We start from the raw sequence: 504,034 nt of genomic DNA, 5'->3' as shown, positions 1-504,034 counted from the left end.
AATTAAAATTATACATCGAAAATTATTATGACTATTAGAAGGCTTAACGCTTAGATAGTGTACTTTCAATATTCATCTCATGCATAGAACTTTCTTCAAATTTCGGAATGATTTTTTCAGTATATTCCAAGAATTCAGTTTTCAGATTTGTCCTTGAACGTTTCAATTCTGAAATTCCAAAATGGAATTTTTTTTTCTACTTCGAAAATTAAATATCCTGTGTTAACCCTACTTTCAAACATGTTCGTTAACCATTTCGATTTTATATTTCCTGACGCTCGATTCATTTTTAGAAAAATGAGAATGCATCATACTAATTAATGAATGATCGTGGAAGTGAGAATGAGTGTCCTTATGCAATGTCACAAATGTATATATTTGTCTCATAAGTATGAACAGCTACATAGAATGATCAACAATGCTATTAATTGCCCCTGGCCAATAGGTTACATGAAGTACAATGCATGCTAAGTCATGTTTCAAGGCAGTTAAAAGCGGTCTGCGCAATTCTCGGCTCGGATGACGGGCTGTAACTAGTTAGTAGGTTGCTCCACTGATTGCAATTGGCTAATGGTTCCTATTAAATGCCATGTATCACAACTCACTGATGCACTTGGTTTTCTATGGTTAATAGAGCATTGACATTTAATTTTGAAGCTGCCAGAGAGCAGCTGTGAGCTAGACTAAGAATTTTTGAAGATAATATACAAAGTTAAATGTACTTATGCCGGTATCCCTTCTTCAAATTTTTAAACCACATTAAACATGGGCATTGGAAAATTCGTTGATGCCTTGTTAACTGGAAAAGTTCTAGGCATTAAGTAGACCGTAAATCTTGTTATTTTACGCGGTTAAAATACAAAAACTAACATCTCAGATTGAATGAAAGACTCTGATATAAATAAAATCTAAGAAAAATTCATTTTTATTTCTGCGGTATTTTTAGTTTCTCAAGTCAGCACTTATTTTCAAATCGCAAAAGGCCACTTTGAAATAAAGGATTTTAAAAAAAGTAAAGAAGAAAGTGCATGTTTAAAGTTCACTTTTATTGTTTATGTTACTTTTCATAGTAATTCGCCTGTCTTTCAGATTTTCTTTTCCTCTTTTTAAACTTTGAATTGCTCAGAAATTTCAATTGTTAAATTATTGTTTTTAGATAAAATGTTCCTTAAAAATCTGTTTTTAATTCCAGTGCTTTATTTTCTTAAGACCAAAGACTGCATATTAAAGCACATAATACAATAACAATATAAAGGAAAAATTAAGCACATGTTATATATTTAAGAGAAAAAAAAATCTTGTCTTTTTGTTTTCTGGGAAAGTTTAAATATGTTTAAACTTTGATTGTTCTATAACTGCCTTATTAAAATATCTCTTGAAAATCAGGCTAGCTTTTGTTTTTTTATACAGTAAGGTTAAAAATGTAATACTAAAATATAAATACCATAATAACATAAAAGAAAAAAAATATGAGCAGAATATAAAATTGAAACAAATATATATCTAATTTTTGAAAGTAAAGAACATTTCATATCCCAAATTAATTTCAATGAAATTATCAAAACACTATTCTGATAAATTAAGGATATTTCTAATATAATTGATGGAAGCATATACATAGTCTTTAATCGATATATGATAAAATTCTTATTATCCTTTCCCATTAACAAACCTCAATCCAATCAAACCACGGAATATTACAACGCTGATAAATTTAATGTAAAAGAAAAATTAAAAACAAAATATAAAATTAAAACAAAATATCTTGAATTGTTAAAAGTAACGCACATTTCATATTTCCACTTAATTTCGACGAAATTACCAAAACATTATTCTGATAAATTAAGGATATTTCAAATAAATATCATAATTGATGGAAGCATATACACAATCATTAATTCATACTAATTGATAGAATTCTTATATTTCCCCATTAACAAACCTCAATCCATGGAATATTGCAACGCTGATAAATTTTATATTCACCATCCTAGAAATAAAACATATATACTAGAATAATCCGAAACTGGAAACATTTCCTCATAAATCTACGAGGATCATGATGATTATTGCCATTATTAATTATCCGTCGACAACCCGCCAATCTTAACGCTCCAAATACCCGAGTATTTAATATCCAATTTCCACACTTCTATCTGCCGACTCAGTTTCTGCCCCTTTCCCTTTTTCGCTTTTCTGTCAATCACACGTGCAGAAACTATCCCTTGTTTTCATGACGTTTGGCGTGGAGCCAGCGATCGGTTAACGGGTTCAAGGACACTGGCTGTCACTTTTGGTATTTTTAGCTGTTCGCGAAGAGGATGACGTTTCCCGATTGATCAGCAGATGTATCAATATCGGAGACCATTTTATTTTCAACGATCTCCGTTAAGAAAGTATATTTGTCTTATCGCCGCCTAACACACAACTTGAGACCGCGTTTGAGGGATAAATTTAGATTTGTTATCTGTGACACTTCACGTTTTGTTTCTGTACTGAAGTGTGAAAATGTTATGTAGTGTATTTCATGATGAAGCGTAGCTTGTGGTTAGTGCTTCGACCTTAGTTGCCTTGCTTCTGATAGTATCAGGACAATAATTATATGTAAGTAATTTTAGACTTGCATTTTACATGGAAATTTCTCTTTTCTATAAAAGTGAAGTTTATGCCTTTTGTGCTTAACTTTATTATACGATACATGTACTAGAGGGGAAAACAATTAATTTTTACTTTGGTTTTTGCTATAATTTAAAATTACTTACATATAAATTACGAAAGTTCCTTTTAATGTATTTTAAACCTACAATTATTTGAAGTAACAATGACTGTTAAATCAAAGCAAGTGTTGCGATTTAAAAATAATATTGATTACATATTATCAAGGGTCTAAAATTTACAATCTCTATTCAAACCTTTCTTGTTAACCTTTTTTTGTTGAATTCAAAAATATGTTTGATAGATATTTGCATTTTGCTATGCTATCGAAATGTAATCCATGATGTTATTGCTTTGCATATATGCGCCATATATTGTTTTTTGTTTATTTGTTTGATAATTTATTTTAACATTATCACAAATTGAATTGTCTTTTCACATTTCGAAATTTCTTTGAGCTTTAAATAATACTCTTTATTTTTTTTAAATATTTCTATTTAAAAAATATTTTAAATTTTTTTAGACCTGTTTTAATAGTTTCATATGATATATTGTGCTTTTGTTTCAAAAAAGCAGAAATATATTCTGTACAAGTTATTCTTATATAGACAATAAATATTATTTTTTCAAAAAAATTTCTAAATATTACAGTAATGTTTTTTTTCCCTTTTTCACTGTAATTTTTTTATTCATAATTTTAACTTTATTCTTAATAATACGTTAAAAGAAAATTAGAAATATGCAGTGTTTTTTAAAAGTAAACAATTTAATAGTTTGTAGTTGTACATATACGTACATTTACCATTTCAACTAATCGGTTTTAACATTGAAATTTTTTAGCATAACAATTATTTTTTCTAAATCTTCAGAAGAAAAAGAATCAATTTATTTTGAATCACAAAAGATCTAAAATGTTCGCTGATTCCGCCGATAAAATGTATTTCGTATTTAAAAATTTAAATGCACAGCAATTGAAAACAAAAGTTATTATGCAAGCCGAATTTCAAAATAAGTGCAAAATACGTTTTTTTCCAATACTACTGCTTATTTAAATTTCTTTTAAGTATTTATTTTTGTCTTAGATATTTATTAAAATTTTAATAAAAGAACGAGTTTCCAATTTTGAAGACTTGCAACAATTTTTTGAAAAAATGTTTTTCTTGTTTGAGAATATAACGAAATTCTTGTATATTGCGCAAGATATTATTTTCCCGTTGTATTTTTAATCAGCAAGAATAGAAATCGAAAATTGTCGGAAGATTAGTTTTTTTAAAGGTGCCTTTGATTCTTGCATCTTTCCGATTAGATTGCTAATACAAATTTTCGTAATTAACTATCTTGATTAATTTCAAAGATGTAATTTTCTGCGAAATTAAAGAATGAAGCAATCATTCATAGATCCTTAAATTTCAGATTTTCCCAGTTACTGATGGATTTCTATTGACCATTATTAGATGGAAACTTGATATATTTCTCTACTTTGGAATTGCATAATATTATTTTGCTATTTTTTTCTATTCATTTTGGAATTTTTTTTGTTGTAACTACTTTTGTATATTTTTCGATTTGTTGTATTGTACTAATTTATTTACTAGAAGGTGTTTCTTTATGTTTGCTGGTATATTTGTATCTCTTGTTTAATATTTTTCATTTATTAATCAAGAGATTGTATATAAGAGGAAGAGAAAATTAACCACTGAGATGAGCTTCAGCATATATTTTATAAAATGTCTTTTTTTTTTTTTTAATATCGACGTAAACAGGAACTGAAAAAAAATTAACACTCTCGGAAGTGTTACTGGATGGAAGAACTACATCAGTAATTACATGTCAAATTACCAACTTATGATATCTAATGTTGGCTAACAAATTTTCAGTGAATTGTCTTTATATATTTGTACGATGGGATGGACTTCCACATGAGTTGCTCTCTATATATATCCTAGAATGCGCCATTGAATTAATAATTTCATATATATATATATATATATATATATATATATATATATATATATATATATATATATATATAATAGTGTGTGTGTGTCTGTAATGATATTTTAAAATCCTAATTTCCTAATTTTTATCCTAATTTTACCAATATATACTTCATTCTAAAATGGTCTCTTATTTCCTGATCCAATTCCACCTTTTTTCGCATGCTACAAGTGAATGAATAAAAATCTGTCATGCTAAGCTAATTCTTTTAAAAGATACCTATATTTCCCTTCCTAAGTCTACACTTATGAAACAATACCTATCAGAATCTACCTCTCGAAAAAATTTTGATCTCTTTTCGCTCTTCTGCTCTTGTATCGCTTGTGAACGAACGTCAGTTTCTTCCTACTTTTTGTACATAAATAATGCCTGCCAGGAATTTTAAAGAATTTTAAAGAATCAGAAATTTTAAAAATTCAAAACTGTCATTTTTTTTCTCTAATTCATGAATCTGTTTAAAAAGTTTTTTTTTTTTTTTTTACATTATATACATAGTTTTATTTCAAAATTAAAAAGAATATTATTGAATTTTTGAATTAAAAATTATTCTTATTCAAAAGAAATTAACCTTTGGAATTACACAAGTTATATAAAATTTACTATTTAGTCTCGAATTTGTCCATATTTTTTTATTGAAGAATGAATCGCTATTTCAGCTGTTCACCCATAGTGTTAATATTATTGATTTGGCCATTTAAACAAACTTTGAAGAATTACATCCTGTTACATCAAGAAAATAATATCATTTTAGATTCTATTTATTTAATAATCGTAGTGTATTATAATTGATTAAATATATTTCTGATAAAGTTATTGATGCTGCGATTCTTCCTTAAATATTTATTGTTTGTCTGAAAAATATGCAGTAATGTGTAGGTGGGTGACTGTGATGATTTATAAGGTACAAACATTTATACGAAATAAAAATTGCTAAAATTGATACTGTTTTTGTCACTGAAATAATTCTGTCAAGGTTTCTTCCTATAAAGAATACGAAATAAAATAGTATGTTTCGGAATTCTTTCGAAAAATATGGGCAAGAAACCATTAATAATGTATCTAAGAGTCATGGATCTTCTTATAAAATAAAAATTCACGGAACAGAGTCTGTGTTTAGGACTGGAAGACTGGCTGTCTGGTTCTGTCAATTATTTTAATAGATAAGTTCCGTTAAGAAATTGTTTCTTCAGAAAGAAAAAAATATTTTTCCAAAGACACTTTTGTTATGTTATTAATTTAAAATATTTAGAAGCAATGGCCTCTAGGATAGAAATCAAGATAGAAAGATGGAAAATTCAAGGTACAAAAATTCCTTGATCCCATATTGAGAAAAGAATGAACATTGAAGAATGTTTTGTATGTGAAGTCTTGAATGTCAATTCTTTGTTTTGGAGTCTGTCTGATCAAATCTTTTTTTTTGTCGGTGTTGTACGACAAAGTAAGAATGAGTGAAAAGTTATACATCTATTTGAAGGAAAAATATAAAACCAGCGGGAGTAGTCTCTGCAAAACTTTTTGATATACTCTCGAAAAACTTTGTCATGGCAGACAACGTCTTGCATGACATTGACATAAAATAGTAAACATTAACATTTGATGTGCATTTAGTGCTTTTACTGCATCTATCGTATCAACCTGCATCTATCGTATCAACCTGCATCTATCGTATCAACCTGCATCTATCGTATCAACCTGCATCTATCGTATCAACCTGCATCTATCGTATCAACCTGCATCTATCGTATCATCCTTGTTATCTATCGTATCATCCTTGTTATCTATCGTATCATCCTTGTCCAGTTATTTGGCGATTAATATCTGGCACATTAATAGCACCCAAAAAACGAATTTGTTTTAGACACGTTTTCCTCAACCGACTGAAACAAAAAAAATAATAATGAACAGCGCATGTAATCGTAAAATCCCATCCAAATTTAGTATATTTAAGTCACTGTGATTTTTGAATTATTACGTTTAAATGTTTCTGAAAGTACAAACCGACTGAAAGTGAACTCGTAATTGAATTTGGCTCGAAATTTGACAGATGTCCACACTATAGATGCTAAATCTGTTTACCGAATTTAATATATACGGCTCTCTTTATTTTATCATTATCGTGTTTTTACTTATATTCGAACAGCCGGACAAACAGACTTCCTTGAAGCATATTTTACTAAAAATTTGTAGAAATCTACAAATTTGGTGTACCGTTTTTATATCAAATTTATTCGGTCTAGATCAAAGCGTTTTTGAGTTCTCTCTGTTACAGACAAATAGTAAGATAGAAAGACACTTTACAAAAACGTGTTTTTCGAACTCAGGGTTGTCTAAAACATTCGTACATAAAAGATTCGTCAAAATTTCGAGTTCGATTTTTTCGTCAATTACTATACTTTCTCTATATTACATATACGAGAAAGTAAAAATAGATATTTCGTAAAATTGTAAATAACTCGTTTTATTGAACAAAATGGTAAATTATTAATTTACTTTATATTATATTAGATCATATTGTTGAATAAGATCCAATGAGAATAAATTTACAATTTACTAATTATCAATATTTTGAACAACATGTACTAAAATGTTTACTTCAAGTAAGATAAAATAAAAAAAATAATCTGCGTTTACTGTACAAAAGCGTTGAAAAAAATATAATTTGTTCATTTATTTTTAGATATGTTTTTGTGCCAACCTTTATTAGCAATTCTTTTAAAATTCACTCATTAAATAACAATCCTAGTTCACATCATAATTTATTTTAAAAGCAAAAGTCATCCATTAATTTTAATAAACGCTAGCAATATTTCTGCTAAATTATTGAGCATTTGTTCATAAAAACATTGAAAGAAAATTAAATATAAACGTGAAGAATGACATGATTAACGGTGATACTTTACTTATAGAATCAAAACAGAAAATTTAATTAAAATTTGAAAGGAAAAATTTTCTATGAGAAAAAAATAATATAAGAATTTTCTCATTCATTACAAAATAAATGAAAATTGAATGTAATGAAGTAATAAATTTTTTCTGTAAACAAATAAGGCAAAATAAATTTTGCAACATATTGTAAATAACTGATAGCATATATGCTTCTTGTCCAACAAGGAAATAAAATATTTGCCAATCTGGGGTTTTTTGCCATAATTTCTTAAATTGTGTATCTTTTAAATGACATTTTACGGAAATAATTAAAACAAACGTGCTTGCTTAGTTTCTAATCAAATTAATATTTTGATAATTTTATAACTTTTGTTCTTTTAAGCTTATATTAATTTTTAAATTTTGTTACAAACGGATGAAAATTTTAAAAAATAATAAAATGAATAAATTTTATTTAACGCTGTCTGTGATTCTTTTCATTTGAGAAAAGTAGATCTAAAATAATTAGAGTAGAGATTATTATGGTCGTAGTCATATTATTATAAATTAGTAATTATATTAGCACCTTTGAAAAGTACTGATGACTTCATAGAAAGCTTATAATATTGTCCAAGACATACAAGTTGCATTTGATATATTTAATTATATTACAAAGTTTGAACATACTTACTCAATTCTAATTGCTTTAAAAACTAAATAGAATATTTTTCAATAAATTTAATATGAATATACTAAATTTAAATATTATTATTTTAATATCTCTAAACTGAGAATGAATAAAATTGTTCATTGCATGATATCATTTTTCAAATTGTGAAATTGCTTTTTCAATAATAACAATTGGATATTGCATATTTTATTAAAGCAATAAATTGAAATTGTTTTAATTTGGTTCCTATTGACTTCTACCTATTTAAAAAAACGGATCTTTTTAAATACATACATTATTTTCTAAACTAATAGAAGTGAAACAATTTTTATATTAAAAATTAACAAGTTGACATTTCATTATATTAAAGACTTTATATTGACTAACAATCAAATCGGTACATAATATCGTATCTCATGGATTTTATAATTTTTTTCCTACTATACTAATTAAATTTCGTACTAATAAATTGATTTCAACTTAATGATTAACTATTTTTGTTAATTTGCATTGTATGATTTTGAGGATTAATGTTTTATCTTGTATTATAAGTGCTAAACGACCTTACTGATTACAAATATTAACTTACCAATATTATTTTATATATTAAACTCTTAAGTAACATGCTAACTTCTATTTAAAAATAAGAAATATTTCCAATAACTACCCTTTAGTCTTTAGAAGAAAATTAAAGAGAAAAATCTGAACAATCCCAAAATATCCTTATAAACTTTTACATAGTATGTCAAACAATACAGAAAAGTAAGAGAAATTTCAAATCTTTAATAAATTCCTTAAATAATTAATTCTGCCAAAGCTGAGTGTACTTTAAACTTTCAAAAAACTATGTTCAAAGAGGAGAGTCGCATAAAAGTATTATTACAGTGATAAAGTTTGTCAAAATTGTTGAACAAAAGTTTTTGATCCAATCTCGGCTTAGCTTAAGGCGGCAATTGAAGACGGCGGCCTTGTTATTTGGCGTTATTTATGATTCCGAAGACAAGTGCGAAGAAATATGAACACTTATATCTGACTCAGGGCAGTTATTATATTTTTGAAGGATCGTGGTCTGCGAGTTCTGCATTTGTTTGACATTTTCAGACTTTTGTCTCGCAATCTCTTTTTTCCCCCGAAAAATTCTTTGAAATTCAATAACATCTTTTCAGTTTGTTGTTTAAATGTGTCGCTTAAACATATCTTTAAAGTATATTTACGATGGTATTTGGTATTATTATGGTAAGTAGAAATCTTATTTTCCTGGTATATTGCTTGTGCGTTTCATATATATATATATATATATATATATATATATATAAATTCAAACTTTCACTTTTGGTTATTGTTCTTGTTTCCCATCTCTTTTCTTTGCCTAATTTCTATAAAAATAACTATTCAGAATGAATCTGCAACATTACATGAACATACCACAATCAGCTAAAAGCTTGCTCAGACAGATTTTGGAAATATATATTTGAAGTCGACACTTTAAATACCTTTGAACCATTTGAATGTGATAAAACCCTCTGTTTTCTTGGTTCCTATGCATAGCATTCTAATGTAGGTCGTGGATTTGACAAAACAGAGCGCCATTTCATACCCCGTATCTGTAATCATTCTGATCAGTGAACAGTTTGATGTGCATGTTAAAGGAATTTTATCAAATACCAAATATTTACAGCAGAGAGAAAAAAAAATAACTGTATACAGAAATTACAAGCATATAAGAAAAGGTCATAAAATGAAACTGTTTGCAAAGATTTACTTTGAAAAATTATAAAAAAAAAGTATTCGGAATAATAATATGCAGAAGATAAAATGTGTGAAAATATACATGAATTCTGTGTTCACTTATTATCATGACATAGTAGATGCGAATGCAGTTATAAAAATCAAAGGAAAAATAATTTGGTCAATGGTAACAAACAGAAACTCTGTTTGACTGAAATTTATGAATGCAAATGTATGATAAGAGACTGTGGAGCTTTTCTCTCATTATTCCTTGTGAGTATGACACTTCATTTTGAAAGCCAGGCAGGCAAGAAAATATCTGTTTTCACCGATAAATTTAATTATCCTATGGATTTCTTGCCTTGAAAGGTAGTTACTTGCAACTCTTTCACCCATTTTTGTTCATGGCTTGGTGATGGTTTTTTTATAAAGTGGATTTGATAAGGAACTTTCTCATGTTATTATAGGGTTAATAAATTCAACTCTTGTTTTGTATCTTTCGCGGTAGAGTAATTTCACTGTCTTAATTTTTAGAATAAACAACATATCTTTAAATTATAACTTTTTCCTTTGTTGAAACAATGGGAAAAAATCATGTGACTAAATATTTGGTAAATTTCTCCAAACGAGCTATTTGGATTTCAGTGTAACAAATCAATTATTGAAAGCTATCATTTTTTTTTAAATTCCAGTTAAATCAAAAATCAGAAAATTGTACAAGCCGTTTGAATTGAAAACATTAAAAAGACATTTTATATTTTAAAATGATGTTAAAAATAGCTTTGTACAACAATGATTTTCGAAAGTTATCGCAGAAAACATCAAACTCTGGTTTAATCTTTAATTAATTAAAATTTTAATTTAAATTCCAAAAGTAATATTTTAAAGTGCATATTTTCTCACTTCAAAGTATATCTTTACTAATTTTGATAACTCTAAGTCAAACAATATCTCCTGTAAAGCGGCAACACATAATCGTATGTTCTTTTTTATTTTTAGTAGAATTATAGGCTGTACAGTCAGATAAAAAGTTGTTCATTGTAATGTATATATGTTACTACTAATGTACAGATATTATGGCTTATCGAATATTTTTAATAACAGATATTTATAAATAGCAACTAATAAATTTCAAAAATAACCAATCATTGTGATAAATGGAGTAATCAATTACACCGGTTATTATTATATAAAATATTGATATATTTTAACGTTAATATATGTATTGAATGTTTCGTAGAAACTGTTTCTTTATAAAGAGCACATACAAAAAAAAAAATGAATATCCATTTCCGTTCTTGCAATATTTTGGAATTTAAAATAAAAACTAAAATTGAGATACATTTCATTGTTTGAAAATGCGTGTGTACTTATATTGTGTGAAAGTGGGAAATATTTTATACCTGATGCAATAATAATACATATGAGATTATTTAAAATATTGCAAAAGCCAATTTAAACGAATCATAAATTTACTCTCCAAAACGAAACATTTTATCGTACTCGAAAAGTAGTACTAGAAATCTGATTTATGTTTTTCGGATAATCATAGGAATACAAAGTAAATGACAAGCTTTGAATTGAATATATAATATTGGTAGTTGTTGAAAGCAGTTCAATCACATTTAGCAGTGTTTTCATATTGTATCAATGTCTTACATTTTTCATTTATGTATAGCAATTAAATATCAGTAGTTGAAGCTTATATTTGTCTAAGCTAATCTAGATTTAAATTGGGTAAAATTCTGATAAAAACATTTAAGCCTTTTATTATTGTTAGTTTATTGGTGATATGTGGTAATAATCTGCTTAATAAGTAAGAAGGGCAACTGCTTTTGTTCCGTCTTTTAATTATAATGACACTTTATTATTGGAATGGAATTAATGAGAATTTTTGTATAAATGGTATCAAGAAGCGTCCGATATATTGTGATATATATTGTATTATTTATTTATTTTATGTTTTCTGTTAGCCTGTAGTTCTCTCAACTTAGCTGCATACTGACATTTTACTTGATAATGAAATTTCTTCCTCAGATTTCTTAATACAAATCTGAGTAGTCGAAGCAGTTAATGTAAGATCGAGAAATGTAATTAATTTAATATTGTTTAAATCTGTCAGGATATATAATCGTCCACCATCGTCTGTAACTTTTTGCAGAGTTATAAATGTCTTTGATCCCTTTTGATCTGCGTCATGATCAGATGCGAAATCTCTACTTCTGTTTTGGTGGCTGATAAATGATATAGATGTTCTTTTATTATGTTTCAACTGACTGATCTATTTTTATTACGTTTCAACTAATTGATTTATCCGTGTGTGAATAAACCTAATCATGAATAAATAACAATAGTGAATAAGCTGAAGTCTGTAGCTTTTATTGTTTATATATGCTCTGATTCATTATATTGTCCCTTCATGTGAATGTCAAAAGTGACTGTTAATATTTTTTCGGCATTTTTTTTTTTAATTTTGCGTTCGGAATTGTATAATTGGTTCATTATTTGATTCATTATTCGATTTTAATATTAGTTTTGGTTTGAATGTTATTGAACATTATGGATAGAGAAGATCTTAGAGGAGACAAAACTTCTAATGTATTTAAATTTTTGCATCTAAAATGTATATTGTAAATCGTTATTTATTTTAATTTCTTAAGCCCTCGGCCAAAGTGAATCACATTTCCTATAATAACTTTGACTAGTTAATCTGTGACACTCAGATCTGAGATATTGTTAACTGGATAACAACTCGTCTAGACTGCCACTCATAAAAGTAAAGGCAAGAATCCTCCTCATTTATTAATTTATTGCAACTCGAAATTCTAAGTGGCAAACTTTGTAGTAGCAGTAAGTAAGACATTTAAAAAATGCCAAAAACATTAGAATTTAATTCCATGTCAATTAAATTGCAAATATAAGTGTCAAATAACGTGAGTAAAAAGTAATTTATCTTCTATAGTTTCAATTTAATTTCGAATAAATCATTTATGTATGCAGAGCTTACTTAAAAATTGAAATAAGATGTAACATAATTATAATTCAAAGCTGCTGCTTCGAAAGACGTGTGCATCTTAAGGTAATCATTTTGAAATCTAGCAATTATCTTCAGCAATATGATACTTCCCAAACTGAATAATTATGCTTTCTTTTTAGCATTTAAAATTTTTTTACCTTGAAGAAAATGGCTCGTACCTTTATGTAGAGTTACATTTAGTGCATTTAAAATTCGATATGGCTTTTTGTGTCGAACTATTTGGTTTCAAAATAACAGGCAATAATTACTCCCTTTGGTTGCAATTAGTTGAGAAAAGTACGTAAACTAAGGAGTCAAAGTGTAATTTGACCTTTTTCTCTTTTCTTTAAAACAAAACTAGCATGAAATTATGAATGTTTTAAGAACTTGAAAGAAATTTTATACCTCGGGATATTTTTAATTCAAGTTCGAATTTCGGAAGTGTTTTTAAAATTAAGTTAGAAGAATGCATAGATATTATACATAGCATTTTATTTAAAATTTAATTACTAGTTTATGCTCAGCATTGGTTTATGTTTAAAACAATCCTCTAGAAAATGACAATATTTATTTTTTTATTATTTCATTACCTTTATTTAATTTTCATTACAAATTATACATTTTCTCATGTTACAAAGAAAGAACAGTTCCTAAAGATTTTAACCAGCATTGAATCTCACATAAGATATTATTAGCAGGGTATAAATTATTTTGACTCTCTATATTTTAAAAGTGGCCTTAGAATATAAGTAGTATAAAAATATTTCTTGTATAATTACATGCATAACTAATCATGCAAGTAAGTTTAACTGATATATTCAACGAAATATGTTAACATTTTCAAAACGAATCTTCTTAGATATTTAATTATTCTAAATTTAAGTTAAATTATTTCTACAGAATGATAATTTCGGTTGCAAAATTAAATGATAAAAATCAAATTCCATTCAATATGGAAATGTTTGTAACGGAAGTAAAAAAAAACATTTGTAAAAATAATTATCATAAAAAAATTAGTTTTAATGATTGAATTCATAATCATTTAGTTTTAAGAAATAAAAGTGGCATTGACCTAGAATTAATCCTAATAATTCACAAATTCACAAAAATAATATAAAAATAATTCACAAAACGAATATAAATAAAATTAGGTGTAAATTTATTTAATGTATATGCACGAGATTAAGGTAAAAAGAAGCTGGAATTCTAGCTGTTGCGATTATATAGAGATAAAATTCCGGAAAATTATATCAACACTCAGTTTTATGAATTACTTGCTAATCGGCACCGGAAAAAACAACTTTTCTAAGCTCGGAAAATATGTTCATAAAACGCAATCGAAAATAGGTGAACACAATCTTAAAGAACATACAAACGATCCAAAAAAAATTCTAAATAATTTCGAGAATGATGCAAAATCACGAACAGCAATGCAGCGTGAACTTTATTTAGCAAAAGAACATCGCTGAACCTTAAGTTTATCTCAAATCAGATAGATTTTGTTTCTCATAAATGATGAATGATTTCGTAAAACGGAAGTCATGTGTGTTCATAAAACTGAGTTTAACATTTATTTATTCAAAATTTTTCTATGTATGCCAGTGAGTAAGAAATCATTATTAAAGAATGCGACTTACACAGTCTGTGGTCTGTAATAATAAAAAAATATATATATCATAGAAATTTCGATATCCATCTTGATTAAAAAATTTAAAATAAAAAGAGTGAAAAATTTTCTGTACAACTGTATGGGTATTTTCTTGAATATTGGTTTCTCTAAATTTTTAATTTACACATTGAAAATTTTAATCACACATTTTAATTTAATTTACACATAAGTTTCTCGAATTTTAAAAATTTATACATTGATTTAAATTATATGCACAATAACATTAGCCGCATTGCTAAACATTTCTGATAATTTCACATTTTGGTTTAAATTGGATATTAAATTTTAATTCTAAGTAGAAAATGTTGAATTAGATGGTATGGATGATTTAACGAATGGACATGTTAGGAAGAAAAATACGAAACACTGGAATAAACTCCCATGTGACCACAGCTGCCGAAAGTGTAGCTACATGCGATATATGGCATGTAACTGTGCATTGTTTTAAACTGAACTATGATAGCTCTTCTTTTTTTATTTTAAAAAGCGAAGTTTCCTTTAAGACAATTTTAGGTATGTCATATAAATATGAAAAGATTTCATTAATTCTCCAGGGCGATGATTTCACGCTTTTGAATACTTTCTAATCCAGGCTCTAATCTTTCATAAAGCTCTTCTAATCTCTCAGAATAAATGCCTGTAATCTGAGTTCATTCTTCAAATTATGCGGTGGTATACCGCAATGGATTTGATATATATATATTCATAGACTTTTGAGAAGTTATATTAATACTTGCATGAGTCATCTATTCCGAAGTTGGAGAAAGTCTGAGTAAATTAATTATTGTATTATTTATTTAATTATTATATAATTAATCATATTATTATCAATTTATTATATTACTTAATTTTTACTTTTTCATGGTGAGTGAAATTCCTTTATTAATTATAAATAATTTACAGAATTCGCAAGATAATTACTTATAAAATTGATCTTATTTTACTATTGCTTCTACAAAAAATAATTTTTATGATAAGAATGATTTATTTGCCAGAAGTCTTGTAGAAGCTTTAATTTGATTTTGGAAATGCAAATAATATAGAAAAAGTAAATAATTGTATTGTAAATATAGAAAAAGTAAATCTATGCATGGTAAAATTTTTTGGATCTGAAAGATCAAAGTCGCAGATATATTTACTATAAGACAAATTATTGTCTTGTCTAATATACGATTACTTTCCTTATAATTGTTATTATTATTATTAAACGATGGGAATTATAAGCAAGACAGTAAAATACATTTTAGCAAGAAGATAATTCAGGTCTTTTTACATTCTTCGACGATTTGTATTATTATGTCAGAACCAGACATGTATATGAAGAAAAGATACATAGTAAACAAAACATGCATTACAGAAAAGACAATGAAAGCTTATGTTTAGATCGACGATTGATCTAAAAACGCTTATGAAATCAGATATATTAGCGTCGTCCAAAAGAAAGTCTTTTATGCATTTTTTTTTAAATAACGTGAGGATGAGATCTATGTGACACCGGATCACTTGTTTTATTTATTTTTGTTTGGCTTTTTAAATTTTCTTTCGTTAACGATCTATTTATTTTTCACATATAATTTTGTTGAACAAAAAGAGTGTAACACAGAAGTGATCAAATTAAATTAAGATTATGATCCTAGTGTCATTTTCGGAGTGTTAAAAATTTGACATATCTGTGGTATATGGCTGAATATGTTAGAAAAAATTATGTATACAACAATTAAGAATGGAATTACGTTAAATGAAGCAGAAACGACAAAATAAGTAATGAGGATTTTTATTTTTAAAAAGTGTTATAAGTTCGATATATACAATTATACTAGAATATGTATTGGAATGAATATTCTTAAAGATCTGTCCAGGCAATATTTCAAAATTTTGGAGAAATAATAATGCATTTCACATAAACAAATTGATAAACAAAGAGTGGACACTTTAACGAGTCTTTTTCAAAATGTGGTACATATTTGGGATTGTATAGTTTAAATAATTTGCCAAGTTCTTTCTTCCTAGTTTGTGGAATATTTGAACTGTGAGAGAGACACAATTCTAAAAGCTGAGAGTTTAAACTCGCAATGTCTAAAACATGGAATGTCTTGAAACGTCATTAGTGTTAATATACTTTCCTTTATATTAAGATGATTTCCCTTTGATTAATATACTTTGTAATTGATATTCGCGTCTTAAACTAGTAACAAGAGCATTGAGTTTTAAATGTTTAGTTTTTTTTCAGAATCAAGTTAAAAGGTTTTATAAAATGCATTCTTTTAAAGTAATTATTCACAAATCAAATAACACATGCAATTCATAGTTCATTAAAAAAGTTTTTAGTATATTCTTTAATAAAAGTAGCATAAAGCTTGCGAAATTACCAAGCGTGAAAATCAAAAAAAAAAAAAAAAAGCCTTTTGAACAACCGTTATCGAAAACATGATATGCTCTGATTTTTTTCCTCCTCTTTGTATATACTGTACCATTGTCTTTTGCTAGTCTATTGTTGATGCAATTCCTGCAGATTACAATTGATGGACCGTCTTCTGTTTCATCGTAAACAAATATATATATATATATAACTGCAATAGACCCTATGTAGTATGAGATGCAATAGAAAGTTGATGTTTGTACTGTTTCGCTTCTCTAAGAACGAACGGTATGCGGAAATATCTTTGTAATAGGATGCCAAGTTCCAGAGAAAGGGTAAAAAAATGACGCAAAAAAGAAAAGATATTTGGACGATACTAGAATAAGTTGTAACTTGTTTATTTTGGATGCACTTTTTCTATCAGAAGGTATTTACCGCTTCTTTTATTTCCTCTTCATTTTTTATCATAAGAAATTGATAAAATACTACATTGATTGATGTAGGTCTACTGAGGATAAGACTTCTGGGGTATTTATTTTATCTGAAAATACTTTTTTAATATGTTCCCTTCAAAACTGGTGTTGCAAAGTGTTTGTTAAAGAAAGGGATGTCATGATCTAGAGTTTGCAGAAAAGAATGGAATTAAGGAAATGTTTAAATATGTAAAATTCGGATTAGGTTCTATATTTGACTAAATATACAATAAATTTCATACGCTTTTTAGTCATTTATTTCATTTTTCCCATCTGTAGTATACGGAAAAAACATTTCCCATACAACTCTTTTTTATGCCTTATTTTTGCAAATATGAAATGTAAAAAGAGAAAATATTATATGGTCAAAAAATTGAAATTGGTGTTTATGATAAATTTTCACGTTTGGGACCTTTTTTACATAGTGTATTTGGATGCGTGGAACTTTATCCAATGATCAATTCATGATTGCCATTTGCTTATTTGCCCATGCTTGGTTGCCATTTGCAATATATTAATTCGCCGTCACACAAGCACACAAAACATGGGCGAAAATTACATAACTTTTACGAAAACACGGAATATTACCGCTATCAAAGAGCGTGGTGGCTGGGCTTAATTACATCGGTTTAGCACAGAACAATCTTATCGAAAAAAATACACTGCTCACTCTTCAACTACATAGTTTATGGAGTATACAGCGCCTTCTATAGAACATTAATTAGTATATTTTGTATAAGATTAATTATATAAAAGTTTATAATTACAAATAATAGAATTACATGAACATATATCTTTCGTTTTGTCGGCTCCGAACTCAATAACTCAGATTTGTTTTGAGTGAGAGATAGATGAAATTTCCCATGTGGTTTTTGTAAACAAATCTATAGATTTTTTATCAAATTTTCTGCAAAATTAATTCATGGTAATTTTTTCAGTTTTGCTTCTTTGAGGAAAAATAAATGAGAAATATAATTTGTAACATCTCGCACGAAATAAACAAAATTCTAAGTAAACGCTTGAACCAGAACCCTCAAATAATTGATTGTCTGCCTGTCTGTACATTTGCGTGCAACTATAGAAATAAGTAAAATACGCTACGATTTAGATTAATGAAAATTGAAAGAATGTATTAGAGTTAAAAAATATAGATGTGTATGTCAAATTTTGAGCGAAATCTTTCAAAGTATTGACCGTCTGTCGAGCTGCATTTTCGCATGAATGTGCAGGATTATGCAAAGTATAATGACATAGATAAATAAAATTTGATATGATATGTTGTTTTTGAAATTTTAGCTCAATATCAATATCTGGTATCATTCTAATGAAAAAAATGCATTCATAATGTACATTATGCGTTTTTTACTATGCTGGGAAACACAAAATTTTCAAGTAAGAAACTATGAAAATAAAAATAGGAATACTAGTAGTATTCAAGATCTACAATGTTATGCGACGTGAAAATAATACATTTATAATAGAGTATTCCCAAATGTTTCGAGGAGACCAGTTCCAATTGTTTTTAATTGGGATTGTTCGTACTAGTTTAAGTCGAGTCATGTGTATCTTGATTAAACGAATTTCTTAAATCTTTATTAGGTGTACCAATTACTTTTTTTTCATATTAAGTGCCTGGGAATCATAGATCATTACTCTTTTTTTACGCGTGTATCTTTTATTTTTAAATGGTGTGTGCTATATATGAAATTATTTCATTACTTTTTATTATTATGGGTAATTATTATTTTTTCAATTCATCATTATTTAAGAATATATTATTTGCTTCGAATTTGATCTCATCGAAAATTCATACTTCCTAAAGTACATCGTGGAGCAAAAGTAAAATTCATATGTTACTCTTAATTATTTCACATAACCATTCGCGATTTTGGGGGACTTACTTACTTCATGAAATCTATTTTGTATCAAAACATTATTATAGCATATAATTGAAATATTTTTTACAAATATAAGAGAAAAAAATTTTAAAAACGAAATAATAATAATAAGTGAAAATACTAATTGGAATCTAAAGTCTCAGATTGAAATTGTGCTGCTTTGCTTTTGGAAATGGGCAGTTGAAACCAAAACCTTATCTGTAGCTCCTTGAAGTAAGCGAGAATACGCAACTTCGCCAACTGACAAAAATGAGACACACAGAATTTGTCCTAGCACAAACTATACCCTCTGATGGATTGCCCGTGGTTAATGGAGAATCAAATGCTGTCTGACAAAAATTCTTAGAGGACATTCATTTACCCTTGCATGATGAATTGCTTCACTGATTGTCTGGTAAATCTGAGCTGAATGCATTTGATGAGATATAAAATTGTAATATATGTAGAAGATATAAAACGAATTTTTAAAAATACTATTTTCACTAGGATTTTTAATTTAATTACTTCTTTCATGTCGTTAAGATATAATTCTAAATTATTAATATTTCGACTATCGAAATCAATATTTCTTGAAATTTACATTTAAGCCTCAGCAGAAGTATAAAAACGAAATGAAATCAAAATAAATAACTAATTGAAAAAAAATAGATTACGAAATTCCACTTTCCATAACTCTTAAAATTTTATAAAAGATTAATATGACCCTTTAAAGGGCCATTTTTTTCTAGTCATATGATATTAAAATATTTTTAGGCTTGAAATTAGAGTAAGAAAAGGGATTCATTTAGCTTATTATATAAATTTAATTTAATTAATTATTTTGGTTAATTAATAATTAAGTAACAAATCAAGACACATCATTTTGTCTGGGATAAAGAACTGAAGCATCTAAGATTCTGACTTACTAAAAAAAATTGCCAGAACTTATGCCAACCTGCATAATTTTACACAAAGATTGATAAATTTGATGGGAAGCATACTTCCCACGGCCCTAGAAAGGGTTAAATGTTAACAAACAGAATATAGTATGCATTCAGGTACTGAGCCAAATAGTCCGAAGCAGAATTGAGTGTTGCTAACCGACAGAAAATAAAAGAAATTCAAATATTATTTTCAAGCAATTTCATTACATCACCACATTCCGTTAACATCACCTACTCACATACACTTACATACATACACACGCACGCACAAAAACACACACACACAGCTTTGCATTCATAAACCTATTTAAAATGTCATCTATATTTTACTTGCTTTGTTTCCAATTACTTTCTCCTGTAATAGTTGTAATTATATTCGTTGATTTTATGAAGAATTACTGCAGTAGGTAGTAGAAGAAACGTTTAAATAAGTGATAATGTCATTATATATAATTAGTTATAATTTAATTATATAATAATGTCATTATATATAATTATGTATAATTTGATTAAATAATGTATTTATATATAATTTAGAAACAGATAAATATTTTATGCATTGTTATACCTATGTGGGAAATATACTCTACTTATGGATATTTATAAAATGAGCAACATTCAAAAACAAATTAAATTTGCAGACTTAGATTTGACTCATTATCTTTAAGATCATGATAAACACAACCTTCAAAAATTAATTATTATCTGAGTAATTCTAGAAAAATATAACAATCACGTTAATTTTTTATTCAAGCTTGAAGTATTGCACTGTCTAGGTCTAACCTGTGTTACTAGGATATTGTTACGAATCTGTGATGCGGCTTCCCAGCATAATTGGTTCCAAAGGAGATCCCAGAGCTTGGTGGCAAACTTGGCGATCATTTGGCGACTTGGTGACTTTGGCGCCAAAATAGATTATACCCGAAACATCGAGAATTTTCCTCATCCGTCCAGTAGGAACCGATATACGTCTCGAACGTTCCTGATTGGTTGAGAGGCTTCCAGCCCCGCCTCCTGAGACCTATAAAAGGGACAGCCGCAGCTGCCAGAGAGTCGTAGTTGTGAACCAGTCGGGGTAGTAGGAATCGACGGTGACGAAGGAGTCTTCCAGAGATTAGCAGAGCAGCGACGGAGTCAAGCTAGTGCTGAACTAAGCTGTGCGCTACTGTCTGCAGTAGAATCTTGTTGTATGCTGCACGCCTCGGTTGAAGATAATCGTCTTCTGTGCTGTATATAGTTGTGGTCTTTGTGCTGTCCTGTGTGTCTTCGTGTAAATAAACGTCGTTGTTTTATTTTCTACTGCCGCCTGCTGATTGAGCGTTCTCCACACCATATAACTCTCACCATCCAAACGAAACACGGGAAAATTTAGTAACAGTATGTTAATGTCCTTAACTATTGAAAAACAAACTTGTTTATTATTAATTTTTTAGTGAATTGTCAAAACTTCATCCTTAATTTAAATCTTATTCAGAACTGAATAATTAAAGCTGAATTTGTTCACGTAATGATACATTTTACGACCATGTATTTGAAATTTAATAAAGCTCATATATATTTTCTCTGGTGATAAGCAAAGAAAATTAAACCTGATGCTGGCTTGTAAGTTGATTTTTGTTGGGCAGTTTTCTTAAAACTATTTATTTTCTTGTATGAGGTGTTAATTGTCTGCTTATATTTTAATCATTACTGGAAAGATAATTGTTTATTTCTGCTAAATGTATTCTTCCAAGAAATGATCATTTGGAAATTGCCTCTCTTAAAGATAACGCTGGGCAGCAATAAATATTTCCTTAAGTATCTAATCTGCATTTAGTCATCTAGTTTAATAAAAGGTCAAAGCTTATTTGGGATAAACTTGGTTTTGATAGTTCACTACGGATTTATTCTGGAGCTACTTTTATTGACATTTGTAATTGTGACTTTTCCTGATTATAAAAAAGAAAATATGACCAACATATGATTTTTTATTCATTTTTCTCTAGTTTTATACGTAAACAATGAAAGTGCAAAAATAATGCAGTAATGTAAACATATGATAATAGTTACTAATTTTTATTATTTCTATATCATACAACTAAAATCAATTTAGAAAGAAATAATTTCCTCCATTATTCAGGAATGATGCCAGCGACCTAACATGCCAACTTATTTGATTTGTGGCACATTTAATAATGTGCCTTAACGCAAGACCCATACATTTAATTTTCGATTTTTCCATATAAAAAAATAACGAAATCATTGACTTTTAAAAAGTAGGATTTCAAACTTCAGGGATGAAAAATACCGGATCAGACCATTGGAATTGATTAAGGAAATAATACATTATGTTTGCAGTTACATAGAAATAAATCTCTGTAAAACATCTTCACGTCGCCCATTAATTCGCGATTTATGATTTTAAATAACGGTATCTATCACATTTCTAAGCTCATTTTATAATAAATTTCTATACTGATTAATTCGATAAAAATCAATTAACATTTCAGTTTAAAATTATACATGGCGCAGTATTCACGAATATATTTTCAGGCCACAATGAAAAAAAAATAAGCAGCGAAAGTTTTCAACATATAATAATATTTCAATCAACATAAAACAGTATTTTGAAAACTTGATTGACTGGCTCAACATAATTCTCACATTTAATATAAGTACATATCACAAGGTGACAATTATATCGTTCTATATTAATCTTAGAATCCAATCCGCATAATTTTCCATAAAAAAAAGAGGAGAAAAAGAAGGAAAAAAAAAAGACGTTACAGTACCTAGTATAGTTACTTGTAATGCATAATTGCATTTATTATATGACTGTCACATCAATTAAGGCGATTCTTTTTAACTATAATGCTTTCTATTTTGGCAAAATTTAGATTAAATAATACAGTAATATTTTAACGAATACGTGAATATCGCAAACACTGAAGGTTCTGATAAATTTCAATGAAGTTTTAAATATTATCTCAAATAGACGGAATTTTATCTTTTCACTAGCAAAGACTATTGCCGGAAAGAATTAATTTAGTTCCATTAATATATTGTTAAATGTGTTTAGCTCCTTTGTTTTATTCTTGCTCGAGCTCTAAATTTATTAGATTAATTCCAGCTAAAAACTGTAGCTGATTAATCAATTCTATTGTATTTTCAAAAAATAAATGCCATGTATAAAAATATGGTAGAAAAATTCACTTTGGGATTTTATATTACAGCTGAGATTGAATATAACTGATAATTCTATATTTCATTCCACATTTGCTTTTTTGTCCTGGAATTTTTTTTCATGACTTTATCTACATTTGGTGAATTAAGGTAAAATAATATTTATGTATTAGGCCTGCACTTTAGATTTAAAATGGTTTAATTATAAAAATCCCAAAATGAACGTAAGCTTTGAATTTACCGCCATTCGTGCAGTAATGTGTTGACAACCCTATTAATAAAACCATTTGATAGTTGCTAGTTTAGGGTTACTATAAAAGGAGTATTGCAGGAAATGTGTTACCGCAAAATTTGAATTAAATAAAAAGGTGGTTTCCCCCCTTTAAATTATTATATTTCTATTCAATAGTATAGTACACAAGATTGGGTTATGTGGAATAACATATAGGAAAAATTACCTTCATGGCTTTGTTTGCACATACGCACTCTTACTCAAATTTTCCATGACCATTTTACAAAAATCTGGCGGAATTTCGTTGATGTAGCATTGGATTTCCTCCTTTAATGCATGCGAGCTTGTGGGCGTGTTGGCATAGATCTTTGACTTCTAATAACCCCATAAAAAAGAAATCCAATGGTGTTAAATCAAGCGCTCTATAGGGCCAATTCTCAGATTTTCAAACTGTGGCCACCAGACTTTCATTATTTCTGAAACTGTGTTCGATAATAAAAACATGTTGTTCTATCGTGTACCGTTCCATTTTTACTAAACTAAATAATCAACTGTCAAATGTTTTTTTAATAGGGTCGCTAATTTTTTACTGCTGGAATGGTGGCAAATTCGTATCTTGCGTTAATTTCGGGGCATCCTTTGAAAATTAATGTATTCGTCCAGCAGGAATCACATGGAAAGAATTATCACCTACTATCAGATGAGATGAATGAAAAACAATATGGAACTATACATCTGATCATGATGAAGATTAAGTTCTCGAATACCAATTAATAGTTGATTAACTTGGTTACTAAACATGGACTAAAGAGGTCACAGAAAATTTTTTTACTACTTGTGACTATGTAACAGCAGAATAATATAATATCCCTGAATAAAAATAGAATAGATTACATGAGAAGAGATTCGTATATGTGTTGGAGACTGAAATCTCATTCGGGAACTTTTAAGTAAGCGAGACAGTATTATCTTCCACCATTATATGTAAAACTGAGTTAATAAAATAGTTAACCCTCGATCTATAAAGTTCTGGCTTTGCATACGTATTACAAAATAAACTAGAATAAGGTCAAGAAAATTAAAAATTAGGATTTATGAGGGCTCTCAAAGAAAACTGCTCTTCATTTTATGGACTCTTTGAATGAGACGATGAAAAGTGCGTTTAAGTTCATAGTTCTTGTAGACTTTCGGGGCCACTATAAGGTTGGAAATTGTTGATTTAGTAAATAATTAATTTTAGAATCATTTGACCTGATACAATTATAAAGATCCATTACTCTTTGAGGCATTTAGATGTTTTCCTTTAAAATATTGGGGATCTAGAGAAGAACTTACTGAACGATTTCATCATGAAATAAAGAAAAGATAGGTTAATATCAGGCAAATTGGATATTAATTTCATGACAGAACAGATTGCTATTAAAATATGTATAAAGACTGGATAAACAAGAATATGAACATACAACCCAAACAACATGAGAAATGACAACCGGGTTCGAGTCCCGGTTCGGCCATGGTTGTTCTTCTGTGTTCTATCTGTGAGGTGTGTGAATGTGCTTCCCTGTAAAAAAAAAATGTGCAAGTGAATGTGGCGCAAGAAGTAGCAAAGTCTTTTTTCGTAGCTTTTTCAGTAGATTACGCTACTGAAGAAACAAGAGATGCTCATTCGGCTTAAATCGCAGACAGATAACTACATGCTTATAAAGTGCCACAAACACAACCATGTTGGATTTGAAAATCTTGTCAACACTGTCATAGAACAAGATGAATGAGTTCGCCAGGACAAAAAGCTGATGACAACCATTTATAGAATATATATGATAATATTGTAATAGAATGTTTTTAGAATCTATAAAGTGACTGAATAAAAAACTCAATAATGTTAAACAAAAGCAGTTTTGTAGAAGGAAAAAATAAGTTTTTTTGTTTTGCTTTTATTTGCGTTCTTTTACACTCTATATTTTAGTTTACTTATTTGATCTAATCTTAGTTGAACTGCTCCATATTCATAAAATTATTATTGAAGTTTTTAAATTTTAATTATATAATCTATAAAAGAAAAATATCATATAAAAATTGCATATTTTATAAAAGTTTTCAATAAATTTTTTAAGGTGAACTATATTTTAGTTTAAGGTATCTAATAAATCAATGCCATCTTTTTCAAACAAGAGTTTGATGGACGAAAATTAAACTCCTATTTCGTTTTAGCACTTGAAATTTATATAAAAGTAGTTTTGAAAATTCTCTACCTCCAAGATGTAAATAGACATGTGCACTTCGGAGATATATTAAACTCGTACAGGAAAATAATATTTTTTTTTATATACATATCTTCTGTCGGTTTTATTTGTAGGTTCAACAATCATATTCGATAATTATTTAATCCATGTATTGATCTGGCATTTATGATTGTTTAAATTAATGGCCTGTATTATCACTAAGCGAATATCAATTTATGTTTTCGTATATGTGTGTCTTGTGTACATATGTGTGCATGCATGGGTTTTTATGTTAGCTAAGCTCTCAAAATAGTTATAAGTATGCCATTATGGTTCAAAATATTCTTCTAAACTATATTGTCGTTCTTTTGGTCATATTCTCTATAAGGTAACATATATTATTAATAGCTGTATTATCATATTGCTTTAATCAAATAATTATTTTAAACATTGAAATAAAGATGGTTCGTTTCTATTCATACTTATATAATAGATTTAAAAATAATTATTCACCGTTTATTAGTTTAAATTTACGTTAATTTCATCAATATACTATACAAGTAAAAACTTGTTTAATCTGTAGTTAACCGGATGAATAGTTATTTGTTTCAATCAAAATGTAATGTTTTGTTCTTGTATTATATGGTATCAAAAATCGATAAGATATTTTAAATAACCATTGCAAAAACAATTGACTACTTTTATCAAGATTTTACCATATTATATTATTGGATAAGTGAGAGTATCATCTTGAAATTTAATAACTAATTAATACATTTTTTTTAAAATAATATCTTATGCTAAGAATAATGCTGTGTTAAAATTCAATCTCTTAATTTTGGCGAATTTCAAACTTTTCTGAGTACGAAAAATTTTTAGTATTACAGCTCTTTGTAAAATACGAAAACTCGAACACAATTTGAGTTAGACGGTTGAAACTTGGTGTATGGGCTTTACATCATATTTATACAATTCAATAAAATCTTGAACGAAACCCATTAAAAAAGTATTTTTCTAGCTATTCGAGTACAAGCAAACTCTAAAATGACAAAATGTACAAAGCCAAGAAGCTGTATGATCGGGTACAGAAGTTCAATATCTAAAATCTAAATTCTCTTCAAATTATATATATTAAAGGGTTGGCCATTTGATAATTTGTACTTTCCCATGCTATAGCTCATAAACTGAATTACTTAAAACAATAAAATTCCGTATGTGATCTTGTGAATATAACTGTAGTTCCATGTCAGATTTTGGATTCCATCTGTTGAAAATGCCTGAAAAGGTATTTCATCGTGATTAATTTAGAAAAAGTGCAATATAAACATCAAAGTTCATATTTTGCCACTAGTGTTTGTTAATGTCACGCAAAGCATTCGCGGTCTTGCCCATGGTTCATAATTTTATGAGAGAAAAATAGGATAAGACTTTTTCTGGAAAATATACGATCAACTTTCGAGGAGATCGCTTGGTGCATTAACCGTATCTCAGTATTAAATTGACAAAGATCGCACTTTTTCACAACTATTGCTGTCAATGCAATCCCCTTTATAATACAAAAGTACATTTATTAGAAAATATTTTAGAATGTTTGTGCAGACAAATCCCATTGTTTTATCACGGATTATATCTTAAAAATGGATTACTCATTTATTTTATTAAGGAACAATGTTTGAATGTATTAGATGTTTAAAACGTAGAAATATTGATCGACGTTCAGATTAACTAGACAATTATACTTTGAAAATAACTTCACTTAGAAAATTTATTTGAATTGGCAAAGGAATTTCGATTACGTTTAGTGAATAAAAATTTCTTTAATATGTGTAAGCATCTTCATATTAATATCGTGACCTGTAAGCATATCTTATTGAAATTTTATTAAACAAATAGTTAGGATATTTTCCTACTCTTCACTAATTTTCTGTTATCTTTTTATGAGAATATATGAAACATAATGTTTATATTGTTTGCCAGCTACATTTAGCGAATTAAGGTGTAGGTACACACTTAAAACTTCGAAAATCGTTCAAAATATAGAATATATTTATATTGCTTCAAAATGTTCTCTGATCCTATAGTTTTCAAACGATACCAAGATGTTGTCAATATTCAGAATATTTGTCGAGTTATAATTATTTTTCTTAAGGTACTTTCAATAAAAATTCTAGTTTCGTTTTTTTTTTAACTTATTCTATAAAGAAGGATATTTTTCCACTATGTTGCTTCATTCAAACAATCATAACTCAACAAGAAATGAACCAAATAGAATCATTTATATATCAAAATAATCTGTTTGAAACAATGGATGTTTTGTGTCTCACTCAAAGTTATATTTATAGAAATAAATTTTTAATAGCTATTTAATTGTTAAAATTACAGAAAAAAATCTCGTTTTTTCTATTCATCGTTGATGAAAAAATTGTTTAAAAAAACTATATATATTTATAACTTGATTGAGGAAAACAACATGAAGACTGATATCCGGCATAATTTCCAACTAGAATTGTCTGTCTGTCCAAATTAGAATTTAAAACATCATGTTTAAAAAAATATGCTAATTAGCTCATTAAATATTAATTAATTAATAATTAGTGTCATATGGTTTTTCTCACTGAAATGAGTTTAAACATATATTAATGACCTACTATGAAAAAACTGTATTTTTAAGGGTAAAATTTAAAAAAAACAATCTTTTAGTGAGTACACCTTAATAATTTATGCAAGAATAATGAGTATAAATACGAAATATTAAATTAGCGCTATTTACTGCAAAGATCTTATTTCCTAATCAGGAAACTTGACCTTATGTAAACCAATTTTGAATATGAAATTTGATTACATGTTATGAATTGTTTCTTAAGATATTTTTAAGAAGCTTATATTTAATTTTGGAACAAACTTTAAAACGAAATAAAATTTCTCGTATTCGTCTATCATATATTACCAGTTAAGACATCATTACGGGTAAAGAAAACACTCTCCCTCTTCGTCTAATAAATATTATTGTCCTTACAATTCAAATATATTCATGAAATTTACAAGAATTTGCAATTAAAATTTGAATGAAAACATAACAAAGAAGGTAGCAGATATTTATGCTATTAGAACAAACTCCGATATATAAATCGAAACAAAGAACAAATTTGCTTCGGATAAATATTTTTTGCTCGGAATTTCCAAAATGTCCCAGTATTTTACTGTTTTTAAAGTCATTTAATCGTCTAGAAATACATTTACTGTTATTATAATATAAAATATTTATTTTAATTAAAATTGATTCTTTTCATTAATAATGTCTTTTAGATTTTTTTTTATGAAATCTTATTCATGTAAGAAATTATTTTTTAGAACACGTGAAATTGTATTAAAAGTTGTATACCTAGAAGCCATAAACTTTACCATTGTTTAAAGTATAATACTTCAGGACTTATTTGAATATGTTCAGCCTAGGTTATTTCCAATCATATTGCTCTAGAAATTATTTTCCAAATCGGCGGTAAAATATTTATTGTTAAATATTCAGTTCTTTTTATGTTTGTTGTTTTGAAATAGAATTCCTAAGAATATTAATGGAGTTTGGCAGACAAATATATTTCTAGGAAAGTAATGTGCATAATCAATGACATTTTGAAAATTAGGTAATCAAAGAAATGGCCTTTGAGCAAATCGTCTCGGGTCGGGATGACTGCTTTTAACGTAAAATCATATGATTTCCATTTATATCGTTTGCAGTATCAATATTAAAATTGTGTTCTGTATTAAAACTTGTTATCTATCGCACGAAAATATATTGAATTTAACTTATTTTGCTTTACTGCAAAAGCCTTAGATATGTCTACAGACTTTTTATGCAATTGAAATAATTAAATTTACGTACAAGTAATTTAATTTGATTGTTTAAAAATTGCTTTGGAAATTATCAGAAAAAATGAATAATGTTTAATTTACCGTAATTTCTATTGTACAAGTATTCAAATACCAAAAAGTAATTCGAAGACGCGTATTAAAATTGAATTGAGCAAAAGCCATGGTCGGATATTTTAAGGTCTCCAAAAATCTCCAAGTCTCTTAAAACTATATAAACAAAGATTCCTAAACAAGAAAGTATGTGTCACTGTTATCCAATTAATCTCATTTAGAGAAAGGGAGATAAATTTTTCTAGTAACATTCAGGCGTGTCGGGCACCAGTCGTTGATTTTTGGAAGAGCGTTTGGAGCTTTTTATTATTGTTATAGTTAAGTAAAAAATTTCTGTACTACTTTTCAATCGGCCATGAAGTCACAGATTTTATTCTAGTCTTTTCTGTCTATAAACCAATTCTATGGATTAAATATAGCAGAAAGATGGAATCTAGTTAAAATATTGTTGGAAATTCCACAAATTAGCTCTGAAAAGAATGTGAAGTTTTACAGTTATTGTAATAATACAGTTGTACTGTGATATAGGCAGATGCCAATATTTAGTGGATCCCACTTCTATTGCTCAAAAGATAAATACTACTTTCCAAGTGGATAAATAAGAATGCTACAATTATAAATAATTCCAAAATAAAATACAAATTAATGCGATACGATAAATTGCATAAATTATTTAGAAATTTTATACCTGAAATTTTCTATTTTATAATTATGCTATTTTATACAAATCTGAATATTAATAAACACTTCTTTAATACCTAGGTGAAGAATATAGGTATTTAGTATCTGTTCGGATGTGGGATGTATTTAGAATTAAAGGATTTGCACATTAATTGGTCAAAGAGAGATTAAAAAAATAAAATGTTGAAAGTCTGCTGAAAAAAAACACCACGACTAATATAATGTACTTAAACATATGTGCCTATAATAAGCCCATGAAACGAAGGTTTCAGTCTTAAATGTAGAAGTTGGGACATCAAAAATGATATTCAGATATGATCTTTCAAAATAAGTCTAAATATATATATTTCGGTCTGCTATTCATTCAACTATTCAATGTGTGTGTTTTTTAGAAAATTGTGCTGTAATTACATTCTTTATTGTCTCCTATCTGTTCGTAAAGAGTATATAATAATCGAATAAAAAAGAATATTCCAGAAGATTGAAGGAATAAAATTGCTTCTTTTTTTAAACAAAATCCCTTTTTAAAAAGAGTTAGTTTTGAAAATATTTACTCCCGAATTCTCAAGCGTAAATTGTTTCGATGTTCAGTTTCTTTCTGTTTCTTTTTATTTTGTTTTAATGTTGCGTAGAAAATATCAAATTTCCAAATGTTAGTTTTTCGAATTCAACTACAAGCAATGTTCCTGCTATTATTTTAAAACTCTTACATAGTATCCGGAGAGTCTGAAAAAGTTTGCGCATATTTTGTAATTTCTTTGTCGGCAGTTTATATACTTATCTATATATATATTGCAATGTTTCGGTTTTCTGAGTTAAATTTTAGAACACTATTATAAAAAGAAGATAAAAGAGGAAAATAAAAAAGAAAAAAGAAAATAAGAAAGTAGAAATGAATAAAAAATTAAAGTTCAATGCAATTCACTTCTAGATTTAAAAGTTGAATGGTTTGACATACGTGATGGTGAATATACATTTTTAAGCATTTTTAGAGCGTTTTAAACAAATAACACATGTTCAAAACGATACCTGCATCGGTCCAATTTCTAAAGATTTTAGAGGCTTGAACACAGTATATAAGAATATCTGATCCTCAAAATGGTAGATCTTCATGAAATCTTGAATCATTTCCACAATCAAAAACTGTAATTCTATGATCCAGGCAGGAGTGTGCATCTCTACCAATAATAAAGGAGAACGTATATGTAAGTTTGTTTTCACTACACAGGAAAGATTGCTTCTCCTAATGGTAGCAAATTTTGAACGCTTTTTCTGAAATTTTAATTAATTAAAAATTTTACGACGTTTTGTTATTTTCTCTCGATAATATTATAGGAAGTGGATATTTTTGCATCTTTATAAAATTAAAAAAAAATCGTTTTTAATTACTAGCCTGATATTAATTTAATAATTTTGAAATGTTTCCCTCTATTGTTCAATATTTTAAAAAAATATTTTGTGTTGCATAATTTCAAACAATATATTTATTTATTTTAACGAAATTTGTGTCGTTTTTAGTGTTTAAAACCGCTAAATATTTGGTATTGTTTTTCTTCTTTTGTTAAATAATAATAATACTATAGAATAATAATACTATTTATTTGTACAAAGTTTGCATGAGAATTATTAAAGAAAGTTTCGAATGCCTCGAAAAACAATATGTATCAAGAATGTAGATTAACCATACAGTTATGCCTTTAATGATATAATGACATGGGACACTAACCCATTACGTATATTATTGTGCAAAGTAAACAAAATAGATATATGTTAAAATTACATGACTTTAAGTTTGTAATAGTTTGTTGCTTTCAGTTAATTTGCTGAAAGAACAACGAACATGTTAGGCATAAAAAATGTAACTGAAATTTCACATTATTATTATTGTTACAATTTTCCTAGAAACCAGCTGTTCCCAAAGGCAGCTATTCATAAAATAAAGATTTTTTTTTTTACTAAAAATATATATATAAATTTAAAGCAATTATTTTAGAAGTTTAGCCCCTAACATTTTAACAGAATAAAAATCTCATTAGCTGTGAAACTTCATGGAGCCTAATCTACTGCCATTTGTTGCCTGAAACATCGCCAAGTGTATATGTTATAATGCATACATCGGAAAAATTTCATAAGTAAATAATGCAATTGATTCAGACTAAGCGATTTCTAAAAAAATTACCATTATCAATGCTTTATATCTTAACACAATCTACTTTTTGCAATTTAAATTAGCAAGTTTTGTCTTCCCAAAATTTGCAATCATTCTCTTTATGGGTTGTCCATCCACGCAAATGTGGACTTCGGACAAGGGCATGAACATCACAAGTACTCAGATTTTTATTTTATATTTCCCGTATATTACTACGTGTACTGCATAGTATAGTGAATTAAACCGAGTATTCATTTTGAAAGCCCCCTTTTTTTAAGTTATACAATTTTAACAATAAATTGAAGTATTAAATTTATACTAAATATATTTATTTAAATAGTTGCCTTTTTCAATTATATCGTTTATGTGCATTAGAAAATGCACATCGACAATTGGTTAACCGTTTGAAAAAATCAATTCAAAATTTGATTAGTATCTAAATTTTAGATACTAACTCTGCGTGCTAAATTTTCTTTACATTTTATAGATATTATACTCACTTATACTTAAATATTTGGGCAAACAGATATTTTTTAGCGATAGAAAATTACAAATTTGGTGTAAAGACCACAAGCCAATTTTTATTAGTATAGACCAAAACATTTTTCATTTATATTATTAGCAGATAAATAAATATACCAAAAAAACTGAACTTTGTATGGCAGTTTTTTTTATTTTGTTGTTTTTTTGGAGAAATTATTTAGATACGAATCGCATACTGATTACATGCGAATATTTTAAAATCTTACCTATATATGAACTGGCATTTTAATTAAAATAATCATGAATGCACTTAGTTTAACACGTTATTCGAATTTAATGAAACAGTAATCGTATTGTTGTTATTGGGTGTAAATCGAACGTATTCGGATTCGGATAATATCATATATAGCCATCTGACAAAATTTTGAGGTGCCAGTAGGTTATAATCCTATAAAAACAATGCAAGTACCACAAACATTTACGAGATAGCGTTATATGACACACCTTTCAGGTACCAGTTGGTTATCCTATAACAACAATGTAAGTGCCAGAAAATTTTACGAGACGACGTTTTATGACATTGTCAGCATGAGAGAGGATAGAAAAAGGCTCTAACAGTTGGCTATAAAAAAAATGTATTTTCAGTGTAAAATCGCGTTTTATCAGAATAGTCACTTATATAGATAAACTTTAAAAGGAAAACCTTATTTAAATACAAAATAAGGTTTTCGGATACAAATCCGAGAGAGTCGTTTCCGAGGTACACGAAATAATTTTATACATAAACCAGAATTGCTCGTTCAAAGTTACAGGATTAATACAAAATTGTGTCTTTCATGTGTCACTTTATGATAGTTATAATACCGTCCCTACGGATACTTTGTATATAAGAACGAAATAAAAGTACCAAAGTAAAAATGCGGTCATACCCCCCTTTTCAATATTTATGATTGTTTCAATATTTTTAGAGAAACATGAAAATAAACTTCCAACAAATACTTTACTCAAAATAGAAACCAAAAAATATGCCCACTTAGCCCTATAAAACTTTTTCGAACGTCTTTAAACTTTTCTTCAATCATTTTTTCCCAATTCCAACAATCTTAGAGCTTTACCTTCTAGCCGCGTTTCCCATTTTCTTGTCCCTCCCAAAATCTTTATTTTAAAAGCAAGTGATGCGGAGAATTGCTTTTCTGTTTGCCGGGGGCTGCTTTCCGAGCGTCGCACACCACCCCAAATGTGCTCATATGTGGAATTGGGAAAGACGAGAAGTGCTACTGAGAGGTTGTGTTCGCGCAGCACCCCCTGCCATTGGCCAACAAGTGAAAAATGATTCTGCGCTCAACTGAGCGACAGAGCACTGCTGACAGCTGTGCAGCGCGCTCCGGTTTTCAGTTTGCTGAGAATTTTCAGAGAACTGAGACCAGTCTTTGCGCGTCTAACCGCTGGTAAGGAGCCGGCATGCTTCTCCTGACGGTCAACTTTGGTGTCCTCCCAAGAAATATTGCAGTTGAGTTGAATTTTTAGGTAAGATTACTGGAAGTTTATTTTAATATTTGTAACCATAAAACATTCTTATTTTTTAAGTGACATCGGTTGCAACTTTTAAAAAAAATGATACAAACTGGAAAAATGCGTGTGTTTATATAAAATAACTAGTCATCGCGATTATTTTATTATATTTCTAGTAAATCCCTACCAAAGTTTTGATGTATGCTTTTTTATATCTGATACATTATATCTTGATACTTATTAAGAAGAATCTGAGAATTTTCGATATAATTTTTATATTTTTGAGATTTTTTTTACGCGCATATAGTTTCTCAAACTTGTTGTCAGAATAGGTTTCTAAATTATTTAAATTTGACTGGTGAGCACTCGAAACTTATTTCCTTGTAAATCTTTTTGATAATTAAATTTTGTGTTGAATGTCCTGATATATATATATTCGATCAAATATAAAAATGTTTAAATTTCGTTTGCAGTATTTGTCAAAATTTGAAATGGAATTTTTTAACAATAAATATAATTGATTTTCAATAAATATATGCCGCATTAGAAATTTCGATTTCTTCCTTACATATTTGAATTTTAAAATGACGCTATTTATAGATAAATCAATAGAGAATTTATTCCTATTATGGTTTTTTTTATTTTCTTTATAGGTTAGATAAAATATTTGCTGCTTTTATATCAGCTTAAAATACCGATGTTTGACCGAGGTAAAGAATATAAATATGACTGACATATTTCCATTTCTAAGTTACTAACTTATGATATCGTATGATCTCTTTACGGAGCCGTCTAATATTTAGTAATGTAATAACGTGAAGATATTAGGAATATTGTAGAACATCTTTGTTGATGCAGCAATTTATATTTTGTGGAAATGAGGCAATTTTCTAAAAAATATTTATGGATTCATTTTTAAATTTTAGAAAATAACGATAAGGAAGTTTGATACGTTTGCAGCTCATAATTCATTTAAAAACGAAGAATATCTTAATGAAAAAGTTTAGTTTAAGCGGAAAACTAATTTTATACTGCCATTAAATACAATTGTTTCAAGAATATCACCATTAACAATATGCATCGGTAATAATGACAACAATTTAAATACTATTTTAATTTTTACTAAAATTTTAAATAAAAATATTAGTCAATATTTTATTTTTTACTAAAATTTTAAATAAAAATATTAGTCAATATTTTAATTTTTACTACGACTTTAAATAAAAATATTAGTCAATATTTTAATTTTTAGTAATATTTTAAATAAAAATATTAGTATAAATTTAGTTTTGTGTACGTCATCATGTATTGGCACAATCTATTAATTGTCTTAGTTGACATTACAAATTCTCTATTTTTCCATTTTTTTTTCTTCTTTATTTTCCTATTATTCAAAAGGCTCAATGCATTCTCATACATTTTGTGAAGAACTTCACCTTTTAAATGGAGAGCTATTTTTAAGCTTCGTATTTTTTTTTCGCACAAGGAAAAACTAAAATAAATTAATTTTATTATTAAGCTTTATAGAAAAATATATACGTGAAAAATAGAAGAATAAAATTTTATTCAAACTATATTATATGTTTGATCTAAACTATCCATTTATAAAGATATAATCTTAAATATTCATAACATTTTTTTTATTTCACATTTATCATTTCATTCTGTATGTTCAAGAAAAAAAATTAAAATATTTTCTATATCTTATTTCATATCATACTCGTCACTTCGAATTCAAGACATAAAACGAATATTTTGTAAGAAATATTTTAAACTGAAGTTTATTAATGAAACTGAAGTTAAGTTACTGAAACTATTATTTTTGAATTTAAAATGAAGTATTAGGTACCTAACTCCTTCAACATATTTTTGTCAAGAAACTGGTCCATATGTTGCTTTTTGTTTGAAAAATCGAATAATACTTCGTAGTGCTTTTTGTAATTATTTTTACAAATTTATGGAGAGCATTCATGGTGGCGTATTATAAAGTTGACTGTACTGGAGTTTCGCCGTTTTTGCTGTAGAAATACAACATTCATCTACTTAAAACTATCAACATCTAATTCTTGCTGGGATAAAAGGTACGATACGGGGTCATATCCATTTTTACATAAATTTAATTGGGAAAAACGAATTAACTAAATAATTTCTAAAGCCAACATATAAAATAAATGTGAACTGAAAGTAAAATGCAAAGGAAAAGTGCAATAGAAATAGATCTAGCAAATTATTTATTTTAAATTTAACTTTGATTTTGAATGAAATCAAATAATTTTGATGACAATTACATTTTCTAATTACAATGTCTTTGCTCACATGATTGACTATTCTCTTATTTTAGCTTATAGATTAATACTTACTGGTTATGAACCAAATTGCCCAAGCCATAATAAATATCAATAAAAGTCACAATAAAATAAAATGAAACAAAGCGAAATATAAATAAATATTATATCTTTTTGTACAATTAGTTATTTTTATGTAATAATATTATTTAATGAACTATAAACGATAAATTTGGAAAAAAAATTGCTAAAAAATGTAAACATCTTAAAACTTTAAACGACCAATACTTGTTATATATATAATTTATTTCGTGTATCTCGGAAAGGCTATAACAATTTGGATCAAATTTTATATTTATATAAGATTTTGCTTTGTAAGTTTATCTATATGGGTGTATTTCCTGGAGAAACACGATTTTACACACGCACGCACATTTTTTTTATAACTAACTTTTATAACCTTTTTCTACTGCTCTCAAGCTTACAGTGTCATACAGCGCCATCTCGTAAGCTATTGTGGTACTTGAATTATTGTCATATAATGATAAACTACTGCGGCTGAAAAATTTTATTAGATGGCGCTATATGACAGTATCCCAATATGAATACATTCTGCTCATATCCAATAGCACCAATTTAATTATGTCAACCAATTCGAATAAATGTTAAACTAAGTTCATTCATGAATTTTATTTAATTGATAAATTCATGCGAATGTGCATTGAAAGACAGTCTTATGTAATCATTATGCGATTCGTATCTAAATATTTTCTCCAAAAAATATACTGCCTAGTGAAGCTCTGTCTTCCTGGTACTCTTTAAAGAAAGAGAGATAATATTTACTGCAAAAATACAAATTTAAATTATAAAAAAATATTTTCTGTAATTTTTGTTGCGCTAATTTGGCTCTTTACCACATGAACAGAGAAATAAAAATGCTTCCTGCGTATTTGCGTTTTATACTATCGATCAGTGAAGGACATATTGAAATCATTATTTAATTATTTAAGAATCATTGTTTAAAATTAGATAGAGATGCTCATGTGGCATCTAAAAAATTTAAATTTTAAAAATTTGATAAAATATGTAGAATGTGCAAAATTTTTTTCTTAGGACTACAGTTGTATGTTCTCTTCGATGGTTCATGGTTTCTTTTAATCTATCATGAAAAATATTACCAGCAGCACGTAGTAGGAAATATTCATCCTGACTATCATAGAATGTTAAATAAATATTTTCCACATTAAATTGGGCTTCAAGGTACAATATCATACTATTACAGCTATTAAGTCGAATTTCATGGCTTAAGTGTTACAAATTTGTCAAAAACGCACAAAAAATATCCTTTAAAAATATAATATCCTTCCATATCCATTTATAAAATATAATCCTTTATAAATGGAAAAGGAAGTTTAGCTTTACTTTGATAATAACTATTCTACAATTTAAGTAAAATTAACTAAAATTAAGTTAACGTTAACAATTGATAAGACAGCCAAGCCATCCATTCATTTACTTTACTAACATTCATATGAAATTAATAAAAATTAGAATCTGTAGCTTGTTTAGATATATAGCAATATATAATTGCATTGTAAAAAAAATCGATAAAATCAAGTTGCTATCATGATGTTTTATAGATGAACCAATGATCTGCAAAGATTTTACTGTATTTTAAAAAAAAATGTTTAAATGCTCTAATTCATTGTTGAAATATCTTTTTTAAAATGAAATGAAATTAATGTATTTGTTTCTTATTTTAAAGTGTGAATATGTAATACGAGATGAAATATGAAGTTTAAATGTATATGAAAATTAATTTATATTAATATTTTGTAATTTTATTTGTCTTTAATCTTATAATTTTTTTTTGTAAGTTTTATTCTCATTTTAAACTAGCTTTTTATTCCTATTATAGTTTATTAATTTCAAAGATTTTCAAAATGTTTCAGAATAACCCAGTGAAAATAAATGTTGTTTAAAGTAATAGTATACTTGTTTCAGAGTTAAAAATACTCAAAATGATACTGGTATGAAAGATTCGTAAAATTCTGTAAAAGAGCTTTAATGGAAAATTGTATTTAAAATGCCCATTAAAAATAATCAAGGAGATAAAATATTTAAATAATAAATAAAAAGATTAAAATGAGATAAAATATTCTAATAGCAAATAAATCGTTAATCTGAATTTTTTTCGTTATAGATATTTTTTCTTGATTTCCAAGATTTTTAATTCTATCACACCGGAAAACATTTCAAAACAACAGTTTATATAAAATATTCAGAATAATAATATTTCAAACTTATGATAATAATAATTTTTGAAATTTAATGGACATAATACCATACCATATAGGATGGAAATCTCATAAAAATGTTCAACAAAGTATTCTATCAATAAATAATTTTATATTATGTACTAAGTACAACTTTAATAAAGTTAGTAGTTTTCTAATTCTTTGCCTTTTGACCTTTTAGTATTTATATTCGATGCAAAAGTAAATTTCTTTATTTTCGAAAATTTAAATTTCTGTCTGGGTGATTTTTTTTTGTCATCTACATTAAATCTAATATCGCAAACCACATGCGCATTTTAACAACCTCATTTGGAATTCCTTTCAAACAACTATCTCGATATCCTTATAGTCACGTAATCCATTCATATATACGTGTATTTAAAGTAATAAGAGTTCAGGAAAATATTTATAAATACATTTTCATGAGTAAAACTTTGTTTTGCAATTCCAAACTCGCAACAAATATTTTAATCTCATACCCAAAAGGATAAAGTTTCATCTGCGGTGAATTTCAATAGACGTTTAAAATAATAAATTGAATGAAGCATCTCTGAATTCTAAAACTCACTTCAGAGGCTTAAAAATGAAATGTAGGGTTCTTTGTATCCTTAAAACATAAACAGAAAACGGCTTTTTTGTAAGCCATTTTGACGTCGACAGTAATAAAATGAGTCCTGTCTTTGAGACATTCTTTATTCGCTGCACGAATGAAGCGCTTTTTGAAATCTAATACCTTAAAGACAGATCGGAAGAAACAGCGCGGTTCGGAGTTACTCGCTTGATAGGAATGACTTCCTGTAATCTTCAAACAGCAAAAATATAAATGGATAGATATTTGGAAGCACAGTTATTGTAGTAGAAGAAGCAAAATGAAAACTTGACATCATCACAGTACTAATAATAGTAAAAGGAATTGTAATAAAATAGTTTATATGGATGAAATATATGGAAGTAAAGAAACAATATATATATTGGTATATCATTAGTATATATAAATATCTGTATATATCATTAATTTATTTGGTACTATTATTTTATTACTGTGTTTGGTTTATGGTTTTATATATACAGAGAGCACCTAATGTGTTGAAGGATTGCTGATGCATTATATCTTGCTTTAATTAAATGCATTTTATAATAAAGTAAAATTTTATATTTTTTTTAAGTAACAAACAATGTTATTTCAAATACAGACTTTTTTCGATAGTTATTTTTCTGTAAACTTTTAAATTGATATTCAGCCAAATATCCTTTTAAAAATGTTCTTGAAATCCAAATATTTGCTTTGAAGAAGAAGAATGCTTTAACTATTTTTTTTAATTTATCCTACATGTACTGATTATCTTATCGAACAATTGTGAATTTGCCTAAATATTGATCATCTGTATAATAAAATGGTGTAATATCACCATAAAGAGGCTATGCACATTTCACGTAACATTGAGGTCGCATGTTTTCTATAGCAAAGCGGTTTGGCAAACTTCTGAGTTTAGGACATTTTTCTTTCAAAATTTGAGAAATCGCGGTGAAATGTGCATAGGGTAGTAAACCGCACATGTGATATAATTATAGGCTCTGCATATTTTTCAAAATGTTAGAATTCTAAGCGAGATGCGCATGGGGTATTAAACGGCCCTTGGAATTGAACCATAGGTTCAGTATTTTTTCAAAATGTGAAAATTCGCAGTGAGATATGCATGGAGTAGTAAACCGCACTTGAGATTAAGTCATAGGCTGAGCATTTTTTTTTCAAAGTATGAGAATTCGGGGAAAATGTACATGCAGTAGTAAACCGCACTTGATGTTGAACAATAGGTTCAGTATTTTTTTCAAAATGTGAGAATTCTCAGTGAAATGTGCGTGGGGTAGTAAACCGCACTTGAGATCGAATCATAGGCTCAGCATTTTTTTTATGTATACCAAATGTTTGCCAAGCTACAACAAAGCACACTTAAGGGCAGAATTGGTGCAGCAAGGCCAGATTTTGCACTTGTGCCATTAAAATCCAACTCCTATCAGAAAATTAAGAGGCAAAAACTATTCTAATCGTCAATCGGTGTGAAGCATAGCGATATGAAATGTCACATTATATTCTTAGGTCATTTTTCGCAGATTCGGCGATGTTCCCTTCTTTGAACTGTGTGGGAGCAAAATTTCGGTTGCAATTCCTTAACCCTGTTTTAATAACAACAATGTCACATCAATATAGCATCTCTGTGACAAACTTTGATGGAATTTCATGATGTTTGTTTTGCTCATTGTATGCAGTCAATTACAAATGATTTAGTTGAATATCAAGGTACCCTTTAGCAGTGGCCGACAGAAACGTTCCGTCCTGTGCTAGAGGATTAATAACCATTACAACAGCAATCAACAGCCATATAGATTGGATGTACATGAGACAGTACGGCTTGCTCTGAAAAATGATTAAGATTTAACTATTTTGTAAAAGATAACGTACTCCAAGATTTATTGTTATTGGTTTTGATCGATATTGTGCTAAAAGTATTCATACATCATAATGATTTTTTGGATACTTTATAAAATTAAGATTTGATTTAAAAATAATTAAATAGAGTTATAGAAATAATTATTTTGAATTCAACAAAATATTCGATATCGAATAAGTTTTTTTTTCCCTGTTTAGGTGTACAAATAAATAATGTTAAACGCACGGTACAAAGTTTCAATTGTGGTTAGAAAAAGAAAGTTCTGTTGGCATACATAATTGCAGTTACTGTTCTAAATAAAGCATTCAATTTGATAAAGACAAAGCCTACTCCTGCCTTATCATAGCATTCGGGCCAATGTGAATGACGGAATAGCAAATAACATTTAAACAGTGACTATGTTTAGTGCATTAGTACACCCCACCCCCTTACAATACAATTCATGCAACTACCGCTCAAAAAGAAATACGACTCGTTACCAGAATGAAGGTAACTCTACTTTACATTGTTATTATTTGAAACAAATGGATAGGGTTTGAGAACACATATACACATACACTACAATCCCAGCACAAAAAAAAAAATGATGAGAGATTATAAAACCACTGTCAGAACAAATAGCAGCTATCTTTCGTTTCGTATAATAATATACGTATCGTAATGTCGTATAATATTTTCAAATGAATAAACTAACTATTTAATTAAAAGTGTATTTGAACATAGCCTGGTGTTTTCTTGATATAGTAAACTGATAATTATTTGTAAACTACCAAAAAATAGAAGATTGTAGAGCCCTATTTATTCTTACTTCAATACTGGCTGTAGAATAATCAATTTAATATAAAGTACTTGACATTTCATTAATTGAATTGAACAAAGCCTTTGGCATAACTGGGTTTGTTTATACAATGAATTATTTTCTATGTTGGAAAGAAAAATTAGTTTAGATGAATTATAGTCAAGCAAAATTGATAAATTATTACGATATATGTTCTGTAATTAATTGAAATGTTTATTTATAGAATCACTAGCTTTTTCATCGGATTCATCCAAGATTAACTCAAACTACATTTATACTAATTATAATTAAATTGATGGTAACAAATTTGTTTTAAGACTTGGCTGAACATAAATGTTTTAATCTTTTGTGAATTGATGATGATGGATGATGTTGATAAGTCCTTGGCACTTGACGTTTCAAGTTACTATTTAATGTTGCCAATGCCAGAATGGTTTAATGTTGCCAATCCTCGTTTGTTAAATCCAAGCTTGTAAGAGCTTTCTTTCACACTGTCTAATTAAAACCTATTACATTGAATATATCAACGAATATATATATATATATATATATATATATATATATATTCTGGTTTTCAAGCGCATGGCGTTGGATCTATTATTGTTCCTTGATTTTTGTTGCTTTCCAGTTTTAAAATTCCTAATCAATCAGCCATTTGACACTAGTTTCTTTTTTCAAAAATCTTATTTCATCTTGGAATTTCTTTTCATCAGAACTTCGCTGTTTAGTTTCTTCATCAGTTTTATTCGCTCTTTCCTCAGCTCATTGAATTGTATTCATAGATTGTTGAATGTTATTCTTCATTAGCATCATTTGACGAGTATTTTTGAAGCATTGTGGCGAGACACATACGATTAAGTGTCTAATCTCTTTCTTGTTTACATATATAATGGAAAATTTTTCAGAAATAAAAAAAAAAAATCGATGACTTACTAATTTTTCCCCTTTGAACTAAATGAAACAGTTTCTAAAGTTTTTTTCGGTAATCTCGTCTCTAAAATAGTTAATTTTATGCTGTTCATGTAGATATTTTTCTATAAAATTATTCGTACAGTGATTCTTTTTAATCATTATGGCGAGACATGTACAATTCTTTTCTTTTTGGGAATTTTTAAAATAAATCGTTTTAGAAGTTTAATGAAAATCACTAATTTATTAAAAATCTTCTACAAAGTAAATAAAACAATTATTCTCTACCCTATTATTAGTTGTTCGATAGAAAAAGAGTCGGTAAATTTGAATAACCAATTAAAACAATTTAAAAAAATCGCAAAACATATCAAAATAAATTTTAAAAAATAAGCAAAGCATAGCAAAATAAAATCAGATTAATAACATTGGAATACTTCATGTGCGTAGTAAAAAGGGTTTGTTATGGTAAAAATTCTATTTGTACTTAATGCGCAAAGAAAACATAATATTTACTTATAATAATTTTAAATGTGGCAAATGCATGCTAATGAAGAATTTCATAAATCAATTTATTGATTTGAATTTAATACAAAATGTGTTTACAAATTTGTTTAAATCAGATAAAATAATATATCACAATTAAACATATCTGAAAAATCCAAAAAAAAAAGAAAAGAAAATTTAATTAATCAATACATTTTACACTTCTTTTATTTAGAATTTTCTATTCGAGAAGTAAAAAAAAAAAAAAAAAAAATGAAGCAAATATTTAACAATTTGTAAACGGTAAGACATTGCCCTTTGAAGTCATAAAAACTATTTTTAAGTCTTTCTTACTTTCATTAGTTTATTTTTCCAAATCTTGCTTTCACTCAACGTCTACAAATTGTCTGCTTCGGATCATTTGACCTTCATTTAACTGTATAAACAGATACTTAAAATTGCAGTAAACGGAAAAAAAGCTGCATTTAGCTGCCGTCATTGAAGATTCTTTTGAAACTATAAACAGTTAATTGGATTTATCTTGTTATCAGTAGTTGTGAAAAGAAGTCGCTGGGAAAACAAATAAAACGTGATAACATCTGAACACGTTTTAATCCAGACGAACACTTTTCAGAGCTTTGGAAAAATCTCATTCACTTCATTACTAAAACTTATTGAGCTTTATTATTAGAAAATGCACATGATGAAATTTTAGATTTCAAATTGATCTTGCGCAAGCTCATTTTATATAAAATGACTCAATCAATCAATATTGCATTCAGAAGTAATATTTTTGTAATTTTTATAATAAAAAATTCTGGTGAATTGTGCTATTTGTTGAAGATTTCTGATGCTCATTTTGTTTTCTCTGATAAAATAATTTCTCAGTTAACAGAAGACATAATTCACTTTAAATCTTTTATTTGATAAATTATGACTTAAAATACAAGATTACTTTTGATAAATAAATCTATTTCGTTTTAATTTGATTTCTGATATTCATTGTAAAAAATGTGTATTAAAATATAGTTATTACTATTGATGTTGGAAAAACGATTTATACTGTAATTCTTTCATCTATATATGTTTATAATGTCTTTAAATCAATCCAGCACGTCTGTTTTTAAACTTTATCTTACATAAAATGTAAGATAATGTACATAAAAAATCGTCTGTAAACGTTAATATAATGATAATAATAATCGTTAATATTAATTATATTTTGCTCTCGGAATATTCGTATTCTTTAGACTCCACTGAATCCGAAAATAATACTTTTGGAATTCTGGCAAACTGTATCGAACCACTATGACCTAGTGACAAATTATCGAGATAAAAAGAAATAAAGAAAAAGCATGCTCGAAACCCAATTTTATCAAATAATTGTTGTGTAGCCTGGTCTGGTGCTCATTGAGTTTTTCTGGAAGAAATATCTTCCGCCAGTGTGGTGCGGTGGATTGGCACTGGGACTGACAACTCAAGTATAGTCTGGCTTACTTGACATCTATTCAAAATTGCTATCGATGCTTTAAAATTGTTTTAGTATTGCGTCGAAATATGTCGATAGTATAATTATGCGTAACATGGAAGTTAGAAAATGCAAGTTCATAGGTCCGTTACATAGCAAAGATGTAGATAGTTTTGAACAATATTCCTCCATCTATATGAAATCTCTCTCTGTATATATATATATATATATATATATATATATAATCTCTATGCATATTAAACACTAAATTAAATTGTAATGAGTTAAATATATGAAATTGATTATGTAGCATTCAACATATTTTGTATTAAATATTCGAATATGCAGAGAAGAAAACGTACCAAAATACAAATCTTTCACTTTTCTAATATGGTGAATAAATTTTTTTATAAGGACATACTTTTCTAAATAGGGATTGATTCCATTTAAAGGGTGAAAGTGGAAATCGGGACGATGGTATTTACTGCTTTCTTTCCGACATGGAAACCTTCCATGGTTTTTGCGCATGTGCCAATTGGCCTTCATTGTCCAAAATAAGGGATGAGTGGTGGAAATGCTTATTTTTTATGAGGCAATGCATTGGATTCTTAATGAAGTTTTGTATAAAAACATTTGGCGCAGTTAAAAAAAAAATATGGAAAGCGACTTGCAAAAACCATTATTGAACGCCCCCCCCCCAAAAAAAAAAACGCCAAGAGAAGATTTTACTCCTTTGCGGAATAAAATCAAAAACGTTAATATGAAAATTTAGAACGAATGTTGTAGAACGGAAATTTAACTTCAGAAATGTTATAAACGTGAGTTCATGAATAAATATAAAATTCATACTTTTTAGGTATTGAAAGAATTATATAAAAAGAAACGAAGAATACAAATATGTATGAATATTTATTGCACACACTTGTATATTCAATTGAAATTACTTATAAAGAATGCAAAATGTAAACATTTCAGATTTTCTGAAACATATTGACATATTGAAGACATCAACCGGTTAAGAAAGAAAGCAATGAATTCCGATTTTTACATTTTTCAATTTTTATTTTCTCTTGGGAAACAGATTTGGGTAATTTAAATTCTAGAATATTGCGATTTTTTTGAGAATGCTATGATGCATAAACAAAACTTTATAAACAAGTTAATACACGCACGGGGTCTATCTGTTACTGTTCTTCCTCCTTTGTTTGCAAATATTATAAATTTATAAATATTTACACCCCTTATTTCTTATATCTTCATGGGGGAGCTAGAAGAAAGTTATTCGAATAACAGAAAGCAACGAAACAATCTTTTTATTTTTTACAGGAAGGTTATGGTCAAAATGATCTTTGCACGTGCTAGTGTTTCAGTTTCTTTTAATGTTATAACTATGACAGCACATGATTGTGATCAGGAAAAATTCAGGGATCTTCTCACAAATGTTCTTGTTGATGGTTATAATGATGATAGCCCAGATTTATCAAATATTGATGAAATTTTGAAAAGTGATCATGATGCAGAATTGGAACAAAATGCAGATTCTGAATACTCTAGAATATCTGATCGAGTCTTTTCCTCTCGTGGAAAAAAAAATAGAAAACCCTGATATAAAATGCGTTTTCTTATAATATGAAAAAATTGCCTTGAATATGAATAAATCGAATATAATATGAATAAATTGCTTTGAAATTTATGTTAAAACTCATTTTATTCTGCATGAGAAATAATACAATTCTTTTTTAATTATGTATATAAAAAAAGACAAAAGTTTTAAATTTTTAAAGATGTATGATAAGCTTTTTTTTTCAAAAAATTCACATGTAAGCTATATATAAAACATAGTTTTTCTTTTTCTTTCAATATTTTTGCACAGAAAAAAACACATTAAGGGAAATTATTTTTTTAATGGAATGGGAAAAAAGGAAACGAATACAGAAAAAGGATGTAAAAAAGGATCTAAGTTCAATTTTGATGTTTCTTATTAAAAGTCGCATTTCTGTCTTAAATAGAACATATTTGCATGAAAAAGTGTTCATATATTCTGATATTTTATTTTATACAAATAATAATGTTGTAAATAGTACTATTTGTAAAAAATTATTGTTTGTATTTTATACAAATTACTTCTGTACAAAAACTATAATAAGTTTTGGGCAGAAGATACCCAAACTGTTAGGCACTTACTATAGTTTTGCAAAACTATAGTAAGTGCCTAACAGTTTGGGTATCAGCATCACCCCATTCTTGCACTAATGTTCAAAAAATGGGTGCTTGTTTGGCAGGATTGAAATGCCAAACTAAACCCTGACATCTTTACATTCTCGGATGCAAACTATATAAAGATAATTGTAATCATCCAGAAAAATAAAAATCGAACTCAAGATTTTGACGAAGTTTAAAAATTCCCCGCTTCGTGAGTGGGGACGAAAAAGCGTATTTTTCCTGTTAAAATCTGTATGAATCCTTTTGATTTTAATTCCGAAGGTGAATATTGGTCAACTGTTAGTGTAATAGCACGGCAACATTCTTATAATCACCAATATTTTCTATAATTTTACTATTTTAAAATCGGATCGAAGAATAAACATAAAGGCAAAACCGAAACTTTGTCCTTAAAACATAATGATATGTTGTTTGTAATGTCTTCATATTCAAGTTAAGAGATTGATACAAATTAGACTTAAAAACAAAATGTCTATTTAATCAACGTGTATTAATCAAATAAAAGTTAGTTAGTAGGATATTTTTTCTATACAATTAGTATACGATAATTGTTTCCTATACAATTAATATGCATTCAAGTTAACATTTTAAAAAGAAAAAAAAATAACTCACGAGATAGTGAAAAGCTAAAGCAACAACCTAAACAAAACTGTGTCATCTAATATTAAGTTGTAATCAACAATATGTATAGTGGGAAAATCAAAAATAAATTTGTAGAAAATATTTGGTAAACAATTAAAAAATGTAAAATAGAAAGCTTTGAATATTGTATATTAAATTGCATTTATTAATGTGCAAAGTGTGCAGAATATTCTTGAGGAATCAGGATACCTGGAGTCCTAATGGATCTATCGCCAAGATTCCTGCTGCTCCCGGAATTTTCGATTTCATCGCCAAAGTTTTAAAGTTCGACGTCAAGTGCTCGCCGAGGCTGACTCAGCATTCGTTACACAGCTACTTTCTCAATAAAACTGTGTTTCTTATTATACTTACAGCTTTGAGAAACAATATTATTTTTTTAAATAAATAATAAATGATTAATTTTACAAATTTCATATCTGTCGAATAAAGGATTAAGAAGAAAATCAATAACGGAGTAACATGACATAAGTAAAATGACATAAGTAAAACAGGAATGTTAAAAAAGGCAATTTATTATGAAAGATAAATCATTTTTGGAGGGAGATATATTTTTACTGTTAATTAACAAAACTCTTTTCGTAAATAATGATGTGTCGTAACTAATTTAGCAAAACCGCCACTCTGAATATTTATGTTTCTCATTTTTTTCTTATTTATAGCAAAATAAAAGCGCAAATCCAGTTACCTAATCTTTACTTATATCTCTTGTTATAACAAATAAAGCAGTAAGGAATAAAGGGAAAAAGTAGAAAGTATATCCGATAAGACAATAAAATAATTCATTTGTAGTGAGTAACTGATTATGTCCTACTAAAATAAGCATTATTACAAAACGTGATGCCAATAAACACATGCACAATGCTAATGTAATATGTAATTGTGATGCATTATTGCTTCACATATGAGCACGTACATGTGATATTAGATTACTTCTATTATTGCAATTTCCTCTCCTTATTATCTTGATCAGATAGAATACCAATGGGCCACAGAGAAAAAATGTCATAATTGTGATATAGAAAATAATACTATGTTGCATTTGCAAGATATAATGTTTTTTCTTCTCTTCAGATAGCTAAGATTTCTTTTTCCGTTAGTAAAACTTTTCTGAGTAACTCTTATTGTTAATTTTTCAGCACTAAGTTCATTATGAAATTATTACCACCAAATTTATTTTTATATTGAACTTAGAAATCCAACCAAGTTTTCATGTTTTTACAAATAATTTTCAGAGCCGATGTAAATTTGAGCAAGCATAAATTTTATTTTAATAATAAGAAATTACTTGGAATGTTATTAATTCTCTTATTTAAACATTTTTTTTTAAACTTTCGTCATCATTAATGTGATTATATAGACCAATTCTGATTTATGAAGCAGCTATTCTATCTGTTGGGAACGATATTAAATATTATATTTTATTTCTTCAGTTGGCAAGACCTGTTTAAAATTAGTTTTTATTTTCAGAAAAATAAGTCTTTTGATACCTTTCAGTCTAATTTAATACTTGCAAATTAACACTATATGTGGAATAAGCAACAAATATGATTGGATCAATCAATTCGTGATTATATAATAGCATTACTTTATGCCAAAAAATATAAAGAAAGAAGCTAAATAAAATTATGCATGCACGTTATTCTATGATCTCTTGTAAAATTTCATACGGAAATTGTATTTTTTTTATCATAAATGGAGTGTAATAAATTTTATAAACAACTTCTGTTCTTATTTCAAAGTCTTGCACGCTTTTTTTACGAAGAACTTTCTGAATCAAAGTAAGAATAAAATTTGTAATCAAAATTGCAATGAAAGTTTACACACACACACACACACACACACACACACACACACACACACACACACACACACACACACACACACACACACACACACACACACACACACACACTAATTCAAGTAAAATCGTTTTTCTTTCAAGTAATTTTTTTTTCTCCATAAGCATTTAGAGGAAGATGCAAACACAGATATTCAGCTAAGGCTCAATCTGGCATTATTCTATAGTATATAGTTAAAATATTATTTTCTGCATTATTTTTTTCAAGCATTTTTACAGAAATTCACACTTTAGTTACTAAGAACTATTCAATTTAAAATTTCGCATCGAATTGTTTCCGTATAACATGAAGTTATCTATGGTTTTAGTAGGATTATTAGCATTACCTTCTGATTTTTTGAGATATGGCATTGTTTGCTAGGAGAAGTGTGATATAAAGAGTTCAAAGTAAAATGATGAAAAAAGAAATAATATATTTAATATTTCTCTGAACAGATTCAAAGTAGAGTAATCTAAACTTTACTTTATTATATGAAATTATGAAACTAGATCTATAGTCCTAATTTCATTGTGCTCTTCAGATATAATCGCAATACGTTTTCAGATATGTCGCCTTAATATTTACATCAATTAATTCTGAAATTGTTTATAGTTTATTGCAAATAAATCAGCTCTTTTAACTTAACATTTTCTAGTTTCATCTTCGCATCGAATTCTTTTTTTTTTAATTAAACTTATTTTACTGTGTGATAGTCATTTATTAAAATCGTAATATTTTTCTATACATATTGTGTTGGATTTTATTTTATCTTCTCTTTAATTTTTATGGGGCCTTAATTGTCCACGTTGACCTCTTCAATAATCTTTTGATTCATGCATGAAATCTCGCACATTTCAAACATTTATACAGCTGTGCAGACGATCTATCATAAGAGCCAGTCTGTAAATTGATGAACCCTCTGCAAGCCTCTAGTTCAACCTTAAATATTTTTATTTTTATTTTTAATCAGTGCAGAAATTTGGAGAATGTTTGACGACTGATAAATAATCATAATTGTCCTCTAAATATTGTTTAAAATGCATGGTGTGTAACTTCTATAGGGGACAATCATATAATGAACCAAAATGTAAATGTAATGAAATTCTATTGTGCTGAGATTGAAATTCGATTTCTAATTTTATAAATGATTTATTTATAATTATCTTTGCATTTATTTTTTCTCATCTAATCTTGGTTTTATTATACGTTCCAAAAAACAATTTTTGAAAATGTATAGTGATTATAACTAACTGACATAAAAAATACCAACAGCTCAAATGGTTTTAATCCAAAATATGTATATATTATTTAGACTGATACTCTTTTAAAGCGGGTTGACAAGATGAAAAGCTCAGATTTTGTATATCATCTGTAAAATTTTTTTATGTACAGAATCTTTTCATGAAATTATGCTCTTCTCACTTCTTTAAGGTTTCATAGTTCATTCTTTAATCAATTGATCAGATTCGATTGGCGTTTCATCATCATTTCTCATTCAAACTATTTTAGGTAGATTCTTAAAAACTCTACCAGTTGCCATGGTTGTCATAACAAGACTTCGGTGGGAGATTTAAAATATTCAATTCGTTATAACTTTCTTAATATTGAAGATAGAAAAATAAATCCAATTAGCCAAATTAGCCCCGCATTAAGACGAAAAACATTTTATTTAAATCTTCGATTACTACAATAGAACTTAGGGACTAAAGAGTGATTTTCAAGCATTGATACTGATTGTTTCTAAGATCAATAATTTATGTTGTTGAATAGGAACATAGATATAAAAGAATCTATATTTGTCTTTCAGCTTGCCGAGAAGAATCTTTTGAGTTCTGGCTATTCGATTGTTGCGTCAACTTCATTTATTGTATAAAAACCGAAGATGACAGCTTTATGTTAATGTACTCTTTCTTTAATGATATTCAAACGAAGTAAAGTGCCAACACACTTAAACCTTACATTCAAATTTACTATCGTTAAACTGTAAGCTAAAAAAACACATAGAAACTACCAAGTACCAGTCCTAAATAAACACTATTATGCAAAAAAAAAAAAAAAAATCTTTATTTTCTTATGTTTTTAACCATTTAAGAATGTTCTATTTTTCATTCAGTCATTCATTTTTTTAAAGTCAACAGAAAATTGAAAATGTAATTTTCATCCCTTCCAAATAATATGTGCTTAGTTTTTTTTTCCTCCCTGCTCTTAAATGTACGGAAACACATTTATCTCCAAAAAAGGCTATTTAAATAGAAAGTCGTATTTCCTTCCAAGATTTCATTATTCTTCTTAAAAGATTCTTGGAATGAAAAATAAAGGCAAAACAAAAGAAAGTGGTTTGAAATTAACTTTTTTGGACAACTTAATCTTGTTGGCTTTCAACGTATTCAATAACCTGAGATGTAAAGTTACCGTGAAATTAGAAACTTTGACAAGTGCTATTTACTTTTGTTTAATGTTAGGAAGGAAAACATTTTTGATTTATTTTACTCGTTTATTAACCACTACTTGGAAAAATTTTTCTAAAACTTTTATGGGAAAATATTTTTGAAAGTAGTACTATATATTATAAAATAACAGCAAAACTTTATGAACGCACTTGTATGACATTGTTTTTAACAGTTAATGCAAACTAATCTATATTGATAATTTATATGTTGAATCAGTATTTTGTTTCTTATATTTATTTATTCATATATTTTTGGTACCATTATGTAATTTTTTTAATTATTAAAAAGAAATCATGATATATTTCTGTTATTTCTTTAAAAAAAATTATTTTTGTTATCATGAAGAAATGAAAGTAAAATTTACTAAAATACTATAATTTTAAAGGTTTGATGGAGTTTTAATTTTTTAACTGATTCCAAATATAGATTTCCACTAGAATAATCGTTTCATAATTTCATAAAACACTCAGTTTATGTAGTTGATACATGAGTTTATATTTCAAAAACTGATGTAATGTATCAGCATTTGCAAAAAATCAAATTTGTTTACTTGATGCATTTTTCATTCTTAAGAAAAACTGCGTTACTGTTTGTAAGGAAACAGAAAAAAAAATTGTTCATTTTTATTGCGTTGGCAGATGACAAAAAATTTATTTTCAGAATTGGACAATTGTATATACATAGGGTATAGCTATATTTTTAGTATGGAAAAATTAAGTTAATTGACGGAAAAAAAATATGGTAATAGTATCGACATCATGTCTACTAATAAAGCGGCATGATCCGTGATTGGCCGCAATGCTTAGCATTGCATCATTGTGCTCAGTGTTTTATTTACCCGATATATAACAAAAAAATATCAATGAATGTAGAATATAGAGAATGTAGAGTAGCAGTTTTAGATACAAATGCAAAGCCAGTTTATTTTAAGTGACACTGCATAAATAGAGCTAATTTTCTTTGCTGGTACCTAATTTAGCTATATAAAAGTAGTGATCTATCCTACATCCACATCCTACAGTGATCTATCCACACACACACGCGCGCACGCACGCACACACACACGAAACAAGGACTTTAGGCGCAATCGTAATATCTTGTGTTAATTAAAGTCGACCTTTTTTTTTTTCTTAGTTAGTTCTAGAAATAGAAAACTAATTTACTCTCAATCTATGAAAATAGATTATTTTTTAATAACTTTTGAGGAAACCAGCAGCATAAATTACGTCCTCTTCTTATGTTTCTTAATCAAGAGAAGCAATCAAACTTCTAATAGCGAGCAATTACTTGTTTTCTACTAAATTTTAATAATGCTTGCAAGTATTACAATCATAGTGTAAAATATTAAATATTGATCTACCTATTTTTTCTACCAACATTATTTCACTCTTATCCTAATCTCCAGAACAGTTGCGAATTCTTTCTTAAATATAAATTTATCAGAAAGACAGTCATACTCTCCATTATGAGTTACATTTTTCTGCATGTGCAAAAAATAAATAAATAAAAATAAAAATAAACCTGATTTTATAAAAAAAAAACTTGATTTAAAAGGTGGGGTAGCAGATATTTGAATTTTAGTTAACAATGCAAAACCCCGGATTCTGGAGAAATAAAGTGACTTAGTATCCGCGGATAATCTTCACAGATGAATAAATCATATGAACGGAACGAAAGCTCCATATAACAATAAGAGTGCGATTCAAAAAGACACGCCATAAAAAAAGAAAAAAAAGAACTGAATGAAACGCTAACGAAAGAAAATTAATATCTAACTAAGGCAGCCATACTGTCCATTATTTGTTACGCGAACACTCCACTGTTTTCTACTCCACTACTACTCCACTGTTGTTATTTCTTTTTATTGTGCCAAAAAATGATTTCATCAAAATAGCGTTGAGTTTAAAGGTTGAAGGTCGCATTTTAGTTAACAACTCAAACACCCGGATTCTGAAAGAATAAAGTGACGTAGGAACCGCGGACAAACTGCAAGAAGGAATAAATCATAAGAACGATACATACTCTAGTTTCGAATAAAAATAAAAGAATTATTCAAAATGGCAGAATAATAATAATAATAATAATAATAAAACCTAAAGGAAAATGCACTTAACAGAACGGAGAACACTGACTAACTAAGAATTGCATGAATGTGTGAATCTTGCATACGTAGTAAACGCTATTCATTTCTTGGTAAAATCATCTCAGATTCTTCTAACAAATATATCAGTGATATATATGTAAATATATTTTTTTTAGCAGTTGCGTTGTAAAATAGTAGAATCTTTTGAAAATTTCAAAATTTCTCTTTATGTCATCCCGAGAGGCATATTATGTACAAAATGCGATGATGGAACTGATGCCCGTTTACATCGCGATAGAAGTACAAAGGAGAGTGATATTTCCTTTCATTGATATTTAGATAGGGATTTCTTTGACACGTGCCGATTTAGAACAGATAAATTTAAGTATCACGAATAGAAATAGTTACGCATTGAAAATTTTTATCCCTTCACTTGCAGTGAAAATGCAAAAGTAAGCATTTTTATAGAGCGCGTGAAGTAAATAAAAAGTAAGCATTTTATCAGGAAATAAGAGAACATTTTAGAATGAAGTTAATATGGGTTAAATATAAATAAATGCGAAATTAATTAGGATTTAAATTAGATTAAAAGATTTACATATAATATATGCATCACAAAAAATGTGTGAACAGCCTAATATATCAACCAAGTTGTTATTGCTATTTATATCAAATCCATAATATACACAAAAACTGAGTTTTCCATTCAAAAAAATCCCTCTAAATTTTCTTTCCTTTTCCCCCCTTCCTATTTGACAATATGATTAATTGCTCAAAATAAGAAGATTTTATCATCTCCCATTTTCAAGGCTCTGAGTTACGACGTATTCATCGAATTAAATGCATCGGCGAATTTATTTCAGTTCATAAACTCTCTTTTACTCTTGAATGCCTCATTAAAAATCCCATCAATTATTCGGTCTCGCCCGAAGGTTCTAATTCAACAGACAGCTGCGGAGTGTGTTGAGTTTTATTTCGTTTGTAAATTGTGGTTGCTAATAGGCTTGAAAAGTTAAATTCCTTAATTAGATTGGCCGAATTGATGTGAGAATTGATTGTAAAGGATTTCGACATTTCTTTGCAGATTTAATAATTAAAGCAAATATTAGGAGAAATTGATTTTTAAAGATCTGAAATTTGCTAAAAAAACTAATGAAAGTTATTTCCATACGATAATTAATCATCAGTGCAGAAATAAACATATATTGTTTCATGAAATCGTTAAAAATAGATAACAAAAGGCAGTCGCTAATAATGATAGAGATTAATTAGATCATAATAATGATTTATGGATTTTAAATTTTGTATTCGTGTATAAAATATATTTAATGGGCTTTTATATTTTTTCTTCTTTAAAGTTATAATCAATCTCATTTAAACGTGTTAGTTCTTTTTATTCTTTGAGTTAAGTTTAAATTATAATAATGTCCCGTTTTAAAGCAACACTAGGACTATTTTGGGACGGACCTCGAATTTTGAATCACGGTCGGATGTCAAGGACGACACCTAAGCTGGCAGCCCTTCTAAAAACTTCCACTCCTCATCACCACCCGAACCGTAAACGGCCAGTTCCGAAGCCGAGGTTTTATTACCAGGTCACCACGACCCTTATTCTTTCAGAAGAATAATATGGGAATAAATATTATCATGACGTTGTTTGTTATTTCAAATGTATTATGCGTTCTCTCTAACTGTGAAATAACTCCGAATTTCCAAATTGTTAAATGTAGGCATATACTTTCAATTAGAAATATTTATTAAATAAAACGAGAAGTTATATTTAATATTGTTTGGGATCATAAATATCTGTAAAAAATAACGGATATTTATAAAATCTCCTTATAAAATCATAATAGTCATAAATATCTATAGGAAATAACGGATACTTATAAAATCTCCTTGTAATATCAGTCGTATTTAGTAATATATTTCTGATACAGGAATGCTTTAAATAGGAATGTCTTTCTCTTCTGCAATTAAAATTGGCCTTTTCTAGAAACATTAGCTTTCAAATTCCATGTTCATTTCGATGGCTGCCATGAGGGAAATATTTATTTTCGTTTGAAACTTCTAGGCACTCTGGTTCGCCTAAAATAAATGGAATTCAAAGCTCGGTCAGTTTGGGCCAAAGAAAAGTAAAATTTTTTTGTTTCAAAAAATTAATACGTCAGGAATATTTTATTAAATAGAAACATTTATAAAACTCAAGAATCATATGAAAAATAAAATTTCGTAATGCTTTTAGAAATATATTTATAACTTTATTTAACTATAATTATTTAAATCATCTAGATCATTTTTCAAATTGGAAATTTATACTTTCTTCAAAATAAAACTATAAAAATTTCATAATGAAAGTGAATATTCTGCGTATTTCATATATTTTCTAAAATACTTCCATTGAACTTCAGGATATATTATTAACTGAATTAATTGCATAATTGAGACTGAAAGTGTATAAGTGTTATCTCTGATTATCTACAAAATTGAGCAGAAATTACTTGACAATATAATGCAATATATTTATTGCCGCTCATTTAACTTTTCACTCTTAAATAACAATAATTACATAGTAACGATGTTGTAGTGAAATTTAAAAAATTCCACTTGGATAATTTTATCTAATAATAAATGACAAAATCTATTTAACTGACTGGAATTCAGAATATATTATTAACTGAATAAATTGCATGATAGAGACTGAAAGTGCATTAATGTTATCTCTGATTATCTGCAAAATAAGGCAGACATTGCTATATAATGAAATGCAATACATTTAATGCGTCTCATTTAACTTTTTACTCCAATAAATAACAATAGTCACATGGTAATGATGTTGGATTAAAATTTCAAAATTTCCATTTCAAAAGTTTATTCTAATAATAGAAGACTTCAAAGGAATACTTAGTTATTTTCTCTATAGATACATTTTATACCAGATGTATATTTGAATTATTATCTGCCGCTTGGTGTAATTTGCTAAACAGTGTAATTTACACTCTGTTATAGAAGAATATGATGGTAAAAATAAATCTGTCGAATCTGGAAAGCATCGGAGAATTTTACAAACCAATTATCATGAACTGACTAAAAGGGAAAAGAGACAGAACTATGCAATAATATAGTCATTAGATTATTTTTCATGGTTCGAAATTGCTTATCCCATTTCTAAAGAGTGAATTGTTTCCTTTGAAATAGTTTCCAAATGCGTAAAGCAAATTTCGATTGTGAGCAATTTCTTCACAGCCAATTACCTTAAACTTTAAATGTAAAAAATATATCAAATTGTATAAATAAATATGAAATAAGAAAGTTAAATAATGCATTAAAAAAGAAAAGAAAGTATTGCATTAGACAAATTTGTTCTCATTGCATGCATAATTTAAGACGCTTAACAACGGTTGCATCATTTTTTAAATTGAAGAGGAATAACTGCTTTTTTTCTAAAATCATTTTTCATTTAGAGAAATTCAATTACAGCTTTTAACTAATAATTAAATAAACATCTTTTATGTAGCATACACACTTTGTTTCCCTTAATTTGAGTTTTAAATAAAAATGTAAAAAATTCCTGTTCTTATTTACCGCAGAAAGAATATTTAATAATTAAACAAACATGTTTTATGTAGCATATACTCTTTATGCGTTTCCCTGTGCTTGAATTGTGAATAAAAATATTAAATCTTTCTATTCATTTTTTGCTTCAGAAAGGATATTTATGCAGCTGATTGTTCGATCAAAGCTTAAACCATGTTATAGAAATCAACTATGGATTTGTTTTTGAAATTTACTCAAATTTAAAATACTGAAGTAGTTAATTATAAATCAGAATGATTCTTGAAGTAGTACTTTTGCTACTATCGTGTACTCTTTTAATTTGTAAATAATTCTAAATTTGAATTTTCTACTCTAAATTGTGATTAATTTTGTATTTAAAAACTAAAATGCCCTCGTTACAGGGTTTAATTATTTATAATTTAGAAATAGATTGAATACAATATTATTTTTATATTCTTTTATAAATGAACTATATTTCTCTTACTAGGCAATATATGAAAAATATTCTATTAATTATTTAACCATTCTTTCAGATTAATAATCTATTTCCTGTTTTATAGCTTTAGAAACTAATATTGTAATGTGTATTGAAAATTCTGCGTTATTTCCAATAAATATTTAAAAGATTAATAAACCGCATAGTAATTTACATTATTTTTTAACTTATATAGTTTATATTTCATGATACTTTTTAACATATGTTTATAATCAATATTAAAGGAAGAAAATCTGAAGTCAATGTTCTAAAGGCCATTATATGTAGAAATTATGTTAAAAACAACTTATCTCTAATAGTTAATGCTTTATTTTTTCTTCTAGAAACAACTTTATCAATCTTTGCAGAGTTAAATTAGTATTAAAATCCATTTTCACTCAGAAGAACAGTTTTTTTTCATAATTAGAAGTGCTTTACCCGCGTCAATAAAAATAAACAAGAAAGAAATCTTAAAGCTTTGAACAAATAAAGTTATTTCAGTTATTATATTGATTGGGTCTGAAATTAGATTTATAGGATTAATGCATTGAAAGAAATGTAATAAAAATTGATAAATGGCAAAAATAAATGATCTTATTAAACTTTTTTGTGGCCATAATGTAAGAACTGGTAATAATACAGTAATAAAAATTTCAGAAATGATGAATAGAAACCGAAGAGAAAACAGATTACCAAACTCTACATGGGTTTAATTATTCTTAATAAGATAATGCTTCACTTGCAAATCATCTTCTTTCAATTTAATGTAAAGAATAACTTTTTTATGGTAGAAAGTACGAAATAATCGCTTGGCATTTTAATTATATTTGACGGAAAAATTATTTACTTTGCTGATTTAATATTCGGAATAAGATCTCATCTATTATACTTTCAAATGTTTCAGTTGTGAATATTAATTGGAGTAAAAGTGAATATATAATCTGCTTTTTAAAAATATATACGTCGGTATTTGAGTATTAATTGCATGTTATTGACGAAATTTAGATTTAACATCATGCCATTGACCAACATGGGCAGTTGACTAACATAATATACAAGTACACATTTTCTATTAAATTATAACGGCATCATTTTTAATACAATATAATTTTGCATAATGATTTCATTATGGTCATTTCAATTGCAGTTAAAGCATGCAATTTAATAAGAAATATAATATATTCTCAGTAACGCAGTTAGCAATTTTTTTAACTACTTGAATTTAACGAATTTCAAACAACATGTTAAGTACTTTAAAAAAAGTTATTGAAGTTATTGTAATAACTTTTATTGATATTTAATCAATGCTCCTTTTTCTCTTAAAAGAGTTAATTGAATTAATCATTAATTCTGTCCTCACACTATTATTAAAAGTAAGATTTTATATAGATGTAGTTCGTTAATCTAATGTAACTTGCTAAGAAAATCATTTTACTCAAGCAATTTAAAATAAGCACTTCTCTTACGCTATATTCATTATCTATAATACTTGATTCTTCAAAATATCCAGCTTACTTGCAGAATTAATTATTTTAACATAAAAAAACACAGAATTATTTTGAAATATGCATGTTTCCATATATAAAAATACCCAACTAAGATGTTAAGACGAAGCGTTGAGGTACTTAAAAATGTTATTATTCACTTAGGAACAAATAGGAATAATCACTGCTTTAAAGCAAAGGAGGCTGTTAATAATATTCTACAGCACATAATTAAGTTAAGGATTTCGATTGCTCGTATATTGTATGTTTTACTAACTATATTTCTTGATTATGACTGACGTTTCATAGATTGCAGTTAAGAAATTATCGATTATATCTTAGTAATGGAATAGTTAAAAATTATTTAACATTCTTTTTTCGGATAGGCTCAATTATCTTTTTTGTTCCGACCTAATTTATTATAGACTGATTATAATATAATTGTAGTATGCTGCAACCGATGAATTTATTTCAACTCTAATAGCATTGTATGTAGTTAACATTTCATTTCGCTGTTTAAGATACTAATACGTAACTGCTGTACTTAAACAGTTACTGAAAATAGCCCAGCATAAAAAAGCAGTTGTTAATATTTTATTTTTATAAATAATGAGAGGCTTTTGTCCTAGCTCCTTTTACTTAAGGGCACAATGCAACTCGCGCATAGAGATACAAAGAAAACAAATTAATATTAAATACACAGTTTTTAAATTAAACTGATTTTAAATTGTATGACTTGATGAGTGATTCAAAACACACTCATGAAAACATTTGCAACAATATGGATAGTTAGTAATAGCTATTACATTAATCGTTATTTATTAAATTTTCTGGAATAATCTATTGTCATTTTCTATGAAAATGGTCTAAGCTTGTATTATCTAAAACATGAATTATCTAACATCATTATATTTCATTCCGTTGAAAGTTTTATAGAATTAAATGATAAATATTTTTATCAAGTTTCAATATATAAGATCATTAATTTCAATTTGGACAATATAGCATAAAATTGTCATTGAAAGAGCATAGTTTATTTTATAAGGAAGAAATAAATATACGCCAGAGGGCTGCACTTTGCATTCAGAATTGCCATTATTGCCATGTGTTTAAAAAAAGCTTTTTTTAACTAGAAAGCCTGTAGATTTCCAAGGGAACAAAGTCGCATTGAAGAGCAATGAATATTTATTAAATTTGCAATGATGACATTGAATGGAAATTTAATTTCTGTAGAGAAAATATGCAGTTCTATAAGAAAATATTTTAAATTGTAATTTAATTTTAATTCCTCTTTAAATAATCTTATATATAAATATTTGTTGACGCGTTAGCATTGGCAAAGCGTTCTTCATTGAAATTTTCAGCATCAGCAAGTAAAAAAATAATTAAAATCCAAGATTAATTTCAAATATTTCGTTTTAATTTTTAAAATAGCTCTAATTAAATATATTTTTCTGCAATATATACGCTATTATATTTGTCTTTTAATGTAAAGGTTCACGGCATTTACGAAAAAAACACTTCTGGATTTGAATAATTTTTAGGATACAATATTTCAAATATATATAAGCAGTTAAAGTTCCGTATTTTAAAGATATTTCAACTAAATAAAGCTACTCTACACATGACCTTATAGCATTCCATCTATTTAATGGACATCGAAATTCTTTAATTTGAAGAGTCAAACCAAGACTAATCACAAACTGACTACTCCAACCCCTCGGAAGGCATGTAAAACTTGAATGACTGGACCACTGCAACAGCGGCATTGGCGGAAACTGTGGTTGAGTCCTAAGGGCCATCACCGGTCACGGTACAACCCTTCACTTATGAAGTACATCCCGTCATCGATGAAGAGGACCAGACCCACACCTTTTCGTGTACCACAAGGGTGGCCAGAACCAACTATCATGCACGAAGGTTATCCTCCTCAATTACGAGGTGCCCCCCCCTCATCCAGTGTGATTCAAACAAAGACTAAGCTAAATCTCGAAATATCCTAATAAAACCGGAATTTTGAAAATTAGCTGGAAAGTAAATTATTTCTGAAGAAGTGAAAATTATTGGCAAAAAGATTTCCCATCGCCTTTGACATTCAAAAGAGAAAATTATATTTTCTCTTGTCAATAATAATTCTAATCATTACCTATGTAGTAAAAAAACAATCAGCTTTGTGCTCTTTTAGCAATAAACGATACTAAGTTAAAGTAAAAGACTGAATTTCTTATATTTTAAAGGTTGATGGTCTTTAGAAAATTGAGAATAAGGCCAAAATCTAATGTGATAATGCTATTAATATCCTTCGTAAAATTTTCTCATATTTAATAAAACTGGTATGTGAAAATAAGTTGAAGTGTGTCATGCTTCTGTTGAAAACATATAATCAATCTTTAAACTATTTACTTTGATATTACTCTTATTTACCTGAGAATCCTCTTTTTTTTTTTAAATAACAAATGTTATAATAGTTAACATTTGCTTTGTTACAAAATAATTAATCTTGATACGTCACATGTTTTTCTTATAGCTTGTCTGAAAATTTGTTTCTACTATTTTCTTCGTGGGAAAATTTTACATAGTTAATTTTCCACATGCAACTTAAATTTTTGAAATATTTTTTTTTTCAAAAATTACTTACTAGTTATTTTATGCAATATTATTAAAAGTCAAACAAAAAATTATTTTAAAAACTTTTATTTATCAGAAGCAGGAGTAATTTTATAGTCTGTAAACTAATTGCTGTCAACAAATTTTAAAAGATAATGCACATTTTCTTCAAGACGAAATAATGTATTCATTTAATTCCAGGCTTTACGTTTTCTATCACCGTTGAACGATGAAATTGTGTGGTTATTAAAATTTTAATTAAGAACTGCAATATAATGCATTTCGGTAGAATAAAAATACATGAAAATTTTTTGAACATCTGAATATTTAGCATTTAAAGTCAAAGTTGAATATTAAGCATTTAAATAAATAAAGTACTAATATTGTTAAAATGCTCGTTTTTTTTCAGAAAGTAAACATTTTTATTTAATAATCTAGAATAAATGTAAAGTGATATAGGCATAAAAATGACTGCCAGTTGGATAGTTATGATAATAAATGAAGTTCCTGGTATCTTTTATTAACTCTTATAAACGTGAACCATAAATCAATGCACCAGCTGATCTCGTTGCCGTTACATATTTCCTTTACTTTCCTATGAAACAGAATTACTGAGAGTTTCTATCAGAAAGTTCTGCTGGATGACAATTTACAGCCATATATAGAGAAAAGTCAAATATGTATCTAAATATTGCTTAAGCACTTTGATTCACCCTAGTTAAGAGAAACTGTCAACATCTCCTTTGAAATATACCTTTCGTTCAATGGTGTAGCAAGGTAACAGACGCCAGGGTCATACTATAATTTTTTTTTCGATTCCTAATCATAGACAATGGCTTAGTAAGTACAGTTAGCACTAAGATCCTGATCTGTTCTACGCCCACTTATGATACATACTTCAAACGGAAATGGTCGCGGTCACCCTAAAAATTTTTGCATACTTTCTAGTAAAAGTTTTATCCCCCCCGATTCACAAAAAATTGTGGGCAGTCAGTAAGGCAGAGGCCTCCTTGCATGGCATTGGCTTACAGTATTTAATAAGTATGAACTTTTGGTGTGAATAGTTTTACTGAATCTATGGTGATCATCCTTGATGAGAGTTTTGATAATATGTGACAATATTGTTACGAACCTGTGATGCGGGTTCCCAGCATAGCTGGTTCCATAGGAGGTCCCAGAGCTTGGCGACAAACTTGGCGACCATTTGGCGACTTGGCGACGAATTTGGCGACTTTGGTTCCAAAATAGATTATACCCGAAACATCGAGAATTTTCCCGATCCGTCGAGTAGGAACGGAGATACGCCTCGAACGTTCCTGATTGGTCGAGAGGCGTCTAGCCCCGCCTCCTGAGACCTATAAAAGGAAGCAGCCGCAGCTGCCGGGCAGTCGTGACCCAGGAGTGGTGAGTCGAGTGGTGAACTGAGTAGTCGGAAGCAGCACATAAGTGGTCGTGGACCAGTGGAGTCGTCGTAGTCGTGAACCGGGACTGTGAATTGAGAAGAAGTCGGAAGCGACAGAGCAGAGTAGTGTGAACCAGGGTGAGTCGAGTGGTGAACAGACGGTGAATTGAATCGTGGACCAGTGGAGTCGGAAGCGACGGTGAAGAACTCGTCTTCCAGGGACTAGCGGAGCAGCGACGGAGTAGAGCTGCTGTATATGCTGTTTGTATGCTGCACGTCTCGGCTGAAGATAATCGTCTTCTGTGCTGTATATAGTTGTTCGTCTTTGTGCAAGTCCTGTGTGTCTTCGTGTAAATAAACGACGTTGTTTTATTTTCTACTGCCGCCTACTGATTGAGTGTTCTCCACACCATATAACATCCACTATCCAAACGAACCCGGGAAATTTCGTAACAATATTTTCACTTTGATATGTGGTTAATAGTATCCGGAAATCGCATTCGTTTTTTAGACGCATGTTGTCCTAAACGACTGAAATCACAGTTTGACACACAATTCAATTCTATTCAAAAAATGACGTTTCAAATTTAATAAGTTTAAATCATTACTCTTTTGAACTATCGTGCTTACATGCATCTGAAATAATAGAGCGACAGACATTCAAACTGATATTGAATTTGACTGAAATAGATGCTAAATCTGCTTAACGAATTTTATTTATCCAGCTCTTTTCGTTTCGTAGTTATAATATTGAATAGTCAGACAAACAAAAAAATTTCTTGATAGATTTTGCTCAAAATATGATAGAATTCTCTCCCCTCCCCTTTTTCTCCTGCTTCTATAGTTCCGCTCTGACTAGTTATGCTATATAAAATTGGATTATACAACATAATTAACAGTAATTCTAGATTTTATACAAACATAAAACATTATCTCATTTTGAGCGGGTTAAACTTAGTGTAAAAATATTAAAGGAAGATTGTAATTTGCAATGTAATATTTGAATATTCGAATTGAATAAACATATTTTTCACATTTTTTTCCTCAATATTGCTGTTTTTTCGACATTATAAATAAAACTTAATTAATGTCTTGGATAAAAATTAACTATTTATTGAAATAAACATTTTAGTCGATTTAAGAAAATACTTCCAAGAAGTCTTGATGAAAAAGAGCATCCGAAGGAAATATATTTTTCCTTTCAAGCATCAAATTTTAGAAATTTCAATGCCCTGTTTTTTAGGAGGATTTTGAAATTAAAAATAAATTAAAGGAGTAATCAGCGAATGGCAAATGTATAAAAAATGTAGTTTAATAAGGTAAATTGCGACATTTATTTTTCATTCTTCAAATGTTAATTTTTTACGATCTTTTTAAATTATAATTCCCAAAGCTGAAATTACTTTTCAATTAACGTCATTTTTGAAATAGTTCATGAATTATCACCTAGGAAATTAATCGAATTTTTTTTTCTTCTGTTTATTCTCCATGCTGCTTAAATAAGAAAGCCGCATTTCTTCGAATTTGATTGTGTAGCTATTTCAATACTTGACTTGAATTAATTTATTTGTTAATTTGTTGGTAATTATTTTTTTCTCAGTTTCCTAGAAAGTGAAAGTTGGTTTATGATTCGATTTGTTTACGTATCTACGATTTCTTTTGTGTGTGTGTATCAGATGGTGTGATTCTATGCATGCCTCGATTACGGAATTGTAGTGTTAATAAATTTCTAATAAAGGTGCATTCTTTTTCTGAACAATTACTGAAAAACTCGAAAAAAAATCTCCCCTTCAGTCCGGAAGGCGAAAGTAGATTTCTTCCATCCGGGGATATAAGGCAAAGAAATTTTCACCCTTTTCTGTCTCTTATTTCATAAAGCTGGAACAGCTCTCCGAATGAAGCTATTAATTAGGTAATTCCAATTATCGCTCGTTATTTAACCCAATGAAATTTATAGGGAAATGAAAATGTTAAGACTTTACACACACACACACACACACACACACACACACACACACACACACACACACACACACACACACACACACACACTAGTCTTAATCTATTATCAAGATTGTTTGTCAAAGTAATGATGATTGAAGAGCAAATAACTTATTAGCAAGGCAGAAAATAGAAAAAAGAGCACATGAGAATGTATTTTGTACTTATATAGTTTCAAAAAGGAATTTTCTTGTATTGCATTTTACCTCTGCAGGAATATAACTACTTCTCTAATTTACTAATGGAAGTAAAGTCGACTGAGTTAGGAATTGAAGGTTTGGATGATGAGGAAATAATTTTTAGTATGTGGAATTATGAGTGAATTGCGTTTCTAAACAATTACTATCATAGCATTTTTTTATGTATTATTCCTAGCAAAACCGAATGAATTGTATCAAACTAGATGCAATTCTGTCCGGAAAATATGAACATTGTCTCAAAAACATAAAATAGCGAAGCTAAAGAAGAATAAAATTGGGAATTCCACCTTAAATGTGACGAAAAAGTTGGTAATGTGCCATTATGTGCCAAATATCATCCACCACCAAATGAAATGAAACAAAAATAGCTTTTGCTTTCCCATTTGTCAATGAGGCAAACGCAGAGAGAATATTAATGCATTCAAAAGAAAATTGGCGTGAAGCCCCAGACCCTTGTACGTTCTTCTTGTTGATTTATTTTCTCCTTTCACTCTTTTTTTTTATTTTTATTTTTTTTATTAATTCTTTCACTTTTACCGGTCATCAAATTATCAATATGAAAATATAACGGAAAATATCACAGGTAGATATTAATTTCAAATAACCGTTTGGGACTGCATTCTCTTAAACATCTTAATTGAGAAACTACCCAACTTTTTTGTGTATATTGTTATTAAAATGTAGGAGCTAAGAAAATTCGGAAATTTCAAGTTATCATGTGAAAACATAATTATTTTTTAAGCCATTGTTTGTCTAAATTAATTAAATTAATTTAAATCATTAACCAATTTAAATCTGTTTGAAACAATCACGTGACTATCAGATTACGCATTCGTCAATATTTAGAAAAACACATATATATATATATATATATAAAATATAATATATATAAAATATAATATATATAAAATATAATATATATAATATATATAAAATATATATAACCCTACTCTTTATTGGCTAGAGCATCGGGAACATGACGGACATTCGCGCCAAGTAGTAACTTTTTTTGGTGATAAGTCGCTAAGTGTGCCAACAACCTTTATCATTTTCTTATGCCCTAAAAACGAAAAATTGATTGTTCAAAAGCGATAAATCGCCAATTTTCTGCCCGCGCATTTCATGACTTCAGAAATCTCAAGGCAAACATCATGTTCAAACATATTGTTCTCACATGATAAATACAACAACAACACATGTTCCATATATTTGCTCTGTGGGAGAAATATGCAAGACCTAGGGATCAATTTATATAATTTTTGTTTCATATGAGTACATATTTTTTATTTTATTTTATTCTTTGTTGCTTTTTCAGTTTCTTTCAAATGTTTTCTTTTATTACCATTGTTAATTTTTTTTTTTTTTTTTGATTAAAGCAAGGAAGCGAACTCCGTAAACTGTCTCAAAGTATAGAAAAAATAATTTTGGAATTATATTATTAAAATACTCACCCAAAAGGACACAAGAAGAGAAAAAAAATTAATTCTTGCTTATTCAACATCGACTTTTGGGAAAATTAAAAGGTTTACTTTTTTAATATGCTGACAATAATCCCAAAATGAATTTTTAGGAAAAAGAAATAAATTAAAAATACTCACAATGAATAAAAAAGAGGGAAAAAATAATAATAAAGCGTGAAATACAACTCTTGTTTTTCATTTTTTAATCATTTCCTTTCAAAAATATTCTCTACTTAAAGCTTTAGACGCTAAAATTACTTTTCTGCTAATGACATTTTTTAAATGGTTTCCAAGTCGAATATCGCCAAGGGAGTTGATGAAATTTGACCTGGAAAATTGGTTTTTTTTTTCTGTCTTCCATGAATCATCAGTTAAGGCAGCTTAATTTCTTACAGTCTTTTGTGTCATGATTAAAATATTTCAGCTTAAACTTTTTTTCTCATATTTTGAATTTTACTATTTTTAGATATTCTTATTTTACATGGAAACGGAAACTATTTAATAAATTAGAACAATTTACATGTTAACAAAGCACAGAAGCTTTGGTATAGAAAAAATAATTGCAGCTGCATAATTAACTTTTTTTTAGTTTGTGAATATTTAATATGAAGTACTATTTTTAGTATTATTTTGAAAAAAAAGAAATATTGACCTTGCATAGCTTAAAATTATAAAGGAAATTTCTTAGTATGAGTAAATTTAGCACCTATTAGAGCAAAATTTGATTCTTCTTTTGTACTTAATTGTAAAAGATTTACGATTCATACTTTGAGATGTCTTTGTAGTGTTTTTTCCTTAAAAGTAGTTTATAAAAGTAAATGCGAAACAAAAATTTTAAAAATTAAAATGAAGGAATATTATTAAAAATATCTGACAATAATTTCTTGTCCGCATTCCTTTCTTAATCAGAAGAAGTATCGGTAACATTTGTTGATGTTACAGCGGTATATAAATGATAAAATAGAATTAACATGTTAAGATTTGAGGAATTTTATGGTAATATATTCTTGGTTTTTGTTTCCGAATTTTAAATCCAATGCAATATACTACATTTTCGAATAGTACTTTTATCTTTTTCTCGCAATTAAGTTTATAAGATAAATTCTTTGTGGAGAATACCAGTAAGAAACTGACAAGATCTGAGTTTTGAAAATAGATTGTCTGTAATTTTGAGACCTGGTTTCACCAAAAATGTGTCTTGTATATGGATTTAATATATTACTCTAAATCTGATATGAATCAAACATTCTCTTTCTAGTTTGGTATGCAATTTCAATGGAGGATGTCAGCTATACAGATATTTATTATTTGTCTATCGATAGGTGCATCCGAAAGTTTGAATATCTGAACAAACAACTCTAGTTTTCTTAATGATTAATACTGGAGTCTTAAAATCATTCTTTTAGTTTAATATTTTCAAGTTTTTAAAAACATATTGTTTTCAGTTCCACTATTTTTGTTGTAATATTGTCATTAATTTCACTTATAACTCGAAATTCGTAAGCATAAAAACTATTACAAATATTTTAAGAATTAATTATTTTAATTGTTAAGGACTTCTAAACACCAACTTCTATCTTTGTGTGCCTCTTGAAGTAAACTGGAGGCATATTTTGATTTTTGTTTCAAAAATATTTAATATAGATGACCAGATATAAGGCACTGATTTTGAGTTCAGACATAACTAAAAGTTTATCACATGTAAAGGTTTATTGATGGTAAAAGGATTTTGAACTGCCTTGAGTTCTACTTATACCGTTTAGAATAGTACAGATAAGGCGATAATTTCAAAACGTCTTCTTTCTTAACCAAATTATTTCAGATCAATGACCCTTTGAGTTAAGGTTTCTTATGGAGCATTTACTGAAGATTCTTGATTTATCTATATTAAATTTATATTAATGTTGTTTTGCATCATATTTCTTCTGAATGGATCTATATTGGACCATTATTCAATTTCCCTCCATAGTCTTAATATATCTTTCCTGACAATAAACTCTATTCATGAAATTCCGAATTTATTTTACGACCGAGAAGAGGTTTTAACGCTTCTAATGACATGAATATCATCCATAAATTGTCTCGAAAAGGGTCAAGTAAATCCTTACAGACCTGTTTTCTATTAAAACGAACCTGATTGAAAACTGATAGATTGTCTAGATTAAATGGTCAAATCTTCTCAGAGGAAATTGATATTTTAAATAATGCGTTCTTAACTGAGAAAATCATTTAAATCAGGTAATTTTCAGTGAGAAAAATCTTTATTTCTAGTTGTTGTCTTAGCAAGTTTCTACTAATACGCAATTTTGATGCAAAATTAATCTAATTAAAGAATGACTGCCCTCGCAATATATAGAACTCTAGAATACTAACAACTTATGGTAAATTGCATTGGGTTATGGTTTGTTGTTTAATATCCGTTCCTAGTATCTAAGTTAACAAAATACAACAATAATTAGAAAAACTATATGTGTATCAAATTGATAAAAGTAATATTAGAATTCAATAAACATTTTCAAAATAGCGAAAGCTTGGCACTTATTTGTAAAAAATTAAAGTTGCGATTTTGGTGTCTGCGAATCGTCATATTTAGGTCCTCAAAGCAATTTTATAGAATTATCCAACTGTGAGAAGCCCTTTTATTTTTTTTAATTATTCATTATTATTTATTAAAATTTTAGTTGACCTCTAAAATTAAATTTAATAGATAAGGAAGTGTAAAACATTCAATTTTTTTTGAAAAATAACGATGTCAATCTTTTGATAAATATATATATTTTTTATCTCGAGAATATGAAGAAAAAGACCCTTAGAGCTTCCCATTTTGACTTGAACAAGAAGTTAATAAATAGCATGGAATTGTATTAAGGTAGAAATATTATGAATTTCTGATTACATGAAATACTGAAGTAATAATTATTTGAATTATTATTATACTATTTTTCTCTATTATGCCAGCGATAAAACATTTATAGTTGTTACATTTTTTTTACATGCTCAGTTTTTCTTGAAGTATTCCAAGATTTCTCACAAATTGTTTCCATCTTATTAGATTTTAATTTGATGAAACCATCGTTAAACAGGAAAATAAAATATCTAGCACCAAATTTACAAATTTATCAATTTCTAATTAAAATTTGTTCATCATTTCATATCTATTTAGTGTAAAAAACAATCCTGCAGCATCATAAGACTTAAACTATACAAATAAAATGTTAATAAATAATAAATAATAAAATTACCTTTTGTCAATGAGTACAGCTATCTGATAGATAAGAACTGTAGTTTGCAATTTTTGGCTGGTATTCTAGTACAGATCTATTAATTCTCACTTGTCATAGAAATGAGAAAACGAATGAAGGGAGACATTACAAACTAATTATGAATACAAAGTTAAAGTTCAACCTAAAAATCTGAGAGGACAGCTGAGGCTAATGAGGATGAGATTTAATTGGCGTTAAAATATAAATTCTTCTTCCAGCGATAGTTCTGCAATAGCTATAAATTTTGTAGAACGTTGCGAAATTCTTATTTTCATGGATATTATTTACGTATGGGTTCATAATATCCATGGATTTGTATCACGAATATGAAATCCATCAGCTGAATGTCCATTGTATCCGCAGCTGAATATTTGCAATAGTTTCTCAACTTAATGTTTGTAGTAGTCCCGCAACTGAAAATGTCCCTTAGCTGATTGTTTTTAATAGTTTTTGAAAGTATTATTTTGAATTTTCAATGTCCATTCACAGTTAACAAAATCTCCAACCCTCTGGAACGCATCTATGAAAGAATCATGATTCTCTCCCCCCCCCACACACACACTCTAGGGGAGTATGTTTTGATGATATGTTACAATATTTTTCTATTTTATGATATTATTATTCTGTATACATGTGTATATTTTATGATAAATTTCCACATGAACGAAATGTAGTTAATCTAATGGAATATTTTAATTTAATGTAACTTTTACACTTATTCACCACCACTTTAATTTCATGTAACTTTTCACCACTTCCGTAGTTGTATTTGATTATTTGATTACAGGTTTCATCACCTCGCGCCGGTCAATCTAGTCACTAATATAATATATCTGTAGGACAAACAATCATATATCTATTGTATTTTATGCCACTATTCTTAATCGTATAGTAATCGAAAATTTAAAAAGCCCTTGGGCTTAGGTATTAATAGATATCTTGATAATATCTGTTCATTTTAATTTAATTCACTTCGTCCCGTTACTAATTTTGTGGCTTTGTGAGTTAAAATTCATGAATTATTCAGCTGCAAAGTATATTCTTCTTATCTAAAGAGAAAACCTTTATTTTAATTATCAATTAATATTAATTAAATCCTTAATTCTTTTCTTTAAGAAGAACATTTTAATTTAGAAGAAAGCATAAAAAAATTCATTAGAATTTCAGTCAGAAAATTATTCAGAATATGTATGAATGTTCCAGGCCATCATTTAATTTTTATTCAGCCACTTCAATTTAAAAAAAATTCTCATAGTTTGCATATTCATCATGGATTCCAATTACATTTTTGATTAGAGAAAGCGGGGAAATACAAGTGATATATTCCAGAAAAGAATTCATTAGCAGTCGTATAATTTATCAAACAATTCGGCGTTGGAAAGGGCATTCTTTAATGGAGTTTTTAGATCATGCTTTATCATCTGAGTAAATAAAATCAATTTATTTATGAACATAGAACCAATCTATCCTCTAATGAGATCAGGTGAACTTTCGCTAAGAATATGCGCTGAGAAATGAGATTTAATCTAACAAAGTTCAATTCAGTCAAAGTTTAATATTTCACTAAATTATGTTCTTAGATGACAGTAAGATCATAAGATACCCCCCTTTTATAAACCTTTTCTTTTTTTTCATTTTGAAAAGATTTCTATTTCGATATCTTTAAAAGTTTCCCTTTTATTCATATATTGCAGATAAATAAAATGACCACTATGGGTTTAGTTTTGTTTTTTCTCGTCATAATTTAGAAAACCGTTACTTCTTGATATAGTTTAAAAAGTTCAAAAATATTGAGAATCAATTATGGAAAATGGAACTTTTCCCTTTGTTTAAATTTATGATGCTTTGTTATTTATTCGAATATTAATGCAAAATTCTCTGCGTTTGAAACTATCTGCCTGGAAATAAGTTGCCGATAAATTTAATGGAGTCTGGATATCTCGACAGTTCTATTACCTCACTTGAAAAATGATTCCATCTAGGTTTTAAAACGGTAATTCGAAATCGTATTACTAAATAAAACGACTTCTACGTACTTTACTATTCCAAGAAAAAATGTTTATTTGGTTTACAATGTAACATAGATTCAGAGATACATTAATGCCTTTTCTAAGCAATTTAAAACGCGGCTCTGTAACCAAATCTTTAAACACAACGAATCTTTTTGTTAGAGTCATTAATAACTTCAAATGTGCATTTGAAGTTCTTCGTTTTATTAGGAGCCATAAAAAACATGATTATCCAGAAAGATATATATATATTTAAGAATGTACATTTGTTACTTTTTAGTTAGAAATTTCATTTAATTTTTGATCAGATTCAAAAATTTGAATTTAATCGCATCAATCAACTTAAAGTTATTCTATATGCAATTAAAAATTATATACTACAAAATAAAAATGAAATGAAAATCCAATTTAAGTTAAGTAAATTTCCGAAGAAATGCATTCCTTTTTTAAAACCTAATTTTAACACTGACAAAAACACGCGACTGAATGTTTTAATACATGAGTTTGAATTTTTGTATATAATTAAAAATTGTGTTACAAATTAAATTCTTAATTGAAATCGACAGAAATCGTACTGAAATTACTCTAATGTGATTAAAAAGAATTTTTTTAAAGTTTGGAAATAGGGCAAACCTTATTTTTGCAAAATAATAATTTGAAATATTTGAACATTAATTTCCATAAGTAAGTCCTAGCGATTGACTATCTGGCTACGGTAAGTACAACGACTCACCCTTAAGATTTAGCCATCTATCTAATTAGATGACACCTTCTTTCTGTTTTCCTGAAATAGGGAAAAATAATCCAGTTTGATAGATGATTAGGTACGATTAGACATCAAGTGAGTTAAGCGCTAATCAGCGTATTAAGTCCATTTTTAAGTTCGTTCCTATTAGGCATCTATTTTTTTAATCTTAATTTCTTTTATATTTTTTCCAGCAATTGAATGAGGCTTCGGTGAGCTCTTTTCCGATAATTTCTTATAAAATTTTCAGTATATTATTTAGCAAAAGAAAGCATTATATTAAATTAAGATGAAAAACGTTCAATGAAACAGTTGGAAACGTTCGTATGGTGTTTGCTTACATTTTACTGTGGCCATCCGACAATAAGTAATAATAAGTTTTTCGCACTAAACATGCAACTTAGAATGGGTGTCATTTCCTCATGAAAAGAAGCACAGGTTGCAAATGCTATGTATCACATCTATACATATTCAAATTATAGAATAAATTATGAAAGTTATAAAGCGAATATTTATATTATAGAGTGAATTATTAGCGTCATTTAATATATACTTTCATATAATAAAATTAATTATTATTGTCAAATATCAATTACTCAGATTGTAGCATGAATTGTTACTTAATAAAGCAATTGTTTTACTATGAAATAAATTATTGAGAACTCCTTAGTAGTTCTAACTGTAATATCCTTTTATTAAAGAAAACCTAACTAAATTTTAAACTAGATACAATATTTTATTAATTCAATTTCGTTAACAATCCCTTACAATAAGTTTTACAAATACTAGTTTTATTGTTTTACGTGGTTCAGAAATCAGATGGAAACAAATGACTTTCATGATATCTTGCTTAAAAAAAAAAAACTCTGCTTCCCATTCTTTTTACGATTTCCAGCTGCATTTGCTCCCTCTGCAGGTGGAATCGGGAGCCCATGTAGTCTTTGGAAGCCAAAGAAATAAACATAGACGCATAATGGTCTCTCTACACTCTATGAGTGATCGGCAGAAAAGTTAGCAATTCTCTCTGAAATAAGGATCTTTCCATTCGAACACTATAATAAGAGGTTTTGGTAACCTCCATAGTGCTCTAACAAAGTTATAACCAACATAAATCTTAAAAATTGATACAAAACTAGAAAATTATTTATTTTTCAATTATTTTGAAAAATAAATTGTCTTGTGCAAACAAAAGAAAAATTCACAAAAGTCATCATGTTTTGGCAAAAATATTTAAATTAATTTGTAAATTTTGACCATCTATAATCTAACTATATGACAGAAATGTAATACCGTGGGCTATTAAATATACAATAAGAGAATAAATTTTGACATTTCTTACATGCACTTTGCCATCATCGATTATACAAAGACCTTATGTAATATTGAATGCTTTCATATGGCAAGGCCACACTTGAACTGATATCCATTCCTTATAAATTCAAGCTTTATCAACAATTTCATTAGTTATAAGATTTATTATAATGTTTCAAATCGTTATGAATGTCTTAAATGATTGACTCTTAAATGATTTATGATATCTTAACTTATTTATTGAATTATTTATTATAGTGGTCATTGTATATAATAATAAAATAAATCATTTATTACTTTGACGAAATGTAAATTATTAAAAAAATGCATACTAATTTGTTATCTTAAAAATAAATTATATACAAATTTTCAAAAATGAAAAAAAAAAATCCTTAGAGTTGTATATACTTATATAATTTTTTTGAGAGTAATATGGTTACTTTCATAAAATTATATCGAAATGGGTTAGGACTTTACTATATAATCGGCTTGATAAATTCCCAAACATTAATTCAAATCCATTTTTCCGTCTCCACTTTTAATATTATACCTAGAATTTTCAATTGCATAATGCTAAGAAAGTAGTCAATCACCAAGAAATTTGAATTCGTAATTTTGAAGAATTTCTATGTTAAAGATCTACTTTAGTTTCAAAAATTTCTTTTTGGCATTATGTCTTTATGAAACTGTCGGCCTGCCTGTGAACATGATAAACTCAGAAACGCTTTAGCTAAATTTGGTACATGGACTGCAGATAAAATGTGAAGATTTTTATTAAATTTTGAACGAAATCCATTCAGAGGAAATCTGTCTGACTGTTCAAGTACAAATGAATTCATCAACTGCAAAACATTAACAGCTGGACAAATTAAAATTCTACACAGGTTTAGCAACTGAAATGTATTTTCTTATCAAATTTTAAACTAAATTATTTAAGGATTGTTCATCTGACGGTCAGTAGTTTGCATGCATGTAATGCAATGCCTCATAAACACAATTACTCAAATTAATGAAATTTAATATGCTAGCTATCTTGTGGCAATAATTTTACTTCTGTGTCATATTTTGGTTTTAATCGATTGGGAAAAAGTTGCCAAAACTACGCATTCGGTTTTTCTGCACTTCTATATTAGCTGCATCCTAACAATTAATCGCCAAAACAATTGACGAAGTTCACACGCTAATAGGTATTTTGTTAACTTTTGTTCGCCAAAAGTAGGTAATTAATAACGCACTGGTACATTTATTAGACAGTAAACAAGAATGTTTCGGTGATTTTAGTATTTTCAATAGCTTACAATAGGGTCTTTACTCTCAGAAGCTACTACACCTCGTAACATGGACACGGTAAAGCGGACACATCATCATCATCATCATCAATAGCTTTCAATAATTATGTCTGTGCCTTGAATCTTAAATGATGGTGATAATATCTTTAATATTTCTCAATGGATTTGATCAAAAAAGAAACTAAAAATATTCTTTTAAAACCTTTTTTGATGGTTAGTGTAAATTATTATTATTATTTATTTTTTTTTGGTATTTTATGGTTCAGTTGTTGCGTTTGAAGTTCTTTATATTGTTTATATTAAAATTATTTTTGTATCAAAATCCTTTAACAATCCTTATTATTGAATTAATTAATAAATAGTAATTTAAATAATGCATTCATAATTAAAATAAATATTAAAAAAGTAGCGGTAGTTTTAAAATAATTATAAATATCTGTATACGCACTCATTTTAAATTAATGTAAATTTTTAATAAATTGAAATTTCATTGTGGGATTGTCAGCTTATGATATATCATTCTCCATTGTATAATAAAATTTAGGGGGAAAAGTTAGATTATAGGTAATAAATCACATGTAGCTCTTACCTTAAATCAACTTCTCTTTACCTATCTAACTTCCTCTAATATTTTCATATTTTATTGCATCTCTGTATATTGACTTTTTTCAACATTTTTGTTATATTATCTGGAAGACACACACACACACACACACACATATATATATAACATATAGATAAAACAGTCGCATTTTTAAATTATGTATTATCTGACAGGTAACTAAGCGACAGAAGTGATTTAACACTTTCCACATTGTTTTAGATGTCTCTTTTTTTTATGAGGTACTTTTTTTTCTTATCTCATTCTAATATAGTTTGTCATCATCAATCTTTCAGTCTTTTGAAATGTTATACATATCGATTTTTTTTTCATTAGCATTGTTAAAGTAATTTTTTTACAAAGAACTTTTATTTTAATTAATCTGTTTTTCATGTTTGTAAAAAAATAGGGACTTTGCAATAGATGTTTCACTCTCTGTACGCGTTTACCTATACAAGTGTACAGATTGTGCACATTTTCAGTAACAACGCACAATTTTTATGTTTTGAAAACTTAATTATCGGTAAATTGATAGAATTATTTAAATTGTGAGTATTTATGAGTAGCGCCATCTGTTTGTGAATAGGGAAGAAAATGATTTCAAAATTCCATAATAATTATAACACTAAATTAAAAACTAAGGGTTTAAAAATAGCAATAAGTAAAATGGGAAAATTTCGGTTTTTAATGCACTAGATAAATTAAGATTATAAATATATTTTTATCAGATTTACTTCTATGTTACTTATATAAACTTATTTCTTTCATCGTGAAGTTATAGATAATACTCCAGCTTAATATCGAAACTAAATTTAATGCTTGCGTATAGCCATTTATCACCCATTCTTGATACTTTAATAGCTTTATGATTATTACGTTTTGAAAACATTAATTTCTATAGTAAATTTTAATTCTGAATTTAAGGAAATGTAATAAGGTATACGTTTATTCAGAAATTCTTAGATTTAAATAACTCTACACATGAATATAATTTTTAAATTTAGAGTCGAACGATAATCAATATTTAGTAATTTTGTTTACCTTGCTGAAAATATTAATGAAAACATTGTTTTCAAGAATGTGTTTAAAAGGATATAAAATCACATTGTTATTTTCTGCTTTTTCGCTTTCAATCATTCCTTTGGCACCATCTATTGTCTTTCGTACTAGTTATTCAACTAATTTAGATCTATTATAAGTTAGTAAACTTTGTTCTTACGCTACTTATAGCAAGTATGTTTCAAGAAGTGACGTAACAACAACAAAAAAATGTGTTTAATGTTAGAATGCTTTATATTAAGACGCAAGCATTAGTTTAAAAAATTGAAACTCACTTTGAAACCAAAAAAATGAATCTATAGAAAATATAAATCATGTCTCAAAAAATTATGGCAATTATATTATGATAACAACATATTGTTATAAATGACGTTATATTGTTACATCTATGAAATATGACCTCAACATATTGTTATATACATCAATATATTACATGCGCAAACTGTACAATTTGGCAAAATATTGCTATAATTTACGAGATATTATATAACTTTATATCATACGACTTCATATTCTGTGGTATATTACTTACGTACATTGTACACGACGGAAACCATTTGTTATAGCTTTATTCGTTATTCAGTTTATTTCTCAATTTTATGATACGATGGTTCATTTTATTATTTTAATTTCACAGCGTATTAGTTAAAAACTTTTTTTATGTATCTAATAATCATAAATATTAAAAAAATATATATAATGCTCTCTCTCTCTCTCTCTCTCTGTCTGCCTGTACATTGTGCATGGCATAAATAAAAGTTTCACATCTTAGTAGAAAGTTTAACAGAAAAATGTCCATATAATAAAAAAAAAATACTGATGCACATAATGTAATTCAGACAGAATGCGCTGACGTAGAAATTTTTTAAGGTTCATTTTCTCCCTTTGTCCCGAGTTTCAAATAAAATACTACATAGTCTAGTATGTAATACGTATGCCAAATGAAATTTTATGAAAATTCATACTTTTAAAAGAAATAAAAATGTTACGGAACAGATTATGATAATTAGCTCTTTTTAATTATGGTTGTAAATGAGAGAATATAATCCAGAATGTTGATGATATGTATATTTTATTTAGAGCTCAAACTTAATTGGTTAACGATAAAATATTGACTAGAACTGTAGAAACATAGTACTTAAATCTTTGATTAATACAAATTAGCATCTATTTTAAATGAGAAATTTTATTTTAACATCCATATATATCTTAAGTATCTTTTAATATCATAAGTTTATTGAACTAGCAATGTATATTCAAAAGAAACACCCTTCTAATTCATGTTTATTTAATTCAAAGGTTTATTTAATAAAGGGTTAAAAAAAGTTGACACATAATGTTTTGAAATATGAAGGAAATCATTGTTTTTAATTTGAAATTAAATAATAGATTTAAATAGAATTAATAGATTTAAATGGAATTGCTTTTTTAAAAAACTCCTTAAGAATCATCACCAAAAGTATTTTTTTATTGTAGTTCTATCAATACGTAGGTTTATAATTTATAATATAAAACATTCCACATTATTTCTTATTCCGAATTCTTATTGCGTAGCAAGAATAAGTAACTCCCAAAGCAAGAAAATATTTTTCTGCTCTCCAATTATTAATGTCGATATAAGTAGGCTAAATGGTGTGTGGGGATTGATACTTATTTTTCGGATTCCCGTCATTTTCAGTCTTAAAATGGGAGAAATATACACTAATTCTTTTCATCCGTGACATTTCTTAAAACTTGGGGTTCGCAAATCGACCCCTACCCTTTCATTACTCTTTGTTGCATCACTGCCCAGTTGCTTACTACGCAATTTTAATTTTTTTTATCACCATATTTCTCTTTCGCTATATTTTTATCCTTTTAGCACCTCTCATCACCTTTCATTATCCAAATACCGTGAAAACCTGTCAACCCAAGAATTAAGAACGTCACCTCCTTAAGACCACTCATTAATAAGTTCAGGTGCAAAACATAATCCCTTATTAAAGAAATAACTAAATGAACGAGCCTTTGCTAACTAGATTAACGCCGCAGCCCGCTGATTAAACCACTGGTCGCCACGCAGCCCATTTAATCAACTGGACAGCGTAAATACTATATTCTTAACCCCTTGCGAACCAACTGGCCAAATAAAAAAAAGTCAAAGACTTACCCTAAATATTTTCTGCTTATTAATTTGTTTCCTGGAGAGACTAATGGATAGCTATAAAATCATCAGCCAGCGTCCAAAAAAAAGAACAGTATTTATGTTTCCTCGCCTTAAAAAGGAAACTGATTGATTGTTAAGGGCGCCGTTAATGCCTTGGCCAGTTAGTATATTGCTTGAACTAAATGAGATGCGACACTCCTAAATTAAGATTTCCATGAGAAATGGGAGTGTTGATGGTATATATGAGTGAGAAACAACTCTTTTGAAATATTAGGATGGGATTTAGGCCAAGAAAATATGAATTTAGGAAATGTTTTGTGTATATGCATGTGTAATGTTCTGTGAAATGCTGGGATATTATTTTATTTATGATTTGTCATTTATTTCATCGTTTCATATTTTAAGTAGTCAGAATATTTAAGGATTTTATTGCTTTGAAAAATTGCAACGATTCCTCTTCTTAATCGTAAGCATACAATATTTAAATGCGGAAAGTGAAATGAGTGTTATTTCTACTAAACTATTATGATTTTGTTTCGAATTGATACATTTAAAAAATAGTTTCGTTTTAAATTTATTCTAAGAAAAAATTCAATCATGCTTTTTAAGATATAAAATTTAAAAAAAAACAACATAGTTTTAAACATATTGAACTCTTCGTTAAACTATACATTTTTAAAAATCTTAAATATTATCGTGGATTTAGTAATTCAATTTATCTCAATATTGATTATATCTTGATTTGACTTTAATTTTAAAACTTCATTTATAAATGCGGGAAGTCAAAGGACTTTTTCAAAGCGAGGTTCACTTATGATTATATATCTTTATATATTTCTGGCAAATTATAATTTTATCCATATTTTTTTTTTTGTTGTTCTCTCATTACAATTTTGAGAAAAAAATTTGATTTGTTTATATGCTTTATCCCAAAGATGAATTTTACCTTTTCTTGCGTATTGTCTTCTTTTGATTATATGATTGGTTATAATTCGCCGTAAAATGAATAATAGTAACACATTCGTGGTTACAAATAATGTAGCAACAAAAACTTTATGTGTGAAGTTTCCGGTTATTTTCGATGCATAATATATTTCTAGAACATCTTTTAAGTGATTTTAATTGCCTATAGATATTTGAGATAATAAAGTTGTATTAAAACATTGTTGAAAAGGAACATTTCAAGTTCCCCGATTACCAATGCATCATATTGCATGAACAATTTTACATACACGAACTTGCTTTTTAATAAGAGATTTGGGAATTGTAAAATATGTTATGCGATATAATAACAACACAATCCAACTACATCCTACATTTTTTTTTAATTTTTAGCTGTCAAAATAAATAAAAAAATTATATTTAATAATTTTTTTTTAAATTTCCACATAATTTGATTCGGTTTTAAAGTTAATATGCGCCTGATAGTTATATCATACTTCAAATCTTCGAAACATGGATAATCCTGATGTTTATTAGGTGGCGACGGTGGAATTACCTTTCATTTTGATCTTATATACATGAAAAATGAGAAATATTAGTTCGGTTTTATATTATTTGTTTTTTATATTAGTCCGAAATATTAGTTCAGTGATTGATACAATGTTACTACATCATTTATTCTCTCTAAAGAAAAATTTGATTAACCAATGTCTTTATGCAGTATAAAAATACAGAATAATTATGGGATGATTTGGCTAATCATGCACAAGTTTAGTTTAGTTATATTAACCTCCCGTTGCAAAGCAACACGAGGGCTATTTTGGGACGGACCTCGTAATTTTGAACCACGGTCAGATGACGAGGATGACACCTGAGATGGTACCCTCCTCTCCACAGCACACCAGCAGGAGGACGTTTGGCATGACGGATTTAACGTGCAACAGACCCTCTTACACGACGGTTCTTCGGTGGAATCGGGTTTCGAACCTGAAACCCTACGGTTCACAAGCCGAGACCTTACCACCAGGCCACCGCGGTTAATCATGTGCAAAGAAAAAGGCGAATTGCCTGCTTCTTTATGAACCATAATGCCAAAATGAAAAAGATTCCTATAGTGCATGAATTGCATTGCAGGATATACTGCATTCCATAAAATTCCTGCATTCAAACTAATTAGCAAGAAGCATAGTCTGCCTTGCGGTAATAATATTATTTTTATTATTATTATTACAAACCTGTAAAGCTGCTTCCCAGCACGTTTAGCTCAATCACTGGAAAGACCATTTCATGATCAGCCCTATTGGGGCTGATCGGGTGCCCTGTGATAGATTTCAGAGCTTGGAAACAAACTTCAAGAATTTTAGCAGTTCAGCCAATAGGAACAGATATATGCCTGATTGGTCCAGAAACTTCTCTGATCACCTCCCTGGAATTATAAAAGGTCAGTAGTCTCAAGTTACAATCAGTCATCAACGAGTCGTAGTCAGGTATCGAGTCGTCGAGAGGATAACGAAGCAAAAGAGAAATAGTCCAGCATAGAACATGCTTTGTGTGGAGCTCAAACGATTGCTAAACTGAGATGTGTGCCGAGTGCTGGCGTTTATTGTAGAAGCAGCATCGTGTCGTGTATGGGCCAGTCGTGTAGTAGTGAGTGGTCAAATGGATACAGCTAAAGCGAGGAGACTCTAGAGAATTGCAGACGTTCGGAGAGGCCGTAGAATGAAGCTACGTGAATTCCTTCCTGCTGAATTCTGTCTGGCCACTGTCTGCTGTGGTTGTTATTGCTACCTATTACTACTTGTGGGCTAAAATAAAGTCGTCGTCTTTTGTTACTGAAGGACTGTTTATTTCATTCGCAAACAAATCGGAAGAGAACATCAACGACGGAGTATATACACAATAGCATGTATGCATGTATATGTAGAGAGAGAGAGAGAGAATGTATTGGTTTTAAATAGAAGATAATTTCATTTTTACAAATTTGGAATAAAGAAAATAATTAAAATGAAGCCGACTCATCTTCGAATGTTAATTTATTAATTTAACAAGAACTCGTATTCCCTGAGTTAAAGCTTGCTTAAGCAATTCAGCGGCATTTGCTTTGAAATTAATAAGATAGGAAAAAAAATCCATGAACTTAACAAAATGGTTAAGCATTAATTTATCTTCTATTCCAACTTTCTTTAAATACCTACTAATTCTAATAAATCTCTTTTCGAAATTAAGTAACTAAAATAGACACCGTGGTAATAAATAATAAAATATGCGATATACGATGCAATATCTAATACGCAATGACTGTTGACTTCATTATTCACAATTTATTCCCTTCAGCTTTGTAGAATTTCCCAACAGAAATAACTCAAAAATTAAGATGCTAATATTTTATCATGAATTGAAATTTAATACGAGGAAAAATTTATTTAAATCAGTTTTTCTGCTCGAAGAATCTAATATTGCAAAGTAGAAATATAGTTTTGGATTTGAAATTAAATGAAACTATTTTTTAAATAATATAAAATTTAAAGGACAGCTGAAATTCCTCTCACGATTTATCCCTCAAACTTTTTTTGAAAGAAACTGCAGTATTAAATACCAGTTCTGATAAAAGTTGGGGATTTTTTTTTCTTTCAAGAGTCCATTCATTCCCTTCAGCTCAATTTAATTTTCTTTTATTAAATCAATACCAGAGCAAACCGAGGCTCGTGATTCAACGCCGTTTTCGTTTTCCCTCCGCAAATGAACACAGGAATCTTTTCGACTTCAATTCCAGAAGAATGTCGATTAGTACATTTTTTTCCTTCTTCTACAAAGAGGAAAAGGGAAGAATACCTTCTCCAGACTAAGAGTCAATGCTTTTCTTAGTAAGGAGGGAAATTCCTTTTCCCCTTAAATGGGCCGATAGAAAAGGGGAAAAAAGATATTTCCGTAGAGACACTTGCAGAGAAATAAACCTTCACAAGTTTCCCTTGATGTCCAGAATTGCTACATGACTTTCCAGATGGCACTCTTTATACTTAACGTTTTTTTTTCTCATTCTTCAGACAGAAAACGGTAGAAAGAAATGGTAGAAACAAGTATTTTCTTTCACGCTACAGCAGTGATAATTGTTTTCAATTTCATCTGCTCTGATACGGAGGATTTTCAAGAATTAAAGTTGGGAAGCCTCCCGCGAAGTATTTTGGGGAATGTTTCATTGCAATACTTTGTCTAAAAGTTAAAAAAAAAAAGGAATAAAACTAGCATACAGATTTTTTAAAGACAACTTCGCAATATGTCATTTATTTTAAGATAGATTTAATATTATTTTAGGACAATATTTAACTATTCTCCAACATTCAGATGTGCTAAAAACAAGTTGCAAAGTATGTTTAATTCCACTCAAGAAAAAGGCAGGCTGTTTGAAATTAAAAAAAAAATCAAAACATTAAAAGCAGTTTTGAAGGGAATAAAATAAAAATTAAATTTCTTTCAATTTCGTGCGCTTAAATGCGGAGGACTTTCAGGAATTAAAGTGGAAAAGCCTCGCGCGAAGTATTTTGGGGAATGTTTCATTGCTATACTTTGTCTAAAAGTGAAAAGAAAAAGGAATAAAAATGTTATACATAGAGATTTTTTTAAATGGCAACTTCACAATATGTCATTTATTTTAAGATAGATTTCATATCATTTTAGTAAAATATTTAGCTATTCGCCAACATACGGATGTGCTAAAAACAAATCTGGAAAACAAATTTAATTCCATACAAGAAAAAACAAAGTTTGCATTTAAAAGATCAAAATAATAAGATAATTTTTGAAAAGAACAATTTTTTAAAAACAAGGAGCAGAATATTTGCTTCATGTCTCCTGCATATTTTTGAATAATGTGAAAATAAATAATCTTTAAAAAATGTTTTACGTTCTTTTTTTTCTCTCTCAAAAACAAAATTTCTAACATCATTTATATTGGAATTTATCCTTGTCGTTTCTTTTTTAAATGTAATGTAATTTTAAAATACTATTTTCTAAAACGGAGCATGAGTTTTGTGTTATAGATATCGCGCATACGTTTAGACTTCATTTTCTTTTTCAACAGAGAAGATCATGTTTCATGTTTTGATGTCTGGTGCAGCTTATACAAATCAAGTGATCGCTTCATTTAACTACAATAAATCAACCAAACCATCTGCTTTGGTATCTTTGAATTATTGGGCCATATCGTAATAAAGTTACTGTATGCGATTCCTGCTTTAAATTCTTCTAAAACTAGATAATCTTGTTGCAATATGGAGAAAAATGCGTCTCAATTTCTGAGACATTTGTTGATGTAATGATCATCATATTTTTAGGTCTTATATGAAGATAGCATAATAACATCGTGTTTAACATGTTTATCATCATGTTAACATGTCATGTTTAACATGTTTAAAATAATTGTGTAAAATAATATTTGTTAGAAATTCTATATTTGATTAATTAATTTTATATAAAAAATCTGATATTAAGATGCCTTTATTTTCTGATGACAAAAATGTTATTAATATTATTTTCATGGTAATTCAATGTTATTTCTATTTCCAGATTTTCCGCTGTCAAGATCCTCCATTTGTCAGAAGGACAATTCCTGAAGACTTTCAACATGCAAATTGAAGTAGCTTCCTCAATGTAAATATTATGAATTTATATTTAAAACCTTAATCAGTATTTTTTTTTATTTTTTTTTTGTAATAGTCAGTGGATAAAGAATGTTTAATCATGAATTATCTGATACATCCACAAGAAGTAATGAAAAAAATTCTTATCTAATACTGAAATTAGTATCTCTTTTGTAAATTTTAATGTACTTTAATTAAAATGTCTACGTCTCGTCGGATAAATGGAAATTCTTAAAATTTTACAATAGTTTTAATGAAACTTCTCATCTCAAGAGATCGTTCGCAATTAAATATTTATAGCTTCTATATAACACATAATCCCAAGTTGTACAGTTTTAATAAAGTTTAAAGGTTTGGCAAATTTGTGAAAATTATTTGAGCCATCAAATTAGTGAAACAATTATCTAAGTTAAATAGTTAATTTAAATAATCTAAGGATATACTTTTATTTTGCTAAATTCTTAAGTAAAATTATAATTACGCATTTAAAGTGTGAATGAATAACTAAAATATTCTATTTTTTTATGCATTTCTAAGATAAGAAAATCAAGATCTGATTGATTTTGAAGAACAAAAGAAAGAAGCAGAAAGAATGTATTTTATTTTTGATTCTTATTTGCATTAATTTTCGGATAGGGAATGCTAAGAAAAAATATATAATTTATTTAAGGTAAGTTCCAACCACAATCCATGAAATAAATAAAGAGGAATGAAGTATCTAACAATAAATAAAGAAGAAAGTAGTTCATGATTAGGCATTTCTCATTTTAGTTCATGATTAGGCATTTCTCATTTTAGTTCATGATTAGGCATTCTCCTTTGCAGAAGGCATTTTATGTTTTATCTTTCAGTTGGGAGTCCATATTTCCTAGTGATTTCATTTGAATGTTTTAGCGATAGTTAGATAAGATAAATTTAAAAAAAGTTTTTAATATGAATCAGCGGACAAGTATTTTTGTTTAATATGAACTGTTGTTTCTCTTTGAATAAAATTTTTCTGCCATCGTAAGTCCAAAAGGGCTATTGTAAAACAGTCATATTTTGATATACGAAAATATTTACATAAAGAATTTTGCCATCTCAAATAAAAACTGGAAAATTATGTTTGTTTGAAATGATATTTTCTACATTTTGAGACGCTTAACAATAACATATCATGTTTTGATATTTATTTTCTGAAACATTTGGAAATATAAGACTGCTGTCTCTTTTCCAGTAATTCGAGGAAGAAACTTGCCTCTAGTCATTAATTTTAATGACCTTTCTGTTCTCTCTAATTTGACAGAAAATAGCACTACTAGAGATCTGAAAATCCTTCTGATCCTTTGTGGAATTCTTCAAACATGTTTTAATGCACTCTTTGCATGTCTTGTAATTATTTAAAGGACCGTAGAATAGAAAACTAGTTTGGAGAAGTTATCATAATACGTGTTGCCTCTAGATAGACTCTGAAAATCCAAGTGTTGTGTGTTTTGAGGCTTGATGGACTCGTGTGAAAATTTACTATCAAACTTAGTCTGTAGTGGATATAATTTCTAGAATTGAGCAGCAGTCTTTATTTGTTTTGGTAAAAATATAATTTTGCAGTAGACATGCAAATATAATAAAAATAATTGTTTTCGAGTTTACTTAAAAAAATATAAACTTGAAATAGTTTAACAGTTATTAGACCCATATATAATACATATGAAATAAATGGTTATTATTCTACAAAATAATTTATCTAATTGACACCATTATTATCTATTTTTATCGATTAAATATTACCTATTTTGTAAAGTTATTTTTAATAGTTGTTAAAATGTTTAACAGTCAGTAGGCATGTTTAATACATATTTAAATACATGAATACTTTTCTGTAAAATTATTTATCTAATTGATATCATTATTGCCTATTTTATTAATTAATTATCTATTTTATTGATTGATTATTACCTAATTCCTAAATTATTTTGAATGGTTGTTAAAATGTTTTTGTAATTTTAAATTTGGGCATCAAAATAAGTTATCAGCGAAAGATATTCAAATTGTCTAATTATGTACACAGTTGATGATTTCAAGGAAGGAAAATATTTAACAATCAATTAATAAATGGAAATATTTAACAATCAATTAATAAATGAAATAACATCTTAACATTTCCTCGAGATTAAATAAAAAAGATAGTTATACATATATCAAAACTGTGTCAGCTAAAGTTCATAGCGAAGTTACAAATATATTTTATTTTAATCGTTGTTGCTTCACCACGAAAATGAAATACGCTGTCCATCATGAACTGACATTTTACTCAATATGTTTCGCGGTGTAGCTGAAATTTATGAAAGTATCCATTCTGAAAATGCCTTAGGGTGCGGAAAAATATTGGAAACACCGTTGCTGACGACTGATATCGGCAGAATATAAAATATATGCCGCCTATGCAGAGGACAGATAATGGCGAATTAATGGACCTGAAATAGTAAGGTAGTGGCAGTAAACTTGGGAAAAGCCAAGAATGGTATATCGTGTTTCTGCTAAAGGATTTCCTTAGGAATTTTTGTAAGCATGGGTGATTTTTTTCTAATTTGTAGAAGAAGATGAAAAGAGGGAAGCAGTTTTCACGATTAAATCCAGTCACTAATTCATGATAGCACTGTAGCAAATAAGATTTTGAATAAGATTTAAAAAGTAATCTACATAATAACTTCATATTAATAAAATTATATTATGCTTAAATTGGTTCAATTTGCATATATCTGCTTAAAAGAGAGAAATAATTTTATTTCTCTTAAAATTATTTTTGCAATTTTAAAAACAAATTTGTGGTTTTAATTTATTTAATTTTTACGCGATATGTAAATAAATAAATAAATCTGCGTATGAGACATTTGTTAATGATTTAACATCCATTTCTTAAACAATTTTTCATAATATCGATGATGAATACTCATATACAATTTATACAATTTGATAAAAAAAATTCTAATATAATTCTAATTCTTATAAATAAAATAATTATATACATCAAAAATATTTCCTGAAAAATCGTTCTATACATTTTATTGTACGTTTTTCTCTTTTCTTCATTATAGATGTAGAAATTTTGCAGATGCTAATAATCCCATGCTTTATGTATGAATGCAATGATGATCAGAAAAATGTAAAACATTTAAAAAAATGGTCTAGACGTATTGATAAGATTGTAAATTTCATTTACTATTATTATTTCTGGCTAAATAGTTGTAACATAATACTATCACCTTTCACTTCTATTAAAATCTTTTTAATAATTAACCCCTTTATCTACTAGCTAAAGGTGTTCGGTAAGAATATTGGCAGCATTTAATTTGAATTTTTCTTGTGCAAAACTTGGTTTTCATAATTATTTGAAAGATGAATTTTTAATCCATAAATTGTTTCAAATAAAATAGTATTCTAATCGATTTACACACGTTCAATTTACTGTGCATATGTATATTTATATTGATATCCGTTCTGTGGACGTTATAGTTTCATCAAACGCGTAAGTGTTCATGTAATATATTTCAATTTGAGTATCATATTTTGTAATCTTGTAATTTCGTTTCTAGATTCTCATTCAAACTGAGGAAATAATCAGCAGAATCTTTATTTCTTAACTTTCAATAATGGACAATAATCACGCTATTAAATATTTTACGACACAATGAAAAGCGACTGGAATTTCATTGCAAAAATTAAGTCTATTGTTCAAAATTATGTAATGAAAAAAATTATGAAATTAGCCGAAATGCAGAAAATAGTAAAATAAGTTCATTAGTAAAACTTTTAAAAATTATAGTAAAAAAATTCAAATTTGGTTTAGATTTCTAGCACACTTTTTAGCCTCCGAAAATAAGTGTGATATGATAGATATTCTGTGGAATTATTGCACACATATACATTCTCTTTTTGTTTTTAGTAAAAGTAAAGCTTAAACTCAAAATGTAAAGCACTATGGACTAATAAATTTGTAATCATTATTGTTATGTGAAATTTATGATTGGACTATATTATTAGCTACTTTCATTGCCGTTTGCAAACTTTTAAATAATTATTCCAGAAGAGTATTTAATCCTTTATTTTCATTTTAGTTCCAATATTTTGTTGCAATTTTATAATAGTTGATGGAAATTAATAAAAATGATTTTTATTTGATAGAAAATAAATATTATCTATTGTCAATTTTTTTTAATATTTTATTTCCTCAATCAAGTCATTATAAATCATTCATTGATTTATGTTCAATAAAATCTTGGGTAGTAACTTAATACCAATCTTTGCCATGACTTTTTTTATTTATTGTATCGAAACATTAAAATAATTTCTTCTTCTATTGCATCGTTGTCTTTTTTCTTGTCACCAAAGCGAGAATATTGTAATCGTCGAAAATTCGAATTTGGGATTCTGACAAATCTTTATGTTTTAAACCTAGTTGATACAACACATTTTTCTGATTATATTTTTTGTATCAGCCTAAAACGTTGATCATAAAAACTTTGATCCAGCTGGATGATATTTTCTATTTTGTCCTTACCGAAAATTTGAAGATTTCTTTCCAATTTTGAACAAAATTCTTTCAAAAGTAATCTGTTTGCCTAGCATTCCGTTCTTTAATTACAAAGCTTGAAAAAATAGACGAGTGTAATTTGGCGTACATATTTATTACCTGAAGTGCAGATGCGAATGAAATTTTTAGCAAAGAGTTTACCGTTTGTTGGTCTGTATTTTCCCATATATGTAAATTCAATGATTCAAAAATGCAACGACATAGAAAATTGAAATATAAGACATTATCAGCATTTAAAGGGTAGTTTTGAAATAGGTATTGTAAAAAATTAATCAGTGATTTAATCCTCTGTCATTGTGTGGTATATCCTCTATCCATGCATTTAAATGTGTTGGTTCAAAAACTAAATTTATATAAATAAACTTTGATTGAAGACATTTTTCCAGCTCTGTGTCAGATTTGGTTTCCACCTGAGAAAAACGTCCATAATACATATATTTTACTTCTTTTGCTTTTACAAAGCACAGCAAAACTCTCATACGTCGGATGTCGGTATTTGATTTCGTAAGCTCTGATTTTTTTTACTAAAGTTGTAATTATGTGACAAATTTTTTATTCATTCGGTAAAAAAAGCGCCAAAAATGCTTATTTTTTGTTTGTTTCATTATATCATAACGCACATAACTCTTATTGGCGGGACTCCGAAAGTAAAAACCTGAACAATCATAAAGGGGAATTTATTAAGTAACATCCTAGAAAATTTCGAAAAGACTAATCCCTATAGTTTTATTATGAAAAAAAATAAAACAATTTGAGTATAAGCAGATATATATGAGCAATCTATTCTCTAATAAATGGAATATCAACAATTCTATACATTCAAATCTGTAGATTTGGCTTCATTAATTTAAACAACTTTCGGTTTAAATGTAGAGTTAAAATAGATGGAATAAATGGCAGACTAGGATAAATGACTATTTGATAAACCTAAATGGGTACTTTAAACTACATTTTGTTTATCTTTGTAAATTACTTTTAAATCTAAAGAATAGTATTCATTTCCATTCTAATCTAGAAACTGAATGGTTTGAACTATTGCCGCATTTGCTTTGTCTCTGAATATACAATCCAACTTGACTATTTATTCCTAATTTAAATTATAACCTTCAAAAAATCGTAATTGATGATTAAAGTGTTCAAATCAATACTCCCTGCTGTAAATTGACTTGGGAACTATTGAAGCTCTTTATTCCAGTTCGGACCAGTAATATCTTGCACAGTCGATTTATTATTAATATGTATGTTTCTGTTAATAATGAAACAATGCATGTACATGATATTAACAAAGCAATTGGGTGCTTCGAGTGATCAGTAACTGCAATTTCAGATTCATTATGGACCAATCGTGATTTAACCTGGATGTGAATGCCTTTGAGGGCTACAAGCTTGTTTTAGTCACCTTATTTCTGTAGGTTGTTGAATTTCTGTTATTTTGCAATGATTATTTTTAGCAAAATATTAGTTGCTTGTGCTTAAATTCTGCAATTACTATATATGTTAAATTCTGTTTGGAAATATAAGTATGTTAGAAGAATTACAAGACTTCTGAAAAACATTAAATGTAGTTTTTTCACGTGGTTGTATATTTTGATAAAATTATTTTGTGTTTGTTTCGCTTTTTGAAGTATTGTTTCCAAAACGTGTAAATAGATCTGTTTTTTTTAGATCTGTTGTAATTATAATAAATATATTTTTTGAATATTTACTGATATCTTCTTGAATAGTTATCCTGATACACAACTACCATGATTAAATACATAAAAAAGAAATTAATGAATAGAATAAGTTTAATTTCATGTATAAAGGAATTATTTGCATTCTAAAATGCAGGCTTTTAATTATTCAAAAGTGTTTGTATAGTTTTCTCTTCTATATTTGTTTGCTTTTTTTTATTTTTTAGGTATTAATTACAAATGCTCTGATGCATTTTTGTTGTAGGATTATTTTCTCAATATTATTTCTCACCTGATTGAAACTAAACAAATTAAGTTATATGGCATGGAAGAAATCGGCATGAAATTTTGATATTATATATATTCATTTAATTTCTATTTGAAAATATTAATTAAAAATAACAACAGTTCTGTAAATGTATAAAATAAACAATGGCATTAATTAATAAAATTTAATTAAAAAAGAAATATAGAATATAAATAAATCTTTAGTTCTGACAATATAATCCATGATTTCGAATTCGAGCATTGCAAATTTTTCATCTGATTCTATATAAGATCAGATGAATAAGCCTCCATGTGTGTTATGCATGAAGAGTTAAGATTTTTCAAGTTGAAATTGAAGAATGCAGTCTCAAGATTGTTAAATATTGTGATTAAATGTTAAGTTTGTATTCTGTAATGCTTTTCTAAAATTGATCATTTCACAGAGTTATAATTCAACGCATGCAACTTGCAAAGTTATACTTTTCACCCTTTGGCACTATTTTTTCATAACTAATCGCAGCCTTTGACTATAATCTGTAACAATTCAATTTGATTATTGGGTAATCACATATTATGTATTGATATATAATCAAAATGTTCTGAGTAGGATATTAAATTATTTATAAATTTTAAAGGTAATTGAAGAGTATTATAAATGTATATTTAACATTAAAATTATCTAATTTCGTGGAACATTTCCTATAGCACTAAAACCCTTAAAGACAGTTCAGTAATTTGACTACGCTACGGCCATTGCCTGCGTTTTAAATATGTCAACTTTTGAAAAATATGTATTATCTCGATCCTCCAACTTTCATTCAAATACTTAAAAAGCAACAAAATTAAGCTGCTGAGATTTCAGGCACGACGCTTTATGTTTAAATCAATGACGTAGTTTCAACGTCACACATATATGATGAAAGGTGCGGGGGGAGGAAGTCTTTTACGCTTGTGAGTCTTAAATTATAAACTTGGATACAAGGAAATCGGATACTGATCCGGTCATTCACTTCCTCGTAAAATGGCGAACTGTTATTCTGTTACTCGCCTCATGATATATGAACTGCTTTAATTAAAAATAGGAAATAAGTTTAACATTGTGTTGTTCTTAAACTTGTTTTAATTAACATGTGTTAATGTTTCATTTTATTCTAATTTTAATCGCATATATGAGTATAATATTGTTCAACATGGTATTTAAAATTTTGCTAACAAAATCATCAATTTATTAACATGTAATCTTATAATCTGTTGTCAGTGATTTTCAGTGTTATACAGTATTCTAAAATTAGTAGTTTTTGTGGCATTTCTATAAAAAAAAATTTTGACAACAGTATATCTACAATACTTAATATCATTTTTTAATTTTTCCTCCGCCATTGATGATTTGTAGCCGTTGATCTATTTAAATGATGACTGAAAAACTTATGAAACATGGTTATGCAGCTTAACGCAGCTATTTAATAATTAATAAACACTAATAAACAAACTAATTGTTGTTTCTTATGGCACTTGCCATGGACAAGCCCGCTGTTCGAAGACAGCCGATTTTAGCCTGAGGGGGAGCGCCTCTTGTTTCTATAGTAGCGCCATCTAGGGCCAAGAGAACGACTTAGCTACACACACTTCACAACCCTTTTTACGGGGCGGACTTCATTCACACATATCATTTACTCACAAATCTTAATTTAGACCTGAATCAGAGAACGATCACCCCTGATCCAGTACCCCCAGTGGTATTACTCTGGACATGGAGGACTTTGTGACCACGACAGATTTAACGCGCGTCAGCCACCAAGCACGCAGGGAATCTTCGGCCGGCGGGGTTCGAACTCGCAACCTAAGGGACGCGAGTCCGACGCTCTACCAACCAGGTTATCCCGGCCTCAAAAAACAAACTAATAACATTGAGAAACACCCAAACAATAAACAGCTTCATTTCATTTTTACAGTAGTAACCAATAAAAATATAGAATTTTAGATCTCGTAATATTTTATAAATATTACTTGTCCAATTTAAATTTAAAATACCATATATATATATATATAGAGAGAGAGACAATTTTTTTTTTATCAGTGTTCACTTTTGTAATTTTAACACTTCAGGGAACTAAATACCTACTATAGTTTCTTTTTCATCTAATTCTGATTAAAAATACTTGAATCAAATAATATTGTATCCTTTATTCAATTAACTGAAATTTAAATTAAATTTGTTACTTTGACCTATGGAAAAAAATATCTGTTTGGGGAACGGAAAATACCTTCTTTGTCTGTCTTCTTTGTCTTTTGATTCCGGGTCAAATTTATGATACTTGTACTAAATTATACCTCAATCAGCATCAAAAGAGTTCTTTAATTCAACTATAATTTGAATTAATTTGGGCTGCAGTGTTGTAAAATTAGTGTATCAGCTTCCGAAGAGTAAATTTTCTTTAGGAATGAAACCCTATTCTTCCAGGGGTCCTTCATGTACGTGGTCTTGGCTTGTGTTAAATTTGACGATAAGAGGCAAATGCCCTACCATTGGTCTGGTACGGAAATGTGTGGACGATTGCTAACTCAGGTACTGTCATTATCATCGGAGAATAGTTTAAATTTCTACATCCATTCCAAAACCTCTCTCGACATCTTCAAAATGGAATGCTAATATATCTAATACTTCACTTGCGATTAGCATTTTTTCTATGCGGGTATTCCTATGGAAAAGATTTCAATCTTTATTATGAAACACAATGTTTTTCGGTCAGAATTTTAAATAAACAATAATTTCGCATCTTAAAATATAAATAATTCTTAATTCTAAATTTTAATTACAGTCTTATAATGTTCTTTGCAATATATTGTATTTCAGTTCGCATTCAAACCTGAAGCCTTAATGTTCTTTAACTTTTGACTTTTATTGCCCTAACAACCACAACCCATCCTTTCCAGTTTCTCGGTAATCAACTAAGTAAAACACTGATACACTCGTCCGTCGACTAATTACTAAACAAGAACCAGCTCTTCGTTACCAATAAGTCTTTTTCTTTTAGCTTTTTTTGTTTAGTTTTGCGAGTGCTCAATTAACTGTATATTTCCCCTTATTTATATAAGATCTAAGCACTCTCTCTGTTCGGCTGTTTAGCCAATCACAATGAGGAAAATAAATGTAAAAATAGGAAAAAAATAACTCTTGGAATTAAAAATAACCATTTTATTTTAGAAATAAGAAAATTTGATTTCCAAATAATAAATATGTATTTTTTTTATTGAAAAATCAATATTATTTTATAAAAAATAATATTTGGTACAACATGAATTATATTTAACCTAAAACAAAATATAAGATTTTCTTTCATTCCTTTGGTTTATTAACTGATTCAGAATTCTAATTTTCGGAAAAATAATATAATCATTTATTTCGGTTATTGCACGTGCATAGTGTTATAACATATATCTTAGAAGCCATAAAATATTACAGAATATATTTTCAGTGTTAATCATATAAAAATAATTAAAGATTTTATATAACGTTTTTCTTAAGAATCTGAAATTCATTAAAATTAAACAAAAACAGAAAATAAATGTGAAACATTTTTATGATGTAAAAAATAATTCTGTTATCTGGAAATAACTAATTCATTCATTTATTGCATGATGATTGGATATACTTTAATATTTTCATGAACTAAATGCATAATGACTTCCAAATTTGTGCACTTTTTGCTCTATTTTTATTTCCAAACAAGCTCATTTTTTTATAATTGTGATTAGATATTTCTTCCAAAAAGGTTTTGCAATTTTTAATATCTAGTATAAAAAATAATGACTTACAAAACACTAGAAGGTACAAATTAAATAGTAGTTATATATTTATTGCATGCACGTAATGTTATAACATATATCTTAGAAGCCAAGTGACTTATTGTTATACTTTTATTACATTATCTTTGTATTATTATATGAGTGGTTCGCGATCCTACTAAGCTTTCAGAAAGATTTCCCTCTGGTCCCAAAATATCAGAAATGGAAATGGAAATAATACCTAGGTTGATCGAGGCCTTCCCACCTTTATAAGGTAAATCACTTGAAATAGTGTCTTAATATTAAATGCATGTTATCAAAAAATAATTTATGATTTTTTTTAATAATCTGTATAGTTTGAAACCTTTTATGATGGATATTAGATAAAATATATTTTAAAATAAATATTTAAAATTAATTCTTTTATCAAATTCTTTTTCACGCATTTCTTTCTCGTGTGCTACAAATAATTAAATTATTATATGAATGAAAATTATTTGTTCGCACTTTTATGAATTTTGAAATGTTAATTATTATTCATTTCAGGACAAATAATGTGATTAAACAATACCAAAACTGTGTGGGATGCCTTTGTCTGCCTCCATTTTTTGACTTGACATATTGTCAACTTTTGGGTTAAATAATATATATATACGTTATATACTAAAATATATATATATACGTTCTGTCGCATGATATTTAATTGTACCTTAAATCATCCCTTTCCTATTTCAACTAAGAGTATTTTTTAAGTATTTTTATTTTATTTTCATTTTTTATTATATATATAATGCACATTGTAATCAGGAAACAAATACATTCGCAAGAATCCCAACACTGTAGGAAAATTACAACTGAAAATAGAACTTTGGAGATTACTTTATGAAAACATGATTCTCAAAGAAAATAATAGATACAAATATGCGTAAATCTTTCTTAGAAATATTTAGAATTTGATCAGAAAAATTGAGGGTGATTATACCATTATCCGACCGAATAACCCCCTGATCAATCGAAAACTCGATTAATAGCAGCAAAATTATTTCCTATCTGCAGGCATGTCTTATTTCCTAGAAATAATGAAATAATGAGTATGTAATTACTACCGGCAATTCGTTTTCTGCTGTTACAAAAAAGGATGAAAATGCACAATTAAGATTTAAAAAAAATCTATTTTTGATAAGAAGCGTCAAGACATGAATCCTATATGAGAGGATTCACAAATGTTACTGATTTTATCTGTCTTTCGCTTCTTCTCCATGATTCTTGAAGGATTATCCCAAACTAATATATTTTCCCACTAAACTATACAGAAGATTCTTATGCATTTAGAATACCCTATTTTTAATAAAAATGCATTAAAATGAATCACATCACGGTGAAAGGTTTGAGAATGGAATTACACTTATTTTTCTTTTCTCCAAACGATTCTTGAATTGTAAAGGAAATCATTTCACGATAAGGAATTTTCCAGAAGTCCTCATATTGTGAAAATTGCTTCCTATTGCCAACTTTATCACTGAAGAAAATTGGTTCTGATTATCAAAGCTGACATTTAAGGAACTCAGCACTGATTATCAAAGTTAGCATTTAGCATTTGAGAAAATCTGCTCCTTTTGTCAACGTTGACATTATAGAAAATCTAACATGTCAATGTTATCTGAAAAACATATGAAATTTGTTAAAACGATTGGAATTTATTTATTATTATAAACCAAGTAAAAAATCCTCAGTCATCAAGATGAATTCTTGGCATCTATGTGTAATGGAGTTTGGCGATGTTAGCGAAATCAGTAATTAATCAAATAAACACGAAGACGCAACTATCTTGGCATCTTATGTACAAAAAAGCTCATGAAATATTGGTATAATCTCAAAATTTCCAAGTAAATCCATTCTCTAGGTGCTCTTGGAATATTCTGAAAAACGCCAAGTAAATCCGGGGGCCATGAAACTAAACAAGTATTAAAAAGTGAAAATAAGAATCGGATCCTCTGATAATGCTCCAGTTAACAGAGATTGATAACTACTCAGGTAATCAAGATTATACTGTGCTAGCATTATTAAAATAAATTAAATTGTTTCGTTTCCTAATGGTATACATCAGCAAACAGATAATGATTTCATTGTATATTATTATTTAATCCAAAAAATTAATTTATTTCCCGTTAAAATATTTCCTTTTTTAATCGTTAAATATTCATTTCACTGATAATGGATATTTTTTGTGGAGTTATAAACTGTAATGTTTGTCATAACAGTGGCATTCAAAATAAACCTTTAATACTTACCCCCCAGACGGTTAATATATTTATTATTTCGAAGTTTTCTTTACGATTTTTCACTTTTAAAATTATTAAAAGTATATTTTTTTAAAAAAGGATTATTTTTTTTTTTCTCATCAAGAGATGTCGCTTTCATGAACAAATTTAATTATCTTTATCACGCATTGTTTCATTCATTTTTGGCCTTTTGCCCAAATTGCGTGACCTTAATTAACCCGTTTTAATATTAATTACGATACAAAAAAGGAAACTTCCTATAACAAACTTCGGATCGTATTCAGGAACACTTTACACAGTTCCCACAGGCTAATTATTACACGAAATGATATATTAAATTTCAGAGTACTTTGTATACATAGCAAATGCTTTGGATATAATTATATTAAAAAAAACACTCCTTGTTTCCTTCATAGCAAACAACATTATTGCAATAATATCGGAATATATGATCATTGAATGAAACTTTATTTAAATCTGCTTTTAACTTACAGTATTTTAAACGCCGTTCTTAATTCAAAGAGAAAATTCTGCTTGAAAAGTATTTAAAAAAAATGAGAAATTCAATTTCATAGTATTAAAAACATATTTTTAAACTGTGTTTTTTCGACTGTAAATTAAATGAATCAAGGGAATATTAAATTATTAAAATCAGATCTGATAGAGAAAAAAAGATTCCAGTGAGAAAGATTGACATATTCAAAATAGATTGTTTGCACTGCTGATTTTGTAACATTTTCAAATTTGTAATGTAGCAGCAACATTCTTTAAGAATCTTATGAGCAGTCACGCATTTCTGATCTAATGTTTGGAGCACGCAGCCAATGCTTGTGCTACCCTTGAGGTTTGAAATCTTACCTACTTTCTCTATAAATACAGGTTCGATTACGTTTGTTAAAACTGCTTTCTTTTTATTACAGGGAAAATAGCTAATGATCCTATTTTCACAAATTTCTCTATCAGTATTCAGCTTTAATGTGAATCCTTGAAATGTATGAAGTCAAGTCCTTGAAGTATGTGGGAAATCTTAGACCAATATGAGCGACAGAGTACTTCTAACAAAGCCAACAGGACTGTACAATCAATGATTTCTAAGCAAACATATTAATATTATAAAATTTCAAACAGTAGAAAGCATTTAATATTAGAACATTGACAAAGTTTTATAGAAAAAAATAATGAAAATAGAGTGAAAACATACGAATAAAATAAAAAAAATGTAGTGAGAATTTTAAGAGGAATGTATAAAAAAATATAAAAAATATTTATATGTAAAACTAAAATTTATAAAATATTGAATATATGTGAAGAATAAAATTAAAAGTAGTTTACATTAAGGCATTTAATAATCAATAATAATATAGCTCAATGAAAGAAAAGAAAAAGAAAATGAAAGATAAAGTCAAGAATAAGTAATGTAAGAATTTAAACTTTTCGCCAAGATATCATGAACAATCTTCGAAATACTATCTTGGATCTTAATCAAGTTTATTATTCCAAGCAGATGAAAAATGTTAGGTGCTTTTTTCTAATAGTTCTGTATTTAGTACATAAAACTAACGAAAAATTCGTTCAAAGTTAACATTAAATTAAAGTTGGAACATATACTTTTATGAAAATTCGTTCCCTGCATTTGTCTTAATTGATTGCTGAATCATTACAATGCTCAAAAAGCAAATTAAACGCATTTTTTCTTTTAATTTCAATTTTCAATTTCTATACACAAATTTAATTAGCCCTCATTAAGAACCAGTTTATTTTTTTTCTTGGAAATCGATGGTCTTAAGTAAAATATCTTAATATTACTTAATTCGCTATATCGTGATGATAAAAAGGAAAATCTGCTTTCGCATTACTAAATTTACTACTTTAAGCAATGACCCTGCCTTTTAACTTCATCCAAATTATTTACTGAGACATATTTTTCTAGAAGATATACGATTTCATGAAATGGGATCTAATTGCAGGAAGTTTCGAGTGCAAATGAAACTAACTTCTTTTATTTGTTTCGCATCGATTCATTTCTCAAAAAGGTTTCATTTCTCTTGGGGAAAAATGATTGCAATGTAATGAGTATTTGATTACTGTACAAAAAAGATAAAAATATTCAGTACCATTTTTTTTCTTATATGTAAATGAGAAAACATTATTATAAGCTACTGTAGTTACTAATATCCATCTGATGTAAGCACGACGTACGCTTTTGTTGAGGAATGCCATAAAATATCCATTTGCTGTATAAATGTTTTATGCTAAGCGAAAACAAATCGTTTATCAGACTTCTTGAAATACTTTATGAAAGAAATGATTGAGCTTACCCTCTGTTGGAAAGCTGACTATTATTTAGGAAATGCCATCAATGTCTGAATATTTGCACTACAAGCATTCTGATGTAGGGAAGTGTGGTACTTATGATAAATATATTGTGTTTCAAAGAAAGGACATGATTTACGGCACAAAATAATAAAAGCCCTTGTAGAAGATTCAAGTAATAATAAAACTGGAGTGAATACTTCAATATCGAAATTTACTTTAACATGGAAAATAATTTAATTTTGAGAATTTATTATTGGATTACGAAGTTTCACAATAGTTTGGAAAAATTTTATTTTGTAGAGTTTTTCTTATAGCTTTTGCCGTTCCGTTTTCCTTGCTTTTGACTTCGTTAAAATTCGCTTTTGACTAACGTTAAAATTCACAATGAATCCTTGCAAACAAATATGATAAACTTTTAATCTAAGACTTTTGAAGGCAATTTCACATTTAACATAAATTTTGCTAACTAAAGTTATAAATGCTATCAGACTTAAATTACCATGCTTAATGTACATTATGTCGAACATAATAATGGCTCAATATCTAATTTCTGCGCCATTAGTTGTATGCCTCATATTAATGTATAATGTTTTACTATATAGTATGTATAACGTTAGTAGCCAGATAGAATTTTATAAACTGTTATAAATATACATATTTTCAATTGAAGAAATAATCCTAATGATGTAAAGAATTTTATTCGATGTTCCTTAGGTCACTTAATAAAATGGTTCAGGAATTGGGAAGGCTGTTTTTTTTCACTTCCCTGTCCTGTTCGGTATTGTTGGCAAAATGGTCTTGGCCCACACTTATTCTGAACAAAAACAGACTATTTGATCACTACTTGAAGGAATCATCATTTATTCACTTTACGAATATTGTGCCCAAATAGGTGTAATTACCCAGAAATTCTATGCCAAAACTTGATTTGTCTAGAATATAAAGAAACAACGGATACTATTTTAGACTACAGAAGCCAACATTCGAACTCAGGTAAACATATTAACTACTTCGCAAATATGCTTCAGAGGAAGATTACAAGGCTTATTTGTGTGGTAATATTTGTAATGTAATATAAAATTTTAATTACAAAAGTATATGTAATAATGATAATTATATTTTAAAAATAGCAGTAATATATATTTTAAAACAAACTGTTTCAGATCATTTCTTATTCAATCTGGACTAGCATTTTAGGATTGAATTCTCGTTACTGAAAACTGCGAAGTTACTGAAAGGGTGCTATTTCTAGCGAATGGAAACTTTTTAATATGATGGATAACAGATTATTAATGTAATATAACGATTGATTTCATGAAATAATTGGAGTAACATAATATGGAATCTTTTATATCACATTACAATTTCTTTTCATTTCTTCTTAATTATGTACTGTTCAACTGTGATCAATTACCTATTCTGACATTACAATCCAAAACAAAATCACTAATAAATATTTAATGTCAACATTTATATATGCTATTTAAATTTCTTTTATGGTCAAAACATTCATAAATAAATAAACATCTACATATATGTGCTGTCACTGAAATAACAAAATAACTTTTTAATGAAATAAATTTTTCATCTGCTTTTCTATTTTTCCATTTTTGATGAATTACCGGAAAGAGTCATGGATTCACAATCAATAGTTGAAGGCTTTAAGGCATAAAATGAACCATACATCACCCTCGTGCATACCCAAGCAATTTCCAAGAAAAGTTCTATCGTAGCTATCCTCTCTTGATAAATTAAACCCGCATCATACGAAGACGAGAGTTTGACAGTTTCTAGAATGGTAAAATTAATGGTGGTTGTCATGAAAATCGAATAGATGTATTGGCTTCTGAAAGAGAGTATCTTTAGCATGTTGTCATAAGGAGTTCTCTTTCTGAGCTACAGACTGAGGAAAACATAATTAATATGCCATTACATAATTGTTCTTTAAGTAAAAAAGGTTCATTTTTTTATCTTATATTTTCAATCGGGTTGTTTCTGTTATAAGGATTTGTAAAATAGAACAATATGTTTCGTGTTTTATTTCAAATGAATTAAAACTAAAACTTTAAATAGCCATTAAACCTTTGTTGCAATGCTACTGTAGTAGTTTTTATTCTGATAATGCAGATTCATAACTTTCGTACATATATTTTAATAGGATTCTGTTCTAATTCAATTTGTGGAAAAGTCCATGTTGCAAATTCTATTCATCTATCCTTTTTCCATTGTTATCGTACCCATGTATTATGACTTTCGCTTTTTTTATTTATTATTCTGACCTAATTTACCCAAAAGGTGCAATTCTGACACGAATCGGATATAGAAATTTTAAATAGAATTAAACCACACCCATCAGTGATGGAAGTAAATGAAATAACAAGACGTGTGTGTCACTATGTGGAGTGTGTGTGAATGTGTGTCTGTCTGTCTGTGTGGTGTGTGTGTGTGTGTGTGTGTGTATGTGTGTGTGTGTGTGTGTGTGTGTGTGTGTGTGTGTGTGTTTGTCTGCCTGTGTGGAGTGTGTGTATATATATGGGTCTGTCTGTTTGAGTGGAGTACGTGTGCATGTGTGTGTTTGTCTCCCATCTGTTTATGTGGTGTGTGTGTTTGGTTGTCTGTCTGTATGGAGTGTGTGTGTATATGCGTCAGTCTGTATGGAGTGTGTGTATGTGTATGCATCTGTCTCTGTGTGTATATCTGTATGTCTGCCTATTTGTGTGGAGTATGTGCGCATGTGTGTGTTCTATCTGTCCTTCTGTTTGTATGGAGTGTATGTATGTGTTTGTCTGTCTGTCTATCTGTGTGGGGTGTGTATGTATGTGTGGTAAATGTGTGTTTGTGTGTATTTGAGTTGCGGTTTATGTGATATTAATCAATTTATCTCATTGACGGCTATTGTCAGAAATAATCGATTAATCATATTGTTAGTAATATATAAAATAAAATATATAAGAGCATGAAAAGAACATAAATGTAATTGCACAGCAAAATAACGAAAAAGGAAAGAATCAATAAGTACTAGTACGTATTAGTAAAGAAAAAGTAATTAAAGCTTATAAATGCATGATAATTTTTGAACTCAAATTATATTCACTAGTATTAATTTATAAATCTCACCCTGCAATGGCAAGAAACAAATGATTCCATGCACCCCAATCAAAATCTTTGTGTATTGAATTATAAAAAGTGACCGACGTGAGTTTTCTACATATTGCTAAAATTTTACCTGAGTGAAGCGAGCATTATTTGAAAGAAACATAATATTTAATCATTTGCTGTAAGATTTTTAAATTAACTCCATGATAAACACTGGCCACTCCAGATTTAAAAAAAGTTATTAATTACAAAATTCGCAAAAATAATAAAATACTAATTATGTTTATATGTTCTTATAATGTTAACTTAAAAAACACAATAAACACGTTTTTACCAATTTATAAAGCAATTCTATTGTGAATTAATTATGTAAGTTTCTGTAAGTGTATTGGCTTGTAAGAACTAAAAATTATTCCAATGGTTTGCATCAATTGAAAAAAAATGACCAATAAAAAGTACACAGAAGGCAAAAAACAATTTTAATAAGGCAATAGTTTGCTTTAAATAACTTCATTTACTACTTACTGCAGCAATTTTATTCTGTATTTACAAAAACCATCCAAAAATGGAGGTGAGCTAAAATAAATAATCCCTTTAATTAATTTACTGAAGGAAAAAAGTTCAATTCATCGCTTGATGAATGCTAATTAAATCTTTCTAATGAATAAATATAGGGAAGATAAATGTATTCTATGATATTTTTTTCAGGGAAAATACCGGTGTTCCGTATTATTCAATTAACATTGATAAATTTTCTTTAAGAATGGAACACTAATTAAAAAACTTAATAGTGAAATTAAATTTAATGCACTAGATAAACAAGGAAGTCTGTGTTATTCCACTTCAAATTCATTTGTCTGTCGTTATTTTTTCTGACCAGTGTATATATCTGTATAAAACTCGTTAATCATTGTTTACATCTGAAATTGTTTTGCATAAATAATTTGATAAAGTTTTGAGTAAGTAAAATCGTCAAATAGTCCTCGGATCTTAAAAACTTTACTTTCAGGTACTTATCAGATAAATTTAGAAAATAGTGTCGACCTGACCCAGAGACTGACGATGCTAACATAGCCAAACAGAATATTTCGTATCAATAAGGAATTTAATGTATTTATGAAGCAGTGCAATAAAAAAAAATGTTTTCAAATTAGTTTTTAAATCCTTAAATGTTTACAGAAAATATTTAATATGTATTCAATAGTGATTTATTAATTAAAAAATGTTTTTCACATTAGAGATTACATCACTTGGAAAATATTATTATCAGTGTTATTTTAATGAATTTACGAACATTAATTTTATCTTTAAAGTTATATCTGCATTGTTCCAAAATATATTTTAGGTATCATACTTCGAAAAATGTATACTGTAATACACACACACGCACACATGTACAAACAGATTCAAAGATTCACACACACACGAACACGCACGCAAAGAGACTTACACACACACACACACACACACACGCGCGCGGACGCACACACAAAGAGAGAGACTCACACGCACACACAAAGTGAGAGGCGAACACACACACACTTATATATGTAATGATAATCTAATTTTTATCCTAATTAATTTCCTAATTTCAACTTAATTTAGACCTAATTTCCTAATTTCAACTTAATTCAATTTTAATCTTATTTCCTTATTATAAAGTCCTATCTTATTCACTTTTTATGTAATTAATTCTATATACGCTTTATAAAGCCGCTGGTCTCAGTATTTTCTCACGCTCCGAGCGAAGGGATAAATCCTTAATGCCCACAAAATTCTTTTAAAGATATCTAATATTAACTTTCCTAAATCAACACGTGTCAAAGAAATCCCTATCAAAATCGCATAGTAAAAACCACTGAAAGGGAAATTTCGGTCTCTTTTGCACTTGTATTGTGATGTAAACGGACGTTGGTTTAATGATCACTTCTTGTACACAAAATGCCTTTTGTAGTGACATAAATCGAAATTAAACATATCAAATAGTTCTTTTCCGCCACGCAGCTGCTAAAATATGTGTAAATTGGCAGAGACAATAGACAAAGTAAAATATTTATCTTATAGAGGTATTCAAAATCTTATTTCCCAAATCAGTCCCTAATATTGTATATTCAGATAATAATTAATTAAAAAATAAAAGTTTCTTGAAGAAAAGAATATTTTATTTCTTTGTAATAACTTTCTTTTTCTTCAAGAAAATATGTATCATTCTAGTACTATGAAATTAAAAATATTTTGTCTCTCCTGATTTCGCCTAATGGAAATTTAATTAAAAATTCTAAACGATTTTCTCTCAAAATATTTAATGAAGATAGGTTTAAATTTCAAAAGCTTTGCGATTGCATGTGCGAAACTATTAGAAACATTACCAATCGTAACACTGATGTATTCGATCATTAAAAATCAAACTGTGATAACATTATTCTTGCTTTCTGTCAACACAAAGAAATGAATACTAAAAATAAATTTAATCACGATTGTGCAACTACATTAATACATATAAAAATGCTTAATTTTGAAATTATTGATGGTAAAAATATTTAATTTTTAACTTAAATGAATATTATCCTTTGTTTTTTTATGGATGATATAAAATTATTTGCTAACCGATAAAATTTCCGAATAAGCAGTAAGTTTATTGGGGCGCGAAAGCTTTGTATATCATTCCTTTATATGCAGGAAGTATTTATTTGTAAAATGTATTTTCTTCATCAAGGAATAATAAAATAAATTTCAATAAATAATACATGAAAATTTGAGCTATCATTTGGCATATAGAAAATTAGGATTTTTTTCTATCAATCTGCTATTACATGCATTAATACCTAAAGAGTTTTAGAACTTATTTTAAGATTGGCAATTTTTTGAAGAATTTTTATATAAAATGAAATTCAATTTGAATTGCTGCATAAAATAAAGCTTAAAAATAAAAATAACAAAAAATAAATATTTCTTTTTTATAATTTTTTTTTATAAAAAGTGCATTTTTAAAAGCTATTTTTAAAAAAATATATATTATTCTTTCGTTGTTATTTATTGTATTAAAGCATATTTTTAGATGTACATTACTACATATCCGAAAATACAATAAAAAATACAATTAATTCATCGTTTCTTTGAATTAGAAATTCCTGTAAATTTAAAACATATTTTTAATGATTTTTATAGATATAAATGTTTTATTAATTTACCATAATAATAGGTTAGGTGAAACCAATACTTTTGGTGTTGACAGTATTAACAAATAAGCCTATTTAATTTTTTGAAGTAGTTTAACAAGAATAGACAGCTTAAAATTTCACTTTTTTACAGTTATTTCTATTTTATTGATAAAGGCAGAGCGATTTTTATAAAATCTATTATATATGTTTGTGTGTCTTTACTTTGTATAAATGTCGCCCAATTTAAATCCCTCACAGTCCCTTTTAACGTTTGAACGACAGCTTCTATAATCATGAAAGAACTGTAAAAGTAGAGTAAACTGGCTATTCGCTATTTAGGGTTAGCTTCCCTATCTCGTAAATGGTACAAGATAGAAGAAAAATGTCAATTTTAAAGATGTAGATTGTTTTTGATTAATGCAAAAAAGCATCAAATGCACATTACTTAAATTAAAACACTCAAAATGGAAAATGATTTATTCTTGATTTTTGAAACTGTGACTCATAAAACATATTAAATGGGTAAAAAAAGCTAATCTTCATAACATATCTTTATTTTCATTGTTCAAACTGCTATTTGTCATCTACAATACAAGTTTGTATCATTGTTTGAATTTCACTTTGGCATATTTGTTTTAGTACATCAGTTGTTCCGATAGCATAAGCAACATGTAATCAAAGGTACTGCAATACTGCCGGAAAGACCACATACACTTGCTGCTTGAAATTTTCTCACTGGAACAAATAGATTGGGGTGGAAGTTTCCTGAAAATTAATATTTTCTCTTTTTTTCAATGTCTATTAATACACAAACAAATGTATATTTTACGTATTCTGTTCTCAGTGTCAATATACACATGATATTTCTTTGTATTAAATCAATAAACTTCAAGAACTTTTTATTTTATATTGCCTCTTATCTTGTACCACATTTGAGATAAGAACGCTAGTTCCAAAGTTTTCCGCCAGGTGACTTTGTAATTACTTTTTATAGCAGAGTGCATGAACTTTTTATCACTCCTAGACACCACTTTCCTGATTATAGATGCTGTTGTTCAGACGTTAAGAGGGGGGATGTCATAGGTTGAAGTGGGCATTATATATATATATATATATATATATATATATATATATATATATATATATATAGAGAGAGAGAGAGAGAGAGAGTAATTTCTGTCTGAAAAATGCGGCAAAAGAGGAATTTGTACACTATAGTTTGAAGGTGGAAACAAGGATAAAAAATGCATGTTCAAATTTTCTAGTTTCTAGTCATAAAAATCTGCATTTTTATCTTTATTAATTTGCCTTCAAAATTCTTTAAATGCTACAAATATCCATGTTCAAGCTATTGTAAAAATATTTGATATAATAGATGCGCAGCCAACAAACTTATTGTTGCAATTTAAGAAATTTATAATTCATATAAAGCTAATTATTTTTAAATTATTTAAATGGCACTTTCACTTTAAATAATAACTTCTATTGCATTTATTCACTTTGCAACATCGTCTTATTTGTATCAAAACGATTTTTAATTTAACTGCTATATTAGTTAGAAATATTTTTATTTTTTATTTTTGATAGAGTCTTACGACTTTTTATAAGATCTCGCCATTTATTATTTGAGATTTTTATTATGAGATTTATGAAAAGAAACTTTTATATGCTTTCATCTTCTAAAAAAATACTTTCTATAGAAATTTAGAAGGGTTTAGACTTATTTTTGGCAACAGCTGTGTATTTCATTCTTTATCTGATTGTTCCGCCTTTTTTTCAATCATAAGAAAGGAACTGGAAACTGATTAAAGAAAAAAGTATTCTATCGAAGTTAAAAATAACTTTGTAAAAGTAATTTAGAAAAAATCCTGAGACTATAGAATTTTTTAAGGTTTGGGTATGAGAAAAATTTTTATGTGAGTATCAAATTCCTCATTATATCTGTAATTTAATCCGTGTAGTCAAGTAAATTTGCTCATTTTTTCCGTAAGTTTTCTTTTTCATTCATGTATTATTGTTGCTTTCATATACATCTCTATATATTTCTTTTTCTTTTAAACTCGTTCTTTATATAAAATTATAAATTAAGTTATTTTCAAAGTAATTTCGCAATGCTTAAGGATGCAGTAATAGCTGTTTCCTTAAAGGTTAGTATAATATAGTTACATATGATGATTTGAACTTTCCCAATTTCAAAATATTAGAAAATCCTGCAGAATAATTTACCTTTATTAGTATTAAATGTCCAATAATATTATTACGATATTCACTCGGCATTATACGACATTTAGAACATCGAAAAGCATTGTGGAGACATTGTGTCTATAGAGAGTGGACGAAACGTAATATGAGGGTAGGAAGAGTTATACATCATCTGGATATTTCTTACAGTATATCTTAATTGATAAGCATATATATATATATATATATATATATATATATATATATATATATATATATATATATATACACACAAACATACGATTAAAAAATGTTAAAATGTCTATATTAAAGACCCAATTGTAAAAAATAATGAAGTTGATAATAATCAATCTGATCATACACTACAGAAGTATGCTGTACAAATTTGTAATATAAATTTTGTGCGCAGTAAATCTCATAGTAAAGAAGAGTTTTGCAGATATTCTGATGGATGCTGAATAAATGTGAGATCAATAACCCTTGACTTTGGGGACAAACGTGACCACCAATGGAGATTTGGCGATAAAAAAAAAGGTTCTCGAAATTGCAAGAATTAAGATAATAGCATTCGAGATTCCGCGACTGTTTCAGAAGTTGTCCTTGCTTTTTCGGAGAAACTAAATGAAGCGAGAGACGAAAGGAAGTATAGCCAGACTTGAATTCTCTCTTTGGTATCTTGCTTTCGAAACGGGGATTCTAGTTGCTTATACTAAACGCCCTATTTGCGCCATGCTGCTTTGTAATAGGAGATTTTCTATCTGCTATGTTGTTATTGATTTCAACAGGTTCAGTCTTTGTTTTCATGTGAAAATGAAACATCGTTATTTTGTTGAATTTTCACCATACACTTGCTGGATGGATTTTCTATGGCATTATTGTTTTAAGATAAGCACTTCAAAAAATGTAAAATGAATACTGGAATCAATGAAATTAAACAAATTAATTTGAAAAATAGTCTTTATTAGAATATCAAATAGAACTATCTCGAAGTAGATAAATATCATGTCTGCTAATGCTTCTTATGGAATATATAATATTTATTTTTTTATTAATTAAATAGGATTTAGAATAAATAGCAAACTGAGAAGAAATTATATAAATTTTTAAAAAAATAGGATAATGGAACAAAGTAAAAAGAAATTAAAACATTTCAGATAGTAAATATTTAATATATACCAGTTTCAAACATAAAGAACTATCAAACAGTGATACATTTGCTTATATAGAATTAAAAATCAAAGAATTCTTTGAAAGGACTAAATTTATTTAACTCGTATTCTCTTGTATTTCTGTTATTCATAATGTGCTTTAGTACAATAAATCTGAATATTTGATTGTTCCTTCTATTTTGTTTCCACTTTATTTATGTATTATAATCCCATTAAACCTGAGAATTAAATGATTCTGACATCATCAGTTTAAAAAAAAAATTCAGTTTCATAAAATACACCTTTCCATTATCATTCATTTACATCATAAACTACATATGATTATATTAAATAGTACTATGTAAATAAATATTTCAATGAACGCATTATTCGTCGAATAATCCTCGACAAATAATTCAATGTGTATTGTAAATAAAGTATTTTCTCAATATTTTTACAATTATTATATTGTTTTATGATAACATTAATATTTTTTTAGCTTCATTTACAATGAGGAGTTATCATTTATTGAAGAAACAACATCTTTTTTTCATTATTTCCTTTCCAGAACTTTTTAATTCCCACGAAAACTACATTTCAATCTCTGCCAGTTGAAATAAAGCAATATAGAAATTTAACAATGTATCAGTGACTGTCGAAATTACAGTTTCAGGGATTTAAAGCTGTATCATTTGTTATCAAGTAACAATACAATTCTCCAGATTGTATATTGTTAATTTTTCAAAATAATTTATCTCATTGCTCGTTGACTATTGTTAACTAACGATTCCTTAAGTCATCTAACCATGATATTTTCGGGACTATATAATTTCATTATAGAACCAGCCACGAATCTTTAGAAAATATTTTAATGTTAAATTATTATCGAAACTGTTTCCTCGATATGGTTACGTGCATAACTGGAGAAAATTTTCTACTGTGTATTATTTCATGCACTTGTTTTAATTAACAGAGAAATAATTACAGAAGCTAGTTGTTAGTTTAAGAAGAGAAGACAACGTCTCTTTTCAATAAATTGTTACGCTTTATCTTTTGTTCTTCGTCTTTGTCAGGATAAACTTTCGGTGTCAGCATGTGGTATTAGAAGTATTTCATATGACAATACGTGCCACCTTGAGTTCATTGTATATGAATTCTGAATACTGAAACTGATTTAAAGGACACATTTTCAAGTTCTTGTTTTTATTTGCTAAATATGCTTGAAGCTTATGCATCTCTTATTTAATAAACATAGTTAAAATATAAAATCATTTTATAAATTCGTAGTCGAAGCTAAATATTACAGACCTATCAATGCAAATATGCTATATTTATAAATGTAAAAGTTAAAGTTGATAGACTGTACGTATTATTTTGTAAAAACAGATGAAAAACGCTTTCTAACTATATAATTATGTGAAAAATATAATTTTTCAATGAAACTATTGTTATGAAGACATATTTTTAAAAAAGTAATTATACGATATGCATACACAATTAAAATATAATTTAATTGCTTTCTTACATCATCAAAGAAAAAAAAACATCCTTGCTTTAGTCTAATAACATTGACCACTGAGATCAACACATAATGACCCCATTATGAGCATCACATGTATATTATTATGTTAAATGTATGATGTGTTGGTCGACTTCAAATCTGATAACATCACTTTTACAGTTGTTCAAAATAGCTCACAATATTCATCGTTAATACCATCATCTATAATCGTGCCTGATTATGAAGAGTCACTTGGAATATCATAGTCATTTAGAAACAACAATTCAGGATCTTTCTGAGCCATATAGATCATGGAATTTATATGTTTAAAAAAATATTTTATTCAAAGAAAGAAGGAATAAATCTCAGCTCAAATTGAATTCTATGGATATAAATCATGACAAATTCAACAGCTTATTACTATCATCTGACTTCAAATAAATACCACATATATAATATCTATAAAAATTGCTAAAAGTATTCAGCACAAATTAAATTTTGTGGATGTAAATCATTACAAAGGCAGTAGATTATTGCTGTCGTCTAACGTCAATTAACCCCTAAAAATGGAATATCTATGAAAATAGCTAAAAATGCCTCAATACAAATTGTCTTATGTGGATGTAAATCATTACAAAGGCAGTAGCTTATTACTATCGTCTAACGTCAATTAACTCTTGTAAATGTAATATCTATGAAAATACCTAAAAATGCCTCAATACTATTGCTTCAATACAGATTGAATTCTGTGGATGTAAATCATTACAAACGCAACTGCTTATTACTGCTGTCTGACGTCATTAATCCCCACATATGGAATATCTATGAAAATAGATAAAATGCCTCAATACAAATTGAATTCTGTGTATGTAAATCATTACAAACGCAACAGCTCTTTATTAACGTATAACGTCATTTAAACCCACATATTAAATATCTACGCAAAATAGCTAAAATGCCTCAACACTATTGGTGTTTAATTTCAAGAATAAACACAGATTGTTTCCAATTACCGCCTTTGAGGATTGGAATGTGTCGCTATTATCTAACATGCTATGGATTATTTTATGAATTCATGCCATGGATTTGTCAAATTTCTCCGATTGAAAACAGCGATTTTCAGTTTTTGCTATGTCTAAACTACGCAGTTGCTAATTTTATACTTGTTTTTTATTTAATATTGATATATATAATAGCCAATTCCTCACGATTGTTTTCAAAAGTTTCATCGTAATAATTTTTATTCAACATTTTACGAAGTAAAAATAGCACAATCAAAAACCCTTGTGCAGCATTTTACATAATATTTATCAATACAGTCGTTTGCTCCATTCTATATATGTATATAGTCTGTATATAGTTAAAAATTAATTCAAAATTGTAATAAAATTATTTTTTATATTTCGGATTATGCTCTAAAATTATAGTGATAGAATAAATGATAATTAAACAAAAATTAACTTGACTGAATGCTCAATTTAACTGAAATGAAACGTCAAACAAATTTGAGATTTTCCTTATTTTAATAAAATTCATACACATACAATATTTTTAATTTCTTTTCCTATTTAAAAATTGATTTTTTTTTTGAAAAAAGAATTGTATTTTATGATTCAAACGCAACATTTATGTAAAATAATTTAATTTCCATTTCCTGTTTTAAAATTTTTTACTTAAATAAGAATGAAATCTTATGATTCAAACGCAGCATGCATATAAAATATTTTAAACTTCATTTCTTATTTTAAAATTACTTACTTTTATAAGAATTAAATTTGATGGTTAAAACATAACATTTTCTCATTTTTTGCCAATAGCGTTTCATTCAAAAATATTCAATGATTTGGTGGTGCGTATGTTTTGCATAGATATAAGTGCCTGTTAAACTATTAAACTGCAATAAACCACTTTGTCATTGAAGGTTATTTGTAAATTCAGCCATTTTTTTTTTAAATAATTATACTTGGTTTAGAATATGTTTATTATACCTTGCATTTTCTTCCAATAAATTTCATGGTTACCTCAGATAAAATGTCAAGACTTGTCTTAAAAGAAAAAAAGAATATATATATATATATATTATAAAGGTTCAAGTTGACAACATTTATTAGCGTATATTAAATTCTTCTCGAGTAAAGTTGTTGACAGCCTTTTAAAATTTCTGAAGATCATTAAAGACCCATTTTTATTATATCTGAAAAACTGTTCAGCAAGCTGTTATAAAAGGTCGACATGAAAATCTAAAAAAAATGAACATATTATTATCGGCATTCTTGGAGCTGGTTAGCTTCAACTGAGTTAGAAATTCTTGTTATTCCCGAGAAATATTAAAACTGAACACGCTGTAAAACTAATCAAATATACAGAATACCTAATAGCTGAGCCATAAATACTCAAATGAAATTATTTGTTATTCAATTATAAAAAAAAGTTTTATTAATAGTTTAGTTGAATCAAAGAAGAGAATGCATTTCAAGGTCTTAATAGAATAATATGTTTAGTTCTCTTTGAAGCATTTATTTATCGCATTGTTGAAAATGACGTCATTCCTGCATCAACTTTGAAGATGCAGCAAAGAAAAAAAAATAATCAACATTTTTTGTTATGTCAAAAAAATGGTCGTCTATTTTCTACAGATATATATATTTAAATTTTGATGACATAAATATATTTAATTCAAAATTTTCTTCTCGAGTGCTTTATTAGTGAGAGCAATATTTATTGACTTCTAAGAATTATTATTTGTACTATATACGAATTGTATGATTTTTGTCCCTTTTACAGTTTCAAAATAAATAATTAATTCTACATTTGCTATTTGATGCTTCTATATTTTTTTTTTCAAAATGCTGAGAGATGTCAAGGAGAAACTTATTAAAATACAAGATTAAAAATTTGAAGGGTGATTTCTGGAATATCGTACTTGGAATTTCAAGCAATAGCCAAGTAGTATTTAACATTTTCCTAAAAGATCTGATGGATCTACATCTGTGTAGGATGCCAAAATTTCCATCCCTGTCATCTAAAAAAAATGTATCGTTAGTGAATTGCATAAAAAATTAAATTGCTTAAGACTAGATGCAAAAATAATAAATTTCAAGAAAATGTTAAAGAATCCATATTTAACAGTATGCACTAAAGTATTACGACTGAATTAAAGAAAGGAAATTATGTCGTGCGCTGTTGAATGGTTCTAACCATATCTAAAGATGAAAACAAGAGAAATTTATAAGTAATCAGTGGATATAAATTTTACTGGAAAGATTGAATAAGTGATAGAAAATATTTTTAGATATACAACAAGCAGGTTAGGAGTACTAATTGAGGATGAATTGTGTTCAACGACAATATATATTCTTGGGGTTTTACGATAGTAAATTGAAATAAAAGAAATATCGAGACAAAATAATAGATTATCATTTAACCTCAGTATTGATTTATATTCTTGGGGTTTTATGATGGTAAATTGAAATAAAAGAAATATCAAGAAAAAATATGAGATTATCATTTAACAACAGTATTGATTTTCTAAGAGACCATGATTTTATTTTTCAACTAATCTGCTTTTCGATTTGTATGTCCAACTCATTGAAAATATGATTTTGTTTGAATAATGATTCAATAATTAATTGGCCTGCATGGAGTTCGTACTGTAATGCACCGCAGATGTGGAGACAGCTAGTACGAAAAATGCATGAAAATAATGAAAATCATTTCCTGTCAAATAGTTTAAGATAGCGATTAATGAAATATAGTATGAAGTGTTAAAAATAAAGTAAACACAATTGAGCATATTTTGTATCAATGCAGTTAAACATTAAAAATGATCTAATAACAAATTTAATAAATAAATAAAATAAAATAATAATAAATAAAAATGGGAAATTATTTGTGATTTATTGAAATAAATATTATACATATATTTGCCAATATATTGATTTATTTATAAACAACTTTACTAGCCACTACTTCACGTTATAAAGCCATTTATTTTATTTTTATTAATTTATTCTTATATTTTATGAATGGCATCTTCAACACCTGTTTTAGAATTTCACCAGCTTCAAAATGGATCTTGGAATCTCAGCGCACCTTCTTTGCCTACCTTATTAGCACATATTATTGTACGATATATTATTGTTCGATATTTTCAGTAGCGATATGTTACAATGCTGTTGAACATTTTGTGTTAATACAGCAGGATTTACTGTGCATTACTTTTTAAAAATGCAATCACATAATGTATAATTAAAAATCATACGTATTGAATTCTGATTTAGGATAAAATCAATATTGTTTTACCAACTTTCTTGGCTTCATTTTAAACTATAAAGTAAGCTACCTGAAAAATAAATTATAAAATTCGAATATAAATAATTCTTTGCAATTATTCGTTAATTCATTCATTAAGAACAAATTAATAAAAAAAATAAAAATGAAAGAAAAATAAATTTTCTAAATTACAAAAAACTGAATTTACATAAAAGATTTAAAACAGAAATTGTATTTAAAGAGAAATATTTACCTTCAATCGACAGTATTTTATTTTTAAAATTTCAACAAATTTAAGTTTTATATTTTAGGTATAAAATATTTACTTTAAATCAATATATCATGCTTTATATTCTAATCTGCAAAGAAAATAAAAAATAGCGAACATTTTATAATGTAAGAAAAAATAGCGAAAATAAATATTTTAATAGAATTACTCTATTTGAGTTGAAAGTGATAAGCACTTTAAGTTTTTTTTTTTTCTTCATAATTCTCTTCCTTTTATGTTGGGGCACTCAAGTGTGCATTTTTTGAGTTTTCATAATCTTTTCACATTGCTTCACCATTAAATTTATTTCTTTGCTTAAAGTGGGATGATTATACTTTCTTTAAAATTATAACTGACAAGCAAACTTTGTATAAAAACGCACACAAAAAAAGCATTTTTTTTAATTCAAAGAATAAATATGAAGAGAGACGTTCCTGATTTTCTTTATTGTTTACTTTGTCACTCAGAATTGCTGTGAAGAAAGGCTTAATATTTCAGTAAAAACTGTTTGAGAGAATGATGATAAAAAATTAGCTGTTGATTTTAATCCTATTATCAGAATTATTTGTTTCCGCCTTTACAATTTCTAAGTTTTCCTTACAAAAACGCATGCAAATTAGAAATGATAAAAACCACAAAAACGATTAACTTTTTTAGAGATTTATATGCGAATAGCTGAATATAATAATTACATTTGCATAATCTTTCCGAAATTTCTATATAAATCAGAAATTATTTTATTTTTATTAATTTAGCTCGTACTAATTATAATTACATTTTGAAAATCATTTACCCGTTTAAATTGCAGTTTTACTTTTTTTTTTCTGTAAATAGGTTCTATCAATATCTTAGTCATTTCAATTAGATATATTGATTGCACGTATTAAATTTTTTATAGTTTTTGACTTTAAACATATATAATTTAAGTATTTTGCGAAGATAATTAATTATCGAAAAAAATTGTCTTCATTCATTTTCGATAAAATTCAAAGTCTGCGGAAATAAGGATTTATTTGCTTGCACAATATCTATGTCTAAACCTTACTTACAGTTAAGAAATTAATAATAATGTTGGTGTGATTTTTTTTCTTTAGATTTCTTCTTTAACTGTGTATTTCAAACTTAACGGTAAATTTTTGAACAAAATTTTCAAAAATATTTTTATTGTTTTTACAAATTTTTAATCATTTGGTTTTTATTCGCTGTTAAGAACTGTGAAAATGAATTTGTTCTTTATTTTTGGATAACGTAGTTTGCGAATGCTATATGCTTGGAATAAAATTTTATTTTGTTTAGTTATTTGGTTTAGTTGAATTTGTCACTTTTCTTGGTTGGCATTCGAATTACAAATGCGATAGGATATTATTTAGTTTCTTTCTTTTGGCTTTCAAGCTAAAATGTTTATCAGCAGTTAAGTATGCAATTTTTCAATGTAAAAGTTTTTCATTATCTCAAGAATATTGTGAAAATGTTTTAACAATGCTGATGGACATTTTGTACTGAAAGGGTTTTATGTCCATCGATTGATTTATAACTTTGCATATCTACAGTAAAATCATCGTTAAAATGATTTCTGCCAGAATAAAATGAAAAATTCCTCTCAGAAATCTGGAAGGCAAAGGTAGATTCCTTTACATTGCAGTTACTATCTGACAACATGAATTGTTGATGTTAGAAATAACCACAATTAGGGCTTGAAAATCACGTTTCAGCTCCTAACTTCTAAAACATTGCAGTTATCCAAGACCTGTAAATACAAATGTTGTTCGTCTTAATGAGATACTAATTTGGTTATTAGATTTATTTTTCTATCTTCAATATAGAAATAGTTATAATGAAATGAAAATTTCCACCCCTCACCCCCAACATTTCTACCTCATTTGCGCTAGATGGCAAGTAACGAACTAGTCTGAGATTTTTGTATTTCTTAAAATATATTTCAAGTCAGTTAAAATTCAAGTAAAATTACTCTAGTTATCATATTCCCAGATGACGTGGTTTAATGGTTTAAAGTAAAAAATTAATATATTCTAGGAACCATAATCGGTAAAGAAATGAAATTTTCCTGACGTCTTGTCATGAGAACCATTGCAATAGGTAGCCGTCCTATAGGATTCTACTTAAAATACCAACGGGTTCATATTAAAAATATTCTGGCGATTTTAGCTTTTCTAAACTCAAATTAATCATATCATTTTATCGTACTTCACTTTCAGTGATCTATTTTAAATGCTTACTTTCAATAGCGCAACCAACATTCACATTGAAAGATGACTTAATGAAGAGTACGTATTAGGTTATGTAATGTAAGAAATTACAACGAACCTTATATAGAACTGCCGTTTTTATTTAGAAGCTTTAATGATAAATAAAGTACGAAGAATGAAGGTTCATCATTTGAGTCAAAAGAAGACGAGAATTCAAAGATTAATTTATTTGGAATTCTATTTATCTGTGTAAATGATTCGCTAATTGCGTGACCTTGTCTTCTATCTTTAATTTTTCTGCACCAAAGGAAGTGAAAACAAGTTATAAACATTCCTAAGATAGATTCAAATGTTAGAGATCATTATTTCTTAATAAAATCAGAAGTCGAAGTGTTTTCCGTCTTGCTATACAAATTGCCTCTTAGCGGTAATTACTCATCACAGAATTAACGACATTTGTTATTAATGTTGCCCCAATAAAAGATTCGAAATGAGATGGTTTGGATTTGTTTTCATTTGTTAAATCAATGAAATATAGTTAACGTTAGTAATTAAAAGCATTTCCTTTCAATTTTGAAATAATTAAAATTTAAAAAAATAAACAATATTTTTAAAGTTATTTTTAGTAAATAAATTAAGTTAATGTTACGTTTTAATGTTACGTAAACTAGATTTTGATGAAATGACAAATTTTAATTGATTTAAACGCTATAAAATATTTAAAGTCATGTAAAAAACTATGAAAAATATTTTGAAATAATATATTTCAATATCTATTTTGTTGAGAATGGTTCTAAATGTATATCATTTAAATACAATACATCATTTTTTTAAAAATCTAAAAATTAATTAATGAAACAATGTTAATGTTGCATTTCTATATTAAAAATTAAAATACATCCAGAGTAAACTATAGGTTCTGCCCAATTAAATATAATCCGTCTTTTTAGAAGCTTAACCCTGTCAATACTGAAAGGCCCCAGACACTCGTTCAACGAAACAACGGCATGCGTCCTAAGAGTCTAGATATTATTGCAAATTTCATTCCCATTTTGTTAAATGCCATTTATTGAAAAACCAAGAATCGTTCTTTGTTCGTAATAAACTCTCAGCCAGAAAGTTCTGGTGGACTAGGACAAGACAATATGACGGAATGCCTGATAAAGCTGATATGCTTGTCCAAACGTTGCCAGACTAGGGAAAAGAGCTTAAAAATCAGTCCAATGAGATATGTTGCCCATCTGCCGTGTTCGCCAGATGATGTTTCTACATATCACTGTTTGATTTTCTTCTACAAGCATACTTATGTTCCCATATATATATTAAAAAATTACCTTAATAACTGTATTGTATTTAATCACCTAGACTTTTTCTTTCTGGAATTTGTTTGTTGTCAAAAGATGGATGTAGTTTCTGAAAAGAAATATTTTGAATAAATTGATCTTTAATTTTTACAACAGGCATATGCCTTTCTTTAATTAAAAAGGATGAAATCATATATATCGAGTTTTTTTAACTAATTAAATCATAAAATTGCTATCACATAAGATTTGTTAAAACATGACTTATGATATTTTACCATTTAAATAAAAATATAGATTGCACTTGGCAAGAAAGGAATCATATTAAGATAAAATACTTGCTAAAAGATAAGAAATATTGATTGAAAAAAATGGATGCAAAGCCATATGAAGTAAGTAAATTAAGAAGAAGCAATAACAAAGAAGAAGTAAGAAGAAGCAATTACGCGCTTCATATGATGTTATTATAAATCTCACGATGAATGAAAAAAAAAAAATCACTTATACTTATTCCGTGATTTTTCTGAGAATTCTAGTCAAGTTTATTGAAGTGACAGTCAGCAAAAGTGTTATTTAATAAAATTCATTCGTATGAGGAAAAATGTATGTGACAAAAATCAATAATATTTGAAATTCAAAATCAAACCGCATTTATAAAATGCCAAATACAGCCATATGTGAGCTCGGAATTCTCATCTTTGCCACATCATCCAGTGAATAGAGCTGACTAACAACATTATATAAATGCAAAACCTGATATCTTTCAAATATGTCACACGTATTTTTAGAAGTGTCATTTGAAGCTGTAATCCCACATGGTGCACATCTTGAATTCATTCGAAATTTGCTGGATTTCTCTTGATATGGAAGTATAAAAATATAGAACGAATTTTATTATCAATTTATATTTGGAAATTTCTAGAATATTTTGAGACCTTTATATTAACTAGACTACTGGCGTGTTGATATGTTTTGATTTGTGAGTTGTTTTGAAGACATTTTTGGACAGTGATTTTAGAAATATATTATATAGTACGAAAAGTAAATTATTTCGAAAAATATGTTGTTTACTATGCTAATTTAAATACAAAATCAAAGTATAAAAAAATACAATTTCAAAAGTATCCTGACAGCTGAGAATTTTTAAATTTTTAATTAGTTTTATTTCTTGAAAAAGGCAGAAAAGACTATTTTTGAGCTCCCATAGAGTAAAAAATATAATTGAAATATTTTACTCACTCACGTGATCGAAAATTTGGTCACATGAGTATTTTGAGAATGAGTCAGTAATTGATGAAGAAGAAAATAATATTTTTTATCTCCCCTCATCTCAGAAAATAAATGTTCTTAATTCTTCAACAATGAGTTTATTTCAATTGGGAAAAATGTGTATAATTTTTTATAAAAATATCATTTGTATTCGGAACGATATAAATGTTTCTTTTTTAAAAATCCAAGAATTCTATCTAGTGTTTTTTTGCTTACAAGATGCAGAATTTCAACCAATTTATACTGTATTTATAAAATAAATTTAAAAAAAGCAATATATTACGATTTTAAGTGATTTCTATAAATATTCGAAAAAATATAAATATTTTTGTACAAACAAATAACTTCATATGCGCGAAGCATGATTTCTCTATTTTTTTGAAAAACAAATATATAGTGCAATTTATATGAAAATTTTAGTTGAAAATCATTAAGATTCAGAAATATATCGATATTGCAATGAATTGTATTCCTGTTGAATTCTTAAAGAAGCCAAAGGACGAGATGTTTTACCCAAATAGATATTTTTGAAATTGTTGACTAATTATACATAAAATTATAAAAAAGTTGGAAATATTCTAATTTCTTATCCAGTTTATTTATTATTTTAAGGTAATAAATTGCAATAAATCAGGCATCGTGCAAAATAAAATATTTTATTATGTTATTAGTAATATTTTTTTTCAAAAATTATACTTCCAAAGTTTCGAATTTAATTTGCAATGTAATTAAAAGTATTCAGATTTATTGTTTATATATATATATATATATATATATATTATTTATGATTTGTTTATCTAGCAAATGTACTTATATAAGATGATTCCAACTCTTGCTGTATTTGACTATCTCTACTCTATTATGAAGGTTAGCAATAGTATAGGAGGGGTTTTTTTTTCCAGAAAAAATAACAATGAGTTAATAAAAACTACAAGAAAATAAATGATTAAATTTATAAACATCTACGAAACAAATGACCATAATAACAATTGATCAATATATTATTGTTGCATATTATTCAGTCGATACGTACGTTGCATAATTAATAAGTAAATAAATATTGAATATTTTAAAACACAACAAATACAAAATGAAAGGAGTAAATACTCTTCATTTTTTTTTTTTTGGATTATTAACTCTAAGTAAAATGTGTAAATATGCGAATAATTTAAATTCTAAAAACCTGTTATGGACTGAAATAGTTTACAACTTTTCCAAAATCTGTTAATTAAATTTAATATTTTATTGAAAACATTTATTTTCAAAATTCAGTTCAATTTAGCCTTTTTATGAATCACAGCAGGCAATTATAAAGTATCCATGTCTCTATTTCGTTGTATTGTTACACCCAAATTGGAGAAAAGGAATACTTTAAGTTCGCTTCTAATAATGGTCATTTATCTTCTGATAAGATTATCTTCAGAGAACAAGGAATTCAGTATTAAATTGGCGCTGATTACTGACCGAAAGTGTTTCTATTGTCTCCCAAACTGTCAAAGAATGTTAGAATGGATTATTCTAGAAATAATAGTTTGAAACGGCTTTTCTGTCGATATAGAGTGTTAGATTAGGCTTTAAACTTTGGAATTTCTATTATAAAGTTTTGAGATAGTTTCTTTGATTTATTTTGTTCGGAAATAATATTTTAATTACAAAGCCTGAATTAAATTATTATTGAATGTATAGTAGTATGAAATTAATAAATTAGACATCTAATGATATATTTAGAACTCATAATATATGAAAATTGATATTTATAAGCAAATTATTTTACTTAAGTTAATTTCATATTTGTAAAGATGTTTTTTTCTTCTTCATAGTTATTCAGTTCGTGTGATAATGATATGCGTATTCAGTATTTTAAAATATTATTTATTATTTAATCTATTAATTAATAACTTTTGATATTTGTGGTGGCATCTTTTAATGAATGTGGGAAAATAATTCAAGTAATTCATAGTACATGTATTCTATACATAGTATAAAATGAAGTCACCTGAAAGCGTCTGAATGTTTCAAAGAGAAAAACTCAAGAAATACATGACTGATATTGGAGATATTTGTATTATTTTGTAGGGTATTTATTGGAGAAAGTTTTAATATATTGACGTCATATCAAATTAAAAAAAAAGAGTTTTATAATTGAGATTTATTTATTTTCTTAATACGATTTGCACATGCTTAAAACAGCAGTGTCTGTGCTTTGCATCAGTGCCACGCATCTGAGAAAAAATCAAACTGCGCATGCGCAAATGGCAAGAGTTGTGTTATGCATATGGATACATTTCTTTGTTTATGTCTGATTTCAAACAGCGATTCAAAATTCATTATGCCCCAAAAATTCCAAACTTTGCCAGATCTCTTTTTGAGGGGAAAAATAGTTAAGTTTGCTGAAACACGAACATATTAGAACAAAATTGCACAAGATGAACGTTATTAATTGTGTCCAAGACGATGAAGAGAAAGGTGTTCCATGTGACAATCCTCATTCACCTGCAAAATTTCAAAACGATGGACAGTGTGTTCAACAGCAGAATGTAACTGATCAGTTGTGATGCTTCGCACATGAAGCATTATAGAGTTCTATAAGTCTTTCAACATCGCAACACCTCCACGATACATCAGGCTTTTTAAGACATGAACATGACAACACCTGTAAACGTTTCATATCCTAACCTGTTTTCAATAAAGCTTCCTCTTCGCAAGCATGAAAATCGATGCATTTCTTTTCCTAGAACTGACAGCCTTTCCCGATTTTGCATTTTATTACTCATAATTCTTGTTTTGGATTGTTAATACTGCTTCTGTATTCTGTTTTGGTCATTTACTGTGTTACATTTAATGTTTTGCCAGTAAAAGCGCCTTATCGCACGTATGGCGCAGCTTGGCCGAGATTGGCCCTTGCGCCAAAAAACTCCAAACCAAACCAAACCAAAACCAGTAAAAGCGCCCTCTAGTGGACATTTTGGGATTAAACTTTTTTTTTCGAAATTCCGTGAGCGCATCTCGTGCATAGTCTATATACCAAATTTCGTATTAATCCGTTCACCCGTTTAAGTTGTAGGGTGCTGTTTATAGGGGGAGTTTAAGTATAACCACCCTGTATATAGAATTATTAACTAAAAATTCCTAAAACTCTTTATTAGCTATTTATTAAAGATTCAGATTACTTTTGATAGTTGAAAATGAAGTAGCAAATAATAATGATCTCAAGATCATGTAAAGCACTTTTATTGTTTTTTGAGTGCCTTTCGAATTAATCATAAGCTGCTGTCTGAGGCATTTAAAGACGTACTGAACTTTTCCTTCTTAAAATTTTGAAGGTTTTACTGTCAGGAAACAAAGCAGGAAAGATAATTGTACAAGTGATTTAGCTTTCTCAAAAAAAATTAGAGTAATAAAATAAATGAACGCGTAAATAAAATTGTAAAAACAGTTTCCAATTCTATCATCTTGCATTAATCATTACTTTTAAGAAAATATTTGTCATATATAATATCAGAAATATCTGAAAACTATTTTTTTCTTAAAATAATATGTTTTTTCTCATTTTTAAATTAGTAAAAAGGAAAGGAAAAGCAATTTCATAATTAAAAATTCAGTAATATACTTATTTTCAATTAAATACAATATTTCATTATAATCTTTCTATCATTTTTTGCATACCTGTAAAACCCGTATGGGTTATTTAATTATTTTATTTTTATTAAAAATTATATATTTCTGATTTCTTCATTGCTATTGTGTTCACAATCATTGGCGCAGTCATGTTAAAATGTATCTGACATAATTTTAAAATGTTGTATTTTTGCTAAATGCAGAAAGGAACAAAAAATACATTTTAAATTAAATGTTTCTGAACTTGTACATTTAATAAATTCTACTGGAATTAAATAAAAAATCAATTTTTTTTTGGATTTTAAAAGGTAGAAGAAAAATATTTTTAACATTAATTATTCATGTCATAAAAATTTTAAATTCCATGATAAATTTATGTTTATGTTCAAAACTTCTTAATATCATTTATTTCTTGTTTTCGAATTAAGTTTGTATTTCTGTGTTTAATTTATACTATGTCACTTCTTCAAAATGAGTGAAGCTTTGGAGAATTAAAATTTAAAATAAGAACTCATTTAAAAGTCGTTATTTTATATTTTCGAGACGATTATTTAAAATCGAAATGAATTTACAATATATTTGAATCCTTGGTTTAAAATTAAATTTTCTTTTCTGCGTTTATATTATTTTATAGCACCTCTTAGAACTGAGCATTGCGTTGGGTAAATTAAATTTGAAAAGGTGCAGTTATTAAAAAGATTTCCAGATATTCATTTAAAATCAAAGTGAATTCATAAACGATTAGAATCCTTATGGAAAACATAAATAAAATTTACTTTCAGATATGTTCTCTAAAATATTTTATATAAATTGGTCACTTTTAAAATTTTGATAACCATGAAAAACTTAATCAATATTTTATTTAATTGTGGTTATTACAATCGATATTTATTTCCAGCAATTTGATACTGATTGGTTATATATATATATATATATATATATATATATATATATATATATATATATATATATATAAAATATTAACAATCAATATCAAATTGCTGAAATTGCTCCCAATAATGCTTACATGTTTCTTGCATTTAGAAAATCGACCAAAGTAAAAAGTTATTTAAAAGTGTCTCTATTTTAAGAGCTTGATAAATAAAAAAGTTTTATCATTATTTTGATAAAGATATTTTTTACACATTTACAGATGTCTCTCGTAGTTTAAATAAGTTCGGATTCTTTTATTTCTTGACAAAAACTTTCCAATTAAAAAATTACTGTTATATCTAGTAGAGCCAAATGCATAATGCAGATAGAATTTTTATGAGTCAATAATTTACGGACTAGATTGCCTGGTTTCCACAATCCAATTCTCTTTGTGAATTTGTGAACTATAAAAAGTTTTTTTTACGGCTGCATTTAATGTCAGTATACCGGCCATAGCACCTTGTTTAAGATCAATGAAAACAAGAGAATCATTTTCAAAAAGTTTTTAAGGGTGTCTTAAATTTATTTTTGGAATGAGCTCTAGTCGTTACCAATATTGTAAGACCATTAAAATTGAGAGAAAGTGGTTCTTTGACATCGTGGGAGTGTTTTTCCTTGTTTAAAACAAGAGGAAAAAGATATTTCTAGCATCAATTGATTGGCGTATTTTTGTGAAGTAATTTACATTTTTGTTGCTGACATTGAGTTATTGAAAGTTACTAACTCTACATTAATAGCAAATACCTAGCACATTGCATTATTTAAAAAGAAGCAGGAGATTATTGGAAAACGTACAATGTTTTGTGATTTGACAACATATTATTTTTCTATAAATTCATATTTATTATACAATCCAAAAATAAGAAATAAAATATTTTCATTATAATGAGTGTACTATTCAAATTTTTTATTTGCTTTTTAATATTGAGTAGTCCAGTTATATTACTGCGCACCAATTATATTACTGATTACTCAATAATATATTGCCAATTATATTACTGGATAGTAAAAAAAATAAAATATTATTGTAATATTATTAAAATATTTGTGTTTTACAAAGCCAAAAATTATAGTTAATTAAATTACTTAGTTAATTACTTACTTACTTACTACAATTAATTAAAAATTACGTAGAAAAGAAAAAATAAGGAATAAGATGATGAATGAAATGATGGAAGATGCATAGAAAGGATCTTTATATAATAATTTATATATGTTTATATTATAATATAAATTTTATTAAGTTTTCATATATGTTAAACTGGAAGCAACAATCGTTTATCAATATTTAAATATCATTTCATGCATTCTTTTTCCTGAGTCTCAAAATAGGCAAATATATATGTGTGATTGAAAATAATAAAACATTCCATAAATTAGCAATTTGGTTTATGGAAATTCTCGAGCTTCCAATAATTTTCATAGAGACAGCCAATTTCTTAAATCTCACTTGTTATTAAAATATTTATCATGAAGCTACCAATGCATCATTGAGATCAAGAATTAACAAAAGAGTAAAAACGAGAATAAATGTCTTATGTATAAGTTCATATTATAATTATTTTTCTACTGAAAACATTTAGCTCAAAGTTTTATTCAACCTTAAAGTCTTTTTTAATATAATTTATCATTAAAAAACAAAATTATTTTACAATATTTTATAAAATCCAGACAGTTTTGCTGTTAAATTTGGAAAGTATCCAAAAGAACTGCTGAATTGTGAATATTAAAAATGTTTTATTTTTGTGTGAGTTGAATATAAATTAGAATAAATTGAGTGTAGGCCATCCATATTTGTTCCGTTGTATTTATTCTATTATATTCATTGCAGTTTATTGCAAAGTAAAATTTTAAATGAATATTTAAACTGAGCATAAGATATTTTAATTTTTTTAAAGATATGTTTTGGTCTGTTTGCACATTTGAAAATGAAATGCCTAAAATACGCTGAACATTTCTGATAAATACAAATATTGAAATTTGTAGTTGACAAAATATGAGTTGCAATCGTAAATTTGACCAAATTTCTGTTAAAAATATTCGAAACTAATGTAATGAAATGTGTCCTTCATACCTGTTCCAATTTAACCATTTCTATACTAGAAAATTAAACTTTTGAGACTTTATTCTTCTTTATAATAATGAGGAATTGTCCGTGTGCGTGTATGTTAGCGTTTAATATACCATACTGTTGATTAGAAGATACCAAATTTGGCCGAGATATATTTAGGATAGTGGGAATTAATACATCGTGCAATTATTTTGAAGTTTCATTTAAATTTTAACTATTATGAATTCGATTTTTGTGCTATGATTCGAAAACTCCGAAAATGTTACTGCATAATACTAAATTATCTATCATTTTAATATTTAAAAAAAATTATTAATTATACCAATTGAGATATTTTCCAATTATTTCTGAATTTTAAAATTTTATTAATTACATTTATTATATTATTTTCTTAATAATATGTAAACAAATAACGGATACCACCTAAAAATTTGTTGCTTGATAGCATAAAATCAGATCTGCCACTATTTTTTCAAAGAAATTCTCTTCAAAAACATTAAAAAAAATTCAAAATACTACTTGAAATAGCATTCTGGATTGGTATATTAAATTTTTAAAACTGAAACAAAAGTGGTCAATCAAGCATATCCGCAATGCACGTTTTTAACAAACTTTCAATTAATAAATATTCCAAATATTCCAAAATGTCAATAATTACATTAAGAAGGCGGGAACTTCGATTATTTACATATTTAGCATATAATATTTCCATGAAAAAAATGAAATTTCAAGAATGCGCAGCACAAACGTTGCAACGTAATGGCAAGCCAAGTGATTTAACATTGAGATGCGAGAATGCTTACTCACACATGTATATTTCATGCAGAAAATTCTCTTCTTTAGGCTTGCAACATTTCATTTATGAGGAAAGGACAATTACTGTTATATAATAATATGGAGTTCGATAGACTCACATTATATTTTTATATTATAAAACAAACAACAATAACTAAATGTGAAACGGTTTAATCTAATTTTACTGCTAATTCATTCTTTTTCTCTGAATCTATAGACACAAAAAGTATTCAGGTACATATGAACCAAATGTTTGGATCATATATAAATTTGCCATTTGTATCCAAGCCTTATTTGCAAAATTATGATGTTTGAGAAAACCTGTGTGCGATGAAAGGCAAGAATAATGCATATAAACTATTATGTTTTATTTTATGAGCATTGATAGCAGATATACACATGTATTAATTTGCGGTACTGGCTAGATGTTGTTTGGGAATGAAAAACGCAACTCCCTAAACTATAGCATTTACTTTTACAGAAACAAATATTTTATAACAGCCTATGATGAAGTAAATTATCTATAAATGACTGTACTTGTTGTTGTTTTTGTGTACAGCAGACCACCCCGCCACCACTGAATATAAAGAAATATAATGTTATCATTATTATCAATGCAACGCCATCTATTTATTAAATAAGGAATTATTTTTAATTTTTTTTTATTAGCAGTAGGACAATTTTTTAATTGAAATGCTTTTCTAGTTATAGTACACCTTTCTACATCAATTAATTGAATTTATATTTAATTTTGAAATGGGTTTTAATAGATTCAGTATGTCCACTAGGTTGTAAATAAAAAATAAACTGTAAAAGTAGAGATAAAACTGGATTCTCATTTACTTCAAATGTGGTTTTCTTCTATCAAATTTTAAAACAATGCTTAGTTCTTTCTTAAAACATTTTGGGGTATGAATTAATTATTTAGATATAATATTAATTTAGCTGATAATACAAACTTAACTTAACTTAACTGTATATATTAACTTAAGTATATTATGAAGAACAAAGAATGCGCATTCATTTTTAAAGGACAATAATAAAGTTCAAATGTTTTCGCCGGTCTTACCTTTCCGTATAATTAAAGTTCCCTCTGTTTTCAATTTCAGAGACATGTTTTTTATTTTCTAATTATTAATTTTATTTTATGATATACAAACTTGTCTTAATTGCTCTTTTGTAGATTCTGTGCAAAAAGGATAAGATAACGCAAATACTATACAATACTGTACAACATTGCATACTATTGTGTAATATTGATTAATATCATATAATATCGCAATATCGCAAATATTGTAAAATATTATCTGTAAAATATTAGCTGTGATATCTATAACTATCTTCACTGTCTTTGTAAATTAAAGATGAATGATTTTTTAATACAAATTTTACTATTATTCAAAACTCATAATTGGTTAACTGATGATAAATTGATGTTTTCTATTTAGAATTAATGGGTTATATCCAAAGCTTAAACTTTTTACTGTGGAAATAAGAAGGGAAATGAACAGATTAACTGCAAGTTTTCATACCATTTTTGGAAAGAGCAAAAGGGTTTTTTTTTTGTTGCATATTGCTTTTGAGTGTTTTTCAATAACTGTCTAAATTGTCTGTTCAGAAGGAAAATATAAACAAAGTTTAATCTTCGACCATCTTACAAGAACTTTATCTTCAAACAGAAAGTGTTTTTTCAAGTTGAAGCATTTGATTGAACAAATATTTTAAAGAAACATAATAAAATTGCTACAAAATCGAAATTGAAAAGGCAGTTAGTTTAAACACTGTGAATATTTATCGAAAGGTTTATCTTTTCAGAGTGAACACGAAGCAAGATTTAGCTATCATTCTCTTCACTGAACTGCTGCTTATTGCATGGCGATGTACAACAAGAAAAAGCAGATGCATTACTGGTTTGCAAGGAAACAAAATTACATTTCCCTTTCCTCTTCCCTTTTTTTAAAAGGAAGATAGACAGTGGGAAGATTGGTTTTCCAATGTTCAAGAACTTATTCTGATGTTTTCAATTTAGTTCACATCGAAATTCCTTCATTTTTTTTTTTTTTTTTTTACTCTCTTGTGTTACTCTAAAATCAATAAGTTGCATTTTTCAATTCAAATACCTTTGCCAACAGACTTGATATTTCCATTTTATATATTTTAAAGTAAGGATGTGAAAAAGATGGAATAAAGTATTCGCAGTAATTTCTTTTCATGAAAATTAATGTAGCAAATGCAATAATAGAATTATTTTGAAAAAATGTGTTATGTTAATCTATAAAATTATATTTCATTTACAAATAAAACATAAACACGTGTACTGGAAATTTATTCATACTAAAATTAAATTTCCTAAAAGGTGAGAATTTACAGCTATTAAAAATTATTGATGTAATGTTTAAAAAGAATCATACACTTAATAAATAATTATACAAGAAACTAAACTGGGATTGATTCTTTGCAAAAATATTGAATCCATCTTCTATTGTTACTCGTTTTGGTTATTGAAAAATTATTTTCATGCAATTTCTAAACCTCATAATGTCATCTTCGCAATGGTGAAGGCGTCATCTGGCAATATTGAAATTGGAATTTATTGTTATTTGTTCATCATTCGTTGGAGCCATTATTTTCATTGTGTAAAAAAAAACCCACAGTGCTAATTATGTAATCTAATTACTCTAACATTCAAATTAAATACTCTAAACAAACTAATTACAAACTAATACAAACTAATTACTCTAACATAAAATATAATAGACTTCACTGAATTGTGATATTTGCATTTATGACATCCCTTAAAACTTTACAGCATTACAGATTCCTCTTGGATGGAACGTGGATTTAAAATATTTAGTCTTTCCCAAATATTAGCAATCTAAAAATCTATTTTATTTTCTATATTGAAAATAGGATGTATAATAGGATGACTCGTCTTTTTACATAGACTCAGCATTGCGAATGAATTAATCAGCTCAGAGGATAAAAAATGTACAGATGATGCTTGAAAGATTGTACTTGATGCTTGAAAGTACAGATTGCTCGAGAATACTGTACTCATAACTGATGATGTTACATCCAGTAGTAACTATATTAAAAGAATTATAGATTATATCGCCATAAAATGATATTTTGATAGATATATTTAATTCCATTCACAGCAGAGTCAGACTTTCTTGGTCATTTTCATTCTGTTTACAGACTTGTGTAAATCATGCCGCATATGTGTGATTTGACCATCATTCCATATTGTTCTCAATAATGACTATATATATATATATATATATATATATATATATATATATATATATATATATATATATATATATATATATATATATATATATATATATATATAAAGCGATAGTTTTAAATACTTTGTAAAAATGATACATCAATCGGGTAAAACGATTTTCAGTATTTCTATTAAACTTTTCTTTTTTAATGGAGCAAAAATCCTTTGAAATTAATAGCCTTCTCAAAAACAAGGATCTATGGTTCTTGGAAGAATATTTAAGACAATTTTCCTTTCAAAGTAGGAAATTGCGCTATGAATTTATGTGGTAATGAAGATTTCCTGAATTCTCTGAATCCATCATGCCTCATTTAACACATGAAAGTTTGCTAATATTTTCAAATTAAATAATATTTCCAGATTTGTAATTTTCTTATAAATTTAACAATGGTATCAAATTTATTGTTGAATGAATGGAATCATAATGACGTAGAATGTTTGAAAATTAGCTCATGTCATGAAGGAAACCATGGCGCTATTTTATATAAAATAAAAATGTGAACGATTTAGAATTTCTGGGCATCTAAAGTGAAGATATTTTTGTTGAATCTAAAACACGAGCTTCCTCATTATTATTTACCCAATTCTAATACGTAGCTTTACGACAGAAAGGTTTTTCTATCTTTTGTGCAATAATGTATAAGATGAAAGTGTGATGTACGTTATAGTTTCGAAATACTAAACCTATGCCGCAGTTTTAATCAAACATTTCGTAAAAGTTATAGAAACTGTTGTAGAAACTATTGTTACTGGATATTTGTTGACTTGTTGTAAAATCCATAATATTGATTAAATTTAATTAAATATATTTATTTTTGGTACCACATTTTGCTTCATGAAATTGTAGAAAATAGTACACTTTCTATATCTATTCATTATTAAATTTCAAATAATTCCTTTGTTTCGAAATAAGTAATTTTAAGTAATCTTATGTGAATTTATTAAATAATGATAATATATGTAATAATCATATCTTGTATATTCAAAATTGATTAGTTAATATATAAAATCTCTTCTAAAACAATTGGCCATTGATAATTAATCCTGGGACATCTCCATCTATGAAGCCGACATTATCACTCTGTGGTAAGATTAAGTAATGTCTGGTTTACAATCGCGCACTCGTATCAAGATACCAGTGGCTATGAGTAAAGTAAATGTTTGGCAGGTTGTGGTGACATAATTAGTGTCACTTCAGACGGCCCACATCTGCTCCCAATCTGCAGTTCGCTTAATAGATGGATGCCTATTCTCGTCACATTTTATGCAAGGGACTTTAATATTCTAATTTGCTAGAAGATATATAAATGGATTCTAATTAAGGACTATACGAATTATGTGAAACATTCTTGGAAATACTTTGGGTGGATAATTGTAACAGAGGAATATATTAGTGGTGTAGCTCTAATTCAGAAAATTCGTCTTCTGTTCTTATGAATGAAGAATAATTATTAAAGGATAGAAGTATTTAAAAATATTTGGCAATAAAAGAAAACTCAGATGAGAAAACTAAACATATGTGGAAATCTTTTTAAGTGTTTAAGTATTATTTCAACTGCAAAAAGTTAGTTAGGAAAATCCACTAACAAATAATTTAACACTTAATTGTCATATTTAGATTTTCAAATAACATTATTGATTTAAAAAAAAATCATATTCAAAAAATTTACTTAAATAATGATCAAATTGATAAAAAGTAGTAAATAATCTTTCTTACAAAGCTCTTTTTCTTAAAATCCTGCGAATAAATACATAATTCTAAGTTTTTTATACTATTACATATTTATTAATTAATTTATGTATTAAAATTTTATTTTGAAAACAATAGGAATGCTAGGAAGCAGGAATTTATTTTATAATACATTAAGTCTTTTGAAAGAGATAAGTTTCGTCCCAAGCTAAAAATAATAATTTGCATAGTTGCTTAAGAAATTCTGTAATTATACTACCATGCCGGACGAGTATTCTTAAATTAATTTATTGATATAATCTAAAATTAACTTTTTAATATATTTAGACAATTTGGATAATTAATAATTAATTAAAGATATCATTAAAAGAAATAAAATATGATTTGAAAGTTTTCTACATTATTTACGAATGAAATACAAGTAATTCTATTTATCCTTTTGACTTTGAAATGAAGGTGGTACAATATATATTGAGTTCATCTAATAAAGAGAATTATGAATCTATTCATTCCTGATAGCAAAACTTATTTAAAATGCTTTATTGTTATATCTGTACGAAATAATGTCTTGTTACACCATGTCTAATTAAATGCCACAATAATTTATTACAGATAAACATGTTTACGCATCATCATAAATGGTTCTCGTATCATTTTCAGTTAAAATTTTATCCAACATTTAATTAACTATAAACCTTTATCTGAATATTCGTATAAACATAGTTTTACGCTGTTCCCGCTATGAAACTCGACGCTCCGTGAATTCCTGTTAACTCAGATTCATTTAATGTTTTACCTAATACTGCTGAATTTGTATGTCGACCTTACTCTGTAACCCGTATTAATCAAATTCTCTGCGGGTTATTCTCTGCACCTCTAAAATCCATTACTCTAAATAAATCTAAACCAAATACAAAGGGAGACAGCCTGCAGATTTCTCCATGTGAGAAGTTTCTTTGCTCAATGGCAAATAGATTGTGAATTCAGATTCCATGCATGTTTCCTGCAGAGGCGGCACAATGCAAACAAGCATTTTAATAATGCGATTCAAGTACGATTGATTTGACATTACGTAATATCAGAAATGAACAGCTTTGTGATAAATACTAGATGATATTTCAAATAATGCTTTATTGTTGAATTTTTAATTTTGAAATTATATCTTAAAATTGGGAATCTAAAAATGGAATTACATTAATGTAATTCCATTAGAGCACATATATACATGAGCCTTGGAAAAAAAATTCAGAATGTATCTAGCTTAGTTTTACGAAATGTTTGGATTTTGAATTAATTTTTGAGGATTTTTTATTAGTTGTATGTTCTTCCATATATCTCAGAAAATCACACATGAAATTTCGCTAATTTTTTATGGAAGTCATTTGTTATTTGATAATTAGAGTATATTCATTTGTTTTATAACTTATTTTGTAATAATGAAGTAGAAAATCATTTACAACAACTTTTATTTCCATTTTGAGAAAATAAATATGCTTGCCATTATTGCACACTGGCCCGATATACGATTAATAAATTCTTATATTTTCATAATCAAGACAAATTATTAACTAATGGATATCACACACGGGGGGGGGGGGTTTCAGAATTGAGTATGAGAAGCTTTCGGTATGGTGGTTGGTTATCGCCACCCTGGTGGCCAGAGAAATGGCGGGGGTTGACTACTTCCCAGTGATGCCGGGATGCACTTCTCATGCATTCAGAAAACATATGCTATTAAAAATCGTAGTTTTTTGCGGTTTCATAAACACAAGAACTTGTCAGTTATCAAAGAAGTGGAGTACTTTTTGTGGACGAAAACGCGTTTATTCGATAATCAATTCTGAATTCATACACATCTGGTGAAAACAAGGAACATGCAATAACACTACAAGGTGACTGGCTTTGCTAAATACATATTCGTTTCAGGAAGTATGGTGCTTGATATCCGTACTGACTCTAATTTTCTAAGGTAATTCAGTCACTGTCGTCCGATTTTCTACCAACGTTCTCCATCCTGTCAGGATTTTTAGGGGTATCATGTGACCTTAAAAATATACTTTTTCAATGGCAATAATCCTAAATCAATGTACAGTCATTATTCTCAACTCTCAGAGAGCACATATATTCAATTAATCGATTTGCTAGTCATTTCATCGTTTCTAAATCGAAACAAACACATAGTGGACTCTCTAGGAAGATAGTAACGCATCACCAATTGTCAGCAATGATTCTGTGACTGTTATTTATTCGCAACTATATTAGTCAATAATATTTTAAAGGCTCGTTGTATTTTGTTTTAAATATAGGTATACTATTAAATTCAGCATAATATGCTGGGATGATTAAGTGTTCATATTTCCTATCAAAAGTTGGCCTTTTCTTGAAATTAAACTGTTTCGCTCACACTTTTATCCAGCTGAGCTCGAAACTAATTCTTCAATAAAATCCTTTTTTTTTTAAATTCTTTGAAATGTTTGAGAATGTATTATTTATTTTTCCATGTAAATATAATAACTTAGGGAATCTTATGGTATTCCTTGCATCTATTTGCAATACGCTTGTATGTTGTTATGTGAGAAAAATACTTTCTTGAATTTTTACAGACCAATGTCCCAAACATTAACTCTCTAGATAGTTGAATTCCAATGCTTCATTTTTACAACAATTGCTTTACAGATCATTTTAAAAGAAAAAAATTAAATCTTGTCGAAATACTTATAAGCCCCGCATCGAGATCAATAATAAATGGTGGCCAAGAAATAAGTTTTATTGTGTTTAATCCTAGAAAATGAATTTAAATGAGGAATATAGTTGATTGAAGATAAATAAGGTCAACTATTTCATCTCGGAGATATGTACCCAATAGCAGTCCAGCCCGATATTTATAATTCATTAGTTATCATTATACCTCAAGTTTAAGTTATTTTACTTATTCTCTAAGATTAATCGTGTTTATTCCTTGACCGTATTTCAATTTGCTGAGATTTATGTGTCTGTACTTGATCAACTGTTTTCGCTGAAATCTGTTTATCTTTGGGCTTACTATAAATTTCAAAGCGATAAAGATGTTAGGTTATTAGTGAAGTATGTTGTTAAAAGCTACCTAAATCAAATGAAAGGAGTGACATTTTTGATAAATCTAATGAAAAGATGTGTAAAAATATATCACGTATTTTTCTTATCGCATAGTTATGAATGTAAAGTTGTATGCTTTTACTAAATAAATTTCCAATTTAAAATGTTCTTTCATATGCAAATTCATTTCAGTAACCCAGTGGTTATACCTTTTTTCTTGAAATATTTCTGGACAGAGATAATTTCCAAAACAGATAAATTTCCAAAATAAAAGAGTATCAAATCTTTTCTAGTAATTTTGCAAGTAATAATATGCAATTAATAATATGAAATAAATCATAACAATTGGATGAATCTTAGGAATATAAAACAATTTGGGAGTATTGGTTGCCATATTTAGAATCAAATTCTTATTTCAAATATATGAAACTCATATTTTTCGACGATGAGAAAAAGTTTATGAAGAATTCGGAATGCCGCAGGAATCTTTGATGTCTCATAAATAAGTGAAGATATTTGGGCCTTCTGTGTGATTTCTCCAGTTTGGTTTGATTGTTGGTAGATATTAAGTGAACCATATATTTTATACATTTTTTCTAATTCAACACTCTGCTTATAATATTTAAATGCCGAAGAATAATATGTATTTTAATTCTGTTAAATTTACGGATGAACAGATTGTTCATTTGATTACAGAATGTGAATTTAAAAAAGATTTTTTATATGTGATTAATTTGAAAAAGATGAGTATTTCATTATAAAAACGTCAATAATAAATATTATTTCCAAAGTGAAATGAAGAATATTTAAAATATCAATGCATTAAATTGCCCGCAAATGTATTAGTATTATTTTTTTATATTATAGTGAATATATTTTATAAACCATAAATGAATATTTTTCTCCCAACAAAACAACAGGCCAATAAATTTTCCTACTTTTTGCCATTATTGAATTAACAAAAAATAATTATTAAGAATTGTAAAATGGCCTTTCTTTTTCTAATATACCAGATGAATGACATACATTTATAATTATAATCGTTATTCCCTTATTAATTCTGATCTTTAAAAATCATTCATCTTTTTAGGGCTAGGAAACTGTACATACTTATGTAATATCCAACATTTTATGCAGTCATTAATAAAATACAAAAAAAAAAAAACGTCGTTTTTTTAAGGTTATGAATTATTTACTCAAAAAGTCCTATAAAGCATGATTTAGCATAATATAAAATAATTTTCTTCAAAATCAATTATATAATAGGAAATTTCTAATCAAAAATAAAAATTAAAAATACACAGAAAAATTGAGACATTTTTAGACATAATATACATATTCATTCTTTACTCTGAGTAGTTCTCTCTATAAGTTTTTTAAAAATCATGTTGAGAGTAAATTCCTCTAAATCATAATTATAAAACACTCTTTTTTTAATTACTGTCATTCAACGATATTTATATAAAAATGCAATTTAAAATGGTTACAGGCATTTCATCCTGAATAAATTTAGTAGAAACAGTGACACTCAGAATTAAATTCAGATTTAAATCTTCTTTCTAAGTCTAATTTATTATAAAATTGGAAACTATCTAAAACAGTGCAAGAACATATATATATTTTTTTTATTTTAAACATCTATTTCAAAAGCAATGATGTTATTTATGTTGAAATATTCGAAAGATAAATACAACCTTGCTTTATTATTAGCATTGGTTTTAGAAAAAAAAAATAGTAAGAAAATTGTTGAAAAGTATTTGCAGAGCAAAACTTATTACTAGTCATATCCATTGCGGTATTCAAAAATATTCAAGGACAAGAAATCTCCCCAGCGTCTTATCATACTTCTTTTCCCATTCATCATATTTTGTGCAGACCTTTTGTACCGCTTGACGTTTTTTTCCAACATATACAAAGAAGGCGACCTGACAAAATGGATGTGTCCTTATTCACCTTCATATTAAAATGTACCTTGGGGATGGGTATAAAGATAAAGAATAGCTCCAGCAATATTCTTTATGCCTCCTAAAGGACCCTATACGTGGTACGATACTTTTCTTAATGCTGCTGGTATTCTCCATAAATGAACAAGATGTATTCACGACGTAAGGATGGATGGAAATGCATTGAAACATTTTCACTCATGTTTTCCTCTTTGGATGATGCAAATTTCGAGAGCTTTTAAGCCTGCATTTCACTGGATATTTATTTACTCTTGAATAAATATTAAATGTAGAGCTCTAAAATATACTTTGCAAGCAACAGGCTATGAACAATGAAGTGCTTTTATAGCACTATGGATAAGTTAAATGCTCTTTGCAATCATGCCATAAATAATGTCTCGTTTTAAGCATTCATTCAATTTAAGGACCTGTAAATGCATCAAAATATTTAATTACTTTATCAGTATGATAAGATAAAATTGATGTCTTTTATTATACATAAACTGTAATTTGTATTCAAAATAATCCCTTTTATTTGAATAATCGAAAAAGTAAATTGGGATTTTTACACATGATTTTACAGATTTAGATTTTTCTAGCGTGACTCAATTAAAAATCATTTTGAATACAAATATGTATATTTTGATATATTATGTATTTTAAGCATATCTTTATTACTTAAAGAGAAGAGTGAATGATTAATTCTATAAAAGAATCTGGGATTTATATAAAATTTGGTTTCAAATATTCATTCAATAATTATGTGCTGTTAGTTTGATATTCAAACGATTTATAATTCCGGATTTTCATGCAATTTATCTATATACTTATAATAAAGCTCAATGTGTGTGTGTGTGTGTGTGTGTGTTGGCGCTCTACAGGCCAGACCGTTTGACATACAGCTACCAAATTTGGTACATGTATACCTTGGAGGTTGGGAATGTGCACCTGGGGTTTCTTTTTTCGAATTTTTAATTAGAATTTTAATTATTAATTAAAAACTAACTTTCCCGCCAAAAAAATCTTCCATTTTCACCACCGCCAACTTCTCCGCCAAAAAAATCTTCCATTATCCCCAGCGCCAAACGAGAAAGGCTTCAGTTTTTTTTTCTCCCAACAGTAATGAGGCTAGGGTTAAAATTTTTCGGCGGATTATTTCAATCGGTTCTGTTTATTTTCTTAATGTTTGATGCATTTAAAATTAAACATTGTTAATGAATCAATCTTTCAGATTCATTCTGAAGTACTTTTGAATTAAAATGAAACAGAATAAAGGAAATTAAAAATTTCTAATCTGCATAGCGTTACCCCAACTGGCGTAGAAAAAAATCACGTATTTGCGTTACGTAACCGGCGAAGAAAATTCACGCATGCGCATTCTGTTCTGATTGTTGCCATGGCAACGTTATCAATGGATGATTTAAATTATTTTTGGGTTAGTTGCATGCTTTTGTAAGTAAATTGTATTTATGTTAGTTATATATTTTTTGTATATGCTTATAGTTTTAAGTAGTTTTTTTAAAACCTGTTTTCAACCGTTTATTTTAAACGATTCGTTTTATTTTCTTAGTGTTTGATACATTTAAATTTAAACATTGTTAATTAATCGATCTGCTCATAATGAATCTAAGAAAATTTTGTTGACCAACTCTTGAGAAATTACATAAATTAAAAAATATATTCTTTAGTGCCTATAAAGTTTAAACGCTGAGTGACTCTATTTTCAGTAATCAGATTATAAAAAAATGCTTTGTTTCAGTAAAAAATATTATTATATTAATTGAAGATAAATTCTTTCCACTTTAATTTAAAGCATAAATTCTACCGTTTTCAACCGTTTATTTTAAACGATTCGTTTTATTTTCTTAGTGTTTGATGCATTTAAATTTAAACATTGTTAATTAATCGATCTGCTCATAATGAATCTAAGAAAATTTTGTTGACCAACTCTTGAGATATTACATAAATTAAAAAAATATATTCTTTAGTGCCCATAAAGTTTAAACGCTGAGTGACTCTATTTTCAGTAATCAGATTATAAAAAAATGCTTTGTTTCAGTAAAAAATATTATTATATTAATTGAAGATAAATTCTTTCCACTTTAATTAAAAGCATACATTCTACGGGTGCTAACAGAAAATGAGAGAGATACATATTACGTTATGACTGAAGGCCTTTATAATATTATGAATGAATTATATGATAATCAAAATTTGAAGTTTTAAAATATTTTGAGGAAGCTATTAAAGTAGAAATTGCATAAAATATTTAATTATTAAAATTTTAACGAACATTAAGATTGGCGAACCGGCTGGTCGCCAAAGGCGGCTAGTTTTAAATAAAGGCAAAAATAAATGCATTTAATTTCAAACTTTCAATTCATTTGAAGTAAGCATTTTTTGAATTATGAAACATTTGGATGTGCCTTAACTATTGACTAAATCATTTTCAATAAAAACCTGGAAATATTATATTTAAATAATTAATAATTTAATTTTATAGAATAAAAATTAAAATATAACTTTTAAAGTGGAAATAACTAAGTGCAAATATTTTTTCGAGCAAATTAATCGAGATAAAAACTTTATTCTGAAAAGGAAATAGGAATAATTATGTTATATCTTTTTCTAAGTTTTTTTTAAAATTCTATTTGATACTTATTAGAATTTTTTTTTAAAATCTTTGTTACAAAAGTAAAAAAAAAAAAAAAAAAAAAAAAAAAAACTTTATGTATTGTTACAAAAATAAAATTTGGACACCTACAAAAATGATACATAAGACTTTTTTTTTTTACAGATTTGAACTTGGGTTAAAGAAATGCAGCATCTATTTTTCTTTCAGTTTTTCGTTGAGTAAAGTGCGACCTTACAAGACTCTTGTGATTGGATAAATGGTATTTTTGGATTCTAATAATATCTGAAAAATTAAGATTCTTAAAGAGTATTCTCCCCTTATTCAGAACTATTAGTCTTGTTGGATAAAGTGTACTTATTACAAGAAATATAATTATCATGGCATAGGTTTAAATGCGTTTTTAAAAATAAATAACTGGTTATTGTGAAGATTATTTATGTTTTGATTAATTCTTTCTCGTTAAAAATAATTTGTAATGATATTTGCAGTTCTTATAAGTAATTGGTAAAAGTAATAAGAAAATAAATTCATGGTCCCTGTTCCAAAATAACCCAAATGGTAAAAGTCAGATAATAAAACAAGTGGGATTGTTCTTCCTTCAGCATGTTCTTTCCTTTTTATTTTGCTTATTAGAATCTACATCCCTGTAGTTTTTACAATGGAAAGAGAGGGAGGCAACAAATCAGTCACAATAAAGTCTGTAAACGAAAGTGTGCGTAGCCCTTTGTGCATCCCTCCCACCCCACCACCCCAAGCATACTTATATAATTAATACGTTTTATACTTCGTAATATAATTTTTTAAAAATCAGGATTTCAGGGCATCATCTTTTCAAATAATTTATATAGAGGTATATTTTATTAATAGTTGGCAGCCGTTCTTAGAATAATCATATCAAAAATCAAAAAAGATGTATAATCCAATTTATACAAGTATGAAAGATCTGACAGATATGAATTTCTTCTTCTCGCAAGATTATTATAAATCTAAAAAAAGAAATGATAACACAATTTTCATATGCCCGTCTTGCGGTTTCGCAGCAGGTAAATGAAGAGAGTAATCAAACTTTGATAAAGAATTCTGGCCAAGTCCCAGGACTTTCTGTTATAAATTAAAGTATTTGTTTCTGAACTTTCTTATATTATTTTACAAGAAAAAAAATTAACTTCTGAACTCTTTGACAACTTAGTTTGAAATTTATAGGCTTCGTATTTTTCTTCGCTTTCTGTATGTATCTATGGAATGAAGTCTTTTTCTTAATGCAATAATTTTCAGAAACATGTGGTTGCACGTGTTCTCTATAGTAGAAAATTCTTGGGATTTTTAATCCAACTTTATAAAAAAGAATTTTTTGAGTTAGGAAAAAAACACATCTAAAGTTTCCAGTAATAAATAAAACATAATGCGTTGTATATTACTGTGTTTTTATTTACAGCAATATCCCTAACTAGATAGCTGATTAATGTTCATAAAAATGATGTAGGTGACAATCAGATTATTTTTTGTTGATATCAAAACTTACTAAATGTTTTAGGCAGATAATTTTTAGTTGTCGCTTACAATTTCAGACATGATAAATGCTACTTTTTCAAGTAATGACAATAACTGCATTTTGAAAAATTGGCAACATCTTGATTGTTCAGTAGTAAAATTTAAGATGAAATCCATTTGAAATCGAATTATGTGGTTTGATTACTTTAAGTAGTTCGAGTGTTGGCAGCAAAGTTAGATCCTAACTGCAGATTTCAGATAAATTTTCATCCATAATTATAAGTATTCTAAACAAGACATATATGGATTCATCTTAAAATCAAATGAGGGGTTAGTAATAAAATAAAATGTGTTGTTCTTAACTATTAGTTTTTTTTTAATTTTCTCGAAATTCAAGAGCAGAGATTTTCCAAAATACCATCTACTCTCTCTCTCTCTCTTTTTTTTTTTACTCTTTTACGACACTTTCTGGATCGGAAATATGTAGGATCGTTTGTAATTTCTTTCATCGCCTCATTCATTTCATCATCATCTTCTTTCTTTCACGAGTAATTGTAAACTGTTATCTTTCATTTTTTCTCACTTCCGAATGATGGAAGTGTTGCTCTCTTGGTAAATGTTTGTGTTTTCCGTTCACATTTCGTAATTTTTCGCGATTATCTTTCATTTACGAAAGAAAAATTTTTGCTGAAGAATCGTCAGATGAAGATTGCATTTAGTGGTGGTATGAAAGCAATTGACTATTAATTGTAGTTAGAGCATTGAATACAGAGTTTTAGACTCTGAAGATAAATTTAACTTTTCTTCAATACTGTTTTTCGGAAAGATACACATTTTAAACCTTTTTCTTTCCCCTCTTAAATATTTATATAAGTCTTCTAAAACTGAGAAGATTAAAATATTGAAAATTCTTTCAAAAATGCAAGCAAAGCGGGAGAGTACATGATTGAGCTATAAATTAGGGATATTAATTCGATTGAGCTATAAATTAGATATATTAATATACATAAAGGAAGAGAATACTCGCATGAAAGATGTGGAATCGTAAATTTTCAAATTTAAAGAGTGTGTCCATAATTTTAAAGAGGATCTTTAATTGTTTGGAACGCAAAGAAGCAATAAATAACAAAATGAGTTAGTGCGACAGTTTTAGATTAAACTATTGGTTTATTTAAATAGGAATCGAGTCACCAACAAGAGAACAAAGAGTTAAATGCTCCAACTGGATCTTAGTAATTGCTAATGGACTGTCTTTATGCATATTTTTATTATAGCTAGTGTACTGAATCTTTCTTTGAATTTGAGTACTTAATTGACTTTAAATTAGTTTGCATTATGCTTTCTAAATTTCTTAATTTATCATAAAATAAAACGTAATTATTATTATTATTACTATCATTCTAGTTTGTTTACATGTTTGATATATTGTATTAAGAATCATCAGAAACCGTGTGCTAGCTTATGAGTGTCCATCAGATACACATTAATTAATGTTTTGGAAAAATTTAATGCCAGAAATTTTAGTGAAGAATAATAGAATAATTCATCATTTCCAAGTAACTTTCTACTCGGTTCGAATAAAAGTAACAAATGAACATTATTTTATATATATATATATATATATTGCCATTTCAATTATTATTTTTGAGCAAAATACAATTATATTAGCATTGTTTATAATTCATAACTTCTTAAAATAATTTTAAGTTTTTATTTCTATCTGATGCTAGTTAAAAGTGATGACCATCATTCATAAAATGCGTCAAACATGAAAATGCTCTATTTTCTGTTAGTGCGCTTTCAAATGGTGCATTATGTTTTTTGTAATTTTGTAAATATTCAAATTGAATATATATATATATATATATATATATATATATATATATATATTTACAATATTCTGCTTTGTACATTTTTCTAAACACAATAAAATATTTGTTCAATGAATATATATATATATATATATATATATATATATATATATATATATATATATATATATATATATATATATATATATATGCATTCGTGAGCCAAATAATCGTATTAATTCGTCATACTGAAAATGACATCTTACTAACACAGCACTGCTTTGTAAATAAATGATCGCTAGACATATCAGATTACAGTTACATTAACAGGCCATTAAGACATCCACTGTCCCTCATTCATCCCTCTAAGAACTAGACAAGTATTAAAATAAATTACATTTAATTAATGATATATGATGTTTCTCCACTTTGTTCTTGAAAATAAAGAAACTTTTTACGGTTCTTTGTGGAAATGTAATATTTCTTTTATGGAAACCTTTTTAATTGATAAGAGGCAGAAACTCGCCTTTGCAGTCAAAGAAAAGTAATAATTAATAACTTATTAATTAGTGAATATACAACGCCTGAAAGAACCTACATTAAATTGGCGACCAGAAAAGATTCAATTTGAAATAAATTTTTTGCCAGTCAGAGGTGCCATTAGGGAAAAAGAAAATTTGCAATCAATTATTTGATTTCCAAACAATTAAGATTTAGTGACTCATGAGGTTTAAACGATGATTGATTCAGTTGTATCTGAAAATAGATCGGATTGTTTCCCGAAAATTTTAATTGGCTGACGTTAAACATCTTTTGAGGATGTATTTGTCTAATATATAAAAATAAAATTTTGTTTGTTGGTATTATATGCGTTGACGTACTGTTAATCCAATTGCGAGAAAACTTTGCCAATTTATTGCTTGCACTTGCACGAAGATAATACAATTGTATATTTACAATTACTGACAATTATTATATTTAATACATAAAATACAATTGTACAATTATTATATTTAATACATAAAAATGATTGTTTATTTATTCGTATTTTATACGCTTCCGTACTGTTCATCTGATGACGATAAAACTTTGCCAACTTATTGCTTTGAATGTTTTTCCCATGGCCAATAGTATGTTGGATGCTTACGAGTCGGACGGCCAAGAAATTTATTTGTTTTGCTGCAGACAATATATATTGTCTACCCTAAAGTGTACTTGAAGAAAATATATAAAAAAAAATATAGAATTAACATTACTTGTAGTTCTTTTTTGTATATCATTAAATTTCAATGGACGTATTCATTTTGGATAAGGAAATGAATATCATTCTTTCTGTCAGTCCTAATTAAACAAGATAGCTATTTCAAATGTTAAATGGTATTTTCCAAAATTATTTCTTTTGCCGCAGCAAGTCGCCGGTTACCAACCAGTAAGATATAAATATTTAAAATTACTAATTAGTTTTTATTGCAGCAAATGGTCTTCGCCGTTTGGAGTTCTGTAACTTTTGTTCAAAAGTCCTTTGTTAAACTTCGCGAGTCTGAAAGACATAGGACCATTATAGGAAATTACATTTGCCTATAATGGTCCTAATGAAGACCTCTAAATACACTTATCTCTCTTTAACTATATAAAACTACAAGAACTAGAATTAAATTCGGAATAGAATTTGTTGAAAACTTAAAGTACTTTATGTGGATTTAGAAATAAAAAAGTGGTCTTAAATTGAACTACGTTTTATTGCTTTCTTCATGTCAGTAATTCAACAAATCCAATCATTAAAAGGAAAGGAAAGTATGAATTCGGTAATACGCATTTTATGGAGGCTGTCACATTCAACCAATTTCAGGAGAGGAATTGTCAAAGTAATCAATATTTTCTTTTATATCGATTATTTTTTTTTTGTCTTTAGAAAAGTCAGTTTAATAAATGTTTAAAAGTATAGTGTACTGACGTGTAACTTAGTTTATTTACTCCCAAATAGATACGTTGTAACATTTTATGCGGAATATAATTTTACCCTTTCAAAAATTTTAAGATAAAGAATTAAGGAAAATTTTATAAAACATGTTGATATAGATATTTTAGGTGAATATAGGACTTTATTTTTTTAAATTATATTCTGAATTCCTTGAAAGACTTAATCAATGCTTTGGTAAAGATTTTAAAAAAAAGTATTTTACTTTATATATAATGAAATGTGCATAGCTTAAATCTCTAGTAATCTATATAAAATATTCACTATAATTTAATTCTTTGTTTATTATATGTCAATGACCCAAAAATATAATACTATAAAAAATATTGTTATTTAGAAAAGAAATTAACAGAAATGAAGCGATTATCTTTACTAGTAATATAAAGATTAACGGAGATATTTTTTTTTTTATGTTTAAAATAAAAAAAAGTAAATTTTCACAAATATTTTTTTTTATTTAACGTTTGATATTTCAGAATTATGTATAATTTAGGTATGCATGCATCTCATTATTTAATAAAGATATATAATGATTTTAATTGTTTTTCAATTTTTTTAATCATTTTATGTTAGAGTTTAGTAAAATTAAAATGTATGCTAATTTTTATCAATGGCATTTTTGGAAATTTTATAAAATTCATTAACTGAATATATACACAAGTGTCTTAAATAAATAAAATATCAAATGTTTAAAAACTATAACAGTAAACAAATATTAAAGTTACGTCTCCAACACATTAAATCTTTAATATCTCAGAAGTAATTTCTGAAATATCTGTGATGTTTTTGAAATTTTAGAAGAATATCAGATGTTAACTATATTTAGTAGACATGACATCAAATTAAATATATCAGTCAGATGAGGTAGATGAAATGATTTTATCCAATAAAAAAATTCGGAGCAAAGAGGAAACAAAAAATTCTAAACTTGAAATATTTTTTCCATAATACATCACGAAATTTTCGTTCAACGTGATTTGGTTAAAGAAACGAATTTGAAACTAATTCTTTTCACGCTGTTCTCACAAACTTAAGTTAATAAAGGTCTCCAAGATATATATATTTGACAAAAAAACTTACATTATCTGAAACTGAAAAGAATTCAAGGTACGTTTCTGAAGTTTCTAATAAAATATTTTATGCGATGCACCATTTTTTTCCAGTAAATTATTCCAAATATTTATTTACTTTAAGCAATAAAACTGTTTTATGCATCGACATATTTAAATCTTTTCTTATAAGCTTAAGCTTTTAAATTCTGTTTTTACTTATGAACTTTGACAGACATTTTTCACTTTTATATAGGTAAACTGTTGGAACTTCAAACTATTTTGTTGCTGTGGTTTTTAAATATATTTTCGAGTTTTAAGCATTAACCCCTTCAGAGTAAACACATTTAGACAGCTACCACGGGAAGATTAAGTATTAATTAGTTTTACACAGCATGTATTCTTATGAAAACCTGCCTAAAATACAGGTGCCAAATATACAATCAAAGTTACGATTTCAAGAATCGATAATTTTAAAACTACTGGTCAGAATGATTTGATGTTTTAGCACAACAATCGTAAGGCAATTGAATTTTGTTCGGCGAAGGGAAAAATAGTTCCAGGATGTGCCGATAGATGGCACTGTCAGAGAAAAGACCAAAAAGAAATTCCTTAAATATATGTATAATTTTAGCCAAAAGGAAATAATAGAGATCAGGGGCTTATTAAAAATTTATTAGCGATAAGACAAGAATATATGTTTATAGGATAATTAAAAAATTTTTAAAAAATAGAAAGAGCGTCGTAAACCTGTAAGAGAACCTGAATGAGCCAGTAGGTTGCAATTGCTGTACGTGAGTTATCTTGTAAGGATAACAGCGCAAGATGTTCTGTAGGACTTCATGCACCGTGCTGATCAGCATATTCAGCATTCGGCCAACTCCCCGTGCACTGCTGATTCCAGCATCACTGTTAGTCTGTTCTTGAAATGCTGTAGCCGCAGCCGAAACTTGTTTCTTTCCTCTGCCCCGTTTCACATCAAATGAACCGGTCTCTTCGAATTCAGCAATCATTTTTTGAGGACCATTTATAGTTATTATCCCGATTGTTTGGATTTTAATACCGGAAACTTCCTGATGACTGTAAGTGCACAGCCATCGTTCTTATAAAAAAAGGTTCAAGAGTACAGTACGATCCTTCATAGTCCGAGTCATGATGAAGCATTCAGACAAAGAGCTGGTGATCTATGTTTTTATGGCAGCTATGCCTGCGGTGCGCATGTCACGTACAAATAAGTCGCAGATAATGGTAACGATGACAGCGCCATCTTTCGGTACATTTTAGATCTTTTTTCCTTTGCTAAACGCAATTCCATTGCCTCACAATTGTTCTGCTAAAATATCGTCCTGTAGTTTTAAGATTATCGATTTAATTTTAATCATCCTGTATAGTCATATATTAAGAAAAACGTAATGGACGGTCCATCTCGTTCTTTTACAGTTACGATAGGATGGACTGTATCCTTATTTTTCTATTGAACTTGTGCCAAGCTTGAGTTTATTATATAATGATGACAGAAGCAAATATTAGCCTAAGTAGTAATTGGGAGGGATAGTTAGTGTATGAAATAAAAAGCCGTATAAGCCGTATGGGAGTGTTAAATAAAGGCGTTTAATACATTAACTAAATAAAAATAAGAATTAACTCTTTACAATAGTTATGCGCGAGTAATTCCTTTTCAAGTGGCAATCAAAGAGTAAACTTGATTTTATTGATGCGAAGAAAGCTGTACATTCGAAAGGAGCAACTGTATATTTACACACCAATATTTGTGGACAACAGTTTACGTCAACATAAATAATCATTGGGAAAATGCGTAGAAATGGCAAGGTAAGATTTTTTCCCTCTGTCCATCTTAAATGTATAATTTTGCAACGCATACACTTTTCAAAATTTATTATTTTCGAGCATGAAATTTCCACTTTCTCTTTCTTCCTTTGAGCGTTATAACACAGCTGATAATTTATTGTCTCTAAATTTTAATAATTTTTTTAATTATTTTTATACCCCATATTACTGAATTCAAATATTCCAATGTTTTAATTTCTTTTTGAAAATTAATTTAAATCTTAAAAAAACAACCAAATTTGTTTTCTATCAGAAAAGTTAATTGTTTATTTATAAATGGAAAACGATCGAAAAATAATCTTATTAAAATACTCATATATATTAGTTATTATCACGCTAATCCCTATTAAGTAAAAAAACGGTTTTAGAGTAATTTATATTTATATGTTCTCAATATTCATTAGTCAACAACAGCGTATGGAGATAATGTAGAGTTTCATATTTTTAATTTGACAAATTTTATACATTGCTTTCGAATAGGCAATGAGCGTTTGATATTTGTCTGATCCAAAATCCAAATATTGTAATTTAGATTGCTAAAGAAATACTATTAGCAGAAACAACCTAAATAATACTTTTTTCTTTGGTTACTCATTTTCATGTAAAGGAAAAAAACAGTACAACATATGTGAATAAAATAAAACATAAAAGCAGAGTAAATACATCAAAGCAACAGCATAACATCTTCATAGAAATTCTATGTAGTCATTAGAGTATGAATGCTAGCTCCACATTCAAATTCACAGTCCCACTTTCAAAATACTATGAAGGAAGAATCATTGTTGATAATGAGTCTGAATTTGAACTGAATATATTTGAAGAAGAGGGAAACATTATGATATCCAAAAAGTTCCAAAGTGTATTAATAGACGGCGCTGTAAGCGGCATGACGAAAGTGGATTCAACTACAAGTACCAGTGTAAATCGAAATGCGACGACTTTGGAATTAGCTGCATATTAAACAAACTGTACCATTCATTGTGCATGATTGTTTCGGTTTTTAGACGGAGAAAATGACTTCCTATAGTTTGAACATTTTTAATGGAAAACGCATCCACTATGGCAATGTCGCACCAAAATGGATGTGAAAAATCGGTTTCTAACTATCCATAAGCAAAAAACAGCACAAAGAGCACTTAGTGATTCGATTTTTATCTGTCCTTGAACTGAAAACCGAATGGAAAACTCATAATGATTTGGTTTTTAACTGTACTTAGACCAAAAACCGAGTAAAACGCTCATAATTATTTGGTTTTTAATTGTTCTTAAAAAAAACACTAAAATCAGCGATGAGAATATATATTAATTATTGCCTGATTTTCATAAGACATGTTGAGTATGTTTCTACGATTTTGACACTAACTGAAACCGATAAAAGCATATTCACAATAGACCGGAGAGCTTCAGGGGTCACATGTAGAATGTGTTGAGGAATCAGTACCTTAAATTTGCTATCTAACTATTAAGCAACATTTTTAAGAAAACCCAACAACCTGAAGTCACAAGAATAGAGCTCCGGGGAATTTGGTTGTTGCTGGAAAATGGCAGATAATAAACCTATCGTTTCCGCAAGAGCTTTTGAGCAATTCCTTTTAGCCCTATATTGCATGAAAATTATTCTAACAAGATATACATGTCGTTGAAGTGTCGGAATGTCCTAGTCGAGCAAAAGATTTTTAATTATGTTGATCATTGATAGTGCAGGTAAAGGATCAAGCAGGACCCACTTTCTCGAAAAGAAATGTCGCTACAATCAACGTGATGTCAATCCTCAGAACATGTACATTTGCTTAATAAAGCAGTACTGCTGCATACTGCATGTGTGAATGAATATTCCGTTGTCCATATGCTGCAAATTTGTGTGCTAAAAAATCCTCAGAGATAGAAACGAGTTTCATCTGTCCAAAAATGCTCCATGACCATTCAGTGTCCAATTCCATACGAATGAGAAATTCTAGAGCAAATGTGGATTTTAATGGCAGATCCACAGGAAGTTACTCCTAACGTGGTTAATTTCGTATGAATAGCAATGCGGTATATTGCGTAAAATTTTATGGACCGTACTGACAGGTGTATCTAAAGATCGGGCACTTACAGTGCACTGTTCGTTTGCATCTTTTATTTGTCCATTCCTGTAATAGTGTGGTCACATCTGACGTCGAATCAATTGATTTTCTGCCTCTGCTAGATTTCACTTCAAAAGAACCTTTCTCTTTGAATTTTTTAATCACTGCATTCAGACCTTTGGCAAACATTTTACCACAGTCTTTTTTGAAAATTTTTAACCGGAATTGCTGTAAAGTTTCTTGCGCACAATCTGGTTCTGAGAGAGCTTCAGAACCAGAGCGTGATCATTAATTGAGAAACTCGTGATAAATTGCTCGGATCAATATGAGGAGAACGCCACATACCCCACATTTTTATAATAAATGCAATGTGTCGTGCTCCATAAGTGTCTTATACTTTGCATAATATTCCACTTGCAGCACCATCTATTGATACACATTGTGACTTTCTTTCTTAAGTCATACCATTTACCCTTTCATCAAATGTATTCAGTTTAAATTTGAAGTCATTCTGACTAGCAGTTCTTTTTACAGCAGTTTGAATGTGAGACTTTAATTATAATCATCCTGTATATTGTGCACCATTTTTTCAAATATTAAAAATCACACTCTTTGTTTTTACAACTTTGCATAATTAGAATGACATAATTTGACAAGCCGGCATGAAAAAAAAAATATTATTGAATTAACAAACTGTCCCGAAATTATCAGTTAAAATAAAGCATAAAAATGAATAATGCGATAAATAAAAAGAAGCATAGTTGCAGTTGTCGTTTTTTACTGTGAAAATCAATTTTGATGCCTAAGGCAGTAATTATGAGAGAAAATCCGAGAAAAGACCATAAATAAAGTCAGTCCGTAAAGCTCAGAAGCCATTCCGACTTTACTTCGAATTAACCTTAGTGATATATTGAGATAAAGATCACACCATGACCTGGTTCAATTTACTCGACAAATCTTTACAGTAATTGCATTATTTCCTTTCTCCTCCCAATTGTCAGAGGAGCAAATTAAAAACAGGAAGCGTTACAGCTCTCGTAGGACTTATCAGAAATTAGAGCTCATCAATCAGGAAATGGCGTCTTTTTATTACATTTTATCCTCAAAGCAAAGATTAGGCAATTGTAAATATACTAATTTATTCTGTGATTTGACCATTTCTTGCACCGAATCAGCCGCTGTAGCATATATAGACATGTCTGCTCTAGAAATTTCAGAAATAAATCGTTTTAAGAGGACAGTGGAGTCTATTAAGCACTTTTGGGAATTATTCACTTAGGGTTATGAAATATTTTATACATACGTACTAAAATATAAATACTTCAAATTTCTTTAAACATATTTTGAAACAAAATATATAATTTTTTAAAAAATTAAAAAATATATGATTTTTTAAAATTCAAAATATCCCAGGTGATTTATTTTTTTTTTCAATTTTTTTCTAATATATTTTCCTATTACCCAATGTAAGCTTATTTGGAACAATACTACATATAATTTTGTAATTCCAAATAAATGCTAATTTAAAAAAAAAAAAAAAAAAAAAAAACATTTTTGTACACACTTACTGAATTTTCATAGGAGTTTTATGTTTTTCTGAACTAAAATTTATTTTTAACTAGCTAAAAAAAAAAAAAAAAAAAAAAAACTCAAAACATAAAATAAACATTTCATTTTTTTAATGTTTGACCGAAATCTTTATTATCAATTTCATCTAATTTCTTCAAATACTTTCATGACTTTGTATTTTAATGTGAATCTTTAAAACAACCCCATGCTATATTATACAAAAATAGTTTAAAAGAATAAATCAATTTCTCCTCATAATACTTATTTCTAAACATATTTTCATTTTAAATAGTTTATCATCTATCTTTATAATTTTTTTTTCAAATTGTTTTTAAATACTAGAGCAATTATCTTCTGCAACTAAAAAAATATGGAATATAATTTAAAATATACAATAGAATATGACTTTTACTATATGAAATTCTATTCTATAACGAACGGAATATGTCTGTTATATTGTGCAGCACGGGTTTTTCGCTTTAATCTCTACTTCGAATAAAGACTTGCAAATCCTTTTTATATTGAAATATCGATTTGAAAGTGAATGGATCGATCCAAATTCAAAGAAAGAAGAATTTCATTTTAAATTCTTTGAGCTTACCAACTTAAAGGCGGTGCCTTGTCAGGCTAAAATTAGAATTCTTCCAAGCTTTCCTAGCTCTCATGCAAATTTATGTAAATCCAGACTAGCACGAGATTAGCAATGAACTTTTTCTTTATATTATCAGCCCCACGTTAGTATGCTGTTTACATCCTAATGAATGAAGTTTACCAGGATCGAAGCGCTTCTAAATAAATAAAAGTTTTCGAAATCTTAACTCTACGTAAGAAGAGTTTGGTAAATACATGCATAGAAATTTTGCACAAAGATTTGCCTGATTTCGAAGAAGATACTGAATACATTTATTTGGAATACCGTGTGTTGGAAAAAAAATTGGGAATAGAATGACATTAGTGATATGAAAGCTATATCCAACATATCGCCCTTATGTTTTTAGATTGAAGTAACTGAATATTAATCTCAAATTATTTGTTTTGCAATAAGAATTCTAAAGGAAATGCACTTTCAAAATATATGTTTATTCATTAATATCAATATCTGCAATATTCCATAGAAAACAAATTAGGTGGATATATAAGATGTATTCGGTTTATTCCATTAAATATTAATAAGCTGAATATTGTTATTTTCAAAGAACCATCCAAGTCAAATCACTTCTTATCGTACTCAACATCCGCCTGCTACCTCTATCAATGAAAGTTTGACAAGGGAAAAATTAAGATAGATTTCAATTTGATTAATTGACAGACCAATACAATGAAAGAACTTATAGGAAAAATTTGAAAAATGTGTTCCAGAATCACACTAAAATGTCGGACACTATTTGATAGCCTTAATTTCTCTAACGGATGATCGTATCGAGTTTATCATTTAATATTTTTTCTGTTAAAGCATATAATATTGGTTCACTTCAATTTTATTTTAAACTTTTTTTTTGTAAATTTAGGGGATAAATGGAAATAGTGGGCATTTGCTTTCAATTTTTTAATGCTTTTATTTTTATATAACATATTAAGTAAATGCCATTCTTGTAAATGCTATAACTCACATTTTTGCGAACTTATTGATATTCATTTTTAGTTATTTATGTATGATGCTAAAACTGGGAAAGATGAAAAAAAAAGCAAGACATTCTGTTATGCAATGTAACTGTCCATTAATTGAAACTATGAAACTTACTATACTATGATTTGAATAAATGACCATTTAATTTGTGAATGAAATAAACGTAATGGTATTACATCTAATGCAATGTGTACCGAAGAGTTCATAATTATTAAATATATTTCTTTAAACTGATCTTACTAAGAAAATATAAATATGATATAAAAGGATATAAATTATTTTTATGAGATTTCCAATGCTTGTGCTAGTTTTGGTCCAGAAAGTTTTTCTTCTCCCTTTCCAAATTCCCGTTCAACTATCCAACTTGTCTGGGACACAGCAGGTTCCAGACTGACAAATGGCAGTTGCTTAAAAGTATTATCGCCCATTAACTTCTACATCCTTCTTTTTGAAAGAGAAAAAGAATTGAGGCAATAGATCATATGAAATAAATGATTTGGGTATTGTGACTGATTTCAATGCTTTTTAAAACTTCCGTTATGTTTCATAGCTTCAGTCACCCATCTCCACTTTGCGGGAATAAAAGAAATATACACTGGTGTTAAACACTTAAGCAACAATGTAAATTTTAAACAGGTTGACATGAAATTGCAGAAAAGGGGTTATTACTATCAGTACAATAACCACGCAATTCAGTAAAAAGGGGATGCATATGCAAATGTCAGGAACAAAACGTCATACCTTTCAAACGATACAAAGATGTTGTCAATATTCGAAATATTTCTCGAGTTGTAATTATTTTTCTTGAGGTACTTTCACTAAAAACTCTAATTTCGGTGTTTTTTAAACTCATTTTATAAAGAATGATATTTTCACTATGCTGCTTCATTCAAACAATCATAACTCAACAGAAAATTAACCAAATACAATTATTTATATATCAAACTAATTTGTATGAAACAAAGGATGTTTTGTGCCTCAATGAAAGTTATATTTATAGAAATAAATTTTTAATAGTTATTTAAAAGTTAAAATTACAGAAAAAATCTCGCTTTTTCTATTTATCGTTGATGACAAAATTGTTAAAAAAAAACTATATATTTTTATAACTTGATTGAAACAGATAACATAAAGTCTAATATTAGGCATAATTTCCAACTAAAATTATATGTCTATACAAATTAGAATTTAAGATAACATGCTTCAAAAAATATGCTAATTAGCTCACTAAATATTATTAAATTAATTAATAATTAGTGTGATATTGTTTTTTCTCACTGAAATGAGTTTAAACATATATTAATGACCTACTGTAAAAAAACTGTATTTTTAAAGTTAAAATTTTAAAAAAATATTCAAGTGTGTACGTACACCTTAAGTTAATTCAGATTCCATTTTAAAGCTGTAGTTGTCTCTTTATTATCTCTTCAAATCAGCAAGCACTGAATCCATTTAGAATGGAGGGCTGCTGCTATAAAAATATTTACTTGTAACTATAATATTTATAAAGTAGTTATTTATATTTATGTGGTACATTATTGTTTTATATTAATTACCAGATTAATTATATATGTGTTATGCATGATAATCTAAATTTGTTGGGAACATATTTTTTTATTTGCATTTTTTTTATAATAATAATATTCTTCCGCATCTTTTTCTTGCATTTTGCTTGTAAATGTTTTTTTTTTTTAAATTTTATTTAGATGAGTGCTCGTTTGCATATTTTTTTTTTACGACAGACACAGACATTTTTGCTATCACTAAGAAAAAAAAACTTTTATTTTCTTTGTTACTCTGTTAATTTTCTTGGACTTCATCCAAGATGTTTAGAAAAATATACGATTCCACTCTCCTTTTTAATGAGCAGAATTACTAAGGTTCTGAATTTTCCTTATTCGAGTGAAGATAAATTGTTACATTGTGCAGTGAAAACTTAGATGATGCTGCATAAAATCTCGAGAAAAATTTCTAATCCCTTTTGTTACAAAATATGTCTGCATTGTATGTATGACGGAACAGAATATTTCATAATAACTCCTCATTAGGAAATGTCATCAAATATTTCCAAAGCAAGGCATTTGAACTCAGTTTTCTTCTAATTACACTAAATAGTATCAATTATGCAGTTATTTGTAACATGGAAATGAAAAATAACATTTTTATAGAAATCAATAAAAGATTCTATAAATATAGAGAATTAATAAAAAAAAAATTAATTTCCTTGAAAGAAAAAAAAATCAATTTAGTTGACCTGTTAAATGTGTTATCCACAATTTATCAGGTCAAATAAATATATTTAAATGTTGTATTTATTCTTGTAAAAATATTTTGTTCACAATTAATGTTCACACAAGATGTTGTTCCAGTATCCATTTCCCAAAATACAATGAGCTATTCTGAGATCGCGACAGATAGAAAAGCTCTGAAAAACATCTTTTGTCTTTGAATTAAATAAATTGCAATGTTAGAAAAACTACTAACGAAGGTGTTTTTCTAATGTTTGTAATTTTAGAATAATTGTTTTAAATTAATTTTAAAATATAGACTTTTTTCTTAAAAGATAGTCGCTGTTTAAGAGTGTGTGTGTGTGTGCTCTTCTGGACAATTTTAGCACCCTATGTACAACAGGTATTTTTACTGCTTATGTGGGGAAACAAGAATAGACATACCCATACCCAGAAAGAGTCCTTCTGTTATGTCTTTTGCTAAGTTCAAATTATTTGGGAGAACAAAAACTAGTGCTGCCATCTGTTGTTTTTATTAAATATTAATAAAACAATGTTATTTTTTCTAATGTATAACTGTAAGATCACCACATGCTTAAAAAAATATTTTGAAATATGGTATGAAAGGCATGTAGAATCTTATATTTATTAATTCTATTAATATTTTTAAATATGAACCAAATTATTAAACTCAATTTGACGTCGAAAAAAATAAATGTCCATATGTCTATGTATTTTACATTTAAAAAATGGAATCTTCATGAAAAATAATTTCTTAGAAAATATATTACTTTATAAACAAGTTTGAAATAAAATATATTTTTCTGTTTATGTTTTCTTGGTGAGATGCAATATGTGATCCCATACGAAATATAACATGGTTTATTTTTCATTTTTTATCTTATATTAAAGAATGTTCCGAAAATTTGAAAGATTTAATGATAAAAAAAAAGTATTAATGTATTTATACAATTAATAAATAATTTGAAAAAAAATTGCCATTCAATTGGCATTAACAATAACAAACTATTAAAAATTTTAGCATAAAATGCTTAGGAGAAATTTGTTCATAAAACTAATATTAATATTTAAAACAGGAATAAAAAAACATAAGCATATATATATATAATATTATTTTATAAAACAGACAGCATTTTTATGTATTAGAGAGTTATATAGCAAAGAAATTGTTTCTTTTATGATGAATTATTCGAGATTTATTTTTAGAAATCTCAAAGAAAAAAAATCATGTTTTAACAGAAATAGACTTTACACATGGAAGATCTTGGTGCTATTCGAAGCATACTGTTCCATCTATTTCCGACCCACTTCCCACGACAAAAAGCAGGAAATGCATTTATAAAGAAAAAATAAGAGGAAGAAAACTAAGTTGAGTACAAAAGATCTACTTCAGTTGTTATATATAAACTTGGGAAAATGAAAATCCTGGGTAAAAAGCTCTTTTTTTCTTAAAATTTTAAATCAAAAGGGAAATTAAGTATGTTTTTATAAAGATTTTTGTCTTATCTTAGTTATATAGTTGCACGTATTATCAAACAAATGAAATTTTAAATACTTATTTGTTTCTTTTTTAATTTTTATCCTGCAAATGACCTTTCTTTGAGCTTGAAAGGCTTGCATAATATGCCATTTGTATTAAAAAATATAGTTAGAAGAGCAAAAGTACAATGAAGAAAATGTATTCTTCATAGAAATATGACATGATTTTTTGTGAACAGAAATGTAGTTCTAGAATTAAAAATATATAAAATGAATTAAAGCAATATTTATATCTGTAAATTGATATGTAGTTCAATAATAATAAGATAAATACAGATTTTGAAACGTATGGGAAAGAACTGAAGTAAATACAGAGACGCATACATTATATTGAAATTTCAAATACATTGAAAAATAGAAGCACATTTGACTCTCTACAATTCTCCTAGTAATATATTATTTATAAGCTATCGACATAGTTTTTCGTAATATATTTTATATTTGTCTGATGTAACCAAGGAACTGTCAGAGATATTTCGTTTTCCATTTCTTCCATTTCCTTCTTATTTTCGAAAAAAAATTGAATTGCATGAAAATAATATAAATTGGATAGCTTGATTTTCCTTCAGTTTCCCTATGTCAACTATAAGTAACAACTAAAAATCCCCAAATTCCATATAGCTAAGATGAGTTTAATTAGAAACATCTGTTTGCATGATACATTATGTTGAGATATTGGTACAGTAACAGCAACATCGGGTATTCATATATATATATATATATATATATATAATATCTTTTGTAAAAATATTTGTAATCTCTGAATGATAAGATCTTGAAAGACTAAATGATTTATCTATGACTAATAAAACATATTAAATAATTCTTGATATACACACATGAAAGCAACTATTTAATATTATCTATTTTATTAATATGGAATTTTTTAAAATTAATTTCACGTAATTACTCTCTGTTGGTTGTAATTAGCTATGCAAGACTGCGTTATAAACTTCTAATATCCTAAACTGGTTTTTAATAAACAGTAGATAAAACAGAACATATTTTTGAAGACTAAAATTTACCTTAAGATAACATTAGTAACGCTCAATTCCATATTTCAGAAAAGATCGCCAGCATTTAATTTTGGTGCTATAATTCCATAAAGAAATTATGTGACATAATCCCTAAAAATGTCATTCAATAATTCATATATAAATCATTTCATGACCAAATCGATCATGTAGTATATCTAATGTATTTTAACACCATATATTTGTTTTCCATATTATTTATAAACAGCATATTCCCAACATACATTCTAAGGATTTTCCTTTTTTTTCCCTTTCAGATTACATTGGTGATGTACAAGACAAAGTAAAAAGAAAAGGCAGTTTCTTTAAGGAGGTATGATAGTTAATTTTCTTTCCGCTTTCTTCTCTTTTAACGATGAACTCAATTTATCGTTTTCGACTTCATACTTTCGCCCCAGTCAATCCAATTACTAAACTTTAACGTCTGAAGCTCGACTTATATATAGATTGGTTTTGTTCTTTATTTCGTGAGCTTCAAACTTAGTTCTAAGAGTTATAAGCTTCTCAATATTTTGTTTCTTGTAGTAGAATATTAAGTTCAATTTACTTTTCAAATCCGAAGATTCAATAAAAGACACTTAATACGGTTTAAACTAAACGCCTTTAATAATAGTTTTTCTTTAAAAACTAATAAGAAATTTGAAAAACTGCATCCTTGCGATGTTAGACTTATCTCTAAAAAAGAAAAATTAATATAGATATTCAAATGAATGTTGAATCCATAGTTTAAATATCTCTTCGTGACCAAATTTGGTGACAAAAATGCAGGACCTGGATAATACAAAATTCCTGGTCCTATTTTTACTAGAAACTGAGATCTGGAGTTTCTTCTGGAAAATTCTATTGCGGCATTAGGCCGTCAGGAAACATTTGCTCGAGATGCAGCAGTTATTAAGTAAATATAATTGCAAATTACCACCCTCCAATGTGCATGTTCTCGTTTGATAGCTCAGCCTTCTAGTTTAGACGTATCATATTACCATTATTATTAAATTAGCTGCTTTTTTCCGGAAGTTTGTTCGTCGGGAATAATGGTCACCAAAAATTCCAATAGAGTATTTTATGCAATTTGATTTTAATGGGTTTCTCAGTAAAATAGTTTTAACGTTTTTACAACTACAGGCAACATTCTTTTATTTATTTGTAACTTTATCTACATTTTTTATACAGAATGTCAAAATAGAACGTATCCGAATTCAATTATGTGAAAGAGAATTTTGAGAGAAAGTAAAGAATTGTCAAGACTGTAAAATAAAAAAAAAGAACTGTCCGGAGAACTGTAACGACAAAAAGAATTTTTTTTCGTAGAATATCATCATTTGCACATCAATATGTACAGTAATTTTATTTCATAATTCTGTATTGTTTCAGTTAATATTTTGTTACAATAAACCCAAAAATAAAAAATTGTTCATAATAAATAATCTAACAACTACATGTTGCTACAGGTAAACTACATGTTGTTATGTACTTTTCTTACGATTTTTAGTTATTTTATGTCTAAACAAATCGCGCTCTGCACTTGTGTTTTTAAACAGTAAAATTCAGAAATATTGGAAGGTTAGAGATCTAATGGCGTCATAGCCAATCTTCCGGACATTTGTTATAAATAAATAAATGTCTAAACAAATTAAAATAAAGAGTTGAATACTAATATTTATTCTTAACAACCTTATGGTCTGATAATGGATAAACGTGTAATTTCAGTAGACATATACTCATACAGTTTTAAAAAACGTACACATTTATGTTCTTATGCTATGTATCTCACTGATTTTCTGCTAGATAAACATTCTCAAAATTCGAAATATATTTGTAACTGATTAAGTGGATCCATATCTAATGGTCAGTCTGTAGAACGCTATATACACACACATATTATCGTATTTCCTCAGACACAACCAGCCACTAGAAACTACTATTTGAATTGTAAATTAATAGCTTTTTAAGAATCGAACAGTTTTTTTCTCATTATTGCTACACAATAGACATTTTAAAACATGATCATGCCTTTATCGAAAACATAAAAATTTATTTATAATTTATTAAACTATACTACACTTAGTAGCAATAAAATATATTTATTACAAAACAATCCTATGAATCCAATCCAATTGCAATAATCCTATAAATGACAATATAAAATGTATAAGTGATGGAGCTAAGTGATTTGAAAAAGTTGAAGTATCGTAATTCTGTTGATAAGAATGACAAAAATGGTAGCCATCTGGCGACAAACTTCATTCAATAGTAAAACGATACACACTTGTGACAAGTCACCAGCAAGTAAAATCTCTCCTTTTCTTCTTTAGTACTTGCCTGGGGAAATGCATTTTTCTGTAACTGAAACTTGGAAATGTTGATATTTTTTCGTTTACTATTCTAAACTTTCGCTAGGAAGATATATGAAATATTTATGTAAAATGGAGAAAAAGAAAATTTATTTGGGCGTGCAGAATAAAAATTTTTGAAATACTATAGAAAGATTCTATGTAAATTCTTTTTTTTTTGGGGGGGGGATGGAATTTTTTTGAAGAACAAAATAAATTTAAATATTTAATTTTTCTCTAATACATTTTTTTTTCATCGTAAGTGTATAACTCTACATATTCATTTTCCATTATTTCAAATTACATAAATATTTATTTTTAATTATTTAAATCAGAATTTTTTTTATTTGCAAAGAAGAAACATAATTTGACGCACGTATATAAAATTTTAGTTTTTATTTCATAATAAAAAGAGATTTTTCTATATCATATAAATCTAAACATGATATAATTTTTATTATTTCTTTTTAACTTTCATATCATCAAGAGATATGCACTCTGTACTAACCAATTAGATTACATTTGAAATCAATAAAAAAAAAATCGAATTTGAATGAAATTATAGGACATACATAGGGATTAAAAAAACTGTACAATTATTTTCATTATTATGTAATAAATTACAGAGCTGTTTTATTTTTTTTTCTCAACAAAGAATGTGTATCTTGGAATGCATTCTATGTTCGTAAAACTCGTGAGTGGTTGCCAAGATAAATGTTTTCATCATAATTTATTTTTAATGTTTTAGCTCATTTTTATAAAACCCCAATTTTTCTAAGTTCGAAATAGCTATTAGTTAACATTCTTTAGCTTTTTTCAAGGGTTTGAAATAATGCTTCATCCTTACAAAAAATAAAATTAATAAATTATCCTTTAAAATTTCTATGAGAACTTATTCCTAATAATAATCGAAAATGTTGTCACAATTTTTTCCCCATATTTTTTCACATCAATTATCTTGGAATCCTGAATTTATTTTACACTAATCATATATTAAGGCAACTTTTTTGTTTACAATCATTCGAGAAAAAATAATAATCTTTTGATGCAAAATGTAAGTTGTATTTTTTATAGTACTGAGAAAGCTATTGGCAAAGTAAAGTTATAATATTCTGTACTATCATGTAATTGGTGTCTAAAACGTTTGTAGATGGTATTTCAAACGAGTATAAATGATATACATCAAAGTGATATAAATGATGCATCAAAATTAATACAAATGATGTATAATGATGTAAATGAATCATCAAATGCATCTAAATAATGGGGTGCTGAACAAATTGTTTATTTAGAAATAAATATTTATTTAATTCTGAATTAATCCATAAAACGTTTTCCTTAAATTATTTTCTTCATCAGAGAAGAAGAATATTTTTTACTTCGATTTTATATTTTATTAATTGCTATCCATTTTCATCGATAACTTGTACCATCTAGAATCTTGGATATATTTGATTTCAGTTAAAATATTTCATCCATATCATAACATTATATAATGAATTTCATCTAACTAAAAAATTCAGAAAGACATTAAAGGGTGTTATTTTAAAAGCCTTACATATCTTACTTTTTATATGCATGAAACATCTTAGTGGGGTTTAGCCTATGAAATATAGAGCATTAAGAGCGTGGTTTACCTGCAATCTATATTTTAAATATGTATTCTCTTTCACGATACTTATATTGAAATTTCTTATTTCGCATTTAAAATGCATAGATAATAAATTATTTTTTCGAATGTCATTAGGGGAAATATCATGTTTTTATGTAATTTTTGAATCATTAACATTTCAAAAATTTGCCCACAAATTTACCGCCCTCTAAAATGAATATGCTCCTAATTTGGTAGCTTTAGGCCTAAAGATCTATCCTTTAGATTGCCAACAGGTATATAAACACGCCTAAGTATATTTATATTTGTTAGAAGAAATTTGCTGTAGAAAATTGTTAATGTTAAATAGCAATATAAAGAAATCATTTTTGTCTATCAGTAGTTAGTTTTAATATTTTTACAGTTTCATTTTCCAATTATGTCAATTATACATCTAATATCTTTATTTTTAATATAGCAAGTATCTTAGGTTATTCAGATGTTATAAAACTAGGTATGCATTTCAAATAAAGTCTCACATAACGACTCCAATTTCATAAAACAAATGGAAAGGAAAAGGCATGCGAGAAAAAAAGAATACCGCCATTAGATAATAGTCAGTCAAAGTCAGAAGTCCTTTGTTTTTTTTATGAGAGCACAATACTTATGTCACTCAAACAAAAAGCATAAAACAACAGTAGATGCGAAACAAACTGACCAATAATAATGCCAGTGTTCCAGAATACATGTCAAAACATGTCCCCATGAGGTCCTGCAGAAGGGGACCGAAGCGGGAATAATAAAATACTGACATTCTGGCGACCTAATGACGCGGAAGGAATGTCCATTAGGTCGGAAACCTCATCTGCTCCACGTTTTTCTGTTTGAACAGCCTGCAGCAACAAGAACGTGAAGAAAGAAAGATCGTAAGCTGGAAGGGCAAGATTTATTTGTTTTCTCACAGCTTGCGATTCGTTGTGGCAGGATGAACTTCTAATCAAATATAAAGGAATCGCTAAATAGATAAATTGTTGCCCGAGAATGTTTTTCAAAGGCGCTTTCCTTTGATGTACAAAATTTATAAATATCGTTTATGTTATAGATTAAATATTAATTGGAATTATCATTTAACAATCTTTGGATGTCTAAAATATTGTATTTAGTACTTAAAAGAATTAATTAAAACTTTTTTATTCAGGTTTAGGCGATTTTGTTTATATTAATATTTATTCTTCTGATGAATAAAAGACAGTTTTTCAATCTCGATGATAGAATGAGCAGTTTGTTTATAAAACAATTATACTAAAATCAAATTACTTATCAAAAACACTTAACTAATTTAGAAATAAATAATAAGTGTACATTTAAAAAAAAGCATTGAATGGAATAAGGAAGAAAGAAAGAAATGAATCCAACCTGAAGACTTTATCAAGGGTGTCACCTTCGGGCAAATATTCAAATTAGGGATATTTTCTCTGAGGGACCAGGATTTAGTCCAATTATTGACCCTTCGTGACCCGAAACTCCCAAATAATTGTGGTTTTGTAAAGTAAATTCATTTGATACGTCAAGTTGAATTCATGTAATTTTTATTATTAATCGATGATTTTTTTCATGCTATTTATTTATTTTTTATTCTTTACTGTTTATTTATTATTTAAAATTTTCATATTATAAATATTGTAATTCTACAGATATCTAAATATTTTCCAGTAGAGGAAAACTAATTTTGTGCTGTTTTTAAAAATAGATAGTAGCAAAAAAAAAAAAAAAAAAAAAAAAAAAACTGTGAGCGAACAATGCAAAGCAAGATCTTAAAAAACGTTTATGATAAGAAAAAAAAAATCAATAAAAAATTAAAGCAATTTTTATTTTTCTCTTCGAAACCGCAATTATTATTATTTGATTTCAGTGGCATACACATTTCAGCTTTCTACTCGAAAGAACCCATACTTATACAGGGACAAATATCCTCATCGTAAGAAATAAAACCCTACTCTCCAACAGCACAATACAATACCACAATACAAAACAATTAATTTCATTCTAAGTGCTGTTGTTAATTTTCTGTCTCTTAACGGCATTTCCCAGTTGCGGGAATCGAAGTCCAATTGCTAAGTCAAACAAGACTCAATGACATGGATTTATAATACTTGTAGATTAAAATCATAACATTATCTTATGTTTTAGTTAAGATAACTATCTCGCATTATTTTAGATTTTGAGTGATATGTTAGTAAGAATAAGTGTCATTATCTTTTTTTTTTCCATATTTACTTGAGTGGGAACATTTATTATTCTGATGGTTAATAGTACTGTGTTAATGCTTAATATATTTTTTGTTTGTTTATTACAGGGCATCTGATTTTAATTCACTTTAAGTGAAGCTCAATAACATATTTTCTCATTTTGATTAATGCTATTCTATAAGAAACTGAAAAACGCAGAAACTACCTAGCAACTCAGGAAAATTATTTCCTTTGGGAACTGATAAGTATTTGATGTAGCTGAAAATTAATATTTATTCACTATACAAATTGAAGAATTAATAAAAGCATAATATTCGTTTTACAAGCAGTAAGTTTAATTCAGTTGATTTAATTTGTGCAATGAAAAAAATTCTGATGAAAATTCCTTTAGAATTTATGTAAAATTTGAGTAACTATAAATGTAAATTCAGTTATGGGGAAGTGAAAATAACGACATTGTTAGATGTAGTGATAGTTAGTAAAGCTATAAATTTTATTTCGAACGTATTATAAATCTGAAGTACTTATTTGTAGGAAAACTGCTATATAACACAACCAACAGCATTTCAATTCTACATTCATCAACCTAATTTGAATGGAGCACTTATATTTACAAAAAGCAACCTACATACGGGGAAAAGTCGTAATTGAAGGTAATTTAGTCATAGCTCTGTTAGTAAGAATTCATCATTATCTCATGCTTTCGAACAAGCACAAAATTCTTAATAATGAGAAATTAATTTAAATATTTATTCCTTTAAGTGTATGTATTTGTATTGTATGAATGTAAGAAATTTAAATGATTTTAAACACATTTGTAACATAATAATTTTAATTTAGTTATATTTAAAAAGGTGAATCTATTTGATTTTGAACGATTGCAGAGATCTTTTGAAGGAGAGCAATGCTTTTTTTCATTGTAATAATATTTATTATATTTTAAACATTAATTTAATAATTATTCATTTATTGGCCAATTTCCATATAAATTACTTATTTTTCCATAGACAAGATATCACAAACGTTCCGGAATATCCAATAATTTAAACAATGCTATCTATTATTGAAACTTGAATTAATTCAATTCTTGACAAAGCAATGGATTAAACTAATCAATCAATCCTAATTGGATCCATTTAGGCGATATTCAGAAGCCTATTTACTTTATGTCCATCTAGTTGCAATAATATTTGCACATATTGTTTACATAATCCTAGGGGATATCTCCATAGTTTTGCAAAGTTGGATTACTGCTATATATTTACTCAGTAATAAATGGTCATTACGTAATAGTAATACGATTGTGTGCTGTTTTCAATAATTTATTCTCATAATAAAAATTAAACCTTAATAAAATAACCATAAAATTAGCAGTGATGATTCCGTATATACGGAATCCAAGTTATTAATTTTTATCCTTAATTATCTATTTTTTGTGATTTAGATGAAGTTAATATTTCAATACTTAAATTAACTTTAGAATTGTTATTGTAATATTTAATGTTTCATTCCATTTATGATTCAATTGTTTCTAAAACTTTTATTTCGAATGATGTTGCATTTCCTTTTGATAATATAAAAAACACAGGCGTTAAAAAGTACTATATTTTTTGATTAATTATGTAATAATATCGAAAAGAAAAAAAATCTGTGATTTTAGAGTCTTTGTGAGAGAACTTTAAACCGGAATTTTGTTTAATACAATACAATACACACCAAAAGTCAGTTGGAATCAAAATTAATTCAAATTCACCAATCTTATTCACAAGAAAAGTTGAATATGGACCCACTTTGAACTATATCTGGTATAACTTATACACATTTTTTCTATATAGTATGTGTGATTTCAATTATATATCTTAAAATAGGTAAGAAATTTTTTTTTAAAAAAAATATTATGGTTAAACGTTACGTTAATTAAAAAGTTTATTTTTATTATTTCTTATGTTTTCCATGGTTTTTTTAATTATTGCTTTCATATTCATTTTATATAATGTTTTATAAGAAAATAAACATAAATAAAGAAAAACAATTTCAACATTAATTTTTTTTATTAAATAGAAATTTTAAAATAATTAAACTTCAAATTTTAAATTATGCATAACTTAAAAATCAAACTAAGAATCACTAATATTAATAAAAATGTATCATGAAAAATTATTTCCGTTTGAATGGAAAATACCTCAGAAATATTTTTTTAAAGTCTTTAATTGTTTTTTCTTCACCTCTTATATTTTAGAAAAAAAAAAAAAAACTTTCTCGCTGAAATACTGTTTTAAAACAGTGCACAAAAAAGGATAAATCAATGTTATGACTTAAGAACGCTTTGTATGTGGGTGTTTTAAGTGCTAAGATATAAGTATAAGGGATGTATGTGTTTAACACTTGATGAATTACTTTGTCTGAAAAGCTCAAATATTTACCCTACATTTAGGGGTGTAATACATTGCGAAAAAAAAACCCTCTTCAGCTATAGCTTTTTCTTTTTAAAATTAACTCTCATTTTAAGGTGTAGTAAAAGCTAAGTACACAAAATCCGTCAGCTGTAAAAGACAGATTGGTACTTCCCACATAAAATAGATAAATGATGAAAGAATGAAAATTCCCTTCTGGTGGAATTACTTCAAGATGTCTTGTTCATTTATCGCGAGGGCTCTTTTTTTTTTTTTTCATTTATTGCACTTTTTTCCCTATTTTTTCCTTATCTTTTTCTGACGGTAAATTGTTACTTAAACATTTCCAAAGATATGAGGAAAAAACATATTTGTCTCTCGAGGTTCGAAAAGTAAAATGGCTGTTCAGTAATTGGGAAGAATTTGGGAACATTTTCTTTTTTTTATGAGCAGGTTCTTTTTTAGTTTAAATGTCTTTTTAAAACAGAAAATTGTTTTTTATTTCTTTAATTACTGTATTGATAATCAATTCGTTTTCCTCGCGAGCGAACAAAGTCTTTTTTTATTGTAATGAAACTATTTCTTCTTAATTTAATATTTTGATTAGTAGAATTCGATTTGCCATTTCATTGAATGTGTTAAAATTTCTATTACTAATATTTAGTTTAACCTTAATGAAATTAAAATGCTCTTCAAACGCTTTATAGCTGTATAATAAAAATACTTCAATTTTTATTTAGCTCTTTTCCCAACTTGTATCTAAAACTATTAAATATTTACGTAAATAATTATCGAGTTTATTCCATGCTATCTGCGAATGTTTTGTGTTAATTAAAATAAAGAAAAATATTACAAAATTAATTTGAACACCGAATGGACACCTGAAGAAAAATTTACTTCAAAATAAGTTTTTGTTTCATTAGCATTTTTTCTAAGAAAATAGGCATTTTTGCTTAATTAATTAATTAGAATTTCTTTATTCGAAATCCAGAAATTAAACTATCAAATGTGGAAGATTACATTTTTGATTATATTATTTTCGAAATGTAATTCATTTTACACATAATATACTTTCTCTATACATAATATTATATCATATTAAATCACACCGTTCATTTAATTTCTTCTTATTATTTGATTGGTTTTATAGAGACATTTTAATGGCATATATTGAATATAAGTAACCCTTTCTATCTCCTTTCTCCTTATATTTGGTTTTATTTTTTTATGTAATGGAATATTTGTGATCTCAGAGATGGCATGCGGCAATGTCCGTGCCACGAAAGTTATTTTATATTTATATGTAAGTTTTTAGTTTCATTTCTTGTACATTTACCGCTATAAATATTATTAACAACTCTTGAGTTAAAAATCTTGCTATCTATGCTGACTTCTTGAGAAAATGAAATTTCTAATGGAAGTAAATTTCTGTTTCTAGAATACTTTTTCCTCCACTTAAGATGATTAATCCTGTAATTAAAATTAAATTAAATGCTCTAATGAAACAAAAAATAATATTATTATTGCTACTGTTATCTGCGATGGTTTTTAAAAATCTCAATTCATAAACGCTTGAGAATCATTTTCAAATGTATATGGAACTACTTAAATTAAAACATATCAACAATTTAGTTTCATAGAAAAAATCAGTATGATTTTCTTTAAACATTTATGATGGTGGGACAGTACGCAATTTTAAAAACTTTTTCACTTGGAAAAATGCATCTAAAAGAGTTTTCTAAAGAGATTTAAAAAACTCACAAATAAGTTTTATTTTTAAGATGTTCTTCCACTTTTAAAGGAAACTTTTGGGAATGAAATAGTCACTTCTGCAAACTCGCATTGAATTATGTTTAAAACACTTTAATTCAGCTTAATAAATACTTGACATTTTTATCTTCATGAAAGCACTTTGTGATAAAAGAATATAAATTTCTATTAATATTTCTACTGATTTATTTTAATGTTACTTTGTAAATATTTTGAAAAATATTTGTAGTCACTTTGATTTTTTCCAAACCATAACGATATTACAATTAACGACTATCTTCATAATACTTCAGTTATATCGAATAACATAATACATAAAGCACTTTCTACATCCTTAGCTAATACTACTATATCATTCGATATTGTAAAATACTGAAATAAGTAAGAATTTCAAGAAGTTATGTTTTGAAAGTGCTTATATGTATGTTTGTAAGTAATTTTTTATCGAATATGTTAAAAGAAAAATGAATATATTATAGAACAGAAAAGAGGCAAATATTTTAGGAAAATTTATCAGGGAGAATATAAAACTCTAATAGACATAAAAATAGTAAGAGTATAATAACTATATTTGATCTTGCTTTTATATCTGTACAGTAAAATGATTTTTATATGTATGTGATGCTGAATCTATTATGGCGTCCTTAGAAGTTCATTTCTTCAGAGATTCTAGACATATCTTACTTAGCAGCACTTAATGCTGGTACATTCCAATAACGGCAAGACATAATTTTTATAAGCCTATTAACAAAACTTCCCATTTGCTTTTATGAAGTAGGGAACAAGCGATATTAATATTTTAGGCTAAAAGATAAGAAAGGATTACAGATATAAAGACATTCGTATTATATTTCATTTCTCAGGGTATCGGATGTCACATAAAGATTTGAGTCCAATCGAATATAATTAATGAAATACGATATATTTTAACATTCTACATTTGTTTTTATTACATAGATTACTTCGTGTTATTATATTGAACTCGGGTCTACTAATGTGGGAAATATGTAAAGATCGACGATTAAAAATTAGTTTTGATAGAATTATCGTTCAAAATCATTTTATGAGTATTTCTTTTCATTTTCTATATTTAATCAATTAAAAATTATTTTTATTATTTCTTTCAAAGTTAATGATACCTTTTTGCGGGAAACGATGCCATCTTGAAATTTTATCGCGCTATAACTTTGTTTCTTGCTAAGTATATTGGTAATGGAAGACCTAAGTTTAAGGGACTTAATTATAAACCTAAAGGTATATTGCTTTTACGATAATATGAGTAATAAATAAATTATTGGCTGGTTAAAATGCTTGATTCTTTAGTTACTTAGCCGTTGTGAAACCGAAAAAATATTTTTTTTTCAAATGAAAAATATGTGTCTTATATTTAGATGTATTTATATTGCTATTTAGGTATCATTAAAAAACTCTTCACCGATATATGAACACTTTAGTTAATTATAGGTTCAACTAATCGAAATAAAATTTCAGATATGGTTATTTAAATGTATACTGTCGAGAGTAAGAGGATTTGAAAACGATAGAGCTGTCATAGTGAGAGTTAGGGTGAAATACTAAACTTTCAAAGGCAACAGCCATTTTTCTTCCATGCAAATTCATACCAGAGAGATTGAACTCGCTCGGCATTTTTTTTAAAATCGTGTTTTTCGAAGAAAATATTTAGATATGAATCGCATACTGATTACATATTAATATTTTTCAGTCTTACCTACATATGAACTGGTCATTTAAATAAAAAATCATGAATGCAATTAGTTAACATGTTATTCGATTTATTCCAAACAATAATTGCATTGTTGCAATTTGATGTGAACCGAACGTATTTGTATTAGGATTATGACATATAGCACTGTCTCTCGAAATTTTGTGATACCAGTAGATTATCATCCTATGGCAACAAGGCAAGTACCACGAAAATTTGCGAGATTGCGCTATATGACATTACCATTAAGAGAGCAGATACAGAAAGTCTCTAATAGTTAGTTATAAAAAATGTTTTTTTGTATGTGTATGTGTAAAATTGCATTTTTTCAGGAAAGACACCTATGTAGTTGATCATAAAAAGCAAAATATTATCTAAATAAATTTAATCGAAATTACTTGAGCCGTTTCTGAGGTATGCGAAATAAATTTGTATATATACAAGAATTGCTCATTTAAAGTTATAAGATTCAGCGCGCTGAAAAACCGTAAATGCCGTAGGACCGATTCACGCATGGCGAAAACTGCAGCGTAAAACTTTCACTAGAAGACTATTATTTGAAAGGACTAATGGCAACACAAACAGGAGATGCATTGACGCTCATTACAAAATTCACAGGGACAGTAGAAGTATATAGCATAGAATATCATATACAAAGAAGACCATGTGGAGAAGCTTTAAGAACAATTTAAATTGATTGTTTCTTAAATTAGGTCTTCGAACTTGTCAATAAGTTGACATTTATAATGAAACAACTAGGTTAATTGATAAAGTTGTTTCATCTCAATCAAGAATTGCTCCTAAAGCAGTGTGGGATTATCAGCAAAACTATAAGTTGAAATGAGGCCTAAGTTCCCTGAAAACTGTACTTGAAATTTCAAGGGCATTTCACTGTTGAAATTTCAAGAATACTGAAAAATAATATTTAATTATCTTTTTTTCTTTTTAACTGAACATGTAAGGCGGAAATGCTTTGTTTAAACTTGTTCAGAGTGTAGGTAAAAAAACATAAGTGTGCTCTTGGCAAGTAATAATTGAATCATACAATTTCGGAAACCAGTCAGAATAAAGTATTCTTAAAAAATAAAAACCCACGAGCGATTTTTCTAATGATAATTTATTACTCAAAGATTCTTTGTTTGAATATAAATATTTTACAAAGCACTTTGCAACAAAATTTATTCAAATCTCGAAGTTATTCAAAAAACGCCATAAACATTTTTAAAATGGAAATGTACAATAAACAATAATATTATGCAGTAAAATCGTCCCTTTGTAATTGTGGTGTTTCTTCTTTATGATAATTGTCCAAGATTTCCTTACACAAAATAAATCGCGAAGATATTATTTCAGAGCTCAAAACTTTAACTTTATAAGAGCGGTTAACAAGAGAATTCGTGCTTCTTTATTCTCTCCTCTACCTTCTAAAGAACATTCAAAGCAGTGTATCTGTTTTATAGCATAACGGAAGAGAAATTATTTTTCCTGCTGAAACGCTAATGAGCATAGATACTTTGTATGCTAGAAAGCAAAATTTAAGTGCATCGCTACTCTTTGATAACTCTTTGTTAAGAGTAAAAATTGTTATTAAAAACTTTGTAGCGGAGAAGTAATAATCCCTGATTTAAACTAATGGAGAAAGCTGTGAAAGTGAAAATAAAATTGAGCAAAATGTAAACTGTCTCCTAAATGTTTTCTCACTTTATTCCAGCGAAACCATTAAGTTCATATTTCATTTTCTGGGAAGGATTTTGTATTAAAACAAGAAGATAGATTTAAAAAATGGACTTCATTTTGTGTATATTGTGAATATAATATTTATCTGAAAGTCAAATATTTTCTGTGTCAAATGGGTTTGAACACTGGTGAAATAATTAGCTGTTATGATCAATAAGAATTAAAATATTTTGTTTTATATATATTAATTTATTTAATTATTATTTTGTTTTCATATTAAAGGAAAAATAACCCATAACAATTTGCATACTATAGGAAACAGTTCGTTATTAATTATACTCTTAGTTATTTTAAATTTTGCATTTTATAAATGTTTTTTTTTTTTTTGTATTCTAACAATTTAATTCTAGATAATCTGAAATTCACACCCACCTCAGGCTCATCAGAAATGAGGATGAGATGGTGGTTGGTTCTTGCCATCCTGGTGAGTACAGAGATGGTAGGGTTCGGCTTCCTCCTTTCGATGACGGGGCGTGCCCCCTACCGGAAAGTTTGTACCGTGGCCGGTGTTGGCATATAGGACTGAAACATAATTCTCGCCAGTATTGCTTCCACGGCGGTTCGGTCATTCAGATTTTTCCGTGTGCCTTCAGACGGGTCAGAGAATTCGTTTAGGGTTATTTTTTATGGTAATCTAGAATTTAGTTAAAATAAAAAGTTTAAAATGTTAATGATAAATAATCGTTTTTGCTTCTTTCATAATTATTATAATATTTTATCAGCCGAAACACTTATGAAAATAAATTATTAAGAATTAAATGATTTTTTTTTTCAATAGAACGATTTTTGTTCAGAAATTTTGTTAAATTCAGTACCTACTGAGATAAGTTTTTTGTTTGAACATATATGAGGTTAAATGTATAAAGTGCAACATATCATAAACTTTGTTTAAAATTTTTTTGCAATTTCTGGTTGAAACATCAGATGTACTATGCGAATCAACAGCAATGGAAGTACATTCTCAAAAGCACGAAAAAAATGTCAATTTCAGGAGATATTCACTATTCCAGATAAATAAATTTTACAATTCATCATCAGCTGTCATTAGAAGAGATTATCGATGATACAAAACAAATAATACGTCAGTAGAAAGTGGAAAGATTAATTAAAAAATATACATTTGAAATTAGTCAAATGTCAGTTTAAAAGTATTTAGGATTTAATATTTGAAAATTGTTTTAACCGTTTTGATATTGAAAAAAAATGGAGAAAATAATAAAGCTTTAAATTAAAAAAATAAACAAGCAACATAACGGGAAATTTGTGACTGAAATTTTTTTAATAATTTAAGTTATACCAAATAATACGTACCATTAGCAATTGGTAACATTAACATCCGCAGAATTATAAATATAAAATATTAGAAAGGAACAATATTTTGTGCATCAGAATTCGATAAACTGAGTAGTAAGAATCTTTTTTGGACCGATCATGCCGAAACTTTATTTTAGTCTGTGTGTGTGTTTCAAATTTCAGAATTGAAATTTTAAATGCAAAGCAATTCATGGAACATTTAAAGTGATTTATATAAATGGTAGAACGGCATCGTTTAGGAAACTCATTTGTTTATTTGTTTGCATTAATTTATGCCTATCTATCATTTAGACATATATTTGTTCCATTGCAAGATGAATTAAAATAGAAAAACTATAATAAAAATATAAAGGCATGAATTCGTAGCATTTTTTACATGTCCATGCCTAAATGTTTTTATTTACATCTGATGATTTAAATAAAATAAAATTATAGCATGAAGAAACATATAATCGAATTAGCATTAATCAAAAATTAAATATTAGTTTAACAAACAACAGTTGTATATAAAATGCCGAATGTTTTGCATATTTTTTAGAAGAAAAATCTGTAATTTTCTTTCGATCATGGCCAAATTTGGCTCATAAATTTCGTATATAAAATGATGTTTCCATATTTTCAAAACAATTCTTCAGATTTTGTTCGATCGTGGCGAAATTTGGCACATTTACTCTTTAAGACAAGAAAAAAGTCGTCAACTTTTCAGAGACCAAAAATTAATCAAAATTTAAGTTATTAAAATTCAACAAGTTTTATTGATACCATTAAACCGTGTGTTCCGAAAGTATTATTTCACAAAAAGGAATTTTACACTATTTTAAAATATAACAAATTATCTTTTTTCGATGCCAACTTAATTTCCGATCAGTTTTCTTCCCTCAAATTTTAGTTATTTATTTAAATTTAATTCATAATCTGTAACAACGTTTTTATAATTATGATCGGATTTTTTTTTTTTTTTCGTATTTTCATCTAGTTATCTATTCCATATGTTTGAAAATATTAAAATTAACATTTTAAAAAAATTGCTTTCTTTGGACACTTAACTTCGAAAAATTATTTTATCTCCAGCTTTTAATATGTAGTATAAATGCTTTCAAATCTGTATATGTCAGATAACAGAATAATTAATGCTTTTATCAAATTACATAATTAATTTAACATTTGCTTCTCAGCTATACATCTAAACGATATAGCGAATCTGATTTCATTAACTACAGTCCATAGATTCCGTTAGCTATCATTAAGTCGAATTTGACTAAGAGATTGTATCGACTTCATTAGAAATTGAATGAATGCATTCTAGTGAATATTTAACTCTAGAAATTGTTTGGACTGCCTCGAGGCAATATTCGGAAACTCTCGTCCAGTTGTTTCAGTAGTATTTAATAGAAGTGTGAAAAGCTATTCAGAATCATGAGCATTTGGAACATTCGTAGTCATTTCTAATTAATATGTATTTCAGTTAAGCATGAGTAACATCAAATTGAGTTATTAAATAATAGTTAAACTCAGTTTCCTTTTAGTTCAACCATGGTGATCAGGTGATTGTTTCGCGTCCTCGTGTAGGACTGTTGAGGTATCAAGAATGTATTTAAAAAAATTAGTCCTTATTCATATATTTTGTGCATATGTTCTGTTGATAATTTGATTTTTAGTCTAATTTGTAAAGGTATCAACTCCATTAATTTCAGAGAAGTATGATACTGTGGCATGATTTTGTTACAAGATTAAGTTTTAAAGCTAAGAAATCTGTCATCCAATATCATCTGTGTTGCTTTATATTATTATTGTATGAGAGTAAAAATTAAAATATCTTGTCATGTTTATTTGCATGTGACTATAGGGTATGCGAAACATTTTGAGCGGATTGAATATTATATGAAATAAAAATTATAAAGCATAAAAACAAAATGCAATTAAATACTTTACTCCTCTTTTACAAAATGTCGTTCACTATTTACTGTTAAAATTAATAAATCTCAATATTACTCCTTTTGACTGCGCATACTACAGGGTTAGTAAGAAATAAGTCTTCATATAGCTCTGAAATGCGTTCTATTGGTACAAATAAGATAAAATTTGAACTGCAGATTATTCAGATAAGGCGCTTTAAATTTATTAATTAAAAAAATATTAGTACAAAAAAATTTACCAATAGATGGCGCTGTAAAACAAATGGCCTTTATTCGCATATATTGAAAATGTGAAACATAATTTGCATTACAGCGCATGTCTATTACCATTTTTCTTGGGATAAAAAGAAGGCGGATTCTGCACAGACATTAGTTTCTTCTCTGTTCGTCATGCCTACGTTGCAATCAAAAGCGCTACTGGGGAAATTGTTCTACCAGAACCAACAAACCTCCGTTCTAGCTTTAAAGGAATTTCGTCGTATGAAGCAGATACGAAGAGGTTTAATGTCTCCAAGTGCCCTACGCAAGATTATGCAGAAATTTGAAAAAAAAAAGAAAAATAACTTGGACAATTTGGCATTTTTTCAAGTAGAGGATGAAAAATAATCCCGTCTTCCTGCGCCGAAAATGTTGCGACCACGCTCGTTGAAGCCAGCAGGCAGTCGTCGCATAATAGTGTGAGTTTGCCAGTTGTTTCCCGTGTACTGGATGTGCCGTAATTGGCAGCAACAACAAAATCGTACAAGAGATTTGGCATTTTATCCATATAAAATCAGGTCTGTGCACATGTTGCAGAACGGGGACTTAGAGGTCCCTAAAACTTTTGCGCTTCAGTTCCTTGCTCGAATGGTGGGTGACACAACTTGGCCATGGAACATTCTGTTGAGTGATGAGGACCACTTTTGCCTCAATGGGCAAGTAAACAGCCACAGCTGTCTAATTTGGGCAGAGGAAAACCCTCACGTCGTCCAGGAACAACCTTTGCATTCCGGAAAAAGTGACAGTATGATGTGGTTTTATCATTGGACCGCATTTCTTTGAAGAGATAACTTCAAATGGAATTCAAACCTGTTCCGTCACAGGATAACGGTACGATGATATATTGACAGATTTTGTAATCTCAACTCTTCTACAGCGCGAATGCCTTCAAGACATCATTTTCATGCAGGAGGGTGTACCACCTTATATTGAAAGTTGTGTAAAGCGATTGTTAATACAGTATTTCACAGAAATACGAGTTATCAGCCGTCATTTCCCAATTGCATAGCCTCCTCGCTAACCGGATATCACCTCTTGAGATTTTTGGTTGTGGGGTTATTTTAAGGACAGTATCTACCGGGAAATGCTATCATCTCTACCAGATCTGAAGGACAACATTCGGCGCCATATTCTTAATATTCCGGAAGACTCACTCCGGTCATCTACATAAAATATGGCTCTCCTATTAGAGCATATTGTTGAAAAAGAAGAGGGGCATTGAACAATTTTAATTTTACTTCATTTAACAATTATAAACCATATTAAATGGTTTTATATGTATTACAAAGCCACCTAACGGTGAATTTGTGTGCTATTTTTTTATTTAATAAATGTAAAGAGCATAGTTTCAATAATATGTAGTTCAAATTTTATCTCATTTGGATCAACAGAATGTATTTTAGACCCCCCTGAAGTGGTAACTTATATCTTGCTAACCTTGTATAACCAAGCAATGCTCAATTTCACATTATGCATCTGCTTAAAATTTACTGATTGCAGTTGCATATTGCTTTAAACCTTAAAAATTACTGCAGGAAAACTGATACACACAATGTTTCCATAATCCCCCATGAAAAAAGTCTAAGGAATTTAGTTTTGAAAATCGATGTACCACTAGTAAGCGAAATTTTCTCATTAAATCATCATGAAGCTCTAATCTAAACATAGAGTCATCTAAAAGATTCTGTGTCATTGTTTTAAAATAAAACTTTATAATAAAATTTAATAATATATGTAGCTTTGAAGAAACACCATTATTCGTAATTATTTTCGCCTTGTTTTGTAACGTATCCGAGATTTTCTAGACACTCTAGGTGCGTTATTTGCGTTCATTCCATATTTTATTAGATAACTGACAACCTCCTCCTTTTAAATTAAAAAAATATTTATGGGAAGTTTGCAATATATATTTCTATAAATCAAAATTTCTTACGTATCAAATTTTCTCATGGAATCTTATGTTCAATCTATATAGATCCAAGTACGTAATCAATGTACGCTTATTCAAGTTAAATTAATTAAATCTCATTCTAAATTCATATTTTATTATATAATATATAGATCCTCTTCAGTATCTAGTAATTTACCTGTCTAATTTTAACATTCGACAATAATGAGAGCTCCATGGAGTAACTTTCAAAATTATGGACCAGAAGTACGACAGTTATCTCGAAAGTTTAGCCCTCAAGCTTACTTCATTTCAAAATAATACCTTTATATTAGAATATGGTTATGCACGCACGTATAAAATCTATCTTATATATGGATCTATATAATCTATCTATACAAATCTGTTTTATATAAATGTTATTGAATGTTACAGCTAGTGGCACCCCAAGTAATTATAAAACTACTGTAAACTAACTGTAATTATAAAATTATGAAATTTGCCACGATGGCGATTGATGTTACAAATATTTCCATGTATCGTAAGGTTCCAAAATGTATATAGAAATTAAATAATTTATTTACTGAAGTTTAATTAATTTACTACTACAAGGGGTGTTCATATGAAAAGGTACGAAACGACACTGTGGGTATAAATGAAGACTTTATTCAAAGTATACACCATAGGTCTGAGCGCAACGATCCCATTGATTAACGAGCTGAGGGATGCCTTGTTCCCAGAATTCCTGTGGCGTGATGAGAACCAGTCATTCGGATTCGTAATCAGTGGGGTCGTTGGGCTCAGGTCTATGGTGTATACTTTGAATAAAGTCTTCATTTATATTCACAGTGTCGTTTCGTACCTTTTCATTTGAACACCTCTTGTAATTAATTTCTACTCAATATTGGGGTCAGACATTTAAATCCCAAATAGTTTTATCTAAATTAATCATTTTTATGCAAAAAAATGTTCTTTATTTGATAACGATTTGAAATGCTGTACAGCGAAACTTTCATCCTTTTGATTATATTTCACAGAATGTACATAAACAATACTATTTTCTGAGGGAATATATAATCTGTGTCTAAGATAGAAAATAATACTACTAATTTTAAAATAGTAAACAAAAAATAATATTTTAATTTATGCCAGAGAATAGCAAAACACCATAAGCAGGAAATGCATTTCCAAATTAGAAAGAAAAGATTTTTATCAGTCAGTGAGTCATTTTTGCTTACTCACAGTGAAGCAAAAATGATATTTTCGATGGATGTCTTTTATTCTGAATATAAATTTAGACATTGATGGATGTCTTTAAGGCCCAGAAACGTAAATTTTAGAAATATTTTGTTTGAAAAAGTACAGAAAGTTCCAACATGTTTTATTACCTGAAAAAAAAATATTGTGATTTTAAGATAACGCTTTACTTGGGTAACACGTTTTCTTTATTCTTTTACGCTTTCCATTCCTTCAAAGCAATTCCACTAAAAAAGGAGGGGAGAAAATGTTCCACACATATTTGGACCCCGTTTTTTACCAATACTATTTTCTCCTTTACGCTTGCTCTAGAAGAAATGCAGTCATGTTTATAAGCACAAACACACGAAAGCAAGAGAAAACGAGAGGGGAATTCCAAGTTTAAAAACGGTAGGAACACATTTAGCTTACACTCTGTAAATGGCGAATTGAAAAAAAAAATAAGAATAAAGAATACTATATGGGGTTAGATGTGAGAGTCTTCTACAGCCAAACCAGATGGGCAAAGAGTATTTTTATTCAAAAAATACTCTGAAAAGAATTTTAAAACGTAGATATGATTCCCTCCTTTTCAGCAATGGAAGCAGTCCATTTTCTCTTACGAACATCAAATGACGTCAGTTTTCATCCATTCACAATTTCTAGCATGTGTATGAAAAGTTTAGCCTAACTTTTCTTTTCACGCGCAAGCTATTTTCATTTCCTTATGGAGGTTTTATTCATATAAAACTTCACAAATCTGCTCAGACTGAATGCATTACTCTTTAAATATATTTTCCAATATTACGTTTTCAAAAGCCAGCTAAAGTTAATGTGTTCGTCTGAAAAATTCAGAATATAAATCATATTTTTTTGGATCTCGATTTGTGAAAGCATTGTAGAAATTTTTAAATGATAGATTATAGTAACCATATAAATGCAAATATTAATATAAAAATTATCTGAGTGATCCTGTTATGCTTATTAAATATGTTTAGCATAATGATAAAATAACTAATTAAATAAGTATATTTTGTTAACTTTGCGGATACAGTATTAAAGGTAAATTCCTTTGAAAATTATTGAAGTAGATATTTCCATTTACCAATAAACTAGACTGTTTCAACCCTTCACAGACAAATAATAAAATGCGAATTATTCCAATTACATGCTAAGATTATGATGCCACAGGGAAGGTAAAACCCTCCTATAAAATATATATACTAATATCAAAATTATATAATGCTCCAAAACTTTAAGATAGGCTTAGTGATAAATAAACACACTATTATAAGAAATGGAAAAATAAAATTTAAATTTATATTTCTTTGACATGCTAAATTCATTGGGTTGTTCATTTAATTAAAAAGAGAGTGAGTTAAAGGCAAGAAAAATATATTAAAAAACTGACTGACTGAGTCTTAAACACTATTTTATGTGTAACTAAAAATGCAGTTGATTAGCAAAATGTTATTTAAACTTCTGTACCACAAATATCATAAATAAATAATTCATCATATTTGTTGATTTTTAAAAGAATAATCAAGAAAATTCTGTTAATATTGATCACGAAATATTTCTTTTTTGTATTCAATAAACTGTCTTTTTTTACCAATTCTCTTTTCCTATCAACAATTGAATATTTTATTGACGATTACTTATGTGAATAAAGAAAGAATACCTTTTTCATGGCACGTATTCTGAAGATTTTCACTTCCAGAATTCTGATGATTTCAAATTCAAATATCGATTTTACACTTTCTCGAATCAACTTAATTAAAGATCTTCTGTATTTTGGAATTTTTTGAACATTCTTATGTAACTTTTTATTTCGTTTAAAGAAGAATTTGTAATCATGAGTTTTAGCTCTTTTTTTTACTATTTTTTCGGCAAAATGCAAGACGGAAAAATCTCGCATTCGAAGATTATTAAACTAAACATATATTCTCATTTTCCTTATTAGTTTCGTCTTTTCTTATTAATAATTTAATTTCTGTTAGTTAAATTAATATTTAAGCAGCTGTATTTTTTGTTTATAGATTTCCTTTCTTTCTTATTTCAGCATAAAACCCCATCTTCTCATTTTATAGTTTTTCATTGCTGAATTTTTCTTTTTAGAGTATTCATGATAGTGGAGTTCCCCAAATTCGTATCCCTTTCAGATTAATATTTCAAAATTATGAACATTGCATAAGTTAGTATAGAGAGGAAATGTATAAAATGATTTTTTTCGTTTTTTTATGAAACTTGATTTTGTTTTATGTTATTTTAAATATAACTCTTATAAAGATTAAAACTTTTAATAATAAATTATAATTTATAGCACAGTAATTGCTTTTATCAGCAAGATGATTTGAAATAAGCTATTTAGTCTAATATATTGATGCAATTTATGTTTTTATCAAATATTATTAAAAAATGTGATGAATTATTTTATAAATTTATTTTAAAAAGAATTTTTTTTAATTATTTAACTTAAATGGATTTTTTTTTATTTCTGTTATTTTATATTTTATCTAATGTGGGTTTTTTTTACTCTTGATGGAGTTCATAATGATAATTTTTTCACTATGCAATCAATTTATCCATATATTTCTTAGTTTCATTAATTAAAATTTCACCTCAAATTCTTTTTCTTTTCCTATTTTTTATTATAATTATTCATATTGTAGCTTTTATAAAATAAATGTGGTTTACATCACACTTACTATTGATCTCGTTACAAAATAAGAAACGAATTTAAGAGAATAAAAATTTTTGAGTTTTTAAACCATGCATTAAGAATATTAATGATCAAAACAAAAAAAATATGTTGTTTTGTTTCACATTTTTTCTTAACAGCAAGTTAAGTTCACATCATTATTCAGTTTCTGTAGTTTATATTAACAGCAATTTTGTAATTGCCTACAATATTATGTTTTGAGTTGCACTGGGCTGAAAGATTTACAAGATTCACATTACAAAGGCTTTGAAAAATTTTATATAAAGTGAATAAATGTATAATTTATAATATCGATGGATCTCTTTGTGCATTGTAAACAGTTTGATTTGTAATGTGCATTTTTAGGTAAAAATTCATGTGATTCAATAAAAAGTATTTTAATTAACACTATAATAGATTCAGATATTATCTGTATAATTTCGGAAAAATAGCAAATTAAAACTTAAATGTAATGCGTTATCCAAAAACATTTAAAATAAAAGCGTACTGAATTTAACAATAATAAGCATTAATATATTAATATTTCTCAAAGCTATATCTATTTTTGGACTGTAATATATGTTAAAGACAATTTTGGGAAACCGAGAATTGTCTGGGATGCCTGACGTTTTTGAGAAATATTAAAACAAGATTTTTTTTTTTTTATTATCACATATATTTTTCTCTAGATAGAATTTGCATTATGTGGGCGTTGCAAAAACTGGCAAATGCATTTAGACAAAGCATTAAAACAGAGTCATGAAAAGGCTTTTATTGAAAAGACGTGCATTCCATAGAATTTCAAAATAATATATTTTGTTTTGTTGTTGAAGAATGAAAATGCAAATACGAGATTTTCTATTTGAAGAGAGCGTCGAAAGTCAATTGCATGCCCGTGTGACGCAATGAACGGAAGCAATTCCGACTAAACAGGCTTGGCATTTACTTGACTTAGTATAGAATGCTGTGAAATTGTGTGAAATATTCATCGTTTCATTTTTCCGCCAGAGAATGCAAAGTATTTCATTGTTGCGAAGATATTTGATATAATATTTGAATTTAGTCTACTGTTTATAAATATAAGTTTTGAGATTATTTTTATGATTTTAAATAAAATACGAAAGCAGACAGTTTCAAAGAAGTCATTTTAATAATTGTTTTTTATTATTGGTGGGGGAATAATATATTTTTTTGCATTTAAAAACTTTTTTTTGTCATTTTATTATATAACCATATCGAAATAACTGAGCATTGAAGTAATTTGTTGAAATATGACTGGCAAAGGATAATAAACCAGCTAACAAAACTAAGCTCTCTAACTCCCCATCTTTCCCAGCCAGCTTTATACTACAGAAAATTATATTTTTCTGTAATATACAACTGGCTTATTCGAATTTTTAAAAAATAAAATAATAAAAATAAAATCATAAATGGAAAAATAGAATTCTTATTTTACACTTTTTGCTCAACGAACGCGATAATGAAGCTTTTAAACATCATATATGCCTCTATAAATAATAAAGATGAATATGAGTATGTCTGAGTTTCTGTGTGGATTTCGGCGAGCTACAGGCCGGACCGTCTGATTTACAATTACCATATTTTGTAAATTTACAACTTTTTAATTGAAATTATGTATACTTTTTAAAAAATGTCAATTAGAACTTTAATTAATTAAAAGTTAAGTTGGATTTTAAAACTCACATTGTCTCTATAAATAATAAAGATGAAAGTGAGAATATCTGTGTGTCTGTGTGGGTTTCGGCGCTCTGCAAACCGAACCGTAGATGTGATCTAGAACCGTAGAAGTTATCACATTTTTATACACTTTTATACACACGACCATTATTGGTGCTTCCATATACTTATTAAGAAACGATATATAAATTAATGCAGGGACAAAATAATATAACTTCATAGATATGAGACATATAAATAGTAACGTAACGTCTTACCATCGAATTCTCGTCTGCTAATTTAAACAAAAAATAGTCATGTGATTATCATGACGTAATCAGTGACACAACATGCACCATACTAAGTATGATGACTATTAGATTAACTGTTCCCATAATAGATAAAAAAATTAAATTCGTTATTTGAAAGATAAATCATTTTTTAATAAACAAGAAATAGGAAATGAAAAATACAATTTTTGAAAAATTTCATTTAGATAATGTGATACTATAGCTCATTTATATCAAATCCATTTTAAATCAATCAATTTTTAAAGGGCAAAACTCTCCAAATCATTTTTAGATGACTGGAAACCAAATTCAAATTATTTTTAATAAACCAGAAACCTAAAAGTGAAAATGAATTTTATTTTTACAAATTTATTTTCAAGTCCCATTGAACAAGTCTTTTTTAGAACAATTTATATCATGTAGATTAATTAATTGAATACACCTTTATATGACCTTTGGATAACTTTTAAAGAAAGGCTGTTAAATGTTTGAATTTAAATGAGACTCATTTTAAGCAACGTTAAATTTGTCACGAATCTTGGTTAAATATTTTCATATTAAATTAAAAATAAAATAAAAAACATGGCGAAAATATATTTAAATATTCCATAAAGAATAATAAATTATGGATTTTAGTTAAAATATATAAAATACGTAATCGGAAGATTTCAATACAAAGAAAACCATTCTTTTCCATTGAATTTCATTATTTATTCTATTATAATATAAATTTCCAAAAACATTAAAAAATATATATAATATTTAGTATTAGCATACAATAATATTGATTCTTTAAGTGTAATACTGAACTACAATGATTACCTAATATACGGAAATCAATTCATTCTAATCTAATAGCAAACATACATTTCATGAAATATTCTTTGTGAAATGCAATAAATTTTCCAAAGTATTTATTTTTCTTCTGCAAAAAAAGCGACAAAAAAAAAACAATTTTTAAATAAAGTTCATCATAGTGAACGTTGTGAAAATCCATAGGAATTGACAATTCTTACTTTGTATCTATATATTTATTTGCAATAAGACATAAAATATTTCTTCTGGGAATTCTTATGCTTCAATAGTTCAATTTCATTGCTTTAAATCAATTTCTAAGAAACTAAATTAGAATGTTGGGATGGAACTATTCTACTTTTCTGACGAGTTGATTGAATTTTTTTTTACCTTGTTCTTTATTACTTTCAACATAGATAGAACGGTAACTTGTGAATGTTTATCAATGAAGAATATGTATGGCTGATTAAGATTACATTTCAGTTTTTCTAAGAAATGGATATATTTTTCTGTTTTCAAAGAATTCTATAGCATTATTTAAAAATTATGCAAATTTTAGAAGCAAATTGCTTCATATTTTAAAAGCAATTTTAGAACATTGCAATATTAGAATAGTTTTATATTATTGCAATTTTAGATCAGTTTTATAACATTGCATGGAAATTCAATAAATTCTTCTGCCTAAATCATTCAATCATTGTTGCAAAATCCTACAGAACCATTGAATCACGTTCTGACATAGGAAATCAGAACCATAGGTCGCAGACGGATGCTACGGATTTCTGATTCTAAGATTTTTGTTTATATGTTTATACATGACATATAGATTTTTGCAATGTTACTTATCATTGTTTTTTCCTTTTTTCAACTTTTCAATTAGTAATCTCATTTCTCTGTAAGTTCACCATTTGTTTTCAGGTATTCTTGTTCTCTTCATTTAGTTATTGTTGTTGGCACTTGCCATAGAACGCCCATTGTCAAAGTCAGCGATTTTAAGCCGAGTTTTAACGTGTCTTGTTTCAGTACCGCCAACTTGTTCCAAAATAATTCTTAGCTACTCATGCAATGCAGCCCTTTTCACGGGGCGGAATTCATTCATTCACTCATCTACAAATCCTAATTTAGACCTGAATCAGATAACGATCACCCCTCATCCATTACCCTCCCGGTGGTATTGTCTCACCATGGTGGACTTTTTGGCTACGGGGGATTTATAAGTGCGCCACCCACTATGCACACAGAGAGTCTTTGGCCGGCGGGGTTCGAATTCACAACCCAAGGGATGGGAATCCAACGTCCTACCAACAAGGATATCCGGGCCAATTTAACATTAAATTCAGCCGTAGAGGATTTGACAACGATGGGATTCCCTGTGAAGATCCCTGAATAATTTGTATTTTATTTATTTATTTATTTTGCCTTTTCATCTTGTGCTCATCTAACTAATTCAGTTATTGGTAACTAATTGGGTAGAGAGTTTAGTGTTATACGCTCCGGGCGCACAGGATAGCGTTATGGTATTTCTAAATAATGCTCTTGCATATTTATAGGGGAATCGCAAATGGCATTTTCCTTTATGTTTTTATTTTCTATAAAAATTATCTTTAATTTTTGCACTCATTATTTCACAGCATTATATATATATATATATATATATATATCAAAACACTTCATGAAGCTTTCAATATGTAATTGCAATAAATAAAATTATTACTTAAATCGTATAAAAACTGAAAACATGTGCAGAAATGTTTACCTAAAATATGTATTGCTTATTTTAAAGACTATTGAATTGATAAAAAATACTCTGAATTTCAATTGATAAAAATACTCTCACAAAGAAAAATCAGTTTTGGAAAACAATTAGTTCAAATTGTAATGTAAGATAAAATAAGGAATTCACTCGCTCGCTTTAAACAAATTCTCGCAAAGATCATTATAAAATAAATATAACTGATAACAGAAAATATATAATAAATATAATTGAAATAAATATAATAAATATAATTGAATTAAACTACATTTTTATTTATTTGACTTCAATATTTCTAAACTTGTTACTGAAAACTTTAAAACCGTTTGATATGAATTTTGTTACAACTAACTTCTTTGTTAATAATGTCTCTATAATTCTTTTTGACCTACATATGTGAATAACTATTGCAATACCGCAATATCGACAAGATTATCCATTTGTCAAATTATTTCTTTAATTACCTGGCTTCATACATTTTTGAAAAAAGAAATAATGATGTTTGATTATTTTTGAAGTAAATTATCAGTGTCAAAAATTAAGTATTATGTTTCAGTTTTCTTTTTGTTGACAATTATTGTATTAGTTATAGATTTTATATTTTTATTCTGTAGAAAATGTCAAATAATCTTGATCTATTTAATATCTGTCTTCTTTTATATTATCAAAACTTTGCATTATTCTTTTTTATTTTTCCCCTTTTTTATGCATGCTTAAAACTAATCCTATTTGAATATATTTTCTATTACAACAACAATGGGATACCCTGGTGGATCGAGCGCTGGACTCGCTTCCTTTGGATTGTGAGTTCGAACCCTGCCGTCTGAAGGCTGTCCGTGTGTAAAGTGGTAGGTGCACGTATAAATTTGTCGTGGTCACAAAGTCCTCTAAGTCGAGACAATAACACTGGGGGTACTGGTTCAGAGGTGATCGTTCAGGTCTAAATTATGATATGCGGGTGATTGAATAAAATGTATGAATGAAGTCCACCCCGTAAAAAGAATAGTGTAGCATGAGTAGCTAAGTCGTACTCTTGGCCCTAGATGGCGCTATTGAAAAACACGAGAAGCAAAAGCTCGGCTTAAAATCTCTGATTTCGTCAGCGGGCTTGTCTATGAAAAATATCATAAGAAACAGCAACAGCATTATTACATTGTAAAAATTTATGCCATCATTATCTAAAATATGAAAAATATTAATCATAACATATTATTAATTTGCGTTTGATCGCTTTATGATCAACTCAAATGTACATTTTGATCGAAAAATGTATTCAGTTGAAAAAATAAAGTTGAAGCAAATACATGAAAGGCTAAACTGAAACTTAAAAAAAATAATTTCTGAGAATGTATCTAAAAAAACTTAAATCACAAAATTATAAAGCTTTCTTGCAACGATTCCATGTTATACCTGGAACGTATAATCTAGAAATAACGTAAAGCGTAGCATTACAGTTGCTCACTTCTGTATGGTCATTATGAATAACAGAGATAGCAGCTGTTGATTCTGTGCAGGTAAGCCAAGATCTCGATTTAATCAGCCTTGAGTAGATAACAACACATAGGAAGATTATCTAGAATCGCAAATGATCATGATGGGTACTGCAATGAATGGCTGGCATTGCATTTGCTGTAATTTATTATATTGCTCTTCAGGCTGATGAAACATAGAGAGTTTAATACGATAATGGATTGGGCGGGGATTTCACTTGTTTTATCATGATAAATAGTCACAGCACAAATAAAATAGCAATGTTATTATAATAATTAAAATATCGTTTTGCAGTAATGTACGTTAGATTTTTATTCTTTAAGACCTTTTTGCTTACCAGAATGAATATTTTCTGATTAAAGTAACAATTTTTAAATGCATTGTGTTTTTATTTTGGATCTCCTAATGCATTTTCCATTTCATTAATACATCTAATCATTAAATTATGAAATTATCAAATGTTTCTTAATCGGCATCTGATTGGAATATCTTGACATTTAATTTCCAAGAGTAAAAATTTTTGAAATTCTTTATAATAGCACACAATATCAATGAAATAATATGCTTTGAATTTTGATCAGTATAAATTGGAAAGAATGATGGATTGCAGTACTATGCTATTGCTGCAGAATTATTTTCGATAAATACACTTTTTATGTATCAGAAGAACACTATATAAGGTAGTATAAATTGGGAAGTATGATGAATTGCAGTAATATGCTATTGCAACACAATTAGTTTCAATAAATATACTGTTTATGTATCATAAGCACACTGTATAAAGTAGTATTAATTGGGAAGTATGATGGCAAGAGGCTTGTGTATTAATCTTATGTCAACAGTTAATTAACAAAGAATATCGATAATAATGGAATGCTAGCATAATCCAATAGCGAACACAGTCTATAGATTATGTTCGCCAATGGCATGCAGTTCGTACATTCTTCCCATTGCGAAACTTTATGAAACATCCTAAATTATAAATAGAAAATGTTGTTACGGTAGTTAATTTCATTATTACTAATTCGTATTGCATATCAAAAGTTTGTTTATTACAGGAATCATAAAGATTTATTTATTACAGGCATATTTATATTAAAGATATAGATACGTGTTATCAATTGATGGGTTGATGATATGATGGGTTGAAATACCTGATATATATATATATATATATATATATATATATATATATATATATATATATATATATTGTTACATCTGCGAATGCAAATATAAACAAAGAAATATTGTTAGTTGCTTGGATATTTTTTAAATAAACAAATAGTCGGAATCTCTGGTTCTTTCTTATGGAGATTTTGATAGCAATTAAAATAGCAATAATCACGTTTAGATAATTATTGTCATTGGAAAGGCATAGATAGAGATAAAGACATAATTGGATTAAAGTCACAAATTTGATATAACAAAATAAGTTTAATATTTCAATTAACATTTAAAAAATTATTTGGATAAAAAAATACTATTAAAATCTAATAGAAATAATCGTAAAGTTTATAAAAATACGTTTTTAATGTTTTATTCCTTGAATATTTCTTTAATGTTAAATTATAAGCAAAATTATCTGTAAATAAAAATAACTATTTTCCTTACTTTTAATACTTTTATAATACTTCAATACTTTAAAAATGTATATTGATGCAGGTAAATAACAATAATTTAAATGATTCCGGCGTTTTTAGAAAATATGCAGGCTTAAAAAATACCTTTTTACCAAGTTCAGGATTTCATTAGTTTGTACCATTTATCTGAATAAAATTCATCATCTTTGACAATTTAATGTATTCTGACAATCCGCATAAAATAAGAACATCATAATAAGGAATTTTCGTATTTCATTCAACTGTAAAAATGAGGTTGAGATTTTATTGTGGAGTATAAGAATTTTGATATTGAAATTGATCCAATTTTGAAGAAAAATTAAATTTTGGCTTAAATATATCTTTTAATATGGGCTTAATTAATATTTAAATCCATCAGCTAATTTCCCAACAGGTATTTATTTATTACCTATCTAATCTAATCTAATCTAATAATCAGAGCTCTTTAATTTGTTTTGGCCGTGAAATTTTCTAATTAGATGAGATATTAAAAGTAATGTACGAGGTGAAGCCGCTATTACTTCCTGCGGATAGAAGGCACTGGTTAATACTTTGGAATTTGAAGGTCATAGGATGAAGGTATTTGGTCTTGGCAAATCAATAATGCCTTATTGAGTACTGAAGAGATTGGGTAGTTTTGGTTCGTTGATAGTGTGAAATTAGTATCCACAGTGGCTTTATTAACTAATAGCAAAATGAGTTAGGTTTGAAATTTCATCATAATGAAGATTGGACTGTGTATAAGAGGAAGAATGAAAGTATTTATTTCCTCTCACAACTATTAGTTTAACTACAAGTTATAGGCACCTCAGAAATCCTTGATGGAAATGAAATACATGAAAAAAATACACACTATATAACAGATAAATTACCATGCAAAACAACGGGAAATGCCTCTCCGAAACTCTCTCGCATATCTTTCGATAAGGGTTTAATCCCCTTTCTTCCACGCATGAAATTGAGGGTCTTAGGTAAAGCCGCAAATACATTGTGTAGCATCGGTGAATCGTAATTATGAAATATAGATTTTTGATTTGAAATATAGACTTTTAAAGAGCCTGGCTTTCCATATTTGGCGTGATCATCTCGCAAAAAAGTCCGATGCACTGGCTTATATAGTACTAGCAGTAGGTGAGGTGGGATGTGCTTTATGAAGCTAAGGTTTCTATGGGATGTCAAGATTTGAAGGGAGGAGCAACATGGATTATGAAAACGCTGCCGAGCAATTTAATAAGGATATGAAAGAATTAAATTAAAATATGAAAAGATTAAGTTAAGATAAAATAAAAATTAAAAATTAAAAATTTAGGGGCTAGATCAGAATATTACGGGTTCTTTTAATACGAAGATTAGGGGTGTATTTAGGAATATCAAGAACTGCTTTATTGTCATGAGTATCAATATTTTTAAAGAATTTTTCAGCAAGGTTTTTAATAAATTTTTTAAGTGGTGATTAGTCAAGTGCTTTATACATGTTGGTGTTTGGCATAAACCAATGGCAGTTACAAAATCTTCTAATGACGTATTTAAGCCGGTGGGGGAGCGTCTCTTGTTTTTATAGTAGCGCCAACTAGAGCCAAGAGTACGACTTTGCTACTCACGCATCACTCAATCGCTTGCACAACCCCATTTTACAGGAGGGCACATTCACACATCTCACAGATAGAACAACGGAAAACCAGGACGCCCAGATCACTGGAAGATGCGCTACCACTATGCCAGGACGACGGCATAATAATAATAATCAACATTCTGAATGTGAAACCTGGTGCCAAATTTTAGCGATCTATATCTTTAAATTTTGTAATTATCGAGTTTAAGTACTACCGATTAGCCAAATAAACAGACCTCCTCTGAATGCGTTTCATTCAAAATCTGATAAAAAATCGACAAGTTTGATCTAAAGTGCAAATTTATCCTTCTAGATCCAAACATTCTCGAATTCACAGACAAACATAATATCAAAATTGTGCTTATCAGAACTCTATAATGTGAATTTTTCAAAGTCTGAGTTCGATTTTTTTTAACGAATACACTTTATCTATACTCCTACATTTCTCTTCCTATACAAGAAGGAAAAAAAAATCATTAAGCGTAATATGGATTTTGTGATTTCAATGGCAATCAAATGATATCTATATAAATTATGAAATATATTTATCACGCGGGTTTGAAAGAAAGAGATAAATTTTATGGAGAAAATTATATTTGCATTAATTAGGGAAAAAATTATGTTAAAAACAAATGTATGGATTTCAAATGACCAACTAACCAATGCTCTTATCTACTCCCAAGTCCTTATGGATTGGCATGCTAATGTTCCAGAAAGCAATATTTATATTGCAATGCACTTTATTTTGAAATATTTATAACTTGTTTCGATTAGCTAATAAGGACCGAGCATAAGTTATAAAATTCCATTTGAAATGGAACATCACTAATAATAATAAGGTTCCTATTATATAAGCTACGCGAAGAGCTTGAAGTTTATTCTTGCGTTTTACGGGTTGTCGCACTTTAATATTTTATTGAGTGAATATCGTAACAGTGTATTGCTAATATACTTTCTTATACTGAATATTTGCTTTTTATACTTACTTTTTCCTCGTTAGTTGTCAATTTCAAAATAAATTATATTTTTGCGAAAAGCTATATTTTTTCAATGACAATGTAAAATACTAACCAGTCAAAAACAAACTCAAATGCGTTTTTTGCCCAAATCCATAGATACATGATTGTTTGCATTATATATTATTTTTGAACAGAATTATGTTGTTGAAAACCTTCAACATATACTAGTACAGTAAATAGAATATTTCAAAATTAAAGTAAAACTTTTTATAGAGTTCAAGAAAACGAAAAACATATGTATATGTTTGGGGTGAGACAGATATTTTCATCCATACATTAATCTTTGATCAGTTTCGTAGAGGTGAACCATGTTTGTTGAAACAGAAATTGCATAATTTGTACGTCTCCGATGTAGTACAGTATTCTTTTTTATCTTTGGAACTTCAAATGCATCACTTCTCTGAATCAGATAAATAATAATTCAGAATTAATTCTGAGAAATTTATGGATCTCACTTCAACATTACAGGAATTTCCCTTTCTAATAATCGCAAAGTATATTTACTTTTTATAAAACCCCATTTGAAATTTCATGCATTAAATATATATGTGATATTAAATTTAAACGTATAAAATTTATTCTTCTGATTATTTCTTCTAGTTTATATATTTAATTGAATTTTTGAAATTTGAAGCATTTAAACTTAATCGGACTCTAAAGCAAAATACCAAAACTTTATCTAACATTCCTTGTAAAAAATATCTTAAAAGTTTCAAATAATAATTACATCTTCTCGAAGTTTCGCCAAAATTTTAATTATCTTCTTGAAACGTGTTACATTTAGAGAAAGATTGAGCTGATTAAAAATTACTCCTTCAATGAGATGCATTTGTCTGTAGTCGACAAATTACTGGCTAACCTTAATAGCCCATATGACCTTATTTGGCGTGAAAACTTCAATTTAAAAGTTATTTTCGATTCTTCCCTCTCTTTAATGAGATACTTGATATATTAGGAGACAACCTACTTTTACTAAAAGTTCAGAAGATTCTCTTGATACATCGTATTCAAAGTCTATTTGTCTTGACATTGATTTTCTTGATTTATTTCTTGTACATAACACATTATAAGGCAGAAATATTTAAGAACTGCGTTCTTTATAATCATTGTAAATAATCAGAAATAATAATTTTTTTTTTATTTAGAAGTTTATTAGGTAATTGTTATTTCTTTTGTTTCATGAAGAATTATGAATTCTTAATTATTTATTTTGGTAACAAAATGATAAATTCAGAGTGCTCGAATTTATTCAAAGTCTATTTGTCACGTCATTGAATTTCTTGATTTATTTCCTATAATCAAACATTATAAGACAGAAATATTGAAGATTTGCGTTTTTTTTATTCATTATAAATAATCAAAAGTAAAATTTTAATTCAGAAGGTGTGTCAGGTAACTGCTTTTCTAACGTTTGATAGGTGATTGTGAATTCTCAATTATTTATTTTGGTAACAAATTGATAAATGCTGAGTAACAATCCACTTTAACCCTCTGAGCGTTTTCATTCTACGTCTGAAACCTCTAAAAAGGGTACTAAACTTGACTAGTATTCTCTCTCACAATCGGTTCGGTTTTCCTAAAGAAATGTACAGCAAGCGCGAGCACTTTTTTCTTTCCCCTCTTCTTCTTCACGGGTGGTCTACAAACCCTGGGGTATGCGCAAATTACCGCTCATTCATGTCAGATCTTATAGCTTTCGTTTATGGCTAGAAAAGTCAGATGGTTTCTAGGAATAGTGTATGGGGATCCAGTTTTGTTGCTTTTTAACCCCGATAGTAGATAATATCGCTCTGTAAAAAGTTGTACAGAGCAAATATAAACAGAAGGGTTTTCTCTTAATTTTTGCTAGGTATTTTAAGCACAGAAACTCTCATCGGTCTCACTATATATATTATATATATATATATATATATAAAATAAGTAATTAATGAGGATTCAAATTCCATTCATATTCCTTTATTATTCTTTCAAATAAATCATTGTAATATTTTTTACTGAGTAATCAATATTTGAATAGCATTTGTCTAAAATTAGGACTAATCACAAATAGTTATGTCAATCAGATGTGTATAAATAACAATATAAAACCGATTTATCATTAAAATAGCATTATCTTCTATTATAATAAAATATGCAAATCAGCAAATTGATTGAGTAGCTTAAAAAATATACAAATCTAGAGCCATATGATTTGCTATTTATGTATTAATGACCCAGGCTCTAAAATATATCACATCAATTTTTTTAAAGTTCAATACTTTTTTTAAACATTTTTTTATTGAAAAATAATGGCATATTCGCTTTTAAATGTTTCAAAATAATGAAAATTTCAATTAAAACCTCATCAAATATATCAGGGTAAATGCATATTAAATGACCTTATTTAAAATTTATTTTTGAAATTATAGACTGTTCTATTGATTTTAAAATGTTTTAGAAATTTATTAAAATTATCGACTTTTTTTTGCTATTTTTTTCCCACCTTTTTTCACTATTTTGTGTGCATATTCAAAGAAATTGCTATCTTCAAAAATATTCAAAGGAACAAACAAATGATTCTTTTAAAATATTATACAGGAGTATTTCATTCCTCGTAAATTTCGATACATTTATGATGTTCTTTAAAAAAATACAATGGACGTAATAATTTTCTAATTTTCGTGCATTCTAAAAAAGAAAACACTATTTATTCATTGCTATTTCTGCTAGTTTTATCAAAAAAAAATTTAAATGACAAAAGTTTCAATTGTGCTTACATATTTTTATAAAATTTACTGTGGAAAAGTAATTGATGATTTAAATATGTAAAATTAAACTTGTAAAGCATATGTTGCATTAACGTATCTTTGCAACATTCCATTTTCTTTCTCTTTCTAATGATCGCTAGGAGTGAAGATAACAATCACCGAAAACATTTTTTTTAACAATAATTCATGACGATGGATTCAATAAAAGAATAAGCGTCTTGCTTTGGTAGGAACCGCAACAATTCCACAATTGAATTAAGAAATTTTATGTCTTAGAACTGTATTTGAAACAAAGTTTGGAAGTTTTAATTGCTTACTAGAAAAGTTTTTACTTTTGTTGATTACCTCCATAGACATTGTAAAAATATCAAACTATATAAGTAAATGGATTTAGTGAAGAAATAGTGATATTCGTATTTCAGTGAAATTGGGATGTATAAATTTTACAAATATTTGACAGCATAGTGTGAAAACTCTCGAAAACCAGCGTAAGAGGTAACTGGTTCCTTATTTAGAAGTAATTACCGGTGTAAGCAATTACTTTCATTTATGAAAGTAGCCTTGTATCCAGAATCATTGACATTAGCCTTGAATCGGTTTTGAAATACACAAAAATAAAGTTTTTTTCTTTTCTTTCTTTTTTTTTAATTAGTAAAAAAAGGTTTAGTAGTTACGCGTAGGACGTAAACACTTCTTATTTTGATTATAACTTAATAAACCGTATTCTAAATTATAATACAACAATTAACATACCTGGAAATCATAAATAACATTTACATCTCCTGTTATTTCCTCTAAATAAATCAATATTATGATGTTTGTTTTGAAATCTGTCTTATGATGATTTATGTCATGAGTGCTATGGTGATTTATTATATGATTATTCAGAGCAATTCAAAATAAATCTGAAGATCGCATTTAGTAAATAAACACATTCAATATTAGAAGGAATATATTAATCGCATACCTTAGTTCATTGAGTATGAAGCTATCTTTTACCATAACTAAATAATCACTCTTTGTATTTCGTTATTGAAAAGAATAATTCACAGATTCTCGAAATTTGATACTTACAAAATATGCCCAGTCTTAGAACATCACATCATATTATTATCAAAAGTTGATTTTAGTTTTTAATCATATTTTTTGTCGAAAATTAATAATAGTGTTTAAACGATTACATCTACTGACTTAATTTCACAAACTTATCAAATTAAATCTTGATAAAAAAAAAGCCTTTATAAAGCAGTTACTTTCTAATTTGTAAGCTATTCCATTGATTTATGGATTCCCCCCCCCTTTAAATAAGAAAGACCATCTCGCGATTAACCATCCGTGTGGCCCTAAGGCTCGTCTCACACTATACGGATTCAAATGCCACCCGTGTCGCTATGAGTTTGGGCAGCCGTTTTTCTACAGACCGAACATTTTACTCAACTCAACATTTTACTCAACAGAACATTTTACTTACTGTACTTCTTGATAACTTCCAAAAGAACTAACCAAAAATTGAAATCTTTTTCACAGTTGTGTAGGATGTTGGATTTAATACAGGAAAACGCATTTTACTTTATAAAAACTTTATATAATTAAATAACAGCCATTTCAATAAAAAAAAGTTGATATACTTTTTAAATATTTTCAATGTGTTGCTTATGCTTGCGTTGTTTCTATATCCTCACAATAAGGACAATTATGAACAGAATTCAACAGCAAAATCCATTAAAAAAAGTAATAGAATGAAAATATTTTAAAAGGAAATACTTCACGTGACAACAAGAATAATAAACGCATTATTAAAATACACAAATTCAGTAATTTTAATTTTTTAAAGAGGAAATACATATATAGAAACCAATACTAAAAAGGAGCCAAGCAAAAGGAACAAAAGTATAAATTCATGGTCGCAGTATAAGCTCATAGAGGAATCATGAAGAGAAATCCATTTCAACCTCAAAACTCAACCTCAAATTCCTGTCGCTTTCTTTTGTCACTTTATAATATATATTATATAAAGAACAGAAAATTTTTAATATATAAATTATTAGAATAATTAAAATATTATGCAGTATAGTTATACCGAATTATAATATTCATTTAACTAGTTTTAAGCATTACAATACATATCTGCTTCAGTAAAATATTTATAAACTTCAAGTATCACAGAACTGATTTTCGTAAAATTTATTATACAAAGTTATTCGCATGTTTCGCAGAAATTCTGTATTCACGTTCCCAAGCGCGCAGAGAAACATGGTTACAAAAAAAAAAAAAAAAAAAAATGTTTGAAACAAATTGTACCCATCCACAACGCTTGATACTTTATTTTTATAATTTATCAAATATATCTCCAAGCGGTAGAAAAAATTATTAAACTTGATTGAATTGTTGATGAATCATGCAGCCAAATAGTGGAAAGAAAGAATTTATTTATTTCAAAATGAAAATACATTAAAAAAAGGCGTTTTTTTCTTCTTTCGAAATTGAAAAATTATATAGAGCAGACGATCATTGATGATATATCTAATGGCCAATGGTTTTATTATGAAATATAAATTGGCAGATTTGGTCGAATGACTGGGGCAAGTAGAATACCAAAAGGTTTTGGAAGTAATTCCGCCATAGACGTATCAACTGAATATACTGAGAAGATGATATTATATATATATATGATAGGTGATCATTGATGATATATCAATAGTCATTAGCCCTCATATAAAAGGAAAATTAATATATGATTGACAATATTATTTATATAATTCGTTTAAAAAATAAACAATTGTTTCTCAAATTTCAGTTTAATATAGCATACTGGATATGGCTTAATCCCTTTTTTCAACCCTTTAAAACCCTTTATTAACTTTTTTTTAACCTCCCCATTCAATAGCTTAGGTTAAAAAGGCTGAGCATTCACTAGGAATCATTCCAGTCAAAGAATTTGAGAAACGATTTCTTTCTTTATCGTAAATCAACATATAGCAACCTTTCTATAATTAATTGTAATTAATTTATATGTAATCTTATCTTCAAATATTAGATAAACTGACTGATGAGAAATCTGTATGTAAAAGTCATGTATGCATGTACATGATATCCCAAAACGGAAGCATCGAGATAAATTAAATGTATCATGCAATTTTATCAAAATGTAGATTTGTATTAATTTTTTTAAATGTATTCTGACAAAGGATTTATTACACATGAGTGTTTAAATAATTATTTGAAATCACACGCACACATACAATATAGATAAATGAAGTTTGGTGAGTTGGTTTGATATCGTTATTGCGAATGTGTCGAATTTTTGCTCCAGTCTGAAAGGATAGGAAGACGCACCAAATTCATACTTGATTCTATTCAAAATGTGCTAAGAAATATGGATAGCGCTACACTGCATAAGCAGATGAATAGGAAAAAGTAAGAATGCTGATGCTACCATTGATCTTTACCTTGATTGTAAACCTTGGATTGCTTTTAATAATAATAATTGTTTTCCTGTTTGGGCCCAACAACCTTTAAGGTCGATCCTGCATTAGTGTGCAGTTTATGAAGTTTTCTTCCATAAGTAACACCAGCATCAGTAACAAAATCTGAATAAAGTAATGCAAAGTCATTTATTTGATAGGAGAAAATAGCAGGTTGTGATTTCAAGGCATAACTATGAATTCTAAGCTTTTGAATATTCAAAAATAATTTATTATCCATGCACCATTCAGGAATTTATCTGCACCATTTTGTATTAGAACATCCTTAAAAACGTATAGTTAAAACTCATTCTGTACTTAGCACAAGATTCACCAAAAGTTATCTCATTTATCCACTCAGATTTTATTCTATATTGAAGAATGCTCATTAACTTATCTACAAAAAAAAAAAAAAAAAAATACTGCTTCAAAGACTTGTAAAATAAGAACAGAATTTTTGAACTACCTACTTATTTTTTTAGAAGTGTTTTAGAGATCTATAATTTTATCTAAGAAATATATCTTCTTTGATAAACTGTTGAAAAAATATCTTCAGATAGTTTACAATGTTAAGACTTTTACAATGCGATTCGTTTCTTAATATTCCTAACAAAATAAATCAAACCCTGAATTAAATTTATTTTACTATTTGCTTTCATCTACATCAAGGTATATTAAGACTAAATATTAATAATTTTCTGAATAGACATAATTCTTAAAAAAATGTTTTTGTTTCTTTTATGAATTTGAATGAAATTATTCTATTCAGTTCTTTAAAAAAAACTTTGAAAAGGAGTCGCATTATAAAAAATGACACATTATTCCAAATTTTTACAAGATAAGAGAAACAATATAATAATATATTTTATTATATTCTGTGAAATTTAGACTGCTTAAAAACGCAAAATTCATTTGCATCTGTTTACTTCGTGAAAAATAATTGGAGGTATAGATTAGCATAAAAATATAAATTTGAATCATAATAACAGTTGAACTAAGAATGAAAAATATATTTAATATTTTAACTATATATTGATGGCAATTTTTCAAATATATCCCTTTCGAGTTGCTAGTACTTCAATGTGATGTTTAATCACAAGTAAGCATAAAACTGCATTAAGAAAAAAATAACTCAATGGAACTTTGAGGCAACGCTTAGATCAAAGAAATCCTATCCCTATCGATATCAAACAAAAACTATTGAGACAAAATGCAATTTAAATTTAAGTTCACATAGAGCCATTATGGGAGACACAATTGGGGAAAAATTCCTGTTCCTCTTTCCTTGGGCGAGCCCTTTCCTTTTTCACCCCTCATTCCTCCATAACGCCGGCACCATCACAATGCCCCATGCCTAAAGGAATCTTCGGGCTCTCAGATCCTGTGACTTCCTTAAATGGCCGTAAAACTTCATTGTGTTGTCTCCCCTCCAATTCATCAAGATGTCGAAACTGGTAGGGGGAAAGAAATACGTTAAAATACGTCGACACCATCTGCGGTGCAGTAACACCCCTACGTGATTTTCAGTGCAAAACGAATCTGCATCGTTCGTTACCCTACGTTAAAATCCGTGCGGTGCACTTTAAAGACATCTATGGGGCTACGTCGAAATACGTGTGGAACCCTTAGAGGGTTAATGGGCAAATTTGTTACTGTTGCGAATTCTAATAATATTTTCTAGCATTTGAAACATTTCATCATAATGAAAAATGATAAGTTCTGTGAATTTGTAATGCAGATTTTTTTTGTTTACTTTCACATACCAGAATTGATGCCTATGACATAATGAAACATTCTGTTTTTAATGATATGGTGTGATCTTTTCCTGATGATGTCTTTCTGTATTTTCTCACAGACTAAGTGTAGAAAAAGCATTATAATAGCCAAAAAACTAAAAATCGAGATTTCTACGAAACTCTACATTTCAGACATTTCTGATTTTGGAAAACAGTATTTTGGCATTATATCTATGAGCATGATAACTTTAAAAAATTCTTCGCGCTAGACAGTTGGAATTTAATATATGGATTTTAGACTATATATGCAGAATTCTATTAAGTTTTGAGCAATATTGATTCAGATAACACTTATCTATCTAGCTGTCCAAGTACAAATGAATACATTGACATCAGAGCGTATAGAATTAATTAACAAAAATTTGTTCCACGGCTGCCATCTAAAATGTCGATTCTCATGAAATTATAAATCAAATTTATAAAAGGGCTGACTGCCTGCTGGCTTGTACTTTCGTATTCAAGTAATGCGATAACTAATATATTCAAAGGATTAAATCGATGAAACTCAGTGTGTGATTTTGTTAATTTCACTGTTGTTTTGTGTAAAATGTTGGTTTTAGTCATTGAAGAAAAGAAATCAAAAATACACGCTCGCTCATATATTTAGAAAAACGATAGATTCTGCCTCCTAATATATATTTCGTAACTATTATTTTTCAGTATCTTGCAATAAATTCGAGGCCTTATCCATGGTCAACAAATTTATACGGGGATAGGAAATAAGTTCTTTTTTTTATGTATTAGAGAGTATGCGAGAAAGTTTTGGAAATAATATTACGTGTATTTTCTAATGCATTCTTTAACTTTTTAACATCCGTATAAGAAATTTTATTTTCTTCACCTTTTTAGTGATCTTCTTTCACGAGTTATGATGGACATTATGAAACTAATTTTTTATAAAAGTTCGATGTTGATGTAATATTCCGTAGATGTCTTTGACCCTTTTCTTGCGTAGGTATGATATGGGAAACTGGATACTAAAGTTTTTTTCTCTACTGCACATTCAACTGATTTTGCGGGCGTCATGTAATTGTTTTCTAGTAAGGGAATACTGCTTTAATAAATATAACAAAAATTGTGAAGACAGATACCACAATGGTCATCTTTAAGATAAGAGATTAATTAAATGGAACCAATTTTGCCAGTCCCACAATGGAAAGATTATTTTGGAACGTACCAAGAAATTAGTGCACATTTTATTTGTGCTGTGAAGGCTTTTTGCCTTCAGGAGTCTTATAAATTCTATAAAAATTGTTGATAGTGACATGTTTTAAATTTGTAAGAATTAATCCTAAATATTGTAATGAGATTTATTATTAAATTTAAAAAAAAAATATATACGTGAAATAAATTTAATACTTTAACAAAAATTATGAAAATATAGAGATGAAAAATATAAAAAAGGCAAATTTCATGACTTTCTCTACACAAAATTTCATGACTTCCTCTGCACAAAATTCCATGACTTTCTAATTTGTAATTTATGCAGATAACTTTAGGATTGCTTAATTTTGGACACCTTGTATATACCTTTTTGAAGCATATTTTGATTCATTATTATAATTATGGCACTTTATGAATTTCATTGATATTTTCCTTAGGCAGCAATTACATCTTTAATAGTCTTTTTTTTATATGTCATTGAATTTTCTTATCGCAGCTATTTTTTTTTCAGTAATTAGATGTTTTTCACGACTTTCTTTTTTCAATTCCCAGTGATAAAACTAACAAGATTTCTTCTACATTCTTTCTCAGCCAATGGGAGATCTAACAAACCACAGGACGATTACGTAGCTAGATACTAATAGAAAAAAAGAAAGAGTCGCATTGTGTTAGATTTGCGCTGTGGACCCAGTCACATAGAAAGAACTAAAATTCTCTTAATGACCAATTTAGCACCGTTTCTTCTAACAAAGAGAACCTGAATTTGCTGATTTAGTATTACTGAAAATAACCTTGTAGATAGAGAAATTAAAAATTAATGTAGTCAGCGTTTTCTAAATTTTTTCTCTCATACTTTAGTTTTAATGATGCATGTACATTATTTCGATTATCAATTTAGAAATTTTTTTAACAGAAGTTAGAAGCTACAGAGATTTTCGCTTTTATAAAGTGTTGGTTATTAACTATTTTGGTAATGGATTCGGTGTTTTGAAAATGCAAATTAGCATTGATCGATTGAAGCAAATAGCTTTTAACTTTCATTATACTCCCTTTATATTTTCTTCGATAATGAAGCATGCAACTTTATTTAGTTAAAAAAAACTAGTAAGTAAAACTAGTAAAAAAGTAGCATTCTTAAGATTTTTTTTTATTTTACTCTTCTATCGATAATTTATAAATCGTTGTTAATTCTTATCTGCATTTCAACAGAATTTCAATTTCTCGATTTTTGTTATCACTGATTAATTTAAATTACTTCTAGAATATTTTAATTCAATTGAGAACATCTAAAGATATTTTTCAAAGTCATTAATTGTATAGTTATCAATGAAATGATGTAAAACCTAGAAAATGTCTAGTAAATTTGGCTACATACAATTTTAACCCAAACATGTATTTCTATATAATCGACCTGGAATTCCCATTTTGAGGTAAATGAGACGTACATTAAAAGACTTTGGGTAGGGAATTTTGCATTAGTTTGATAGATAATTATAAATACAAGATGTATGAATTCAGGGTTGCGAGGATGCTTGTTCTAAAGAGTTTCAAAATTCGCTAACTGCGTATCGTTTATTGACATATAAGAGGGGAAATGCCGCTTTTTTTCACTTTGAAATGAGCATTGCCTCGATAAAGGTTTCTGTAGTTCAGATTTGACGTGTGGCTAACTGCTATCTCATTCTTTGGTATAATTGTATATATTTTGACTTTTTTATCCACACACACACACACACACGCGCGCGCGCGCACATAGTTTCATAAATAATATTCTGCAATGCAGATTGTACTGCATTTCAGAAGATATATTCGACGTTCAGTTTAATTTTAAAATTTTTCATTATCTCAAATATCTAGTGCAATTAAATACTAAATAAAAGAAAAATTTGCACCCTGTCCAGTTTTGGAAACTGTGATATGTGAAAATTTCCAATTAATTTCATTTGAAACAATCCTTGTTGCCTATGAAAGGATAAAATTGAGTAAATTTTAGTGAAGTAAAAATAAAGAATCCCGAAATAAATATTTACTTTCTCTTTAAGTAGGTGATATTTCCCAAAAGCATTGAAGCAGCAAATCCAAATCATAAACATTCATGGAATTTGGATGAAATTTTATTTTATTTTTAAGAAAAACGAGTAGCTTTATTCTAGCTTTCTCTTGTTTAGAAAGCGAAATAAATTTCCTAAAATCCAATTTCATATTTATTTTAGAAACTTTTCAGACCAAAATACAGACGATTCTGTAAAATCCCTTTGACTTGGAAAATGATAAAGTGGAAAGTGAAAAAAGATAGCTATGGATTTAAACATAAAATTTTTGAATGTATCTTTCAGAATAATCTATAATAGAAATTTATCTGTATCAGATTCTGAATTTTCACCTATTTTTTTTATTTTCTATAGATAAAATACATTATTTTGACAGGCGTTTCATGGGAAATAAATTATATTTATGAATGCGAAATATGAGTAAAACTTAATGCTGCTTATTTTTAGATTAAATATTAAAGTTTGTAAGAGTATGAAAATTTGGAACGGATGATAATTTCTGGTGTTTACATTTTCAAATTTTATATATTTTTTTTAATTCTAAAAAATCTCGTTTTTATATCGGCAATTTAGATCGAAACGATTTAGATTAAATAATCGTTAAAATAAGATGGAAGTTGAAATGACAGTCATATACGATTTGTAATTACAGAAATACAAAGTGTTATTCGGACATATATTTATAATATTACTTTTTATATTAAGTTTAAAGGAGACATGAATATAGGGTTTGGCGATTTCTCAAATCAAAAATTATTGAAGAAATCGTTTCATGATTCCAAACGAAATTTTTAATAACGTGATTCACTCTTTAATTATTGTTGAAATCGAAATCTTTCCTTTATATAAAGATATATGCAACCATATATAAATTGAACAAAGATATGTCACAATGAATGATGAAATAATAAAATTTTGTAAATCTATGTGAATAATTTGAAAAATTATATAATCACCTTACTTTGTTTTTATCCAATTCCAGTCTAATATGTTTTCTTTGATAGAATTTTCTGTGTGGATTGAATATTAACTATGAAATAAAACTAAATATAAGTAGCGTTTTCTTTCGCTCTTATAATCTGAAAGAAAGCAATTATTATTTTCATTTTTTTTTCTACCACTGCTCTACATTATTTTACTTTTTCTCCTGTTATTTTGGCACTGTAATTGTAACCAAAATTTGTGTTTGGACCATCAACTACATATTTCCTTTTTTCGTTATATTTTGTCTCTTATTGTGGTTTATTTTCTAATATTTCTTTCTATAAATTAAATATGATTCACTTTTTTGTTCCCCGTTTGCTCATTTCCATTGACTAGTATTCTATTTTGTTCTGGTTCAAGGATATACTACAATCGTGTTAAAGTGCAACACTCTGACCTGAAATTGATGAATATTTTTCTTTAAATAGAAAATAATTATTCAGATAGATAATTACTAAAATATCATATTCGAGAAGGAAAGATATGATATGACAATGATTAATTCAAACCATAGTAGAACAAAATTGAACATAAATTTAGGGACACTTGATTCATCTTCACTGTTGCAGGCTTCGCAATACCAAGGAACAAAATATCAACTGTAAAGAGAAATATATAGATTTATGAAATGAGAATTCAAAAAGACGTATATAAATGTTTTTGTGTCACAAATAGATAGCAGGATTAGCGATTTCAACACTCTGAAACATGTTTACCGCTTTTAAAATTGAACATTTGGTATCTGAAAAAGGAGTGACGAGACTGTAATCACTATATTAGTGAATTACTAAAGGAGGTTTAGACAGTAATACACCAGAAAGGAAAACAAAGAATTAAGTCCTTTGAAAATTTATACTTAGAAGTCAGATGTCGAGGAAACATATAAGCGTTTTAGTCAAAAAATAAAAGTTAAATAAAACAAGCAAATATTAAAGGCATACTGCTTTTTACAGTTACACATTGTATAATCAAACATTGTAAAATCGCTACAATCATTAACATCCAGTCACATACATCAGACAAGAATCGAAAAACAATGGCAGAATTCGAGACGTCATGATCAATTAGTGTGTTATCATATAGAAGTGCAAATTCAAGCATTCTATATAAATATTAGCCCGAGTATGGAAATGCTGAAAATATATATATGATTATATAAGATATATATATCATAAAAAATTAAACATAGCCGGCAAGTTTTAAAGAAGAAAAATCAAACATCTTCGGTCTAATGAAAATTATATATATGAAACGAGAATTTGAAATTCATAGAAAAAAAATGTTAAACTTTTCAATTTTTTCTCGATGAATGAACAGACAGTGGAAGAGATGCAATTTATTTTGGCTAAGTAGAAAAGAACATAAGAAACCTTTATGGAAAGGAGTTCCACATTTGTTCCATTAAGAGATGAGAATGGAAACTACCATTGGTTGAGTATCAAAACTTGGGGAATAATATGAAGCGAAATGTAAAGCAAAGCGAGATGGATCTCTTATACTTTATTGCAAATTAAATCTTAGATGCTTTGTTAAGACGCAGTTCTGATACCAATAACTATTCTAACGCTTACACTAGTTAATAATTCAATATTAATTTCCTTTACTAATTTGAAAGAAATATATATCTGAAATAAATATTTGATTATTATTAAAAGAATTATTTTCCATAACAATTATAAGTTAGAAATACAATTTAAGATCTCAAAACAAACGAAAAAGTACCTGAAGGTATAAAATTAATACTCCCATGTCTGTTATACTGAGTGACATTTATGTTAAAGAATTAAAAATAAATTATTTCATAGTCCCATATCAGCAGCAACAGTATCGGTTTTACAATTTAGAATAAGCGAGTTTGAGAACTAAAATCCAGATCATTATTCGTACCATTATGAATGAACGACATATTTCATTTTCACAAGTAATAAAGGAAATAAAATAAATGGGTAATATAGTGGACTAAAATATTATCAAAATGCTGAATTGCCTTTTCTTAGCCATTACAAACTAACTAAAACTAAAATAAATCACAATTGATACAGTAAGAATATCCATTCCTATGAGAGAAATGTATCTGGTAGAAATTGGCCCCCTTTGTGAATGTCTCTTTTTTGAAATATCTTGTGTCATACGATTTTTAAAAGAATGCTGTCATCATCATTCGTTTTGATAGAATTGTATGCAGTTGATAATAAGTTATTTTCCGTCTTCGTATTTATTAAAATGAAATATACTGACAAACACAGAAACTCAGAAGAGACTACTTTTATTACATGCATTTAATCTTACAATGTATAATGTTATTTATCATTTTACGGTAAGGTACCCTTTTTACGTTGCATTGGTTGATCTAATAATTTATATAAAATCCATTATGTTGCATTTTGTTTTTACAATTTCTTAAATAAGTTTATTTTTATGCAGTTTTTTCAAAGTCATTCAACGCAATGATGTAATATGAAATATATGATATTATAATTTTTCCTTGTTCTCTTCTAAAGACTTTTCTTTAATGATCAGAAAAATACTATATTCATTAATTTCAAATATATGCTAGGATAACACATAATTATTATTTCATAACAACATTTTAGAAAATAATATAAACACGTGATCAAGGAAACACATAGAAACACACGGAATACACATAGAATAGACAGATAAAAATATATACTTCGTAATTTTTTTGAGATGTGTAGTGTGAGTTTATAATTAACAATTAAATTTAAATAAATTTATTTCTTGAAGTCTCATTAGATGAACATAGAACTGCGCAACTTGAGGCTACATAAATATATTGTTTTCACTTTTTTTTTCTTACTTTCTTTTAAATCCGCTTATTCAAATTAAGATTGCATTTTTTATTATTAAAAAATTATATTTATATAACAAAAGGACAAATGTATTTCTATTTGATGTCGTTTTTAACATTCAAAACCAACTTAAACTATCAACGTTGATTTTCGAGTGAGTATCGATTTGTCTTTAAATTATGGCATTTATGATTTAATCTGAATTGGAAACAGTAATCATTATCTACTTATTTTAATATCAATCTTATTCACCAGATATTTATCCATGTGATTTCTATTTTTAAAAGCATAAACAAGAGAAATGATGTGTTTAAAGAAGAATGAATGTTTTATTGTTCAGAAAAATATTAAAATTCTGTATTTTCTTTTTACAAAAATAAATGAGTATATATTTGATTTTCTTTTATTAAGTTGCGCCACAGTGCTTCTTCTGAAACTCCTTAATATGTAAAATTTATCCTCTAACTAAATCTCTTTACTACTTCCTTTCAATAAAAAGTGTTTTTAATTTTATATGAATCGATTCAAATAATATATATGAAAGTTATTTGAATAATTTTTATATGAATTATATTACAAATGCTATCAGTGAAAAATGCTGCAATACCTTTACGATATTATACAATATTTCAACAACATCATGGAGAAATCGTGCAATATCTTATGCTAATTGGAAAGTTTTGATTAATTACAGCTCACGTTGTAAATAGACGTGTATTTAAATAAATTTTAAACATCTCTTTAACATTCACGATTCAAATTACAACACCTTAAGGGAGATTTGATAGATTTTTAAAATTAGCCATCGATTGTGTACAATACTGTAGGTTGCCTCATAACCAAAAGCATTTAACTTAATTTTTGAGCATGATAGACTTGTTGGTATTTACTCAGAAGAAGTGTTTGACATTTATTAAATAAATTGCCAATAGACCCTTTTCTGTTTATTTTTCATTTTTCATTATTTAATCCTTTCTTTCTATTAAACCATTATAATCTATATTTATTGAACTTGATGATTTCTGAGGAAAATTTAGCTTATAGAAAATTCGATATACAAATCTGAATATTTTGTAACATAAAAAAATGTATGTTACAAAATTTTACAGAATATGTGTTTTTCTAACTATAATTATAATTAAGTGGGGGTTTTTTGAAGTGAGAAGATAACGTGTGACAGAATGAGGCATTATAGGTATCAAACAATTAAATAATTATAAACAATTATACTTAGAACAAGGATATTTCAAATTTTTTAACACTGAAAGTTTCATAATTTTTTGCCATATCTTTATTGTTCATCCTATTTTCTGTATATTTTATTAAGCTAAACTCTTCTTTACCTCTTTCAGATTTCCGTTTAGCTACCATATTCACTGTAAGAAATCTAAAATTTAAGTAAATATTTCTCTCAATGTTGGTAAAGAAATTCATAAAATTAAAGCTAAAAATAATATATAATTCATTTACAATTATTTCTTCATTTTTTTAAAAAACAATTCCGGATTCCTTGAAAATTCTGTTTATTTATATTAACTATTGATTTTTTCCTTATTTATTTTATATTAATTAGTAGTTACATACTGGTATGCAAAACTTATACATTCATACTATAACTGGTATATAAAATATATTTATATGAACATTTTTTTTCAATTTATATAAAAATCGTATGCCGTGTATATTACCTGTTTCTCTTATGAAAACTGCAAATAATTCGATATATAGAAATCTCCAATATATGTAAGATCCAATCCCTTTGGAATTTTAAATTTGGTTTGAAAGCTATTCCTGTTTCGTTGATCTGAAAAACTATTCTTGTTTTTCAACTCAGCAAAATTTAGAATAGTTGGATTGCCATTAAGCAGCTCATTCAGCAGGAAAGTTCCAAAAGAAATCGAAAATCATAAAGATAAAATCGAAGACCGCATCTGACTCTTTTGCATTTAATTTCTTCGGGATACCAAACAGTAGTATAAAATAGTAAATAATAATAATAATAAACTAAAATATATAACACAAGTAAAACATTGAAATTATCCTAGTATGTAAAATAGTCAGTTATATGAGAAAAATTAATTCATGCCCATGGTTATTGATACCTAATTATTATCCATTTCTTTTACAAAAAATAGTTTCCCTATGTTTGACTAACAGAGTTCCTTGCTATTTAAAATTTTAATTAAATTTCTAGTTCCATTTCCATCCATCCATAGTGCCAATGTTTATGGCAATTTTTTCAAAGTTCATATTCTTTGACATTGCTTCAAATCCCATTTACCGAGGGGCATTTATCATATTTACCAAAACGATCTGGTGTGAAAAGCCCTACAAGAGTTATGACGAATAAGAATTTGTTTAAAATTAACATTTCCTTTAATCTTTCTGGCATTGAAACTGGCAAATTCCTTGGGCAATTGCTTTTTGTGAATTTGTACAATCTGTTTTCCTACTGATTCATTCCGTCCATCTCACCTTCAGTTCCAATTTCACTTTTAATCTGCGATGTAGGTAAATATTGTATATGGTGTGTCAACTATTATTTGTATTTGAACATAATTTTTTTTCTCACACTGTCATGTCAGTGTGAAGCATACTAAATGCAATTTCCTGATGAAACTCCGAAAATCTACCAAACTATTCTGCAATATATATCGTTATTTTTATCAAATTATCTCCACACAATAAGTCCATTAGTTTAGAGGCATCCCAAAACGATCTTCTAGAAGCATCCATTGACCAGATGTTATGTGATAAATGGAACAGGAGGGGTTCTTCATACGGCCCACATCCTCCAGCTGATCCCCTATATTTGGTCAAGGAGTGAGAAGAAAAGGGCAGAAAGTCTCATTTATCAATGCAGCTGCCTTTTCTCCCACTATTGATTCGTATTCCTCAATAGCGTATTGATTGGTCACTGTTTTCTCTCACCATTTACTGGATTGTGATATGTCTACCAATCATAGAAAAAAAGACAAGTTTTAGGATAAAAATGTTCTTTTGGAAAGAAACATGGGTGGAATTTTATTGAAGAAAACTATTTGCTCAGTATTATTACAGGTATAAATAAGATGTAATTGCTGGTGACGTCAATTTCGGATGAAACATGATGTATAAAGAGACTGATTAAGGCTCTTTTACATTATTTCAGTTTTTTTATGACATATAAAGAGACATTAAGGCTCTTTTACATTATTTCAGTTTTTTTATGTTATAAACGTCTTCGCATATTGATAGCAAATTTCGAAGATGAAACTCACCATCTGCCGTTCAGATTCTAAAATTATTAATTTCACAATTTCAGTCTTTTTCAAAAGCAATCATAATTCTTGTAATTGTTCCATTTTTTGATTATTTTTCTGCTTTTATTTTATAAAAGTTTCTTGATTGCTAATGATTTCTTCTATGAATTTTGTTTAGTGTTTTGTACTGATAATTGAGTTGCAATGTGCTATCATACCAGATCAGTTTTGTATCGTTTGGGTACCTGTAACTGGAATACGTTTTCGATTAATATATACCAGTGAAAAAAGAACCTGATCCTTCTTTTGAAAGAATGTTGATGCATTTAAAAAAGAGATTTTTATGTTGTTTGTTGATTTATATAGCGTATATCATATTTAATCGTGATGGCTTATTCCGCTTTATGCTGTTGTGAATAGCATATAAGACAGTTAACAACTACGCTACACGAGCAATTGCTTTTGTTTCATGCTCATGTTATTGGACTGCTAACTACAAGGTTCTATTCTCACTCATCCCAATCTGCCACATTGGTGACCTCGGACGATGAACCTTCAACCTTCGTACAGCTGTTGTGGCGCCATCTACCCTCAACCAAAGTCGTCAGACTCACTTGACGCAGCATCAGCAACCACTCACACTCGCCATAACGCTTGGCGCTACTCAAATGTGTACAGGTGCATTAAACTCAATAGCTAATAAATAATACATCACCACTCAACAGCCATACCGTTCGTCTCACTTCCGATTCACTGGAAGGAGAGTCTGTGGTGAAAGCTTATAAGCCAGTTAACAACTACGCTACCCGGGAAATTGCTTTTGTGTCGTGGTCATGTTACTGGACTGCGAACCACAAGCTCTTAGGTTCTATCCTCACTCATTTTAATTCGCCACATTGGTGACCTCGCACCATGAACTTTCAGCCTTCGTACAGCTGTTGACTCAGCAACCACTCACCCACACACGCTCGTCATAACGCTTGGCGCTTCTCAAATGCTTAAATGGGTATAGGCGCATTAGAATCAACAACTAATACATCAACAGTCATAGCGTTCGTCTCAATTTCGACTCACTGGAGGGAGAGTCTGTTGTGAATAGCATATAGGGCAGTTAACAACTACGCTGCACGAGTAATTGCTTTTGCATCATGGTCATGTAACTTACTAACCAGTCCAGTAACAGGTTCTATCCTCGCGCATCGCAAGCATGCCACAATACTATCATATTTTATCGATTTGTACATTCTGAGTAGATAATTGATGCTCATTCTATATTTTTATGAATTCAGATACTGCAAACATTTTTATCTTCCTACCAATGAATATTTAAATAAACGATTGAATTTTATTTATCGTATGAATGCGTTATTGATGTATTATAAATATTATCCTTAGAAATAAAATATTACCTTGATGAACTCAAAGAGATGCATATATTTACTGAGAGAATATTTCTTCTTTAATTTTAAGACTTTGACCTACTGTCAATCGAAACTTTACATCTAATATCATCAACAAAATTTTGTTTTGTAAAAAAAAAAAAAAATGAATTGCTTGAGTTACGAAATGTATGATGTTTTTGGCTTCTGTATTTGTTGCTCATAAATCTACGCTTTTTATATATATTGTTTGAAATAAACAATTACCTAAGAGGGAGTTTATTTTTGACCCACACTATTTCAGTTATTGGAAAAGATATGAAATCTCCGAGCAAAAGCTATAAAACGAGTAACTTATAACATTTTATTTTATAATAAAGTTTCATTGTGTATGAACTTTCTTTGCAGGACATATTTGTAGACATAAATTCGTAATCGGTTAACTATACTGACAGTAAAAATTTGCAGACGGTTTTTATTAATGTCATAACACTGAAAGTGTGGTTTGTTGCTAAGTTAATATTGCTTAAGGGAACATTGAAGTGATCATTGAACACTGCTTTGTTAGAACAGAATGTCAGAACTTTACTAGTTATTTAATAAAGCAGAAAGATCGAAAATACTTAAAAGGATTTTTAGAATATAGCATCATATATTTAAGTAAAATGTTTATGTATTAAGAGATTACACTAGTATTTTAAAAAATTGCCTTTTTATTTGTTTATTTTAAATTACATACAGTTCAAACGGGAGTTTCAAGATTCTATTTTTTGAGTGTATTAATTCAGACACATTTCTGCATTCAAACTCTTTAAATTTCCATTTTCCCAGGTGATAATTTACAATTTAAATAAAACAATTAATATTAGATAAGTTTCAAATAAGCAAGATAAATTTAAAAAAAAAATTAATATTTATCCATACATGGTACTTTTTGAAGCTTAATCGATTTATCTTAAGCAAAATACACATTGATATGCAAATTTATTTTTAGTTCTGTTTCAATTTTAATTAAATTTTTAGTAAGTTTGTTATTTAGTTTATTTTATTGTTGCTTTTCGAGTATTTGCAGTAATTTAAGATACTTTGTATTTAAAAGAAATGCAATATGAAAAGAAATTTAATTAATGCAATTTGTCAAGCCATTCTTCTTTTAGGATAAATGATATTTACTGAAGAAAAAAATAAATTTTAATTTATTTTGATCCTAATTATTAAACGAGTCACAAAAATCTGCACAGATCTATGAAAGATCTGTGCAGATATAAATTTCCTCGGAAAAGTCTTAAAATTGCTATTTTTCGATAACAAAATCGGAGGTTTTACCATTAGGCCACAACTACTTCACATTCTACAGCAATTTTCAAACAGATGAGGCTTCAACTTCCCTTCCATTTCTCTAATGAGAAATATTACGAGGGGTGATCAAAAAAAAGCTTACAAGGCAAAGAAAAAATGCTTTATAACAATAGACACAGGAGACAAATGGCATTAAGAGTCATATGTGGCGGTCACTTCTCAGAATCATCAAACCTTTTGAGGCATTTATCACATCGCTGGACCATTTTGCTTAACCCATTTTGTTAATAATCAGCTCCTTGGCTATTGAGCCATTTCTCGGTACCTTTTTGAACATCACCGTCTGATATGAACTTTGTTTCGTATAAGTGTTTCTTCAATGCCGGGAAAAGGAAATAGTCACTGGGAGCTCAACCAGGGCTGTATGGGGCTTGGCTCCAGACCTGCCACCTAAACGTTTCCAGCAATCTCTCTGTCAGCTTCAAAAGAACGACACTATTTCGCCACCTGTTGTCTACTCATTGCTTACCCTTAAACTTCAACGATTTATCTGTAGATGTCCGATGGAGACACATTCTTGGCCCATAGAAATCGTATCATGGCTCACTACTCTATGTGAGACCACTTCTCCAAACATCTTGCCATTACTGTCGCTGTTTCAGGTCTCAGTACTAACACTATCTGCTCGAATGACCGGTCTAAGACAACTAGCGCCATCTGTCTCCACTCTGGTTAACAATATTCCCCTCCACAATTTCTACTTTCCGAATGCTGCTGCTTCTAAACTTTTTTTTGGATCATCCCTTGTATTATTAAAATTCGTGAGATTTCTTAAAAAATTGCTTAATTAAAATTTAAATTTCTTAAAAATTCGTAAGATTTCTTAAAAATGGCCTTCCATGGCTCTAATGATTTCAGTGTCCAACAATTATTTTTTCAAATTGGTACTGAATCATTATTATAATCTAGTACTGAATTTTAAAATGTAAGTACATATTCCTTTGAAATGAAATTTTGAAAGGATTAAGTCAAGAATTTTGAAATAAATGCCATTAAAATACCTTGTGTGCTAATTGTATGAAGTTTCCTCTCATTAAATATAATTGCATGCGTTTGTATTAGAAGAATGTATTGTTACTTTTTTTTATTTTCATTTATTACTTTTAGATTGTTATTTGCATATTTATGCATGTCTTCCGAAAGTTCAGAGAAGAATTTCTTATGGAAAACATCATAGTATAGGAATTAAGAAGAATTCAAACTACTGATTTAATTTATTTAAGTTATTGCTTTTATAGTAGAGTATGTAAAACTTAAACAACGTCATAGTAAGGTATAAGAATATTCAAAATTATTGATTTAGTATATTTAGGCTATTGCTTTTATAGTGATGAATGCAAAACTTGAACAAAACTGAAAAGAATGTCAAACATCTTCTAAATGATTGGTTCATATGCAGTACGTTATTAAATGATTCTAATAAACAATTTCATGATGAATTTAAGAAAATCGTTAGAAAACTATTTTCATTTTAATGACAAAATTTCGTAATCTTGAAAACAAAAGTAATTAATTCTATTAATCGGATTATAAAAAAGAAAGGAATTAAAATCTGCCACGATTCCCATTTAGCGGATGAGGTAGAAAATCAATTTTAAACTAATTCTTTTCTCATTATCAGCCTTCTTATTAATGCAAATGCAATTCATTTCTCCTTAAGAGCACTTCCGATAGAAGATTTTCGTCTTAATTCTGCAGCTTTAATAACCTAAATACATAAAGAATTGCGAATTTTATTGTTTAATCTTAGGAGAACGATTATATATAGGTATGTCTTAATTTCTTAAAATCGCAACAAGACCTCGTATGACAATTTTATTTAATACAACGAAAACAACTTCTGAGTATGTATGTTTCAATAAACCAATATTTTTTGTTTATGCAGCTTAAATTCATATATTTAAACACATTGTATATGATAATTTTCAAAGAATTCCATTTAAATTTCCTTCATTTTTCTTCATGCATAGTAAATTACTTTGTAATTATAGTTTATTTGCTTATTTCTGTTTTCATAATGAATGTTTTTTATCTTATATATTCAGTAACTGATATTAAATTTCGAAGGCAACTATGGGTTTGAAAGTTTTGAGATTGTGACATAACGATATTGCGCCATTTTTATCTTTGGTTTTGGCTGTCTTCCACTTAACGCAATTAGTACAGACGTTTTGCACATAAATAATATCAGATATTATAATTCATATGAATTGTCCCACCGAAGATATTAGGCACTAATTATGGCCTTCTTACTCGCTGGTCTGAGAAACTGAAATCTTATTCAGATCATACGAGATTCACATTGTAACAGTATTTGCTAGAAGTCAAAATCCTTTTTGGGTCATATCATGGTTGAAAGTTTAATAGATGAAGCATAATCCCATAAATTCTCCTTAGTTTAAATGGACACATTATAAAATAAAACAATTCCGGCGAAAATCGCAGATTATATTTATTTCTATTTTTTTTTTTTTTAATCTTTAAAAACTGCTGCTAGAGAAGCTATATTGGTATCATTCTTTTGTGCCACGTGACAGCATTTATACCATTCCCCAAAACAAAGCTAATTTACTCTTATTAAATTTAACATTTATTAAATAATTTATACCATATCTTTTTTAACGCAACATCTATTCTTAGTTTAGATGAAAAATGATTTTGTTCTTTAGAGATTTTCTAGATAAGTGCAAGTAATGTCTGATGATATCAGGGACTGCACAAGATTTGTAGCGTCAGAAGTTCCTGACAAATTTAACTCACTGTAAAGATTATGAGGATTATGTATGATACAAACGAAAAGCGTGAATCAGTTTCGACAAAAAGATTAATTTATAGATACCTTTAATTTACTGTGCTCTGAATAATTAAAAAAAGTAGATCATTAATTTACGAAGTTTTGTAAGAACTACTGAAGCAAATTTGTTTTTCTAAAAATTGCCTTTATATTTGAACACCATTTCGTACATTTGTCTGTATTCATTCAATGAATTGTTGAAAAAAGTATGATCTTTTGTTCGTACGGAATGCGTTATTTATTACTTACTTAAAAGAAAATATAAACACTTTCTCAAAATGTACAGGACAACTAGTAAGAAAGCAGTACAATAATTCTGATAGGAAATTGATGAAGGATATACTTTCTAAAATAATTAATTATGCACATATTTATAAAAATGTCAAAACATGTACAGGTACTTTTACAAAAACTCTGTTTTTCCTGTACATGAATTCTACTAAACTTTTAACTAAAACAATTCAATCCATTGGTCTAGTTGCGGTAAGTTAAGTATTAAATTCGAAACGGCAAACATCAAGAACATACGAATCGTTCTTGGAAATACGTGAGAGAAAAGTAAAGTGATTTCTGGCTATTTATCTGTGGCGAAATCCTACATTTTCCACTTCAACAGGTATTCAGATACGACTGGCGAAGAATAATATTGGATACGTACGACTGGTTAGTTCACATACGACCGGATGGTTCAGGATTCTAAACAAGTTTGGATTCTGATTTTTCTAAATAATTCGTAACGGTATCTGAATCAGAAATGTTAGCGAAAAATCTTTTGCAAATACAATTGCGTAAATAAACTTTATTTTATACATATGTTTACGATTCACTAATATATTGAATTCTCATTTTTGAATTACACGTACTTCAAATACGTAATAATAAAATGTTCCGATAAAATGTAAACAAATGAATTTCGTAACTGATTCACATTAAACTACCATGGTAATTTATTTTTGATGCCCATAGTACATGTTACAAGGGTAAATGTTATAACGGAACAGCATGTGCTGTAAGATGGCATGCTCTAACTCATTTAAAAACAAATTCATGTAGGATTCATAATCTTATTTGGAAAAATGCGCAATAAATGTTTTAAAATAATTTTATGTTAATACATCATTAATCATTATGTTAATAAATCATTTTTTAAATTTTTATTTAAACTTTATTAGATGTATTTTTAGTAGAACGTTAAATTATAACTATTTATTCAATTTATTGCACCCAGTCTTTTCCTTGCATAATGTAATAAAAATAAAATTAAAACTTAAAATATAATTATTAAATTTTATGACAGAAATTATTATTGCACTTTCTACAAAATAGAAGATAAGTGCTGTAATTTATGGATTTACTAACATTAGTGGAAAAGTATTCAATCATTCATATCATTAATTACGGATTTCAGCCCAAGATAACTTTTACCTCATGATGACTAATATATTATCATAGAAATAATGAAATATCCTGTGAATATAGACTGTGTCAAACTTGTTAGTTGGCTTTAAGGTCTTTATATTTTAAATTAATTAAAAGAGCACAGCTTGTTTATTCCACATTCGAATAAATGGTACGAGTTATAAGTACTGAAGTTTGCAAGTACTACTGCAAATGTAGTCAATTTATGCAATTATAACACAAATATTCAGTTCCATAGAAGCAAAATATGTTTCACCGAAACTGGTATCGTGAAAAAAATAGCAAGAAAGTGAGGAAATATGTCTGACAGTTAAATGTCTGCCTTTCTGGGTTACTGTCGTAATATACTGAATATAATTAACTTTTTGGAAATGTCAACACAGAAAATTGTAAATTTAGATGTTATGCACTTTATAAAATTTCAGTCTGGTAATGCTGCAATATTATAAAAACATATGAAAATATAAAGTTTGTCTTCTGATTATTATTCAAAGGTTTTTAATGAGAATATTTAAAGAACTACTCTTAAGGAAATAAATAAATAATTAATGAATCTTCTTAAAAATGTATGGCCACAATAAAAAATTTGAGCTTTACTTCTGTTTCATTTCAGAAAGAAGTTGTTTAATTTATCATTTTACAAATAAAAATAAAGACAAATTTAGATAATTTCTAACAATTCTATTTATTAAACATTTTTTTTTTTTTTGTGAAATTCGATGAAAGAAATCTATAGGCTAGGAGCAAAAAAAAATTCTTCAAAAATTATCGCAATAAAAAACGTCGACATTTCTCTATATTATAAAAGGAGGCCTTGATATGAATAAAGTTATCAAATTCGAAACATATTTTATTTTTTTATGTATTTTGACGTTTTCTTTTGTTATAAATGAAGAAGGGAAACTAAAAAACAATGATTCCCGATTTATCCAAAAAATTTCAATTTATTTTAATTTAGAACTCCATATATGTGTCTTACTGTGCTTTTCCTATATTTTTGCAAAGTAATTTGATAGGTAAAAGGAAAAATCTCATTTTTTTTTTTTAGAAAAGACATTTTGCCTGTTATGTTTTTTTCCTAACAAATGCATATGCATTTAATACCTGAAGGAAAATAAATATAAAAAAAACTATTCAATAATAAAGGTTCTCAAAGGCAAAGAGGAAATTGCAAAAGTATTTTAGAAAAAAAAATCCACCATCCAGTAAGATATAAAACTAGAGTTTTATTTCGTGCTTTGGAATATTAAACTTAAAAAAAAATATGAAGTTTTCTTTGGTAGCAGAAGTCTGTGAGAAATCGTGTGTTCTGTGCGAAAGTATGAGATATAAAAGAAGATAATGCTAAAAAAGGTAAAAAAAAAAAATCTGCTGATCATCGAAAAGTTGAAGGAAAATGCAATTTTGGCAATATTTTTACTATGGAAACAAGGGAAAAAACTGTTGATGTTTGTGAATTCTGGAATAAAAACTTGAAAGGAAATTAAATAGTTTTTCACTTTTTTGAAAGCTTTTAAACAAAACGGGGAAAAAGACCAAATGATTTTCAATCACTAGTTCTTTGTTGGATCGTTTTTTTTTACTGAAAAATTTATATTCAACATCTTGAATACTAACAGGTGGAAGAATGGCCGACTATATTTTGCCATTTTCTGACAGTTAAGTATATTTTATAAATAATTAAAATCTTCCATTCAATCTAAAAATTATTCAAAACTCTTAAATATAGATTTATAGAAATTTGCTTTATAACTGTCATATTTTTTTACCATTAAAGAATGTATTGTACAAAATTTATGAAAAGAAATTTTTCAGTTTTTTTTTTTTTTGTTATTATTATCTTATGTTTTTAGTGCAAATTCGGATATTTGTAGTTGTGTACTTTCTTATTATCTTAAATGTAACTAGAATAATTAAATAGCTAAAAAAATCTAAAATTCTTTTTTGAATTTAAATAATTCGTTTACAATTTCATTCCTCGAATAATAATATGCAGGGCCTAGATATAGAATTACAAACAACAATGTATTGGTTGAAATGTAATTTATTCTATATCATTTGAATAGAAAATGTACTTATTATAAAATAAATATTTTTACATTAATTTAAATTAAAATTATTTCATTTTTTTAATTATTCAAAAAATCTTTAAAATTATTTCATTTTTTTTATTTATTCAATTTTTCTTTAAAATTATTTCATTTTTTTAATTATTCAATTTCTCTTTAAAATTATTTCATTTTTTTAATTATTCAATTTCTCTTTAAAATTATTTTATTTTTTTTCAATGTTACGCTATAATACGTGTTTCTTTTAAAATAGTGAAATTCCTTCATTTATCCTACCTTGTTTTATCAAGGCCGTTGCATTTTCTTTTATACTGATTTTCTTTCTTGGCACTTCTTTGAAAGTTGAAGCAAATAAAAAAAATATTTTAATGGCCTTTTCTTTGATATGATATTTTTATAAAGAAGATTGTGAGATGAGCTGATTTTTTTTAAAAGTTTTAAAGCCATACTTAACCGAGCTAACTAAGAAGTCATAAAATAAAAAATAATCAAAAAACAAAATTACTTTTATTTTAGGAAGCAAAGTATACTTTGTTTACTCAGAAACAAAATAATCGAAAATGTTAATCTGAATTTATCGGGCTCCTAAAATTAAGTGAAAGAAACCTATTATATTTTCATAAAATGGGTGTACATTTTTGCCTCTATCACCATAATTTCCAAAAGAGAAAGCTCATGTAATCTGAAATATCTTTAGAAACATTTTAAATGTTTTAAAGCAACAAAAGAAGTTTTATTATTTTAATTTTTCATAATTTAAATTAACGCTTTTCTTAAATAAAGTTTTCTTCTTATCACCTTTTACATTTTAACCTTTAGAAAAAACGAAGTATTTACAGAGACAAAAAAATTGGTTTGGAGATATTTCAAACGCTAAAAAAAGAGAGATAGCAGCTGAAGTTCATTTAATACCATTAACGATTTGAGTTTAATGGAAACCCATTACAATGTCTCAACTTGATAAGATAAACTTAAAATGGATAATAAGAACATCTGCCCGAATGGGTCTTATTGTAAGTGTCTCTTACATCGATTAACCCTAATGTTATTAGCATATTTCTTGATAATTTTAAGGAAATAAGAGTATTTATTTCTACTTAAAAAATCGATTCAGGAAATGGACATGAAAAGCAGAGCTTATCTCAGTTCTTGCGTATATTGGAAATCTATCCGTATTTTAATCCTTATATAATTATTCTTGATTTTGTCTCCAATTAGTAAATATGTTTTAAATTTGCAAATAATCTGTGTTTTTTATAAATTGAAAAAAAAATGAATTTTTAAAATATCTAACTAATCTTTTGTTTGTTCTTTTTTACATTTCCCGTAAATTTTAGTTCAAAACGAATATGTGATTAAAAATATATATTACGTGTATATGAAATTTTAAAAACTATTTTGAGTAATAAGTCATCATTATAATTACAAAAAAAATATTCAGATAGAAAATTAATAAATAATTAAAATATTCTATCTGAATATTTTTTTCTAATTAAAGTTGTTTACTATAAGAAAAAAAAATATTCTTATCTCTATCTGGTACACTTTCTCAGAAGGAACTTTTATTTCTCTTTTCTCATGTGGGGAATCTAAAATTCCAAATGTTTTATATTAGTATTGTAAGAAAGCCCTGGTAAGGAGATTTCTGGGTAATAACTGAATTAATTATTAAGAACTAATCAAAATAAAATTAATTAATTAAAATAAATTTCTATGAAAATGTAAATACGTTATTTATATCTTATTTACTTAGAATGTGCGCTTTACATTAATAAGTAAAGAGATTTCTGGGTAATAATTGAATAAATTATTAAGAACTCATCAAAATAAAATGAATTAATTAAAATAAATTTTATAGAAATGTACATATATTATACAATTATTTAATCAGCACCAGCACTGAAAACGATTTTTATAACAATTTTACAGCGTATAATATTTAAACGGTTAACAATTTTACAATTTACCGGTATTAAAATCGTAGAAGAATACTTACTTAGAATGTACACTCTGAAAGATTTTTACCATCTGTTTGGCGCAGCATGATCAGGTTTGGGTGATGTGTCATTAAATTATAATCTTCAAATCCAACTTCACAATGATTTTTATTACAACTTTACGCCATTTCCCAATTATGTGGTTAACACGAACAAATATTGATATTGTAGAAAAATTAACTATTCAGTTTTGTTTTTGTTTTCAAACAACCTGTATTATTTGATTATTTTTACTATTATAAATTATTAAATCTATTATTTTTTAATTTTCGAATTCATGAGCATCATCAGGATATCCTCAACTATTTATTATTTTTTATTTTAAGTACATCTACTTAATTGTTACGATAGGCATTAAATTAATAGAATATTTTCATAATATTTAGAAAATAGTTTACATCTTAATGGATTATTTATTATTGAAAATTACAATATGCAACTAAGAAAGATTTTTAATAAAAATATTAGTCTCATTTTAAATTTTTGGAGTGAAATAAAATGTATCTTGAATTTCCCAAGAAAGGACTACCTATTATTAGCATTCACAAGTTACTTATCAAAATATATAAAGTATCTGGGAGTATTCGACATTCTAATTACAAACAGAAATGCCATGAAAGAGGCAATGTTAAAAAAAATGAAAAATTCAGGATAGTAATTTTCTGCTCTTCTGTCGAAGTTTTAAAAAGAATTTTCGCTTAAAAACTCTTTTTTATTTTAAAATTTAAAATGTCATGATAACGCTTCTTTGAATGTAATATGGGCAGAAAATATAATTTGGACACTTCTCTGTTTTTCTCGGTGAGTCAATTTGTGTCGAGTTTTATTTCCACTAAACAAAAAATAGTAAAGAGTAGAAAAAAAATCATTTATTTAAGAAAAAGAATTTATTTTTTCCTTTTCATACTAATTCGAATTATTCAACGCATTTGGAAAAAAAAATGCCCTTTTCTGTCAGAATTGAAAAAGTTACGAAATTTAAAACAATGTCCAAAATGCAGTAAAATCATGCATAAAAAATATTCAAATAAATGGTTCTTCAATTTTGTAGCAATAGCTGCATTTTGCTTTGTTTCTCGATAGTTACAATGGGTGTTCATATGAAAAGGTACGAAATGTCGTAACAACGTAACCATTAACATATTTGCCTATGCCGCTATGGGAGAACGTAGCGGGACATCTAGGATGCGATTGGAGTCCCCGGCGTAGATCGGAGCATGCGCGGGCTCCAGCAAATGCAGGAGAGAGCAGAGGCTCTTATAAAGAGCGCCGACCAATTGACGCTACTTGTCGAATTCTTCTAGCACAGAAGAACCATTAACTCCGATGTGTACTGTGAGGCACTCCGAAGATTACGCAGGTCCATCAAGAGCAAAAGACCGGGATAACTCACGGGGTGTGTGGTTCTGCTCAATGATAACGATGTCTCAACTTGATCACACACGCGTAACTGGCCAATTTCAAGTGGGAGCAGATCGACCATCCGGTCTACAGCTCGAGCATGCCGCCCTGTGACTTTCATGTGTTTAGTCCCCTGAAAAAACATATGAAAGGGAAGCGCTTCAACTCCGTCCGTGAACTCAAGGACGCTATGAAGGACAGGGTCTCATCACGGCCACAGGAAGTCTAGGAACAAGGAATCCTTCGGTTCGTTTATCAATGGGATCGTTGTGCTCAGGCCTATGGTGTATACTTTGAATAAAATCCTCATTTATACCCACAGTGTCGCTTCGTATCTTTTCGTTCGAACACCCTCTGTAAATTTAGGATATATATTGTGATTCACATAAAAAATTATTGGCATAACATATTATTGAAGAATATTAAAAATCAAAACAGGTTCCATAGTGCAGTACATTTTTTTTAAAATTAATAAATGCTTGCAAATGAAGGCCAAAATATGGACCAATGTTTTCGAAGACCAACAAACGCAGATATTTTCAATCACAGACAAGGGTTTTACATTAATTCAACTTGATACAATACTTTAGAAATATTTTTTTGTTTTCTTTTAAGGTAATAGGGACCCTTTTTGAAAAAAAAAGTATTTGAGTTAAACTATGTGAAGATTTGATGTTTAGTTCAAACTTTTAATAAAAGCTTGAATTAACTGTAGCCCAAATTGTGAATTACTGATATTTATGCTGGCACAAATTGCACGTTCTGTAGCATTATTCGCTTTTCTTAAACAGGGGGGAAAAGTGCAGCAGATATTCAGAAAATAATGAACGAATGTATGAAAGTTTTATGAGTATTGATATTATAATGAACAAAGCAGAAAATTTGAATTCTGGGACCCAATGTTCAGAAAGAAGATAGAGAAATCTGTTGCAACCCCTTGATCTGTCAAAGATCTTGTTCAATAAGTTGACCTAATAATCCGACAGAAACAGATATTCACTATAAAAGAGTTGTGTGTACACTTTCCTGAACTTTCGACGACTCTGTTTGCATTCCATTGTTTCTGGAGCAGCTTAATTGGATGGTGTTTGATAACTCGTAGTATTGGCTCGACTTAGCGCAGATTAACTTTCATCACTTCCCTGAATTGATAAACTAGAGAATATTAATAAAATGTTTCAAAGTGACGTTAAACTCAGTCTCATATCATGGGCGCACCATTTTTCGAAGACGTAATCACAACGTTCGACAATATAATAAATAATTCTTCCTTCCGGTAATGTCGAAATTCAACCCTTTTTGTGCATAATCTTTGATTAAAAATTCCTCTTGTTTTCAACACGAGCCTTTTTTATCTGCCATTAGAAGTTTTAAAAAACGAATCTCCATGCTCATAAAAGGTGTAAGTGTGTATTTTCACTGAACACTAACACATACCAACTAAAACTACTAATCAATACTTTCATTCAGAATAAATTAAAAAAACTGCTCCAAAATAACGATTTTATTAACTTCGGGTAAATCACACTGTATGTCAATTTTGTAAACTTATGATAAAAACAAAAGCCATTATTTAGAGAGATAAATAACGTTGGGATACACAAAATTAAAAAGGAAAGAAAAAGAGAAAATAACTGGAATGCATTTAATTCTATTAACAGCTTGGGCTTAATGGAAGTACATTAGGACGTCACAAGCCTGATGAGAAAACTGAAAGAAGTAATAAAAATGCTTGCTCTAGCGGAAGAAAGAATTTTACTCTGAATGTTTCCTACATCGATTTACCTTAATGTTATTAGCACTTTTCGTGATAAATTTAAGTAACTCAAACAATTTCTCCTTTGTTTTTTCGAGAAATCGAGCTTAAAAAGCCGAGTCCTTGCGTGTACAGGAAATTATTTGTGCATTATTCCTCTTGTCATTGTCTATTCGTTTTTATTTGTATTAAAGAATTTGAGTTATTTATGAAGTGCATGAGCTGATTTACATTTGTTTTGCAAAATTAAAATCTTGTGCTGATTTTGAGCTTAGTTTCGAACTTTATTAAATAATATAAACCAATATATTTACAAAACTAAAGTGATGATTTGTTCAAAAAATTTAATTGATTGAGCATTTACGAATAAAATGCCAATGTGAAAGCAATTAAATGGTAATGAGAAAATACATGATTTACATTTGTTTACAAAATTAACTGATTGAGCATTTACGAATAAAATGCCAATGTGAAAGCAATTATATACTAATGAGAAAATAATTAAATATTTTTCCTCTTATTGTTATTCTATAAGATTAGTAAAAGAAAAATCATGGCATATTGTTTTTCTCTAATAATTAAAGAGTTATATAAGTATTCTCATTATCTAAAAAAGCTGAAGTGTTACTGTAAATCATGTAAATCACTCAGAAGCAAGAATTATTGTAAAATGACATTAGTGCCATCTAGTGATAAGAAAGTACTTGAAAATCTGAAATTAATATAATATATAGGTTAATTTAAAGTTTCTCTTATGAAATAAATAAATACATAAATAAAAACAATAAACTAAATATTTTGGTTGAGTTTTGCGGTAATCCAATTTTGAATGTGTTTAATTTTCCTGCACATTTTTCAGCAAATTAACTTATAAATGTATCAGCATTATTCATATGTTTTAGTTGAAAATGTATTTGCTTTCTAATTGCATCAAATAAATGATATTCTAATTTTATCTAGCAATAAATTAAATTGAAATTTATTTATTTGAAATTATATTTATTATAAAGGCTAATCTAAATTAAAATAATATTTTTCTTCTATGCTGATACTAAGTACTGATTTTTTAAATAACTTATAAAAATATTCAGATAATATATGTAGTTAAAAGTTATGCTAAAATATGCAGATCGATTAATTATGCATAAATGTTTTTAAATGCTTCATTTTCTTCTTTTTAATTTATGCTTTTAATATCATTTTTGCAAATGGAAAAAATTAATATATACTTTGAGTGATACATTATAGAAAACATTTGCAATCTCAGCTGTTTTTAAGGTCAAGGAATATCTGACAAATGAATTGGAGCTCCCTTGTGTTTCGTAGGATCATGAAAATGTTTGTTAATTTTCAAATTTCCATATCAACCTTCAATATGCTAATTCTGTATTTTAATACGAAAAACTGAATAAAAAAAGCCCTTAAAATAATAAAATACTTTTCTTCTTATACAATAAATGCATAATATGAAAATCTACAACAGTTCCGTAAATTGCTAAATTAAACTAACAATTTTTTATTATTGAAGTATTATATGGAGGCAAAATTAGTTTTGATTCATTTCATATAAAGCTGACCTTCCAATTGGTTAATTTGCCGAAAATTTTATACAAATATATAGTTTTAAGATCAGAGTGGAATCAACTAAATGACAGAATTTGTCAGAAATTCGAAGCAAATGCACATATTTTGTGTTAACACTCTGTTAAAAATTTTCAATGATATATTTCATTGTTAACATGAATATAAATACGGCAAGAAGTATATATATATATATATATATATATATATATATATATATATATATATATATATATATATATATATATATATATATATATATATATATATATATATATATATGTTTTAAATTCTTTTAAAACATGCAAAGTATTAATAATTATAGTTTTGAATTTAATCATTATTTAATTAATTATATTATGATAAAATATGTTCATTATGAGATTATATAGTGTAATATCACAATTAAAATTTCCCATCATAAAACAATAGTTTTTTAACTATTTTTATAAGCTGCTGCTTTATTTACATTCGTTTTGGAAATAGTTTTTATTAAATACTAGCCGCCTTTGGCGACCAGCCGGTTCGCCAATCTTAATGCTCGTTAAAATATTAATAATTAAATATTTTATGTAATTCCTACTTTAATAGCTTCTTCATCAAATATTTTAAAGCTTCAAATTTTGATAGTCATGTAATTCACTCATAATAATATAAAGTCCTTCAGCCATAACATAATATGTATCTCTCTAATTTTCTGTTAGTTCCTATAGAATTTATGCTTAAAATTAAAATGGAAGTGACTAAACTGCAATTAATATAATAATATTTTTTACTGAAACAAAGCATTTTTTTTAATAATATGATTACTGATAATAGAGTCACTGAGCGTTTAAACTTTATGGGCACTAAAGAATATCTTTCTTAAGTTATGTAATATCTCAAGAATTTGTCAACAAAATTTTCTCAGATTCATCATGAACAGATCGATTCATTAACAATGTTTAATTTTAAATGCATCAAACTTTAAGAAAATAAAATGAATCGTTTAAAATAATCGGTCGAAAACAGGTTTAAAAAACTACTTAAAAAACGATGTACTTAAAACTATAAGCATATACAAAAAAATATATAACTAACATAAATACAATTTAATTACAAAAGCCTACAACTAACCTAAAAAAAATTTAAATAATTGAAAACAGGTTAAAAAAATCTACTTAAAAAACGATGTACTTAAAACTATAAGCATATAAAAAATATATATAACTAACATAAATACAATTTACTTACAAAAGCATGCAACTAACCTAAAAATAATTTAAATCAGACGTTGATAACGGTTGTCATGGCAACAATCAGAATGCGCATGCGTGAATTTTCTTAGCCAGCTCCGGTAACGCAAATGCGTGAATTTTTCTACGCCAGTTGGGGTAACGCTATGCAGATTATACGATTTTAATTTCCTTTATTATGTGTTATTTTAATTCAAAAGTACTTCAGAATGAATCTGAAACATATATTAATTAACAATGTTTAATTTTAAACGCATAAAACATTAAGAAAATAAACAAAATCGTTTGAAATAATCCGCCGAAAAATTTTAACCTTAGCCTCATTACTGTTGGGAGAAAAAAAAATTGAAGCCTTACTCATTTGGCGGTGGGGAAAATGGAAGATTTTTTTGGCGGAAAAGTTAGTTTTTAATTAATAATTAAAATTCTAATTAAAATTTCAAAAAAAGGACCCCAGGTGCACATTCCCGACCTCTAAGGTATACATGTTCCAAATTTGATAGCTGTATGTCAAATGACCTGGCCTGTAGAGCGCCAACACACACACACACATTGAGCTTTATTATAAGTATAGATGATTTGCAATAAATTTATTTTAATATAGTGTCCTTTTTAAAAATGTTACAAGTTATATTGCAAGTTATTCAGATATTAATAGTGGAACATTTAACAAAAATAAAAATAAAATTTAATGAAATTGAAATTCAGTCCATTAACATAGCCACATATATTTCGGAAAATATTTTTTTAAACATATTTAGGAATAGTGTATGTGAAAAGCATATTAAGAATTGCATATGAACCATGAAGATAAGACCTTTCAGATGCAATTTTTATCCATTATATTTTGTCTATTTAAAATGCAACCAATTTCATATTATTTATTTGTTAGTGAATTATATTATTCAAGACTATTTTTAAAAAATCCAACCTGACAAATTTTACATATTGTGAGATTCAGTATCAAACTGTCACGAACAGCATAAGTCATATCATTGACTGTCCGACCCGTCAGAAGGCACACGGATAAAAAATACAGAATAAACGAACCGCCGCAACAGCAATATTGGCGGGAAGTGTGGTTTATTCGTAAGGGTTATCACCGACCATGGCACAACCCTTCCCTAAGGAAGTACATTCTGTCATCTATAAGAGGAGCCAACCTCCCACCTTTTCGTCTAATCTCCAGTGTTGGGAGATCCAATCATCTTACCGGAAGCATCTCATCCTCGTTTCTAAGTGCCCCCCTGGGGGATCCACGAATAACGTAAAGGAGCGTTGAGAATTATGCAAAACAAATCGGATTACAAACATTCAACCCAACTATATGAAGTTTCTTCAAGGAAGTACATCCCCTCATCTTCGATGGGGTCCTTATTTAGCCATCCCAGCATTTTTGTACAAATCACATTACAAACATCCAACATATGATATTTTTACAATGAAGTACAGCCCCTTATCAAGGATACGGATTTTAATCAGCCATTCCAAAATTATTGCACATCTTATCATTATTGTGAGTTTTCATCGTCGTATGAGAAAAATAATAAATCGTATGTTCCATTCATGCTTTACACCCTTTGGGCAAGCTATATTGGTGTACGAAATAATAAAAAAAAAAAATGTCACCTTTTTTAATTCGAAACTAATATGAAGTTATATTTAAAAAAAAAGATTTTTGTTTTATTCATTAACATTGCATATGGTTCGCGATTAAAAATATCCCTAAATTTTAAAATGGAAAAAATTAAAATTCTCAACAGGCTGAAGATTATACTGATAATTAAATAATTATAATAGATTTCATATATCGGAAATTCTAAATTTAACTGCAAGTCATTTATTTTATATTCTAAATAATAAACTAAAAACTTAAAAATAAAAATAAATAATTTGCAATTACATAATTAATTAAATTCCCTTATTTTTAATTGCTTAAATATAACAAACTATATATTGATTGTAAGAAAATATTTCGAAGTAATATCGAAGAAAAAAATGCTTAAAACCTTTAGATTGCTGTCTAAATAATTAAAAAGCATGGGGAATGTGTGTTTTTTGTTTGCTTCTAATTTGTTTTATCTTCTTCCATTTAAAATTTCAAGGTAGATTTCAAAATAATTACAGCTAGTGACAAAAAATATCCTCTTTAATTGATCTTTCTTTTAATTGATTACACTAGATTAGTTTCTGTTCTTCTAATAAAAAAAATGGTAAGTGCCATTATTAAAAGGACGTTCATACCATATCCAACAGGCTAGAAATTTCTAATTTGATGCTTTTACATGCGCAATTAAGAAATCAGTAGCATAAATGAAATTCCGAAAGGAATAATTTATTCCCTTTTGTTTCAATTAATGAAGAAAAGTTTTGAGATGATTCACAAAATATATTTAACGACTATTTTTATTTTTACGTGATTCTTTCACTATTTTATTATGCATAGATGCAGAAATTATGCATTTTTTACCAGTTGATAAATGATGTTTCTTAAAGAATAAAGACTTTCAGACTGCAATTTGTTTTTTGATTGTGTATACAGTTTAATATAATTTGAAATTATTTTCTGAAATTAGAATTTTTTTCTTCATTTAATTTTGATTTAATGTGTTTTAAATTAATTAAATAATATCTTTTTTATATTTTAAATAAGAAAATATATGTATAATAATACTCATAAAATAATTTAAAGCGCTCTTACCTTATTTATATTATTGAAGCACTTATTACCAAAATTCTTACTTTTTATTATTTTCTTCTTATATTGTACTTACAATTTCAATATAAATTAAGTTAACTCTTCTTACTTATTTATTTATCTTTTATCGAACAGTTTATATAATTTTATATCGTGCCTGCAAAATTATAAAATATTTTTTGCTTTAATTAACAAAAAAAAATAAATCAGCTAAAATCCATTGTAAACCAATAAAAATTTCCATTTTTTTTTTCAAGATTTTTCTAAAAATCTCAAGATTATTTGCATATAGAATAACTATATGAATTTGAAATTTTATGTACAGTCCATAAATTATAATTATTTATGGATTGTCCATTTTTTTAAAATTAAAATACTTACAAAAATGTTAATAAATTTTTTGCCGTATCTGAAAATTAATATATCTTATTCAATTAGAAAGATTATATTTTTATGAAGCCATTACCCTAATAAAACTATGAAATTTTGAAATGTATGATTTTCTATATTTAATTTCAAATGAAGGCCAAAGTTCTAAAAAGAAGGAAACAAATTTTTAAACATTTTTCTAGCCTAAATACAAATTCATTGATTGTAATTGGTGTAATATTTTCGGTATGGAAATTTTCAATTAGTCGCATATTGATATTATCATGATTTTCCAGTAATGCATTTGCAAATACAATTTCTTTTATCAATTTATACAACAAAGAAAAAAGCTTAAAATATATGCAAGTCAGCTGATAAACACAATAATATTCTTCTGAAAAAAAGTTTCTTTTCACGATTCCTTCTCTCTCAATCCGTCCTGAGGAAACTGGAGCTATTAATCATTCCTAAAATATTCTAACATTTATCGATACTGAAAAGTAATTATTTCCCCGAGAGGATACTACTGCTATTTATAAGAGTGAAACATTTGTAATTTTGACAAGCAATGCATTCACAGAAATAGCAATATGAAAAAGACAGATTTTCAAAAATGCTTTGTGTTTATTTCTGATTGACTTAGGGGTATGTAGACAATTATATGGAAGGAATATTTATCTATATATATATTTCTCATTAGCAAGAATTTTAAAATATTTGTCTTACAACATCATAGCTCCGTTTTACCAGTCCATTGTCCAAAAAACATTATGTTCGCTCAATTTCAAAGGATATATCATATTGTGAAGGCGATACTTTATTGTTGAATTCATACGTTTTATCTTAATTGTCATGTCGCACCAATATGCAAACTTTTGATTTTTGCAACTGACTCATATAATCCATATAAGCATGAGGTCATTCTGGACTTATCTGACAGTTATTTTGAATTTTAAGTAATAAGATGATCTAGTGTTCTCTTAATATCTACGCTTATAAACATCCATATAAGATGGTAATAATAATAAAAATGACATATTAATATATTTATATATATTAGAAGACTCACTCACTTTTTTGTTCGTAGTAGAAATGTTGGCTGATTTTTGAGTAAAAGTTCATTATTAAATGTTAATTGATAATAATGACTGCTGTGCTTTATCTGAATTGATCTAAAAGAAATCCGATTTCTTGTCCAAGGGAATCATTTATGATATCATTTGGAGAAATAATACAATATATATTAAATATATATTCAGCTTTGCTTGTTTGCATAATAGTCCATTACTTATGTTAAGGTATTTCAACTATTTTCTATATAAACTTTATTTTGTATATTTTGTTTCAAATAAGATTAAAATTAATTTATTTATTTCATTTAGGTTCGGAACACTGCTAATGTGGAATCGCCACGAAATATTTGTAAGTAAACATTTTTTTTTTTAAATTTCATTTTGAATTATATAATAGATAAATATCTTTTTCGCAGAAGAAAGATGTAACACAAACAAAATAATAAAAGTGAAATAATATTCTTAATTAGATTTGTAAGATATTAAATTTAAAAAAAACAACAACCTTAGAATGCTTGTAATGAAGCGTTATCTTTTACATCAGTTTACTTGCCATCGCAAAACAGATTATTATAAGTTAAAATATTTATAAAGATAGTTAGTATTGTTTTAAAATGTCTTCTGAAATCAAAAATCCATATATTTATGTAAGATTTTTATTACATTTTAAGCAGAAATATTCAGTATGAAAAAAATGTGCATTAATATTGTAGCTTTTTGTAAGAAATTAAAATGATTTTTACTAATTTTATGTTTATTTCTGTTTGATAACGAATAACTTTCTTTTACTATTTTTCTCGACAACAAATATTTAAATATGACAGAGACATTTAATTTATATAAATAATGTAATCTCTTTTCTGTGTTATCTTCATCAATTCAACACTCACAAATAAAATAAATATACTATATAATTTTTATTTGTCATATATTAATTTTTAAACAATAAATACAATTATTTCATAACTGTCATCTTTGCATAATATATCTCAGTACCGATAAATAACACTTACTTCAAATCCAGTAAAAATGAAATAATAAATAATTTACAGATTTTCCTTCTAATTTCATAAACAGTTCCCAAATTTAACCATAAACCCTACATTAATATCAAATATCAATTTTAATGATTTTGACAGAGCTATCCATATGACAGAAAGTTAAACAATGTAAAATACCTTAAAATATGTTTTGAAGACAGCAAACGATTACTTAAAGTTTTGATGTAATATGGATCACTAGTTTTTGATATGATTAATTATCGATATGCGATTACATTTCATTGCTGTTATATTTCTTCACTTTCTTTGCCTTCAATCATAGTTGGAAACTGGCATATTTTCAACTTTTATAGAATCGAAATTACAAAAAAAGCATAAGAAGGCAACTATATGCCAAGACAGTAAATCTTATTTGAATTTGCACTCTCCTGCACATCTGGTTTTGCGAAAAGAACTTACATATTCTCGACAATCCACTACAAAGATATTTCACTTTCTAAATTTGCTTACTTTCACAAGCAAAACCTAAGAACTGACGTGAGTGATAAAAACTATAAATGTCTTATTTATTCTGGCACATTTTTGTATTTGCATTATTTTATGCTCAAGAGAAATATGTTTAGAAAGTGAGACAACTTACTGGATATTCTTAATGCAATATGGATATATAGATAAATCAGCCGTAGTAAAAACTGGTCACGTCCTAGATACCCAACTAAAAAGGAAAAACAAATATATATCTGTGTATGAAATGAGATAAATTCTGGCTGAAGCTTATTTTTACGTGACTGTAAAGAAAAAATACTGAAGTAACTGCTAACGCCTTGCAAGCACGAATTTTATTGTGTGCATTGTAAATATAGTTTATGCAGTTTTCATATGTGGCTAAACCTATTATTAGAATGTATTACCCGGTTTAATTGATTTGTTATATTTTCATAAGTATATAAACATTCTATGAAAATTTAGAAAAAAAAATGATCTTTTCCCGATATTTGCAAACTTGTTGTGTCGACTTCAGATTGCAAAATTTATGTTCAGGCAAATACTGCATGCAGAATTATCTTTCAGTGAAAATATAAATTGTGTTTATTTTTATTGTCATAGCATTTTATTGTTTTGTTTTTCCTTTGAATTGAATGAAAAATGGAAATTTAACTTTTGCAATATTGGAAACATCATTTCTTCTGAAAAATGAAATTTAGATGGAGAGTCGTCTTCAATCCTTCAAATATTTAAAGAGTTGGTTTTCCAATATACCATTATTCACATTCTAAAAAGGGTAAAGAATGTTTGAATAATGAAGCAGCATTCGATAGGGAAAGAACATAAATTTGAAATATCCATAAAATCATTAATTTTACTAAGAAAATTATTGAATGATAAACATTAGTAATAAATTAACATTTAATAATTTAATGGTTGAGAAATGCCCTCTATCAAATATTTTTCTTATCCATCGACTTTGACAACAAAAACATAGAGAAAAAAAGATTCAAATTGATTTTTTTTTCAAAGAGCCTAAAGATTTTGAAATTCTTTACTTTAAAAAAAAGAATTAGTTTTTAAAATTTTTGCATGCTGTCATGTTATTGGTTACATACAAGTGTGTTATTACTGCCCCAAAAAAGCTAAAACTCTGAAATATCATTTTCTTTTGCTATTCTGTGTTTTTAAATAGATTATACTTTGTATTTATAAACATGTTTACAAGGTTTTCGCATTTGTTTACTCCTTTCCATTTAATACTATTACTTTATTTGACCTAACTATGATGATAACAGCATAGATTTATTATTTGTTATTATATCAAGAGGGTCAAGTTAAAAAAAAATCATTGATTAATTTTAGCTTTTTTTGAGTCTAAAACCTCCGAATAGACCTGATTTTACGATGTGTTAAAAAACGTTTGTGAAAGGTCTTCCAAAAAGTGTCCCCGCGTACTCATCATTGAAGGTGTTATCTTCAAATCTTCCAATGTTAAACTGTAGATTTTGGGCAAACCGTGAACTGGTATTAAACAGTCGTACAATAATATCGAAATATAGATCTTTGGTTTGAATCTAACTTTTTTATTATATTAAACGTGCGATCTTTGGCAGTTTTTCGAGCAGTTAATACAAAAGTACATGATAATCGGATATGTATTTTGAATATCTTTATTCAGCTAATTGAAACCAAAATTTGACATTGAGGAAGATTCATACCAGTATTCATTAATTTATGGCCTCATATTTACATACATGGGAAAGTAATCCACCCGATAGATGATTCATCATTTGACACATTTGGCTCAAGATTTGATATAAATTTACACTTAGATGCCAAAACTCTGAACAAAATATTATAATTGAAACCAAAATTTGACATTGAAGAAGATTCATACCAGTATTCATTAATTTATGGCCTCATATTTACATACATGGGAAAGTAATCCACCCGATAGATGATTCATCATTTGACACATTTGGCTCAAGATTTGATATAAATTTACACTTAGATGCCAAAACTCTGAACAAAATATTATAATTGAAACCAAAATTTGACATTGAAGAAGATTCATACCAGTATTCATTAATTTATGGCCTCATATTTACATACATGGGAAAGTAATCCACCCGATAGATGATTCATCATTTGACACATTTGGCTCAAGATTTGATATAAATTTACACTTAGATGCCAAAACTCTGAACAAAATATTATAATTGAAACCAAAATTTGACATTGAAGAAGATTCATACCAGTATTCATTAATTTATGGCCTCATATTTACATACATGGGAAAGTAATCCACCCGATAGATGATTCATCATTTGACACATTCGGCTCAAGATTTGATATAAATTTACACTTAGATGCCAAAACTCTGAACAAAATATTATAATTGAAACAAAAATTTGACATTGAAGAAGATTCATACCAGTATTCATTAATTTATGGCCTCATATTTACATACATGGGAAAGTAATCCACCCGATAGATGATTCATCATTTGACACATTCGGCTCAAGATTTGATATAAATTTACACTTAGATGCCAAAACTCTGAACAAAATATTATAATTGAAACCAAAATTTGACATTGAAGAAGATTCATACTAGTATTCATTAATTTATGGCCTCATATTTACATACATGGGAAAGTAATCCACCCGATAGATGATTCATCATTTGACACATTCGGCTCAAGATTTGATATAAATTTACACTTAGATGCCAAAACTCTGAACAAAATATTATAATTGAAACCAAAATTTGACATTGAAGAAGATTCATACTAGTATTCATTAATTTCTGGCCTCATATTTACATACATGGGAAAGTAATCCACCCGATAGATGATTCATCATTTGACACATTCGGCTCAAGATTTGATATAAATTTACACTTAGATGCCAAAACTCTGAACAAAATATTATAATTGAAACCAAAATTTGACATTGAAGAAGATTCATACCAGTATTCATTAATTTATGGCCTCATATTTACATACATGGGAAAGTAATCCACCCGATAGATGATTCATCATTTGACACATTCGGCTCAAGATTTGATATAAATTTACACTTAGATTCCAAAACTCTGAACAAAATATTATAATTGAAACCAAAATTTGACATTGAAGAAGATTCTTACCAGTATTCATTAATTTATGGCCTCGTATTTACATACATGGGAAAGTAATCCACCCGATAGATGATTCATCATTTGACACATTCGGCTCATGATTTGATATAAATTTACACTTAGATGCCAAAACTCTGAACAAAATATTATTTATCTCAAATGTTGCATTTTTCAATTGCCACGTTTACATTCATGCGTAAATACATGCCAACAACCGATCAACCATTTGACGGATTTGTTCAACATTTGACGCATATCTACATTTTGGATACTTAACTTGTGAACGAGATTTTATCTATCTATCTCCTACGTTTTGCAACTATCGAATTCACACAGAGGCAGGAAGAATAACTTGAAATATGTTTTTCGAACTTGAGGAGATTTGAGATGTGGAGACTAGTCAATATTTCAATTTAGAATTTTTTCACGGTTACAAAACTTTCTGTATACTTCATTTACGAAAAAAAAATTGAAAAAAAATTATTGATAACAAAGTTTTATCGAGCAATAAATATAATATTCAAATTATAAATTTGTAATAGATTTTTTTCTTTCAAATTTAAATTTTTAATATAGTTATTTTCAGCCGCATTTTAATTTTTTCATGAAATATATAACAATCGATTCAACGCTGTCTGCTTCACTTTCAGATACTAAGGCTTATAAGGAATCCATTTGGATTTTTACTGTTCTGAAGTCTCTCTCTATTTTTTTTTTCCTTTGCGGTTATATTTCGCTATTGCTTAAACCTCCGAAACATTTTAAGTATATTCTTGAGAGATTTCAGAAAAGGAATTTGGACCAGATTTCTGTGAAAAAAATTCGTCCGTTTAACCAAGGAGGAAAGTGTACAGAAAGTAATTTATTTATTTTTTTGCCCTGGCATACATATGTTTGTTTATAAAACAATATAATTTATGAAGTAAATGGATATTTAAAACCTATTCATTTGCAAAATCTATGTTGTTTATTTTGGTCTTGAAAACATTCAGCTTTCCATCTGTATTTTATCAAGGATATTCAAGAAATTCGAGACATGGTATAAAATTAAATAATGTTATAAATGTTTAACAAAATTTATAATTTTTTTATAAACTTAGAGTTTAGTCAAGCAGAACAATATATATTTATCAAATTATAAAGATGTATGGAATTTAAATTGTTTAAATATCTCTTTTTAGAGTTATTTTAAATAAATAGATGTTTTAGAAATAGTAAACTTAGATACATACATGGATGAATTCTTCCACGCAAGATGTAATTATTTTTCTTTCCATTTTAAGTATTCATTTCAATAAAGGAACGAGATACTAAGTCGTTGCGAAACTTTGGTAAATACCCTTATTAAGCAAATGTTTATTAGAAAAGTTTTAAACAAGGCCCCATTGTTATTGGCACATTTTACACGGTAAATTAAAATTCTGCTCAGATTTATAAAGGAGTATTTGCAGAAGAATAGATATTTTGCAGGCCCGCATTCCAGTGAGGTAATTAATAATTACAATCCAATTTCACGTGTTTCTGCATACAAAATTGCTCACGTACCTCCATCAAATTTTCTGTACTTCGTTTTAAATGGACAAATAATATTAATGAACCCTTCAAAATCATTTTCCAGTAGAATACTTAAAATGCAATTAACAAGACTTTGGAAATGTGAACTTGATTTTAAATAGGTATCTGTAAAGTATGTTATTAACAAAATTGTGATTAATTTACTTAAAACAATAAATCAATGGGTGTTTCATTCCATAACTAATAAAAGCATTTCTACTTTGATTGAATCTTAAAAGTTTTGTAAAATGACTTTTCTAAACATGCTTCCATATTTTCAGTATTAATAAATAAATAAATAAATAAAAAACGTTTAAATCTAAAATAAAGATAAATGTTGGTGATTTTCATATGAATTCTAATTTTTGATTCCAAAAACAGAACTGAGAAACTTCCATTTTTTCAAATTAATAGACATTTTGAAACTTTTATACTCTTCGCTCTTTAAAAGAATAAAATTTCAACAAGTAATCCAAATGACGGAAATTCATACTATAAGTCTCATTTGCTTTTCTTATGCTAAAGGAAATCAGTCTTGTGGAACCGTGTATACTAAATTCGTTTTTCTTATAATACATTTTCTCTTTCTATCTTTTTTATGGAAGTCCCATAACTACCTACTATCGAATAGTTAAGGATATACATGGAATTTCCTTTTAGATATTTAATAAGATAAGATAGTGTGAAAGATGAAATAACCATCGATAATATAAATTAACATATATTATTATATGTCGTCTTGCATATAAAGACAGTCTATGTATTGTATCATTTATCTCTAATAAATTATAACTATCTCGGCATTATTGTTTTATTTTATCTGAATGATATTTTTTTTTTCAAATTTATATTCATAAGTTTGTAATTTTCATTTTTAACTTTTATTCCATGATATTGTATAAATCGATTTAGAAAATAGTGAGTATTCTTTTAAAGGTAGTAATATTTAGGTTTCTGTCATTTTAAAATTACTGTTTATTATTTTTTAAATATGAGAATCTGATAATTTATATATATTCGATTTAAATTAAATATTATATATACATTCATTCACATACACATAGTCAGATAATATTTAATAAAATATTTTTAAAGAATTGGCTAAACAACCAGCAGTTAAATGCCACTAGAATTAGTAAGTGTCTGTTAAACTCAACATGTCCTAAACTATGTAAGTAATCGTATTTCATGCTATTGTTGAAATTTCCATAAATGTTTTCAGAGAAATTCGCATATATATTTAGTTGCACAATTGTTTGCAGAAATAAAATGCCTAAATAAAAAAAAACTAATTTGTATAGCCACCAAATCAGAGAAAATAAAAACTGTGCACAAAAAAAGTTATAGTAATTTTATTAGTAAGAAAAATTTGATATAATCTAAAATATTAAATGCTTTTATACTATTTTCTCACTTGAAATTTCAAAATGATTGAATATATTAATACCATCAAATAATGCTAATGATATCCCAATTTAAAAATGTGAAAGAAAAATATTTATGCAAAAGATAAGTCGCTTTTGGTTATATTTTTCACTTACAAAATTTATAAAATCATTGCAAAATTTCCGTAGATATTTCATTTTTTCTCATAAATAATTTCAATAAATTAAAAGAAAAAAATCTAGCTTTAAATTCAAATAATATGAAAATGCAAACCAAAACCTCATTTAAATAACATCAGAATCCATGTAATAAATATAATTTACGAAGTGATATATATATATATATATATATATATATATATATATATATATATTAATGAAACTATGTAATAAGATAACAATGATTGAAATCATGTTTCATGTTCTTATTGTTTATAAATTGAGAAAGACTTCCTTTGTATTTTCAGAAAGCATGTAGAAAAATGTTCTCGAAATCAAACTTCAAGAATGTTTCTAAAACAATACCATCCTCTGCGGCAAACTGTTATCTGCTCGCAATACTGGAAAAGAATGATAACATTGAATATCTTAAAAGATTCGTTGAAACATGCTTTGCTTTAAGAACAGTAAGATTGAACAATATTATATCATAAAAATGATCTTACATCCGAAAACAGAAAGTAGAGAAATCTGAAAGTATCTTTTTTGGGGTTCAGAAAGTAAGAATAAATATATTTATTTCAAACTTCTCGAAGCAATTCTCTTTGTCGGAATACTAGAAACTCTACTTTTTTTCCTGGTAAACTAAAAAGTGGATAGAATCTTTTTGGACTTTACCTTCTATTCCTTCTCTGTCAGTTCTACGCGAAACTTCGTTCATATTTTTTCTTTGAAAACCTGAAAGATTCCTTTCTTTGGATTGGAGAACTTACTTGAAAAGTACGATTTTTTTTCCTTACAGGCAAAATTTGGATGAGCTGTAGTGTTACAGAACGGTAAAAAAGAATTATTCAAATTCCTCTCCATGAATAATGATTATTAAAATACTTCCCGATAATAAATTATGAAAAAATTGATTATGGTGATTGAAAGTTTAACGTAAGCAGAGTAGAGAAGAATTCGTCTACTTTTAGTTTAATGAATTAAATTTCAAATTATTTAATGCCTATACGTTTAATGGTTTGAAGCTTTGAAGTAACTGACATCAAATAGGCTAAGTTTTTAAACATTCGAAATTTTTAATTTAAAATTTACGTTAATTAGACTATAGTTAATAATTACCTTATTCTAATTAGACTATAGTTAATAAAGAAGATAGGAAATTGTAACTATATGATCCTGAAATTGCTTTTTAATTAAGAATTGACTATAAAATCTGTTTTCTTTTTACTAAAAAAATTCAAAAGTATTTCCTTTTTATTATTATTGCATTTAAAATGAATATTAATAAATATGTTTTGAAAATATTAAAAATCTTCAATTTTCCAAAATGAAAGATTTTTGATCAATTTTTTTGAAAAAATGTTTTCCTTTAAACTTTATTAAATTTCAAGATAAATGTTTAAACCCTAATGTAGTATAAAACATTCGATGCGTTAATTATCTCAAAATCTTTAAAATTTATCGTATAAAAATATATTTATGTATTCGTTTGTATAAGAAATTTGTATATATATAAAATGAATATAAGATAAGAATATAATAAGATTTTGCTCAATCATATATGCATAAATTTGTCATATCATAAATCTTGCTGTTTATTTAATTTGTTTGAAGAAAGTCTCTGTATATATAAATAAATTTTTGTTTATTTCAGTCTTGAAAAAATATGTTCCTAAATCTACATTCTCCTTTTAATATTTTAGATACTTAGCTAGATTTAAATTAATAAAATATCTACCTTTATTCTCAATTTCAAAATTTAAACAATTATTTCAAAAAACAAAAATAAAATCATTTATATAAATTGCTTTTTAATTGCACATTAAAAAGTTCATAAACATTTTTGATCAAAAATTTGAGATCAAAGCAAAAGTCATAAAAGTGTGAAAACAGATTTGAAAGCATTAAGTGATCATATTTATAATGTGTTACAATTTTTACATAATTAACAGCTGGCATTTTTTGGATGATATGTATATTGTTTTGTGTCTTCCTTCCATTTTTCTGCTCTAAATAATTATACGTTTAATTTGGTTTCCTGATTTTGCATTAAAACTAATTAGATTTCCTTTTCACATTGCTGAAAAGGCTTTTTTTTTAAATATTTAATTTATTATTCTCTAGTTTTTTCCTCTATTTCTTAAGATGTTCAATAAAGAAATTCAGTAAGTCACATAACGGTGTTAAAAATTACATAAATTACCTAAATATACTTCTAAAGCTCAACTCGGTACACTGTATTATTGTTCGGCATTAAAACTGTCGGATTCCTTTGTAATTTCCATTCATATTATAAATAGCCATTTAAAATTTCACTTTGGAAAAAAATATCACCTCGTATTAATGTTCTAGTTTTTCAAGAATAAATATTTAATTTTATTCAAAGTCTATATATTTAATATATATATTCAAATAGAATTTAAATATCTACCTCACATCAGTAATATTTCTATTTGAAAATAATTTATTAATTATTCTATTTTTTTAATACTTTTAATTTTATATTTCCATTTAATTTTTAATCAGAAATGTGGTTGTTAAAATAAATAAAATGTCCGTTAAAACTTAAGTTACCGATTGAAGTTATCTAAATAATTGAAAAATCTTTTACATTTATAATATATTTCATCTTGCAACAAATATCCAAATATTTATTTTTCATGATTACATACAATCTTGATAATATTGTTTCATTTTTCCGGAAGAGTTGCATAATTTCTTGCTTTTTACTTCACTAGTATATTAGAATATTTTTTTGTCTCTAATGTATTTGATGATTTAAAAGAAAAATATATTTTGGAATCAAAAAATTAATATTTATCATTTTAATAGTTAGTTGCCCCACACTGCTATATAAAATTTTAGTTAAATAAATTCATTAAATTATAATTAGAAGCTTTAAAAATATTAAACTATTTTTTCATTATCGAGAAAGGAAAACTTTACAGAATTTTAGAACTGTAAATCATGAACCGAAAATCGACTACAGAAGAATAAATAAACTAACTACAAAACCAATCTCTACACGCTTAGAATGCATGAAGTATTAGTGTTTAATAAACGCAATTTTGAATGAGATTTTAATGAACAAATATATACCTGTGTAGGGTGTAAATACTGAATTTTAATAAGTTTTTTTGTGTAAATAATTTATAAATGCTAGATTATTATCAACCATACAAAAAAGATGCAAATATCATTTGATAAAATGAAGAAGTACGTTAGTTAGTGCGTAAAATTAATACGCATTCGAAGTGAATTTAAACCATTCAAAAGTGCAATAATTATAACTCTAAGAATGGAAATTTTTGAGGACAAAATGTCTTTCAATCTATTAACATTTATAAAGCTCTCGTTCATTTGTATATAATTTCTTTGGATTATATTATAGGAAAATGTATTTGTCATCTGCTATCAGCTTCTGGAATTTTTTGGAATAATATTACGGTAAACGACTGATAATGCAAAAATATTTTCTTTACAAAAATATACTTATCTATATCTCTCACCTCTAAAAGTCAAAACGAAACGGAAATTTCTCATTAACCCCTTAAATGTTTTATTTTCTTTACTATCTAATAAGATGACACCTTCTATTTTGGAAATATTTTCTCATTTTGATTCAAATGGAAATCCGTTGAATACTTAACTTATCTATAAGTTCGAAGTAATTTTAATATTGAATTATAATCGTTATGATGGTTTATTTTTTGCTTACAACTATCAAAATTCGATAAATCGATGTACGTATGGCACTCGGGCAAAACAGTTAAGCGGTTAAAGATAATGAGTGTGTGTGTGTGTGAGAGAGAGTGTATTATGTTAATTTTAATGTTAAATTTTAATGATACATTATTATAACACACTGAATTATAATTACTCGTTATTTTTCGATCCAATTAAAATATTTCCCTGCTAATTTAGCAAACGTTTTCTTAAATTTATTTCTAAATATTTCCTAAAATAATTTACTTTATTGTTTCAAGTAAATGGAACTCCAATTAATGAATTCCAATTTATTTTACTCAACATTTATTTCACCCAAAACGGTATTTCTCTTCTTTAAGACTAGCCGCAATTAATAAAAATGTAATTAAAACTTTGTAATAATTATAATTCAGTCACCTCTTAAATAACACAAAGGTAAATATTTTACATATCAATATTTTTCGAAAAACCGAAATTATTTCGAGAAACAAAATACATATGATGCAAATTACATGTGAAATTTCTTATCAAATTAATCTGAAAGGATACGTATTTATTTTTAAGTGAATTAATTACGTCTTTTAACTATATTGAAAAGTAGCAACGGAAAATCAACATCACATAAATTGTAATGAAACCTAGAAATGTTCTGTTTTCTCTTTAGGGATTTCAACGACAAATAAGGTCTCTTTTCCATTTCTGTGATAAACGTGTTTGCTTCAAATTCTTTGATCTTGAAAAATCATTAAACAACTATGAGGATTTCAAATACAAATGTTAAGAATAATTGTCTTGCAATTAGCAGTGATTATCTCAAATTAACAGATGTTTTGTCTGTTAAAATTGATAGATTATTTATTTATACCATGTTACTGGAAAGCAAATATCATGTTATTAATATCATGCTAAATTAAAATTTAGCAATATTAATAGATTAACTTATTAGATTTTCATTGTTTCATTTCATTCACATGTAATATATATATACATTATTATTATTATGGTATTTTGAATTTTATTCCCTGTTTCTGTATCAGGTGATGCAACTTTTCTGTATCAAAATCATTGATTAGTTAATTATGCTACTTTAACATTTGAACTGTTGCTGAAGTTCTGAAAATAATAAGACACGTGTTTTCATAGAAAACAAACAAGTATTGAAAATTTCAAATTTCTTGCTTAAGACAAAAACTGAGAAATTAGTGATTAATCAGTTATTAAATTCAGTCTTAATGAGAAAATATCAAGTTAAATAAAAATAGATAAAAGTATGTTTCAATACTACAAGAAAAGGCGTATTTTTTATTTACAGGCATATATTTTCCCCTTATTTATTGCTTTAAAATACACACATACGTATATGTTGTTTCTACAATAAATACATGTATCCACTTTATTGATCAAGGAATCATGAAACAGAAGTAGCAAAGAACACCACAAGCTTAGCTCAAGGACAACACTTACAGAATGACACGACGCACGCAACAGCTCTCCGATTGCGTCTAAGTACTTTGCTTTATAATCGAAAGAAAGAGTTAACTTGAATGATTAGCTTTAGTTCTCTCTTAGTTAAAGGAAAATCGCTAGATCTGAAGTTCTAACAGATGTATCTTCAGGGTTCCTGCATTCTATAATTTATTGCACCTTTAAACTGAAGAATTTATTAATGCTACAAATTGTCGTGTGATGTTTGAAATTACTCTTAATTACTTTTGTCACATATTTGTGGAATCATATAAATTAATTTAGTTCCTCATTAGTATGTAGTATTAAATTATAAGAAAAATGAAATTAAAAAGGAAAATATTTTTTTCAATAGTAATTAATCATATAATAACTCCAATCATTTGAAATTAATTTTCTGAATTCCTGCTAATTAAAGGCATTGAAAAGTAGAAAAATTTACAGGTCTCTTTATTTTACTTATTTATAATACCACAAAAGTGCTCATCTTTAGTAGATTTTAAAAATATATATATTAGATAACCATGGCCAGGAGCTTTAGTATCTTGCTGTCAGCACTCATATCAAAGACTAAAAATAGACTGGGTAAAATTTTTTGTACATTCGAAGTTGGATTTTTCTGTAAATTTAAAAACTAGTTATTTATGTTGAACCTTGAGATTTACAGGTGATACTGTAGTTAAATATTAGACAGTTAAAGTTATAGAGATTAAACTTTGGAAGATGTACAAAAATTCGGTGCCTTTGAAATTGGTATTTTGTTTATGCCATAAGACCATCAATTTGAAAAACGCTGTGGTATCTAATTTATCCCTTACATATTCATAAAGTTTGGTTGAATTAAATAAAAGTTTCAAAAGTTCTGATGTTGTATGGATTAGCTGTTATCTATAAATTATCACTTAAATTTGTAATAAATGGATAAAATTATAGAACAAGAATCAATTGCTTTATTTAACGAAACGCCTTACTATCTAATTTGTTAAGTACACTGTGTGATATATTAAATGTATATGAAACAATAATTATATGGGATAAATTTCCTTGATATAACCTTATGTAACGATATAGACAATATTCAAAATTTGCCTTAAGAAAGTACATGATATGGAAATATACCTTTTTAGACGTTAAGCATACAGAAGCAGAATACATTCATCGTTTCCTTATAAGATGACAAATGTAACAGCATATATTGAAATAATTTTTTATTCAAATGTTATACAACTGTTCAAGATAATCCGCAAGTAATTTCAACCCCGCGATCCACAGTAGCGAGCATTTAAAGATGTTTCCAAACCATCAAAGAATATGGCATTTCTTTAGTCTATCCACGAAAGCGAAATGAATAAATTAATTAAACTTTTCTCTGTGATCTAAGTCTCCCTGAATTAGACGTGAGTTCACCGCCCTCGAAATGCGAAATTTAATAGGTTTTTCTTTGTATTTGCCATCTTCAGTTTCCCCGAGGCAAAATAAAGTTGGGAGAGAAGTAGATTGCCTTTTGCAGGAGAGGTGATTCGAAAGAAAATAGAAATACGAATCCTTCAGCCATTTCCGCAGATTAAGGTTGGTAGATAAGAATGTACAACTAGTTGTTCACTGTCTTCGCATCAAAGATAATAATTGCATGAAAGAGAAAAAAAAACTTTAAATTGTGTATTTTAATTAAGAGAAAGTAATTAATAAATGTTTATGTGGATTGTAACATGAGATTCTGGATTTTTCCTCTCCTTTTTGTAGCTTCAAGAACTGAATGAAGGAAATAATCCAAATTGTAGTTTTATTAAGATATAATAATTAGCCATTTTTTTGGATAGATGTGCTGTTTTCTTGGATCTATAGACAGCTCCTTCATAGATAAGGCGCTATTGATAAAGCATTTGAGTTTCGAACCGATTCATTTTTCTGAAAGAACAGTTTTATCTCCAATAAAATTAAGCTACAGACTATCAATATATGCCTCTATGCTGTAAAAGAATATATAAATATTTATTTATTATAAGCTAATTAAATATAATTAATTAATGCTAATTAAATATAATTAATTAAATATAATTAATTAATGCTATTTTAAATATTTAGATGCTATTTCCTAAAATTATAATTTTTATTGGATTTTCCCATGAATTAAACTTTAATGCATATTTTATGCTCAAAATCGGTATAATAATTTCTCAATATGTTCTGCAATTCATGAACTACTGAATAAGCAATCTATTCATTTAGAGATATTTTATAGTTGTTTTACCGCTTCACAAATCGAAAAAAAAATGAAAATTTTGTGTTATTTATCAGTCTAATTCCAATATTTAAAGATTGGTAAGAAATGCAATTTATTTTTTTAGTTGTGGAATTAGTTAATATATTTCTTAACTTATCAACAAACTTTTGAGCAAAGAAAAATTTTCAAGAACATAACTATTAACGCACGTTTTTCAAAACAATTAATCTCGAACGCAGCTTCATACGTTTAATATCTCATGGAAAAAGAAATGAATATATCAAAATACAGAATTATATAATAGAGTATTTATAAAATAACCAGCTTTGTTCTTATGTGAATACTTAGCAAGCAGACCTTTTTCGGAAAGGAATTATTTTTTTAATGTAAATATTTGTCTGCGCTGAGTAATGATATAAAAACACCATCTCAGTTCTCTCATCCACGATTTCAGTGAAAAAACTGCAAATGATAGCAGCGAATTTATTAGAATCTTACTTTCGTAGTGAAAGGCAATAAAAGGTATTAAAACTCTATCTGCAGCGCGAGAGACACCGGCACTAGGCAAAGACTAAGGATTCAGAAAATTAAACAAGACAGGTAAGCAGCGGAAAAGCAAGACATTTCATTGCATTTCACCAATTTTCCAGGAGCTTACTTTCACATCAAACACACAGAGAATGGCACATTCGATGTTGTAACACACAGGGAGAAATGGCGAAACACAATGAATTTTTTCTATTGTTTCTCTGTCATCATTGATTGTTTGCTATCATCCTTTCACTAAGGCTTTTTACCGCCCCCCGTCTTTGTAGCTGCAGTTAGTGTTCTATCGCCTATATTGCTTTTTACTCTGAAGATCACATTCCAATAAAATAATACTTCCATATGAAATTGTTTCACTGTGACCGTAACAATGTGAAATGAACTCTTATTTTTTTTATTCGATTTATTTTATATTCCTTTTATTTTATATTTTCCCATTCTTTTTTATTTTATTTTCTGTCTGTCTTATATTTGCACCCAAAATGTTTTCCAAAAGGTATGATCGGTTTTTTTTAGAGATATGATATTCAATAACTAATTTGTTGGTAATTTTGTGGATTCACTCTCTATATCTTCTATCGATTAAGTAACTATTTTTCACTAACTTATTTGTCGTTTTTTTTCTTGCATTCACTGTCTATATTTTCTATCGATTAAGCAACTATATTTCTATTTTGTGGCACTGAATTGTAGCTTTCAACATTTTATATGAGCAGAATATCGAAATTGAAAATTAAATGAAGATTTTTTAATTATATAAACATTGTTATAAAAATTGATTCCATGTCATCTCTGATCAATTTGAAAATTGTGGCCAACTAATCCAAATTTAATAGCATTCACTTTTTTGGAGTTTTTGAGAAGTCTGAAATTGAAGTTTGGAGTTTTTGAGAAGTCTGAAATTGAAGTTTGGAGTTTTTGAGATGTCATACAATTACAGACTTCAAAACTTATTAAAAATTTGCTTTATAATTAATGATAATTCATGAATTAACTTTTGTCACGCATTGCTTCGGTGATTATTCTAAAAACAATAAAGTGCAAAAAATTTCAACATTATTTTTCAATTTTTTTTCATAATATTTCAAAATGATATATTCTTTTTGATTAAGTTAAATGTTTATTTAGTCAAATTTATCCGTTACGAGTTTTGGTACTCGTAATTTCTTTATTATGATCTCGAAGTGGTAGAATAAGGCAGTTTAAATGGTACAAAAGTATTCAGATTTGGTATAATTGGCTACAATGAGTAGAATTCAAATATTCCAAAAACAAAATATCATCTGCAATACTGTATTACAAATGAAAGATTTGAAAACTAAATTAAATATTACATAAAATGTAAATGTTACATAAATGCAAATGTCAGGTAATAACTGAATAAGGATGCTTTTGTGAATGTTATAAATTAAAAAGAAATAAATTGCCTTAAAATATATTAATTAAACTCTGAAATATCATTTGGTTGAATAGAATTTAAATTGCATTATCGATATTTGACTATTAAAAGATTTTTTAATCTATAAATAATAAACATAATACAGAAATATTTTAAATAAATATTCACAAATTTTGGCTCAATCCTTTTAAATTTATTTTAAAATAAATATGTATAGATTATACTGAAAATTCCTTTTTTTTATCTTACCGTTTCATTAATTTTATACTTAACTTTAATTCATTTCATTCTCTGAAATATTTGCATAAATTCCTTGTGTGTCTCCTGTTTAATCTTGTATATTTATCACATTCATCATTATGTTTTTTATTAAATTAAATTAAAAAATAAGAACTCTTCATACATTATAGAATAAACCAACTTTATTCATTAAAAACGTTCCTTCAAAAATAATTTAACCCTTTCTAGGGCCGTGGGAAGTATACTTCCCACCAAATTTATTAATATTTGTATGAAATTATGTAGGTTGGCATAAATTCTGACAATTTTTTTACAATGACAGAAACTTAGATGCTTCAGTTCTTTATCTTACGCAAAATGATATGTCTTGATTTGTTACTTCATTATTAATTAACCAAATTAATTAATTAATCAAATTAAATTTACCTAATAAGCTAAATGAATCCCTTTTCTTATTCTAATTTCAAGCCTAAAAATATTTTAACATAATATGACTAGAAAAAAATGGTCCTTTAAAGGGTTAAAAAAACTACTCGATTTTCCTTATTTCTATGTAACAAGTTTTCGTTAGAATTTCTTATGAATATTTTATTTAAAATACTGTGCCTAATAAATAAATAAAAAAAATTCAAATCGAATTATCGTTTAAATTTGATTAAGTTAATGAGAATGAGATGGTTTCATTTTACATCCTGCACTGTTTTTATGTTTATTTTAGGATTGATAAGTGCTTATTTTTGGTGAAATTATTGATACAATTAATTATACAAAACGTTGAATTAGCCATCATTAAAATGCCAAAAAAAACAACAACTGAAAGCTGAGAATTTAACTAATTAGCCTCATACAAAATGAATATCAAGTATCTTGTACGTTACTATTTTTATTATACATATGTTTTTTCCCCTTATAATCTGCTAAATGACTAATCTCTTTGATATTTTGAATAACGGATTACTTTTTTTATTTGGTTTTGCCCAAATATCTATATTTTATTTTTATTTCGAAGCCCAGTTTATTTTTAGGCAATTTTAAGGTTTAACAACTTTCTAAATAAAAATATGCTAATTAAGGATTCATTTCACTGATATTTATACTATTCTTTTAAAATCATAAAACTTTCAAAAATATTTACTATTAACACTTTATTTGTAGATACTATATCTAAAAATAATGATCTTCTTAAATATCATTTTAATGACTTTTCTTCGTTGTATTATAAACATTTCAGTTGCAGGACTATTTGAAACTTAAAAATATTATTATATTTAAACTGTAAAGTGTAATTTTTTGTATTATTTAGAAATTTAGCATCTGCAGTCATTCGGGTTTTTGTGGATATTCAATAATGGCAATGGTTCTTTTTACCGGTTTCGATTGTTGAAATTCGCCTTATTTTATTTTACAAACTCAAATCTAAAAGCATCCAAGCATTTATTGGAATAAGTTATTGTCTTATTTTACATAAAATGCGATTCGAATTCCTATAATTTTTTAGTCTTTTTATATTCAACAAACGGCGAATTTTATTTTTGAATTCAGTAGTAGATTTTCTAGTTCTTAGGATTCAAATTATAATTTTATTCCTAAAAATTAAGACAAAATTTTAAAAATAAATAAATAAATAAGATGTATGAAAGCATTATAACAGACGATAATATTTACGAGGCAATGATAAAAAAAGGCGTAGATATATTAAAATACAATTTGTAATTTTAATATTATATTAAAAGCGATTGTTTAAAAAAATATTACATCAAGGAAGGCACTTTCAATGCATAATAAATAACAAGACTCCGACATTCGTTTAAATATAACGATCGAATAATAATAAAAAAAATAGTATTGAATTAAAAAATCTATTTATATTCAGCATTTCTCAAAAGTTCTGAAGGTTTATACATTTCCTTTTCAGATAATTATGTGATTCTTTAATACAATACATTTACTGTAGTGTAGCAAAAAAAGAATGCTACAGATACTTATTTGAATACAAAGTTTTTATCATTTAAAAGTAGTTTCCAAAAGTAAAAAGAAATTATTTACATAAAAGAATAAATCTCTTTGATCTAAATGAAATGAAAATATGTAACGGTTATTTCCTTAGTTATTTTTGATTTACATATTAATTATTCTTAAACAGTTTCTTTGCTTCAATATGTTTAGATCTATTTCTTATAAATAAAAAAGAAGATCTCGGTAGAATAAAGAATGTAATTAGAATTGTGTGCTACTTTCTAAAATAACGCTTAAAGTGGCATAAATTAGATCCCAAGTGCATTAATTATAACAAAATAATGTGATGTGTCTGACAGATTGAGAGAAAAAGAAAACAGAAATAATCTCCCAACTACGAGGTGGAAATAGAAAATAAAAATAAAGAACCAACTGTCTTTCGGGAAAAGGCTTAGGAAACCACAAAAACAAGATGTGCTTAGACAAAAGCCATTAGGAAAACGGAAGGAAACAACTTGCTGAAAATAAAAATTTAAGAATAAAAACATAAAGAGAGTAATCCTTTCTGCTCTTCAACACAAATAACTAAGTAGAAATAAATAAAAAAAGCATTCTAAAACAATAAAAAAACGCCCTTTTGAGTTATCGGAAAGTCATTATTTAAAATACAGAACGTTGGCAGTAAATAAGCTATAAAAACTCGGAAGTTTATCTCAATTACATCTAGTACGATTTTTAGTATTTAAAACTCTTGTAATTATGCAATCAATATTAAAACTGAAATGAAATATCTCATTTTATTTTATATCTTTATTTCAAATAAAAGGTGCATCTTGTAATAAAAGTTGTAGTACTTTCTTTTAAAATACAACTCATTTCTTGACAAATGTCATTTATTCATAATTTTTATGATGTATCATGACATCAACTGCAGTAATAAATTATAAAGTAACATTTGTAATTTATAATAGCTTATATAGGAAATACTGTTAAATTTATGGTATAGACAGATTTCGTATTCGTTAAAATCAGGCATTATTATCGAATTAATATATACTTTTTGAATTTTTGTAGCATAATGTAAATGCAGCGAAGTTTTGATATGGTATTTTTAATCATAGCAGAACAAATAATGTGTTGAATTCTCGAAGATTTTAATGATTCCAGCTTTTTCCAATAATTCATAGAATCTAGTATCAAAGACTAATAAATGAAATACAGTAAAAATATTTATGAAAATTTAAGAAATAGCATGTTTCGGAAACAGGTAACGGAAAAATGACATTCGTAATTTTAAGAAAATTGTAAAAGCATAGCTTAGATTTTTAATATATGTAAAACTGCATAAACTGCTCTTATAGTTCTTTGAGAGAATCTAGGGAGTAATCGCTAAAATTTATTTTGTACATCAGAGCATTTTTTTGTGCTGTTTCCATTGCACCGTTTTCAATAAATATAAGTACCATTTTAATAGTTATAAGCATATAAATATATTTACATGCTTATAGTTATTATAAAATATTCATAGTAATATAAAAAAATGAATGATGACTGAATTTCATCTATCAAACTAATTGAAAACAAAAATTCATTGTACGTCAGATCTATTTCAGGCTTTGTACCACCACTACATGAAATAAAATGTATCCTTATAAATTATGAGATCTCACTACTAGAATTCTTTCTTAAATACAAAAGTGTTTCAAATCTAAGCATACAAAAATTGGATTCATATATTTATATGAAAATGTCTTTAATCGCTTCCATCCTTTCATCTTGATATTTAATTTTTTAACTCAACTTTTATCGGTTTTGCTTTTTCATCTGATTGGTATGAGACATCCTAAATGATACATGTTTGGATATTTCTTGTGCTCTTTTTTAGCTCTCTCATATGCATAAATTCCGCCTCAGCTAAATTAAAACGCTTTGCATAGAGTTTCGTTTTTATCGGGAAAGGAAATTTTCTATCTGAAAGTGTGAATGACTGCAAATTAATTCATAAAAAACGTATACAGTACTAAATGGTTCTGTTTTAGAAAAATAGTTATAACGATTTTACACATACAGCCTGATTTGCGGGCATATTATATTTGAGTTACAAATGGAGGATACAAAATATGGCATGAAATGCATATATTGTAGGAGTAGCAACTCATTTTGTTTCCCTAAGAAATTGAAATTATCAATAATAAAGTATATTTCTTGATTTTGTATTTTTTAATTTATCTCTGACTTTTATGACTTTTACTTGGTGACTCTATATATGACCTTTACCTGATGCCACTGAGCATCGTTTTATTAGAATAATTCTCTTAAATTTATTCTTTTTCACTTTACATTTAAACATAACTGGAGAATACATGTTTCGAACGTTTTATACGATAGATGTGTACATAAAATATTTTAATTTAATTTTATAATTAATATTTGCATTTTTTTCCAAGTTTATATTTTTAAAAACAAAATGCATAAGTATTTTCGCCATATATTTTCTGAGTAAAACATGTACACTTATTTGCTTTAAAAATTAAATTAAACTAAATTATATACATTTGCCATCAAATGTTTCGATATTTTGTTTTAATAATAAAAATTATTATTTATCAATTTCTGTAATTTCCTAAGCGAAAAAGTAAAAAATTCTTATTATATGCGATGCCCTTTACTAACTATTTTCGGATTGGGTAGGCTAAATTTCGAAAACGAAGTAAAGCTCTTTCTTTTTGTTTATATGAATTGCAATAAATACATAAATAGAAAACTAACAATTTAATATAATTTTACTTACATGAATTTTATGTAATAATAGCTGTGCCATTTTGGCACAGTTATAAGTGAGTTGTTTAGCAAGGTTATTTCATTTAAGATATTATAAAAATAATTTATTCATCAAAATTTACTTTGTTCTCTATTAGCTCTTTATTTTCAAAATTTCATTACTCATTATCGAGGTTATGAAGGGATAAAGTTTATGGATATCAAATATAAATTTTCAATTTCATAAGAAATTATGAATGCAAAGATGTATCGATTCCACACAGATGTCATAAAATACTTACAGTGATCTTCAAATTTTCTTTTCAATCCATTCTTACTTAGTCGCTATTCTGGGTAATTACTCTCGCCTCTATTTCTAAGCCATTACTTTTCGCAAAAAACTTCAGGAGCGGATGATTTTATAGTAATCGCCTCCTTTTTCAAAAGAATTGGTCATTCAGTTTTTTAGCACTAATGTGCTGTTCGATCATTTGCATCTGTATATTGAGATCTTTAATAACAACTTCATTATCTTTTCAATTCTAAATTTTCAATTTTGTTCCCATAATTTCAATTAACTATTTCAAGAATAATGCATTCGTATTGTGGAATAAATTTACAGCCAACAAACTTATATTCTCATCAAGTAGCATCAGACAATTTCTTGTGAATAAATGTTCAAATTTTACTTTTGTGATAAATTTTAATACCTCATTGAAGAGTCGTTAAAAACTTTTTTGAAACCACGAATTAGTGCACAATTTTTTAGATCGAACGAGAAGGAATTTAAAAGCAAAACTCTCAAAGAAATTAAAAAATAAAGATCAAATTTTCTTCATAATAATTGAAAAAAATAATCTTTTAAGATTGTATATAATGAAGGCGGCTTCAGAGGGAAATGCGAAAATGAGAGATTGAACATGGCAATAAAAATTCTATCATTAAAATTATATTGAAGAAAATTTAATGATAGACTTTTTAATGCGAAGTTGATCTCTTATTTTCGCATTTCTCTGTGGAACTTTCATTATATGGTCTTTGAAAAAAATCTTTGACAGAAGTGTTTAGTTTGTTTGCTAACAAACAAACAAATCTGCTTCATGTTTCTTATTTACTATTTTTTGTCAACTATTCGGAAATCCTCCATGATTTTATGCATGCGATAAAATGGGTTTAGATCGTCAAAATAGAAAAGATGTGACAAGGTCAGAAACGACTAATACTGACATACTCGTGAAAAAAAATTGAACGAAAAAGTATCTAATATGGTAGGGATCAAGGTCAAGAAATGAAGAAGAATTCCGGAAATGAGCTCATCCTTCCGCGTCTCAGCCCTTAGTGAGATACAATCGTCGAAAAGTGGTCGTCTCAGGATACTGAAACGAATAGTAGCAGTTTCATTTTTCTAAATAGTATGTTGTTATTTGGGATAATTATTGATTGCAATTAATGTGTTTCGTATAACATCATTTCTTTATCTTTCAGCCATCTTAATGTTTACAGAAAAGGAGATTTCAAAATAAATTGTATAAGTAATTATAGTGTACTACTAAAAATCATATCCAAGATAATAGAAATACCTAAACGTGCTTTTATGTTAAAATATTTACAATCCATTTAAAAAAACAAATAAAAATATTAACCACTGCAAAATGCAAATATGCCACTTTGGCCCATTTTAAAAGATTGTAATATTGATCAAATAAAGAAAAAGAACCTCACTTAACAGCAATAATTTGTATTCAGAAGACGGGTTGTTTTAGTCACGTTTCAAATGAATGAAGTCCACTTCAAAAATTTAATTTTCGTCTGATAGTTTGAATTGAATGTCATTTTTCTTTTACCAAACACGGACAGTTTATTTCAGCTAAACCTTCAAATGCTGGTTGTCAAGTTCTCTTATTTCAGTGGATACAAATTCAATTCTGAAACATTTTGGAAGCAAACTGTCGTTGCATTTCATATTCTTGTGAATTATTTTCAAAGTGAGTTCGTTCTCTATTCTTTTAAATCCAAAACAAGATGAAATTCACTTTCTATTTGTCCTTAACGTAAACTCTATCTACTAACTTTTTTGACATTCCTAGTTCATTTAAAATTTTGAAAGACATACAGATTATTGGATTTTGACCACAAATAAACAGCTGAAAATGGACATTTTAAATTGAGATTAAGGATGTTTTGAATCGTATATCGGTAACTGAGTAGTTAAATATGCCTTAATGAAAATAACCCGTCATATTTCCAACATAAGTGGCTTTCAGTGGCAATGGTTTTACAGTAGAATTGTGTTTATCAAAATTTCGACAGTTAGCTCTTTAAAAGACAAAATAAGATGCAATTCATTTCTTTTATCACTGTTATCAATTCATTCCGCTCTTCACTGTTTATCAAAATTTCGACAGTTATCAGTCTATTCTTTTAAAGCCAAAACAAGATGAAATTCACTTCGTTCATTACTGTTATCAATTCACTTCTTTCTTCATTGTTTATCAAAATGACCTATCCTTGTCATATTTCCAACATAAGTGGTTTTCAGTGGCAATGGTTTTACTATCGAAATGTGTTTGTCAAAATTTCGACAGTTATCTCTTTAAAAGACAAAACAAGATGCAATTCAATTCTTTTATCACTGTTATCAATTCATTTCGCTCTTCACTGTTTATCAAAATTTCGACAGTTATCCGTCTATTCTTTTATAGCCAAAACAAGATGAAATTCACTCTGTTCATCACTGTTATCAATTCACTTCTTTCTTCATTGTTTATCAAAATAACCCATCCTTGTCATATTTCCAACATAAGTGGTTTTCAGTGGCAATGGCTTTACAGTCGAAATGTGTTTATCGAAATTTCGACAGTTATCTCTTTAAAAGGTAAAACAAGATGAAATTCACTTCTTTAATCACTGTTATCAATTCATTTCGCTCTTCACTGTTTATCAAAATTTCGACAGTTATCAGTCTATTCTTTTAAAGCCAAAACAAGATGAAATTCACTCTGTTCATCACTGTTATCAATTCACTTCTTTCTTCATTGTTTATCAAAATTTTGATTCTTTAAAGCCAAAACAAGATGAAATTCCCTTCGTATTTGTCCTTAACGTAAACTTGACTAACTAATTTAAAATATTTAAATTAGCATTATTAAAACATTTAAAATGTTTAAAGACATACTGATTATTGGATTTTGACCACAAATAGACAGCTGAAAATGGACATTTTAAATTGAGACTAATGCTGTTTTTGAATCGTATATCAGTAACTGAGCAGTTAAATTTCCTTAATGAAAATAACCAATCCCTGTCATATTTCCAACATAAATGTTTTTAGTGGCAATGCTTTTACTTTCGAAATATGTTAATCAAAATTTCCACAGTTTTCAACTGTTTATCAAAATTTCGACAGTTATCAAATGTTTATCAAAATTTATTTTGTCAAAAATGAATTTTGATGATTTATTTGAAAAGAAAAAAAAATATTCTATCATCTACTTAAGAAAACAGATGGCGGCAGGTTTTCTAATAATTTTTTCTCTTCCAGTTTTGTTTTCTTTTACACTTATTCTTCATATCATTTATACAAATCAATTTATTATCATTAAATTATTTATCAATAAATTACTTCAGTTGTTATATATATATATATATATATATATATATATATATATATATATATATATATATATATATATATATATATATATATATATATATATATATATATATATATATATATATATATATATATATATATATATATATATATATATATATTTAGTACAATCATCATTAATAATTTGTTTTTCAAAATTATCAATCTGATCTAGCGAAATAATTTTGTACTGAATTTAATTTATTTCAGACCACCTCCAGATGCCTCCTAATTAATACAAATTGTAATAATCCGATTTCCTATTTTATATTATGAAAAAATTGTAAATTTTAAAGAATCATGCTATAGTTTGGAAAATATCTTTTGCACATTAAATTTGAGATAAAATTTTTTTTTAAATAAACGAAAACATTGAAGAAAATTTGAAAGCAAAAAAAAATAAAAAAAAAATTGGACGATACAGTCGTTTCTTTAACATATCTGATTCAAATGATGTAACATAAAAACACATTAATAGCTTTTATTAAAGTGTGTTTGGGTTACTAATAAAACATTTTCTCCCATTTAATATTTTTAGTATTAGAAATTAATATGAAAAAATTTTGTAAACATTATGCTCCCATGTTACAAATATTTTGATAAAAAACGATAATTACATATTTGCTTTCCACGAATTGAATTTGTACATTCCATTCATGAATATTTTCAACATTTTCCTACATGTATATTCTCAGAAGTTTTCTGGCTTCTTTATAAAAAACTTTAAAATGCATTTGGTAGAGTTTTCGCTTTTAAATAAAGTCATCATACTATTTTAATTTGAATAAGAGATTTCTATTTATATTCAAAGGTCTTTATATTAATAATTGCTTTTATAATAGTAATAAAACACTGATATCATTTATTAAATTAATTTACTTCTTCTTTACTTTTTAGTTAGGATATAGTGACAATTAATACCATAAAAATAATTTCTTTGCATGTAAGTTTCTCATGTTTATAATGTTAATTAAAATTCATTTTACTTTCTGAGAGCTTACTGTTTTTCGATATAATACTCGCATAAGATCCATCTAAACTTTGAAATGCATATCCAGTGTTCCGTGAAGTCTTTCTAAATATCTCCTTGCTGCTGTTAGATGCATTCCACTCATTTTCAGGATTAAATGCTGTAGTTACTTCACTGAAAATTATTTCAGACAAATGTTTCCTCTGCTCCAATTATCTGCATTAAGAAATAAATGTTGGGCAAAAGCAGAATAAAAACACGTTTTCGGAAGATGAAGCACGTCTCTAATGAAGGCTTTAGATAAGTTTTATCTTTTTCTACATTAAATGAGCCAAAAGAAGGTATTATTGTTATCAGTGCATGGATGTAATGATATTAATTCGTTGTACTAATGTTAGAACTATTTTTTAATTTATATTTGATTAAATAAAAACGTATTTAACTGTATTGGAATTTATTCAGAACCATTTTATTACTGTTTAATTAATTTTGAGAAGCCTGAGAAATTGCTCAGCTTATTTTTAATATTGGGGAGGTTAAACAGAGTTATATTCTTATTCAGACTCTTGTAGTAATGAAATTATGAATGCAACTTTTATTAATAAATAAACATTTAGATTATGAATAAAAGAATTGTGAGTGAACCTCTTATTCATAATCATAACATTCTTTCAGTTTCATGCTTCTAAATAAAATGTATTAACGTGCAAGAAAACTTAGAGACTAAAATGAATTTATGAGTGAATATATATGAAGGAAGCAAACAAGGGACAAGAGAGATATTTTAGTCTGAGAACCTGAGAACGTATATATATATATATATATATATATATATATATATATATAAGTAACCAATCTAAAGTAACAAATAGTTTGAAAACGAAACTAAAATGAAAACGAAAAAAACAGTTTCGAAATCGCAACTAAAATTTATTACCTATTCAAACTAAAACCAAAAAAGAACTTCATATAGCTACTTCTAAAACACCGATGAATTGATACAAAAGTATTAGAATCAAATTAATAGGAAAATCAAAAAAAAATTAAAAAATTAAAATTAAAATTAAACCAAAAAAATTAAAAAAAATATATAAAAAAGAATCCGGCCTGAAGTCTTTTTCAAGGGTCACCCTCAGGCAGGGATTCAAAGAAAGGGATTTTTTCTGTGAGGAAATGCAGGCATTTGTCTAATAATGATTCCTCGTGACCCGAAAATCCCCTGAAATTAGCTAAAGCACTTGATACAAATAAAAATCAACTTGAGGCTACCTTTCTGGATTTAAAATCGAAATTTCTAATGATAAAACAATAGTTGGTATATACGATAAAAGGGATGAATTCAACTTTAAAATAACAAAACTATGTAACTACCATTCCAAACTAAACTCTAAAATTTTCAAAAATCTAATTTTCTCACAAGTTAACAGGATCAAAAGGGTTTGCAATAATAAAAATTCCTATATTGAAGCATCAAACAACCTCCCTAAAAACTTAATTAAAAATGAATTTCCTAGAAATTACTGTAATGTCAATTTTTTGATTAAACAAGGTATGGTTTGGGATGAATCCTTTGGCTTAATAAAAATAGAACTTTCCTTGCATATTAGATCAATCAATAGATGGCGCTGGGACCTGCATTTGTTTACCTAATTTAACGTTAGTTTTTTTTACCGTTAGTGTTTCTAAAAAGCGCGAATCACAATCGATAGCTTAAAATTTCCTTGACTGTTGATGGTATGTTCTGGCCTTTTCCTCCCCCCCCCTTTAGTGCTATTTTTTGTTTTTATTGTTATTTTTGTTATTGTATTTTTACTTCGTAGTGGTTATTTTCTTCTAATTTGTTGTTTTGTATTTTCCTTTCTGTTAAAATGGTATATCTCTTGGGTGTAATTTCAGGGGATTTTCGGGTCACGAGGAATCATTATTAGAAAAATTTCTGCATTTCCTCACAGAAAAAATCCCTTTCTTTGAATCCCTGCCTGAGGGTGATCCTTGATAAAGTCTTCAGGCCGGATTCTTTTTAATATTTTTTAAATTTTTTTGGGTTTTTTTTTTATTTTTCTTTTAACTTGATTCTAATACTTTTGTGTGTGTATATATATATATATATATATATGCATGTTTATAAGTTGTAAAGATTTAGGTAAAATGTTTTTTAATAAAAAAATTGTTTTATATTGTTAAATGTATTGAGCGAAAAACATATTCTTTTTAAACCTCGAACTTTGTAACTTTGTCCAAACAACAGGGAGTGAACATTTATACATCAACCGACGTACATTAAGGACAGTTACAAACCAGGGAATATTGTCTCGAATCTAAGGCCTTGAAGTCTGAAAAACCAAGAGTTTGCTAACATGCCACCGCTCTCAAATCTTACCCACTGTTATATGCATATGCATTTTAGGGTTTCAGTTATTTTTCCTATAGCTATACTAGAAATAAGTACAAATAAATAATTCTAAGCTTTCAAAAAGCAACAAATTACTTCTGTTTACGTCAATGATATATTTAAAGTTAAGAACAACGAACTAAATGTAAAACTGCTAACATCTGTAACAAAAAGTACAAATACATAGAGAGTTTAGAAATATATCGAATTGTGCCAGCTGTTCAAAGCTTAAAAAATATCTGCGAAAATCTGAGAATATTTCTCTTTTGAGAACTTTGCAAATTCCTCCAAAAAACTGCAACTATTCTACGAAGTTGAGTTGAAAAGATTCTGAATATAGAAAGTAAATATTGAAAAGAAAATGTTCAAAATAAAAGTTTATAGGAAAACCTCAACGGGGCTTCTGCAGCATTAGGGCGCCCCAGGAGGTATATAGGGCAACATTATTTCCGCATGTGGTATAAAAATTCTTCCTGTTGCAGCATAAGCGCCTCTTGAGTCTTATATTTCTTAATGCTCCCACTCAGGGGAAAATGTTACTTTTGAAACCCTGGAAATGCTGATGAAAATGGATATTAATGGGAAGTAGAAAAAGGAGAAAAGTGCACCAGGCTGTTACAGAGAAAAAGTCTGGCTCAGTTTTTGTCGAATGGTTCAGAATTTTCAGACTTCCAGAAATAAAATGATTTCTTTAGTTTTTAGAAACTTTTTTAGCAATTTATTCGGTCATAAAGTATGCAAATATATTAAGCAATGAAAAGATAAGATTCATTTAAATCATGTAATTTAAAAGGAACTCTGCAGATACAACAAATGGATTTTTAAATCCTTTTTCTCTTTTATATGCATTTAAATATGAAATGCGTTAAGTGTGTAAATTTTTAGTGGTAAAAAAATTAATCTTTTCAAAATATGTATCTGCATAGTTTCGTTTCAAATATCATTTTTCTCCAATACAATGATATAGTTGAATATATGAATATAGATTTTACTAAACATCAGACGTCACTGAAACAATCAGTTAATGATGTCTACTGATATAATTAATGTCCATTAGTAACTAATCACTACTGACATAACTAGTTTATAAATAATAATATTCACTGCAGAATATTCTTCTTCTTCTTCTTCTTCTTTTTTTTTTTTTTTTTTTGCTTTTATACAAATCCAGTTTTGGCATTTGTTATTATTTTTATTGAAAATTGAGTCATATTCATCACAGAGAGAAATAAATGACATAACTTGTCACCTAGCTTACTACACAGAAAAAGAAAACTTTTCCTCTTTATTCCAACATTATCAATTACAGTTTTACATTATTTCCGAATCTATCACATAAGCTATTATCTATTAGTTGCATAATTATGCATCAGTGTAATCTTGTCAGATTGAGTGTTCTTTTGTTTTCTGTTTTCAAAGAAATATTCTTACTTAAAGTTTATAGTATGAAAAGTGTATTTCTAAACAATTATATTAAGAAATTTAATAATTTAATTTTGAGTTCTTCCATAATAAGCATTACATGAAAAATTCTTAAATAACTTTACATTTATTACAAAATTTTGCATAAATTATTCTAAAATACTGTTCTGTATTGGCTTTAAATGTTCTTTAAGTTTGAAATGTCTCTGTTTTCGAAACATATTTAAATTAACTCACTGGTGATTTAAAACGAAATTTCTTATTCAATACCAGCTTGGGGTCTTATTATTCGAAATTTATTTGATATTTCCACCCAAATATGACTACTAATTGTTTTTTTTCTTAATTTATAAAAAAAAAACTGTTTATTTTTTCTTTGAATTTAACAAATTATATAGTTTAAGGGACTTTAAAAAAATTATATCTTGAAAAGAAAGCTCATCCACATATTAATGTATAAAAGTACACAAGAAGTATTGTTTCCTTAGCATGCATTTATTTATAAGTGTCCGCAGTAAGTTATCGTTTATTAGAATTTTTATAAATTAATAAAATATTAATATGTACACTTTTAACATTCAAATTATTTGTTATAATAATAATTGTTTTTGAAGAAGTAATATGCTAACAGATATTATGTTAAAAAGAAGACATTTGTTCTCGATTTTCAAAATATTGTTGAACGAAATAAAAAGTCATAGATTATTAATTTCCTATTTCAAGCCATGATAAAATAGCATAACTTGTTACTTAATTATTAATTTATCTAATTATTTAGCAACCAAAGTAATTTTATTTAATTATCTAAATGAATTTATTTAGATAAATCAATCTTAAACTCAAAAATATTTTTAAGATTTTAAATCTAAACTGGATGATCAAAAATAAAGTGTTTTTTTTTTAGTTTAGTTTAGTGTCACTTTTATTACTACTTTTGCCTACCTATCGTATAAATTTACATACAAATCCATGTCTTACATTTTTAACATTCCTTTATTTAATATACTAATTTTAAATGGGCAGTCTTAATATTAAATTTAAACGTATATTTTCAAAATGCCCATTATTCATATTACAATATTATAACTAAGCCATTATATTTATAGCAAAAACATTAAGTACATCCGAGTAATTTATTGAATTTCTATACTCTTCATGCACTTATTCACTCAATTTTGATTCTGCTTTTTGTGTGAGAGCACACGTCATGCATGTCAGAATTCCATGTAAAAAGTATAATACTTAATTTGAAATTTAAATATCAATTATCTAGAATTGGAGATAAAAGTATAGTATGTAGTAAAACCAATAATTCAAAATTAACAAAATGATGAAGCCAGATTTTTTTTATTTTTATTTTTTTAACTTTCTGGTATACTAGGTATACAAAGAGAAAGTATTGTAATCATCTGAAAATCCTCACTCAAAATTTGACCTTCGCACATTTCAGATCTCCTGTAGGCTGAAAACCACTTTTTTTAAAATTTCAGTTTAAGATAATTTTGTAATTTGACGCATTACAAAAAGGCATCCATTTCATTCAAATATTCACACCATTGTTGATTGAATCTTGTAAAGTTTTGCACTTTCTGTTTACTTGATTTCTATTATAAAATGAATATTCAAAAATTGCTGAATACTGATATAATCCTTCCAAAAATTATTTTAATTGATACTTTTAATATTTAGAAACAATACTTTTTAATTTCCTACTTTTAAATACAAAGATTTAAATTCTCCGAATTAAACATGGAGGTCTCTAACGCATGACAAGATATCACTGAAATTTCACTAGAAATATGTCACTCTTCTGTTAACAATGATGTTCTTAAAACATTTCACTGGCTTCCTGTAAACGTCAATCTTTATTATCTATAAATTTAATCATGCTTCCGAAAATCTTCGCCGACTCACAGAATGATTATATGTCATTAAAATTTTCAGCAATGCCAACATCCCACGAAATTATCGAAAGACTATTTTAATCAAATTGCTTTAATCCTTAATTGTTTCGAAGATGGATTGCACAGCTGACAGAACTTCTGATGAATAGGCAAATGCTCGAATGGCAGACAAAGTTTGCGTCAAACTTTTCTCACGACTAACTCGTTTTCTAATTAATATTTGCAGTTGAAAATACCAGAAATTGAATATTTTGTTTTGTTTTCCCTTTGAAGTAGATGGGAATTTACGCCACATAGGTCACTTGCCTCATCTTAGAATATGTGAATAGTTTTATTAATAATATTTATCTTAGTCAATCTATTGAATTTAGTTTCGTTCAAAACAACATTATTCACTACAAACTTCAAGCGCTTTAATTTACTATTGACATATAAATCTTCAATCAGAAATTGACGGGATATGAAATATTACGCATTTAATATAAATCAATATTTAAATATATAAAAGTATTAAATATATCAAAACAGATAATGTGTCTTTAATATTAGCACATCGATAAATTAGGATATTTTAATATAATTAACAAAATATGATGTTTATTTCATATGATATTAGCAATCAATTTTGTAATAATTATTGTTTAGAATATAAAATTTAACTAATAAGCAGGATATTTTATAATTTTTATTCAACACTACATTTTGAATAAATTTTATTTTTAAATTAAAAAAAAATCAATTATTCTAAATGCAAAACTTCTTTACGATTTTTCAAAATCATATTTATGCATAATATTAACCTTAATTGCAATTTCCCTTTAAATAGTTTTATGAGACAACCTTATTAATATCTTGTAAATTACCCAACATTTTAGCATTTTAGTTCCCAAACTATATTTTTTTAGAATATATATATATATATATATATATATATATATGAATTTAAAATATTATTTGTGGAAATTAATTTTTCTATTTTTTTTTTTTTGTGTGTGTGTGTGTGTACATATAAAACAAACATATAAAACAGTTTAGTCCTCTCGATATATAGGGTCAATAATCTTTTGATGATTTGTGTTACAGTAATTAAAAGCCCAAAAAGTAACTGTGTATTGCATAGAGGAAATTAGTCAGAATTGAATATAAAACAATGTTATGAAAAAATCTCTTCTTTATTATATAATCCATGCATGAGTTTAGAAATTAAAAAAACTGATCCAATTGCATAATAGCTATATAGTTGTAATATATAATAGTTATATAGTTGTGTAACTGATCCAATTGCTAAATAGTTATAATAATTGGCTCAAATATTAGCGGCTTTCTTTGTTTCCACTTCGAGACCATTCATATACGACGGGCAAAGATGATAAACTCATATCCTGGTGTATATCGAACAGAAATGTGAGAACTGGAAAACTACGACCTCCGGCATATTCGAATTTTCGTGAAGAATGATAATTACAGCTAAATTATCCAGGGACTTGATCTGATAACATCTACTCGGGAATATTCATGTGAAACTATTCTTGAATCATTAGAGAAGCAAACTTCTATTGAAAGACGTTATCTTGAGTCAAGGAACGTCTCACAGAATGATGACCTGGGTAAAACATGTTTTTAGGCATATTTAATGTATCGTGATACAAAGAAGGGAACAACATATGAGAATTACTGATGCAGCTGATAAGAATACATTAGAGTAATTGAATGGAAACCACTATTGAATTAGCACGGAGAATTAAGTGCATATTTCATGCCATTGTCGAAGGAATTTATAATTTAATTTTGACAAGGATATATCCCTTTAAGAACTCTAAACAATATTTTCCTGCATTCTTCATATTGTCTATAAACTTTTATACCATAGAACTATAGTCAAAAAAATATCACGTTCTCATTTTATATTTATTCTAAATGGAATCCGTACGATCTGTTTTTCTTCATTAAACATTTAATGAAATCCTAGATATATGAATGATTAAGATATATAAAATACATATTTGAATACATATATGAATGATTAGAATAACAGGTATATAAAATACATATATGAATGATTAAGATAAGAGTTCCTGGAAGATAGTTAAATTTGATTTGACTATCAACTATTGCGATTGTAGACTTTCGCTACGGTGAAATGATTAGAATAACAAGTGAACATGCACTAGCGTTTTAAAATTTCCCATTCCAATATAGCTATATATATATATATATATATATATTCATTCCTGCGTGGTATTACGGATTTACATTCAAGATTACGAGGGCAAGATTTTGTAAAATCACTTTGCTCTCTATTAGCGAATGTATTAATAAATGTTGGTTATAAATTGGTCAAAATAACTTATCTATATATGTAGCTGGTTGTGTGTATTTAAGCCAAGGAAAGATGCCTTCTTGTCTCTTTTCTTATTTATTTTGCACACACACACATATAACAACACATGGACGATGACTTCACATATATAAGGTAACACATAATACTATATACAATTAAAGTAGAGAATGGCGCTAACAAAGAGCGAACGAATACTTCTTTTTGCCGCTAACAAAAGAGCGAGCGGTGCCTACTTGCACCAGTTTCACACCAACTCTCAGGGAGAAGTGTTTACAAAAACAGCTTAAGTGCGCTTTCCCCACATTCCAAACATACATATGGGTTAGCGCATATTGCGCCATCTATGTTCAGTATTAATCTTTACTGTATGAATACAGATACAAAGAAACAAAAATACAAATAAAGTAATTAAATAAAAACAAAATATTATAAATAATAAAATCACATAAATATACTCCCACCCATCAAGAAGTCATTCTTGATGCACAGGTAAGATACACAGTTTAACTATAGACCTTTTAAAAAGCCCTTTCAAAGTTTTTAATGTAACTACTCTTATGGCCCCATCCTTACCAGGATGTATAGCTACAACCTTACCAAGAGGCCATGTTGCTGGGGGAATATTGTCTTCTTTAATAATTGCAATATCACCGATTTTAATGTTTGGATAACAATTTTTCCATTTTCTCCTATTTTGTAATGAGCTCAAATAATCGATATGCCATCTTTTCCAAAAATTTAATTTCATTTTTTGGACAATATCCCAGCGCTTCCTCAATGAAAGTGTAGACACTTCCAGTGTCTCAGGTGGACTATTAATTACATCTCCAATTATAAAATGAGATGGTGTTAGAACATTTAAGTTATCTACATCATCATTATCTACACTAACTAGGGGTCTTGAGTTTAATATCGCCTCTATTTGAGTTAATAAAGTATAAAGTTCTTCAAAAGTTAAATTTGAATTTCCTAAAACTCGCTTTAAGTGAAATTTTACCGATTTTACACCAGCTTCCCAGAGTCCACCAAAATGCGGACTCAAAGGAGGGATAGTATGCCATTCAATTTCCTGTTGAGAAAGAAAATACGAAACCTTTTGATCTAGATTAATTTTAGATAAATGGTTGTATAAATCTTTGAACTTCCTTTTAGCTCCTAAAAAATTAGTCCCATTGTCCGAATGAATATGTTTAGGTGTGCTCCTTCTTGAGCAAAAACGTTTCAATGCAGCAATAAAGGAATCGGACGTGTAATCCGTAACCAATTCTAAATGTAAAGCCTTCGTTGCAAAGCATACAAATACAACCATATAACCTTTCGTTGTTTTGGCTCCTCTGCCTCGGTGTTTCAATATAGAAATTGGACCTGCATAATCAATACCACAGACAAAAAATGGTCTGTTGAGAGTCACTCGTCCCTCAGGAATATCTCCCATTTTTTGTTTTGACATATTACTTCTAAATCTACAACATACAACACAATTTAATACACATTTTCTAACTATTCTTTTAACATTTAATATCCAAAATGTTTGGCGTAAAATACCCATTAACAAATTACCACATGCATGCAAATTTAAAATATGAAAATATTGTACAATCAGAATACTTAATTTATGCTGGTTAGGTAATATGATAGGATGTTTTGCATTATACTGCAAAGATGCATTTTGAAGACGCCCTCCCACTCTGAGCAACCCGTCCTTATCAATGAATGGACAAAGTGCTGATAGTGGGCTTTTCTTTGGCATTGGTTGGTTTGACCTTATACAATTGATTTCAGCATCAAAAAATACAGTTTGAACATATTTTACAATAATATTACGAGCAAAAATTCTTTCCTTTGAAGTTATAGGTTCAATTATACCTGTAGAATTATTAACTTTACCAGTTTTACAATTATTTATAAATCTAATACAAAAACATAATACATTAATTAACTTAGTATATGACGAGTATTTTTCAATTAATGAATCTATTAAGTCATTTTTCAAAATTGCAGCAAATACACATGCAGTTTTTTTCCTTTCCTTAAGGACAGAGTCATTGGTTTTGAATACTGGTTGCTTTGGCCAGTCAGCCTCTGATGATGACAGGAAAGTAGGGCCCTCCCACCATAGGCGACAGTCTGGCAGATCCTTTGGAGACAAACCTCTGGATCCTATATCTGCTGGATTTTCCTTTGACGGTACATACCTCCATCTATTTTGAGGGATGAGGTCCAAGATCTCTGAAGTCCTGTTGGCAACAAAGGGCTTCCAATTTCGAGGAGGTGAAGACAACCAGGAAAGAACAACTTGAGAATCTGTCCAAGCATATATATTAATATCATAATCATGAAAAGTATTAATTAGAACAGATAATAATCGGGCTAACAGGAGAGCTCCATTTAACTCCAGCCGTGGAATGGATACAGGCTTTAGCGGAGCTACCTTGCTTTTAGCTGCTAAAATAGTGACTTTAGTAACACCATTATCAGCTCTTTGAACCGCATAAATTACACAGGCATATGCTGATTCCGATACATCCGAAAATCCATGAAGAGTAATTTCCTTTTCTGTAGTTAGAAGCCATCTTGGAATAGAAATGTGACATATTTGCTGAAATTCCTTTTTGAATTCACGCCACTTAACTGCAAAATGTTCCGGTAAGGCACTGTCCCAATCAAGTTTCAACAACCATAACTGCTGATAAAAGATTTTTATTAATATTGTGCAGGGTGAAAGAAAACCCAAAGGATCAAATAGCCTTGCTGATTGTGACAGAAAAGATCTTTTGGTGATTTCATTCTCAAAATTAAAGTCAATTTTAAAAACAAAGCAATCAGTAAAAGAGTTCCAAATAAGTCCCAGAGTTTTAGAACAGTTTTCGGGATGAATTTCCACATTAGATTCATTAGCACTCAGCCATTCAGCTAAATTATTTAAGACATGTGGAGAATTAGAACGCCACTTTCTTAAGTGAAATCCTCGGACATCTAGAATTTCCGACAATTTTTGAATTAGCGCGATTGCTTCTTCATTAGATTTTGCTCCAGCCATCAAGTCATCCATATAAAAGGAATTTTGAATTATTTTAGATATTTCAGGATTTATAATTTGAGAATCCAAGCCTATTTGATGTAAACATCTAGTAGCTAAAAATGGAGCGGATGAAGTTCCATAAGTTACAGTAGAAAGTTTGTATTCCTTAATAGTGGAATCAGGTGAATTTCTCCACACTATTTTTTGCAACTTTTGATCTTCTGAATCAATTAAAATGTGTCTATACATTTGCTTTATATCGGAAGTGAAAGCAACTTTATTTAGTCTGAATCTGACAAGAATAGTAAATATATCTGGTTGCAATAATTTTCCTACCCCCAAAACTGAATTCAACGAATTAAAGTTAGGCGGTTTGCAGGATCCATCAAACACAACTCGAAATTTGGTTGTAATGCTGTCTTTCTTTTGCACAGCATGATGAGGAAGAAAGTAATCCGGTTTAGAAGAATCAAAATCTTTATTAGGTGACATATGCCCCAATTCTTCATATTCTCTCATAAAACTCTTGTATTCCATTTCAAATTCTGAGTTAAATTTAAATTTCTTTTCCATTGTTAGAAGCCTAGAAATAGCCATTCCCTTTGTATCTCCTAACTGATTAATGTCCTTATAAACAGGTAATCTTACAACAAATCGACCCTTATCATTTATTCTGCAAGTCGATTTAAAATGATTTTCACAAAATTCTTCTTCATCTGACATAAGAAACTTTTTATCCGGCAACTCTTCCATTTGCCAAAATTTTTGCAAAACATAATCAATTTTACAATCATTTTCAACAGAAATCAGATGCGATTGTGTGTACGATGATGAAATAGAATCTCTTCGAATCTGACCTGCGACAACCCATCCAAATATTGTGCTTTGCGCAATTGGTTGTCCTTCAGACCCACTAATTTTTCTATTACGAAGGATTGAGAAAAAGCAATCAGAACCTAAAATTATATCACATACTGATGGCCTTGAAAAATCTTCATCTGATAGAGTGATGCCCTTCAAATAATCTAATTCTTTAATGTTAATATTCTCAACTGGGATTTGAGAAGTAACCTTATTTAAAATAAAAGCATTAACTGTCAAACATTCTTCACTAAATCTTGACCCAATTTTTAAATTAACTGAGCCACGTGTGGTTCCTGCTTGAACCCCACTTATCCCACTTAGAGTCACTCTAGCATTCTTTCTTTTTAATCCTAAAATATTTATTACATTTTCACTGACAAAACTGGACTCCGAACCACTATCAAGTAAAGCTCTGAATAAGAAAGAATCACCCCCACTATTATACAGTAAAACCTTTGCCGTGGGAAGGAAGGTTATAAATTTGGAGTTGTTTAGACATGTGCTAGAACTAACAGGCCTTTGAGGTTCCACTGATTTATTGCGTTGCGTTTCTCCCCCTTGGCGGGTGTCGTCTTCGGAGGGGTGTTTTGGGGTTTGATCGTTAGGTTCGGGTTCGGATTCTGAAACACGTGCACTATTTACTACCCTTTTAACATCTTCATGCAAGAGTGAATTATGGTTTCCTTTACATATGGTACACTTTAAATGGCAATTAGTGCAATCCTTAATTTTATGAGAATTCAAACATAAAAAGCAAAGATAGTTTCGCTTTACAAAATTCTTCCGAGCATTCAAATCCATATTTCTAAATTTAATACATTTAAACAATTTATGCATTCCCGAACATTTCAAACAATTTTTATCACTTTCATTTCTTTGAATATTTTCACATGCAACAAAATTAGACTTAGTAGGAATTTTAGTATCAGATTCATTATAAACCATTAATTCAAGAGATGAACATCTGGTATTTAAAAATTTCAAGAATTCTTCCCACGTAGGAAATTCTATTTCTGACGTTTTCACGGACCAAAGTCTTCTTGTTTCAGGATCTAATTTTTGCAATAACAAATTAATCAGCCATGGATCTCTGCTAGATGCCTCTTCTCCTAAAGATTTTAACCCTCTCAAAACCTCATCACTCGTGTCAACTATATTTCGCAAATCCGTTGAATTGGCTTGAGAGATGCCTTTTTGTTCCAAAAATGTTTTGATTAATGCATTAATAATTTTCTTCTTCTTATCATACATGTCCATTAATTTTCCCCATGCTTCTTCATAGGAATCATTGGACAACGGTATGTGCTTAATTAAAGAAGCGGGTTCATCAGACAACAAACCCTTTAAATACTGAAATTTTTGGCTATTGCTTAGTGAAAGCTGCGAATGAACTGTGGATACACATAAATCCTTAAAGTTCATCCAATCTTCAAATTTACCAGAAAACACTGGAATAGTAAGTTTTGGTAAACGAAAATTCGAAATAGATTGAACTGAAGGATTTTGTGTTACAACAGAAGTAAATTGTGATGTATTAAAAACATCAATTTTATTTTGAAACTTTAATTTCAAGGAAAAATATCTATTTTCGAATTCCTCTATTTCAGAATCCTCAACAGTTAATTCTGAATCTAATCTTTCGAATTCTTTCAAAAGTTCTTCTAATCTCTGCAAACGAATCACTATTTCATTTTTCGATTCTAATTCATTTGCAGAGTTTTCTAATCTAGTCAAGGAGGACTTAACCTTGCCTCTTGCAACTTTAATTTGCGTTATGTGTTCCTTATATCTTTTCGGATCGTCCATGTTGAAAAGAAATTATAGAACAAATCGTTTGCGAACCGACACCAAAACTAAAGAAAATTACGTTCGCTCGCAATTGAAAACTTCTTAAACTCTTCAGATGTTCTTCTCTTTAAAAACATCAAACTAATAATCAATAATAATAAGATAAAAATGAAAGAAACTTATCTGTTTCTCATGCTGACATCTCGTCGGTGCCTCCAATTTTTTGTAGCTGGTTGTGTGTATTTAAGCCAAGGAAAGATGCCTTCTTGTCTCTTTTCTTATTTATTTTGCACACACACACATATAACAGCACATGGACGATGACTTCACATATATAAGGTAACACATAATACTATATACAATTAAAGTAGAGAATGCCGCTAACAAAGAGCGAACGAATACTTCTTTTTGCCGCTAACAAAAGAGCGAGCGGTGCCTACTTGCACCAGTTTCACACCAACTCTCAGGGAGAAGTGTTTACAAAAACAGCTTAAGTGCGCTTTCCCCACATTCCAAACATACATATGGGTTAGCGCATACTGCGCCATCTATGTTCAGTATTAATCTTTACTGTATGAATACATATACAAAGAAACAAAAATACAAATAAAGTAATTAAATAAAAACAAAATATTATAAATAATAAAATCACATAAACAATATATATAAGTCATTCCTAATGTTCAGAAGAAATAATTATATTAGTGTACTGACCTTGAATAATAAACAGGCTAAATTTAAATAATTCAGATTATTCATTATTTAAATTTTTTGTGTGGAAAATATGCTAAATAAATTGCTTAAAAAATTCAAACATTTTTATGACTTCCAAAAGGGTTATAATTGCATTTAAGAAAGGTACGCAAAGTCACTTTTCATAATTAATTTACAAAAAAATCTATTATTTCTTAAAAAATTATTTTTAAAATTTTTTAATTCACATAGATTTATAACTGACTATGTTTCTATATAAAAATTCAGGTTAGTATTCTCTTGTAAATATTTATACAAATTTGTATTCATTTGTTTGCAGAGTAATATATTCGATATTTAATTGCATTAGCTAAACAAACGTAAATTTAAAATAATTGAATTAAATATTCTTTATTTATTTAAATATCTTAAATAAATAAAGAATATTTAATAAACTATTTTTAGTAATGTACTCTTGAACGCACTCCTTTTTTTATTTGCCGCTTTTCTCATTTTTTAGAGTTAGTTGAGCATTGCATTAATTAAGGATCCTCCTAATATGCCAGAACCAAATAGAAAATATTAGTTATTTACATCATTTAATCTGTTTGGAAAATTTTCTTTAAGTTAGGGTATTTTTACATGGTTGGAATTTCGCTATTGTGAAGTTATCAAATGCAAATAAATTAATTTATAATGATTTTAAGTAAATAAGGATCTGGAATTATCAAATGCTTCATTAAGTGTCACTAAGTATAAATCACAAATCACAAAATACATTAGAAGCATATGGACGGTTCCTTTTTTTGAGAAAATGGAGAAATTCTTGTTGCTATGAAAGGTAAAATAAAATGTTCTTAATATGTTGGTTAAAACTTTCTTTTTAAGATAACTGATGATAGAATGAATTTAAAATATTATTTTTTTCTATTTTATCAGGAATTTAATCTTTAATGATTATCATTGAAGATTTATGATCAAACCAAAATTGCTCTTGAAAACATATAAATAAATGCAAAGAAACGACAAGCAAATCATAAGATAAAATGCCTTAGAAACTATGCTTAAAGGATAAGATGCACTTCATCTACAGGAAATAATTTCAATTTTTTTATGTAACTAACATTCAAAATATTAAATAAAATGAAAATAAACGAAAAAATAAATTAATAATGATAAAATGAATAATAAAATAAATGAAAATATATGAAATAACTTAAAAAAATAATGAAATAATTTTTTTAAAGATTTATAAAAATGCAAGCATAATTATTGCTTGATAGGTATTAACAATTTGGTAGTTGAAAACATATGTATGTCTGTATGTCTTTTTCTTCATTGAAGACTTATGTAAAAATTAAAATCCTTGAAAATGAAATCCTTCAGCTTCATCCAAGTAAAAGAAATGAAATCCTTGAAAGCGAGTTAAAAAAAATGTCCATTATGTCGTGCTAAAGTTCATTAACCTTATATTTAAAATAAAATAAAACAAAAATATTTGCCTAAACAGTAAAATTCTCAACAACTGCAGCAGCAAAATTGTGTACCATTATTGAAATATTAATACATAGAAGTCTTAAGTCCTAAGTTAAGCAACATATATTCTTAGAACTCTCCTTTTTAGCGATCTTTACGACACAATTTAATTGATATTTACATGAAAAATTATACCGAAATTTTTCAAATAAACAACTTTTTATATTGGACAATGAAAGAAAAAAAAATAAAATTCCAAAAGAATTTTTTTTAAAAATTACTGACATTTGAAATAAAGTTTTCATTTTTTGATCCATATTGTTCAAATATTTATTAGCAAGAAACAGACTTTAAGTCTAATTTGCATTAGAGAGGAGAAAACTAGTACATACATAAGCATAAATTAGATCTGTACAGACCCAATTAAAATGTGCTTACAGTAAAAGAGATGCCATTTAAAAGAATAGAGCTTCAGAGTAAACAGTCTCTCGCTAATTCTAAAATTGTCTCCAGAAACTTGCCCATCATCTCTATGGAAATCGAATCAGCCTATCTAGTCATTAAAATTTCGTGATTGCTTCTCTGTAATCATCTCTTTGAACAATAAGTATCCCAATTTGCCAATTTAGTGCGCACATAGTGTAAAGACACGGTAAGGTGAGTACTGCCATGTTGGTATGATTAGAATAGTATAAGAGAAATAAATAATGAATATCAGCTAGTTTTGAGGTCTTTTTCATTTCTGAGATTTTAAATATGTTTATGTATCTTCCTAATATTTTTAAATTAGAATCTTAAAATATAAGGCATTTTAACTGTACAGAATTATGGAACAGAAATTTTTTCAAACATATATCACGGACTTTTATGTGTCTCAGAATTATTTTATTAGTTCCTTCCTTATTTCACACTCGTTTAATTTATATTTTGATGCTTTTATTTTTAAGATAAACACAAGTTGATAGTAAATAGGTATATACTCGAGAAATTATAAATTTGGTTTGTTTTAACGGTGTGATAAAACTAATTATTTGCTTGTAAAATAAAGCAATTTTCATTTGCACTTAAAAATGATTAAAAAATATAAATATATTTCTTATAACAAGTAACCAGCAAGCAATTGTTGTCAGTTAAATAAAATTAAAATAATTATTTCTATCTTTGCTAAAGAGTTGCCAATATATGACATCTTAATGATCATATCATTCTACTGAACATGATTAAAATATTGAAAGCAGGTGTCATACGGTATATACGGTACACTAAAAAGAAAACCTACCATAATTTTTAGAATTTTTATAATTGAAGGAAAAAATTATACATATGTTTTTTTTTTTTTTAAATAATATCTACCGTTTCTATAATTTACGGTTACCATGTCAAAATTAAAAAGCTTCCAATTGATAGCAACTCCATTTTAAAAAAAATAAAAATACTTAAAATTGTATTGTAGCGATATTTTTGGTGCAAAACTGACGGTGCTAATCGTTTAGTTTAATCTTTTTAGTCGAAAAATGGAAACAACAACCATGGTGATCATCAGACCACAGAGTGTAGACGTCGTATTTTACTTCGAGTTGCTATTACTTATTTTAGAAACTTGCCCTATAATACAATTTTGGGAAATATAAGTAATGACAATTTCAAAAGTATTCATTTCATTATTTATAAATACAGTAAAAATTAAGGTAAATAAATAATTTATGATTACTCTGCTCAATACGGGGAAAAGCTATCCTTCTTCCTCTACTGTATCTCATCCAAAATCCATGTTTCAGATCAGAAAAGTTAGAACTAGTTCAGAAATTTCTTTTTTGCTCATATTCCAGTCAACGTTTTCAATTCTTTTTTGTTCCATATCTATTTGATTTTCTATATCATATACTGAAATGAAAGACAATTATTAAATCTTTAAATTTTGTATCATTTTCTCAAAATTGAACCTCATATTATTTCTACATAAAATAATATCGATAATACACTAAGCTTTTTGTATAAGATTACTCCCTTTTACTTCTCAATATGTATTCAGTTTGATAATTAAAAGACCTTGTATCGCCAAGTATTCTACTAACATTTCTTATAAGAAGACTTATAATTTTTAAAACAGGTTATTCTTGCAAAATAGGGTTCAGATTACTTGCGCAACGAATTATTTTGAGGATAAAAATTTTACAGCTTTGCATGAGGCTATTACCTTTTATTTCTCCCACATGAATTCAATTTGATAGTTAAAAGACCTCGCATCGCCAGGTATTCTGCCAGCTTTTCTTACAAGAAGGCTTCTAGTTATTTTTAAAACAGATTACTCTAGCAAGGTAAGGTTCAAATTACTTGCGCATCGAATTATTTCGAGAATAAAAAATTTATAGATTTGAAAGAAAGCCTTTAAGGATTTCTCAAAAAGCATTTGGGTAAAATACCTTGAAATGAACGAAAAGGTTAATTTTGTATATGATATGTAAATGTAATTGTCAGCAAAATGACATACTTTCAGTTCAGTAAATGCATTTCCTCGAAATGATTGTCTTAATATTCTTCAAGCTTATACCCATTAAGGCTCTAAAAATAATTTTCATATATAAAAAGAAAATGGCAATAAAGATTTATTTTCCGTTTCTACCCCATTACATTACGGAAATATTTCAGTGGAAAACACTTTAAGTCATAATCATCGTTGATTTAGAATGGAGTAGTTTTGATTTTTCCTTTGTTTCTATGCATCAATATTTAAAAATTTAAGCAATTAGAAGTGAACTTCTGTAAGATATTTCAGACGTTGGAAAAGCTGAATTCGGTATATTACAAATATCTGAAAAGTGCGGTATACATAAGAACACAGAGAAGAGAATATGGCTATATTATTTATATCTTCTAAAATTAATCTGGTTATGAATCAATGATTTCATTATAGATATTATTTTTCTATATAAATTATTGGAAATTAACTATTGCTAAACACCTGAGGCTCCTTAGAGGCTGAATTCGATATATTACGAATCTGAAAATCAATCGTGATATTTATAAGAGCACATAAGAGAAGATCGTCAGTTATTTATATCTTCTTAAAGAATATCTGGGCATGAAGTAGTGATTTCAGTTTTGATATTATTTTATATGTAAACTAGGGAAAATGAATTTCCATTGTACATTTTCTATTGTGCATTTAAGCAGCCCTTTGTAGATGGCAGCACATATCAAACACGTGAACATTCAGTCACTTCTATAATAAACACCTATAACTGGATATCAAATAAATAAATTAAAATCTAAGCAAATAAATTCACCATAATAGCAGTTTTAAGAATATAAATTGATTTCTCAGTCTAAACTGCTTGTAAAATATTACAAGCATTTTCATGGCAATGTTATTACGAAAATTTTATGTGGAGATTTAAACTCCATTTTCTATTTATGATCATATAATATTTAGCTGAGCGGATAGCTAGTTAATGGTTCATTTTTTGAAACGACTTGGAATTACTTTATTAAATTTCAGGGTTCTATCTACTTTAGTCTTCTTGACGATTACTTTTTTTGTGTTTATCTTTTCCTCTTTTGGATGTCATTTAAATATTGACAAAGCAGTTTACAAAATTTATATAAACTGTATACAGAAAATAAATGAGTTTAATCATTATATAAATTATGCACTAAATACGATTGTCAAAGAAGTGTGTATTGAGAAATAATAATATTCTAGTAATTTGACATTAAACACTGCTGATTAATTTATTAAGGTAAATACAGCAAGATTATTTAGCTTCAAAAGAACAAAAATATGAATTTCATCTGCACGAAAGAAATCTTAATACAAAGATGTTGTGAGCCAATTATTTTAGCAACTCATTGTCACGTCTTCTGCAGATTTTCGAAAACTCTTATGAAACACGATATCTAGTCATTAATTTCCAAATAATAATTTTTCTTAAAAGAAATAGAGTCTTTTCCTATTCAAATTCCAATACTATAAACTTTCTCTAAAGTAGAATTCTGTTTTTTTTCGTTGTTAGGGAAATTCAGAGTTCAATTAAAATGAAACTTTAGTCACAATATATCGATGGGGAAATATAAAATCTTAACAGTTTCTAGCGATTTCCGAATGATAATACTTGTGTCTGATAATGGGAACGCTTTTCTTAGTAATCAGATAAGGAAAAAGAGAAATATATCTTTTATTTTATTTTATTTTTTGGAAATGGAAATTGTAATACTTTTTTCTTGTATTATACTATAATTTGTTATTCTCATTTTACTTATTCTCTAAAGATAACAATGATTCTCCAAAATTCTTAAAAACTAATCTTGTTTCTTCAAGAATCGTTCCTTTCAAAATCATTTTTTCTTTCTGCTATTCTTTTTTAATGTTATCTTTAATTTTATTTTTAAGAGATTTTCAAATACCCAAGGACAGAAAAAATTGAAAAGGTACAGCATTTTTCATGAGGAAAAATTTATAATTTCATTATTACAGGAAAAAAATTAATCTAAATTTTTATGTCTTAATGAAATAGTTAGAGTGTAAAAACAAAAAAAAGTAAAAATTTTGCCATTTAATTTATGCTGAGGGTTTTTTTTTCTTTTTTAGTATTAGGTAAAGTTACTTCATGCATTTAAAAAATTGAATAAATAATATTTTAATTTTTTCATAATTAAGAAATGCAGTTTATTTTTTGCTGTGATTCTGGCATTTAGGTATAATTTTTTGTGTATCCAGTAAAGAAATAAAAAAAACATATAAGTGAAGTATTAAATTAAATTATTTCTTTTGCATTTCAGATTATTTAATTTCAAATTAATTAATTTTAGTTTTTTTTTCTGCTGCTTTAAATATGGATTTTTAATTATGTTGTGCATGTCTATCAACAAAAATAATTATATTTTATAGTATTATATTTTGTTAACTTTTAGAATTGTTCATTTAATATGCCTTTAACATTAAATGAAACGCCTTTAATATATTAAAGGCATATATTTACATATATGCCTTAAGGTCATTTATGTAAAGGACTTTACATATATACCGTTAATATGCCAAATCATTTAATATTAATTATTAAATTCATGTATTAATGTGACTTTTCTCTTTTTATACATTCACTTACATATCAAAATTATACATATATTCACAGAAAGATAGAGAAAAAGGCAAACTTTAGATAGAGGAAAAGATAAAACCTTTTAATGTTTTAAATTCCCATTTATTTATATGAATAATATACGTGTATAGATTAATAATGTTTCGGATTTCTGTTTTTGTTTAAGAATACATTTAAAAATCGACACAAATTTAAAAACCAAAATGCGTTGTTTTTCTTTCTTTCTTTTACTATAAAACACAGATATGTGTCCCTTATAAAACTCATACGTGTCTTCTTGTCTTTGACGGCAGAAATTGAAAAAAAAAAAAATACTACACTCAATGTTACTACAATTTAGAATCACTCTTTTATCCGAACATTTATAAGTGCGGGCATTCTTATAATCTTTCATTTAACAACAACAAAAATTAAACTCCCTGTGCTTGTTGCTCTCCTTAGAAGGTTAAAGAAGTAACAACTGCCAGTTTTAAGAATTTTCTAGAATTATGTTATAAAAATGAACTACTAATTCCACTAAGACTCCATGCGTTACATGCCAATTAAAAAAAATCAATGCATATGCAATAAATTATCCAATTATCCGAACTTCAAATAAAGAAATATACGAAAATGAAATAATTTCGAATAAAGTGAGTAAAGGAACTGAAATAATTGGCTTTAACTTATATGTTCAAGGACCGATACTTTAATACAATGATAAAATATATAAAATATAATACAAAAATTATATTTGCATTTCTTTAAATTAATAAATTAGCAGTAAATACTTTTTGTCATTGAAATAATTTTTTTCAATTATCCAACTATCTGGATAGAATCTGGTATAAATTCATCCGGATAATTGATTCATGGTTTCATACTATGAGAAATCTGCAAGGAGTTATCGAACTGTCAATAATTATTAATCACATTGCTTTTTGAATTTTTCATAAATATCAGTGCAACCGAAATTCATCGGTTATATATATCGATGTATTAAAGAATACACAGTTTTCAGTTTCGATAATGTTAAGCCATTAGATGATGCCAATTTCTCTGACATAATCTTTTAACTACAACAAAAGAGAAATTTGTCTCGCATAACTAAAACCTTATTAGATTCTGAATGATACTCTTCCTTTAAATTATATAATTGTATGTCTTTATTTTTATTGTTCTACATAGAAGGGAAAATGTTTTCGCTTAAAAATCGTTCAATCACTTAGGAAATATTTCTTTGCCATAACGGGCATATTATTAATTATTAATTACAGTCGAATGTGCCATCAGAAATCCTTACATTCATAAATTAGAAACTTTTCTACAAATAATTTTCTATAAATGGAAATTAACAGTTATTCAAAATGTCGTCTGCGTATTTCCAATCGGATTACAATTTCACTTCGTAAGTAGCGATGTCTGTAATTGCCTCAATGATTTTAAATTATCTCTTTCACGGAATTTCTAGAATATCTTCCTTCCGTCTTATTCCACAAATCCTTTTACCATATTATATCAGATGGCTAAAAATTAAAACTTTAAATGGATTCTTAAACTAAATCGGAGATATTTGCGTATTTGATTGCTTTCCTCAGCTTTAAAATTATTGAAAAGAAGTCAAGTAAACTGTTAATAAAAAATTATATGGAAGAATATCAAAATTGATTGAAGATTTTATTTGATGTCACTCTAGAAATATTTAAATAATTTTGTTCTTAGATGAAACAAATCAAAGATTTGTAAACTTATATTGTCAATTAATCTGTTTTAAAAATAATAGTCATTTACAAAAATTAAAATTGAATAAGAATATGCAAATGTTGTAAAATATGCAGTTTATTAAATTGGAACTATCATTTTATCCTTGAGGAAATCTTAAAATTAAGAAGAAATTAAGCCTGGGTAAAATTTAGAAGATTTATTAATTTCCAAAATAAATATCTTAATAATATAAAGCAAATTTCCTCAATTTAGATTTTTTAACCATGATTTGAAAAATTGAAAGATACTACCTATTTATTTGGACAACTTTTCAATATTTCCCTAACGCATATTATAAAGTGAAAATTGTAACAGAAAATATACTTTATTTGTTTCTTGATTTTTTAAGTAGATGTTGTAAAATAATTTTCTTATTACGTTAAGTCTGCAATTTTGAGACTCGGTTTTGATTAGTATCTTTAGTGAATGCAAGCATTTTGCATTTTGAATCAATCACCAGATACCAATTGTTCCCAAAATTCTGTTATTTATAATCCTGGGCATTTAACTAAATATGAAATTTGTCGATGCTCGCCTATAATAATCCTCGTTCATTTTTTTAAAACCGAAACTGAAAATTTAAAATCGTAAATCAGTTAAATGAGTATCACGTCTAAGATATAAAGAATGTGATCTATTGGTCCCAACAAGTATTGACAAATACAATGGAATAAACCATTTTCTGCAGTAAATATTTTACACTATTTTTAAACATAACTCTTACCATTCCCTTTGAGAAACTTGTCATAACTAGCCATTCATTTTTGTATCACTACATCACAGAGCATTATCAAACGAATCATGTGTTGATAATTTATGAATTCTTTGTATTCACAAATTGAATACCATGATCCAAACTTCGACGTATAGAAAAATCTAAATAACCGGACCCCTTCCCCAACAACATTGGTGGGAACTAAGGTTGAGTCCTAAGGATCAGCACTGATTACTGTCGAGGCCAAATATCATTCTACTGGTGTGGTGGGGAAATTCGGAGAGGGGGTGCCAGCTCAGGTGTAGTCTTCCCAAAACAACCTAAGTGTTGCTTTAAAAAGGAATGTTAGTATAACTAAACTAAACTAAACTCCCATAAGATGTACGTCCCATCATATGTCAGAAATATACAGCCCCACACCATTTGTTACCTATCTGGGTGCCGTGAACCAATCACCTCACCGAAAGCTTCTCATTTCCATGTCTTAGGTGCTCCCAGGTAGTATCGATTTCTTGAAAGAAAAGGTAATAAATGTAAAAATACATAAAGATGAAAAGACCAATTTCTACGATATAAGTAGGCAAAGAAAATTATCTTTAAATCTCTTATTTTAAAAATCATTCGAGTTCAGCTGCATCAGAATACTGGATATTCCGAGTTTCTGTTTCAAAGATAAAGTCCCTATTCTCCTCTACCCCCTTAAAAACCTACAATGACAATTCTTGCTTTTAAAGTGTTAAAGTGGGTTGAGGCAAAAAAAAAAAAAAAAAACTGCGTTTAGATGTTACTAAGCAAATTTATGCTTGGAAATCTTTTTAGAGTTCTTTTAAAATCTTCCTCTCTTTCAAGCTTATTTGGCTGAATGTCTTTCTTCAACCAACAAAATCTTGTATTCAATTAATCACATTGAACGAAAGAGAGAAATCATGCAGTGATAACCAGGCGTCTCAAACGTCCACCGTAGTTTCACTGAACGGGAGTTTGGGGCTTTTCAGTATTAATTAAGTGGACGATTCATTATGGATCAGCATATATATAGGAATGCTTACCATATTATTATGAAAGTCCACTAACCAATATTTGTCACTTACATGTGTGATTTGTGATTTCTCAGTATTTGAGGCATTAATCATAAATTCAATTTATGATTAATGCCTCAAATACTGAGAAATACGAATAAAATTACTGACGAATAAAATTATATATCTGACTCTGGATACGAATAAAATTATATATCCATAATTACTTATAATTATACATGAATATATATTTCTAAAACTTCGGCTGATAAGTGCTTAGAAAAAATATTTTCAGAATGAATATCAGAATGAAAATAAAATAAAAAAATGTATAATTGAGCTGAGCGTTTCTAATTGAGTTTTCTTTGAAATTTACCAAGATCATAAAATCTACAAAAGTTAAAAAAAATAAAGTCAAAATGAAAAATTTTTGAATGTAATTTTAATTATAAAATTTAATTAGTGTGTTATTGTAAAACAATGCAAATTTCTTGCTATTATACTTGCAAACTTTTGAATAAACATCAGAAGAATCATATTCTATAAATAATATGTGTTATAGCATTTTTTTACTTTTTTTAAAAAAAAAAAATGAGGCACTTAAATTCCCTTCTATAACAAAATATATTTGTTTTTTATGAAGCTAATTAAGGATTTATGAATTGTTCTCTTTTCCGAACTTCTTAAAAAGTGTGTTTCTAGAATAAAAACGTTTGTCGAATTAGAAAAAATCAAACTTCGTGCCCCAATTAATTAAAATTTATTTGCTATGAATTAGTTCAAAAGAAATAACAATTTATTATTCTTTTGAACAATTTTTTATTAAAAAGTATATTATTAACTACCATTTTTTTATAGATTTTCTACCATTCTGACATTTTAGGAAGCCATTAAATGTTTACATGCTTATTTAATTTTTAATCGTAGAATTCATGTTTTAATGAAACTAATTTAGTGCATTCTCTTTATTTATTTATTTTATAAATAAGTTAATGTACATTATAACACTGTTAAATAAATATTTAATATTACTTTTAAATGAGTATTTAAATACTCTTTTAAATGCATTAACAGTAATAAAATAAATCCATGAAATTTATAAGGGTTTTTAAGTGAAATTTATAAGCTTTTTACTTTAAAAAATCGATTTTGAATAATACAATAATAATAATTTAAATAATAAAAATAATAATAATAAATTTAAATGAATATATTATAATATAGATTAATATATTAAAAGTAGAGAACACCGAATAAAGTAAAAAAATAAAAAAATAATAATGTTGCACATGCTGAATTAAAATCAGATTTAAAAGCAGAAAATCAAGATACCGTCCGTGGACTGTTTTGAAAGCATCTAACAGATACAGTACCGGATAACGACGCATTGTTTTACACAGAAACACGAATTCACATTATGAAAACACAGTCGAAGCTTACATAAGTACAATACTTGCACTAAATAGCAGTACATAGTGCTAATCTCTGAAGAATTATTTTAAAGGCAGATTTCACTCTCCCACTCTTTCTCGACTTGACTACTTCTATTTCTGATTACTATAATCTTTGAATCCAGTCTTTTCATATCCCCATGACAGGCCACCGAAGATTCTGGCGCGTTTAGTTAATTTCTTCAATGCCTGAGATAGGACAGCGTTTAAAATCTCGGAATCTGTTATAACAACTTATAACCTAACCTAACTTCTTTTAGTAAATTTTTTAAAACAAAAATTTTTATAAAGGAAAAAGGGTTGAAGTTTTTTAGTGAATTCTTTCTCTATGTATATTATAATATTTTATGACGGTATTGACAATGTTGGCTAAGCTGCCTTAATCTTCATTTGTAATGTTAGAATTTTGAAATTAAAATATTCCTACTACAAATGTTATCTTAAGATGAAATTGTAATATAAGCATTATACCTAGCATTTATCTTATAATAGGTATTCTAATTTTCTAATTCTGACGCCTAAAATAATGCATACTCTTTAAATAAAAGAAATTCAATGTACATTTACATTTAAAAAATATGATCTTCTCGTACTTGTATCGTTCTATTATACATTTTTACTTCAAAATATTCCATATTAAAAAATGTATTATTCTTTCTTCTTTTCTACAAGATTTATTTTTCAGTAAATAAAAAATTCTTTGTGGGAACCATTTAATTAATTAATTGCTGTTTCTTTTTTTTTCATCTGTTTTTAAACTTTTTCAATTTTGGATTTTATGAACTCTACATCTCAATTATGAAATCTACTTTTATTGCATATTTGAAACTTCATTTATTCTGTTATTCTTCAAAGCTAAGGGTGCTAAAAGAGAAACATTTTTTTTTTTAAGTTTCTTTACAAATAAACTAATTTTTATGAGACGTTTTCTTTTGGATTTAATATTTAAATAATTTTTATTAACCCTTTAACCAGCCTTCAAAGAAAAAAAATTCGCTGGTTGGAAAATGATTGCATCCTTCTTTTATCAGTTCATTAAAACATAATATAGCTTTCACAATCTTTAATAACTATTGTTTTTTATTCGTGTTAACGTTTTTTTGGTGATAAAATTAAGTAAATTGAAACCTCCAGTTAACAGTATCCTTATTTGCATCACATTTCCCTAGTTTTTTTTTTTTTTTTTTTTTTGGCTTAGTTTTTATTTTTGCAACTTATTCTTTAGTAGCAACGACTTTTATCAATTAAAACGAGAATAATGAAAAAGGAAAAGAAACAGTTTTGCTGGCATTAGCATTTGTGGAGGAGTTTGGAACATTAAGATACAAGAAAAAAAATAAGGGAAGACTAAATTGCATGTATTTTAGTTTTGCTCGTTGGAAAAAAAAACTACTGTAACTGGAACAAACTCATTTAATTTAATGATATCCGTTCTGTGTAAAAAGAAAGAACTAATCCCGAAATAAAGGTTTTATTATGACATTATAACAAAGTTAAGAAAGATAAAAGATGAAAACTTTCATTTCACTATTAAAGTTTCTGGTGCATTGAACTTCTTAAACTGTGTTAAAAAGTTTTGGATAATTTGCAATGATTCTTGGATCTAATTACGACAATCCTTAATAATAATAATCAGGAATTATTATTCTTATTTAGTCAAAAAACTGACATTTTTTTGTTTATCAGTACAAAACTGACACGATTATTTCTTTTTTACAAATGAATAGTCTTATTTAGCATTTTAGTGAAGAATATCAAAATCTTGTCAGATTTTAGATATTACTATTCATTTATCAAATCAGATTGCATCTAAATTGCTGAAAATTTGTTGAAATTAATGAAGAATAATATTCTATTAAAAGTAAATAAATTGGTTTCCACAACAATTAGATTGAAAAAATTGTATATTATTATTTTTTTTATATAAATTAGACGAATGAAATAAACTATCATGTTTTTATTGAGTTCGAAAAAAATTATTTCACTAACATGTCGTCACAAATGTTTTATGTAATGTTTCTTACATTTCATTTCAAAGATATCGTTAAAGGTTTTGAATAAAATTTCTAAAAAAAAAAATTAAAGATATTTACCCTAATTTTAATTTTCCTAAAAACAAATGTCTGTCCTGATTTTTAATTAAAAAATGTGCTTTCATACACACATACATGCATTTAATATGATGGTTTTTAATAACTTTTGTGCAATGTTTTATAATTTTGAATTTTAGTAAAAGTAGACAAGTGTTAAAGTTTTCTAAGTTCATATATATATATATATATATATATATATATATATATATATATATATATATAATTGTTCATACATTTAATTGAATATATTTTCTAAGTATTAATATTATCCCACTCACTAAATTTTAATCAATTCGTTTACCTCATTTCTGTTTGTGTAAAAATTAAAAAAAAAATCTGTTTTCTAATACATTATAAAAATTACTACTTTTCTGTGAATTCAGAATTGTTTTATTTTACATGTTGACATTTTATCCATTTTTTTTTAATTTTTAATTTCACATTCTCAATTAAGATTTTTAACATTATTTTCAGAAATTAATATGCCGTTTACATTGACATAGCCCTGCAGCAGTGGATTGAAGTAAAAGTTAATCAACAAAATTTTTTCGCGACAAGAAAAATCGCTCTTGAAATGGCTGTTTTATTCAAATTGTCCAATTTACGGCTGCGATTTATCGCGTCCATTTCCATAATTTTTGAATAAATTTTCCATGGAACATCTCTGAAATGTAAAGTTTGAGCATAAATGTCATGTCCAGAGCAGCACATACATTAACATTATAATGGATTGCACAGATGAAAAATGATTATTTATTCTAAAAATACTTATACTCTTAACAATTTCTCTGAGCTCTTTTATATAGGAATATAAAATATCACACTGCAAACAAATGCAAGGAAGATATTTTAAAATATTTAATATTTTAAAAGATTCAATAATCTTACTTATGAATCTATGTCATATAAAATATATAAGTTATCCATTTACATACCATATTTTTTTCAATTTTTATATATTCTAAAACAAGCTGTATAGAATATATAATATTTTAGTTATTCTAGATGATTCATCTAATTTTTTATATTCATTCTTTTTAAAATATATTTTTATTTCACTTTTTTATTAAATTTTCTTTCATTTTAAATATTATTTGTTTCCTAAAACTAAGATTAAACTGATAAAATGTTTTATGAAAACTGTTTCCTTTTATTTTAATTAAAATGTTAAATAGTTAACTAAAAAAATATTACATTATTTTTCTCATTGCTATTACTTTTTATAGAAATGCAAAGTAACTAATTTTTAGCCTCTGTATTTTTACTTTTATATTTAACTAATCTGAAATGCTTTACATTAAAGAATTATTCAGTGTATTTAAATTTTTAATAGCAAATCTATCAGAGTACTTTTAATTGTTTTTCATATTTTTAGGAATGCTTTCAAATCGTCTGTATTACATTCTTTAATTAGAAAATGTAAAATTGTTTGTACCAAATTAGAATAATCACATATGTTACAACAGCCTCTATTTAATTTTATGAAACAGAAAAATTCCATAAATTCGTCAGTTGTTTAAATGAATAATTCTAATGAGATAGGAATGGACTTTGAATGTAATAAATTAAGATAGCAGTTGATCTCAAGTTAATTACATTAAACTACGATTCTAGATAATATTATTTTTTTAAATGACAATTTAATTTAAGATATAATAAACTATCTTTTTTAACTTCAATATAAGTTCATCTTTGGTATTTTCCCAAATATACTATTGCTTTATTGAGTATGTAGCTGCACAATTTATTTAGTATCTACATAAAATTTTTGTCAGTTTCCAAATTTTGCTTCTTTGGTAAGAAAAGAAAAGCGAAAGGATTTGTTTGAAGAAATTTCTTATATAAAGAATTTTTAACAGCCATGATTTATTATTTTTTTATAATCATCTTAGTCAGAATGGTTTCATTCAGTTTCACATTTAAATTGTGAAGTATTTTACGACGTTTAATTGTATGTAATTTTTGATATAAAAACATTGAAATAATTGAATAAATCTTACAGTTTTTGAACTTTCTTATTTAATTTTAACATGCTTACTGTTTATTCTTCATTTATTATTGTAAGCTGAAATTTAATTTTTATTTTTTTCTATAATTAGGAGTTTTAAAAAATATATTCATAAAAAATTAAATCAATGTTCAAATGTATTAAAAATTGTTGTTTTTATTTCAGAACTATTAAATCTGAGCACTTCCCAACTTCCAGTTTAAAAGATGTATGACGAAGATTACATCAACATCGAGGCTGAAATTGTCGAGCCAGCGGAGCAGGACTTTATTCCAGTTACACCGAATGCTTTTCAAATGTTGAATGATACAGCACAATTCTGCTCTACCAACTTTACCACAAACCTCACAATATGCAATGGCACGGAAATTTTCATGAAGACCGATTATTCTTCTATAGAACGTGTGGTCGCCATCGTAGTGCCAATCCTATTTGGCATTATCGTAATTGTAGGTCTTATAGGGAATACATTAGTGGTCATTGTCGTGGCTTGCAATCCACAAATGCGATCGACAACAAATGTTCTGATTATTAATTTGGCAGTTGCTGATCTCCTCTTCATAATGTTTTGCGTGCCGTTCACGGCTTTTGATTACGCTCTTCCCTATTGGCCATTTGGCGATATTTGGTGCAGAGTCGTTCAATACCTTGTTATTGTATGTGCGTATGCAAGCATCTACACGCTTGTTCTGATGTCTTTGGATCGCTTTCTGGCTGTGGTTCACCCCATTACATCCATGTCCATTCGCACTGTTCAGAATGCCTGCATCGCCATCGGTGTCATGTGGGCTGTCATAGTGCTTGCTTGCATACCAGCTCTCCAATCTCATGGTCAGATTTATTACACCTATCAAAACATAGAGTATTCCGTTTGCATGTTCTTGTCCACAGAAGGATACAACTATGCGGCGTATCAGATTTGCTTTTTCCTCTCATCTTACATCGTTCCATTGAGTCTGATATTTGTTTTGTATGTCCTGATGTTGAAGCGATTGTGGTTTGGCGTTGCGCCTGGTGGCAGAGTCAGTGCAGAAAGTTTGAAATCAAAGAAGCGCGTAACCAGGATGGTGGTCATCGTTGTTGTAATATTTGCTGTTTGCTGGTGTCCCATACAAATTGTTTTGGTGCTGAAAAGTGTGAATTCTTACGGGATAACTCCAATTCGAATTGTGATTCAAATATCTGCTCACATATTGGCTTACATGAATTCATGCGTAAACCCAATTTTGTATGCTTTTCTTTCGGATAATTTTAGAAAAGCATTCCACAAAGTAATTGCTTGCCACAAGAAGCAGTCAGCTTTGCCAAATCGAAATAACCAAGAAAACAGAACTGAACGTGAAACTACGCTCAACAATGGCACTTCTAAGCTAACAGGAAATAATACTTCCAATGATATTATGTAATTTTTTTTTCATCTGATTTATTCCACTTTCTTTCTGAAAAAGTTATTGCTTTAATTTTTGTTCTAAAAACTGGATGGAATTCTATATTTTATGAAAAAGGCAATGCCTTGTAGAAAATTATCTTCTATTGTGAGCAAGAAACCTTCAGTGATTATTAATTTTTTGATCTACGCGCTTCAGAAATATCTGGGCGATGTTCATGATGGTGCATTTAAGGTGCTTTTGTTGCAGTGACTTATTGATTCACTTTTAATGACATAATTCCAATGACATGACTAATTTTAATGACTATGTTATTCATTTTTACTTCAAAGGGACTGTGTCTTTGACAAGCTAGATATATTTAAGTTCGACACATGGAATACAGAAACGTTGGATGTATTTGCTTCGATATAAACTTTCTTACTATTGCTCTTTAAGGAACAATATCATTACAGGCATGCAAAGAAAGCATTGGCATTGAATTCCGAAATGACATTCTACTACACATCTGGCAACATCGTCATTTGTAGTTATATTCAGCACAATACGTATGATTTCTCTTGTGTCGTGTGTGATTTCAGTCATTGTTCTACATGTGAATTTTATGGAATCAATGAATTTAAGTTGAAGATTATATCCTCACTTGTTATAAATCTAAATTTCAAAGGGTGTTTCTGGACTTCTGAAACAGAAGATGAAACAAAATACTTCTTGTCCTGTAGTTTTTCTTTGTTTAAGTTCTCATTAGTAAAGCAGTGAAAAGGAAGGTAAAATTAAGGACGAAAAGACGTTAAGCTGTTTCATGAACTTAAACGTGTGTTCAAATATTGATGTGTGTTTGGACAACTGAAGCTCATTATTTTAATTTTTTATATGCAGAATGGTTATTTATTATTATTCATTATATTCTCTTCGTTACTGAGTGACTATATATCAGATGTCAGTGCTTTTATTTTTCGTCTAGAATCTATTGATGTTTATCGGTGAAATATAACTGAAGCTCAAGCAAATATTACTTTAATGTTATCTCTTGTGTATATCATATATACACTATTGTCTTGTATTTTGAATATATTACTCATCATTTATAGTGTGCACATGTCACAAATAATTGTATATGATGTATTTTTGTGATTAATGTCCTTTTTGTGATATCCAGTACTGCATAGATATCTTATAAATACACAGTAAATATATATATATATATGTGTGTGTGTAACTAACTACATGCGGAAATCCTTGTACATAATTTTTGTAGTTCTGCACGTTATTGTTTTAAGTTTTTTTTTTATTTTATTTTATTTTAAATTTTGTATAACGTATAATTATGGATATTCTGACTAAAATGAGATTTTTTTTGTTTGTTTTCGTTTTGAATTAATTTTTATAAATATGATATATTTAGGAGTGATAACATTTGAATTAAAGGATTTTTCTCGTAATATATATTATTTACTGTACAGATATATTTTAAGGAAAAAGTACTCCTTGATTTTTCATATCATCAAAGTATTTTATAAGATTTTGCATTAATAACTTAGAAAACCTAGAAAAAATTAAATAAAAATTGTGTATAACGATGTTTAATACTTTCTATTGGAAACAAATTTTTATTAATGGTGAAACTTTATTTCATCGCATAAAAGAGCTGAATTTCGTTTCAATCACAAACAAAATCACAATGAATGTGAATTTTGAGTCCAAATTTATTCTGCAATTCCAAAATTGTATAAAGATAAAAATTAATTGAAAAAAAAATCAAAATATGTAGAATGCACCAAAATTAAATCATATTACATAAATAACCACTTAAAAGTTATTTATGTTTTAGATGGAAATTCATAAATTTCCTATTTGATCTACTTCTTTATATATCTATTTCTTTATATGATCTATTTCTTTATAATATTGCCATTATATAAATACACAAACGATTTAAAAAAACACGTGCAAACATTGAATTGTAAAATATTGTCAAAAATTATATATTTATAAATAAAAAAGTTAAATGTTCCAATTTAACGTTTTCAAAGAAAACCAAAAAGTTAAATGAAATTTCAAAGAAAAAATATCGTTTGTGGCACATTAAAATAAATTATAATTATATTGAAAAATATATAGAATAAAATCATTCCTTCCATAATATATTTTTTACATCAGTATATTTACTGTTCTTAAATACCGACATAAAAAAAAAAAATTATTAACTACACAAGGAAATCTTGTCTTCAAACTAACATAATACATTTAACATTGGGTCATGAAAAATTATAATTATTTATTTAAAACAACTTATTTTAATTTCATACATTATTACATAGTTATACCTATCATTTAAAGTCATATTTTAATTAAATATTAATCTTTCCTCTTTTTCAATTTTTATTTACATTGCACAAATATAGGAATACACAATTTCATTTCTAATGATTTATTAAAATATATTCACACTTTCATTCAAAGGTAATGTAGCACATATATCGTATAAAAGAAAATAAAGTAACTGTCATAAATGTATGAAACTTTGCCATTTGATATTGAAATATATTGTTAGATAATGTATCTGGCACTCATTTCCAAAATATATATAATTATTCAGTTTCTTATCAGTTCAGTGCTTCTCTTTCTCTCTCATTGCGGTAGTATTTGTATTCAAAGGGGCTCTTCAAATGATACTGCAATGGAGGGGATTACTGAAGTAGTGAAAAAGAATTGTGTGTAAGTGTTTGTTTTTTGTCAGTCGAATCATTGATGTGATGTATACTTGCTAATATGCCAAAAATAATGCTTAAGATTGTAATTCAGTGGTTCTATATATCTCTCTATATATATTTGTATAAGGTGTTCAACGTGTGTCTACATATATAAAACTATATGTATGAGTGATTATGTTTTGAAAAATAAACAATTGTTCCCCACGTTTCTGTATGTTTTTTATAAATGATGAAACAAACAAAGTGGTTACAAGTTTTTCACAGCTCAAAACACTTTATTAAAATCTATTTGGGATATGGTTGCAAATATATTAAATCCTTCAGAACATGCACCCATTTTAGCAACATTAGCACACAAGCGTTGTCATTTTGATCCCAAATTGTCAAACACTTACTCATTTTCTTATAGTCTACTTGTACAAAAATAAAATATGGTTAGAATTTATAAATATTTTCCATAGAAATATGTTATTATTTAGGATACAAATGTGATTTTTCGTAACGAAAATCAAAATTGCACTTAGCCCCTTTTCCCCATACCTTTTCTATATCCATTCCTATTTTCCCCATTCCATTCATATAAAACTTATTTTTTTTAATATAAATAGTTTTTTCAAGTAAAAAAATTAGAAAAATTTACATTTGTATTTTTTTAGAAAAACAAGCTTAATCATACCACTTTCGAAAATTCGAAATTTATTAAATTTCAAAATTTCGAATTCGAAAAACTTTAGAAACCATATCTTTGTCTTTAATTTTTATATAAATACTCAAAAAATACTTTTATTATATTTCATTGATAATTAAATTATTGTTAACATAAATTTCAAGATAATTTATTCATATTATAAAAGAATGCATTTCACAAGCAGGAAACCATACGATCAGATTTTCTAAAATATTCAAAATATGTGTTTTGTTTCGATTCTCTATAATGATCTCTGTCCAAAACTTCATGAATATATAACGGATTTGACCTATCATCATTCTGTCTATAGGTAGGAAAACTGGTGAGAAGATCTCTGATTCTGTGTTTCTAATTGACTTATTCATAATATTAAATGAATCTAGCACACGCTAGGATCAATTTGACCAACAGCCCTGTTGTAAAAATGACATACATTGTTTCATTGATTATCTGCTTTAATCTTATTCTTAAAGCTTCTCCATGAATGTATAGGATGTGTCAAGTATAAATTTTTATAAGAGAAAGGATGAGATCTAAAACGATCCTTTGAGTGTTAAAAAGATCCTGACTGGAGAAAGACGGTTACAAAAGTTTTAGCAAAAGCATTTATGACCGTAAATATTCAATGTGAGCATATTTGGTTGCTCGAAGAGTGACAAAACGATATTAACATTCTCATTATTTACTGTCTACCAGTTTTGTTTTAACACTTCTGTTATCCTAAATTTGAGTATATATTTCTTTAACAACTTTCGATATTTTATATAACCCAAATGGGAAAAATTCTAATGTAGTAACATTGGACAAAGATAGATGTCATTGATACCATTTTCATTATGAATTCTCTGATACCATTTTGATAACATTAGTCGTGCCTTCTGTTGGATCAAAAGAGATTTAAAAAGATTCCATGGTAAAAATAAAGTTAAGAAAAATTAAGAAATGAAAGTATTTGTTGGAATAAAAATTTTATTATATCCAATGGTTCTTTCGTACTTAATTTTATGCAGTCGGGACTAGACTTTTTTGCCCATCCTGTATTTTAGTTTATTGAAACATATTTAATTTATTATGAAGATTTCATTGGAACAATGAAATTTATTGTTGAAAAGTATGCAACGTTTTTAAAAAGAAAAAATTGGAGAAAAAAACTTCAGGATTGCGAAATTGAAGTAATTAGAAAGACAGTTTTTCAAATTTTCAAATTCTGTAAAAATGAATTTTGTGCAATAATAGTTTTTACGCTATCATGGAAATGTGGTATAATCTCTTTTAAGTTTTAATCGCTTAATATTCTAAGATTTCAAAATAAATTAGCAATAAAGGGCATTTTTTAAGCCCTCCATCTATGTCATAATTGGTAGAAAATCGTCAAATGGTCTGATCTGTAGAATGCCAAAACATACAAGCCCAAACTCTTCTATTATTAGTAAAAATTAAAAGCTTTTGTATTATTCGTTAAAAGTGCTAATACATTTTTGATATTTCGCATTAACTCACTATTTTCATAGGACTAAATGCGATTTACAAATATTTTCATTCCACTACGGTGCACAAAACCGAGCAAAATTGTACATATACAGTATTACTCATTTATTACGAAAAAATCCGATAATACTTTTATTAAATTCACTTGACGGTAGCATCTAAAATGGAGGGTTTTGCAAAAATTTACTATCAAACTAAAAAAAAAAATCTGGAATAAAATTTCGAATTACTACATTTGCATTTATCCTCATTGCTGACCATAAAGTACAAAAAGTGTACAAATATAGAGAAAAAACTTTAAATAAAATTAAAAACTTTATACGAAACGAGGGATTAATAATAAAGATGATTTTAATAAAATTCATTTTAAAGAATTTTCTTATTACTCAGTTGTTATCATTTATAGTTCGTGTTTATGTGTAAGGTCGTTTGCATTTTATTTGCTTTGATTTCATATTTATTCAGTTGTGTTCAAAAACTATTTGTTTTAATTTCACACTAAAAATAAATTTTTATAGGATTCATGTTTTTGTTAAAGCAAGGCCATGCATTTTATTTCGTATCTCGCCATTTTCTTTCCTGTTATTTCTACAAAGGAATATTTATATACATAATCAACACCTATAAAATAAATTTGTATATTTTAATTAAAATTTTGATTGGGTTGAAGAATGTAAGTAAATGATACAAATTTAATGCTACCATGCGACTAATAAAATATTGAAAATATAACGTCATATGAGGTGCTATACGTATGCTAACTTGGTATCATGACAAGTATCAACAACAAAAGTTCAAAATCCCATCTAGGTTATTTCATCTCAAAGCTTTTAGAGATTAAAACTAGAAGTATTTTCATTCTATTTTTATAGAAAATTTTATAAATCCATTTCTTCATTTTTACAGTTATTAAGAAACCAAATTATTTAATTTTGTGTCACACATATTACTTTGAATTTTAATAATGAATTTCTTTATTATTATTAAATTATTTATTTTAATCAGTTTTTTGGTATATTTACATAAACAACACACTCAACAATGAATATCATATTATGCATAAAAGACAACAACAACAACAATTATTAAAAGTCATTCAATTACTGTTAATCTCCGGAGAAGTTTTAAAGAACTTAATGGTAACATATAAATAAAAGCATTGTTCTATGTTTTATATTACAAATTTCAAAGTTTAAAGTAATTAGTAATAGTAAATTAGAAATTTTCTAACCCTTATTTTATAACGATATGGAAGCAAATGAATCTATTAACTATTAACTACCAATAAATTAAAAGAAAGTTTATGACTAGAAAAAATATATTATCATCTCCAGCACATTTTATTAATTTTCTTAACCTTAATTAAGTTTCTTGGAGGGATTTCAATTTTTTTGATAAGAAGATAGCCCTCTTATTCATTAAAAAAAGGATAGAAAACTTTTTTATAAGTTTATTAAGAGAAAGAAATGGCATTAAAATTTCTTATATTGATAAGAAGAACAGGGAGAAAAGAAATTTAAAAGAAACCATTACCTTAATATTTTAATATTAGAGGTTTGCAATTTGAGACCCTTACGATATTTTTTTTTTATTTGATATCCATTTTTGTGGAAAGAGCTGAAAGTTATTGAACTGCATGTGCTCACCCAGCAAAGAATTAAAACATAGAAAAATATTTTTTTTTCTTGAAGTTTTATAGTTTGTAGTTGGATCTTTATTACGAAACGTTAGATTCTTTAAATCATTTCATTTTGGAATGCATTAACGAGTTTCTGTACATTACCTATTCTTTACATACATCAAAACAGTTAACTGTAAAAATCAGATGTTCCATGTATAGAATACTATACTGTAATTTGCCAAAATTTCTCTTCCACTAAAAGTGCTTAGAGACATTATAATTCTTTTATAAAAAACTGTCAAATGCTAATATTATTTCGGAAAATGAAAACACTGAATTCAAAAATTTCTAAACTTACATTTTAATAACTGAGAAAGATAGAACACACTCTTTAATTTGCGTTATTCTGATGACAAAAAGAAATATTTATATTTGTAGGATGGAAAGATCATTTGAAATTCTCTGTAGGACAGACTTCTTGTGTATAGCCCACCACCCCACCACTACAGAACGAAGCAGTATCGAAAATGATTTGTTGCTACTGACTGCTCTTTAGAGTAGATTATTGGATCTACATTTACAAAAACCTATTTTATCTAGTTCACACCTGGCGTATAATCGTTTTTTACATACCAGATGTTCAGTTAGGAAAGGTTATTCAAAATATTCATTAGAAATTCGAATTAAAACTTTATCTAACAAAAAAAAATCCTTAAAATTTTTTTGAATTTTTTATACAAGGAAACCAATATTTGAACCACTTTAAAGCGTTAAAAGTAAGCATTTTAATGATACCAATTCATTAGGCCCAATTTCCCCTAAATTATATAGAATTTAAAAGTAATATTAAATGTAAATTGTATTCTAGAAATAATATGCTATGAACCATTAACACCTGTCTCTTTATAAGTTATCATTTTGCAACAAATAGTTTAACTTCCCTAGCAATACTCACTAGTAACTAGTAGAAACCTGTTGTTATTTAACCATTCAAGTCCCGTTTATTTGTACAATTTTAAAATTGTTTTCTTTAAAATAATAATCGGAAGTATTATTCATAAGTATAAGTATTCATATATATATAAAGTATATTTCATAATTTACACATTTTAAAAATCGTTTAATGATCTTCTCAATATCTGAACCTATTCGGCATAATTTTATAAGTGAAGTTACATGGCGCTCATGAAAGCAAACACAATCTGTAAAGATTGCCTTGTGTTTGATATGCAGTTGCATTTGTGAGTATAACATTACTTGTGCTGCGGATTACTAACAAATCTTTTATCATGGATTACTGATAACTGAGATACAATATGATGAATATTGTGACATGTTTTCGATCATAATGCTACGTCATTACAGTGAAGAAATATAGAAATAATGAACAGGATAATAAAAAAGGTAAATGATGTTGTATGTGCTGAAATGAATGAAGTGTTTAATGTTCAATTTTCAGCATTAGTTTGGTATTTATTAGTATTTTAGAGGTTTGGAAAAAAGCAATTAAACTATTATGTTCGTTATTAACTTCATTTGTAAGAAATTAGAAAGAATTCTGAACCTATATTTTTTACCAGGGTGCGCACTATCTTATCAAAACTAAATATGAACCATTTAGAATTATCCCCACATCCATTTAACAATATTCCTCGATTGAAAATCCAAACCCTGTATTTTTTTTAATCTTTTTGATAACTTCCGCAAATTGGACAAAGTAGATATTGATTATCAACAGTTATTCCTTGAACACAGGTCACGTTATCAATCTTCCATTCTTGTTTACACTGACGGATCTAAGTTATCTATCTACCCATGCCTCATTTGGTGTGGGATTTGCAGATGATTTTCATGTTTTCAAAATCATTCACGTTCTTCTATTTTTACTGCTGAGACACTGCAGTTTTCCATGCTTTATTAGAGATTTTAAATAGATGTAGTGAAAGCTATATTATTTACATTGAATTTTTAAGTGTTTTAAAGTCTTTAAATACTATCTTACAGTTTTATTCTGCTAGATACCATCCCATGTGGGAATAAGTGGTAAAGAGCAGGCTGAAAAAAGTGCCAAATCCGGAAACTCGTTTTTTTTAGAAAAACCCATACCTGCATGCGATTTGAAAAGACAGGAAAAACGCTGTCTTTACATCAACTAGAAAACTCAAAGGGATTTGGAAAGTTCTATTCTGTTCTGAACAAACTTCATACTGGCAAGTCTATTACAGAAAATTGGCCTTCTTTAAATTACCGAAAACATTGCACAGTTTTAACTCATCTGAGAATCGGTCACGCTAGATTAACACGAGATCTGTTATTAAATTATCAATTGCCGGTGTGTCCACATTATGACTGTGGAATAACAGTTCATCATACCCTTATTGATTGCCCATATTTTAATGCTCAGCTCTTGTTTTACTTCAAAACAACAACAGTGACTTTGTCATTATTACTTGGCAGAGACCCACATAAGAACATTTTTGTCTTTTTAAAATATGTAGGTTTTTATTCCTTGATTTGAACTCTCTATTATTGTTTTGTTATGATTTTTTTAATTTATCATTGTTTTACCTGTGGTATTTTTGTATTAATAGAAACTGTTTTTTTTATTAAACTTTGAATCAGAAATAAACTTCTTTGGCGCAGTATAAACTTCATATTGGTTCTTGTGGCATAAAGCCTCAATCAAAACTAAACCAATCGATATTAACACTAGAAGAGTAATTTCTGACAAAAGGAAATTTAGTTTAGAAGAATTTATACGTAATGTGGCAAAGAGGACAAACGAATTTAAGGAGTAAGGGTTAGATAATGGCAGTTCTTAAAATCAACCTTTCTAGACTAAGGTAACAAACGTAGCTGTAAAGAATGGTTGAGATTATTTAAGACATAGCAACCTTCAAAATTATCCATAAGGAAATCAATAAGAAGAATTTGTCGAAGGTATCAGCATTTCTACCTACCTATGTTGAAACATTCCGGAAAAATTGCGAAGGCAAGCAATTAAGCATAGGTCCTTAACTTCCTCTTTGTATCTGGATGTAGAAAGAAAAAGAGTTAAAAGAAATATAGATAAAGCAAATATTCGAATATAGAAGAGTGTCACCGAAATTCTAGACAATTTTATTACATAAATCGCTTTTTTTGCAATAATAATTAGCCTCTCCCTTTTTAATTAGCTTTCCTTTTCTAACTGTTTATCAGAAACGGAAACTGATGTTGAATACATTTTCGTACAATATCGGAAGCTCATAACTAAGATAAAAATGCAAATGTTTGGTTAATAATTTTGTAACAGATAAATTAATTCACGAATAATCAGTCTACTTTATTTTTTAATAATTCTTTTATACTCACAAAATTATATTGGATTTGTTCTTTTCCTTTGCGACGATATTCGTAACCTGTGTGTACGTTATTGCAAATATATGATTAAAAGTAAATTTAAATACGAAATATATATAAAGAATCGAGCCTTAAATATTTTTCAGCTACAATGCTCTTTTAATTTTTTTGCTTATAAAATTATAAATTATATAGAAAGAGCGCACGCAATTATTTTGTCATTTAAAATACTTTTAACAGCAATTTTTTCTGAAGTTATTAACTTTTTATAATTATTTTAAATGCATTTTACCATAAAATTTTTCAAAATTATATTACCTGATTTGAAAACGTATTGAACACAGCGTACATAAGCATGAATCAAGCCTACATATTACTATGCTACAATGTCTCGTTCTAGATACTTAATGTTATTATTTTTTTCATAAAATTACGAATTATAAATATAAGTCATTAACTTTTTCTTGTTTGAGGACTACTTGAAAAAAGTATAAAAGTGAAAAGTATAAAAGGCAAGATTTCATTTCATTCATACTTTAAGAGATTTTTTTTGAAAAAAGAATTCACATTATCTTATGTTATACGTTACGATTTATGCTCGGATCATTTAAAATAATTTTAATGATAATTTTTCTCAAAGTTTTTTTGATTTTTTACAATCATTTTAATACATTTTACCACAATATTCTCCATTGTTTCATTATTTGTTTCGTAAATGTATTGAATACATCGCTTGCGTCCACGTTATATTTTCCATGCAATTAAGAACAAAATTTAAAAATGAAGCAAAAAAAAACTCCAAGACATTGTTTTGTTCCGATATTTTGAACCCAAAATTTGGTGTTTCCTTAATTTTTTAAAAGATAATGCAAAAATGAAATATATACATTTATATTATGCTTATAGTAAGTAAAAGTATATATTACTGGAAGATCAAATGTTCAGTAAAGAAAAATGTTTCATATATATTAGTTGAAAATATACACAATGCCTTTCTTCTATTATATTTGAAGACATTTTAATAAATATTTTCTTCAAATGAAAAAGAAGTAAAAAAATTGCAATAGTGACAATTTCACATAAATAAAATAAAATTGACTAACAGCAGTTAAGATAAATATAGCTTTCCTATCGGAATCGAAGATAATTGTTAATCGTTTATCATATAAAGAAATCGTTTTTTATAAAACCTTTTATTTTTTATCTTCTCACTTTTAGAAAAATCTTACGTTCAAAATATGAAAAAAATCACGATTAAATTTTACTATTCCGAAAGAATAGTAATTCTCTAGTATTACTGGATTATTAATAATCAACTAATAACTAACTGTATGGCTTAAGCGTCATTTATATTCAACGGTGTAATAATGTGTTATTATTGAAGACCATATCACTATAATATAAGTAATTTAAAATATGTTTAATATAATAGGCTACATTCTATGGAGTAATTAGGCACTATTTCCTCATCAAAGGGCGAACTAACGTCGACCTGTGTAAAGCTCAAATGCATAATAATTATTGGTAATCCATTGCTTGAAAATTTACATTATTTGATATTTAGCACCTATGAGAGTGCATTATCAATAATTAAATTAATCGTGGTATGGATATAAAGCTTACGGAATCTCCTGAAATTGACTATAAGGCAGCTGTTCAATTAAGAAAGGAATGCTGAAGAGCTTAAACTGCAACACTAAACTAAATGCTTGTTTAAAGATAATTACGATGTGTATGTTTGATATTTACTTAAGTTTCATTATGTAAACTGGATTATTCTTTACGAGGAAGAAGCTAATCGATTATGATCAAAGAGCTTATAGATAAGCAATCAATGCAATTTTACTGAGTATGATGTCGTTGACTTAATAGTATTAAAGAAGATATTACGAAACGAGCCAAGTATAGTTGATCTTGTTAAGAATTCAGTTAACCACGTGGTCTTTCTGGGCGGAGCTAGCTGCCAATCATGTAAATATTACGTGGTCTCTCTGTTGATGTTAGTATATTTTTTCTCCAGTAGAAGTGAACTTGACTCCTGAACTTCTTCTTGCGTACAGTCGACTTCTGTACTAGGGGAAGTGTGATCTCGGCTCTCTCTCTCCCGAGAAATTTCATGTGTGGTTCTCTAGGCCTACTATTCTATGGCGTACTCATGTGCCTTTTGCTGCTGATGTTGCCAATAAACCACATATAAGACAACATGTGTCTTCAAGCCATTTCACCCAGATCACAATCTTCACTATCAAATGAATTATTGTGTAATAAGGAAAAGCAGTAATTTAATTATTATCAGCTCTCGTATTAGATGTAAAAGAAATTTATTAATAAAATAGTGGTTTTTACTCTTATAAAATGAAAGTGATAAATGCCTAGAAATATTCCCTATTGAAATCGAATAATGTGAATGGCAATAAAATTTATATTGCCATTAAATTTGGGTTAATTAGATCCACTGAAGGTTTTTCCACTAGATTTTAGCTTTGCAAAATGAGTAGATACCCACCCCATAATAATTAAATAAGAATTGCAATTTTTACATTTATCAAATATTCACAGCTTTGTATGTCTTGCTTTAACTTGGAAGATTGTTTAGGATCATTGTGCAAAGTGACGTGCTGCATTGTGCGAAGTGAAATTTTCAGAATACAACCTTTCAAACAGGTTAATTTGAATTATTTTATAATAGAAGATATAGATTTAACTAAAAGAGACATTTCACACATATACGGGAACTAGAGAACGAAAAATATTCCCAAATAATTGCCCAAAAACGTCAGACAAAATCGTAAAAGCAGGAATTTCGTAAATAAAAGTAATTAAAATTACTTTATTTTAATTTTCTTTAATTTCGTAAATAAAAGTAATTTTTCGTAATTAAAATAAAAATAAATGAAATAAAATAAATATAATTTGTTAAAAAAGGGCAATAGTTTAATAATCTTTTTTGGTTTTTTTTATCTCTCTCAGTGCAATATTTCTTAAATAGCTTAAGCAAATAGGGAAATGAGATTTTTGGTAAAAATAATCGATAATTTTTCTTGACTTTTTGTGTTTCTCTTCTTCTGGATATAAATTTTGTTTCCACATGCCTTCCTTTTTGCAGCCAATAGTAAATTCTATGAGGAAATTTATGATAATTTTAATATATTTAGTCTATTGTATTCAATTTTAGTCTTCGTTACAACAAGATAAAACTATCCGATATTCTCGTTTGTAAACTCCCTGCAAATTACTCTTAAATAATTTTAATGACTTGGGAATGAAGTGAAGAATTAATTATTACTAATATTTAATTGTTAATAATAGTGAAGTTTTCTTAAATATACTTCAATTAAAATATTAAGGAAAAATAATATAGCATATTATTAGCATTTAATACTACTAGTATTTAAAATTCTATGTAAATAATTAGTACAATTTAATATTCCATTAATAGATAATTTGAAATTTAATATCAGATATGAAACAAAATATCAAAAATTATATTTAAATACGAATTTTAGTAATTCATTATTTAGCCTCAAGAAATACAAATAATAAATGTTCAGATTTTATGTACGAAATCTCCTCTGAAACAAAATAAAAGATATATTTATATTTTAATTCATTAATTCAGGTAAAACCATCAAAAATTGAATTTAATTGAATGTTAATAATATGTTTTCATGTATTTTCACACAACTTCTTATATTCTAGAATTTAAAAGTTTATTCATTTCTGTATAATTAATAGCACAGAATTTTAATATTTTCAAAACATAAATTTTACTAATCAGTTGTCTTATTTTCGATTTGTTTTAATATTAGTAAAGTTAACTAACATTAAATTCGTGAAAATTTAAACTCAAAAATTCAAAATATTCATAATAATAAAATCATAATTCAAAAGCAGAAAAGGATTTAAATAAACATAATCTACTTTTTGGAACAATAAAGATGTATGTTTATAAAAAATAATTTTCTTTGAATGCCATAATTGTGTGAGAAAATATTTGTCTGAGCTTTCTATTTGTAAGCACAAGCTTTTGAAAGTTAGCCTAAGTTTAGCATTATTTTCAATAATGCTTGAGAACATTTTTTACTTTAAAAATAAAAAATAAAAATAAAAAAAAATTAAAAAATGTAGTTTTATTTTTTTATTTTGAGTGTTTTTACAATTTTGTTAATAATTTAGCAACTTTAAAAATTATTTTCTTTCTTCTCGTAAGTCTAATGCTTGCTTAAAATGGAAACCGCAATAAAAAAATCCTTTATAGCTAATCAGTGCGAAAGTTCGAATTATCTCTTTTCTTGGTGAGTAAAAAACACAGGACATTACCAACAGCAAGAGAGGAAAGATAAATAAAGTTACCAGATGTGTGCAGGTCTTGCGGAGGGAATTAAATTGAATAAACAAATTACGAATAGTGTATCTACTCAAAACATACAACTGGAGAATACTCTTTTGTCATAAGTGTTTCTTTCCGCAAAACAGCTAAATATGAGATAAATTGTTCACTATCAGTAAAAAATACTACAGTTGATTGTAGCAAATTTAATTACTTCGGTTGAATTTCAAGAGGATAGAGATGATAAAATAGTAAAACTACTTTTAATCCAATTAGTTTTTTTTTTATTTATTAAACTGATGTTGTGTTTGGAAGCGAATAATTAATTCAGAGTTGCTTTGTGTTAAGATGAAATAAAGAAGCCTTGTTTACAATTGAATAAATGTAACATTGACAATGGTATCGTTTATATTAATACGAAATGAAGTTTTAAATACGTATCAAATTCAAGTTTAAAAATTGGTAAGCAGAGTTTTATTAAATAATAAATTAATGTGATTATAAACTATTTGAAAATAATAACTGTACTTGAAAAATATTTGCTTTATTCATTATTACATATTCTTTACAATGAAATATTCATGTTTTAAATGGGATCTTATACTCTTTTGAATATTTTCTAATGTTTCTAGTTCACACAAACATACATTTGCGCTATTCACCGATGATATGAACACAGCATTTTAAGACACCAATTTGAATTGATGCATATGGCCACGATTTGAATTTTTTCCGATTGAAATACACGATTACATGTATGCACATGCTTTATTTAAAAACAAGTTTCCTTGTCAATCAGTATTCCTACAAAAAATATTAAATTTAATGAAGTTTGCGCAACGAAATAAGGTAACATCGACTGAGTTATCAAAATCATTTTATCTGCTGCAAAAATCTGTAAAAACAAAACACCTATGGGTTGTTTATTATTATTTTTTATTTTTATTTCTTGGCTCTTAGTAAAGTACTTTTGTGCAAAGATTTGAAAGCAACGTATTTTCTCTCAAAAGTAACAAATAAATATTATAATTCAAGAAATTAGAATCTTTTTAGAAATAAGGTCTTCGTAAGGACACTTTTTTTTATCTTTAAAACTTTCTGCTTCGCGCACTCATTTTCATATCCAGTGCTTCGTAAAATATCCAGTAATATCCAGTATAAAATATCCAGTCAGCAAGGTAATCGGTCTATACCAAGATGCAGTGTCCCGATAACAAAAATATATTGTGCAATATTTTATGACATTAAACAATATGTTCAATATTGTATAATAATGTTGTAATGTATAATAATGATGTAATATGTTAGTTTGCAATATTGTACAATATTGTGCAACAGTTTGTGCAATCTGATGGGAGTGCATGAATTCAAAGATTCAGGGGTAAAAAAAGGTGAATTTTGTTATTTAAAGATTAGTGATGATCCAATTCTCTATGCTTTTGAAAGTAGTGAATGTTCTTGAATATCAATCCTGCAGTAACAAAGCGGCTAAAGAAAAAGTTTTTTTTAATTAAATTCCACGAAATATTACCTATCTACTTCAACCAATGCTCCTAAATCTCCTAACCGAAATTACACTGATTGCTTAATTAATTTACATCAGATATCAAACTTGAGTCCCTCGTTTCAAGGAGTCTCAAGAAATTTTCGAAAATTAAAAATATATGCCTATAAAAATAATATTGAAATAACAGTTGATCAAAAAAAAAACAATCAGTTTAATGTATATAAAGTTGCATCTATAATCGATTCCAATATTGGGTTGGCTGTATATATTTAAAAGCATGATAGCTCTTTTTAAAATTTTTGTATTAAATTTGATGATTTCAATTCAATCTTATAATTTGCTAGTGAAATTAACTTTGCTAAGCGATCGACATTGAGAAAATTCTAAAACTCTTCATTTCTAATTATATCAAATCATCTATTAAAGTTATGGAGTTATAAGTTAAGATTCAAATGCCTTAATAATTTCAAGAATTATATTTATTTTGCTAGTAGCCTAGGTAGTATTAGAACCTGGGTGAAAGCATATATTGGATATCTAATTCCTCACACATGCGATTACAGCAGAAGGAATTGGTATCTTATTCCCTACTCTCACATCTAATTCAAAATTAAATAGAATATCATAGTAAAATTCGAAAAATTACTCATGGAAAGGATTTCTTGAGCTTGGGGTTGGGTAAATCTTTTAATTCAAAATAATTTTTTCCAATACTTCTTAACTGGACATGGGTTATTTCTTTATTATTTAAGACATTTTAAAATATTTTAACGATCACTATTTACCTTAAAAGATGTAAATAATGATTTTTTTTTCTGCTCACAGTTGATTTGAAAAACAATCGACTTATAAATGTATATGTCAATAATTTTTTTTCTTTAATAAAATTAGAGACATTTCATATGCTATAGGCAATCCCGTAATTAAAACATCCAGTTTTCATCTTGACGGCGTCCTGGCATAGGGGTAGCGCGTCTTCCCCGTGATCTGGGCCTCCTGGTTTCGAGTCCCAGTTCGGGCATAATTGTTCTTCATCTGCTCTATCTGCGAGATGTTTGAATGTGCTCCCATGTAAAAAGGGGTTGTAAAAGCGAATGTGATGCGTTAGTAGCTAAAACGTGCTCTTGGCCCTAGTTGGCGCTACTAAAACAAGAGCCGCTCCTTTGGCTTAAAATCGCTCACTTCGTGAGTGAGCATGCCCTTGGTAAGTGCCATTATAAACAACGTTTTCATCTTTATTTGACACACATGGATTATGTATGTATGTATATATATATATATATATATATATTCCTTTTTCTAAATTTAATAAGATATTTTTTTCTGTTTTTCTAAATCATATTACACTGGTTGTTTTTTCCATCTCAACTATCTATATTTTAGTCCTTTTTGGAGTTGTTTCTTACCTTTTGATTATTTTCATTGTTGGATGTGGTTTATAAATCTTATTTTCTTACTAATCTTATTTTAAATAAATCTTATTTTCATATTGACATATTTTTCCATTACTTTATTTATTTGCATATATGTTTATTTACTTACTGTTTCTTTTCTATCATGAATTGTTATTTATTTTTATAAATAGTTATTATTTATTAAATGTTATGCCACGTTAAATTGTTTTGTACATACCTAAAAAATATTTAATTCTAGCCGACTGGTGTCGAACTAAATACCCTCTAGTAAACTGGGCTGGTGAGGGAAATAAAAAATAAGCAAATGCTGAAAAAAGTTATTAATAATAAAAAATTTCATAGAGAGATTTGAGAGATATTTCATTTAGCATTGCCGTCAAAACTGTAGATGATAGATTGATGACTCAAAACATTTTCTTTTTTCTTTCCTCTTCTGAAATTGGACATAAATACATTGCAAAACTTACTAGGCCTACTTCCGGCTTACCAATATCTTTTTTTAAGTACCCGCGATTTTAAATAGTCATATCCATAGAAATTAAATGAATTTATGCGTTTTCATTAACATTTCAATCATAAATGAAAGCAGACTGTCGTTCTGGTGCATTGAGTGTCAATGGACTTTTAAGTGGGTTAACAATATTTTGTTTTAATCTGAAATTGATGCAGATAATTTTTTATGAAGGCTTTTATCTATTTTCCATTTAAATGTGATTGCATGTGGTTTTATCTTTCTTCAAAACGATACAACTGCAAAAAATATCTTCATTTTATTTATACTAAGAACCAAAATTTTTTTAAATTAAATATCTGTTGATATTCATAAAATATTCTCCCCCAGAAGTAGTCATATTATTCAAAAATATAATACAAATCAGTTCATATCTTTATTGAATTTCTGCTACTTTTAACATAGCACCTTCAAGCAGAATTGAATAAGTTCTTTTTCTTAACACAAATATAATTTTAACAGATTTTTTTTATCAATAAATATGTATAATTTACATAGAAGTCCATTTTCCTAAACTCTGTAAATTATAGCCAATTTCTTTTTTTCAAACTTGAATTTTTCGTTTCAAACGCAATGATCCATAAAAGAATTCCTGAAAATTATAAAGATCTTAGTCTTTTTTATGAGTATTTAGTTTTTATGGTGCTTTTATTATAAGTTTTATGAAAAAAAGTTCATACATTTTCATCATAAAAAGAGACTCAAGATATTTAGAGGGATTCAGATTTCTTTTTGATAGTAATCGTATAGTTCATTTTCTCTTATTTGATTGCTTTCTTAACATATTATCTGGAAGATTTCGAAATTGTATAAAATATAGAATACTATACAAAATATAAAAATAAATTTATCAAAGTAATTTAGAAGATTTTCAAAGATTGAAGAAAGTAATTTTATTTTGGGGATTTAAGGGTCCCAAAGATAAGTATCAAATTTCCTATAGCGTCTAAAATTTAATCTGCCATGTACGGTAATTTTTTTATTATTTTTTTTTTCTCGCTCCATTCTTTCACTATAGTATCTACTTATCTTTTAAAGTTCTTTTTTATTATTGGCGATACGTTATTAAATTTACTAGCTAAGGATAAAACTGCTACTTCAAGTAATTGAATTGGTATATAGAATATCGATAAAATGATCTGAATTTTAATGAATATTGAATAAAGAATGTATATAAAGGAAAATATTTAGTACAGATAGTGTGTTACAGGAAAAAAATAAGAAAGATGCAATAATATACCTTAATCTTCTAAAATTTACTTGGATCTTATTTTTCAGTCACTTTTAAAATCACTTCTATAGCAAAATTATTGGTTTCAAGAAGTATTCATATATATATTTATGAATATATATGAGCAATGGGTACTTTTATATCTTTGGAAACAAAATACTATATGAATTTAAAAATAGAGGCAACAGCTTAAATCTTACTGTCATCCTGTCACAATATTTTTGAACATTATGAGATCCATCTCAAATCAGTTATTATATAACCTCCATTTGGAATGTTATTTGAGCCTAAGTTAAAATAACCTCAATCACTAATTGCTTACAAAGTTATTGTTTATTAACTCAGTGCTTTAATATATGTGGAGGACATTGCATTTAATTTAAAAAATTATGGGTGAAAGTGGATTAAATTAATCCTTTAAATGCTCCATATATTTTAAAGAGTTTTCTCATTTGTTTGATTCTCTGAATATTCTAAGCCTTTAATGTTGCGATTATAAAATTATTTTAAGGTATATCAAATTTAATTGTTTCTTCTAAAGACTTATAATTTGCCTTTTCATTAGACAATATTTTCACCAGCCAAAATGATATATTCAATATACAGTTATTTATATATAAGATCTCTAAAAATTCATCAAACAATCTCTTAGGTGTAGCAGTTTCATAGGAAAACTGATTGAAAGAGTGAACTGCTTTAGCTAAATAGATCATTGCACATAACAGCAATTAGGCGCATTGCTAGAGTTTTATAAATAGACTGACGAGCATTGTATGCGAATGCTTTTTCTGGTCATGTTTTTCAACGGATTTATGGCACTTACGAGAAGACGAGATTTCTTTACATAGTCAGTATGTTTTTTCACCGCCTACAGTGATTCCCTCAAGGGCAGATTTCCAATTATGAGTACATCATTTAGACAACTGAATAATAGTATCGTTTGGACAATTGATGTCAGGTGACTACCACAATTACTCGTTCTATTCAGACTAGATTTATCCTTGTGAGCTAACTGCAAACTTGTGATTTAGAGGAATCGTCTTAATTTCGTAACTGATATTATCAAAATATTGCAATCACCTCTAAAATTATTTCTGAAATGCCGAATACTATCAATCGAGTTCACCAACACATGGGCCATTGCTGTGACGTCTGCATAAGTAACTATAATTGAAAATTTTAGCAGTTAGACACAGACTAAGTATCGCCAAAAAGAATTTAAAGCTATTACTTGTTTACCAATTTTGAGGTGTCGCAAATCCTCTACCAACGGGGTTTTCAAAATGTGGATCACTACCATTCGGGGTATATATTACAAGCCAATTTTGCTTTGTAGCAACAATATCTTGAATGCATGTTTAATCTATAAACCCTCTAATTGGTATATTGGTATGGGCCATTTGAAGGAATATATTATATACATTCATACATAGATACATAACACACACACACACATGCGAATGTGCGCGCACACACACACATATATATATGCATGCATGTATGTATGTATTCATTGTATATTGTATTCAATGTATCTTGAATATGCATTCATATTTCCACAATTGCCAAAATTATGATATGGGCTTCACATTTTCATCATGCTACATGGTAACTACTATAAAAAAAATTAGCGCAATGTTTTAACAAACGATTCATGATAAGAAATAAAATGCAAAACAAGTGTCTTCTCAACGTGTCCATGATATATGATTAAGAAATAGCATTTTTTCACATGATCTCCCTGCATCTTCGCCTGTTGCTCCAATCGTTTTAGTTTATATTCTCATGCAGCAGTTTAGACTTCATCAACTGAACGAGAATCCCCTTATGACAATGAAGTTAAATTTTGTTTGTGTAAAATTTACTTCGGTTCGTAATCATTTCTGCCCACGGTTCATTATCATTTATTATGCCTTCAGCGTCCCAGACTTTTGAAAATTATCTAAAAAAGTGGATGATAATATTTAAAATTTTGGGAACCTTCTTTTCTAGATCACAAGATAACATCTTCTTATGAAGTTCTTGTTTTTTTTTTTTTTTTTTTTTTGTGATTTTTGGAATCTTAAGCAATTTATTAGATGACTTTATACTAGCCCTCTATAATTACTTACACATCATCTGTGATAATAATGCGATGATCAATTTTTTAAATGATACCTTCATGGTTTGATAAAAATATTATTAAGTAACAATTCCATTTCATTACTTAAACATACAAAAAGAGTATTTTGCATTTAATTTGAAAATAAATTAATTATTTGACCTCATTGTAAGACCACCTCAGAAAAGAAAGGACATTGATCGATATACTTCAGACACTTTTTTTTTTACTTTCTTTCTTGAAAAATAAAAGTTTCTGATCATCAAACGAAAATATCTACTCGTATTAATTTGTTATTTTTAATTGAATAATTAATTCCTATTAATTTAAATAAGAAAGAAAAAAACGCAATTTCTGCTTAACACATAACGAGCTAAAAAGAACTGAAACGGTTAATCTCTTACCGACCATCCCGTATAGTTTTCAGTATGGTTTAATTACCTCAACAACCTAAACTCTAATTACTCGCTCCTTTTGTTAATCAAGAATTCTTCAAAGCATGTGACCATGATAATTTCAGCAGCACCTAGCCTTATCTTAGATTCAACCAAGAAACTCTGGAAGACATTTTATTGCAAACAATTCTTTATCGAATCTTCTAAGTGAATATGGTAACACACATAGCGGAAGAATCTTCTCTCGGCTTTTACTTTTTGTTCTTCCCATGTTTTAATTAACTAAGGAATAACGACAGAAGCGAGTTGTTGATTTAATGTGAAAGGAAGACAATTCCACCTTTTAATAAAACTTCAGGTTTATTCTTTTGTTCCTGGCCATGCCAGCCTCCTTCGTAAAGGCGAATTTCTGTTTGTCTTTTAGCCTTATTGGAAAATTATTCGATAGACAGGTCTAAATTTTTGCTTATTGTTATTGCCTGTATAATCCAGAGATAGATTTATCGATCAATGATTAAGTCGATATTGGTAATACACCCTCAATATCTGTGACACAGGATGCCAGTTTAGTATAAAAACTGATGACAAAGAACTTATTGAAGATAAATATTATGCTGAAAATGATAAGCTGCATTTATGCATTTATTAGGGATTTTATATGATTAATCTCAGTCTCTCTCTATCTCTCTCTCTGTATATATATATATATATATATATATATATATATATATATATATATATATATATATATATATATATGCATGTATGTATCAGTAAATTTTTTAAGGTATTTACTGCTGCAAAATTTAACATCTTCTTAACTAATTGATATACCAGCGAATATTATTAGAAATTTTCGGATGTAGGCTAAAAACTCCATTCAAATAGAGAGTAGAATATGTAAAAGAAATCAAAGTGTTAGAAACGAAACAAGAAATAAAAACAAACTTTACTGGAGAGCAAAACTAGTCTTAGTCGCTCCTTATCTTCAATAGTCTATTTCTTTGAATAGTCTCTAAATGGATAATCGCAATGGCCTGCCTATAGGAACTGATATCCATATCTTCTGAAACTATTGTTTAATATAAATAGTTTTTACATTATTTCATAATTCAAAAATTGCTTTTTGAATAATATTCAATATATATATATATATATATATATATATATATATATATATATATATATATATATAATTCCATTAATTCATTCAATTAAATTAATACCTTTCAATGACATAAAATATTAAATTATGTGCATATATATATATATATATATATGGTCAAATATTTAATGATGAAAGAAACTTAAAGCTTTGGAATCAGCTCTATCTAGATGTGATTCTAATTATTACAAAGGATTCTTACCCCAAAAAAATTATTGTTTTATTGAACTTAATGGATAAAGAAACTGCGTAATTTATAAGGGTCTTGAAAGAAAACTAATGTCTGGTTTTGGCTTTCTTTGTCTGACACTGCTGTTTTTTAAAGAATATCATAATATGAAAAACATAAATATATAGGAACTTAAGATGATACCCTTAGAATATTCTAGTAATCGCGTTCGTTTAACAAAATGTCAAAACTTAATAACCATTGACATTGATATACTGATATCACTTAGACCGGTAGCAGATTATGATAGCTTATGTGCTCTCTCTCTCTACTGATGGATTCAGTTGTCTATAATTTCTTTGAGCCGGCGTCCTGGCATAGGGGTAGCGCGTCTTCCCCGTGATCTGGGCGTCCAGGGTTCGAGTCCCGGTTTGGGCATGGTTGTTCTTCTGTTCTTCTATCTGTGAGATGTGTGAATGTGCCCTCCTGTAAAAAGGGGTTGTGCAAGCGAATGAGTGATGCGTGAGTAGCAAAGTCGTACTCTTGGCCCTAGTTGGCGCTGCTATAAAAAATAAGAGACGTCCCCCTCAGGCTTAAATCGCTGTCTTCGTAACAGCGGGCTTGTCAGTGGCAAGTGCCATAAGAAACAAACAATAATTTCTTTGTGCCTTCTTTCTGGATTAAATTGTTTGGTTCTTGATGGAAATCTAAGATACAGTAGTTGCAAATAAAATTTTGTGGTTGTACGGTAGATATTCGAGACCTTTTTCTTCCCAAAATTATGCTCAAATGCGAGAATTTTTGATGTGGCCTAAGATTTACCAAACTCATAACTACCCTTTTCCTAAAATTTGCTCAGTTGTGATTATATTTGATGACATGTCACAATTTCAGTAATGAAGTGAAATACTAACTGTTAAGGATTGCCGTAATTCTTCACCCCTTTTCAACTAAGCAATCAATATAAAAACTTTTAAATCGAAGAAGCAAGTGATTATTTCATTTTTTGTTTTCTTTACATAGTGATATTTTCTTGGGCTTGTGAGGTCAGGATGCCGCAAATATACACTATATCGACAATGATATCAAATTATTGCAATTAGATATTAGATATTTCATAAGTGGATAAAAAAATTGCACACATGCTATCGATATTGTCTTTAATTTCCAAATATAATTCCTAAAATTGATATATATTTTCTCAATCAAGTAAATTGTTGTATTTGTTTCCAAGAATTCATCGATTATAGAGAGGATCAATTTGTAAAACAATTACTGCTGAATTATGTTTCTGGGATGTTACAAATAGGCATATTAACTTCAATACAGTAATTATTTCTCTTCTACCATGAAAAGTGTTTTCTCTACATTTTGCGTCATTTTGACCACTCTTCTCGAAATCGAGCTTGGATCATAGGAATATTATAGCTCTCCTGGGTGGTCGACAAGAAACTTCTCAGACTTGCGTTGTATGAATGGTACTGTAGGAGATCAATCACAAATGTCTTCTTGTCTATATTAATTCACTTACGCCTCAGACTAAGTTGTCAGACGAGTGTAGTTATTTCTTTGATACTTACCTGCGCTAAATAATTTTGACAAAGCATTTTATGATGCTTGTAAATTAAATTTTGCAAAATTCTTCAGTTTTAAATTCATAATAAGAAATTTCGGTCACTTTCCATTTAACATTTGCATTGATATTCCGGATTTTTTTCGAAAAAGTTAGGAATGCTCTTTGCTGCTTCAATTATTGAAAAATTCTCACTGCCAACAATATATTTTCTAGAAAAAAAATATATTTCAACAGCCAAACTGACTTTGAACAATTTTCTAAATTATGATTATCGCAAACATTCAAATTAAACTCATATGAACTCTTGTGCATAGTTTGAGAAAAAGCATGCATTCGGAGAATATTTCTTCTTTTCAATGAAAACAGCATAAAGAATGCTTCATTCTTCGCAAAATATTATTATCTGAATTGATGACAGTAATAATGTGAGTTCTATAGTTCTATAGTGACAGTAATAATGTGAGTTTCCTGAAAGGTATTGTTGTATTTTTGAGAACAAATATGGGTCTATTCCATTGACAAATTTTCATAAATAATCTATAAATTTTAGAACACAATGCTGTTGTTTATCACATTTATGTTGCGTTATTCTTTATATATATATATATATATATATATATATATATATATATATATATATATATAGAACAAAATTGTTTTTTGAGTTAGATTTATAAATACTGATAAAGAAATGGTTGTTTCTTCGAATTTCAAATTCATCAGTAAAGTTTTTATGATATAATTTTTTTTAAAAAATTAATATCTGAAAAATTTACACATTAAAGTTAGGGAAATACTTATGAAATTATGTTCAGAATTCATTTCAATATCTTATTAATTTGATTTTAGATATCAACAGTTTCGTGTAAGTTTCCTTTAATAAATTTGTGATTTTTTTTATTAAAGATTCAAATTTGTTGAACACTGGGCCTTAATTACCTGCAGTCCTATACAAGTGGCAATTACATTTCATTTATTAATTCGGCTAATGCTAATGCACACCATTGTTTCTTTCTTGCTTTGTATAAGAAGTCAAAATGGAAAAAGAAAACTATGAACATGACTGTAAATCGTTAATAATGGGAGTATAATTAATAGTGAATAAATTTTAATAATTAAACTGGATATTTAAACAATTATTTGCGAAAACGCTAGAAATTATATCATCATGTATTCTCAAAAAATTAGATATATAAGTCTATATATTATTTTTCTGACATCGAATCACATGTTGATTAAAAAATTCAGCTGCGAAAAGTTTTGCCACTCTGTTTATTAATAGTAATAAAAGATAGTAGATCAAGTTCTTTCAGGCTCTTCACTACCTTCTAAACACTTTAAAAACCACAGCCTTCAGATTCAACAATCAACAAAGAAGAAGACATATGTATCATTAGAGATGTATTGTCATTACTGTATGAAATCAGATTTAATTTTTGCCAATCAATTCTAAGATATATTTAAATTTACAGTTCAACTACAAGCAGTTAACAATTAAACTCATAAGCCTTTCTTTCTGATGAATTCTCTTAAAATATACACTGCTGCTTCAAATTGCATATTACTGCCCTTTAACTTTATTTTATTTTTGAAAAAAATTGCTATTATGCAATCACTGCTGTGAAGAAACTCTACTGTTATTGAAAACCATAAGATTGTTTTAATGCTTCTCTTCTTTTCAATTAATACTACATCATAACAAAATGATGCTGCTAAATTCAATTTACTTATCAATTTGACTATGTAAACTTTCTTCTTCTTTCGTATTCTCTTTCACATTATGATTTAATTCCCAATTCTTCCTTAATTACCATTTTTCAGTTTTTAAGTCTATCCATACTTATCAACTACTTGAATTGCTATCCCTTAACATTGCATCTGTAACTTAAGATTACGGAAATAAAGAATCTATAAGTTCATAGACTTGGTACAACTTCCCAATAACTAGTATTCATTTTATATATTCATTTTTTTTAATGAAGCTTGATTTGTCTCGCATGCCCAAAGTTGAGACTTGATGGTTCATAGATACAGCCGATTAAATAAAAATACTGCGTATGTAAAGATAAAAGAAAGCTGAATATATACAGCTACCACAAAGTCATCAGGTATCATAATAAAGTAATATAACTTTTGAGAATTTTTATGAAATATGAAGGCTTCGTAGTAGCAAACTTATTTTGCGTTCTTGGTGGACGTTTTCATGAAATTTCCTAATGTTCTAATATTACTGTGTTTGTGCATAGAGCTTGTTGGAGGAGGCAATGTTTTTAACGTAGGATCTCCGAACCGTAGAAATAAATACATTCATTTTTCTTTTATCTAGTGGAATATAGTTTAGACATCCTTTGAGGTAAAGGGATCTGAAGACTGCAAGTAGAGTGATGGGACAGGAACTACAGAGTTTCGTCGCTTATTCGGCTATTAGTAACACAATAAATGAAGGCCAAGTTTCATCGCCTTGCTGTTAATCAACGTATTATCGCGTGGACTTCATAGGAGACATATTGTATATAGTTCACACAAATGAAATTGAAATTATGGTCTTGGCATTATTCCAAGATGCAGATATTTGAAATTTCTCTGGTGAATGGTTGTGTATATCTGGTGAAAGTAAGAATATAAAGTCTTTTCTTTGAATGAAATAAACGTGACAATGCATGTAATGTTACGGCATGAATTTTTCCAAAGTGTTCATTGTACAGTAATCCAATTTTTGGCATAAGTTTTATTAGAACATATAGCATTCATGAATGTATGACTATTACACATCTCCATACCAGGGATTTTAAAATTCAGTGGCATGCACTAATATTACTCAACATTTTATCTTGGCTCACTATATAGTTTTACATGAAATAGAGACAATTGGAGTAACATGTTCTGAAGCAACGGCACCTTTGCTTTTAATGATCGTATTGGATGCTAGGTATGCACCCATGTAAATTTTTATATACCTTTTCAACAATTGACATTAATAATAACATTTTAAGTTCCACAAAAATAATCATCGTTTTGACATGGACATGTGAAATCACAATAATTTTACCTGTACCACTAAATTTCGCGAATAAATGTTGAAGTATAACGTATAAAGTACTGAAATTATCTATTTAATTTATCCTTCTTTATGTGATCTATTTTATATCAAGGGTATTTACAAAGTACCTCCATGTTTCTTAAAATATATTATAATAAGTTATTATAGTATGGTATATGATTGTTTCAATATGTTGTAAAACCATGTACATCAATAAATTACAATGCGTGTGCCCTTGGTATCTTCGTGAAACTACCAAGTGTGCACGCACGGTATTCCATTCTTGTATTGTTCAACATTTCATCTATCACATAGGATAAAGCATCAACCTTGAGTGCATCATTTTCTTCAATTGATATTGCAAACTTTTTGTCCTTTATTTTACCCCTAAATAGACGTTGAGTAGTAATGGCTGATTTGAATTCAGTTCAATTGTTGATGCCATTTTTATAACAATCAAATATGATGACATTGAATATTCAATGGTGCTATTAGTACTAAAATAAAAATATATCAAAATGTGCCAGATAATTATTGCACCATTGTGGAATCGTCATGTGACCGACGATACATTATTACATGATGTATATTCAGCAAATTATATGATAAAAATGACCCGATACAAAAATGATAGTTTTTTAGTCATATTCCTTTAAACAAAATTAATAAATAAATGAGCATAGTTATATAATAATTTCATTATTTGGGACGAAGCCCATTTTAACTATCAATTTATTTTTAATTATTTTCACAGCTTAAAAGAACAAAGAACTCTCTAATTGCATGATATTATCTTTTGGTTTTAATTTTTACTTACAAACTAATGATTAAACATAAACTCAAATATTCCCAGAAGACTTTAAACTGTTGAAGATCATTATTTCTTAATAAATACCGATGCTCTTGTATTTCTCCTCTTATCTATGCAAATTATCTCTTTGCTTAAATTACTTGCAACAGAATTAATTAAATTTGCTATTTAAGTGAAATCAATAAAGAAACAGCTGTTGTAACGCATTTATTTACTTTGTCAACGCAACTAAATATCATAAAATCTTTTCTTTTTTTTTTTCATTATAGGCCGTAATTAAAATCCTTAATGTTAAGAAGAAAGAATAATATTTAAGCTCTAAAGCTATTTTAATTTAGTATATTATATTTAAACTTAGTAACTTAATCATTATATTGTATTATTAAGAAAATCGCTGTCACATGGATATCTTTTTTATAAAATATAAAATAAGTTAAAATGGTAGACTAACACTTTCTGTTTAGAAATAATATTTACGAGTTATTAATATTTTAGAATATTCTTAAATGCATGCATTAATTTAAAAATACGCGTGTTCAAACAATATTAAAATAAAGCAGATTTAAATTAGTGCCCTAAAATTTCGAAAATTGATATTTCTTACTTTTTATGAGCTTCAATGGCAAAATATAATCAGAAAAAAAATTACAAAATATTATATTTTGGGATTTTATTTATTTATTTTTTTATAAATGCTTACAGTATTCCTATTAGCATATGTTATTTTGTTTTGATAGCCGCTTTTTTGACAAAAAAAAAATTAGTTGCCATATATTAACATTTTTGACAAATAAAATTATTAGCCATATTTTAACATTTTTGACCCAAAAAAATTTATTCGCCATATTTTAACATGATTAAAAAAAAATTATTTGCCTTATGTTAACTGGCTGATAAAAAAGTGTTTTTAAACACTTTTTTTTTCTTTTTATCATTTTTAACATTATATTCATTAATTTTCTCGTGGGAAAATTGATTTAATTTATTAACTGGCAATACAAAAAAAAATCAATTATTGAATTGTTTTAAAAGATTAAACTAATTTATTGTCAGTAAACTACTGTACAAAATGTTGGCTCTAAAATTTTAAAGAAGTGAGAGAAAAGATCAAATATAAAATCTTACTTTCATATAAAAAACAAGATCAAATGCAATCGAATCCATGTTGAAAATTAACTAGTCTGTGAAGATTATGCAGCATTAAAAAATAAATAAGAAACTTGCTTAAATTATTTCTATCATAGCGTATTCATACTAAGCGTGTGTGCTGTTGTAGACTTTTTAGTGTAGAACTTAACATTTTCGAAAGCAAAGTGCTTTTACTGATACATTATTCCATCAGATCTGCACTAGGAATTCATGCTTGATTTCTAAAAGATAATAGATTTGTATAGCTTTCATGGATTTCTTCCTTCTTAAGACAATACGAAGTGTCCTTTACGACAGCAAAGTGCTAATATCAAATGCAGTTATATGTTTGCATCTAGAGTTCAAGTAAATTTTCCAAAAGAGAAGACACTTTATTAATGAAAGCGAGAGAAATGCCGTGAGAAAGTATAACACTGATTAAATTGTTTTTCACTTTACATTGTCAAACCAATAATACAACATATTGCAAATGCAACTGTAAGAATGTGCCATTTAAGTTCGAGACCCTTTTTTTCTTAAAGATTTTCCGCATATAAGGATATATTGCATATTTAATTTCTTTACAAATGCGTTCATGTTGTTTGATGTGAAAGTCCAGCCAGTGAAACACATCGGACTCAATTACCCTCAGCTTATTCTGATCAAAGTTCGAAATTACGAGATCTGTCTAAAAATTTAATCCCTGTAGATTTAGAAGGATTCGTTACTTAATGAAAATGAAAAAGAAACTATATACGTAATATCTGCAACACTGCAAAGAAATGTAAATTTCGAGATAACTGCAATAATTTATATTTAACATAAGAAACGATACAACATTATTGTTAATAATTTATTTATCTAATAAAATTATGATTTTAAATATAAAAAAGTCGAATATTAAAGAAACAACTTTTAATGCTGACGAAGAAATATTTTCCTAAAAGTAGCAATTCAAGACACGTAATACGAATTATTTCAAAACTCTGCATTCATTATTTTTAAAAAAAGCACGGAAGGTAAAAAATACATGAGTGCACTTAAACTCTTTTGGAATGTTAAATCATAAATAAGGAAAAAGAACTGATGACTTCTTCAGTTATCATTTCAAACTACAAGATTATGCAACGATGAATATTGGGGTATGATAATATTTAAGATAAAAAAGTATGAATACTTACTAAAAAGATAAAAATAACTAATAATAAATTACTTAAGATAAAAAATATGAACTTATTTCATATTTGCAAAGAAGTCAGATTAAGAACTTTTAAACTTAAGATGATTTTTGTTTTATATTCATCAAAATTTACTCTTGACCTAAGAAATTATTATTTCAATAATATATATTCTAAATTTCGGAAGAAGAAAAAAGGAACAAGCCGTTCTTATAAAATGACATATAAGAACACTGAGAGTGGAGACCGTTTTCTAGTTTTCTCCCTCTTACCAATAAAAGCAGTTGGTTAATAGTAGGCATATAATATTTAAAAAAAACGAAGTTATACTGCATACCTTATTTTATCTATTCATTGAATTTATTCAATTCGAAATTTTTCAGGAGGTTAGAATAATTAAAAAAAAAATAATACAAAATTTAGAATCTTTTTAACAGGATGTGTCAAAACTTCATGTTTTCAAATTTCATAATGTCTGCTTTCTTTCTTAGACATGAATTGTGAAACGTAAATTACCTGTAGAAATTCGATGTGTAGATGCGTTCAACTATCAAACTGGAATATCTGAGATATTTATTTCTAACTGTAGGTTCACCATATCGTATACATTTTAGACATTTTATATGGCGAATTAGATGATTTTGCATAATGTGATGGCGGTATTAGGAGGCTTGCCATAAATACCTTTCAAATAATATCTAACAACTAAACTACATTTACTCAGAAGAGCATATGTCTGGGCATGAGATGCATACAACACGGGTATAAAAAAGCTAATTTAAAACAATAGCATACATAATAGAACAACAATCAGGTTAAAAATAAATATTATAATAAGCACAACATATAAATCCGGGCATAAACAAATATGCATCATATAACGTTTCTTAAGTGCTACATTACTTCTTTGCAATAGTCCAACAAATCATCAGTTAATGGTTGGAATAAACATTCGTGCAAATGCAGTTATAGAAAAACAATTAATGATGATGCCATATATTCAACAAAAGGTCTCTATTCTTTGCCAATTAATTATTTCATTTCATAAAATAATAATAGAAATTTTCTCTCTAAAAATTTACAGAATTTTAATTCTGTTTTATGAAAAGCAAAACTTTTTAATGCATATGAAACATGCATGTTAATTAAAACTTTTCTTTTCCGGGATTAGAAATGTTGTAGTAATATTTATATTATGCTTGTAAATGTAATAAAACGAGTAGCATTAATTAGTTTGTTAGTTTCTTTAGTGCTACAAACAGTAATGTTTGAGTTATACACAATTTCTAATTCAAACATAATAAATAATAAAATATTAACACATTTCATTGCAAATACAAGAGGCTTTTTTATTGTAATTAAATTATACAAAAAAATCTTTCACGTAAAATGGCTAACATTTATTATTATTTTTTCAATTCCTCTAATTCTTCAATTCTTTTTATAAATGAAGGCTAAATGATCATGTAAGAGATTTTATATTTGTTACATCATTGAATTTCAAACATTATTGCATTATCTTCATTTAATGATTCAGAAACATCAATATGCATACGAGTAGATTCTGAACAAACAGCGGAGAAAATATCCAAAAATTTGGATTTTTTTGTTACATTTTTATTGGTGTTGCTATATCCAAATTGTTTTATAAATGTATTCCTATTTTAGCTAATTACAGCCAAAGGATCATAAAAGGTAGAAATGAGTAAATATTCCAAGATTATTTAAATTTTCCGACAAAGAGATCAGAAATCAGAACTATTTTGCTTACATCACGATAGGTGCTTCTAAAATAAATGTTAGCCGGCGTTCTGGCATAGGGGTAGCACGTCTTCCCCGTGATCTGGGCCTCCTGTGTTCGAGTCTTGGGTACGGTATGGTTGTTCTTCATCTGTTCTTTCTGTGAGATGGTTCACAGTACCCCCATGTGTGAATGTACCCCCATGTATAAAGGGGTTGTGAAAGCGTTTGTCATGCTTGAGTAGCTAAGACGTACTCTTGGCCCTGATTGGCACTACTAAAACAAGAGACACTCACTTGGCTTAAAATCGCTGATTTCGACAGCGAGCTTGTCCATGGCAAGCGTCATTATAAACAACAACAAAAGAAGGGTTTCTATTTTTGGAGCTTGAATTAGATTTCGATTTGATTTGATGATAAATCTTTATTATTAAAATTATTTTTAATTATACCTTATTTATCTTTTGCAGAACTTAATTATTGACTATCCTATTAATTTGTATTGTATTTTAATTTATATATACATAAATTTATATAATTTTTATTATTATTTTTTATTTATTATTCTTTAAATCTTTCTCCTACTGATAAGTTTGATCCTTTTTATTTTTTATTTATTTTTTTCTAATTTCCGTTATAACTGTGCATTTCTTGTTTTCTAAATTCTCATTTACTGCAACCCTCTTCCTTATCTGCCTGATTTGTCCTATTCGTGAGTCTATCCCACTCTCTCCTCACTGTTTGCAAAATTACCCGCATACACACAATGAGATGGCCGCATTTCTTCATACTGAATATCAACTGTATGTTTACATTGGCGCATCCGGGCAAAGGAGATGGTAATTGCATGATATTATATTGGGGAATTGTATCTCTACGCAATATTTAGAAAATAATATTGGGATATTCAGTAGAATTTTCGGGAAATGATTTTGATAGATGCATTTACTTTTTAAAATGGAATTGATTTTAGGAAAGATTAAACAGAAAAATTCTGAAACACATTTTATCAACATATTCAGTGTAAGGAAAATAACAGCTGATTTAATGATTTACATAAATGATGTCTCTGGAGTTAGTTATACATATCCCAAATGCTTTGTTTGCATCTGAAAAGCTATCATCATTTATACCTGGATATTTCTTTGATTTTCATTAAAAATTGAATTCGAAATATAATTTTTTTGTAATTTATTCATTGAGGCTATTTATCTTATGATTGAATACGCTTTTCCAATATAGGTTCCTATCGACAAGCAGCTTTAGAATGCTTTAAATTCTGGTTAATGACGTATATTTTAGAGACTGGGATATTTAAATTCTGGTTAATGAAGCATATTTTAGAGACTGGGATATAGAAACGAATTGGATAGCTCTTATGCTCCACTTTTATCCAGAAGGGAAACACTGTTTATTTAAAAAATAACACTAAAGCTTTATCATTTTTTCATCTTTTTTAACGTTGATGCAATGAATCATGGCCTTCTATTTAAAAATATTCTCAAGACTCTCACAATCGAGTTCTAAGTTGCAATTCTTCCTTAGAAGTTACACTTCAGCAAATGTTTAGAAATCAATCCTAACGACTGATATGGCAAAAATAAAGACTTGGCTATTTCATAAAAACGAATTTGTTCAGCTCTGGATACCTATTTAGAAACGGATGTGTTCGGCATCAAAATGGGAAAACGTCTGATTTTAAGTTGTCACTGTCTGCTTCCTTAAAACCAATTATTTTTTTCAGAAAATGGCGATATATTGTTGAACGGATATTTTGGATAAATACAGCTAACATTTTTATATATTATGGGATCTGATTAATATTCAAGTTTGATGAATTTCAGCTTTTACTGGAAAACTAAAAGGAAGTATTCCTTTCTGCACACTTATAATGGAGCCATACAAAGGGTTGCAGTTACTGCTTGGGGGTAACTGCATTCGGATTTACAATTTCGACACTTACGAGATACATAAAATAGATGCAATTTCCCAGCTTCGAAGTATAATCTTCAATTCACCAAGACTATTTCTAACCATTTCTCTAGCCCTAAGGCAATGTACTATTTCAATTCGACAAGACGATTTCTAACCATTTCGCTAACCTTAAGGCAATACACTATATTCTTCACATACCTTATCATCAATAACCGACTGACAGAGCTTATTTCATATTGCGTGGCTTCAGACCATGAAACAAAAGTGTATAACGATTCCTAGTAAACTGATTATATAGGATTATGTGTGGATTATATATGCTTTTAACATGAAACAAATTCAAAGTAAACTAGTATGGTAATGAGAGCGAGAGGCCAGGATATAAAGAAAACAATTAATATCAAATCAAAAACAAAATTGATGTCAAAAATATTCAAGATAACGAAATTTAGTCTGCATTCTGGATGGATAATTTGTAAACGATTTACATGGGTAAAAATAAGAAAGTAAAATTTGTAGGACATCTCTGGATTACTATGTATGTACTTATTAAATGTAAGTAAAACCCCAGGAAGTAATATTTATGGGAAGAAGAAAGGTTTCGGTTTATATTCTTTGAATCGCTTTTAATCAGTAATATAAAAAGAACTCTCGAATTTATGCGATTTGATCTACTATGTATCTTTTCTATTGACTTATTTCAAAATGACATACGGATATGAGTTAGTTTTACCTAATAGTGAATACATCTTACTTCCATATCAAAGCTAAATCAGACTTTTATCCCATATACTAAACAGTTGATTCGAAGCAATTTGGGTAACAAATAATGCAACCCTTCAACCTTTTTAAAATAAAATTACTTACTAATTTTACATAATTCAATTTTTGTTGTAGATTTTTTGTCATATATTTAATTACGATGCTTCTGTAAAACTATCATTTAATAGATTTTGTACGATGAAAATATTTTATTTTTCTTGCCAATAATAATCAGCAATTTTTACCTTTAAAATTATTTATAATTGAAAAATTTATTCCATTTGGCCACTAACAGTTGAAAAACTAGATGAAAGTATTAAAAGTTTCTCCCTAATGACCAAATACGGAATGTGATTTTAAAACTTATATGTTTAATTTCTTGGAAGAAGCTGTTTTCGCTACACGTGCAATTGAATTACATCTGAAAGCGCTGGAATTTCTAAAACGATAAATACGACAGTTCTTACGATATACTATGCTGATTCGGACACGCAAAAGCAAACCACTAGCTTTGGAATTTTTTCATAATCGCTATTTTCCATAGACTGTCAACCATATTGTTTATTTATTAGTTGCATTTATAATTCATATGATAAGCTATTTAGTGATTTCCTTCTTCTTGATTTTCTATGTAATTGAATTCATTTATTACATACAAATGACGAAAAATTACTTTTTCTCAAATTAAAAACGGTTCGTTTTTTTTCAGATATCTGATTAGAGCATTGAACGACTAAAGAAAACTGAACATATTTAATACAATACATTTTTCTGACTATCTTTCTGTCAATATATTTTAAAGCAGTTTTCGAGAGGAATGGTTGCATGTTATCGTTCTCCCCCTCTCTTTAAAAAAGTTCTACTTCCTAAAATTTTCGCCTGGTCCATTTTAACGTCCACTATTAGATCAACGGTTAATTTTATAATGCAAGTTGTAACTTTAAATAGAATTCAACTAAGAATATTTATTTGCCATTTTAACTGTGCTTTTAACATAATTTATTCTTTAACGATCAGGATACTAAAAGGTATCAGAATACGTTAAAAACACTGGTTACCGACCACATTGGCGAATTCTTTTTTTATTATTATTTCTTGTAGTTCAGACTTTCCTCTTCTAAAATAGTATTTTCTAGGAAAAGGAAAGTCTGACCTTTCATCCAGGAGAATTTTAAACAATTATTTTAGATAAATGTTTTTTAACTTCATTTTTCTCAAGCTTTAATTTTCATAAAAATTATCCACCATTAATATGATATCTCAAACACTAATTGAGGAATTTACATAAAAATTTCAGCGTATGTTTTAAATACTGTGGGCAAAGAAATGAACCAAAAGTTTTATTGTTATACTTTTTCATTTATAGGTGTTTTTAGAAAAATTAAGTTGTAAAATTATGGAAAAAAAATATATATACGTAAATTTTTACCCATAATTTATTTGCATCTCAAAATATTTCTTAGATTTTGGTTCATTCCATTCATCATTATATTCTATAACTTGTGTACAAAGAAAAATAGGATTGCTGCATTACAATTTTGTGTAGAGTGTTAACCGTTTTGGATAAATTTGATTAAAATTTACTACAAATTTTAGGATTTCTCAAAATATATTATATTTCCAAATAATTTTTTTGTATTTATAGTGTTTATAATTGGCGATACATCTAAAAACCACAAATAGTTTTAAAAAAATCCAATTTTTCAAAAATATTCCTTTGAACGTAATCGGTTATAAAAACTATTTCTCACAAATAAATAAGGCTAACATTATGATTGAATTCCTTCAACAATTCTGAATACCCATTTTTATTGAAATAACTTGATATCTTGATGCTAAAAAGGCCTTTGATTACAATCACATTTTTGCTATATTTCTTTAAAAGTACTATGGATTTTCCAATTCAAAAGTGTTTCAGAAAATTAAAAAAAAAAAATCCCTTCTTAAAACATTTTTTTTTGGAAAACATTTCTAAACATATTCAGTACCGTGTTAAACAGCAAAAGATAATGTACCCTTTAATAACATAACTTTTTTACTAGTCAATAATCTACATTCAAGATGGCTTGCTCTCCACAATCCGAATTTGTGAACTATAAAAAATTTACAGCTGCATTCATTGACAATATCCCAATTAAAGATACTTGTAAATTATCAATAAAAGCACGAAAATCCTTTCCAAAGAGTTTTTAGACTCTCTTAAAACTATTTCTGGAATAAGAGACATGCATTACCCATATTAATAGACCATTAAAATTCGATAAAAGCGGTTTGCATGTATTTTCAGTATGTTTTTACCACTCTATGCTATAAAAAAGAAAAATATATCTCGTTAAACATTTTGATGGATTTTTTGAGAGGTTGTTTTATAGGTAGCTCTAAATTGAATTTGACGCAGTATTTTCTATAAATAATAATACGATGATCAAATGCTTTAATGGTGTTAAGACTTTTGAATACTTTTAGAAATTATCAATTTTGTGAGTTTTTATTTTGTGTATGTTATTTTACAAAAGAATAATTTGCTTTCACAAGGCATAATATTTTGGTGCAGTGATTTAATATTTTGTGGTATGCTATTTTGGATTTTGCAAATATATACTCATTACTGGAAAGTTTTTAATACGGAACGTGTTTTAAAAACAAAAATAAAATACTTTTCTTAAATATTGAAACAGTTCGATGATGGATTAGTATGGTATATTTTATTTTTAATAGGGCTCAGTAATATATAATTGAGTTATAAATAAACGGTCTTCCTAATACATTAGCAAAGAAAGAAATCTGAAATCTAAGGATTTGATTTAGATTTTGGTCTTGACTTTATTTACTTTGTATTTTTATGCACCTTTTTTCCTTTCAAATATAATTATTTTGATTTCAGGCTATCAAAAGCAATATAAAGATGGCATTGACTTACAGTCTGTGTAATTTCTGTAGGCGTTTTGAGGACACTCGTTTTCCCTACTCTTCACTCTTTCTCCTTCTCCGTTGTCATGGTTTCGACAAAGCTTATTATTTTTTTCCACGCCAATACGTTTCGGGAATATCTACTTTCACAATGCCTTAACAACTGTGCAAAAAAAAAAAAAAAAAAAAAGAGTGACATTGTTATTTGCTTTAGTGTTACGAGGCAAACAACCAGTAACGAAGTAGTAAATGTGACCTTGAACCGCCTACAAAAAATACACAGACAGTCAAAGTGTATTTGCAAACAATTAATACTCTGCTTGTTCCCTTAAGTAATATAGACAGAGAGAATATAAAAATGTAAAATTATTTTCTGCAGGAAAAAATATTTGATTTAAAACAACAAATGCAAGTACACATAATTTTTTTGATGTTTTAGTTATAAATTCTAACACAACTTTTCTATCCTTCTTCAGAATTTGTTTTTTCCTATTTTTTTTAAAGAGAAAGATATATTCTGATATTCATGTGCTTTGAAATTTTCAGGGAGAAAAAAAAACAAATTATTTTGTTACACGTATAAAAGCCATATGGTTATTAAAATTATAACCATACTTCCTGATGTCTCATTTAAAATGCAAATAACCCCTCAAAATAATAAAAACAGTCTTTAAAAACAGTTTTCTTTATTGAATTGGAAGTAGAATAATTTTCTACTGGATTTGAGTGTTTAATTCATAATTCATTATTTAAATATTTTAAAATCCCAATTCCAACGTTTCTTAAATTTACTTCCAGGTGTTGCATTTCCATTGAAGTTCAGTTAATAAATTAAGCGATGAACAGATAATTATATTATGAAAATACGAAAAAAGAATATTATAATTATCAACACACAATTATACAAAATTTTTATTCGTAACATATGAGGAACAGGTTAAAAATATCTAGTATTTCAAATTTGAAATAAATCAAGTTAATTAACAAGTATTAAAAAATAATAATCTATACTTATAATAAAGCTCAATGTGTGTGTGTGTGTGTGTGTGTTGGCGCTCTACAGGCCAGGTCATTTGACATACAGCTATCAAATTTGGTACATGTATACCTTAGAGGTCGAGAATGTGCACCTGGGGTCCCTTTTTTGAAATTTTAATTAGAATTTTAATTATTAATTAAAAACTAACTTTCCCTCCAAAAAAATCTTCCATTTTCCCCACCGCCAACTTTTCCGCCAAAAAAATCTTCCATTTTCCCCACCGCCAAATAAGTGAGGCATCAATTGTTTTTTTCTCCCAACAGTAATGAGGCTAGGGTTAAAATTTTTCGAAGGATTATTTCAAACGATTCTGTTTATTTTCTTAATGTTTTATGCATTTAAAATTAAACATTGTTAATTAATCCATGTTTCAGATTCATTCTGAAGTACTTTTGAATTAAAATAACACAGAATAAAGGAAATTAAAAATGTCTAATCTGCATAGCGTTACCCCAACTGGCGTAGAAAAATTTACGCATTTGCGTTAACGTAACTGGGGAAGAAAATCCACGCATGCGCATTGTTCTGATTGTTGGCATGACAACCAACGGACGATTTAAATTATTTTTAGATTAGTTGCATGCTTTTGTAAGTAAAATGTATTTATGTTAGTTATATATTTTTTGTATATGCTTATAGTTTTAAGTACATCGTTTTTTAAGTAGTTTTTTTTTAAACCTGTTTTCGACCGATTATTTTAAACGATTCATTTTATTTTCTTAGTGTTTGATGCATTTAAAATTAAACATTGTTAATGAATCGATCTGTTCATGATGAATCTGAGAAATTTTTGTTGACAAATTCTTGAGATATTACATAAATTAAGAAAGATATTCTTTAGTGACCATAAAGTTTAAACGCTCAGTGACTCTATTATCAGTAATCATATTATTAAAAAAATGCTTTGTTTCAGTAAAAAATATTATTATATTAATTGCAGATTAATCATTTACACTTTAATTTAAAGCATAATTTCTACGAGGGGTAACAGGACATTAGAGAGATACATATCACGCTATAACTGAAGGCCTTTATAATATTATGAGTGAATTATATGACTATCAAAATTTGAAGTTTTAAAATATTTTGCTGAAGAATCTATTAAAGTTGGAATTGAGTAAAATATTTAATGGTACGACCGGAGTTTAACCTCCTGCTTGCGCAATTTTTAAAAATCACCAACAACGGCCTTGCGAAATGTTCAAAAGCAAAGGAGCAGATGTTCAATTATAGTGCATAATAAAGATTGCCAGCTTTGGGTCGTTATCGCAACTTATCGAAGAAGGGGGTTAAACTCCGGTTCAACCTATTTAATTATTAAAATTTAAAAGAACACTAAGATTGGTGCACCGGCTGCTCGCCAAAGGCGGCTAATAATACATAATAATAATGCATCATGTAAAAAAACTATGTTGCTGCCTAGATAATTTTCATTTAAAATTAAAAATTTGCTTGAAAATACTAATAAAATACCATACATACCATACAAAATAAAGCATTTACAATTCTGCAATTGAAAGAACTGTTTATTCCAGCCTTTAATTTATCTTTGAAGTAATATTAAATGTCTTTAAACAAAGATTGTTATATATTCCGTCATCATTTTTCCCGTTCCTTATTTCATTAAAAAAATGCTTTACAAGGGAGCATTCTACTTATATTGTTGTAATTTGTCTTCAATCCTGTACAGAACACAATAAAATTTTCTGCATGATTTCCCTTGTTGTTCTGTAAGAAAACAAATATTATACTGTTTTAAATTAAATATTTTCCACCATATATATATCAATTTTTTCCTTCTAGAACATGGAGAAAATGCGACAAAATAGATTTAAAAATGCACATATCAGAAGAATTTATATTAACATAAATATAAGGCGATACCGCAAATTTATAAGAGATGCCGCTTGATGAATTTTATTTTCAAAAATTCTATAAATTTATACAGTTCTAATTCATTCAAAAATACATTCTCAAATTTAAGTGCATTAAAAATAAACCATTTTACTAAAAATACGAAGATATTTAATTTAAAAATTCTACTGAAAAAATGTCTGTTACTTTTCAAATTTTAATGATATTTATTAAGTGCCAATTGACCAACTAGTTTGACTTTTAAGATCCATTGTAGACTTTTAAGATCCATTGAATTGTAGTTAGTTTGTAATATATAATGATAAAATATCGCACTATGAATGATAGTTAGAGAAAATACTGCGCATTTTTGAATTAGTTTTCAAATAGAGTTTGAAAAAAAAATCAAAGTTTCACATTTTATATTTCGGTTAATAAAATTTAGATTATTACTTTTGAAAAGAGGTTTGGGACGTGAAATAAATAGTTCATTTTCGTTTAAACAGAAAAGAATCTACTTTCATATTGAAATTAATTACAGAATTAATTTATTCCATAAATTAGATTCAAAAGTTAGATTCACCTCATTCATTTCTTAACTGTCAAGGCATTTCATTATAGATTCAGAAAATCCCAATTTTTCCATGGCAAAGACGGAAGAGCCAATGCTTGAAAGAATGATTCATCAAAATGTCTTCTCCACGCAAATTACAACACCTGGAATTAGAAAAGAGATTCAGTTTTCGATAAAAGGAATTCAGTTTTACTTATCTCATTTGCAATTAATAGTTCTTCATCTTAGAATTTGCTTCGTTTCTGATGAATACTAATTTTACGCTTTTTTAAATTAAAAGATAGAAACATTTAAACATTATTATTAATTCTAATGATATATTTCAACAAAATATTTACATAAAAATATAAATATAAACTATTGGCTACATATAGTATATCAATTTATATTAAATGTTTCATTTATGATTCAAAGAAAGTTCTTTTAATAGTTTTGAAAGTCTGAAATTAAGATGTTACATTACCGATAACGTTTAGTTTTAATAAATGAAATAGATAAAAAGAAAGAAATATAATAATTAAAATAACTTTCTCATTTATACCTACTACTATCTGCATTGAAATAATTCGAAACCATATTGAAATAATCAGAAATACTCAGTTTAAATAATTATATGCCTGTAGAGTAAAGTAATTAACTCGGCTAATATCAAAAATTACATTTTAGCATCGGTGAAAATCAATGTAATTATTTCATCGTAATCAATCAAATCCCTGTTAGAATAACATTATTAATAACACTCAGACTATTCTCTTAGACCGTATTATATAAATGAGGGAATCTCCAAAAAAAACGTATTCAATCTACGATTTCTTCATTTACATTTATTGTTGAAGCGATGCAATTGATGCAATTTTTTAATTTTATTATCGAATATGAGTTGATATATTTAAAAAAAACCCTTTAAAAATGGTTGTTACCAATCTCTAAACTAATTATCTAACTTGAAATATGAGAAGAATTTGTATACCAGAAAAACTCATTTTCTTAAACAAACAAAAAAAAAAAAAAAAAAAAAATCTGAGCATATGTAAAACACTGCATCGAAATGTTTAAATACACTATTTATGTTGCTAGGATAACACTTTTTTTATAAGTGTCTATTTTGTGTTCTAATAAATTCAATTAAAATATTTTGGAACATACTTCAATAAATTGTAATTTTTATCTTACAATTAACTTCTTTTTCTAACTAATTAATACTTGTTGATTTTGATATAGAATCAAAATTTGATTGAATTACTGATTAAACTAATAAGATATATCTATTATTTTTAATAGGTTAGTGTCTTCAAGGACTTAGTTTTACTGAAAGAGAGTGAGGAATCAGAATTTTGGAAGTCCAATACAACAGGAAGTGATTGGAAATATGAAGGCAGGATTACATTCTTACAAATATCTAGGAGGTCAAGCTAAACAAAATTGTTTAAAAGCCGAAAGGCTACAAATGTGCAACCAAATGACCCTTATGAATTTATCTCATTATTACAAAAATAACAATAATTTAAATTAATAATACTTACCAAATTGCATTAAAATCTCATAGCAAGCCTTTAGTTTGACTTACTTTTATAAAACTAGAGTTATAAATATTTTTTCCTGATACACTGAAAGACATTCAAATGAAGAGAGTTAATTCAATTTGAATAAATTTTCATTATATTCAAATTTTAAAATAATTTTCATTTATTCAAATGAAATATCATTTAGGGTGAATGCAGAAAAAAAGTGATACAAATGCTTAACAATTTGGTTTTTAGATTCTGATGAATATGTATATTTTAGACCTTAATAATTCGAAAATACTATTTTTATATAAATGTGTCTTTTTATCAACTTTCTTTATACAATAACTCAGAAATGCAGCTAGTTAGGAGGACGAAATTTGAAATAAGATCTCAATACAAAAATGTGTACATTATTGACATATTTTGTATAAAATCCATCCACGAGAAATCGGTGAATCTGCCATCCTTTATACATGGGAATAGGATAAATAAATATAAATCATAAGCTCTATGAATAACTTATTACATTGAATTTTATTACCAAATTAATAATTCTGTATCAAATTCTGAACCGAATCCTTAAAAAACTTCTATCTTTAATAGTATAAGCGATTCTAACACTTCAAAAGCATAAATATTTAGATAAATGAAATTTAATAATGTGCCTTGACATCCATATTGTAAGAATCATATATCCTTAAAAATGAGTTGGCGGTAAAGTGTAATTATTTAATTAATTAAGTTTTATTTATTAATTCCGTGATAGATAGCAAAATTATCCATCACATTACTATCTATCATAACACGTTTGTTATTAGAAAAATATGCAAGAAAACCACTGAGAACACTTTCGCAGGTTATAAATTTTTAATCAATGCATACATAAAAACAAATAAAAATACGGAGAAAAAAATATAATATCTTAAGCTTCTAGATAATTTTATATCCAAATAACATCATAATATTATGGAACAGAATCGTTTATCTGATGGTCTCTATTGGTTTTCTCTTTAATTTTCTCATTTTTGTGTAAAAAGATAAAATTTTTAGTAGACCGGTTGACGATAACATTTCATAGTTTTAACGGGTTAACTAAATGATCTATAAAAATTTGAATTTGTTAAAAGTTAGCTACTATGTTCATAGAAAAACTTAAAAATGAATCTACAGAAAATTATATATTTTTTTAATTTCTTAATGAAATGCATGCAAACATAAATTAACCTCTATGTCTTTCGCATTTTTAATTCGGCTATAAGATAGACAGTTATACCTAGAAGACAGTATAGTTTGAATTGATAATCCTTATCTTGGTATGGAAAGTACTGTTTCAGAAAATATATAAGGTATTTCATGCTATATTTATTATATAGTAGAAACTTGTAGTACTTTAAGTCTTGTTTATGAGTGCGACTATAATTTTCCCATGTTAAAAGCAAATTTATTGATAAATTACATTCCTTTATTTAATTTATGGTTCATATTCTTTTGAAAAAATATGAAACCTAAAATTTAAAATATGCAATTGAATCTGAATGAATTGTAGGGTAAAACAAATGTACAAATATGAAATACCAAATGAAACAAAAATAAACGATGTTCAGTATAAAAACAGAATTTTATTTTCCTGAAAATAAGGAATTATCCATTTAGAAGTGTATTTTAATAGGTGGCACATATATAATATAGATAAATGACGGAAAGTGTTTGGAAACATGTTTATAAAAGTATAATGTAAATTTATAAAGTTTTACTATTATGATAAGTTGCTTTGCAAAACTATTCACCATATGCCAGAAAAAAATTAATTTATCAAGTGTAACATATGTCAATCTCATCGATGTCGATATCTATTTTAAAAACTTCGAAGACGCATGATTAAGAATATTTATTCCCTTTCATGAAACTAGAATCAGAAAGAAATATAACTCTCAACAATGTAATCGAAGGTGCAAGTGAATGTGATACGAAGTACATTTGCATCGCATTCACATTCCTGTTATCAAGTCTCTCTTTTTAAATGAATAATTTTTATGGTTTTAAATGGATATGTTTTATTAATTATTTTCATTTACTGTATATAAATAGCGATAATTAAAGTTAAATGATAATAATATTAAATGCATAAATTAGGATGCCAGAACTACAAGATACGATGAAATGAAAAGTTACGAAATGACATTGTGGGTATAAATGAAGACCTTATTCAAAGTATACAACGTACGCCTGAGCACAACGATCCAATTGATTAACGAGCCGAAAGATTCCTTGTTCCCAGAAATTCTGCGGTCGTGATGAGACCCAGTTCTTCACAGCTTCCTTCAGTTCACCATCCGAGTTCAAGCGCTTCCCTTTCAGGTGTTTTTTCAGAGGATCAAACACATGAAAATCGCAGGGCAGCATGTCCGGGCTGTAGGGCGAACGGTCAAGCTGCCCCCACTTGAACTTGGCCAGTTCCACGTGTGTGACCCTGGAGACATGTGGACGCGCATTATCATGGAGCAGAGCCACAGACTCCGTGAGTAGCGACTGGCTTTTGTTCTTGATGGGCCTGTTTAGTCTTCGGAGTGTTTCACAGTACACATCGGAGTTAATGGCCCTTTTGTGCTAGAGGAATCCAACTAGTAGCATCGGGCAGCGGTCTTTATAAGAATCTCTGCTCTCTCCTGCGTTTGTGGGCGCCCACACAGGCTCCGACCTAAGCTTAAAAACTTTTCAAAACCAGCACTTTCGACATCTATAAATTGATTTATATTAAAAATACTTGTCCAGATGTGATCAATTTCATGGCTTGCGGTTTAAAGACAGGGTATTTCAATTCATCATCAAATATTTATAGAATGTGTATTTTCAAATTCAATTTATTCTTTAGTTCAGAAATGATTTATATCTAAACTGAGTATATTGTTTATCAATCAGCATGCTTTTGTACAAATTAGAATCAGCCATATGGTTTCTAAAAATACCATACCAAACATTAATAGAAAATTACCGTTAATAATGAATCGCTTGTACGAAAAAATTATTTTTACCTTTTCAAAAGTGAGTAATTTGAAGATTAATTCTTCATTCTTGATTAAAGGGATAATCGACTGTCTAAATTTCTTTTCTTAGGAAAGAAAAATGTGGTTTTAGGTCAAGTATGGCTGAGTTGCAAAATTCTAGATATTGGTTATGTAGTTTTTATTCAATTGCTGCAACAATCACTTGAATTCACAAGTTCCATATGGATGCTAGTTATTGTGTTCAAATAATAAATACTCATCAGATTTTGAAATATATTGATTATTGGACTGACTGCTCGTACACTATCAAAAAGTTAACTATAAAAATAAACCAAAGTGTCAATTTTGGCATCACATTTCTAATGCCCCATCCTTCTCATCCCTTTCCGGAAAAATAAAGATTCAGTAGACACATGCTCAATAAACACACTTTCTAGATGGATTTCGAAAAACGCCATTTCTGTTCTTCTACAATCAAACAGGAAGTACGATTAAAATTGTTAGCACATATACATGTTCCCAGCTACTGAAATACGTCATTATTTTAGAAAGCAATTAAGTGCCAGAAAAAAAATTTCTTGAAAGATATCCTTATTTCTTTGAGATATATTAAATTTGATATGTTGATTAAATTGAGATATGTTAAATTTTTGAAGTTTCTCTTTCTTTTTTTATAAAACTAAAGTAGGGACCAATCAAAGTGAACCATACTATGCAAGATTCATATATTTATCTGGTTTCATGATGATTAGATAGATGATGTACTACAAGACAAGTATTCAAATTTGAGCATTTTTCTATATTGAAAAAAATTACCTTTCTTCAATAAAAGTTTTTATCTATTCCTGTTAAAATAAAATTAAGCATATCTCTGCAAATTTGATAAACTAAAATATAATCTTGTGTGTGTAGATGAATGATTTTAAAAAATGTAATTTTAATAAACTTCTGTTATCAACTTTCACAATATCCAAAGTGCTTTCATATAATTACCCTCCTTATTTAGTGAAACTTAGTAATATTAAGTATTTTAAAAGTAGCACTTAAGAATAATGAAAGGTTGTTTAACTATTTTGGGAAATCTTGAATATTTTGTTCAATTTGAGTTTTTCAATTCAGTTTCAATTTGAGTTTTTCAATTCAGTTTCAATTTGAGTTTTTCAATTCAGTTTCAATTTGAGTTTTTCAATTCAGTTTCAATTTGAGTTTTTCAATTCAGTTTCAATTTGAGTTCATTCAATTTGAGTTTTATATTTTTCTAAATGTTGTTTGTGTTAACTGTTGTGCTGTGTAATTTAATTTTGAATGTGTTTTATTTTGTGTTATCATTTATTTAACTGAAAAGTTATTTTCAGATAACTTTTTATTCTTCTGTTTTCAAGAAGGTACACTGCCGTCATTCGGAATAAATAATATGTTGTACTTCAGTATATCTCATGGTAAAACAGGTTTTGTGGGAATTGTCATGTTTTATTTTAAATGATATAAATTAATATTCTTAAAAATAGACATTTTTTAATGATTTTTTACAAAAAGTTTATTTACAAAAGGCGAAAAAACTTATTCTTTAAATTGTCGAATTTTAAAGCTGCATTTAATGGTGGTAATCACTACATTTCAAAAATTGAAAAATATTTTTATGTATTTTTAAATGTGATATAATCAAAAAATAATTGACAAACTTTATAAATTATTATTTTAAACATAAATTGAATCGTTAAACTTTAACATTCTTAAAGCAATTATGAAATACTTTTAAATTATCCTAAAGTATATATATATATATATATTTCCATTTTTCACTTCAAGTATGATTTTAACCATATATTCAACTTTATGGCATTTCAATATCATTCATTATACAATCGTAGAATTTCTCCTTTTAAGAAATCTGTGGAAAATATCTATTTCTTTCAATGATGTTGCTAAGTACCGGCATTTTTTTAAATATATAAATTATGAAACAACTTAGTACTAGTAGATCACTCTGCATCACAATCTCGTAAACAAGTCTAGTACAGGTGGCTAAATCAACTACTGATGGAATAAGAGAGTCGTTGTGGTAGCGTAATTAATCATTCCAGGTGACCCTATCTGCTGCGAGTTTGCGGTTTCCTTAATAAATGAATGTCCATTCTAATCAAACTTTGGACAAGAACACTTGATCTTCTAATTTGCTAATATTGTCTGTAATAATCTTTGTTTGACATGTAGTTGCGAACTAAATGAGAATTTACATAAATTGTTCATACTGTTTTTAAGAGTAATGGCAATAAGTTAAAAAATAAGGAGACATCTAGTATAAGATGTTTTTTCCTTGAAAGATATTTTAAAACGTAATTCTTAAAACTCAACGATAAGCAATTCAAACTCAATAAAATTTAAGATATGTACTACAATTTTCAAATTGATATTTCATTTAGAAAGGGTGTAATAGTATTTGTTTTACACATTTGCTAGGTCCTATGGTATTTTGCAAGTGACAATACAAATAATATTATATTAGTTTTAAGACCAAATTTCTTTTATAAATCTAATTTCAGTTATCTATTACTTAAAGAGTTTCTGAGTTATCGTATTCACAGACAGACAAAAAGGCAGACATAATGGTAAATATGTTTTTAGAACTATGGTGGTAGCTTCATATTCAGATAACAGCCTCCGGACAAGTGTGATCACTTTTGTCTAGTGGTTATGTTACGCGGGTTCGGTCCTTGGCAATTCAATCTCCACGGAACTCAGGGAAGTCTGAAACGCGGCAATTCGTCAAAATTTTGAGTTCGAATTTTTTGAAGCCTGCAATTCTATTTCTCTATACTTGGTATACGAGAATGTGGAAAGTAACATGGAGCTCTATTTGTGTAACAGAAATAATTTTTCTCTAACGTAAAGCATATTTCAAAATTTAAATCACTTTTACGTCAAAAGTAAACGTAATTATAATATAAAAATCAGGATGACAAGGAATAAAAAGTTGCATATTTTAAAGCATTTTTTAAATATTTCTTAATATCAAGAAAACCATGTGAAGCAACAGTAGACTTCTTATTTTCTAGTATTTCGAAGAACAGCTGTAGCATGTAAATTGGTTTCTCACAAATAAAATAACACACAAATGTTTGTCCCATATTGCAACAACTTTTCTTAACTTTTAAATTTAACTGCTGCCTATCGTATTTTCTAAATGTTTTTAGAAATAAATACATGTTCTTTTCTTAGAAATCCAGACGGAAAACTAAAAATAGTTAAATATGGAAGTGATATTGAATACTTCAAAATTTATTAAATCTCTTAATAATTACCATTACCATCATTGCTTCAATTATGAGAATGGAGATGAACATGAGAATTTACAACATTTAGCCTATTAATTATTATTAATAACAAAAATGTTTTTCTTGTTTGCAAGATATTAATATAAATGAAGAATTTTAGTAAAAATGCGTTTATTTTAAATTTTAACCAGATAATAAATAAAATAATTAAAAACTGTAAACATTAAATAAACTTAATTAAGACAATTTCTTACCACATTCCATTATGAATCTAGTGGATTATATAGGATTATTAAAATCAATAGGGCTCAAGATCTGAATAGTTAGATTTCGCCATATGCTTCAACATGAAAAAATGTTTTAAATTACGAAAAAAAAATATTTTAAATGTTTTAGTCAATGAAAAGACTACTAAAGTACTAAAAAGAGCACTAAATTTATCACCACCTTTGGCAACACTGAAATAGCTTATCTACTAATAAATTGATATTCAAAGATTCATTACTTGGCAAGTTTTCAGACGCATAAATTAGCTGTTCGGCCACCATTACAATGATAATTTGTATATTATAATGATACTGAATTATAGGCATGCAGTTATATCTATACTACTATTATAAATGTGAAAGTTTCGATGGATAGATGAATGTTTGTTAGTCAATCACGTCAGAACGGCTGAACGGAGTTGGATGCAATTTAGCGCAGAAGTAGATTATAGTCTGGAATAGGACATAGGCTACTATTTATTCCAGTTAATTGAATGGTTAATTTTTTATTAGTTAAAAACTAACTTTTTCGCCAAACATCTGAGGTCAAGTCCCGCCAAAAATGAATAAGGTTTTAGTTCCCCCCCCCGGGCTAACGTGACTAGGCTTAACATGTTTTCGACCGAATATTTCAAACGATTCTGTTTATTTTCCAAGTGTTTGATGCGTTTAAAATTAAACATTCTTAATTAATCGATCTTTCGGATTCATTCTGAAGTACTTTTAAATTAAAATAAAACATGACTATAGGAAAATGAAGATTTCTAATCTGCATTGTTTTACACCAACTGGCGTTGAAAATTCACGCATGTGCAGTGTGTTCTGATTGTTGACGACCGTGTTTTCATTTTAATTGAAAGTTTAAAAATTATGTGTATTAAACTGTTGTAGCTATCCCAATCTCGATAGAGAAATAAAATAGACCTGACTTGATTTTAAAGAAACATGGACTTGATTTGCTGTTTTGTTTTGCTTCAGGTATACTATGTAAATAAATTGTTTTTAGGTTAGTTGTGTGCTTTTGTAATTAAATTGTATTTATGTTAGTAATATATTTTTCGTATATGCTTATAGTTAAGTGTATCAATTTTTAGGTCAGTTTTAATTTTTCTTTATTTGTTATTATTTGATAGCTTTTCGAAATGCCCTGAAAAAGCAAATATAATCTTTCGAAACAGAGTAATAAAGCTCGGGCTATGAAAGTAACTAGAAGACCTGTTTGCAATTTTAGTGAGCACTTGCAGAAGATAGTTTTGTTGATGTTCATGAAGCAATGAAAATATCTTTGACAAAATGCTTTCTTTTTAATATTACAATGTATGAAATTTTGTCCTGATTAAATATCAGTTGATCTTTTAAAAGTACAAATAATTGAGTAATCCACAATATAAAATGACGGAAAAAATATCATACAAGTGTTATTTATTTTATCTTATAAAACTGTATTATCATATATATGTTCAGAAGGCTTTTGTATTGAGATATTCTGCATATTTAGGAAAAGTCATGTTTTTGGATTTAGCAAATATTTTTTGTTTTTGTTTTATTGTAAAGCAGCTTTCCTTTGTTTTAGGAATTATATATTAAGAAAACATTTCGTGGATTATATTAGGAAATGATTATGTTATAGTGTTTTCCTAATATAAACATCCATTTTCTTTAAATATCTATATGATCTTGTTGAAGTTGAATGGAATGCTAAATATACTGAATGATTATATCTACCATTCTGAGTTGATTCAAAAGCATTATATCGAGATATGAGGTATGTTTGTCAGTTCATATTAATATACGCTTGCTAATATTGTTATATAAATGTGATTCCTTGCATGGCGGTACTGTCATTCGAAGCAATTACATTTAAAATACATGGAAAAGAGCAGATAGAATTTTAATAATTAATTATTTTATTCAGAAAATAATAAAGGATATTTTTTTATATACTAGCATCTGTATACATTTAGGAAATGGATTGTAGAACAATTTTCTTCCTTCTTTTATGATTGTCGAAAATGTTACATATATTATTTTTGAAATACAAAAAGACAAACTACGGAGAGTTTCAACTATTCGTCATTGTTGAAAACTTGCTTCTGTAGATATTTGTGCATAACAATCATAAAAGTCAATCGAAAGGATAATTTTTTCGCTAAAAATGCAAAGAGCACCTGGTATCATGAGATATCAATCTTGATTTCCATAATAATTGTTCTACATCCAGCTACTTTATCTGTACTTTTTGGTTTCCAATACAGACCATGATATAGAATTAATTCCATATTTCATTTTGTTATATGATTGAATCAGAATGCAAGCTAAATATTCCTACCGTTAGTTGGCAAACATTTTTATTTAGATGAAATCCTTAAAGCGTATTTCCTATTTATTTATATGAAGATATAAGTGTATTTTACCTACAATAACTTCATGGTGTTGTTTTAATTTGCATAGATAAATTTTGAGTCTTTGCAGTGGCAATAATGGTTGAAGACGAAGTTTTCGTCTGCCAAAACTTTAATATAATCTAACGTTCCATTCAATGCATGAAATTCAAATCATATGAATTTAGAATATGCAAAATTATCCATCATAAGACCTACAGAATTATTGGAATGATTTAGGAAAAAATGTTATATTATATCAGAAGCACATTCTATTACAAGATAACTATAGAAACATTGAATTATTTCTGGTTTTAGAAAGCAATGCAATATAATACTAAAATTCATGAATTTAGATTAAATTAATTTCTTAAAGAATATTAATCAATATATCATATATTGTGTCATTATATCACTTTTCTTTCAGATTCAAATGCAAATCATTTAAATTAACTATACATTTTTAACTGGATACTTTGATGATTACTATTTCACTATACAGAGAGACATTTCATGAATTCCTGTTGATTCAGAATTCATTAAAGGTTTCACCTAATGCAACCGGATTTGTGTGTATATCTCACTCTGTTACTCGTATTAATCAAATTCTCTGCAGGTTATCCTCTGCATTACTAAAATCCATTACTCCAAACGCATCTGACCCTAATAGAATAAGGAATGTGATTGTAGATTTCTCCCCTGAAATATTTCTTAATTCTGTCTCGAGTAGAGTGTAAATGTATTTTATTATTTCGTAAGAACAAACATGTAGGCATTTTAATTAATCAAATTTAACTACAAAAGTATTATTTCTTGTAAAATTACTAATGAAGAATTCATGGTAAGAACTTCTATTAAACTTTAGAAATAAAGTACTTTTATTGAATAATTACTATATTTGAAACATTGTTTAAAAACAGGTTTTTAAGGGAAAAAATGGTTCTCTAAGTGTATATTTTGTCAAATATAATTATTGTAAAATATAAGAAATCCGTCATTTTATTTTTATGTTTGCACCTTCCACAGTGCTTATTAAAATATATGTTAAGGAAAAAATAGGAAATTGGTAATTATTATTACTAACAAAGCTTTTAAATGGGATATTATGAATACTATTAGTATGAATAATTACCAATAAATATTAATAGTAATCGAATAGTCGCTCTGATCATAATACGTACATTTCCTTCCAACTGACATATAGTCAAAAACATAATAAAACGAAATTATAAAAGAAATATTCATAAATGCATTACCTATTTAATATTGTCCTTGATTTTGTAGTTTGTTACCTTTGATTTTTTATGAGCCATGTTAGTATTCTTATACCGTTTATATATCAGTGAGTGGTTTTGGTTTTTCATTTTGCTGAAAATCACTTAAATTTATGCCTAACCTAATAAGAGTCACATGTAATCGAGATACATAAGTACGGTGTAATACTAAATTATATATTTACCTATTTGTTCCAAAAAATTTACCATGTAGAAATGTAGAATTAAGATTATTTAATATGTACTAGTACTTTTGTGCGTTTAAATTAATTTTTCAATCGCTTTAAAATTAATAATTTTATTTAAATTACGATTTATGAATTCTTAGAATTTTACAACTTTAACTGAACTTTTTCTTTTTTAGTTAACGTCCAACGTATTTTTCATATTAAAGAGGGCATACTCTAACAAAATGTATAACATTGTTATTTTAGAGCAAACATTTTGCATTGAATGACGACGCTAAAACACTTTCCTAGTCAAAAAATCCATGCTTAAAATACATGGTGTTCCTAGAGGAATATTATAAATTTGGAGACTGTTAAAAGAAAATTCAACACACAACACAATTCAATTCAATTTTATCTTTCATTGTAAATGAAAATAACGGTTGAAAACTTAAACTTAATAAATGAATAAATGTCTATTCTCATGAAAACTTAATCAATATTCAATATGAGTCCCTTCATCCATCCTACACTCTTTCAGTACGTTTCGTGGTACGCCTGAAAGGCTGCACATATGACTGTCTTCTATTCGTCAATGCCAGTTGGTCAAGATAGAACAAACATTTGCAATTTGTTGTATTTTTAAGTAAATTTGATTATATTCATGCACGTATACCTGCGCCCTTTCAAAACTTCATATAAGACATGCATAAAAAAATATGGGCTGAGTTATTGGAACGTCTCGATATCCTTCGTGTTTGAAGAAGGGGTCACTTTGAACATTTATAACTGTGCTGAATTTTAACTTTCAAATATTATTTTTGAAATCCAATGAACATAAAGGTTGTATTATTTTATCGTTTTTCTATTAACACCTCTGGAAACGTATAATGATTTATGAATGCAATGAGTTGTCGGCGAAATCATGAATAGTATTTTTTTTCTTCTGAACAAAGATTTAAAGTAACATAAATTCTGCTGTTTTTACGACTTCAAGTTAAGTATCTACAACTGCACTTTTCATTTGTGCAAAATTTTCATTAAGAATACATTTCTTGGAAACATTGTTATTTCAATCACCTATGCCCTTTTCAGTGGCAATAATTTTAAAAATCTGGAATAATAAATAGAAAATGATTGTTGCAGATTATTTTATCTTAAAGAATATTCATTATAAAAGACTAAGTTCCTTGCAATTGAGTTGATGGTTTCTGCTTTTTATGTTTTGTAGATTGAAGCATTACAGCTCAAAATTATATATATTTTTATATTACCCTAATGATTAGAAAATGCATTTCAATATATTCAGTGATTACTTTGAATCAGATTTCTTCTTTTTATCCCTTATCACAGGTAAATTTAATTTGGAAACGTAGTTGATACAATCGCAATATGTAAATTTAGCCTATGGTTCTAATTCTGCATATACCTATTCCCTAATAGATATTATCTTTGATTAGCTCTCAATATGTTTCAAGCCTCAGTTATTCCCTGAGTCCCTGGAATTAATCATGTTTATTCCGCAACTACAGATCACGACACTAAGATTTATGTGTCTGCCCTGGATCAGCCATTTTCAGTGAAGTATGCTGTCATCTAGCATTCTGTGTTCAGAATTCTAGAATGTTCAGTAATAGATTTGGTAATAAAGTCAGACAGTAATTAAGCAGGCTGCGAATCAAATAAACTTATACATTTCTCTAAAATTGTAGCATTCATTAATGGCCATACATGTCTGGTTTCAGATATGCTATATTATAAATTTCATATATTCATTTAAATAAATTTTATTATATTAAACTTTTATTTCTGAAAGACTTATGCTTCAATAATAATTTTTGCTTGAACAGACATATTCATCTACAATAAACTAACCCCATTTTATTAGTTAATTATCGGTAGAAAATAATGATGGAATGTAAATCTTAAATTATTTAGATATAATAAATAAATAATTAAAAATTAAGATTACCTGTCTATGTTTATTCAATACAGTCATTTACACTGTGTTGGCCTCATAAAGGAATTTTTTATTGCGATTACAGAATTCTAGTATGGGATTTGAATTTCACAAGTAATCGTGCATTCTGAAGTATAAGATAAGTTCAAATTAAATTTCATTTATTTTAATGTTGTTATAGTCAAATGTATTACAAAAATACAGAAACAATCAATGTTTCATATTGCCCCTCTTTCTCATGTGTCGTACTGACCGTCCTAATTTCAAAATTAGTCATTAATATGTATTTGATATCTATAATTAAATATGTGCTTATCAGCTTTATTCCAATAATATAATACTTCATTAGCATAAAAATCTATTATTTGCAGAGATCATCTATTTGTAAAATCGAGTTTTGCATTATAATCAGCATATATATAAATTTTGCTGTAAAGCAATATATGCATTTTGCAGTAATGATATTCATTTTATTCCATCTCTTCTATAAAAGAAAAAAATGGGTATTATTTGGTGCGTAATGGCAAAGTCTTATAAATTAACGAATGTGGACATAACTGACGGTAGATTTATGAATCGCTCAAATGTCTGATATAATAGAGATATGGTATACAAGTAATAAAGAAAGTTTCATTTTCTTAGCTCATACCCAAATTCAATTACTGATAAAAATGAAATCGCAAAATGCTGTTTAAGCTTCTGGAATGCTGCAGGTCCTTTGATCTTTCATAAACATTTCATTTAATATTTACAAAATAAAGCTAACGCTAAAAAATCAGTATTTATGAAGCATTGTTTTATTTAAAGTTTATTGAAGCATTGTTTATACATACAGCACTAAAAGCATTAAAAGATGATGCATCCGAATCATTACTGATAATATGTATAAAAATGCAATTGTATAAATTTGTAAATTAGTGTAAATTATCAAAAAAATTAAAATGAAATGACTCCAGCTTGATGATTTTATCAAAGTTTACTCCGGTTGGTGATACAAACTATGAATTTATCTGGCCTCCATTTCTTTGATCTCTCGTGTCCCCAATATCTAATGAAATTTACAAGTTACTAGAAATAAAAAAAAAAAGTTTTAGACATGAATTTCAGTAGAAAAACCACGCTATAATAAAAATAAACAAGTTAATATTTAGAAGAAAATATCCATGACAATTGAGTTTTTTCATCGTCCATCATACGTTTTCGTCGTCTATCAATCGTTTTTACAGATTTTAACATAATTTCACTTTTTAATTCTAAGTGTTCCAATGTAACGAATGTGTAGACAAATTACTGCTTAGACAAAAAGAATCCAATCTGATAAATTTTATCTAGATTCACCTCTACAAAAGAATGCAGTCAAGGATTTTTTTTTTCAGTTCAAGAAAATTGATCCTTCGCTATCCAAATACTTAACAAAATTGAGAAATTCTAATATAAAAAATAAGTATCAGTAGGGTTAAAATATAAAGATTCAAATCCATTAAAAGCCACATAGTGATACAGAAGAACATACTCATATCAAGAAAAAAATCTCCGTGCTTTATCGTGTTCCTTTCGCCGTTCATCATAGTATTTGCCAAAACTTTAGGGGTAATTGGTTTGCTTTCTAAAAGTTTCAAACTAAATGGCAAGACGAAACAGACGTGTACTTATTAACCTTTGCGTCAAACTGTACCTCAGGGAACGAGTGTAATATTAAAAAACGGCAGTGAAAGGGCTGTTTATGCCACTTGAAGGTGCACAGACAAGGCAAAATGCGCTTTTCTCCATAAATGAAGAAGATATATTCGGGATATAAAGATGGATAAAGATGTATTGAAGTATTCACTACAGCAGTTTCTTTTTTATTAGATGCAAATTTAAAGAGCTTTTAATATCACTTTCCTTTGATATATTGATATGTCTTTAAATAAATAATAAATATACATATTCAGAAAGTCTTGTTATATGTTATATGCGTCTAGTAATTTATAAAGTATGAGCTGTAAAGCTATGAATATTTTAAATTATACGTGCGATGGTGGGATAGATTAAATCACCTTTTGTGATAAATATTCACTTCCATAAAGGCGAGCGTGCATTAAAATATTTAATTATATGAAATGGCATACAATACCAGAATTCCACTTTAATAATATTATGTATTACCTGGAAGTGCCTTGATAAAGCATGTGAAGAAATTTTAAATGAAAACTGTTGCAGCTTGTTTATAACTAATTCATAAAATTCATTCATTTTAAGAAGGATTATATATCTAGGAATTATATGTTTAAAACATATCCTACACATTGAAGAAATGACAATGATTTAATTGTGAATGAAAAAAAAGCAATCAATTAAAAAAATATTTTCAATAATTTATTTATTTATTATATGTAGTTTAAACAACAGTCATAATAAAAGAATGTTTAAGTAATAGGTTCGATAGAATGCTTAAATAATTCGTTGAATAAATGAAGAATGCTCAATAATATTTAATAAATGAAGAATGTAATTCCTATATCCATTTCCTATTTAAAAATATCAGCATAAAATTTTTATATTGGTTTAAAATATCGATATTTAAAAGGTTGCATTTTCTTTTATTGTACTATTTTATATAATTGTAATATGATATAATTTTTTGCAATAATCAATAACATTAATGTGTGTAACTCTATTAATAATGAAGAGTGTGGGATATGGTTGTTCTTATGTATGTTTGTGTATTTGCGCTCTATAAACCACATCATTTAACTTAGATTTAACAAGTTAAGTATAAATATAAAAAATAATAATAAAAAATCTTTCTCTAATTTAAAAAAAAAATGAAAAAACAAACTATTGTAACGGGGCATATGACAACGGTTTTAATAGCATATAAAAGCATAGAGTTATTTTGATATATTTATTGTAAGTACGTTTACAAAGGCTTTAATAAAACTACTTTAGTAAATTTCAGTGTGAGAAGTCTTGATAGTTCAATTAAAACTACTTTAGTGAATTTCAATGCAATTAAAATAAAGCTCTTGTTAGTAAGTACTCTTGGTAGAACAAATAAAACTTTTTTAGCAAATTTCAATGTTAGTACTAATGGTAGCTCAAATAAAACTATTTTAGTAAATGTCTCTTGATAGCTCAAAGAATATTAACCCGTATCATTTCTCAACAATTATTTTCCAACATTTCGACTGTTGGCCACAGCACTTTTAATCCTAAATTTGAGTAAAGAAATATATAATCAACTGGCATTACAAGTACTATGTCTTTTATGACAAACTTTTTTTTATACTTTTTTGACATTATTTTTTAAAATTGACATTGAAAATTAATGGATTATTTGAATTTCTGAAATTTCTGAACATTTTCAGCTTATCTTGACGCAGTTTCGATAACAATCAATCACACTTTCTATATTAGCTAGTCTATTTGTTGAGCTAATATATATATATATATATATATATATATATAAAGCTAATAATTTAAATTATATATATATAATTTATTAAGTTATTTTTAATAATTGCTGGATGTTATTTACTAAATAAATATTTTTACATACACCAAAATCCTCGATGAACTTTTTCCCTTCCTTAATTTTAAATTTCGCATCTACATTTATTAAAGCTTGCTTACGGCGTCTTTCTGTGATTATTCCAAAAACCTATTGTATAAAACTGAATTTTATACAATTTTATAATTTAAGAATTTTTCATTTTAGTAATATCAATTTAAACACTGCGCAATTATTATTGAATTTTGACAATTTTTGAAGACACTTTTTTTTTTGCTTAATCCTTAACAATAGTTTCAATGTTCTCATCAAATAATTTACCGTGTAATTTTCTTCAATTGTGAATGTTAAGGAGGACGATTTTAGTCCATTATATCCAAAGTTTAAATATTGAATCAGAAAGAAAATAATAAATAAAAGAAAGCGTACACTTTGATATTAGATTACCCAAACAGTTATAATTTTAATGACATCATGATGTCATGGAATTCAACACCAATAGAAAGATGCATGTACACAATAAACCGAAGAGGTGACAATTGATTTCACTTTTCTTCAATATCTTTTACAATTTGATGTTTAATTTCTTTTTACTTGATGTTAAAAATAATTATTTAATTATTAGTCAAAAAAGGAAAACTCACGAATCGAGTCATAACCAATTATTCAATAAAATTAAATATAACTAACATTTTGGGGCTCCAGATGGTGATTAATGACCATAATCGCTAAAAATGTCACCATAAAGATTAAGGTATAGAAATAATTTCATATAAGGAGTTGCCTAGACAAAACTGCTTTTCTTAGCCGTTTCGTTTACCAAAAGGATGTAAAGATTCTGGTTCAAAAGAGTTATCTCATCAAATAATAAACATGAAATAAACTGAACTTCAAAACTTTCACAATCATTCATTATCACAGCTGTCATTTAATAACTCATTTTAATGTAAATGAGGACTACCTTGATGTGTAAATAAAGATTTTGAATATTTAATTAGGGTCATTTAGAGAAATACTGTTTTTTAGTGCGTTAATTTTTATAAGAAGAAATCCTATTAGTAAATTACATCATGTGATATGGATCATAAAAATTGCTCAAAACCCTTCATACGTCAGTTTATTTAAGTTTAAATTACTAAAACCTGCCTAATAATTATTTTTGTATAGTTCATGCTCATTAAGGAAGGATTTTCAAAGTCCTGATTGGATTTTAAGTAAAAATAATTTGAAAATACTTTTTCTTCATTTGAATCATCTTATTGCTCAAATACCGTTTTACCACAAATTTAAAATGGAAAAGTAAACGCTATCAGTTTAATCACCCTACAAGTACTTTCATTAGTTAAAAAAATATTTAAAACATATTGGAGTTTCTTAGAGTAACTTATATAATTTAAATACTTATAGCAGCTTAAATTAAATGTATATTGAATGCATACCTATGCTCGTTGCGAAAATAGTAGATTAACATTTTTTCAACATTATCACTTTTGTATGCTTAAAAAAAATTAAAAAATAAGATTAACATTGACACATAAAAGTTACGATTTTTTGAAATAGAGATTCCGCTCGAAAAATATCTAGGAACTTCCGAATTACATTAATAAAAGGGCATTTGCGCCTTAAAAATATTATTGTACAATAGTCGCGGGATATTTGTTATATTCGGATCTTTGAATCTGCAACCTTCCATCCACGAAAACTGAAGCTCTGTCATGAGGCTATTATTTTTGCCAAACTTTGAAATGAAAATCTGCAGTCGAAATGATTTTTTTTTCTTACATTTATTAGAGAAAAAATAATTTAAAAAAACGACACAGAAAGCAAAGGAAAACACTCGAGTTACAACTTTTTTATGTAACTGTCACTAACAAGGATAACAATTTCGGCATTTGATTGAATAAATAAAAGAAAGCTATGATCACTGTTATAAAGCAGCGAATCAACTAGAAAAAAATCAGAAGAAAATATTCTTGACACTTTGGGGGGATACGTAAGAAATAGAGATAACTTCAGTTTCTCTTAACCTTACAAATCTGTGAGAAAAGAAATTCCTCATCGAATACTTATCATGAAATAAATTGGATCGTAGATTCTGATAAGATCTTGAGAAAAGTTTGCTTTCTTTGTGGTCCAATCAATGAAACCGAACAAGGAATACTTGATGCACAAGATAACTGTGTAATACAATGGTTTCTAGTTCGTGTTTGAAAGAAAAAAACAACTAATATTATATTTATTTTTTGGGGATTGAAATTTTTTACTGAAAAGAAATTGTTCTACAATATTTTCTCTTTATTATTAATAATAATTTAAATGGAAGTACGAAGTACTGATTTGCAGAATTATAATTTCTTTAATGAGAGAAAATTTTCACCATAAATTAAAATATTGGGCTATTATTTGTTTTAGTTTAACGATTAAAAATTATAAACTTCAATCCAATTTTCACATTTTAATTTTCAATTTAATTTTAAAATTTGGCAAGTGATAACTTCCTTCATTACCATTCTTCTAATAAGTAATTTAATTTATTTACTATCTAATATTTGTAAATTGATGCATCTGTAAAAATTCTCTATCTTTTATTTTCAATATATGAAAATGATTAACATCCTTTTTGATATTGTAATTAGTTATTTCATGAAAAAAATCATCTAAAAGATTATAAAATTCTTATATAAAATTATTTGACTATCGTAGTCATTTGTTTGAATCTTTAATTTTTTTAAATTGACTTCTACATAATTAATAGGTCGTTATATAAATAAATAAATAAATATTGTAATAACAATGTCGAAATAAAAAAATTTAAAAAAAACTAACTCGGTTAAAATTAAAATAACTTTATTCTAAATCTATAATTTGAAATTATTTGTATAATTATGGCTGCTGTAAATGTCTTTATGATTAATTTAGTGGGCTAATCAGATGATTGTCGAATGCCTTCAATAAGTAATAAATGTATGTAATGATATCTTAATTCTAATTTCAATTTAATTAATTTCCAAGATTTATCTTAATTTAGCCCATAATAACTTCATTCTAAAAGAATTATCTTATTTATTGATCCAATTCCACTTTCGGTTTAATTAATTCCTCTGTAAAACTCTGCGGCATCAAATGACGTATTAAATGATCCATCTACGTATCAAATGAAAGTGATACTTTTGCCCTTGCCAGAGGTCATCATATTATTCCATCGCGCGTGGCTGGAAATCCTATGTTATATAAAACTAGTGATCATTTATTTCGTTTCTTTTGCCTTCTTTACTTCTGCTTTTGTATCACTCTGTGCGTTCTTGTAAATAAATCATGTTTGTCTCTCTGGAGAGAAGAGAGAGAATAAAACGAAATTAAAAATCCAAAGCGTCTTCTATGTCTTCCGACAGGTTCCGAAATCCATTATATGTATATAAATTTTAAAGAAAACTTGAGGAAAGATGACGAGATCATCAACTTACCCCAGTCATCTTGTCCCAATTGGAAAAAATTAAGATTATTTTTGTTTTCGTAGAATTAACAAGAATAAGATATAAATAGTGATTATTAAAATTAAATTATTTGAAGCAATCAAGTATAAAAGAGAATAATTAATTAAATTCCAGATAGTTAGCGAAGTTATTCGCTTGAGACATGGTCAATAACATATTGGCGACCGCTAGCAGTATCCGTAAGAAGAAAACATTAAGGTAATATCAGCATCAATTAAATTTTTCATTTTGCCTCATTTGACAACTTGCCACAGTTCCTCCTACTACAATTAATTTTTGAAATTACTTGTGTAATTTCTGTGTGTTAGTTTTTAATAAATTGAGAATATTCTGAAAGATGACATCGAATAAAATTAATAATAAATTGATACAAAAATAATGCCTAAAAGGGTCAAAATGATTTGGATTGAAAAGGATAATTCCCTTCAACAATTAGACATGAAAAATTCAGAATGTGTAACATGCAAGCAAATATTTCTTAAATAAGCAATATCAATAAGTTTAATATGAAATAATGGTCTTATATAAAATATAATAATGAAAAATAACATAAAAGCAAATAGAAAGGAAAACATGGCTCTCATAACAAAAGAGACTTCTCAATAAATAAATAAACATAAAGTATTTAATTTTTTTCAACAATAAGTATCAAATATACAACATACCACACACACTTAATAAATTATCAGGATTATTATATTCTAGCCTCAAAAGGCGCCTTCAAAAGGTTTCTAAATATTTTGAAATAAATAAAGAATAAGTTCTTTGATTTTTATAAAATAGGACTTCCAATTTTGGATAAGAAAATATAAAATATTTCATATCAGAATACTAAAATAAAAAATATAGAGTATTAGAATAATTAAAAATTTAAATAAAAATTCCATATCTAAAAAAAAAATTAACGAAATTATTTTTGTGGCACCTCAAACAAACCATAATCCCTTGAAAAAAATTTCGGGCAAATTATAAACACTTTTAAAATAATAAAGAAAATACTTTTGAAAATATTAAGACTAAGGGAACAATATCTGTTCTAAGAAATTAGTGGGCTGCGAATTAAAGAGATTCCAGTGCGACTGAAATTTCAATTAATGGTTCTTCAAGTAGCATGAAATGATTAAGTCATTTTCAGAATATTATGAAATATAATTCCATATAAGTAGTAAATTGTCTACCAATTTTTAATTAAAATTTAAGATCCCCTCAGTAATAACGGATTAGTGGGGATATTTCAGATCTGTATTTAGCTTGTGGTGAAGCTTTATAAGCCAGATAACAGCTCCGGAAACGAGTAATTACTTTTGTCTTGTGGTCTTGTTATTAGGCTACGAACCCAAACATTACAAGTTCGATCTTCGCTTATAACCAATCGCTACAAGCTTCAAACACTTGTACACGTAAAATATCAAATAAGTGTAAAATTTTTCTAAAGACAAAATAATAACTTTTATTCCTCATGTATTTTTTAATATTTCATACATTTCTGACAAGTAGAGAAAACATTTATCTAACAAATCATCACTAATTGGACCCCTCCTCTCAAAATAAAATTATTGGCACGTTTTATGTCATGTTCCCAAAAACAAATTTCACATCAATTGATATTTAAATATTCATTTAAGTGGTTTTAGTATCCATTGATGCTTGCAAACCTAGTGTTTTCACTCCAATTTCAATTTCATCAAAAATTTGTTTCAGTACAATTCAGTAGGTTTTGAGGCTTAAAATTCCAACATACTCAACACTTAATGAACAGCTAAGCCATTACAAAAATATTCTTTCATCTGTTTTAAAACTTTTGACTGTACTACTTTAAAAATATGTTTAACAGCATTATTACATGTTTCTGAAAATGAAAAATTGTGAGGTGTTTCTAGAGTTTAGAGCATTAATTTGAGTTGTTAAGGGGAAAAAATGTGAGAAGTTTTGAAATGCCGTTAATTATATCTTTAGAGGCATCCATATTTGAATGTAAAAATGCTTAAAGTAAATTGAGATAATTCTTACGAAAAGAAGGATTATACTATATTCTAGAAATAAACATCCTATTCACACTCCAGTTTAAAAATATAACATTCTCCTACAATTTCCAGAAAAAAATAATATATTTTCACTTAAACTTATACCCTTTCATGTTTAACTTGCTTTTATAAACAAATGTTTAATTTCACAATTAGAGGATAAATTTAAAGACTGGCTTATTTTTAATTTATAAACTCAATAAAATTACTTACATTAAAAGTCGTATTTTGACAAGGGTTTTTTTAAAATTTATTTCATGAAGATTAATTCCACTTTTCGGCTTTCATATATATACATACGGGCACGAACTGTCATTGAATAAGTAAGTTAACTTCTAAGTGCCACATTTCGGATTACATGACGCATCTTCTACTGGAATAAGTTTGTGTATGTGCAGATATTGACTATTTTGCAATTAAACACACAAACCCAGAACCCTCTTTTAGTATAATTCATATCACATGCGATTGTAGCACTGATACGGTTATTCTATGCTGATTCTTAAGCGTGTGATGCACTTATTTTATGGTTATTATGTTTTTCATAAATTTCATCAAAATCGAACTGTACGGAACTATTTCTTTCCATGGAACTTCCTTAAAGCAGTTGTAACATTCATGTTCCAATATTATTTTTACAAATTGAATATTTTCTATATAATAATTTGATCATCTTTACAATCATGAATAGATTAACATAAAATTATATTTCAAAATTGAGCAATTAGATCTTTAATGTAGTTCCCAAAAATATTTTTTTTCCTTTAAAATATATTCTTTTTTTTTTTTTTTTTGACTGACTTTAGTAGAGCAAATCGGGGTACACCGATACATTTCAAAATTGACACAGTTTCTAAATTTTGAAGATTAAAATGGCTTAAGATGCTTAAATTACTTCTCAAATTTGTTGTTGTAATCATCTTCTATATATTTCTGTCATCTTGAACTAAGGGTTCTTTTACTAAGGAAACAAACCAAGGTATATTATTCTCCCTTTAAATCGGGTTAAGTTGATGCAATAAGAAAAACATGTTGTCTATATTTTATTCTCATTTTATGACCGAGGTTCGATGGTAATCAAATATTCGTTTAATAAATGTGAAATATAATACATTATTTGAGATTGCTACTGTTTATTAAATCAACATTAGCAATAATTCCCAAAAAATTTACATTCATGTCATCGAATTCTCACTACAGAGGAAATTTTATAATAATTTTTGAAATATCATGAAATTATATAATATAAATGTCAACATTTATTTCATTTAACTAATTTAAATACAATCAATTTTATTTTTAAGTTTCAGAAATGTAAAATGCGAATTTTCAGCATTCACTATTTTTTTTCACATTTTATTGCTTAATTTAAAAAAAAAATTAGGATATATTTCCTTACTTGCAAGAAAGGATTTGATACATAATTTCTGAATCATATGCATAATAAATAAAAAAAAAATAAAAAAATGGAAATTCTATTAAAATAAATCTTTCTCCTCGCAATTGAAAAGAGCGTATTGTCTGGGAAAAACCTATTCTTCATTAAAATTCGAAGTGTATTCGAAAAAATAATATATATTTATTGAAATTTCGATCTACATATTTATTATATAAAAAGTGTCTGAGATTTTCTACAAAATCTGGAAGAAATAAACATTTAATTTAGAAAAAAAATTGGATAATGCATATCTCATAAAATGTGTAGTTTTGAATATGAGAATATTTATAAATGAAAACAAACAACAGAAGTCAACAGAAAGCTGATACAAAGAAAAATCGTGCACATTTACTTATATCCGAAAAAAATATTCAGAAAAATAGGGAAGAAAAATTAATTTGCTTGAGATATCAAAACTATCGTTATTTATTACTAAATTCGAATAAAATAAGTATTTGATAAATTTGGAATGAATATCTAGATATAAGATACGCTTTCGGAGAAATTGATGCATTACAGTGAACATTTTTGTACCAACTATAAAAATTTATTTTATCGATTTTTGTATTTTGCAAATCAGAAAGTTTGGAATAAATCTATCGTTAAAAAAAATTAAAGGGAAAAATATATGTTCTGATTAAATTAATAAATTTCAATAAGCTGAATTACTCTTCAATTTTATAATACATTTTATACCTTTTATATATACATTTTCGTGCCATTATTCTACCAATTAATTTTTATTTTCTATTTTACCAAAAACATGCAAAGTATATTCGCTAATTTTAGTTAAATCAAGCAGTTACTAAAGTTAGTTGTGACAGTAGTTGCCTTAATTGTAATCTATATTTCTATGTTATAATATTTTAACAAAAAGAAGTTGTAATATTTGATTCGAATTACTAATTATAAAATGAGTCTATTTCCACGCCGCAAGATTCTCTGTCTTTCATTTCATATGAATCAGGTAAGAAAATTTAAAATATATTAAATAGTTTAAATAAGCTGTTCTTTTGTATCCTAGGCTCATGTAATAGTTCACTAATCATTTACTTCCTGAAATATTTTTAACTTGAATGCTGCGGCACACAATGGATTGTCATTTATGATACTGGAAGTTTTAAAGTGTCAAGATATCCAAAATTAGAAATAAGCAAATTATTAAAAAATCATATGATATTAGATTTGCATTAAAAATGAGAAAACTATGATTCTCAATTTAATAATTATTAAGTCATGCAATATAATTTTGAAATTTATTTTATAGGTTTTTTTTCATTTGAATAAATATTCAAATATTTATAAAGCTTGTCGTTCCAGAATCAACAATAAACTTCAAATGATTTATATACTGAAAAAAAAAATCATGATAGAATTTGAACAAATAAAAGTGATAGATTTTTATAACAGACCCATTTTTAAGCGTACTTTGTACTATAATTATAATAGTGGTATAGTATAAATAAAGCAGTATTGTAACTATCTAATTACATGGAAACATGTGTATTACTTTCCAAAATAAATATTTTCAGGCGATGAATATGCGATATTAGAAACTACTGCAAGATATTCCATATCCATCATCTTAAAATAACCTCATGATATCTAAAATAAACATATGTCATAATTAAAGTTCCACATTCAAATGGTCATAAAAGGAGAACTATAGGATGAAATGTTATCAAACTTGGTAATAGTTTAAAGGAGGTCATGCGAATTTCTTTTCTGCGCACACGCAAGCATGCACATACGCAGACACCCCCACTCCATATATATATATATATATATATATATATATATATATATATATATATATATATATATATATATATATATATATATCCAATTGCAATCTCTCCGTAAAATGTGATATTCTTTAGAAGTCTAATTTGCCAAGTTATTACGAGATTCAACAATTGGATTTTTGTAGAAGTTTACTCTAAATATATTGACCTTAGTCTTAGACGTGCTAAACTTTTTACTGAATTGCGACATTTTAAAAGTCTTTCTCAATTTTAAGTTATTTATTCATGATGAAAATGTTTGACTTGCAATGAATACCCATCTGACAGATTTATGTTAAACGATTTATTCAATAAAGCGTCAACTGCCAAACAGATTCATGCGTATTGTTTTTGTCATGAATATTTTCATATATTGTCACTATTCACCTAATATATATTTTTTTTTTTACGATATTGCAATTTTTTTTGGTATGTGTTTGTGGTTAGATATATGGTGTCGCTTAAAACTATATCAAATTAAAATGTCTATTCTCATTATACATTACATTATCGTTATATTATTTACATTTTCAAAAGAAAAATTCAAAGAAATTGTAATTTCCTATTCCATTACAAAAAATAGCTAAAAATATGATAAACGATAGCTAAAAATATGATAAACGATAGCTAAAAATATGATAAACGATAGCTAAAAATATGATAAACGATAGCTAAAAATATGATAATTTTCAATTAATTACAAGGTTTTTATTGTCAATGATATTCTATGTATTTTCAAAAATAGATAATAATTTTCGACAAATAATTTAACAAGTTAAATTTTAATATTTTTCTCGCTTTCATACATTAAAAACATCTAGAATTTCCTTTTTTCATATATATTTATTTACTTCATTTATATCAATATAAGAAAGTTTTGATAGTTATGAAATGTTTTTAGAAAAGTTATTGTTTTCTCAAAAAATATTATACATTCTTAATTCTTAAATAATTTTGAAGGTCTAATTGGTTATATAAGGAAAAGATCAATCCTTTCCGACTATTCGAAAACTAATTTATTCTCATAACAAATTTGCATAAATATATTATAATGTTTTACAAAAAATGCAGAAATTCAAACTTTACAATGGAATTATTATACATTTCTTTACTTGCCTGATTGTGATTACTAACAACGGTATTTTTCATTAATGATTTAAATGAAGTTTTATTCTATTAAATTAAAGATAATTATTTCACATCATTGCATTTTTGTATAAGGTAAAATTATTTAATACTGGTTACTTTATTCAGATATCAAAAGCTCTCTCAAGCATTGAGTAATGTCCAGATTTACGTTCAGATTAAAGGGAAAAAGATAAAGAAAACCAGTAAAAATATCGATACGTCAAAATATTTTATCAGAGCAGAAGTTTTGATGCATTCACAGACAGAACAGTACTTACGTCACTCCAACAAAAGGCATAAAACAACAGTAATTCCGAAACAGAACTGACCAACAATAATGCTTTGCGTTGCAGAATGTATGCCAAGCCTTCATCCCCTCGAGGTTCTGCAGAAGGGTACCGGGGTAAGTCTAATAAGATATGACCACTATGTGCCACCTAATGACGTGGAAGGAATGTCCATTAGGTCGGAAACTTCATCTGATCCACGTTTTTCTGTTCGAACAGCCTACAGCAACAAGGCGCCGAAGGAAGAAATATATTTGGTTATCGGGAATTAGATGGACAAGATTTATTATGTTTCGATCTAGACTGCAAATGATTAATGCAGAGGCCTTGCTAACAAAAAATAAATAAATTATTAAATATATAACAAGCTGATCAAGATGGGCTTTTTCAGGAAATTTTGTAGAATAACTCTCAATAATTGAATGGATTATAGAATAAATGTTTACCAGGATTGCAGATTCAGTATTTCTTAATAAATTAAGGTTTTAGTACTAATTTTTAATTTTTATATGCATTTAATTAATTTTGTTGACTTCTTCAACAATATCAGACTGTTTTCAACATTATATAATAATTAGGTGATGATAAAAACTTCTGACTGACCTTTAATGAGTTGATTTAATATTTATTAATTGTACCTAATCAAGTAATGTGCATGACTGTATTTTCTAAAATTTGCATATAAATATTAAATATTGACATTTTTTTATTGAAATAAAGTCATAATTCAACTTTTACATAAAAATATCTCAATTTTATAGATTTAAAACGTTTTTTTAATTTTTAAAATTCATGTGAGTTTAAAATTAGGTTTGCAATTTTTTGAAATTTCAACAGATTTTGATTTCAATAATAAAAAAGAAATTGTAAATATCAAATTAATTTTTATGGTTATCAACCATGTATTTTCAAAATGTTTCATTAATCAAATGTTATTTTGATTAAAAAACAATCCTTTTTTTTAAAATTAACTTAGCTCTCGAAATTCTTCTTATACTTGACTTCACTGATCGAAACAGATTTGCTAAACAGCTCCAAATGAAATTAAATTGAAACTATTTTTTAGAATAAAAAGGAACAAAATGATAATACTTCAATATACTGATTCAATATACTGACAGGTCTGGAATTGTTTTCCTTTACTCCTAATCAACTAGCTTTTGTTTATATGTTGGGACAGATATAGATTAAAAAGTCTTTGTTTTATTTTGAGAACACGTGACACAGAAACACTCTTGAAATAAATGCAATTATCTGAAACACCTCATGTTCTTTCTCCTCTATCCATAAATGCTTTATTATACGTGTCAGGACTACTGAAATTGGTCGGTTACGAATAAATATTTAGGATAATTTACAAAAACAAAGAAAAATTTCAATTCAATTCCTTCATTTATTTTATGAAATCATAAAATTAAGAAATTTAATCCATGCATTTTTCAAAATTTAATCTCCTTTCACCTTCTCTGTAATTAATTACAAAGATTTGCACGAAATAGATATTTTCAAGGTATTTTAAAGAAATGCTTTATGTATGATAAGGGCCAACATTTTGTTTTGTTAGTTTAATTGCTCGATTTTGCCCTTTGTTGCATTTTATTAAAGTTTCAAAACTATGTCTCAAATATTTCAGAAGCTATTTACGTTTTCATTTATTTCGACAAATTCCAAAAGAAAATCCGAATGAATTCCAAAGAGCTGACTATCCATGTTAGGTTTTAAATCATCCTTTTAACAAAAACAAAAGCCCCCCCCCCAAAAAAAAACCTTCTAAAGTGATTATATTATTTAAAAAAATACCTTTTACTTTTTTTTGTACTTGTTTATCATAGAGCATATGATAAAACTCAATATACGATTAGCATTTAACGGCCTACAGTGTGAAAGAGAGAGATAAGATAGATCGTGGTGTTGCAAATGTTTCGCATTTTTACTACACAAAACAAGAGAAATATTGTATGAACTGTAATGTAAGTTGCAGTTTCAAATCCAGGCATCAATTTCGAGCAATGTATTTTAGTGAATAGAGAAATATAATTTTAAGCAAAAATATTGATATCTGAAAAATTGGTAGAGAATTTTAGAAAAGTACATTTAAAAAAATAAATTTCAACTAAAAGTACAGATGAATTTTTTTTTTTTTTCATTTTAAGGATATTTTATGTGAGTGTTGAAATACAATAATATCAAAACATGCTCAAGGTAACATAAAAAATCGAAAATGTATAATGTATTGACATAAGAGTAAATGCCTTAAAATTAGTAGAAATTATTTTTTTCTCTGAACTTTTCAAAGAATACTGAAAACAAAAATCGTTTCTTAAAAACATTCTACATGAAACATGAAAATTAGGACAAATCCATAAAGTGAAATAAATATGTGTAACTAAATTGCTGGTAATTTTGTATATGGAATATGTATCTAAAACATTCGATATCGGCATCATTTTCTATTTAGTGGAATACTTTTGAAGAAACTTATACTCAAGAGAAATGAAGAGAAGTGTTTGAAATTCAAATATAACTACTATTTCAAGTACAATTAATATCAAATATTAAAAACATGTCAGAATTTAAATAAATATCTGTACTTGGAACGAAACATACATAAATTGTAAAAGAATGATGGTCCATTTCCTGTAGAAATTAATCAAAATACATTTTATTAAGTAGCTTCATTTATCGAAAAAATTTGTTTTCGTCCAGTTGTTTTTTTGATTTTGGTGTTATAATTGGTTACTTGTACTTCATTTGCTTCATGTCATCTGAAGAGTAAAATCGTAAAAACGCATTAAAGATATTTCTTTCGTTAATCGATGAATTAATTATGATTCCTTCATTTTCAAAAGAGAAATTTAGTTTTCATTATACTAAAGTATTTCTTCTTAATTTAATAATCTTTTGTTTATTAGATTTCAACTCCTTTAAGACACAGAATTAATCAAACTTTTTGAAGGATTAATTTGATTAATTCCGAATTGGAATAATCTTGTGATGTTTCTAAAATGGTACAACATCAAACTTGAGACTATTCTTAGGTCACAAGATTCAGATTCCATTCAAAACACTTTCGTGATTGTAATAACAATTGAATTTGAAAGACCCGTGTTCTCCTTTTAATAAAAATCATTTATTCAGTTTAAAAAGAAACTGAATAAAAGTATAAAACTTTGACCTTCCTTTTGCTTAAACCCAAGTTTTTTAATCGCCTTTATAATTACAAAATACACATTTTGTTGTAATTTATTATGCTAAATATTACAATATTTTAATAAATTACATATTTATGGCAAAAAATCTATTACCAAACCCAAAAAAACTAAATAATTATATTTCATTGAAATATATTTCAATAAATCTATACAATTATTTTCTATGTTGAAATCAAATTATTCGTTCATACTTAACCAACAAATACCTTTTAATAATGCATTGTTATTTTATTTTAGCATATTTATTTTAGCTGATATACATATCATAGCATATTTCTACTTTTTTTTCTTTTCACTAAAACGAACATATATTGAATGAACTTAGACTGAATTTTTGTCTCATATTTTTAAAGATTGAGAATAAGATTCAGAAGTGTTTTTATGCCGTTTGTAAAAAAAGTTTGAAATCGATTCTTGCTTAAGAATGGCACATTAATCAAACAAAATTATAAAAGGAAATGAATGATTTGTACATCGGTTTTGTTCCTTTAATTAATTTTTAACTTTAATTATTTTCAATTTTCGTTTAAATCTTAAGCAAATTAAATCTGGGTAGCATATTAAGTCGGACTGCTTTTTGGAAGGATTAATAACAAAAAACTGTTTTCCTTTCATAATTAAATAAAATCCAGTTTGCAGCATTAAATCACAAATAATTTTATCTCTTCATGATTTTAACATTGAGTTAAGCAAATTCTACAAAAATTACATCAAATAAATGTGTTTAAAATTTAAATTAGTCTTGTATAATACAATCCACGAAATCGTTTACAATTTTAGCTTGCAGTTATATACGAAGAAAATTTAAACAAATGTATTCAAAAATCCTTTATATTTTATTTTTATTGATGTCATAAAACCTTTAAGATCAAGCGCTTGGAAAGCTCAATTCATATTTTAATTTAGATATGTGAATTCTCATACTCGCATATTAATGTGAACACATGTTGAAAGTTGTTAAGAAGAGTAATTGAAAATATGAATCATATTTAATAACCAGAAACTATAAGGAATAAACAATTATCTAGATCAATGAAACATGATCTTTATTATTTATAGTGAAGCAAAGGAAGGAATAATATTTATAAGTGCTCTATTTAGGCTTTAGCTTTCTTAGACATATATCTTATAGCTACTCTAGACACATAAGAGATATCACTGCACTTTCATCTTCCTAATGTACGAAGAATAAATCTTTACAGGCGTATTCCAAATGCCTTTTGTTTGTTTGTCAAGTTATATAAGTAAAAAGGTCTCAGATATAAGAATATTAATATTATTTTAATTCATTAAGAGTAGTGGAATAAATACTACTAGATATATTTATTATAAATGTTCTGTATTTTATTACACACTATGTGATGTAATCCATATCAGTTAATTATATGATTAACACTATTGCTATTGTTAAAAATTCTTAAAATTTTAGCAAACTAATAGAGAAATTTTTAAAAAGTTTCATACATCATAAATATATTCTGCCAATCGTGATCATTGTCCTTTTAAGTTTAGTTTGATGCATCATTCCTACTGCCAGTTAGACAAATTTAATGCCTTTAGCTTTGCACGTAATTTTCATGTAAATAGAGATCGAAATTACATGGTAATCTGTGTGCCATCCATTTTTATATCCCCATTTTTACCGTTGCTGAATCCCGAGCAAGAAAAATACTGAATTTAAAATTTAAATGTAAATTTAACTTACAAATTAACTTTTTTAAATCCAATCACTAGACGGCATTCCTTTAATGTACTTTAATCCGTTCCATAAAGTTTTCTAATGCTGTTCAAAAAGGTTTTAGATGCATTTTGTTTTTAAAAAAATATGAAATTACTGCAATTTTGATGCAAAAATGATATAATTCGAAACTGTTTTAATTAAATATATGTTATTAAAGTAGAAAAAAGAAATTTTCATCCTGTCATTCTAGAAGATGTGAACCACTGACGCTTTATAAGAGATTTCCTTTTTAAATGTATAAATTACTATTAGAAAATATATATCATCACGTTCAAACAAAAGTACAGGTCATAAAGTTTTCTCAAAATTTTTAATTTGCAATTAAAATTATTTTTTCTTTATTATATATCATTTCTTTAATATTTTTAAAGCTATTTTTTCGGAATTAGTTAATGACTTTTCAAGTGCAGTCCGCCATATATTCAGCTGCTTCTCAGTTAATTTTACAGTTTTTCGCATTATTTATTTAAGTTAAATACTTGATTTGTAATTTTAGAAATAAATAATCCTATAAAAGTTCGAACTCAAACTAGTTCAATACTATCATAACCTGATGTAAACTCATTGGAAATATTTAATCCAATGATATTTTTCAATAACGTTTTGATCGAAGCCTATTAATTATTAAAATAACATCAGCGTGCTTGGCGGCAGAACAATTGGATTAAATGGGTAAATATTAAAAGAAATAAAATAAATGATATATTCCAAACGACGAAGGAATACGTATATGATGGAAGATTTTGCTTTGAATAAATTTATTACTCAGGAATTGTTTGTTGAAGATCAATACCCTAGAACCCATTATGCTTAAACATTCTTTTAAATCTAGAAGCTATAGTAAAAAGGATATATCCAATTGAAAAGAGCATTCTCCAGCATAAATCATTGTCATTATCTATAATAATAATTCCAGAAATATTAATTATGATGTGGTCGATGTTAATGAGTTTTCCGGCAATTTTTCTCAAACGAAGATAAATACTTTTTTAATGAATATTTTTCCTAACTTCATGTTATCTCACTACTTTTACTATAAAAGCGAATAATTACGAACACTTAAATTCATGCTTTTCATTTCCTCTTTCAATTTTAAAGGAGCACTTCAAGTCATATCATTTTCATTTTCACATTAATTTTTAAAAGGAGCATTTGAAGTCACATAATTTTCGCTTCCTCCTTTATTTTAAACGAACATTTCAATCCACGTCATTTTTATTTTTTCCCTTCACTTTTAAAAGAGCATTTAATATATAATACTGTTTTTACAGCACAATAATTATGGTGCTATTTCTTCCAGTTGAAATTCAGAAAGAACCTCAAGATTTTGCAAACCTGCCAGTATAATTCAAGCGCATCATATATAAATACAATTTTTAGATTTTAATACCTTTCAAAGTAGTAACACTTAAAATAGCAACAATTTTAATAGCTTATAAATATTGACTATTAAAAATTATAGCACATCATTTCTTATTTGAATGAATGGAAAAAGTTCTGGCATGTAAAAAAGAATGAATGTATATAAAGAAATTTCCACATTATCCTGATTTTAATTTTGGAATATCATCATCATCAAATATTAATATTTTAAAATGAAAGTTTTATTATAGAAGATAGTTAACATTTAAAAACTGGCCATTGTTTTATATTTGTTACAAAAGGAAATTTTAAATAAAATGTTTTCAAAAGTTTTCTGTTCTGCAAATACATTTGCACCATGAAAAAGTATTAAGATGTTATAACTGTTAAAAAAACATACGACTTTTTTTGCTGATATTTAAGTCATTTAGCTTTATGTGAATAAATGTGTAAATACAAATCACAAAATAAATGTATGAGAACACAATTAATCATTAAATCCTAGTTTAAAGCTTCAGCATAATTTTTAATAAGGAAATTTATTTGTTGAATTTTTCATTTTGGTTTGCAACACATTTAAAGTCATTAGACGGAGAAACTAGCATTCTTTTAATGAAATAGACTTAACTTTTAGGACGAGTACTAAAAATGATTATAATCATTTATAAAAGTATTGAATGTAAAGTGTAATGAAAATAGGCAAATAAAATAATATTATGTACAAATTAAACACAGAATTCTTACACGAATGGACGTATAAACTTATTTTATGTGTACCTCTTTAAACAATTTATTTTGTTTTTTAATAAAATAACTTTCCTTAAATTTATAATAATGAATATTTTATCGAATTCTAAACCGCGATAAATTTTTGACCAGCATTCTGCAACAGCTAAATTTAATTAAAATTATCCATCGTTCTGGATAAAATGTTTAGCAAATTTCTAAAATGTTAATTTAGTATTTAATTTATTTTAATCAAAGCATTTGAAGCTCTGATAACAAAGAAGTATTTTATTTTAGTATTAACCATTACTTTTAATTGATTGTTTAGGTTCAACAATTACTACAGATATATTACAATAATTACTACACATATATTACAATAATTACTACACATATATTACAACAATTACTACGCATATATTACAGCAATTACTACACATATATTACAGTTTTCGAAAGTAAGTTCCAATATTTACTATTATTACTGAAATATTTACAAGAATTTCCAATTGATACTAATAAATATTTATTTTGAGGGTTCGTGGATACTTTCATATAGTTGTTTATTGCTACTTGAAATGTTTTATTTCGGAATATAGTGTAATTAAAGCCATTAATAGATTTGTCTCAAAGCTAATGTGACAGATTAATTGCAATTCAAATTTAAAGGGTCACATACTGTTGCATATTATCAATTAAATTAGTATAGTTTTAAAATTTATCAAAATTAATGTATCTGTATTAATTATGCATGTAACATCCACTTCATTTATTTAAGGAATGTCACAACGCTTAAGAATTTCAGTTTATTTAATTAAATAACATTCGTCTGGTAATAAGAATATTCAAATATGGATAAATATTTTATATTATTTAATAGTTATAATTTCTTGGCTACAGATTTTAAAATAATTTTGAGTTTTATAAGAAGAATATTTGCAAAAGTAGAAAATGACGTTATTCTTCAGGGATAAGCATACATTAGTTAAAAATTGATTCGTTCATTCAGAGGTTAAAATGCACATGAATATCATTTTTTTTATTGATAATCATTTTTCCAATTATATTTTATTTATTTATTATACTTTTAAAGGGCTTTCTATTTTATGTTGATAGTATTACTGTAATTCTTGAAAATATAAAACAATATAAAACTCGATAAGGTTGGATAAAACATTATAAATTGGAATTTTTTGATAGAAATAATTTTATCTCTCAAACAACAAGTTATTGAATTTGGTAAAAAAAATCATTCATTTTCTTGAGTAACAACAAAAAGTTGAATTATAATTTGTTAAAATTAAATAAATAAAAATGAATACTATACAAGTGCATAATTTTTTTATTTTAGTTTTTGAGCACTAATTGAATAAAACAGTTTATATTCAAAACACCTCACCATAAGCGGAATTTCTTTTTATAAAATATTGATTTTGAAATTAGAGTTAAGATGGTCATGGGAACTTTTATGTTTCTAATATGCAACCGAAATTCTTTATATTGCAGAAATAATGTGATATTCGATTGGAAACTTTTAACTTTCTCACTTATGTAATACGTTTTCTTCCCCCTACGTTTCATCCTTTCAATGCAATTCTCGTGCAAAGAGGAGGAAAACGCATTTCTTACGGATTTGCACGTTATTTTTCCGGTCTCTTACTATAACAAAAGAATGACAAGCAAGCTGACAAGCACTAGCACAAGAGCAACCAGGAAGGAAAATTTAAGAAATCAGCTCGGCTTTTATTCTGTAAATATTGAATTCAACAACTAAAAAGAAACATCAAGAAATCCCTGCTATCGTAAAATGTAAAAACTTTTCATCTACTGTCCAGATGTGTAAAATGCATATTTATTCAAAAATGTCTGAAAAATATCTAAATTCTAGATGTTATTCTCCAATTGTCAATGTTGGGATGAATCAATTCATTCGTGTTAAAATCAAATCATTTCAGTTGTTATCCATTTGATATGTTGGTCACATTGAAAATTATGTTTGAAAACTCAAGAATTTTTTTCATATACAAGCTTTTTCTGTTTTATAATTTACTCATTTCAAAGTCATAAATATACTTAGATAATTAAATAAGTCTAAACTGCTCTTTATAACCTTCCTACAATTATAATTTTTTTAGAATTGAACATTCCAGTAAATAGGATTCATCTGAAAAATTCGCGATATAAATATCAAATTATGAAAGAGGTGCAAACATTTTCTAATGATTGCCCGAATTATTGCTTACATTTGTTATTGGCGCAAGGGTTTATAAGCAAAACTTTTAAGGATGCAGTTATTTTTCAAAATACATTTTTTAAAATCCATCTTAGTCGAAATAAGTTATAATGATTTAATCAAAAAATATCGAAGGTGTATACATTTTCTTCTTTTTATTTTAAATTGATGAATGCAGCAATATGAGTAGTCACAAGTTTTGTTGATTAATCATTGTACAGCAGTAAATATGAATAGTCACAATTTTTGTTGATTACGTGCTCATCTAGTTTAGCGACGTTTAAAAATTTGGATTATAACTTTATATTACCGAAGCTAATTGTTTACATGAATTATTATAATGAAACATAAAAGCTTGCATTTTGATATCTCAAATTGCAACCATTTCCATTAGTTTATAGTGGATATTTTCTTCAATTTTTGTAGACATTTTGAGGTTGGACCTAAGCGAATGGAAGAGTTACGGTGTTAGGAGATTGCCCCATCATGATTGCCTGGTATTTTTGGAAGAGCAATTTCTTGCTCCAGTAAAAGTCCATATACCTACACAAGATGGTTATCTTTACTGATTATTCTTATAATACCAGACCTTACTGATGTTGCAGAATGTATATATCAAGGGAATTCATTTACGTATAGTATCGGGAACACTTTGTGTTTATGGATAAAACTACCTTTTGCTTATGTGGCATAGAAAATCCGCATGGAATAAAATAATAAAAAAAAACATCAGAGTGATTCACCAAAATTGAAAGTTTCCTGCATCATAAACACAATTGCGCTTTTGTTTTCTTTTTTCTTCGTTGAAAATCAGTTAACGATTTTATATACCATGTTATGCTCTCAATGTGGTTGTTCCCTCTGTTACAGGAAGCAGTTCCCGGTTTCATTCTGCAACAAGAGGGTGCTCCACTATATTGGAATAACAATGCATGCGTCAATATCTAAGAGACGTCTGCTGCATCGTTGGATTGGTCGAGTTGTGTCAAATGGTATTTATTATATTGATTTCTTGGCTCCCTAGATTCCAAGATCTAACTCCTCTCATTTTATTATTCGGTATTTTTATCTTACTCTGTACTTCCACTTCCTTAAGATTTACAGCACTGGAACAGTGGACAGCCGACATGTTGGACTCATTAACAAAGAACGCTCTGTCCCGAGCATACTATTGCATAAACATGTGCGGTGTCACTGGAGGGGTATACATGGAAAAGATTCGGAATCTTGGATAACAGTAGTTACACTTTAAAATTGTTTCATCAAAATAAAATTATTGTAATATTCACATCTATGCTTTATTTTAGTCCCATTAAATATGAATCAGGCTGTATTTTGGACTTCTTTGTTTCGGTCTATTAATACACGGAACTAAGTTGTAGTCATAAAATAAAACACTGGATTTCATAAATTTAAATAATTTTGCTAATAAGTTATTAGTTTTACATGCATTAGAAAATACAGATCGATAGATGATTAGATATATTTAATTCAAAATTTGAAATGAATATACATTTTAAATATCAAATTTATTAACTAAATTTATTTAGCTTTGTACGTTTTGTAGTCACGTCCCTCTTTACGTTTTTTTAACGGAATTCGTTCAAGAGTTGATAAAATAAAACCTTACAAATATGGTGTAAAGACTATATATCAAATCCCATCAGTCTAGCTTAAAACATTTATGATTTGTTTTCATAGATAGCCAGATACAATTCCATAAATATAGTTTTTTTGGACTCAGCGGTGTCTGAAATGTTTAGATTATCCAAATCTCGAATTCGAATTTATTTGACGGCTACAATATTTTAACTTTGCTTCCTATACAAATAAATAATTAAATATATTTTCTTGTTACTATCCTTAAATACGAAAAATACATGAAATTGGTACGAAAAGACAATTTCGTAAGGAAAACAGGCACGTTTCATTTTTAAAAATCGAAATTTCTTTAAAAAGATATATTATTGAAGAACTCTTATTCTGATAAATATTTTTCGACTTTTATTCTTTGAATTAATATATTTTTTATTCAAAACTCGCAATAAGGCAGACAAGATTCTTTGTTTCCATTTATTTAAAACATTTGTACTGTTTCACACATGCAGTCAGATTCACAAAAAAAAAAAAAAAAAGTTTATGACTTCCTTGTATTTAATGCTCCAATCTTAGCGAGATTTTATGAAATAAAAATTGTTAACTTTTATTAGCGCTTAGAAATGAAAACTCTGAGTAAAATACGCTCCATGAAACTCGCGATAAATAATACAATGTTTTCTCATCTTTTCGGTACAATTTCCAAAGGGACATTTCAGATTCTTTGGTAAACATTTTGTAACAAGAGCAGAAGTTATTAGATAGCTCAGTAGGAAAGCAGAGAGAAAATTCTTCTCAGAAATATTTTCTATGGATACGTTTTCATCGCATTCAAAGAAATTCATTTCTTGGTTCGTTTGTATTGTCATTTGTTCTTGAAATAATCCCATGTTTAATAAATTCTACATACTAAAAATTTCTACATGCATTGTATCTATAAATTAGATAGGAATGACATATTATATTTAATAAAACTATCTCCTCAGATACGACTAGCGCATTTTTATCGACGATTTTCTTTCAATTTAATCTTTAAGTGACTGTCAGGTATAAATAAATTTATTTAGCTTTCATGAATATTTTCTTTTGAGCTTAAAATAATTGAAAGTAATTTCACAATTTTCTTTTCCCTAATTTTTATTTCCTCGGAAAGTAATTTCCCAATTTGACATGCATTTTAAATATTACATAATTTTATTCATAATCTCTCTCTTATAGACAACTTATTTCAATTTAACTCTGAAAATGTGTTATTTCACTTATGAATAATTTAAAACTGTTTTTGAATGAATTTGTTTAACTTCGATGAAAGGTTGGAGTTATTTTAAATTTATTTTAATCTTATCGTTTCATAATTTAGTATTTTCATTTAAAACAATTTAAAAATAATTTCCTTGTAGAAAGAAAATGTAATATGTAATTAAAAACTATATAAAACTTTTTTGAATATTTAATTTGATTTTTTTTTGTTTTATTAACTAGTTATATGCTGGTATAAATAGGAGCTCGGAAAACAAGAAAACATTTTAATTTAAAATAGTCTTTAAGAAGATCTTTAAAATAATTATGGATTTAATAAAAGCAATAGTAACTGCAATTTGTGGACAGATATTTGAGACAATGCACCACATACATGAAAATGCAATAAGGAATTTATAACTAATAAGTTTGAAGTTTCAGATATAAATTGACATTTAGATATCTAACTCCTTGAAATAATTTCTTTAAAGACTAATGCATTACCGTGAATGTAGTAAAGATAAGCTCCTCAGAACATGCAAGATGTGTGGAAATTCGCAATACGGACTTTAAATAAAATAATTGAAGAAAGAAAACGGTACACCTGTATAACTCAAGTATTTATTATCGCATTTCCATATAAATGATATCAATATGATTGACTCAAGGTGACAATTTTATTTTTACAAACTAAGTAATTGCGTTAATTAGTATATTTAACCAAATATTATCTTAACATTTTCCATTAAACGCGACAATTTATTTTTTTCTCACATATTCAGTTGTGCATTATGAATATGCCTTTAAAAAATCTTAAAACAAACTTAAACTGTTTCAGTTTAAAAATGGCGCTTCAGATGAAAAGTTGGCGATATGAACTGTAAGTGATGTCCCGGAAATTAATATACAGAGTTACCAAGAAATAAGTTACCCACTTTAGAGGGCTCTAAAATGCGTTCTATTGGTCCAAATAAGATAAAATTTGAACTACAGATTATTCAGATGATGCACTTTACATTTATTAATTAAAAAAAGAATAGTACAAAAATTCATTAATAGATGGTTCATTAACACAAATGGCATTTATTTGCATATATTGAAACTGTAAAACATAATTTGCGTTACAGCCCATGTCTATTAGCATTTTCCTTTGGATATAAAGAAGAGGAATTCTGCACGAACATTTATTTCTTCTCTATCCATCATGCCTACGTTGCAAGAAAAAGCGCTATTGGTGAAATTGTTCTACCAGAACCAACAAAACTCCGTTGCAGCTCTAAAGGAATTTCGTCGTTCGAAGCAGACACGAAGAGGTCCAATATCACCAGTTTCCCTACACAAGACGATGCAGAAATTTGAAAAAACTCGACAACTTAGCATTCTTCCAGGTAGAGGACTAAAAAAATCCAACTTTCCAACGTCAAAAATGTTGCGACCGCGCTTGTTGAAGCCAACAGTCAGTAGTGTGAGTTTGCCAGTTGTTTTCCGTGTTCTGGTGCTGCCGTATTCAACAGTACGAAAAATCGTACGGCAGATTTTGCATTTTTGTCTATGCAAAATCTGCACCTATTACAGGACGAGGACTTAGAGGTCCGTAAAATATTTGAACTTCAGTTCCTTGTTCGAATGGTGGTCGACACAATTTGGTATGGGACATTCTGTGGAGTGATGAGGCCCACTTTTGCCTCAATGGGCAAGTTAACACCAACAGTTGAATTTGGGCAGAAGAAACCCTTCAAGTTATCCAGGAACAGCCCTTGCATCCTGAGAATTGACAGTATTGTGTGGTTTCACAGCTACCTTTTTCATTGTATCGTATTTCTTCGAAGAGATTACTTCAAAAGTAATCCAAACCTGTTCCGTCACAGGACAACGGTATCATGATATGCTGAGGGATTTTGCAATCCCAACTCCTCTACAGCCTGGAGCCTTCAAGACATCATTTTCATGCTGGATGGTGCAGCAATTCATATTTATCGTTATGTAAAGCGATTGTTAATATAGCATTTCACAGAAGCATGAGGTATCAGCCGTCATTTCCGAATAGCATGGCCTCCTCGCTAGCTGGATATTACCCCTTGTGACTTTTGGTTGTGGGGTTATTTGAAGGACAATATCTACCTCGAAAGGCCATCATCTCTACCAGATCTGAAGGACAACATTCAGGCGCCATAATATTTCGGTGGACTCACTCCGGTCATCTATAGAAAATATGGTTCTCCGATTAGAGCATGTTGTTGAAAATGAAGGAGGACATATTGAGAAATTTTAATTTTACTTCATATAATAATTATTAATTATATTAAATAGTTTTATGTGTATTACATCACCATGATCATAGTTTTATGTGTATGATTTTTTTTTTGCTATTTTTTTATTTAATTAATATAAAGCGCATCATCTAAATAATCTGTAGTTCAAATTTTATCTCATTTGAATCAATAGAACGCCTTTTAGAGCCTTCTGAAGAGGATAACTTATTTCTTGCTAACCCTGTATATTTATCAATTTTTTTATTCATTGAAAAAACAAAATTTTGTTTGCAAAAATTTTAAATTTTATTGGTAGATATATAATATATATCACTAATTTTTTAAACACAACTTCAGACGGTAATTAAAAAAAGAATTAATAGAGCAAAACTACTAAGCATCAGAACTCTAAAATTTATATAATTATTTCTAATAATTTTTGTATAAAAACTGCGAAATTTCCTTTATTGAGCAATTCCTCTTCTAAGGATGTACATTATTTCTAACTGTATTTATCTATACACTCGTCAGAAAAAAAGATTTATCATATCGAAATCACTTATCGCTAATTTTAAGATCAGGTAATTTTCATTCCAAATAAAATTTCATTTTTCATCTAATAATGAATATTTTTAATCAGGTGACATGAAAATAGTAGAATATTAGAAGTTTTCATTAGAAGGAGGAATAATCAAACTGCAGAATTGCAATTTTTAACAAATCATATAGGTTTAATCACCAGATTTTTCTTTGTTAAGATTTAATTATTAAAGCCAAAACGTGCAAGTAATATATATTAATAAAATTAAAAACAGTTGTTTAATTTTCGTATATTCAAAGTATATTCAATTTTAAGGAATGGTTATATGTTGAAATATTTAAAACAAATCTAAATTTTTAAAAAAAGTTTAATTTAGTTTGAATATTTTTGTATCGAATATCCTTTTGTTCAGTAATTTTATTTTCATTTGCGACATATATTATCGTCCCCTTTATTTTATTAATAAGAATTGAGAACTCAATTTTAAATGAATACTAGAATATATAAACGGCCTGGGAGATAATCCTATTCCATTTAACTATAAAATATTCGAAATTATTTTGTCTTTTGCTTTAGTAAAATTTGATGGAAAAGAAGGTTTAAAATAAAGTGAAAATGAAAGAATTCATCTGAAAAACTGTTTATGCGGAAAATGTGTCGCAGGGCAAAAGGGTAAGATATTATCTGAAAATCGAAGGCTCGGTGAGGTATCATCATATCAAAAGGAGAGACATCTGTTAGAAAGACAAAAAAGATTTTTTAAAGAATCGTTGAGAAAGTTGCAAGATAGTTGCAACTTTTGAACTCTCAAGTTGAACGAATGAGTCTGAAAACCTGATAACTAAATTCCATTCTTATAGGTAGTTTCAGCATTTTAAATGAGTAAATGATATTTTGATTGTCAATTGAAAATGGCATTACATTTAGCAAAATAATTAGAATAATCCAAAACTTTTCTCTTCATATTTCTTAAGCTTAAAATAATAGTTTTTTTCTAAAATAATTGTTGAATAAAGTAAAAAAAAGGAACATAGTCTAATTTCAGTTTAATTAATTTAATTATTAAAATTTAGGATTGGATGAATGAACTAAATATGAAGTATTTCATTTATAGAAAGAATTTTTTTAGTGCCTAACCAGATTATTTTCTAGATTGAATGATTATTAAAATGACAATATAGTAATTTTTATCTGCATTGAACATTTTTTTTGTGTATGTTGTCATATGTTTTTGTATGTTTTGTATGTTGTGTTGTGTATGTTTTTTTCTAAAATAATTGTTGAATAAAGTAAAAAAGGGAACATAGTCTAATTTCAGTTTAATTAATTTAATTATTAAAATTTAGGATTGGATGAATGAACTAAATATGAAGTATTTCATTTATAGAAAGAATTTTTTTAGTGCCTAACCAGATTATTTTCTAGATTGAATGATTATTAAAATGATAATATAGTAATTTTTATCTGCATTGAACATTTTTTTTTTTGTGTTTGTTGTCATTTAGCATGTTAATAAAATTTATCTGTTACCACATTCTTCAAAATATTTTGTTCAAATTCAAAATATTATAATATCGGTACTTTTTTGTTATCGAAAAAATCATAGCCCGTTAGTTACGAAAAAAGAAGGTTGACTTACAACGAAGGTCTGTTTCTGGTAGATCTTGCCAAAATCGCTTGAGATAACGGATGATCTGTCGGCTTGTTATCAACACAAAGCTGATTAAATAGAAATTAATAGAAATGACTGAGTATTCCTTATGGCACAGTCATTCATTTCGTCTTTTATTATAAATATATAGCCGCGACATAATTATATTGCAATTTGAGCATTCTCTTGAACTAAGAAAAATAGTACTAATATGTTGGACAACAAAAGTAACTTAAACTTTTGATTAAAAATTGGTCAATATGTGTTTCAGTTAGGATGCAGTTTAATTTAAGAGTCTCTCGAAATTATTTTTGATATATTTTCCATATGGTTATAATTTTTTGTTGAAAAATAAAATGTACTTATTTGTGAAAGTATTATTTAGAATTTTATTATTAAAAGTATTATTAAAAACATTATAGAAAGTAGAAATTTTATAGAATTTTGAGAGTTTAAGAAAATAACCACACATATTTCGAATATTGTTTGAATTTTTAATTTTATTTTTTTTAAACTAATTAATATATATATATATATATATATATATATATATATATTGTATATCAAAGATTTTTTTTCATTTTGTGAATAATACAATAACAAAAATAATCCGAAACACTGTGCTACTGTGCTTCTTCAAAAGAAATAAAGTAGCATCAACATTTTTTAGAAAACTACAGAATTAAAACATAATCAGACATAAATATTTATCCCTAATTCACCACACCGGACTTATTCAAGTATTGCTGAAGATGATAAAGATTTAAGGGTGAAAATTAAATCTTTTAGATGATTGAAATAAAGAAAGATTCGAATCTAAAGTTTCAGTTTAAATTCATGGAATTTTTTTTAAAACCACAAAAATGATTTTATTTGAAATAGAAAAAAAAAACTATTTTTATTTCGTACTTCCTATAGAAAAGTTTTTAAACAAAAGCAAGAGAGACAAATTCCATTGATATTTTATATTTTTTATTAGTTTCAAGTTTATTCAAAACAAAGTTTAATTTATTTTATTTCGTTTTTTTTTTTCATTTAATAAATATAAGGGTAGATTAAGATATTTTTTCTGATCTCTTTTTGAATTTTTTAATAGATAATTTATAGTAGTCCAAACGAGGATGAAGTGAATTTGAACCGCATTCATGGTAACGAGTGCAATATTTCATTGTACATTTTGCAGGCATAATCACTGATATAATCTATTTTCTCTTGTTTACCATTTTATATCAGGTAATAACAGCCTATTAATACCTCCTTACAAGTCTAAATAAATATGTGAACAATAAAAGTTCTTTTTTTTAAAAATAAAATTATTTTATTTATTTTTTTTTGCAATACTTTTCAAAAATTACTATCTAAATTTTTAAGAGTTATTAATCATTAAAGAATACACATTCACTAGTAATAATTCAATTATTGTGTTGGTAAATTTCTAAACACTTTTTACGGTTTTACTCATTATTAAGAATGAAAACCTTATCCTTTCCTTATGTTTGAAACTACAAAACTCAAACTTTACAAATAAATCATCACACATAAGACTGAAAGTTATGAAATAAATAGTCTATAAAATAGATTATTTTTTTATATTACACTGTTCCATAAATCTTATATTATATTTCTAAGACATGCTTATATCAGTCTGCACAATATTAAAATCTTTTCTTGTCTGAATTATAAAACCTTACGACTGCATTACCTTAGCTTCATATCCATGAAGGCACAATAAAGCCTTCTGCAATCTTCTCAATTTTTACTTCTAGAATATCTTTATCATAACTACTTTCTTTTAATACTTAAATATTTCTTTTATATCTCCTTTATTCAATCTTCAGAGGTCTGGTAACAATATTTCTTCTGCATCAACTTTCATTTAATGGTAGTCTTAACAAAACTTCGAATGATTACAGAGTTAGTAAAGAAAAGTAAAAGAAAGCTGGAGGCTATCAGGCTTGTGATGTGGATCAAGTAACGTTGGTACGCATCTACACCCATCTCAATTACCTAATACTCCAATTTCTTTTTTTATGAGTACATGACTCTTGAGTTAGAAAACCGAACCAACCAAGCTAGAATTATTGGTTAGCTTGAACACAAAGTAATGCGTTCCTCAAGTGGAATAATTGAAAGTTAATGCAGTGAAGAATAGATGACAATTTTTATTCTTACTTTCCTCTGATATTACTGGTTTGCAGCTTTATTAAAGTCACTTAAGGTATACATTTGTAGTTTCCACTAATTTTTAAGAGACATTTACAAAATTGATTCATATTTTTCATAGTTGTTAAAAAAAGTGGAAGATTAGCACATAATTTTAGAGGATATATTCTTTCAAACTTTAGAAATTACTAACGGGAAATGCGAGGTATCATTTTTAAATAAACATGAAAATTTATTAATTTGATTATTTTTTATTTTGTACATTTATCTTAAAATTGATTCAAATGTTTATTCAAACCAGTACACATTTTATTATTTCAGAATTTATTTAAATTAAGAACTAAAATTGCTATTTTAGAAACAAAAAATTCTTAGAAAAATTCCAATGTATGACTAGATACAATGCAGCATTATTAAAACTTAAATAAAAAAAATATTTTAATCACCTTATTTTAAAAAAAGTCTTTAATCTAAATAAATTATTAAAGAAAAAAGGAACTTCGGAACAAATGGATGATTTGGTGAAGTTTAAGAACAATGAGGATAATGTATGCATTTCTAAAAAAAAAGAAAAGAGTTCGTTAATGATAGATTTCACCTTTAATGTGTGTATTATTTAATAACTATTTGCTAAGATGAACACTTTAAAATTCATTATACTGAAGCATTATTTTAAATAGATAAAATTTGCAAAAAAAAAAAAACCCTGTTTTTTGATAAATGTTTTTTCAAAAACTTTCAACTTAATAAGTAAAATATTCTTGATATGTTGACTATAGTGTTTTATATTAATAAAAATGACGAAGCATTCTCTAAAATAAAATAAAACCACTTTTGTAATAGATATTTTTTTCTCCTTTCAACTAATGTCTTTTTCTGTATTATCGCTCGAAAATTATAAGCAAATTTTTCATGCTTTTTTAAAAACTTTCTTTTCGTTTTTGTATGAGAACTCTAAATAATATGACTATTTCCCAAGTCAGTTTCAAAAAATTTGTTCTCATTGAAAATGATAATGAATTTTAAGAGTTTGTATCATTGCGAGCAAAAACTGAAAGCATCGTGTAAAACGTTAAAATTTAAAAATTAAAAAAATATTAAGGTTTTAATAACTTTTATTTTAAAATTATAATGACTTCTTCGAAAAGTAAAATTTTAAAAATTTGTAAAAATGTTAGGAAAAATTATCTATTAAACTTTATAACTTTATAAAGATAATCACCGATTAAAACTATTTTATAAAGGCATTAATATAAAAATGATAATGTGTAATATATAAGCTTTCATCAATGGTTTCTCATTTATTTCAGATATACCATTTATCAATACTAAAAACCCTAAATGTCCGTTCAATGGAAATACTGCGAGTGTTTGAACCACCTAGGTATCAACTCGAAATTCCTCCCTCTAATGTTAGGTTTGATTGTATACCCAAAGAGAGTATTTTGTCATTTATATTGGCTCGTCCCCCGAGGGAGCACCTTGTAATTGAAGATGAGAAACTTCCGGCATGGTGGTTGATTCCCGCCACCCCTGTGGATACACGAAAAGATGGGGATTGGCTCCTCCCATCCATGAAGGGACGTACTTCCTTAGGGAGGGATTGTACAGTAGCTGGTGAGGCTTTTATGACTCAACCACAGATTGGCCAGACAGCCAATGTTGCTGTAGCGGCGGTCCAGTCATTCAGGTTTATCCGCGTGCCCTTGGTTGGATCGGAAAGTCTGTCTATGACTTTATATTTACTCGCACAGATGAAGTTGAATGATAGTTATGACTCAAGAGTTTAAGATAGTTAGTTTTAAGAGAACTATATAAGAAATTAAAATTTGAAATCTTTCATTCATTTTAATATTCTATATATAGAGAGATTTTATGCGAATTTTTCGCATTTTTTTTTTTTTTTTATCGGCAAATTGATTTGAATGATGAGATCATATTAAAATGTTATTGCTAACAAAAGAAGTTAAAACACATTTTTATTGCAAAATAAAAAAAACTATTTCATGTTTTTAGGAATATAAAAACATGTGTACAATATTTTACCTGTAGGAAATTTGCTCTTTACGTGAAATGATTTATTTCGAAATTCTATTTTAAGTTTTTACAATATTTTTTGTTGCAAAGAAACCTAAATATTTCTTTTGTTTTTTGCATTATCCTAATAAATATATTAAGGAATAAACCAGAATTCTATGCTAGTGATTTTTTTTACCATAAATAATTGCATTTTTCAGATAAAAATAGTATGCAATTTCCATCACAAAATAATTCGCGGAGAAATTGAAAATATTGTGATTGGAAATTCAATTTCTTTATTTATTGATTAACTATTTGCCGATATTTTTTTAAGTTTGTATGCGAATTCTAAGAAGTAATGAAATTCCACCGTGAAGGAAATTGCTTTCGATAAATATAGCCTTCAAAGAATATATATTCTAAATTGTGCAAAATATATTAAATATTCTATTTTGAATAAGTAATATTGTCTTTTTATGAATACATTTTTTTAAAACTCGCATTTTCATAAAATTCTAAAGATGTTTTCGTTAATTATTTTTTTAACAAAAAATAATTGATAAACAAATTTTAATAGAAAGGCTCACAATAAATTATAATCTTAATCACCTGTATTATATGTTATAATTTCATTATGAAATTATAACATATAGTACAGGTATTTTTTGTTAAATATTGCTTGATTTCTATTAAGATTATAATTTTGTGTTTTTACTATAGTAATGAAAAGCATTTGAAACATTTTTTTTAATTTTATAACTTTCTACCTTTTAGTTTACGATAGATTTCATTAATTATGATCGCAAATGTTTTAGAATCCAAAAATAAATATTTTTCAAATTAATTTCTAGAAACGGCACCGTTATAAAATTAATAAACATATTAATTAATAATTAAGAGCTTTAAAGTTAATCAAATACTGCATTATCATATTCTACCAGGAATTATATACAATATCAGTCCTATGGTAGATAAGCAAGTGAATGGAAATTGATTATATAATAACTTAAATTGTCTTTATTATAAAATAAACTTGCTAATTTGAAATAATGTGCAAGTGCTTTAAAACGTGCATGCATGTGATTTTAAAGAGGACGTTATCATTTATGAATGCTATCTTACTGTGTTCTGTAGCATTCTTTAAATGATTCCAAGTATAATTTTCTAACCACTTGTATTTTTCTATTACCCAACTTTTCGCTTTCAACTTAACCTGATTGATGGCATGAATATACATATGATAAAGAGCAAAAATAAAATTTATATTTAAAGAAAAATATAAATCATTATTAAATATTAATGCTAAAACATTGAATATTGTTGTCCTTTTATTGTTATTTGAATATTATTGTCCAAACCTCATGCAATCATCATTTAAGATGCTGGATTCTAATATCAATATAGTGAAAAAATATTTCCCAACTTTTATTATAAGAAGAATATACATCACATGAAAATATTTTTGAATAAACAAATAAGAATTATTCAATCAAAGACTGTGTTCCCTAATATGCAGGTAGTTATCAAAATAATGGAAACACCTTGGATTTATGAAGAATCCTTTATTAGTATGGTGTAAGGCCGCCTTTGGCATGTAATTGAGCTTGGATTTGCCTAGGAATCGATTTATACAAGTGTTGAATAGTATTTAAAGAAATATTGTACCATTCTTCCTGGAGATATTGTGAAAGTTCTGGGAGAGATGCCGGTGAACGATATCGATTCCGTATTGAATGCTCTAAAATAGGCCCTAACGATTCAATTATATTGAGGTCGGGTGACTGTGCGGGCCAAGGCAGATGTTTAGCTTCAATCTCTTGTTCATCAAACCATGATTGGACAAGTCTCGCTGCATGGATAGGTGCATCATCGTCCTGGTAAATTTCATCTCTTGCGGAAAATAAAGTTTGCCTCACATTTAAAATTTCTCAATACTTTTTCTCAGTGATTCTTAATTTCTGAGTTACGATTGGTACAGCAGAAAACCACGTCATGGCTGTCCATATAATGACAGATCCACCTCCATGCTTGATAGTTGGAAGAAGGCAATGAACAAAAATTGAAGAATTTCAAAACTTCGAAAAAGCTAACACATACTACCAGAATATATGCATTACTATTTATAATAAAAATTGGGAAATGTCATTTTTATTCACAGGCGTTTCCATTATTTTGATAACTACCTGTATATATAAGAAATAATTTTCAAAAATATTATTCCTCAACTTTATCTTAGCAGTAACTACGAATTAAACATAAATTATCGATATGGATTAAAAATAATTTAATTACTAAAGACATTAAAAAGAGACAAAAATCCTGAAATTATTCATTTTACAACTGCAATAGAAAAATAAATTATGCTCAAGTAAATTAAAGAAAATAGATCGAAAGATAAAGAATTATGGTCATTATTTCTTATAGTTATATATGCAGTATTTTGAATTTTTTTTTCATATATAAATTCTCCATGTGATCTAAAAAAATGATGCCTCTATCAATCATAAAATAATAAATTTTTTTTGAACTGTTGATATTATTTTTATAGGTTACAAATATAGAAACTTTTGTAATTGTTCCTTCCTTATTTATTTCTTTTTTATCTAAATCGTCGCACGCGAGTAGAAAATAGATTATTATATGGCATTTTTTTTCTCTTTTTCGTTGCAGTACCGTGGAACTCGGATCTTTGCTTAGAGTTATATTTATATGTGCAGTTATATTTATATATGTTTATTTATATGTTATTTCTTATAGTTATATGTGCAGCATTTTCGCATATTATATGCGCAAAACTCGGATCGTTGCTTATAGTTATATTTATATGTGCAATTATATTTAAATATTGTTATATTTATATATGTTTATGTTTATATGTTATTTCTTATGGTTATATGTGGAGCATTTTGAATTTTTTTTTCGTATATAAATTCTCCATGTGATCTAAAAAATGATGCATTTATCAATCATAAAATAATAATCATTTTTTGAAATGTTGATATTATTTTTATAGGTTACAAATATAGAAATTTTTGTAACTGTTGCTTCTTTATTTATTTCTTCTCTATCTAAATCGTCGCACGCAAGTAGATAATAGATTATTACATAGATGGCATTTTTTTCCCTCTCTTTCTTTGCAGTACCGTGGAACTCGGATCGTTGCATAATAAGTATCTAGTAAGCGTATGACAAAAGATAGAATATATTATTATCATATAAAGAAAGAATATATTATATATTCAAAAGATATATAATATATCCAAAGATATATTCAAGATAAATTTATGAACTGCGTATTGGGATTACATTTAAATATATTATATGTCTTTGAATGGAATTCCTTCAAAATACCAAATAATAAGCTAAGTATTTCAATCAAATTGTTAATTCAATTTAATATCATTTGAGCTTATTGGGTTTATATTTCCGTTCATGCTATGAACTCAATTTCAAATCATCAACTATACAGGATTACATCTTTTAAGTACCATTAGACCATATTAGTCAAAGAGATTGTAGCAGCTTCATTAGAAATGGATGGACAGAAACCCTGGAATAGTTAACTCTTATCGTTGCTAGCATTATCTGAATGCATTAGTCGGAAACATTTGTCACATTGCTCTTGCATTATTTAAAGTATACGATAAATGCACTTATCATATACTTAACATATATTAATTAATTAGATTAAAATGTTACGCTTGCAGTAAGTGACATTTAATATGTATGTTAAAACAGACAGTTAATGTTTCCAGGGAGTTATCGAATAAATTGATTGACTTACAAGATGGCCACAAAAACTTTCTCTGGTAGCCAAAAATATTGTGGAAACCATTTTAATTTGGCATATTGTTGTTTCGATATATTTAGAAATGTTTTAATAAAAAAAATAAGTCAGTAAATTATGCCATTAAATAAATTTCAATAGGAGCACCCTTGGAAGATCGAAGAACCAAATCCATATTACAATTGTAGACACGTATTATCCAACATTTCAGCTGTCACACTAGACACCGGATTGGTGGCCCTAACTTCAAGTGTATCACTAATTTCAGCTGATTTTATCATTTAGATAAAGACCAAGATTGACATTGGACAGCTATCGTCAATCTGAATATATGGATCCAAAGATCGCATTAAGAGTGTCCCTTCATTGATGCCCTTTTGATAACAATTTAATGTAAAAATCACTATTTCTGCATTCATAGCACTATTTGTTGGACTGTAAAAATTAAGAACAAAAACTACTGCACTTTAAAAATGTTACTATATTAAATCAAATGGTTCTTTTGTCATTTTTTTTTTTTTTTTTTTTGCAATCCAAAAAGTCATTCTGACCATTCTTTGTTTACTCCATTTTAAAATTAGTCATTTTTCGATTGCGGGTAAATACTATATTACAGCACTGCTATTAACAACAATTGCTTTGATGGTTTCATCTTTAAAATTTTTCATGTCATTCCAACAGGTGACAATTGACTAATACCTTTTAATGTTCAATAGACCTGCACACATGATGCGTCTTTACAGCATTCTGTCTAGATCCCTCTTGTTCTAAAACGTAGATTTAAAAAAAAAATCAATTTTTTTCAAGTAAGATTCAAGTAATCAAGTTAAGAGTTTAGTTGCAAATGAAATGATTTTTAATCTATATTGAAGTATTATAATACTTTTAAAGAAATAAGACAAATAATTAATATAGTCATAAAAATGTCATTCCAAATAAATCAAACACGTGCACGAATACCAGCTGTGTTGAATAAATAAAAAAAAAAATGATCTTTTTTTTTTTTTTTTTTTTTTTTTTTTGCAAAACATTGATTTTGAAATTAATTCTAAACATTCAGGAATGTTTGTAAGTTTCTAACATTTAACCTTCTAAAATATATTATTTCTCAGAAGTTTAAAGAAATTTCATTGCGATTTTCGAAAACGATATATCTTTTGTATAATACTTTTTTTCAACCCTTCGTCCCATCCTCTCAAGGCAATTCCAGTAAAAAGGTGAGGAAGAAGGGTTTCTTACGGATTCCGGCACTTTTTCCAATCGATTACTATAGCATTGTAAGTGCAGATATATTTTAAGAAAGCAGACAAGCGCTAACCCAAGAGCAAACGGAACGGAAGATTCAAGATTTAAAAGGATAGAGATGAAATTCAGCTTATATTCTCTGTAAATGGTGAATCAGAAAAAGACCCCTAAGAAATGCAGGAAATGTGAGAACTTTCCATTCATTGACCAGGTGGGTCGAACGCATATTTATTCAAAAAGATCTGAAAAGAATTTAAAATTGTAGATATGATTCTCGATTTCTCAGTGTTAGGAGCAATTCCGTTATTCATGAGAGCATCGGATGACATCAGTTAACATCCACTTGATGTTTCTGTCGTTTTTTGATCCATATTTAAAAGCTTAGTCGAGTCTTTTCTTTGACAAATTTTTTTTATTTCTGCATCACTATCTTATTCGTTTCAAGTATTAGAAATATATTTAGATATTGAATGAGCCCGCATTATTCTATGTATCAATCCTGAAATGAACAATTTACAGAATTGAATTTTATACAATTTGCCTGAAAGTCCATTAATCCTGTAAAGAAACAAAAAGTATTAAGTCATGAAAGGTAAGTTAAGTTTTGAAATGTTTCTCTGCAGTTAAGCTAACATCTTTTACTGTTACAAATGTTAATAAAGAAAACTTTCTTTTATGCATCTACATTTCAGTATTTTTTAAACATAAAATATCTGCAATATACCATTAAAATGTTTAGCCTACAATATGAACAAAATTTAGTTTTGGCTTAAATACATTATAAAAAAGCCAAAAGTACCTCTTATTCCTTGTATTGTCAAGTAATCAATTCTGCAGTTTGGCTTGACTCGGCTTTGTGACTGTGAATATATAGATCTAAAAATTAGCAAAAAATTTGGAAAATTACTTTACATATTAATAAGATAAGTATTATTATTGTTGCTATAATACTGCCAAACTAAACAGAAGTTGTAAAATATATTCTAGTTATGTATAGTATCGGTTTTAGTTTTAGACTCATAATATAAATATTTACATTTAAAATTTGAGTTAAAATTATCAAATATATATCGTGTTTTAAAGTATTCAATTTGTTAGTGAAAAATATTAATAAAAAATATTAGTTGCGTTAGTAAGTTAAGTGATATTGTTTGAGAAATATTTAACTATCATTTTACCTAGTTAATTACTTTTTTTTCTATTCTTAGAGAAAACAATCGGTTCACTGGTTAACTACAGAAATACTATAAAGCCAAGCCTGTTTCGTTTTGTTGTAAAGAAACACTATAAACAGCAAATGAAACAGGCGGTTGGGATTGAAACATTAAATATAAGTAATATAATGATGTTTTATCAAATATGTTTATGCTTCAAGATAAACGAAAAATCTTCATATTTTTCGCGTTTGAGTATAAGTATTTCAATAACTACCTAAATATTTATTTTTTTCAAAAAATATTCTTAAAAAAACTATTGATTAACTTTTATTCTGATATTATTTGTTTAGATTTTATTTATGGATTAAATATGATTTTTATTCATTGACTGAAAAAGAAGAAATTTTCTTTTTCGAGCTTATTCAAAAGGCCTTACACAGTCTGAGATTGGGTAATCACACTCGTTTCTGTTTTTGTTCCAATTTGCAACGTTTTCCTCAAAACTGCTACAAAATTTTATAAAAATAGAATTTTACTGCAAGCACAGTTACCGTTATTAGAGCTCAGGGGGAAAACTTCTAAGTAAAATACGCTCCATCAAATAAGACATAAATAAGGCATCATTTTCTTTTCAATGGTTTGGTACCGTGAGGAATCTTTTTTTCAGATTCTTCGGAAAATATTTCGTTCTAAAAGGCGAAGTTATTAGACAGCTGAGTAAGAAAGCTGAAAGAAAATTTTTCTGAGAAATAGGTTCATTGAAAAGACTTTTATAGGAAGTTTTTGAAATATATTTTCATTCGAGCTTGAAATAATCTCTGTATAATAAATTCACATCTCTATATAAATTTTTGATACAAATGTTGCATAGTTCTTTTATAATGAGCTTCTTAAATAAAACTTATTTTTTTAACTGGTGATTATGTTTTATTTAGCATTTAATTCTGACAAAAACCCATATAAATAAATGTGTACAGTTTCCTCAAAATGCACAATTTATTTTATATTCATTTCTATCTAATTCAGAGTTTTTGTTTGAAATATCACATAATTGACAAAAGTAAACATTTTTTTTCCAATAAAGATGAATTGAAGAAATATTTAAACATATTCAAGAGTTATTGATAATCATGTATTAAATAAGAGCTTTATCTTATAAACAACTCATTGTAAACATATTACATTCTATTAAGTAAATAAGAATTTGGTGTTATATCGTTTAAACGTCCAACATTTTTTTATGTAATTTTATCCCTTTATTGAAATATCTCCTCCAAAAGAAATAAAAACAATAACTTTTTTTCCTTTGAAATATCAAAAATATTATTTAATGATGATTTAACAAATGCATTTTTTAGATTAATGAATCATAAAATGGTGGTCCCCTTAATTTAGATAATAAAACAATTTGTGGATAAATTCAATAGCTTTACTATATAATTAAAAATTCTAATAATTAATTATGTTTCCATTCATTTTTATGAACTTGAAATACCCTGTTTTGTATTGAAATTGCAAAATTTTGAGCATGTTTAACCAAACTTTTCGATTGTCTTGTTTAGTTGAATATATAAATAAACTTTATTTTTTTTTTATTTTTATACATATTTCTTGCATTCCCTCCCCTATTTATTATTTGAAGAATGGAAATCTGTACTAAGCACATTTTAATCTATATTATATTGATCATCTGAGAAAACTACAATAGTCTCTATTAAGTGTTTGAATCAGTTTTATTCTGGATACAAAATAAAATAGGTTCTTTCAACAAATTCAGTAGAGAAATCAAATGAATATTATAAGATAATTTTTCAATAATTTTGCTTAAATGTATACTCGATTATTTATTGACATTTCTTCTATGAAATTTCCTGAATATTTTCATACTGATCATATACTATTCGAAGTCATTTATCAATCTTATCATCTCTTTTAAAATATTTTGCCTCTTGTCCATTCAAAATTCATGGCAGGAAACTTTAATGTGTCCATTTAAATACCATTTATTCTCATCATTAAAAATGTTTAAAAGCCATTTATCATCAAGAACACCAATTCCTTGTCTACTGTGGCGCATTTTTATAGTGCGTTAGCAAATTCTCTTCTTAAATATTTTATTGAATTTTTTAAGTTTTTAAAATTCTAACGATCATGTTTTCATATATCCTACATACTAATATATTTTATTGAAAAAATGTTGGTTGCTGCCCATTTAATATCAATTTGTCAGTCTGCAGATTTGTATTCTTTTATCTAATAGATTGAATCATTAATCACCTGCAAGCAAAATGCTTTTGAAACACCTCAGAGATCAATTTATAGTCAAAGATATATTTTAGAATTTTTCCTTTTAACTTTTATATATAAATTTCCGTATATTTCTGTTTTGAATATGTTTACCATTCAGCATTTCAATTCAATTTAAAAAACATTAAGCAGTGAAAACAAAATAAAATATATAAATACGAAAATGTTAAAAAAATATTTAGACACTATCAAAGATTGCATGATTTAATGATGCACATTTAAAAGAATGAATTATTAATAGATGTCACTGAAAAATGATGATTTTAAAAAAAGTAAATATTTTAAATCGTTTTCAAATTAAAATCTGCTAAATCAATATTTATGAAATTGAATTTTTCTGTTCTCAATTTATGCTCTGCATTCTATTAAACAATTTAAATGTAATGATTTAATTTATACACCATATCCAATTCAATGTTTTTCTCTATAAATTCTATGAAACTATAAATAAACAGACTCAGTTCCAGAAGAATAAAGAATGCCATTTTTGAAAAATAAAAATGCTTTTTTTGATACACGTCTATATTTTTGGGTAAAATATATTCATGAAATTATTCTTTAAACGAAAGAAATACAGCAAATAATATATGAGGAAACTTATTTAATGCATTTTTCTTCCATCTACAGCATTATTTCGAAATACTTCAATAATTTACTTCAAACAATCTTTTCTTTCATAACACCATATCGTTTTTAGGGAAAAAGAAATTAGTGTATGTGTAAATTCCCCATGGTTATCTGGTAATATTTAAAGTAAATTATCATCATCATATTTTGTAGCAGTATTTTATGTCTCTATCAAAATAAATAATTTCGTTCAGTTATTAAATATTTTTAGCGAATCTACGATTTTTGATTATTTTATTTTAAGTGAAAAGGATATTTTAAAAACGATGAGAAAAATATCAACTGCCTGCTAACTTCATATTTCTACAATCTAATTAATGGAATTTGAAAATGAGTTCACATATATGTACTTCAATCAAAATAAACTATTTGGCAAATATTCATTTTTTTAAATGCATTGGAATTTAAAAACTGATTAATGATTCTTCCTCTTTCTAAGCTATAATATGAAATTGTACGATGGCCAGTAAAAAAAAAATTAAGTGGAGAAAAGGAGTTTTTCATTTATTATGCTTAAATACCCATTTAATTTTAATCTTAATATTATTTAATTATAAATTTAAATGTTTTACTTCATTATAAATAAAAATGTAAATGTTTGTTAATTTCCAAAATTTCATCAATGATTTCTGTGAAATTTTGGCACATTGTTGCCTTTTAATATGATTGTATTTTTATAAACCTGTTATATATGGTAGATCTGTGGCAGGTAGAAAAACATGGATTTTTTTAACATCAGTACGATTTGGATTTCATTTAGGATTCTATTCCTATATATATATATATATATATATATATTGTGGAATTGTGCTGTGTCGATTGAGTTTCAGATTAGTTTAAATAATATCGAAAATTGATCTCTTCGGTGTGATTTATTTGAGTAAATTAAAACATTTCGTATTGCATTGTCCGACACTAGGTATATGCATCTATGACAAGTGCAAAAATGAATTCTGAATCAAATTCGTGCATCGCCTGATCTCCTTTATCACATTTACCCTCTGTTCTCTTTCATCTTCTGCTGAGTTATGGACAGATATATATCGTATATGACTGAAGATACTATCTGTCGAATATACACGGAATAAATACTAATATAAATATGGATTTTATGAAAAAAATTATACAAATAAACGTTGATAATGATTCAAAATTTTTACTTAGAAATTTGAAGTTTTGAAAGTTTCCAGTTATTTCAGAACGCCTTCACCGATTTGATCTATTTCTACTTAGTTTAATGTAAAATTGTGTCATGAACAAAATTATAATAAATTTGTCGTTATGCACTTCTTCTTAAGTTAATAATATTCTAAAGTCAACGTTTGAGCAGAAAGGTATTTACAGTCAGATAATACAAACTGTCAATAATAAGGTTGGAGGACACTTTTTCTTAGATACTCAACTGTTAAAACTTTCCTAGATTGATTGATTCTGGCAATAATTAGATACCAAAATAACAAAACCTCAGTGCTTGTGACGGCCCTAATTAGCGAGACGAGTATCATTGCCATAAAACTTCTGCAATTCAGTGACATTGTTGCCAGTTAGAAAATTCGTTCATTCCGCTTCAAAATTGTAATCAACATGCAATTTATTGAAAGTTTGATAGAACATTGCAAAACGTTTCCACATAATGGTGGAAGCACATTGATATTGTTTTCAGCTGATTTGAAGCAATAGCACCCGTAATTACTGAATCGACACTACCGAATGAAATAAATGCTTGTTTGTAATATTTTGTTTTTGTAGCGATATTTATAGATGTTCAAATGTATTACAAAAATGCATGTCCAGCTTGACGAGTATCATTGCCATAAAACTTCTGCAATTCAGTGACATCAATAGAAGAGTTAGTTGAAAACGTATTGCCTGATATTCGAAACAATTATTAAAATCATGATTGGCTGAGTGAAAGAGCTGTTCTTGGGATAAAGAACAGAAAAGCATATGAACTTAATTATATTATTCAATTATAATTTTCATCATGCCCCCGCCCCCCGCTAAGAAATAAAATGTATACAACAACAATGCATATTGAGTATTTTGGATTTTGTTTTAAAATTATTTTTAACTAACTGCCAAAACAAGAGTAAAAGTGAGCCAACGTTGGCGAGAAACCACATTTGGCATTTTGCCATGCGGGTGGTTAGCAGATGAAGTGAATGAAAGTGGGGAAAATTTAAATATTATATTTAAAATGAAAGCCAAACAGGGAGATAATGTTGAAAGAATATGAAAGTAGAAAAATTCGTTATTGGAAGTTAACTTAGACGGGGTGAGCTAAATTTAGAAACTGTGAATACATTTTTTCGAATAATAAAAGAAATAAAACAAAAGTATGACTAAACAAAAGAGAAAAAAAAATAAGTAATGTTTGTGGAAGGGAATCCACACGACCGATGCCGTCTCAAGCATGCGCAGAGCAAATATTTTCTCATATGGTTAAGAAAAATGTTCGATAAAGCAAGTTTCAATTCCAGCCAGTCTCATTCGAGTCGATCCTTCTATCGCTATCGAATCTATTGTGAATGTGTATGTTATATATGTTTTCGTGTTAATCACCATATTAAATATTCACGGCAGCAGATTTATGCAGACTCATGGATAAATTTTTAAGCTGAAGTAAGCGAGCATTAGACGACAATCAAGCATCAACAAGTACACAGACGAGCGTGGTTCCGAAAATAAAATCAAGAAAATTTTCTCAAGAAGACTTAAATTTTGGATTTACCAGTACTGAAGTAAATGAAGAAGAGAGGCCCCTGTGTATCATTTGCTCAAAAATGTTGGCCGCAAACAGCATGAAACCTAATAAACTTAAACGACATTTGGAAACGCTTCATAGTAAGGTTCATTCATGTCAACAAACCCAGAGAATTCTTCGAATTAAAATTAAAATCTTATAAAAAGTAAAAATCATTTTTTAAAGAAACTTTGTTTGCAAATAAAAAATCTGTAATTGCATCTTAAAAAGTTTCATATAAAATAGCCAGATGTAAAAACGCCTCACACCATTGGTGAAGAGCTTATTTTGCCAGCAGCAATTCAGATAGTAGAAACTATGTTTGGAGATAATTTTTCAATACAATTGCAATCCATACCTCTTTCAAATGATACTGTTGTTCGTCGAATTGGTGATATAGCTGAAGATGTACAATGTCAGCTTTTCTCGAAGTTGCGTGACAAATTGTTTTCATTAATGCTTGATAAAGTAATAGATAGTAATAAAGATGCTCATTTAATTGCCTATGTTCGATTTTGTGATAATATGTCAGTAGTAGAAGAACTACTTTTCTGCAAACCAATAGAACTCAAAACAACAGCGCTCGCATTATTTGCTATTTTAAATGATTTAATGAACGAGGCAAACATAGAACTTAAAAATTCCGTCGAAATATGCACCGATGATGCTCGTTCAATGTCCGGAAGATTCCAGAAAGAAATGAGTCCTGGTCTGAATATTGTGTTAACTACAGTTGTAACCGTTGTAAATTATATAGAAATGAGACCACTGAAATCGAGAATCTTTTCCGCACTTTGTAAAGACATGGGTTCAGTACTTTCAGCGTTACTATTTTATAGCGAGGCAAGATCGTTATCACGTAGGAAATTTTTGCAACGTGTTTATGAATTAAGAGAAGAAACCGCCAAGAAAACAGACCGGAGGCCGAGAATATTCGCGATGCTTTATTTGTGATGAAATTGAGCTATTTGGTCGATATATTCGAGAAATTAAATAACTTGAATCTTCTACTCCAAGAAGCAAATACCTATATGATGGATACGAGTGATAAAGTTAATGATTTTTGTAGAAAATTGCAATTGTGGAGCAGAAATTTAAAGCAAAAAAAAAAAAAAAAAAACAATGTTTGCAAATGTGAATGATTGTACTAAAACTTACAAGGCTGAAGAAGAATATGTAAAAGTTGTTTTCGTAAACATTGAAAATCATTTACCATGCTGACAAAGAATTTTAAAAAGTATTTTCTTGCTGACGACAAACTGATATAAAGTTACGAGTGGGTTAGGGATCCATTTCATAAGACTCCTGAAGAACTGTCAATTGACGAGGAAGAAAAATTCATAGACTTCACGACAAGTAGCAAAACTAAGAGATAATTTAGTAATAAATCACTATTTCAATTCTGGGCAGGAATAGAGGATGATTTTTCTGCACTAAAAACAAGGGCATTTCGCATTCTATTACCATTTTCAACATCCTACCTTTGTGAAACTGGATTTTCTGTTGTGGTTTCTTTGAAGACAAAATATAGATCTCGGCTAAATATATAAACAGAACTGAGAGTGGCTATTTCTAATATTAAGCCTTCCTTCGAAAAACTTTGCCCTGCAAGACAAGCCCAATGAAATCACTAATAATTATTAAATTTGTTTTTAATTTAGTTTGTTTTGATTAAGTAAGTTTTTATTTAGTAAGTTGTTTTACTTTAATAAGTTATTAAATATGTCAAAATGTATTTTGCTTTCTATATGTATGTGTGCTTTCCTTTCAATCAGTTAAACAATTTTTTTAAATAATCTTCTCTCTTGGATATTTTCACGCCCCCCTTTTAGTGTGCTCGCGCCCCCCTAGGGGGGCGCGCCCCACAGGTTGAGAATCGCTGAATTAGCCAAAGCTTTGCAACATCCCGCAGTTTGCAGTAAAACATATTAATGAATAATTTCATAGAAGCAATAATATTGCCAGAAATGTCGAAGGCAAGAAGTTTTTTATTTCTTGTATTCATGTATTTTCAATGGATTTGCAATTCCAAATTAAGATATTGCTGTTCCCAATTCGATTGGCCATTTCAATCATCTTTAACTAAGATAATAGCCAATTGTTAAAACTGTGAGGTTCAGATCTAGACGCGGACTGTTTATTATTTAGATAATTAATTGTTGCGTATTCTATAGTTGGCAAACCAGATAATCTCTATATCTGCACAGACAATGGAACAACATCAATATTGCATACGTATATAAGTATTGTATAATTGAACATGTTAGAAGCATGCGTTTTCTCTTTTCATTCTTTTCCAAGTTGCCATATTGAGCTGCAGCAAAGCTTGGCTGAGTGCAGCTAGTTCATGTATTAATATTTTATTTCCTGTGTGTTTTATTGGAATTAATAAAAGTATCGTCAGTGAATAAGATAATTTTCTATGATACTAAATTCCATTGACCGAAAAAAATTATTTTAAAATTTGTATATTTTTTGATTTATTGATTGAATAGCACACTAAAAATTTCAGATATAAAATAAATATACAAATGAAAAATTAAAGATATAATTCTCTTTAAAAATAGTTTTTTTTTCGAATTGATTCCTTATGTGGTTTGTTTTCCATAAAACATTAAATAAATTCATTAATTATGTATATAAATTATCCATACACTTAATTCATTTATCTTATGTCCATACATCTGCATATAATGAATAAGACTCATAATCAAATTCAGCCCATCTGTTATCTATTAGCAAGTGGAAATTTCGTGAAAGATTCACAGCGTTAACAGATTTACATTTTAACGAATCCTCAATTTTATTTTTTTTAAAATATCCAAATAAGATAAACTAATTTTTATCTTGAATAAACTTTTCCCTACTTGATAGTATAAAATTCAATGAAAACTGACAATCTCTTATTTATTTCTGAATGCATTATTTTATATAAGATGCGAAATAAAAATATTTCCTTTTAGATATCAAATAAATCGATTTTGTCGCTTAAAATCAATTTCCCTGAATCTAAATTAAAACTTCAGATGCGAATCTTTCTTTACTTTTGTCGACCTGGTTGATTTTTTTACTTTGCTTTTACGGTATCACTTTCAACAGTAATTGAATAAAACCCTCTGTGGCAATGAATATATATTGGTGTTGAATATTTATGACTGATCAAGCTTTACTTTTCAATTTTCCAATGGAGGTGATGTTTCTCCACTTTCTTTTAAAGAAGCTCATCATTTCCATCAGAACTATCCCTATGCAGTTAGCAAAACAGTAAAAAGTATATATATTGTTTAATTTGCAAATTGATATAAAAAAACGAATATCATTTCGGAAGTTCGAATAATTTTATAAAATTTTTAGTGAAAATGAATTATATCGTTTGAAAATTCAAAAAACTAAATTTGCGTATATTATTCTATTATATCGCACACAATACATATAATTGCATATATTATAGAGCAGCAATTTATTAATTGAGCACAAATTGAAATCCAGAAGTTTATAACATCAAAATATTTATTCTAGTATATAAGGCGAGGATAAATATGCGTGAACAATTTTAATCGAAGATATGAGCTACTATTAATATATCTAATATTCTGTAGCGGCCTCTAAAACTTGAATATTAAACGGATTCTAAAAAATTGCATTATAATATTGGTATATTAATTCATCTCAACTCAATTAATAATGAAGCAGAATATTATACCCGTTATTTTGTGCTCTAGAAAAAATAATGTTTTCCAAAGATTGCCAGTTTTGATATAAATATATTTAAGAGTTTGAGGTTGTGCATATTCGACATTTCAAATAAAATTTAACTTATTAAAAATTGGGCAAAACATTAGTACTTTTCATACTATAATTTTGAAAATTCTAACTGTCATACACTTTTAAATTTGTCAGAAAAATTGTATATCTAATGACAAACATTTTTACTGTCGTTTGTGTAAAACAAAAGTGCAAAGTTACATCACTGATATTCTCACTAGAAGTAGAAATTCCAATACATTCCATATTGATTCCATTTGATTTAACTGCTCAGAATTTGGATCTTAATTCTATAAAATACTTGTGGGGAACATCAAATTCAAGCTAAAAAATAACGCCTTACATCAGTAACCAGACTTTCCAGATTTCTTTTGCCAGAATGATGTAAATTTCGGGTTGTGAAATTTCAAAATATGAAAGAAAAACATCCAGGAAAAACTGGATATCTTTCATTGTATAGAATCAGTCTGTCACATATAACGTCTGAAGAAAGTAAATGGCAGCTTCATATCAAAAAAAAGATATTATCATATTAATAATTGACAAATTTGCTTGAAAAATGAAGCATAATGGTAGTTATCGAAAGTCAAGTTACTTAAAGACTTTGTTACTGAAATTTGTGCAAATACAAATGAATATTGAAATAATTTTTTGCAATTTCTGATGACAAATAATTGCTTTTTGAGTCATGCAATTAATATAAGTATGAAGATTCGTTTAGTATATTTCTAATCGTTTATAAAATTCAACATAATTACTGGCGGATTCAAGTTTAAAGAATATCAAAATTTTACAAACTCCAACTTAATTTGATTCCTCGCGAAGAACTAAAATTCAGCTTATTGCAATGCTGGTATTTTTCCGAGTCCTATTAGTGTTTTCTTGTTATTTGTATTAATTTATTTTATACATATTTATTTTTAAAATTATCAAAGGAAATATATTTGTGCATTTTACGCATGCGCAATTATTTTTTTTTAATTAAAAAAGTTTATATTCCTTCGAATGTTTGCCGAAATTGTGTTAAATCTCACTTTTAACCATGAATATTTTTTTCATATAATTTGGTTTAAAACTCTAAATTTTCTGCAAATCACTTGTTGAATATTAAGAATTTTATATAAAAAAATAACTTTTTATTTCACCAACTATAGAGTTATTTTTACAATTATGCATGTAAATGTTTTTCAGGGTTAATACGGGCATTGTTAAATATTTCAAATAATGATATGTTTCATGAGAAGTATCATTACTCAAAATATATTTCTTCTTTGTCAATATCTGGTGGGTCTATTAAGTGTTTCTTCTAAAGAAACTACAAGATAAAATAAGAATTCAGGTTTATTTTTACGGCATGATAGAAGATTCGTTCAGCCTTTTCGAATGTATTAGGAAAAATGCGTAAATTTGAATGCCTGCAGGTACATTTAAAAGCATAGTCTTAAAATGTAATATATAATTGTCACATAATCACTGTGATGAAATATAAATTTTAGCATTTGAATTTTGTAATACGTTTTTGGTCTAACAAGCTATTTAGTTAAACAGTAAAATTTTTGAATGGAAATATAGTCTCTGGCTAAAAGAAATATTTTAAAACCTTTTATTTTTAATTTACTGTCCATATTTCGATTTTATTAACAAATCAAAATTAACAATTAGCTGTTTTATAATCAACAACATTTTTGGAGAGAAATTTCTTGAAAACGTATTTAATATAAAAGTATTTAAAAGGTGTACTTTCTTTGGATAACTCTATAATGATCCAAATTTTTAAATAATTAAAATGAATTAACATTTTGATGAATTTGGATGTCTATTGCATCTCATTTTAGAACTCCTAATTTGTAGTATTGACCTAGCAAGCAAAAATATAATGTGAACTATTATAAATGTTTATATACAAAATATAAAATATTCACTATATCAATTAATTTTGAATATATTTCTTTTTCTCAATCAGGCTTGAATTTTATTATAAAATAAACTCAATCGATATTTCTATCCATCTTGGAAAATGTGTAATTAGATTTAGAATCTTTAGATTGCCCTTTTGCTCGTATTTTTGAAATTGTTAATTTTTACAGTTAAATTTTATAAACAGATAATATCACTTTTAATTTACAGTCATTATTTCTTATACTAAGGGCATCTACGAAGGCGGAATTTACTATCAAATGATTTAAGCTTTTTTACGTGATCTTATTCTTACTGCTTTTATCCTACTTGCATTTTTCGTAAGAAAAGTTTTTCAAGATATTTTATCTTCGTGACAGATGTCTCACATCTGATATGCTGATACTACAGGCCAGCTTTCGATTTTTAGATAATATCTTCGCCTTTCACCCTGCGACAGATCTCTGCAAGTATATAGTCTATTCAAAACATCCTATTAATTTCATATTATTAATTCATCTCGAGTCGAAATTTTTATCCATAAATTTATTAAAAACGGGAGAGAGTATTAATGCTGCGAACGTTTTATTAATTATTTGAAATGGAGTTATGATCTATCTACCCTTTTTTATGCTTCTAGACTTCATTTGAAATTCAACTTAGTAGATTTTATTAAAATAAGGAAGGAAATAATATACTATAACTTAAATTTCAATTAGTAAAAAAATATTTCATTATTTACGAAAACATACAATGTTTTAATATTTTGAACCGTTTTTTTTTAAAATCATTATATAAGTATTGTTTTTCGATATAGACAGGTAACTATAAATATCCAATTAGAGTTTCTTTTGAAACTTAATTTAAAACAAACTCTTGTTAAAGTAAAGTAAATTTCTTGTTAAAGTAAAATAAAATTGACAAAAGAGTTGAAGAGAAAATAGAAGGTAATTCTTTCTTAGAGATGACATAATTATTGTTTTGAAAGCAATTATGATAAAATTATTTAGTATTTTTTTACGTTAAAGCCATTTCATTTATTAAATATTTACTGATTATAAAAAAAAATGTCTTTTATCAAAAGTATTGATGTGCAATTCTCCACTTTTTAATTAAAAAACACTAAATTATAAAATATTAGAATTTAAAATATATATATTTTCAATTCTATGCATTTTTAGCTGGCATCTTTTTGCTTCAAAAAAATGTTTTCCAATAATGCATTAGTTTTTAAAATTTATATTTGAATAATGAGGTTCAAAATTTTGAGTTGTGTTTTTGTATTCGAAAGTTTTATAATTCATAATTTTAAATGGTATAGAAGAAAATATATTGAGTGTCTAAATATAAATTACAGCAAAAACAAATAAACAATTGTAAACGTATTCATCGTTGGAAAAACAATGAGATACATAGGTCACATGTTCCAAAAATTTTTCAAGGGAAGTTGAAATTTAATAAAAATTAGGGACAATTGTCAACTTTAATTTTCCTTAAATTTAAAATTTTGTTATTTTTATATCATAATCTAAGGATAATAACTACCGCAGGCTGTTTTAAAAACGGGATGCAATCACTAGCGAAATCAATTAGAAATCCATTTAAATTTTAATTAATTAAATGAAATGTTAAATTAATTCAAGTATAATTAAATGGTCAACATGAATCGAATTGACTTTTGATTTTGTGGATATTACTCTAATCAGAAACCTTTGAATATTTTATAGTTCTTTTTACCGCAATTTGATAGTTATGAGATTAAACATTATCTTTCAGAATTACTTTTGCATTGTAAAACCTAACTTAAGGCTTCATTAAAAATATAATCTTTACTTTTCCATTGATTCTTTTCTCTTTCAAATTTTATGAAGATTATTTCATATTTTGTGAGTTTATTTCTCAAAATGAAGTGCAGTTTCACTTTCAATACGAAATGGTATGTAGTTGAAAATACTTTATTTGACGCTTAAATCTTGATTATTTGCAAAGTATTTAAATTTCTAGGAAGGTGACATCAAATTTCAATTAGTTGCTTGTAGTCTCTTAGATCTCTGTTCAGGAAGATTTCTCAATAGCAAAAATACTATGTAGTTAAATCTATCTTCACAAATTTTTGAGGTGGGGGATTAACAAATTTCAACTTCAATCACTAATTTCCGAAATTCGAACTTAATAATTTACCAAATTTCAACTTCAATCACTAATTTCCGAAATTCGAACTTAATAATTTACCAAATTTCCCATCCCCATATCCAAAATTGAAATTATTGCTTATTGCATTTTATAATAATACATTTTAAGTTATGCATCTTTTCATCTGTTTTCACAATGGCCACAAAAATGTGCAATTTTCACGGTCATGAGCTATTTAAAAAAGTTTGTAGGATGCTTTTTTCCCTAGTAAAAAATAATATGTACAATATTTATAACATTTTCAATATTTCTTATTAAAAATTAAACTATTGTAAGTAAAATAAGGATACAATCTTGGAAACTATGAAGTTTAATATGAATATTAACTCTATCAAGGCTGAAAGATTCCAATTTTCTTGAAATTACATCAGGTGTCTAAAAAATTTGGATATCACTGCAAAGTTTATTTCCTTTTTCGTTAATTGTAATTGACTGAATACGCCTGGGACATGTCTTTTACGTTTCCAGACTCTCAATCAGATGAGTTTGGGGAATAGGAAGATTTTATGAGAGTTCTCAAATAAACCCTCAAATGCTCGAGCATATATTTGCTTAATGGTCATTAACTAAGTGATGTCCTCTTTTGTATGTAAACTTCTAAAGATCATCTGATGACATTACAATTTCTGAAGAGGATAGAGGATTTTTCTAATCTTTAAAAAAGAAATTCAGATGTTCTGGTATTATGAAATACCTTAACTAGATCTTAGAATTGATAGGCTTAATATTTATAGTGTCTTATTTAAAAATTTATAAGAGATTGCGAACACAGACGTCAATTATTCCGGCGATATTTAAATGTTATTAACTGAAACTTTGCAAATCTTTGAGAAAAATTGTTAAAAATATTTGCTGGGTTGCGTAATGTATCTGAAATATTTTCCTGAAGATCAAATAGTCGTTCATCAATCTATTATTTACATAATTATTCAAATTGACGTCTCTTGCAAAAATGATATATGAAATTAGCTACTTTAATTTTAGCTAAATTAATGTTCAAATGACTCGTTTTCCAGGATTTGAAGTAAAATTCTTTCATCGTGATATGAAATAATTCAGGATGATTTTGAAGAAATGATATTTATCCTCAGAAGCTGCTTAAGTATAAAGCAAAAGAAATGAATATGTCTTTATTTTGTGTGCTTCTTGCATGGCTTTAAATTGCTTTTAGATGGCTTTTTATGTTTGTAATGACTAATGAGAGCAAAGAATTAAAGGAAAATAGGATTTAATTAATAACGTCTTTATATTTTATAAAATGCATTCTATACTGAAGAAACAAGTATAATTTTAAATAAAACATCTAATAATTATTTAAAATATTCCAAAAACTATAGTAATATGTATCTAATATTTTCTATAATACTATTTCGCATCTGTAAAATAAATGAAGTAAAATTACTTTTAAAATAAGTTTTTATATTAAGCGCGAAAGCATGAATTTAGTTATTTTTTGCTTTGCAGTCGTAATTTATATTCATTATTATAAATATCATGCAATTTTAAAACTTTTTCTTAAATTCTTCACTAGTTTGATAATCAAAACTAATTTAATTTAATTCATTGGCCATTAATTAAATATGAAAAACATGATCTTTAATTGAAAAAAAAACCCTACTCTTAAGCGAAACAGTGTTAAGGCCATTAACTCTTTATTAAGTATAAACAATTCTTCAAGTCGCGTTTTATTAGCGTAGATCTTTAAAGAGTAGGAATTAGCAAAGATTAGATTTCCACCTCACCAAAGATCAAGTTCACAATACTCTGCCCTAAGATTCTGCAATTTAAAATTGTTATTTATTTTTCATTGTTTTCTTTTTAAACATATTTTTTTAAATAGTGTGTACTTATTTAATTATGATAGCAGCACAGCAACAAGTATTTAAAAAGTTAAAGCATAAAAAGCATACTAATTTTACATATATATATATATATATATATATATATATATATATATAGCATGAAAAGCATACTAATTTTACATAAATAAACGTATTTAATATTTCACTACAAAATTTAAAGATTAAAACATTGTAGATAAAATAAATTATTGAATAATAATTTTGCCAAAAGGCCGTATCTAATAAACAACATAGAATGGTAAGGGTTGTCAAAGAATTGCTAAGCTTTATTCTATTAAAATGGACACAAATGGTTTACGTTGGTATAGAGAAGGTTTATTTTACTATCTGGAATCCTGAAAAATAAGCTTGCCCAAGAAATAAGTGATATACGGTTTTGAGCTAAGAAGAAATATCAGAAAAGTCACACTATTCAAACTGTACTATGGAGGACACTATTTAAAATATTAGAATACAAAAGGAGTGCGGTAGAAAATAGAATTATAAAGTAAAATATATTCTAAAAAAATAAAAGATACATGTTTTTGTGATTGATAAACTCTCCGTGATTGTTTTTCTCCTCACAAGATTGACTTTAGAGTGTGAGCTGAATCTCATACTAAAAAGTTTCGCTTTAATTCCTGTTAAAATAATAATCGAGTAAAATCTTTTCAGAAACAAATTAATTACAAACGGAAACCTAACTGCTTCGTCTAGAGATTAAGAGGTTATTGCTCTTTATAGATCAGATATTTTTTAATAATAGTTATAGTCACAATTCAGAACTGACGAGTTTAAGCAATTCTATGCAGTATGCAGTATTTTTCACTTCGAGAAATAAAAGGGGCATGATGGATGTAAAAAATAATTTATTAAATTAGCATTAAATTTTATAAAAGGAGAATAAAAATGAGAAGCAAAGTAAATATCCATATCAGTTTCTATGAAGAAGTGATGACCTGAAATTTACTCAAGATAACTGAAAAAAATGCAAACTATTTTAAATAAATAGTCAACTCCAAAATAATTTCTTAAATATAATTGAAGTTTTACCTAATTTTATCTTCCTTTTTTAATTTCCATGAAAACTACATTAAAATATTTACAGAAACTTATTTCTTTATTGTTCAGATAATCAACTAAAATATCCTTCAAGGTAAGACATTATTTTTTAACAAATTTTGTAGTTAGAATAATTCTATTTACTCAGAAATACCCCAACCCTGACAGATTGCCTTTTGAGACTCTTATACGCCAGATATGATACGATAAATGAAACAGGATGGATCCTTCATACTTTACAAGTTCTTAAACCAATCCAGTTCCTTTGGTCAAGGAGCAATATGAAAAGGACAGAAAGTCCCATTTATCATTACAGTCACAACATTTTCTGTTAGAGATTCCTTTTCCTCAATAGCGTATTGATGGGTCTCTGTTTTCTTTTGCTCTGACTGGGTGGTAATGTCGCTGTCAATCCCAGGGAGTAAATACAAGTGCGATAATAAATGAAGTAGAAATAATCTTTTGGAACTGGTTATAAGTAATTTTATTGGTTAATGTTGCTTGATGAAAATAGTTACACTTATAAAGTATGCGTTACTGCTGCTATCAACAAAGATTTTTCATATCTAATGCAATTTCTTTGCCTCCTATTTGTTTTGCCGATTTTACTCTTATGAATCTTTTCTAAAAAAATATGACGGAAATGTTGGCAAAATCCAAGACTTAATTAAAATAAAAGCCACATAGATAAGATTCTTCTTCAAAAATACATCAGAAATTCAGATGTTGAAACAAGATGAGTCAAATTTGATTTTCTTCAAATTTAGTGCATATCTTTTTTTAGGCAGGTATTATCTGATTTTTCACAAGTAATTTATGCTTAATCTAAATTATTTTTTCTTCAATAATATATCTTATTGTCAGTATAATAGTAATGTAAGCTTTTATTGTTATATTTTATTTCTTGTTCAAATTAAGTGTGATTTGTATCGCTTAGCTAGAATTCCTGCGATTGCAAATTCATAATTTCAATTTTTTAAATTATTTAACTTTAGAAAATTTTACAAATTATTATTTATCAAATTGTTCTGCATCCTTTTATACTTTTGAATCCATACGTTTTGTGAAAAGGAACATACTACTATTCCAAATGTGTATAATAAACTGTACCCCTTTTGATTACAAATCTTAGTTTTGACCGCAACTGTTATTTAGAGACACAATTTCCATATATTTTCTGAATACTATTTACAAAATGCATCATGAATCTGTTTACAGCTGAGTTTCAAAATTTTCTAGTAAATTGGCACATCCTTCGTAAAAATGTCATTGTATCATCCGATTTTTTACAAATTGAAACTGAGATAGGCTAGGAGCAATTTAATAAAATTAATTTTTAATATCATCGAATAAAATAATGTTTTTAAATATAAAAGCAAATACTTATTACAATGAAAATAATGATATTAAAAGCAATACCAGAGAAAAAAATAAAATTATAAAATATACAAATGATTAAATTCTTTTGTTCAGAATTTGAATTTTTCTGAAAAAGTGTTAAAGTTATTGGTGAATTACGACATAAAAAGGAAAATTTACTTAGTGAAAGAGTAACATTTTCTGGAACTGAAATCGGGAAAAGGAATTTGTCATGTATTTTTGTCAAGATGATGTTGTATCATTATAAATAGAGTATTATTATTTCTAGATTGGAAGACATACACATATATCTTTCGCCACTAATGATAATCTATCTTAGCAATGAATTTTCATTGCATGTAACAAGATGAGTTTCCCTACTACGTAAAAAAAAGAAGAAAAAAAAGTTCTTCATATTTTAAAAAAATAACAAAAATGTAAAAGAAAAATCATCCGACATCATTTAAAAAATCTTAATCATTTTATTCAGTATGCTTACTAGACAAAAATATTCTATTTCCAATGTTTGTGGGATAATAGATCTAAAAACCATCTCCGGATAAAGAAAGAGTTTTCTCGAAATAAAAGTTTTAATTTGGAATCCAGCAATAAAGATGTATGAATCCAAAATAAATATCTTTAGAATCCTTACGCATAAACTTAGGTGTGAAGATTGAATTTGTTAAAGCAGCTGTTCACTATCGTTTTCAACAGTGAATTCATTTTTTTTCTCTCAGATTTATCGAATGGTAAGAATCAAAGAACATCTATTCATCGACAATATATAAAAAAATTTAGAAATTAAAGACAAATCTACAAAAAAAAAAAATCTAGATTTATTTTAAGAAATATCAAGCTTTTTTTTTTTTTTTAGAAATTATAAGTTTTCCGACTATATATTGATAACTAAGCTACAAAGGCTATGGATTTAAAGCAACTAGATTATAACATAACCTTAAAAATAATTTTTCGAAATTCCCATATTGAATACTTTTCTGAAATACATTGTTGCTAATTATGTAACATTGTGGTAGATCTCACCAAGCCCTAAAATTTCTGATTCCTAAAGTTTCATTTAAAATGTTTAAAATTATTTTTTTTTGTTTAAAGCATTAATAAAAATTCTAATGTGATTTTGAAAAACAGATGCTATTTGTTAATTTCACATAACATAGATTTATAACCTTAGACGAAAAATTAAATTTCTAGAAATGTGTTATTTTCCAATTAAAAACAATTATTTTTTTTTAAATATTTAACATTCTATTTAGAATTCTGTAATTCCAAAGTGGATAAATAGCTTATTTTAAACTCTTAATGTAATACATTTCATATTTATTAATATTTGGTCAAGAAAAATCGAAATCATTTCTTTCATTTGGAGTGCTCACACTAAATGAGTTAATTATGATTATAAAGAGAAAAAAAAAAGGATTTGAATGTATAAATAAGAACAAAGCATTTAAAGGTGTGTGAAAATATTATTCTTCTAAATTATAATTACTTTAAATAGTTTTTTTATACTTCATAATTTCTAATTTCGTGCTTTTATCTCATTTATCAAACTTCTCCAAAGTATAAAGCTATTGTTTAAAACATAGAATCAAAACCATTTTTTGGTTTGACAGTAAATTTGAATGTGAAAATCTTAAAAAAGTATCGCTTTTAAATAGTGAATTCTGAAACACAATACTGTTAAAATTAATTATGCAATAAATTTGAATATTAAACAGTCACATTTTGAAAATTGCGGTGAAAAAATAAGCTTTGAAAAATTGCCTCAAGGAGCTCAGATTTCATGTAGATTCTTTTTACAACTAATTTCTTATAATTATCAGTCTTGATCTTTTCAATGCTTAATTTGGAGGACAGGAAAATTGCGTTGAAGATGATAATTAACCCTATCATATCCTGAAGCGGAATAAAGGTATTACGGACAAATTACAAAAATGAAATCGATTTATTCTCTTCTATTTAATGCAAGATCATGTAGAATATTACTAATATATGATAAAATATATTCAATTATGTATATATATTCAATTATGTATTCTGACATAAATTTGTCTATATAAGGGCAGCATCATATTTTGTTCGAGTGATATTAGTAACCAATAAAAGAGTATGATTTAATTAGTTTAGCCAATGCAAACGATCAAAATTATTAGGAAATAAAAGAGAAAATAACTAAAATAAGAAGCGTTGAACTTACAGTAGCTGTAATGCATGTATAAAAGTGTAATGATAGTTTAGACATAAAAGGCTTTATGAATAACCTGGTTGATATAAAGGGCCTTTTTCATAAATAAAATACTTTCTGATATAATATTTTAATACAAAAACTAATTCTGGTTATATTAATACAATATATATATTCTTTTATTATACTGTACTGTGTTGGAGCAAAAATGGATGGTAAATGAGCTCTTTCCTATTCCAAAAGTATAAAACAGAAGTTTCAAAAAATAGAGATCAAGTGAATCATAGTCTTAATGTTACTGTATTTCAAAATCGTCTGCGTTAAGATTTTACAAATAACTTATACAAAGGGAAGAAGAAGATGAACAGAAAGGAATTTGGTTTCAATGAAAAAAGTAAAACTTTTAATTTTAAAAGGATATTGAATTATTATAAAATAATTTATTCCTATGTGAATACAAGAAAATGGTAAAATTCTTTGTCTTGCTCTAAATAATAAGTGTTCAAAGTTTAGCTCAAATCGGCTGCGTCATTTCGGAGGAAATTTGGAATATACATACTTGCACAGCTACGGTGATATTTTACTTTTATTATAGAAAATCAGAATTCTAAATATTCAACGTGTTCCTTATTGTTATTCGTTTTGTTGCTATTCAGTTCAATTATAATTCCTGGGAGTTTTAATATTTGTTTGTAAATTGTAAAAGAATATAAGCAAGATTCGTATTAAAGAATATATTTTACAAACATTGCTTAAACTAAATTATATTTTAAGCTATTCTAAACCATCTTTTTAGAAAAGTTGTTATATCTTATTAAAGGATTTTTAAATATCTTTTCTATTTATTTATTTGGGTACTATTAAAATATCATTAGGGTAACTGAACTTTAATTCTTTATTCTTTTGATTCCATTTAAACACTTATAAAATAGTTAACAATAACAAGAAAAATAAAAATAAATGATAAATTCTAGCTATAAATTTGTCTGTGAAAAGGCAAATATAAAATTATTTATGTTCGGAAAATTAAAGTAAACATATAGCTTCAGTTAAAATCTTTTTATACACGTTACATTGAAATAAAAAAATTAGTACTTTCTCATTTTCGATGTCTTTTAAACAGTATATGCTGTTTATCTGTTCAATTATGGAATTAAAATAGGAATTTTATGTAAAAAAATGGTTTCTATAGGATAATACTTTTGGAACCCGATTAGAGAATGCGAATTGAAAGTGATATGAGGAAATATTGTTACTTATGGCAAGTCTTGTTAAAACTTCTTAGTAAACCTTAAAAATCTCATTAAATGGAAATTTCATTATGTTCGATACTAAAAGAAAAAACTAAAGTAGAAATTTCTTTATAAAACAATACATAAAACCATAGAAATTTCTTATACAACAATACAATATACAATTCTTTATAAAACAATACACAACTCAAAATTATTATAAATTCCATAACATAAAGAATGAGCACATTTTTCTTATCAGTATGAAATATTACGATAAATCAATTACAGCATAGAAAATTCGAAAATATTATATGAATACACGACTAGTATAGGCTCTGTTGGTATTCTTCAATATAAAAATTGTAAAAGAAAAAAAAATCGCTATCCTGAGGTTCTATTTTGTAATATACTAGATAACACTGTTTACAGCACATTCATTCTCTAGACGTGAATAAATATAAAATTGAATGAAAACATACTGACGAGAGGAAGATCTTTATATGCATAACTGATGTAATCATTTATTTTTTTATACCTTAAAGCAAATAGCATCTCCCTATAAATGAACATTCGCGTTATATAGTCGTAAAATTTTAAGGCAAAATACAAAATGATTTAATGTCAACTTCCAATGTTAATTTGCAATTGAATAAAAAAATATGCCCTGCATTGGTTTTGTTCATCAAACAATAACAATAAAACAAATGCACACTGGCACATATACAAGAGAATATTTGTTTAAATTGAGGAAAGAATGCAAGATTAAAAATATCTTAGTTCATTTTTTTTAACTTCATAAAGATTTATATATGTTCATTATATTCATTTTCAGCAATGTAAATTTAATTCTATTGAAACTATTTTTATTTATCTTTGAACATAATATCATTTTAAAAGCAGGTTGGTAGGATCGACATTTGATTTTGGGATTATCTTGACTAGAATTATAAAGATTCATAATAAATACAAACAGAACATCAGGAGTAATCTTTTATCTTGATATAGAATTTTTATTAATAAAAAAATGAGAATGATTATTAAATTTGTATAGAAATTCAATTTCTATTTTCGAAGGGTTTATCTTAATATTAACTATGAAAAGTTTAAAGAAATAGTAATGCTCGTATCTAAATGAATATAAATGAGAGAAAAATCCATTTTTGAATTCATGACTAACTGAATAAGAAAAGCGCACTAAAAATTATTAAACGATAATTCTTTTCCTTGACTTTTTTTAAAATTACATTTTCTGAAATATATTAAATTTTATTAATGATATCTTATTCATCATACTTATAAATATAGAAAAAATATATAATATGCACTTTAAATATGTTGAGAAATTTGAATTATTTCTCTATGATTGGTTAGTATTTTTATTCCGGGATTGCTGTATCATGAAAAATTGTAATATAAACTATTATAAATTTGAGAAATATCGAAAAAATAATCAATGCAATTGCTGCATTTTGTATAAGTGAAATGCATTTTCCGATATTGATATATTTTATTCTTTAGTCGCTAATCTTTAGGAAAAATCTACTAGCTTCCTAAAATTACTTTAAAAATTATCCAAATTTTGTTACAAACTCTTCTGCTGTTGTGTCTTGTAATAAACAAACTTAAACTTATTCTAGGATGTCTTGGTGAATTAATTCACATCATAAAAAAACCTTATCACAAAGAATTTATATTTTCTTAGAAAGTGCTTATAATTTTAGAGTAGAACATAATCCAAAACTGAATGAAAGAATATAATTTTGCCTGGCACCAGCTATGGGTTTTTTCTATGCTAGTGCTCGTAACCTAAATAGCTATATTAGTTTGTGCTCGTAGCTAAATATAGCTATATTAGCTTGTAAAATGTCAAACTATTCAATAAAGGGAAATTGTTCGTGTCTCTGCAATTTTTCTGTTTTTGGCGTATTTTGAAGCGGCTTTCCATCGTATTCTTACTTTTTTAAGAAGCCTTATAGTGATAAACATATTTCTTCTTATAGTAAATATATTATTGTAAATAATCGTTATTTGCATTATCTTTGGATTAGCACATCCCCAAGATAATTAAATGTTTGAATAAAATTAGAATGTCATTCACTGAGATGAGCTTAAAGTGTATTTGTTGTTGTTGCTTTTTTTTACAATACGAATCACACTTTGTTTCGAAAAAAAAAGAAAAAAACTATACATGATGCACTGCAGCATGATGCAAAGTTTAAACTTATCACATAAATTTCTTGTAAGTAAGTAATAAAGGTATTAATTTATAAATGTAAGTATTTAATTTACAAAATATGTATAATAACGGACTTGAATATAATAAATATATAATATTCTTTGACTACATCATTTAAAAATTGGATTATGTTGTGTCACTGCATCGACTTTTAAAGAAATAAATTCTAATTGTTTAATGCTTTTTTGACTTCTTGAGATTCGTAACGTTAAAAACAGGGTGACTTATGTCAGATGTTTAAAGTACATTACTTAAAATATAGCTAACCATAAAGAATTTAAAGGCCGTTTTCAAAAATAATGTGTTATGTTTTTGAAATAATGTGTTTTATGAGATATTTTTGTTTGAAGAATGCTATTTACTAGAAATAATTATGCTAATATGCTGATCTATTTCGAAATACAGTTCTAACGCATATATTTTCCATTTCTACTGTAAAACTTCTAAATTACTAAAATCACATTCTTCCTTTAAATTTGTCCTTAAATTTCAAAAAAAAAAATATAATCATTACATATATTGGTAAGTGTTGTAAAGTTTTTAACGTACGTAAACTACGTACATGCAGCGTTAAAATATTTTTATGAATTATATAATTTCATCATTGTTTTACATTAAAAACTTTATTCCAATAAGGGAAAACAACGTCTTTTTTTGTTAGTTTTTAGCATTAATTTCCTTATGAAACTGTTCTTTTTCAGAAATCTTAGCATTCTTTTTCTTCTTTTTTTTTAAAATCTTTTTCTTCTTTTTTTTATCTTTTTTTTCTTTTTTTAAAAATATTTTCCTTTTTTTTTTTTTTTTCTTTTACATCCTTTCAGTTAAGAAGTGTCTTACAATGCCTCAGAACGGCTACAGAGTTAATTACTAACATGGCAGAAGTTGAAATTGATTAGGTTTGTGCTGGAGATCGAGTATCTGTAACAATGTTGTTTCCCTTTTCCTTCTATTGGTTTTCTGTAAGAGCTCCTGAAATTATAAGTTTAGTGTAACAGAAAGTGGCTTATTACTCAGAGAAAAGATTTAAAATGTTGATACAGTTAAGGGGATTCGATTTTATTTCAATCTCAATTTTGTATTATAGTTTCTCATTTCCCATTTTGATAATAATGTGATTAAAAAAAAAACTTTATTCTGAGGAAAAATAAATATTTGCTTTTCTTGTAATAATTATGAGGTGATTTTCTAATAAATATTTTTTTCATTTTTTGTAAAACTCATAGTTTTCTTTATACTAAATAATTAGTAATGGACCAAAATAAATCTTATTGCTTTTGGGGAACTAAGCAACATCCCAGTCTAAATAAAATAGTTCTTGAAAGGGAGCATGGATGTTAGACAAAGAAACTTCAAATCTTAAATCAGACCTCTCCTGAATGATTCTCATTTTGTGAATTGCATTAAAGAGACAGAGTCAAAAAAATATACCTCATTTATTCTTATGGTCAATAACTATTGGAACAGCTATAAGGTAAAATATTAATTAAATTAATATATTTTATGACTTTGCTTGCAATGTAGGAATAAAAATACATCATTCGCACTGTTAATTAAATTGTTACATTGAAAATATTGGCAACACTAGTAAAGAATTAACAGAATAATTTCATCATGACATAAAGGCAACAAAAGACGGGTATCAGAACAGTTGAGGTATTAATATGATGTCAGATATTAAAGGATCCACTAAGGATAATATAAACAATCAATAAGAAAAAGAACGTCCGGAACAGAAAAAAATAAATCTTCTTTCATTTTATTTGATTTTCATCGTTTTAATTAAGCTGTTGTAGGCTTACAGAAATGTTACTTTTAACATTTAATCAAAATTTTATACAACAGTTACTAAGAACTTTAATTTAATTCCTTTATCCTAAGCCTGATTAAATATATAAAAGTAAAGAATTATGTAGTCATATTTTACAAACAAACATTGATTAATGAAACTAACATTAAATTTGTTATGAAATTACAAAATGTACATAGAATCAATTTAAAAAATTCCTAAATATCAAAACACTTGTTGGCCTATTCAACATTTCCCTGAATATTATTAAAACTTAATAAAATGAATAAATTTAGAATGTGATATTACCGTAGAAAAATGAAAGATTATTGGAAAATAAGCTTATTAAAATTACAAAATTATCTCTCTATATATTTTATTCATGAGTAAAAAAGCAAAACTTTCATGATTCATTAAAAAAACAAAACTTTCATAAAATTCTGAATAAATGCTGATTTTGCTAATTTAATTATTTTGACTTATAATTCAGTAAAATCTAAAAAGGCGTTGTTTAACTGATTTTCTTTGTAATCAGTTAATTTTAAAGTGATCGGATCGGATTTGACATAATTAAAACTTCACTCGACATGATTTCATTGTATTATTTGCAATAATCAAACACCCCATTAACATATTTTATAGTATAAGGTATTATGAATTTTGCATTACTGAAATGAAATAAGAACTCAAAGGTATCAATAAGAAATTTTTCAATTACTAATCAAAAATAGGTTTTTCAAGTTGTATTAGCGTTATCGACTTTAATAGATAGCAAATCTTGTTTTAAAATTGGTAAGAAAAATACGAATATAGACAATAATTATTGATGTCAAAGTTATATTTTTCCGTAAAAGTGACTAAAGTTTAAAGTAGTAACAGAACGTGCTATCATTATATGTATTTATTGATGTTTTAAAAGTTAAGTTACATTCAATGTATAATAATTTTTTCTTGTTTGTTTGCAATATTTAATGAAGCATATTTTATTTTCATTGAAATCATAATATATTTAAATTCAATAAAAACAGAATTTCACCATCAAATATTATTTTTGTTAATTAAGAAATATTTCTCATTGAATAAAAAAGTTTCTTTTTAAATTAAACGTCAAATAATTGCTGAACAGATTCTGAAAATTTCACATGTGTAGCAGGAGATTATTAGTCTTTTTTTAAAAAAAATTGTACAAGAATATATTGTCAGTAACTTCAGTAATATACATCTAATATTTTAAATAACGCTGCTTCATTGTTGAAAAAACTAAGCTATATTAAAACTATTTTCAAAAATATACATTGGTTAGAGTGATAAAAAGTCAGCTATTTTTTACGTTTAAGTCATTTTTTTTTCATTACTAGTTGATGTATTCAACATTGCTGGGTTTCAAAGTCTTTTCAAATATGAGATTTTTGATATAGAAACTACTTTTATATATAAAAGTATATTATACAAACAATTTTCCCTAAGAAAATAAAATATAAATTAAAAAAAATAATAGTTAAGTAATTAAGGTGGCTTAACAAACTGAAAGAAAAATTGTAAAAAAATAAAATTGATATGGTTATAAAGCAAACATTTTTAATTTTATGATGATATAAAGATGGACTTATATCTGCTTTCAGGCTTTTAAGTAAATGTAAACATCGTATAAATATATGCATTAAAATAAACCGAAAGTTTAAAATATAAAGAGAGAATATTTGTAAGATAACATTAATTTTTATGCTTTTAATTTTTTTTAAATTAAAAATGAAAGAAATGGGGTGTAGTAATGAAATTAATATTATTCAATTGATAATATTTTAAATTTTAAATAGATTAAGAATTGATTTTTTTGGACTAATTTTCACTATTTTTTTGGTCACTTTTCTAATTAATTGAATATTTAATTAGTTCGTCATCTCTTAAAATTTGGCACTAGTCTTTCTTTTGTCTTAAATGTAAATGAACAGGCTTTGGTTGAATACGATCGAGTTGTGTTGAAGAAGATATGGAATAGACATACATATATACATACAAAGCCTCATAGATTATAATTTATATTAAGATAATAAATAATATAAAATCATATACATTAAATAATATAAAAATTATTAAATTAGCAAATAAATAAAATTAAAATAAAATAATAAAATAATATAAAAATTATTTTTTCCTCTAATCTGATACTAATTAGTACCCTTTCTATAGAATCAAATTTTGATTTAATTAATTGGCTGTTGATAATTAAACAATGAATATATTCCTTCCTGGAATTACATTGCAATATTTCTAATTGGAACAAATTACCCATAAGCAAAACAATGTTAAAGTCAATAACCTTTCATTAAGAGTGGGCGATCTGTGGGATCGATTGCCATCTTCAGACACTCTTAAGGAAGAGAGATTAACGATTTCAGTATCGCCGGAGTCTGAAATCCCAATTCTTATCTCTCAAATTGTACTACACAAAATTTCTGCTTCTGTTGTGTTTCTTAATTTTTGAAAGCATGTTTTTAAATGATATGCATTTATAAAAAGAACAGAAGGTGGATGTAGCCTTTTGAAGGAATGAACTTTAAAACTTTTGAATGCCAAATAAAAATGGTGAGACTAACGGTTGTACTTTTTTCGAATCAAACTGACAACTAAAACAATCAATCTTTGTTCCCAAAATTTACTCTAAATATGGGCACGTTTCGATTTATGTTGAAATAAAATGATATAATATATGTTACAGAAAAAATATTGCTTCGTATTTAACTACAAAAATCAAAATTTAATTTATCATAGATAAAAACCGAATATATGGTCTGACAGATCATCACACTTAACATAAGTTACATAATAGATGGATCTATTAAAGAATTATCAACCCATCCTTCATCATTGGCTCATTGTTATTAAGCAAACAATTATTATTGTTACAAAATAATCTTTCCCTTAAAATGCTTTTTTTCCCGTCTATTTTCAACGAAACAAAAATGTTAAATAAATCATATTATACTAAGACGATTCCTCGGAACAGTCCTGAAAAATCCTTCAAAATATTATAAAATAAGCGAAAATCCACTAAAGTAATAAGAACAACAAATAACGTAGAATCTAAGAAACAAAGACGGGTATAAGATTTTGATGATAGATTATCTTTTCCATGATTTTTCTCGCTTTGTCCTATTGATAGAAGAAGATATGGACTGAAATTCCGGAATGTGAGCCAACTGAAATAATTAATAGTTCTATAATATTTTTTTCATTAATATTAATTGAATAACCTATCTTTAAAAAATCATTAATCATTATGTGAAATTTAAAAAATGCTTTTCCCTTTTGGTGGACAGCTTATTGTGTTGAGTTCACGCAATTCTTTTTTACTTCCACATTTTGTCGAAGAATGGGTTTAAGTTTCGTCAGCAGTTTCAAAAATGCGTCCCTAAATATAGTCTCTTACAGCAAATGGTAACTCGTAATTAAACATTAATAAATGTTTTTTTCAAAGTACTGTCATGAGAGCTTATTCCCTTTTTTTTTCTTCTTTTGTATTTGATTCATGGGAAGTAAACAAGGTTTGGTATAAAGAAGAATGCTAAGCAGAAATGGATCGCATTCATTTACCCTGTTGTTTAAGACTGCTGCGGTTGAAGAAAAAAAAATATTTAAAAAAATTTAAAGATCATTTGAAAATAATTCTGAAAAAAAGAATATATATTGAAATCAAAGAAATAAAAATCATTCTTTCATGCGTATGAAACAGAGAACAGTAAAATGTTTCTTTTCATAGCTTTGAATTGAAGGATACCAATCAGACGCTTGAGAAACTGAGAGTAGTTCTAATTGTTTTGTGGCAGTAATACTGGCACACACATTATTTAAATAATGACTTAAAATATAAAATACAAGTAAAACATTCTACTTACATTGAAAGTTAACCAAGGACATTGCTTAATTTTCAAAAATATGTTTCTCATTGTATGTCAATATCAAATGTCAGTAGTTATTTTCAATAAAACTCGGTCTTTTCAAATTAAATTTTACAGTTTCTTTGGGAGCAGACAGGAAGCACATAGCATCAGGATGGGAAATGGTGTTATGTTCTTAGGTAGTAGACAAATTAATGATGTTTAGGTAATAGACAAATTAATGATATTTAGGTAACAGACAAATTAATGATGTTTAGGTAATAGACAAATTAATGATATTTAGGTCATAGACAAATTAATGATGTTTAGGTAATAGACAAATTAATGATATTTAGGTAATAGATATATTAATGATGTTTAGGTAATAGATAAATTAATGATGTTTAAATAATAGACAAATGGATGGTAAAATTTTAAGGATAATATCAAGCAGATTTTTTATGATGTTTCTTTGGTCATTTCTTTAAAAGTTATTTTAATTTTAAAAAACTATCAATCCATAAGTAAACAATGTGCAAAAACACCTATATAATTTTTCTGAATCTATATAATAATAAAATATAAAATATGCATTGTATTTAGAGAGCGCTAATGCTGCTGCAACTAAAACACAAATGAACTTAACCAAATTAGAAATAAATATTAAGTTAATAGTCAAAGAATCAAAAAGAAAGATTAACTGAATCCGGCCCGAAGACTTTTTCAAGGGTCACCCTCAGGCAAGGATTCAAACCAGGGATTTTTTCTGTGAGGGGTCTGACTTTTCGTCCAACAAATTGACCCCTCGTGACCCGAAAATCCCAGAATATTAACTTAATATTTATTTCTAATTTGGTTAAGTTCATTTGTGTTTTAGTTGCAGCAGCATTAGCGCTCTCTAAATACAATGTATATTTTATATTTTATTATTATATAGATTCAGAAAAATTATATAGGTGTTTTTGCACATTGTTTACTTATGGATTGATAGTTTCTTATTCTTGCATCTAGTTGGAATTAAGCTGCATTTGCGCTTTTCCACTAAATGCATCCTTTAATAATAAAAATTCTCCCTTTTTTTGGATTTGATTCGAAATTACCGGATTGTTGAGGCAAGGGGAGTTTTTTTCTTTTAGGTACCATTAAAATAAATTATGCAAAGGTCAATAAAAGAATTTCTCATAGCGCATGGCCCGTCGCGCGCTTTACCAAGGGGCACTGTGGATAGCTTTGTGCTTGGAGCATCCATGGACAAAAAGTTACTTGCACAATTGTTTCGTTTAAAAAAATTTAAAAATACTAAAAAATATCGAATTTGTAATAAAAAAAATGTAAGACTTGTCCACTTGCTAATAAAGAACAAATTAATAACGAAATTTCAAATCTAGAATTGTTCTGCAAAAATAAAAATCTTATTTATTTATTAAATTGCAAAGAATGTAATTTGAATTACATAGGACAAACCAGTACTGAACTAAATAAACGAGTAAATGGCCACAGATCTGCCATTAAAAACTTTAGTAAAAATGAGTCTTTTGATTATGAGCTACTACACTTCCAATGTCATAATTTTGATAACATTAATATTTACATTCTGGAAGATAATATTATTGATTTAAATAAAAGATTAGACTTGGAAAATATTTATATATGTAATTTAAAAACTTTGTTTCCTTATGGACTCAATAGTAAATTAAATGGAGAAGGTTACGGGGATTTGGATAACATTTGTATTTATAACAAACTTAACATCTTTAAAGACTTTCTAGATAATGAAAACAAAAGTAAAAGATTTAAGAGAGGAAAAGGTAGAGGCGGCAATTTTGATATAGTAACTGAGGATTTTCAAAATTTGTGTAATTTGGAACATAATAATGAAAATATTCTTAAAATTAAGAAATATCTATTTGGCTTTAGAAAAAATAAAATTAGATGGTTTATTAATAACAAATTTGAAGATTTAAAGTTTGAAAATTCATTCACTAAATACATAATTCTAGATCTTATCAAATTCAAGCTTAATATAGGAAAAAACGATTTACTATTTAAAACTAAAAGTAATTTAAATAAAGAATACTGTGTAGTGAGATTTTTGGATATTTGCTTCGAAAACCTAGTTACCTAAAGTTATGCACAACAATAAAGAATTTTTTCCTTTAAAGGATAATGCAATAGCTTCAATAGCATTTAGTTATTCAGCAACTTTAAGAAAAAGAATCTGTAACTATAATTACTATAGCAAAAATTTAAATAAGATAGACAAGACAGACTGTAATTGTAATAAAGATATTTATAAAGATTATATAGATGCTGACAAAGGACATATTATAACAGGGAATTTAAAAATTATAGATTCTAACTCTTTAAGAGATTTGATGGAAAGGGGCACGAAATTTAGATTAAGAGAAAAAGTTAACATTAAAAAAATCTTAATTTCTATCGGACAAGATTTGGATATTTTTATTTCCAAATTATCTAGGAAATACCATTGGCCTCCAGAAGGTTTCAGAGAATGGAAAGTAAGGATTTTAGAAGACATTAAAACAGAATTTAATGCAGACAACGTTAGAACTAAAGAACGAGGAATTTATTTCAACAAAACTTTGAAAAAAGAAATAAAAAATTTAAAAGAGAGGTTTGTTATTACAGTAATAGATAAATCGGCAAATAATTTCGGTTTAATTTGTAAATATTATTATAAAGAACTTCTAACTAAGGAATATAACTCTAATTCAACTTACAAATTAATTAACACCGGGAAAAAAGAATTGGATAAAAGGATGCTAGCTTTCGCTAAAAAAATTAAAATAAAAACTTGCTCTTTAAACTACCCTTACCTCTTCCCAACAATAAAATTTCATAAAAAACCAATAAATTTTAGATTCGTAACTTGTAGCACTGGCAGTTACAATTACTATACGGGAAAACATTTCTTTAAATACTTAAAAATTGTCCTAAACAAAATTAAAGAGGAAGATAATTTTATTATCAATAGTAACAAAGATATTTTGGACTTTCTAAAGGATAACAATTTTAATAAGCTTAATACTTATGATTTTGAAAATTTATACACTAATCTACCTCATGAAAAGTTAATAGATGTCTGTACTAATATATATGAAGAATATTTAAATAGAGATATTATTACAAAAACTAATTGGTTAGAGTTATGTAAATTTAATATTAAAGAAAACTATGTTTTTAACGGAATAAATTTTTATAAACAAGAAAAAGGAATTCCAATGGGAACAGCTTTTTCAAGTGCGTTAGCCAATATTTTCCTACATTATTATGAAAAAGAAATAATTAAACTTAACTTAATAATAGGCTGGAGATATATTGATGACTTAATTTTGTTAAATGTGGATAATCCTAATGATGTTATTAATTGTTACCCAAAAGAATTAGTTTTAACTCAAACAAACGAAAATCAACTTAAAGCTAATTATTTAGATTTAAATATAGAAATTGACAATGGAAAAACTTTGATAGGTATTTATGATAAAAGGGATGAATTTAACTTTAAAATAATTAAACTTAGTAACTACCATTCTAATTTAAACTCTAAAATTTTCAAAAATTTGATATTTTCACAATTTAACAGAATTAAAAAAATTTGCAATAATAAAAGCTCTTATATCTTAGCAACAAACAATCTCATTAAAAATTTAACTATTAACGAATTTCCCAAAAACTTTTGCAATATAGAAGTTTTGATAAGAGAGGGTCTGTTTAATTTCTGACTTCCTCTGGTTTGTTAGCTTTGAGTTTTAATTCAATAGATGGCGCTTCAAGTTTGATGACGATACATTATGACGAAACGTGGGAGGCGGATATAGCTGTAAACGTGGAAAAATTAAATCTTAGTTTAGTTCAACGAAATACATCTACAATAGCACGTTTTAACCTCAAGTAGTTTTCTTCAGATTTGTACTTTCATTTTGTAAGTAATTTGCCTTGTGTTTATATTACTTTTTTTCATGTATCTTGTGGTTTGATTTGCTGTGGTCTTATTTGGTTTGTTTTTTGCTAGTGTTTTTACTTGTTTTAATCTTGTGATACTAATTTATCTCTAAAACCTCAATTTTCTGGGATTTTCGGGTCACGAGGGGTCAATTTGTTGGACGAAAAGTCAGACCCCTCACAGAAAAAATCCCTGGTTTGAATCCTTGCCTGAGGGTGACCCTTGAAAAAGTCTTCGGGCCGGATTCAGTTAATCTTTCTTTTTGATTCTTTGACTATTTACTTAATATTTATTTCTAATTTGGTTTAATTTTAAAATTAATTTTTCAAGCTGAAATGGCATATAAGAAAATCAAAAAGTTAAAGTCGAAATATGCGTTCATTTGATTTCATGTGGATGCATGATAGCTTGAAATTGGCTCAAACGAATTCAAACATTTAAAAATGCTTTAAATAAATCAATTAAGAATTCCAAAATATTCTTTTAGAACCATTTCAGGTCCCATTTATTTTTATATATCTTTTGGAATTTCCATGGAAAATATTTCAAAGGTCTTACGCAAGTTTTTTGCACAATTGCGCTGCATTTTGAAGCATTTAATTTGTCATTAATCATTAGATAACCCATTAGAATATATTGTAAAATATCGTATTATTTTTCATCTAATCTTTCTAATTTAATATGCATTTTCTCAGAGATACATCAAACGACATTTCAAAATATTTACGGATAGATTCAATATAATAAAGGAAACAGGAGAGATTCTTCATATTTCACATGTCTTCAAACAAATTCAATTCCTATAGTGAAGAAGTAAGATGAAAAGAGCAGAAAGTACCATTTATCACTAGAACCATCAAATTTTCTGTTACAGATTCCTATTCCTCAATAGCTTATTGGCGGGTCTTTGTTTCTTTCACTTTGACTAGAGGTAATGTCACTGTCAATCCCAGGAGTAAGTACAAGTTAGATAATAAATGAGTTAGTCAGAAATAATCTTTTGGAACAGGAAATTAGTAGTTTTATAGGTTAGTGACACTGGTGTAAATGATTACACTAATAAATTGTGTGTCATTTCGAGAAACCTCAATACGGATTTTTCATATGTAACGAGATGTGTTTAGTTTTGATGTTTTTTCTTTCCATTATCAGTTTCAGAAAGGAATTGAATGTGATATCTTTTGAATCTATGATCCCATTTTATTATTATTATTATTATTATGGGTGAAAAATTTAGAATAAAATCTAATTAAATAAAATTTTAATAATTATTATTTTTAACAGCACATCTTAAACACAAATGATGAAAAATTAATACATGAAAACTCGTATGTTTAAAAATAGATATATATTTTTATATGCATAATTTATTTTTGATTTTCGGCTTCTGATTGAAACTAAATCTAGAGCTTTCTTTAATCAGTGCTATTTATTATTTTCAGTATATACGAGTTTGAGTTGATGCAATTTAATTTCTCACTTGAATTTATAGAACTTTGAACAACTTTCTCATAAGTGTATGAATGCAATGGATATTGCTTTACTTTTGAAATTATCGGTCTCAGGAAATCTGAATTATTATAATCATTATTTATTGCTTCGCTTCTTTTATATCATTCATTTTATGAATGAAGAATATTATTTTTCACGTATGTACATTTTAAATTTTTAAAGTTCTGATTGAAACAGTAATTTTTAACCGCAACTTCTCTTAAGAAACCCAGCTTGCGTGCCTTTCTTAAATAGTAATACGAGTAGAATTCGCTGACATGACTCTATGACATTTAACTGTTTTCCGTTAAATCAGATACGCTGATGATTATTTTCCTACATTACTCTCAGATTTTTCATAAATGTTGACAAAGTTTGAGAAATTAAATAGTTTGAAAAATAAATAGGAAATATTATTGAAAAAATGCATTTCTGCTAAAATTAAATCGATTGTTTAACAAAATAATATTCATAAACGCCAAAGGCAATTTCACACTAAAAGAATTGAAATTTAAAAATAAATAAACAGCAAAATAATTTAGTATACGACTTAAATCATTCAATTTACTACTTTAAAGAGGGTTTATTCTTTTGTTTATATTCTATTGAAAGAATAAGTAGAATAACAAAATATTATTAGTTAGATTTTTTTTATCCTTTGAGGTAAAAATAATGCATGGAAATCAAATCAAAACGGGATGTGATTCAATTTTTAATTAATAATTATAGTGAGAACTGCAATTAGCAAGAGGAACTTTCTTAGAAGATTTGCACGCCTCTGGAAAGTTTGGATCCAAACATCAATGGGACAATTCGACATTTATTTCAATAGATTTTCCATTTCTATTTGAGCATTTTCCATCATCAAAATTGCTTAATTCCAATGGGAATAATCGAATGTAGATTTTCCACAAATATTAAGCATTCCTTTTCAAAAAGCAGAAAGGTGTCTGAAGGAATATTGAAAAATTATGGCGGGAGAAAATGAAATAAAGAAAGTGCATTGGGTTGAATTATGTTTTCCCCTTGAATCACTAATTGTCATTCATTTCCATTTCTTTTCTAAAAATCGTTTGGAAGAATTGGTAAAAAAAAATAGTAAAATGTGTTAATTTCAAAAATATGAAAAAAAAACACTTTAATTTCTATCATATTTACTTTTGATTGAAATATATTTATTTAAATTCTTACAAAAATCTATCTGAAATTAGCTAATCTTAAAGAAATATATATGTTTCAAATGAAATTTTACTTCGAAGGAAGAATATCTTTTTACTTTGCTGTTATTGAACTTTATAAGCAAGATTTGATTAAATTATGCCATTCGAAATCTGATTATTTTTTATAACAAAGAATATCTTTTTTTGCCATATGAGAAAAATTTTCCAATATTAATAAATAATTCCAATTATATATGACAATGAAAATTTTTAAAGACTATTTATCTTATATGTTGTCACAACATTAAATAATTTATTCATAAATGCTTTTAATATTAAGAAATATTTCATATTTTACACCTTTGAAGCGCATTGATGCAGAGTACTACATGTATTCTTATAAGACATGGACCATAATCATTGGAATAGTTTTATTTTAATAAAACATTATAATAAATTTATAAAACAACTAAAATTTATAATTTAAATTAAAGTAATTAGTTGATTTTTTTATTTATTAACAATGAAGAATTCATGGAAGAAATTTTATCAAAGTTTCTATATATTTTATTTGGATAAGAATCATAGTATTCTATCATATCTAAATGTGCACGTTATATCTAAAAAAATTACAAGCGTTTTACTTATTCCGCAGAAAATAAAATGCATTTCATTTATTTGAATTTAAATTCCGAAAATATATTGTTATAATACAATACGTATGCAAAAGTTTATATATATATATATATATATATATATATATATATATATATATATATATATATATATATATATATATATATATATATATATATATATATATATATATATATATATATATATATATATATATATATATATATATATATATATATATATATATATATATATATAAACTTTTTCATACGTATTGTATTATAACAATATATTTTCGGTATATAACAATATATATATATATATATATATATATATATATATATATATATATATATATATATATATATATATATATATATATATATATATAAAGAATAGAGGGAAAATGCAATTATTAAAATATGCTTTCGAGTTTTAAATCGTTAAATTGCATTGTTTCGCCTTTAATCTTAAATGTGTTTTTTTTTCTTTACACAACACTTATAACTATAATCTGGCACTAGTACTTTTTATTTTGCTTTGAATGAATAAAATTGGTAACTTTGAAACATCAGATAAACCCTAAATTCCACCTTTGAAGAATGCACATTTATATTTGCCACAAAGTATTTTCTTAGAAATATCAAAATGCTCTTGTTAAGGAAAATTGGCAGAATTATATTTCTTTGTCTAAAAAAATAAGAAAGAGCTTAACAATCCTTCTATATTTTACAAAGCTGCCTTGTAAATAAACTATCTCCGTCAGACACACATACAGACGTACTTATATGTCAGACATGTCTGGTAATGAATGTCAAAGACATGTCTAGTGAATGTAGATATTAAAGAGGAACGTTAATGATTTTAGAAACTCGGAAAGATATTTTATTATTGCAACGATACTAAAAATATGGTTTGTTATAGAGTTAGCTTTCCTCAAAGTTCTATCTAAAGACAATAAAAAATATAATCAATTTATAAACATTGAAAAATAGAATTTGACAGGAGAAAAGAAGACGAAACTAATATTTTCTTGTTTTATATCCTAATAATTGAGAAATTAATTTATATAATAGTAAATATATCCGTATCACCTGGACAAGTAAACCATAGTTATTGAAATATTCATAAGCAATATTTGATTTGGAGAAATCATGCAAATTTAAGATTTTCCGGTATACTAGAAGAATCATGTAAGGTCATATAGAATCATGTAAAAGAAATGTGTTTAATTAATCAAATTCTATTGATTCGGCATTATTTTCCCAATTTGCATAATTTTTTTTTAAATATGAAATACAAAATACAGTTATATTTTTAAAACAAAAAGGACTGATGAATTTCTCGCTTTGTAACGTTTTGTTTAGATGTTAAAATAGATGTTTGTTTTACTCGGCTTCTGAAAGTTATTTTTCTATCTATGCTCTTACTACTTAATTTAAGATTTTTTCCATTACTTTTAGCGGAGGAATGTTTGAAAGAATGTATTTTTGCATTGAAGAAGAAAGGCTTTTAAAATATATCATTTGCTTTTTGTTCATATTGATGGTTCAGGCATATATAATCTATTCTCAACGGTTTATAAAAATCGTATTGTAATATTTGATAGATATTTTGAAAACGTTTTAGTGAATATGATATATTATTTCTGCGAAAATATTTTCTTACACATCTCCAATAACATATCTTTGAATTCGACTATTGCTTCATCACGGTCAGTACATCCAGTTATTTTATCGTCATCGTCAATTGACCTGCTTTATGAATTTAAAGATAGCAATATTACATGGAGTAATTTTTTCACTTACCTTAAAAACTTCTTATCAAATTGCAATTATCATTTGGACCAGTTAAAAGGTAGAAAATAGCAAGCAAACAGGATCTTGGTCAATTTTTAATTAAATACACTTGTGAAAGGAAACAATTATTGGCCTATCATTATATTTTAAAAGGAGATTGGTAAAATTCTTTAAACGATTAAAAAAGTTCCAAACGGCGTCTCGTATAATCAGAAAAAGTAATATGTACTTAGTGTAGTGACTATACTGAATTTATTGAGATAAGTTACAGTGTCCCCAGGAAGGCAATAAAAAATTACAAAAACAACTATAAAATAAAAGATATCCGTCAAAATTTCCTATTAAAAATATACACTATGCCATAATAAAATCACATAAAAAAGTTTCTTGTAATTATCTGTAAATCTGTCAGAGATATTTGCGATTAAAATTATAAACTTTTCGATACTTGAAAAAGGTTTGTATATAATTGTAAAATGTATTACCCGGTGTTATCAATAATTTTTCCAAGTTAAGCAAACGTGAAGTGAAATTTAAAAAACAACGAAAGGTAAGAAAAAGTAATGAAAAAAAATCCGAAAATGTTCTCGCACGGGTGGAAGGGATCTGGGCATCAATATATTTTTCGATTTTTTACTGACACTTTTTCATGCCACGCAAAGTTTATGATTTTAATCGCAAATATTTCTCTAAATTTTACAGATAACTCTACAAAACTTTTCCCTGTATATTTGTTGTGACATATATTTTATTTAAAGTGTTTGGCCGATATCCTTTATTTTTTTTAATAATTTTTGTAACTTCCTTATTAAGCCAGCATGAGCGTTGTATCATGTTTCAATAAATTCAGTATAATCACGTTACTTCCCAGTCTATACAGGACACCGCTTTGAATTTAAAATGCTTACCTATCATTCTATATAATGTGCTAGATATATATTTAGTTCTGCTTACAAGCATTTATTCTTTGAACATAAGTAAAAAAAGAGATTGCACAAAAAAAAAACTGACGAGTTAAAAGGAGCTTTTAGAATTGATAATACTATTAAAGCCGGTGTCCTGACGTAGAGGTTGCGCGTATTCCCGTGATCTGGGCGTCCCGGGTTCGAGTCCCGTTTCGGGCATGGTTGTTCTTCTTCTGTGTTCTATCTGTAAGGTGATTGAATGTGTCCTTCTGTAAAAGAAAAGATGTTGCGCAAGTGAATGTGACGCATGGAGTAGCCAAGTCATATTCTTTTTCCTATTTGGCGCTATTGAAAAAAACTAGAGACCCTCACTCGGTTTATATAGCTGACAGATAACTGTCAGCCGGCTTGTAAGTCGCTGTAAGTCACAATAGCACATATAGCATGATTAATTGATTCAAATATTCACTCCAGACATTATTTTTCAGAAATGAAAATTAGCATGTTATAGTCAAAAGATTAAAAGGCAAGAGATAAAATTATTTATCAGTTTCTGATGAGTAATAAATATGTCCTATGTAGAATTTATTTATCAAAGAATGACAATGAAACAAATATATCATTCAAGAATTTTAAAATACAAATTTACATATTGCTTAAATCATATTTTGTGTAATTTGCAAATAAAAATGAGGTACGATTTAAATAAATCTTTATTCTTTTTTAGATCAGTGGAAACATTATAATCAAAATGTAATTCAGATTACAGTATGATCCTGGTTCATAGAATTATTTAAAAAGTTATAATACATTTTTAAAAAATAGATATTTCAGCTTATATAACGATGCTTATTGTATTGCTTTTCTACTATCTAGATTAATTCTATTAACATAATTCTTATCAATCTTTAAAAGGAGAGTATGTTTCAAGAACATTTAGAACATATTCTCCTAAGGTAGCATTCGAGCCTTTACATGCCGACGAGACATAAAAGCTATGCTTAAAATATGCTAATGTCTTTTTAATAGGAATAATGGCGAGGTGTGAATTTCTACCCTCCATATTATATAAGCATCAAAGTTGTTAATTTTAAATCAAACTGTCTGGCTGGTAAAACACCACTACACAAAGAGCAACACAGACATATTTATTATTAGGAGAGATGAAAGTGCATGTTGGCATTCTGCCAAGCATACCGATAAAATTAGACTTGCTATATTTTGCATACATATATCTTTGGTAATAAAACTGTGCATTTCGGAGAAATTTTTTTTATTTGAACTTAATTTCAATTAAAATTATTAATTAAGAATTGAATGAAATTTTGATTCTCTAAACCTAAATTTCAGAAATAATTGCAGCTCAAAGATGAATTCCAGAAGTTATTTAATTTAAGCTTAGTTTAAATTTATCCATTTTAATGATCTCAGAAAGTAAAGTATATTTAAAAACAACAATATATTCAATCATTGTAAAGAAACCCAATTCGTTTTTATCTTTAATACACATATTTCATTCCGGAATTTTCCTCTATTACTGAAGATTAAGGTAAGAAAACATGGCCTATAATCAGTCGACGTCTGTTAAAAATGAGGTTTTAATGAGCTCTTTGAAATACTGTTCCATTTATAATTATGATTTGACTTCATATATAATCAAAGAAGAAAAAATTTAAAGTACATTAATTTTTGAAGATTTATGGTCTTCCCTGTAATATAATTGGATGCATAAAGACATATTATAATTTTTTTCACTTGAAAAATATTCTCTTCTTGCAGTAAGTTGAATTTTACATTGAATCAGAGAAATTTGTTTTGAATAATCATCTGTGATATTCCATAAATTGAAAAGAATTATCCTATAATGCACAAAAGATATTAATGTTAAGCGATTCTTTTCTCTGTATTTACAAGTGAAACTCACGCTTTGGTTTAGCAAAAATGCCTTTGTATATTAAATGAATTTAAAACACTTTCGTTTCAAATAAAAGTTCGAATTTTAAGGCTGATTTCAAAAAATGAATTAAGAATGATTAATATTGAATATTTAATTAAAGGTTTAAGTGTTCATTAATCCCAGGGAACCAACTAGACAATAACGGCAGTTAGTTATTTAGTAAAACATAATTTATATATGAAATAATACTAAATACAATCTTTCTAGTCAACATCGATATATCTTTAATTATTTCTTTCGTTAGAATTTTGGTTTAGATTTGAATTGTTAGTATCTAAATAATGCATAGTAAAAGTCTCATAAATATTTAGTTTTTTTATGATTTAAAGGAATATTTTTTGATTGAATCATCATTTTTTAAATATATCTTATATGATAATGAATTGTTTGGAATTAAATAATTAATATTGATTGCTAATAAATTAATTAAAATACCTTCTTTAAGGAAAAATCTGCATTAATGAGATGCTTTCTATATATTACTTCAATTTCTTTTATAACTCAATGTCTACAGAATTCAAATTCGATCTAAGCCTAAATAGAAAATTTCTGTCGTGATTTGAAGGTATTGGAGCATTAATATAAGGATTTGTTTGAGAAAACCACTTAGAAATTGAATTTGATGGCAGCTCCATATGCATTAATTAAAGAATTAATAATGAAAATAAATTAATTTCGAGCTCTGCTAGCTCTAAATGGGAATTGCAGACAATCGTCAAGATTAGGTTAAATTAATTTGGTTTACTTTCATTTTTTCGCTTTCAGACCTTTCTCACGAGAAAAAAGCAATTAATTCCAGAGGAGTGTTTTAATTAATTATTATCTGTTTAATAGCATTATTTAAATTATATTAATTGGATAAATGATAGTTATTTTTAATATTTTAATGAGTTGTTTTTCAATTATGTTTTAATATTAAGTATCATAACATAAACGAACGAATATTTACCCTCTCACCCCTTACTCTCGTCTCCTTCTTATCCTCTCACTTTCGTCACCCCTTAAAAAACTACAAGGGCAGATCGTGTTCTAAAAGGATTAATATACAAAACAGAACCCAGTTTAATTGATGGTTATTTAATCAATTAAGCATAAGTATGTCTTCAGTTTGATACTATTTAGTCTGTATGACATATAACATTCTTCACTTATTTTAATTTCTGTTACGACCTATTAAGATTAATTTTTAATCGTAGCTATTTAATCTGCAATGATTGCATTCAATAGTAGTAAATATTCAATTATAAGTAATAGCTTCAATATCTTCAAAACCTATTATTTTTCTAAAAAAATATTGTTTTACCTGTGTTTTCTCAAAACTATTTATAACAATAATTTTATCAATGACTCATAAGTGTACATAAACTTTTAAGCGATTTAAGCCGAGTGAGCGTCTCTTGTTTTTACAGCAGCGCCAAATAGAGCCAAGAGTACGACTTAGCTACTTCATGCATCATATCCGCTTGCACAGTCTCTTTATACAGGGGGCACATTCATATACCTCACAGATAGAACATAGAAGGACAACGATGTCCGAACTGGGACTTGAACGCGGGATGTCCAGATCACGGTGAAGACGTGCTACCTCTATGCCAAAACGCGGAACATAAACTTGAAATTACATATTGCCCTACTTATGAATTTTGATGAAGGATTATATAAAATTATGGAAATCTGCCTTGTTTATGTTGAATGAAAGAAGTCGGATACTCTGGATAAGGGAAATGATTCATTATTCTACCAGAAAACACAAACAACAGGTAGATAAACCACATTGGAGTATTATACAAGGAACAGTAAATGTAGTCTACCAAGTAACTAACATTGGTAGTATAAAATTATTGTATAGAAAACAGCTTAAAGTAGAAAACTAAAATATGCGCTCTTTGGTCAGGACTTCAAAGTAAGAATTCACATCCCTTGAGAGCGCCCCACATTTCATACCCTTCCAACATATGAAATCTTTTAGATGGGTCTCTGGATCTTGGTACTAAATGGAGATAACTCTTTTTTAGATTTTTCTCTAGATTTTTTATTTCTGATGAGCGACAAGTCTTGTTTGTTTCTTTTAACAGATATATAAAGTTCAGATATTTATTTATAAACACTTTGCGCATAAACTGTCAAAAATTAAAAGGAAAAAAATTACAATAGTTAAATTAGTATTGTAAAAAAGGAACTTTCTTTTTTTAAATTTTTAAGTGATATAAAATAATTTTTTTGTAAAATAACTTTTGAAATTTATAATGAAAATATTTCATAAAAATAAAGTTTGTGCAAAAATATCATCTGGCATTTATCGCCAAAATAAAAACTATTTTTTTTATACTTTTAAAAATTTTGAAGGAAAAATTCTAATATGACAATTCGTGTTATATGTGTTCGCCTACCAAATTAAATTATTTGTTCTGAATAACACCGACATATTCCTGAAAACAAACATTACTTCTTATATTTTTGTGAAAATAAAAACTTATATTAAAAGAAAATTCGTGTGTAGTTTTATGCTTCAGTTGGAAGCAATATTTATCGAATTAGGCTTATTAATTTGGCTACAACTGATGGAATATTAAAGAAACAATTCTAATTTAATTGATATTCGGCTTAATTATTTTGAAGCAAAATATAACCATAACCAAAATACAACCCATAAACATAATTTCTTCTTTTTTATAAAATATTTCTAGTAAAAAGAAAAAAAAACTGCTTAATGCAAAAAAGCTTGGAGAAAAACGGATTCCTTCTTTTTGTTCTCTAATCTGTAAGAGGAAACTCCATATCTTAAAATTAAACTGAATTTAAATTCGAAACTAATATTGAATGCATATAAATAAGCAATTCCTTCTATAGAAAAATCGATAATTTTTTTCTAAATTCTAAAACCATCGCAGTTTACATATATCGTAATGATATAATTATTTTATTATGGAAACCAATATTTTTTTTTAAAAAATGTGGACTTTATATAAGTGCGTAAACACATGTCGGCACACTCACCTTTGAAAATATCACTTATGAATATAAGTTAATATAAAATAGAATTATAATTTGGAAAAATTCTTGCAGCTGAGTCTTTATAATTTCTGTAAAGTAGTAAAACGGTTGAAGTTTCTGAAAAAAAATTACTGAATACCATATAACGTTTATTATTGTGCTTTTTACTATATTATCTAAAAAGAATCAATAAGAAACGAAGTTTCTGACAGTTACTTTCTTTTTCCAACGAAACAAACTAAATTCAGTGCCCGAAGAAAAGTATAAAAACCCCGTTTAATATTAAGACTCTGAAGCGAGAAAGGAAATTGCAATAGCTTTAAAGATACAGTGAAATACAAAGGTCAAAGTTTTATTTCGCTATTCCGAATATTTAAAAAAAGAATGCTTTAAACTTTCTACGCTTGTAAGAATGAGAAAGAAATTGTGCGGCGTTGTGCGAGGAGATGTGGCTTAAAAGAAAAGAATGCGACGCAAGAAAGAATTTCTGAAAAGTCAAAGAAAAGAAACACTTTTAAAATAGTTTGTATTTGAGCAGAAGAAAAAAAAACTGTTCAGTCTTGTGAAAAATTTGAAAAAAAAGAAATGGGAAGAAAATTATAAAGCTTTTTGCTTTTTGGACGATTTATGGAAAAAAAATGTGCTATTTGTTGGAACAAAATGATATTTTAAGTATTTGTTCATAGTTTGAATTTGGTTTTCTTTAAGAAATAAAGTTTGCTGCCACAGAAAGCATGTCAGAAACATTATAACAATCAACACATTTGAAACTATGTAATAATATTTCTTCTTTTTCTGAATATCGTTTTCGGGTTAAAATTTAACTTCCTTTGATAAAATTGTCTTACTTTTCTGCAGAATGACTGGATTTTCATTTATTGATTTAGCCATCTATTTTTATTATTGAATTATTTAATTTAGTTTGCATGGTTTAAAAAACAATCTTTAATAATCTACAAAAAGGATTTTTAAAGCTGACGCATGTTCAGAATTTCCAATAAAAATATATTCTTTGAGACATCATCAAGTTAAAAGTTAAAATTAATGATAAGATAACTGAAACTCATATGCATTAATGTGATTAGGGATTAATTTACAATTTTCTTCTTTAAATACAAGTATTGAATAGTTACATTTTAAGAAGACTAAATTTTATTAAATGCCCAATACAGGTGTAGTTTACATTAAAAAGCATCCTTAAAAACTTATTATTACTCTTGTTATTAACTGCAAGGTATTTATTTAAATGGAAATAAATGAAGTTCATTTTATCTTTACTTTATTAAATCAATGAATTTTTCTTTTAAACCGTTTCGCAGCATTCATTAGTAGATTTTTAAGCATATTTTAAAATTATAAATCAATTTATTCTAAACTCTTCTTTTCAAATATAATAAAACATTCAGGGAGATTAATCTCAAAATATTGCCTTGTTTCAAAGTCATAGTTACATGGACATATAAGTAAAGCCAAATCTGCTATGGTTCTATGCTTATCCATGATCCGAATTATTTATGCAATATAAAATTGCTTCACTACTATAAAACATAGTTTGTTTCCTTTATTTTAATGTTGATTCGATAGAAAATTTATAAATTTTAAAATCCAATTAAACAATTTGATTAAAAAATTGTACTTCCTAAATTTTATTTAAATAATTCATTATCATTATTCGTTAGAATTAACAATAAATTGTTATGATATATATCTAGAAAAGATAAATTAAAAATTATTTTGTAGATGTTTAACGGTATTTCTTTAACCTGATTTTTAAATACCCCAAAAATTTCTATTATTTTTATAATTTTACTTATGGTTAAATATAATAGTATTTTTTCTGCAATTAAGAAAATGCAGAAACCGTTTTTCTGTTTTATAACTGAAAAACGGGAGTATTCATTTTGTTTTTTTATGGTTAATACTAAACACAAATGATATATATATATATATATATATATATATATATATATATATATATATATATATATATATATATATATATATATATATATATATATATATATATATATATATATATATATATATATATATATATATATATATACTAGCAGACCCGTCCACTCGTTGCTGTGGCTAAGGTTTTTGTTATATTACATAGTAGTAAACTATTCAAGGGAAACAGTAGGAGAACACGGTCATGGGGACCACCATGCTTTTTTACACAGATGCCATTTGTAAAAAAACATGGGGACCTCCATGATTGATTTTCTACTACCGTTGATATTGAGCAAAAATCAATACAAAAAAAAAATTTAAATTTCTTTATTTTTTGTATTCAAGTTCGTAACAAATGAGTACATTACAAAGTTGTTAGTAAAAAACACGTAACACTTAAACTTATAAATGAGGTAGGTAGGGCAGATAGTTTTAAATCTTTGACAATAATGTTTATTATTTTGAATTATAAATACTTTTAATTTCAATTTAATTTAGCACTAATCGGTGCACAATATTTTTGGTTCACCTGTCTTTAGCTAACACAAATAGATTTGACGGTTTTCCTAACGTGAACATGCAACATATAGTTGCCCATGAGAAAAACATGGATTTTCCAAATCTAAATCACAAATGGACATTGTTTGGCCTTAAGACTTATTTATAGACATGGCAAAAGCTAAATGAATTGGAAACTGTAACCTTTTGAAGGGTATCGTAGATTCTGATGGTATCATCGGAACACGTGGCAACAGGACCACTTCTCCTTTAAACTGTCCAGTTAAAATGGTAGCTTCAAGTATATTTCCGGTGATCTTTTTGATGACCAAACGCGTACCGTTACATAACCGTGGTGGATTCAAATTACGCAGGAGAATAATAGGTGAACCAATCTTTAATCGAAGGTTAATCGCCTGGTAACAACTGTTGTATTTGGAAGTTAATTTTGTCAACATCAACATTTTTGGCTGCCAAAATAGCCCGATCACTGAGCCAGTTATGATTCAAGTAATTACTCTGTATATCCGGAAAAATACTCTGAATCAGTTCCTTTTTTCCCTGAAGAACAGTGCAGAAATTGTCTGGCAGTTTAATGCATTGCGTATTTGGTTGCAGTTCTATTTTACCGTTCCCAATATCTAGTAATTGTTCAGAAAATATTTGTGCTGATGGATCATTTTGCAATTGTACGCGCATGTTTATGGCCAGCCAATCGAAGTGTTTCAACACTTCGCCATCAGAATGATTGTTTTAAACATGCATTTTAATTAAAGATTGTTGAACAATGAAGCACTAATAATTAAAAAGCAAGAAGAATTCCACTGTATTACTTTTACTATAATATGAATTCAATTTATACTTCAGTCTAAATAACACGTGGTCGGCAATGCTAATACCAAAAATTGAAAAAGTAAGAACAATTGAATTTCATTGTATTGCGTTTACTACGAAATAAATTTAACTTATACTTTAGCCTCAGCAACACGTGGTGGTTATGCCATTAAATTGTAGCTTATGTGAAACGTTGGTACTTTTAACACAGCGCCATCTGTTAGAATACTTACTCAATCCAGTCAACAGATATCGCCATCTGTTAGAATCGGTTGGAGCTAACAGATAATTGTGACTGTCAAATAATGAACAAATAATTTGTTCCTTCTTAATACCTTCCTTCTTAGAATAAAACCTTTATGATGTATAATAAATCTTCTAACTTCAGTGATACAGATTCTGGCTTCCTCAGCTTAAAGGAAATATTTTTTTTTTTTTTTTAAGTTATATATTCCACACATGAAGTTGCCATGAGATTTATTCCGTCATTGATACATTTGTCTGTTGCAATAATTCAAAATTCATTTACAAAATGAAATCAGTTTCAGAAACATTTATTAAATAATGATGAGCATTGTAGCTGAAGTGAATGATAGCTGAGTTGATGATAGCTGACATAACCTGATACGTACATGCAGTTTATTAGTAAAGAAATGAAAAACTGAAACGATTATTGTAACCATTTTTTATTATCATATCTTCAATAATTTATATAAAAAATGATTAAATTTCATTTAGCATACAAATGAGTTAATATTTTTTTATTATCCGATTAGAGGAATTTATTATTGGCTCGTTCACTTACCTTTTTTACGATATCCTTAACAAAAGAAATAAAATTATTTAATAGAAAATTCAATGAAGGTAACAAATGTTATTGCCGTACAACATTTTCCTTAGTAAACAGTCAGATAAAGAATCGGAATTCATTCAAAACGAAAAGTAATAATTATCCGTGTGCACCTCCAAGTATTTTTCCAAACTTCTTTATAATTAAAAAAAGCAGAATTTTAGTATGTTATATTAATCAGTGATCCGTTAAAACGTTTGTAATTAATCATTTTCAAATAAAATATCTTATTTCTGAGGATTGCCACCGTGCACAGTAATACAAAATTCAAACATAAGATCTTGATACTTTATCCGTTGCAACGAATCAAATTTATTGTATGCATTAAAAATAATTGTGGAAAATGATATCTTATTCCTGAGAAACGTTTTCGGATAGGATCATAAATAATTCGAACATTCGGATTCGAAACGTAACGCAAATGCGTGAGTTTTTCTACGCCAGTTGGGGTAACGCTATGCAGATTAGAAATTTTTAATTTCCTTTATTCTGTTTTATTTTAATTCAAAAGTACTTAAGAATGAATCTGAAAGATCGATTCATTAACAATGTTTAATTTTAAATGCATCAAACATTAAGAAAATAAATAGAATCGTTTCAAATAATCAGCCGAAAAATCTTAAGCCTAGCCTCATGACTGTTGGGAAAAAAACTCAAGCCGTACTCATTTGGCGATGAAAAAAATGAAAAGATTTTTTTGGCGGGAAAGTTAGTTTTTAATTAATAATTAAAATTCTAATTATAAATTCAAAAAAAGGGCTATCCTATCTTTTAAGTTAGATCAAACTGCACACGGTATGCAAATTTGATTAAAATCCGTTAAGTAGTTTAGGAGTCCATCGCGGACAAACAACGTGACACTTAATTTATATATATTAAGATATATTGTGTTAAAGAATTATTATACTACGCAAATAAATAGAAATAAAGACACAAATAGTTACGAAATTTCTCTTTTTTTCTGTAAAAGACCCTATAATCTGTAATTTTTTCTGATAAAAACATTCGTTTAAAAGGAATTTTCAAAAGAATTAATACACACTTATTATAAATCAACAAATCCTAAAAGAATCATGATTTAAATAATGCAAGCACATCATCAGTATTTTGTATTTCTAAAATACAATAAAATTTATCCCGCCAAGGAAAGAAATATAAATACCGTAGTTCTAAAGGTACTTTTTTTACTTACAGAATAAGGCTCGTAACATAAGCAAATTATCTGGTACACATTTCTGGTATCGAGGACAAAATAGTGTGCCTTTGATCTAATATAAATAGAAGTGTTCATATCATTCCTAAAAGATCGTATTTTTAGTTTTTAGACAGCCAGTCATCTGTTTCAGTGGCATTCCTTAAATATATTCTTTATTTGCCTAAAATTATATTCAGCTCATTTTTGTCACAAGCTACTTTTCCTTTCAACTGTACTGCATACTATTTTATGTTTTCTGATTTTCAAATGCTTCAAGGTCACTTTTATTGCTGAATTAAATTTAAAAAAATAATATTTTCTATGCTTTCTACCATTATTTCATATTCAGAATTTCTTGATAGCGAGTGCATTATAGAACATATCCTCTAAAAAACAAGTTTGCACCTCTAAACAAAATGAACAAAATTTTACTTTATACAGAACACAAGAGCGGTGAAAGCTAATTATATTAATTAAAGCCAACGCTCTTCCAACGCTTATATTTCTTTGAACAATAAAAACTAATAAATGAAGTCGGGGAACACATTATAAAATACACAAACACATTATACAATAAGAACTAATCCTGAACTGTTAACAAAATTCATAAAAGAGAAGAAAAAAAACATTTCTTAGGATTTCTTTGCTCTTAAGATGTAAATCAATATCTTTCTTTAATTACTTTATCAAAAGTTTTAATTAAAAATGTAAATTTCTTTTAATTTAGTTTAATGGTTGGAAATTATTATCAAAAATCCAAAGGCCATTGTTATTCAGCTTTAGTTAATCTGAGTCTTACGAATTTTCTTTCATTTTTACTGCCATTAAAATCAGAAAATAAAACTGTATTCTTCTAAATTTTGTATTATTATCTCTATTTCTATTTTTTTTTCATTGAGTTCTCATCTACTAAACAGATGTTTTGTAAATTTTCATTTTAAAATATATTTATTTTTTCTTCAATTATTAGTAGGAAATAAATAGTAAGAAAAAATTATTTTACATAATTAAAATTTAGAAAATAATAAATTATACGGGGTTTATCAGAGTCAATATTCGCACCCTACATAATGAATTTAGTTAAGCGGAATTTCAATTCTTTGATTACGATTTTGTCTTTGTTGCTTGTACAATAAAACAAAAACTGGCAATATCCAGGATTCTTGCTACAATACACGATTTTTAGAAAATTAATTTCCTACATTCTCAAGTACAATTTTATCCAGAAAAGGTAAAAATTTCTTTTGATTCTATAAATATAAAGAATATGGAAAGATGTTGTTTTGATGTTTAAGTGCTACCTGATATTTAAAGATGATACTGATAAAAGTAAACAGACATCCAAAAATATCAGAAAAAAACCTTGCAAGCAAAGGAAAAAAGATTAACTTAGTCAAATGTGTTCTTAAAAATCTTCATAAATATTGAACATTTTACTTTGCTTTGGTGTACATAAATTAAACGAGCGTTTGTTTAGAAAACCATCTCCAATAACTATCAAACATTTTATATATCTCAAAGTTTTCGTGGGGAATAACGCAAGCAAAGTTTCAATCATATAATTTGCTGAATTTTTTGAGCTTTCGATTATAGATATACTTTGATAGCCATACGAATTAAATAATTTCAAAAAGGATTATTATATTATTATTCAAAACTTCTAGACTATAATCTTTATAAATACTAAAAATATTAGTCTTTTGATGATTTGAAAAATTCAACTTCCATTAGAAAAAATAAAATTGTTGATTAAGCATTTGGGTGGATTTTTATTGAAATGTATTAACTAGGGAAAACATCTTGCTTTTTCTTCGAATCGAAAAATATCTGAATTACACATTTAAAATTTAGAAATAACTGATATTAGAGAGTGGTTCATTAATGAACGATTTGGACTTCATTCTAATTCTTTCATTTAGACAATTAGAAATTGGAAATGAAGCATTGAATTCTTATATTAGCCTTACAGAAGTAATTTTTAACATCTTTTTTTATTATTTATTTATTTAAATGTATACTCAGTTTCGAATTGAACTTCTACCTGATCCACATCAAGTGGGAGAATTATAAAATTGATAAAACAGTTAATTTTTCACAAAAAAATAGAAAAATGAACTAACCATGCAAGTTTTGCTCAATAGATCTAAAGATAAATATGAGCTGTATCTAAAGTATCTCATAGATACTTTAGATAAATACGAGCTGGAAAAAATATTAAAAAAAAAGATATATATTTAACTCATTCAATTTCAAACAATGCAAAAGCAAATCCAAATACATTTGTTTAGAAAATAAAATTCTGTTATTTTGAGGTACTAAATTTACTCAAGAATTTATAATATTCCTAGTTTATTTATTTTTTTTACCTAACATTTCTCACACAGTACAATTTGCAACAGTATTTCAAATGATGCAAATTCATACTAAGTATGAAAATGTATTTAGTTATGAAAATTTGTAATACAATTATAGTATTTTTATTTGCAAAATAATCTATTGTAATTCATGAGAGATAGGATAAAAACCTTAACCAACCGCATTTTTTCAAGGTTTTCTTATATTCTATACAGAATTATTCGATCTATAAAAAAAACTTAAATCCAAATGAAAAGATAAGCGAAACGAAATAAATCATAATAATGAAAGTTTTCTAGAGAAGCTTATTATTATTACCTTTCATCTGATGAAAAGTAAATAAAATGTCATTACAATGAAGTATTCAAAATGCACGTGTCAAATTAAATTTGCAATGAAACATACATTAATAATTTTGATATTTGTATTCAAACTCAGATGATCATTTCATGTGATTTTTCTTAGTTTAAATTATTCAAGTAAATGAAGTGCACTCTGATGAGAAGAATTCCACTTCCAGTCGCAAATCAAGTTTATAATAAATCAATTTATTTTATTTTGATTTATAAACAAACTGGATTAAATTACAATCTGTAATTTAAAATTTTATTATATTATTCTATTCTATTCACAAAGCTGATATATGTGAAAGTGCTTGTTAAAAAAGAAAAAAATATATATCCCAAATATTTATTCCTGTAATTCCTGTAAAATTAAAATGTATTATGTATGATATATGCGAAAGGGCTTGTCATCCTAAATATCATCCTAAATATTTATTCTTCCAAATGAGCACATTTATATTAGTTCAATGAATTCCGCGCAGAAAATTAAAATGTATTTATGTATCCAAAGCATATTTTATTTATTTAAAAACTGTATTGACATAATCTAAAGTTTCCATTTTAATCAGATTTAATAAGAAGTAAAGTTGGCATTATCAATTGAAACGCATTCAATGACTTATAAATATTTTAATGCTATTATCTTGAAAGAAAGACTCCATACTTAATTCCATTTTCATTCCAATATTCGTTAATGAAAAAACGGCCTTTTGTCAATTTTAGGAAATTGTAAGTATTTCATTTAATCGGAAGGCGGTATATTTAGGAACAGAAACCTTAGCGCTATTTGCAAGAGCACGAGAAATGTCGCTTCTGGAAAGTGCTGAATATGACTCTTCGGTAACATCCAGGTATAACTGGGAAATCAATGGAAGTGAATGCGAATTTAATCCGCTAATACTTAGCTTGCAATATTCCCCGCGGTGGAATAAATCTTTTAAGAATTTCCCCATCGTAGGTTTCTATCCCTTGCTATAAAGTTTGCTTAAAAGTTGAGCAGCATTGCTGACTTGACTGAAATTTTCCAGTTTAAATTCTGTAGTCCCAAGTGCTTGTCAGCAAGAATGCTTTATGTGACTTCTAAAAAAAGGGAAGAAGGTATATTTATATTAATTTATCAATGCTTTTCTGGCTTTACATTTTTCCCGAAAGTGAAAAATTGATTAATTAATAAACCATTCCTTATTCATTCATCAATTATTATAATAGACTAAATTAGAGTTGCACTAATATTGAATGATTCATGATGAATCTAATATTTTTATGTGATAGAAAATTCTCGAAATTTGAATGAATCTTTATGAAAATTCTTTTTTTTATAAGTATATGTTGAGAGTAAAGTGCGGAAAAGTCAATATACTATCTATTGTACAAATTCCTTTTCGAAAACACCTCATTTATTTCAAAACATGATAGTAATATAATTCAATCCGAAGAATTGAAATATTTAACCTTATTACACAATTGATCAAACAGATTGAATTTTACTTATTCGTAATGTATCAAATAAACTTTTTATATTTTTTTATAAACTCAGTTTTATAAAATTACAAACAAATTTTGTAAAATAAGTTTTTTGTTAACACAAATACAACATCTTTTAGATCAACTAGTTAATACTGGGAAAGATTATGCAATGAACAATAAAGTTTTGAATAAGTCTATTTCCTTGTATTTTTATTCCTCTAAAGTTTAAAAAATTCAAGAATTTTATCTATACATGTTTATGAAAATTATCGAATTAGTTTCAGAAATGGGCACCATAAAAGAATGTTTAAGACAAAATTATGGTTTTATCTCTCTAATAAATGATATTATACAGAATTTCAAGGCGAAACGGTGCTTTTATAGAAGAGCAATAGAGAAAAGCACCAAAGTAATTAAATATAATCTCTAGGAAGAATAAAAACTGTTATGTTTGATATTTAGCATGCTTCATATTTAAATTAATAGCAGAGCCTAAAGCTGAAATAATGAGTTAATTTAAGGAGTTGTTCCTTCAATAGTGACAAGAATAGAAAATAGTGCTTCGAAATTATGTATTCATATAAACGGTACGCGTTAAATTTAGAATACTCATCTATCCAAAACGACTGTTTCATTATTATCACACGTTCTAGTATATAACTTACTATTACTGCATACTTGTGTTTATAATGTTTATACGGCTAAATAGAGAGAACCACATTCAGATACAAGTTTTCTTGAATCCATCTATACAGAAAGGCTCGAAACACCCATTCAGGAAACTACGGCGAACGCCAGAGATGACAGAATACTATTACGATATTTTTACCTTCTTTCGTTAAGAGAAGCGCCAACAATGCATGTTTTGACGCATTCGTCTAGAAGAGTTTGAAGAACTGGGAGTTTCGAAAGAACTCTGAAAGGATGCACGATCTACTATTTGCTTAATAATCATCAAATAAGCTGCGTTCTCATTTGCATACAATCTACTTAAAGCTATGGTCTATCATTGTAGTTTGTGAGAGAGAGATAGGATGTAGGAAATTTTTCTTATCTTTGAAAGAGAAATTCATGCATTCTAGTATTCTGAAATACCTGAAGTCGAATGAATTTAGGAATAAAAGGGTTAAACGGGTTTAAAATACAAAAAAAGTACTATAAGGAATCAATGCGTTTAAAAGGTTTAATGCTTAAGATTTTAGATTTATTGAAAAAAAATTATCCGTGAATAACAACACGTTTCATATTCTTGCATTAATAATAAGAAAATAATTCTATTTCATAATTATAATATTTCATAATAGTATTATCTCAAGAGTTGATGGAAGCATGTATCATTCTTAATATAATTTTATTATCTACAATTTTTTAAACTGATAGATATAAGTATTCCTGGCAAACATATACAAACAAAAAAATTGGAGCTGATCAAAGAAATTCTTGATGGCTTATTGGAAAGCTACTTAATGCAAATTATGACATATCAGATTTTCTATGTGAACTGCTTTTGAAAAGACTTTTCAGTACTGATTATTAAAATAAATAATTTTTTCCCCTTTGTGTATATTTAAATCTCATTTATATGCAGAGCAATAAAAAGGATTTGCATTCTGCAGTATCAAAAATGCATAGACTCATAAAAGATTTTTCTGAAAAATTGCGAAATTTTTCAATTATTTATTCTCATTTTCTTTTAAACTTGGTCTATTTGAATTATTTTACAAATCGCCATCATTCATATATTTTTATTTTTGAGGAAGATGTATATAATTTCTAATTTGTATTCATCTTATATAATGCAATATTTTTGATAAAGTTTTCCTATTAATCAGAGTATGTAACATTTTATATAGAAAATAGTTCTGCTTTTTCAGAAAATTCAATATATGTGCAAAAATAAATTTCTTGGGAAAATAGCTTTTCAATGACCTAACAAAATATTGCACAAATTTATTCAGGGTCTACTTTTAAATGTTAATATTCTAAAATTAAATGACACAATTACAAACTGGAGAGTACATATAAGGTTGATTTTTTTAATGAATTTATAACATGTGTAGACGCAGATGTTTCAAATCTGTGTAATGTAAAGCAGATATACAGGGTGTTTATAAAGTCCCGGGCCCATTTTGATGTTTAATAACTCATAAAATAATAAAGATATAAACAAACTTATGGCATTTATTGATGGAATAACTCATATATTTTCCTTTTCAGGTTTGAATATTTTTACTTTTGTAAATATCGTCTGCACGTGTGGTTAATTTCAGATAATTTCATTTTCCAGTCTAAATATCTGTACTTTTCTAAATATTGTCTGCTTATTAATGGCATTTTTCTCTCTTTTGTTTTTGGCAACTATTGCAATGTTATGTTTACTTTTGATGTGTTTGTTATATGTAGTACTTTTGTATGTGATGTTTTATTCGAGCGGATATTAAGGAGAATGCATACACCACAAGAGAAAGCACAGATTTTATGGTGGTTCATAGAAATGAAATCGATAGTGCAAGCACAGAGAAATTTCAGAAGAATTTACCAAAAAGATCCTCCATCCAAAAACAGCATCTTGCGGTGGAAAAAGAATTTTCTAGAAATTGGAAGTATCGCAGATAAGAAACGTTCCGGACGTCCTTGCACAAGTGATTTTGATGTTGAGCGTGTCAGAGAGACATTTTTACACAATCCTAGAATATCTGTGAGATCAGCGGCAACAGAATTGGATATGCCAATTTCGACGATGTACAAGGTTATTAAGAAAAAATTAAGACTGCATGCATACAAAGTTCAAATTGCTCAAATTTTGGAACCGAACGATAGGCCTAGGAGGATGGCCTTTGCAACAGATATGCTAAGAAGGATAGAAAATGCTGCTGATTTTCTGAAGAGTATAATGTTCTCCGATGAAGCATCCTTTCATGTTTCTGGCATTGTTAATCGCCATAATGTGCGCAAATGGCTCTGTGGATGCCTACATGCTTGTCGCTACCTGGCGTGAAATTGACTATCGACTTGATATTCTCCGTGCGACGAAGTGGGCACACGTGGAAGTTCATTGACAAGGGTCATGAAACTTTTTGAGTCTATTTAACCATTTATGTTATTAATTTAAATCTATCTTTATTATTTTATGAGTTATTAAACATCAAAATGGGTCCAGGACTTTATAAACACCCTGTATAAAGAAAAAATTCACAACTCTCAATTAATTTACAAAAAAAAAGCTTTATACGTTCATTCCTCCCTGCCCTTAACACAGGGTGTTCCGCAAAATTTCAACAAGCGTTTATTGAATTCCATTTGCTTTTCTTTTTAAATTTTCAAGATATGTGGTGTGTAGTTCTATAGAAAAGAGATTCTGTGAAGGTCGATAGTAAACAAATACATAATTAATTTTTGTGACCTTCGTAGATTAAAAATGCCAATTAGTATGCCATATTACTTTTGAACTTCAAAATGGCATACAAAATGAAAAAAATTTTTTCCCGTATTCGCAGATATATTTTACGGTAATTATAAGGCGCAGTATTTGTGACCTAAAAGTCAGCTAATGACAGATAAACATAGCGCTATAAATTTGATACGCTAAAAATACGCTAAATGATGCAAACAATTATATTGATGTTTTTGAGACTATTATATTTCAAGAATACTATTATGATTTTTATATATATTATGAAGTCTTTATTATTAATCGCCTCATTTATGTTAATGATGTGAAATTATTCTTGACATAATAGTACTTTAAACAGAAAATGTTCTGCTTTTCTGGGGCTAAAATTGACTGAGTTAAGAAACTTTAATTATCGCTATTTTAGTTCCTCTCAATAGTACAAATATTCTCAATCCAATACATTGTAAACCTACAAGGAAGTCGATAATTCCCCTAAAATAAGTAAATTCAAGGCTACGTATATCAATCGTTTTTCGCCATGGAAAATTGTATTTTTTTTTTTTTTAAATTCCAATGTGCCAATAACATTTTATTAAATGCTAGCTACTTTTGGTGAACAGCTGGTTCGCCAAATATCGGTTATCTTTAATTTCAGTTAAATTGGTTAAATATAACTTCATGATATCGAGAGTTTGCCAGATATTCGTGAGTCTTACTTTAATTGTCTTACATGTACTCAGTCCCATAATATCATAGCACTAGCAAAAATGTTGCTGTCGTTATTTCTAATGGTATTTGCCATGGACAAGCTCGCTGACGAAATCAGCGATTTTAAGCCGAGGGTGCGTTGTTTTTTAGTAGCGCCAACTAGAGACACGAGTACATCTTAGCTACTCACACATCACACAGCCCTTTTATTCACACATCTCGCAGATAAAACAAGTGAAGAACAACCATGTCTGAACCGAGACTCGAACCCTGGACGCCCAGAACAAGAGGAAGACCCCTATGCTACCCCTATGCCATGACGTTGGCCGCAAAATCGTAAATGTATTATTTATCCGTCTTTTTAATTCTGTGGTATTGCAACTTCATATGTTTATCCCGTTCGTACATTATACAAAACAAATTCCTTATTATTTAATTTTCGACAGTATAATATTAAGTCAATTGATTTAAATCAAAAGATTATAATACTGCCTTCAATTATTTTGCAAGCTTTAAGAAAGGGCCGGAGTATCTTGTTTGTGAATACATTAGTTCTTGCCCCACAACACACACCTCAAAAATAGTGATGAGATGCTTTCTGTATGGGGATTGCTTCTAGCCATACTAGTGGATATTGTAACAATGTGGTGACATCTATCGACGATGGGAAGTGCATCCGATGGGAGAGGCTTTATCGTGACCAATGATGACCATTAGTAAATCATAGTTTTCATCTAATGATGCAGCGTAGTTTCGGTCATTCAATTTAATTGCTGTCTTTCTTGTGGGTCGAAGTGAGCATTTATGCTTTTATCTATTATTTTATTGTGTTTATGAACTATTGTATTATTTATACTTAAATATTATTCGCATGATGCTTATAACATTATGCTCATTTATGCTTATATCTTATTGTGCATATGAAGTATTCTAAATTAATGATATCATATGACATCACAGAACTATCAAAAACACAATTGCAAAATTCAATTAACTTCCATTTTTTACCGTACTTAACGACACGTTTTTTTGGGTTTTTTTTTATATAATATCCTCTGGTATTAAATAGAATCTTTCTTCCTAAGTTTTCTACAAATGAGGAAAGTTGACTGAATAAATATTTGAAACGAAAGACGGAAACTGATAATAAAAGCATAAAAACAGTGTTTTATTTGACATCAACTGAAAATAAGCCAAAACACACGAATTGGTTATTTTTGAAGCAATGAAAATGTTTTGAATTTTATTGCAGCAGTCTAATGTAATGTATAAAATTAAGCAGAAAAGTATTAACAATTTTAAAATTCAGGAAAAATCTGCACTACAGTCAAATTGATATCATTAATGAGAACATATTTTGAAATAATATCACAAGAAGTTACTTTGTACAACTATACCACAAGAAGTTATTGCCAAAATTTTACTTAGTTTTTATTTTGTTAAAATGTCAGAAAAAAATCATTACAAGTAGTAATTTTGCAATATTCAAATGCCAAATTTGGTAATTCTAGGCCAAAAAGTCTGACCTACAGAAAGAATACTATTATAAACAGAGACATTCACATTTTCCTCTGTTCTCAGTAAAGATTAATATTTAAGCAAACATATTTTTTTAACAATATACCAATTTGTATTGAAAAGAAAGTCTACTTTATTAATAGGAAAGGTTTTTTGACGTATAACTTTATTGAATTTTAAGAAAGAAAATTTTAATTTTAAAAATACATTCCTGAAGTAAGTCTTGACTTAAGGTAGACTTTATTCTGTAAAACTACTTCTGGAAAGAAACATTTAAACATAAAATTATCATATTACTCTTTAAACAAAACGAAAGTAATTTAATTTAATTCTGTTTACATTTCAAAATATTTGAGATGTCAAATATTTACCTGACTATTTTATGGCAAAGAATAGTAAAAATTCAAGGTATTCGATCTATTTTGTTAAAAAATAAAAGTTAAATAATGTTAAAGTATTTCATTCAAATAAAATAAAATTCAATCAGAATCCAATGAATGTTTGTAATTCCTATTTCCCTTTTCGATACTTCTTCAGATAGAAAAAAAGTTACATTTTTTTTTCTTTTAACGTAACGCAAATGTTTGGTTCAAAATCTTAATTTTTAGTTCACTCTAAATTATTAACTATGAAAAATGTGCTATTGTTTATTTGGAATGCAAATCTCGTTACAAGAATACAGTTTAGAAATTTTCTCTTCATACAGTTATTACTTTTTCGAATAAATGCTATTTTTCAAAACAACTTGCACACTAATCATTATCCCTTGTAAACATATCAAATGAAATTAAGTTTTTGGTCAAGAAAGACTTTCAATAAAATACAAAAAATATCTATATATTTAAAATATATATTCTATATATTTTTTATATTTTTATAAGTTTTTTATATTTTTTATATCTATATATTTTTAAATAAAAGAATACATTTTGATTTTTAGTAAATATTAAGTTGAAAAGAATAATTTAAATTAGTCAAAATTTATTCAAAACAGTATGAAGATTAAATGGTTTTATTTTGGCACATTATGAACAAAATGTTGGATATTGCTCCTTGTGTTTACAAAACAAATTTGAGACCAAGTTTTGCAGCTACGTTTACAGAGATAAATAATTTATTTGAATCGATATTAAAATTTGTATTATTTGAAAAAAAATAATGCTTTATTAGAGAAAAAAAATAAGTAGAAATATTTTATAATTTTTATAAATATTCTGAACATAAATAAATAATAATAATAATAAATGGGTAAGCTTTATTTTGTACATAACATAACGCTATCCTGTGCTCCCGGTGCCTATAACATTAAGTTATCTAACCAGTCGGATGAGCACAAGATGGAAAGAAGAAAAAAAATATTAAAAGAAAGAAAGAGACGACAAACCACCCAGGAATCTCCAGAGAGAATTCCATCGGTGTCAAATCCTGCACGATTGTATTCAATTTTTGGTGAAGTAATAACTAAATGAAGGGGACAATAATACTTAAATAAATGATGACTATGAGTTGAACTTAAAGAGAATGAATTTACTAACTGAAAAGGAAAAAAAAATAATAAATTACATTGCTAACATCTGTATGACATATATAAGTATATAAACCAACCCTGTAGAGTCAGAAATCTGTAACATCCAACTGGGTCCTGTGGTTTTGATTTCCTTCTTGAGAACTGCACTTTTGAGAACTTTTAAAGGAATAATTCCGGCTAATTTTGACAAGTGTCTTTTTGGTATCTTCTATTGTGTAGTTTTGAAAAGGTCTAGAAAGTAAACAAGCCTCAAGCTCTCCAAATCCCAATAGCCAATTAACAAGAGATACATTCTCCCTTCTTCTTGTAAACCTCACTTTAAAATCTCATGGATCAAGGCCCATGTAAGCTATGATGGGAACGAAGCGGCGGACAAACAAGCCAAAACAGCGGCTAATGCTAATCAAGATCAGAATGTAATGACGCTTCCAAGATGTCATCTGAAAAACATCCTGCAAACCGAGATGATGACAAGATGGCAATAGGAATGGGAAGAAGGCGAAACAGACCGGTCCACATTCAAAACAATACAGAAAGTTTCTCTCTACGCGGTCGACTGGAACACAGCGGATTTCCTTTTCTTCTCTGGACACGTCTCATTCCCAACATACCTACACAAATTCCATCTAGCCAACTCTCCTTACTGTAGCTGTGGGGAGATAGGATCCCCAATTCAATATGCCACCGAATGTCCACTGACTTTCTCATGGTACATGAGAAAGCCAGAAACAAGTCTCGAGGAAGAATGGTACAGGAGAGTTGCATCGAATACCCTTTCACGTGGCATTTCATAGATTCATTTTGTACAAATGTAAATATCATTTTACATTATTATTAGAAAAAGAAGTTTCAAACTTAACAATAATAGAATACAATTTATTTTCATTGATTGTTAACACCGATTTCAATACTTAAAAGTTAATAACGAACTATTCCGTACAACCTATTATAAACTAAATATTTCCTAACTAAATATCTTAAAACTCTAATTTAAAAATATATATCTAAATAGACGATTAATAGAATAAGGCAAAGTAGGAAACAAAAATAAAATTAAAAATTCTACTATATCAATTTTTAAATCACCTGACAGTCTAATTCTTTACTTTAGTTTCCGACGCATGGTTAATTCTATATTTATTATTTTAAGAAGAAATTAGGAGAAATATATAAATAGATTCATAACATAATTTTGAATAAATCTATATTACTTAATATACCATATATATACTGGATAAGTGCACAATTTTTGTTGCTAATATTATCTAAATACATAATTTTTTTATGGTTTGTTAAGATTTTTATTCACTGAGAGAGAACATATAAGATACCTTATTGATAATTTGCTCGATTTGAATAAAAAAATGAAGTAACGGCAAGAAAAATTGAGAATGGTTAAGTGAGAAACAATTTTGTTGTTATAAAAACACGGTTAATTTTAATTAAGGTTGCTAAACAGAATATTTTAACAAGCTGGGAAGAAGTGTTAAATAAGCGGAATTTTATATAGGCTTAATACACTAATAATTATAAAAATATACGAGACAATAAGTTTTGAAAATTGAAAATTAGATTTTATAATATATCAACATTTTAACGAAACAAGAAGACTTTATATTTATTATCAATGCTATTTTTAATTTTATTTATTACTTATTATTAATTTTGTTTATTACTAAGTAGGAAGAGTAAAATAAGGCATATTATCTCTTTATTTAGGATTAAAAAATATTAGCAATTTTTTTCATTCGTAAGCTTATATCTTTTTCTTCGATTACATGTCTATTGCTTGAGAAAATGAAAGAGCTGATAAATGAATTTATAATGGAGAATTAATAATTATCTTAACTTCTTAAAACATAATTGGAAAATGGAGCTACCTTAAGAAAAAGTAGAAAATAAAAACAGTTTTACAAGAAGATACTTGAACAGTCATTTTGTTAAAAACGATGACCATTTTAAATAGAAATTTTCTTCATTTCTTCCTTTGCATTTTTACTGCAACATCAAATTTTCAATACATGGGTTATAATTTATCAGTTGAATAAAAAAAATAGAAATCATTTTTCTCAATTCTTAAGTAATGGTTTCATATGTAGTTTTCTTATACATTCAAAGAGCGACTATTTCACAATTTTCCGAAAATTGCATTTCAGTTTTTAAATGTTTTCAATTGAGTTTGAAGACTTCTTGAAGCAGATAGTTTTTAAGAAAACAAACAAAAATATATATGTATGTATGTATCGACTTGTTCGTAAACAATTTTGATATACGGATTATAACTGAGGATATTTCATTTAACGAATAGATATTTTGTCATCAAAATGGCAATTTCGGCTTTTTATTTCCGAGCATAAACATAGAAAACAAAACATTTGTTAAATGGCAAAATATATTAAATCGAAATAGGGTCTCAAATACTAAATGTTTTCATAATTAAAAAAAAAAAAAAAAAACTACAATTTCTCTAGAAACACGATCTACAGAAAATGTTATTTTTTTATTTATTTTATATGATTGATTTTGATATATATATAAAATTATTTTTAAAATGCATTATACTTATTTCTGCAATGATCATAATAATATTTTATGCCATACTTCAATATATTTTGTCTTTATAACGAATAAGTATTTTTAAAGTGCATTTTTGTTATTAACTGTTAACAAGATAAAGCTGTTTTAATGTTTCTTCTAACTTTATATGATTTATTACTCTTTTATACTTCTGTATATATATATATATATATATATATATATATATATATATTTACCAAAATAGTATAAAAGCCTGAATGCATTATCTTGACTATTACTTGAATTAAATGTTAGAGGAAGGATAATGTAAGTCATAATTTCAATTTTAAATTCTTTATAAATCGATTTCCTACATATAAGCAAAATTGGAATTTAAGACAAGTACTTTACTTTTTTTTCTCTTGAGTTGATCCAGTATGTTTTATATTCGAACACGTATAGAAGAATACAGTTTGACAAATTTAGAGTTTGATCAACTCGCATTGAACATTTCAAGTATTGTATGTATATATATCTTTGCACCGATTCAGTTTTATTTCTATATGGAAATTTGAATTTCCAAAATGCATTTTTATTTATTCCCTGAAAACAATTTATGACATGCTATTGTCAGCTTAGAAACGTAGCACCGATTGTTTTTTAGAATATAATTGGATAATGCATTACAGTTTTTATGACATGATGTACGTTCTGATCCTGGTATCCTATTATTTTGTGGTATGAAACTAATAATGATGCTAAGGACATTTTTTTGTTCTGGTTTGAGTATAATTGACTGCAATGTCTAAGGCATTAAATTTATTGTTGGAATTTTATTATCATAATTATGAAAGAGCTTTTCTTTCGGCGTATGTTTTCCACATATATAATTAATTATACTCAAATCCTTTTACTAATAAGCAGTTAGATACTCTCCCAATCTGATTTAAATAAGCTCGTGTGTTGGAACTAAGATTTTGCTTGATTATAACAGTTGGGCTGTATTGTGGTAATTTCTGTAGAAATGTGGTCAAATGAATGATAGAAATCAAAATAGTGTCGCTTGTAATTAATAAAATATAATAAGATGATGTATTTTAAATGCATTTGCGATGGTGTATTTGTAAATATATTTAATTTTTTCCGTTAAAATAATATTTTGTTTCATTCGTGAATGAAACAATTTTGTTATTCATTTTGTGTAAGAAACTGATTAAAAAAGATTTGTCTATCCTCTAAAAAGGTGGAAAAAAATTAGGAAGCTGAAATGAAAAATACGATCAGCCAAAAAGAATTCATTTCTAATAAATATTCAACGCCGCTGCTGCTTTCATTCTACATCGCTTGCAGGCGAGGCAAAAAAAAAAAAAAAAAATTGGAAAAGAACAAAAAATCAGTGAACTCTTCCAAAGTGAAAAAAGGATTTTATTCTAAAACTTTCATTTAGATTCAAATAAGTTTATTTAATATAGCGAATACTGAAATATTGATTTCTTTGTATATCCAAAAAATTATATTCATTCTCCTTTCATAGAAATGCAAAGATGTAAAAAGTAAGAGAGTGATAATTTGCATAGATTTTCCAAAAAAAATTCACTAGAATCAACCTAATATTATTCAAATTTTTATGAAGTTTATTCCAAATAATATTCAAACCTTGTCAATTCTTTCCAGATTTCTTTTATAAGATGGGTGAAAATTGGAAGATATTTCTAGACTCGCGATGAATTTTTCATGAATATTCCTTTAATACTAAACCATAGAAAAATTAAATGACTTCGATCCGTATTCATAGTAACCAAACTAATATTGATATTGATTTTTTTTATGCATAGGTACTGTTAATTTAATATAAATTTTCATAGGAAATTGAACACGAATGGAGTATGAATGAACAATTTAAATGAAATCCATTTTAAAGTGGGAAATACATTTAATTTGATATTAAAATTTTTATTTGTAAAATCGATAAATAATATAAAATTTCATTTGATTTACGAATTTAGTATTAACTTGATTAATTTCTTTATCCATTTCTATGAAGTGTAAAAAGACATTTATTACTTGATAAAGTCCATCAATATCTTTCCTGTATCGTTGATGTATGCGGACATTTGAAATAAAAGTTGAATGTTAAAGAATGCAGCAAGTTTAATAAAATCGTAAGTTCTTATTAAAGTGAACGGTAAAGGTTATGCAGTGAGACCAAAAAAAGGAGAATACAGATTTCGTTATTCTTTTATATCAAATATAAAAAAATCATATATCAATCGTCAAATATAAAGGCTCTGTAATCTTTTTATTTATTATTGCATCTTCATAAAAATGGTGTCAAGAGAAATGACTTGAGTAGACAATCCTGTTCTAATCAACATACTGATTGATTGAGCTAATTAAGATTGTTAATTTACTACTATCTCGAAATTCTTTCATTACGGTTACGGAAATTCTTTCATTTTTGATTAATCGATTTTTCGTCTTAAAAGTAACCTCACAATAAAACCTTAAGGAATTAGGAAGATAATTTTGAGAATTATAAGGTTTTGAAGAACGATGTTGAGTCTTACGAAGAATTAGTTTTATGAAATTCCTGCGATATCTCAGAAATTATTATATATTTTTTTCAATTATTTTTTATTCACTATAAGATAACTATCATATTTCATTAAATTACAAAATAAATACATAAATAAATAAAATATAATATTTTTTTATGAATCTTTTAACATGAATGAGGGGAAAGTGTGAATTGTAACATAGTAAACTTTTGGTTTGGGAGTAAACCTGACGTACCCAAATGTTCGGAATACGTATGTTTTATTATCTTTATTACTTTTTCTGCTATTAACAAGCTGAGATTTACATAATATACTGCCCCGAGTGGGTTAACAGATTACAAAGTTACAGAAATATACCATTTTTTGACAACTGTGATCTGTTACGATACTGGTGGATCATGTCCCACGCAATTACAAAGTCTATAATTCTAATTTTGAGGTTCAGCAGTCTTAGCATTTTGGCAAGAAATCAGGACATATAACTCAAGTATGTCAGTCCTAAAGAAAAACAGTGACACAAAAAAAACCCCACAATTTTAATGAAAAAAATAATTTTAGACTCATAATTTGCATATAATCTATTTTCCTTTCATGCAGACTAAAATAAAAAGTATCTGCTAATATAGACGATGAGAACAGATGGAATTGCCTTAAAATTATTTCACGCACATGTATATTTATTCTAGCAACTTTTAAAAACTAAAAGGAAATTTATTAAAAAAAAAAAAAAAAAAAACTAGTCATTTTGATATATTTTAATATGTTCCACTTTTTAGTTCAGGGTGTAAAAACTATATTTAATTTCACCGTGTTTTGTCCAATGTTTCTTCTGGAATATTAGAGACCCTATCTGTTACCTTAACTTTAATGTTTCAGAATCAAGAATGGCGCAGCACAGAAACTTCCCTTTTATATAGCATCGAAGAAAAGAGTAGAACTCACGGTATCGTTCTATTCTTTCAATATATACACAAGAAAGTTTTCTTCCAGGGAACTTACTCACCACGGAATGTCAAAGAGGGATTATCAATGGTCTTGGCACCCAGAAGATTGCTTTCGTAACAACATCTAAACTCTCTTTGAATAGAAATGACCGATTTGGTTTCATGTAGTCAGAAGAAACATTGTAATTTTTTCTCTGACATGCTGTTCCATTGAATATTTTGTACTCATTTTCAAAACGATATGGATAAAAGCAGTGGATAAGAAAACAACCTACTTCTGATAAACTAAAATTCTGATAAACTAAACTTGTGACAAATGTAATATCATAAAACGATTTAGAAGTAAAGATTCACCATTAAATTTTTAACTCCCTGTACCTATTATTTGATTCTTAATTCTTTTATTAAGAACTTTTGAAATTATTAATACATTTGGTAGAGTTTAAAGAAAACTTATATTAGATTAATAAGGGAACTGAATCTAACATTCTAATCTAAACATTATATCTGAAAATTATAATAAAATTAATAATTTCATATGTACAGCCCCTAGTTTAAGTTCTAGAACCCCCTAGTTTTTCTAGCTAATTTCCAGATCGTTAGAAATAGACATATATTTCTGATTGGAAAATAAATGATTGGAAGAACTACAGCTTAGATAGATTGGGTCAATAAATGTATTTCTAAAAAAAAATTGTCTTTCTAATTTATTATATGATTCTCCGGTTCTATCAATCACATTCAGTAAAAAATTATTGACAACCTAAAATATACTATGAAAAAGGCTTCTGTTATTTTAAGACTAAAATGAACGTGTTTACAGTTGTTTAACCTAAATAGGAGTCGTGTACACATTTGTTTTAAGGAATTATTTGAAAAAGTAAATTATTTGGATGAAATTAAAACTATCGTTCTTAAGTTTTTATTGATTTATATATTCAGATGAAAATATAAAATAAATATTTGACTGAAAAAGTTTTTCTTTCTAACTTATATTTAGTTTTCCCAGTCCTTTAAATCCTATTTAGTAAAAAAAAAATATTGACAACCTAAAATATACAATAAAAAAAAACTTCCATTATTTCTATTCAGCGTGTTATTGTTGTGTAACCTAAATAGGGTTATAAACAAATTAGTTTTAAAAAATTATTTGAAAAAAGTAACATATTTGGATGTAATTAAAAATATTGTTAAGTTTTATTGACCTGTATAATCAGTTGAAATTAAGAAATAAATATTTAACTTGTAAATAAATAATAAAGGAAATATAATAATTCGTGTTGGATTAAATCATGATGGAATACCTAAAATATTTTTTTTCAAAATATTTAAATTGCGATTATAGTCAGTGATTCTAAAGACTTGAAATAAAATTCATTTGACTGTTGGTATTAAAAGTTAGTTACGATCCCGATGATTGAAATTCTCTAGTTAATGCGTAATAACATGCTTAAACCACAATAACAAAAGGTCAATTTGTATGCGTCTTTTTTATTCAAAATGAATAATTCAAATGAAAAATAATATGCTGTTAGATTAATCATCCAAATGGTAAATAACATAATATAAAAATCATTAAAGTTAAAAATATTATAATTTTTCATATGAATGAAAATTAAAGAGAAAATTAAGAATAACATAATGTTATAAGAAGCTGATTTAAATTTTTGATTGCCTTTTGGCTGTTAGTTTACTGTTCGCGCTAAGAAATCCAATCTTATTGTTCCAATTTAGAAAAAAAAATGCTTCTTTTCTTTTCTTTTCTTCTCTTTTTCCCTTTATGATAAGATGAGTTTTCTGATTTTAATTTCATTGATATATAAATATTTTACAATATCAATCACAAAGTACTTTTTTTTTGCAAAATTCAGCATAAAACTATTTACACTCCTATGAAATGTTAATTCAGAAAATCAGAAATTGTTTTTTAAACAAAGCGGCAATTAACAAGATGATTAAAAAATAAAATTGATGAAAACATTTATTTAAAAAATAATTGGAGCTTAAAACTATTTTCAACCCTGTAGTAATACTTTTTCATGCAAATTATTCGGAAAAAAAGGACGCAACAAACACAACAATGATAATTTTAATTTGCTAAATATAACTTAAATTGTCTCTTGAGTCCGCGTATTAATCTGTCAAAGTAAAGATTTTCAATATATCATAAATGGATCTGTTTTAGAAGCAGAAGCATATTTTGTTTGTATAAAATGCTACATGTTGAAAGTATTTTACTAAATATAATTGATAGAATTGGGGTAAGGATGAAAGATTTCATAACATTTTTGAGATGTGCATTTATTTATTGAAGTAAAGAAAAATTATTTTTTCTCGTCATTTTAAGCATTTTTCCAATGGAAATGTGATTTTATTTTTAATAGATTAGATATTAGTTTTAAACTATGATACGAATGAGAATATATGATATTCTCATATACATGCTATATGAATTAACGCATTAGCTTATCAGATTGTATGCAATTACTACAAATTAGGAATTAACAATCAGTTCCCCATATATGAAATAAAATTTTGAAGGAAGAGATTATTTATAAGAATTAAATATAATAACTGTTTGGTAAAATAAAGAAAAATTTGCAAATTATATATTTAAGTTAGTAAATTGATTCTACAATCAGACAACTTTTTAAAAAAGCATTAAAATAATAAATTTAAGTTAAAACCCTACTATTTTCTTTAGTCTATTTGGCCTGAAACGTTTTTTTTTTTTAATTTAATGACAAATGAAGGTGCTGGGAATTTAATAAACGAATATGTTAATTAACGTATTGTAATTTAATAAACGAATATAAAATTCCATTAACGTATTGTTCGAGTAAACTGTATTGCTCAATTTAGTTTGTAGGGATGTTTTAAGATTGATGGAAAAGCAATTGATGAAAAATAATCATAATGGAAGAAAAGTCTATTCAAGTTATTGTTTTTGATGTTGGATTAAATTTTGTATATATTCAGATTTGATAAAACGCTTGATATATAAATATATAAAAAAATATTATCCACTCATTTTCTGTTAGAATCTGTAAAAAGTCATCAGCAATTTCGTTCCGATGTTTTTGTTAATTTTTATCAAGCACTTATGAAGATGCTGCAACTATATTTTAGCTTGTTGAATTGGATAAGAAAGAACAATTGAAAGTGAATCTTTCAGAACAATGAATCATTACAATTTGCTATTACAAGAAGTTGCTAAAGTTTACCTTTTATTAATAAGTTATTACAAAACTAAAGTTTTAAAATCAGGTCTCAGGTGGAGATTATGTTTAAAACTGCAGTTTCTCAACCAAAGAATATGGTGATTTATATAAGTTCTCACAAAAAGCAAAACTCCGAATTTAAAATAACAGTTTGATATTGGCACTATAGATCTCAAGTATGATTATTCAAATATTGGTAAATGTAAAATGAAAAGAAATATGTCATTCCAAGAAGAATATTTTCAAGATTTAAATTGTAATATTGATCTGATTGTAAGCATCTTTATTTTTTTTTCCATCGGCACTTTCAGTACCTTTTAAGAATAATCTCTATTGAAAAGAAATGCTTGTCTTTTACCTTCTCTTTAAAATAACAGTCATTAAAATTGCGTATTGAATTACGGACAGAAATATTTATTGAATAAATATTCTGTTTAGATGACTGAAAGCATTAATTTGTATTTGGCTTCAATCGGATTCATCAAATAATTATTTTAAGGCCTTTTTTTTAAAAATATTTCTGTCAATTATATAAGATTTTCATCATGTATATTTAAAAATATTTCTTAAATTTCACATGAAAAACTATTCTATATTTGAAGAAAAATTACTAAAATTAGTCAGATTAGCCTCAAATTAGGAATTTCAAACTATTGCCGTTGAATGAAAATCATCCCAAAGGAGCTAATTTTCAAATTTGCTGTAATTAAATAATTAGCATGATTGCTTCAGAAATATTAGAATATTAAGGAAGATCGTGTAGTTAATTTCCTAATAAAATGCTTAAATTGATTTAAACTAAAAAGAATCTTTTTTCTAGAAGAAGAAAATTTTTCTGTTAAGAAGTATTTAGTGGAAAGATAGCGAAGATAATAGTTGTACCAATAAATTATTGTCTAAGTGCTAATTCCATAACAGGCATGAAACATATGTTCTACATGAGTTTGTATTAAAATTATTTCCGATGTATGAAATGGAAATCTTTAATTTATTACATTCATTAACAGAGATGCATTGAATTGTAGATAATTTCTAATTATGTAAAATAATTTTAATTTCCTCTTAACGATTTCATAAATTCAATCATAATGCTGTCTATACATACATATATATCAAATAAAAGTAACTTATACTAACAGAACAAAAATATTAAGTTACTGTTTTAAGAAAAAAGAAATAAAAATTTGTGCTGCATATTTCCTCAGATTCCATTGCAATGTTTAATATTTATTAGAAAGTATTTAGTTTAAAAAATACTTTTACATGAAATAAATAATTATCAAAACTCTGTTATTTTTAGATGAAAATTATTTTAAAACATTTCTTTTTCTCAAATATCTAATTAATATACATTTTAAATAAAAACTTATAATACGCACAAAAGAAATTTTAATTTTTCTTTCATTTTAAAGGAAATAAAAAACTACAACTCTACTCAAAAATATTTTTGAATTTTTTGAAGGTTAAATAACACATCGACAACATTTGCAAGATCCCACAAAAAGCAATAAGTTGCATTTGAGAAAAATCCTATGAAAGAAAGTTACAGTATTTATATTTAAAAAACTTCTCAAGATATGAATTTATTATTAGTGGTAGCTTTTTCAACTTTAATAAAAATATATGCCGTTGGAAAAGACTCTTTCTTCTATATGATTTTTATCTTCAGTTCTCCAATTCATCTATCTAATAACTTCTGCTCTGGCAGTGAAATATTTTCCAAAGAATCTGAAGATGTTACCGAGGAAAACGCGATGAAGAAAATAAAACTTATGTCTTATTTATTGCTATTTTAAAGAGGAAATTTTATTTAGTATTTTATTTTCAAATCACGGATAGTATTTTCATATCAAGTAAAGATTTCTTTTACAGGATGACTCTTAAGATTCAATATTGATACAGCGGTAAATAATTGAAATGTATGAGCTATATGCAATTTTAAATTTTTCTGATTCTTTATAAAAGAATTTTTACTTGTTTTTCAAATATGTAATCTTTAATCAGCGATAAAATAAAAATGTGATATTCAGTTTTCAATGTCCATTCTTAGATTTTCTTTTTTTAAAGTTTAATTTATAAATGCGGAATACGTAGAATGCTATGGCAAATTTATCTTAATTATTTTGGATTAGTGCTATCCATAGCACAACAAAATTAAAATATACACTGCAAAATGTACTGTTTTTTTAGAAATGTATACAGTAGCATTATAATTTCTATCAGAAACTAATATTTCTTTAGAATAAGCTATCTTTTGTCATTGCAATGCAGTAAATCATGAAAAGAAGTAGTGCATGCCAATATTTGATTAAAAAAATAAATTCCAATTTGAATTTTTTTCGGAGGAAAATTCTTTAAAAAATATTTTAAAAATTGGCATGAAGATCCGGAACCATTAACTTTAAATAAACGAACATTTATCGTGTATTTTGTCTTAAAAATATTAACTATTTAATTGCAGTTCTTGAATTCCTAAATAATGAGTAAACATGAGAAAAAAAATTTCACACAGAATATCTTAATCATTATACTACTTAGGCAATTTAAAATGAAATTATATATTTAACTTATCGATAAAGCAGGATGAACCAATTTAAAAACATTCACTATAAACAATGTATTCAAAAAAGTAAATTTTGCACATTAAGAAAATATTCTTAAAGATTTAAATTGAATAATATTATATATTAATATTTAAGTAATTAATATAATTTAATCATAAAATACTAGCTTTCAAATAATAGTAGTGTTTTTATTCTTATAATAAAAAAAATCTCAAAATTCGAAATAATCTAATCAATATTTTGCTTAAGATTTGAAATAATAATCTATTTTCAATAGCTATCTCTCAATATTTCTTCCTAATGTTTGTGATCAAATTTTAAGCTATATTTTTACTAATTGTAATATTTATTACAATAATGATTTCAGAGGAATTATGTTTCATTTTTTTAATTCGTTTCCAAAAAAGTTCACGAAAAGACTTAAATATGGAAGTCGCACTTTCATTTCAGAATTTTGATTACCCCATTTATGTGAAAAAAAGAATTTCACTCTCGTTTGAGAAGCAGGAATAGAAAATGCATTATCCCTTTTCAGACTTGATCTTCTGTATATGCATTTAGGCATATTTAGTTTTGATTAATAACAAAATAGCAATATTTCTAATTGTTTATAAATCATGAATTTCTTAATTATCAACTGAAAATATTTTTATTGAAAAATTTTAATATGCATAACAAAAAAGTATATTGAAAAAAATAGATGTTATTCCTTAGTAAGTGACATATCATCACTCGTGAGATAGTAGATAATTGTATAATAAAGATGGTTTAAATAGGTATAATAATTTTCTCAAATTGTAAGTGTATTATAAATTTCAGCAATATTCATAGCAGAATTTTGTATCTCATGCAAGAACAAATATGAAATTATAATCTCAACTCTTTGAAATCTCTTCTCATTAAAAGCTGTAATATTTTATAATAATAGCATCTGTGCATTTTCAATACAAATCTTACTAAAATTTAACGATAGCCAAATATAGAACACAGTTATAAAGTAAAAAGAAAAGATTTTTTTTCTTATTGCTTAGAACAATTTCTAATTAGCTTTTATATACGTACTTTAATTCTTAGTTCCATCGGAGGCATAAATTACTACATAGCAAAGTCACGCTTTTTTTTCCCTCTCTCTCTCTCTTTAATGAAAAACGTTGATTTCTAACTTCTGTCTTTGAATGTAAAAATGCTTGATCTTCAATTTTAAAAAAGCTGACATTTTTTAAAGACAATACTAAGAAATTATTACAACTATTTACTTATGAAAATGTTTTTCAATATAAGTACTGATTTAAAGAAGAATGCCCGATCATAAATTAAAGATAAAAAATATTTAATGTCAAAGCTGACAAAATATAAATGCTGAATTACAAATTTTTGAGTTTTTAAAGTTTATAAATTCTGCAGGAAAAAAAATTAAACAATGGCTAAAAATTCAAAATAATTTGTAATTTTTTTTAATAATTATTAACTGTCACTTTATAATAATAAAAGGGAATCTACCGATTATTGTTGCACTTTTATAAGTTTATCCAATAGAATTATATTTGTTTATAGATTTTTTTTAAATTTCATAAATTGCGCAAAATACGATTTCTGAATTAATGGATTAACAACAATGAATTGATTATAACTTGTAAGATGAATGGCTTATCAAAATCCTTTGAAATAGATATTAACAATTAATCATATTAAATGATCACTGCTTTACTTTTTTTTGCATTATGTACTTTATAATTTTAGAAACAGATCATAAAAAACTGAAAAAATAAATGCCTGTTTTTAATTTTATTCTTGTTTAAATTTTATTTGAATGGCTTCATTTTTGCTTATCTATCCTTTTTATGATTAAAAAATACCCAATATTTGTCAAAAAAATCTTAATTTATTCAAATTGTAAATGCACTATTGAAATAATAGATTTGTAATTAATAGATCTCTCTTTCGAAAATTTCGGAATAGGAATTAAACCGTTAATATTTTCTAGCCACCTATATACTTTACTTCATTCTTAAAATAGACATTAAGCCTGCATTGTTTTGCTGCTAAATAACTTATGTCAGATTTTTTTAATTGCATTTCAAGAAATGCATTATTAAAACGATTTATATTCAGAAAAAGATACTATAAAGAAATTGAAATTTAAATCATTATAAAGGTTAATTTAGTACAGTTAAGTCATTATTTCTTTTAAAAATTTTCATTTTAGATATCAGATTCATTTATAAAAATCTGGATTTTGTTATTCCAATGCTTCAAAGTAAGCGAAATGTAATAAATCAACATATCTTAATTTCTACTTCTAAACTTATTATAATTAATTTTTTATTTAATCAATTTCTTTATTATTTTATTCAAAATATCTCATGTGCTTCTATGTTCTTCTTTAAAGGAGAAAATTAAAGAAAAGAGTGAAGATAACTGTTTCAAAAAATAATTCGTGACAGAAACATATAAATAATTTTTGCCGATTAAGCTGTTCAGGTTGAACTTCGTCTACCTTTACCCAACAATTGTCTCTATTTTCCAATTTGAAACTTATTTCCTGAATTTTTCAGACCAACTGATTTAAATGAAACTATCCTTTGAAAAATGAGAAATTCAGAATTAATATAAAAGAAAATAAAAATGCGTTTATAATTTAAGAAATTGGGAAATTTAATATGAATAAACCCTCCATAAAAACATGGAAATACTTTGTGCATCGATAGAAGTTTTCATGCATGCGCCAAAAAAGGCTAAAGATGATAATGGATAGTAAATAGTATCATTTAAAATTCCAGGAATAAACGGTCTACTTGCTCAAAAAGCAGAAGAAAATCATATCAACGTTTCTGACTTTTTAGTGTAGAAATACTCTCTCATCCGTCTTGTTTATGGAAAGCCCTCACGATTTCCTACTTGCAGATTATTTTTTTTTTTTATTTCACCATTTATGAGGTAAGTTACATTTTTCCTTGGAAAAATCCCACTTTCTCCATTCCTTTTGTGTCTTCTGGTTGTCCGTGTTTGCGATGCGTATAAATATATCTGATTCACTTTTTATGCAAGCATGAAGGAATTGAAAAAAGTGGTGGAGAAATAGGTAAGAAGCATTTCTTCGCTCTTTGTTTTACTGGAATTGCTTTGAGAGCGCAGAATGGGAGATAGAGGTAAGCGTGATGTTTCTCAAAACATGTTCTATCTTAAAAAAAAAAAAAAAAAATGTGCTATGAATTTGCTCTTATGTGCTGTTTGGCTTCAGATTTTGGGATAATAAAATATTTTAGTTCGTTTTGGTATTCCTACTATATGTAAATATGTTTTTGGAACTTTAAAACACCACCATTATCTAAACCTAATTTCAAAAAAAAAATGCGTTCGGGTGTTTATTTGGTGTGAAATGTGAAGTTTTTTGATTAGGCAAAAATGTACTTCATATTGAAGATATATAATATATCTAATATAATCCATATGTAATCATTTTCTCTAAAAAAGTGAAACTGAGATGGATGAGAAACTAATAATTTTTAAAAAGAGATTTGAACAATTTAGAAATAAATAGCTGAAAACCTTGATAAATTGTTTAATATTTTCAAATTTTAATCCGCAACAGTATTAATAAATAAATTATAATTAGGACGTACTAATTAGCATCTTTTAATTCTTAAGAAATTCTTTCCAAAGAGATTAATTAATACTATTTTTAAAGGAAAATTAATATTTAGTATTCATGAAATATTGCAATACGTATTAATATTTAAACTTAAAAATAGTATTTTTTAATTTGATCTCAAATTAATCCATGTGATTTTTTTTATATTTAGGGTTTATCAGGTGAATTATGCATAATGTGTATTTTTTAAGCAGCGGTGATTTGGAAAAAAAATTCCAGATTTGAAATTCGATTGTATTGGTATATATACGAGAATATTTTGATAATAAGGTAAATATTAAATAATAAGAGATAGATAAGATAAGATAAGTGATAAATAATAATAATGATAATAACTTACTGGTGTTATGGCTTCTTTTAAAGTAAGTTAAGGAAATGATGCAAATGCTGCTTTTCTTAATACAATAATTGAGATAAATTTTAAAAAGATTTAAACTGGGTTCAAATGACGCAGAACGTTGCGAATTGTTGCAGCCTGAAGCATAATTAGTCTATCGCACTCTAAGTAGAAACAAATCAACCGCAGACTTTATTTGCAAAGTATATGAAACTCTCTTGTAAACTTTTCTCGTGACAGTTTGATAAACAACGCAATAAAATTATTTAAACGGTCAGGTAAATATATTTGCTATTACAATCTGGAAATCTTATCTTTTTTAGCGCGTTATTGTAAATTATGGAACTTGCTCACAAAGAAAATCTTGCTCACAATAAAAAAAAAATCATGATTTTTCAACTCTTGCTGAGAAGAGTCTGTAAAATTTTCAACTGAGCTGCAAAATTGTTTTGACTCAATTTAGGCAAACTTTTATATCTGATAGGAATTTCCATTTTTGTCATTAAAACTGAAATCATTTATCAATTTTGCTACAGTGATTCAATCTCAGGCGACAATGGTTTATAGTTTGCTCAACATATTTCAAGTTAAATCCTGCAACTTAGCATTCATTCAATTCAATCAAAATCGTCTTATCTCAGACAAAAAAAATGCGTTGAATGAAAATATAGCACCCAATCTTTCCTTAAGTGGAAAGCATGAAATTCAACTAGCATCAGTCGCTAATATAGAGGGAAAATGAAGTATCGTTTAACTATCTATTTAAAAATGTTAACATTAAGAAATACAATATCACATTAAACGGATATGTGTGCGTACATTTGAATATTCCAGTTGTTTCGATAATATAAAGCGAACGATAAGATTATCTGCCGTCACATTAAGCAGCGTCCTCTGTATAATAACGATCTAATGAAGCAAGTTCAGAAGATTTAAAACAATACTGAGCCATATATTTTTGATAGTTTTATTTATAGGTTTTTTCTATATGTAAACGATAATATTTGTATAAAACACCAAAAAAGAAATATTCAAAGAAATACCTGATTTTAATTTGCTTAATGCCTCAATTTAGAGAAAAGAATAAAAAATATATATCCATTATTTTTTGTGAAAAATGTACATATTGTACATGTACATAATCATTCTCTAAATTTATATTTTTCAGCAGAAAATAAAAATTAAATGTAATTGAATTTTAAAATAAATCCCTCAAACAAAAAAAAGAATAAATTAAAAAAAAGAATAAAAGAATTGTAAAAGAATAAATTCTGAATTCATTTATTAAGTAGTTTAATTTGTTTCAGTCGAGAATTTAAATAGATATACCTTATATTATATCTAATATGTACGCATATTCATATTCAATTGTATATATATGGATGCTACTGTAATACGTAATTGATGAGTATGGCATTTTAATCTGAAAACAAACACATTAACATGCCAGGAAAAATTAATTGTATGTAAATATATATTTATTTCCTGATATATCTCTAGTTAACATATATAATTCACACATATTATACAAATTATTGTGTATTTCGATCCCCATATTGTTTATGATAATCATACATATTTTATTCAATCAAAGTTTAAGTTTAGGCAAAATTAAACTAACTAAACTTTTTTTCTTCCCTATATGCATTTAATATATAAAATTTACAACCATGAAAAATGGGAACGAAAAAATATTTCTTCATTGAAATTAGATCATAATACGTTTCTATACTTATGAGAAAATACAATGTGCTCATAAACAAACATAAAAAATGAATTAAAAATCAGTCCTTTCACAGCAAAAAGCAGGATATGTTTACTATTACTTTCTGTAACTTTTAATATAGAAACTATTGTAATAACCCAGAAATTGAATAAAAAATAATTTTAAATTAAGAAACCTTTTCTATAAAACAATTTCAATTTCAAGTTTTGTGTACTATTATTACATGTTCCTGATTATTAAAATGAAAATATTTTAATATGTAGCAAAAAAAATATTTATTACTATTTATTATCATAACACATAAATACTATTTTTTTTTTACTGTACAGTTTTTTTAAACAAATTTGAACATGATTTTCATATTAAGAAATCTTCCTCTCCAACATAAACAAAATAATGCCTGGTTTAAAAAATATAAATTTTATTTTTGGTGCAAAATCCAATGTAGAAATGAAATACAGTCTTAATGGATGTTTTAAAACAGCATGAGGAAACATTTTGGAACAGTTTCCATTTTGTGCATTTTTATTTTCATTTTCACAGTTTTCTCCATTAGTTTAAATCATGGATAATCTTGTCTTCTGCAAAGGTTTTAATAACAGTTCTTTCCTCTTTCCAAAATACTATTAAAGTTTCTAATAATTTTCTATGTTACTGCACTTAATTTTTGTTTGCCAGTGAGTTCAAACTTAATGTTCATTATCGTCATTCAGCAGGAGAGCTATCCCGCTGATGTTGCAATGCAAAGTAATATGAAAAGCACCTAATGAATACTCATAAAGAAGTAGAAGAAATAATAACAATTTGTGAATTATTTTGTTAACCTTCTTCTTTTTTTTGAATTTTTAAAGTCAGACAAAAATATTTTCTAGAAAACTCTTTTAATTTTGTTAATGAGGATATTTGATAACCCCATGAAGATACAACTAAATGCAATCACTTGTGTTAGAAGAAATATATTACGTATTTGAATAGTTTTGTGCAGAATGTGTTCTTTGATAAAGTGCACGTGGCATTCTAATTGTATCTATTCAATTTAGAATAAAAGATTTAAAATAATTTGATTTAAAGTCATTTTCTTATAAAGCGAAAGTAATTTAAAGCAGCCAAAAAATTTTTAAGGAATAATTCTATGAAAAACTCAAACTTACAGAAGTAAATGCATTTTATCTTCTTTTCTTAACATATTATTTGTCAGCAGATGTATTAATGGATTTATGGTCGAATACATTGTTTAGACAATCGATAATAAGTATTGCATGTGAAAGTCTGCATTTGAGTTTAGCAGAATAGTTAATTATGTAAAAATGATTAAATAACATGATTATTAATGATTAAATAACAAAAATTAGTTAAAGCAGTTACTATGAAATGTTTTCTTTCATAGGTATGGAATCATTAATAAAAAAAATATGATTATTAATATTAAATAAACACCAAAAGATTTATAAAATTGAAGTTATAATTATCAATAACCCTAAATTATCTCCAAATTGTTACATGAAGAATTTTTAATAATAATTCATTCATAAAAAATTAGATAAATACAATTTTAGATAATTTTTGAAAAATTTCATTTTTAGTAATTTTTATTTCGATACTTAAACAATAAATATATGATGTAGCATATAAGAAGTGAATCTGTAAAAATATTATTTTCTTACGAAATAGAATATATCCCTTAGAAGCCAATACACGATAGATAGGTTTTTATTACCTTTATTTTCAGTTCCTTTTTGTTCATCTAAGCTGAAGATAAAGAAAAAGCCTTTTATGCCCAATTTTGAGAAATTAATAAGAAAATAGAAAGCTAACGTCTGTGAAAAATAAAAACAATTCTAGATAGAAATATATCTGATAGATTGTCTTATTTCACAAATGCCACATAGTACATCCATCGGTATATTTTTTTTCATTTCACTTCAAAACATCATTTCGAATAAAAATGCTTTGCAATAAAGAAGAAATATATAGCGACATGTCAAATATTATATCAATATATCAAATATATAAAAGAAGACATTGTAGGTAATGCTGCAAATTTATTTCGAGTCTCAAATTTATTATTGTTTAAATAAACAGTATTTATTGATGTCATAATTCATATCATTCATTTATTAACCTAATGAACTGTGAGATTAACAAAATTACTGTGAGAGTAGTAGAAGAGGGGACCGAGACTAAGTAAATGAATTGCATGTTCGTTTGGCCCTAAAACTGAGCAAATAACATCAGCTTGATATAATTTCTAAACTCCGAAAAAGAAGTCATTGAGTAAGCAACGGCCATTTTAATTGAGTGATTTTGCTTTTGTAGAAGTTTTATTAAATAAGTGATTTTGGAATAGTTTATGCATGTCGTTGCAATGAAGGTAATTTATCCTTATAAGCTTATAACTTAATATGTGCCAGTTAAAACTATTGTCCTTAACGATTTATGTACATAATTTATTAATATTCTTAGTAAAACCAAAATATTAATGAGAGCCATTCTGTGCGGCAAGATTGGATTTCTGTTTAAGGGACATATTAAGAATAAGAACTCATCTCATCCAAGTTGTACTTCTTTTCCTTGAAAGTAACGGTGATATTCAATCGCATAATAGGTAAAGTAAGCAGAAATCGTGAGACATGGAATCAATGGAAAATCCGGAATTAATTAGAAATGGGATAAAAAAAAAGCAGCTGTAACTCGTTTGTGGAGTACAATTCACTCTTAAAGTATTAGAAAAAGAAACTGACTAAATCTTTATCTATAACATGTTTTATTGAATTTACATGTCAAATAAATACAAATCTTGCAAAATATAGTCAAATATATTCCCGGAAGCAACCAGACTGATCAAAATTAAGTTTTGTGTCTCAACCGAAAAATAATTTTAATTAATTAACAATATGAAAGGTTATAATAAGTTCATTGAATGATAACTTCATTATAATAAGTTTAATGAGTGATAGTTGTAGCAACTTTAAGCCAACTTCTAAGCATAACTATAAATTTCATAAATCAAGATGTGCTAGAAATACATCAAGATGTGCTAGAAATACATACGACCCACCGATTAACGGTATGAGACAACATTTAATCCAAACAACAATATAAAAATATTAATACGCATGCGTATTATATGTTTCAAATTTAATGTCCAGCGTTAAAATTTTAAATGTAGCTTCTTAATATTTCCATGAACAATATATAAATTTCCGTTGTATATCTAATGATATTCTATGAAAATGGAATAAAATTGATAATAGGCAACTAATATTACTCACCTATTAAGTGCACGAGATACCATTTAATTCCAACACTAACAAAGATGCCAATATTCAATATTTAAAGATACAATAATTCATTTATATTATATACTTAGCATTTAAAGCCTCCCGTTAATACTTTTATTGCAGTTTCTTAATATTTCCATGAATAATGTATAAATTTCAACTGAATATCCAATGACATTTTATGAAGAAACGAATAGAATTTATAATATGTAACTATTATTACTCACCATGAGACAGCATTTAATTCCAACAATAGCACAAATGTTAATATTTTAATATTCAATATTTAATAATACAATAAATTATTCATATTATATCCTTCAAATTCAAAGCCTCATGTTAAAATTTAAATGTAACTTCTTAATATGTCCATGAATAATATATAAATTTTGATAGAATATCCAATGGCATTTATTGAATAAGTGAATAGAATTGAAAATATATATGTAATATTCAAAATAACCCCAAAATTTTCAAGAAATTCTCAGTAGTATTTATTCTAAACATTTCATCTACAATCCATAATTCTATACAGAACTTCCTACACCACAAAAAGTTTCTTTGAAAATCATCCACAAGTAACACATTTTCTACTTAGCAATTCTATTATGTTTGGTTATCAGCCCTTCACCATCAGGAACTTTCAGGCTGGGTCAAAATGTAATAAATCTTGCCTTTCCAGCTTACGATAGCCAAGTATCTGACTTTCGTCGACGTCTCATTGACGCAGCTGTTCAAATAGGAAAATGTGAACCAGATGAGGTATCCGACCAAATGGGCATTCCTTCCGTGTCATTAAGTCTGCAGAATGTCGATATCTTATTATTGTCGCCCGGTTTTTCTTCGAATGTATCCCTCGGAGAAATGCATTGGTTGGCATTCTGCCACAATAAGCATTAGAAAGCAGTTCAATTTGTTCGTATCTTTAAACTTTCGCTTTTGATTTGATTGAAAGTACATATGCTGTAATAACAATGAAGCTTTTAGGACTTCTGTGACTTATTTCCTATTATCTCATTGTGGTATTTTTGACGATTTTGGATCTTGTATTATAAATCTTATTCTAGGTTTTGTTCGGTGAAGGCTTTATTCTTGGTTATTGAGTAACATCAGATATTATTTTGAATATACAATAATACATTCCTTAATTATATTTAAATCAAGATATCAGTATCAGATTTTCTTGCAGTATAAATATTTTCATAGAAATAATATTATCGAAACGCATCTTTGCTGCTATTATTTATGGCCTGTTTGACTTAATAGAGCAATGTTGCCATTTCGGTTACCTAGAATTAATGTACCTTATCTAAATTATCTTAATAGTCAGCCATCAGGCAATTTGGATTAATTACCTCAATAAGGCAAATAAATTTAATAAATTAATCCCAGTCATCAAGTCAAATGACAGAAAAGATACTTTCGATTGCAGTTCATAGAAAAATTTCAATCTTAATTTACAAGAAGAAAACTATAATGGGATCATCGAAAGTTATTAAAACGATAGAACTGAATTCAACTGAATTTTATAATCGATGACGGCTGAGAAAATTGTATCAATTAATGAAAAAAGTGTAATAAATAATAGTAACTTTTCAGAGACAGTAGGATATACGTTATTCATAATGCAAATGTTCTTAATTTTTAGCAATTATTCATAAAATTGTTTTAAGCATTATAACTCCCATAGAAAATTCCAATTAATAGAAGCATTTTGTATTGAAGCCAAAATGTTTATCAATGTTTAATAGCCTGTTATTTTTTTTATTTATCACGAATTTTAGTGCTTAAAGCATAAACAAACCGAAGATGCAAAATGAGCTTTGTATAGGAAAATTCAACTTTAAAATCATCAAAACCTAAGCACAATTATAAGTGAACATAAAAAATAAAAATAGATAGTTCTGAAAATAAAAATAGTTAAGAGTGACTGTTTAAATTATTCATCATAATTATTTTAAAAATCTTTTGACGTAACACAAAACTTGAAAAAATGAAATGAGAAACTATTTTTCTTAATTTTTCTTAATACAGCATTATATTAGTAAGGTAATAATGTTCAAGAATTACAACAGCTCTTACTTTTATACCTTTTTTAAACCATAATATGCAGTATTATTGTTGGTAACACACATAGTACAAAGTTTTCATTTACTTTGTTTTTATTTAACTATAAATATAAATTTCACTTGGCATTGATGCCAACCAATTTATTGTGTTGAAAAAAATTAAAAATCTAGCAAGAAATTGTAATGCTGAATACTCTGTTAGCATAAGTCAATTAATTAGTAGATTTTTCATTAGTCTCCTTACTCTAGCATTTTTAATTTAAATTGGACTTTGTCTGATATTTTTATTCCAAATATTTTGATTTATATCAAAAAATAACTTTGATAGTAATCTTGCTACAGCGCATTTCAGTGCTGAAATTTCTGATAACCAATGCTTTCTGTTTAGATATTTAGAAGAAAGCAATCAAATCCCCATACTAATGCTCCATTCTTTTTCAGTAAACAATTTAAATCACATTAGGAATTTACTGATATTCTCTTACTACCATATTTTTAAACATTTTCTTTTAATAATAGATAAATTCGTTTTTCATTATTAGGCATGCGTTTGCTGGTACTCTTTTTCTTTTTTCAATTTCTATTATAAATCTAATTCTTATCTTTGATGTTTTTTATGCAGCATTTATATATCCAGCTTTTTTTCGATGAAGGGTTTATATTCTGCATATTCCATCGAATTCTGTAGTGGGTATTTTAAATTTCATAAGACTGTATTTGCATTTCATTAGAAATCCTATTATTTCCAAATCCTATTACTTCGAATTCTCGTTATAATATAGGATCATCTAGATAATACTTTCCTTTTCAATTACTTTTAGAGAGATTTATTTTCAATGTATTATCTTTTTTAAAAAATTATATTTGAGAGATATACTAACTGATTACCGAAGTATTACTTTCGCGTACATAAAACAAATTACAACATATAATAACAATAATTTAAGCAAAAATAGGCGAAGAAGAACAAAGCAATTTGCAGAAGCCTTCTTCATTATTCAATGAAATAAAACTCAACATAATACTAAAATATTGAAAGAATTAATTTCTAAAAGAATGAAATAACTCTGGAAATTAATAATAAAAGTAATCATAGTATCTTGAGAAATCCTTGAATTTTCATATGCGATGTTATTCAAATAAAACATATTTAAAAAAGCAGCTAAATATTTCATTATCTGGCATGTGCCTTTATTAATTGTGGGATTTTCCTCAAAAACAATTTGTAGTAAGTTTTACTTCCTCAAATATGAAATAAAAATAAAGTATTGTAATCGTCAAACAATTCAATATTGAGATTTTAACGAAACTCAACATTTCAAGCCTCTTTGAGTGCGAAAGATACATTTTTGTTATAATGATTGTTTGTCTGATTACCTGTGAACCCAATAACATAAATACACTTTAAGTGAAATGGATGGAATTCTATATATGGAGTTTGCACTATATTTGCATATTTCTGTTGAATTTTCAAAGAAATATATTCAGAGTAGAACTGTCTATCTAGATGTCCAAATATTTTTTAGAATAATTATAAAGTGTAGAGGACTATACAAATAAAATTTGAAATATAGTGCAGCATAAACCGGAATAACCTGCCATCGCTATGATTCAGTCGGCACAACATCTCGTTTAAGATTGGTTCATCCGTTGTTTGAATCCCAGCCATTGTGCTTTATCAAGATACTACAATTCTTTTATTTAAAGTGCAATCTATTATTTATCTAAGATGTGGAAGGTTTTAGATTGTTCTTAAATATATAAATTGGATTTTTCTGGAACATTCTATATGAGTATAAAAGCTGAATACCATCAGTGATGGGTAAGTTCTCAATCTAGTGCTCTTGTAATTTGCTTAGTTCTAATAAGCCTAATTGTTTGTTTAAACTGACTGTGCATTTCTTTACATCTTCGTGACAATATATATATGTTACCAAATTTTAAACCAAATCAATCCTTGGGTTGCATTATTTTCAAGCATGTAAATGCTGTAACTCAATGGTTAAAATGCAATGACTTGATTGTCTGAAATTCTGTATGTGATTTTATGAGCAAAATCGTATTTTTAAGTCAAATTTTGATTTCAGTTGGCTGGAAAAATCGTTTCTAAAACATAGAAACAACTTTCAATTAGTATTAACGGATTAATTGCCAAAAACATTGTAATTTCAATAGATTTAGTAAAAACGCTAGATTCATACAAAAATCAATGTTTCGTATCTATTGTTCACCAATATCTGCAAAGCATCCATAGCCTTATCCAATACCTCCAATTTAACCCCAGGTGAAAGGAATAGTATCTTTATTAGAGAGTACGTGCAAGGTTTCGGGAGACTACTCCTGCTGTTTTAGTTACGTTTTTTCAGTGCAGAATATTTACTTATAAGATATCATCTTTCACTGTATCCTGAGGCATGCAATGTTGCATTTAATCTTTGTTAAAAGTTTCAAAATGAAATTAGTCACTATATGAATTTCTTCTAACAATAATAAGAAATTAATATTTTTGTAACTTATTTTTCTAAATGACTATCAATATCTTTTTGTCTGCCATTGGAGAAAAATTTTTATCTTTTAATAGCTCTTTTTATTTAAGACTTTTACAAATGCAGTTACTTTTTGTATTCGGTTATAGAAACTTCTCTTAGATATGTTATTTACATAAATCGTATTACCTAGCGCTAAAAAGATGTAAGTAATTAATCAGAAACAACTTTTATCAAATGAAAAATAGGAATTAAAAATTAAAACCCTTTGAAAAAAATCTACATTTTTTTTTCTATTCAAATCAAGACTGTCATTTATAATGTAAGAAAAAAAACTATCTAAGTATCTTTGGCAATATTTTTTGAAATTCATCTCAACATAAGTGAAGAAAGTTATGGATTTTTTTTTTTCATTTTTTTTTCTACATTCGTGATTGGAACATAATAAATTTTTCTTAATTCACCAAGAACACAAGCAATCCGATAATATCCTGCCAGTTACTTAACTTTATAATGGCGGCAAATGTAAACATATCATTGAAATAGAGGTGCATTAAAATGCCAATGTGATACAACTATTAGCACTAATTGTTAGAGAATTTAAGCATTGAAGTTATTTATCGCAATAAAACAAATCAGTATTTTAAAAATAGAATATATTAACTATGCATCCTCTAACAATAATGGGCACAAATTATATTTTCTAATTTAATTGATAGTGCACTTCTACTTTGCATGTGACTTATGAGTATCCATATTTACTTGATACAGTTTCACATAGGGATTGCAATACCGGACCAAAATTTCAATACCGGTATTCGGTATTTTATAGATCTTAATACCGGGATACCGGTTTTAATACCGGTATTAGAAATTTTAGAAAAAGAAAGAAAACAAGGTGTTTCTTTGTTTTATTTGCCAGTTTTATAAAAGAGTGTAATATCACAAAAAATAATATGGAACTTATAAATTATAACAGTATATAAAGAATCACAAAAAGTAAAGAAACAACTTATTTATTTAAATCACAAAAAAAATGTAAATATCACAATTCAGTCTGTGGTACTAATACAAATTTTTGAAATATGATCTTAAAAAACATAATGCATCAGTTGTACTGTCATTAAAGCTGAAACGTAATTTTGTGTAAAAATTGCCAGCTGTATAAAACGCTCTTTCGCCATCTACGTCTACGTTCTTCAGATAGTGATTTGTGCTGTTCTTTCATGATTGCAACATGAAATTTATTGTTGCATTAGCTGTTAATAAATTAAAATCTCTCCGACATAATGCCTCTATAGTCAGTTTTATTGGAAGTAGAACTGGTATAGTTCTGGATATTAAGACGAATTCACTGTCTGAAAAAATTAATTTGCAGGTTTAAGTTGATTATTGCTTTTTGGATTGGATTTCTAAATTTCAAAAACCGTTCCATCATTAGGAGTAAACTGTTCCAACGTGTCTTAGAATATATTATTGACATATATTCTGTTTTATTTTCAGTTAGTATATATATTTTTAATATGAAATTTTTTGTAGGGGAAAGTTTAAATATCTTAACAATTTTTCGAACTTTATAAATTATAGGAAGCAATTCTTGATGTGTTAATATTTCATCCTCATTAGCAATATCTTCTTCCACAATTACATTGTCATTATCTTCATTGTCAATATCACTCTCACTCTTACTTTCTTCAATGTCGGAATCCGAAGTTTCTATATCCACAATATTTGGATTCTTCTATTCTTTATGTTTTTGGTATATTTAGTATTTGGTATTTACTCATAATTGAAATCCATGAGCAAAGCACAATTGCTGATTTGCACCAATCAACTTTCCAAATTTTTTCATAACTGTTGCTCCATGAGTCGTTATAGATACAATATCTTCTTTCAGGGATAATCCATGTTTCGCTACTTTAGATTTAAGCAATTAATTAAGCCATTAATTAGCTAATTAATTTCCCCAGTTGGGGAGACATAAAAACAAAAACGTATACTATTTTGCTATGTTGGCGATACCTGTGGAGACAATTTAAAATATTTCTAGTAAATACCGAAAAACCGGTATTTAAACTTGTGAATACCGGTATTACGAATTTGTAAAATGGCTCAAAATACCGGTATTCGGTATCCCGGTATACCGGTATTGCAATCCCTAGTTTCACATGAAACATTTATCTACAAATTGTATCTTATTGACACGATATAGTTTGCAGGATACACTCACATACAAACTGTAACTTGTGACACGATAGATTCAGATACAAAATGTATCTTTTTTCACGATACAGTTTGTAAATGGCTACTCATCTCAAAACCTACGGAATCAGTAGAATTCTGAAACATTCTTTTATCCATAACTCCCTTATGCATGAATATAAAAATATAATTTCAAATCGAAACCATTCAAAATGGAGACAGACAAATGATTTTCCTTCTATGATGAGTTTTAGCCTATGCTCATGGGATTTAGTTGCAAAGCTCTCATCGATTGCATTATCATCCACTATATTTCACCAGTATCTCTAAACCACATGCCATTAAAGGTTAAATAGTTAAGGGAGAATGTTTATCTGATCTCTAGACAAATTGAGGTTATCAGCGGCGAAAATTTGCGATAAATTGTTTCAAATTGGGGAAACCACTTTATTATTATTTTACCAGGACATTCGTTTTCAGAAAACAGCTTCTATTGTTCAGAGCAAAAGTAGTAGAGGAAGTTAAGACTTCCAGTGATAACTTTATAGGAGAAAATATTTTTTATTATTATAAAATACACAAAGGTAACGGGTTTTTTTTTTGTTGTTTCAGAATCTGAAAATGACATTTGCATCATACTTATAGGAAACTATTGAAATAATTGACAAATCTAACAGTAGTATTTCAGGTACAAGCCATTTATCCATAGAAATGGATTTGAGATATGTGAACTCGAGATTAGTATTGTAAAAGAGAGGTTGAATGTAGATGGCTGTATGAATTTATATAGCATCAGGTTTCCATGCAGTATTACAATATGAATTCATTTAATCGTATTTTTTAATATTAAATAAAATGCACAATGTTTGGAGAGAAAATGAAATTTTCATAACAGAAATTAAGAAATATGAATATAGAAAACGTGAAATTGTGTAGGAAAGAAGGAGTTGAATCAATTTATAAAAATGAAATGAAGAATGTATTCATTTTATTCATATATATATATAAAGGAATATAAATATAAAAGTATTTATATGTAGGAGAATATATAAAATATATTTAATTTGTATGCGTGTATTACATAAAATGAACTTCAAACAATCGGCATTTAGAATTTTTTCAGTACAAGCTGATATGTTGTTTTTATGGATTAACTGCATTTCTGTTCTAATTGCTTTGAAAGATTTACATTCATTGAAAAGCAAGAATCAGAATGCTAATGATGAAAAAGATTTGGAGAAAAATATTTATTTATCTATCATTACTATAAATGAGAAGATGGAATTTTTATTCTTTCTGAATACTTCTATCCTAATTTTTGTTGTTGCATATATTTTACTCCCTGGTGCCAATTTGTTTTGTAATTCTTGTGAAAATAAAAATATTAACATCATCTCATGCACTGTTATTTCTTTATTAAAATTACTTTTCAAATAAGTTTTACTTAAAACGGTTTTTTCAAGTTTTCCACAAATGAAAAATAAATTCTTGTTGTTTAGATTTGCAATTAAAAGAATTAATTTACAAATCATTTATTCTGAAGTAATATGCAGAAGAAAGCATTTATTTTACTAAATTTTACTAACAGTTAGCAGTTTGAGTAAAGATACAATTTAAATCAAAACTGTTTGATAATTTTTATAATTATTGCATTAAATAACAAAATAAAATTGCTGTTAATTGCGGTAATGAAAAACATTGGTATCATTTTGTTTTAGAATCAATAATATAGATAGTAATTATATGTACTTCAAATAATAACAACGGTTTATTATATTTACATTTGATTAAAAATCATATTACTTATGCAAAAGATTTTCTTCTTGAAGAAATGGATTTTCCCAGACAATGTTTTCTTTTTCAATTATGATCAAAGATATTTACTTTAATTTATTTTCCATTTCCTTTTCTTATCTTTTATATGAATGATATATGAACGTTTTCCTAAAATAATTCCTACATTTGATGAAAAACAAATTACAGCTATAATAGCAATAGCAATGTGTGATAGAGATAAGTATTAAAATGTGTTTAATAAATGAAACGAAAATAATCAGAAATTTTTAAACTCAATTAAGCATTTAAATAAAATTTGAATATTAACTATTATGCAAGTAAATGTTTTATTAATGCTTTAATTTTGTTGAATACAAATATTTCCTGAACTCTTTTAAAAGGGGGGAAAATACTTTACGTAGGAAGAAAGTGAAGCAAATCACGTTAAAAATACATTAAGTTCATTACTTAAATCATTTGGTTAGCGAACGATTTATTTCTGCATAATTTAATAAAATGTTAACGAACTAAATAAAATAATTTCTGAAAGGTATTAAGATGTCAAAAATAGTTAAGATGCAATCTTTTTTTTTTGAATAGTGGTTAAAATTTATTATTGTTTTTCAGGTAAGTTTCTTTTATAAAGTTGAGTTTGTTGTTGATTGTAGCTTTAAACATATTTTCAATCATTGATAACGTCGTCTAGGAATTTTTTAATGTCATCTATAACAAATAATTTATAGAAAAAACAATAAAAAATATTTTTAAAGGAATTGTTTAAACTGTATAGCTATTTAAAATTGTAGCATAATTATAAGAGTTTTTGGATTAATAATATTTTACCAATTTTCAGAAAATTTTCTTTTTCCCTGAAATTACATATTTTAAATATCATCATTTGAACGATGCTAATACTGTATAATAAAATCTAATAAATATGTTCTAGAATTTCTTTTCAAGAAATATTCTTTTCTCCCTTTGTTTGATTTTGACCTAATATTTATAATTTTGCTATTTTATTAGACTTAAAACTACTATAAAACAAACTATTATATTCTTAGTATATTGTAAACCAAACAAAAAGAAACGATTTGCAACATTTAGTATAATTTTAGATTCGTTAAGAATTATGATAAGCGTACGGATGAAAATTTCGTCTAGAAAAGAAAATTGTACTAATCAGCATTCGTATCAAATTAATATAAATGAAATGAAAATAAATACAAATAAATAAAAATGCAAAGAATTTCATTGTCAAATTTTCAAAACTTGAGGGACCAAACCTTAGGTTGTGATCTGTTCGAAACGAACCCTTTGCTGCACAATTTAGTACCAACTGAATATAATGTCAACTAAATATATATATCCTATTAGACAAATTAATTCATGCCAATAAATAAAATAAAAAAGGCAGAAAAATAAAATGTATCTCTAAAATTTACAAGCATAGCTTTATTGATAAATAAACTTAACAAGATAATTTTGTTAAATCCACTAAATAAACATAGTTACAGAATAAATTCATTTACTGATCTAAGAAGTGAACCAGTAAAGTTTAAAAGGCAATTACACTGAAAAATTAAGGTAATATACCCTAACAATAGGTTACCCTTCGCATTTTAAAAGAAATACTTCGTCTTATATATGCAATTAATAATCAATTTGTCAACCAATCTCAAGGATAAATTTTCAATATTGTCGAAATTCATCTTGAAAGATCTTTGTTTGCCTACAAAATGTTACAATAACTTCGCTACTCATCAAAAAAGAAAATTGAAGAATTAATCTTATCTAGAAAATCTTGACAGTTAAAAGGAATATTAGAGAATTTGTTGCTTGTTACTCAAGAATTTTCGGTAAATCTATTTCTATTTAAATTAATAAATAAATAACTTTCATATTATTCTTAGTATTCTACATATTTATGTAATTAGAATTTTTATAATTTCAGTCATTCTATTGGATATTAATTGAATGTTGAAATGTTTAAGATATTAAAGTGATGGAAATGAATTAAAACCCGAAGAACATAAATTTCACATTTCGAATATTTCAGTTTTAACGAGTCAGGAATGGAAATGAAACTATGATAAATGTCTCCAGTTACATAAAAAGGCAAAATATATGTGCCAAAGAATCAGTGTTTGCTGTAAAATATTGCATAATATATAAGCAATATTATACTCAAATTAGTCGAGACACCTCGTGATTCGATTAATGTGCGAAAGTCGTGTATTATGTTTTTATACCTTCAAATTATCGAACAATTTCAGTTTCTTTACATATTACTGAACATTTGTGTTCAATCTGTTATTATTTTACTATATTTCAATAAAATATGAATAAATTGTTTTATATCTATTTAGATCTTTTATCAGGAAGCTGTCAATCAATAATTAAACATTCGATTTATTAAATTCTTCTATAGTATCAAATATTAGTCATTATTGAAGCCAAATAGCTTTTTTACTGTATTGAAATTTCAATTGTTCAACTTTATTGATTCTAGAACATGGCTGATCTATAATTTTTTTGAAACAAATATTAAATTTTCCTATTTTTGTTAGTTATAACATCCATGATTCTTTTAATATCAGTGAAGATAAAAAAGTTATCATGGACTAATGATGGAGTCTTTATTGCTTTTCTATATTGTTTTTTTGTTTGTTGAAATCAAGCATTTTTTTTTTTTTTAAATATGAGTAGAGAAAACAAATGTTTCGATATAGAAGTCTTATTTGCCCTACTGAATAATTTTCATTATTTATGCAAAATCTCAAAGAATTATTCAATCATAAAAAGTTATGTAAATTAAAAAAATATATATAAATTTACTTCAAAAACTTTTATCTTGATTTCACATGCAAACACTTTTTGAATAGTTAAGCATGTTTATAGACTCTATAGTACTTTAAATATTTTTTAATTAATTTCTGAAGTGTGATTATAAGAAAAAAAAATGCTAATATATTTATAGTTATTTTAGTTTTCTATTGGGCAAATATATAAATCATTATTAGCCACAAAAAAAATCCTTCTTTTTTTTTTTGTTTCACTTAAAAAAAAAAAAAACATTATATCCGATAGAGAAAGATTCTATAGTTATACACCGCTTTCTAGACTCCTAATTTAAACTACAAATATCCTATATCTTGCTTCGATCAATAAATACTTTTTTCTATCTTTATACTAATAACCAGATTTTTAGGAAGCATAAAAGCAAAATGGTCTGGGTTCTTTATCAGAGGCTCAAAATATCATTAACCACTTTGACTCTCAAATGAAGCGATCATTATCGTTAAAGGCAACCTACGCCACATCATTTTCTTACTAATAAGATTGCAGGTGTTTATCCTCTAGACAATATTAGTTTCTGATTTCGCTACTGAAATGAGCTCTCTGCATTATTATTTCAGGCTGTTTAGAGATTTCATATATTTATATTTGAAGAGCTTCCTAGGTTATTATGTCGCTACTTGAAATGCTGTAGAAAGTTTAATCATGGGAAAGAACGTGGCTAATTAAACAATTTTTCATTAGCAGATTTTGAGAGTTTTTTTTTGATTAATACATAATCTTAAATTAAATATCTTATTTTACTTTCGTAGAGTTTTATAATAAAAGTAGTTTAGTGAAAGGGCAGAAAGTGAGATATAATTAATTATTTATATTTATCTTCCATAAAGAAGTTATAGTGAATGCCTATGATAAATCATATATGTATCGAATATAAATAATTTAAATCTGATCTGAAAATTAAAGGCTCCGTTGAGGCTGTGTTTGTGTGTGTGTGACGTAATTGCCATGCCGCTTATCATCTCTGTAGGACGCGCGAAGGTTCTAAAAAACAATTTTCTCTCCTTCTCTTCGGAACACTGTGATGCTCTCTGCATCGATGAAGTTCGTAGTAAAAATGAGATGTTTAATTTCTTTAGTTAAAATGTAAATAAAATTATTTTTCTATAACGTCCCAATTATTGGAGTCACCAATAAATACGCACAGCCCAAATTACGGCAAAGCTATGGACTAATTGTAACAGGGATAAATTTGACCCTCAAGTAAATTTTTAATCAGAATTTCTGCTTAAACATGATTTTAATAACGGATTCTATTAACTCAATGTCTTGGTATCCTCAGTCAGCAAATTTCAACAACAATAAGGGATATTGCTGCAGCAGCTGGAGTTGGAAAATTAAGTGTTTCAAGGATTATTTATCAGCAAATTAAATTTGGGATAGTTTCTCCAAAACGAAAGAGTAAATGTGGATACAAACGTAATACAGCACCTCAGACATACAATTTTTTGTAAAAAATAGTAAAATGCACCCTCTCAAAACAAAAACAAATCTTTAGAGAGGGTTATTAGCTACTGGTGTGAACATTGATTCATCACTAATATGACGAAGGCTTATTGAAGCAGGGGGATGGGTAGGAAACCAGTAAAAACAAACAGTTGTTAACACCTGCTATGAAGATAAAACGTTTGTATTGGGCCAGGAAATATCAATCCTGAACTGCACAAGACTGGAATAAGGTTGTATTCAGCGACAAAACCTTTTTTTGTGCAAAGTATTCAATAAACATTTGTCAGACAAAGTGCTGGAAAACCCATCAGAGAACATCTTAATCAAAAAGTTAAGCATCCTCAGAAGCAGATATTTTGGGGTCATTTTACAACTGTAGGATCTGGTAGCTTAGTACAAGTTGAACGGATGATAAATACATAAATAAAAAATACATTTCAAAACTAGAAGAAAAAATTGTGCCTCTGATGCAAATATTTGCTGGTGGTGTTGGTGTCTTTCAACAAGATCTTGCTCTAAATCATCATTCCGAGATGGTGAAGAATTTTTTTCAAGAAAAGGTATTTTGGATTGGCCTGGTAACTCCCCAGATGAGAATCTCATAAAAAATTTCTGGAGCATTGTGAAGGAACATGCCAATAAAATGGACAGTTAAAAGTTTGGTTTCCTTTTGATGACATCAAAAATTTATGTTATAAATTACTGAAACACATGTTAAAACATGTACTAGATCTCAGTAAAGTTACAGGAGAACATATTTGCTACTAGATTGCTATACCATTCATGTAAATGAACCTATACTAATTAAACAACAAAAGTGACTTGTTGTGTTTGTCCCAATTAAATTGCACAGTATATATATATATATATATATATATATATATATATATATATATATATATATATATATATATATATATATATATATATATATATATATATATATATATATATATATATATATATATATATATATATATATATATATAAAGAAAAAAGAAATAAAATGTAAGTTAATAGAAAAAAATGAAATTAAACCAAATAAAAAAAGAATCCGGCCAGAAGACTTTTTCAAGGGTCACTTCAGGCAGGGATTCAAAAAAGGGATTTTTTATGTGAAGGAATGCAGACTAAACAGTCTAATAAGGATTCCTCGTGACCCGAAAATCCCCTGACATTAGGCCTAAGAGAACTGTAATATATATTACGTTATTGTATAATAATCGCCTTTGCCGATCAACTGGTTCGCCAGAGATAGTGGTTATAACTAATTTCAGTTAAATCGTTTGAAAAAAAGTTCCACGCTTATGATTCCATCAAACAGCAAGACATTAAAGCTTTGCTATTTTAATTGCCTTGCGTGTGTTGTGTTTATTGTAAATATAAACTTTTCTACTGGGAATCAGATTTATAATATCATGTTTCTATGAAGCCAGGTTTATCTCTGTTTTTATGTAATGGTAATCTAACAACTATTGTATTCTTACTGTAAACTACATACATATTAGCTTTCAAAAATGGAAGAAAATAACGTGATCAATATTTGATGAAACAAAGAAAACGATTTTGGTTTCATTTACAACAACAAAATATTGTTGTGAAATATACGTAATAATATGTTTAAAAGTTAATTTTATACTATACAGTCTTACAACTAAATTTGTATCATTGAAAATATAAAGTTTTAGAATTTAAAATAGTATAAAAATAGTTTTTATTTAGGAAATTACAGTGAAAAAGTTCAAAATCTAGCTTATTTTTTTAGTTAAAATTTTTTTTAAAAAGTCCTCCAAGACGCACATTCCAATTCTCCAAGGTATATATGGGCGAAATTTGGAATCTCTTAAGATAAGCAGTCTGCCCTCTAGAGGGCCAACACACACACACACTCATTCATCTATATTATGAGTAGATATTATTTTAACATCCCGTTATGAAACAATGACATTTTGGATAAACTGCATAATTTTCAACAGCTGTTTGGTGATTAGAATATTTCCCTGGCAGACATTCCCATATATCCCTTCGCTCTAATGCTGTGGGGGAGGGGGAATTTAGCCTCAACAGTTTAACGTACATTAATCCCGCTTATAAAGCTATTCTTTGCCTAAAGCGAGTTTTGAAGCAGGAATGTGCAAGCCCCGAAGCCAAGACATTAAAATATGTAATCGTGGCTCATAATAATGATAAAGTTGAAGGGTTCAATGCTTAATTTGCCAAATTAGTTTACAAAATGTGCCCAATGAGAAGCTTTCTATCATTTGCTTGCGTTAACTAAAATTCTATTAGAGTCTGCATTTTATATTAATAAGGTAAATTGTTTTATCATTATTTTATGGTAAGCATTTTGATATCATTTATTACCATTTTGTCAAACAATACCAATTGCAAAATGCCTTATGTAGTTTAATAAAAAAATCTGTTAAGACAAAATCATTTTAAGTATTGTTATTTTTACAATTACAACTTGTTCCGGTATGGTTTATTATAATTATCTGTTACAACTGGGTTCGGTATGGTTTAGATAATTTAATTTTGAAAAAGATATATCTGATCCTAAATTGAACAAAAATGTTAAATTCCTGTATACATATTATGAATGCGTAGTTAAACTATCTGAAAAATATTTATAATTAAGAAATCTCAAATACCTTTAAAAATATAAACTTTTTTCCAAATCTTCTTATAGCTAGTCCCAGTTTCCCTTTTCTCTTTGGAAAGTAGAAAAAAAATATATAATGATGCCAAATAAAAATTTCCATTAATTAAAATGGAAATATACGTATTTCTTAAAATAATTATTTCATAACACTTACATTCTTAAATACTCACATTGAAGATAAGTATTTTTATTATTCTATCAAGTGTTGTAATTATTGAAACTGTATGATAATAAAGTTCAAAATTAATAAAGAGAAACTTTTCTACTTCTCTTAACTATTAAGTAGATTCTTTTTTTATATCTATAAATATTTTAGATATGAATGTTCATTAAAATTTAAAGTCGAATAAACGATTTGAAAATAAATTTCTACGTATTAATGTGAATAGAAAATTTCTGATTATAAAAAGACCATTTTGAGTGCTAACTATACTAAAATTATATTCGTTGTGATTTTCTTTCGACAAAGAAGACTATTTTAATTACTATGAAACAAAAGATATTTAAACTTCGGTTTGTCTCAATCTTTAAAATTTTATTTAGTTATGTTTATAATGAAAATTTTACTTCAGAATCAAGAAAGACAGAAAGACTGAATCTCAACAACTACCTAGAATTTAGGAAAGAAATTTGATACAAAAAGCATGCAGGATCGACTCTATATATCTAGGTTTTTGTGATCAGAAAATTCCAAGAAACCATTTCAAATAATTATTATTTTTCAATTTAAATAAGCTTATTTCCTTGAGTGATTTCATCCTATATCAATCCTTTGAAGTCATAAAGGTGTTCTTTTTTAGAAAATACATATAATTAGAAAAAGAATTTTAACTTAGAATTCCGAATGATATTTTCTGAAACGGATTTCTAATGTTGGATAAGATAATAACATAAAACATTGCATTTACAACAAAGCATAGTAATTTTAAACGCAACGACATCCAGCGAAATTTCCTTCTTCATATAAAATCTAGATGTACAAAAAATATAAATTTTATTTCAAAATTTTACAAATTACTCCTTTTTTAAAAATGAGAAAAATTTCCTATGTATATATATTTGCAGAGAAATGAAAAGCATATATAATCCTTTTGAACTTTTGTCTTTTTCAGTTAATTCCATTGAAGAAATTCCTTCATTTGTTCAGACATATTCGAAACTTTCTGTCTTAGATAAATTTCGCCGTATATTAAAATTTCTCTATGTATTTGTATCAACTACAGTATGTATTAATATCAAATATTCAAAAACTTATTTTTAACTTTTGGAGTTAAAATATTTTAATGAAATAAGGAAAGAAAAATCTGTCAGTTTTGAGCCCATGCACTTTTATTTATTAAAAATAGAATAATGGTTCAGCATTATTATAAAATTATATATATTAAAAAATATTGCATAATAAAGGTTCCAGCAATCAAAGCATATATATATCCGCCATTTTTCCAATTTATTATATAATGGCGGATTTTTCCAACTTTTATATATATATATATATATATATATATATATATATATATATATATATATTATAATAAAGTTATTGTAAAGACAAATATTTAAAATCTTTTAAATAAATAGCATTCTGTTAGGTTTCTAGAGAAATAATTTAAAAATGTAACACAATATTTAGAATGTCGAAATCAAATTATTATTAATGTAATAATAAAATTTCTAATTTTCTTTTCAACAAAGCCAAAAGAAATTGATTTTGCTTTTGGTTTGAAATTTGTATATATAAATATTCTACTTTTTTAATAGAAAAAAGAATCTTCTAATGGTAATTTTAAATTAGAGGTAGATAATATGGCTTTTTTATAACATTCATTTAAAAGTATTTTTCAAGCGATAAAAAAAAAGAAACATTTCTTAAAAAAATAATTTATTCAAAAGTTCTCATTTGCAAGTATAATTACTAAATACAATAATGTCTCAAAGAAAAATTTCTCATTAAGGTACATTCTAATAATTATATTATTTATAATATTAACACTATACAATTGCAGTTTTTATATATTGATAGAGAATATATAAAGATATATAGAGACTGTTTTATTGACAAAACAATGCTGAGGCAAAAAATGGTAAAGGAAGTGAACATTAATTTAATAAATAAGTTACTCATTGTTTTTATATTTATATCATTATATCATTTTATATCATTAAATAATTGCTGTAAATATAGACTGCATTATTAAACATAGTAACAAATATAATAATTATACTAAGAAAATTAGCTTAGTTTTATGTCTTGATTCTTTAATTAATCTTATGATATCCAACATGTAAAATAAGATTAAAAAATTGTTAAAAAAAGTTAGAAATAGAAATTTAAGTTATTAAAAACGTTAAATAAGTTATGATTGCAAAATTTTGCGGTAATACATGAATTTATTTTTAAAGACATTATACTTCTTTCTTTCAGTTGGTTTAAATTGAAATTTAAAAGAATTGATTTTCTATGTTATAATTCTTTTAGGTGTCTAGGTAATTCATTTACTACTGTCTGAGATTTTAACAGTATAATTTATATTTCTAGAATTCCCATGAAAGAAAAAAAAATTGCCAATACATTAATTGATTTATTAAAACTCTACTGTAATATTTTTATTTCCATTATTATTAATGATTAATTGGTTATTGAATTTCAGTTTTTAAAAATATATTTAACACCAAGTCGCTATTAAAATATCCATTTTTAGCATTCTAAGTATGTGATTAGAGATTCGATACTTTTTGACCGTGCTAAGCGATTTTATTGGAAATACCATTAAAATACTTATATTTTTTTATTAATTTAAAATTTATAATTGAATAATTATTCAAATATTACTGATAAACTGCCTTGATAATTAAACTAATAATGTATGAAAATTGCATTATTAAGAAATATTTTAATTAAACTACATATTTATGTATTCATTTATTAAAAAAATATAAAGTGCTCAAATAAATATAAAGTTCTATTTTATTAATTTGTAAAAATAACTATATATTCATTGAATTGTTTAATTTTTTCTATGTAATTTTTACAGCAGAAGTTAACTAACAACCACATTATAAAATTACAGATTAGAAATTAATTTCGCCTAAAGATTAAACCTGCTGCTGTGTTCATTTCGACTATATGGACTATTTCTTATTTCAATTATTAACGACACATTTATTTGAAATTTTTGAAAAAAAGTATTGGAATAATTTCTTTTTGTTTTTAAGAAAGTATTCGACATGACAACACAACATTTTTATGCATATTTATCCACATTTATTTTAAAAAGATACAAAAATTTAAATGTAAAAATATCAGAAACCTCGAGTTATTTTACGCAAAGGAAAGCTAAGATAAAATTATATTAAATATATATTTTGTTACATTAATCTTAAATATTGAAAAATAAAAGTAGCAAAATACGATAAAAATTCAACATTTTTAATGCTTATGTTCACATATATATAGACAAAGTTACCTGTTTATGACTTATTTCCAATATAGTAAAATGATCCTCACTGAGCATCTGCACAAGGGCCTTTTATGCATACTTGATTTATGTTCGTCTTACATATCTGTTTATATTATTTAATGCATAAATTTTGAAATTTAATATCTGATATACATATAGCAGCGATAACTTTTGGGGTTTGTGGCCGCCAAGTTGCGTATTTTGGTTTTGAATTTCCAAAATCTTTCTCTTGCTCTTACGTATTTTTCTCTTATTTAGTCACGGCTTCTTCAGATGGAGGTCGATATCTTCAAAAAATATGGCTATGTATTTATACTATACCTAGAGCTTCAATAAAGCCTTATTTTGGTAGTTTTTTAGTCATGTATTGTTGGGACAATTTCCCCTGAAAGAAACTAACTGTTCATAGGCGCTGAGATGAAAATATATTGGCAATAGATCCACTCATCTTCTACGTGTTTATCGATCTTGAAATATCAAAAATCTAGATGTATGAAATAATGTTTTCAAATTCATTGTGAGCCTGAAGATAACTCACTCATTCTTTGCACCCTACTCACATTTTGTTCATGCATTGCATGATTTGAATATTCCAGCAAGCAAAAGTAAAACTATAAGGACATTGAATTTATTTAACTATTAATCATTTATCAATCATTTAATTAATCATCACTTTCCACTTATCCCCAAACACGCGTTTTACTTTTATATTTCACTTCCTCGATGACTTTTGTAATAAACAACCAAAACATGAACAATTAGTAAGTTATAAGCAAAATAAGTAAACATGAATTCTTGAAGTAGCAAATCTAGTAGCTCAATATGTCCCTCGAGGCCCATTTATCTACTTGCAAAGGAAGTTCATTTCTATACTAATTCGATTTACCTTTGCATATGTAGGTATTGACAGTAAATAGAATTTCTTCTAAACTACCATGAATTCAGACGCTTCAGAAATAGGATTTTCTAATTCCGACAAAATTTCTTCATCTGAATCAGCCAAAAACATACCTTGAACATTTTCTTCTAATAAAGATCTATGTTTAGAAAAGGAATGAACATAAAGATCTATTCATTATTAAACTTATAAAAAATCACTGTTATAAGTTAGAAGCGGGGCGATCATTACTTATTGCACAGAACTATGGAGCTAATTTAAAAATTCAAATGCGCTCCTAAGGGGAAAAAAAATAAACATCCAAAAACTTTTTAACAATTTTCATTGGCTATGAATTCATGCATCTTCCACACAGCTTAAAGTGTAAAGTTTGAGGAAATGTCCTTAAGCAATCACTTGGAACTTCTTCCAATTGATTCTGAGTGTTTATGTTTAGACTTTCTGTCGCTTTTACACTTTTAACACGCATTGGATATATCTCAATGTGTGTTATAAATAATTATAAGTTTTATTATGAATATTTAAAATTTAATATTCGTAAATTTATATAAAATTTATAAATATAGATATATTTTTATTTAAAGTGTATATTAATAATAAATATATTTTCAATTTATAAATATATGTGTCGAATATAGGGACATTTCCTTAACGAAGTATTTCTGCACTGTTCGTGAGCACATACCCTATGCTGATGCTTGCAAAAAAGAGAAGATTCTACACAAGAAAAATCAGGAAAAAGTTTTCTTGACTATTCATCCGTTTATTCACATCGAGCCACTCACTTATTTTTGTCCAATTTTCGATATGCAATTTCGTATCATGGTTACGAATATTTCTTAAAGAAAATAAAAAATATTTTTTTCATAAACTACTAATTTTATTGCATTACCTTTAATTTTATTACAAAATTAATTTTATTATAAAATTAAATAGCTTTTGGGTCGAAATGAAGACAAACACGTGAATATTCGTCTTTCCTTCATTGTCAATATATGTTCCTTATTTAAAATTTCATATTTAATCTTTATGCCATTTTCTTATCTTATAAAATACAATAACATATTTCATGAGGTAGATTTAAATAAATAAAAATTTTAAGATATGAAATTCTTTAAGGTTTAGTATATTTTTTTTTCAATTCAAAATTATATATTACTTATTTCAACTCATTTTTAATGTTATTATCGTGAATTTTACTCAACGTTATTTTTCATAACAAAATATTTTATAATTTTTCCGTACAAAGCTCTTTACACTGCCATCAAAGTAAAAATATTAAAAAATATATATATTTTATCCTTAATCTTTTCTTTCAGATTCTAACCTATATATTTGGAATGTTTTATAATGGTCCTGTTTCTTTGGTTTTTCAACGAACAGTCATTTCATTAATTCATAAAAGTTGCGTGTTTTCGAGACATAGATTCTAAGTTAAATTCAGTGAATCCTTGAGATTCATTGGTCTTATATTTTTCTTCCCTAGCAATTGATTACTAAACAATATGACTGCATTTGATTTCCAAACAAAGCATTTTTTCCTTCTCTTCAGTGTAGCATGAAAGCAAACAATCGGTGTTGCCCATGAATTCTTCTGTTTATTTCTTTTGTGGCAACGGTAAGGCAGATGATATCTGCAAATGACGTTTCCTTTGTAATTTTTCTTTCTTTCTTTTTTTTTTCTCTTTTTATTCAGAATTGTACTTGCATGGGGATTGACATTATATTGTCATGTTTTAAGAAGTACTGTCAGATGTCAGGTTTAGTTCTTTTTTTATTGTTGTTGAAGTGTTACCATTTTTAAATTTCTTTATTAGAGCGTTTTCACTTTGTGTATATTATTTTCTTTTAATGTTACTCTCTTTAAATATTTCTTTATATTGATCTAAGAGCTTCTTGCATTTCGCCATAAAGTGGAAGTTATGTTTTGATTGAGTAGTATTTTCTGTCATACATGTTTTTTTTCATTGTAAATATGTATTTTCTTTGACAAAAGAGAATCTCACGTTTTTCATGTAAACAAATGGAATTCATTTTTTGATAAGGAAGTGTTTTCTATTTTATTGAAAAAGGATTTGAAAAATGCATTCTTAACTCCATTAAAAAAAATTTTAAAATAGTGAGTTAAAAATAGTTCCCCAGAGCATATGCGTTTTGTATAGTTCATAAATAGCATCAACATTTTATATCATGTTCCTCAAATATGGCTTTGTTGCAAATGATCTTAAATGTATGAATCTTCAAATTATTATACATTATTTAGTATTACAATTGAGTAGTTTAAAAGACAGAATTATCAACACATTATAAATTACCATAATATATTCAACTTTCAGTAGTTAAAATTTTTTTATGAATTTAGTTCAAAATGTTAAAAGCATCTTCTCTGAGTTATTAAAATATAATATAGTATAAAATATGAATTTGCTTCACAGAAAATGTCATGAATGTAAACCATTGATAGATATATTTTAAGGTGTATGTACACACTTAAAACTTCGAAAATCGTTCAAAATATCGAATATGTTTTATTGCTTAATAATGTTCTCTGATCTTTTAGCTTTCAAACAATACCAAGATGTTGTCAACATTCGAAATATTTCTCGAGTTATAATTATTTCTCTTGAGGTGCTTTCATTAAAAAAACTCATTTTTAAACTCATTTTATGAAGAATATTTTTCCACTATGTTGCTTCATTCAAACAATCATAACTCAACAAGAAATTAACCAAATACAATTATTTATATTTCAAAATAATTTGTATGAAATAGCGGATGTTTTGTGCTTAAATCAAATATATATTTAAAGAAATAAATTTTAATAGCAATTTAAAAGTTAAAATTACAGAAAAAATCTCGCTTTTTCTATTCATCGTTGATGAAAAAATTGTTAAAAAAAACTATATATTTTTATAACTTGATTGAGGCAGACAACATGAAGACTAATATTAGGCATAATTTCCAACTAGAATTGTGTGTCTGTACAAATTAGAATTTAAGATATCATGTTTCAAAAAATATGCTAATTAGCTCATTAAATATTATTTTATTAATTAATAATTAGTGCAATATAGTTTTTTCTCACTGAGATGAGTTTAAACATATATTTATGACCTACTGTGAAAAAAATGGTTTTTTAAAGTTAAAATTTAAAAAAAAATCTTCTAGTGTGTACTTACACCTTCAGCTAAAATATTAAAATATTTAAATTTGAGTATTTTGAAAAGTTTGCAGAATTTTTTTGTAAAATATAATATTGTATTTCTTGAAGTATTAATTGTTGAAATCATAAACTCTGAAATAACAAAATGCAACACAAAAAATATGTGCAGTGTCCCCTAAAGGCCTTTCTACTTTATGGAAATAGTACTAATATATAATATTTCAGGCTAATAAAGATAAGCATTTACTCATATAGATAGTATTCCATGATTTTTACTAATCTAAAATAACCGTAATCTATCATTTCACTTTTTCTTGTCCTTTTCCTTGCGCATTTGTAATAAAAAATTTCTCCGTTATAATGCAAAATACAATATAAAGTAAATATATTTTAAGAGTTTCTATTAGATGCTTTCTCTCTCTCTCTCTCTCTGTATATATATATATATATATATATATATATATATATATATATATATACTGGATTGGGGAGATAAATAGTTAATTTCAATGAATCCTTTATCTGAGGAAGAGAGTTCATAATTCAGAGGTATTTCTATTCACCTAGTCTTATTAGAGTTTTCAGATAATAAAATAATACCAAAAAGAGTATCATCATATATCAGACGGCACAGATCCTACAAATATTATATAAAAACCATGTATTATAATCATTGGAGCAATATAACATTACACATGCAGTTACCAAAATAAATTACAGATGGATTAATGTTGAATTATTTCTTCAAAATTTGGGAAGTTTCTGTCTTAAAAAAAGCTAATGATCAATTTCCAGTAAAACATTGGTACAAATGAGCCACACTTATCCCCTGAATATTTCTAATCCTGTTATAAGAAAAAAATTCCGAACATTAATAATCTTTACAATTAAATAAATTTTATTTTACATATAAAGAATTTGTTTGAAAATTTGAAAGGATTTTTCCGAATGAATGCTATATAGTATGGAAGCCACATTTGTAATATTATTCCCGAATTCACCAATTTCGCGACTATCGCCATTTGAGTGGAAAGTGAATTTAACTTTTAAAACTTTAATTCAAAAACAAATACTTAAATTTATTTTTAAAAAGAAAATAAAGCTATAAATTTAGACGACATTAAATATATATATATATATATATATATATATACAAGGCTACGTGACTATTCAAAATGTACAATTACATCGTTATTTCCTTATTTCATATTTCAGAGCAAAATTTATTTCAATACAGCACTTCTTCATACTTGAATTCGTAAATTACTATGCAGTCATGAGGATGTATATTATTTTAATACAGCACATCCTCATACTGGAATTCGTAAATTACTATGCAGTAATGAGGATGTATATTATCATTTTCAAAAAACTAATAAAAACAAATGAATGTAAAAAATATATTCACGGCGTTTGGTAGAATTGCTATTATTTAATTTCAAACATATAAAAATGGTATTTGGTATTTAACAAATTTGAAATTCCATTCATTTAATCAAAACAGTGTTAAAAAGTAATAACGATTAACACTGCAAAAGCGTTCGCCCTGATTGAAGCAATCTAAAATCATATTACTACTAACCCTTAACTGGTGAGGTGAAAGTTTAGGATTTAACTGGGGAAGTGTGGTCACAAAAGTCTATTTTCTTTACACTGAACTTAAACTTTCGAATAAAAGTATTATTATGAAAAACTGCCAATATATTCTGCAGATATTTTTCTTAATATTTAAACATGTTTTAGAAATTTTTCAAAACATATTATCACTGAAAACTATAATTGCGTTTCAACATTCCTTTTCTTCTCAAATTACATTTTACAACAAATAATAGTTTTGAAAAAACATATTACATTTTACTTTTTAGATGATATTTATTTTTCAAGTATAGAATGGTATATTGAAAGCAATCATCATCACTAAAATCACTTTCTGCTTCATTTAAGTCTCTGAAGCTCTGCTTCATAACGACGATGTCTGGATGATATTTCGAGGATCAAGTTTTAAAGCCGACAGCTAAGCGTTATAATACTGGAACACTAAATGGGAGGTGCGGCCTCACAGACATCGCGTAAAAAAATAGTTGTAATATTTAAAAATGGATCTGCTGAAACCAGTTGAAAAAGTGCATGTATAGTGAAGGGCACGAAACATAAAGCTACAGGGTTAATCCATTCAATTAAAATAAAAATTGTATAGGGGTGACTGAAAGTCCATCCTTAGAGGACTGAGATATCGCACGCATCCAGTCAAGGGTTAATCTAAAAACTAGTTTAGGCTTTAGTATGAAAAATTTTAGTTATACAAAAAAAAATCATATTTTGCTGAAACAGTTGAGATCAAATAAGATAAAATAATGAAATATTAAATTTATCTACTTATAAATTTTAGAAAATTCATAGTTTCTAACACGGTGAACCAAATTTACGAATGTTTTAACTTTAAAATAAATATATATAAACTTACTTTATTAAATATTGATATAATCAACAATACATTAAAATGCTGGCCGATATTAAAATTGAAATAAATGAGTAAGGAGTGTATTAAAAATTTGTTTATATATTTCCGGTAATGAAAACTTAATGGATTGGTGCAGAATCGAAAGTCATATGCTATTTAAGGAATATTAAACGACAAAAATAATTTTCCTGAATTAAAACTGTTCGTAGATACTTGAATGAATATTCAGAAATAATTAATATGCATGCTATCTTCATTGGGGTACATCAAGTACACAAATAATTGCCTAAATTATTTGACAGACTAAAGTGGCGTATATTGAAAATTTTCTTATATGGAAATGTAAATATAAACCTCTTATTAGAATAAATTTAGATTATCAAATTCAAACTTATGAATTTCTCTCTAGTAATATCCTACTCGGGATCCGAGAAACAAGTTGTTCAAGTGCTTTTCTGGAAAAGAAAGAAGAGTTACTTATTTCCCTTCCCTACGAACTCGGAATTAATAAATTAATTAATTTTTGCTCTCAGATCAGGGCTGTTCTGCAAATGTCACGAGATCGCCGCTTCTTGGAATACGAAATTTAATAGGTTTCCTTTGTTTTTCTCACACTTAACTTTCACTTCAGGCTAAATAAAGTAGAGTATTAAGTAGTCTGTCTTTTGCAGGAAAAGCGATTCCACAGAAAATGGAAATACGAAGCCTCCAGCAATATTGCTAAAATTAAGGTTTAGAGAATGACGGGACACATTTGAATTAGAAATTTCCTTTATTTAAATTAATGTCAACATGTGTGGGAAATAATTAATCAAATTTTATTAATATTAAGAGGCAGCAAATAAATTTTTTTAAGTAATGTGCTTTTTTTAGAAATTCCATGTAAAGCTGATGTCAGAGATGAAAATGAATATGAAATGTTAAACATCTTTTCTGAAAAAGAAATAATATTTTTTTCCAAAAGGCAATCCCACATGCGTTTTAGCTTTGAAAAGATATGTGTTTTAATAGAAGTTGATCACTGGAATTTACTATACAAATTTCCAGTTAGGAACATAAACACTCTATTTCAAAAGGTAATTAAAGTATTTACTACCAATAGACATATCGGATTCGTTTTCATTCAATTATAGTTTTGTTTCAAAGTTAACGTATTCATGATGCATTGAAATTAGATTTAATTTCTGGTTTAAAAATAATAATAAGAAAGTATATTGTTTCTACACAATAAATTCCGGCATCCTGGCATGGGGTAGAGCATCTTCCATGTGATCCTGGGTTCGAGTCCCTGTACGGGCATAGTTGTTTCTCCTCTTTGTTCTATCTGTGAGGTCTATGAATGTGCCCCGCTGTAAAAAGGGATTGTGCAGGCGAATAAGACGCATGAAGTAGCTAATTCGTACTCTGAAAAAACAAGAAACGCTCACTGGGCTTAAATCGCAGACAGATAACTGTCAGCGGGCTTATAAAATGCTATAAATCGAACACAAGAAATATTGTTTCTAGTGCTGTTGAACAACATCGCTTTGTATATTGTTCCAATCCATCTGAAGGTCTTATTAGTGTATTTTACTGTACCGTACTGACTTTCCTGTTCAAGTAAACAAGCAAAATGATCTCCCAATTTATTTAAGGCACGCTTCAGAGAATTAATCATATTCCAGTTCAGATGTATAAGGAAGATTGTAAACATGATAATGAATGTCCTGACAGTGGAATATACATTAAATATAAAGATGAAGAGTTAAATATTAAAAAAACAGAAATGCAGACTTCTGCTCTGTTTATCGTATATTGCCTTCAATGAAGGGCTGAATTTGCTCAAGTCACTCACTCATAAAAATGAAATCTGGATTCTGTCTGATCGTAGAAGAATTCAGCACTAAGCCAAGTGACATAATGTGAGGGATAATATGCGAGTGAATATACTCAAAAACTTAAAACACCTTTCCTTGTCACATTAAATCTCCCTACATGAATACCTTCGCATGCTTGTAGAGAGAGTAATGAGATTACGGACAAGTTAATGTTGCTTCTATGCCTATTGGAACTCATACCAACATGAAATTTTTAGAGAGATAAAAGCCACAATAAAACCATTTAGCTTGTCCCACCAGTACTGGTATAAAGAGTAGTGGTCCATGGGGCTCTTTGACTTTTCATTGTAGTAGACAGGATCTGACTACTCTTACTCGCTTTCTTGGTGGGCACCTTAGAACTATGAAATATTCTGAGTTCTAAGCGCTTTGCAGTTTTCGCCAAGTATTTTATGGAAAAGGCTTCAGCTGCTCACATTCTTGTTTGCATGGGTCTTTCCTCGTAGGATCTTATTGACAATCCATTGTTAGTATTGAACTCATAGATTTGATATATTCATAGTGCACGGTTTCATAGATTTGATATTGCTCCGAAGTACTGGGGTTGTGAAACAACAGATTGCGAAACGAAAATGATTCAATTCTTTTCGTTTTCAATATTCAGTGTCTTACTCTTCAGACAGTTTTTCCTTGTAATAAAGTGAGTTTCACCGTTATATCGCATGAAATTGTTAAAAAAGTATTGGAAGAAAAATCATGTTTCCTACTTTCATAATCCCTAATTTTAAAAGATGAACACAGTAAGGATTTTTTTTTCTATGATCAAAACTTTTCAAACGGAAAAGATTAACAGAATATTCAGAAATAAAATGAATTATTTATTAAAATAATTAATGCTCAAAATACAAAAACATACCAAAAATTAAAAATAAAAATAAAAATAACAACTTAACCTGCAAGTCAAGTGATTAAATATTATTAAATTTAACATTGGAAATTAGATTAGGAAATTAGGCAAACATTAATGATCACAAACATTCCTAATTAATATAATTAAAATTTTATTTCTATTAATGTAAATTAATAAAAAATTGTTGCGTTTTGAAGAATCAACTAAAAATTTTTTCAGATGTACTTGTTGCGAAATGAAATTGAAATTATTATTATTTCTTTTCTTAAACCAAGAAGAAAAATTATGTCTATGTATTGTTGTTCAAAATATATAATATTTGTAAATATTATTAATAATAAAACCAAAAAGGTGAAATACCTATAAATTATTATTATAAAAATGTAATAAATAAAATATACCTAACATAAAATTGCTATAAAACTGAAGATATGTGTTTTATATCGTCAGTTTATTTTTTATATTGCAATTTCTTTATTATCTCATATACTTTTCTATTAAAAAACAGTTTCAGGTTCGATTCGTAAAATGACTACATTTTTTTAACACTTTCGTGTATTTATTTGAATATTAAAGTATTAATTTCCTCTTTAATATAAAATGTTTTGAAGAGTAAAATATTTACATTTATAAGTTATATTATCAAACAAGCTACCAGTCGTAATTATTTCACGATTTATTAATAGCTCCATCTTTATACTGTGCTACTTTGAATTTTTTCAGAAATGAAATTTTATATTGAATTTATTGCTCATGATAACATGAAAAATATTTAACAGTATTTTTTTTAATAAATTTTTGTATTAATTCGTATTGAGTTAATATAAATTCCCACTACTGATTTGCCTATATTTTGCATTGAAAGTTTTATATTTCTTTTATAAATCACAGGAGTAAATATTCCATTATTCAATATAAACTATGTAGACTTAGATTACAGTTAGAAACTAAATGTGATTTGTTTTAAAAATTCCACTAATAAATATAATAAGTATTTTTCAGTTAAATTTACTTATTTTTCTTACTACTTTTTTCAATCAAGGGAAAGAAATATTCCTTTTCGTACTTAGTTTCCAACCTAATTTATCATCTGCATTTGAAATAAGAAGCCAGCACCGTTTTTTCTTTTGCATACATTAAAAAAAAACAGATTAAAAACTTACAATAGAAAGATGCAACTGCTCGGTTTATAAAGAAATCTTCTAAATGGTCCTCAAACATTAAAGATTCTCATCACGAACTAAGACTCGTTAGTATTCTACAACTCTAAATAGAAAGAAAATTATTGAACTTTTTACTGGAGCAGTTTTTAAGATTCTTAAGATTGGCCAAGTTCTTTTTAAACCAGTTTCATCTGCTTTTTCGTAAAAGAAAGAAATGATATATTATTAGGTTTGTAGGAGCATGATTGTTTTTTATTCAGGGATTAAGATAAAAAGAAAGGATAAAAAGATAGCTAAATAAACAAATAAAATATACAGCATTCAACAAGAGAAATAAATATCTTAGATAGCTCGTAACTTGATAAAAACTTTAGATCCTAATCTAAATTGATTAAAATGAGCTGCACGTTTGCTTATATTTCTCGTAATCTTTCCAATTAATTTTCTTTTATTTTTAGCTAATTTATTAATTGGAGTAAAAATGTTACTTTTTTTAGGAACTTTATATGATTTAACTTCAAGATATCAAATTTAAATACCAAATATTTTATGCTAAAATACGCTTGGACAATTATTAACTTATTTCCTAGGTTTAAAATGTATCTCTCTCTCTCTCTCTCTCTCTCTCTCTCTCTATATATATATATATATATATATATATATATATATATATATATATATATATATATATATATATATATATATATAACATAATTTCAATTAATAAGAAAGGTATCGAAGTATAAAAAATCTTTCAAGTAATTTCATCAATGATACAAAAAGTATAATTTAAACATATATTCAAAAAGGAATTGATATCTTAATATGTGTATACCATTTATTTTATATTTTTGGTATTTAAACATTTATAAATATTCTTACCAAAATTAGCTTGTTTTGGGAAGCAAAGGTCTCATTCTTTAATTTTCTGTGTTTATATTTATATTTCAGTGCGATAATCACGATAATTTCATTTAGAAAATGGTTTCCACTTATATTTGTTATACTAAGTAATACAGGATAATTACATCAGTAAATATACTTTATATCCATCTATATCCCTATTAGAAGAGGTGAATGAGAGCATTAAGTTAAAGCTTTTCATTTAAAAAAAAGTGCATATATCAATCAATGTTAATACAAAAAAAAACCCGTTAAAAACATGGTAATTAGAAAGTTTAAAGTAATATGAAAGATATTAAGTATTTATAAAATGCAATTAAGAAGTACGTCTTAAGTTAGGAAAGAATGTGTATTAAAAAGTTTTTCCTGCCTTTTCGTGTTGAGTAATTGATTCCAAAACCCTTTAATCCTCAATATTAGATGGTTATAGAAAAAGAGTAAAAACAGTGTAAATTCTTTTCAAATTCATTTTAACCCTTTAAGCGGATGAATATGCTTCTTCCAATTCTTCTACGCAAGTTCAATTCGGAAGTAGATAAATTATATTTGTATTTACATTTTTGATAAAATAACCATGTTTGAAATAATTTTTTAAAGATTTCTGAAATCGAATTATACAAGAAGCCTTTCTTTTTTCCTTGTAAAAGCTGATTCTGCAAATCTTACTTATTCGTAAGCTTCTACAGTAGTATCCAATTGAGAAAATCTTTAATCGAAGTCGATGCTTGATTCGAAACTGAGTCTAATAAAGATTCGCTATGTATATGTATATGATATGTGTATATGGCATCGTGGATCAAGCATCTCAAGATGGTCTGAGGTTGAAATTCAGTGAAGAAATGTCAACTATAATGTGCTCTTTATCAACTGACTACGTCTCTAAATGCAAGTTCCATCATAAAATATCTCATTGCTGCTTGAAAGTAAGACGTTCATCTAAGGAAACTTCCTAAATTCGAAAAAAACGAATTAGATTACGTACTACTTGACAAATATTTGTGTATTACAGTTTTCTGTATAGATAATTGATATCCTATATAGATAATAATATTTTTTTGAATTAATTATTTATATCTAAATTTCTGTTAAATCCTTTTAAGTTTAAAAATAAGCATAATTTGCAAATTTTATAAATAGAAATATAAAACTGAGTGTTTTCAAATGAATGTAAGAGATGCCTTTCATTATTTGACATTTTTGTTGTATCAGGGATATACAAAGTTTATTTTTTTTAACATTTTACAATTAATCTCCACTGAAACCAAAGTCTTTTCATACAGATTCAAGCCTTATTAAATGAAATTTGTAACTAGAAGTGAATGCGCAGGTGCAACATTTAGGAAAATAAAAGTTTCTTCCATTATTTTGGGGCATTTTGTACATATACATGCGTGTTTGCAAAGAGAGAGAGAGAGAGAGAAATGATGACAATATAAAAATTACCAACCATTTATGCACTCATAAATTACGTATTTCTCCTACTGAAAACTTTTACTTTTCAATTCACTATGCAGAAGATAAAATTCAAGGTTTGAAATTTATATTTACAGGAATAATTTCAAAGTTTTTAAGTATCACAAATCATGATTGTTTCTTGACTGTGTCAATAAAGTGCCTCACTTCTAAGTGATAAATAAACAGATATCAAATATCTCTTGATATTTGCGTATTTATCCAGTGTAAATTTCATTGCATCTATTCATTTATCTTTAAATTATGTTTGATCCCAACATAGCTTTTACTAGTTATATTCCTTTTCCGAAAGTATAGAAATGATTTCAAAGGTGAAACTTTCTAAAATGATTATATGCATTTCCATAATTTTCACAGTTTTATACATTACACCATTTAAAAATATAAATCGGCATTTCAGATTTCTATTTTTCCTCATCATCGAGAGACACAAACTTTAATGTCGAAATTATATGTTTGATCATAAATCAAGTTACTAATTTATTTTTTGAATCAAGCAATTCCATTTTATTTATATTTAATTTCCTGAAACCAGTTTTCCTTCAAAGTACAGGAACAAATATAAATGGCAGACATAAATTAAAATATGGAATAATATTTTCAGAGAAATAGAAATTTGATATGTTTGAGAAGGATTTCAAATTTATTATTCACAATGTTACAGCTTATTGCTTGGTAGTACCATTTATTGTTGTTTGTTTGTTTGTTTTCTTATGGCACTTGCCACTGACAAGCCCGCTGTTTTGAAGACGGCGATTTAAACCTGAAGGGGACGTCTCTTATTTTTTATAGCAGCGCCAACTAGGGCCAAGAGTACGACTTTGCCACTCACGCATCACTCATTCGCTTGCACACCTTTTTACAGGAGGGCACATTCATACATCTCACAGATAGAACAACAGAAGAACAACCATGCCCAAACCGGGACTCGAACCCAGGACGCTCAGATCACGGGGAAGACGCGCTACCCCTATGCCAGGACGCCGGCATTACCATTTATAGAAAAATGGTCACTATAATTCTATATGTTTTAACTCTTACTGAAAATCACATTATTAGAAAAATGATGCATTTAGTATATATATGATTGTTTTTATAGTTATTATAAGTGGTTTACTTGTAAGTTTATTTTCTTTATTAAAAAAAAAAGAAAAGAATATATTTTCAGAATACATTTTATAAATAAATGAGAGTTTGTGTCTGAACATTATGCATTCCACACTCCTTGAGGGATTCAAATAAAGTTTACTGAACGCGTTCCTCAGCACTTAGAAAGATAAACGCATAAATAAATAAACTTAGACGAATCTGTGGATAAAGTAAATCATTCTTAATCAATCAAATGAATCCAGAGAATACAACTGAACAAAGTTAAACCACTTACCAATATCAAGAAATTCTCAATTAAAACTTATCGTACAATTCATTGTAATAACATCGTGTCAGATAGAATCTGCATATTTTATATTATAATATTATCGTTTATAAAGAAGAATGTATAATTAACATTCTTCATTGTAAATGAATAAAAAATATAAATTTCTTTCATTATATATTTGTCCACAATATTAATTTCTCGAACAAAATAAATTCAAATTTTTTATACAAATCATATAAATTGAAGAAAAACATAAAATAGTCTAAAATAATAATATATGTAGAATTTACCTTCATATAGGATATAAAAAATATTCATTAATATATCTGCTATAAAAACTTTTTTTTTCACAGAATTTTTATACTATTACGTTTTGAGTTTTAAAATGTGGCAAAAGAACAAAAAATTTTTTATTAATAGCATATTTTTACTTCTTTAAATGAAATTTATAATACTAATCTATTTCAGTTTTATATATAATTATTCCAAAAGTGAAAATTTCAAGAACAAAACACTTCAGACATTTATATATTTTTATAAACATCTTTTAATAATAAATTTATAGTTAATTTTGTCTACCTTTCATATAAATAAAGACACTTTTAAAAACTGAATTTGTTTCATTCATTTGAAAGTCGTTTATTCTTCAACAAAATATTAAAATGTTTTTCAAAAACAAGCTGTCAAGTGTTCTTATTGCACTGACAATAAATTCAATTCTGAAACATTTTAGAAAGAAATTTTGTTTACAAATATATTTATTCTTAAGTGACAACAGTTTGAAATTGAATTCTGCCGCTCTTCTTTAAAAGATATAAGAAAATAAAAATCACTTTCCATTTGTAAAATTCAATCTTCGAACATTTAGTATCTTTTCACATTCTTAGTTTAAACAGAAATGTTGGAAAACAAACAGATATATTGGATGTTGGTCGCAGTTCAAGTGATGAAAGTGTATTGTTTAAAGTTTCAAGATAAGGTCGATTTTTTTTATGTTCTTAAACATTTGAAATAGTTATTGTAGCTATAAGTGTGTAATTGCATTCATTATATTCAAGATTAATTATATTACAAGTATACATTTTTGTTACAGGGAAATTGCTTAAAAATACATTTTTATAATCTACTCATGACCTAATGACTCATGCTTTATATTGTTACTCTACTCATGTTTTATATTGCCAAAATAAACTATCCCTGAGCATATTTGCACTAAACACAGAGACACAATTATAAATCTACAAGGCAGTTTTAATTTTACTTAAACTTAAATGAAGATTATGCAAAAGTATAAACATGCATCCATAATTCAGTGACCAATTGAATCAAGGACCTTCCACTCGATTTAATTTCCGTAACAATTAGTATTTTATTCCTTGCAAATTAGATTTACGCTCCCAACTTTATTTATCATTTAGACTATATTTATCGAAATCAATTTTCAAGTTTATTAAAGAAATTATTTAGTACCTTGTACCTCATTACCTGAAAAGATAGTGATCATGCAATATTAAGACTTGTGTGATCCGGAAATGTTATCGAATTTATTGTGTTTAAATGTAGTTTTCATGTCCTTGCTATCATTGATTGACCAATTATGTATTTGTATGAATACATTATGTACTCCCACATATTTTCCCATTTACATAGTTAAAAACAGTTTATTAAACTAAGATGTGCCCACAAGTCTCATACCACCTTTAATCCAATATTCTGACTCTTTTTGTATTTATAAAAATTGTGAAGAATTAATTTTTGGTACATTTTAAACAACGGTAGCATGTAAAATTTAAAGACATATTAATAAACTATTAAAAATATAACTTTTAAATCATAAAAATATAACTTTTAAATTTCTACTCTCGTAATATTCTAGAGTTGATTCTAATTCATTAGTTTTTCCTTAGGAATATTTGTACCAAAAGTGCACTAAAAAACAGCTGTAAAATCATTTTTTTTTTTATTTTAACTTATTTTAATTTATTTCAACTTATTTTAATGTATAAAAAATAATTATAAAAATTGCCAAATAAGTTTTATTTTATTCACACTGAAATTAAATATCAAATTTCAAATGTTGTTGCATGCCTTTATGCCTTTGAACAACTTATTTCATCCAAAAAATATGCTATTGACTTTTCCAAAATTTCAAATTATGAAAACAAGCATTTTATTCATTATCCATTTTTTATTTTAATAAATATTTTGTAGAATATATATTTATAAAATTATGTTTTATTAAATATTTATTATTTAAAAAAAATTACATTGACTTATTGAAATTTAATATAAAGATGGCAAATATTTTTCTACCCAAAGCAATTGCCATTACCATCTTCAGCATTCACCTTCAAAACTTAAAAATATGCCTTAATATGAGATAAAGTTATCATTTTCGAAAAAAACTTTCTTCTTATAGACGGTCTAAATTCTGAAGACTTTTGTGGATATAAATGATCAAAATTGAAAAGTAAAGGGGGAAACGTTTACCAATTTCTGAAAAAGTTTTCATTTAATTTTGTTTAAAACACAATGTATGGGTATAACAATATTTTTACGAGTTCTTTATAGTGATTCAGTAGAGAAATAAACTATTTTTGAGAAAAAAATTAAAAAATTCTAACTTTTATTATGTTTATCCCACAGAAGAAAATAAATTCCATGCTTGAAAAAAAAAAGAATTATAGTTTTGATACAAGAATAGTTTTATATTAAAAATCTCAAGAGCTAAAGAAAATTGCCAAGTCATAAAATGTCTGGGGAAAAGAAAATAAAGGGTTTTATATAGCGCTTTTGAATACTGAACTAAAAATAATACGCTAAAATTCGAGCTTTAAATATGCTAGCAAAAGCGAGTGAAAATATGTCTTCGTATGCAGGGTGTAGAGTTTATGGAGTCTAATAAAAAAAGAAGTTAACTATTAGTTAAAAAGTAAAAAAAAAAAAAAAAAAAAAAAAATGACTTTTGGAAAATTATTTCTTGAACAGAGGGAGAAATTCTCTGATGATAGCAAAAATTTTGAAATAAGAACATTTAATATGAAATCAAAAAATGCATTTTTCTCTTTAGGAAAAAGAAAAAAATAATAACTTAATTCTTCCCATTCGCGTTTTAATAATTTACTGAAACGACTTATTCGAAAAATGTATCAATTTGAATAACCTCAGAGGTTAACATTGAAGACTATACATTAACTTTACTAAATCCTTTTCTTGATTATGAAAAATATTTCACCCTATGGTATTTAACCTAATTTCAAAAAAAAATAATTTTTCATAAGCAAACTTTCGGGTGAAAATTGGTGCATATTTTAAAACTAAAATATGTCTATTAAAGTAATGAAAAAAATTAATTGAGGACATTGTCTGTCAATTACTGATTTTAATGTTATCTTTTCCCAATTTTCGTAGTGAATAGAAAAAGAGAAAAAGGCAAAATTTTTACCTTTTTCTCATTTCTTTCTCCCTAGGTTTGTAAAAAGGGATAATCGGGCCACTAATTGCCTGATATAGTCATAGGTTGAATTCCAGAGGGTGATACTAGCTTAGGTAATAAAATTATATTCAAATGAATGGAGAACATAATGGCGTTTTTATTTGCAATT

General features: G+C 27.2%; 1 protein-coding gene across 2 annotated transcripts; it reads left to right on the top strand.

The window, feature by feature from the left end:
- The first annotated feature begins 34,523 nt into the window (after positions 1-34,523).
- On the top strand, positions 34,524-291,469 carry LOC129963962 (allatostatin-A receptor-like). 2 transcript variants are annotated; one of them, XM_056078592.1, is made up of 5 exons: positions 34,524-34,631; positions 85,662-85,745; positions 159,625-159,680; positions 232,433-232,472; positions 288,970-291,469. In XM_056078592.1, exon 5 carries the CDS (start codon positions 289,011-289,013, stop codon positions 290,208-290,210), a length of 1,200 nt encoding a protein of 399 aa, XP_055934567.1. In that variant the 5' UTR covers positions 34,524-34,631; positions 85,662-85,745; positions 159,625-159,680; positions 232,433-232,472; positions 288,970-289,010; the 3' UTR covers positions 290,211-291,469. The 2 variants fall into 2 exon arrangements, with proteins under 2 accessions (XP_055934567.1, XP_055934568.1); XM_056078593.1 differs by lacking the exons at positions 34,524-34,631; positions 85,662-85,745 and adding an exon at positions 141,294-141,365.
- Positions 291,470-504,034: the final 212,565 nt, after the last annotated feature.

This window comes from Argiope bruennichi, chromosome 3 (assembly GCF_947563725.1).
Source record: "Argiope bruennichi chromosome 3, qqArgBrue1.1, whole genome shotgun sequence".
NCBI classification, from domain to species: domain Eukaryota; kingdom Metazoa; phylum Arthropoda; class Arachnida; order Araneae; family Araneidae; genus Argiope; species Argiope bruennichi.
This window is presented reverse-complemented; position numbering and strand designations above follow the sequence as displayed.

Bases quoted from the DNA above. Each gene is read 5' to 3' on its own strand.
- LOC129963962 (XM_056078592.1), top strand. From the start codon at position 289,011: ATGTATGACGAAGATTACATCAACATCGAGGCTGAAATTGTCGAGCCA.